This window comes from Myotis myotis, unplaced genomic scaffold, assembly GCF_014108235.1.
Source record: "Myotis myotis isolate mMyoMyo1 unplaced genomic scaffold, mMyoMyo1.p scaffold_m19_p_13, whole genome shotgun sequence".
Lineage (NCBI taxonomy): Eukaryota > Metazoa > Chordata > Mammalia > Chiroptera > Vespertilionidae > Myotis > Myotis myotis.
Window position 1 is genome coordinate 2894842 of NW_023416317.1, and position 528672 is coordinate 3423513.

Consider the following 528672-nt stretch of genomic DNA (forward strand, 5'->3'; position numbering starts at 1 on the left):
TTGGTTGTCACAGTGGAGAGGGGATAGGTGCTACTGGCATCCAGTGAGTAGGAGCCAGGAATGCAACAAAACAGCCTTCAGCACACAAGACAACTTCCCATATCAAAGAAGCATCCAGCCAAATGTCCATAATGCCAAGACTGCCAACTAACTCTATCAGTCTTCAGACCTATATGAAATGCACCTTAAAAAACTGCTGGAAATGCGGTTGCCAGGTAAATTACAGAATGCCCAGTTAGATCTGAATTTTAAATAAGCAACAAATAATATCTATATATATGTATTTAAAAGGCTAATATGCAAAGTGTCCCTGCAGGAGTTTGGGAGACTGGGAGTTCTATCACGCACTATGATGTGCGTTGACCACCAGGGGGCAGCACGGAAAGAAGGAAGGCCCTGGCCAGCAGCCGGCAGCGGGGGAAGGGAGGCCCAGGCTGGCAGCTAGAAGGCCCCAATCAGCCCTGATCACCAGCCAGGCCTAGAGACCCTACCTGTGCACGGATTTCATGCACTAGGCCTCTAGTTTTAGTATATTTATGTCCCAAATATGACATGTGACATTATATTATAAAATGATGCCTCGCCTGTCTGAAATTCAAGCTTAGCTGGGATCCTGTATTTGTTTGTTAAACCTTGCAGCTCTGGGTCAGAAGCCTCCACATCTGAGAGGGGGCTACCGAAGTGATGATTTCCCTCCCCTCCCCGGCTCCAAGGCAGGACGAGCTGCTTCCCTCTTTGGTCAGAGGCCAGGACATATGTCGGGCCACGTTTGACAATGAGGGAAAGGGAGCCTGGCTAGAAGATCAGCTCCAAAGCAGGACTCTGGTGTTTCCCTCGGCCAGGTTTACAGAGGGCCTACTGCCTTGACCTGCACTGGCCCTGCCTCGGTTTCTCTGCTTCACATCTTCCACTGGCAACCGAGGAGGCACCTCAGCCAAGTGTCTGGATTCAAGAGGTTGGAAGCAGAAGTTCTCACTGAAGCCTTGAGATGGGAACCACATTTTCTAAATCAGTCTTGGCCAGAAAGACTCATCTCGAGAGGTGCTCCAGAGCCCCTCCTGCTCCTGGCACCCGGCCAGCCCCTCATCCACATTCCGAAGGAGGTTCCAGAAGCAGGGATTGTTTTTAATCAGTCCACAACACTACAGCCGAGCAAATGCATTCTGATACTTAGAACGTTTATCTCAAATGCTCTGCAGAAATCAAGGTCACAGTAACCTCTTTTATGGTTTATTGTTTCTCAAATGTACTTAGAGTGAATTTACAAAGCCACAGCTTGTTTTGTGGGTACAGAGCTTTCGCGAGGTTCAGCACTCTCTGACATCCTCTTTGTTTCCTCTTTCAGCACTTTCTGCGTATGGGTCCTCATTTAATATCATTTCCCGTAAATTTCAAAAAATTAAATAGAAAAGAATATTGAACAAGAGTCCCCGGGTAGCTAAGCTCCTCATCATTTGTAATTTGGGCTCTTCAGAAAGCTGCATTAATGTTTCAAATCACTGCTGCACAGCTTTGCAGTACAAATGCTGGTCCCCACAATGGGCCAGGGCGGCCAGAAGGTAAGATGGAGCCAAGGCTATCACTTTGTCATTGTCACAATCAATCAATTGCCAATGTGGGCATGGCAGTAAACCACCGAGCTCCAGTGAGCTTGTGGAACTACCCCGGGAGGTGAGGTGAAGACGGGTTCTAACATGCTGAAGGGCCTCAGCAGACCCAGAGACCTCATGAAGTTATCTTTCGGCCAACTTTTTTGATGACTCATTGCAAGCCTGAATTCATAGCTTTGATCTCCTAGTAACAGTTTTACAATATCATATTAGCCATGTATTAGAAATGCTTTTTGAGAATAAAAATGTCTGTGTAACTCCCAATATCATACTGCCTGCCATCAATGGTACTTGTAAAATAGACTGGAAAATACTAGTTCAAATGAGACCTATTCGGTGACCGATTCGTAGGTTATTGCCCAATTCCAGGTAAGGCTTAACAGACGCGTGGATGAAGGTGGTAGTTGTGCAATGAGTGGCTATGGGAGAAAAGAAGAGGCAAGAGTCACATCTAGAAAGGGCCTTGAATGCTGGTTAGCAATGTGTTTAGGAGCAATGAAAAGCCACTGAAGACTGGCAGGGGATTACATGATTAAAGTGGTGTGGGAGCAAGGCTGGCCGCGCAGCCGTGTATGGGACAAATCAGAGCAGGGAGAGACTGCAGGCTGACAGGCAGCAATGGCAATAAGGCATGGGGTGACGACGGCCCGAAATAGGATGGTGACAGGGAAGACAGAAGGGAAGAGATGGATGGGAAAGAAATTAGAAAAGGATCGTTAGTCCTTTCTCCAACACTTCTTATTTTAAGATTCCAATATCCCCTCTGTCTATCACATGTATGAGTCATGAAGCCATTATTTTCATTAGGGAGCGAGGGGCCGGGAAGCGGGGAGCTCTATTCCAAGTGGAAAGGCAAGGCACAGTTTAGCTACATTAAGCCAGCCTGCTGCTGCTCTGCACACTGATGTAATTCCAACATAAAACATAATCTATAATATTCCAGGGGAACAAATCCAATTCTTGGCCATATAAATTTTCATATAAGTCCATCACAATTCATTCCCCAAACATCTCATTCTCTTTGAAAGCTGGAGCTGCAGCAAGTGATCAAAAAGAGTAGTTTAAAATTGCTCTGGAATTTCCAGAGATGCTAAATCTAACCTGCCTGCGGAGCAGGACCAATCCCCCGAACTTTAAATCACAGGTAAAGGGTTTTATGTTTTAAAAGATATATTCCTCAAAGTTTATCACAGTGTGTTAAAGTCCAATGTGAATGATTGCTTACCAAACCTGGAGGTGATGTCTCCCTGATTACCCCAGGTGAGCGAGAATAAGTATCTCCCAACCAACATATTTTTTACCTTTTCATCTGCCTCTTGCTATTTACAATGTGAAAAATAATAGCCAGGCAGTGACTGCAGGGTTGGATGAAGTGCGAATCCCATCTGACTCTCGCCTAAATTGTATTCCAGGCCCCTGGCAAGTTCTGCTGCAGGAGACGGATAATGGAAACTGACTTCTCAATGGCTGGACTGGTCCTGGAGGGATAATCAGGGAAAGCTTATCTGATGAACTCCCCGCACAGCGTTGGCTTATAACCCAGTGCAGTGTGCGCGTCAGCGGCCCTGCCTGGATGATGCTCCCTCTGCCTCACTGGGCTCTCTGCGTGAGGGAGACAGCAATGTCCTAAGCAGGGGGCTCCGTGAAACCCTGAGGTGAGCAGAAAGTTTACAATTAATGCCATGTCTACAGAAATGCCGGCCAGTCCTTCTGGTTTATCTGTGTAAACACAGCAATTGTTAATAATTCCAGATTCCTCCAAGAGGCCGGGAAGGCAGGATAACAAAGGACTTTGGTTAGCGCTGTCTCAGAAGGCTTACACTTTTGTGGGGGGGTGGGGGTGGGGGCAGAGCATAAGAGGGCTCTCCCAAGGTGCACAATCCCAAACACCCGCCCTTCTGATCCCTAGGGTGCCTGGGCTCCTAGGAAGCTCCTGCTCTGGTATAATGTAAGTATATCCCATGAAAAGGCTTTGCGTCAGCCATGTCTTAGCAGATAAGAAGGTTGAGGTCTGAGGACAGACAGAGTTCAAATCCTGCCTCCACTATTTACTAGTTAAATGTATTGCATCAGTAACTAAATTTCTCTGAGCCTCGGATCCCCCATCAATAAAATGTGGTTAACATTACCTACCCCATGTGAGGAATGACAGAGAGAGTTCAGCAAAGCCCTTCGTGTAGGCTCAGTACATACAGGACACTCACTACTAGTAAATTGCAGGTGTACTTATTATGGGTACAACTACCCCGTTCATTTGTTTCCACAACACGAGACGTCTCTGCTCGACTTCTGCAATACCCCCTATTCCTGTCTGTGAGACTTACCCATACACCTGCCTTTTCATTATTCCCTGGTTACTCTTCCAGAAACAGAGCTCCTCTAATTCCCCTATCTCCTTTTATTTTTCATTTTTCTATTAATCATTTTTAATGTTGACATTATTGCAAGTGTCTCTGCCCCCCCCCTTACCCCCACTTTGACCACCTCCACCAACTCCGGCCTTCCCTTCCCTTGGCCTTCCCTCCTCTACTGCCCCTGTGCATGGGGCATGCATGAGTGTCTCTAGCTGATCCCTTCAGCTTCTTATCCAGTCATCCCTACCACCTCTCCTTGGGCCACGGCCAGTCTCTTCCATGCATCCATGTTCTGGTTCCATTTGTTCCTTGGCTCATTTTGTTCATTATATTTCACATATGAGTGAGATCATATGGCACTTCTCTTCCTCTGACTGGCTTATTTCGCTTAGCATAGTACTCTCCAGGTCCAGCCATGCTGTTTCAAAGAGTAAGAGTTCCTTCTTTTTATGGCCGTGAAGTATTCCATGGTGTAAATGTACCACAGCTTTTTAATCCACTCGTCTACTGATGGCACTTGCGCTGTTTCCAGATCTTGGCTATTGTAAATAACACTGCTGTGAACATAACAGACCATATATTCTTTTGAATTTGTGCTTTGGTATTCTTAGGATATATTCGCAGAGTGGGATCACTGGGTCAAACAGCAGTTCCATTTTTAATTTTTTGAGAAAAATCCATACTGTTTTCCATAATGGTTGCACTAGTCTGCATTCCCACCTGCAGTGTACAAGGGTTCCCTTTTCTCCACATCCTCGCCAGCACTTGGCATTTGTTGATTTATTGATAGAAACCATTCTAACAGGTGTGAGGTGATACTTCAGTGTAGTTTTTAAAATTTGCATCTCTTTGATGATTAGTGACCTTGAGTATCTTCTCCTATGTCTGTTGGTCATCTGTGTGTCCTCTTTGGAGAAGTTTCTATTCAGGTACTTTGCCCATTTTTTAAAAAATTGGTGTGTTTGTCTTCCTGATGTTGAGCTGTATAAGTTTTTTATATATTTTGGAAATTAGCCCCTTATCAGATGTATCATAGCTGAATATGTTCTCCCATACAGTGGGCTCCCTTTTCATTTTGTTGATGGTTTCTTTTGCTGTGCAGAAGCTTTTTATTTTGATGTAGTCCCATTTGTTTTTTTCCTGAGTTTTCCTTGCCTTCAGACACATAGGCAAAAATACTGCTGGGAGAGATGTGTGAGATTTTGCTGCCTATGGTTTCTTCTAGAATTTTAATGGTTGCATTACTTACATTTAAGTCTTTTATCCATTTGAGTTTATTCTTGTGTGTGGTGTAAGTTGGTGGTCTGGTTTCAGTTTTTCACATGTACCTGTGCAATTTTCCCAACACCATTTATTGAAGAAACTATTCTATTGGTATGCTCTTGAATCCTTTGTCAAATATTAATTGTCCATAAAAGTGTGGGTTGTTTTCTGGGATCTCTGCTCTGTTCCATTGGTCAATGTGCCTGTTATTATGCCAGTGCCAGGCTATTTTGATTAAATGGTTTTGTAACAGAGTTTGATATCCTGTATTGTGATCCCGCCAAGTTTGCTCTTTTATATCAAGACTAATGACCCAGTGCACGGATTTGTGCACATTGAAAGGAAATTAATTAAGATAGTGGCCAGGGGGGCGGGACTGAGTGAGACAAGCCTGGGCAAGAGGGGCCGGATATGCCCTGGATCCAACCTCTCATGGTCCCTCCCCAGCTGGCCACACCTGGGGTGGCACCCTGGTGGAGTGAGTGGGGTCCCTCCAGCAGGTGGGGTCTCTGCCTGGCCTGTGGGAACCAAGCTGAAACTGGCTCTCCGACATTCCCCAAGGGTCCCAGAGTGCAAGAGGGCACTATGAAAAGTTGCTGTAAGACAGGGTGTGCAATGCAAACACAAGTGTGCAGTAAACCAGATTCGGGGCTGACAGTGCCCTAGCAACAACATAACCCACGGCCAAAGGTGGAATCGAGTGGTTCTGCGAGGAATTGCGCTCCCTCCTCACTGGTTCTGGGGTGTGTCACCCAAGAACTGCCTCTGCCAAGTCACCACAGCTCGGCAGCTCCTGCCCCCTGGTGGTCAATGCATGTCATACCAGCCAGTCGGATAGATGGTCGCTTAGCCTTTTATATAGAGAGATTGCTATGGCTGTTGGGGTCTTTTTTAATTTCATATAAATTTTTGTAGTGTTTGCTCTAGATCTGTGAACTATGTCATTGGATTGCTTTGGGTAGTATGGACATTTTATTTTATTTTTTAAATATATTTTTATTGATTTCAGAGGGGAAGAAGAGGGAGAGTGAGATAGAAACATCAGTGATGAGAGAGAATCATTGATTGGTTGCCTCCTGCACATCCCACACTGGGAATCGAGCCTGCAATCCGGGCATGTGGCCTGACTGGGAATTGAACCATGACTTCTTGGTTCATAGGTTGATGTTCAACCACTGAGCCACACTGGCTAGACTGAGTAGTATGGACATTTTAATGATGTTTCTTCTTTTAATCCATGAACACAGCAGCATATGCTTCCACCTACTAGTATTTGTATCTTCCTTAATTTCTTTCTTCAATGCTCTATAGTTTCCCAAGCACATGGCTTTTGCCTCCTTGGTTAAATTTATCCCTAGGTACCTGCATTAGTAAATGGGATTGTTTTCCTAGTCCCTCTTTCTGATGGTTCATTATTGGTGTATAAAAATGTCATCAATTTCTGGATATTGAATTTGGTTTTCAAATTCACTTATTAGATCTAGTAGTTCTTTTGGTGAAGTCTTCAGGGTTTTCTATGTACAATATCTCGTCATCTGCAAATAATGACAGATTTACTTCCTCTTTTCCATTTGGATGCCTTTTATTTCTTCTCCTTGTCTGATCAAGGTGGCTGGTACTTTCAGTACTATGTTGAATAAGAGTGGTGAAAGCAGAGATCCCTGTCTTGTTCCTGAACTTAGAGGAAACTATTTTAGCTTTTTCCCATTGAGTGTTATTTTCGCTATAGGTTTTTCATATATGGCCTGTATTATGTTGAGGTATGATCCCTCAAATCCCACTTTGCTGAGAGTTTTTATCATGAATGGGGGCTGGATTTTATAGAATTCTTTTTCTTTATCTACTGATACGATCATGTGGTTTTTATCTTTCATTTTGTTTAGGTGATGTACCACATTTATTGATCTCTGAATATTGTGCCAACCTTGCATCTCTGGAATAAATCCTACTTGATCATGGTGTATGATTTTTTAAGGTATTGCTGGATCAGATTTGCTAATATTTTGTTTAGGGTTTTAGCATATATGTTCATCAGGGATATTGGCCTGTAATTCTCTTTCTTTGTTGTATCTTTATCTGGTTTTGGTATTAGGATAATGTCGGCTTCATAAAAAGAGCATCACGTTTTCCATCCTCTTGAATTTTTTGGAAGAGTTGAGGAGGATCAATGTTAATTCTTTGAATGTTAGTAAAATTCACATGTGAAGCCATCCTGTCCAGGACTTTTGTTTGCTGGGAGGTTTTTTTTTTTATTATTACTATTTCTGTTTCATTCTTTGTTATTGCTTCTATGTCATGTACTTCTCCTCTGATCTTTACTATTTCCTTCCTTCTACTTACTGAGAGCTTTTCCTATTGTTCTTTTACCAATTCTTTTAGGTATAGGTTAGATTATTTACTAGAGATTTTCCTTGCTTCTTGGAGTAGGCCTTTAATGCTCTGAACTTCACTCTCAGAACTGCTTTCACTATGCCCAATAGATTTGGGGTTTTTGTGTGTTAATTTTCATTTATTTACAGGTAACTTTTTATTTCTTCCTTGATCTCATTGGTAACTCATTCACTGTTTAATAACTTGATAGTTAGCCTCCAGTGTTTGGATATTTTTCAGCTTTTTAAAATCATTTTTGATTTCCAATGTCATGCCCCTGTGATCTGAGAAGGTGCTTGATATTATTTTAATCATCTTTAATTTGTTAAGACTTATTATGTGTCCTAACATGTAGTTTTTTTTTTTTTCAGAATGTACCATGTATACATGAGAAGAATGTATATTTTACTGCTTTGGGATAAAATATTCCAATTAAATCAATCTATCCAGTGTGTTATTTAAGGTCACTATTTCCTTGTTGATTCTTTATCTGGAAAAATTATCCATTGATGATAGTGGGCTGTTAACCTGCCCTACTATGACTGTACTGCTATTGATCCCTTCCCTAAAGTCCACCAACAGTTATTTCAATATATCTAGTTTCTCCTATATTGGGTACATATATGTTTCTAAGAGTTATATTCTCTTGTTGGATCAATTTTTATTATTATGTAATGACCTTCTTTGTCTCTTTTATGGCCTTTGTTTTGAGTCTATTTTGTCATATATAAGTGCTAGTGGCCCTGCACACGAATCTGTGCTCCAGTAGCTCACTGCCACCCTCCTGTAGCTCCCCCAGCCCCCCTCCCCCACTCCCCTTTCCCCAATTTCCCCTCACAGTTTGCTGCCCTGCCCTCTCCTGTAGCTCTCCACCACCCACTTGTAGCTTGCTGCCCCACCCTCCTACTGATCTGTGATCCAGTCATTACGTGGTTGGTCATTACATAACGACCATTTGCATATTACATCTTTATTATATAGGATTACTACTCCAGCTTTGTTTTCATTTCCATTTGCCTGGAATATTTTTTCTATTCCTTCACTTTCAGCCTGTTTGTATCTCTTATTTTGAGGTGTGTTTCTTGTAGACAGTATATATATATGGGTCATGTTTTCTTATCTATTTGGCTACTCTATGTCTTTTGATTGGAGCCTTAAATTCATTTGCCTTTAAGATTATTATTGATAGGTACTTATTTATTACCATTTTTTTTCCTTATGCCTATGTTCCTCCCTATATATATTTCTTCTTCTTAGAGCAGTTCCTTTAGCATTTCTTGCAGTGCTGGTTTGGTGGTAATAAACTCCTTTACTCTTCTTTTGTCCTGGAGGCCCTTTATTTCACTTTCAATTTTAAATGGTAGACCTGCTGGATAGAGCAGTCTTAGTTGCATATTCTTGCTTTTCATTACTTTGAATACTTCATGCCAATCCTTTCTGGCCTGACGTGTTTCTTTTGAGAAATCAGCTGACAACCTTATGGTAACTGCCTTGTAGGTAACTTTGTGTCTCTCTCTTGCTGCCTTTATGATTATCTCTTTGTATTTAATCTTGGCCATTTTAATTATGGTGTTCCTTGCTGTAGGTCTTTTTAGTGGCATCTTGATTGGTACTCCCTGTGCCTCCTGAACTTATGGGGCATTTTCCTTCACCAGGCTAGGAAAGTTTCCTGTCATTATTTCTTCAAACAGGTTCTCTATCCCTTGCTCCCTTTCTTCTCCTTCTGGTACTCCTATGATGTGGATGTTGTTGTTTCATGTTGTCCAAAAGTTCTCTTAAATGATCCTCCTGGTTTTTAATTCTTTTTTCTTTTTTCTGTTCTGACTGAGTGATTTTGTCTATCTTGTCTTCTAATTCACTGATTCTGCCCTCTACTTGTCCAGCTTACTGGCTATTCCTTCCAGTGTATTCTGTATTTCAAATATGGCATTCTTCATTTCTGACTGATTTTCCCCCTATCATTTCTATGTCCTTTTTCATACAGCTGTTGTTCTCACTAAGTTCCTTGAGCATCATTATAACTATTACTTTGAAGTATCTATCTGATAAATTGCTTGCCTCCATTTCATTTAGCTCTTTTTCTAAAAATTCCTCTTATTCTTTCATTTGGAGACTGTTTCTTTGTCTCCCCATTTTGGATCTCATTGTGTTTGTTTCTATAAATTAAATAGAACTGCTATGACTCCCAGTCTTGGTGGAATGGCCTTTTTAGTAAGTGTCCTCTGGGATTGAGTGGTGCATTCTCCTTGATCTCCTGAGCTGGATACTGTAGGAATGTCTGGTGTGGCTTGTTTGGGCTCCCCTGTTATAACAGAGTCTTGATTATTTTTGGCCCTTTCATGGGTAGGCTATGACTATGTAGTCTTGAGGTGTCTTGATGGGCTCAGTGGCACAATTGTTAACCCTTTAAACTTGTTATCTATAGAGATAGACCTTTATCATCAGCTATGAGACACTGTGCAGGGGTTGTCCCCTAAGGCAGGGTGTTCCCTGCAGGGTCTGGAGCCTGCCAGTATCCACCTTTTGGTGTGCCTAATTGGGTTGAGCTCTGGTGTGGTCTGAAGCCCATCCCTGGTTGTGTTTGTTCTATCCTTTTGGGTGGGTTTCAGATGCAGGTCGCTGCCAGATGTTGTGTATAACAGGCCTTAGGCTTCCTGTGTTTAGTTACCACTCTTTTTAATGTTTATGTGTGTGTCTACTGGACACGTATATGTGTAGAAGGGACCAATCTGTAAATGGGTCATCTTCTTTAAGCTTAGAGCTAGGGGAGATCTATGGTCAGACCAAGGCTCCCTGAGGTCTTACTCCACCTGTCAACTACTCCACCTCCTCCCCGAGGTTGCCTGGTCTTCCTCCAGAACGTTCCAAAGAGCCTTCGTAGGATGGACCCAAGCTAGTTTAGCTCAGGCTAGTAGGTCCCCAACTTGGAGATTAGGTAGGCAGGCACCCAATGGAGGGAAATTAGTCTCTGCTTCAAAGCGAAAATCCTCAGTCTAAAGGGGCTTGCTGTGAGCCCAGGTTGCGTCCAGCCTGCAATCTCCTTTGCAGGACCAGGTTCAGCCACTATGGGCTCAGGGGGATAGACAAAAAGAGGCTCTGGTTTAGGATGCTGCTGGCCCAGCCCTCAGGAGGAAGCTAAGCGCTTCCTCCTTGTCTCAGACAATAGCCTCTGAGTGTCTCACACTTTCAGTGTTCCACTCCAAGCTGGAGCTGCTCTTCCTCCCTACAGCACTGCGCCCAGCAGGGATATTGGGGAGTTCACAGGGCTGAACCCAACACTCTCCTTTCGGGGGTGGTGTTTACAGCCTGAAGGGGGGTGGGCTCTACCTCTCCTTCTCACTTCTTGGGACTGCTTGGTAGAACTCACAGGGAGCTCAGATCAGCCTCCTCACAATGTAGTCAGATCCTAGCACTTGCCCATCTTTCTCCCTGACAGAAGCCTCCCTGGGGGATACAGTAACAAAAAATTCTAGCTCTGCTTGTACTTGTCCCCTTGTGTCACCAGACCACACAGGAGAGGGTCTCAGCAAAGCAGGGGCTGAACTTTCCAGCTTCACCTGGGCTCCAAATTCCACAGTGTGGGCCAAGAATCCCAGACCTGCGCTGCTCCTTCCTGCCACCAACTGAGCAGGACGGGCAGTCCAGGAGGCTCCAGAGGTGGGGAAGGGGTTCCGACCATTTGTTGGAGAGACCTTTCCCCTTTCCCCAAGCCAAGCAGTTCAGTCACTGACAGGCTATACAGAAGGCCTGGCAAGAAGAGGGTCCTTCAGAGTCACTGCTGGATGCACCCCCACAGACCTCTCAGCTGGCCCCAAACACGCAGCACAGGGTCTCCCGCAGTCAGAGCCCAGAGCAAACTTCTAGGCTGGGCACTTCTTCCCAGGGAGGGTGGGTCACAGTTGCCCAGGCAGACAGAGGCCCCTGGTTCCCTCTCCCTTTCTGTGACTCTTCTCCTCTTACCAGTCTCCACGTGGCTTCTTCACTGCTCCTTAGATATAATATTCCAGTCAGCTAATCTTCGCTTGTTTTTTCAAGTTGAATGTGCAATATTTTAGCTGTAAATTCAATTCTTGGCTGGGAGCAAGGGCACAGAGCCTCCAGCTACTCTGAAGTCGTCTTGCCTCTCTCATCATATATCTTTATTTTACCTCTATTATGATCCTGTACCCTTTTCTCCAAAATTAAAAATACTTCTTATAGTAGGTAATTTCAATAAACTCTTATTACATGCCAAGCACACTATGAACAGCCTTTCATGTATTATCTCATTGAACTTCCTCAACAAACTCTGAGGAAAGTATGATGATTCCCCACTTTATTGATGAGCAAGTGAAGCTGCAGGGTGTAAATAACTTTCTAATGTCAGGTTACACAATGACAGAGTAGAGATTTGAACTTAGGAGTTTGTCTGATTCCAACGCCCATGTTCTTAGACACTTAAGCTACAAGATGACCAGGGTTGAAGGTCAAGTTGGCCAATTCAACCTTTTGAGAATTTAAAAAGTGGGGAAGTGAAATTGCCTGCTCTGTTCCTTAATCTGGTGAGAGGGACTTCAACATGACCACTCAGGGAGCTTGACATGTACCCCTGTTTTGTGGGGAAGAGGTACACTACATCAACTCCATCCAGAAATCAGAGGGGTGAGCTGTATGGACAAGGATTTGTGTGGGGGCTTCTGAGAGACTGCATGTGGCTGAGGTGCCTGGTAGAGAGCTGCCCAGGAGCTGCCTCAAGCCCTGTCTCAGAGGGTCACCCAAAGTGTCCATGAGATTTCAGCAGAAAGGAAGTTAGGTATGAACACTAAGTCCTGGGGGAATACGGCTCCTTCTCCCAGATCAGGGGAACTGTAGGCAGGAGAACCTTCTCTAGGTTGGAGTCTCTGAAGAACCCACAAAAAAAACCAGGAATGTAATTGTCATCTGAGACATGTGTGGTTCTAGAGAAGATGACATGTCTCGTGAGGGTATCAATCAAATTAGGCATTTTTACCCTCCTTCCCCTCCTCCTTTCCCTGAGCCCCTTCAGCCTCAGGGAAGTCAGAAACGAAGTGCGTCCACACTGAGAAGGAAAAATGTTGGCTGGAGACAGAGAAAGGGCCCACCAACCTCTCCTCCAGCAGCCAGTCCGCACGGCAGTCCCCACCTAGAGCAAGAAACGGCATTGACTGAATAAAAGCAAGAACTATGGGTATTACTGCTCACACGAAGTTATGGTTGTTACTATGCTTATACTTCCAGGTTGCCTATCACTGAAGAGTAAACAGAATGCCTGGGCCTCCCTGAGCTTACGTCCGAGGGCCGGGAAAGGTCTGTTCTGCTGAGGAAGTGTAAAGGATGAGAGACAAATAGAAAGATGCCTTATGGCTAATACTCTACCACACTCCTTAGTTGCCAGTGGTGACCAGTGATGGCGAACCTTTTGAGCTCGGCGTGTCAGCATTTTGAAAAACCCTAACTTAACTCTGGTGCCATGTCACATATAGAAATTTTTTGATATTTGCAACCACAGTAAAACAAAGACTTATATTTTTGATATTTTTTTAAATATATTTGATTGTTTTTTTACAGAGAGGAAGGGAGAGGGATAGAGAGTTAGAAACATTGATGAGAGAGAAACATCAATCAGCTGCCTCTTGCACACCCCCTACTGGGAATGTGCCTGCAACCAAGGTACATTCCCTTGACCAGAATCGAACCTGGGACCCTTCTGTCCGCAGACCGACGCTCTATCCACTGAGCCAAACCGGTTAGGGCTATATTTTTGATATTTATTTTATATAGTTAAATGCCATTTAACAAAGAAAAATCAACCAAAAAAATGAGTTCACATGTCACCTCTGACACGCATGTCATAGGTTCGCCATCACTGGTGGTGACAGTTGTCTTACAACACTGTGGAAGCTTCTCAGGTCTTCCATGTTAAGAATGTCATAACTCAGCCAAGAAAGTTCCAAGAGTTTGGGTTCTCCTCCTAACAACCTTCCAACTCACTGCTGCCAATTAAATCCCTTCCAACTGTTAGGAAACTATTAGGATTTTTCAAAATAAACTATTATTTTTCTAAATAAAAATTCTATTATTGAATATGAGGACAATATTATCAGGATTTTTCTCTTCCATTGGGTGAATACATGGTCATATGTGGTTAGGAAAACCATAGTTTTAACAAATCCCCTGGTTACTGGTGCAGCCAAAGCTTTGGTTAACACACCTGGTGAGGAGGAAAGGGTCTCTGTGTTTCCCAGGAGCTCTCAGGTGGTGATGGAATGAGGGGTCTCTGCAGGTCACCTTGCAAGCTCTGTGCAGCGGTGGGTCAGGACCTGGCATCACCTAGTGGAATGTCCCACAGGAAAGTTTAAAACAGAGCTTAAAAGTTGCCCAGCTGGCATGGCTCAGTGGTTGAGCGTTGACCTATGAACCAGAAGGTCACAGTTTGATTCCCAGTCAGGGCATATGCTTGGGTTGTGGGCTCAATCCCCAGTGTGGAGCTTGCAGGAGGCAGCCAATCAATAGTTCTCTCATCATTAATGTCTTTCTCTCTCTCTCTCTCTCTCTCTCTCTCTCTCTCTCTCTCTCTCTCTCTCTTCCTCCTTGAAATCAATACAAAAATATCTATATTTTTTAAAAGTTGAAATTGACTTTAGGTAGTATGTCCTGGATCTGCCAAACTTAATTCTTTTACTCACCGTGAAAATGAAATTTTCAAAAAGCAAGTGCCAGAAACAACTCAGGGGTTACTCATGCTCTGCTGTCCTATAGCTTGTACAATATCTGGGCACTCTCTTCCACAAGTGGGTGGGAAACTTCAGTCACTGGAGAGGTGTAGGCCCCTGTGGCTATGGCCTAGAGTTACAGGGAGAAAAAGCAGAGACACTCACAGCAACAGCTGAGCACGTGTGAAACGCCCACGTCCAGGCAGGGGTGGGTCTCCGAGCCTCTGTATCACGCTGCCTGCAGCTAGATGTGCGCTGGGAATGGAACTGTCATGTGACCACACTTTTGAAGTGAAATCCAAGTCAGGCTTTCTGTAGGACGGGGCAGGTCCATATTTTTGTGGTGCTTGATGCTTCAAACTTGAGAAAACCTTTTGAAGAAACAGAATGCAAAAATATCTTAATATATACCAAACTTTTGTAAAAACATATTAACATGTTGAAAGGGCTCCAACACAAGAGAGGACCCCAGAAGCTTGCATTTCAGTAGTTTCGAGGTAAACCACTTCTGCTTGGGATACAACAGAACAATTTTTCCGCAACCTGTTGGTGGAGATCTGAAATCTGAAGTCAACCAGTTCTACACCTAATCAGTAGGGCCTCTGCAGGGACTTGCCCACACGGGCCTGCTCCTGTGTGCAGACAGCCCGTCTTACAGGCAAAGGCACCGCAAGCGTGGCCGTCATGCTCCAGAACAGCACACACGCTTTAGACTCTTGAGAAGTAAGAACTGCTGTGCCAGAGGTACCTCAGGCTCCAGTTCAGGATTCCTTCCCAGGGTTCCCCATAAAGGTGACATAATGCACGGCGTCATTCCAGCAAGTGCCTACAGCTAAGTTATTCAGTGGGGGGTGAGACTTTACATTTCAGTTTCCACTTACCCTGCTGTTTTCATTTCTTCTTTTACATCTTTAACTTATGGTTGTCTAAAAATCTAATTAGTTATTAATTCTTACGAATTATGTGTAACAAGCACGACGAGAAGAGGACCAAGGAGAAGGAGAAAGAAATAGAGTTAACAGCAAAAAATTCCTTCATGATGAACTGCTACGTAGGTGGTGGCTTAGCCACAATTACCCTCCATGCAATTTAAAAGTAAGATCCTTCTTTAGCTAAGCAACACTATTCCAGCATTTCCTTAAGACTGTTTGGCAGCACAGTAGTTTCAAGCAGGTATTTTGTGGAAACAGCATTCTAAAATCAAATGGCATAACATAATTCCTTCTGGGAAACTCATAGGACACATTAAAGGCGCTGGCAAGTCCTGCAGTAAAATAACCTGTACATATGTGTATAACCCAGCATTTCCCAAACATACATTCACTTAAGAAACTGTCTATCAATAGGGGCAAATATATTTAAATTATTGGTTTAAGCCCTCATTTAACATTTCAAAGGCTCATAGACGATGCACTTCGTTGGGCATAATTATTTCATATAGTTGCACAAGACAGTTTTTCAGAGAAAATGGAATGACCCACCCCATCTTTGCAACCACACTGCTTCAAATAGGAATGTGCACCAACATGGAGCACCCATCTGCTTGAGCTCACAGAGCGAGATTTGGCAATCTTTTCAGCATGACATCCAAGAGATTTTGATTCTGCCACGGGGAGGTAGTGACACATTCCCTTCTTATCTTTCTCTTTGTTCCATGGCAGGCGACGTGCTCTCTCGTTCTCCGTCTCTTCACCCCTCTCCGTATATATCTATGCTCTTGCTGTTTTTCTTTAACTGCTCTCAATTTGAGAACCAGAAAATGCTCCTTTATTAATGGATGTAGCTCATAGAGTAGAACAGAGTCACAGCTTTGTGGTCCTCGTTCACCCTGTGAGTTTCAAGGTAGCTCTGCCTTCCTGTCACAATTCTGGCTGGGTGTCTGCAGGACTCAGAGAAAGCTGCTCCCAAAATAATAAGAGCCGGTAACTTCCCCATGAACTAATTTCTATGTAGCTATTCAGCGCATATCCGATAATTCCTCTGAGAAACACCTGCCCGGGAGTCTCTGGATCATCCTTAACTCCAGCGCAGCACAAGTCACTCTACACAAGTTTCTGAGGGCAAGCAGTGCATGGGGTCTTTTTTCTTTGTTGTTCCTGAAAACATTGTTATAAAGAACCAGATAAATTAAGTCCATACTGCACATTCATAGCGATCTCTTTAGGCAAGTCACTGACGCTTCCTGCACCTCACTCTCCTGGCCTGGAGCCTGGAGCCAGTCATGGCCACAGTGAAGGTCAGAGGGGAAAGCGTGTGGGACGCACTCGGGGGGTTGACACTCAGCAGCCCGTCCATAAATGACAGTCATTCTTCAAACCCAAAGGCCGGAGGGGACTCGGGTACCTTCCCTTCCCTAAACTCTCAGAGTGAGCGGGAGCTGTTTCATTCACGTTTCAGTTCTGATTAACTTTTGTTAGCATCGTTTACTTCTGCATGATTAATATATAGTTACCACAAATCTAGTGAGTCATTCATCTTTTGAAACCATGAGCCATAGGCGTGAGAAGGAACCAAAAATGGGCATAGGGGGGTTAACAAATAGACAAACCTCGTTAAATAGTTACATGCTCTTTCCTAAGGAACTTGCCTGTAGGTGGGAGCTAAGCCACAGTTGCCCCTAATTAGTGAGAAATTGACATCTCTAAGAATGACTCTGCCATCTCCGTTACTTAAAACTGTTAGATTTATGTTTGAGTAAAACTGAGCTAAATTGGGCTAAAGTCACATTCTGGGGGCTCACTCTAAATTAGCCTGTGAATCATCGCGATTGAGGTGAAATTTCCCAAAGGTTAGTCCTCATTGGGAAAATGAACAGACCAGCAATTCCTTAGAGTTTGCTCCCCCCACTGCGTCTGTTACTTTTACATCCAACGTCAGAGGCAAGTTTCCCTCATCCGAGTGGACCTGAGCCCTCTGGGCCATGAAGTGCGGGAAAGGCCAGCTGCAGCGGGAGCCGCTCCGAGCCGCGGCTTCAAACAAACGACTGGGCAGGCGCCAGGATCTATATGGGCGCACAAAGACTGTAAAACATTTGGTGCCGAGTGGAAAAAGACGCCTGTGAGCGCTGCCAGACGTTTTCAGCTTTCTTGCACCTGTGCCAAGTGTTTCTCAGCGGCTCTACCCCTTTCTTCGGAAGGGGCGGGGGTGAGGGATTGGGGGAGAGAGAAGCCAGCTTTCTGAGGGCATAGCCCATAGAACTGAGACGCTTGATACCGCTGCTCCACACTTGTTCCCTGCCCGGTCCCCTTCCTGAGGCAGAGGGAGGACCTCCAGCCAATCTTGGTACCGGGTTTCTGAGCACCGAACCTCTCTGACATTCATTTCACCCCCTACGTCACCGTGGGTCCTGAAGACCGCCCCCCGCAGCCCATCCCTGCAGCCTGTCTGCGATCTCCTTCCTGATTCTCAGTCGAATCACTGCTGCCCATCACAGCACCAAATTGAGGATTATTTCAAGGAAATAATTTGCACATTGAGACAGTTTGTAATATGTAAAACTATGTGTGGAAGAGAGTATATGTTTCTTAAAGGAAGAACACCCAAAATGTTTTCAGATGGAAGTGTGAAAATGTCTAAACATAGATGACATAACACAGATCATGAGAAAGTCAATTTCCAATGATCCTGGAACCTTGCGATACTGTTTTCAAAAGAAGAAGAAGTCATGGGAAGGGGCCTCCTCAGATCCCGCACAATAGCACTGAAGGAAAGAGTCCCACGGGCTGTGCGTTTATTACCAGCCGTGAGCTCAGTTCACTCTACAGCCCTGGGAGGTGAGGACTCTTACTTTCCCCTTCACAGGGCAGGACACGAAGAGATACGGTCAAGTCCCGCTCCCAGGAGCAGAGCTCCGCCCCATCCTCCGTCTCAGTCTCTGAGCTCACAGAGCTGTCAGGCCGGCCACTGCCTTCTCCGGGAGACGCCCCTTCAGCTCTTGCATCTGTGGATGCACAAAAAGTCACACTTGGAGCTTCATTCCTTTGGCTTAAAACTTGGATCTCTATTAAGATATCAACGTCCTCACAGACACACACAGCTTCCCCAGCCACTTGACCTACTGGCTACAGAAAGTGAGGAGTTCGGATCGTGGCTGCCCGCCTCACCAGGACAGGGGCAGCCCTGGCCCCCAGGTGCGCGGAGCAGCGGCCAGGGCTGTGGCTGGGGAGGCGGGGCCCACGCAGCCTCCAAAAATTCAGCGGAAACTCCTCAGTTCCCAGCTCAACACCCCAGTGTTCACCGCTGTGCCCCTGACAAATCTAAGCGCCTCGCCGTGATTCGCACCATGTGCTTGCACGAAGCTTCGAGCCTCGGCAGGGACCACAGTGGCTCCCTGAACTAAGGCGCTCTTTCTGCACAGGCATTGGCTCTGGATGCCCCTTCCTGTCTAGCTCTGAGTCACCTCACGCCACAGATTTTGGTCTCTGTCCCCTGAAACCTCAATTTAGGAGGTTAGATGAGGAGGTTTCTCTCTGAGTACCTTTCCCTCCCTTCATGGCACTTAATTCGGTTTGTAACTTTATTGCAAGGGCGGGAACAGTTTGCCTGTTACACACTGATGCCACATAGCTCATAGCTCCGGGCACGCTAGGCATGGTTTTGTGGAAGAATGAATGGGCTCAGGCAGCACAGTCCCCGTGGACTCCCTGGTGGAAACAGGAGCAGCACATCTGGAAGTTCACGAGGGGACAGGTGCTTGAGGGGACACTAATGTCATCAGAGAGAGCTTTGCCGCGGCCGGCATGGAAAACACATGTAAAGGGAGGCAGCCTGGAACATGCGCAGGCCTCACATGGACTCGTGTGTATGCAGGTGTTAGACATGTATTAGTAACTATCCATCAGATGATTGTCACTGTTATTAGAATAGTGCCCACTGGCCTGAAAAGCTGCTTTGTGCGAGGCACTTGGCTAAGCAGTTTATATTACTTAGTTCTATCTTCATAAAAAAAACTTTAAAAGGTATAACTACCCTCATTTTACATGCGAAGAATTAAGACTTAGAGCAATTAAGGTATCTGACTGAGTTTTCTTAGATCCAGGGTTAAAATCTAAGTTTATTTAAAGCCATTTATCTTCAAAGACAACTGATTTCTAAATCATTATTCCATCCCTCAAAAACCCGAAACACCAAAATATAAAAAAACAAAAACCCCTCCTCTTTATGCATCTTTACTCTTCCTACACACACGCACGCACACACATGCACACACACGCACATGCACATGTACACACACATGCACACACTCACGCACACACATGCACACACACGCACATGCACATGCGCACACACATGCACACACGCACATGCGCACACACATGCACACACACGCACGCACACCAAGCTTAAGTTAAACAACAAAACTCAATTTCCTGATGAGAGGAAAGAGCGGCGGGCCACGGGGGCCGTGGGACGCGCAGGGCAGCTGGGACTGCCCCCAGCACCGCGCTGGCGCAGGCCATCCGCTCAGGAAGTACATCTTCCTCATGAGATTTTCCCAAAAAACTTCTTGCCGGAGCCAGCCCAGCACTGCAGGCTGAGCGCTCACGCAGGCCGTGGCCATTCAGCCAGCACAGAGGGCGGCCGCGCCCAGGGCCAGCCAGGTGACTGGTCTCTCCCTGCTCGCCTCGGTCACTTCATACTCAAGCGGAGACCTGCCAGAGGCACAGCCTGAGCTGGGAGGTGACGGTCCTAGTGACACGGCCCGGCGGGCGCGTCGGCCTCCGGGGAAGGAGGTGGCGTCACCAGCGCGGTCCTGGACGCGGCGCCTGGTGGGTCAGGGGGGCCGAGGGCAGCTGGGGAGACGGGATGCCCGGTGCCCCTGCCTCAGCCATGGCACCTCCGCGGCTTTGTCTCGGGCGGTGGTCCCACGAGGCCCTCACTGACACTCATGAGCCGTTCATCCAGCAGGACCACCGAGAGCCAGCGAGCCCTCAGCTTGGGGCAGTGGCTGAGCGCCCACAGACTCCACCCCTGGAACAGGGGCGGCGGCTTCCCAGGGAGAAAGGCGGAGAGGCCGCGAGCTCCCCGGACGGACGAGCGCCCTGAGTCTAGAAGAATTCTGACAGCCCGCCCAGCCTGGGCCACCTGTTTCAGATCCACTGAACCGCTTGTGTCTCAAGTTCCCGTCCTTAAAAGGGAGATGACTACCCTGCTCCTCCATGAGGCTGTGGTGATGTGTGATGTCGCAGGGAAAGTGTAAGATGAAACTGCTCTCTCCACTGCAAAGTCCTTATTATCGATCCACAAGCAACTCAAGAATCACTCCTCCTGGGAGGCATCTAGTCATTTCCCAGGACCCGACCCAGGGAACCATGGAGCTGCACCTCCCGTGGGCTCCGCAGAGCTGGAGGCCGGGCAATGCTCCCTGCGCAGGGCGCCCGCCCCTGAACGCGGCCCTGCTCAGTGTAATGTATGTCCTCAGGTTGCAGCGGCTCCTCCACTAGCAGGCGAGGTGCATTAGTGGGAGATTTATGCTAAAATCTCCGCAGTGGAAATCATGAGCTCGCTCTATTCTCATTCGTAAGTGGCCAGTAGGCAGGGTCTGTCCTTTTAACAGGGTTTCCAGGAAGGACACGCAGCTTAAGAAACGCCGATTTGCTGGCACTTCTCTATTCCAGGAAGAGGGCTGTCTTCAGTGTAGCAGAGCCCAGAGCAGAAAATTATTTTAATGCCCCTCCTCCCTCTGCATGTCTCCAGCCAAGAGAAGAGTAGAGAGTACCCACTGGCTACAGAAATGCTGGCGTGGGTAAGAGCTGGGCCCTCTCTGAAGAGCCTCCTAAGACAATAGGATGGCCCTGGGGGGGGGGGGGGGGGCGCTCTGCAGCCCCAGCAGCTGCCTCCAGGAGGCCCTGCCAGCATGTGTCCCGGCCAACTGGTTCATCTTGCTAACTATAACGCTCAGCAGACGGGGAGGGAGTGTTTATAGATATATACACACACCACACACTTTTCTCAGCGAGTACATATAGAGACCTTCCAACTGTATATTTTGCAGACATACAAACACTCACATATATTGTCCATATGTTCAAACAATTTTTAAGTTATAGCATGAACAAATAAGGATATCTTTACACTGAAAGTTGCTTAAGGCACCAGAGTGGACACGTTAGAGCATTATTTCAAAAGACAAACAGAAGTGTGTTTGAGTTAACCTTTTCTAGCTATGTGACTTATTCCATAAAGATGAGAATAATACTGGGATCTTCCTCATATGGTAGCAGTGAGGACTAAATGGGATCGTGCATATAACTCACTTAGCATAGTGTCTAGTGCTAGGTAAATTCTCAGTACATGTTACTATTATTAATACTAGATACCACCCTGGCTGGGTAGCTCAGTTGGTTAGAAAGTCACCCCGATACACCAAGGTTGTAGGTTTGATCCCCATCAGGGCACATACAAGAACCAACCAATGAATGCATAAATAAGTGGATCAACAAATCAATGTCTCTTTCTCCCTCTCTCTCAAATCAATCAATCAATCAATCAATAAAAATGCTAGATACCATACCAGGTTGTGAACACCCAAAATCCTTCAGAACAAGAGCGGTCAAAACAAAGGGCAAGACGCTGTACAATGACCACCTAGAGACTTTAACGACTTAATATCCTTTTGCTGTTTCTCACCATACCCTGACACACGTCCATGATTTTATTTACCCTGTTGTAGCTCTCTCCCTTGATTAAACTGTGACCTCCTAGAAGTCAGAAACAGTGTGCCTTTCACCTTTGTTTTCCCAGCTCTGGACCAGAAAACAGTTCATTACAGATGCTCAATAAATATTGATTGAGAGAGAAAACTATTATTTGTAGATGATGCACCCTATGCAAAAAACACCTGTAACTGGTAAGTATCAGATTAAAGTATCACAGTAAAAACTGATACTTTAAACAAAGAAGCCCAAATACAGCAAACGAGTATTTTAAAATAGGACATATTTTCTTTCACTGAGACTAGAGATACGTATTTCCACTAATCATTTAGGATAACACCAAAGGACACATAGATGTTTGTTAAAGTCCTAAATCATTTTTATTGGCACATACCACGTTCTTAATGCAGCATAATCTGAAGTTTTCAGCCTGAGCTCATAAGCAAAGCTTCATAGAGCCTTTAACAAAACCTGTGTGTGATGAATTCTTCTAGATATTTATGACACTCAAACCCCTAGTCTGTTATAGTCTTCTTGTGCACTTAATTGGAGAGAAGTTTTAAATTAAAGCCCTTATCAAGTCTTTCCATAATATACAACTTAGTTTTCAGAAAAAAAAATTATCTTTCATACTCTTATTTTATCAGTTTATATAATATTGAATTAGTTATGAATAAAACAAGCACCCTAGGAATTAATAGATTTGGTAATATAGTCAATTAACTCTTGACTTTTGTTGGTACACAAATCCAATGAAAGATATACTAGAGTTGTTTTGTTATTACACATGATCACAGTATGTTTTCCATAAGAAATAGAGAAGTGCTAGTTTGGAAGGTTTCTTAAGAGGGGCTCAGATACGAAAGCTTTTGTTGAGTTATCTGTAGAATAAGTCATAAGACATCTCTTTCAGGAGGGTTGGAGAAAGAAGAATTCCAAAGTTCACACTACAAAAATATTTTTAAATCATGTCAGACCAAGACATTGATGAAAAATTATTAAGCCTAAGCTCCCTAGTGGTGCTATCATCACTTACACTTTGTCCGTGTTACCCACACAAGCTGCTTCTGCTCTCCTTCCTCTTCTAATGACCTGATACAACCAAGACTTGCAGGGTAGAAGTTACTAAGGACAGCCTCACAGCCTCAACTAAAACTGCAGGCCAGAGGCCTGGGAGGGAGAGCTCACACCTACCACTCCACAGCAATCACCCCTAACAGGAAGGCTTTCATTAGAGACGCACAGGAAGGGTGGCCAGTTACTGACCCCAACAGAAAGGGATGAGCCTTACATTCCTAAACAGGAAGCTGCTCCTTACCACTACCCACTACAGCAGGAAGAAGGAAGATTTTCCTCTTGCCCAGCAACAAGCCCAGACAGTGGAAATACCACAGCTCAGCCAATGAGGAGCCATTATCGCCTGCACTGTTCCTTTCCTGCAGTGAACTTGCATTTTTCTCTGATGACTTCTGGGTCCCACCCTCTTTTGTATAAAGCCTTCCACCTTGTAAAACCTCTCCCAATCTCTCTCCGCTTGCTAGATGATATGCTGCCCAATTCATAAATCTTTAATAAAGCCAATTAGATTTTCAAATCTATGCCGTTAAATTTTGCTTATTAATACAGCGCATCTCCACTGGCCATCTGTATGCCTTCCTTGAAAAAGTTTCCATACAGGTCCTCAGCCTTTTTTTTTTTTTTTTTTTTTTTTTTTTTTTTTTTTTTTGAGCAGAAAGGTTTTAATGAGCATCACAAAGGGACTGGGTGAGGGGGACACAAATTTCAAATCCAGCCTTTATTGCCATGCTTCAGAGGCTGAGGAGGAGGGAGAAGGCTCAACCCTGCTTCTCTCTTCTCAGACCCAGAGGCAGCTGGAGGGCAGTCCCTGAAAGTCTTCCGGCCGAGGGGCTGAAGGGAAGGGGCGATGTCTCTGCTGCTTATGCCAGGAGCAGGAAGACCCAGAGCAATGAGCTGACCTCAGAGGTCAAGAGAGACTCCGAAAGGTAGTCTAAGGACTGAGGAAACTCTTGGGCTACCCAAATAGCACTGAGGGCCTGGATGGCAGGTGGACATCCCTCTCGCGTTCTGGGACGCCCTCGCTCCTTACCGCCTGCCTACTCACTGCTCCTTACCCCTCAGCTTGCTGCTCCTTAGCACTCCCGCCTCTGCCACTGCGCTCGCCAGCCATGAGCCAGGTTTCTGGCTGAGCAGTACTCCCCCTGTGGGAGTGGATTGACCACCAGGGGGGCAGCTCCTGCATTAAGCATCTGCCCCCCTGGTGGTCAGTGCGCATCATAGCAACCGGTCATTCTGGTCATTCCACCGTAATGGCCGCTTAGATTTTTATTATATATACTAGAGGCCCGGTACACAAAAATTTGTGCACTCGGGGGGAAGGGGGGTCCCTCAGCCCGGCCTGTGCCCTCTCGCAGTCTGGGACCTCTCGGGAGATAACGACCTGCTGGCTTAGGCCTGCTCCCGGGTGGCAGAGGGCAGGCCCAATCCCTAGGTGCAGCCCCTGGTCGGGCTCAGAGCAGGACCGATTGGGGAGTTGGGGCGCCGCCCCCCCGTCATGCACAGAGCAGGGAGATTGGGAGGTTGTGATGCCACCCTCAGTCACGATCAGGGTAGGGCCGATTGGGGGGTTGGGGCACCGCTCCCTGTCACACTCAAGGCAGGGTCAATGGGTAGGTTGCGGCGCCACCCTCGGTCACGCACAGAGCAGGGCCAATCAGAGGGTTGGGGCACTGCCCCCTGTCACTCACAGAGCAGGGCCCATCAGGGGGTTGGGCACCACCCTCTATCACCCACAGAGCAGGTCCAATCAGGGGGTTGGGGCGCCGCCACTCTCACACTCAGGGCAGGGCCGATGGGGAGGTTATGGCTCTACCCTGTCACACACAGAGCAGGGCCCGTGGCCGGGGGCGGGGGGGGGGGGGAGGTTTGAGGCGCCGCACCCTGTCACACAGAGAGCCGCAGGGCGATCAGGGGGTTGGGGAGCTCCCCCCTATCAGGCACAGAGCAGAGCTGATCAGGGGGTTGGGGTGCCTTCCCCTGTCATGAACAGAGCAGGGTGGATAGGGAGGTTGTGGCCCCGCCCCCTGTCACACAAAGAGCTGCAGGGCGATCAGGGGGTTTGGGCACTGCCCCCATCACGCTGATCCCGATGCCGGGAGGCCTCGCAGCTCCGCTGATCCCGGTGCTGGGAGGCATATTACCCTTTTACTATATAGGGTAAAGGCCTGGTGCATGGGTGGGGCCGGCTGGTTTGCCCTGAAGGGTGTCCTGGATCAGGGCGGGGGTCCCCACTGGGGTGCCTGGCCAGCCTGGGTAAGGGGGTGATGGCTGTTTGCAGCTGGTCACACATCCTTCAGGGTGGGGGTCCCCACTGGGGTGCCTGTCCAGTCTGGGTGAGGGGCTGAGGGCTGTTTTCAGACTGGGGGTGACTGAAGCTCCCAACTGCTCCTTTTTTTCTTTTTTTTTTCTTTTTTATTCTGGGCCAGCTTTAGCTTTGAGGCTTGGCTCCAGCTCTTAGGCCTCCAAGGCTGAAAGTAGGTTTCTGGCCTTTGCTTACAATGTTGCGAATCTGCTGGCTGAAGTCCGGCAGTATTTGTTACAGAGTTTCTTAAACTGCCTGCTCAGAGGCCTGCAGCGGCAGGCGGGGAACATTGGTTTCTCCGTCACTGAGGCAAGCAAGCCTCATGTTAGTTTCAAGCTGCCTGGCTGCCAGCTGCCATCTTGGCTGACAGTTAATTTGCATATCTCGCTGATTAGCCAATGAAAAGGGTAGAGGTCGTACGCCAATTACCATGTTTCTCTTTTATTAGTGTAGATTACTTATTTATTTATTTATTTATTTATTTATTTATTTTAGCACAGTGGATTTGTGGACTTGAGTCAGCTCCCAAATATTCAGTTCCCTAAGTTGAACAATATGAGTTGTTTCCTAAGACTTATTCCTTTTGTCTTTCCTTGAACCCTAATTACCTTTGTCTTTCCTTGAACCCTAATTTCAATCATGTACCTCATACAATTCACTGATTCATGGGGGCTCAAGAGATACCCCTGGGGGAAAGCCTGACAAAAATATAAGGTTCAGTGTGAGGCATTTCTCTGTGGCTCTAATTGGTCTGAGGGTGGCCAGGTAACCTAAATTGACCCGATGAACTGAAAGAAAGGACTTACATGTTAGACTAAAGGGAGAGGTAGTCGTTTTCATGTTCATTTGACATGAATAAGTAAGACATGGTGGTTTGTGTTGACAGCCAACTGATTGCCATATTAAATCAGTGTCATATCTATTGATAGACAAAACGAAAAGAACTAAGGTCCCCAATATTGTGAAACCACTGAGTCAATCAAGAAACAACTCTGTTCATTTCTAGACTTTCTGGTAAGTGAGATAACAGATGCCTTATACTTAAGCCAATTAAACATCAGCTTTTTGACATAAAAGAAAAACTACTGCCTTTAGTATCCATATTGATTTTAACATGTATTTCAATTCAAAAAAAATTTAAGTGTATATGGGGAGGTGAGAGAAGATTGTACTTATAAGAATTGAGAAATAAGCTATAATATAAAAATGCTACAATTGGCTTGGTTCATGATTTTGAAATTAGAATGTCCACTTAAGATTTATGATCTGTAATTAGAGGTGGTTACAGGTCAGTGTCTATTCCTTCATAGGTGACAGGCTAAAAAAACTCAGACCTCATTGATACAATTGAATAGATAATTGAAAGGATAAAGGACTAACCTTTTCTGGATTTTTCATTTGTAGGTGTATGAATACAATAAAACTACATTCTATAAGAAAACTAGATATGCTATTGTGAAGAGATGAAAAGAAAATTCTGTTTAGACACCATGAAAAAATCCCTAACTCACATAATAATTCTCTTATAGGTAATGGCTACTTGCCTAACTGGAGAGTTATTAAATAGTTGTGTTCGTTTCCAGGATCCATTTTCACACGGCATGTCTTGCTTCGCTCCCCTCTGTATGCCTTGCTGGGCATTCTATTTAGTTTTGATTCAGAGCCTGGGTTTCAGATACAACTGCTTCATAAAGCAATTAAAACTTTTCTTTCTCTATTCAACCACTTAAACTCTTTAAAACATACTTCAAAAGATATCAACATATGATTGAAGTTGCCAGTTAGGCTTCTTCCAAAAATAAAGAATGCGTGCTCCTAGCCAACCATTTGTATCCTCACCTCACCGCGCTCCATGCCACCTAGCAAGCACGTGCGGGGAGGGTGCTTGGAAAGCAGTACAATCATCCAAAAATGTGAGATTCCATTAAAAATGGCACCTATTTTTTAACCAGAAATGTGTGATGGGTTAGACTGGGTGGGATGCTTCATAAAAAGAATCCCAAATAATCAAAGGAAGGGTGTGACTTAGGAGTTCTCACCGTGACTAGCTTTCCTGGGGAATTTTAGTTTTTAATATTTTTCATTTGTTGTTGTTGTAACCGGTCATCCTGCACTCCCAGCGACAGAAGTGTGACACCACTAGATTACCTCGCCACACCTTTACAGGCATGAAGCTGTTTCTTATCTTCACTTCTGACTGCACGTGCCTTCCTTTCCCATGTGTGCCTGGAAGATGTTTTCATCATGTCTCAAAGGAAAGGCTTTGAGGGGGAAAAAGAAAATACCACCTCAAGGAGAAGCTCTGTGGGTATTGATGATAATCCTGTGTTCTATTATCTTCAGGGGAGAAAATTAAGCAGAGATATGGTTTTTACCTGGCAAAAGTGGTTACCAAGTCAGTAAAAATACATTAGACAGCATTTTAAGAAGTATTCAAGTTTTGTCATTTTGGCGCATGGTCATTGTAAGCGATCAACAACTCACAGAAAAATGTTCTAAAAAGTTTTTTTGCAGGAATCATCCGGTTTGAGCAGATATAAATTCTACTATGTGTTAAAAGCACACACAGCAGTCGTGGCAGGGGTGTCAAGGATAATATAATGCCTAAACAGGTGACACAAGTTATGAATATATTTGCTCTTTTAGTAAAGTGGAATTTGTTTTCTATTGCTGTGGGGCAGATTTTCTACCATTCCTTGAACTATTCAGAAGCCATCTTTTAAAATGGATTTTTAAAAGCCACAGCATGTAGTAGGCATTTGATAAATGTTTTTAAAGATTAAACTGAATTAATTAATGCAGCATCACACAGGCCAGGTGACAATGGGACCCGAGACTATTTTAAAAGGAATTCATGCTGAAAAGTAAATGGTGAAGAAACAGTAGCTTGTGTTACAATCTACTGAGCACTCATGCATTCCTGCACTAGGATCACACTCCCTCCATCACATACACGTGGACCGCTTGTATGTACCCAAGGAGGAGAGTGCAGCAGCCCGTCGGTGGTGAAGCTCGAAGCCGAGCTCCGCGCATCTTTCTGGTTCCTGCACAGCCCGCTCCTCATCGGCGGACGCTCCCCAGCCCTCAGCAGGAGAACCCGCCTGACACCAGCTCAGGAGCGTGTGGGAGGGAAAGTCCACCAACAGCAGGGAACTCAGAAAATGAAAGTTCCAAAAAGGAAAAAATAACAGGCAAATAACTACTATGGGAAATACATCTCCCTAACATCATTCCCATCTTTAAATTAAGATGCTCAGCTAAACTTTCCCATGCTCCCTTCTCACTGTAATGGACCCTGAGAAGGAGTTCTGACCGGTGAGCTTTTAGGGAAAACACGTTGTCTTTACAAGGGACGGGCCATGCCGGCAAGGCCTCTGTCCTTAGCCCTCCCTCGTTGTATTTAAAACTATTATTTGAGGGTTTTTATGTGCAGCCAGGCAACCCTAAACCAAACATGGGACTGACCTCTGGTGAGGAGCTCATTGTTGTTAGACAGATCGTCTCTTCAAACGCCAGGGAAACGAACCAGCACATATAAGCGAACTCGCGTGATGAACTTTTTACCTCTGCATGCAAGCGAGGAACCGGCAGGGGCAGCTTCTTAGCGGCAGAGGCTTTCCGAGGACTCAGAAAGGAAGCTTTGTCTTCTCGTTCTCAGGGACGCAGGTGGGACCATAAACTCTTTCTAGCATGACTCCCCACGGCCGGCCGACACTGAACACACACACACACACACACACACACACACACACACGCTCATGAAACAAAGTCATAACTTCTGGGGGAAACCTGTAAATCTGTTAGAGCTCCAGAAACTAACTAGCCCAGAAGGAATTTAAAAATATTTTACCTGGCCTGTGGTTACCTATTGAATAGAGGCAAAATATGTAGAAAAGCAAAACTCAATTGAGCAAAGCTTCATAGAAGGTTTTCTGTAAAAGGAGCCACATGTCTAATGGATCAGGTCAACTGTCTAGATTAAATCATTATCATTTAGGTCATATCTCCTTCTCAGGTTCCTTTCCAGAGACAAAGTGACAGAGTCACTGCTTTTAAATCACTTATCGGCACAAACCAAATCACTCACAATATAGCCGTAAAGTACAGAAACCTGCAACCTGAAGTTTCTCCAACTAAGTCTGTGCCTCTTTGTGTAATACGCCAAGTGTCTTCCTGAACCCATGGCAGGGCTAGGCGGTTCACTCATTGGGAATACCCAGTGAAACTTACTTTAGTTTTCTGGGATAATAATTATGTCCTTTGGAAGAGTAGGAAGGTTTAAAGACAAGAGGACACATTTCTAAGCATACCATCTGAAGTTACAGTAGGAGAGTATAAATATTGCTCGTGTTTTTAATGAAGTTCACTCATATTTGAGTAAAAAACTGGAGGTCAAACCTCCTCAAAATATTGTGCCCTTTTAAGTTACACCAATGTCCCTTGTTTTGGGGGGAGTGCTTTTCCAAAATTATTTCAGCCAAAACTAATACCAGATTTTCCATTTTCTATAGCACATATTTTGAAAATATATCTTTATTTAATCATTATAGATAAAACATATAAAAGCTCTGGACAATATAAGTTTTATGTGTCCAAAGATTTTTTTTAAAATTTATATTCACAATATCTTCCACAAGAAATACATGACAATGAAGTTAAGCTTCAGCCAACCTTCCAGACATAATTCTTAGGTTCCCCCACATTTACTAGTGATCAATTCTCCCCACTTGTGAAGAACCTAAGATAGTCCCTCTTTGATACTTTGCTATACAATTTCACTTGGAAAATGCTATGTTTATCAAGTTTCCTGAGAGAATAGACTTCTTCATTCCTGAGAAGTTCAGGACAGGGAAAAAGTAACACGGGAAATGTTTAGTGTGTGTATTCTGGACAGCTGGAAAGCAGGCAGTTATTTCTGGACTTCTTTCACTGCATTAAAGTATTGCAGAGCCAAATTCTGCCCTCCAATAATTTTTCTTCAAGTGACTTCAGCCCATATGTTTCTAGAAGCTGAATTTGTTTCATTGCATTTCAAGGTCTAATCTTGCAGTTATTACACAGGCAGAATCTCCAGGAAACTGAAATTTTGTTTGTGTAAGAAAGTGTATTTTGAATATTTCCTGAGGCAAAATGTGGTCTAAGACCGGAGAACTAGGGTTAATGAGAAATAAATTGCAGATCTCCAAACAGCTCTGCACTTGCTAGTTTTTTATACAAGGTTTCTCCTTTCACTTGAAAATGCCAAGAAGACTTCTGAAAACACAGAAAGTAATATTTAGATAATTTTTATTTATAGTTATCTTTTTAAAAATTAACAATGTCTTCTACAATTTCCTTATTTTTAAAATGTAATCTCTATTTAGCTAGTGAATAAAATGTAAATGTTTATGTAAAGTACCATAAATAAATTCTTTTAAAAGGGGAAATCTAGACTCTAAGTGATTCTGCTTAAAATTGTTATTTTTGAAAGTCTGGTTGCCAATTTAACACCATATGGCCACTAATTGTGCAGTATAAAGTAAAATATTATGTACTTTTCTGTATAATTAATGAATCTTAAATTCAAGAATTTAGAAAAGACAGAAAATTATTCCACCAGGTTCCAGACATTCACAAACCTCTACATAATATCACAAATCTTCTTTTACAGCTTCTGAACATTTGTAATTTTTCCTGTAAAACTATACCCACCTTCAGACCGAGAGTACCTGTTTCACTTTTCAGAAAATAAGGGGAAATCCTCCCCCATCTGCACGGAATATGTCTATCCTCCTTAGATCCATTTGCTCAATTAAATTCAAGTTTCTCTGTCCAATAGGCATAAATCTGGGTATTGATTTAACTATGAAGTCTTGAAACTCCCGGTAGTCTTCTAAAACTTGGATGCGCATATAAGCTTTTAAAATATCAAGTTATTCCAGCATTTAATACACATAACTGTTTCCAGAGGGCCAGAGGCGGCGGGCACAGCTGCCCGCTCCATTTGAGGAGCTGCACCTGGCCTGCCAGCCAGCATCTTGCTACTTTCTGGGTTGTGTTTTCTTTAGTGTCCGCTTCTATTTTATGCAGCGTGAGTTTGATGCCTTCTGGACATGAGCCATGTCGCCAGCGGCCAACACCCATAAGCGAGGCCTACGAACTAACAGCAGACCTCGGGGCTCTGTTCCTATAAAGCACAGTTCATTCTAAGTCTGTCCTTCCAGGCCGGCCTCACTGGAAATTTACCACCCTCTTCCGACAGGGCAGGGCATTGTCCACCTAGACTTCAGGAAGGGCCCTTTCGGCGAGCAATCTTACCTCTTGAAAAAGAAAAAAAGAGAAAGAAAGAAAAAAGACCTCTCTCAACTCTCTTTGAAATCTTTTTATTTAGCTTCCAGTTTCTTTTGAGAGCAAGGAATCTTTGCCGTGAGCCTCCATGCAGCAACCAGCTACTTCTTCTCAAATAAAAGTCGTGTAAATATTTCATAGGCATGTCTCCAGTGTGAATTGCACAATAGGAAGAGGAGATGTTGAAGAAATATGTCCCTAAATCGTGCCGAACAAGTGCGAACGTGCTCCCAAACCCAGGAGGTTTGGAGGGCAAGCCCCCAGGCCCCTCCCTGCGCACCGGGCGCTTCTGACCTGAACGCTGTGCCTCACACCTGCACCCAATGACGCCAGAGAGTACTTGATACTCATGTTTATTTTAAGCTTCTTACATGATATTTTCCATCTTAAAAACTGAGAAGGGTTTTTGCCTTGAAAGATTATTCATAGGTAGCAAAAGAAGCAAACCAAAAGTGTACCCAGAACCTCTTTCTCCCCCGGGTCTGTGGCGTTGAACACGTGCGCCACACCACTCTGCACGGCAGCAGCGTTTCTTTTATATTTCGGTTTGATGAGTCTTTCTCCCCAGCTAGATCCTGAGCCCTTTTTGCACAGCGACCTGGAAGTGCTCCCCTGTGGCTATTGCGAGGGCAGATTTAGCATCATCGGTGATGAACATGAACACACACCCATTGAACTGATGGAAACTAGGCAACAGCTGGAGAACTTGAACCAAATACCAGCAAAGACATTGGTGTGAGTTCCATAGCCCATTGTTTCTTTGTGAAGTAAAATCAACAACCCCTTTAGAATAGTACAAGAAATTAAAATTCACTATCAGCATATAAAATAGGAATGTGTAGTAAATTGATGGCTAAGAGATACTATCTTGTGAGAACACTCCTAAGTCCTAAGTAAGCCTCATGTTAGGAAAGAGGGGCCGTAAATACGCACTGATACGGAAGCATTAGCGCTGACGCTGGCTTCCAAGGCCAAGTTTACATTCTTATCTGCACTCATCGATCTCACCCACTGCATTCTTTCTGGCACTACTGACGGCCGTGTTTCAAAGATCTGACCTCTTCTGCTGCTTTGTTTACTGGCTTTGCATCCATCCTGCGCTTTGCCAGGGAGGCGTGCTTTGGTTGAAAGTTCAGCACGTCCGCTTTCTAAGCCCCTGAGTCTTCCTGATGGCGCATGCTCCATGTGCTGGTTTTCTTTAAAAGGTGCCCTTCTGGCCCAGGCTGCCTGGCTTAGGAGTTGTTTGCTAATGGGAGTGATGGATAATCCTTTTCTATCAACCCCTTTCCCCTTAATTCCCTTTGAACCAACTAAATACTCATTCAAGGCAGCAGCTGGAGGAAAGAGGGAACCTGTGTCCAGGAAATATTGGTTTCTGTTCTGTATGATAATTGAACCTGTGCCCTTGAACTCCTCAGGCAGCAACCTAATGCTCTCACGCTCTAACCAAGACACCCTAAGAGGAGCTAGGACAGCATGGGGGCCAATCCTGGCCCTGGATTCAGAATATGAGTCTTTCATGGAGTGCATCTTTGAAAACAGAAACAATGCTGTATTTTTCACTCCTTGAAACTGCTTCTGTGGGGGTTGTATTGTTCCAGTGAGGGCAGCAACCTAAGATTGAAAACCATCATCTTTTTCATGTTCACTGTAGTACAAATCAGTAGCTTTAGTCACTCTCACTACCAGCTTTCAAGTGATCCTTCAAGTTCAGTTATAAGATGACATTAGCACCACCTGCAATGACCACAGGCTTCCGGTGGAAAGCCTATCGCTGCAGCCATCTCCAGCACAGCCCATTACCATGAAAGATTTAGCAGCTAGAGTGCCGTAATGCAGTCGATGCAGATGTTCATCTGGTTCTGAGATACCCATTTGTTCCCCTAACACCCTCTGTGCTGGCAAGAAAGCTGACGCATTCTGTTGACCAAATATCCAAGAGCAATAGATCTCCAGAGTTTCCTAAGAGGATCTTGAAAGGAGTGTTCGGCCATGTTTTACTCAACTCTCAGTCACTGTGTTTTCAAGGCATCTTACTAAATTTGATGTGAACAATACATTTAAACAACAAGGTATTGTTCACATCAAAAAGCTAGGCCCAATTATATTTAGAAAAATACCGCATTATTTTTTTTCATTTATAACATTATTTCATAAGAAAATCATCTTTTAGAAGATGCTAGAATTCTGTTCAAGTGCTACGTAAGTGCAAAAATCACTATATTTTTGTACCAATTACTATGTAGTAAGTAAAAGCCCATTTATATTTCTATCGATTTACTTATTTAATATTTGTTAGCTAACTACAGTTTAATATGCAAATATATAGAACTGCACTGTCCAATATGGTAGTGACTAGCCACATGTAACCATTGAGTACTTAAAACATGACTATTCCAAATTGAAATATGATGTAAGTGTAAAATACACATAGGATTTCTAACTAATTTTTTTAAATATATTTTATTGATTTTTTACAGAGAGGAAGGGGGAGAGAGAGAGAGAGTTAGAAACATCAATGAGAGAGAAAAATCGATCAGCTGCTTCCTGCACACCTCCTACTGGGGATGTGCTCACAACCAAGGTACATGCCCTTGACTGGAATCGAACCTGGGACCTTTCAGTCCGCAGGCCGACGCTCTATCCTCTGAGCCAAACCAGTTAGGGCATCTAACTATGTTTTTTAAAAAGGAATGTTTATATTGATGATGTGAAAATAACATTTTGAATATGTTGGGTTAAATAAAATATATTATTTAATTGTTTTACCTTCTTAACTACTAGAAAAATTTTGATTACATATACAGTTCACATTTGAAGCTTGCCTTATATTTCTGTTGGACAGTTCTCATATAGAGATAAGGTTAGTTCAGAATTCAAGTAAAACAAGTAATGTCGATAAAATGTAATAATTTCTAGCCCTACTCATCTCCAATATTCTCTTTTTCTAGAGGGGAAAGAGGAGAAGGTCTGTTAAGATACAAATTTATTGAACCTCAATGAGATAGCATTTACTAAATCTTTGTTCTAGGCCAGTATTCAGTGTTAAAAATTCTAAAAGAAAATTGCCACTCCTTAAACTGCCACAGCTGATTTTTACAAGTTTGGAATAGAAGGAAACTTCCTTAACATGATAGAGGGCATCTATAAAAAACCTAAAATAAACATTATACTTGATGGTGAAAGACTGAAAGAAGTCTCCTAAGATTGAGAGCAAGGTACAATGTCTTCTCACCACTTATTTTAAGTGTTTTACTGGAAGTTCTAGCCAGTGCAATCCATCAAGAAAAAGAAATAAAGGGCATCCATATTGGACAGAAGTAAAAATGTCTGTATTTGCAGTTGGCATGCCATATATGTAGAAAATCTTAAGGAATACACACGCACATACACACTTAGAACAAACACGTAGAACAAGGTCATAAAATACCTTTACATGAAATTAATATACAAAAATCAGTTGTATTTCTATATGTAAGCAAGGAACAATCCAAATATAAAATTAAGAATACCTTTCACAATAGCATAAAAAAGAATAAACTACACACACAAAAAAAGTTCCAGAGTGGTACATTCAAAATTACAAAACATTGCTGAGAGAAATTCTAGAAGACCTAAATAAATGAAGAGACAGTCCATGTTCATGGGCTAGAATACTCAATATTCTTAAGATAACAATAATCCCCAAATTGATCCAAGGATTCAATGCAATCTCTTTCATATTTCCAAGAGCCTTTTCTGTGTTTTTTGTTTTTTACAGAAATCAACAACCTGATCCCAAAAACTGTATGGAAATGGGAAATATCTAGAATTGCCAAAACAATCTTGAAAAAGAACATAGAAGAATGTCACTTCCCGATTTTTAAATTTACTATAAAACTAGCTATTAAGACATGGTATTGGTATTAATGATAACAATATACATCAAAGGAACAGAGTTGAGTCCAGATACGAATTATTATGTTTATCGTGAGTTGATATCAACAAACATGCCAAGGAATTCACTGAAGAAATGATACTGGTACAATAAACTATGCATATGCAAAAGGAAGAGAGAGAGAGAGAGAGAGAGAGAGAGAGAGAGAGAGAGAGAGAGAGAGAGAGAAAGGAAGGAAGGAAGGAAGGAAGGAAGGAAGGAAGGAAGGAAGGAAGGAAGGAAGGAAGGGAGGGAGGAAGGAAGGAAGGAAACATAGTCCTTTAAATTTATACTATACATAAAAATTAACTCAAATGTAACAAGTAAAACAATATAACATTTAGAAAAAAAAAAACACAGAAAATCTTCAAGACCTTAGAATAAACAAAAGTTTCTTAGCTATGACACCAAAAGCATGATCCATAAAAGAAAATAATTAATAAATTGAACTTCATCAAAATTCAAAATGTTTGTACTTTGAGAGATATCATTGAAAAAATGAAGACAACCAACAGACTGGGATAAAATATCTGTAAGACACTTATCTGACAGGGAACTTATAGCCAGAGCATAGAAATAATTCTTACATCAATAATAAGATGAACAATTCAATTTAAAAATGGCAAACTATTTAAATAGACATTTCACCAAAGATACACAGATGGCTAATAAGAACATACAAATAGAAACTACAATGAAATATGATTTTACTCTCACTAGAATGGCTATAATAAAAAGACAGGCAATAAATACTGGCAAAAATGTGAAGAAATTAAAATCCTTATACATTGGTGCTATAAAAGTAGAATGCTATAGTCACTTTGGAAAATAGTTTAGAAATCCCTCAAAAGCAACAGAAAGTTACCCTATGACCCAGCAATTCCACTCCTAGATATATACTCAAGAGACATAAAAATATATGTGCACACAAAGGCTTGACAATGAATTTTCTTAGCAGAAATATTTATAATAGCCAAAATTTGCAAATAACCTAAATGCCCATCAACTTGTGAATGAATAAGCAAAATGTTGTCTATTCTTACAATGGAATACTATTCACCAAAAACAATTAAAGAACTATAGACACATGTCACAACATCGATGAACCTCAAACACATAATTGTATTGTATGATTCCACTAATATGAAATGTCCAGCAAAGATCCTGTATAATAAAAGTCTAATATGCAAATTGTCCTCTTGGACAGTCTTCCATCAGAGTTCCACCACTCTCTATGACGTGTGCTGAGCACCAGGGGGAAGCATAGAATGTGGAGGGGTGGATAATGCAGCACTGGCAGCTCCAATGGGCCCAGATGAGAGCAGAACCTCAGTGGGATGATGGAGCAGGTGAGCAGGCAGCTCCAGGCCACAGTGGGTGCCAGTGGGGGGAGGGGACCAATCGCCCCACGAACACCCAGCAGACAGCGATCAACAACGGGTGGCAGTGGTTGGGGGTGGGGCCACTGCCCGTCTCCCAAGCACTGAGGGAACCGGGCAAGGGCCCAGTCCTGACCGATCACCCCGCAGGTGGGATGGTGGAGCCAGTGAGGGGGTGGCACCAGGCCAAGGCAGGGTGCCAGGCGGGGCTTCGAGGCTGGGGGCGTTAGTTGGGGCCTGATCCCCGCAGGCCACCCCAGGGACCCCACCCATGCCCGCATTTGTGTAAAGCTATAAAAAAGGAAAGTAGATTAGTGGTTGCTGGGGATGGGAGTAGGGTCAGGGGAGAGGGGAGTCAGAGGGATTAACAATAAATGCCACATGAAAGATCATATTGAGATGACAAAATGTTCTAAAACTGGTTTAAAGTGATAGTTGTATTACTTGCTAAATTTACTAAAAAATTTTTAATTGTATACTTGAAAAGAGTGAATTAGCTAATATGCCAAATATAGTTTTTTAAAAACTTACAATGTCTAGTTTCATCTTACCTAGAACACAAAAACTATAAATTTGTAGACTCTGGAGTCAAACATATTCAGCTTCAAATATGACTCTATCTCTTGGAAATTTACAACCCTCAGCTGTGAAATAGGATTAATAAGGGTGTCTCCTTTCAAGATCATCTTAAGAATTAAAGGAGGCAGCTAGCCCAGCAAAGTTAGGCATAGAGTGAATGCTCATCGATTGGTAGAATTACTAACTATATTTCCAAATTACTTCCAAGCTTTTCCAAAAGCAGTTTGGCTGCAGCTCTTTTGGTTAAGTTCCTGCCCCTAGACATTCTTAGTTTGGCATATTGTGTTACATTATCTTCATTAACGGTCTCTACCCGCCCTGCCTACCAAAATTACTTATTCTTCAAGCTCCACTAACCCCTTCAAAGCATTCCCTTTCACTAGGCATGCTTCCCTTCAAAACTCTTCTATAAATTACTATATCCATGGGTCTCACATTGTTGTCATCTACCTTTTCTTGAGTTTACCCCTAGCCTAAGGCTATAGGAGGCATCAAATCATGGGACTCACTTGCAGAGTTCAGATGTAACTTCAAACCCTTTCTTCCCCACCCTTTCAGGTAGCCAGGCATGTGGTTTGTCAGTATTTACTATCCCTGTATCTAGATTAAGTCTTTACAGAAATACATTTGCATCAAGAAATGCTCAATCATTGTGGATTAAATAAATAAAAATGTTTAAGAAAAGGTAAAAATCCTACAAAATACATTTTTAAAATTTACCCAAGTTATTCTCTGGCCCCTAGACCAGTGGTCAGCAAGCTCATTAGTCAACAGAGCCAAATATCAACAGTACAACGATTGAAATTTCTTTTGAGAGCCAAATTTTTTTAACTTAAACTATATAGGTAGGTACATTGTTATTAACTTAATTCCTAAGGCTTAGGAAGAGCCACACTCAAGGGGACAAAGAGCCGCATGTGGCTCGCAAGCCGCAGTTTGCCGACCACGGCCCTAGACAGAGAGACCTAAACCTATTTCTTCTTACCCTACTCTCAAGCACCCAAGAAATGAACTCAGTCGGCAAGAAAATAAGGCCAGGTGTGTCAAATACCTAACTTGTAAAGAAATGCTGAACCCCTTGTTCTCCACCCTCTCAGCAAACTGCAAACATTTGGAAGCACTTGTGTGAATGAAGCAATGCATTGCTGTGGTCGCTATACTCTTCCTCAATAACTTCACAGCTCTGCCTCTTATATGGAAACATATATTGTAAGAAATTCCCCCCTTATTTTACCTCCTATAGGTTTTTCAAATAAAAGATCAGACATTTTCCAGAAGTTCAGACATCAAAATGTCAACCAAAAGACCTGTCTGTATCAAAGGAAGTAACTGCTCTTGCCAAGATTTTTATTCTTCAGACAAGTTCTAACGTGCCCCCTTTCTCTTTTTTAAAATACAACAGATAATGACCTACATCATTCCAATTTTGCCTCGTTTGATAGGCTCTTCACTTTTCTCCATTATTCATTAGTTTTGAGTCTATCGAAGTATCAGTTGTTGAAAATTTTGATACACTTCACTGGTTGCCCTGGTTGGAGGTTGGCAGCTGCATTTTTCTGCTTTGTGTCAACACTGTGTGTGACCTTAGATGAGAGTGTCTTAAGAATACACGGAGATCAAAATCCCACCCATCTCACAGGCATGTTGAGAGAATAACTGAGACTCCAAGTGTGAAAATACTTCAGTGACTCGGGATAAAATGCCAATTTATCATTCTGCTCATTTCATTTCTCCCTGGGCCCTGAAACGGTGGGCCCACCAGAGACAAATCCCATTTTGTCCCTTGAAGTTCAAAGGTACTGCCGGGTTAGTAGATTTCATCTTTTTTTTAATCATTAAGTAGAGGAATGGCCTTCATAAACTAAACTTCCACGGAAGGCTTATTCTGAGTCTTGGCTCTAATACTTAAAGCTTTGAGCAAATCACTCAGTGTCCTCATCTGCAAAATGGGAGTATCAAAGGTCATCAAACCCTTAAGTGCTGCTCAGATGCAAATGCTTATTAAATATTTAGTAACTCTCTTTCAAAAGGATGCATGTTCAATATTTGAGGAGCGCTAACACCTCTCAGCGCTATTATTTGCTTCATTGTGTACTTCTAAAAGAGCTCTTCCCTGCCCTCCATCCTTAGCGAGGACTGAATTTTGAAAAACAAAACAAAACAAAAAACAGATTATTTTGCAGGATAGAGACAGAGAGAGATAAGGAGACTGATTTACAAATATACCAAAATTGAAACAAGATTTCTTGAATATCTTGCCTGTTATTAGAGTAGAATATGGGCAAAAGGGGTAAAAAGAAAGCTTCATTACGCCCAAGCCTATTTGACTCTTGCAAAGCTAATTAAACACGTCTTGAGTGTATAAAATATATCATCCCAGATAACTGCATTCTGTTAAGTTCTTCATCTTATTAAGAGCTTCCATTAATGCTTCTTCAACATAAATTCTGAACCCAGACAGTATTATTTGAGAGGCCTCACATCGGAACGACCTAAATCAAGGTGACGAAAGCAGAGATGGGTCCACAAGAACAGGAATGAGGATGCTGTCCTCCATTATTGTCCAGTTCTAATGGGCTCAGCATTGTCTCTGAAAAGGCACCTTTCTCAGCCTCTCCAGGCCCGAGGCCCCAGGGCCCTCGACACTGACCTACAGGATTGTCACAATCCAGAAGCATACACCCCAAACCCCGGAGTCATCAAGCTGGTGCTCAAAGGCCCTCGGAGACTCTCGAACCTTCAGGCTTTACATTGAGGAAATGAGGCGCGGATATTCCACGTGTCTGAGGTTATAGATACAGATACATAGTATAGCATTTTGAGAGAAAATAAAGTTAAAGTAAGATATTCACCAAAACTTACTTGAGCAGTGAGAATGAAAATAAATACAAATTTCAAAAGTAAACAACAAATGTTATCACTTGCTCTGATTGGTCCGTGCCTTTCATGCTTCCTCTTACCTCCTCCTCTGTGTAAAACACCATCTGGCTCATGCCCGCACCCCTACCCCTTGGATACAGCCTCTCCAATGCATTATTCTCTCCCCTCTTCTGGTGTGAACTTTCACCTGTGGGGCACTCCTCTCCATAAGGTCAAAGGTGAAGCCAAAGTCAACAAGAGCAACACAACCCACCATCAGATTCCACAAGATGACTGGCAACCTGGAGCTTGACCAGGTTAACTTTCTAAAAACAAGCTCTGCTTATATGACTTCCCTGAACTTCCAATACTTCCTCCACTATTAACTAAATCAAGGTCATACTTCCTTAAGGAAACTAAAGTTCAAAGTCATTTAGTCAGGTACCAAGGCTCATTGTCTATTATTTCCAGGAGTTCTCAGCTTGACTATCTATTGGTGGGAGTTGTACATGAGAGAAAACATCGTATTACAGTGATTAAAAGCAATGGCCCTGGAACCAGAGAGCCTGAGCTTACAACTCAGTTATACCACTTGCTTGTGTATAAACATAGACAAATTACTTTCTCTTCCTGTGCCTTGGTTTACTCTCTATAAAATGAGGAAAACAACAGGCCACCTTTGTATGGATGCTGTAAGCATTAAATAAACAAATGCATGCCAAGCACATGGAAGTATGCTCAGCACATAGAAAGCCCTAAATAGGGTAGCTTTTATTGTCATACTTGAAACTATAGGACAGTGATTTGTCTATAACAATAAATTTTTCTGATTGAAATGTAATTGAATGTTTTTTAAATAGCCCTAAAACTGTATTTTTAAAAAAGTTAGTTTCAAGGAGTTGTGGAATCACAAAAGCTTCACTGAGAACAAGCATCTTGATAAAAATCCCAGAATGGACGAAAGGTCAAGACATTATGCTAAGTAAAGTAAGTCAGACACAAAAGGATGAGTTCTGAATGATTCGTATGAGGTCCTAGAGCAGTCAAATTCGTAAACAGAAAGTGGGAATGTGGTTGCCAGGGGATAAGGAGAGGGAGGCAGGAGGAGGTGTCATGTACAGAGACAGAGTTTCAGTTTGGGATGATGAAAATGTTCTGGAGATGGACAGTGGTGATGGCTATACAACAACATGAATGTACTAATTACACTGAACTATGCCCTTAAAAGGGTTTAAATGGTAAATTTCATATTATGATATCTAACCACAATAAAAAATGATAAAAGCATTTTTAAAGTCACAGCAATGTAGAATGCACACTATTTTCCTTGCTTATAAGACTCTCTTCAATCTATTAGAAACCAACTTATATTCTTTCTTCTCTTTTATGCTCCTCAGATGAAGGCCAATTTTAATAACTTCATAAAAAATTTATGACCTCACTTTAAATACATACAATGGGAAACTGACCCAACCACAAAAACATTCCTCAGTGGTCTCCTTTGCAGGGAGCTGGAGCTAGAGAATGGCCTGCAGCTTGCAGGTTTTCCCCAAACTGAAAATCCTGAGCGATGATGGGGAAATTTTCACTGACATTGGGAAGTATCTGTAGAGTTGACATTTGATTGATACTGTGGCAGCTTTTTCAAACCTTATATACTGTCAGTGCAACCGTATTAGAGATGACTCTTGCCTTTGTAAAGTAATTTAAAAACAAAAATTGGGGGGGGGGGTGAGGATTAAAAAATACTTCATTGACATCCTAAGGGCAATTATATTGACAGAATAATGATCCTTACTTTGGGATCATTTCCTTGAGAAGAAAAAAGAAATATATATATATAATATTGATTATAGATATAGATATAGATATAGATATAGATATAGATATAGATATATAGATATATAGATATAGATATAGATATACACACACACGTATATTTCTAGGGACAATGTGTTGCCTCTGCGACTCCTTCAGATTCATTAAAGTGCCAATGGAATGACTACGCTGCATACATTTGCGCACTGTGTGAGACACTTCCACTGAAATCCAATTGTGACTGTGAATGCTTCAGACCAGATAGAATTGTAACATGTTCTGCTGCTGGAGTGGGAAGACCAAATAGCTATTTCAGATTCACATTTCCCTTTTCCAATTGATGGTGGGGCTCCCCTGGAATGCCCCGAGGCTACAACAGCTCTAACATTCCAATCATTTTTGCTGAAAAAGTCTAAATATACCTTCTACTCTACCAGTCACTGTGGTTCCCCTAAGGGTATTTTTGTGTTGAAGTAAGTCACTGAGTAGCAGACCTACAGCTTTTTGTCTTCCAAAGCTCATTGACTAAGAAAATAATACACATAAAGGCAGCCTATTCCCGCACTGTCCCAAGGGGGAAATGGTCTATTGCCACCCGTGTTTAGTGATGGGGTAGAGAGGCTTGGAGAATCAAACACCTTGAGGGCTCTGCGGCAGCCAACACACCAGTACTCTGTTTTCATGAAACATGTAAACGAAAAATCATGGAAATGGCGCGTCTTTAGGAAATAATAGGAGAAGGTACCCACTGTCACTTCGGATTGGGAGAGAGTTAGGAAAGAAGATCCATGGGCAATAGGTACGCCACTGAATCTGTAATATCGCTTCACTACAAGGAAAGGCCATCAGCATGGCCGTTTGTTACGGTGAGGAGGCAACCTGTCCGCACAGCGGCTGTCGGCGCGCAGAGCTGCAGGTCTGAAACGGCGGCTGGGAACCTTCCCGACGTGTTTGATGACGCGTCTTTCTTCACGGCATTGCGAGCTAAGTGTTCACTGTCAAGACATAAATATTATAAAATCTGAAGGATAAACAGATTTCTGTGTCAGGTGCCATAGCTGCATCTTATTTTATAAATGTTTTCACTTTCACCTGAGTAAAAGCAGCATAATTAGGAAAAAGGCTCAAGAAGCAAGGCATTCGATTTCTGTTTACAGTTTTATAAACACAGCTATGCTTCACTTTCACTGCTATGATCGCAGCTGTAAAATGTCCTTAACACTATTTATTAATAACACGAGTTTATTTAAATTTGTTTCTTTCCCCTGTGTATATACATATATCTTTAAAAACAAACATTTTTATCTCTTGTAGAGAAACTGAGAGATATTCCACTGTGTTCTCCAAGGCAAAACTGCTTGGGCTTCAGGTTTAAAACACTGAGTGGACGGCCAGGGGGAGAAAGCATTTATGTGACTGGGTGAGGGGATTATAAGCAAAATAAGAGTTCTCTTATTTTAATATGATAATATGAAGTAAAGCTTAAAAATGAGAACAAAATCTTAAATTTATTTGGTGTTTAATATTTCTTTATTTTCCAAAAACACCATCAAGATGGGCAGAGCAAAGACAGTTGACCCATTTAATGGTTGAGAATAACGAAGGTCTTAGAGATGGAGGCAAAGGAAGGAGGCACCTCAGCTCAAATAACACACATCTGGAAGCGGGACTTGGAAAAGCAGGCGGTTCACCGGCACGGCAGCCATGGCAGCAGCAGCTCCTTCCCCGCGCCCAGGTCAGCCTGAGCAGCCAAGGCGCCCACCCTCTCACAGGGCCGCGCCCCGCTTCCCCGGGACCCCTCCTCGAAGCTTCTGGGTTTGAGAACCCCGGTTTCCTCCCTCTGCTCCTCCAGCCTTAGACATGGTAGCTGCTTCCTGTAGCTACTTCGACGTTGCCTCCGTTTCCCCATTGAGATCTCGAGTCCTCTCAGCACCTGATTAACTAGTTGCCATTATGAAAGTCTGTGGAAACAGTGCGCGTGGGTTTGTTTCCTGACTGGGCCCTAATGCAGACATGTTAACCACGTAAGGAGCGCTTATTTATACGTTTCTGTCAACCCCGTAATACAGGTTACATTGTCAAGTCTCAGCAGATAAAGAAGTGATCATTCACACACTTCCAGGTTCCTGGAGACCTGCTGCGTGCAGCCTTCAGGCGCAGGAGCTGGCTGCCTGGCTCCTCCAGGTTCCCCGTCCCAGTGCTAATGGGCACAGCTTTGCTTCTCACAGACCTCTTAGCGCGGGAGGCCTGCCCAGCCCTAGAAACGAAAACATCGCTTCTACACGCAGCTTGCTTAGAATTGCCTCCAGTGCCGCACATGCGATTATATCCAGGCGCACAAGGCAAATACTCAGATTTTCTGGAACAGTAAAAAGGATCCTGCTAATCTAATACACTTTTAAACATAAGACATTGGGCCAGGCTCAGAAACAAAGCCAGATATGGACCAACATTTCTAAGCTTCAACTTGGTTTATATTCTGCAGAGTTTAACTAACATTCTATTTCTAAAGATTTTAAGAGGTACATGATAGTTGGACAAGAACGCACTCTAGCAAAATAATATTCTGATGAGTTAAGTGTAAATGATTCAGAAATATTCTAAGTATATTTCCCTTGAAACATACAGGGATTTCAAAGTTAATGGAAAAAGTGCTGGCAGCTCACATTTAGAGTTTTTATTGAAACCAGGATGTTTGAATAAACATTAGACATTCAACTAATTCAAACTGGAATGGGTTCACCAACCCTTAATTATAACAAGGCTTTACGTGATGAGGAAACAGGTCACATGCGAGTCTCAGACAGAAAGCTGTGCTTGGCAGACATACTTCTGTTTTGAGAAACCTCTACAGGCATATTTTGGCAACCAATTGAGATATTAAAACAGGCAGTGAAGTTTTAAACTCAGCTTGGCAAGCACCATGAGAAAATAACTACCAATTGGAAACTTTAAAAAAAAAATTGTCAGGACTGTAATGATTGAGTTTTGAAAGGATGTTAGAGCAGAACCCAGTTTAAAATAAATAAATAAAAAGAATGTCTCCTTTAAGTGGGCTAGCAATGAGCAAGTCACATCAGAAACCGAGGCGCGGTGTGCCTTTGGCTCCTCCTGTCTGTCTGGGCATTGTAATTTGGAGCTGAAAATCAAAATAGCTGGTAAGCAGGAAACGAACAGACTGGTGGTGAAATTTTAATTCTCAGATGCCTAATGCCTGAATTCAGCTCGTAGTGGGCCAAGTGGAACTCCCGTGACCAGGTGGTTACTTTAAACAGCACAATGGGGATTCCCAATGACTTGAAAGTCACCCCTGGGGTGTCCAAGTCCTGCTCATAATAAATCAGAACAAAGCTCACCGTGCCATGCTGCTAAGCCTTACACCCCTCAGCCAACCTTAGCTTGTGGCACAGTTACTTGGAAGGACTGTTAAAATGCAAATTACTGGGCATCTTCCCCAGAATTTCGGATTTGATGGGTCTGGGTTGGGGCCTTAGAATCTGCATTTCTCATAGGCCCCAGGCGTAGCTGTTGCTGCTGGTTTGGGCCATTCTCAGAGACCACTGGCCCGTAAACAGATAAATAATTTTACAACAAAATCATCATAAATACTTTTTAAATTAAATATGGCACACCATAAAGGATTTTTAAAATAAACAGAGAAATTCTTTCTCTGCTGCTTGACGTCCTGCTGAGAGATATTTTCGGAAATGAAATTAGTCTGACAGCCTGGCCAGGAGCTCAGCTGGGTAGAGCATTGCCCAATCCACCAAGGTTGCGGGTTCCGTCCCTGGTCAGGGCACATACAAGAAGCAACCAATGAATGCATAAATACGTGACACAACAAATTGATGGCTTTTTCTCTCTTCCTCTCTCTCTCCTTCCCTCTCTCTCTAAAAAATCAATAAATGACTTTTAAAAAGATTAGTCTGGCAGTTCAGAGTCCAAAATTGATCAATCTCTGAAATACGCCTGTTCCAAGTACACCTGTTCCTTGTGAGGGAAAAGATGCGCCGTTCACCAAACTGCATGGCTCCTCACCACGTGCAAGAGGCGCTGGAGGAAGGTGGGGACAGCGTGTAAACACGCTCACACGCCAGGAGGAGGTGCCCCGGGGGCAGTGGGGAGTAACTGGAGACATTTAAGCAGAAAATCACATGACCAGATGGAGCACTCTTTCCTAGTACACCTTGGAGACTATTGTGGGTGAAGAGCAGGATTCCTGAGAGGGAAATGTGAACTCCTCATAAACAAACAGTTAAATTCTAACTGAAAAAATGAAAATCCAATGGTGGTAAGATTAGAAAGGATCTTATTTATTAATTTTGGTTACAAAAGCATTCAAAAAGAAATGGACGTTGTACACGGCTGTGCTAGGGCCTACTGTAGTTTTCTCAGTTGCGGGTAGAGAGGGGAGAGAAAATTATTTTATATTTAGCAGTGTGGTGTTTTCATTACAGATTTAATATTAAAAGTTTAATGTAAAGGCCAATTGGCCAATTTGCTTCCTGTCCCTGTGAATGGCTGTGTTAATAAATAATGCATATTGTTTAATGAGAAAAAATCATGGTCAAGGTAAAATTGTAAAACATTTTAATGGGATGCCTTTACAAAAGGTCATTGCCCTTTCTAAATACCTCCTGATGATTTCTTCTTCCTAGGAAAGCTGTTTTTAAATACACCCTTAGCACACAATTACTCCAGCAACTTAAGAATATCTAAGTACACTTGGATAGAAATCCAAAGTTATCTTCAAAAATGCTTAGCAATGGGTACAATGATGACCCACTTCTTAGCCTATCTAATAAAGAGGGAATATGCTAATTGACTGCCCCACCCTCAAAGATGGTGGCGCCCACAGCCACAAGATGGTGGTGCCCAGTCCCTCCGCCCCACCAGGGCGGCAGGCACGTGACAAGGCTGGGCCCACCCCCAAGCCAGCCTGGCCTTGCTGTGCACCTGCCTCCAGAGTCCCCCAGTCCCCTCAGCCCCCCAGCCACCCACAGCCAGCCCGAGGCGCAGGCAAGCCTCAGATGTCAGCTATCCAGCCGCCCAGGGCCACCCGAGGCGCAGGTAACCAGGGCTGGCCGAGGCTTGCACTGCCGGCAGTGGCAGCAGCAAAGGTGTGATGGGGGTGTTGCCTTCTCCTGATGGCCAGGTTGCCTCCTGCCCCTGAGGGCTCCTGGACTGTGAGAGGGGGCAGGCCAGGCTGAGGGACCCCCCTCCAGTGCATGAATTTCCATGCACCAGGCCTCTAGTGTACTTATAAAGGTCTATGGAGAAGAAGAATAAACTACTATTTCTCATTTTAAAAAGGTAGACAAGGCAGTATACTGGCAAGATGGCAAAAAAAGAGTCGCTACATCAAAGGAACACTGAAGAGGATTTGAAAAGGAATTATTTATAAAGATGTGGGCAAGGCCCAGGGAAACCAGCAAGGAAGGTGAGGCCCACCAATGCTGGCAATAGCAGGGAGCTCACTCTTTGACCTGGAGGGTAAGGGAAAGAAGTGTGTCCAAAGGGAGCCTAAGAGTAGCTGTAGTTGAAGAAGATGCCCTTCCCCCCACCCGCCAGGTTTTACCTCACTTTCCTCTCACTCTTTACTCCCTGCCATTGGCCAAACGCCACAGAAGGTGCTTTCATCCATAAAGTCCACAAAGTCAGCTTTCTGAGGCCAGAACAGGGTAGAAAAGCATAGAGAGTGGATTGCGGGGCAACTGAAAGCATTAGGAGGTACATGAAATGAAACGTTTCTATGGAGCATGCTATAATTAAAATAACTCCACCTCCATCCCAATCACACACACGCACACGCACACACACGCACACGCACACGCACACACACTTGAAGGTTCTACTCATTTAAGAAGGTATTGCTGTCTCACAGGTCATTTCTTTCACTAAAATTTAAGCCTTGGGTTCTCCTATGCCAGTTGAAAGAGTGATGATGTATGTTTGAATTCCAAGCCCAGTGTTTCATCACGTGGAGAAATTATGTTACTTTCTAATACAGCACAAGAACTATACTTGCACTTTGCCAATCATCTTAACTGATTGGGCTTGGAGTTGGGACTGCAAATGGTCAAGCAACAAGTCTAAAAAGCTAAAGGACCATACGTGTATCTGATCATGCAACTCTGAAAAGTAACTAAATGCCTCAATGATTTACAGTGCTTGAGGCTTCGAGTGGCTCATTCAGTAGGCTCACGAGATCATTCTGAGTCGTCGTCTTTTTTTCTCATCACTGATCACAATTCCTCTAATGAGATGAAGGGCTTCTTCTCAGTGAAACAGGGACTCAAGCATGCTTCAAGCAATTGAATTATGATTCTTTTGTACAGGCACTTCACAGATGTCCTACCTTTTACATCCCTCAGGCTTTGGCTGGGGCAGACCCACTGGTGGTGTTCACTACTGAAACTCTAGGATTCACACAGCACTTGGCATACAGTCAGTCCACATGCTGTGGGTATTCGTGGATAAATTAGCAAATGAACTAGGCAAACAGCATGGCACTAGGAAGAACACTGCGCTCTGACCAGGACATTTGAGCTGTGGTGTCTTCAGGGAGATCACTTCTAAGAGTGTCAATCTCATCTGCCAAAAAGTAGGGATCAAAACCAGCCCCACCGGGAGCTGCCAAAGCGTCATGAGAAATAATGCACCTGAAACTAGAGACTGCAAGGCATTCTAAAATATACACTATTTTTACTATTGAAATTGGTTGTCAAACCCCAAAAACTGTAGGAGTTCAAAGTACCAACAAAAATGTTATTTCTCTTCTAGAGTGAATACAGAAAGGAAACAACACAAAACAAAAGAAACTTTGTGATGATCTACAACCAACATTCTTTTACATTTGAACTTCAGTCCCAGAGCAAATGCTTGCCTCTATTAAAATTAATGATTACATGTCTTTGAGTCAGTGATTATACTTTTGGGACTTTCTATCTACAGAAATAAATATGCATCAGGATAGCAATGTTTACAATGACAAAATCAACTGCCAACAACCTGAATATCTACCAGCAAACTATATAATGTTATAAATTAGGGAATATCTGCACTATAAACTACACTGTACAATATAGTAATCACTAGCCACATGTGGGTACTGAGCACTTGAAATGTGACTAGTCCAAGTCCAGATGTGCTGTGAGTGCAAAATATACACTGAATATCAAAGACTTCATATGAAAAATAAGCATGTAAATGTCTCACTAATAATTTTATATTAAATTATGAAATGATCAGGAATGAGACAATGCAATCCCTAGTAAGTGTCAATGGCATTCTTATCAGAAGTAGAAAAAGTAATCTTAACATTTATGTGAAACTACAAGACAAAGACATATTGAGAAAGAATAAAGTGGGAGGTATCATGTTACCTGATATCAAACTATACTACAAAGCTACAATAATCAAAATAAACTGGTACTGGCATAAACACAGACATATAAATCAGTGGTATAGACTAGAAAGCCTGGAAATAAATCCTCACTTACATGGTCAATTAAATTAGGATATATCTCCTCGAGGAAGGGAAACAAGATTAAAAAAAAAATAAACAAATGGGACTATATCAAACTAAAAAATTTTGCACAGCGAAGGAAATCAACAAAACAAATGAATGGGCCAAGATATTTGCAACATCAAATAAGGGAGCAATATCCATAATTGTATAGAGCTCATACTATTTAATGCCAAAACATAAATAAAAATAGGCAGAGAACCTAAATAGACATTTCTCCAGAGGACATACAGATGGCCAATAAATATATGAAAAGACACTCAACATCAATAATCATTAGGGAAATTCAAATTACGACCACTATGAGATATCACCTCATACCTATCCAAATGGCTATCATCAATAAATCAACAAACAAGTGTTGATGATGATTCAGTAAAAAGGGAACCATCGTGCACTGTCGGTGGGAATGCAGACTGGTGCAGCCACTGTGGAAAACAGTATAGAGGTTCCTCAAAGAATTAAAAATAGAGTTGCCATATGACCCATCAATTCCACTTCTGTGTGTTTATCCAAAGAAAATAAAAACACTAATTTGAAAAGATATATGCACCCCTACGTTCATTGCAGCACGACTAGTGATAGCCAAGATACGGAAGCAACCCAAGTGTCCTTCAATAGATAAAAGGTTAAAGAAACTGTGACATATATTTACAATGGAATAGTATTCAGCAATAAAAATAAAGGAAATCTTTCAGTTTACAAAAACATTGATGAATCTAGAAGGTAGTATAGTATGAGAAATAAGTCAGACGGAGAAGGATAAGTACCATATGGTCTCACTTATATGTAGAACCTAAAAGAAACAAAATGAAAAAACAAAACAGAGACAGACCCATAGATATAGAGAGCAAGCAGATGGCGGCCACAGGGGAGGGTGGGGAGATAGAAATAAAAAAATTAAATGAAAAATAAATGCTGAAATACCTTAGATGTATTGACTTAACTAAAACATTATTAAATTGGGTTTTTTTTTCTATTTCTTTTTACTTTATTAAAAAAGTGGCCACTAAAAAAGTTACAATTACATTTGTGGCTTGCATTGGATTTCTCTTGTGCATAGTGCTATAGATCAAGAATTGGCAAGCTCTTTTTGTAAAGGGCTGGGTAGCGAATATTTTAGGTTTTGCTGGCCATTGATTTTTACAGCTACTCAGATGAGTTGAGATAATATATAAACAAAATGAGTATAACTGTGTCCCAATGAAACTTTACTATGAACACTGAATTTAAATTTCATATAATTTTCACACATCAGGACATATTATTCTCTTTTGATCTTTTCCAAGTATCCTATATAATAAAGAGCTAATATGCAAATTGTCTTCTCGCCCTCACGCCATCATGCCTCAATGGCTCAGACACTCAACACTGGGGAGAGAGGAATGGGGATCAGCCAGACACAAATGAGCTCACGAGGGAGGAATGGGGAGCAGTCAGGCTGCGGCCAGGGAGAGGGACAGGCTGCCCACCCCATGGTCCTGGGCACCTGCGGGTGTGGCCGACCCGGGCAAAGCCAGCCTGGGTTCTGAGTGCCTGTGGCCAGCCAGAGGGAGGGAAGCCCAGGTCCCAGGTGCCTGCGACCGGCTGGAGGATGGAATCCTGGGTCCCGGGTGAGGGGCAAGGCAGAGGCGGTTAGGGGCAATCAGGCCAGCAAGGGATCATTAGGGGCGATCAGGCAGGCAGGCAGAAGGGTTAGGAGCCAGTGGTCCTGTATTGCTATAGGCAGTCAGACATCCCCCAAGGGGTCCTGGATTGGAGAGGGTACAGGCTGGGCTTAAGGACCCCACCCCTGTGCATGAATTTTGTGCACTGGGCCTCTAGTTTAAAAATATAAAAACCGCCCTAACCGGTTTGGCTCAGGGGATAGAGTGTCAGCTTGTGGACTGAAAGGTCCCAGGTTCGATTCCGGTCAAGGGCATGTACCTTGGTTGGGGGCACATCCCCAGTGGGGCGTGTGCAGGGGGCAGGTGATCGATGTTTCTCTCTCATCGATGCTTCTAACTCTTTATCCCTTCCCCTTCCTCTCTGTAAAAAGCAATAAAAATATATATTTTTTAAAAAACACCATTCTTAGTTCACAGACCACACAAAAACAGGTCGAAAGACAAATTCAGCCCACAAGCCATAGTTGCAAACACCTGCTTTAGACTATTAAGCAGTATTGAAAAGAATGCATTAAATCTATATGTACTATATATACAGTGTCTAAAACAGCCTATTGCAGAATAACAGACAGGCCAGGGTTTCATGTTTGTAAAAAATAAAAATGCACTGTCATTATGTTTACCTAATTTTATATGACCAGTGGGCTATGGAAGAATATATGCCAAACTGTCACCATTGCAAATAAAATTGAACTCAAAGAGGAGGCATGTGTCTATATCATGTTTCCCCTAATTACTGTGATGATGCATGACAGTTAAATTTCTGATAAATTTCAAAAAAACACCAAGGTTCCATCATATACATATGTATATATATAATTTCCCCAAAAAATATTTACACACACTTTGAGTAATTATAAAGGCAGTATTTATTGAAATACATTTCATTTTCAAAATGTAATATAATCTACAGACATTGTGTCTATGTGACTTATTTCACAGAGCCTATATATATATATCTTTATCACTGAAATGTTGATATTCATGCTTAATTTCCCTGAACAAGTATTCTGTTTATCATAAGTGCAAAAACTGGGGAGAAAAATTTAGATCAGAACAAAAAGTAATGATAGAAAATATCTTTAAATGATTTTTGCAAAGATATTGTTCTTCTTTGCGTTGTCTTTTCATTTGTTCATATGGTTTGCCTCAAATTCTACCCTTTAGGTGCACACTGTTCCTAAGTGTAAATGCTAGCATTACCTGGGCTCTTGATAAAGGCACAGTGTTCTCGGGAGCTGTTATTCCGTTAGGACACACTGAAGAGCCTCTACTTAAGGGACACCTCCTCTTTCAGTTTGCACTGGTTACGTGTTTCTGCATAGCAAACACTCCCCAAACCTTAGAGGCCAGAGCAGAAATAAATGCACTCTCCTCGTTTCTGTACAGCAAGAGTTGAGGAGCAGGGTAGCCGTTGCCCTGGCTGTCTGTGAGCCAGGCTGCCTCATTTGAAGGCTTGAGTGGGGCCAGAGGACTCTGCCCAGATGGTTCACTCGGATGAGTGTTGGCAGGAGGCTCGGTGCCAGGACACATGGAGCCCTCTGGAGGTCATGTCCTCATGCATGGCAGCTGGCTCCCCCGAGGGAGGGAGGTGGAAGCCACAGTGCTTTTTATGGCCTCGACTTGGACGTCGCACTCCACAATACCCTATTGGCTCGCAGGTCAGGCCTATCCAATACAAGGGGGGACAACACCAGGATTCGGGAAGCAGGAATGTACAGAGATGACTATGGGCACAGCCTCAGTCTAGCTATTAGCCATGTCTTACAAATATATACCTGATTAAAACACTCTAATTTTTATGTAGCTGTATTGCAGGAATAGAAGTTTACATTATATTAAAAACATAAAGTTATATAACTTGCCAAATATATGACAATTCACAAATCAGTGCTTTTAAAACACTTAGAGAACACAGGGTATTTTATACAAGCAAATTACCTATCTGTATAAGCCACACACATGAGTGAATAAATACAAGAAGCAAGGCATTAGATGAAGAAAATTATATTGTGAAAATTACCTGCTTTAGCTTATTATTTACTTGACAAAGTGATATAGCATTAAAAGTACAAAAATTCATCTGGTAAAAATCAGGTTATTATTCAGTATGTAGAATATATTTTTGGAAAAGATCTATGTATGCACAGAAAAAAGACTGGAAGGATATACACCGACATGAACAGGGGTATGTCTGGGTGTTTGGATTGGACACGATTGCTTATGTGTTTTTATCTATGTTATTCAGAGAACATACATCAATCACTTTTATAATTAGAAAAAAAACTCATAGTCTGTTTTTCTGGCTTGTGCTATTTCTATTCCCTAAATTGCCTTCTGAAGAGTTTTATTTGAGATCCATAAATCATTCTTACAAACCAAGAAAGGATAGGTTACCTATTCTAACGTTTATCCCTGAGGCTATTAGAAGCTAATTGTGAATCGGTGAAATACAAGGCAAATTTCATTTACATCACCTTACTTATGCTCAATAAGGTCAAAGGTATAGGTTCTGTCTCTTTCTGGTCCATAAAACATGAATTTCTACTTTCAAAGTACATCAACAGTGGTGATAGCTGTTCCCATTAGTCAGTCAGATCATCTTATGAAATATTGACCCGATAAAACAATGCAACTGAGGAAAACAATAGAGCACAGGTTTTACTGACAAACACATGCACAGGCTTAAATTGTCTCTTACCACCTTTATCCCCTTTATACCATGTTATTCAGAAAACTGAAGATTTAAGATGGCCAAGGTCAATGATTTCAAAATGGTTCTTTAGTGCTCCATCGGAAAAAAATACAAATCAAACCAATCATAATTCATATCTGGGTTCATGCCACCTTGGCAGTTACGTTTTATGGCAAAATGTCCTTTAATTTTATATTCAAACCTTTTCCAGCTTTTCTTAGATAATTCACTTTTTAATTTATGATACTTCCTTGCTCAATTCAAGCTCCATTCACTTTTGGATACTTTGGAAAGATAAATAACTGACATACTCTGCCATTCACGAGTAATGTACTGCCTGTAACTTAATAAAAAATAGGCAGCCAAAGAAATGTATTTGTTTTAGAAATAAATATGTATCATATGTATAAGTAGTAAAATAACAGTAAATTATAAATATGTCATAAAATCCTTTTCTATTTTACTAAGCTTAAATTACATACAATACATTGTTAGGTCATATACATTTTAAGAATGAAATACCTTAGTTGTGGCTTATACTGCATGTAACTATAGTTGCATATAAAGTGTGCAAATTAAGTATTATGTTTACATGTTATTACAGGCAGCTATTTTCACTTCATTGGCAAATATTTAATGTTTTGGTGAAATATTATGTGTCTTTAAAACTCCAATCACCTAAAAGCATGAAAAACAAGGATATCTCCATGTGGCACTTAAAACTGTCCCCAGTGTTCAGGTCATGACATACTGAGTCCTCTTTATGGAAACAGTAATAATAGTAATTTATGGAGAGCTTTCTATGTGCCAGGAACACTGGGGGCGGGGGGGGGGGGGGGAGTCTTCATGCACGTTCCTATCTAACTTAATCTTATAACTTCCTAGCAAGATAGAAAATACCACCTCCGCTCTACATATGAGAAAGTTCATACTGTTCGGAACCCAGAGCCCATATTCTTACGTGCTACACCACAGGAAATTAATGTGTGGATTGTGTACTGGGGCCCTTTATACCAGTTTTTCACAATTATTCACAGGTGGGGTCTTTAGCAGGAACATCACTCACATGGTCAAAAACTGGAAGCTGCAAGTAGCCTCTATAGGCCCTGCCTTGCAAAGCCAACCTTTAAGAAATTTCAAACATTGCTCATCATCCCCCATTTATTCTCTAGATCTGATTGTAAGCAGACTATTTACAGCCTGATCAAGAATTGCAAATTTTATTACCTTGAGTTAACCAAATGCTATTCTTCCCTTTAATGGCTGGAATGAAATATTATAACAGAAGAAAACAGCAAACAGGAAGATGGCTCTCCCATATCCATCATGCCAGGCCACTGACTGCACCAACCATGCCACTCCTGCTCTTACACGTCGGTACGAATTTCCAATTGGCAACGAGATGTGTGAGGATATCTCTCGGGGGTCGCTTCTCGGCAAAGTTCCTGCCCCTAAGAGAGAAGCGCAGGAAGAGGCAGCTGCTGTCTTTCTTCCAGGTCTTGCTGTAACTGGATAGAAAACAGATTTCCAAACTGCGATGGAGCTGTCTGTGAGAATGGCTCCATGAACAGGTGAAAGGGCCTGAGTTCCAACCTCTAGGTTCCCTGGTAAGTGAACTTGCTATCAAAGGCACCCTACTTTCTAACAGTGGTTACTAAGTAATGGCTGTATGCTTGAATATTCTAGATCCTTCTTAACTGACTAGTGTCCTAGTTACTACATGTGAGCAACAAATTACCCCCAAACTTAGTGGCATAAAGCAAGGCTTTTAGTGCTGGCCAGTTCTGTGGTCAGGACTCTGTGGGCTGGGCACAAGGGGAGCGGCTTTCTTTGCTCCACGCTGTCTGAGGCCTCGAGTGGCGGCTGTAAAGCCCTTGAAGCCCTCGGGTCTTGCAGACTGAGGGCTGGAGCTGAAGGCTCGGTCAATCACCTGTCTACGCTTTTGCTGGCTATTGGCTGAGACCTTGGTTGAAGCCATTGGCCGCCTCTCCATGTGGCCTGAGCTTTTTTGAAACATGGTGACTGGGTTCCACGGGTGAGCATCCCAAGAGCGCAAGGGCCAGGAAGCTGTCATCGCCCTTGACGGGCTGCTCAGAGTCGCCCAGTGTGTACGTGGGAGATCCAACCCCAGGAGCCCCAGGCTGGATTTTGCCTGTCTGAGCAAACCACATGGGTGACTAGACGGGGGAGACGCGGCGTTATAACTAACACATGGGGAAGACGCGATGGCGGCCCTTTGGGGGAGTTCTCCTTGCCAGCGCTGGCTAGGGCTTATCTAGCAGGGGGGAGGAAGGGGCCGAGCTGGGCACCGCCTGCGTGCAGGCCAAGGACACACAGGGCATCTGGTGAGGCTGGTTAGCCATCAAGGACGTGGGAAACTCCAGTCTGAGCTGCTCTGTTCCTTGTGGCCACTGACTGGCCAGGCAGACACCATTCCACTGACCGGGAGGGAGCTGGGCTATCCCGTCCCCTGACCCCACACAATATCACTTCCATCACATTCTATTGCTCAAGGAATTTACCCATTTCCATCCAGTTCCAAGCAGAGAGAACAAATAAATGTGCCTGTCACACTGGAAGAACAGCATGTGGCATGTGCATGGCCAACTTTGGAAATGCAGCCTGCCATGGGGCCCTTCTGGCCACTGCAGTTCACACCCCTGCCACTCACAACCTACACACAGTCCTCACCTGAGACCCTCGAGTCTTACTACCAAGTCCACTCGAAGTCCTGAGCTTGTCCTGAGGATCAGGTTCAGGTACAAATGAGGGTCCTCAGGTGCTTTCATACAGCCCCTGAAATCTCTTCCACTCCATCCTGAAATCTGCGAGCCAGACCTACCCAGCACTCAGAGGTGGGCAGACAGGATAAATGCCGAGGACCGTCCCACTCACCAAGGCAGGACAGGGCGTGCACTTCATTGCCCGCCCATGACAGACTAGGTTGCAAACAGGGGCCTGCTCTCACCCCTCACTGGAGCTGAGACCTGGGAATTCCTCACCACAGCCCAGTTTCCGCCTCAGCCGCTTTCTTCTTCCATGGAACGAAGCCCATTTAGCAGCTGGGTCATTTACATCCTGCTTCCTTCCCAGAATCGAAAGATTCCTTTGTCACTTTGAGCTGCCTCTGTTCCTTTCACTCAGCCTGATATAAATATTTTTAAATTATGTGTATTTTTATGAATTAATTTATTATCCACCTCACTAGCAAAAGCCGTACTCCCAAGTCTCCCAAGATGAGTCTTTCTCTATGTTGAGCTTCCCGTAAGGCTGCCAGGAGATGACTCTAAGATCCCTAGAAGCCCTACTGTTGAGTTCAGGCACCACCTTAAACTTGTCTGAGGTTACTGACGGGCGGTTTTGCAGTCCCACACTTGCTTTTATCTTTGTAATATGTTTCTTTGACATATCCTGGGTTCACTGTCCACCTGGAGAACATTTCCTTATTTGGGAATCTTAGCAAGTCTAGAATGAGAAACAGTTTTACTTTAAACTTGGCAAAATCTGTCTCGCCTAGGTTTTAACTTTCGCTTGAAAACTGAGTTCATTCAGTGCATTTCCTACCTCCCACACCACGACAGGTGTCCATCGGCGCGGGTAGCCCTATGCCCTGGCCTAGCAGCAGTTCTTGCTGTCCCGCTTCTAGCGGCACTTTCCTGCAGCTTCCTTTAAGGCCCCACCTCTGTGAAGGCCAGGAGACTCTGCTACCCACACACCCCCCTCAGGATGCGGCTCCAGACCGCCAGTCTCCACTAAGAGCATCTTCATGGCCCTACAGTCCCACCTACTTATTTGTCCCAGAGCCCCCCCACACACTTTGGATTGTCCTAGTGTCGCCTCACTTAGTACAACTTATGCTCCTGTTGCTATGGGCGCGCACCAAATTACTTCAAAACTCGCTGGCATAAAGCGATGCACCATTTGCTCCCAGGGTCCTGACAGGGCACAGCAGCAGAGACAGGGCTCCTTGGATATTGGAAGGAAGACTCCAAGGTTGGGAGATGGAATCACCAGAAGGCTCCCAGGCCTTAGCTTTGGTGAAGAGTCCATCTTGGGCCGAGACCGGTGTGGCTCAGTGGATGGAGCGTCGGCCTGCGGACTGAAAGGTCCCGGGTTCGATTCCGGTCGAGGGCATGTACCTGGGTTGAGGGCATATCCCCAGTGGGAGATGTGCAGGAGGCAGCTGATCGATGTTTCTCTCTCATCGATGTTTCTGACTCTCTATCTCTCTCCCTTCCTCTCTGTAGAAAATCAATAAAATATATTTTAAAAAAAAAAAGAGTCCATCTTGGGCTATTCGCTGCACACCAACACCTGACCCTTCCATGTGTCCTGGCCCTCTTCACATGTGCTTCCTGGGTTCCAAAGCAAGAATCTTGAGGGAGAACAAGGCCAGGCACAAGCCATGTCGCCTCCTATGAACTAGCTTGGAAATTACCCAGCTCACTTCTGTTATATTCTATTGGTTGAATTACAAAAGTTTAAAGATGAGAGAATGAGGACCTCAGCTACTGATGGGACAAGATCTGCATCATATTGTAAAAGAGCACCTGGAATGGAATATATCAATAGGCATGGCCACTGTGGGAAATGCAGTCCCTACAGGGAGCGTGGAGATCTGTTTGATTGGGAGTACAATAAGCTTTAACCAGTAAGCAGTCCAAAATCACTGACTACAACGCACTGGCTGGGTCATCCAGAACGTTATTTTCCTGTGTAAGCCCAGGATTGTTATTTATGTCTTAAAAGTAGTATCCTATATAACAAAAGCCTAATATGCTAAGTGTCTAGTCATCCAGACATCCATTCAACCAATCAAAGCGTAATATGCTAATGATATGCTAAGGTTGCTCAAATGCTCCCTATGATGTGCACTGACCACCAGGGGGCAGACGCTTCAACTGGTAGGTTAGCTTGCTGCTGGGGTCTGGCTGATTTGGACTGAGCCAGACATGCCCTGGAGCCCTCCAGCCGTCCCTCCCCAGCTGGCCAACCTCCCATGTCCCTCCCCGGCTCCAATTGTGAACCGGTGAGGTCCCTCGGCCTGGCCTGCACCCTCTCGAAATCTGGGACCCCTCAGGGGATGTCGGAGAGCCGGTTTCAACCCGATTCCACAGGCCAGGTAGAGGGACCCCACTGGTGCAACAATTCATGCAACAGGCCTCTAGTTATTTATAAAAGAGATTTTAATATACCTGATTTCTAAAATATTTTCCATGTGAAGTATTCTATAACTGACTTATTTTTAAATATGCACAAATGTTTTCTACCAGTTGTTATCTGTGCAATCTTCATTATGCTCATTTCACAAATTAGGACACTTATGTTTAGATGTTTAAGCAAAGTTATGTAACAGTGTTTACTCTTAAGGTCATTATGGGAATGAAAAGATGTATCTAAAAAGCTTAGAGCAAACCTGAAATAGTGCAAGTAGTTAGCAAATATAGCCCAGCATGTCATAGAGTGTTCAGTCAGATTTTGACAACCACACTATTTTGGCCACTTGGGAAACATATATGTTACAAAAGAGGCTACTTTTATTAAAATATTAGCCAAGATATGTGTAACTCCAGTCTCAAATAAGGTAAATATAAATTTTTCTCTTCTGCTATTTTTAATAGAAAATACGTATTGGTACCTGGCCTAGGGTTAAATATTCACATGCATTTGATACTAACATAAACCTTAAAAGTAGTTTTTAGAACTAAAAATTATTACCTGTATCTATCCTGTGACATTCCTTTCTACACTGCTATAAATTCCCTACATTTTTAATGCTTTATACTTTCCTGCACTACCAGGTACGCCAAACAAAAATGTTTAAAAGATCCTGAGGGTTATTAAGAGACGTTATTAATAATTAATAATAAATCACATTATTAATTTCATGCCCTACACGCCTCTCATCTTGCTCCTGATTGGAAAGAAGCCCTTGTCTGGCCGGCTCAGCCTCTGGTCAGCCCCAGAGCACGGCCGGGGCAGGGCGAGTGCAAAGGCGCTTTCTAAAGAGAGAAAAGATTCCTAAAGAGAGATGGACACAGAAAAATCTCCGAGTCATACTATATCCTTATTCTACTCTTGTCCTTTGAATTGCTTTTCAAAATGTGAAATGGTTTTAAAATCAAACTGTTCTTTTACTGCCGAAATTTTCAGAGGTACTCTTTGAGAATCACCAAGAAGGATTTGTGAAGCGTTTTCATATATATGCAGCCTTGAGATTCATTTTTATTTCTCTTGCTGTTCTAGCGTTCCCTGGCATACAGTTCAGGGACTGTTAGGATGGACTTACGGGTAATTCACATCACGTTGTCTGCCAGCCAGCGGGAGGAAGGGCAGCTCTGATCTGGAAAGAGAATAAGGGGATAGAGCCCCGGCAGACAGCACACTGGGCACCCAGACGCAGTGCCAGTAGGACGAGGAGAACGCCTGCTGTGGGGTCGCTGGAGGAGGAAGGCACTAGGGCAAAGGGGTAAAGAAGGATGAATTTACTGGGTCATCTGCAAACCAGATGCGCTGAGCCCCAAATGGCGCCTGCACGCAGGGACAGGGAGTCAGAGGTTTTAAAGGTCTTGAGGCTGGCTTTTTCTGGGCGGGTCAAGAGGAAAGATAATGGTCTTAGCCAGTGGGTGTGGTCTTACTTAGCCAGTGGGTGTGGTCTTAGCCAGTGGAGTGTGGTCTTAGCCAGTGGGTGTGGTCTTACTTAGCCAGTGGGTGTGGTCTTAGCCAGTGGGTGTGGTCTTAGCCAGTGGAATGGGGTCTTAGCCAGTGGATGTGGTCTTAGCCAGGGGGTGTGGTCTTAGCCAGGGGGATGTGGTCTTAGCCAGTGGGGGGGGGAGGGGTGTCTTAGCCAGTGGGTGTGGTCTTAGCCAGTGGAATGGGGTCTTAGCCAGTGGGTGTGGTCTTAGCCAGGGGGATGTGGGCTTAGCCAGTGGGTGGGGGGGTCTTAGCCAGTGGGTGGGGTCTTAGCCAATGGGTGTGGTCTTAGCCAGGGGGATGTGGTCTTAGCCAGTGGGTGGGGGGAGGGGTATCTTAGCCAGTGGGTGTGGTCTTAGCCAGTGGGTGGGGTCTTAGCCAGTGGGTGGGGTCTAAGCGAAAGGGAGTGTTGGTGTGAAGTGGCCTGAAGGTCAGACCTAACACCTGCAACCTGGACACAGAGGAGGGAAGCCCCACACATGTTTATCTCACTTTACACTAGGTATGTAGTGCTACCAGCTCCTGCAGGCGGTTCAACTCATTCCACACGTGAACTCCAGGACACCTGGTCCAGGGACTCCCGCCTGGTGCGACCCGTATCCGGAAAGTGTGGGCAGGGACTGACTCTGGGACGGAACAAAGTTTCACCCCAACTTGCCAATGCTGATCAGACATAGTAGCTTTCACCCTTTTTATTTGATTTTAATTATTTTCATGCTTTTTTGTTGTTTTAGGTAGAGAGGGAGGGTGAGGGAGAGAGAGAGAAAAACAAACAAACACCGATGTGAGAGTGAAACATTGGTTGCCTCCCACCGGTGCCCTGGCGGGGGGGTGGAGCCTGTGAGCTTTCGGTGTCAGAACAATTCTCCAGCCGCCTGAGCCAGCCGGGCTCACCTTCTCATTCGGAACAATGTTGTAAATGACTGTGAAGCCTCATGTTCCATCTGCGGTTTGTCAGGAAACCACCCAGGTCTGACTTGGGTTCAGGTGGACAAAGTGCCAGCCTGGGGCCTTCTTTCCAGCCCTCTGGCCCTGGGGTGGGGGAGGCGGCGTCTCCAGGGACCTTGCCTGGCTCCCATCACTAGGAAGCACAGGAGCAGCGAGGTGTCCAGGCAGGTGCAGCCGCCTTTGTCGGAAGGATCTTGGCCTTTCACCCCCAGGACACTGGGGAGTAGCAGCAGAGCCACCACCAGGCCTGTGCCCAGATGGCGGTGGGCGGGGGCGCCAGGGGGCTGGGGGCAGCCCTGCCTCCCAGGTGCCCAGAAGCCAGGCTCGCAGTGACCCGCAGGCAGGAGCTGTGTTGCGCAGGGTGGGCCGGGCTGTCCTGGGAAATGCGCTGCCTCGCTCAGACCAGCTCACAGGGACTTGGAGGCTCAGCATCGCCTGGCCCGCTCACCGGGCAAATGCGCATCCTACAGGCCACACCCTCCGCCCGCACCGCCTCCGCCCAGGCTCCAGGCCTGTCTTCCTGACCAGGTGGGGATCTAGGGAAGGTTCGCAGCGAGTCCCTCACCTCTCTGACCTGCTCGCTGCGCCCTGCACTCGGTGTACACAGATCCGCTTTGGATGCGGGAACTGGAACACTGGCCGGGAGAGAACAAAGAGCTGTCCCCGGAGAGCTGGCAAGCCCGGGGTTGCCTGTGGGACTTATCAGACCTCGATCTGATGCAGGAAATTAAAAATAATAATAACAACAAATCTGCCCACTGGACATTTATTAAAGGAATCTAAAACTATATTACATGTAAGGTGATTAAAATGGATATTTTAACAATTCAATAGTTTAACAAAGTTATTTTTATTAGTTAAATATATATTTGTATATCTAAGTACATGCTTCTGTGTACTTTGTAGATACAAAAACACACATGTATCTAGAGAGAATAAAGGTAGACACGTAGGCAACATGTCTACAAGAAGTAAAAGCAGGTATATTGTTCTCACTATGACAGGAATCTTCTAGATGTTTCTGTAATTAGCTTAAGCAAGGTCCTTCCAGGCAAACGGATTTCTTCCATTCAGGCCGCTCTGTTGACTCACAAGAGTTGAGTGGCCATCGCTCCCAGCTTTACGCTGCTATGCATGCTTTGCTTGACTTCATCCTATCTTTACAGATTGATTATAAGTTATGTTCTATGTGCTATTTGCACTCAGCTCTAACTGTTGTATTGCATGGAGTTTAATAACCTCTTTCTGAGCAAATGTCCTATATGTAATGAGTCGGGGGGGGGGGGGGGTGTTTTGTTTTGTTTTACAAAATTCCAGTAGCATGAACACGAGGAAAGAAGAAGTCTGTTAAAGAATGCACAGGGGGAAATGCTGGACCAGAAAATGCTCAAATGAATGTGTCTCCTTATATTTTCAGGTCACAACCAGCTTGGAAGATAGAGCTCCAAGCTCAGGACTTCCAATCTCAGCTGTGTCAGTCGAGGGTGTGGGGCCTGAGGCAAGTTCTTTAAGCTCCATGAGCTTCGGTTTCTTCATCTGTAAAATAGGGAATCAGCTACTGTAACAGGGTTGTTTAGATAAAAAATAAAACGGGCCCCACAGTAAAATAAGTTTGAAGAGTGCTGCCCTGAACACCTCATTTTACACCCAGTAAAGTAGAGCGGATGGTGACCTCAGCACAGAGCTCCTCAAGCCTGCATCTGCGCATGTGTCTTTGTCATTGCAAATATAATTGGATATTTAGAATTCCACAGAATCACTTCACCTGGAACCCTTTGATGATGAGAGTTCCAGAGATTAGTATTTCTCAAACAATTGGAAAGGGGACAGGGTGCTGAGGGGCATCCCAGGTCAGCAGAGCCCTTTCATGGTGCACTTGGACCTGTGTGCCCGAGGCAATCGACCAGGACTGGGAAACTACCTGCTAATTCAGGTCACGGAGGCCTGGACTGCACAGTGGCTTTCGTGGCCAGAACTGACAAGTGTACTTTTACTGTATTCCCTGAGAAGAGACTCAAAAACAAATTATTAAGTAAATGAATTGAAAAATTTAATCCTCACCCAACGATATGTTTTTTACTGACTTTTAGAGAGAGAGGAAGGGGGAGGGAAGGAACATTGATGTGAGAGAGAAATATAGATTGGTTGCCTCACCTACTAGCCAGGGATCCAAGGAAAAACCTAGGTATGTGCCCTGACCTGGAATCGAACCCGAAACCTTTTGATGTACAGAACGATGCTCCAACCAATTGAGCCACCTGCAGGGGCTAATTTCTTTCTTTTTGAAAATTCTGTCCTCTGAAATGTCCATTATTTTCAAAGGAACTGATAAATAATGCCAAGTTCATTGGCATTTCAAACAGACAATACACTTATCTATTTTAAACCATTATGAGTCATATTTCCATGCAAACATCAGAAGATCACATTTTCAGCTACCAACTAAGGAAAAATCCTTCAGACAATAATAACCTCTTAATTTAAGATTTCTCTTGAAATTATTTTTATAGAATAATGTGGGTGTTATGCTCCTGAAAAACAAAATTACTTTTAATGAAGCAGTTCAACACCAGGGCAGGGAAAGAGCAAAGAGTTTTCTTGAGGTTCTGGTGACAGTTTACATAAAAAGATGTTTTATTTTCTCTTTGCAGGGTGTACCCATCATTTTGTCTTATTATTTCTGACATTCCGTTCATCAAATTAGCATCTTTGTGGGAAACACAAAAAAAAAAAGCAATTAAGGTTTTTGCTCTTTATTCTTTGGGAGTCAGAGATTTTGCTTTCCCGCAAGATTCTTAATGATGAGGCAGACCTGGACAAACACTAAGTGCATGGATTTTAAAATGCAATAAAGACAGAGCTTTAATAATTTTCAATTACAGTTATTCTGCAACAATGTTAGGGAATCTCACCTAAACAGTAAATTAGTCATGGAGTATGGAATGGGAAGCTTTGGGATTGTCTGCCTCGCCCAGGTAGTCTCCGTGATCCTCCTCGGTAAGGTCCTTTTAAAGATGGCATACATTGTATTTTGTTTCTAAGCCTTTTCTGCATTCATGGTGCTGTGTCTCCTTTTTAATATACTTTCTAACAAAACACAGCAGTTACAGGGCAGCCATTCAGAGGGATCTATTCAGAGTAAGTATTCACTCACTTGCTGATAAATATGATTTTTTTTATTTAGTTTTAAGAATACTTTTTTTTTTTCATTTTTAGCAAATGAAACTTAGTACCAATTTTTAAAAACTGCCTCTGGCTTTCATTAGAAAGTTGGTAGGAAAAAGTCTTTCATGTTGCCTTTGCATTAGCAAATCTTGTCTTTCATGTAAGTAAATAGATCATTAATGGGAAAGTGCATAGAATATAGCAAAAGTACACACTCCCAGAAAATATTTTAAATCAAAGTAAAATATGACAAAATAAATAAAGGGCACCACCAATAATTTTCTTTAAAAAAAAAAAAAAAGAAGAAGCATTGCCCCCTCATAGGACTTGAAAACAAGTCATTAACTCAGTCATTTTCTATGTCCCCTTGCAAGAATTTCCAATATTGTGTTCAGATAAATGTTAGATTATTTGTAATCTATCTCCTTGTCCTCCTTGCTCTTGCCATGAATTTAGTTACCATTGTTAATATTCCTGTCTCAAAATTGAAGAGTATGTCACAAATTTAACTTGCTGATTAGATTTGTGCAAAACTTACAATGAAACTCGTGACTAGAAAGCTTTGCATTTAAAATTCTAGAACATATTCCAAATATTCATAAGATTTATTGGAAGTGTTCTTGAGTTCAACAACACATAAGTCTGAACTTCTCCCCCAATGAATATCACCAATTTATCCCACAAACCCAAGCCAACATGTTTGAGATGGCAATGCTATGGGAAATTTGACACCTGACAAATTTAGTGGTGTCTGCTCAAGATTACTTTAAGTTAATGAGTCTTTTGTTTGTTTGTTTTCAAATCTTATTTAAGGAAAGCATTCGTTTATCCACTTCAGTGGGAAACTAGATTAGGGCAAGATTAAGTGAATTAATTCCAGTGTCTGTAGATACCGTTTCAGCTGGAATAAAAAATTCCTTATGCTGGCATATCTCAGTGGTTGAGCGTCCACCTATGAACCAGGAGGTCATGGTTCGATTCCCAGTCATGGCACATGCCTGGGTTACAGGCTTGATCCCCAGTAAGGGGCATGCCAATCAATGATTCTCTCTCACCATTGATATTTCTCTCTCTCCTCCCTTCCTCTTTGAATTCAATAAAATACCCCCAAAAAATTGATTATAACTGCCTCCATCTACTAATTTCACTTTATTTTATAAAATGCTTTGGGTTTATTACAATAGCAAATATTTTAACGACAAAACTAAAGAAACAGAATCCACATTTCTCCTTTAATGTGCATATCTCAGCACTACCTCTCTAGATAGGACATGGGAGCTGAATCGCACTAGCTTAATTTAATTTACATAATACATAGTTAGGAAGGAATCAATACATGAATATTGGATAAATTATTTTATGAAATAATTCCTGCAGAATCTTTGCAATGTTAACTTTATTTTAGAACCTTATTTGAAAGCTCTTTACTAAGATATTAAGATAGACTAACATAGTGGTCACATATATTAAGTCCTAAGGGTCCAAGAGAAATGAGTTCAAATTTTGACTCCTGCGATTTCCAGGAAGTTTTAACTGAACATCTCTAGACTTCTGTTTCTTTTATATGGAAATGGAAATAATAATAGCAGCTACCGCTTGGATTATTGAGATTACTGAATGAAACAAACACATCTAAAGGCCTCAGGCCAATAGCTGGCATACTTACTGAATTTGAGCTAATAAATAGTGAATTATTGTAATGAATAAGCAAAAGTAATAAGGTATCTTTTGCAATCTTGTCAAAGTTTACCTGGGTAAATAGAAATTATAGTCTGATATAAAATTTAATCTCCTTCAAATCCAGCATTGTACATTTGATTCCACAATTTTCTGTATAATTTGCATGGTCCTGTCTTTATCACTCTCTCTCTCTCCCTGTCTCTAGGGAGATATTGACACAAATTTCTTTGCTATGACAAGATTATTGTTAGTGTCTATAAAAATGCTCAGCAAGAAACATAAATATAAAGCACTGCCTGCCAGTGCTAAAGAATGTCCTAAAGGAAACTATCTTAAACAGAACTTGAATATGTACTTAAGCCTCCACTTGAATAATTAACATTTTTGTAAACAGTATTGGAACCCCATATTATGCTTGAATCACTATTGAATATTTTTTATCACAGAGATTCATTGTCTCTCATCTGTACTTGGCCTTTATTGAAGATCTTTTCTTAAAAATCTTTTGCAATATTTTTATTTCTCAAAATGTCTACTTTCCCTTGACTTCGCTTTTTGGTCTGGAGATACAAACTAAACAGAGGCACCGAGGAGCACTAAAATATAAGCATTATTTGTTAAATGACCTCTACCCACTTTAGCTTAAGTGAATCTCTTGGCAAATGAGTAGAAAGGTACTGAATATGTCTTTCATTCATGTGTCTTGATTCCCATTGCAAAAATAACGTGTGTGTGATTACTTTCCTTTCAATACTTATTTTTATTTCCTCTATTTACAGAGAAGTTTAGCTACAGGAAGAATATTGTCCAATATCTTCTACCTGAAGCCACAGGAATGTCCCGCTAAGCAGGCTCTTCATGTGCGGCCTACTCCTCACGAGAAACTTAGGAAAGAAGCACGGGCAGTGATCTTGGAAAGCTCAGCGAGGTGCAAAGTAGGTTCCGTTTCAACATTCTCATCATGACACACACAAGCAGAGCTGCACACACCGGAGACTCAGGCTGGTGGGCCACAGGCTACTCAAGGTCTAATGCTCTTCCCAGAGGCTCCTCTGGCTCTGGGGGGCAGGAAATTGAGCTGAATAAATGGGCACCTTCCATTTCATCCACTTGTCTATGCCAAGCCCATCAGGGAGCCCTGTTGTCTAGTCTGCTTGGGTGGCTGTCACAAAACACCGCTGACTGAGTGGCTTTAAAAACAGACTAAGTCCTCACAAGCTGCAGGTTCAGTTCCTGGTGAGGACCCTCCTTCTGGCTTGCGGATGGCCGACTTTTCACCGAGTGCTCATAAGGCACAGAGAGGAAAGCATGGAAGGACACTAATCCTATCAAGGAGGCCCCACCCGCATGGCCTGATTTAAACATAATTATCTCTCAAAGGCCCTGCCCAAATCCCTTCACAAGGAGTGTTTGGGAGGAGGAATAAGGTCTAAACATATAAATGGTGGGGGACACAGACATTCAGTCTCACACCTGTTGTGATGTGTCAATGAACCACACCTGACTTCCAGAACTCACGGAGGAGAGAAACTTGCAGATCTGAGGGTGCTGGAGCTAATCCCATACAGCAGCTCTCTCCTGGTCATTTCATCAGTGGTGGAGAAAATATAAATAGTGATTTCTTCAGATAAATATGTAGTGAGATTGGATGTCTACATTTTTCAAAGCCATCTAAATTTGTGTCTGTAAATGTATTGATTTTATATCCTTGTAAATGTCTTTTGTGTGCAGTTACATGAATATAACCTGGGCTATTACTTACTCTGGCTTTTAAGAATTGTGTGCATGATCAAAATATCAACAACCTAGTAACAAGAGAAAATTGATTTAGAAAAAACAAGAAAATAAATTTATCCCATACTATTATCATAATTAATTAAGGCTTTCATGCCTTTTAAATTTCTATTTGATCACTAATTATGGGTGTGGTAAAACTCCACAATTAAAATAACTATACCATGAGTCCTGTAGTGTCCACTTGGTCCTTTCATGTGCTTCATTCTCAGCCATCTGTGAATGCTAATCCTGTGGCAAACACGGATCAGCAATTCCTTTTTATTTTTCCCTTTTTTGCTCAATCCCTTTACCCCATGGGTCAGCAAGTCTTGAAGCTGATAGTATAAAGTATTAACACACGTGCACTCCTCCATCCAGCCATGTTCAATTGTTATTATTTCTTGTTCAAAGAAGGCACTAAATACTCCTGCAATGTGCATGAGAATTTTTCTGTCCTGAGATTTTGTTGTTGTTGTAGATGTTGTAGGTTTTGTTGTTGCTGTTAATCCTCACCAGATGATATATTTCCCATTGATTTTCTAGAGATTGTGGACGGGAGGGGAGAGACAGAGAGAAACATTGATACGAGAGAGACACATTGATTGGTTGCCTCCCGCCGGGGTTCAAACCTGCAACCAAGGTTTGTGTCTGTAATCAGAATCAAACCCTCGACCCTTCAGTCCGCAGGGCGACACTCTAACCACTGAGCAACACAGACTACAGCCTGAGAAGGAAGTTTTAATGGCTTCACTAGGGCTCTGAAGAGATGAAAAAGAAACCAAGTTCACTATATCTGCAGGAGCCTTTCTGTATAAAGGTCTGTCTTTTGAAAGTATATATAACTAGAATGTTTTAACCAATGCAAATACCAGTTGGCTGGCAAATGTAGTCATTTATATTAATGTGGTTATTAAAATATTTTAATTTCTTTCTGCCATATTATTTTGTAGATTAAAAAACCTAATTCCTTTGCCTTTCCCATGCCCCCCCCCCATTAAAAAATTTAAAAACCTAAAATTTTACCATGCTTTCTTAACAGAGGAGGAACAATATTAGATGTACCCAAGAGCACCTGAACTCTGCTCATGCATGCTACTGCGGTGGACGGTGGCAGCCTTGCTGTTTTCTACCTTCCACTACGCAGCAGCCTTTCTCCCGCGTCAGTGCCCTTTCCATTCACTCTCCCAGGTTCTGGCAGCCGGCACCATGGCCGCTCTCCGCCCTCTCCTTCCTGGGCTCCAGTCCCCCGCTGAAGCCCATCTTTTTTTGGTAATATATTTTATTGATTTTTTACAGAGAGGAAGGGAGAGAGATAGAGAGTTAGAAACATCGATCAGCTCCCTCCTGCACGCCCCTGACTGGGGATGTGCCCGCAACCAAGGTACATGCCCTTGACCGGAATCGAACCTGGGACCCTTCAGTCCATAGGCCGACGCTCTATCCACTGAGCCAAACCGGTCAGGGCATGAAGCCCATCTTTTGTGACGACTTTAGCAGCGTTCCCTAAGGAACGCGTCCTACACCTGCACCTCAACATCTCGAAGAGCAGATTGGCCGGAGCCTAAAGTCCCTTCCAGTTACTTCCCTTGGGTCTCGGCAGAGATCTGTCTTCTTACACCTGTTACTACTCTTAGTGGAATGACTGCTTTTTGCGAGTCATCTATCTTTTCTCTCTGGTTGTTTTAAGGTTTTCACTTTATCTTTGGTGTGCTATACTTTATGAATGATGTTTTTAGGTGTTGATTCATTTTTACTTACCTTTCTTAGGATTCTATGTAACTCTTCAGTCTGAAGATCCATGTCTTTAACTAATACTTAAAATGATGGGCCATAACATAGTTTTTCTCACATTCACTACATTCATTTTTTAAAGATACTCTGGTAAGTGTTTTGGGCCCCTCTCATTTTATCTTCCATGATTTTTAATGTCTCTTCTTATTTTTCAATTATTTATCCTTCAGAACAGTTGTGTTTCTTTCTCTCTCTCTCTCTCTCTCTCTCTCCTCCTCCTTGCCCCCCCCCCCACCTTCCCCCATATATCTAATCTGCTAGTTGACTTATCCACTGAGGTTTAGCTTTGTGACCATATTTTTCATTTCTGGAACTCCTGATTATACAGTCAAAAGTGCCAGTTCTTGCCCTTGTACAGAGCGTCAGCCCTCAGACTGAAGCGTCTGGGGTTGGATTCCAGTCAAGGGCATGTATCTCGGTTGCAGGCTTGATCCCGGCCCTGGTCAGGGCGTACGTGCAGGAGGCAACCAATCCATAGTCTCTCTCTCTCTCTCTCTCTCTCTCTCTCTCTCTCTCTCTCTCTCTCTCTCTCTCTCTCTCTCCCGCCCCTCCCTTGCACTCTCTCTAAAAATCAGTGGAAAAATATCCTCGAGTGAGGACTTACAAAAAAAAAATAAGGCCTGTTCTTTTATTCCGACTGTCCACCTTCATTCATGAAGCCTTTAATCACTTTAATCCGCCTTCATACCCTCTTATCACCTCAAGTTCACTTCTGTTTTGACTCCTGTTTGTAGCATCAGCTGCTTCTCCCTCAGAGCGGATCTTCAGCTGCGATGATTTTCTGCCGGAGGCCTGTGCATTCGCAGTGATGGACAGGACTGCGCGCGGCTTCCATTTGGTCTGGTAAGTGGTCCAGGCGGCGCTGCGCTCCCGGCCCGGCCCGGGTTCAGGCCCAGCCCTGCCTCTGAGGGCCACACAGGGGCCGCTGCGCTGCTACGCGCTCTGGTGACGCCCGTTTCTAAGGCCGCAGCGGGGCGTAAAGGGCACAGAATGGAAGCAGATACACAGCTCATCGGTGATACTGAAATACAGCAGGAGGGGTAACAGGGAAACGTGTCGGAAAAGACTGATTGGGGGCAAGGTTCATTTTTAAAAGTTAAGAAACTCCAGCTCTGACAGCCACGCTGGCCGGATGCTGGCCGGGCCCTTGCAGCTGTTCCATGTGCTGTGCACTCCGCTTCCCAGGCCACTCGGGCTCCTTCCCGCGTGTTCTCTCCGCAGCCAGCAGGCTCCCCCCGGCAGGCTGCCCCCCTGCAGGCTGCCCCCCTGCAGGCTCCCCCCAGCAGGCTGCCCCCAGCAGGCTCCCCCCAGCAGGCTGTCCCCAGCAGGCTCCCCCCAGCAGGCTGCCCCCAGCAGGCTCTGCCCAGCAGGCTGCCCCCAGCAGGCTGCCCCCAGCAGGCTGCCCCCAGCAGGCTCCCCCAGCAGCTGCCCCCAGCAGGCTTCCCCCAGCATGCTCCCCCCAGCAGGCTGCCCCCGCAGGCTGCCCCAGCAGGCTCCCCCCAGCAGGGCTCCTCCCCCCCCCCCCCCCCCGCAGGCCTCCCCCCAGCAGGCTCCCCCAGCAGGCTGCCCCCAGCAGGCTGCCCCCAGCAGGCTTCCCCAGCAGGCTCCCCCAGCAGGCTGCCCCCGCAGGCTGCCCCCAGCAGGCTCCCCCCAGCAGGCTCCCCCCCCCCCCCCCCCCGCAGGCTCCCCCCAGCAGGCTGCCCCCAGCAGGCTGCCCCCAGCAGCTGCCCCCAGCCAGGCTGCCCCCAGCAGGCTCCCCCCAGCAGGGCTGCCCCCGCAGGCTGCCCCAGCAGGCTCCCCCCAGCAGGCTCCCTCCAGCAGGCTGCCCCCAGCAGGCTCCCCCCAGCAGGCTGCCCCCAGCAGGCTCCCCCCAGCAGGCTGTCCCCAGCAGGCTCCCCCCAGCAGGCTGCCCCCAGCAGGCTCCGCCCAGCAGGCTGCCCCCAGCAGGCTGCCCCCAGCAGGCTGTCCCCAGCAGGCTCCCCCCAGCAGGCTGCCCCCAGCAGGCTCCCCCCAGCAGGCTGCCCCCAGCAGGCTCCCCCCAGCAGGCTCCCCCCAGCAGGCTGCCCCCAGCAGGCTGCCCCCAGGAGGCTCTCCCCAGCCAGCTGCCCCCAGCAGGCTCCCCCCAGCAGGCTCCCCCCAGCAGGCTGCCCCCAGCAGGCTGCCCCCAGCCAGGCTGCCCCCAGCAGGCTCCCCCCAGCCAGGCTGCCCCCAGCAGGCTCCCCCCAGCAGGCTCCCCCCCGCAGGCTCCCCCCAGCAGGCTCCCCCCAGCAGGCTGCCCCCAGCCGGCTGCCCCCAGCAGGCTGCCCCCAGCAGGCTGCCCCCAGCAGGCTGCCCCCGCAGGCTGCCCCCAGCAGGCTCCCCCCAGCAGGCTGCCCCCCTGCAGGCTCCCCCCATCAGGCTCCCCCCAGCAGGCTGCCCCCAGCAGGCTGCCCCCAGCAGGCTCCCCCCAGCAGGCTTCCCCCCTAGCAGGCTCCCCCCAGCAGGCTCCCCCCAGCAGGCTTCCCCCGCAGGCTTCCCCCAGCAGGCTCCCCCCAGCAGGCTGCCCCCAGCAGGGTCCCCCCAGCAGGCTTCCCCCAGCAGGCTGCCCCCAGCAGGCTCCCCCCGGGCCCGCCAGGATCCCACGTCTGCTCTGCAGAGGGAGGAACTGGATGCTTTGTAAGATTCCTTAGGAACGTTTACCTAGATTTATTTTTTCAAATGAGAACATGGCCTATCATAACCGATGTTGACAAACATTAAAGTGTAAGGAACAACAGGAAAACACATTTAAATCTAAAATGGTACCTGTGACTGATTTTTGACTAGTGTTAATTACTGTATAAATTAAATGTCAGGATAAATATAACTGATTCTAACATATATATTAGACTCACCCAAGGATATTTTTCCCATTGATTTTTTAGAGAGAGTGAAAGGGAGGGGAAAGAGAAAGAGAGAGAGGGAGAGAGATGGATGTGAGAGCCACATGGATTGGTTGCCTTCCAAACGCACCCCCCTTAGGGCTGGGGATGGAACCTGCAGCCCAGGCATGTGCCTTTGGCTGGGAAGCAAACCTGTGACTCTTTGGTGCAGAGCCCAATGCTCTAACACAGTGGTTCTCAACCTTCTGGCCCTTTAAATACAGTTCCTCCTGTTGTGGCGACCCCAACCATAAAATTATTTTCATTGCAGAGAAAGATAAATACCACATGATCTCACTCATTTGTGGAATATAGAAAACTACATAGATTGATGAACAGGGACAGATCCAAAGACAGAGAAACAGCGATCAGACTATCAGTCCCCAGAGGGAGCGTAGGGGAGGGTGGGGGTAAGGGGAAGAGATCAACCAAAGGACTTGTATGCGTGCATATAAGCCAAACAATGGACACAGACAACAGGGGGATGAGAACATGAGTTGGGGGGGGGGGCAGGTTAGGGGTTAATGGGGGGATGAGGACACATTTGTAATACCTTAACCAATAAAGAAATTTTTAAAAAATTATTTTCATTGCTACTTCGTAACTGTAATGTTGCTACTGTTATAAATCGTAATGTAAATATCTGATATGCAGGATGGTCTTAGGCGACCCCTGTGAAAGGGTCGTTCGACCGCCAAAGGGGTCGTGACCCACAGGTTGAGAACCGCTGCTCTAACAAGTGAGCAATACCGGCCAGAGCTGATTCTAATATATTTTAAAGGCTTTAAATTATATAGTGTAAACTATAATTGAATGAAACTGATGATCCAGGAAGATGTGCCAGATTTATTTTTCTCATCTCACCTAACACTGCAGGCTGCCTCAGTGTAAGAGGCGTGGATCCAGATGCGTTCCGGTAAATTCTCCGCGCCTCTGGCTTCCCTCTTCGTGGCAATGTACCAGCAGAGTGGCTCTCGGAGAGAGCACAGGGAACCCTCCCCGGCCCGCCCACCACCTCCTGTCAGTTCCCAGGACAAATCTATCTTCTCTTGTCTCTTTATGGGCTAGCAGAAGAAATTGGAGAAGAATTAAAATGTTAATTTACACCCAGAAATAACTCAAATGAAAAAGCCTGAAGGAGAGCAGTGCTGCAGGCTGGTAAGGAGCAGCTCCCACTGCCCAGTGGGTTAAACCAGCACCTGCCCCGGGCCCGGAGGCCACTCGGTGGCAATCCCGGCTCCTTCCCAAGGCTATTGTCAGCCACAGACAGCCCTGCACAAAATCTGCATTCCAGCCACACTGAGACGATTCCCAGCTTATGACACATAATCTGCTTCTCTGTCACATATTTCCTCAAGCTTTCTCTCCCTTTATATGCACTTGTCCTGGGCGTGAGCAGAGCAGGAATGACGCCCGGTCCAGAGAGCCCAGGTGCCTAGCAATGGGCAAACTACCAGCACTGGCATGACCACTCCCTGAAGCATCAACCCCTGAAGATGACACCTGGGCCTCGGCTGTGTTTCAGCTCCAGGCCCAGAGACGCAGCAAAGCCGGACAGAGCCAGGCCGCGCTGCCGCAGGGCCGGATGCAATGACTAACGACCCTGCCCTGGTGCGGACCCATCCATGGAGACCACCACCCGAGGAGACTCTCCTGGAAAGACATGATTAGTCCACTAGATCCTCCTAGAGACCTCAGGTAAAAGCCCCAGGGGGACTCAGCGCAGCTCTCTCCTGGACGCTCTCACCTGTCCCGCCTCCTCCCTCCAGGCGCCTTTTCCTGGCCTCTCTCTTTCTCCTCAGCTCCAAGGCCCTTCCTTTGCTCTCCTGAGCCCATTTCTTCTACGCCTCACCTCTACCTCTGCCACTTTCTAAATGAACTTGCTCTTATAGTCCGAGTCTTGGCTCTGAAGGCTTTCTTAGCTGTAACTCAAGTACCGAAGTTGCTGACCCCAGGTCAGGTCTGACCCCACCGGCCTAACCGGTGCCTCTCACACCAGCACACTCACCTGGGCCACACCCCGCAGCCTCACTGCAACATCCCCAATACCAACAGCTCGGGACCCGGTATAGTGGCTACCTTCTCCCTGAAGACACTAGCAGGTGAGCTATCTTTCTCTTTCTTTTGAATCCAGTTAACATTTAATTTGGGTCTTTTTTATATCATTTTAAATAGTCTCCATTTTATGCTGTTTTATATTTATATATATGCTGTGTCTCACCCACCCACAAAGGATTTTAAGCTCTTAGTGGCAGAAATGTGCTTTATTCAACCTCACACTTGCACCCAGCCCTCAAGGCAATGCGTTGCACCTCGTGGGCGGCTGGCACTGGCAGAAGCTGCCCGTCCATGGCGCAGGCTCTGTGAGTGAGCTGTGGCTGTCACTCAGCTTGGAAGTAATATTTGCAATTCAATGTGAGCTCTTCATAAAATAGCTCTTATTAGCCAAGGATTTTTGTGAGTCATTAACAGGTAGCAACAGTACTAGGAATTAATTTTAATAATATGTCTGTTATAAAATGCAAAGACTAGCTCAACCAAAACATGTATATCCCAGGCAAGTGCCCCTTTTGATAACCACAATGGCCACAGCTGAGTTTGAACACTTCTCCCTTAGTGTGATTGCTCCGAAGTCTGCAAGGCTCACCGGGAGCTCCTTAGAAACACAGACCTCAGGGTGGCCTCCAGACCTGGGAACCGGGTCTGCATTGTATCAAACATGCAGATAGAAGTGGAAGGGCCCTGGCTTACATGTTTGAGTGGACATTTACTAAAATGTTAATATCCACTTATTTGCACTTATTTGGACACATGGGCATATCATAAAAACTTATTCAGTATGTTTAGTAGAATGTAAAGTCAGGAAGTTCATTGCATATTATATAAACACAAAATAAAAAGAAATTAAATTACCCTATCAAATCACTGGTTCTTACATTTTCCAAAAGCAGCACAGGGAAGTGGTTAAGGAGTACGGAGCACCAACGGCACGGAAATTCCTCTTCTTGTGAAAGGAGTGAACGCACTAAATATCAACATGGCATGGTTGAAGCTGGCAGGCGGTTCCCAGGTGGGGCTCATGAAATCCAAAGTGTTTCATTCAAGTCTTCAAGGGGAAGCAGCTGCTCTCTAACCTCTGAGGACAGACCCAGAAGACCTGAGAAGAGTAAAAATACGGTCTCCTGCCATGCTGACACCCTTAATTATGGCTTTTGAGCTCTTGATGTTCTGACACATAAATAGCTAGAAATTTGCTTTTTCACTTTGTGCACTTGCAAGTTGGAAATGTCATCAGGTTCCATCAAGATTGAAATGGGGTCCAATTTGCTAAAAATGCCTCATGCATAAGGAGGCTGGTGCTCTCCCCCACCCCCACCCGGAGGCAGCTGCACAGCGCGCTCTGCCCCTTGCACCCCTGCAGGGGAGGCAGGGACACGCCCTGGGCGCTGGGGAGGCAGCAGGGCTGCAGGCTCTGCCCCTGCACGGGGAGCATGGCCCTCAGTCAGGTCCGCACTCAGATGGAGCTTGCACTGGCCAGAGCGTGCTGATGCGCACACTGCACCCAGGGCACTCCTGAGCACAGGGCACATCCTGCCACAGCGCATCCCAGCAAGGGCAGGCGGCTGACGGCAAAGCTAATTGCCGTGTTATGTGCCTTTTGCTTTTAACGAGGTATAAAATTAACAACTTTTCTGTTTAACAATGAAAAAAGTGAACTAGTCAAGAGAGTGACTACCTTCTACCTTCTTATAATCCCACCTGGTCTTTCTCATTTCACTGGGATTACATTTGCCAAAAATCTCTCCCTGAATAAGATTCTGTGTCCAATGGCAAACTTTGAAAAGGACTTGCGTTGCTCTCCTGGTAGACATGTTGTGATTTCCTTCTCCAGGGCGGATCCTTTTATCCTCTGCTCTCCCCCAAATCCACACAGAAACACTATTTATTAAAATATTTTTATTGATTTTTAGAGAGAGAGGACAGGAGAGGGAGAGAGAAACATCAATGTGAGAGCTTAACATCTATCAGCTGCCTCCTACACGCCCCCTCCTGGGAGCCCTCAGCCTGGGCATGTGCCCTGACCTGCACAGGACAGTGCCCAACCAACTGAGCCACCCCGCCAGCGCCGGCCATACTATTTAAATGCTCAGTGGGTGGAGACGGCCACCAGGAGCCTGCATTGGGAGGAGTCTCTGCTGCCCAGCAATTCAGCCGCAGGGAACAGTCCTTAGATGATTTCCCACGAGGAGCCTGGAAGCCAGAGCCACCCACTCGCGCCGAGGCTGCACGGAGGCCTGGGTGCACAGCTGCTACGCAGGACCCCAAAGCACAACGTTTGTGAAATCTCTTGTTGTGTCCAAAATCTCATAACAATTTTGCTTTTTAAAATAGCTGCTTATTTGAAAGATGTTTGGAAATATTTTCCGCTCCTTGTCACATAGGATAATGGCAGTCTTTGAAGGCTGCCCAGCTCTTCTTCCTGGGGTTTCACACCACCCTCTCCGCGGCCAACATCCTTTGAAGCTGTACATGGCGCCCAGTGCTTTCACTTCTACCAGCGTCACCAAAATATTTACATCCAACTTTCATTGACTATCCACTGTATGTCAGGTACCAAGTAAACCCTCTGAACACAAACCCTCATTTAATAATTAAAATGCCCCTGTGAGCAGGACTCGTTAGTCTCAATGTACAGATGTGGAAACTGAGGTTTAGAAAAGTTAAATAATGAGTGCTTTCTATTCCAACACACACAAAAATAGGTTTTTGCTGATGACTATGATAGAGTATCTACTTACATTTTTACAATTTATTTTATTTTTCAATTACAGTACTTTCAATATTATTTTGTATTAGTTTCAGGTGTACAGCGTAGTGGTTAGACCACCATAAACTTACACAGGGTTCCCCCCGATATTCCCAGTCCCCACCTGGCACATTCATAGTTATTACAATATCACTGACGACATTCCCTGCACTTCACCTTGCATCCCATGACTACTCTGTAGCCACCAGTTTGCCTTTCTCCACCCCTTGCCCTTTGTCGCCCGGCTGCCCCACCCTCCTTCCTGGCACCCATCAGTCTCATCTCCACATCTGCGTGTCTTTCCTGTTTTGTTTGTTCCTCTATTTTGCGCTTTACATGTAAGGAAAATAATGTGGCATTTGTCTTTCTCTGTCTGGCTTATTTTACTTACCATGATACCCTCTAGGCCCATCCGTGCTGTCACAAATGGAACAAGTTCATAATTTTTATGGCCAAATACTATTCCATTGTCTGTGCCTACCACACTTTTTACCCACTCAGGTATTGATGGGCACTTGGGCTGCTTCCAAACCTTGGCTATTGTGAATAGCGCTGCAATGAACATAGGGGTGCATACCTGCTTTTGAATTAGAGTTTGGGGGTGTCTTCAGATATGTTCCCGGAAGTGAGATTGCTGGTTACATTTTTAATTCTTTGAGGCCCCTCCAGGCTGTTTTCTATAGTGGCTGCCCCGATCCGTATTCCCAGCGTCACATTTGTTTTTCATACAACCTGTAAGGACTTTATCAGACTCTCACATTCAAAAGAGGAAACTCAGACGCCCAGCTTAACATCACGCGGTTAATAAATAGGGAATAATCAGTTAAAGATCTTCTGACTCTGAGGACATTGGGTTTCCTGTTCTACCGCAGATGCTTATATCATTTCCAGCAATTTCTAGGAATCAATGATATAAAAAGAAGCCTAAATCAACCAATAGAAAATGAAGAAACTTGGAGTCTTTATTGTCATGCATATAGTCTCAGAATGAAGGTCAAGGCATAAAAATTCAGTGACCTGCATTGTAAAAAAATTAGAAATTCCATTAGTAACGATCACAATTTAATGATGTTCATTTTTCTGTAAGAATGAGTGATAGTTACAGGTAATTATAGCAACCTCTTAATTTCTAATACTGTTTTTTCAGGTGCATTTTCCTAAAGATGAGGTGCCTTTTTCAGCTGCCAGTAACTAAGAGGTTGAGTAAGATTTTTGCCATGAAGAAGTGTCCTATCTTCAGAGCTGTCTAATACAAGAGTGAGCTAACTTGGACCCTAGTAAGTTCTCTGTCCCTAAGGGACTCCAAGTAGAAACTATGTGGCAACTTGTCAAACATACAACAAAAGAGATTTAAAAAATTTTAGGGTAATAGACTTTTTAAGAATATCATAAAAGCCATGGACATTTTATATATATATATATATATATATATATATATATATATATATATATATATATATATTAATGGGAGCGCACTGACCACCAAGGAGCAGCTCCTGCATTGAGCCTCTGCCGCCTGGTGGTCAGTGTGCATCATAGCGACCAGTCGACTGGTTGTTCCGGTCATTCGGTCATAATGGTCACTTAAGCTTTTATATATAAATGAGTGTGGTTGTAGCCCCGGCCAGGTGGCCCAGTTGTTTGGAGTATTGTCCAGTGTATCAAAAGGTGGTGGGTTCATTTCCTGGTCAGGGCACATACCTAGGTATAGGTGAGGTTTGATCCCAGTTGGGACATATATGGACCAATCAATGATTCTCTCTCTCTCTTTCTCTCTCTCTCTCTCTCTTTCTCTCTCTCTCTCTCTCTCTCTCTCTCTCTCTCTCTCTCTCTCTCTCTCCCAAAATAAAAAATAAGATATGAGTGTAGTTGTATAGATAATGCTTATCATCCTGTATAATAAAAGCCTAATATGCAAATTGTTCGACCAGGAGTTTGATCTCTCACTATGACGTGAGCTGATCACCAGGGGATGGTCCGGAACATGGCAGATGTCAGCAACACAGCACTGGCAGCGGGCGGCAGTGGAGGGGCTGCTGGTCCTGATGGGCCCCAATGAGAGCAGGACCACTGCCCAGCTCCCAGGCACTGAGGGACCCAGGTGGGGGGCCCAGCCCTGATTGAACACCCCACAGTTAGAATGGTGGAGCAGGTGAGGGGGTGGCATCAGGCCACGGTGGGGTGCCAGGCGGGGCCACGGGGCTGCAAGGCTGGGGCCACGAGCTGGGGCTACGGGCCTGGAGGCGCAAGCTGGGGCCCGATTCCCACAGGCCACCCCAAGGGACCCCATCTGTGCATGAATTCATGCACTGGGCCTCTAGTGTCATATAAAACATAACTCATAAACAAGGAAGCTACATCTTTTCTCAGAGACATTTAAAAAATCAAATTACAGGTTTATTTCATCTTATTCTATAATCTTTTTAAAAGATTCTTTTAATTTTTTTTTTCATTAAAGAATGCTCCTAATATTTCTCCAGGTAAAACAATCAACATGCAACGTAGAAGATTATAAATCTTTAAATACCATATTGGTTTACTTTTTCCATCCTGTCATTTGTTATTATAACATTTGTAGCTTTAAATATCAGTCCCATCTTATTTATAACAACATTGGATAACACTACTCATTCATCTATTTAAGAATGGCAATTTGGAGGAGGAGTAGCTATGGAATGGCAATTTGTCATGCACAGCAGTTCTAGTTAAATAGCCTCAGCTCCACATTACTACACCATCTTGTGTATGCTCCCTGCCTAAGACTAAACGTCTTTTAAACCATAATAATCCACCAGATCAAAATTCAGCTGCTTACGAAAGTGAGAAAATAGTGATTTACATGTTACACTTTAAAAGCTTCATCAAAGCTGTAATAATTTTGTTGGATAAACAATGTGATTCTTGAGATTAATAAGAATTTCTAAATATGAACAATATGTACCCTGAGAAAAATATTATCTAACAAGGAACTGATAAATTATGTTGGGCAAATAACCTGCATACTAAAATGTGTGGAGTGCAGACAGGAAATTAAATATTGAAATGTGTAAAGAGTACACAGTTTGGTGTGTTGGCTTTTCCCCCCCTTTGTTGGGTTAAATCCCAGCTTCAGAACAATAGATGTCCCAATGCCTGTCCTGGTCATGCACTCAAGAGGGAGAGCAGAGGGCCGACAGTGCCTCAGACAGCGCTCCCCGGGCAGGAGGAAAGTTAGCTGATGAGTGTTTTGGGAAAAGAATGGAAGGAAATAGCCCTGAGATTTTTTTCTCTAGTCTTCCAAAAACTGCATTTGAGGCTTTTTTATTTCAAGTGGATAACTGCCCTTGAAAATTGGAATAAAATGCTGCTGGTCCCAAAGACTATGGTGGAATGGAGCTCAGTGGAAATGCTGCCAAATGTCTAATGGTCCCAATCAGAATGTTTACATAGGACCTGGATTCTGTACTCCAGCCTTGGCTGAAAATTTCTTCAAAAGGTCATCTCACCACCCATTTCTGGGCAGCCACTCAGGACAACTGCATCAGAGCCAAATGTGTGGGTGGCAACACCCACTGGACATGATTTCTTCCTCAGGACAGTTACTTCTGGAGGGGAGATGCTGACACATCTTCCCAAGGCTGCACAGGGAGGTATGCAAGTACAGAGAAGAGGCACAAGGACTGGACGGGGCAGCAGAACCGCCCAAAAAACTGGGCTGTGAAAGAGTAAGAAATATTAGAGCGGCCGACAGCAGGTAAGTAGGCCAAGCAGAGGGAGGAACACAAGCAGGAACGTGGAGGGTGAGGCGCATGTGCCCAAACTAAATGTTCAGAAACAAGACTACAGGAGGAGCTGAGGCCCATTACCCACGTCTGCATTCGCATGCTAGGAATTTTAGATTTTAACCTGAAGGCAATAAAGAACAAGCTTGAAGAAAATATGAGTAATATTAGTAAAACATTAATTAACAAATGATTGGTATCCTGAGTATATAAAGAACCCTACAAATCAATAAAAAGCAAATCCACCTGAAAAATGGACAAGAATTATGGGCAGGCAATTCCGAAAGACAAAGCCTAAAGACCACAAGAACAGCTCTATATAAAAGCCTAAGCAACCGGCCGGCTGACCGACCATCCAGTAGCTATGACGTGCACTGACCACCAGGGGGCAGACGCGCAACGCAGGAGCAGAAACCACAGGCATGGAAACATGGAACAGACTGATGAATCTCAGAGGGAAAGGGGAAGTGGGGAGGGTGGGAAAAGATTAACCAAAAATTTTATATGCATACTAGAGGCCTGGTGCACGGATTCGTGCACTGGTGGGGTCCCTCGGCCTGGCCTGCGGGGATCAGGCCTAAACAGGCTCTCTGATCTCCCCTGAGGGGTCCCAGACTGTGAGAGGGTGAAGGCCAGGCCGAGGGACCCCACCAGTGCAGGAATCCATGCACTAGGTTTCTAGTATTCAAATATATTCGGTTTTGGTAGTAATCAGGAAAATGGTATTAAAACACAACAAGGTGCCATTTTAGGCCAATAGATATCAAAATCTGACAATGCCAAGTGTGATGAAAATGTGGAGCAGCCAGAACTCTCACACACTGTGGAAGATAAGCAAGTCCTATCACTCCAGAGAAAAACTTGGCAATAATAAATTAGTTTAAGATACCAATCCCCTTTGATTCAACAATTCTGCTCCTTGTAATATATCTTAGAAAGAAGGTTAATTTGTATATATAAATATATGTGTGTAAGAATCTTTATAGTAGTAGTATTTATATTTGAAAATATATAAATAAATTATCATCAACAGGAAATGCCCCCAAAATATCGGTATATTCTTAGAGTGAAACATTAAATTGCATTGAAAATGAACTAGAGACACACATATCAAGGGTGCATCTCCTAAATACTATACTGAGCAAAGCAAAGAAAAAGCAAGTTCCTCAAGATGTCAACTTTATCATGCCAGTCATATAAAGTTTTAAAACAGTCCAACATAGTAGTCGCATTGGAGACGCACGTACAGAGTGAAATGAGAAGAGACCTGGGCAATGCGCACGACCACCACACACTGAAGAAAGGGGGTGTGACCAGGCGGGCAGTGACCAGCAGTTTCTGCTCAGACCGGCAATATTTCCCTGCTACAGCAGGGCGGCAGGGATGTAAGAGCTCATTGTCATGCCCTTTGTACATTGTACATGTCAAAAACACTTCCGAATAAAATCTTAAAAGTAAAAAAAGTGAACTTAGATCACAGTCAGGACATGGAGCTGGGTGAGAGAGAGAAGGGGAGAGGTGGGAGATGGTGAAATCAATTTTAATTTGCAGCAATTGCTGCCATCAAAGAAATGACACATGTCCCCTGGCCCAGGAGCTCAGTTGATTGGAGCACTGTCCTGATAGGCCAACGTTGCGGGTTCAATACCCCGTCAGGACATACACAAGAATCAACCAGTGAATGCACAAATAAGTGGAACAACCACAGAACGATGTTTCTCTTTCTCTCTCTCAAAGCAATCCTATATAATAAAAGCATAATATGCAAATCGACCAAATGGCTGAACAGTGGAACAACTGTCCGGGATGACCACGCTATGACACCCACTGGCATCAGGCCAGCCAAGGTGGGTGCGATGAGATTGGTCGGGGGCCCGGCCATCACCCCATAATCGCCCCAAAGAGGGAGGCCCAGGCTAACTGGCCGGCAGCGTTGCCGTGGGTGGGCAGGAGGGGCCTCCCTCTGCAGGGCGATTGATTGCTGGGCTCCTGGACTGTGAGAGGGTGCAGGCCGGGCTGAGGGACCCCCCGTCCAGTGCACATTTTTCATGCACTGGGCCTCTAGTCAATCAATAAAAAGAAATGACACCCAACCCCTGTGTTTTCCAAGAAAGATTGGACAAGAGGGTGAATTTACCTGGACTTTAATCTCAAAATTGACTGCAAGAATTCTATTTTCAAAAAAATCCACAAATGGATAATTTGGTCAAAAGGGACTCAAACTTAAAGCGGGAGAACAGACAACTCCATCCAAAAGTAATAGCTCCCTGCAGGGAGAAAAGCTAATGTAACCTTTCCACCCCTGACTCCATATTTATTCCGTGGGGATAATAAGACAGAGGCTGTGTGAGGATTAATAAATTCATTTCTCAAGCTTTGTAGATAAAAATGTGCTCTGTGAGGACTGTACTTTAGGAGCTATGAAGTGGTTTGTTTATGTCACTGTCCATTCAGTCACTCTTCAAGCCTTTTCTCCCAACTCTGGGTTTAAGATGAATGTGGGGTCTTTTAAACAATTGCTAGTAACCTTTGAGAATTATGCATTTTAAGCCCTGGCTCACAATGAATATGTGAGCAGATATATGTCATATAGGAGAAAGTCAAAAATATAATCCCTAAGATGTTAATGACACAAATTGTATTTGGAGATTCGGTTTGCTGCAGTAATTCCAAACACTTTAGAATAAGTGACTTTGGCCTTAGCACCCAATGTCTGGCAATACGAAGGCATCCTGATTTGGGGTCTATTAGGAATAAGCTAGGGCTTAGGTGGAAGGCAGCAAATCAAGTCATAAAATTAAGTGGAAACACATACATTATGCTCTTTATCAAGATGATTCAGGAAGTTTCTGTGACCACTTTTCCTAGAAGAAGGTACTGGTATGTGCCAACCACCTGCACTCCGCCAGCTCCCGCCCAGGACGGGCACACAGCTGGGTGACAGCCTCGAAACAACGCCCACCTGTGCTGGGTGCTCAGCTCAAGTCGCCCCTGACCTCGCTCTGCTCCTTCCCTCTGCCGGCACCAACAATGCTGGCCGTTTGTGGCCACTTCATATTCATTCGCTCAGCCCATGGTTAGTAGGAGAGTCTTCTTCTCACATCTTACTTTTACAGCTGCATTAAAACCAGTGGTTGGGGTAGCGACTAACTATCCTAAGAATTTAGTGTATATTTTCTCATTTAATCCTCACAACCAGGACTATTATTGTCCACGTCTTATAGGTGAGGACACTGAGACGCAGGAAGCTGAGTGACCGCCCAGCACCCCAGGCCCAGTGCCCAGCAGAGCCTGGTGTGGAACCCACTCTTCTACCAGGACCTGCAATCAAACCAACACACGCAAAAGGCACACTGTGGTGGGAGAAAGGGCATGTGAACTTAAGAGCATCTAAAATCGGGGGTTTCACCCAGCCAGTGAGAAAGAGACACGTGAATTGAAGTCGGAAAGATGAGTGTGAGTTTATTAGAGACAGGCATTGCAGGGGCAAGAATAGCAAACACCAAGGCCCAGGGGTGGGAAGGAACGACTTCAGGCGGAGGGGATGAAACAAGCCCATGAGGAGTAGAGCTGAGACGCTGGGGAGAGAGCAGAGAGGAGGCTCCGCAGCACAGAGCACCGGGGGCATGCTCCGGGGTGGGCCGTGCTCCGCGCTCCCTCTTTCTCTAGGAACAATGGGTGGAAGTATTAAGGGGACGAGAGGGGCAGGAGCTCACAGGAGCATATTTGCATTTTGAGGCTATCACTCGGGAGGATAACAGATTGGAGGGAGTCAAGAACAGATGCCTGAGGCTATTAGATTAGTTCAGGCGCGAGATAATGTCGGTGCCCTGGCAGGGGCCGTGCCGTGGGGCTGGAGAGGCGGCACATCAAGAGGAAGTGATTGGACTGTGAGAGGTGGGCACGCAGCGCGTACACAGATCGTGTATAATAGAAATGTACACTTGAAACCTATATGATCCTATTAACCAATGTCACCCCAACACATTTAATTAGAAAAAGGAAGATTTAGGAGATGGAAATCAACAGAGATGAAATAAGGGGGAGAGAGGAAGAGATCAGCATGCATAGCTTGAATTTACAGAGCAGGCGCCAATGTAACGTGCAGGCTGCTGGTCACAGGGTTTCCTGGAAAAGCCGCCCCTGGAATCAGGTTTGTGGCTTCCCCATATATCACAACATAAAGCATAGAAGCGTACTACAGAAGGGCAGGGGTTGCCAAACATCCCCAAAGACACCTAAGGGCTTTGATGGAGGAAGTCAATCATTCATTTATTTAATTAATTAATTTATTTTTAAAAAACAGGTTTTTATTGATTTGAGAGAGAGGGGAAAGGAGAGGGAGAGAGAGAAACATCACTGTGAGAGAGACACATCAATCTATCGGCTGCCTTCCACACGTGCCATGAGTGGGGATGGAGCCGAAACTTGGGCATGTGCCCTGACTGGGAATCAAACTGGTGACCTTTGGTGACCTTTGGTACATGGGACAATGCTCAGCCAACTGGCCAGGGCAGGACTTCGATCCCTCATTGAAAAATCAAATAGCTTTGGTTTCAGAAAACATGTTTGTTAAGTGAGTGGGTTAATATGATTTTGCTCCAGGCATCATTTCCAACACTCTCTGCAGAGTATTTCTGAGTCTTCGTTTGCATCTCTAAACTGAGGAGCCAGGAAGATCTGCCCACTCCACCCACCACGTGGCTGCATGGAATTTCACAAACCCCGCTCCATCCTCCCACAGCTGCCCTGGTCTCCTCCAGGCCCCACACCAAACCCCACCCTACATCCAGGTGGCATGGCATTCAGAAAGGAGCCCGGAGCACATCTTAGAAAGAAGAAGTGAACTTAGAGGCAGTTTCTTTCGTTTAGAAGATGGTTATAGCACAGGCCTAACACAGAGCAGGTCATCTTGTCTCCAAACAACCAAGCCACCACAACCCAAACCACGTGCAATCTTAGGTAGCACAGATTGCTGGGGTCTTGCAGCCAGCCCAGACCATGTCCCCAGCTCCTACTTCATTCTTGTTCGCCTCAATTTCCTTACCGCCACAATGGGCTAATGACAGTGACCCATAAAGCTGGCGTGAGAAGAAAATGAAGCAACTCAGGAATGCCTGGCACATTTCTTGACGCAGTGGGTTTTTGACAAATGTTCATTACCATGGGTATGACTGTCCCATGACACTCAGACAAGGCAGAGCTTCCCCTGCCGGGGACAGGGGCAGGGGAGCAAGGAAGCTGCATGAGGATGATCAGTAAAGAAGCCCTGACATGCCCTGGCCACCCACCGCCCTTGCTCCTCCCCATGTGGCCACTGCGCCAGCCCCCGAGACCCTCACAAATCTGCAGAAGAAAATTTGAAGAACACCCATCTGGTGGGGAAAAGCATGAGACAACACATCTAAATTTCTCTCATCTAAGAAGTTTATAAAACAAATCACTGAACTTGTCTGTCTCAGGCCCCTTCCACACATGAAAGGAGTCCCAATCTCATCTCGACACAGGAGCGCATGTGCACGTAGGGGCGGTGAGGAGGAGATGCCAGGGGAACAGGCCGCTGGGGAACAGCAGCATCAGCCCGTGTGCATTAAGCACCTACCCTGTGCTCGGCAACGCGTTGAGTACTGAGCACAATGCAGAAGGAGTTCGTGCAAGGTCCCAGCTTGGGGGCAAAGAAGAATGGCTCTTCTACAGGCGGGACAGCAAACAGCAGTTTTGAAGCTAAGGAGTACAAAGCAGAATAGAATGTAGTGAAATAATGTATGATGCCGTGAAAATGGCCGTGGCACAGGGTTTTAGAGCAGCGAGAGAACGCTGAGGAGAAGGCTTTGTGAAGAACAGAAGGCATGAGCTGGGTCAAGAAAGATGATCAAAAGGAAAACAGAGGCTCTTCCAGGGAAAACAACCCAACTGATGACCCAAAGGCGGGGGTGGGCAAGGCCTGTTTAGAGGAAAGTGAAGTGTCTGTTATGCTTATAAAAATGCACCTATAGTTTTGAAGAAGCATAATCTTTGAAAACATCATCTAATTATACTTTTGTCTTATTGCTTAATTTCGGAGTAGGTATTATTTTGCATGTGGGCAAACTGAGATCAAGAGAGGTTCATTTCCAGCCTGGCTGGTGTGGCTCAGTGGCTGAGTGGTTCGATTCCCGGTCAGGGCACATGCCTGGGTTGCAGGTTCAATCCCCATTAGGGGGGCGTGCAGGAGGCAGCCAATCAACGATTCTCTCTCATCATTGGTGTTTTCTGTCTCTCTCTCCCTCCCCCTTCCTCTCTGAAATAAGTAACAAATTTCCTTTAAAAAGAGAGAGGTTTATTTCCAGAACAAAGCCAGCCAACAGAACGGAGACCCAGGTCTCGAGCCCAGCTTCACTTTCATATTTCTAGACTCATCTTAGATATTATATGTCAGGCTCAATGAGGGAAAAGTGGAGAACTCTAATCTCTTTTACGTCTTCCATGAGCTAAAAGAAGGCAGCCAGGGGTCCCAGAATGTAGGCGACTGGAATTCAACTATAGATGTCATCTCTCCCTGATTATTGAGAGCATGTCACTTGCCTGACAACCCTGCATTGTCTGCGTTGTGATAGTTATCTTTGCGTTCGCATCTTCTGACAGCTTCGCTTTGGTGTTGATTGTGTGCTGTCCTCCGACTCTCTGGTTTTCCAGGACAGCGCCCCGGTGGTGACACGCAGACCTCCCACGGCGCGCAGGCCGCACCCCAGCACTGCAAGGGCTCGCTTTCCAGATGCTTTACAAACAAGCTCGGGAGGTGACTGCGCAGGAGTTTGTGAAACCAGCGAACAGGAACGCAATCTCTATCAATAAAGCGCTATTTAAAGTGAGCAGAGTGCCATAGAGCTGACAGCAATTGTTCTGACTTTGGCTGGCAGATGGGCCCAGGTGACGCCCAACCTCTCCACAGTCTTTGCGAACCGAGCAAGCCCCACGCCCCTGAAACCACGGTGGGCTTGTTTTAATTGAAAGCTCGGTGGCTGAGGAGAGCCGAGAAGCACAAATGCATTAGTGTGAAAGGCTGCTGCGACCTGTGCCTGCGGGCTCCGCGCGCGCAATCACTTAGGGTCCTCCTCTCCTAAAGTGGTTGGAAATTATGCGGGCTGGGCCGTGTTGCAGCTAATCAAAGCCAGACTTGTACACCCCCCCCCCCAGGTCATGTGTTAGGTCACCCAACACTAGGAACAGTGCGTAACACCATCCAACGTGTCGATTCACCCCATTTGTATGTGGTCTGTGATGGATGGATGAGCAGAGATTATAATGAGACTCCTATCTCAGAGGCGAACATAGTTACAGTTCCACTGACATGTCAAGCCTGAGCATAATATTAACATGTACGTCGATCCTGCGTTTTTAGAAGAAAAGAGAAGTTGGATTTCTAATAAAGTGCTGTTACATACAAAGTTTACCTGAGTAAATAATTATTTTTAACCCCGAGATTTAGGCGGCTTTAGTATTCCACATTATGCTAATGTTTGACAATTACTAAGTGTGGGTATCAGCCAGTGGGTATTTTTTTTTTTTTAGTTTAATTTAAAGCAATTTGACACGGAAAGGTTATTACTTTAGTTGCCAATAAAAGCTGTACTTTTAACATAAGTGTACAGTAGGCCCCAGGGTATGTGACTATTATCTTTTCTGCAATTATGTGGTGTTCTACATAAATGTTTTTTGAAAAAAACTTAGAAATTTCAAAAGTACTAACTTAGATACAATATAAAAGTTGAATAGAAAGAGAACAGAAAACCGATTATTTTAGGCACAACATGGGTTGAGGTTTCCTCCTAGAGGTTATATTGGGAACAGCACCAGCTGGCTTTGAATAAATTAATTCAAACTATATCTTAAAAACACACACTTAGCAACCAGAATATCGATTTTATGAACATTCTGTCTTGAGCTGCAGTTGTTCAATTTCACAAGCTAAATGCCATTAGCAGGAAGAGCGTGGCTCGGAACCAATTAACCTATTTTCTGGAGTGGCTGTGGCACCCAACTCAAAAGAACATTTCTCAGTGGTATTTGCCATCCTAAGCTTCCCTACGTTGCAGAGAAAAGAAAACAATTTATTGCCAGTAACTGGGTAATCTCAGCATTTTCTCTTCCTTTGGTCTTTTAGGACTTTAAAAAACTAAATAATATTTTGTTCTTTTTTAAAAAGACAGAAGGCAGTCCTATGCCAGCTCACCCCCATTCACCTTTTTACATTTATCTCTGAGGCATTCATATTTAACTGATGGGGAAAAGACCAGGATAAGGGGGTAGAAAAGAATTTAATCAATAGTTCTGTCAATTTCTCATTATTATGGGATACTCTCTTCCTATAATAAGAAATCACTCAAGAAAAGTAAGGCCAGCAAAGACAGGGACATTCACCCGCCATCTCCTAAGAGGCACATCCAATCTATCAGGGGCGGGTGAGGCCCGAGTGGCCCCACGCGAGACGCGGGCTGGGAAGAGGGGACCTCACACTCTGCCTATGGAGATTGGCCCGTGGAGCACGAGTTGCACCTGGACAAATGTGTTTAAATCCGATGTAAATGGTGATGATTAACATTACATTTCTTGACAACATCCATGTCCTTAGCCCTGACCTATCTACCTGAAAAGCATCACCTTATCGGTCAAAATAACCCAAAAGGGCAGGAGCTGTTCTTATGGGCTTTTCCCATGAGAATGAGGCCAGGTCCCACTGAGCACAGTACTGCCTCCCAGCCCCAGCCTGCCTGCCCCCCAACCCCAGCCTGCCTGCCCCCCAGCTCTAGCCTGCCTGCTCCCCAGCCCCAGCCTGCCCCCCAACCCCAGCCTGCCTGCCCCCCAGCGCCCAGCCTGCCTGCCCCCCAACCCCAGCCTGCCTGCCCCCCAGCCCCAGCCTACCTGCCCCCCAACCCCAGCCTGCCTGCCCCCCAACCCCAGCTGGACTGCCTCCCAGCCCCAGCCTGCCTGCCCCCCAACCCCAGCCTGCCTGCCCCCCAACCCCAGCTGGACTGCCTCCCAGCCCCAGCCTGCCTGCCCCCCAGCGCCCAGCTGATGGCACGGAAGCAGTGAGCAGCACAGGCGTGCTGTGTCCAAGTCCTGTCTTCATCACTTCCAAGCTAAATAACTTCAGCTAAACTACTTGCCTTCTGTTTGACTCAGTTTCCCTGTCCACAATTGGGAATAATAATTTCTGGAAGTAGCTGCCTCATGAAGCTGTGAGTATTCATTAACAAATGTTAAGTGGCACATTCCTGCTGCCTTTCAGCATCGGCCTGTTCTCTCTCTTGTGTAAACAGGTATTTTATTCTTGTCTGGGCATTATGCGAGACCCCCCGCTAAACGAGTCTTCCAGGAACGAAGCTGGAATATAACTCAAATATAAATAGGAGACATTTTCAAAGAACCCTCAATAGCAAATGATTGTTTTTTCAAGCATCCTTTTCTATTGCCCTGGTTCAGTGCAGAGGAGCCTTTAAATTTAGCAGCTCCTATCATGACTCTTTCTCAGTGACCCTGAGGTGCCTGATACTTGGCTGAGGCACAGACTTGGAGTGCACCAGGCAGTTTGGGAGTCAGAACAAGTCACTGTTAGGCAAGGTGCCAGCTCCCTGCCCGGCACCCATCTCGCAGTTCATTGTTATCAACAGTGACTCGCATTTGAGGTCTTCAGGGCTCACCTGTGTTTCCTTATCATCTCTCCCTTATGGCGCAGGGAGAGACATGTGCCATGACGCTCTCTGCAGATTTGGGAATACAAGGGCCTTCTGTTCTACCTCAGAAATGTTGATACCTATCCCATGAGTATCCCTTTTCATATTCACAACAGAACTATTATAGAGATATCATCACACACAATGGCAAAAAGAGGGAACTGAGGCTCAGTAAATGAACCGCAGTGGCCCCAGCTGCTGTCTCGCATTCTCCACAAACCAGCACAAGTTTAAGAGATGAGCCTAGCCAATGTGCACATGAGACTTCTCTCATTTTATCCTTAACCATAGTCTTACCTCCCATCTCTAGTTCCTGTCTCATTTCCCTATAAGTAGACCATGATGAAGAACATCTGTTATATTTGCCTTCCTCCTCCTTCTTGCAATACCATCTGCTTTTACTTTGAAAGTACTCCTTACCCTTTCTCGGTCCATGCCACTTACTGGTAGGACTAACTTCCCAGCTCCAAGATTGGGCCTGGGCACCAGGCCGGCTGGCCAGAGCACATGTATATTCTGGTCCAGGAACTATGGTGCAACCCCAAACTGACTGTTGCTCTGTGTTCACTGGAAGCATTAGAAAGGGGAGTCTGCCTTTATCCTACGCTTGCTCCAATTCTAGACCAAAAGCCTAGAGCAGTGGTTCTCAACCTTCCTAATGCCGCGACCCTTTAATACAGTTCCTCATGTTGTGGTGACCCCCAACCATAAAATCATTTTTGTTGCTACTTCATAACTGTAATATTGCTACTGTTATGAATTATAATGTAAATATCTGATATGCAGGATGTATTTTCATTGTTACAAATTGAACATAATTAAAGCATAGTGATTAGTCACAAAAACAATATGTAATTATATATGTGTTTCCCGATGGTCTTAGGCGACCCCTGTGAAAGGGTCGTTCGACCCCCAAAGGGGTCACGACCCGCAGGCTGGCGACCCACAGGTTGAGAACCGCTGGCTACAGCATTTGGAGACCCTAAAGGAAGAGAGCCTATCTGCAAATAAAGCAACACAAAGACAAACAGATTCAAAATTAGAAGTAAATTTTTCTATCAGCATGTTAGTCCCTGGATTCAGCCATGTCAGAAGCAATGCAGCCCCTAGAATTTTCAGTTATGTGGGTCAATAAATTTTAAAAAATCCATTAAAATGGGCTTGGCCTTCTCCTTAATAAACTTGTCAACACATCCCTGCACTAGGAACATACTGCCTCCTTCAGAGCCGTGCCCCGCCTCAGTGCCTCTCTGCTGCGGACAGCGGCGTTTGGAGAACTGCAGTGCCTGTGCTTCTCTTGTGAGCGTCCCTGGCACATTTCTCTGCATCCTTCGGCAGTTTGGATGATAAATAACAAGGATGATGCATTGCCCAGCCCACTCCATTTCTTAAATAGGAAACTCACCTTTCTCTTCTTTCTTCTGCTCAATTGAAGAGGGAAGTGACTCAAGTGCCCCCTCTGCTACGAGAAGATGTTTGGCTGCCACGCTTGGGAGGGAGCCACAAGCCTACTGAGTCAACAGCGCTGCTGCATTCCCCTGGGCCTGCTGGAGCCTGTGTGCGCATCCCAGGAAAGGGTTGAGGTTGGGCCCCAGGATGGCAGATATGCTTCCAATTGCATGGCCCTGGCTGCTTCTCCTTTAACACACATTTGCATCTTTTGGGAGACTTTCTAAGATCATTTCCCATCAAATTAAATAAACAAATGTTTAGCCCTGGCCCATGTGGCTGAGTTGCTTTGGCATCAGCCCATGTACCAAAAGGTCGCCTGTTTGATTCCAGGTCAGGGCACGTGCTGGGCTTGTGGGCTCGTTCCCCGGTAGGGGGCATGCAAGAAGCAGCTGATCAATGTTCTGATCTCACATCCAGGTTCCTCTCCTTCCTCTCCCTTCCTGTATCTCTAATAATTAATTAAAATATTTAAAATACACTAATGTTCATTTGCAGATAGGATTCTGGTCTGGGGATTGGTAACCCTGGAAGATGACTATGGACCACAGCAAGGGGCCAAGGTCAGAGGCTAGGAAGCTGGGCAGGGCAACCTGTCCAAACTAGGGATCATCCTTCCACCAGTGGCCTCGGCGCACCTTTCCGAAACAGATCACGGCAGAGATTCAGACAAGAGGAGAACTTCAATGCAGTGAGCCCACAGAGTCCACCAGGAGAAACTCAGACCCATTGAAGTTCAGGGATAGAGTCTTTCAGGCTCAGAGACAGAGCAGCTGTCTGGTTCATCAACTTCTCAGTCAGATAGCGGGGAGCTTACATCGGGCCGGAGCCCGAGCGCTTTCACCTTAGGCAAGCTGCTTGACCTTCTCTAAGTCTCAGTGTCTTACAGGATTGTCATGGTGATGACATGAATGAGTCACGGAGGCCACTGCTTTGCACATGGGAAACACTGACTAACTGTGAACTCTGCTATCAGAACTACAATAAATGTGAACTCTGCTCATCCTAACCCCTACAAGAACCAGAGAAGGACATTCCAACACATTCGAGAACAGTATAGCCCAGGACTTGGGGGCCCGAATTTACAGAATTGTAAGGAGCTGCAGGAACAGGAAATATCGCCAGAATGGCTGGAAGTCTGAGCTCCTTGTTCCAGCATCCGATCCAGACAGGGATACATGTGGCGAGAGAAGCCAGCGCAGCGTCAGGGAGCTTCAGCCGTGAAGGCAACAGATAGCAAGACCTCTACTCTGTTAGGGTCTGAGCCTGGGCAGGACACGCTCAGGTCTTGGTCTTTGTCTTTATTTCCCTTCACTTTAGTTTCTGAGTAATATATATTTTTTGAAAACACTCAAATTTGTCTTGGTTTAAATACCGGAAAATAATTTTCACACTTGAGGCATACGATAAAGGGATTGGTGCGCCCCAGAGGCCATCTATGAGTCCACAAACAGAGTTGTCGAGTGCAAGTGCAGGTCTGGAGGCGTGGGAGCCGGTCTCAGGAGGTGGTTTGCTTTGTCAGCACCCAAGTTTGCTTTCTTCAATGTTTCTCTTAGAGATCACAGAGTGACTTTTTGTTGAAATGATCTGCCACATCCCATAAGGATTTCTTGAAGGTTTTTGGAAATAATACAGCTGGCATGATAAACTCTCACTTTAAAAGGGATGCTTTTAAGAAACCTAGATTCATGAGCAACCTAAACCTCTTAATATTTTCCTTTCTTGAAGTTTAGAGCCACAGACGGTGTCTGTGGTTTCACAGGGTGATGTTTTGCTGCTTCTTTAAAGGACTGTCTCCTTCAGTAGCAGAGAACCTGCCGGTGGCTGTGCCTCTCCTGTCGCTCCTGCCCTTGTTCAGGGGAAATCGTTGTGGAACTGACAGTAACTGCATCATGACTTTGAAGGGAGCTGATGTGACATGATTGTTTGGGCTTCAATTAGGTCCATTAACAATGATAATGATATAATGCTTGTTAAAATATTAAGAAGCGCCCTTTTCCTCTTCCAGATCAGGAATACGAAATTTACTTATAAAATTTGTGAGGAGTAGGAATTGGGATGGGGGAGATGATTGACTTCATTCAGTACGTCAGGAAGAGGTCCCCAACAATGAATTGAGGTAGAGAACACGTCAAGGTAGGAAGCCAATCCAAATCAAAGCACCAACGCCGACCGCCCCCAAATGGAGGGAATGTAGCAAAGGGCAGACGCCTTGAAACTTACAAATGCTTCAGCCTCACAGACTGTTCTTCTACATTTGCTTCATGCTCTGAGTGGCAATAAAATATCCAATCAAGTCTTAAGAGAATGATCGGAACCCAAAAAGTCCACGTGGCTTTTCAATGTTAGTTCGTACCAGAAGGTTTAAGAAGATAAACTATTAGCTGTTCCTTGCTGTCAAAACACTTTGAATTAGGAGGTTTAATGAAAACCCAGTCATTTCCTCTGAATATGGGTAAGTTCAGACCAGCACATAGTTGCAAAAGATGGGCACTCCATGGTATGACCTCTTGACCTCCTTTAGGTCTGGTAACTAACCCTCTTCCCACCTTCCTCACCCACTCCTCCCCCCATGTCACCTGCACTAACCCCCCTATTCATTCTTGAGGTAGGACATCTCATTTTCAAGCACATGCTATTATAATGCACACATTTTGTCCAGGAGGCATTAATTTGTAACTCATTGTTACAGATTCATTAATTTATCCATTTAAGTAGTTGGTTAACTCTACTATGGTTCAATTTCTCTCTGTAAATTGAAGGATTATAATGTACTTACCTGAGAATTTTTGTGAATTAAATAAAATAATACATGTAATGTGTGTGGAACTCAGTAAGCACTCAATTGAGGTTGGCTAGTTTTGTAGTTGCTACTATTGTTTGTGAGTGATAAGATGAAAGTCTTGGGGTTGTGACTGTGGACTTGAAAACTGCGGAATTAACAAGGAAGGGAGTTCTCTGATGCAGGAGCAGCTTACTGAGCAACACAGCATGGGGAATGGGAACCAGAAGAAGTGGGGATGAACCCCTTTTCTGTGACTCTACTTCTAAATAAATGTATCTTCTCCAAGCTCAATATATCCTCTGAGAAAGGGGGAGGAAGATAATCTCTTCAAATTTCATTAAGTGGTTCATAGGCTACTTTTTTCCCTTCCAGGCTGCGTGATTTAATGCTCCCAGTGAAATATTTTCTCAGCTCTGTTAATTAGTGTCGATTGCAATGGTGGTTTCCGTTTCAAATCCATTCATGTTCACCACTTTACCCGTACATGATTATAGAAAAGGCTGCCGCAAGCAAGCACTAACCCTTAATAAGTCATCTCCAGGCAAAAGGGAGTGGAGGGATTGCTGAGGGCTCCACTGAGGGCTGTTTATTAACCTCCTACTGAAGAACAACACAACAACACGAGGAACGGGCATGTAATGACCAACCCGATGCACAAGTGTCAGACGGAGGGTGTGATGGGGAATAGAGATGCGTTTCAAGTGCACGTGCTGGCATATCTCATAGCAAATAGCAAGTTCTATGTTTGGCTTCAGTTATGCCAGGATTAGTGGAATGACTAATAGGAAAGATGCCCATGTATGCCGGAAGCCGGTCCATCCTTGCTGCTTGACACAGTCGCTGCAGGAAAGAAACATCTGCACAGCATATGTTTCAAGGGACCTGGCGTATATGGCATACTGTTCTTAATATGTTTGCCCCCCTTGGCGCTGTGTGTTTTAACCAAGGTCACCCCTCCTAGAAAGGTTGTTTCCCCAGGTAGGAATTTTTCCCTGAAGTCAGGGAGGGGATGAAGCTCCTTAACTAAGTGCCAGGCGGGTAGTTAATCACTACAAACAATCATGCTTAAGCTACATAATCTTTACTCCCCTGGAATGGAGATAAGAAACGCCCTAACCTTTGTAATAGAAATTGACAGGATTGAAATCAACTGGGATAAATACGGATGTAACAAGACAATAAACAGCAGAACTTCGCTGGAGATCCAGACCAGAACTTGGCTGGAGATCCTGGCTAGAGATCCTGGCTAGGCTGCTGATCAACTGAACGCTGTCTCTGTGTCATTCCTTCTTCGCTGACTCCGTCCACACCTTTGGGGACCCCTGGACCTGCTGGGGCTGGACCCCGGCACATGTACACACCACTCATCTCCACTCATTCGTTCATTCAAACCATATTTCCAGAGCTCCTACGTGGGATACAACTTACAGTTTCACTGGCAAGACAGACATCCAAATGAATCATGCAAAAGAATACGTGGTGATAAAGAGATAGATGGATGCTAGATAGGTAGATAGATGATCGATAGATACATAGATAGATGGATAGACAGACAGAGAGATGACACATAGATGACTGGGTGATAGATAGGAGAAGGTTAAAAAAACCTGCGATGACATTTCACAACAGGGGACGGGTTTACTCAGGGAAGGAGGTTATCTTCTCAAGTGATATGTGGGACTGCGACCTGAGCGGTGTGTGGCAGATGGCCAGGGAGAGATGGGAGGTGGGGGGAGGAGGCAGCAAGAAGAGTGTGTCTCCACTGCATTGAAGTAGGTGCCCCCTTGATACTCGCAGCACCGAGAAGCAGCCCGGAAACCAACAGTTGTGGGAGGGCAGCTCATAACTGAAGGCCTGGCCCTGTCTCAGAGGTAGGGCACAGCAAGACTGGGTGACTAGCAGGTGGATGAGGCGAGCCAAGATAATGTCCGCTCTTCCCTCAGTTGCCGGAAGTCATGGCTGAGATGAGAATGGAGGTCCAGAGTTCTCACTCAGCTGCAACAAGAAGAGAAACAACCACAGCACTTGCTGTAGAGACAGGGTGCTGACACGTGACCTTGAAGCTGCAGAGTAACACCATCTCTCCTTGCTGGTGTTAAGTCACATGGGACTTCAGAATGAAAACCAAATGGCAGACCAGGAAAGCCTTCGAGGCAACACATTCTGGAAAATCATTGCCATGTTGAGCTCTTTAGTAAAAGTGAACTCCTCTTCCTGGGAGCTGTGTGCCCCTGAGTAGCTCCACAGGTGAGCAAAGCCCTATGGGGGCCTAGACTTGCCCATTCCCTAGGGGCTGCAAGGACGATTGTTTCATTCCCTTTACGGGTGCTCACTGGGGAGCTGCTTTACAAATCCACTGTTTGTAGCTAAACACACAGGCCCTGAGTCAGACTGTCTGCATTTGAATCTTGGCTCCTACACTGGACAGCCAAGGTAATCAGGAGCAAGTTATCTAACCTCTTAGCCTCAGTTTCCCCGTCTGAGAAATAGCACAGTCTCTCCCCTAGAGGGATGTTAGGGAGAGTAAATGATGTCCATCAAACCAGCGCATAGCAGGGGCTAGGACAGAGTTTTGCACGAGGGGGTGATATGTCCATCCTTCCACCCACAGAAGCTCCTGTGTCACAAATACGGTTCAGAGAAGGTACGAAATCTGCCCAGAGTGCAGTGAAGTTAGGGGCAGAGCTGGGGTCACATATGGGTTCATATTGCTCCACATCTTTCCTGCTGACTCTGTGTTCTCTGTACACATTTGCAAGTGTGTGTGGAGGCAAGACAAGGACCAGAAACCAAGACGGCTCTCGGGCCGTTTTCTTAAGAAGCAGGTGAAGGATCTCCCAGCAGAGCTTCCTCCCCCAACCACCTTCCACCCCAACATGCAGCACAGCCCTGACTACCTGCCTGTTCGCCTTTAAATGCGGCTCCTGCAGCGATGCTGCTGCCCGCTGCCCTGCGCCCTGGCCCAGGCTAGCTCCTCGGGAAAAGGCTCTTGATGGCGCCAAAGCTTTTCTTCCGAAGGTGTCACGGGACAAGGCCACCTGGGACACATGTCCTGCTCAGCGGATTCTGTTGAAACTACTCATTCCTGCTGTTGTCGTGTGGAAGCAGCCATAGGCAATTCAGAAAAGAAAGAAATGGCTGTTTCAATAAAAGTTTTCTTTACAAAGACAGCCCCGAGGTCAGACTGAGCCCATAGGTTGCACGTTGCCAGCATCAGGCATAGATGTTACTTAATTACTTATGTGATAAATGGCGTCTGCTCGCTAATGGTTGAGCAGGGCCCCCTAGGGTTAGGCAAGAGAAGTGCCTCGATGCCAAGTGTGAGGCAACACCCTGTGTCCTAGGTGCCCTCCAACCTCACCCAGGCCTGGCCCGTTATTGATTCCCGGAACCAGATTTATGGGTGCATGGATCAGGGCTCAGTATTCAAATCGGAACCACTTGAGCATGGTGGGATTTAACCATGGGATTAAGAGCTGTCAAAATCGTTGGAAGGGCTCAAGAACGGGGAGCAAGGCGACCGCTTGCGGGGCAGCACCTGCACTGCCTCACTCAGTGGGCGTTCGGGCGGCCGCCCACACAGCTTCTGTGTTAACGACACAGCGACATGGTCGTGATCCAGGGCCAGGGCCACCACCACTGCCACTGGACCCCAGGAAGCTAGTGAGCAGACAAACCCGCGCCGCAGGCCCGTGTCTGTTGGAGCACAGCTGGGGCCACAGAAAACGCCCTGCCCGCTCCCACCTTCCAAATGCCCCTTGTGCCCAGGCGTGGCCCTCTTTCCTCCAGAGCCCTCCCTGCCAGAGCCTGGGAGTGGTGGGCCTCAGCCCAAATGAGGCTGCAGAAAGGCTGAAGCGCCTGCTAAGTGGCAGGTGCCATGTTCACCATCATGGGCTCCCTAGGAAATACCTCATTTGACAAGAGCTGGAGACAACCTGTCCAACAGACATGAGACTTCCCTGGTTCAGATCCGGTTCCAAGCAGAAGTTCTTGCTGGTAAAAGAAACACTGCTCCTGCCTGACCACCCCCCACCCGCCTGGAGCACGCCCAGAGCACATCAGGAGCATGATGGGATTGGTGACAGGGATGCCAAGTTCACGGCCAGGGCTAGAGGATGAAAGCGTAAGATGCCGGGGAAGAATTCCAACAGGGATAAAGGACGGGGTCAAGGAACACCAGTGGGTCTCAGCTGGTAGAAGAAGGAGTGGAATTAGGAGCCTACAGGACAACAGAGGCCGGCAGTTGCTAAGGAGGGAATGCAGAGGAAAGAGGAGAAAATGTCTTACGTGGGTCATTTGTCTTAAGGGAACCATTGCTTTGTTACCACCATTAGCAATCATTAGTAATAGATCTACTGATGAAGGAAGAATACTGGCACCCTTCCCTGAGGTCAGAGATGTGTGCAATTAAGTGACACTAAGCATGTTACAAACACACAGTGCTCTACAGACTGCAATTTGTAACCATTCCCATGAAAAAACTCATGAATCAATAAAAATGGAGCTATTTCCTTTCAAAAAATGTTTTGCGTTATAATCCATAAACATGTTACAACACGTGATTCTGCATTGTCATCATGAGGGGACTGGGAGCCACCATGTAACTGAAGCTGCCCAAGTGTGTTCCTGATGATATTTCTGCCTCCTCTTTCATCCTCCCAAAACTTATGATTTTTTGTTCCCTGGCATGAAAAAATATATAGTTTTATCACATATATGCAACCTTAAATTATTTCAAGTTTACACACCTCAATTTATTTCTAACTGATAGAAATTAATGCTATTGCTAACAAATGTTTTCCAAAAGCTATTTATCAAAATTAAAAAGTGAACAGAAGTCTTGGGTATTTCAAGAAAAGAAAGGAAAAAAGAAAAGCAGATATCATCCATGAATGCTCAATTCACCTTGTAATTTGAGCATATTTTCAGCTACAAAAAAAAAAAAAAGAGTTTAGTCCTAAAATCCTTTAATACATGCTAGCTACTAGTTCAGTGGCTACTGGTCAGTTTTTCACAGTGGTGAGCCAGCTCAGAGTTAATGAAATTAAGCTGCCTTCCCTTCTCTCCCTCCCGCACAAAGCCACGCTGGAATGCCCAGGATGCAGCTCGAATGAGTGACTGCTCGGCAGGACTCGGCAGCACTGATTTGTTCCACTGCCTCTTAACAACAAATTTGTATTTTACAAAATGTATAATTTTTTTAGCCCCTGAACAAATATATTTACATAACTGTGTCTAACGAGAAATTACATTTAACTTCTCAGAAATGACAATAACTAAAACCTGAACTGCCAATTCCACTTCATTAGTGTGGTAGAAATGCATTCCAAATGTTAATAAAAATTCCAACATGCTGATAAATTAGAGCTTCCAAGGCGCATGTGACACCTTGGTTAATATATTCAACCTCAATTATATTTCTCCTCGGCACCCTGTTATCTGGAACCTTTGCTGGCAATCAGAGGTGCTGTTTTTCAGCGGCCAATTTTCTAGATAATGTAGCTTATCAACACTGTGGGTAAACTTGCCAATGGAATCAGGCGGCACTGAGCCACACACGCGCTAATTGCATCCCTTTTTTATGCATATTTACAGACTGTCACTTCAAAGAAATCAGCGGCCCATTGAGGCACCCAGTTAGCTGGAAGAATTGCCTCTTGCAAATGAAAATTAGCAAACAAGCTAGTGATAAATATGAAATGAACAAAGTATAAAAAATATTGTTTTGTTCTGAAACTTCCTTGTCATCCTAATTTATACTCCCAAATAGGAGTTTTGAACATAGGATTTGTCTTTTGTTTCAAATGAAGGCGGAAAGAGTTCTTTCTTAAACCCACTAACTAGGTAAAAGCCTATTAGCTTCCCCTTCCTCTCCCACGCCACCCCCACCCCAAATTTCTATTCACATAAACAGGTTATTAAATCCTGCATTAGATTTGCTTTGGAGGTTGAATAGACAAATGACATGTTAACACTTCAGATACAATTAAGCTGGGAACTTAATTAACTTCCTCTGACTTTAAGGAAGCACATTTCACAGAAATGTCTCTCAACTCTCGGGTTTGCTGGAGAGCAGCTCCGCTGCCCCCCAAAGCCGCCTGCGCTCTCCCTCCGCGGCCAAGGACAGCGGGCCGCCGGCTCCTGCCGGAAAGGGCGGGGTGTCTGCGCCCGCTCTGCTTTGATTAACCCAGAGCAAGTAGAGAAAAGACCAGCACCAGAGGATGACCATGAAGAGAAACCCGTTCCCAAACGCTGGCCGCACTGCAGGGAAGGTGCCTGTGGCTGCCCTGCGCTGGCAGGAGCAGGCGCTGCTGTGGTGCGCTGAGACCCGCCTGGCTGTGAGGAGCAGGAGCTGGCACCGCACCAGCTGCCAGGCAGCCTGGGTTTGGGAGAGCGTGTCATCTTAATGTATGCGTGTCATTTAATGCAAGCAGGTCATTTTAGTACAATTTGAAATAAACCGCATACCAATTACACTCGGAATGCTTTCAAAGGTCTTGTGGCAAACGCAACAGAGAGGCACGGCCGCCTGAGCTGGCAGCTGAGCTCCAGAGATACTCTGTTTGCTGTGGAGTCCTGAGCCTCAGTCCTTCCCCTAAGCCCCTCGTCACCGCCGTTAGAAACACAATGTCACTCGAGAGTTTTATTTTCTGCAGAGCACAGGCGACAACAAACAGGGTGCACACCGGGACACGCCTGCTTTGGGAAGCTACACCTCCACGCCCCCGCGGCTCAGCCCCGGGAAGGCCGCTCTCTGGTGAATCAGTGCGCATCGGTGTCCTGATTTACACAATTGTTTTCTATCACTTTCCAAATTGAAATGTAATTGGGTGTTTATATGTCTGTCTCTCCGCCGGGACTGGGAACTCCTTGAAGACAGGAATCCAGTTTTCTGGAAGGAGGAGTGAGACATAACCCGCCTGAAGGAGTGTGTGGTGGACTGGACGGGGAGGCGGGCACAGGCTACCCTGAGCCAGGACAGAACAAAGAGCTACAGGGGCGCTGGGAAGAAGCTGCGCAGTCAATAGCACTGGAGTCAGATCTGAAAAGATAAGGAACAGCTCAATCCAGCGGGACCGGCGTTGCAGGCGCAGGGAGCCACGCAAGCGAAACAGACAGCGGGCGGGAGCGGCGGCCTGGAGAGAGGTGTCGTGGATTCGCGTTCACACAGCACCTGCGCGGGCTTGTCTGCCTGCGGCAGGGCTCAGTGCACAAGACACAGAGCATGCCTCACATCCCTCTCTGTGGACACGCGGAGGAATGTCTCAATCACTCTGGAATCACAGTAAATATTAATAAAGTTCCCTGTCTTCCAAAGGGCAGATTGAAATTTGGCTAAATCTTTAGCCCTAAAAATATTGGGAGAAAAGATAGCAATTGCACCCTACGTGGCAGAGCCTTTAAAGGTTTATCTAGAAGCCAAGTTTGTTGCAAAAGGTTTTTAATTTTAAAACTATAAAAAAAACTGCTTTTGTAAACGGGCAAGAAAACCTAACCAATGATAAGGAGTTACATAATATGAAAGCTAGTCGGTTATTTTCAGAGAAAATTCTGTATTGGTTATTATATCATTCACTATTTCTTTTTTTAATATATATTTTATTGATTTTTTACAGAGAGGAAGGGAGAAGGATAAGAGCGTTAGAAACATCGATGAGAGAGAAACATTGTCCAGCTGCCTCCTGCACACCCCCTACTGGGGATGTGCCCACAACCAAGGTACATGCCCTTGGCTGGAATTGAACCTGGCACCTTTCAGTCTGCAGACCGATGCTCTATCCACTGAGCCAAACCGGTTAGGGCTCATTCACTATTTCTTAGCTGTTCATATTACAGGCATTGCTCCTAGAATATAAAAGGAGAAATAATATAGTAATAGAAATAATAAAAAAGCAGCAGCTAACAGTGTTAGCATGCCTACGGCCTGCCGGGATCTGAACCGAACCTACTTGCAGAATGCCATCCAATGACGCTGACAGCGTTCCTGCTTTCACAGAAGAAGAAGCCGAGGCGATTCTCTCGGCCAGCGTTGATGGCAGAGCCAGGAGTCCAATTGCGTCACCCTTCCATGCCTCTAACTGTAGCCACTATAATGCCTGAACTTTCTAAATAATGTTAGACTACTTCCCTTTTAAAAATTCTGTTTGGAAAAGAAAGCGTCAAGGGAAGGAGAAGAACAAAGAGGGTAGGAAAAGAGGGAGAAAAGAGAGGAAAGGGAGGGAGGGGCGAGAGGAAAGCAGAGGGGAGCCTGGCTGCCCGGGAGCTGCCCTGTGGCTCAGCACCGCCTGGCCTTGGCCTTTCTCGTTGCCTCCTCTCTGGTGTCCCTGCGGGAGACTGAGCTCTGAGGGCAGGAACTGTACCTGTCTCCCTCTGTACCCTAAGGCCAGCACAGGACCCACCAACAGCGGGCACTCAACCAGTGAGGACCTGAAATGCAGATGCACTTTCTTTCTTGTCACGGCTCGAATATTTCACTTTTCAGCTAGTTGCTTGCATGTTCTTGGCGCTTCCAAAGGAAAGGTGCCCCGCCTGCGGCCGCGGGGCAGGAAGGTGCCATCTGCTGTGACCTGTGTGTGTTCAGCCACACGCCCTGGAGGTCTGAGCAGGGCCATCCTTGCTGCAGCCACAGCAGGGCCACTGGAGTCCAAACTCTACATCCGTCCTCACTTCTGTGCGTCTCCAACCGCACATTGGGCAACTTTAACTCTTTAAAGCGAACGTCCCTGTAAGGAAATTTGAGGACCCTACTATAACCGGGAACTTCACCATTGCCAGCATTCCACAAAGGCCACAGATCATTTTAACTGTTTTTTGGAACCTGAATAAATTACACTTACCCCAATTAAGATGATTTTCGCCCACCCAGGGCCTCAGTTGGTGGAGCGTCCTCCTGTACACGGGGAGGTTGCCAGTGCCATTCCCAGTCAGGGCACATGCCTGGGTTCCAGCTTCCATCATAGGTCGGGGCCCGTACAGAAGGCAACCAATCAATGTTTCTCTCTCCCAACAGTTTCTCTCTCTCTCTCTTTCTCTCTCTCCTCTCCCTCTCCCTTCCTTTCTTCTAAGCATGTCCTCTAATGAGGATTTTTTTAAAAAGAGAATAATTTTCAATAGGGTTATTGCCCCATTTCACACTATCAATAAAAAAATCAGACGTTTCAGTAAACATTTGTTCTACATTCTAATTTGTAAAAATACATATTTACTTCATAAGTTAGCGTAACCTAGTAGTTACAGTGCACACTCACCGATTGCCAAGTGCAGAGTGTGTGGTTGCTTACTTCGCTTACACGTCATCAGCTCCTGTTGCATACTGAAGCCGCTATTAAAAGGCTGTGCTACTTTTCTATTTTTTCCCTAGCTGTTCATTTCCCCCCTTTTCTTTCTTTTCCTGAGCCCTTTGCTTTTTGGATTAAAGCTCAATTTCTATCTTTATTCTTGGATCCTCCCTTCTTTCCCGGCTCAGGGGAGAGTTTTCTTTGTGAAAATCATTCACGGAATGAAGGTTGAACACAAAATAGACTCCAGCTACGGGAAGAACAGAGGTGCCGCTTGAAGAAGATGGCTTTGGAACTTTGCTGAGCCCAGGGCCGAAGAAACAGAACTAGAACTGAACTGAGAGCAAAAATCCTCTCGGAGCAAATAACCAAGCTGGTAGGCAGAGCAGCAGCTCCGGCCTGCCATTCGGGGAGTGAGGGCGCCTGAGTCTGCGTGGACTGTTCTGGTCTGGGGACTCCATTTGGAGCTCTGCTAAACCCAGTGGAAACGGTGACAACTTGGATAAAATGTGAAAACGCAAAGACTTTGCTTAATGTTTAAAAGAAAAAATGGGGGGGGGGGGCGGAGAGGGAGAGAGGGAGAGCTTTGGAAGTTTTTTTTAAATAGGTAAAACGTAATTTGTTCTGTATATTTCTGATACAAGTCACCCTATAATTGCCATTTCCACAAGGTGTCTCAATTATGATAGTACACGTGGCTGTTTAAATGCCTGTACCTTTGTCTGATGAAGAAGAAAGCCACCACAGTGTCTACTCCGTGTCATAAAGCCTCCTCTTTAACTAAGGGCTTGGACAGAACTCAGGAAACACTGCCGCTGGAAAAGAGATGTTAAAAGCTACCCTTCAAGCTCTTGGAAAACCTGTTATCAAGTGGTAAGACCTTCAGAAACCCGGAGTGTCCTACCAGGGTCACCTACCTTGGTTTAGCAAAGGCTGATCATCATTGATAACCAAAGACAAAATAGCCCAGGGGCCACCTAACTGCTCATTCGGGATCGCGCGCTTAAGCGAAGAGCCTCGGAGAGAACAGGTATCTGGTTACCTATACCCTCTCCACCTGCTCACTGATCGCATCCCCAAGTCGCGCTGTCAGCCCCGGGCGCGGCCGGCTGTCCCTGTGTGTGAGCGCGCGGAGGAGGGAGAAGCAGCCACGCTGCTCAGAACAGCGTGGAGACTGTGCATAGCGGTGTGCACACGCCGACAACCGTCCACCGACTTGTCCCGGTTCACAGGACACGATGAGAATTAATTAGCACCTTCCTAAATCATTAGCCCCCATTTCTCTCTAATGTGCGCATCTATGCATAACTGACGGGTCTGTAACAAAGGAGACAGGAAGCAGAGAGCTGGGGTCGCAGGCAGATGCAGACGTCCCTGTAAGTGGGTGCCCTGTGAGTGCGTCTCTGTGATGCATTATAACAAATCACTGTGACTCGCTGGCCCTTTTCTTCTGCTCTAAATACAGTGCCGACAAGGCCCCCAGACCCATCTCTCACAGACTTTGAAGATTTAAAATTTTCTCCAAATGCCACATGTCAGTCAAAAAAGAAAATGATTGGCTTTTAAAATTATAATTTAAGGCACATTGACTAGAAGGTATGTTTTCATTAAAATTTAACCCCTTTTTAAGCTCATGTATCTGGGGCTTTCGGGAACACACTGGAAATGTGGGTTTTTAACTCCACGTCCTCAGAAAAGAGCTACAAAATAAAAAGTTCAGATTTATAATGAAACATGTTAATTAATACACAATGTGTCTTTCATATTCTCCTCAGTTAAGTATTGGCTGCTCATTGATTGAAATACACAGAAAATTCAAGAGCTTGTCACTTCCATTTATAGAGGTTTAGAAATTCAATTGAACAGGTAAGCTTTAAGTCTTACGTGTATGGGAATCTTATTTTTTAATGGAATCATTTTATATATACTTAAGGGAATCATTTTCTATAAAGTGTAATTTCTTGTACTATGAAAAATCATTCTTGCATCCTGATAATTCTCCATTAAAACAGAAATTGTTTTAAAAGAGTAGAATATTCAGCAAAGTAACCCCTAAACATAACAGTGTCATACAACAAAACAATTAATCAAAACATTTTATGTTCCTTTTCCTTTATTCCAGCATTGAAGAGGATTATTTCTTGGTGGATACATGTGATAAAAATTTCATAGAACTACTCAAAACAATGGTGTGCGTCTAAAAACTGATACAATTCACAGAAGGACTGTAACTGGGTTAACAGAATTCTGTGCCAGTCCGCTTCTGACGTGCTGTGTACTATGGTTATATAAAAGGTTACCATTGGGAGAAGCTGGGTTCATGGTATAGGATACCTTTCTACTGTTTTTAGAACTTCTTACATGTCTATAATCATTTCCAAATAAACAAAATACTTCTACGCAAGTCTTATAAGTCTGAATTCTAGACATTGTGTTGGAATCCAATAGATTCTCTCTGAAATTCAGATCTTCAACTTCCAGAGAAATGTCTGCAAGGTTCAGAAATGCATCCTTTAATGGGCTCAGATCACAGCACACAAAAGTCCTGAACAAGACCATGCCTCCAACTTTCTCCCACTGCCTGATACTTTCTTTGCCGGAAACTCTACACCTACGCACCTCCCCGGGGCAAAAATACTGTCTCCCACATATCTCATAGAATCAAAACTCAGTGCTTACGAGCCTGTATTGAAATTACTGCTCTGACACGACCTGCATGACCTTCGTCAAAGTGCTCAACTCTCAGGCCCTCAGTTTGCTAATCTGTAAAATGGGATAATAACAGCATCTCGGTCGTTGTGAGGATTAAGTTAAGTGATGGGCCAAGTGCCTGCAGTGTGGTGAACACTGCATCAGGGTCTGTCTTGACCTAGGGCAGTGCCTCGGGCATGCGAGTGCGTGAGAGGTGAGGACAGGCCAGACCACACGCAGCCTCCTCTGTGCTGGCCCCTCCGGCTCCCCGCGCCGCCCCTGCTCTGTGGGGGCTTGAAGCGCAGCGCCAGCTGCTGCACTGACCACAGTCCAACCTTTCCTATAATCTGCCTGCTCTGCTGGGCAGGAGACCCGGAAAGGCAGCAGACAGGAATCCGTCTCTCCATCTCCTGCCCAGTGTCAGCACACGCTAGATGCTCCGTAAATATTTGATAAATTGTACTTTTTACAAAGCTAATAACTGAAAAACAAAATATCAAAACTAACATTTTGAACCATATGACAAGCACTCTGGGGCAGAAAACTTTTCTTTTTGTGACTGTGATATCTCTTTTACGTTTTCAGAAACTGGATTGGTAAAGGTGACCCCAAGGACAGTTGTAAGTTCTGAGTTGGCAACTGCAGGGCCTTTTGCAACTGCCCTCCCCACCAGGAGCAGGGATGCTACAACCACCCTCCCCACCAGGAGCAGGGATGCTACTACCACCCTCCCCACCAGGAGCAGGGATACTTCAACCACCCTCCCCACCAGGAGCAGGGATACTTCAACCACCCTCCCCACCAGGAGCAGGGATACTTCAACCACCCTCCCCACCAGGAGCAGGGATGCTACTACCACCCTCCCCACCAGGAGCAGGGATGCTACTACCACCCTCCCCACCACCCTCCCCACCAGGAGCAGGGATGCTGCAACCACCCTCCCAACCGCCCTCCCCACCAGGAGCAGGGATGCTGCAACCACCCTCCCCACCAGGAGCAGGGATGCTGCACGCAGCGGCTGAGGTCCTCCGTCTGCACCCGCAGATGCCAGGGCTGCTGCGTGCTGCGTGCTGCTGCCCTGGGACTGTCACCGATGCCGCAGCCACAGCCGTGGACTCTGCAGGTCTCTGCACCATCACTCCTGTGCTGCCCCCTCACGTCGCCGGGGGTCTCGCCTCGATCCGGACGTCCTTGGAGGACTGGACTGTCATATTCAAGAAACAGTTGGTTTTCTACCATAAGTTCTTATTGAACTTATACTTCATACAAGTAAATCTAACACCGCAATTCAATAGTTTTACTCCAAAACAAAAACAATAGCACTTTATTCGAAGAAATACTTCATCTCCCTCTCCCTTCAAACATGCCACGTGCAGGCCTCTGTGTGGCTGCTGGTGACAGTGGGATCTTGAATTGCCGTGCACAGTCCCGGTGATGCCATCGACTGGAGCTTTCAGTGGACCAGGCCTTGAGCTCCTCCTGGATCCTGTGGCTTTCAGTGCGCACACCGGCAGGGGGAACCCTGCAGGCCGGTGGCCGCAGCTCCTTCTCCTGCAGCTTCGGGGAGTCTCAGTCAATATTTCTACCCTTATTTTTAAATATCCTGTGGTCTCAGAAATGGCTGGTGATTCAGAAATCGCATCAAGAATCTAAAGATAGCCGAAACCGGTTTGGCTCAGTGGATAGAGCGTCGGCCTGCGGACTGAAGGGTCCCAGGTTCGATTCTGGTCAAGGGCATGTACCTGGGTTGCGGGCATATCCCCAGTGGGAGATGTGCAGGAGGCAGCTGATCGATGTTTCTCTCTCATCGATGTTTCTAACTCTCTATCTCTCTCCCTTCCTCTCTGTAAAAAATCAATAAAATATATTTAAAAAAAAAAAAAGAATCTAAAGATACACTACGGGTTTCTGACTTCAATAAAGGCCGGCGCAATGGCAGGGAAGGAAAGCACCTGCTGGCTTTCGGAGGCCTGGGAGCGAGAGCCTGTCTTCCTGGTGAGCCCTGAGAGGTGTGGCCCCCCCTCCCCCTCCTCCAGCAGCTCCTTCCCCGGTGCCTGAAGGTCAGCCACTGGGCTCCCTAGAGAGAGTGCAGGGGGCCTAGCTTTGAGCTCAGGGCAGCTGTTCTGGGTGGTTTCCGTCCTGGCGAGTTCACCGCGAGGAACATCTGCCCCAGACAGCGGCCTCCCAGCCTCAGGAGCGCCCCCCACAGGCCCGCCTGCCCGGGGACTCCGCAGGACAGTGCTCTGTGGCTGCCCATCTTCTTGGCTCAGCACCTCCCTCTCCAGTAGGAGCACCGCTGTAAGGAGCACCCCATCTCACTTCCCACAGGATCAGTCCTCCAGCACCCACTGCCAGTAACGGCCCGCACCCCGGACAGCCGATCGGACAGTGACATCTTCATCTCCCTGCAAGCTGTCGTCTGCAACACTGGGGATGTGTTTCCCTGAAAGTTAGTTTATTTGGAAATGATTCAGATAACCCTCCCTTCTATCTCCCGAAGTGTGAGGAGAGAGAAGAATTCTGTTACAAGTGACAGTTACTGTGACGTCCTAGCAAAGCAAACACAATAGCCATTGTTACCCTTTTCTCGGTTCTCACACACTTGTTTGTAATTTAGGATCAATATGTGTTCATTTAAAGTTAAGAAAATTAAATTTATTTGTAATATTCTTCTTAGTTAAATTATCTAAATGTAAGCATGTACCACTTTCACAATTAAAAATGTTCTTTATCATCTCTAATAATCTATAATAATAAAAGCATAATATGCTAATTAGATCAGACACCCTCCCAGGTTCCGGGTGCCTGCCGGCGGCCAGAGGGAAGCTGGTGCCGGCAGCCGGGGGAAGGAAGGCCTACTCTTGCATGAATTTCGTGCATCGGGCCTCTACTGTATTTTATAAAATGCTATCAACAAATATATATTTTTTCTTTTAAAATAGAAAACCCCACAAGGAAGTCTCCCTAAAACCTGTGTCAAGTTTTGTTTGCTTTATCGTGTGGTGTTTTATCTGGAAGTGGGGGTGGAGTTGCTTTTGAAGTTTTCCTGACCATCCTGTAGTCTTATTATTAAAGTACAATCTATTCAATTGGCTACTAAAAAGTGTTTTGCTGAATATGTAAAATGAGAAAGGAGCGAGAAAAACATGAACAAAAAATGTCCTCTAAGTTTTCCTACACATAGCCTATAATTTTCCAGTTGGCTTAACCACGCAGCATATTTAAGTAACCAACTAACATATTTATTTAACATTCGGCAGACGGGCCTGATGGGAGCATGCTGGTGTTCAGATGTCCTCACATGACGCAGGCTCTCTGTGCACCAGGATCGCAGCCGCCCTCCAGGTGACGCCGCCCGCCCCGCCATTTCTGCAAGGTTAGAGCAGCTCTCAACCCAAGCATGTCCGCTCGGATCAATGCAAACTCCTGACGTTACAGCGGAAATCAAATCATTCTCTTCAAGCTATTTTTTACCCGCAGCAAAAAAGAAACTATTTTTCATGTTAATAGTAATCTGATGTGGTTGTATAAATCTGATATAAATATGATACTCTGTTTGGAAATGATGCTAATTTAGTTTAAAATGGAGATTACATTTCAACTTGTAAAAGAGCAGGGTGGAATATTAGCATTCATGGCTGTTATATAATTTCCCTTTACACTACACAAGTGTTACTCCAAATCTTTTCTGAGCCTCTTTGTCCAAAGATTTCCCACTCTTCCTATAAGAAACAGGACTGCTCTATTTAACTATAAGTTAAACAGGTGGTACAGACCCTTGAAAAAAGATTAACAACAACATTATAAATGCATTTTTGAAGAAACATTTAAAGTTACAATGTAATAAACTGAACAGAATGTCATAAGAATGTCAAACTGGGCACAGTAAAAATAAATGTTATTCCCAAGGAAAATAAAAAGTCTGCATATTTATATAACATTCAGCAGATGGACGTGATATTAATATATGGTTTTCAGTTGTACTTTTATAGCTACTAGATTTTCTTGCCTAACTTGGCAACCCGAGGCACCATTTGAGTTTTGGATTTGGACAATACTGCAACAGATGTCCAGACCAATAAAATAAATTCCTTAAGGGCTATGCTTAATTTGTGTAATTGATCAATTTTGGTTCCATGGGCCTCAGCTCAGCAGCACGTAACTGCCTTCCACAAAGCTTTACAGTGGGGATTTCATTCCATATGTTCCCGGGTTTATGGACTTTCTCTCTGACAGAGAGAGCAGGGCCTGTGGTGACACCTGTTGGCAGCCAGTGGCGACAAACAACACCGATAGCGTGGATGGTTCTGGGCTGTCTCGGCCTCGGCACCCTTGACATTTCAGCCAGCTCTGGGTGGCGGGCCTCCTGTGCACTGTGCGAGGTGGAGCAGCACCCCTGGCCTCCGCCCACTAGAGGCCAGCAGCACCCTCCCCAGCCCTCAGTTGTGCCAACAAGAATATCTCTAGACAGTGCCAGTGTCCCCAGGGCACAAGAGCCCCGGCGAGAGCGCTGCAATAGAGTGGGTGCTTCCGGAAGAGCCACACAGGAGTGGCTTACAACTTCCCATGTACTTACACCATTTTTTCAGCTTCATTGAGGTATTAGTGGCATATTGTATAAGACTATGCTGCACAGTCTCATGTTGTTTTATGGGACTCCATTGCCTTGGAGCCTCTCCCTCTAATGAGAGTTTTACGGGCGACTCCAGGAGCCTCACCTTCTGCTGACGAGTCGCCATCAGGCTCAGCGGTGGCATCAGCATGCGGATTTTGAAACCCAGCTCTAAACGTTCACCACTTACCTATTAAACTTGCCAGAGTTGCTGTGCTAATTCTCTCCCCCGCATCCTTGACTTAGCATCAGAGGGCCTGCAGCCTGTGACAGAAATTAAAGGAAGGACCAGTGACCTCTCTTGTGATTGTGCTAATAACTACAAGATAATTAGTTCTCAGTTTTCAGAAGACTTTACATGATTAAAAAGAGGGAGCAAGTACATGATCCACAAACTTGATAGAAGATGGCTCATCAGCACCAACACAGTCCTTTTCTAAGTTAGTTCCCGTGGCTGTGAACCGGGATTTAGACCCTGCAGTGTCGTTCACCGCGATGGCACTGCTGAAAAGAGTGATGAGGGGGGATTGTGTCAGCTTGTGGCTCATGTTGCCTATTTTATTAATAAAAGCCTCTGTGACTTTTTCAGGGGCACAGAAAACTCCGACACCATGTGCTGTATGTGCACCACATGCGTACGTGTACAGGCCACGTGGGGGATTTTCCTGTCACACATACTGACTTGCAGGATTCATCCTAATGGCAGAACGAACGCGTGCAAAGAAGCCTCATCTCACAGCGGAGAAGCGCCGTGGCTTCTCAGAGCATTTGGGCCTCCATCAGCTTTCTCCCCTCGCCCACAGCACGCAGATCAGGAGGCGCCATGGAGCCCGGCCCTGCCAAGCCCAGGATGGAGCCAACGCGGGCGGGCATCGTTCTCTCCTCTCCCTTCAGACTGGGCAGGACTGAGATTTCATGACTTTAAAATCAGTTTTGACTTCCAGAGAGAACGATCCCTTGAACACGACACCATCTTCTGGCCAAATGCTCAAGTGCAAGTTCTTAATTAAAGTGTGAAATGCCAGCTTTCTGAGAGTGACTGTTGGCTTAGTCCTTGGTATAGCTTATTCCCATTTGAAGACAGTGCAATAGATAAGATGCAGGCACATCCTGATTCTGATGAGATGAAAAGGCAGCGAGGCTGTTTTAAGACACCCGTGTGCTTCACAGCATAAACAGCGTTTATCTCGCAGAGACTCGTGGAAAGTGGTGTAAACATTTGGCACTTAGCATGTGCTGACGGGAGCCTACAGGGGTGGCTCTGAAAGCTCCCGACCTACTCAGGTAAGCATGAACTGTAAAATGGGTGAATTCTGAGAAGCTTGGAAAAAGTGCAGCAGGAATTAGAGGAGAGATCTGAGGACTGACCTTGTTGGAAAAGATTTATTATAGACAGTGGCTCGAGCCATGATGAAGAATAACGATGTTGATGCTAATGATGCTTAAAACCAGCCAGGCCTGTGCTGGGCTGAGCGGCTCACAGACCTTCATTAATCCTCCCAACCACCCACCTTGCTCTGGGCCTCCCACACTGAGTGGCGGCGAGGACGCAGCTCAGGTTAGCCCACTGCACAGCCCTGCTCTGACCCCCTGTGCTGTCCCTCAATGAGGATTAGGTTCCCACAAAGAACAGCGGGGTTTCTGGGGGGGAGGGGGTGGGGAGATGCAGGTTAGCAGAAGGATGGAGGCCAGGTGTCAGCTGCAGCTCTAGAATCGCCAGAGGGAGGACGGGATGCCGACCTGCCTGGCAGGGAGAGCCGGGGCCTGGCTGGGCGCTGTGTCTGCAGAGGAGGCGCAGACTCTGCCTGATAAGGAGGAGGAGTGGGTGGGACCCAGGAAGAGCTCACACCCTTTGAGCCCCCCCCCCCCCCCCCCCCCCCGCCACACCCCCCCCCCCACACACACACACACCCCACTGCCTCTGAGAATGTTCCTTCTCCCAGGAAAGTCGGGTCATGGCTAGTGGCTCAGAGGCAACCCGAGGAAACAGGGTTTGAAAAGCAGGTGAGTAAGCGACAAACATGTCCAGAAAGTTCACAAGAATATAAGGCTCCACAGAAATTAATATGAGCAGTAGTTACCCACTCCGGTAATCACCCATTCACTCATTTAACAAAATGATTGCGTTAAAGGCAAAGGCTCCTGGGAGACGGTAGGATTTAGTGAAGGTGCAAGTTCCGGAGGCTGTGACTCCACAGCAGAGGGGAGTCCAGGGAAGCAGGGCGCGTGCTGAAGGCTGTGAGGACGCACAGGTGAGAGGAGCCGGCGAGCCAGCAAGAGCCAGGGGGCGGGCGCCAGGCTCCAGAGAGGTTCCCTTCAAAGGCCTGGAAACCCGCAGTCCTGGCCTGTATCAGAGGGCTGGTGAGGCAGGTGAAGGAACTGGGGGGTGGGCCGCCAGGGAGGCCACGGGGAGCAGTGGCCACGGAGGGAGCGTGAGCCACGGGAGGGCCACGCGGCCTCAGCTCCTGCTGCCCACGCGGTGAGGACCCAGAGCTGCCAGGGCTCTGCGGCTCCCAGCGACAAAGATGGGTTTCCCTGGGCATCTCTGGCGCACATGCCGCTGAGATGTTAGAGAAGTTTCCGACACGCGCTGGCCAAACCAAACACGTCTGCGGTCCAGATGGCGCTGCGAGTGCCAGCCGGGCGCGGGGCTGAGCAGCGGGCGGGCGGCGTGTCCAGGCTCCCGGCCAGGCGGCGCGACAGAGGCCTCGGGGCACCGCATCGCCACAGGCCCAACCCGAGGTCCTCCTCTCCCCAGACCCCTCTTCCTGCGCGAAGGCCAGGGCCGCCTGCCGTCCTGAGGCCGCGGCCGCGGGGTCGTCCTGGCCCCGCTGCCGCCCCCGGGGAGCTCGCGTGGCGGCCGGGAGGCGGGGAGATGCCGCCTGCGCCCGGTCCCTGTCGCGCTAGGCGTGGCCTTGGACTCATGTGGTTCTTGTTTCAGCCGCAGCCCAGAAACCTGACCCGGTGGCCCCTGCTCCTGAGAAGAAAGACGGACGCCTGCAGCCGCCTCTGACTCACAGCGCCAGGTTTCCGACCCGCATTTCTTCCAGGCCAACGCCCTGCGCCCCCCGCACGGCCCGGCCTCGCCCGTGGGCGCCAGGCCCAGCTCAGCCCCGCTGTCAGCGCGGCGCCAGCCTCCCGCAGCAGCGCTCCTGGCATCGGGCCCAGCTGGCTCTGGGCGGCGGGCCCTCCTGTGTGCGCTGTGGGGGGTTAGTGGCAGCCCTGGCCCTGCCCGCCACATGCCACGACACCCCGCCTGAGCCGTGGAAACTTCATGATAACTTTCCAGTTAACGGGAACTTTCTAGACCTTCCCCAGCAGGCAGCGGAGAGTTTGCTCGCAGCAGCCGAGGGCAGGGGTTGCCCCCGGAGGAGCCCTTGGGCGTGTGAACCGCACTGGACGCCAGAGCACAGCCTCTAGTTCTCCTGGGCTCCCCGCCTGCTCCCTCCGCAGGGGGCCCGCTGGGCGCCGCCAGGCGCACCCCTCGCTCTGGACCGCGCAGCGGACACTTGGTGACAGGGCGGGCTCTCCTCTAGGCGGCCCGATCCGGAGGGCACAGCCCGTGTGCCACCCCCGCTGCGCCGGAGCCTGGCACAGTGCCTGGCGCCGAGAGGCACTTACCGTTCCAGCAATGAGTGGCCAGGCCTGCAGTCACAGAGCGGCTCATGCTGCGCCTAACGCTGCAAGGCCAGGGCTCCATTCCTCCCAGACTCGGCTCCAGCTCAACCGCCCAGGAGGCAGCTCTGACTCCTACGACTGGTGACCGTCCTCCTCGCCCTGTAAACCCGTCCGGTGTTCACATCCTTTACTCAGCGCACAGCTTTACTACCAGTGAAACCCAAGATCTGGAAGAGCCCCTATCTTCTCCGTTTCTATTGTCACCCTGAACGGTGTGTACAACAGACCATTTTAGATATTTGTAGAACAAATAAATAAATAATTCTTTTTTCATGAAAACAGCTGGAAAGCCCTCCATAACCAAATTGAACCTTGGAAACCAAATTTTGAATTTATGATCTCTGTCTATCCCTGGCCAGTGTGCTCAGTGGTTAGAGCATTGGCCCAAGCACCAAAGGGTGGCAGGTTTCATCCCTGGCCCCGGTCAGGGCACGTGCGGAGACAAACAATCCATGTGTCTCTCACATTGATGTTTCTCTCTCTCTTCCTCTTTCCTTTCTCTTCCCCTTCTTCCCTCCCTCCCACTATCTCTAAAAATCAGTGGAAAAAATATCCTTGGGTGAGGATGAACACACACACACAATAAATATAATAAAATGCTTACTTACTATTCTCTTTCTGTATTTTAAAATTAAATTTCTATTGACTTAAGTTTAATCATCATTTGTACAATAAACAGGTCACTTTACAAATAATACATATAATAACCTTCTAGCCAGCAATTATATAATTCCACAAGCTTGCTGTCTGGTGAAATGAAATCTTTATTAGAAAAAAATAGAGACCAGAAAATGTAAGCATGTCAATTTACCTCCCTGGTTTCCTCAGTCCATAAAATGGGCACATTAGTATCTGCCTGCTGGCAAGGGTGGTCTGGCTCCTGTGGGAGTGGGTTTTGAGACCAGATCCAAACTCGATACAAAGCAGCACCCAGCCTCACGGCAGCTGTGTGCCAGTCTCTCTGCGTGGCTCCTTCGGCCGTGAAATGATGGAGCCCACCTGGGGAGACGCGGGGTGGGGGTGTTTACGGGTCACTGTGAGAAGCAGGTGCTCAGCGTCCGCAGCCCCTCTGTTGGTGCAGAGACACAATGAGACCGTGTCAGTAGAGAAGAGCTCTGGACAAGGACCCGTCCTGGGATGCCCTGCGGTGATTGTAACGACTGGAGAGTTCCATGATCGCAGTATTACTTGACTAATAGCCTTTAAACAAAATTCTTATTCTCAGTCTTGTGGCCACAAAGCCAGCACCGGGTTTTTATGGGCTGAGACTGGAACTGGGCCCGGGACAAGCATAATGCTTCTGAGTGTCTAAACCTGCGATTCCCCCATAGCTCTGAGTGTTTAGGAGGCTTCTTGGGTAAATCTAGTGATTCTGCCTGGAATATCGAAAGCTGCCTGAGTTAGCTGAAACTTTCACTGCACCCGAACCGAGGAAACCGAAGCTGCAGGCTTAGAGTTCCGTCGGACAGAAATACAGCTGCACCTGTGAGGTCAGCGCCCACCCACAGGCGGGGGGGGGGGGGGGGGGCAGCCATGGGGCGCTCCTGCTGGCCCCCCAGGGGAGCCCCAATAGCCCCCATTTAGGAAGTACATCTGCTTCCTCTAGGCTTTCTGAATGAAGTTCAACTACAGCCACAGGTTACATGACATTCTTCTCAAAAGGGAAAAGAATTAGGAGTTATTTTGACTAGTTCAGATCCAAAACAATTTTCAAATGTATATTTCACTCAACAAATACTTACCTTCAGTTGAAATATCAAATAAAGGTTTCAAATTTTCTTCTCACTGTGGCTCTGAAGACCTGGATTTTGTTTGACCTTGAACAACATTTTATTCTGAAAATCCTATCAATAAAGTAGAGATAATGACAGGCTGTGCCCACTGCGCAGGGGAATCCTAAAACTAGATGAATTGCAATCTTGGTGGAAGGTGTTAGCAACATTCTGTATACCTCCTGACCTGTATATGAATGTGTTACTTTAAGGGACAAAATTTCCCACTTATATCATGATTATAGAGTAGAATTTTGCGTGCGCGCACACACACACACACACACACACACACGTGCTCATCCACATACATATGTATATGCATATGTATAGCTTGGCATTTATATGAATGTGTGATTTCAGCAGCAAATCAGCCAAAGGAAAAATTAGCTACAGTTTTTTCCAAGAGAAATAATTTTCTGTTCATGTTCTGTTATTTTCAAAAGACTCTAATGCTGTTATTTCAAAACTAAATGTCCTCAAACAAGGCAAAGACAATTCTTCGTTGAATTATGCTTGCAGATGCCAAATTTTGAATGTTGTGTTAAAGTCCTACAGGAATAATCCAAAAAATTTTAAAGTGTATATGGAAACATTCTTTTAAAATGAATTAAAAATATTCCACCCTTTTAGGATCAAATAACCTTTAAAAGAAGATAAACATTATCCTAAAAAGGAAAAAAAAAAATAGATAGAAAAAGAAGGGCATATTTAAAGAACTCATTGTCACCACTGGCCCCCTTAAAAAATTAAAATCATCCATAAAATTTATTCTGCATTCTTGCTTAACTAAAATTAGGCAGGTATTTTTGCTACAAAATGCTAGGAAGGAGGAGCTATGGTGTAAGTCAGTAGGGGTGTGAAAGCTCTTCCTTTTTCCTTTGCAAAGGTGTCTTGGGCTGTCACATACCTAAGTCCCTGCCTGCATTTTTGGGGACACAAACAAACTATATATTTTTTGCAGATAAATGTTTTCTCTAGATGCATCTATTTTCATAGCTGATTAATTGGCTAAATGCCATAGTATTTTTAAACTAGTTTATTTATATAGTTAAGGCTTGTATTCAATGTAGCACCAGTTAAATTTGGCATCAAAATATGGCCTCCTGTCATAGTAAAAGCCTATGCAACTGATACGGATTGAACACAGCCTAACACACAGGGAAGAGTATATGGGTCAGGGCTGTTTATTTTCTGGTGTGAATGAGAATATTTTGTTAATTTAATAGCATTATCTAACACTAACACCTAATAAAAGTGTTAGATGTGAAATATACCCTTTTTATAGGTATACTATGCATTTTAATATTGTTTAACTTAGTTAAATATTTTTCTACTGATGCAGTATATTTCTATTTACATTTTTAATGAAGAGAGAAAGAGAGATCATATATAAAACATCTGAAGTGTCTTAAAAAGATAAAAAGAGGGAAGAGTTTTCATGAAATAGACATATTCAAAAATTAAAAAAATAGAAAATGTGAAAGGCACCAAACTTGTTAGCTATAAACAGATATAGCTTTTAAGAAATTACCAACTCCCTCTCTTCTTTGTGAAATCCAGTTTAATCATCTTCCTCATTAACTTAGGACAGGGATTTCATGTTTTGTTTACTCCCAGATCCCCATGGTCTAGAACAGCACCTGGCATAGGTGCTCAGTAAATCTTTGTGGAACAAAGAACCAAGGAAGAGCACTTGGGGAGCGGGCTATAAATATGGGGGCTGGGGAGAGAGCAATGGGAACACTGCAGAGGCCCGTGTCACTTGGAGGTTTGCTAAGAAGGAGAGGAAAGAAGGATCAACATCCTATATAATAAAAGCCTAATATGCAAATCGACAGAACGGTGGAACTACCGGTGGCTATGACGTGCACTGACCACCAGGGGGGGCAGGCGCTCAATGCAAGAAGCTAGGCTCACGGCTGGTGAGCACAGCTGTGGTGGCGGGAGCTTCTCCCACCTCCACTGCAGGCGGGTGGTAAGGAACGAGGGGTCTGGGCTGCGAGAGCCCCAGACTGCAAGAGGGATGTCTGACTGCCGGCTTAGGCCTGATCCCCAGCCTAAGGGATGTCTGACTGCCAGCTTAGGCCTGATCGCAGGCAGACAGACATCCCCCGAGGGGTCCTGGACTGTGAGAGGGCTCAGACCAGGCTGAGGGCTCCCGCTACCCTCTCCCCCACAGTGCACGAATCTCTAGTTAATAGATAGAAGGGGCTCTGGGTCACTCTGTGCAGAATCTTGAGGGTAAGGAAATAGAAATTACCCAAAGGAAACTGGTCTCTCCTCTCTCCTTTCCCTGGAGTAAGACACCTCACATTTAGCAGGAAGGACATGGAGTTGAAGAAGTAAGAAGAAATAAGATAAAACCACTGCCAGTGTCTGAGAGGCTCACATCTCTGAATAAGTGAAAGGGTGTCTGCTTACTAGGCACTGGCTCAGCTGAGGTGGCAAACCACAGCTGTCCTCTTTTTAAGTCTATATTATGGAAACTTTAAAAATACACACATTTCAACATGCATGCACTAATCCATCAGGCCACTTCCATAACTATCACTCTATGTCAATGTGGTTCCATATATAGCCTTTGTTTCCCTTACACCAGTTCCCACACTAACCATGGATCATTTCTAAGCAAATCTCAAACATTACATTATTCATCTGTAAGCATTTCAGTGAATATTTCTAAAATATAAGGAAAATTTAGAAAACATAACTATAATACCCATATCATATCAAAAAAGTTTGTAATAATTCCTTAACATCCTCAAATATCTAAATTTTAAAAGCCCCTGATAGATATGCAATGGTGTTTTTAAAAATTTACACTCACATTTGTAAATAGAGATATTCCAACAAAAAGTCTAGATTTCTGACTTCTCTCTTAACAAAAATACCTGGCAATTCTGATACAGTCATGAGTAGTAACACTGAGAAGAAATGGAGTGGCCGCTTCATCTCTTATGCAAGTTTTACACTTTCCAGCTCACCACAGTTCTCACCATGTCCTATTGTCTGTCTCTCACACATCGCACGCATCAACATTCCCTGTCTGGCACAATTGAGTCTGCAATTTTAAATCTAAGCTAACAGAAAATTCGGGTGATTGAAACCCATCCTTTAGCTTTTGAGGTTAATGATTTCATAAGTGGCAACCACAGTCATGATATAGCCTGAAGGATGTAAGTCAGATAGAACAGAAAGTCACCCTAGAAGACAAATGGTCAAATGTGAAGGTCAAACCAAGGGCGAAACAAGAGAAGTTGGCAGACAAGGGAGCCAAGAGGGGGATGGAGGAGTTATGAGGTACAGATGGGTTTGATTAGTTCAAGAACTATTTGGAGAACCAAATTTGTGCTGGGCTCTCTTCTTTGCAATGTGTTCCAAGTTCCAGAGATGGGTAACGTTGCTTTTAAAGGAGTTATGCCAAGTCCAACACTACATAAAGCCTTCCCTCCTTCCCCATTCATTTGTCAGTTCTGAAATGTGAGAATGCAAGCACAGTGGGCTAGATTCAAAGTGTAGTCACTGGGGTGAGGTATTAATGCTCTTAAACTTTAAAATTAAAATCTAAAGTAAGATTTCTTCCAGTTACCTATGTCTACGTTAACTCCTGGATGCTCAGAACTCAATGTAAGAAGATAAAATGGCATATGTTGACAACGAGATGCTGCTCAAAATTAAAAGAGTATAATTTTAAGACTAGCAGAAGAGGAGCATAATTTGCTTGCTAGTAAATTACCCAGTAAATTAAAAACTAAAAAAAACAACAACAATGAGTTGAAGTATTAAATATTTATTTCTCAGAGTATTTCTGTGCACTCTAATATTAGCGGGTATTAATAATTACTGTGCCTTTTCCAAGACCCACCTAGACTGAGAAATTCAATTCTTAGCATCTGGGTACATATACCAGTCGCTGTGCATGCGTAATTCCCATTATGTTCATAGAACCAGAGGAAATGCACCAATGCAAAAACAAAAAACAGAAAACCCAGAAACTCAATAACATGGGAAATCTGGGTCTGTTTCTGTGAAAGTAGGTAAGTTAATTACAGAGATATTTCTCAAAATAAATACTCAGCCAGGACAGAAATGCATTGAGTACATTACACATGGCTTCACAGAAAATAACACAAAGATGGCACTTGTCCATCCCCCTGTGTACGAAAAGCCCCGCGATAGCTTGGGACTCTGTGGGAGCTCGGTCAAGGAGAGAGGTCACTGGTCTGAGAGCCACCATTGCTCCTGCTTTTAATGTGGAGATGCCTTGCCTTGACCTCTTTTCTATTCATTAATTCTAATTCCCCATTAAAGAGTCCACATGAGCACACCAGTCCCTGGGGAAACACAACTGGGAGCCACGCCTACTGGTTGCACATGGAAAAGGCCCAGGGCCCCGTGCAGTGGTGAGTGCAGTGGAGTCAAGAGGCCAGAACTCTAGTGTAACCTCTGCTATTTAACCCATTGGCTGACCTTGATCTAAACCTCAGCATTTATATCTGTAAAGAAACAAGGTGATAACCCCGAACCTACTTCACTAAATCTAAAGGCTTCGGAGAACCATGTGCGTGTGAAGGTAACGGCAGCACACGACCCCTTCAGGGACAGAAGGAACTGAGCACTGTGTCCTGCTTGCCACGGCTTTGACTCCTGAACTAAGGGTGCTCTTGTTTCTGAGCTTTTTCCTACTATAAGAGTAGTGCACATCAATGTATACAAATTACAACAAGATAGGCAGACAGAAGAAGGGATAACATTCATGCTCACCACCCCAAATAACACCCACTAACACTGTACAAATATATCAGTCTACATCAGCGCTTCTTCAGTTGGGTGGGGTGGATTTTGCCATGACATTTGGCTGTTTCTGGAGATATTTTTATTTTTTCACCAAAATTTCAAATGATGTCTGTCTTCGTCAGTGTTTATTCGGGAGGAGGGGGACAAGGCGAGCTACTGACACCTACTGAGAAGAGGCCACTAAACATCCTCCAGTGCGTAAGGTAAGTGTCAACAGTGTCAAGAATGAAACTCTGGTCCCACATACATGCAGATATGTGTACATAGCATCACATATAACATCAATGACAGAATGCCATTCTAAGATGTCTTTCACCAAATTATGCTGGGTGGCAAGGGCATTCCCGCACTCTCACATTTAGCCAATGTTTATACCATGGTAACAGCATACAGGTACAAGTGAAATTTAATACTGAAATTATAAAATGTTTCTTCGCATACTACATTTAATGGAGGCAGCGTTTATGATAATACGACAACATTTATCATTTACTCTCCCAACTTCTTCTATAACTGCAGGAAGTTGGTAGGGTGACAGGGAAGAGGGGGAAAGGGGTGGTTTTGCTCAAGCAGATTTAGGGGTGTCTCTTTGTCATCAGTTCCTACAAAATATATTTCTTGACACTGTGATGGAGTGGCACTGATACTGGGCCGGGCACTGAGAAAACAGCAAACTCCAATTACTCTGGGCACGCTGTTAAAGTGGGAAGAGTCTTGTGGGTAATTTATTTTTTATTTTTTATTTTTGCTTTGTGAATGCTCCCCCATGGCCCGTGTGGTTCAAGGTTCAGGATCTGGAAGAGGGGCCACACACAAATGAAAGAGACGAGATAATTTGTAAATTGGGGGAGCCAGGCGAGAGCCCATCCCAAGAGGATGGACTCCGCTTGTGCTCAGGCCTTGCCACCCTTTTATTGATTTGGGATACACATATAGCCCTTAGGCAGGCAAGTTCCAGTAACAGGCAGACTATCTTATCAGTAAAGATTCACATGACTATCTGGTGGGGAAGTTGCTTCAGCTACCATTGTCTGGACTAACAGTGGGTGCACAGCCCTGACCTTTGCCAGGGCTCAAGGGTCACCAGCATTCCGGGCTCCTTGTCCACACCTCTCTGCTAGAGAAGACAATAAGTGGCTTCCCACAGCTTTTCTCAGGAAAAAGTAGTTATAGAGTTCAAAAAATGAATAGGTTATGTATTTTGAACTCTCTTTAACAAAAGTAAATATTACTTTTACACAGCTAAGAAATCAAACATTTGAATTTCACCAAAATAAATTTAATAATTAAGTTAATAGATATGGAAAGAAGTCAAATAGCAAAGACATTCCACATTTATTTTTTTTAATTTTAAATTTATTTTTATTGATTTCGGAGATGAAGGGAGGAGAAAGAGAGAGAAACATCCATGATGAGAAAGAATCATTGATGGCTGCCTCCTGCATGCCCCCACAGGGGATCGAGCCTGCAACCCAGGCATGTGCCCTGACCAGGAATTGAACCATGACCTCCTGGGTCATGGGTCGACACTCAACCACTGAGCCACACTACATTTCTTTAAAATCTAATAACATTATACAAAAAGATACCAGTGAAATGTTATCATTATTATAATCAAAATCAGGTCTACCATCTTATTTTTAATTTAGCAATATATAGTGCACTTCTAAATATGTCTAGATAACTTTAAACATCTCCTTTAACAGAGCAAAAGCATTTTATTGTATGGGTGTTTAAATTCACTTATCAATCTCCTAATGTAAATTTTTATACTATTTTTAATTTTTATTAAACAATACTATTCTGAACATCTTCATTGTTAAATCCTTAAGTATATCTTGAATTATGTTGTTAAATTCCATGATGACCCCCAAAAGATGTTATTTAAAGGTAAAATTTGAGTTAACCTTTTTTGTTTGTTTGTTTTGTTTTTTTTTTAATTAAATCTTTATTGTTCAGATTATTACATTTGTTCCTCTTTTTTCCCCCTATAACCCCGCTCCTCCCAGTTCCCGCAGCAACCTTCCGCCCTCACTCCCCACCCACTGTCCTCATCCATAGGTGCACGATTTTTATCCAGTCTCTTCCCACATCTCCCACACCCCTTTCCCCCCCAAGAATAGTCAGTCCATTCCCTTTCTATGTCCCTGATTCTATTATAATCAACAGTTGATTCTGTTCATCAGATTATTTATTCACTTGATTCTTAGATTCACTTGTTGATAGATGCGTATTTGTTGTTCATAATTTGTATCTTTACCTTTTTCTTCCTCTTCCTCTTCTTAAAGGATACCTTTCAGCATTTCATATAATACTGGTTTGGTGGTGATGAACTCCTTTAGCTTTTCCTTATCTGTGAAGCTCTTTATCTGACCTTCAATTCTAAATGATAGCTTTGCTGGATAAAGTAATCTTGGTTGTAGGTTCTTGGTATTCATCACTTTGAATATTTCTTGCCACTCCCTTCTGGCCTGCATGGTTTCTGTTGAGAAATCAGCTGACAGTCGTATGGGTACTCCCTTGTAGGTAACTGAGTTTCTTTCTCTTGCTGCTTTTAAGATTCTCTCTTTGTCTTTTGCTCTTGGCATTTTAATTATGATGTGTCTTGGTGTGGTCCTCTTTGGATTCCTTTTGTTTGGGGTTCTCTGTGCTTCCTGGACCTGTAAGTCTATTTCTTTCACCAGGTAGGGGAAGTTTTCTGTCATTATTTCTTCAAATAGATTTTCAATATCTTGCTCTCTCTCATCTTCTGGCACCCCTATAATTCTGATGTTGGTACGCTTGAAGCTGTCCCAGAGGCTCCTTACACTATCTTTGTATTTTCGGATTCTTTTTTCATTTTGCTTTTCCGGTTGGGTGTTTTTTGCTTCTTCACATTTCAATTCTTTGACTTGATTCTTGCGCTCCTTTGGTCTGCTATTGGGTGTCTGTATAATATTCTTTATTTCAGTCAGTGTATGCTTAATTTCTCGTTGGTTCTTTATCACAATATCGAGGGTCTCAGATTTCTTGAGGATCTCACTACATTTATCGGCAGTTTTTAGAAAATTATTGAAAGACCTTAAAAGTGTGGTTTTGAACTCTATATCTTCCATTTCTGACATCTGCGTCCTGTTTCTTTGTCTCCGCATTTTTTATGCTTTCTTGGTGCAACCCCTAGTGGTCTTTATGCGCAGTCTTGTTTTAGTTAAGCCTAGATTGTTGTAGGTAATACTGGCGGGGATTTGACCTCCAGGCCAACTGGCTGTGAGAATCAGCTGTGTCTGCAGTGAAAGAACTTCTGTCCTCTAGGGGGGTGCTAATCTAGCCTTTGCCTGAGGCTATCCGGCAAATGCCTCTGTGCAGGGCTTGGGCAGGGTGGGGCGGGTCGCACGGGATCAACAGGGTGGGCCGGAGCGAGCAGTTATGGCTGCTCTCAGTCCTGTCCCCAGGGGCTCTGCCTCTCTGAGTCCCAGCAACCGCTGCAAACCTCGGAGAGAAAGCTGCCTTCGAGTTCCGACCGAAGCCAAACAGTCCCGCTTCTCCCGTTTGAGTCTGGGTCCCTAAAGACTTGCCCGGATCTGGAGCTCAGAGTCTGCGACTCCCTCCCGATTGAAAACGCCAACCGCGCCCTCAGCCACCAGCCCGCTCCGCGCAATCCGCACCTCAGAATTTGACTTCAGCACTGCGCCTCCTCTGAGTGTCCGTATGCGTTTCTCTTTCCTCGTAGTTGTAGGACTTCCACTCAGCCAGCGTTCCTGTGGTTCTGGGTGATGTCCGTTCCGTCGTTTGGTTGTATTTTTGAAGTGGTTGTTCGAGGCAGCAAACTCCGGCATTAACCTATGCCGCCATCTTGGTTCTCTCGAGTTAACCTTTATAACTTGTTTTTTTGCCTTCTTTAACAGCTTGACTGTATTCATGAAAGGAACGCCCACTCTCATTCCTGGTAAGAATAATTGTTTTCAGTGGCATTTACTCTGTGGGACAGGAGAGATGCCACATCCCGCCCAAAGCTGCTTAAATGAAAATGACTTCAGGTGTTTTTTTGTTGTTGTTGTTGTTTTAAAATATTTTTATTGATTTCAGAGAGGAAGGGAGAGGAAGATAGAAACATCAATGATGAGAGAGAATCATTGATCAGCTGCCTCCTGCATGCCCCCTACTGGGAATTGAACCCGAAACCCGGGCATGTGCCCTTGATCAGAATTGAATCCGGGACCCTTCAGTCCGCAGGCTAATGCTCTATCCACTGAGCAAAACTGGCGAGTGCTGACTTTAGGTTTTGATGCGACCAATTACTGATCATTGGATTATCATTCAGGTGGAAGTTCACAGGGACAGCCCCAGAGCAAATCTGATTCAGCCACGAAGGGAACCCTAATTAGCAGTTTGTCATCCCTTCCAACTAAGTTTGAACCTCAACCAATTGTCTATGTGTCAACTCAATGTACAAATGCACTTAATTTTAGCTGTAGTTCTCACCCCACTCAGCCCGGTCTGCCTGATGGGTTCTCGCAGACACTGAGGAAGACACACATTACTGAAATTTCAGATCCTTTGTTGTTGTTGTTGTCCCTGCTGTCAAAAAAATAAATAAATCAGTCTTTATTTTTCTTTTTTTAAAAAAATATATATTAATTGTTTTTTAGAGAGAGAGGAAGGGAGAGGGAGAAAAGACAGAAACATTGATGGTAGAGAAACATCGATGGGCTGTCTCCTGCAGGCCCCCTACTAGGAATTGAGTCTGCAACCCAGGCACGTGTCCTAACCTGGAATCAAACCAGCAACCTCTTGGTGCATAGGACAACACTTAATCCACTGCCACGCTGCTAGGCCAGTCCTTATTTTTCTTCCAAGACCTGCTCTGCAGAACTGGAAGAGTTTGGCCAACCCAAACCATTGGGGAGGAATTCAGGATAACTTAACTGTATTTTTAAAAGCTTTACACCAGACTCTTTGTGGGCATGGGTGCCATTTAGACAAGTTTTTTTAAATCTTTACTGTTGAAAGTATTACATATGTCCCTTTTTTTCTCCCACTGACCCCTTATAGACCACCCCACCCTCTGCCCCAACCCTCCACCACTCTACTGTCTGTGTGCATGGGTTATGCATACATGTATACAAGTTCTTTGTTGATCTCTTCCCATCCACCCTCCCCACCTTCCCTCTGAGATTCCACAGTCTGTCCCATGCTTCTGTGTCTCTGGGTCTATTCTGTTCATTAGATCCCACATATGAGTGAGATCGTGTGATACTTGTCTTTCTCTTCTTTATCTGACTGGCTTATTTCACTTAGCATGATACTCTCCAGGTCCCTCCACGCTGTCTCAAAAGGTAAGAGATACTTCTTTTTTATTGCTGCATAGTATTCCATGGTGTAAATGTACCACAGCTTTTATCCACTCATCTACTGATGGGCACTTGGGCTGTTTCCAGATCTTAGCTTTTGTAAAATGTACTGCTATGAATATAGGGGTGCATGCATTCTTTCTGATCGGTGTTTCAGGTTTTTAGGATATATTCCTAGAAGTGTGATCACTGGGTCAAATGGCAGCTCCATATTTTTTTTTTTTTTTGCGGGGGGGACACTCTATGCTGTTTTCCATAGTGGCTGCACCAGTATGCATTCCCACTACAGTTTACTAAGGTTCCCTTTTCTACATCCTTGCCAGTACCTGTCATTTGTTGATTTGTTGATGGTAGCCATTTTGACAGATGTGAGGTGATACCTCATTGTTGTTTTATTTTGCATTTCTCTGATGATCAGTGTCTTTGAGCATTTTTTCATAAGTCTCTCTTTAGAGAAGTATCTATTTGGGTTCTTTGCCCACTTTTAATAGGATTATTTGTCTTCCTTTTGTTAAGTTGTATGAGTTCCTTATATATTTTGAATATTAACCCTTTATCAGATGTGTCACTGCCAAATATGTTCTCCGATACAGTGGGCTCCCTTTTCATCTTTTTGATGGTTCCTTTTGCTGTGCAGAAGCTTTTTATTCTGATGTAGTCCCATTTGTTTATTTTCTCCTTAGTGTCCTTTGCCCTAGGAGATGTATCCAAAAGCATATTGCTGTGAAGATGTCTGAGAGTTTGCTGCCTTTGATTTCTTCTAGGATTTTTATGGTTTCACATCTTACATTTAAGACGTCTATCCATTTTGAGTTTATCCTTTTGTATGGTATAAGTCAGTGGTCTAGTTTCTTTTCTTTTTCTTTCTTTCTTTCTTTCCTTTTTTTTTTTTTTTGCATGTATCTGTCCAATTTTCACAGCATCATTTATTGAAGAGACTGTTTTGACTCCATTGTATGCCCTTGCCTCCTTTTTCAAATATTAATTGAGCATAATGGCTTGGGTTGATTTATGGGGTCCCTGTTCTGTTCCATGGGTCTATATGTCTGGCCTTGTGCCAGTACCAGGGTGTTTTGATTATGTTGGATTTGTAGTATAAGTTGATATCTGGTATTGGGATTTCTCCAACTTTGTTCTTTCTCAATATTGCCACAGCTATGCGGGATGTTTTTTGTTTCCATATAAAGTTTTGGAGTATTTGTTCTAAATCTGTGAAATATGCCATTAGTAATTTAATAATGATTGCATTGAATCTATAGATTACTTTCAGTAGTATGGACATTTAATTATGTTAATTCTACCAATTCATGAACACGGTATATTCTTTCACTTGTTTATATCTTCTTCTATCTCTTTTTTCAATGTCCTGTAGCTTTCTGAGTATAAGTCTTTTACCTCCTTGTCTAAGTTTATTCCTAGGTATTTTAATTTTTTTGTTGCAGTGGTAAATGGGATTGTTTGTTTACTTTCTCTTTTTGAGAATTCATTATTGGTGTATAAAAATCACATTGATTTCTGCTGTTAATTTTATATCCTGCTACATTGCTGAATTCCTTTATTAAATCTAGTCATTTTTTGAAGGAATCTTTAGAATTTTCTATGTATACTATCATGTCACCTGCAAATAATGACAGTTTTACTTCCTCCTTTTCAGTTTGGATGTATTTTATGTTTTCTTCTTGTCTGATTGCTGTGGGTAGGCCTTCCAGTACTGTGTTGAATAAGAGTGGTGAAAATAGACCTTCCTGTATTATCCCTGCTTTTGTGAGAAATGGTTTTAGTTTTTGCCCAGAAGTATAATGTTGGCTATGCGTTTGTCATATATGACCTTTATTATGTTGAAGTATTATCTTTCTACTAGAGGCCCGGTGCACAGAAATTTGTGCACTTGGGGGGTCCCTCAGCCTGGCCTGCACCCTGTTGCCATCTGGGACCCCTCAGGGGATGTCCACCTGCTGGCTTAGGCCCACTCCCCAGGGGATCGGGCCTAAGCTGGCAGTCAGACATCCCTCTGGCAGCCCGAGAGTCCTAGGGGGATGTCCAACTGTGGCTTAGGCCTGCTCCCCTGCAGCCACCTCTGTGGAAGTGGAGGTGTGGGACCAGGCCCGCGCTGCCATCTTTGTGGATGTGGGGGGTGTAGGGACTACCATGGCTGGCCTGGTGGCGCAGGCTCACTGGCCCTGCCCCCCTCCCACTGGTCATTCCGGCAGGTCGTTCTGGAAGGTTGTTCTTCCATCCAGTCTAATTAGCATATTAGCTCTTTATTATATAGGATTATATAGGATTCACACTTTGCTGAGAGTTTTTATTTTAAAGGGTATCGGATTTCGTCGAATGCTTTTACTGCATCTATTGATATGATCATGTGATTTTTGTCTTTTAATTTGTTTATGTGATGTATCACATTTATTGATTTGGGAATATTGTACCAGCCTTGCATCCCTGGAATAAATCCCACTTGGTCATGGAGCATGGTCTTTTTAATATATTGCTGGATTTGATTTGCTAATATTTTGTTGAGGAATTTAGCATCTGCATTCATCAGGGATATTGGCCTCTAATTCTCTTTATTTGCAGTGTCGTTATCTGGTTTTGGAATTAGGATAATACTGGCCTCATAAAAAGAGCTTGAAAGAGTTCCCTCCTCTTGGATTTTTTGGAATAGTGTGAAGAGGATAGATGTTAGTTCTTTTTTGAATGTTCAGTAAAATTCCCCTGTGAAGCTGTCTAGACCAGGGCTTTTGTTTGATGGGATTTTTTTTAATTCAATTTCCTCAATTATTATTGACCTATTAAGGTTTTCTGATTCTTCCTGATTCAGTTTTGGAAAATTATATTTCTCTAGGAATTTTTACATTTCATCCACATTGTCCAGCTTGTTGGCACATAGTTGCTCATAGTACTTTCTAACAACCCTTTGTATTTCTGTGATGTCACTTGTATTTCACTGCTTTCTTTTCTGATTTTAATTATGTAGGTCCTCTCTCTTTGTTTCTTGATGCGTCTGGCTAATGGTTGATCAATTTGTTTACCTTTTCAAAGTACCAGCTCTTGGTTTCATTGATTTTTGTATTTTTTTTTTTTTTTTTTAGTCTCTATGTCATTTATTTCCACTCTAATCTTTATTATTTCCTTCCTTCTACTTACTCTTGGCTTTTCTTGTTCTCTTTTTCATTCTTTAGGTTGTAGGGTTAAATAGTTTATCATTAATTTTTCTTATTTTTTGAGGTATGCCTGTAATGCTATGAAGTTCCCTCTCAGGACTCATTTTGCTGTGTCCCAGAGATTTTGGATGGTTTTATGTTGGTTTTTATTTGTTTCCAGAAAGCTTTTCATTTCTTTCTTGATCTCATTGATAACCCATTCACTATTTAATAACATGCTATTTAGCTTCCATATGTTTGAATGTTTTTGAGTGTTTTTACTGTAGTTGATTTCCAGTAATTTAATTCCATTATGATCTGAAAAGATGCTTGATACAATTTCAATCTTCTTGAACTTGTAGAGACTTGTTTTGTGTCCTAACATGTGATCTATCTTTGAGAATGTCCCATGTGCACTTGAGAGGAATGTATGTTCTGCAGCTTTTGGGTGAAATGTTCTATAAATGTTCATTAAATCCATCTGATTCAGTGTGTCATTTAGAGTCACTGTTTCCTTATTAATTTTGTCTGGAATATCTATCCAGTGAAGTCAGCAGGGTATATTGCTGTTAATCTCTCCCTTAACGTCCTTTAGAAGTTTTTTTGAATATATTTAGGTGCTTCTATATTGGGTGCATATGTGTTTACCATGGTTATATCTTCTTGTTGGATCAATCCCTTTAGTAAGTGTTATGTAGTGACCTTTACTGTCTCTTGTGATGGTCTTCATTTTTAAGTCTATTTTGTCAAATATGAGTATTGCTACCCCAGCTTTTTTTAGTTTCATTTGCATGGGAAATTTTTTTCCATCCCTTCACTCTCATCCTGTGTGAGTCTTTTGTTCTGAGGCGGGTCTTTTGTAGACAGTATATACTTGGGTCATGTTTTCATATGCATTAGCTACCCTGTGTCTTTTGTTTGGAGCATTTAATCTATTTACATTTAAGGCTTTATTGATAGGTACTTATTTATTGACATTTAATTCTTGTATGCTCATGTTTCTCTCTCTTTCTCTATTTCTTCTTCCTATTACAGCAGTCCCTTTAGCATTTCTTGCAGTGCTAGTTTGGTGGTGACAACCTCTTTAGCCTTCTTTTTGCCTGGGAAGCTCTTTATTTCACCATCTATTTTGATTGATATTCTTGCTGGATGTAGTAATCTTGGTTTCAGATCTTTGTTTTTCATTACCTTGAGTACTACATGCAATTCACTTCTGGCCTGTAGTGTTTCTGATTAGAAACCAGCTGCCAGCCTTATAGGAGCTCCTTTGTAGGTAACAAATTGCTTTTCTCTTCCTGCCTTTAAGTTCCTCTCTTTGTCTGTAAATTTTATCAGTTTGATTATGATGTGTCTGGTCATGGGCCTGTTTGCAGTCTTCTTGCTTGGGACTCTCTGTGCCTCCTTAACTTGTGTGACTGTTTTTCACCAGGTTAGGGAACTTTTCTGCCATTATTTCTTCAATCATGTTCTCTATTCCTTGCTCATTTTCTTCCCCTTCTGGCACTGCTATAATGTGAATTGTTATGTTTCATGTTGTCCCACAACCCCTTAAGCTGTCTTCCTTTGTTTATTTTTTCTTTTTGTTTCTCTGATTGTGTGAATTTTTTCTACTCTGTCTTCTAATTCACTGATCTAATCTTTAACTTCTCTTAATAAACTGTGTATTCCTTCCAATGTGTTCTTTATTACTGTTATGTCATTCTTCATAGTTATTATATCTTTTCTCATGCTGTTGAGCATCTTTGCTATTATTATTATGAACTCTATGTCTGATAAATTTCTTATCTTCATTTCATTTAGCTCTTCTTCTAGGGAGTTCTCTTGATCTTTCCTTTGGGGGTTGTTTTTGTCTCCCTATTTGGCTGCCTGTTTGTGTTTGTGTCTAGGTATGTATTAGGTAGATCCACTATGCCTCCCAATCTCTAGTGCAGGATAGTGTTATACGCTGTTTTTGAATGGCCCTAAGTACCCCATTTAGAGCTATCTGCAACCCACAGCTTTTGGCTCCCTCTGCTGGGGCTGGGTGCCTTCGGAAAGGAACAAGACATGTACCAAGGTCTGCTTTTCCTAGCTCCAGGCCCCAAATTAGAACAGGCAAAGACTCAAAGCCTCCAGAGTCCTGCCTCTGCCTGCAGTCTCCAAAATGTTTTTAATCATGTGTCAAGGGTTCCCCAAATGTGAAGAGGGTCCCATGCATGTGAACCCTGAGGCCATGCTACTGCAGTACCCATCTCTAGCCATGTGGGGCCAGTTTTTGCTACAAACTGGAATTGGCTAGGTGGGGCCTCTAGCCTATAATACCTGCTGCCAAGTGTGAATTTATTCTTTCCCACCTCGCTAGCAATTTTTACTTTTCCAGCTTGGCACATAGAATCTTGCAAGTCTCCCTGGAAGGTGACTCATATTTAAATATGAATGGGGCAGCTGGCTTCTGTTATCTTAAAGGGTTACATTATGTCATTGCACATTTTCAACTGCGGCAAAAACAAACTGTGCTCTTTCCACGCAGTGTTTCCAGTAATATATATTTATACAGGATCACAGGGACTTGTAAAGTGTCTGAAATTTTTCCAGCTTTAAAAATTAAGACCAATGTACTGTTTCTTAATAATTCAGCAACAACCAAAAAGATCCCTTTGTTACTTGTCATGCTGTTTGGGACTTATTTCTTTAAAAATGCTGATGAGTTAGAGGATGACAATGACAGTGACAACAAGAAGAATGACAACAAATGGTAGCTTATGCTGACATTTACCATACACCAGGTGCTGAAATCCAAAGAGAGAGAGAGACTCTTATTGTTCCCATCCTTCCTATGAGGACTCACGGGCTTAATGGGGGAAAAGTCAGAAGCTTAGATAATGGCAGAATCAGGGTTTGAAAGTAGCCAGTTTTTCCTGGCTGGTGTTGGTCAGTGGTTGGAGCATCGGCCCAAACATGGAAATGGCTCAGGTTGATTCCCGATCAAGGGCATGTACCTGGGTTGCAGGTTCAAACCCTGGCCCTAATCTGGGCCTGGGGGAGGCAACCAAGATTGATGTGTGTCTTTCACATCCATGTTTCTCTCTCTCTCTCTTTCTCTCTTTCTCTCTATCTCTTTCTCCTTTTCCTCCCCCCTCTCTCCCTCCCACTCTCTCTAAAAATCTAGGGGAAAAATATCCTTGGTTGAAGATTAACACACACACACACACACACACACACACACACACACACACACACACACGGAGGAAAGAAATAAAGTGGCCAGTTTTAATTTTAAAGCTTGTACAGTACTCTTTTTTCTTTTTTTTTTTAATTTCAGAGAGGAAGGAAGATGGAGAGAGAGAGAGAAACATCAATGATGAGAGAGAATCACTGATGGGCTGCCTCTTACACACCCCCTACTGGGGATCAAGCATGCAACCCAGGCATGTGCCCTTGACGGGAATCAAACCTAGGACCCTTCAGTCCGCAGGCTGATTGCTCTATCCACTGAGCCAAACCAGCTAGGACTTGTACAGTACTCTTAACAATATGGTATATATTCACAGCTGTGGCAAGCACTGGGATTAGAATAGTGACTGGCACAGAGCAAGAAGTTAGTATACTAGTAAGTTAAGTACAGTAGTGGCAGAAATAGTATTAATAATTGTAGGTACAGGACCAATAGTATCAGCAGTAATAGTGTTTCAAAGTTGATATGCTACTTGGCACTTTCCCTGGAAAGGACATACTTCATCATCAAAGACAGAACCACAAATTCTTTAGATACTGAGTAACAGGAAAGTTACAAAGCAGCAAAGGATTATGCTAAACATTTATGTGCATCATGTAATGTAATCTTCATAGGCACCTTTCCAGGTAAGTCCGATTCTCCTCAGTGACAGGTGAGGATGGAGATTCAGAGAGCACCTGCCCTGGCTCACACAGCTGGCACAGGATACCGACCTTAAGTTGTTATTTACTTAATGGCCTGTGCCTTCCACTGGACTGAAAACACTATGAGGCCTGAGCCCACATGAATTCTGTCCACTACTGTGTTCCCAGCCCGCACACAGTGTGTAACCAGCAACAGGGAATTTTGGAATGTATGAAAAAATGAATGACTACATGAAGGAATAAATCCAGAGACTAACGTCTTAATCAAAGGGTGTCTCTTAATTGTGAGATGGATAATATCTTCCTATAACACATCACTGCAAAATTAGAAATGGGCTGAGACATTTAATAATGATATAGTAATACTACTAATAATAACACGTGCTATTTATTGAGTGCATTGTTTCTGTGCTAAAGGCCTAATAGAAGTAGCTCTAATACTTCCATAAATCCACAGGTACATATTATTATCTCTACGAGAAGCCTGGTGCTCAAATTCATGCATGGTTGGGGTCCCTTGGGGTGGCTTACAGAGATCAGGCCCCAGCTTGTGCCCCCAGCCTTGCAGCCCCACAGCCCCACCTGACACCCTGCCTTGGCTTGGCGCCGCCCCCTCACCTGCTCCACCATCGCACCACAGTACCGCTCTCATCAGGGCCCATTGGGGCCGGCAGCGCCTCCGCTGCCAGCTCCGCAGTGTTGACACCCACCATGTTCTGTGCTGCCCTCTGGTTGTCAGCACATGACATAGTGAGTGGTCAAACGACCACCCGAGGTAGTGGTCGGCAAACTCATTAGTCAACAGAGCCAAATATCAACAGTACAACGATTGAAATTTCTTTTGAGAGCCAAATTTTTTAAACTTAAACTATATAGGTAGGTACATTGTTATTAACTTAATTAGGGCACTCCTAAGGCTTAGGAAGAGCCACACTCAAGGGGTTAAAGAGCCGCATGTGGCTCGTGAGCCGCAGTTTGCCGACCACGGACCCAAGGGGACAATTTGCATATTAGGCTTTTATTAGATAGGATTTTACAGATATACTATGTCACCCAGTTATGCAGGACTTAAATGCAGTCATTTGTTCTGAAGCTAAAGCCTTTTCCACTTCAGGACACCAACTCTGAAATAATAACAAAAGCAGGTACACACTTAGTTTATTCTCAAAGAGACACATGAGATTCACGCCAACCAAGCCCCAGGAGTTTAAGAAGCTCCAGGAATCTGTGGCCAAGAAGAACCGACTATATTTCAGCATCCATGATGCCTGATGACTCCAGTGCCCGTGTGTGTGCTTGGGGTTGCCCTGCCTGCTCCCCGCCGTGTATTCCCCAGTGTTGAAGGGATAGTCTGAGTCCTGTGCCTTCTGCTGCTTATTTCCTCAGGAAGCAGTTGCACAGGTTTGCATTTGACCTTGGAGCATGAACAGTGACTGTACTCCAACACCGACATTCCGGTTTTTGTTTTGTTTTGCCTGGTCATTCAATATTTAGACGTTCAGTTTTAAGTTACTGTATCCTCATGCCTCTGGAAAATGCTCGGCCAGGACAGGGATTTGTGCATAAATATCAGTCAAGTCCTGCACAGCCTCCCCGCTTCTCTGCCACTGTCTAATCCTGAAGGGCCGATAAGGCCACCTGATGAGTCAAGACCAGGCTCAGTCCATCCTTGACTCGTTCATCCGTTCATTTGCTCAGCAAACACTACGCATCACAAATGGTCACTTTTGTAACGGGCACCAAGGAGGCACCAAACAAAATGAATTGCAGAGCCTGTGATTGCTGGCTTTCCTCACCTTTTGTGCAGATGGCCAGAATAACAACCCCCAAAGTTGTCTGCATTCACACTCTCAGACCCCCTGGCAAAAAGGGCGTCGGGTATATTAAGGACCTTGAGAGGGGACTTAGTCTGGATTATCTCGGTGGGCCCAGCCTAGTCACATGACTCCTTAGCAGATCCTCTTCTTGCAGAGGTGACGGCAGAGGCATGTGTGGCTGTGGATGACACCAGGAGGCAACATGGTTGGCTTCCACAAGGAGGAAAGGCCACGGACCAAGAAACGTGGGTGCCCCCCGGAAGCTGGAAAGACAAGAACACAAGTGACCCGCTCCAGCCTCCAGAAAGGAGCGCAACCCCAATCCCTTTCTGATCTTAGCGGAGTGAGGCCTAAAGGTGCAAGATAATAAGTTCATATTGTTTGTTTGTGCTGGTTTGTTACAACGGCAATGGGAGACCAATCACACTAAAACCAAAAATGAGACCGTACTCCCAGGTTACCCAATAGTAGGAAAACTGATTTTTTATAAGTATTTCAAGGATAAATTACAACTTTTATGCCTAAAACTTGGAAAGTACAAGAATGTAATGAGTAATAAAACAAATATTAGTACTGGATACACTTGGTACCAGCTGCAAAAATACCTATTGCTCGTATCACATTGCAAATCTTCCAAAATCAATATGCAACGTTAGTTGTTAAAGTGAGCTCCCCGCCAGCCAGGGCAGATGGCGCTCCCGTGGCCGCTCAGCGGACCCCAGCTGCTCACCCAAAGCTGCAGCCACCACTTGGTTTTCATTTCTTAACTTCAGGTATTTTTATTGGTTACATTTACCAATTTAAAAAATGTTTTCCATCCTGATTATTTAATCCAACGGGAAGGGAATGAAAGAAAAGATTGGAGTTGTGCCGAAGAAGAAAAAAATTAACTTTCTTGCAGTGGAGGATTTTGTTATAATGAAACATCTTTCCCATGAAGTAGATGCTAATACAACACAACAGAATGCTAATTAAGTGTTTTCATAATATTTTCCTAAAGATTACTTGAATTTTAAAAATTGCCTTCTATGTCACCCCCAAATGATGTTTAAAAAGATAACCACTTCTGAACGGGGTTGCTTTTCCTTGCACTTCTGGTTAATGCACATATGCTCTTGTGAAGTTATCTTTAGTCACCGAGACTTCCCTCAAGAAAGAATCATGCACAGCTGAAAGGAACCATTTGTGTGACTTAAAGAAGAGTTTACAGCGTCCCAGAGCGTCCCGAGGTAACATGCACATGGCAGGGCCACATTTGAGCTTAACAGCTGGGGAAAGAGTTGTGCTTAATATTTCACAAGCGATATGCTTACTTTATGTGCATTTAACAAATCTGAGCTTCTAATCCTCTCTAATCACTTCACAGTGAACATGGAGTGCATGGCATGTTGGACCTTGGGGGGTGAGGATGTGAAAGTGTAGGAAGTTGCCCTGGCGGCAGGCCACTGGGCCGCTGGGGGCAGGTGTGTGCTGTCGCATGGGCCTCTGGTGAACTGGAAGCTTTTCAGTAAAAGAGACTTACTTAACTAGTTATTTCAAACCTGCTTTTAAAGATATCACTTACTTGTGGAAAAGATTCCACATTTGCTTCTAAATTGTTTCTTTGGGTGATTCTTTGCCTGCAAAAATGTTGGGTAAAGGTGAACATTCTGTCGCCTTAATTTAAAATGACATATTTAAATGCTATATTTAAAATTATAAAAATATATTTAAATTTAATTAAATTATATAACAAATTTAAAATTCTACAAAAATTGTTTTACATGTTAAATTATATATCTACTAGAGGCCCGATGCATGAAATTCATGCATGGGGGAGGGGAGGAAATGTCCCTCATCCCAGCCTGCACCCTCTCCAATCTGGGACCCCTCAGGGGATGTCCAACTGCCAGTTTAGGCCCGATCCCTGTGGAACTGGGCCTAAAACAGCAGTCAGACATCCCTCTCACAATCCGGGACTGCTGGTTCCCAACTGCTCACCTGCCTGCCTGCCTGACTACCCCTAACTGCTTCTGCCTGCCAGCCTGATCACCCCCTAACCACTCCCCTGCCAGCCTGATCAATGCCTAACTGCTCCCCTGCCAGCCCAATCACCCCAGCTGCCCTCCCCTGCCAGCCTGGTCACCCCTAACTATCCTCCCTTGCCAGACTGGTCACCCCTAACTGTCCTCCCCTGCTGGACTGATTGCCCACAACTGCCCTCCCTTGCCAGCCATCTTGTGGCTGTAGGCGCCACCATCTTTGAGGGCGGGGCAGTCAATTAGCATATTCCCTCCTTATTGGCTGTAGGCACCACCATCTTTGAGGGCGGGGCAGTCAATTAGCATATTCCCTCCTTATTGGCTGTAGGCGCCACCATCTTTGAGTGCGGGGCAGTCAATTAGCATATTCCCTCCTTATTGGCTGTGGGTGCCACCATCTTTGTGACAGTGTGAGGGTCAATTAGCATATTCCCTCTTTATTAGATAGGATATGTAAAATAATTAATGTATTTCTATATTACATATTTATAATACACCACATTGAACATCTCTTAGAGAATTTCAGTTTGTTTTGTTCATGTGTGTGTTCCATGATCTTTTCCAGTCTGCTAGTGTGTACCTGGCAGTGCTGCCTGAGCTACAGCCAAACACGAGCAGGTGTCTCCGTATCTTCCTACCTGCCGCCCCCTCCCCTAACCCCCTCCTCCACCTTCCTCCCCTCCACCAAGCTTCAGTTTGACCTACTGAAAGCATTTTAATTTGCATCCAAAAGGCACCTTTGGTTGCACAAACTATTTTTAGTGCCTGCAGTTTATATCGCAGGGTAGACACCACTGCATCGTCATCAGGAACACAAGCACCATCGAGGCCACTGTGGCTTCATTCCTGCATGTCAGGAGCTGTGGCATGGGGTGCACAGGAGGAACGGGGCAGCCCTGCCTCTCCCCACTGTGCAGGGCCACTCTCCAGGGACACCAGGCCATTCTGCCAAGTCCCTGTCCAGAATTCAGGCTAATGAGTCACAGACACAAGCATAAGGAGCTGTGGCACTCTTGGCATGAACCCGGAGGGTAAGGGCTTGTCATTCTAAGTGTTCCTGGGTAATGCCATAAAGTAACAACATCACACGTTAAAAACTCCGGCACCTGGATGCTTAGGCAGCTATTTTATTTTAACCCAGCATCTGCCAACATTTGTAATAATATCCTCCCTTTGCCAAGATTTCTATACCTTTTTCCACATAAACATTTAAAAAAGAGAGAATACCTTAAAAAAGTTACCATGCCAATTTTGTTCATTTCTATAAGACTTTTAACAGCACTGCGACCACACGTTCACCATCACCCATCCACAGTGTAGCTTTGCAGCTAATGTGAAATATATACAGAAGTGAAATACAGAAGGCAAAAGTCAACACAAAAGCACATCTCTGGTTGCCCCCAAATACATTTTAAGACACTGAGTGAATATCTAATTGTTAAAACCAACACAAAAGACGGCAGCCTTTCTCTCCATGTTCCCAACAGGATAGTGTCGTCAAACAGTTTATAAACACAGTCCAGAAATTAAAATGAAGAGCTACCCCAGGTCAGAAATGAGCCCACTCTTTATAATGACAGAAAAAAACTCTGCGTCCCCAGTGGCGATGAAGACGAGAGGGCTTCTCAAAATGTGCAGAAGAGCGACAAAAATAAACAGCTTCGGCAGCGCGGCGCGGTTCCGCTCCCTTGTGAGGGAAACACGGAAGGAGCCTCCGCAAGCTCCCAAAGCATGTGCATTGTATTCTAAGTAGAAGGTGGCTTTTCTGCAGGAAATAACGAGCTCGCATAAAGATGGCACAGGAAGCTACAAGAATATCGAAGTGACGCCGGGTGAAGAGGTCAGACATTTACCAAAGATGGAATTAAAGCCGGCGCGTCAACTGGGGAGGAAACCATCTGGGCGCCTCCCCTCCGAGCGAGGCCTGCGCTTCCCGGGCCGGACCTTCTGCACAGCTGATGGGCGGCCCAGCAGCCCCGCTCGCACTCCTCCAAACCATCCCGTAGGGGGGCCTTGCTCCTGAGCTGAGTGCAATAGCAAGCCTGCCTCGGGTGCATGACATACATGGGAAAGTGCAAGTCCTTTTTAAAACGCCGCTAGAATATTTTACTGTGTGCGGACACACACTCCTGTTCCTCCTCCGTGTTATTCTATTGCGCCGTTTATATTCACTGGCAGAGCGAGCTCTCCAGGGAAGCCGGGACGGAATGCAATTTCTCGTAATAACAGCTCACAACACTGAATACGATCCACTTATCCCCACAATTTCCAGCCATTTTGGACTCCTTTCTGAATTAACCTTTCAGATCAAAAGGAGCAGTTCTGCACACTAGAGACTCCGGCACAATTTCATGCATAATTTATTCACTCCGCTCAGCATTCCGCACGCAGTCCTTGACTTTGTCAAGGTGGCTGCTGTTGGCAGCTTCTCTGCAGCGAGCAGGAGGAGTGAGACCCACCCCGCACCCTCCCCGCGGCCTGGTGGGGGGGGTGGGGTGGGGGGGGCCGGGGCCTGGGGGGCGCATCTCCGGCAGCCGCAGCACCGGCACACGGCACACGGGTCTCTCAAAGGCGTTTGTGAAAAGTCCCCGAAACGGAAAGAAGCTTGAATTCCATTTCACCAACCAAAGTCTGGGCGCTCGTCACCCCCTGACAGCTCCGCGTTCACGGGAAGCAGCAGCCGCTGCCGGGTTCAGCATGGGAGACCGACTCCCCGGGGAAAGCCCGGCGCCCCGCCTGGCCCACCCCTCGGGCGCACAGACATCCCCTCTGGCCCGCTGCCCCGCTGCCCGCGAGGGCGGAGTGAACACACGCACCCGACCGGCTTCCTGCCTTCCAGGTGCGCCGCAGCTCAAGCGGGGCCACCCGCCAGTCCCAAAGCCGTCCCCCGACGCCAGGCCCAGCTCCGGCTGCAGCCTCAGGCAGCTGCTCCCAGCCTCACGTTGCACGTGGCTGTGCTCGCCCCAGAGCCGGGCTCCCGCCCGTGATGAGGAAATTATACTGGACGTGCATCCCCCTGCCTTCACTGAGCGCACGCTCAGTTAAACCCGTGGACCCGCCGTCCACGCACGGGCGGCCGCGCTTGCTGTCCAGGAGGCTGCGGACCTCCTTGTGCCACACCACTCCCTTGCGGCCTCGCTTTGTTTGAAAGGCAAGTCGTGAACCTTAATAGTTAAATTTTAAAACCGAAATGGATACCAGTTTCCCTAAACTCACCAGGCAAAGTGAGTCCTCACCCTGAGCATGGGCCCTGGACAGCATCACCTGCAGCGCAGCTCACCTTCCGCCTCTGGTGTCCGACTGTGGGGGCAGGACTGTAACGAGGCGCCTGGGAAAGACCACAAGCTGGGGACTGACCAGGGGACCCTGGGGAAGGGCTGTGCAGCATACCTTTCCCGGCTGCACCTACAGTCTGGTGAGAAGAAGCCCGCAGCACATAAAGTGGTGCCTCGCCAGCACAGGCCTTGCATTATAGTTACACTAAAGGCCTGGTGCACGAAATTCGTGCATGGGGGGGGGGGGGAGTCCCTCAGGCTGGCCTGCGCCCTCTCACAGTCCTGGAGCCCTGGGGTATGTCTGACTGATGGCTTTGGGAGCAGGCCTAAGCCAGAGGCTCCCATCACCACTGCTCACTCACCAGCTGTAAGCCCAGCTTCTGGCTGAGCAAGGACGCTCCCACAGTGAGAGCGCACTGATCACCAAGGGGCAGCTCCTGCATTGAGCGTCTGCCTCCTGGTGGCCAATGCACATCATAGCCACCAGTCCTTCTGCTGTTCCAGCGATTTGCATGTTAGCCTTTTATTATATAGGCTTCCCCTTGGAATTCAGTGCCAGGCCGGGAAACGCAGGCCGGTGCCACCGCCTCTCTGTGTCTGGGCCACGTCTGGGCTAAGCCAGGAGGACTAAACACAGGGGGCCTCCAGGCAACCAGTTTCCCTTTAGGGCCTTTTCTTCCCGAGACATCGAGTCACAACCTAAGGATGGCAGCACATTCAGTAGTGCCCTTGGCTGGACTCCACTTCCCCGCCCCCGTCACCCCAGCGGGCGCTGGTCGGAGGTGGGGGACCAGCCTGAGGCTCTGGGACAGGCGGGCTCCCCATGGGAGGCGGCGGTCGCGGTCCTGGCCGTCCCCGCTTAGCACCCAGTGCCACCACCATGCCCTGAGCACCAGCCTCAGTTCAGACCCGGGAGCAGGGCCTCTGCTCCGAGAAACCCAGGCTCAGGCGTCTGGGTTCTGCTCACCAGAAGCCCACGGCCTCTCAGGGCATTGCTCCATCCTGCCCCGTCCCCTGGGCATGGCGCCCTGCTGCGTGTCACTTACAGGACAGCCCTGGGGCCTCCCAACTCAGAAGGCTTTTCCTCAGTGATCCCCACACACCTGCCCCTGCCCCCAGGCTCCTCAGCCCAGCGCCTCAGACCCTCCCAGAGCCTCTGAGAAACACCCAGGTCCTCGGTCCTTGTAGACCGGCTGCCCCGTCCATGGGGAAGGTCAGGCCCCTTGGCCCACACACCCCTCAGCACACTCCACTCACATCATTCAGCTCCTGGCTCCCAGGCCACACTCCGCCTTCGTCTGGCTTCTTCTAGAAACAGAGCTGACTCCAGGACTTGAGTGCAGGTGGCTTATATGGGAAGTGGTCACAGGCAGCAGGAGTGCAAAGTGGGGGCACTGAGGAAGGGCAGAGGGACAGTGAATAAACCTGCAGTGTGGCTGGCTGCCGGAGGCAATGCCGGGACCGCTGACAACCACACAGTGCTTCTCTGAAGGGTCCTTTAAGGAGGGGAGACGGGCATGGATCTCTTGGCTCTCATCGCCCCATCCCTGGGAGGCCGCTCCCCGGGGCACTCACTGCGGGCAGCTCTGCACCGCCTCTGGGTTCTGATGCCCCAGAGAAAGCCCCCAAAGAAGCTGGGGCACAGGCGCCCCTCAGGGGGCTGTGGGAGCCCCTGCCTGGCAGCTGACAGAGCCGCCAGGGGAGTGAGGAAAGGCCCAGAGCCTCTGCTCCCCCCTCCCTGCAAAGCTCGCCCTGCTCCTCCAAGCAGCCCTCAGCCTGGGGCCGGTCCCTGCGCCCTAGAGCCGGCTGGGCCTGCAGGTCACCGGGGGCTGCTCTCCCACAGGGGGCGTGAGCTCCGGTCCTGCTGGAATTCCCCTGATGTTTGTTAAATGAATCAATGAATACAGATTCCCCCGAGTCATTCCATGATACTAAATGTCTAATTTCACATTTTTGAACACTGATAAAAAGATAAGATACTGATTCATTAATATGAAGTTTAAAATCTGTAGCCCTAGCTGTCAACTATATAACCAAATATTTTAGAATCAATTTAAAATGCTAAAACAAAGTTGCTTTTCTCCTGGCCTTTGTGATTTTAAAAGTGATAAATAAAGAGAGACAGCAGAATCTTTGAGGCTAAAGGAATTTAAAATGTATATATAAGTCACCATTCAATACATCTTTATCAAATCTTTAAAAAATTTTGTTGCTATAAACTCAATCGATAAAAACTAACCCTTAAAATAATTTAAGCAAGCGGCTGTATTTTTTTCCATTCCAGCCTTATTCAAATTCATTTGAAAAATTTTTTTTATACCCTTCTCCTCCTGTTTACTTGATGTAACCTGACATAAATTCAATACAAATATTGGTGGTTGTTCAGACAGGCAGCCTAGAAATGATAATTGGCTTATCACAATAACAGTCTCATCCTAATTATAGGCAGCTCTCATCCTTCACAGAGTCATGTTTCCAAATTCCTATAAGTTTAAAATAGAATTCCATCTTACTGGGTGTGACCGTTTGCATTCTTTTTTATCCTATAAAGCTTACAACTGGGAAAATGTGCATTGTGCACAAAAATGTGCAATACACAACTCAGAAAAGATTGCGAAAGTCAAAGTAAAATTGTTGTGTAGCTGTTGGCCTTGGGACAGTTCTGTGCGCCTTCGGCAGCCGCGTGGGGAGCACGAGGCACATGCTGGCCCCGTGCCAGTGGTTCTAGTTATTCTTCAGTGCACAGCCGTTCCGCTGCTTCAAACTCCAAAGGTTCAGTGTTTTCAGATATTGTCACCAAATTCTCTTGGAAAGTCAAGTCGGTTCCATTTAGCAAAGCTGACCAGTGCTCTGTTAGTTATGCACGCACCTACCGTAAGGATGTTTCCCCTTCAGAGATGATTACCACCAGTTAAGGCTGATGGTCACTACCATTGTAACCGATGCCTATACTTAGCTTTGCATTCCAGCCCTACCTAGTATTTTTTTTTTTTTGCCTGCAGTGTTTTGCTCCCTTCTGTATATGTCTATGCACATGTATATAAAATACACATTACAGGAAATTTGTAGTTTTAACAATCTGTGTACCAGTCCATGCACAATGTGGAGCAGTTACCCTTCGCCAGCACTTTTCCATCCTCCCGAGCAGAGGCTGTGACCTTTAGATAGTAGCTGCCTCTGCGCCCCCCCTCCAGCCCCTGGGGCCTCCATCCACTCTGCCTCCATGAACCTGCCTAGTCCAGGAGTTCATATAAGCGGCATCGTATTTGTCCTTTTGTCGCTGGCTTATTTCACTCGGGATAATGTTGTCAAGGTTCATATCAGAATTCTGCTTATTCTTAGGGATGAGTGATATACCATTGTATGTTTATACCACAGTTTTTGTTTATTCATTCAACTGTTTAAGGGGAGTTGGTTGCTTCTACCTTTTTGGACTAATACTGCTATAAAGTACCTGTGTGTGTTCCAGATTTCAACTGTGATAGGTATATATCTAAGAAGGTAATTGATGAGTCACATGGTCATTCTACGTTTAGTTTTTGATAAACTGCCACACTATTGGACACAGCAGCTGCACATTTTACATTCTCACCAGGAATGCACAGAGCTCTAGTTTCTCCACATCTTTGGTAATAATTATTTTCCATACTATCTAATAAAAGAGTAATATGCAAATTGACCGTCACTCCAACACACAATATAGCCACACCCATGTGGTCAAAGATGGCCACCCCCATGTGGACACAAGATGGCAGGAAAGGGCAGTTGGGAGGGACCAGGCCTGCAGGGGAGGGCAGTTGGGGGTGACCAGGCCTGTAGGGGAGGGCAGTTGGGGGGGACCAGGCCAACAGGGGAGGGCAGTTGGGGGTGACCAGGCCTTCAGGGGAGGGCAGTTGGGGGGAACCAGGCCAACAGGGGAGGGCAGTTAGGGGCAATTGGGCCAGCAGGGGAGCAGTTAGGTGTCGAACAGGTTGGCAGGGGAGTGGTTAGGGGGTGATCAGGCTGGCAGGCAGAAGCAGTTAGGGGCAATCAGGCAGGCAGGCAGGTGAGTGGTTGGGAGCCAGCAATCCTGGATTGTGAGAGGGATGTCCCAGATTGGAGAGGGTACAGGCTGGGCTGAGGGACACCCCCCATCATGCACAAATTTTGTGCACTGGGCCTCTAGTTTCTAATAATGACCACCCAACAGATATGGACTGAAGAGTCACAGGTTCAATTCCCATTAGTCACAGGCTAAATCCCTGGCCCCCTTTGGGGTACATGTGGGAGGCAACCAATCAATGTGTCTCTCACATCGATGTTTCTCTCTCTCTGTCTCTCCCGCTCCCTTCCATTCTCTAAAAATCAATGGAAAAATATCCTCTAGTGAGGATTAACAACAAAAAAAGGGCCGATATTACCAATGCTATTATTATTTAGCTCTAAGTCTAAATATTCCATGCCACACCTGAGCAGGAGGGCATTGCCTCACATTTTCAGTTTAAGGGAAGGGCCAGTCCCCGTGGACTCACCGCAGTGACCCCTGTCTGCGAGGCCGCAGCAATGGCTTCACCGGGAATGCCTGAACTACACTAATGAAGCAGACCCGCTGCGGAGTTCTGTGGCTTGGAGTTACAAAGAGCATTATCTTTCAAAACAGTAAGCCCTGACTTCTGTATGTAGTTGACTCCAGACAGTCAAGTTGAATTCAATCCATCACTATGATTATCAAAGGGAGTCTACTGATAGGATTAGGGTTAGATCAGGTAACACAATTCCATGGGCCCAGAAGCAAGAGTAGAAAAACAAAACCCATTTCAGATCAGCTACCTCAAAGCTCATCTGAAATATGATGTTTCCCTTTGATCATCTTCTCTGGCAAAACAGGAACAAAAACCATATAAATAGAAGTTGTTATGAAAAGTGAAAAGCAAAGAAAATTGAGGCAATTTATGACCACACCTTCCCACCTTCCATACATGAAGATAAAACTTGTGGCTCAAACCCACACGTGGAAAGATGCTCCATCATTGGGAAAATGAAACAAACTCACCAGGAGATGTCCCCTCACACGTGTCAGAAGGCCATTATCAAGCAGACGAGAGACAGCGAGTGCTGGGGAGGCTGGGGAGCAAAGGGAACCCTTGTGTGTGCGTTGGTGAGAGTGTAAATGGGGGCAGCCACTACGGGATCCAGTATGGCGGTTCTTCAAAAATTAAAAATAGAACTTCTGCCTGATTCAACAACCCCACTTGTGATTATTTATCCGAAGGAAGTGTATCACTATCTGCACACTGACATTCATTATTCACAATAATAGCCGCAATATGGCAACAACCTAAGTGTCCGCTGATGGACGAGTGGACAGGATGCAGTGTGCATATGTAAACATGCATGGGCAACAGTAGGTTTACATCTGCATTGTGACACACTTTTGAGTTAATAAAGCCCTTGTACTAATCATAACCTGTATGTCTTTTTTCATATGAACTGTAAACTTACTTTTGCCCACTCTGTGCGTGTGTGTATATAATGGACTATTACTCAGCCATTAAAAAGAAGGAAATCTTACCATTGGTGACAACATGGATGGAACTGAAAGGCAGTATGCTGAATGAAATAAGTCAGGCAGAGAAAGACAAATACTGCGTGAGCTCACTTCTATGTGAATCTGAAAAAGCTGAACTCATACAGAGAGCACAGTGGTGGCTGCCTGGGGCTGGGCTGGGGCGATGGGGAGAGGTTGGCAAGGGGTGCACGCTGCCAGAGACAAGATGAGCAAGTTCTGGAGAATCTAACGTACAGCAGGATGGCGATCATCAACAATACCGTATTATATAGTGGAAAATTGCTAAGAGTAGATCTTAAATATTCTCACCACAAGAAAAAATGGTAATTATGTGAAGCATGAAGGTGTTAACTAACTTTATTGTGTTAATCATTTAGCAATATAGACATGTATCAAATTATTACATTGTACACCTTAAATTTATACAACATGATATCTCATTATATATCAGCAAAGCTGGGGCAGAAGGAAGAGAGGAAGGGAGGGAGGGAGGGAGGGAGGGAGGGAGGGAGGGGGGGGGAGGGAAGGAGGGAGGGAGGGAGGGAGGAAGTCATTTAACTTGTGGTTCTTTATAGTGCAGTGTTTCTCAACCTGTGGGTCGCGACCCCTTTGGCGGTCGAACGACCCTTTCACAGGGGTCGCCTAAGACCATCCTGCATATCAGATATTTACATGACGATTCATAACAGTAGCAACATTACAGTTATGAAGTAGCAATGAAAATAATTTTATGGTTGGGTCACAACATGAGAAAATGTATTTAAAGGGCCAGAAGGTTGAGAACCACTGTTATAGTGCTTTGTGATTTTCTTGGAGAAGAGACATCAAAAGACTAAGTGTGGGGTGGGGGTGGGGGTGGGGGGTAGAAAATGGGGAAAATATACTTAATTGTTGTTTTATACCAATCTTTGTATTCTATAAGGCAAACAACAAAACATTTTAAAATGTTACTTTAATGCATTAATACCTGAAAATATTCTTAAAAACATATAAGATGTTATTAATAAAGTGTTTATTAATTAAAAAATGAGATGTCTTTGTGCTATTATTCTTAACTGAAGTTTCTGGAACACACCTGAAAAGTTGGTAATATTAAGTAATATCATGATGGATTTGGGCATTGGACAAACACACGCTTACAAGCTATGGGGCCTACTTCCAATAGCCCAGTCTTAGCCTTCTTATTTGTGAAATGAGGTCATTACTATTCACTCCATGGTATTGCTGTAAGAAATAAATGAGAACATGCAGAGTCACTTAATAAAACCTGTGGCACATGGTCAGGACCACAGAAATGTAGTTATATTCTGAAATACAGTTTATGTTTTCTTAGGGCAACGTGGGGACATACATCTTCTCTGGTTCTCTTTCTAGGAAGTGAAGCAAGATTCTCGCCACCAGCAGGGTCTGCTTCAGGAGGGCGCCAGCTGGGCAGCGGGCCTTCCAGCTTAAAGAGAACTGAGCCCCCAAGGCAGAAAATTTGACTAGGACAATAAATAAGTAATGTATTAAATGGAAAAGTTTATAAAATACTTAACTTGCCCTAACCGGTTTGGCTCAGTGGATAGAGTGTCGGCCTGTGGACTGAAGGGTCCCAGGTTCGATTCTGGTCAAGGGCATGTACCTTGGTTGCGGGCACATCCCCAGTAGGAGATGTGCAGGAGGCAGCTGATCGATGTTTCTCTCTCATCGATGTTTCTAACTCTCTATCCCTCTCCCTTCCTCTCTGTAAAAAATCAATAAAATATATTTTTAAAAAATAAATAAAATACTTAACTTGGTATCTAACAGTAAGCCCTTGTAAGTAGTGACTTTAATTATTTATTTAATTTGTCTTATTCACATTAGTTCACATTTATCGACAAAAATATACATAAAACTATACCATCACCCCCTTTCCTCTCTTATTGGCACACACGAGAGGTACTAGTAAATATTCTGCAGAATTTGAACCAAAATTAAGCCATTTTGAAACAATCATTAAAATTAGATTCTTTTCATACAATTGAGGGAGCTGGAATAATATAAGAAAACAATTTTAGAAAGAAGAATCTATAAGGTAATGAACAGACAAAAATTGATTTTTAGTGTTACCCATGAGCAAACAATAAACAGCAAGGAATTTAACCAAATCTGCCTCTTAGAAGAAGTTAAAATCACTACTGCAAAGGACCTAATTCAACACATGACATGCTTATCAATAATTAAAGCGCTCTTAGTAGGAGTATAGTGCTGCGTCTGGCTAAGTGGGAAGCTTAGAGCCACTGTTCCATCTCTTAACAGAAAGAACTTCAAGGGACAGTAGACTAAGGAAAGATTCCATTGTTTAAACGCTAAGATAATTGCACTTCAGTAGCATTTGATATTGCATCTAGCTTAAAAAAAAGAAAAAAGAACGAAAATAAATTACTAATTGTATATATTCTGGCTGGAAAGAAGAAATGGATTATCACTGGATAGAAGTCAGTTAATTGGGCAATGAAATGATTTTCAAGTCCAGGCTGACTTAATGCTCACTGTCTCATGTTGTGTAGACATGAGACTGCAACTCCGGTTAAAGGGCTAGTGCCCCGCCTCAGTGTCAGCTGGCCCGGTGTCAGGGCTGTGGTCATCTTGAGAAAGGGACTTCTCTAGGCCCAAACTGCTCATCTGTCCAATGGGTTTAAAAACTGCGCCTGCCTCAGTGCCGTGGGACTCGCATGGCAGCGCTGAGTGGCGGCCGGCTGTGTCCGCTACGTCTTAGTGAATATTGCCATCATCATTATCCATGAGAAAACCCCACTGCGCAGGTGATATCTGGACTCACATTTCTCCCATCGGACAAACGTCAGACACGTCTTGTTTTGGAGCTGCCTAAGAATGGGAATGCCGTGCCTGGAGAGGCTCGTCCCCAAGCACTCAGAGACGCTGTGGTCATGGTGTTTGCTGTTTTTAGCACAAAAAGAATACAACACGCTAACCAAGGAATGACTTACATCAAAATGCTCCATTAAATGTTTCATTGTGCCTCCCAATATCTCCAATGAGGGTTGTCCCTGTGTGACACACACAGGAATGTGCCACCAGCCACACTCCCAGCCACAGCCCACCCTCCGCTCGCAGCCAGGAATGAACAGTCTTGGGAGCGTATCTCCTGCTCAAGCTCTGCGCAATCACAGAAGTGCAGGCACATCAGATTCCAACAAGAAAGTTTGAACAGAACTTCTTTTGAGTTGTGCAGAACAAGAAATTAGCTCCCCTCAGGAAAGCATCCGGTGGGCTGTCCTAATGCTTCCCCAGCGCCTCTGGCCCCGCCCTGGAACCCTGCGTGGACATCGCCCGCAGGGAAAATGGACTTGAGACATCTTCTGTATTCTTGGCTGGGCTGAGAATCGCAGCCTCACCTTGCACTTGCTCTCAGAGTCATTAGCCTTGGACAGCACCATCATTTAGGAAATTTATCATCAGGGCTGTCCTTCGCACATGCATTAGTGCAATACATGAAAAGAGCAGCCGCTCTGATGATGGATGGCTCCAAAGATGGCAACATCCGGGACAGATGGGTCTAAGAATAGATTTGGTGTGAGAGAATAAATGTGTAGCTACACCTTGGCAGTGTTATTCTGAAATAAACCAATATTTGTTGTTCTGAACTAAACCCTGAACACTCATAACAATCATTACAACTACCCTGATTTAAAAAAGAAAACAATTACTCATGACATTAAATTGGTTTTCATGACAAAGGAGGAAGATGTCTAAAATTAGTGGGTTGCTGCATTGAGGGATAACCTAGCATGAGCTTGATGATAAATTTCAATCATGGCTTTCAAGAAAACTCTCATTTAGTCCACCTCTTGCTCACTTAAATTTTTCAGTAGATTCTCCAAAGGAGAGAGGAGATTAACGTCTGATGTCTTCAAGGGCATTAGAACAAAAATTGAGTCACAATTAATTAGTCTGTACCAAATTCTCGCTTTCTACATGGCTGATGACACATGTTTCCGAAGCTCAATTCTCCCATTTTCATTCTTCAAAGTCCAGAATGCTGTCCTCTCCATTACTTTGGCCAAATATGACACAAATATTTTAGTTAACCAATGAAATAAATTATCATGAACATTCAACCTCAAAGAACATTATGGCAAATGAAAGTGCCTCCGTGGTCTGATTCATGCTCACTAGAAAGCTTCAAGCCTGCAGAGTTCTTTATTAAAATGGGGTCAGAGTGCCCCTTTTGCAAACTTCCCAGTGCAGCTTAGGACCTGGCCCTAGTTTTCTATTTTAAGCACAGTGCCTCTAGGACTCAGTGCCAAAGTGACGCCCAACCCAGCTCCCTGCCCTCCCCGCCATCCAGGGCTGCGTCCTAAACTGGAGTTCCCCGACAGTCCTTACGCCAACAAGAAGAGAAAAGAGGGAGAGGGTAAAGCCCACGAAAGAACGGGCCCACAGCTTTATGTCCACTGGGAGCCAACTTGGGGAGAGAGATTAAGAAATGAGTTGAGATTTAGGAATCCTGTGTCACAGCAAGGTGCTTGGGAGTCTCCTGGACAGCCACGTTACATGAGGGTTTGGATTTGGTTTCTCTAACCATTTTTCTTAATCCAACCGTGTTCACGGCCAGCCTCCGTGGACTCTCAGTGTGGTGCACTCAGGAGACACCACCAACATGAATCTCAAAAACAGACTTGAGCTCTCAGTGTCTCTCAGGACACTGTAAGGTCATCACAGTATCTGACCTTAACAAGCAAACCAATTCCCTCCCACGGATGTCGTGAAGGGAGAAAAAACTCTAGACTCGCCCACTTGTCTGTGGTGATCAGGGACCTGCCTGTGTTCGATACTCCACAGTCTGCCATCCTTTAGACACCGCCACGGCAATGCCCTAGGCTATTTGTTACAGATTGACCAACCCTCCAGGAAATCTTTATTTCAGTGGGAAAGAAACTGAGGCAGAAAGAAATGCAGACAAGTCAGAGAGACTGAGAGACAGAGGGGCAGAAGATAGGAAGAAATGGAAAAGAAAGGATAAAATAAATGCACTTATAAGCTTGAAATTGTTTTCTATTTAGTTAGCTAACAACTATCTTCAATCAGAATTCCCATTCTCAGATGTTAAAAATGAACATGGTCAATGCCTGGAGAAGAACATTGGCTATCATCTTCCAATGACATTGCCCTTTCATGAAATAGAGAACCTTAGCAAAATAAAATGTTTAAGTAAGGAACATGTCATTATTTCATTGATTAATTTTCCAAGATTATTTCCTCCTTTTACACTTTTATGAATTACCAAACTTTCACTGTTTTTTAATTCCATTCTACTGGTTTGTTCCCCTCTCCTTCCGAGTTCTTCCTGAGAACAGGATATCTGACTTAAGGTCATTGTTCGCTAATGAAATACAAAAACAACAGAAGCTCAGCATTAACATAAAACTACTGTACTTACTTCAAGATGCCTTTTCCTCTAGACCAGTGGTTCTCAACCTTCCTAATGTCTCCACCCTTTAATACAGTTTCTCATGTTGTGGTGACCCCCAACCATAAAATTATTTTTGTTGCTACTTCATAACTGTAATTTTGCTACTGTTATGAATCATAATGTAAATATCTGATATGCAAGATGTATTTTCAGTGTTACAAATTGAACATAATTAAAGCATAGTGATTAATCACAAAAATAATATGTAATTATATATGTGTTTTCCCATGGTCTTAGGCGACCCCTGTGAAAGGGTCATTCGATCCCCAAAGGGGTCGCAACCTACAGGTTGAGAACTGCTGATCTAGACTGTTTTAGCAAATGTGCCTCAAAACTTTACTAAGCTCATCAACCCTCAAATGTTATGGAGAGTAGCCGATTTCATCTTCAATGACGTGTTCTTCACGCCCATGTGGACCTCCCCTTGGTGGTCTCTATGGAAAGGTCAAGGCCTCTACCAGCTCCTTCCTCACCTTTCTACCAAGAACGGGACAAGGTCATGACCACAGCCACATCCAGGCCATCTTTCTCTCACTTCTTTCCACAAGCGACTACACAAACCTAAGATGCCAGATGTTCTTAAATTGTCTGCTTCTCTCACTGCCTTTGCTCTTTCTTTCTTTGCCATCAATGCTAAGATCCAAGAGTTTCATGAGGAGCCAACTTCAGGAGACAGATTAAGAAATGAGTTGAGATTTAGGAATCCTGTGTCATAGCAAGGTGCTTGGGAATCCCATGGACAGCCACGTTACATAAAGGTTTGGATTTGGTTTCTCTAATCATTTTTCTTAATTCAAAGCAATCACATGAAAATATCAACCCAACTTTTACTTCATAGGAAATGTATCCATACAATCTTTCCTCCATTTCCAGAATTTAAAAAAAAACTATTTAAAAATGATAGAAGGTAAGACCATTTTGTTTCAAGATGAGAAAGTTAAACCAAATTAAACTTAGGGAGTCTTATAAGCCCTTCAGTTGTGCAGCAGATTTAGTCAGAATCAGTGAATTCTTTACCAATATTCTTGAAAAATAAGCTGGGAAGACAGAGTGAAATGGTGAAATACTTAAGCTCAAAGGGACCGTACTTCACCTGATCAATTACAATTGCCTTTGACATTTTCAATGTAAGTCAGAGAACTACATAGATTTTTCAATAAGAAATAAAATTAGTCCCATAAATGTTCCCAACTGAAAGACCAAAGAACTAAAAAACACAAAACCCCACTGGGACTATTAGAAATACTCAGTTGTCTCCTGTACTGGCTGAATCACAACCCAATTTCTCAATGAAATCAAATCATATACATTTGGGGGCCAGTGGAGGACATGCTGTCATTTGAATACTCTGAGTTTCTGTAGAGAATTAGTTTGTAGAAATCTCAGTATATTCCAGCCCCAACTCAAGGACAGCAGGTCACCGGAGGAGCCCAGTCTTCAGGGAGACAAAGGCACCCCCTGTTAACAAGGGGCCTCCAGCCATCCCTGCCTCACAGTAGGTGGCAGGAGACTTTGTCACCGCTGTGGTGGCTACAGGGGTTTAGATCTCAAATTCTTTTTCTCCTTGATAGGGGCTACTTCTTTTAAAATGTGATGAAGATTTCACAGGTTTCTTTGAAAATCATTATTAAAGAAGAAAAGGCCCCCAGCTATTTCAATGCAAAGCGATAAACCTCATCTGCAACCCAGTTTTTTTAAGTCAAAATTTTTGCTTCAAAAAACACATTTGTAGACATGCATTAAAAAACCTCATTAATTGGAGCAGGTTACAAGCCAATTACTCCAGTGGCTTGAAAACGATTTTAAAATAATAAAATAGGCGATATGCTAATTCCCCTTGTTAATAGCACCACAATCTGAGAAATCCTTTGAGACATTGTACCCAAGATGCTTTGGCTTGTTAATGACAATTAATTACAGGAAACCAAGGAGAGGTTCAGAGAATTAAAAACTAAAACCAGGTACAGTAGGCGTACATTTAGTATTATTTAAGTAAGCCATGCTTTTCTTGACTGATTTTTTAGCAGCTACCACTTCTTCATTTTGCCACAGATGGCTTATTTTACAAGCGGATGATATTCTTATAGTCTAAAATTTTGTTAAATAGGGTAGTAAGCAATTATAAAAACAGCAAAAGGTCAAGGCTGAAAGATAGGCCATATGCTACCTTCCTTCTTGAAAAGTAAACACAACAAACAGAAATAAAAGAAAATCTAATATGGACATTATTAACTGAGAAAAAAAAGTCATAATATAATTTTCCCAGCAGGAAAGGGTCACAGTGAGGAGAGCGAAGCATTTCACTCGCCATCACCAAGTCTTTCAAAACTTGGCTCTGCCATCATCTCCCTCTGGGACTGAGAAACCTATTTAAATGTTCTCAATCTGAATCCTTTCATTGGCCCAGAAAAATGCACGTTATGTAGCAATAGCTGTTCCACCCAGTCACTGGGGAGATGATGGGAAACGCTGTCAGCACAGGGCTCACTTGCACCCTTGGGAATTGTGGAAGGTGCGTGATCACTTATCATCGTCTGTCCCCATCGCCACCGGGAAAGGAGTGTGACCCAGGTTGGCCTGATCAGATAGTTAGAAGGTGGAGAGCAATGCACTGAGGGAAGGGCAGTGTGAAGGGAGGGAAATCTGAGGGAAACACCACCGCTTGGACAGGTTTTCCTAGGCCAGGCCCCGCCAATGACTCATCTGCCACCACCAACGATTCCATAATTTCCAGATGGGTGGGTAGGGGTCTTAGTCTACTGGGCTAATGCCACCTGCCACTCCTGCTCATCTGGCCCCACTGCACCTGGCGCCGCCGCTCAGTAGGCTCACTGCCACCCCGCTGTGGTCTCCAGGCTGCGACGGCAAGCCATGAGCCCTGTGTCAGGCGCCCATGGGTCAGCTGAGCAGCGTTCCTGCTGTGGGAGCACACTGACTACCAGGGGGCAGCTTCTGTGGTGAGCATCTGCCTCCTGGTGGTCAGTGCATGTCATAGCAACTGATTGACTGGTCGGTCAGTTGTTTAGTCATTCGGTCACTTAGGCTTTTATATATATAGACTAGAGGCCCGTTGCAGGAAGATTCATGCAAGAATAGGGCTTCCTGCAGCTGGAGCGAAGCAGAAAAGGGAGCTAAACCCGCCGAGGCTGGCTTCCCTCCCGCCTCTGCCGCCAACTTATTTCCCTTCCACCTCCGCTGCCCCACCTGCTTCCCTCCTGCCTCCGCCGCCCGCTTGCTTCTCCACAGCTTCGCTCCCTTCTGCAGCACTTGGTTTCCTTCTACATTGTCTTCAGTCTTTGCTCTGTGCCTGCATATGCAAATTAACTGTCATCTTTGTTGGTTAATTTGCATACTCATCTGATTGGCTGGTGGGCATAGCGGAGTGACACCAATTTGCATGTTTCTCTTTTATTAGTGTAGATACCATGTACAGATGGCTTATAAGCAATAGAAATTTATTTTTCACAATCCTGGAGGCTGGGAAGTCCAAGATTGAGGTGTGGAAAGACTCAATGTCTGGTGAGACTCCAATTCCCAATTCCTAGGCAGCCTTCTGGCTGTGTCCTCACATGGTGGGCAGTGCTGGGGAGCTCTCTGGGTCTCTTCCTAAGGCACTGATCTCATTCATGGAGGCTCTACCCACATGAGCTAAGTGCCTCCCAAAGGTACCACCTCCTAACACCACATGAGCTAAGTGCCTCCCAAAGGTACCACCTCCTAACAGAAACCAGAAGGCGTGAGAAGGACATCAATGAGATAGCATCCCTCCCCTCCCTGGTGCTGTCCTGAGAACACCAATAGAGCATAGACTAGGACACCCTCAGGTGCCCCCTGGTGTCGATGTTCAGTATGATTTCAGTCCCTTTGGGACACCACATGGGAGCTGGAGATCATATAGATTTGTTAAGCCCTGAGTCTTTGGTTTGAAGCCCACTTCCATCTCTGAGTAGCCGGCAATCCTTGGACTATTTACTTAATCTCTGAGTCTCAGCCTCCATCTTTGTCAAAAGTCATAGAGTTTATCAGAATAGCAAAGGGGAAAACCCGTGAAGGAGGCGGGGCTTGGAGGGCGGGCTCTGGCTCCTCACTGGCCCTGGCGATTGCTTCCTATGGGTGGGCGGTTGCAACAAGAGGCTGAAGCCGTCTACAAACAGGTCTGAGCACAGCTGCTCATGAAGCATTTCGGGTTTCATTAAGCAAACTGGTGAGTTTCATGTTCCATAATTGGAGCGTTTTGGTTTTTTTGTGTTTTGTTTTTTTTTTGTGTTTTTTTTTGCCTAATGACACTCATCTGTTTTTATCTTAGTCATTTAACCGAGTTTCATGATTAGCACACTGAAGGTTTTAGGGATTTAAATCATTTGTTTGATGCCTGCTTTTCGGGATGTTTAATTGTTTATGAAAATCGATAAAATCAGCTACATCAACTATTTATTAAAACTATAATTCTTTTATTGACTATTGCCAAGAGGGGTGAAGCAAATGAAAAACGATAAAGCGTTGTGTGAATTCTCGACTGTAAAGCAAGCTTCCACGGGGTGGCCTACATACTTTGCATTGACTGCAGCCTGTTTAGAACAAGTCTATTCTATCTTTAGTCAATAAGGGAAGGACCAAGTGGGTAAGCATATGTGCAACTCATGTTCTAATTTACGCTTTAAAATAAATACAAGTTTGAAAGAAGCAATGTGTTCTGGTCTTCAGAAAGGAAATATGAAGCACTTGCTAAAGGAAGGGTGTGAAGCATGGCCACAGATGCTTCCCTCATTCCTTCCCTCCCGGAACCGTACGCCACGCCGGCATCGGGGGCAGAGTGCATGACCCTCCCCGATGGGCCTGCCCTGTGATGGGCTGTGAGCAGCGGACTGCCATGGCAGTGATAATCTGCCAGCTCTGCTCATGATCTTCAGAATCCTTCAGGGGTCTCCACCTTGGATGGAGGAAGCCAGATGCCAGTCCCTAAAGAAGCTCAGGCCAGAATACTACATGGCAGCCCTGGAGAGAGAAAGGCTGCTAGGGAAGCACAGGCCTCCCGCTCCAGACAAGTAACATCTTCTTGGACCTTCTGGCCACGCCCAGGCCACGTGGCACAAAAGCCCCGCCCAGATGAGCTCAGCAGGATCCCTGCTGCCACTACTGTGGAGGACGAACATCACTGTTTTAATGTTGCTCTGCACCCCCAAACAGATCACTTACCGGAGGCAGGAGGGATAGGGACGAATACATTTTATGTAAGTGCTCAAAATGAATGCCTGGTTGAATGGGTGGCTTCTATTGACCTGGGATTCTCTCTTTCCTGCAAACTGATTCCAAAAGAAAGAGCCCCTCTTGTGTGGCAGGCAGGGAAAAGAGAGGAATCCCGAAGTGTCGCCCCCTGAGGAAAGGATGCTGGCCCAGGAGTTTGTCATGTGAAACCGGAGGCTGTCGAGAATGGTTTCATGTCCCTGTGTCTTTGCGTTTTCATGGCCACATCTGCACAGTAAGCAGAAATACTGCCCAACACAAATCACACTTTCACCTCAGTTACGGGAAAAATGTAGTCGCTCCTCTTCTCCTGGTGGGAAAAAAAAGATGCTCTTAACCTTGTAAGATTAAGTATGTAAGAGAAGAAATAGAACAAGTAGTAAAAATATAAAATATATGCAAATTAAAGCAGTATAATGCTATTATCACTTGTCAAACTGGACAATTAAAAAATAATCCCTAATGAAAGCAAAATAAAGACATGTTAATTCTGAAACACTAAAAGAAACTGTCACCAGCACATGTTCATTCACTGAAGAATGTTAACGAGGATTCTTTAAGCAGAAGAAAGATTATCCCAGATAAAAGAACAGAGATGCATAAAACAGAGAAAAGTAACAAAATGGCAAATATGTGGCTTCATCAAACTGGATATTAAATGTACAAAACAACAGCACTAATGCTTTATTTGCTCAGTGTCGTATTAATTAGTAGGGAATAAATATCATGATGACTAGCACTAAAGTCTTCAGATTACCTATAACGAGGTTAAAACACTAGTACTCGACTTTGTTAAGTAAAGGACAGATCTGATAACCATATAAGTAACAAAATATGAGTAAAACTTTCAAACCCCTAGAAAAAATATAAGGCAATTAAGAAGTCTTTAATTTGTTCAAAATAATACCCCCCCCCCAAAAAAAAAAAATCAAAAAGGAAAATGGAGAAAGAACAAGCTGACAGATAGGAGACATTCTGCAATTTATTAACAGATACATTAAATATAAATGTGCTAAGTACTCCATTTAAATAATGAAGACTACTCAAATGGCCTTAAAAACACACACAAAAAAATTCAGGAAAACCTGTTTATAGAGATAAGCAAAATATTTTAAAGAAAAAAAATGTTATGTCATACAAACTAAAAAAAGGAAGCTGTTGAAATAACAGAAAATAGGTTTTAAGTCAAAAATACTACTAGCGTTGAAGAGTATAATTTAAATAATAAAGATTTAACTCATCAGGAAAATATAGTAATTTTAAATTTGGATGCACATAACAACTGAGCTTCAAAATATATGAAGCAAAAATAGACAGAAATAGAAGAAGAAAGAGACAAACCCATAATCATAGCAAGAACATTTAACATACTTTCTCTGTTACTAACAGATCAGGTAAACAAAATCAGCAAGGATGTAGGAGGTGGAAACAGCATAACTAGCAAACCCAACATAAAGCAAGTACAGAGACTACTGTTCAAAAGTGGAGAAGACACTCTTAAAGGCACATGCGCATGTAACCACAATTGATCATATAGTGTCCATGAGGCAAGTTCCAGCAAACCTCAAAAACTTAAAGCCAATATAGACCACACTCATAATTAAATTAGAAATCAAAGATGAAAGGTTAGGTAGAGAATCCCATATACTGGCATCTAAGAAATCCTAGCTATGATGGAATTGGTCATTGATAACTATCCTCTTCAAGACATCTCTAAAAGCTGGATAAAAACATAATAGTGATGAGTGAATGTAATCCAACCACTGTGGTGAGAGAATTATAAGTAATTTGGTGGATGGTTTTTCTTTGCATTTACATTTATTTTCCCAGTTTTCTAAATTCAGTAAGAATTACTTTTTCTAAATTCAATCAGAATGACCACTTTACTTAGTGACCATAAACAGTTATTACAAAGTGTCATTAAATGTTTCCATTATTTCCATTTCAATCAATAGTTACAACTGTTCTCAGGTGAGGCCTTCCCCACTGTTTGGTATTATTAAAAGTGTGTGTATTATTTCACCCACCAATTTTACGTCTAGAAATGTACCGCCCAGAACATACTCACACATCTTTCCAGAGAAAGAGCACACGAATTAGTGCGTGTATGCAGATGCACACTGTGAAGCACTTGCTGGTAGGACACTAACAACAGCCTGCGTGACCGCTAGGACAGTGAGCTGACTGGGCCACAGGACATGCCATCAGGCTCCCTAAGCAGGAGGCAGGTCTGTATTCGCCGAGACCCTGCACGTCTTTGGTTTAGTATCTTCGGTTGCAAGCAGCAGAAATCCACTCTGGAATACTCAAGCCAAAGTGAAAAGACCTGAAGAATGAGTTGGCCCACAGAGCGGCCGAGAGGCTGGAGAACAGAAGCGGGGTTGGCGGCTCCACACCACTCAGCATTGGATCAGCCCACCATCTTGTCTGGACGTGGACAGGACACTGGGTGGGGAGAGAGCTGAGTCAACTGCCTGACTCCGGGCCACAGAGGCCAAGGGACACCGTTTCCATTCCCACAGAGAGTGTGCAAACTGAGAAAGGCGAGTTCCTGGAGTAAAACCAGGTGCTACTTGGGAGGCAGTAAGAAGCCCTCTGCGCACTGTTACAGAAAGAAAACAAACAACGCGTGAGAGGAAGCCCCCGGTCACCACCTCTGTTCTTAACAATGAGAGAGGCCATGTTCAAGTATCCACATTGAATGTATGCTTAAAAACCACCAGAACACCAGGAAGCACTCAAGATCTGAATCCCCAGGAGACCCTCGCCTCCATGGGCCCGAGGACTGCGTCTGCCCCGGGCACTGCTGTATGTCAGTGGCCGAGACGCAGCAGGCGCCCAGTAACTGGCCGCAGAGTGAGTGAAGTAAAGTGCTTCGAAAGAACCAGGGACAGAGACTTACTTTCTATATGTTCATTTTATAATTAGAAAAAGGGGTAAAGAGAATTAGTAATTACACCTATTTAGTATATATACACACATATACATGTATATACAGATATGTTTGGGAATTGTTGTTATAAGTGATCTTATAACAGTTATTACAAACAAAGTGTCATTAAATTTTTCCATTGTTTACACTTCAATCCTCCCTTCCCCTATCAGTGGTTCTCAACCTTCCTAATGCCACGACCCTTTAATACAGTTCCTCATGTTGTGGTGACCCCCAACCATAAAATTATTTTCTTTGCTACTTCATAACTGTAATTTTGCTACTGTTATGAATCCTAATGTAAATATCTGATATGCACATGTATTTTCATTGTTCGCGACCCACAGGTTGAGAACTGCTGCTACACCATCTGATCATGTACATGTATGTGGCTAGAGAGTCAAGTAGACAAGTCCTCCTTGTCCAATGGGACAGCCCAGCTCCAGCAGGGAGGCCCCCGCAAGCCACACGCTGCCCTCAGCTACTCTGGGGTCTGGGGAAGTCATGCCCGTGGAGAGTCACGGTCCAGGGGTATCTGACCATGATGCTCCAGTTCTTTACAAGTCTGCACCAACAGCAAAAACATGGCCTGGTGTCTACGTAACTTGAACGACAATCGTAGGAGACCCTGGCCAGAGAAACAACATGGCCTGAGAGCAAGCTGACAGTGGGACAGTGTTGGGGGCTGAGACGATTGCAAAGGCAAACAATGGTGATATTGACCTTCTAGTGTTAGTGTGCGATGCTGTAATTTATGGATGAAGCGGGATTTCAAACAAAATAAACAGACTTGAATTTGTTAACGAATACAGTGAGCAGAGAACGCTCTGTTACGTGAAAAGAGAACTGGGAATGTTTTATTTACTCCTGCTGTTTGATAAACAGAAAATTTTTTCCATTCTTTTTGCTAGAGTTTTGATGTCATCTTGAAAACAGATATAAAATGTGGGTGAAAGTGGAATATTGTTAATACATATCACTATATAATTATGCTATAGTTCCAGGAGTTTTGTTTTTTTAAAGTACATTTCACCAGACACAGAAAACTGCGTGAAAGGCCTGCTAATGTGTTCTTGTCTTGGAAACGCAGCGCCTCTGATCCCAGGCGCCGCGGTGATGCGGCCACGGTGACTGCGTCTCTGGTGCAAGTAGCTCCAGAGGTCACAGACAGCAGCGTGGTTGCATGACACGTTTAAAAGCGGAACCAGTTCTCCTGAAACTATAAAAAGCAGGTCTGCATCTCAGTGAGTGTTGTTAATGATAAGCTATTACTATTTATGAAATCCTTGCACTAACCTTCGCATGCTGCATAGGGCATGCGGGGAACGGGCCTCTATGTAGCAGGTAATCAGCAGAACTCGGTGAAAAGGTAAATATTTGATTCTTCCCTGGCAAGGTGTTGTTCTAAGTGGAGGATACATCTGTCAAAGACAAAACTCAGTCAGAGAAAATGAACCAAGAATGTTCACGCCCTGGCCAGGGCCCCTCGATTGCACTTTATTTTTTATTTATTTATTTTTTTTATGTGTTTCTTTTTTTTTTTTATTAAATCTTTATTGTTCAGATTATTACATTTGTTGCTTTTTTTCCCCCCATAGCTCCCCTCCACCCAGTTCCCACCCCACCCTCTGCCCTTACCCCCCCACTGTCCTCATCCATAGGTGCACAATTTTTGTCCAGTCTCTTCCCGCATCTCCCACACCCCTTTCCCCCCCAAGAATAGTGAGTCCATTCCCTTTCTATGTCCCTGATTCTATTATAATCACCAGTTCATTCTGTTCATCAGATTATTTATTCACTTGATTCTTAGATTCACTTGTTGATAGATGCATATTTGTTGTTCTCAATTGCACTTTAATTCCAGCAGCAGCTCCCAGGTGCCGGGAGGAAGCTCTGCAGGGGAGAAGGAAAGCTGCCCGCGGGAGCCGGAGCGGGAGGAGGGCTCTGCCAGGCGGTGCTCTGGCCCAGGCCGCTTTCTGTGGCCGCGGTGGGCAGGCGTGTGGGCGGAGGGTTCCGTGGCTGCCACTTCCCCGCACACGCGGGGGCTCCAGGGCTGCCTTGCTCACGGTCCAACTGTCATAGGGCCCTTTGTGAGGAGCTGCGTGCCCTCAGAGCTGCCCCCAAAACAAACAAACAAATTTCTGTTTCTAAATTGCCCAAGAAAAACCTTCTAGAAAAATCTAGAAATAAATAAAATACCATTTTTAGATTATAATACAAACTGTCACTGTCATCCCCAAATCCTAAACACAATAAAAATAAAAGAATGTAACTCCAACAGCTCATTAGCATTCATCTGATTGAAGTACACTCACACTTTTATATTCCAGCCTTATTTAATCATAGATGTGGTCTCAGGACAAAGATAAACTAGTTCAATATTTTAACTTGTTTGGGTGATATCGTTGGAACATTTTTTCTGAAGATTTGAGAGCATGCTTTCATAGTAGGTGTTACTATGTTTACTGTGCAAAATAGCCACCTTAAAAAAAGCTTCCAAATGTTCTTTAAAAGTGAACTGTGAGGACACAGCCTTTCTAATGGATTTGTCTCTATTTATTAATTTATGGTCCTTCCATCAGGGGACAGGAATAGTGACTGGGGGAAATTTTAAGAAATTAAAGCGACCCTTGGCTTCATGCCCAGAAAAAAAAAAAAAGTCAGCCCTGTGCAGAAAACCAGGCAAAAGATAAAAAAGATTCCATTATCTCTATAATGCACTCTTCTATGGCTTTAGTACAGCTTCTTCTCTGCTAACAGAGGTCCCTGCAGGAGGGTTAAACAATCTCAACAATTTCATTAGGTGAGCGGAGCTAAATCCAATCATGTAAAAGGGCCCGGGAGCCCCCCTATGCTCCATTCCATACCCTTTCCTTCCAGGGGAGTCAGAGGACTTGGGTCTCTGGAAACTGATTCTACTCCGATTGCCGGGAGCACAATCTGCTTTGTTGACATCAGTGCGAGCTCTTCTGAGGCCACACGGAGAAGACAGGAAGCCATTAGTTCCTCATGATCCTGCTCCGAGCCAAGTCCAGCTTCCCCTAAGTGAACGCAAATGCTTGTTACGCGGCCCCGCAAGCTACTTTGTCCATTTGAAAATTAATTAGACCGTAGCTCCATGAACAACCGTGACACACTTTCACGGTGTTCTTAGATGGATGACCCTAGCTGAGTTCCCAACTGTAACAAGTTTACCCTTAGGGAAAACATGGCCTTTTGGCTCAGTGACTGCCTCTTATTGTAATGCTTTCCTGACTGGTAGCCAACTCCTGGGCACAGCCCACCAGAAAAGGAAGTTAGGGAGAGGGTACGTAGTTAACACACAATCATAATAGATGTTCTTGCAGGAAATTTTTTGTTTCAAGGAGCTGATTTAGTTACTCATTTCACAACTGGACGTGGAGAAAAATCTTGAAATTTTCTGTATGCCATCATCCACTCCTTGAGGGTACAGCTTCTGCTTTTCCTTGCAGTACTTTCAGTAGAGGGAGACCAAGTGTTGGTAGATTGACTGGAAGGATAAACCACATGGAAATTTGGTTTTCACAGTATCAGGCCAATGGTGCTCCCTGCTGGCTACAGATCAGAGAATCTTTGGGTGCAAGATTCTGGGACACTCCACTCACAGGGACTAATCACTACTTTCAGAAGTAACCAGGACATGACTACCCGTAGGAAGGCCCAGAAAAAAGATATTAGGTATGACAATATGACTCATGCTTAATTATTTGTAACTAGAGGCCTAGTGCATGAAATTCGTGCACTCGAGGGGTGAGGGGAGGGGTCCCTCAGTGTGGATTGTGAGAGGGTGCAGGCCAGGACAAGGGACCCCACTGGTGCATGATCGGGGCCAGGGAGGCACGTGAGAAGTTGGCCAGCGGGGAGGGACCATGGGAGGGCTCCAGGGTGTGCCTGGCCCATCTCACTCAGTCCCAATTGGCCAGACCCCAGCAGCAAGCTAACCTACCAGTTGGAGCGTCTGCCCCCTGGTGGTCAGTGCATGTCATAGCAACTGGTCAACTGGTTGTCTGTCTCCTGGTGGTCAGTACACGCCATAGCAAGTTGTTGAGCAGCCTTAGCATATCATAAGCATATTATGCTTTGACTGGTTGAACAGCCAACCAGATGACCAGACACTTAGCATATTAGGCTTTTATTATATAGGATGTGGAGTTGAGGGCAGAGATAGTAGGAATTGAACATATTGTGTAGAACATAAAATTCCAGAGACTACCAAAAGTCAAGACATTTGGAAAGTTTGCCCAACTCACATCTTTACTGATATGTAATCTTGCAAGTTTATTCTATCCTTCTGACAGCTGATTGGGCAAGAACAGACATCTAACTCTGATGGAGCCTGTTCATTGGCTGATGCTGACCAATTACATTCTTTCTGTCTCCATTGGGTTCTCTCATTCTCTTCTGCCCAGGTTCTCTTGTTCTGGGGCAGACAATGGAGCATCTTTAGGCATAAACATGACTACAGTCAGCTTATTTGGAGAGGGAGAGGAGTCAGGTGTTGAGAGAAAAACAGAGGTAAGAGCACATGTCAACTGTAGTTTCTTAATCTGTAAGAAGACCACAAAAGCTTAAGAAGAAAAACAATAGAGCTGGCCACCATGAACTCTTAATTCTTTCTCCTTGTCTGCCCCCCAACCAGGAATTTGTATGGTTAGAGTGCAGGGACATCAGCACACAAAAGCACTTTTGGGGGTTCCCTAACATAGAAAGTTATTTTTAGCTCTTCCTGCCCTCCCTAACTCCAGATTCTTCTCTATGTCCTTTTGTGACCTTAATAGTTACCAATCATCATCCCTCCACATACTCCCCCAAAAGAGAGTTCTGTAGGTCTGGGCTCTGGGAACTTCACTTCCACCATGGCCAGCAGTCTGGCGCTGCAGCTCCATGAGGCCTGAGAACGCAAAGGGGAGGGACCTGGGGAAAGGCTAGCGCTGATCTGTATAAATCTGGTTCCACAGGTCATCCCTTGAACTGAGTTAGAGAAGTCATGGTGTTTGCTCCTGAGGAGTCATTTGACTTCTCCAGTCTGAAACATTTTCCAAGTTACCTGCAGAACGGGCAGGGTTAGGCCATCTGAACCCAGAAGAGGTCATTGCTGGCCGGAGAATAACGAATTTCCTTTTTCCTTAAGGGGGTCTGGCTATTCTGGATTTGCTGAAATGCCACCCTATCATTCCAGTAAACTCCCCTTCAGTCAGGCTCACTTACTAGTATAGATTTTGTCCCCAAGCGTTTTGTCAAGAATTTGAGTGCTCTCACCCTCTGCCTAACAACTAAAACTTTCACAGAGCATCCAACAGTATCGAAAACTGGCAGCTGTCAGGTTCCTGTCTCCACTATCTTCTCTTCCATTTAGAGAACTCACAGCTGGGACAATTTTCACAAAGTGGATTGACCAACACATGTCTATGAGGAGGCCACCAGACTCCCAGGCTGGCTTAGAGGTCCTAGGATAAGCATGAAATATAGAACAGGAAACTTTATCTGAAATTTGCAAACAGGACTCATCACAGTCAAATTAAAGTCTTGCATATAAAAACACAAATTAATATTAATAGCAATTTGTGAATGAGTGAATGAATGAGTGAATGAATGAATAAGCTTCATATTCAGAAGCCCTTGGGGAGCTGAGGGAGAAGGGCCATAGCAGAGCAAGAACTCTGCGCGTTCTTCAAAAGGGATGCATTTGCAATGACTTTAAAGAAAGAGCACTAATTATGCAAGTTAAGACTGACGAAACTTTGGAGGCAGAGTGAAATTCACAAATCAAACTTCAGAGGTCAGACCCTCAGTGGGGGAAGAAGGCTGTTCAGGGTATGTAGTGCAAGCCCTGCCTCCCTCTACTGCACCCAGCCTTGCACACCCCCAACTCCAGGCTCTGTTGGCCCAAGTTGAGAATCAGACCTGCATACATCTAACCAGTTTGGGACTGAGTGGAACCTAAACCTCCTGACCCCTATCCCAGTTTTCTATCACCCCGTGTGACCTTCAATGCCCCCAAGAGGATTCCATAAATGGACTAGGATCCAAATGAAAGGACAGATTGAATTTAGGCAGAAAAGTGAGTGCCCTTTCAATGCCATTAGGCATTGCCTTTGGCATAACAAAGAAGTTAAGACATAATTAAGATCTGAAGACTGATTACAGGAATGTGTATGATTATTTTTATTATTTTCCTCTTTCTATCTTTGTGATAGGATGTGACCAACCTCTGCCTTGCTCTGTTGCTTAGTAGCAGGCAGTGGAGTTTTAATTATAAACTAAAATCAGCTAAAGAACAGAAAATGGCTCTACATCTCATACGTGTGTATCCAGAAAGGCATGTGACAGCATCTAAATTGCTTTGGTGGCTGATAAAGAGCCTCCGTCTAGGGTTGTCATCAAAAGCCCACGAGCAGAGAGGAAAGTATTATTAATAAAGCTGCTACTCTATTTCTATGTCCTCCATTGTTTGCGACTCCTTGTTCAAAGTTGGAAATGAATTTTTATCTACCACTAATTTCATCAGGGTTTTTTTTTTTTGAGTCAGAGAAAATTTAAAAAATAACTTTTGTCAATTCTACTGCCAACCCCAGTCCTCCAAATAGAATTCTTTTCACTCCTCCAGATCTCAAGTCCCAAAATATTATATCTCACAATGAAAAATTAAAGAATTAGTTCATTCATCCTTTCAATGTCCAACAGAACCATGTTCCAGCAGCACACCCCAGAGGCGCCCGCTGCCCTCACAGAGGCGAGGTTTAGGGCAGGGAAGATAATGAACAGGTAAAACAATGAAAAGATCATCACAAACCATAGGCGGTTTATAAAAGAAACAGAGTCTATGACAGGCTTTGGCTTAGCTGCAAGTGACAGATCTGGAATCACGTGGCTCTAACCAAGGCTGCGAGTCAGCCAGTGTGATGGGGCAGCGACAGCATTTTTTATCACTGGCATTTATTCTGATTGGTCAGTTCTCTTTGGTTGGTTATATTCATATGCTGGACAAGTTGCTATATATGTTGAATATTGACTGTGGCTTGTAAAGTTTATGTATTTCTCTCACATTAAAGAATGGGCACAGCAGCTTCATGAATTCATCAAGGACTTTTGTTGTCTAGTCTCAGCACATGGTTTCTACCTTATGGGCCAAGATGACTGCTTGGGTTTCAGCCATTGCACCTTTGAGAAAGACTAAGGTGACAAGGGAACCAGGCCTTCTCCCCTTAAGGATAATTTAGCGTTTATCTCAACAGCCAGAACGTAGGCCTTGGCTGCAGGAGAAGCTGGAACAGGGAGCCTTTGTTGCCCACGTGGAATGGAAATGAGCAGTCCTTCTATCACTAAGACAAAGGGAGAGCAGAGGGAAAGGCAGGCAGTGGGCACTGCCACATGGGTGATGGGGGAGCGTGACTAGCACAGGAGGCTGCTTTAAAGTGCGTGGTCCCAGGTCCTCCCCAAGTTAACATCTAAGCGAGGCCTTGGGGCTGCAGGGAGCTTCCCACTGGAGCTGGGCAGGAGGGCTCGGGCACAAAGAATGTCTTATTTCAAACCAGAGTGGCTTCTGTTCAGAATGATTTTGACCTTATTTCATAGTTTTCCTGGGCTAGATGATCATCTGTTTCTTCATTAATTTGCAGTTCTCCAAATTTCCAAGCATGTTCCATTAGAGAAACTGTCACCCTATAATGTTGGTAGGAAGATGGTTGAGAATATATTTAGTAGCAAAATACTATTTGATATATTATTTAGGCGGGTGTGTATTGGGGGTAGCCAAGTCAAATACAGTATGTGTCTAGTATGTCTTAGAAACCGCCCCAAGTGTTGTAAATAACATGCTAGACTCAGACAAAATTCCTTACAAAGGAGGGTAGTATATCACCACGCACATCACAATAACATGACTTGGCTGGGTGTTCACGGAGAATGGAAGCATTCGTATGGAACTAATGGGATGTTTTGTGTGAATGTCATGTTAGTCATGCATTTGTAACGGGATTTCTATGGATGCCAGAAAATAATTCATTGGAATAAATGGAAGAGCTAGGGGCCTTAAAGCTCTGAAGGGGAATTTGCCATCGTCAAGCCTTCGCACCTGTAATTACGGTGACATTATATCCAGAGCATTTTCTTAATAAATAATTTACACTGACATCAGACAAAAGAAGAAAATCAGTAATACTATTTATTTCTGCAGATTTTATGTGAACAAGATAATTAAAAGTAAGTGGTTTTTGTCTAAATATACCATGCAGTGGTCGTGTGCCCTCCCGCAGAATACAGTGATGACACAGGTGGATACATGTGGATACTCTTGAGTCTATTGGCAAGCCACAGAAGGAGTGAACTGCCCCAGAGATCAACACAGGCTGAGAGGGAGGAGCGCTAAGGATATGCTTTTTCAAAACTGACCAGATGCCCACACATTTATATGTGTCTCACTATGAACATAAGGCTGAATTTACAGAACCAAGAAATCCTGTCTGTACTAAAACTCTTAGAATGTGAGCTTCATTTTCATGAGCAAAGACTATGTCCTTTTTACCTCTATAACCCCAACACCTAAAACAATGTTTGACATATAGAAGTTACTCAGAAAGGTTTCAGTGAGTGAATGGTGGCTCTCCTTTATAACAATTTCCACTTCGTCAGCAGCTCTGTAATTCCCTATCAGTGTATTTGACAAACCCAATACAATTCCAAGACAAGAGCAATCAGAATTAATTATGAAGACACCAAAGCCAGATAGTGCTCTATTGGGAACATCCACCATCCTCCAGAAATCTGTCTCAACACGAAACATTGAATATATGTAGTGAACATGAACGTAGACTGTAGTACATACATATCGATGTGTAAAAATATAGAACTTGTTTTATTTTTCTAAAACTTATTTTTATTTTTCTTAACAGCAAAAGAAGCCATCAACAAAACAAAGACAACCAAATGAATGAGAGAATATAATTGCAAAGGATACCTCCTGTAAGGGGCTAATTTCCTAATTTCCAAAATATATAAAGAAACTTATGCAACTCAACCACAAAAAAACAATCTGATTAAAAAATGGACAGAGAACCTGATTGGACACTTTTGCAAGAAAAACATACAGACAGCCAACAGATGTATGAAAAGATGCTCACCTTCACTAGCTATTAGGGAAATGCAAAACAAAGCCACAGTGAGATACCACCTCACACCTGTGACCATGGCTATTGTCAATAAGACAATAAATATCAAGTGTTGGTGAGGATGTGGAGAGAAGGGAACCTCATACATGCTCATGAGAATGTAAATTGCTGCAGCCACTGTGGAAAACAGTATGTAGTTTCCTCAAAAAATTACAACTAGAGTTACCATATGAACCAGCAATCCCTCTTCTGTGCATCTAACAAAAAAAATTGAAAACATTTATTTGTAAAGATATATGTAGCCCTATGTTCATTGCAACCTTATTCACAATAGTTGAGACATAGAGACAACCCAGTGTCCTTCAATGGGTGATTATATAAAGAAGATATGGTACATATATACAATGGAATGCTACTTGGCCATAAGAAAACTAGATTTAATTTCTAATTTGAGTCTAATTTGGGGTTTCCTTCCTTTTCTTATATGGGGTTTTGTCCACATTTCATGGAATCTATAGAAAAGAGCCATTGGGGCAGCTAAGCACCATGTCTTCCATGTTCTTCTCTCTGGTCTTTGGTGATGGGCCCATATGAATTACTGATGCGTCTTTTCTCATCCCCCTCTACAAGGTCTTTGCAAACCAGCTGCTTCCTTCTTCAGTCCGGGAGTTTCTCCAGGGTGATTATGCTAAGGCCCCATCCTTCCTAAGTGCTCCCGTGTCCTTTTTCCTCTAGTGCTGCCTCTCCAGGACGCACCTGGGAAGGGCCTCACATCCTCTCTTGCTCTCATGACATTACTTGAGATTCTGCCAGCTCCCCAGATGTAGCCTGCGCCACAGTGCACAGGGTACCCATCCATCTCTCCCATTGCTCTCCCTCTGCCCTCCTCTTCTCCCGCAGCTGGAGCGTCTCCTTGGAGTCTGTGAGGGAAGCTGCATCCAAATACTTGTTCTATGTTGTGTGTCTTTTGTTTTCCTATGAAGAGCCTCCTCTGTTTTCCACTTTCTGAAGAAACATGGCTGTTCCGAGCCCATAAGTTCAGAACAATTGAGCTGCATGAAGTTGTGGCCAGACCAGGAGGAAGTCCTAATACTCAGAAGCTTGGTTAGTATTACAAAAATATTACTCTATCCGATGATTTCCTGTGGGCGATGGAGTTGGAGCAAAGAATGGAGCTGCGAGGCGGGGTGTGGGGGACAGTCAGTAGTAACGGGGTGTGTCTGGGCTGCGGAAGGAGCAAGTGCAGGTTAACAGAGGGCAGCTGTAGGCCCAGGTCTCAGGGGTTAGGATTAGCCCAAGGTGCACAGCAATCGAGGAAGACAGGGCCCAGGACCCAGAACCTGGAGCAAGTGCTACCGACAGACAGAGCCGAAGTGACGAAGGAAAGGTTTACAAAGAGGCAGAGACCTCAGATCTTTGACGCTTCTCCCCAGCAGCGCGGAGTCCCTGCCTCCTGCCGGGAACCAGATAGGACTTGCGGTCTCGGGCCAGGGGCCAGTGGAAGGAACGCTTTCTGACTTACAAGGCCAGGTCAGGACAGCCAGGTGGCTTCTGTCCGGGTTTTGTGAAACTCGCTCTTGGGTCGTTCCTTTTCGGAAGCCAGCCCCCATACTGGGAGGAACCAGAGCTGCATGGAGGGGCCACGCCCGGGCACTCTGCCCAATGGCCCCGATGAACCAAGTCTTCGAGTCATTGCAGCTCAGGTGCCAGACCTGAGAGTGAAGGAGCCTCCAAATGATCCTACACACAAGCCACAAGCATGAGAAATGCCCGTCCCAGGCATCGCTTCCTGAGCCCGGATGCAGCGAGAGTTAAGTGGAGCAGCTGGGAAGCAAAGCCAGGAGCACCCCGGGGAGCAGTGAGCGGGGCTGCCACTGCGGGGGGGGGAGGGCGGCCAAGGAACGGAGGCAGGCGGCCAGCAGAGGATGTGGATGCCACGCCCAACCCGCTGCCAGCTGCCAGGTCCCCGGCCACCGCGAGAGCCTGGTGTGCCCCAGACCCCGTGCGGTCCGCAGAGAAAGCTACAGACCTAGAGCAGGTCCTATGGCATTTTCCATAAAAGCAAAACTATTACTGGCCTTTCCCCCTGAGGAATTGCATTTGAATAAAGAAAAATGAAGTTCGATGTCTTACACCATTTCAAACGCAAAGCCAAGTGCAGTTGGGCTTTAGAGCCACTAAAATATGTTGGCTCATAATAGGGTTGTTTTCTATGGAGAAAAGACAACTATTGTTTGAAGGAAAACTCTGTGATATAAACACAATTGAAGAGACAGTAACAGCCATCAGGCGTTGCCACGTGTGGAGATAGGTGCTTCTGCATTTTCTCTCAATCTTCGGAGCGGCCCTGAGGTGGGCATCTGTACCTCCGTTCCCTAGGAGGAAACTGAGACTCAGAACGCTTATTTGCCCTAGAAGTTGCCGCGCAGGCCTGTCCTGGCGTCCTTGCTTCTGGAAGAATTTTCAATTTGGTGCCGTGTGTTTCATGCATAGCCTTTCCTTCCAGCAGCTCCTCTTCTCAAACAGATTAAAGGCAAAGTTCAGCTGACAGCAGAACCAATACGTATTCAGTGCTGCTATCTAGCCTTTATAATCACCTAATGAGCATAAGATGTGTCTGCAGGTTCCACTAACCAAAGTAAGATACACTCCCCAAGATTTTGGTGTTTTATTTTGCTTCCCACTATTACAGAAGAACAAATATCTCTCATAAGTTTGTTTAGGAAATACACAAAATCCTTAGATAGCTTTTAAATTCTAATTCAACTATTCTCAGCCAAACTACAAAGGGAAATTTAATTTGTTTTTGCTTAAACAGAAAAAAAACCTCATTGACTTAGATTATTTGAGTGTTAAGGCCAAAAGGAAATAGTGAAGACCCTGAAATTATGTCTTTGAAGAGAAGGGCAAAGAAGAGGAGCAGGAACAAGAGGAGAAGGAAGAGGAGCAAACATTTCTTACTTTTAATCATAAAGAGTAGCATATTGCGAGCACAGCTAAGTTGTAGCAACAAGTATCTCAAACTATAGGCTGTAAATACGGTGCTTTCCTTTGCGCAGAGCAGTGCAGAGGAGCGGCTGTGGCCGGGCCGGGGCCTGGCAGCGCTGCCACGGCTGCGGGCACCTGTTCTGGCTCAGAGGCTTCTGAGCAAGACCCGCAGGCTGCTCAGCTGATCAATCCAGAATTCAATGCCACGGTCCTGAGCTGCAAGGGAGGCTGGGAGAGGCACCCAGCAAGGTGGCCGTGAATCGGAGCATTCTATTACCGACAGGAAGAAAACCGGTACCAGGGGAAATGGCAGGCCAGGCCACAGTCCAGGTGCTCTGATACTGGCCTGAATCTGGCCACCTTCTGCTTCAGAGCAGCCGTGAGCTCCGAGTGGCTTCCCAGATGAGCATCTGCGATGAATGTTATGCCAGAGAACACGAACTTTGAACCCTATTAAGTAAAATCGTATTCCCTCCCTCAGAAGAATGCCATTCTTCTCCTGAGTAATCTGTTACAATGGTGCTCAATTATTGTTATACTTAGAGTGTCATCACTGAAAAATTTGGGGGATTTGTTTTCTCTCCTGTTATACAAGTACTGACACGTGCCCTTGATTTTGCCTCTTGGTCACACAGCCTGCAGTGTCTCCTCTCTGACCCTTTACGGGAGAGTTGGCCAACCCCGTCGCAGTCTGAGCGGCACTGAACTCCTAGAGAAAGTGGCAGAGCAAAACGCAGCTCCATGACCCCAAGCAGTTGGGCCAGTGTTTCAAATTGTAGTAAAACTTCCTTAGCCAAGTCACACATCCAGCCACTTCTATTAGCCATAAACCAGTGGAAAAACAAGAGGGCAGGCGGGAAAAGTTTCTGCACAGCCGAAAGGGAGCACTCGCTTCTGCCCTGCACACGCCATGCCTTAACTGGACCAGCATAAAAATAAATTCATTATATTTTGTTTTAAGAGGGAGAAAATATTATACTTGAGTAAATCTATCATCAGAAATAGAGACGAGGAAATGTTAGCAATTTAAAGACATCAGCTCTGTGTCATTTAACTCATATGAGACTGCTATCTCCTGAGAACTCAGGTGATTAGATGGGATGCTGAGCTTGTAAATGGCCCTTTCTACAGTCCTAGCAGATCCTTCTAGACCAGTATTTATTTCCAACCTTATTTACGTCTTAGGCCTTTTTAAAAAATAAAAGTATATTCTTATTAACAATATTGTGGCAAAACTAGCCAGTCCCGGCCTGCTGGTCACATAAGCGACAGGAACCCAACTCACGCTGTTTAAGAAGGAAGAGGAAGAGGAGGGAATGAGTGTTCATGTAGCTTTTGTGGGTGCTTACGACCAGTTAACAATTGCGCTTTGGAGATATGAACTGGTCTGTTTGCATTTGCCTGCATGAAAAAGAAACCATTGCTAAGACTGTAGTTTTGAGTGCCACACAGTTCTTCCTAACTTCCACCAACAGACAATGAGCAGGACACACAGGGGGAGGCATGGAAAGGTGTACTGAACATGAGCATAACAGAATTTATATTTTCATTGAACATAAAAACAAATTACTTTTTGAATTCAGGAATAATACTTTAATGGCAATAGTTTCCTTAGCCAGAACATTATATAGTCATTGGAAAATATAAGCCAATTTCTTTATTAGGGAATAATATTTTTAGTGACATTAGTTTTTATCTACAGAATAAACAAATGTAAGCCCTTAGGAAAACTGAAGAAACTACCAACATTGTATAATTTCTATGAATGCTTCAGAATTTCTTCACCTATGTTCTTTGGAACCATTAACAGATGTTACACACACACACACACACACACACACACACACACACCCTCACATACTCACGAGAAGTCTTGCAGTAGAGACACCTGTTCAAATTTGTTTAATCTAGCATTTCCCAAAGTTCACTTCCTCAAAATTAACCGCAGAGGCTTACCTCCTTTTGAAAGCTGGTGACTCATCCCATAAAGCAAAGTTAGGGAAACACGTGTAGTAGTTTCTATCTTCACAGATTTTGTTGTCTAAATAAAGGTAAGGAATTTTGAGTGACAATTGCACCCATTTGTATATAACTTCAACTGACTCCATAATTAGAAATATAAAATGCAAAATTTTCAAAAGCAAACTGCCTTTACCGTTTAGCAACGCTGCTGAGACGTATTGGAATTGGGTCCAGTCCTATTACTTGCCAGTATGTCTGGGGTAGGTAATGGGCTCCACAGGCTGTAAGTAACGAACAAGTCCAAATCCAGTTAGTCATGCTAAGTTTTACACATAAGGGAGCCTGACAATTTTAATATGACAAAGTACTTTAAACTTCTTTTAGGGGTACATGCCTCTTGGAAACAGTGGGAGCGAGTGCAATGGAATCCTCTTCGCTTACATTCTGCATGAGATGCAGACTAGGAGCCCTGCTGGGTGAGGACAGGAAGCTGCTGCTGGTGAGCTTTCACCATGGCAGCAAACATGGAGAGTCATCACCGCCCTTGCTAAATGCAATGAGAGTACCTTGACTACACTCCCATAAATGAGTTTTCCTCATGCTACTCAGCTACACATTACATCTTGGCATACAAAAAAAACCAAGAACAGTAGTTAAGGTTCATTCATGTGGGCTGGATGAAGATTAGCTCCCCGTATGCACTTCTGAAGAAGTCGGTGAGTCCTGCCAAGCGTTGCTCAGTGATTAGAGCATTGGCCTGAGCACTAGAGGGTCACTGGTTCAACTCTTGGTCAAGGGCACATACCTGTGTTGCTTTGAGTCTTTGCCTGATCTAATTAGTCAAAAGTGTTTGACACTGTTCTGCACTAGAGATTGAGAGGTGTAGTGGATCTACATAATAGATAGTCACAAACCCAAACAGGCAGCCAAAATGAGGAGACAAAGAAACAACCCCCAAATGAAAGAACAAGAGAATTCTCCAGAAGAAGAGATAATGAAATGGAGATAAGAAATTTATCTGATATAGGATTCAGAGTAATGATAGTAAAGATGTTCAACAGCATGAGAAAAGATATAATAACTATGAAAACAGAAATAAAGAATGACATAGCACAAATAAAGACACATTGGAAGTAATACATAGCAGATTAGAGGAAGCTGAGGATTGAATCAGTGAATTAGAAGATGGTTAAAATAATTATTCAGGGAAACAAAAAGGAAAAACAATTAAAAAATAGGAAGACAGCTTAAGGGAGCTGTGGGACAATGTGAAACATAACAATATTAAAATAGGTGTGCCAGAAGAGGCAGAAAGGGAGGAAAGGATAGAGAAACTGTTTGAAGAAGTAATGGCAGAAAACTTCCCTAAAGGAAAGGAAAGGAAAAAGTAAGGAAAGGAAAAAGTCACACATGTTCAGGAGGCACAGAGAACCCCAAGCAAGAAAACCCAAATAGGCATATGCCCAGACACATCATAATTAAAATGTCAAAAATTAAAGACAAAGAGAGAATCTTAAAGACACCAAGAGAAAATCAAACTGTTACCTATAAAGGAGCTCCCATAAGGCTGACACCTGATTTCTCATCAGAAATAGAGCCACAAAGGACTGGCATGAAGTTCTCAAGGTAATGGAAAGCAAGGATCTAGAACCAAGATTACTATATCCACCAAGGCTATCATTCAGATAAAGAGTTTCCCAGACCAAAACCAAAACAAAAACAAAAACAAGGATAAAGGAGTACATCATTACTAAGCCAGCATTATAAGAAATGCTAAAGGAACTGCTGTAATGAGAAGAAGAAATAGAGAGAAAAACCTAGGCATACAGAATAAAAATGGCAATAAATAAGTACCTATCAAAAATAACCTTAATTGTAAGTAGATTAAATGCTCCAACCAAAAGGCATAGCATAGCTGAATGAATACAAAAACATGACCCAACTATAAGCTGTCAATAAGAGACCCACGTCAGAACAAAAGACACACATAAGATGATAGTGAAGTGATGAAAAAAATTTTTCCATGAAAATGGAAATGAAAAGAACCAGAGTCGCCAATATTCATATCTGACAAAATAGATTTCAAAATGAAGGCCATCACAAGAGACAACAAAGGTCACTATATATTACAAAAGGGATCAATCTAACAAGAGGATATAACCTTGGTAAACATATACGCACCTAATATAGAAACACCTAAATATATATATAAAACAACTTCTAGAGCAGTGATTCTCAACCTTCTTAATGCCACAACCCTTTAATACAGTTCCTCATGTTGTGGTGACCCCCAACCATAAAATTATTTTCGTTGATACTTCATAACTGTAATTTTGCTACTGTTATGAATCATAATGTAAATCTCTGATATGCAGGATGTATTTTCATTGTTACAGATTGAACATAATTAAAGCATAGTGATTAATCACAAAAACAATATGTAATTATGTATGTGTTTTCCGATGGTCTTAGGCGACCCCTGTGAAAGGGTCGTTCAACCTCCAAAAGGGTCACAACCCACAGGTTGAGAACCGCTGTTCTAGAGGCCTTCAAGGCAGAAATGGACAACAATACAGTCATAGTAGGTGACTTTAACACACCACTGACTTCACTGGATAGATCTGCCAGACAAAAATTTAACAAGGGAACAGTGACTCTAAAGGACACACTGGATCAGATGGATTTAATGGACATTTATAGAACATTTCATCCAAAAGCTGCAGAATATACATTCTTCTCAAGTGCAAATGGATCATTCACAAAGATAGATCACATGTTAGGACACAAAACAAGTCTTTGCAAGTTCAAGAAGACTCAAATCATATCAAACATCTTCTCAGATCACAGTGGAATGAAATTAGAAATCAAGTACAATAAAAACACCCCAAAACATTCAAACACATGGAGGCTAAATAGCATGTTACTAAACAATGACTGGGTTAACAATGAGGTCAAGAAAGAAAAAAAAATTCCTGGAAACAAATAAAAATGAACACTCAACAACTAAAATCTCTGGGACACAGCAAAAACAATCCTGAGAGGAAAGTTCATAGCAATACAGGCCTACCTCAAAAAAACAAGAAAAATCAACAATAAACTATTTAACCCTACAACTTAGAGAACTGAAAGAGAACAACAAGAAAAGCCCAGAGTAAGTAGAAGGAAATAGTAAAGATTACAGCAGAAATAAATGATGTAGAGACAAAAAAAAAATCAATAAAATCAAGAACTGGTTCTTTGAAAGGATAAACAAAATTAATGAACTATTAGCCAGATTCAACAAAAAACAAGAGAGAGGAATCTAAATAAATAAAATCAGAAATGAAAGAGGAGAAATAACCACTGACACCACATTAGTACAGAGGATTGTGAGAAAATACTATGAACAACTATATGTCAACAAGCTGGACAAGGTGGATGAAATGGACAAATTCCTAGAAAAATACAATCTCCCAAAACAGATTCAAAGAATCAGAAAACCTGAATAGGCCAATAACAACGATGAAATAGAAGCAGTAATCAAAAAGCTCCCAGCAAACAAAAGCCCTGATCCAGATGGCTGCAGAGGGGAGTTTTACTAAACACTCAAAGAAGAACCAACACCTATATTCCTCACACTATTCCAAAAAATTCAAGAGGAAGGAACACTTCCAAGCTCTTTTTTATGAGGCCAGTATTATCATAATAAAGTCTTTATCCAAAACTAGATAAAGACACTACAAAGAAAAGAATTACAGGCCAATATCCCTGATGAACATAGATACTAAAATCCTCAATAAAATATTAGGAAATCAGATCCAGCAATATATTAAAAAGATCATATACCATGACCAAGTGGGATTTATTACAGGTATGCAAGGCTGGTACAATAGTCTCAAATCAATAAACGTGATACATCACATAAACTACTAGATTTAATAAATGAATTTCGCAATGTAGCAGGATACAAACTCAATGCCCAAAAATCGATGGCTTTTTAATACACCAATAATGAATCCTCCCAAAAAGAAAGTAAGCAAACAATACCATTTAACACTACAACAACAACAAAATTAAGATACTTAGGGATAAACTTAACCAAGCAGGCAAAAGACCTGTACTCAGAAAACTACAGGATATTGAAAAAACTGGTAAACAAGAGGAACAATATACCATGTTCATGGATTGGTAGAATCAACACCATTAAAATGCCCATACTATCCAAGGCAATCTATAGATTCAATGCAATCCTTATTAAAATACCAATAGCATATTTCACAGATCTAGAACAAATACTCCAAAAATTTATATGGAAATAAAAAAGACTCCAAATAGTTGTTGCAGGAAAAAAAAAACAAAGTTGGAGGAATCACAATACCAGATATCAGGTTATACTACAAAGCCACTGTACTCAGAACAGCCTGGTGCTCACACAAGAACAGGCATATACATCAATGGAAAAGAACAGAGATCCCAGAAATGGACCCAAGCCATTACACTCAATCAATATTTGACAAAGGAGGCAAGAGCATACAATAGAGTCAAGAGAGTCTCTTCAATAAATGGTGTTGGGAAAATTGGGCAGATACATGCAGAAAAATGTAACTAGACCACCAACTTACACCATACACAAGAACAAATTCAAAATGGATAAAAGTCTTAAATGTAAGTAGGAAAACCATAAAAATCCTAGAAGAACCCATAGGCAACAAAATCTCAGACATCTCTCGTAATAGTATGTTTATGGATACATCTCCTAGGGCAAAGGAAGCTAAGGAGAAAATAAACAAATGGGACCACATAAAAATAAAAAGCTTCTGCACAGCAAAAGAAACCATCAACAGAATGAAAAGGGAGCCCACTGTATCGGAGAACATATTTGGCAGTGACACATCTGATAAAGGGTTAATATCCAAAATTTACAAGGAACTCATACAACTTAACAAAAGGAAGACAAGCAATCCAATTTTAAAATGGGAAAAGAACCCAATAGACACTTCTCCAAAGTGGACATACAGATGGCCAGGAGACATATGAAAAAATGCTCAAAATCACTGATCATCAGAGAGATGCAAATTAAAACGACAATGAGGTATCACTTCACACCTGTCAGAATGGCTACCATCAACAAATCAACCAACGACAAGTGCTGGAGAGGATGCGGAGAAAAGTCATCCTTGTACACTGCTGGTGGGAATGTAGACTGGTGTAGCCATTATGGAAAACAGTATGGAGTTTCCTCAAAAAAGTAAATATAGAACTGCCATTTGACCCAGTGACCCCACTTCTAGGAATATATCCTAAGAACCCTGAAACACCAATCAGAAAGAATGTATGCACCCCTATGTTCATAGCAGCACAATTTACAATAGCTAAGATCTGGAAACAGCCCAAGTGCCCATCAGTAGATGAGTGGATAAAACATCTGTGGTACATTTATACCATGGAATACTATACAACAGTTAAAAAGAAGGATATCTTACCCTTTGAGACAGCATGGAGGGACCTGGAGAATATTATGCTAAGTGAAATAAGTCAGTCAGAGAAAGACAAGTATCACATGATCTCACTCATATGTGGAATCTAAGTAACAAAATAATTTGATGAATGGAGTGGATCCAGAGACATAGAAGCATGGAACAGAGTGCGGAATCTCAGAAGGAAGGTGGGGGAGGGTTGGGTAGGAGGTGATCATCTAAGGACCTTGTATGCACATATGCATGGCCCATGGACAGACATTGGGGCAGTGAGGACCAGGGGCGGGGGGCGGGGGAGGGCTAGAGGGGGTTAATGAGGGGGGGAAGGAGACATATGTAATACTTTAAACATTAAGCATTATTTTTTTTTTTTTAAAAAAAGAAAATGACTCCTGCTTAATGGAAAACAGAATAAAAACATAAAGGCCAGTTCACTTGTGCTGAAGATGTATTTAAAATGTGACGAGTTGGGTTTGTTACTAATTCTCTGCAATGTTCTAATCCTGGGTGCTGGAGACAGCCAGGGCCTGCTCTCTAAAGCACCGTAGCTCTGGCCCCTGCTGGTTCACACACGCTAGCCCTCTGCTCCAACAGCGTCCCCAGTGTGCCTGCCGCTGCTGCAGCGCAGCGCCCCTGTGGTCCAGAGAGCGTGCTTTGTTTCTAATGAAGGTGATGATGACAATCATCTGAAGATGGCTGTCATGTACTCTGTGCTGCCAAGCAGAACTTCTGGAGCATGAACTGAATGGTTTCCACAAGACCGCCCTGTGGCTGGTCTTGCCGTCAATGAACGAAAAGTGGGACACAGAAGCCAAGTAACTTGCTCAAAGCCACACGCTGGACACGGGCAGAGATCCACACTCAGAAGGCTGGCCGAGTCCACGCTCACGTGAGGCCATATGCCACGCCCCAGATGTGGTTTTGGTGGGGGCTGCATCAGGGGAAGCTGGCGACTAAGGATCTTTGTAGAATGTGACTTGAGTAATGGGCACCCGCAGGTCGGAAGTCCAGGTTAAGGTCCTGCTGCCGAACTTCCGAGACAAGCAGCCCCAACTCCCAGCTCATCCGCTCTCGGTGCTCCGGGAACTCTCCTGTGCAGTCAGATCTTTTACTTTTACACATTTTAAGGACATCACATAATCACATTTCCATGGGAAATGTAAGTAATTCAAATGACTCTGAAAAGAAAGGGCTCGATAATTGTATATTACAATTTAAGAAAAAAAATCAAATTTTTAAAAAAGCTGACAATCAGATCAGAAGCATTATATGAAGTTTCTTGCTCATTTTCTCCAGAGGTTCAACCAGAACGCTTTTGAAGAGGGCAGAAGTTTAAGGTCTAGCTAGGGAATAAAGACATGTTCGTCTGACATTTCCCACGTCAGATCCAGGAGTTATCAAATTATCTTAAGTGCTGCATTTTAAAAAAGAAGGTGGAAGCTGGCAACCTGGGTCTACTAAGCTCTCATTATTATAAATTTGTATTTTAAAAACCCAGTATCTTTTTTGTAAATATGCAAGGAATCCTCCAATAATTTTTCTTTTGGAAAACCACCTCTCACTAACACATTTAAAATAATACCCCTATATCTAAAATGAATCCTTGGCATTCTGGAGTTCAAATCTCCCCAGAGTCAGAGGGGAAAAGCTGCATAATTATAGTTCATCTGAGTGCAAGTTATAAAGTAATCAGTGTTTGAAACAAAAAAGCAATACCTTAGAATGACATTTAAAACAAAAAACGTACTTACTGGCATTTACATTTTTTTTTCATGCAATTTGTTATTCACTCAATCGGAAGAAAAAGTGCACCACCATTTCTGATAAGGCAAACAATATTCAAAACTGGCATCAACTAAACACAACTGGCCAGCACGGTGTGAAAAACCAAATGCTTTAATGAAGCTATCGAGAACAGTTCAAAGGTCACGGATACATGAATATTGACCCACAATGTACAGTGCTGTGGGCCACGCAGAAAGCACTGCTGCACCCACAGCAGGTGACCACATTACAGTACCGAGTGTCAGGAAGACAGTCATTTGTCTTTTTTTTTTTTTTTTCAAGAAATAGGAGTTTTTAATACACTGTTATCAACATCAACTTTTCCCCAGTGCATTTTAAAAAATATTAGTAAGTGCATTCCTTTGTGCTTTATTTTGTATCTTTTAACTTCCTATGTATTTTATTTATTCTTATTGCTTTATTTTTAAAAAAACAACCAGAAAGAACTTTGTCATCATAGTATGACCAAGTTGGTTGCATGGTTTTTGGCAAAGTCAGGTTTGGTATTTCCATCACCGTACCCAGAGGCAGGTGGACAAGTTTGGCATGTCAGTCACCCCAGATGGAGGCCCAGCCCCAGGTCTCAGCTCTGCACCCAGGGATGGGGAGTGGTGTGGACTGTTTTCGCATCACAAACAGCAAGCCCAAACCACCCCCTCCTGGCATAACTAGTCGCTAAAACGAACCCACACTCTATTTGGCAAAAAAGAAATAAATAAACCACTCCTGCAGTTGCAGCCTTCTCCTGGGCTCATTGGCCTGCCACTCCCAGAAACTGTCTCTCAAAAAGGTTGGGGCAGCAGGGAGGGTGAGCTCCGGCGTGCGAGACCCAGGGCAGTGGTAGGAGATGCCATGCTTTCTCTCACAAATCTCCCTCTACATTCGCTTAATCCTGGGCCCTGGGTTAGTCAGCCTTGCTCTATTTTTAAGAACCTCCTAATCAGCTAAAGAAAACTAGCATCAGACCATCGCCACCTTCGACTTTTGCACCCAGGTCCCCTCCTCCACGTCAATCGGAAGAGATTAATGGACGATGCTGTGATTGTGTCCGTGAACACTGTGGCACAGTTAGCTGCTCATGCACACCCGTGTCACTATTCTAGGAGAAGAGCTATCTGTACAGTGAAGGAGGCTGAAAGAATGGGAACCAAGTTCCCTGCCCCTTAAGTAATGAAGCTATAAAACTGACAGCATTCTCAAAGTTCCAAGGACTCTCACTGCCCAGCGTGCCTGGGAGCCAGGCATGGATTATTTTCATGTAAGTCATCCATTCGTACATTCGACAATCACTCCTTCTCCCTGAACCTCTAACAGCCATCACCAATTCACATTTGACATTTAAACTCAGCCTCGTTTTTTACAAAACCCTCCTGAATGAGGTTTCCTGATGAAAGAAGTTGGCACTCTGTCACTAAAATATATTTAATATTAAAAATATCTGAAGGAGAACTGGAAGCTCTGACACTGTCCACAGAGGCACCATGCCGCACGCCGTTCTCAGTGAGACCAGCGGGAAAGTCTCCCACAGCCCAGCTCAGCCAGCTCAGTCCCAAGCGGCTGCTGCTCCGTGTAAGGCACTTCATTCCAGATGGGTGTGCTTGATGCCACCGGCTATCAACTGTACATGCTGCTGAGACGGTCCACTCAACAGCCTGACTCCTGACCCCATGCCTGTGTGACACCTCGCCCGACAGAGTGGGGGGCCACTGCTGCTACCGCGCAAGACCGCACGCACCCATGCATGGGAGCTGACCGGACAGCAGCTGCCTGGACGGCACTGCCGCTTGGCAAAGCAGTGCTACCAAGTACCAGTCATTTGCCAGTACACTATCTCTCTCCTTAGAAAAGTTCAGCACGCTTGCTGAAATAAACCTCAATTTAAATGACCATAATGGGCGTATTAATACTATAGTTACCAGTCTCCAAGAATATTGCTATTTTTATATCACTAAAAATAAATATGTAAGTTTATTCTCTCTAGAAGGCCAGTTTTACCTATTAATACTACACCTTAAATGTGTGGAAAAACAGTTCTGAGTGAGACTGTAATATACAAAATATTCGCAAAGCTCTCTTGAAACACAAGACCTTGCGTGAAAGTTTTCTTTCATGTGTGTACAAATAATGCAGAAAACCATCAGTGAGTTGTAAAAATATTGAAAACTTGCCATTTTAAGATGCATATTCTTACAAATTAATACAAACATACTGAAAAGAACAATGATAATAAAGAATCTGTACAACTCAAACCAACAGTAAAACATAATTTAAAAATAAAAATAGTAAAGCCAATTAGAAATGTGCCGTTTGGTTTTCTTATCAAAAGCAAAATTAAAGAAAAAAGAGTAAAACATTCAGTGCTCCTCAATGTCTTACTATGAGAGGACACTCATTTTCATTCAAAGTAAAATAGGTCCTAGGAAGCACTGACTCACACGCATTGGTGAGGAGGGCCAGAGCAGCAGGGGTGAGGCCGAGCTCGGTTTCAGAGCCCTGCACCGCCCTCGCAATTCAGCGGTAAGTAACACATCAGCTATTTTTCTCACCAGACAATCCTCATGAAAATGGCTGCATCTTTTTCTTTTGCAGAATATAGCATTTCTTGAAATAGTTTGCAGTATAAAGACTGATGCTAGAGGGTACTGTATCTTTAAGGCAGTACCAATGAACACATTTACAAAATGGAAAAGGTTAGTGTGAAATTTTTCTTTTCTTTTGTCTGTCTGTCTCTACTTTTATTTTATTTATTTTGGTTGCTTTATATTCCTCTGATTAAACTTTACATTTAATTTCCAAGGAAGTCACAGGCATAAAAATCTCCAACTTGCTTCCCTGAATAACAGTGGACAAAAATTTCTCTGATGAAAATCCTCTTGCTCAGGACGCTGGCGTCCAGGGTGAGCTCAGTTCACAGGTTCTGTACGCTTATTGTACAATACTTTGGAGGCATTTATAGTTGCAAAATAGAATATACAGGTCCGCTTCACAAAATTCTAAAAATAAAATATATCCTTGGCTATTGAGAAAGCATGAAAAAAATTCATATTAAAGGAAAATTATCAAGAAAACCCCTCAGGTCAGTTGTGGAATCTCCTGGAGAAGGAGGCGAGCGGGGCTGCTAACACGCGTGCTCGGGCTCCTCCATGCTCACGCTGCTCCGCCGGCTGCTGGTTTTGGAAGCTCCCGGGGACACCGACGAAAGCAGTGGATCCGTTACGCCAACAGGAGAAAGAGTATCGTCCATCAGGATGTCTTCCAGTTTAGAGCCCATTTTCGTGGGGACACCATAGGCCTGGCTGCCCTCGGTGCCGGCGCCGAGGCTGCTGCTGAAGCTGATGGTGCCGTCGGTGAGGTCGAGGGTGCTGGTGCAGGTGAGGTCTGCATGGCGCGGTGGCAGGTCCTGGCTGCAGTTCTCCAGGGAGGGCTCCTGCTTGATGATGCGATTCACCAGGTCCGCAGAGCAGAGGCCCGAGGACGGAAGAAGGGAAAGGCCATGCGCTCGAGCCTGCATCTCAAGTTCCTGAAAGAAAAGGGAAAGTCAGACACTGGGCCGAAGAGGTGCAGAGGGCTTGGGGCAGACACTGTCACGATGGGGCCAGGTCAGTGCACACTGTCCACGCCCACAGGACACACCGCCCGAGAGGGGGCCTGATGAAAGGGGAGGGCCTTGTGCTGGTGAGGACACTCTCTCCCGTGGTTGGAGATGTGGATCGTGGCGGGCGGTGCGTGCATGGGAAGGCGCTGTACCTTCTGCTCAATTTTGCGGTAAACCTACTCTTGTTCCAAAAAATAAAGTCTATTTAAAAAAATCATACACTTAGAGAGAAAACGATAAATATTAAAATATTTTGCTCTTTTAAATTAGTAAATGCCATACTTTCAAAAGTAGAGTATAAGTACTACTGGTAATAAATGAAATGCTTTTTAGGTGGTAGTGGATTTTATATATTAAATATAGAGTCTCTCACAGCCGTTAATGTTCACAACGAGGAGAATTAAAAAAACATCAAAATAAAATTTCAAAATGTAAGCTGATTAAAGGAAAATATTCAGTAAACATTATTGTTCCGTGGTCCCTAAACTGTGCTCTTAAGTATTCGAGGTGCAGCAAAGGACGCACAGGACCCTGGGGAGCCTGAAAACCTCAGGGACGTGGCGACATGTCTGTGAGGGCCACCGCCCAGGTAGCAGGTCCACGCTGGGTCGGCTGTGCCTGGGCTCTCCCTCGCTGTGTGGAGCAGGGCCTGGGAGGCGGCGCTGACAGATGCGGGCGCTGCTGGGAGTCACTGCACGGGGGGGACAGGTGGCAGCAGCCACCTCCCACATCCAGGCACACAGGCCCAGCAGCAAGTAATGCAGTTATTTTAAAATAATATAAAAATACTACTTTTCTTAATTTACATGTTTAAATTTTCAAATGCCTACAAGTGGTCAGGACCTAACAGAAACGGAAGAGTAACTAAGACAGCAGGGGCAGCAGCACTAAGAAAGTGGGCAGTAGTGGCAAAAGTGCGGAAGGTTCGCACAAGGAGCTGGAGGTTGAGAAGCATCACTCAGGCCATTTCACCATGAGAAATGGACTTTTTTTTAATTCCAGAAAGAAGTCCTTATCTGAATAATTCCTTCCTCCACTTCCTTCATTTTCTGTGCTGAAACCTAACCTGCAGTGCTGCAGAACGTGGCTGTGTTTGGAGACAGTATCTTCAGAGAGGTCCCTGAGGTACAATGAGGTCACTGGGGGCCGGACCCAATCTGTGGCAGCCCTGGTGTCCTTGAACAATGGAGGCCAGGACGCAGGCGCAGAGGGAAGGCGCCATTTCCACGCCCAGCAGTGCTTTCAGGAGAAACCAACCTTGTGGATGGAGAGTGGGGGCCGCCTTCTGAGGACTGTGAGGAACTGAAGTCTTTGCTGCCTGCACTGCCTGGGGCAGCCTCAACTGCCTGGCGGACTCCAGCACTCATTTCAAAAGGCCCCTCCCTCTTCCTTCCTGAGTATTCCTGCACCCTCCCAAAATGAACCCTAGAGACCCCGACAGACTCCCCAGTGAGCGTTCTCCCTCCCCGTGCAGCGCCCTTCCATGGCTGTGATGCAGTAAGAACAGGAGTAAGGCTGAGCAAGTCTTCTTGCCTCGTTGGAGAGGAGCGCGGCCCTGCAACAGACGAGGCCTCAGCCTCAGCTCACACACCTAAGGATCTACCTTCCTAAGGATCCACCTTCCAGAAGAGTCCTGTTCAGTCTTCATTAAAGGCTGTTTGATCTGCAAGACCTTTGGATGCAATACAAGTAAGAGCCGGAGCCTGATGTGTCCCAGCACCTCCTGCCTGCCCCTTCCTCACATCCCTCCAGAAACACATCTCCCAGCATCAGCTCAGAGCCTGGGCTGTGGGATAAAAGGGTGGGTCCAATGCCATTCGGGCCTCATGCTTGCTTCTGTGAGGCATTGTGCGTGCGTCACTCAGAATGGAGATGGGAGGAAGCCCTGCTGAGAGCACCCGCTCTTGTAAACCCAAACCAACGTGCTGGTAAGAACAGCACCCCCACACAAGTAGTTTGTCTTTAAACCAAATAACAAAGTTGAATTAAGAGAGTAAAACATCCTACTCTATCTTCTGCTACTTAATTGAAAATATTTATCAGCTGACTAAAGCCTTACTTAGATTTCTAAATAATGCAGTGCCTCTCATCCAAGTGCAGGCTTGGGCCTGCAGAGCTGTCCTGACTGGTCACACTTCCGGGACATGCCGAGCTTGAGGGCTGCCTCACTATCATGCAGGAAACCCTGAGATGCTCCCCCCAGGGATTTTCCAATTCACTATTTTACAATACTTGTATTTCACACAAAAAGACATATTTGGACCCTTAAAACAAAACCCTTGACTCTCTTTCAAAACAATTACTATCCTATCTAATAAAAGAGAAACATGGTAATTAGCGTACAACCGCTACCCTTCCCATTGGCTAATCAGGGCAATATGCAAATTAACTGCCAGCCAAAATGGCGGCCGGCAGCCAGGCAGCTTGAAACTAACATGAGGCTTGCTTGCGTCAGTGACAGAGGAAACCAAAGTTCCCCGCCTGCCTTGCCGGCCTCTAAGCCTGCAGTTTAAGAAACATTGTAACAAATATAGAAGCTAAACAAAACCCCAGAAACCTGCTTTCAACGAGCCCGGGATCTCAGAGTTGGAGTTATACATTGTTTCAATTATAGAACCGAAACAAACCAGATACCTGCCTTCAGGAGCGGAGGCATAAAAGCTGGAGCCTCAGAGCTAAAGCTGGCCCAGAATTAAAAAAAAAACACAAAAAAACAGAAAAAAAGGAGCAGGTGGGAGCTTCAGTCCCAGCCTGAAAACAGCCCTCAGCCCCTCACCCAGGGTGGCCAGGCACCCCAGTGGGGACCCCCACCCTGAAAGGTGTGTGACCAGCTGAAAACAGCCATCATCCCCTCACCCAGGCTGGCCAGGCACCCCAGTGGGGACCCCACCCTGATCCAGGACAGCCTTCAGGGCAAACCAGCCGGCCCCCACATGTGCACCAGGCCTCTATTCTATATAGTAAAAGGGTACTATGCCTCCCAGCACCAGGATTAGCGGAGCCGCGAGGCCTCCTGGCACCGGGATCAGCGTGACAGGGGGCAGCACCCAAAACCCCTGATCGTCCTGCGGCTCTGTGTGTGACAGGGGGCGGGGCCACAACCTCCCTATCAGCCCTGCTCTGTTCGTGACAGGGGAAGGTGCCCCTACCCCCTGATCAGCCCTGCTCTGTGCCTGATGGGGGGAGCTCCCCAACCCCCTGATCGCCCTGCGGCTCTGTGTATGACAGGGTGAGGCGCCCCAACCCCCTGATCGGCCCTGCTCTGTGTGTGACAGGGTGCGGTGCCCCAACCCCCTCCCCCCCACGGGCCCTGCTCTGTGTGTGACGGGGTAGAGCCATAACCTCCCCATCGGCCCTGCCCTGGGTGTGACAGGGTGTGGCACCCCAACCCCCTGATCCGACCTGCTCTGTGACAGGGGGCGGTGCCCCAACTCCCCTATCGGCCCTACTCTGTGAGTGACAGGGGGGAGCTCCCCAACCCCCTGATCGACCCTGCTCTGTGCGTGACAGGGTACGGAGCCCCAACCCCCCTGATGGGCCCTGCTCTGTGACGGGGGCAGCTCCCCAACCCCCTGATTGGCCCTGCTCTGTGCGTGACAGGGGGTGGCGCCACAACTTCCCCATCGACCCTGCCTTGAGTGTGACAGGGGGCGGTGCCCCAACCCCCCAATCGGCCCTGCTGTGAGCCCGACCAGGGGCTGCACCTAGGGATTGGGCCTGCCCTCTGCCACCCGGGAGCAGGCCTAAGCCAGCATGTCGTTATCTCCCAAGGGGTCCCAAACTGCGAGAGGACACAGGCCGGGTTGGCCCCCCCCCCCCCCCGAGTGCACAAATTTTTGTGCACCGGGCCTCTAGTCCTATATAATATCATTAGCATAATATGCTAATGATATGCTAAGGCTACTCAACACTCGCTATGACGTGCACTGAACACCAGGGGGAAGAAGCTCCGACTAGTAGGTTAGCTTGCTGCTGGGGTCCGGCCAATTGGGACTGAGCAAGACAGGCCGAACACACCCTGGAGCCCTGCACAGTCCCTCCCGGCTGGCCAACTTCCCACGTCCCTCCTCGGCCTTGATCATGCACTAGTTGGGTCCCTCAGCCTGGCTTGCGCCCTCTCACAACCCAGGACCCAATTTCGACCCAATCCCGCAGGCCAGGCTGAGGGACCGCACTAGTGCATGAATTCGTGCACCAGGCCTGTAGTATCTTAATATTTGTATGAGGAACCAGCACATTAGTACAAGCTGCTTTTATAAACTGGTAGCCTAGATTCAACAGATCCAAGACCTACAGCTCCTCAGCGAAGAACGGGACGTGGGACCAACAGCAAATGCCGATTAAAGGGAGAAAGGGAGGAGACATTTACATTCCAGCTGACCACTCCTTCCCTGCTGAGGTTCTAAAATGGGCCCCAGAGCACAGCTGTCCTCACCTCTCTGCCCCATGGCTGGAGTCCCAGCACCCACGAGCTGTGCCACCATGAGTGTCACGGGTGGTGTGGGCATGGAAAAGATCGAGAGCACCATTCTCAGTAAACTACTCAGCTACATAATTCCATGTCTGGGACTCCCAGCACTATGGCAGACAACTGGTCACTAAAGTGCTGCACTTTGCACTGTCATTCCATGAATGGTTGCCTTGAAAACCTGAAACGTAGCCACTGCTTATGGCAAAATCTGGTAAGAGGTGGGGTCATCTATTCAAGAAGAAGGCACAGTGACTCCTACTGGTGGGCCGTGTTCAGTTGGCCAGGACATTAAAAATACTCTTGCAAACTCCTTCAGTCATTAGCAGCTTGTTTCTTTTTCTCTTTTTCAAGGCAGTTTCAGAGGAAACTGTGTTCACATTTGGTGCCAGAGGCCCGTGCCTGAGAGAAGGCCTGGCTGACACCAAAGGACCCTGCTCACTCTGCACTGTACAGACACTCCCTGAATGAAATGACAGGTGGATCCTATAAACCTGTAAAATTAGTATTTCTCCTGCTAAGAAAATATAGTGTAAACTAAAGATACACCTGGCATAAGTTCACTCTCTGTCCTACTTCTTACATTTATGTTTTGATGATAAGATCCTCTGGGCGTCTCTAAGTTCCCTATTAACATGGGCTCTGATTATGGACTAACACCCCCCCCCCCCAACACCCAATACTAAGGCATCTTTGTATTTAACAACTACAGTCAGTTCTCATCATTCGCAGGAATCACCGCTATGAACTGGATGTATGTGCTCCCCAAATTCCTACACAGAAACTGACGTCCCCGGGTAATGGTATTTGGAGACAGAGCTTTGGGAGGCGCTTATGTCATGAGAGTGGAGCCCTCCTGGGTGAGACCTGTGTCCTTATAAAAATACCCCCAAGAGCGCCCTCGCCCCTCCCCCCACGTAGGACTCGGGCAAGGAGGCGCTGTCTCTGAACGAAGGAGCGAGCCCTCCTCACCCTTAGAACCAGCTGGTGCCTTGGGAACTGTGAGACAATATCTGTGGGGTAAGCCGCTGGCTGTGGCAACTCTGTCAGCCGCACTAGCGGACAGTCGGCTGCAGCTAGTGCGGCTGGGGACACAGCTAGCGCCTACGGGCCTCTGGCCACACTCTGTCACGGAGCCATGCTTCCTTATCTAATACTAGAGACCCGGTGCACAAAAATTTGAGCACTCGGGGGGGGGGGGGAGTGGGTCCCTCAGCCTGGTCTCTGCCCTCTCTCAGTCTGGGACCCATCGGGGGATGTCCACCTGCTGGCTTAGGCACGCTCCCCGGGGCATCGGGCCTAAGCTGGCAGTCAGACATTACTCTGGCAGCCTGGGAGCCCTTGGGGGATGTCCACTTGCCAGCGGGGAGCAGGCCTAAGTTGCAGTCGGACATCCTTAGTGCTGCTGAGGAGGTGGGAGAGGCTCCCGCCACCACCACTGTGATGGCAGCCGCCAGCCTTGCTTGTGGCTGAACAGAGCTCCCCCTGTGGGAGCGCACTGACCATCAGGGGGCAGCTCCTGCATTGAGCATCTGCCCCCTGGTGGTCAGTGTGTGTCATAGTGACCAGTCATTCCCAGTCGTTCTGCTGTTAGGGTCAATTTGCATATTACCCTTTTATTATATAGGATAGAGGCCTGGTGCATGGGTGGGGGCTGGCTGGTTTGACCTGAAGGGTGTCCCGGATCAGGGTGGGGGTCCCGCTTGGGTGCCTGGCCAGCCTGGGTGAGGGGCTGAGGGCCATTTTCAGGCTGCCCGCACCCCCTTTAGGGTGGGGGTCCCCACTGGGGTGCCTTGCCAGCCTGGGTGAGGGGCTGATGGCTGTTTGCAGGCTGGCCAAGCCCCCCAGCGGGGACCCTCACCCCACGGGGGTTTGGCCAGCTGGGGTGAGGGACTGAGGGCTGTTTTCAGGCTGGCCATAGCCCCTTCAGGGTGGGGAGGTCCCGCTGGGGTGCCTGGTCAGCCTGGGTGAGGGGCTGAGGGCCGTTTTTAGGCTGGTCACACCCCCTTCAGGGTGGGGGTCCCTGCTGTGGTGCCTGGCCAGCCTGGGTGAGGGGCTGATGGCCGTTTTCAGGCTGGCCATGACCCCGGGCTGGAAGCAGGTATCTAGGATTTATTTATCTTCTATAATTGAAACTTTGTAGCCTTGAGCAGAGCTCAGGGCTGGCAGGGCAGGCGGGAAGCTTGGCTTCCTCCATTGCTGGGGGCAACCTAATCCTCCTGCTCGCTCCAGCTTTGTGGCTGCCACCATCTTAGTTGGGTTAATTTGCATATTTGCTCCTGATTGGCTGGTGGGCGTGGCTTTTGGATGTAGCAGAGGTACGGTCAATTTGCATGATTCTCTTTTATTAGATTAGATGTAATGTTGATTCATTGGCACTGAACTCAGCCAATAGCACCGCAACTTATGTTTGAAGTCAACTTAGCTCCATCAGACACATTGGGAAACTAGTCAACACTTTGGCATGATGCTTACAGGCCACTGTAAACAGCAAAATCACCCACAAAACCCACAAAAATATGAAAAACCTGGCACTAACCAGACTGTAAAAAGGACACTGGGTCACAGGAGGAGCTGAGAGCAGAAGGTGGAGCCTCTCCGTGCTCCCCCTGCGTGAAAGACGTCCCGGGCAACTCCAGTCTATGGCTCTGCACATTCCGAGAATGACCAAAAGGTGCCACAAATGTTGCTTTGGGTTACAAATAAATTGTTATAAGTGGCAGATTCAAATAGGGAATCCACAAATAATGAGGTTCACGTGAGTCAACTCCTGGGGGGGCTCCCTGCACCCTTTCTTCTCCCCTGTGAAGTCAGGAGCGCAGGCTGCAGCCGGCCGTACCTGAATGCGGAGCAGCAGGTGCCGGTTGGCATGCTCCAGCTTCTTCTGCCGCGTCTCCAGCTCTTTTGCCCGCTGCTGCTCCCGCTGCAGCTTCCGGATGTAGTCCACGGACGCTTTTAAAATGGTGCCCTTGTTCCAGCGCATGTCCCTGATGAAATGCAAGGAGACAGACTCTGTATGACTTGAGGGTCAACAAAAATGCAACAGTCAGAGCACTTTCCAAAGATGCGCTACCAAGTGCAGGTTGGTATAGCTACCAGTCCCCATCCCCTCTCCCCCCACGTACCCCGAGGTGCACCCTGGCACGGGCCAGCCTGGGTCAGAGCTACAAGGTGGAGTCAGGACCTAAAAACTTAGGTCTGTTGGTTGTAAAGTCAATATTCTTAGCATTGTATGAAATAGCTACAGCTTTCTAGGACTATAACATTAACTCAGAGAATAAGCTGTGGCAAAAACATCCCATGATGCCTCACTACCTGACTGTGTGAGGCACACAGGTGGCATCCTTGAACTGCATCGTGGTTTCCATGGACAGGTTACCTACTTCTCTCTGTCTTTATTTCCTCTTTGTAAACCGTGATAGTGCCCTTGCAGAAGCAGCCTCATGGCATGTTTTTGGAATCAAAGGGGGCACTTTATATAAAAATGGTGCGAAAAGCTGAGGGTGCAGTTCTAATGTGTGAGGGGCTCCATGTACTCACTCGATGGCTCTTTAAATAGCATTCACTAGGTGCCAGGTGCTTTCCCAGGAATTGTACAGTTCATTTAGGCATCACAACTCCATTTGACAGACTGGGAAATTCAGGCACAGAAAGGTCCAATAATTTTCCCAAGGCCGCACAGCTGGGAAGTGGCAGACCAGGAAGCCTAGACTGCCTGGCTTCAGACGCAGGCTCTACACCACTGTGCCATTCTTCCTCGTGTGTAACTGAGTCCTCAAAACCACGAGGCTCGGCAGGGATACTCTGATCGCCCCTTCTTAACAGCTCAGGATGAAGCCCGAGAGCTCCAGCCAGCACAGATGTCTAGGAAGGCACCAGCTGGGAATTCAAACCCAGCACCTGCAGTCCACGCCCTCAGTCTGTGATCACCACAGTGCTAATGTACTCACATGTGAAACAAATAGAAACACCACTTAGAGCACTCCAGATCAATGACTAAGAATGAAATTATAATTAGGTAAGTAATATTTCTATAGCACTTTAATCTGAGCCCTTTTATTGACAATATTCATGATGATAATGACGATAGTGATGAAAACAAAAATACTTTTAATGTATGAAAAACCTCCAAAGCTTTACTCTACAGCTGCTCCAAGTGGATCAGAAGTATCAGGTGGCTGTGTGCATGGAGGGCGGTTAACACAAGTCACCCAGTCATGATCCTCACATGGGTCATATAAAGAACCAAATAGAGTTCTCCCATGAGAGGCAGCGCTCAGGCCCCTGAGAGTTCCTGGGGGCAGATCCCCAAGGTCTGAACACCAAAGATGGCAGCGGGGAGGTGTCCTGGGATTGAGCCAACTGGCTAATTTCAGGGCTAATATCCAAGGAAGAGAAACTTCAGCAGCCAGAGAGAAAGGCAACTATACTGAAACATACCTTGCTGAGGCCAGCAAGGTGAGGACAAGTTGCTGAAACATGCACACAGCCACTTCATTTTTAAGAAGTGACTATTTCAACCAGTTATCTTGGGTTTTACTTCCTTGTGAGACCCAACCAATTAATTATGCTTCTGGGCTTAAAAGAAGGGTTTTTAAACTTTTCTGTCTTAATGAGAAAGACCCACTTTCGCACAGAAGTGTACATAAATCTCTACTATGTAAATCAACAAGAGCAGGTGTGCTGAGGGCAGGCGAGGGCGTGGGGCCGAGACCCTGGTCAGCTGGACTGTCTCCTCAGTCGCCCAGGGTCGGCTCCCAGGCATGGAAACCGTCCATTTTATCTTAAAACAATGCCTACACATTCAGATGATTATCAGTCCAGATTGTCAACATAAGTAACAGAATACAAAGGAGAAAGGAGACAGGCAGGGGGAGGCTCTCACTCCCGCCCAGAACTTCATCCTTTGGTAAAGAGATTTCCATGCTAGTCTAAAAGTGAGAGCTGATGAAGAACAGGAAAGGGGGGGATCCATTCTCAGCTATCATGCCACACTGAGGACAGGAAATGAAGGTCACAACTCCCTCATGGGATAAATGTGTGAAGCAGAGCTGAGGACTCAAATGTTCCGAGTTTTAAAATGGTTTTCCTTGAGAAACCTGGAAAGTAAAATGTGGATGATGGAGACTGTGCTTGAGCACTCATTCATCAGAGCCACCTTACAATGGTCTTACTTTATTTCCTCACAAATACCCCGGCAATAATGTGAACAGCACACTTAATCAGCCATGCATGAATAATGGCTGACTTCATCTTCACATTTTATTAGATAGCTAAAAGGTCATATTCACAGGCTAATTTCATTGAATGCCTGTGGGAGCCATTAAAATGTGTACATCCTCGAGCCCCTCACTTCAAATGGGCCGATGTCTAATGGATAGAACCTGTATGTGTTGTCCTGTTTGCTGCTGTTGCCAGCAGGAAAGAGATCTTTACCACTGTGATCCCCCAAGCAGTGGGCGGGAAGAAAGAGCTGAAATCCCAGGAGCTGACCTATACTTAGGAGAGGATTAAAATGTACTCTTTTTTCTAGAAGGGAAAAACATACAAAGAACACGAACGTTTAAGAAACACACAGAATTGAGCAAAATTGTTAGACGTGAAGTCTGCAATATCAGCTCTCAGTGCCTACAGATGCTGTTGGAGATGAAGAGCAGCCAGCAATACCTTGCTTCAGCACATGCTGAAATCGCTGTCCTGCAGAAACTGTTAACTAATTTTGTTTAGCAGCTCAGTGTTTGTTTGCCAAGGATTCTCCTCACACCCAGAGCTGCCTCATGTCCAATCACCCTGTTGGACAATTCGGTGCACTTCCCTCAGCATCTTAGTTTGATAAGACTATTAAAAGCAAGATGGATGGAGTATTTAGGATGAAACCCAAGGAAAGGGGGACTTTTTTACACTGGTTTGCATAACGGTGCAGTTTTTGCAACATAGGAAAAAACATTAAGGTACAAAAACTATACGATGCAGATGAATATGCAATTGTACTCACGGATCATTGGACTTGGGAATCAAAGTACCTAGTTCTTTAATGCGGTCATTTATGTTAAATCTTCTTCTTCGTTCAACTTCAAGAAAAGAGCACAGGAAGGACTATTAGCAACAGCGTCACATTGGCATGAACGTATCTCATTAATGACATGCATGTATCAACCTTACGGCTCAGGACCACAAAACCTGACCCTGTATTTCCATGTTTCCATGGTTTTGGTACTAAAGTTAAAATAGTTTTCAAATGAGCTACCTTTTGTCATTAAGTAAGCCCTGAGATATACAGTTTCTCATTTGGTCCCATCACAACCCTGCAATTGGAGCTACTATACTCCATTACAAACAAGAAAACTGCCCTGGACACATGAGGGAGGTGAGGACACAGCAGGAAGTGGGGAGGGCCAGGACCCCACCCTGGCTGCAGACCAGGCCAGCCTCTCTGCAAAGGGCCCCTGCGGATTTCGGCTCCGCTGGCTGAGCGGCCAGAACTGAGGCCATTATGCAGGTACTTACATAACAGGAGATAAAACAGATTTCCACAGCTTATTTATTGGCCAAAGTCAAATGTGTAATATTAACCAGGTAAACGTGTTTGCATACAAGTCTGCTACTAAAGAGCACTGGGTGCCACAACTTGGATTTTACATAACTTCTACATATCCCAAAATATCATTCTTGTTTTGATTTTTTTAAAACTCTTTAAAAATGTAAAACACTTTCTTTGCCCACAGGCCACACAAAAACTCCTGCTCTGGCCCAGTGCTTCCCAATAGGAACATAATGTAAGTCATAGATGAAATTTTAAATTTCTAGCAGCCACATTAAAAAAGTACAAAAAAAGGTGAAATTAACTTTAATACTTTAATAAAGCAATATATTCAGATTATCATTTAAACATGTAATTAGTATAAAATTTATAAATTCGATATTTACATTCTCTCTTTTGTACTAAGTACTGTACTCGTACAGCACATGACCGCTTCAATGAGCCACATCCCAAGTGCTCACCAGGCCATGTGACGTGTGGCTGTGGTCTGGATAACCCACCAGAAGTTATGTCCAGCACCTTTACCCTACATCACCAGCCCAACAGCATTCCCACTCATAAATCTAGTTCAGTGATTCCCAAAGTGGGCGTTACCGCCCCCTGGTGGGCGCTGCAGCGATCCAGGGGGGCGGTGATGGCCACAGGTGCATTTGTTTTAACTTTTTTTGTATTACCTTTCTATTCTGAGTTCAATAAATAGTTTCATAATTTCAAGCTTCAATGTTTCTAATTTACACCTTTCTTTACTATATTTTACGAAAAAGGTAGAAACATTAATACATATATCTTTCTGTTTAATTGCTATTAAAATTTTTAAAAAAATTAATTTCCAGGGGGCGCTGAGTAATATATTTTCTGGAAAGGGGGCGGTAGGCCAAATAAGTTTGGGAACCACTGATCTAGTTGTATGTTCTTCTTAGGGGACGGTGAAGTAGCAAAGCATATGTGTTAATAAATGTTTTTAATTTATTAATTCCAAATAACTTAAGGTCTAATAAATTGAATTAAAGATGTTAACTTTTTACTTTAAATATATTATAACCTAATACATATTTATTATTATTAGGTTATTTTGTATAAACTTAGTACATATTCATATTTGATTCACTTGAATAAAAAATATTTTTCACTACTTCCCAAAATATGTTGCATTTTTAAGCTGAGTGATGATCTCTATCATTAAATCAATTGTATATATCACTGTCTATCACTAAGCTTTTGTAAAAATAGAATAGGTGATGCAATGGTTCCAAATGAGGAGCTTTTGCACCTCTGATCAGCTTAGCTGACCTCCTCTGGCAACGTTCCTTACTTTTCCCAAGCATATAATAATCATAACAATTCAAAAAATACTGAAACACGTAGTGTGAAATAAAAGCCTCCTATGACCCAGCTACAACTGCTGTTACGTGTCCTTCTATGTCCCTGGTGATTATAACCTCTGAAAACACACACACGGGCCTCCAGCCACGGTTCTGGGGCCTCTTTAGGTCCACATTCACTTCTCCGTGACCCGGTGCCGCCTCCTGGTCTGAATGCCACACACAAGCTGAGGCTCCACAGTTACACATCCAGCCTGGCATCTTCTGGAACTCCAGACTCGCACGTCCACCCCCTTGCCTCCCTGGGGAGCTCGAGGGACAGCCCGCACTCTGCCCCGGTTCCCCCTCACTTTGCAGAACTCAGTCCTGGAATCAATACTGCACCTCTGTCGTCTCATATCCCACAGCTGCTCCAGCATCAAATCTGTTGGCTCTATCCTCACAGTATTTCTGGAACAGTCCATGCAGCTTCACGGCTACTGACAGAAGCCACTGTCTCCCGCCTGGATTCCTGCAACCCGACTACCTGGTCTCTGTGCTCCACCCAGGCCCAGTGTTCCCCACCCGCTTTGGTCTATCCAGAATATCCCAGTGGGCGGGGGGGGGGGGGGGGGGAGAGGGGGGTCCTGTGCAAAGTAAGGCAGAGCACGGCTGTCCTTCGCTGAAAACCCTCCATCACGACAAAAGCCGCGTCCTCAAGGCATCCCACAAGTACTGGCGGCCTCCATCCCTCCCCCCTCGTTTCTACCCTCTCCCACTCCAACCATATGTTTACCATTACTCATCTGTGTCCCCCTTCAGCCCATAAAGGGGGCTCCACCCCCCACTAGGAGCTTCATAGTGGTGTCCCCCCTGCCTGGAGCACTCGTCCCAAGTACTGCATCTGAGTGGCTCTGCCCTCACCTCCCTCAGGGAGTGACTCACACTGTCCTGGGAGCCCACCCTGGCCACCCTATTTAAAACCAACCACCACTCCATCCTGACACTCTAACTGCTTGGTTGCACTTTGTCTCCTCATAAAACTTCCTGCCATCCGACATCCACATCATTCATTCATAGGTTCATTTACATGACTTTCTACCATCTAATGTCTGTGTATTTTCTGTATGTATGTATATATTTTCACCGAGGCATTCAAAACACCCATATGAGCCTGGAACACAGTAGGCCCTCAGTAACTATGTATTAAATAAAGAATGATGCAGTTACAGTAGATAATGTTAAAAATGATTCTGCATCTATCGTTTCTCACTTAATAGCATATTGTTGACATCTATTACTGTCAACATTTAGATGTATTACATTTTATTTTTAATTCAATGCCTTCCCTCCCGAACTTTTTAAAATTATACAAGTGGTATAAGCTTATATAAACTTGCAAAACATACAAAAGTGTATAAAGGAAGAAGTGAAAACCACCGTTTACACCATCAAACACCTGCATTTCTTGTCAAGGATGAGGGTGACTCCCAGAACCTCTCGCCATGCACCCATAAACACACACAGGTGCACATAGTAGGTGCTTTGTATCTAACGAGACACTGCACGCATTGTTCTGCTTTGTACTCAGCAATGTATGGTAGACCGTCTGAGTCAGGTGGACCAGACCACCCCATTCTTCTAAGCAACACTGAGAATCCCCGCATGGAGGCACCATAATTTACTTAGAAATTCTCTACTGATGACTATTTACAGTCCAGCGGTTCTCAACCTGTGGGTTGCAACCCTTTCACAGGGGTTGCCTAAGACCATCGGAAAACACATATATAATTACATACTGTTTTTGTGATTAATCATTATGCTTTAATTATGTTCAATTTGTAACAATGAAATTGGGGGTCACCACAACATGAGGAACTGTATTAAAGGGTCGCGACGTTATGAAGGTTGAGAACCACTGACACTGTTTCCAAGTTCTCCCTCTTTTTCAATGTATAAGAAGTGTTTTTGCCAGGATTTGCATGTACATTTCATTCCTATCATAATACTTTATGTTGAACACACCACCTTGATGTATTGGTTTTCTCATCTATTCTGCCGGCCCCTGACCTGAATCCAAGCACATAGGATGGGAAACCTGTTTGTAGAAAGTGCCTCCCATGTAGCAGGGGCTCAATAACCAGAGCGGAGAAATGGGTGTGTTCTTTTGCACACGCTGGCAATATTCTCACAAGATAAAATGCGTAGAAGAGAAAGAGCTATGCCAAAGGGCAATCTAACCTTGAGTGTTAATTTCTAATGGTTAGATGCGATTTTAGGATTGTTTTATAGCCCTCAGAATTTGAGCTAACCATGCTTGCACTTTGACAAGTATGAACTTGAGAGATTAGATGAATATTGTTTTTGACAAGTTTTGGATAATGCCTAATTATCTTACTTATAAGGCATTTGAAAAGGAGAAATATCTAAGGGTAAAATTACTCGGAAGCCAGAGGAGACCTAATATTAACTCACATCTTTTGGGTAAGAGACGAGGGAAGCTTCCCATCACTGGATGGGACTGGCCAGGGCAATACCCACTTAGAAAGACTGCCCCTGGGGACCCAGCAATTCCATCTCTCAGCTCCTAACCTGGAGCAACAAGCTCCCCTGCACATGAACCTGAGGATCCATATGACTGTGATTACATTTAGCTGTAGAAATCGTCTCAGAGACCTAGCCTTTCCCCCCCGGCAATCAGCAACCCTGAGGCAGCAGAAGACAGGAGCCGGGCCTGAGGAATGGACTCTGCAGGAGGGAGAACGCACTGACTGGCTGTGTCAGCTCCCGAGCCCTGAGGTGGAAAGGCCCCCTGGCTACTTTCCCATGGAACAGAGAGCTGCGCTCAGACACCGACTCCCGGCTCTCCCAGTACAACTCGGAACCCCCAACCCACAGTGCCCTGTGCTTTATCCTATAGAATCTGTAATGCACGCGCCACGCTACTGGGAGTCCGGGCTCTGGGCATGAGCTGCCCGCTCTCCTGGGTGGCATCATTCATGATAAAACAGCCAGTCTCCCCCCAGTTCTCAGGATTTAGGGTGTGGCTCTGCCAGCACCAGGCTGGGGGTAGCAGTGGGGAACACAGGTTCCTTCTGTTTGGTAACAAGCAGAGAGGCACATGCACAGATGTCTACCTGGCACTGTTTACAACAGGGTCACACTGGAAACAGCCCCAGCAGCAGGGGCCATGCTATGGAATACTTAGCAACTGTCTTTAAAGGCAATGGCTCAGTAATTAACAGTGGAAGTCTTCAGGACATGCTCTGAGGAAAACAGCAAGCAGCAGAGTGTGGACAAGATGACAGCATCTGTGTTTCCTCATCATAGAGCAGTGCTTTCTATTCTGGGTGTTTCTTAAAGACAAGGAAAGAGACCGAGAAGACCCACAGCAAACTGAGAAGAGGAAAGATTATCCCAACGATCGCAGGAGAACTCTGGCCTTATTCTCTCATTTCTATAAGGACAGAGCATCATATGTAACTTATATTCTTAAACATCACTGTAGGAAAGAGCACAGGAGGTCACAGGATGAGACACTGACTCACACGCACACTGTTTCCTGCCTCCAAGCCCAGTCCTTTTGGGTTTGTTTTTTTTTTTTTACCGTGCAGCCTCTTTTACTTGCTTATGAAACACAAATCTTATGTTTTTATAGGAACAGCTTAAACATTTGATCAAGAGTAAATTAAACACAGACAAATAATTTTAAATGTTAAAATATTTTTACGTCACAGCTAAAGTCAGAAATTTGGAAGGCTACCTCACCCACAGATAGACTACCCCCCCAGATGATTCTTTTTTTTTCTTTCAGATCTCACGGGAGAAGGTGCTCCCATAACCCTGTATTGTTAATAAGTTTCAGTGTGAGCACCACTTATAATTGGGTAGTTGGGGATCAAGTGTCTCTCACTCACACACATACAAAACCAATATAAACAAGGAAAATAGTCTTCAGGGTACTGGAGAAATTTCAATTTGATCTGAGATAAAATCTGGGGAAAATATATACCTTGGTTTCTCTGAAAAATAATTTCTGCCATAAAATATACCTTTAATATCACAGAAGTCAACTTCCCTCTAAAATTTCTGGGGAAAAACTTGATAAAAAGTGAACATCAATTCCAACATCCACTATGACAAACAAAACCAACTTACTCAGGTTGTGATTGTCCTTTTTTTGTCTCTCTTTAGCCAACGCTCTCGCTTCCGACTCTGTGGGGAAAATACACGCTGTGCACGTGAATGAAGTAATTAGAAACTGGAACTGGTCAAGGCACACGACAATGTGAATACAGAACAGCCCCTTTTTCCAGGAGGCAAACTCATCTGACCTGACTCTAAACAATACTAAAAAGTCTGCATTTTTTTCAGTTGAAATATATATCAAATAAATGCAAACCCATGGCTTCTACAAAATAGTGAGAGACCAGTTGCCGGGTCACAGCACAGGCGCACTGGGAACAGACAGGCGCAGAGGAGAAAAGCAGCAAGTGCTACAACCTAACATTCCTCCCTCAGGCGTCAGACCGGCTTTCCAGGCAACAGGACTTTGAAGTCTTTCTTTGATGCCTTTATATCACACGCCCTGAAAACTTGCAGCTGGAGAAGCACAGGCTGCACAGGGAGTCGTTAGATGTATATTATTACATACACTGATACCCATAATTCACAAGCTGAATGAGTGCAGCTGGGGAGGCAGCCCCAGTATTTCCAGGGTTTGTTCCTCACATGGAGGGGCAGGCAGCTGTTACTTTTGCCCCTCCACCTCCACCTCAGGATCTTAGTTTGTTTTGTTTCCTTTATTTCTAGGTTCCAGCTGGACCCCACAGTTCTCTGCCTGCCAACTTCAACGCACCAGCTGTGGGCCAGCTCTGGTCAAGGCGCCCAGTGGGCTTCTGTGCATTTGCGCTGTGACCACGTCCCCCCACCCTGGCCCTGGGAGGAGGGTTCCCTCTCAAGGTTGGGTACTCATTAGTATTCATCCTTTTTTAGTAGTTCATTGCCTGTACATGAAGAATATTTTAAACCTCTGTTCAAATCACTGTACGGTTTCGTCCTCGTGTTTTCCCACCTAATACAGGTGGGAATACTGGTCTTAATAAAGACCATCCCTCCCCACCCCTTAGGTCAGATCGCTGACTCCTACGCCTGCTTGCCTTTGGTGACATCATGCATGCTGCCCCTCTAGCACCCCAACTCCTGTCCATTGGCTCCCTTTCCTGGCATTATACCCTGTCCTGTCTAGGTAAGTCACTTTTTTAGATGCAAGTGACTTTAGAAATATACTATCCATTGTATCTGCTTTTTAAAAATTTAATACATTTATACCCTTTCACCCACTTCTTCCATTCCTCACCCCTGCCTTTGTGGTTTTCCTAGGTTTTTGAAGAAACAATCATGTACATAATTCAAACTCTACTTCCAACTCAAGTAGTAAGAATTTTAATCATGTCGCTCTAACTATATTTTATTATTTAATAAAGATCTTATTTAGCAATATTTACTAAAACCTCATGGTACTTTTCTTTCCTGTAGAGTTCTTACTACTTGGTTGGCCTTTGATGGTTTCTAATGTATTAATTAATTAGTAATCTTTTTTTAACCCAAATCAGTGTTTTTCTCCTGCCACAATTTTGTGAAGTAGTTTTTAAAGATACCAATAGGACAGGGATTTTTTTGCACCAAATCTATATTCCATATTCTCAGTCTGTTCACCCAAAACCACAGGATGCAAGGACCAAACAGAAACAGGAGGTGGGGTGAGGGCCATACAAGTCAGCATGGTAGAATGCCAGGCCCATATCCTCACGTTTTAACGGCCGAATGCCTTCCCTAAAGCATTAAGCAAAAGGGAGAAAAGGGTAATTTCACAATTGCCTCAGAACAAACAATACCCATCACTCCATTCTGTAATTTATTTTTTACTCTGTGTAATACGTCTTTTGCACTTAATACCGCAAAATAATAGGAGGCATCTGAAGATGTAAGAAATATATGCTTCCCCATCCCAGCTGCAGGCTTAAGGGTCTGTGGCAGGAAAATTCACACAGGGGCCCTCAGATGCCTCCAGGAGCTTGGCAAGTGAGGAACATACCAGACCGGGCAGAAGCATTTACAGTGCTGTCTGCTGCGCCTCCTCCCATGCCCCCAACAGAGCGGCAGCAGTCACAGATACACGAGGGCTGCCACAGAGCTGTGGTACAGGGAGCAAAGGCAGCCCGGGCTCCCAGTATCTCAAGAAGTACTGGACACGAGGATTTTCACGTAAAGTCCTCCATCTTAAAATATTGCTCTAAGTTTTACCTGCTGCACAGATTTTAAAAAGTATGTCTGTGAGTTGGAAACAGACTGGAGGCCACTATTTTGATTACTTTACGCATCAGAAAATTAACAGAAAATCCCTAGTAAGCAGCACATTTGCTAGGTGTTTACCTGTGAGCTCCCTTTTTATGTTGGGAAGGTTGGCTGGACAGGAGTTGCTGACGGTGAGGCCAGGGGGGGGCAGTCCTTGATTGCCATAAAGGTCAATCAGGTTTCCGGAGACAGGTAACTGGAGAGAGAAAAGCAGTAACGGAAATGAGTTGTTGAACGAGTCCTAAGTTATTTAGAAAAAACCCATACCCTATATTAGACTTTGTTTAAAATAAATGGTTTGATGTAAAAAGTCATTTTTAAATTAGAAAACATGAGCTATTTGCCTTTTCATTCACTCATAGGTGCAGTGTCTCCTTGGCTAGTTCCCCTTGCAAGAGGAAGGGACACAGACTCACACCCACAAGCGGTACAGGCCCGGCTGGCAGAGGACGCCCCGCACAGCTCAGGGCCAGTGCGGGTGCTGGCTGTTGCTGTAAAATAGGGTTCTATATGGCATGCCTTTCTCACTCAGTCGGGATTTTCACCAAAGCCAATTTTCTTCCTTCCTTTTCTTCCTCTTTTTCTTATTCATATTCTCTCTCTCTCTCTCTCTCTCTCTCTCTCTCTCTCTCTCTCTCTCTCTCTCGGAAAAGCAATGAAAAGCATTTACTTATTGGAAAAGAAATGATTTCCTTATTGCTAATGGAAAGCTTTTTTCTTGAAACTGAAATCTTTCACAAAGCCACTAGAGGGAGCTCACAGACTTTAATAAAAGTAAAAAATTGTACTAAAAAAAAAGAGAAAAGGAAGTATTTAGCTTTCTTAAGATAGGTTAAAAGCAGTTTTCTCTAGCTCTGAATTGAATATTTTAAAGTAGTAAAAATATTTTTCCCCAACACTGGTGTCCTTTTGTTGTATATACATTTTCCTGTAACTAGTTCATGGGAGGAGCTTGATGGGCCCATTTTTGTAGACATAAGAGGTCCAAGACATTGTGCTTTTCCCACTCCCTGAGATAAAATTCTAAGGATTAACTACAGGGATAGTTAAGTGAAACTTCCCATTTTCACCCAATTCAATTCCGGTAGCTACTACTACCTGGTGAGACTTTGCCTCCCTCAGCCCTGCCCTTCCTTGATTACATACCTGAGCTGTAAACTTAGACAGCATTCAAACATTATTAAAAAGTTTAGTGACCAAGAGGTACTGAGTAGAATTGTACTGCACATCCTACCTTCTCTCAAATAGCCACTGACATACAGATGCAAATATTGCACAAAGTAAAGATAGAATCAAATGTGTTTCCTCTCATGGGCAGCCACCAGCCATCCATTCCTTTCATGGCTTCTAAACAAATACTCTGTGAACTAAACTCCAGGCTCAAGAGAGGGGGAGGGCCTGCACACAGTAAGATCCTTCCTAAGGGTAATGCGGCCCTAGCTCTGTTACGGTGGGTGGGGGATGAGACGTCACCAGCAGAGCAGGGCTCTGTCTTCTACTAGGCTGTTGCTCCTTTTTGAAGGACAACACCTCTATCCCATCCCTGAGGCATATAAACGATGCAATGGGATCATGTAAAAAGCTCCTGGACCACATTTCAAGGCCCTTTAACTAAGAAAGTGATAAAAAGGTGACTGATTATTAGCTATCATTTCACAAAATTGTTTCATTTTAATTAGGTCACCTTCTTAGGGTCAACCTTGCCTTGTGTGTGTTCAGTTTTATTCTTGTCCAGCTTAACACAGCAGAGCAAAAGGTACTCCACTGTCTCAATACCATAGAGTTGGAGTTGAAATTATAGAGCCGCTATGACATCTCGTCACCGTCTGGATTACAAAGACTCCTCCCAGCTTCCTGAAATTTCAAATTCAGGGAGAAGTACTGGGTACTATTAAACCAAGAAAATGACTCCAAAATTCAATATAACAAGCTAAATAACTATTCCCGTAGCTCTGGAAATAAATCATATGTATCATGTTTTCAAATGTAACTTGTAAGCAAAACATGCAATTGTGTTATGATGATGATTGATAGGGATTTTAAAATCCTGTCATCAATTCATCTGGGGAGACACCTAACTGACAGCTTCTCCAGGACAAGGACATATTTCCTAACCATTTTCTAAAGGAAGATGGTCTGTGTACATAGACTTAAGTGCAGAATCGCAGAAAGAGGGAGAGACAAGAGGGTGAAAGAATCAAAAACTGGGAACAAGACAGATAGACACAAGGAGTGTGGGTAGAAAATAGGACGAGAGCCACAGAGGCAGAGGGGACAAGGGATGGAAAAGCAAGTAGACAGGCTGGCAGGTGGGGAGACAGAGCCAGACTGGGGAGACCCAGTGAGGACGGGACTGGAGGCTGGAGCGGCATGAACTGGCAGTGACTCCTGGAGGGAGAGGACCTCAAATCTTCAGAGATGCCTCATCTTACCGACCGAGTCAGACAGCGTTACTTCCCATCAGAAAAGCAGCATAGAACCCTCCTCCTGCTTTGGTGGCCTTTCCTATCCTCACAATTAGGAGCTGGCAACAGAACCCGGCAGCATGTTTTGCTGGGGAAAGTTGAATTCTGTGGGGGCTAGTCTGGCCCAGGCACAGAACTAGACAGGCTCTTGTGTGTTATATTACTGATTTTACAGGAGAAAAGCCACAGTTCTAGCTGCCTGCATGGTAGGAGGCCCATGTCCCATGTTCTTAGCAGCAGTGTGTGTGTGTGTGGGGGGGGGGGGTAAGGGGAAGTCTCAACCTGCTGATGTTAATGAGAAGCTGCCGTGTTCAATTAATTTCCAAATGGCCCCAAACAATTCAAAGCCCAGAACATTTCAAAGCATGGAGAGTCAAACTCACAAAGTAATACTGTGGCAAGTCCACACCTGGCTTGGGAGTCAGAGACCAGCTCAAGCCGGCCTCAGGCATGACTTGCTTTGATACAGAAAACTGTGCGCCGTGTTAATTGCCAACAATTGGCTGGCCATTCATCAGCCTGCAGCTCGCATCTAAACACAGGAATCGGAGTGTGGGGCCGAGATGCTCACTCAGTATCTCAAACCAGTGATTTTTGCTCCAAGGGACATGTGTCAATGTCAAAGACATTGTTGGCTGTCACAACTGGGAGGGGGTGCTATTGACACCTATGGGTGGAGGCCAGGGGTGCTGCTACACATTGTGAAGTCCACAGGACGGCCCACAACCCAGGATCATCCATCTCACATGTTAACAGTGCCAAGGCCGAGAGGCCCTGCCCTAAATGGTGGCGTCTGTTCTTTGTATTAATGGCCGTCATTCGTTGAAGCTACTAAAAGGAAGGTTGATTAAAATGGTACGGCTTTCTAATTGAAAATTAGTCTCCCAGTCGTGCATATTTAAGAAAGGATGCTGTGGTTCCCCTTCTGGATTAGAAAAACTCCCCCATAAACATAGTGAACATCAAAATTAGCTCCAAGCTTTGGAGCTAAGGAAGTAAAGGCATCTTCCAATCCAGGGAGGGGTGTCTGCTGGACTGTCCAGCACCTTCACCTGGTGGGCAAGACCTCACTTCCGGCACCCGGACAGCGGGGAGCACAGCCCCTCGGCAAACACGAAGGTGGACTCACCTGGGGGTGTGACCCAAACTTGGTCTGGATGAGGTTGTTCAATTTTCTGATCCACCAAAAATGATTACTTTTCCAAGTAAATGATCACTGTAAAATATTTCCCTCTGGATAGTCCCCTTCTCTGAGTATCAATGGGCACTGTTAGCACAGCAAACTGGGACTTCTATTCCTTGTTTCTGATGCCACAAGAGGCCCTTGTGCTCTCAGAAGAGTGGTTTCTGGACTCCAATTCCCTAAGGACAGTTTCCTCTCTGTGTTCCTTCCACTTTGTTTTTTTAATAACTTGAAACAAAGATTTCAAAGAATCAAATAAAAGGGAAAAATGCCTAACATAAAAAACACTGTTTAAACTTCACTGTGGAAAAAATTAAAATGTTAGTAAGTTGTAGTAGCTTTGTTATTTAATTTTGATAACCAAAACCCAAATTTATTAAAAATAAAGGTTTAACTAACATTTAGTGAGCACATATCAGGGCCAGGGCTGTTCAAATGTTGTTTTTTTTTTTTGCAGACGAATTCTACTGTTTAGATGCTGTTTTTATCCCCATTGTCTGGACTAGAAAAGTGAGGCAGAAAAGTCAACTGGCTTGGGAGTATGTGTTGAGTGCAGAGGTGTGGCTCAGAGTCTGTGTTTTAAGCCTCTACAACACACTGTCTTAGCAAAATGCTGAAATAGTTTTCTTGTGGGAAGGCTCCATTGGGGCCACATGCCTTTTCCAGGGTGCGAATATAGAAGAGAAATGAACTCCAGGACAGTCAGTGACTTCTGAGGGTGGTGACTGGTTACTATTCCTCTCCCGGCTGGGAATCACTTCAACTCTGCCCAGTGGGGTCGGGGGTCCTATCTGGGAACTCTGCTGAGATGGCCTCCCCGCTCCTGACACCCTTCTCCATTCAAGGTCTGCCTGGTGCCCTGTCCAGCGGGTGAGCCCCATTCTCAGAGGAGCACCCCCTCACCTGCATCCAGAGGCCTCACCCAGTGTGGGCTGGGTATTCGGCATTTAGTGAAGCTAAACCAACCTTCACTTCACTGCAGGAGCAATCAGACAATGAGGGAATATGATCCAATGTGGACAGACTGAGGAGACACATGGATTTAGTCTAAAGCAGAGAAGAAATGGGGTCATGACAACTGTCTCCAGAGGTGCTGTCCCTGTACGAGTTCTCCGTGAGGTGAGCTGCGGCCCGTCTGGGATTCCCAGAGACTCACTGTGAGGACCATCAGGGTAGCTAAGCATGAGGCTATTCTAACGTGCAGCTGGACATAGTCAGGTGCTCAATAAATACCACCTGAATAAAATACCATCACAATTATTTTATAGTGTAATAAATTACACTTGATAATTAAATATGTTGAATACAACTTGTGTCAATGCTAACTGCTATACATCCTTTATGGGATGACCATGTGAGGGAGACGCAATTATCAGCCCCATTTGACAGAAGGGGAAATGCAGGGCTTCAGGAAGCCAAGTAACGTGCAAGGTCACTCGTTAAATGGCAGACGTAGGGTTGGAACCCAGGTCTGATGGAAACCTCCAGCTCCTAGCCATTGTGCATCACTGCTTCCCTGTGAGCTACTGCATCTCCTTCCCTGGAGGCATTAGAAGCTGGTTTCTGATTTCCTGGCTGGGGACACAGAGGACATGCAATAGAAGGTCAGTGCAAGAGAAGGGTAGCTCAGATGTCCTTTTGTTGAGAAAAACAAAAGCAATGATGATTTTTAAATTATATCAATTCTACAGTCCTCCTGAATGGGCCCAGATATCCACTAGACACCACTGGCAAAGGGACCACCTCACCACCAAAGTTCTTTTGGGATGACTGGGCATGGCTGATTAATGCGGCTGGGCATGGAAAACACTAGAAATATACCCCTGGCCTTGGGTATATTTATAAATTCCCGAGGGCAAGCTCACCTGGGCTTTTGCCTGCTGACAGGTGTGGTCTGCCTCACAGGAGGCACAAAGCTGGAAAGGGAAGGGGTCCCCGGAAGCCAACCGAGGGCTCAGAGAGGACAGCGTGTTTGCATGTATACATCTGTCAGGACGGCAGAACGTTTAGTTCTTTCAAAATCAGGGGGTGAATTTAAATGGGAAGGGGTTGATAAAAACTAAAGATCCTAGAAGAGGCTTGAGATTTCAAGGGGTGTCCTCACCCCTCCAGACATCAGGTAAATGAACTTGATGGAAAAGAAAAGAAAATGCTAACTATAAAAATGTAGCTTACTAAAATGTAGGTGTAAATTACTACATTATCATACTCCCTGGCCAAGAGAAGTTATTATAGGAATTTAGTTTGTAAAAATTCGTTTATTGTAGTAAAAAAAAATCACATAAAATATGCCATCTTAACCATTTTTAAGCGTACAGTTCAGCGGCGTTAAGTATATTCACATTGTTGTGAAACATCTCCAGAGCTTTTTCATCTTGCAAATCTGAAACTGCACCCCTCAACCAATGACTCCCCTTCACCCCTATGCGAGTTCGCGTTTATGCTAGTTATTGAGGACTATGCTAGCGCGTGGCATTGCTCTCGTGGAAAGCGACAGGACTGGCTGGGCACACACAGACTACTGCGGAGCCGACTGCCACGCCACGCTTCCTAACTGTGACGGCAGCAATGATAACCCCACCTGACTAACAACTCGCAGAATAACTGCAAGGACAAAACACACCTGCAATGAGACTGGCAAAGAGGAACATAAGACGCAAATGTAAGGAGCGAAATACAATGAACAACACAGATAAGGCTCCAAATTATAGGAAGCAGTAACACGTAAGAGCAAATAGTTCTACTTTTTAAAAATTTACTAAAATAGAAATAAATTTTGCTGCTGATGGTAACCTGACTGTCCCCCTATCACCTGTGAATAGCAAGATGCTGCCTTATAGACTGCATTATCTCTTCAGGCTAGAGCCCTGCTGGGCGCAGCAGCCCACTGGCCGGGGCAGCGTGCGCTCAGCGGGAGAAGGACATCAGGGGGACAGGAAGGCCTGCCGTCCAACTGAAAGTGGACCCGGACTCCAGGAAAGTGGAGTGTTGTTAACTTAACTTTTGATGTCCCAGTCACTTCTTTGTGATCCTGAGATGATTCTCTGTTTTATTATTAATACATTTCTTGATGAATCACTTCCAAAGATAAACTAAAAGTTCTGGAAAAGGAAGAGAACACTGAAAATAGCCCAAGGTTTTCCTTAAAGAAAAGTCATCAATACCGTATTTGCCATTTGCAAGGCAGGGTCCATCAAGCTCAGGATTTCTTCATTATAACTTGATTCTAGGCTAATGATGTCATCGATAACATCATCCATCTGCAGGAAAAAGGGCAATGGGAGAGAGAAGTAAGCAAAAACCATGCAAAGCAACCCAAAAAGAGATCCAACTCTTTTCTTACCCAAAGCAATAAAGATCTTTAGATTCTAAGAACTGTCCTCTTTCTCCAAAAATGTGAACGTGACTAAGGCCATTAGCACGCACAGGTGGCAGGGATGGCGCTGTGCTCAGGGATTCTCACTGGCTAAGATTTACCTTCCACAGTAGCCCAAACGGGGACGGTGCTATTACAGTTGTTTTCCAGGTGGGAAAAACGAGAAGCAACTACCCCAAAGTCACTCGTGCAAGGCTCAGTGTCCCAGGTTGAACCCAGGCTCTCAACTGCAGTGGTATTACACTTCCCAGGCCCTCCCTGGAGGAGGGAGACATGGGGGGCAGTCCAGCCCCTCGCTCCCGTCAGGGCGTGGGGCATGGCTCTCGGCCCTGGCAGCCTGCACTGATCTCACAGTGACTTGTAAAGTAAGTTTCTTCTTGAAAAACTGCCATGTGCTCGGTGCTCCCCGGGGACTCCCCAGGGCGAGGTTATCATCACAGCCCTGGAGCGGACATTCCCACTGGACAATTTTATTCCTAAAGTATCAAAGCACCAGCTGTGATGGTAAACAATAGCGATTATGTGCGCATCGCAGCAGCTGCAAGACAAGTCAACGAAAACATTTCTCCACAAACACCTTATGTACATGGGCTAGTTGTGTGTGTGCGCGTACATACACACACACACACACACACACACACACACACGCACGCCACACAGGCTTGGATCTTAAGAGTCCTTCGTAAGCACATGACGAAATCTCAGGACTCAGAGACATGTTCCTGTGGGTCCTTTTTTTTTTTTTTTTTTTTTTTTTTGCCACTTCCAATTAAACAGGACAAGCTCCAGTATCATGGGACTTGTTGGAACTTTTGTTCTCCCTCTTTCTGTACTGAAGGCAAAGCCCCCAATCTTTAATGCTTCAGTGGGCCTATCTGTAAGATGGGTTAATAATGCTCACTGCCTTATTGGATTCTTATAAGGTTTCAGAATAAATCATGCAAAGTGCTCACAATTCCTGAGAACAGTGATTGGAAGTCAGTTTTGAATAATTGCCAGCATACTGTTTATTAGGTTCTATCTCTAGGTATACCAGTTTTATTTGTTTTTGTTTGTTTTTAAGAGATAATTTTCTAATTATGCTAGTGAACAGGCAAATGGGCCAAGGGACTTAAAAAAACCTTTCTTTGTAAATTTTTATTTTGTTTTCACTATAAAAATTAGAGGACCTGGTGTGCTAAAGTTTTTAAATAATTTTTCTTTTATGAAAAAAGTAATGCAAACTGATAACAGAAAACATAAAAATGCAATAATTTTTGTGGCTTATTATTTTGCTTTCTCTTATACATCTATACACACATTTTAAATATATAACTATATCAATAAATGAATGTAGCATAATTTATCTACCCATTAAGTAGACTGTCATAGAACCTTTAATTACTTGGGAAAATATCCATGAAATATTATTAAATTAATAGTTTCAGAATATATGCTCCATGAGATTCCATTTTACAAAACAATATATGATAACATATGAACCTATTACTAATAATAGCCTATCAAAATGGCTACCCTACACATTTGCATAATGTACACTGATGCTGGTATCTAAATAAATTAAAGCATTTTAATTTTGTTTACTGAACTTTATGTATTATAAGCACTATTTAATTACTTAAAGCAACTTAGGGAAAATGCATTTTAAGTTTACTCTCCTTAGTAATTATTTAATCTTGAGACGCTATGAAGAAAATGGCTCTATCTATAGCTTGTTATCTTTAAAACTAAATCAGAAAAAGGACTAAAGGAAAATTCACTTTTTCTAATGGAAGAGTAACAACAAATGGTACAGAGTGTACAGACCCTGACCTCACGAAGCCCAGAGCTCTAGGGCACTTCTCATCATAACAAGTAAAATAGCCGAACGGTTTTCACAAACGACAATTAGTAGATTATTTGAGTCCCATGGGATACGCAGTACTGTGTAAAAAATGGGAAACAGTGTATATGATATAGTCAACTCTGAAGACTCACAGTGAACATGAGAACTGAAAAGGCTCTCACTATTCCTAAAGAAAAAACAAACAAAACCCTGCATAATTGTATTTATTTATATAAAATTCTCTTTTTTGGACCACAGCATATTCCCTATCCCCTTTGCCACTTGTTAGTATCCTGTAGAGCAGCCCAACCGGAGTAGAAATTAGAGAAGTGACTGCATGACAGGTGAAGTGGTTACATCTGCGGTCAGGGAAGCATTCAGAAACATGGACATGCGGGGGTGTCTTAAAGGATAAGTAAGGATCTGGTACAACCCAGAGAGAAAAGGAGTCTTGGCAAAATATAAGAGCATGTGTGAATGCCCTGAGTTGTGAAACAAAATGGAATATAATGGAGTGAGTAGGAGTGGTATGAGTTCAAACTGAAATAAAAGGGATAATACATAAATAAACAAACAAATAAAAAAATCAATTGGGGGGCCCTTAGGCATCAGGATGGGGTGATCAGCCACAAATTCCAATCCTCATTCCCAAGTGTTCCGTCCTGGGCCCCAAGCCCCTCAGTACCTGCATGCAGGATGCTCGGGAGTGTGTGTTCATTGTTGGGCATTCACTCTCCGCCCTGTTTTGTTCTTCAAACTTATAAAATCCCTGCAAAAACACAAGCGAAATCAGCCCATGACTTGGGTTTGCAAATGACCCTTCAACCACATGTTCACATGAGGCTGACTGTGCACAACAAGATGAACTAAGTTTTCAAACATAGGTGAATCTGAGCAAGAAATGAAATAATGAAAAAAGAACTTGCATCAAATCAGCCTGTTAGATGACAAATATGGGCAGAGAAAATAGGACAGTTGGTTTGGGCAATGGGGAAAAGACTTGGTTCCTTTAGAAATTAAAATCAAGCAAACTTCATAAAAGTCACTTTGGAGTTTCAGAGTGCAATGAAACTCCATTAAAATGAGGCTCATCACCTCATAATTTGGAAATGACAGACATTAAGTCACAACTCTCCTCTCGGATTTCTATGCACCAGATTCTGAGGCCACGATTAGCGTCAGGTGTGTCTGAGTCTTGTCTCCAATCAGCCTTTACAAAAGCAGGTTGGATGGGCAGCAGCTTTTATGATAAAACGGAATTTATCCAGCAATTAAACACTCGCCTCTCTGTTAGATTCTCGTGTGCTGTATTATTCAAATCCATCCACACACATTCTGTCCTTTTTTCTCCACTCAGAGAGAAATACAAGCGGAACTTCGAAACCGCCTGTCCCACACCTTGTCTATTTTTGCTTTTCCTTTTCCACCTTCCCTCTCCTCTCTCTCTGCACTTTCACTGCTTTGTAAGTGGAAAGGCATCGAAGAGAAGAGAACCCTGAGCAGAGGCAGCGGAAATGGGGGCGGGGAGCGGCCAGGTCTCCACCTGTGCCATCGCCCAAAACACAGCGAGGCTGCCAAGGGCTGGGCGCTGGGCAACCTGGGACAAGGCCGGTGAACGCAGCCGTGCCGATAGACCACAGTCCACAGTCAAGTGCAGGAACAATATCCAACAGACAGTCATTTAGTGTAAGAAAACAGGAGAGGGAAGAGACATGAATTACCTCTTTTTCACAGTTGGAGTTAAGTGTGAGCATAGCCATGGGGCTGTTGGGTGCGCTGCTCCCCGGCACTGGTGGCATGACATGATCGCCAGGCTGGTTTGGACATGGCAAGCTCAGGACTTGGTTGGCATGTTTATTTGCTAAAGTGGTAGAAAGGTACTGCTTTACCTGCTGCCTTTGGGCTTGCTGTATGTGGTACTTGGTGGGGTTTTCGAGGTGGGTCTGCACCTGAACATAGCCGCGGAGGGAAGAGAAGACAGCGCTGTTATTTATGAGTTCGGACAGCTCTTGTTTCAGGCACAGACATGAGACGTGCCAGTCCACCGACAGAATCAAGACCAGTCCCGGTTGCATACCAGGCACTGTGTTCATGGGTTTTTATATCACTGAATTCAAAGCCTCACTCTTGGGACTTGGGCTCACACTTTGCCTGTTTTGTTTCCCGGGGAACGAGTGGTATATCTCTGTAAACCTGGCCCTTCTTCTCATGTCGAACTAAAAATATGCAACTAACTGTATGGCAAAAATTTCCCCAACACACCTGACCGGGTTTATTACGATCAACACAACAGAAGGAGCACAGCATAACTCAATTTATTTCACTTTCCTTATCAAACAGAACAGCTTCATGTTTTGTTTAAATTCCATAAGAAACACCTGTAAAATGATTATTGAAAATAAACATGTTCTGAGGATTAAAGCAGGTGTTGTGGATTAATTCCTCCACTTTCATTGGACATAATTAGTCAACATCTTAATTAAGATTGTGAACTCAACCGAAAAAGCAAATGCCCATTAAGCAGCTTCTTTCAAAGCATTAACACTTATATGTGTTTTTAAACACATGAGTATTAAGTTACCAGGATATTTGTCCTCCTTTCTTATTTCTCATAAGTATTAATACAGAATTAAAAATGCTTTTTTAAAAATCAGTGATACTCAAAATCACTTTCCCTTGATAAACATAATTTACTCTTATGAGCTAAGCACAGCCAAGCACTGGGGGGGGGGGGGGGGGGAAGCCTGCTAATATTTACTTTGTTTAAAAATAAAATTGAATTACTTCTTACAATAAATAGCACCAAACTACAATTATTTCTACAATTGAAAATAGTGTCTATTGCATAACGTGAAAAGGCGAATTACTCAATGTACTGCATTATATCTCAGAGACTGAATAGGAAGAATGAAGCTCACCTGATAGTGATTATATTCTAGCATTTCCAGCATAACAACGGTTAGGTGGCCCCACTCCAACGAGAAACGGTAGGCTATTCACTCCCTCTACTTTCTGCAGTTCCGATCGGACTGACTGGCATAGAGAAGGCACTACACACAAGGTGTCCCGAGGCACCGCCAGAAACTGTCACAGCAGCCCTGCTTATAATAACCTCAGCTAATTAGTTATGCATGTAAAAGCCCGTTCACACAAGGGTTGTTATTTTTTCTGGAAGCAGTACAAGCTTGGTCTTAAATACTGATATAAATGTCCCCCCTTGGCTTGACGTCATGCTTTTTTTCATAAATATAAAAGAACCTTTTAAAGTGAAGAGCTATCAAAGTCAAACTCAGTGTCAGATCAAGGCCGCTTCACTATTCAGCTTTAGTTCCAGTAGGATTAATAGACAATGGTATTTCTCTTCCAGCCGTAGGTCAGAGCTCTGCCCCCTTCGGATCACACACTGGCTGGAAGCTGCTGCTACACATGACGTTTCCTAATGGCCAAGCAGCCGCCACTCTGACTGCAGGACAGAGGTCCTTCTCGAGTGGAGGAGTCTGTGCTGAACCTGCAGGCCTGTCAGTCTCACCTGCATCTGTCTCCACGTGCATCTCACCACTAGCTGGACAGATGTGTAGCCTCCCTCCCGACCGCGCATCAGGAAGAGGGGAGCGCTCCTAAGTAAAACAGAACGTGTGCGCTTGCGCACACACGCACTGAATGTACCTTTATGTGGAAGTATATTTAAGAGGAATAAAAGTCTCCCCAATTTAACCCTCAAATTAGCAAGCATGAAAATTTACTAAAGATCTTTCAATATAATTCTTGGGGCTAAAGGAGAACAAGATTTATCATATACACAACTGATGCATTTATACATTTACTCACTTATTCATTCTATTACTCATTGATATTATATGCTAAACACTGTACACAGCATAGAATATACATTGTGAACAAAGAGATGGTTGCCAACTTACGAAACTTATGGTCTGGAGTGAGGCAAAGGAAGAAAAAAGGCTAACAAATATACATCTAAAACTATGATAAGATTAATATTCACTGGTGAATTGGGAGCTATTTTAAGCATAAAAAACTGAAATTCAATAATTCTGTCCACATGCCCAGGATAATGAAGCCCTTTAGATTATAGTCTCCAATGGTTTCAGATGACTGATCTGATGTGCACCAGAGGTTCAGAGACACTCAAAGTTCCAGAAAGCGCCTGGACACGGGAATAATGAGGACAACAGACATTACTAAAATAAACATAAATGAGGCCAGTGAGTGCAAAGTGCTTATCTCACTATTACACTTAGAAAAGAAAAGGCTGCACATTTAAAAATAAATGGCAATTCACTGGCAGATGCTCATTCTTTACTGAATCAGACTTTGTGCTTTAGTAAGGAGAGAGGCCACGTGATCTCCATTTAGCTTTGCCAGTGAGGTCTGCACTACATCCGGGGTGGGGTGACCGGAGCGGGATGTCAGTGCCTTTTTAGGTTTCAGTTAAGTTGAGAACAGATTGGCTATAAACACTACGCAGTAGATATATCATCTCCAGCCATTTCCAATCCAAACACCTGGGACAGGAAACATGACTGAGGTTCATGAGCTATGGGGCATAATAGGGAGTGGTGAGGTCTGTGGCAAACTAGGGGATGCACACTTCACCTAAAGGAACGGCTGACTGGTGGCATGGGAATAGCAGCCAGTAGAGCTAGATCTTCCACTTCTTCAATTTAGCTGGCAGACTCAACTTTTTTGAGTAACATTTCCCAGATTAAAAAAATGACACCCAATTGTTTGATTGTTCACATTGTACAAATCAAACTCAGCTCACAAGTGACTGTTCATGAGGACACCCTTCATATCCACGTTCCCTGGGGGTGGACCCAGTTCTGAGAAGTAGTCCCTCTTCTGAGAACTTAGTGTCAAAACCTGCTACTTCTCTGAGAGGCGGCCGCCTGACTGCACAGTTAGCAGCACAGGTAAGAGTTCGAGAACTGGGGTTGAATTCTGCCTTTGCAAGTTACAACTTATGTGATCTTCCATGAGTCAGCAACGTTCGCAGGCCTTCCTTTTCTAGGTGCTCCGTGAGGTGCTAATGGAACCCACCACACAGAGTATTTCCTGCTTTAAATTAAATTGTGCTTCTGAAAGACTATGTATCTGAAACAGCTGTTCTCAAACTTTGTGTGTCATAGCACCCTTTTTAACTTTAGAAGTTTGTTGTGTTTCTGTGGATTATACCTATTGATATTTAGCATATTAGAAATTAAAAATGAGAAATTTTTAAAACATAAGAGCATACAGTAGCACATACTCTACTGGACATCAGAACAATGACATTTTAACATCCTGTAGCATTTATAAAACTATTCTGCATACTGGTGAGATAAGCAGGAAAAAAGGAAACTAACAAATAGGTATTATTATGAAGACAGTTTTGACCTGGTAGGACCCCTGCATGGGTTGTGGAGACCCGCAGAGAAGCCCTGACCTGGCCCAGTCGCACGCACTCGAGCAACTCTCACCCTGCAGCCTGCCTGCCACTCACGCCTGCGTGAGGAAGCAAGGGGCACGGAGGCTGCTGATCACCAAGCCGATATGCTAGAGGGCAGCAACCCTGCATTAACTTCCTCGTCGTATGACTGTGAGCGTCTATAGTTCTCTATTTTGAAAGCCATATAAATATAATTCTGTCTTCAAGAATCCTAAACCATGGCTTTTAAATTAGTGACTTCCCCTTCATTAATTTTAAATAGCCATCAAATGAGCATGCAAATGAAAATATATGTGGCATTAAACATCTGCACAATTTCTTAATAATTTTTGCATTCTTTTTAGCTTCAAACCAACTACTCAAGTTGAGGAATTAGAACAGCAAAAGTTAGGTACTGCTCAGCATTTGAAGCACAGACCACAAAATAAAGCTAGAAAATTTTATACTCTATCAAAACATATTTTATTGATAAAATTTTTATTTCACATAAAAAGTGATCACTATCTGGTTAAAGTGGGGGGAAAAAAAAGCGCCTTGAAACTTTTCTTGTTACTGTGTTGTGTTGCATACCCTTGACTCAGCAGTGACCCCTGGTGATGACTATGAATGAGGGACATCCACAGTGCCCTGTCCTCAACAGCCTGCTCAGCTCCTGTAGACTCATGCCTGTGCTTCCTCCATGGGTCAACCTGCCTCACAACTGGTCTTCCTCTCTGCCTGCTGCCTTCTGTATTTCCCAGCATCGTTCCCTTTCCTAAGAACCTGCCTTCTCATGATGGGCCTGGAGTAGGACAGCTTCGGGGTAGTCACGTTTGCCTCCAGCGGTGTTCCAGGACCTGCCTTCTCATGATGGGCCTGAAGTAGGACAGATTCGGGGTAGTCACGTTTGCCTCCAGCGGTGCTCCTCTCCACTGGCCACTCCTCCCCACAACCCTCTTTCCTTTCTTTATTCAGATGTTGAACTGATAGTAAGAGAACTGGAATGGACCCCTTCTAACTGCCCACTGGAGCTCTGCCACTTCCCAGGTGGCACTGACAGGTCCTCTGCTGTCAGTTTCATTCTGAAGACATCCTAGTGCACTCGTGTGAGACGGTGCAGCAGACACTACTCTCTTGGCTGAAAAAATAGTTCACTGAAGGAAAAAATATCCCCATTTGATGTCCACTGTTCTATTCCCGGTACTATTTATAAACCAGAATATAAATAAAATTGAGTGAAAATCACATAATCCTTTTAGTTTATAATTGATTTTATTTTTTTAACAAGTCAAAAAAGTGTTTCAATTTCTCATTTTATGTTTAGATAGAGAATGTGTTCTTTTGCTCAGTAAATTTAAGGAAAATTAGAGTAAATAAAATTCAACAAATTGCTACCCACTGTCATCCACACACCACCATTCTTTTCATACTGTTATCTAAAGTTTAGATTCTAAACGACAGATTATACAGGTCAATTACGCAATCACCATTCTTGAAAAATAAAAAAATAAATAAAAAAAACGGTAAAATCGAGAATGCTAGCTTCCTTCAATGAAAAGAACTGTCCAGGGTCACATCTGGTAGGTGCCAATGTTCTTTTCAGCCCCACAATGATAGTGCTACCACAGAAGAAAACTCCAGCCAGAAACGCCCTCCACACGCGGCCTTGTGAAAGGTATCTCACAAACAGTAAGGAAAGGAAGGGTGTGAATCCTGACCTCAGAGAGAACTACCAACTCAGAGGCAAGCAAAAGCAAAAATAAAGAATCCTTAAATAAAGGAAAGTTGGAAGTGACTAAGGGTGACAAGCCAAGTCCTTTTTCCAAATACATCTAAACTGGACAAGCAGCCATGTAAGAACCCAGGGTCTGCTTAATTATCCCATTTTAAATATAAAGAAACAGAAAACTTGAAAAGAAGGTGAAAAGACTTGCCAGGGTGAGAAATCAAACCAGGTGTCCATCATTCTGTCCCCAGGAGCAAAGGAGGCCAACAGCCTGCACTGGTGGTGAGTCTGGATCTAGGGCATTAACTGAGCAAAGAGAAGATAAGCCATGTGCATCCAGAGGTGCACTCACATACCCTTGTGTGCACATGGAAATACATATGAATTTATGTCCCACTTCTATTGGCTTATATACTTTCATATTGCTTCCTGTCATGCTACTTTGTAGGATTCTGAATTCAGACAAATGAGTTATAAATGTGCACAAAAGGGAAGGAGGATGGCAAGTACATTTTTCTAAACGTTTGATGTTGTAATAGAATAAACTAGACCAAAAATTCCTAGCCAGTCTTTTATCCTTAGCTAATGTGCGTGTTATAATCCTCAAGGTGGGATGCTTTGCGATTAGGACAAACAATATTTAGTAGCCTCAGGAAAAAGGGTATTCTCATAAGGAAACTCCTCCTATATATAATTCTTTAATCTCTCAGATTAAAATAAGCCAAAGGTCCAAGTATAAAAATAACACCACATTTTAATGTTGGCCAAATAGAAATATGAGAGATTTAAGTGTGGGAGCCATTGCCTGCAGAATATTTATAATCCTAGATTAAAAACATCACTTACAGAACCAAATTCCTAGGAGAGAAGCGGCGAGACCTAATAAACTTAATCCATTACTCACTTTGGGAGAAAACCATGCATTTACAGGTCCTGCTTTCTGAGAATCATGCCTGTCATTATGCATGGGTATTAAATAGCATGTCCTATTAAATAGCAAGACTTAAACTATAGAAAACGAAATAAGAATTAATTCATTCAAAAGTGTCCACTATGTATGAGATGTGCAATTTATATTCATTCCTAGTGTAGGTCAATTCAAAATAAAACTAAGAAATCACTTGAGTGACCATATAAAATATTCTTGAAAGCCTCTTCACACAGTGTTTTAACCATAGAATGACAATTGATGGAATACAGAAGCAACTATAGGAGACATGTGTTCTTGGTACATCTGAGATACATGAAGAACTAAGTACAGGATTGGGTGCAGACCTTCATGTGCATATAAACCACCTGGGATCTTATTAAATAGGGTAACTCCACAGATCTAGGGCGGGACCCACGATCATGCATTTCTAATAAACACCTGGGGACACTCTACAGACCACACTACACCTGGATGCTTCACGCATTCTCACCTGGAGTTCTGCTCCCATGAAGAGAGTTATATGATCACCATTCACTGAACAAATATTGCTTGAGTGCCCACCAGATGCCTGACAACTATCCTCTTCTTCCACAGGCTGTCTAGAGAGGGCCTCTCCGAGGTGACCTGCAAGCACAGACCTGACGGAGGGGGATGAGCCAGGCAGATGCTGGGGAAGAGCACGGGCAAGTGCGGAAGTCCTGGTGGGAGGAAGCCTCACGTGCTCCGGGGACAGCAAGGAGGCTCTTACTGCACACTGTTTACTTGGCTCTAACTTTCCACACTCGCCTGGTTCTCCTTACATCCTTGTCATTGCTTCTCATGTCCTTTGCTAGCTTTCCCCTCTTCTCCTCTGGAATGTCAGAGTGCCTCAGGCTCCAAGTCTGAGGTTCCCCTGCACACAGCCCTGGCGACCTCAGCCCTGAAGCTCACCTTACCTGCCTACTCCATAGCATCCTTCGGAGGCCTGCAGACATCTCAACCTTGACATGCCATCATCCCCTGTAAGTCAGCTCCTCCCACGTCTTCTCTATCCTTCTGTAGGTCAAAAACTGGTCTTCATATGGTTCAGCCTAATTGCTCATTCCAAAAGCCTTGGTCATCTTTGACTTTTCTTCAACTCAATATCCAGTTCATCAGGTATTGGCTCCCTCTTCAGAATGCACCCAGAATGTAACCAACTGCCCCATTTCTAGTGTTACCATCGCCATGTCTCACTTGGACACTGAATCCCTTGACGGTCTGCCGCTTGCAGTCTGCTTTCAGAACACGGCAGGAGCAGTTCCCGGGAAACAGGCCAGATCAGACCACTGCCCTGCAAGAGGCACTCTGCACGGCCCGCTCGCTGTCGCGGAGAAAACACACAGTGCTTCCAATGCCGGCAGGTCCCTAAGCCACGGCTACCCATGGCCCTTGTCAGGAATGCACACTCTTGGGCCCCACCCAAAGCCATTGACTCAGAACCTCTGGGTTTGGGGCCAGAAATCTATGTTTTAAGAAGCTGGCCAAAGTGTGCAGACCCCTGTCCACTCCACCCTGGGGTCATGACCTCTGATTTATCTCCCACAACCATCCTAAGAATTTATTCAAAATCCCAACCCACATGCTGCCAGTGCTCCTGATTCTACCCTGCTCCACCTCATCCAGACCATGGCCTGGCATGTAGCAGCCCCTCAGCAAACTTTTGTGACTCAATGAGTGAATGGCACCAGTGGCTGAAGGGCATGGATGAGGAGAGATCAGAAGCTAAGAACAGGCCCCACTGTGCAGGCCCTGGCTGGTGCTAGAGGCTAAGCTCTGCAAGTGCCCTGAGGAAATGGAGATGTGACAGTCCCTCAATTCAGAAAGCTTGGGAGGACCAGTGATTCCCAGCTGACTAGCACCCTGAGAGCCTCTTCTTTCTGAGGTGTGCCCAGAGGCTGCCATCCCTCCACTCTCCCCTCTTGGCTCAGCCCTGATGATCTAAACACACATCAGGAGCCCAGATAAGTCACAGTTAAAGCAGAGAACCCCAAGCAGGTGGCTCTTGGGAACAGGTAATGCTACTGGCCTACCCAGTATTTAATTAAAAACAAAGTGTTCACACCAAAAGTTGGATTTCTGGTTCCTTGGGAGAAATCTGAGCTGTCCTGTGGTGGGTCTCCAGGGGTGGAGCTGAGGAGAGCGCCCTCTCTGTTCTTGCCTCAGCAGGCTCCAGCCCCTCCTTCTGACGCAGGAAAGTCACCTGCCCAACTCCTGTCACCTGCCGACCTGACAGCATCTGAGTCAGCACACCTGTGTTACCCTCTCACACTTCACATTTGGAGGTGGTTCCAAATCTGATGGTGATGGTGTATGTGCGCTTAGAAAGAGCCACAGCAAATGAACAACCTCACGATTTGGGTGAGAAAATAAAAGAAATTGATGTAAACTTTGAAAGGGTCCATACACATCCATTACCCATTATACTTTCAAGAGCTTTTCTAAGGAAATCATCAGCTACAGTGGGAAAGGTTTAAGGACAAGGATGGCAGCCAGAGCATTATCTGTAACAGGAATGGTCACAAGTTTCCCAGGAACACAGTCATTTACATTCCGTCTGTGGCAGCCAAACTATAGCATTGCTGGAGCAAAGGCCTAAAATACAGTGGAGCCTCAGTTCTCGGACTCTGTGTTCCCGAAGGCTGTTTGAGAAGCAACTTGTTCAAAAATGGAATCATTTTTCCCCCATTAGAAATAATGTAAACTGAATTAATCCGTTCCAGACCACAAAATGATTACTTTTTTGTTGTTGTTTTTGTTCATTCTCATCCAGGGGTATTTTCTCCATTGATTTTTAGATAGTGGAAGGGAGGAAGGAAGAGAGAAAGAAAGAGAGAAACACCAATGTGAAAGAGACACATCTATTTCTTGTCTCCTACACGCTCCCTGACCAGCGCCAGGGACCAAATCTGCATGCAACCCAAGTATGTGCCTCTGACCAGGAACCCAACCCACAACCCTTCGTCCCGAGGCCGGCCCTCTAACCATTTCGCACACCCACCAGGGCTGATTCCCTGTTTTAACCTTTCTTATATTCAGTACATGTAGAATGCATTGTTTAATCTATAAATATACACTTTAAAAACAAAAAGGATATTAAATGTAAATGAAAATTTAACAAAAAGGAAATGAAATGTACAGTAAAAAATGAAAATCACACTAGAACTCACCTTTTCATCCATCCATCTCTCCATCCCTCTACCCCTCCATCCCCCCAACCATCCATCCATCCCTTCACTCCTCCACCCCTCCACCCGTGCATCCCTCTGAGCAGTAAAACTGTTTCCTGGAGGTATTTCTTCAGACTCAGGCAAACACTTCATGAATTCACTCAATTAAAAATTGCCTGGCTACCCAAGCTTTGCTATTACGTCTCTATGTCACATTCAACTTACTTTTCATGACATTCTTTTTCTTGAAAACTCGTGGGTTTTCAGATTGGGAGATAAGTAGAGGGTTCCATTTAAAGTCCCCACTCACATTCCCACTCACCAGTAACATCAGCCTGTCCACTGGCTTGTGTCCCAGCAATGACCTCCTCCTATGAGATGTGGGTCCTTTTTGGCACTTTGTTCCAGAAGAGGCCTGTCTCATCACAACTGAACACTATTGGGAACAAATCCCTCACCTCTACGTATTCTTGAAATTCTGTCATGAAATTATCTGCAGCTACAGTATCACCATAAATTGGCTGTCAGGTCAAGAGCCAAAGTTTTGTTCGACAACAAGACATTTTTTTCCATGAACAACTTGGTGGAGAACTGAATTGCTCGAAATGGGAGACGTTCAAGAACCGAGGTTTGACTCTATTTATTATCTGGCCCTTCACAGAAAGTGTGCCAACCATTAATCTCTAATAACAAAAATATGGGAAACAAATACCAAATATGCAATGAATTAAATTCATCACGAGGCAACCACATAAGTTCAGGGTTCCCGAACCTGCACAGCAGTGACCCTGGGGCCAAATAGCGCTTTGTCGTGGGGCTGCCCTGTGTATTGTGTTGTAGGATATGGAGAATGTCATGAAAAGTAAGTTGAATGTGACATAGAGACCCTGGTCTCTGCCCAGTAGATGCCAGTAAAGCCTTCCCCCAATACCAGCTGTGACCTCCAGACCTTCCAAATGTCCTGTGGGGGCCAACCTACTCCCAGTAGAGAGCCACTGCAGTAGATGGACACAACACAGCACTAAAGCCCTTACTTTATGAAGGGAAAGTTCCTTACGGAAGTAGGAACACCAAGCAGGTTAGAAACAGTACATACACAGTGATCCCAAATTGGCTTAAACATGTTTATACATATGCAGAGACAAAAAGACCAGTTACAAATCACTCAGCAAAGTCTTAGTAATGAATATCCTGTGATGATGAAATTATAAGTGACTGTTACTTTATTGATTCTTTTCTATATTTCCTATTATATACATGGCGCCAATTTTGTAATTTTAAAAAATGTAAATTCCACAAAAAGTAAGTTCTGTGGATCTGGACCAATAAAAATATATTCAGGTAGAATTCCTCTACTGAAAATTTTGCAAGCAACAATGAAACCCATGAAGTTGTTATATCATCATGAAATTTGCCTCATCTCAACTTTTACTTTACGTACTTGGTCAGATTAAGACGACCCTGGTCTTCATGATTTTTTACTCTAACATTCAAGCTCAGTCTGTATCGTATTTGACACACGATGGTTCTGTAGATGGTGGCGATTCCTGGCTCAATGGTGCCCTTACAACAGGCCATTGTGAGGACCCTGCAGCCCCCCGTGATGGGAGGTGTGAGGGGGGCATGCCACATGCTACAACTTTTCCATGCGCCCCAGTTTAGCACTGCTCAGAATTGCAGACTCCTTGTTTTAGCATTTCCCCCAAATGCCCCCATTGTTTGCAGTTTATCGGGTATTAGAGATCATTATGGCCCAGGCAGATAAACTTCTTTTCATGAGGACCGACACTCTCAGAAAACTGGCAGTGGTCAAGTGTGTCAGAGATGAAAAGTTTGCCCCAGGCCTACGCAAAGGTCAGCCAGAAACGAGAGCTGCATGCTGCAGGTTTAAAGGTCAAGTCCTCAAGAGCTGACAACTGGCACAAAGCAGCTGCCTTGTCATAACACAGACTTCAGGACCTAAATCATGAGGCTGGGGTCTCCTGTGTTTGCAGGTCACTGTCTGGGGCAGTGCTGAAGACTGTACAGATATGTGAGGATGAAATCCCCATTTGGGATCAACAACACAACAGTAACGGCGGCTCAAGAGCACTTTCGGGCTGTGCTAGGCGCTGCGCTAAGCTTTGCACGCAGATGCTCTAACTACCCCCACCTAACGACTCAGTCATTCATTCAATCGTTTCCAGGGCACTGAGGTGAGACAGAACTCAAGGAAAGCTCCTGATCCCACAGAAACCAGGTTTCGGTTCTGAAGCAGCAACAAACTCAATGGAAACAAATCAACAAAGAAGGAGCCGTGCGGAGAGCAGCAGCAGCTTGAAGTGGGAGAGAAAGCAGCCAGCCACTGGGAGGGAGGGGGGCCTCTCTGGGGGTGCCAACCAGCTGAGACCCCAATGCCACAACGAGGCCAGCTGTGCACAGCACCAGAGGGGCTTTGATCCCGAGTGGGAGCTGGCTTGGCACGCAGGAGGGACAAGGACATCAACAACCACGCCACAGGCTGCGCCGTGACAAGGTCAGCGCGTGACCTGGGAGAGGCAGTGGGGCCAGATGCTTACAGGGAGCTCTGTGGCCTCTGAAGGGATTTGACTTTTTTCCTCTGTACATATAAGAAGTCTTGGGAGGTTTAAAGCAGAGAAGTGAGGTACATGACCAGAGAATGTGGTAAAGCATCACCCTGGGGTCAATGTGGGTGGGAGGTAGAAGTGAACACAGGAAGAACAATTAGGAGGTTCTTGTAGCCACAATCCTAATGTTGGGGATGCCTTATACTCCTATCAGGATGAAGTGGGCTTGCATCACATCTAATTTAAGAAAAACACATACATTAAGGACTTTATTATGCAATGTTCCGAAAGTCTCACACCACCATCAAGTTATTATAAATGATGCACACCATTATAATATCCCATATATGCCTGCTTGGAGCATACAAACTAAGTATATGGCCAAGTGTCAGAGCACAATGGAGAGGGGTGGTCTGGTATTGTTAATATCTGGATGGAGTTTCACATAGATCTCAGTTCAAATCCTAGGCAAGTTGGTTCAATGTTAGTTTTTTTGGGTTTTTTTTGTCTGTTTGTTTTTTTAAATATGTTTTTATTGATTTCAGAGAGACAAAGGGAGAGAGAGATAGAAACATCAGTGATGAGAGAGAATCATTGATCGGCTGCATCTCACATGCTCCTCTGCTGGGGATGGAGCCCGTAACCGGGGCATATGCCCTGACCAGGAATTGAACCATGACCTCCTGGGTCATGGGTCGAAACTCAACCACTGAGTGACACCAGCAGGGCTGCTTCAATGTTTTGAACTTCAGTTTTCTATATGCAAAACGAGATCATGGATACTACCTACCTAGTAGTTGCTGATCTTGTTAAGTGATAAAAATACATAAAAAGTACTCAGCAGACAGTACATGCTCAATAAATAATGTTCTCTCTTACTATTAGTCTTGTACTTTTTGCTTTCACATTCAAGTAGACCAGTGTTAGATCATTTAGCTCATCCATCTCAAAACAATTTAAGGCCACCTTGACGGGTGGAAAGGGCAGAGAGAAGGGGACACATGTTAGGCCTCTTTTCATCTTGGTCTCTTTAGCTGGCTCAACTATCATGGCTAGATGGTAAGGGTAAGAATCAATGGAAAGGAACAACAGGAAATAACTGTTGACCACCTATGAGTCTCAGATCCAAGGAGGATGCCTTGTCCATTAACGGAAGGATAAGAAACGTCATCACTGCTGTGAAAGCTTAATTCAAAACCCAAGACTTCATATCACCTTGAGTTCTGGACAGCAAGGTGGGCAGGAAAAGTTATGCTACCAAACCCAATGTCCAGGTGACAAAGCTTTAAATATGAACATATCACATCATTTTTTTATAATAATAAAAATGTAACTGCAATCTCTAACATTAAAATAATGGCAAAGTACGTACATTCATTTTAATTTTATGCAATTACTGAAAATAATATATGTGGAGAATATACAGCAGTATATAATAATACACAATTTGAAAATTAAATGCAGATGTAAAAGCATAAAAGCTATGAATTCACTGACCCAAAAACATATTAATTGAAAAAAAGGAAGAAAATTATATTTTAAAATAGTTTTGTATCAGAATAATTTAGTATGATATTTTCATCCTTCCAAACTTTCTGGTATAATTATGATAATAAGAAATTGCCATTTATTTTGGCCGAGGAGGTAGCCTCCTACTGGAGAAGCGGGAAATATAGGCATTTCTTTTCCAGCCTCCCTTGCAGCTCAGGAGTGAACATGATTTAGGATCCACCAATGAGATATACTTGCAATGACTCCGGAGCTAGAGAGGAGTGGAAAGCACAGGAAGATGTCACGCTGCAGGAAGACTGAGTCCGTAGGGGGAGGGGCCAGCAGAGCAGGTTCCAGTGGTTAATCTCCAGACCAATTCTGTGCTGTGGTTTGAGGTACAGCTTCTGGCAACATGGTTCCAAACCTGGTTCTTCATATAGAAATACTAGAGGCCCAATGCACGAAAATTCATGCAAGAGTAGGCCTTCCTTCCCCTGGCTGCCGGCACCAGCTTCCCTCCCGCACCTGGGACCCAGGCTGCTTTCCTCCAGCTGCCAGCAGGCACCCAGAACCTGGGCTTCGCTCCGGCCCTGGCTTCGTCCAGAAGGACATTTGGAATGACGCCTGGAAGGATGTCCAGTCTAATTAGCATATTACCCTTTTATTATTATAGGTGTACATACTTAAATATGTATGAATATGTGCCTATATATAAATGCAAGCTATCCCCCCAAAATATATACACACTTTAACAGCTGGTAGCTCAATTTTGTAAATGAAATATATTTTAATAAACACTGCCTTTATAATTATTCAAAGTGTGTGTATATTTTTGGGACACCCTGTATATTTATTTACATGTATATAAAGGGGAATTATTATTCATTAATTTTTATGTAGAAATGTTTAACACAAACAAGAACTATATGATATGAGTCATTGTTATTATACCTGATTATGATGTACACTTCTTATATTTAATGGAACACAGGCTCTAGCTTAGAAAAGAATTCTACAACATGGAAAAACCTCAAATGAGTGGATTCTTAAGATTTCCTTCCATTGGAAGCAAGTGAAATGAATTGTTAGCATTTTTCTCTGGGCCATATCTTACAATCAAGTGTAATAATCTGGAAGCTATACTATTTCTCTTTAACTTTGGAGAAAAACGTGACTGATTATGTTTAACACCCATATTTATATCTATGCCTTTCTCAGTGACTGACCCACAGAACACAGAAGTTGTTACATAAAGATGTTTATATTTCATTAGAACCTAGTAAACTATGATTTATATCTCCTTCTATGCTTAGTAGAATACATTACTCATAGCACGGGGTTCAATAAATATCTGTTCAAGTATTGAACTGATACGAACAAGCCGGGATAGTTCATTATTTTCACAGGTTAAGCCCCACTAGAGGAAGTCAAGCTCAGGGTTCCTTGACTTAGTCTCCTATTTTAACAACTACCCCTGTGCACAGCACCCAGCCCTTAGCAACCACCTTTGTTCATGTATTTACTCATCCAACACTGCGCAATGATGGCATCTACCCAACTGCCACCTCACCAGTGGATGGAGAACCCTGAAGTCTGAGGTATCAATGAGCATGAATCGTGTGTGTGTGTGTGTGTGTCTCTAATAAAGGAAGGGGAGGAGGGCAACCTCAACAGAAACAATGGGGAAGGCCATGAAAATCACTTTTCCTAAGAAGAGGCATTTTGTTAACTCACATTTAAAAAAGAGAATTCCCTTTCTCATTTAAAGTAATCCATTGAGTCACAGTTAATAAAAAATTACTATCAAGTCTCTACTGCATTCGCGAAAGCCAGTCACAGCTGGATGGCATCGTGGATCCCAAGGGCAACCCACTGGCCCAGCATACATGCGGGGACGCCCGGCACTGCAGGCTCTCCCTCACCAGCGAGCTGAGCTATTATTTACATCCAAAGAGGTGACTGCGGCACCCGGAACAGATGCAGTCCATCACTGCACACGATGGTCAGGTATCCCAAGGGCTGAAATCCAAGTCACCTTCATGCAAACTCAACAATGCACTGTTGTCACTGCTCCATTCCCTCAGCCTTTTCTTTGGAACCATAGAAAAGCCTTACATTACAAATGCAGGGTGAATGAGCGCTCACAGAATTCATCCCCTAAAGAAAATGATGGCACATGACAGGAAATGCAATCCATGGCAAGCTCCCTTCACACAGACAGATGTGTTGTTCAAGCATCAGTAACACTATGATGTTCATTAAACAGGGATAAAATAAGCCCATTAAAAAAACCTTAAAGACAAATAAAAATCCAGGCCACGAAGCCCCATCTCATGCTTCTATTTCTACTTCCTATAATTAATCAATTTTAGAGTTCACGTGGATTTTCTATGCTTCCAGACTAACTCAAATAGAATTAATAAAATATAATTACATACATCTGCTTATCAAATGCATATGCTCCTGCAGTTTCTTTAATAATGTGAACTTTCCAGGTCAAGACACCCACATCTCCTCTCTTTTTAAGAAGCAGCCACCTCATGTCCCATTCTATTATAAATTTTAAATCATTCCAGATTGAAGGCCATTTGAATGATTGGCAATTTTCACTATTATAAGAAAGAAAAATTACATATACTGCATGCATGAACATGCCCTCTGTCCCATGGGCTTCTGGCGGGGGCCTTTAAGAAAGCAGATCACTGGGAAGGAGAGTGCCTGTTTGATGTTTGAGAGGTGAGCCCAACTCCCTGCAAAAAGGCTCTTCCCTTCGTATTTCCAACAGAGGACCCCAGTGCCCATGCACCCTCACACAGCACTGACTCCAACAGGTTGGAGAAGCTTTTTTTTAACAAATTTGTGAGCAGCTAACAGAATCAGTGTCACACTTTCTTTGGGAAATAGTATGAAGCTTGACTTCAAAGAAACCATAGGAGACATTACTGCCCTAAAGATAATTACAGTGTGAAGAAAAATCGCAACACAGAAAACAACTAAGAAATGGCCAAAACAGCCCTGGCCAAGTGGCTCAACTGGGTGAAGCATCGCACCGTACACCCAAAGATGGCAGGTTTGATTTCTGATCAAGGCACACACACACCCAGGTTGCAGGTTTGCTCCCCAATCGAGCACAAGGAAGGCAACTTATTGATGTTTCTCTCTCTCTCTCCCAAATCAATAAACATGTCCTTGGGTGAGGATTAAAAAAACTGTCCAAGAGAGCCTTCGAAGGAGTTAGCTGAGAGGACAGTGCTGGTTGCGATGTGCCTCACTGCTTCTCTTTTCCTTTAAGTTACCCTCCTCTAAAAATTAAAAATTTATTGAAATATAACTGACATAATGTAATCTTAGTTTCAGGTGTACAGCATGATGTATATAAGATGAAATGATCACCACACAGAGTACAAATTATTTTTTATTTTTATTTTAAAAATTTGTGCAGAATGAAGTAACAGCTATCTTCCTGCACCCTGGAATGAAAACAATTAAAAACTGTCTGTTTGCTTTGGATTAACTATTGGAGATGACAACCAGTCCTGCGTTCTCCTGTCCAGTCCCTCCCCGCACTCCCCAGGGGCACCAAGACCTGCATTTGTCGTGTAATGATCCAGCCCATGTCTTCGTGCATTTACAACATAGCAGCTATGTAGTCTCTATGTTATTTTGTGTGATTTTCTTAAAAAAATAAATAAATGTTGACAATATGTATGTCTGAACCCACTTGTCTTCATCACTCAGCATTGCATTTCTGAATCTATCCACATTGATACAAATACTCTCATTTTCTTGATGCTGAGTCCATGCGATCCATCACTCACTGATAGTCATTTAAGTTGATTGCAATTTGTTGTAAACACATATGATATTCAGTTCATGAATCCTTTAGGGTTTCTGTAGGGTATAAATCTTAAAGTGGAACTATTAGATCGTAGGTTCCACATATTGAAAACTTTATTACATGTTGCCAAATTACAACCAAGGTATCGGTACACTCTATGCTCACACTGGCAACATATGAGGGTTCTGATTTCCCTGTTCTGTCCAAACAGGGAATTATCAGACTTTCTAACTTTTGCCAATTTGAATGTTTGTTGTAAAATAATATCTGCAGTTCCTCTGATTAGAAAGCAGGTTGAGCTTCTGTGAACTGTCTATATTCTTTACCTTCGTCTTGTCCCATTGATTTCTTACTGCTTTTCAAGAGTTCTTTATATATTCTAGGTCAGTGATGGCGAACCTATGACATGTGTGTCAGAGGTGACACGCGAACTCATTTTTTTGGTTAATTTTTCTTTGTTAAATGGCATTTAAATATATAAAATAAATATCAAAAATATAAATCTTTGTTTTACTATGGTTGCAAATATCAAAAAATTTCTCTATGTGACACGGCACCAGAGTTAAGTTAGGGTTTTTCAAAATGTTGACACGCCAAGCTCAAAAGGTTCGCCATCACTGTTCTAGGTACTAATCCTATGCTGTTCCTTAGGTCATTGATGTTGGTTTCACATTTATTGTCTTTTAACTTTGTGTTTCTGTAGCTCCACCTGCCTTTCTTGAAACCATGCCTACATACAGCACTGCCCTCATCAGTTCTCCAGAACAAAGCAAAAGTGCTTATAAAAATAAAACGTACGTTCTAAAAGATTTCAAACAAAATTATGTTTAATGATCTTATTAGTGAACTATTCCATAAACATTGTAATGAAGTTGTCAATCTATAATATCTGGTTTCTGAACATTGGAAAATCGCTGTTTTAAATGAGAACTTTTGTTTACAAATAGATTCACTATTTAAACACAATCACTAACTATGATATTCAAATTCAATACCAAACATTAAAACCTGTATGATAGCTAAGAATCACCTCTGTGGCACTCAACTTGCCGCTTATGCAAAGGTCATGCAATCATAATTTTTACGTTCCAACATTTATAATACCACCTTGGAAAGTGTGGTTAGAAACTTAACAGATTTTAGCAGCTGGTAAAGGAAATCACCATAGTCTATAACCAGAAGCATCAAATACATTTTCTAAGGACCTAAATAATAGTAAACACATTTTATTACATAAATAATCTACCTCACAGTGACAATGTATCAAATGTGACATCATTTAAAGTACTTAGCAAAGTGACGGACACATATTAAGTAGCTAATAAATAAAAGCTGCTGCGTTTACTGTAAACATGTGGTCAAGAAGCAGAATTGGGGCTGTGTTGACAGCTCCTACTATAAATCATTCCCAACAGTCTATGGCTGGCAGTCTCCACTCTAGATCCTTCCACTTGGGCATCTTATAAAATAAGAAAACAAAAACACAGCCACTGTCCTTCCGGACAGATCTGTAATCCACGTCAGAATCTCCACAGTTTAATCAGTTTTGTGACAAGCATTCTGAAGTCACTGCCTAAATGGTAAATAATTATATCATTAAAGACCATGTTTTTAAAAAGGCAGAAAGATTTAAAGATTAAACAAATGGACTTGTGCATAACTCATCCCTCTGCTATTTGGGAAAATTCTGAAATGTCTCAAAGAAATTATTTTAAGAGAAAGAAACCTGGTGGAATTCCAAATAATGGCCTTTATTAATCAGAGTGGTAAAGCAAACTTTCAGTTTTACCTCCCCGAAGACTGACGCCACAGACATGACTAGTCACCATTAAATCTTACTAACAACAGCAGAAGAACCAGCTGGAGGGCGGACATTGCCTAACTTTAAGGCATACTAGAATGCTACAGGAATCAAGACAGTTGGTATCAGTGTCAAGATAGATCAGAGGACAGAGAGTACAGAAATAGACATCCACATGCATGGATCAACTCATCTGGCAATGTAATGGAGAAATGACAGTCTTTTCAACAAATGGTACTGGGCAACTGGACATCCGCATGTACAAGGATGAACTTTACCCACATCTTCCAGCAATACAAAAATTACTTCAGAGTAAATCTTAAAATCTTAAAATGTAAAACATCTAGAATAAAACATAGGGGGAATTTTATGATCTTGGGTTAGGCAAGGAGTTCTTAGATATGACACCAAAAGCATAATAAAATAATAAATGGATAAATTTGGCTTTGTCAAAATAAAAAAACTGCTCAACGTACACTATTAGAATGAAAAGACAAACCACAAAATGGGAGAAAATATTATATCTGATATAGGACTTCTAGATCCAGAATAAATAAAGAACTCTCAAAATATCTATAATAATAAAAGTGTAATATGCTAATTAGACTGGACGTCCTTCCAGACGACCTTCTGGATGAAGCTGGGGCTGCAACAGAAGCCTGGGTCCTGGGTTCCTGCCGGAGGCCACAGGGAAACCCAGGTCCTAGGTGCCAGAGGGAAGCCGGTGCAGGCAGCTGGGGGAAGGAAGACCTACTCTTGCACGAATTTCATGCATCAGGCCTCTAGTAATAAAGTAAACAGCCCAATTAAAAAATGGGCAAACTGCCCCAAAAGAAATGTACAGATAGTAAACAGGAACATGAGACAATGCTCTACCTCATAAGTCATTAGGAAAATGTAAATTACAACCACAATGAGACAGCATTGTATACTTATCAGAAAAAGAATTACCAATTCAAGTGTTGGAGCAGATGTAAGAAAATGCAGCCCTCATACACTGCCAGCAGGAATATAATATGGGCCCAGCTAGTGTGGTTCAGTGATTGAGTGTCGACCTATGAACCAGGAGGTCATGGTTGATTTCTGGTCAGGGCATATGCCCGGTTGTGGGCTCAATTCCAAGTGCGAGGTGTGCAGGAGGCAGCCAATCGATGATTCTTTCTTATCATTGATTTTTCTATCTCTCTCTCTTCCTCTCCTTTCCTCTCTGAAATCAATAAAAATATTTTTAAAAAAGAATATAAAATGGCACAACCAATTTGGAAAAGTTAAGAATGCATTCATGAAAAGATTTGTACATAAGTATTTATTGCAGTTTTACTGATCATACTTAAAGACTGGAAACAACCCTGAATGTATGTCAACAGATGAATGGATAAACAAACTGTGGTATATCCATCTAAAGGAATACTACTTAGCAATCAAAGGAATGAGCTATTCATCCATGCTGCAACACTACTGAACCTCAACTTAATTACATCTGAGTGAAAGAAGCCAGACTCCTCCCCCACCAAGAAAAGCCTACATAATGTATAAACCCATATTTATTAAACTCTAGAAAATTCACACTAACCAATGAGGAGGAACCACATCAGTAGTGCCTGGGGATGAGAGGACTGAGCAGGGTGGGAAAGAGGAATGCTAAAGAGACACCAGGAAATGTTGAGTGTGAAGGGATGTTCATTATCTTGACTGTGGTGATCATTTCACAGGTGTATAATACATCAAGGTTTATCAAATTCCATATTTCCACAATATGTGCAACTTATCATCTATCAATTATGCTTCAATAAAGCTGTTTTATACATTAACAATAATTAGTAGTTACTGAAACGGTGCTATTAATGTGCTGTGGTAACACACACACACATACAAACACACACAACATGCTTTCTTGCCAGCCTCTGAGATAGGTATTATTTATGTTTACTCCTGTTTTACAGAGGAATGAAGAGAGGAACATATCATGTGTAGACTAAGATTTCTTCCACTCCATTAACTCCGTGTCACACTGACTAGTTAATATATCCTGGGGACTGTCTTCAGAGCCAGGATCGAGCGAAGCTGTGGGAGCCATGTGGTCCTTCCGTCATGTTACTTACACAGAAGAGGGCATAAATAAGTAATGGCAGTTTTAAGGATAAGCTGGTTTGTACAGTAAGTGGACTATAAGGATACTTCTAGGAAGGAGTGGGTGGAGAGTGGAGAGGAGCAAAGAGGTCCAGGAAAATCTTCCTGGAAGGCAGTGCTCAAGCTGGACCTTCGAGGCTGAGCAGGGTTTGTCCAAAGATGGATGGAGGCAGAAGGGCAGACAAAAGAAGACATGGTGAGCATAGTCTCTGCTTTCTGCTATTTTTCCTGCTGGTCAGTGCCTGGTCTGACCAAATATGTACACAAACTACACCTACATCTTAGGGGAAAATTGTTCCTGTGATACACATTAAACTTTCAACTCTATGGTTTCGTAATAATTGAAACTAAAATCCATAAAATGTGGTCAACTTAAAAGGGAAATGTAGCCGTAACCGGTTTGGCTCAGTGGATAGAGCGTTGGCCTGCGGACTGAAAGGTTCCAGGTTTGATTCCGGTCAAGGGCATGTACCTTGGTTGCGGGCACATCCCCAGTGGGGGGTGTGCAGGAGGCAGCTGATCGATGTTTCTCTCTCATCGATGTTTCTGACTCTCTATCCCTCTCCCTTCCTCTCTGTAAAAAATCAATAAAATATATTTTAAAAAAAGAAGCACATGTCCATCATTTCACTTTAAAAAAAAAAAAAAAAGGAAATGTAGTTCCTGAACTCTTTGAAGACTCACAGACCAGAGCTTATAAACTACAAACAAAATAAAAAATGATAAAACATGCCAGTGTTTTAATTATTTTAAGAGTAATTTATTTAAAATTCAAAAACAAATGCATTGGGATTTTGGGAGGCTTTGCCTTTAAAAAAATAAAGTATATATTAAAATGTTCCAGAGGCAATTCCAATTAAATATCATGAATTGCCAATAACCAAGCCAAAAGGCAAGATCTCTACAAACAAAGAGCTGAATGTGTTGCCATCTCAGTGCTGAAAGGTTATGAGTATAACGAAAGACTGTAGTCATTAAAAGTAGCATTTTTGTCAGAAGATCAAACTAACGTCATATTTTTTTAAAAGAAGCCTCAGGCTGGTTTTCCAAGGGTCTGTTTTGTAGGAAAATAGCCTCTGAGCTGTTTAACCCTTCCTTTAGAGAGAATACACCTCTCCCACAAACCCACTGGACAGCCGGTCACTCACACGTAAAACTCACGGTGAGGAGTGAGTCATGAATTAAACTTCAACCCCCTTTAATATGCATTAAGGCCATGGTGTCTCCGAGTTGCCAAGGCCCCAACAGTAAGTCAAGGAGACCAGTTCCACGCTCTCTTGAAGTTAAGACAGCTTTAAGTATGACTATATTAAGTGTGAAATAGCTATGAACTTACATAAATAGAGAGAGGAGGAGGGAGCACAATGACCTGTGACGCAGAAACAAAAGAAAAACTCCAGGCAGGAGCAACCACGCAGCATGAGTGTATTTCTTTCTGGTGGATGCCATCCCTGAGGGAAAGGGCCTCACTCCCACTGACGCCACCTCTCAACAAGGGGCACCCTCTGGAAGGGTGGCTCCCTCTCCTGCCAGCTGGACTGGGGCTGCCTTTGGATTTCCAATGTAAAGCCAATGGGACTACGACCACTGGTCCACACCTTGCCAACCAGACCAGGCTGCGCCCCACTGCTGACCCCTTACCTTCGCAGTGGACAGCTCTAAGTTCCCAACACTGACTGACTCTTGCTGAGATAAATGGGTCAGGTGACTGCCTGTACCACATGAGCTCTTACTGAGGCAGGAGTGAGCAGCTATACCAAGCTCACACCACACCACGTTTCTACAGATATCTGGATTAGATAGAGGGGGCGACATGTTACATGTCTATTTTCAGAATTTTCTGTAAATTAATTGCTTTCTTCATCTGCTTATAATGTGTGCAGAAGTGTGAGCTACTCATAGGATAGGACCAGCTGACCTGTCTCCCACTGACCCTGAACACCAAGTCACCCCCATGGGCACACACCAGTCACTCGAGGGTGCTCTGGCAAAGATGGTCTTAAAGGAATTCTATGGTTGGGAGGGGAAGGAGAATGAACAGAGTCACAGGGAGGGCATAATGGAAAAAACTTGGGTTCTTGAGCAGAAAAGACTACTCAAACCCATAATATTTATCTAAACCTTGGAAAATAGAAATAGAAAAAATGATATAAAAACATCTATAATAATAAAAGGGTAATATGATAATTAGACCGGATGGCCGAACGACCTTCCAGATGACATTCCAGACAACCTTCCGGATGAAGCTGGGGCTATGAGGGCCAGGTGGCAGCTGGGGCTGCTGCTGCTGCCTCAACTCTCAGAACCCCTTGCACGAATTTTGTAATTTTGATAAAGAACCAAACCAATTGCATTAGTAACACGCTACTCATACTTAGGAAAAAAAGGATCCGAATAAAGTAAATGCTACTAATGTTCACCTGGACAGAGACAAAGTCTAAGGATATATTGGATTTTTTAAAATCACATTGGTTGGTATCACTGCTAATTTGGGTAAAGAATAATTTCTTTTATATAGCTGGTCTAGAAGTATGTTTCTTGAAATTACAAACAACCCAAGTCATAGTTATATAGGAAGTTATACAGTAGCAACTTTCATCCAAAGAGTTCAGTGTACTTCACACATATTTCATTTCTTCCTCACAAGTTTTTTTTAATTGAAACAACTTTTCTGAAGAAATTTAAAAAGAAGGGCTTCTCTTCTGCACAGCAAAAGAAACCAGTAACAAAATGAGAAGGGAGCCACTGTATGGGAGAACATATTTGCCAATGATACATTCAATAAAGGATTAATTCCTAAAATATATAGGGAACCCATACAATTTAACAAAAGGAAGACTAACAATCCAATTTAAAAATGGAAAGAGGAACATGTGACACTTCTCCAAAGTGGACATACAGATGGCCAAGAGACATATGAAAAAATGCTGCCCTAGCTGGTTTGCCTCAGTGGATAGAGCGTCAGCCAGCAGACTGAAGGGTCCTGGGTTCGATACCAATGGAGGGCACAAGCCTGGGTTGTGGGCTCGATCTCTAGTAGGAGGCGTGCAAGAGGCAGCCAATCAATGATTCTCATCATGGATGTTTCTATCTCTCTCCCTTTCTCTCTGAATTCAATAAAAGTATATTTAAAAAAAATGCTCAAAGTTATTAACCATCTAAGAGATGCAAATTAAAATGACAATTTTCACCTCACATCTGTGAGAATGGCTATCATCAACAAATCAAAAAATGACAAGTGCTGGTGAAAATGTGGAGAAAAGGGAACCCTAGTACACTGCTGGTGGGAATGCAGAATGAAGTAGCCACTGTGGAAAACAATACGGAGCTTTCTAAAAAATTAAAAATGGAACTGCCATTTGACCCAGTGATCCCACTTCTAGGACTATATCCTAAGGAACCCAAACACCAATCAGAAAGAAAATATACACCGCTATGTTCACAGCAGCACAATTTACAATAGCTAAGATCTGGAAACAGCCCAAGTGCCCACCAGCAAATGAGTGGATAAAAAAGCTGTGGTACATTTACACCATGGAATACTACCCAGATGTATAAAAGCATGGAGGGATCTGGAGAGTATCATACTAAGCGAAGTAAGTCAGAGAAAGATAAGTATCATATGATCTTACTCATATGTGGGATTTAATGAATAAAATAAACTGATGAACAAAATAGATCCAGAGACACAGAAGCATGGAACAGACTGTTGAATCTTAGAGGGAAGGCAGGCAGGGTGGATGGGTGGGAAGAGATCAACCAGAGAACTTGTAAGCCTATATGCATAACCCATGGACACAGGCAACAGAGTGGTGAAGGCCTGGGGTAGGGGGTGTGGGTGGGCTAGAGAGGTCAATGGGGGGGGGGGAGAGGGCATTTGTAATACTTTCAACGATATTTTTTTAAAAGGGGGCGATTCTGGTGCTTAACATATTTTAAGGCCAGTTTTCCTCTGTAGCTATCACTTTTCCAAACAAATTCTTCTAATTTCAACAGGTAACAAATACTGTCTCTATGACAGACTTCATCAATCACTTTTCATTCGGTCCACCTATCACATCTCTTTAGTAAGCTTTGCCCCTATCCTTTATTTGCTTTAATTATGTTAAACTTTTGTTCTTGAGTAAATTATCTAGTCAAACATTCAAATCATAACTTCCTCTTAATGTATTCACCGTGCTGCTTCTGCCTACTGAAATATGCTTTCAGCTACCCTTGTTGTCTTCCAGCAGCTTCTGTCGACTCCAGCTGGAAAAGAAGGTCACTAGTTTGCCCAGCATCAGCCAGTGTCACCTCCTGAGGGGATCAGGATGAACAGGAAGAACGGAGACGTGGGAGGTGTCTGGTTAAACAGCGCCAGGAAGGATGAGAAGAAACTCAGGTAATTATACCACGTTTTATGCAAAGCTAATTAAGGAGACACTCTTTGGTGGGGGGCTTATAAGGGAGAACATAGGTAAGAACAAGACAGGGAAGTATCACAATTTTTTAAATGTGGAGAGAAAGTTTATCATCAAGGCAAAAATAAACCAGCCACATCAGAGCTGTGTGAGGTGAGGAAGGGGCCACCATGCGCTGGGATCTCAGAGAGAGGGTGGCAGAGAGAGCCAATCAAGGCTTCCTGCCTCAGCCCCTAGGGCCCGCCAGGACTTGCTCTGAAGACCCATCCTTTTCCTTCTCCCCCAGACCAGCAGCAACCACCTCCTCCAAGCACAGACCCCTGCACCCCCCGAGGCCAGCAGCCTCTGAACACAGCTGCCTCGGAGTTTATCACCAGCAAGGACGCTTCCTGAGGGAGGCCTCCTGGGTCCAGGTCTGGGAACAGAAGGCAGACGGGTGGCGTTTGTATAAATGCTCTTAAAGGGGGTGTCTGAAAACATATGTGCGTTGCAATCATGTCCCAGGCAGAGCCCAAGGACAGACACCACCCAGAGGTAACTCAAACCAAAAGCCAGTGGCCTTTGAAATCACTCCTGTCAGAAGGCACCTGCGTTTGTTTCTCTCCTGCCTAACACTGGCTGACGCAGAAATTCAGGCCTCCTAAAGACACAGCATGTAAGTCCACAGCAAAACTGTCTCCGGGTGCCTCCAAGAGGGCCGCGCACCGAGGCCAAAGCAGGCGGCTGCAGTGAGCCAGGCCCGAGCTCCGGGCAGCTGCGCTCAGACCCAGAGTTCCCGAGACGAGGATGCTTCCGAGGGCCATCTGCTTGTGCGGACCCAAAAGGTACACCAGGTTCTCACACTTTACAAACGCTGGACTACACTTCTTACGTTTGGCTAAATCTGGCTCCTCGGGTCTATACCGCTCCATGGGTCCTCACTGCTCTTAGGACAAAGATAACACTCATCAGGACCTGGCAAGCCCTGCCCACCTCCAGCCTCAGAAGGAAGGTACACCCCTGCCCCCTCGGCACCGACCTTCCACTTCCCTTTTGTTTCCTGGGGCTGTGGAGACTCTGGCACCACATCTGTCTCCTCTTCTAGCAGTAAGCTTTAGGAGAGCACATGAAAATCCTCACACTGCCCTGGCTGGTGGGCTCAGCGGTTAGAGCACCAGCCCATGCACTAAAGCACCCAGGGTTTGATTCTGGTCAAGGGGATGTGCCTGAGTTGAACTTTCAATCTCCTGGGCGTATGCAGGAGGCAACCAATAGATATCGACGTGTCTCTCTCACATTGATGTTTCTGTCTGTCTCTTCTCTCTCTCTCTTCCTCCCTCTTTTCCTTGCATTCTCTCTAAAAACCAATGGAAAAAAATATCCTCTGGTGAGGATTAACAACAACAAAATCCTCAAACCAAGGACAATGCCTTGTACTTTGTTTTGTATGTTAACTCCTACTCAAGATCTTTATAACAATTAATATAGAATAATTGTGAGTAGTAGATTTGACTGTGAATCAAGTAGATTTGACTTAGCTAGTTCATTCATTCATTCACTTACTCATTCACTCACATTCAATAAGAATTTATTCATGAGGGATTACTGTATATTGGACATTATGTAAAATGCTCAGGACCAGAGGTAAACAAAAGAAATATGGTCCCAACTCTTAAATATCTGAACATTAGGTCCACCAATTATTAGCCATGCACACAGACCTGCGGTCAGCAAGCTCTTCCTACAAATCCCAGAGAGCAGTTGTTTTCAGCTTTGCAGGTCAGGAGGTCTTGGTGCACCTGCCCACGCCAGGAGCGTGAGAGCAGCCATGCAGCCCATAGAAATGAATGAGCAGGCTGTGTCCTAGCACAGCTTGACTGAGACAGATAGCAGGCAGGAGCTGGCCCATGGACACTGTGTGGCAACCCCGTCTAGAGCAGTTATTTAGTCTCTACTCTTCAGCTTTCTTCTATATGGAACGTATAGTGTGTTATGGAGTCTTCCCTCTCCCTCTCAACAAGGCTCCATTGACTTTCCACCAAACTTTAGCTGAAGCCTTCTCCTCTGCCTCCTCAGACTTCTGAAGCCAATGCTTGCATCATTTACTCCGCAAATGATTTCGATAGACCCCCATCTCCGATCACATTCCTCTAAAACCCGTTCCCCCACCTCCACTAGCTCCCAGCAGCATCGGCCTGACTATCCCTCACTTTCTCTAAAAGGGAGATAAATGAGCAAACATATAGAAACAGATGCAAACACATGTTGTCAATGGCTACCCAATACCCACTACATGGGATCCAAGAGCCTCAGCATCACCCACAGGCCCTTAACACTTCCTCGGCTCACTGTGCTGCAGCACCTCCTACTCTCTCAATCCCACCTTCCAGCATCTTGCATTTCACTGCTCACACCACAGTCCAGCAGACGCAGTACAGATTCATTCTTCCCTTCTGCCACACCTTTATTCCAGTTCTGGGGGACCTGTCCACTCGCCCTCCAGGACGACGCCCTCCCATTCCAGGCGAGCTGCAGGCCCCTGTGGCCACAGCGCTCCCACAAGGCAGAGCCACGGCCTTCACTTGTGGCAAAGTCAATGTCAATGTAAGAAGGGGTAATATTAACAGCACCAGCTAATCCTGAGTGCTTTCCTACGTGTGCTTTAAGACTGCACTCAGGCTGAATGGATAAAAAAACATGACCCATACATTTGCTGTCTACAAGAGACCCACCTCAGAAGAAGGGACTCACACAGACTGAAAGTGAAGGGATGGAAAAATATCTTTCAGGCAAATGGAAAGGAAAAGAAAGCTGGGGTAGCAATACTTATATTGGACAAAATAGACCTCAAAGTGAAGGCCATAACAAGAGATAAGGAAGGCCACTTCATAATACTAAAGGGATCAATACAACAAGAAGATATAACCCTGATAAACATATATGCACCCAATGCAGGAGCACCCAAAATACATAAAAAAACTCCTGGAAGATATCAAAGGAGAGATCGACAACAATACAATCATAGTAGGGGAATTAAATACACCACTGACATCACTGGATAAATCCTCTAGACAAAAAATCAGCAAAGAAACAGCAATCCTAAATGACTCACTAGATCAGATGGACTTAACTGACATCTTCAGAACACTTCACCCCAAAGCCACGGAATATACATTCTACTCAAGTGCTCATAGGACATATTCAAAAATAGACCACATATTGGGTCACAAACAAAGTCTCCCCAAATTCAAGAAGATTGAAATCATACCAACCATCTTCTCAGACCACGATGGCATAATATTAGAAATAAACTACAATAAAAACAACCCAAAATACTCAAACACTTGGAAGCTGAATAGCATGTTATTAAATATTGATTGGGTTACCAATGAGATCAAAGAAGAAATTAAAAACATCTTGGAAACTAATGACAATGAAAACACAACAATCCAAAACCTATGGGACACAATGAAAGCAGTCCTGAGAGGGAAGTTTATAGCTCTACAGGCCTATCTCAAAAAACAAGAAAAAATGGTAGTAAATCATCTAACTCTACATCTCAAAGAATTAGAAAGAGAGCAACAAGAAAACCCCAGAGTGAGCAGAAGGAAGGAGATAATAAAGATTAGAGCAGAAATAAATGACATAGAGACCAAAAAAAACAATACAGAAAATCAATGAAACCAAGAGCTGGTTCTTTGAAAGGATAAACAAGATTGACGAACCTCTAGCCAGGCTCACCAAGAAGCAAAGAGAGAGGACCCAAATATAATCAGAAATGATAGAGGCAAAATAACAACAAACCCCACAGAAATACAAATGATTGTTAAACAATACTATGGACAACTCTACTCCAACAAACCAGGCAACCTAGAGGAAATGGAAAAATTCCTAGAAAAATAACAACCTTCCAAAACTCAATCAGGAAGAATCTAAAAGTCTCAACAGGCCCGCCTTCCCCTCTGTCCTGCCGTCCTTCCTTACCCAGTGCCCGTCTCTCCCCGTGTGTTTCCCAGATTGGACCCTGCCGCATACACACAGTCGTGTGTGTGGCGGCAACAAGAAGTACCGGGCCCTGAGGCTGGACGTGGGCAACTTCTCCTGGGGCTCCGAGTGTTGTACGTGCAAAACGAGGATTACTGATGTTGTCTACAACGCATCCAACAATGAGCTGTTCCACACCAAGACCCTAGTGAAGAACTGCATCATGCTGGTTGACAGCACAGCGTACCGACAGTGGTACGAGTCCCACTACGCACTGCCCCTGGGCCGCAAGAAGGGGGGCAAGCTGACTCCTGAAAAGGAAGAGATTTTGAACAGAAAGCGACCAAAGAAAATTCAGAAGAAATACGATGAGAGGAAAAAGAATGCCAAAATCAGCAGTCTTCTCGAGGAGCAGTTCCAGCAGGGCAAGCTGCTTGCATGCAGCGCTTCAAGACCAGGCCAGTGTGGCTGAGCAGATGGCTATGTGCTTGAGGGCAAGGAGCTGGAGTTCTATCTGAGGAAAAGCAAGGCCCGGAAAGGCAAGTAAGTCCTCTTCCCTCTATCTTAGCCCGTGTAATAAAGGCGTTTATCCTAAAAAAAAGAAAGAGAAAAAGAAATTGAAGCGGTCATCAAAAAGCTTCCAGCAAACAAAAGCCCAGGACCAGACGGCTTCACAGGGGAGTTTTACCAAACATTCAAGGAAGAACTAAAACCTATCCTCCTCAGACTACTACAAAAAATTCATGAGGAAGGAACACTTCCAAGCTCATTCTATGAAGCCAGCATCACCCTAATACCAAAACCAGGTAAAGACAACACAATGAAAGAGAATTACAGGCCAATATCCCTCATGAACATAGATGCCAAAATCCTCAACAAAATCCTAGCAAATCGGATCCAGCAGTACATCAGAAAGATCATACACCATGACAAAGTAGGATTTATCCCAGGGATGCAAAGATGGTACAATATCCGAAAAACAGTAAATGTGATACATCACATAAACAAATTGAAAGAAAAAAACCACATAGTCATATCAATTGATGCAGAAAAAGCATTTGACAAAATCCAACACCCATTTTTGATAAAAACTCTCAGCAAGGTGGGAATAGAAGGATCATACCTCAACATAATAAAAGCCATACATGACAAGCCCCCAGCCAACATCATACTCAATGGACAAAAACTAACACCATTTCCCCTAAGAACAGGAACAAGACAGGGATGCCCCCTCTCACCACTCCTGTTCAACATAGTACTGGAAGTATTAGCCATTGCAATTAGACAAGAAGAAGATATAAAAGGCATCCAAATTGGAAAAGAGGGAGGAATACTGTCCTTATTTGCAGACGACATGATATTATACATACAAAACCCTAAAGACTCCATCAAAAAACTACTAGACTTAATACATGAATTTGGCAATGTAGCAGGATACAAAATTAACCCCAAGAAATCTGAGGCATTTCTATACACCAATAGTGAACTTTCAGAAAGAGAGACTAAAAAAACAATCCCATTTACCATCGCACCAAAAAAATTAAGCTACCTAGGAATAAACTTAACTAAAGAGGTAAAAGACCTCTACTCAGAAAACTACAGGACGTTGAAAAAAGAGATAGAGCAAGACATAAACAGATGGAAGAACATACCGTGTTCATGGATTGGTAGAATCAACATCATTAAAATGTCCATACTACCCAAAGCAATCTATAAATTCAAAGCACTTCCCATTAAAATACCAACGGCATATTTCACAGATCTGGAACGAACTCTCCAAAAATTCATCTGGAATAAAAAAAGACCTAGAATAGCTGCAGCGATCCTGAGAAAGAACAAAGTAGGTAGGATCTCAATACCAGATATCAAGCTGTATTACAAAGCCACTGTTCTCAAAACTGCCTGGTACTGGCACAAGAACAGACATATAGATCAATGGAATAGAATAGAGAGCCCAGAAATCGGCCCGAACCAATATGCTCAATTAATATTTGACAAAGGAGGCAAGAACATACAATGGAGTCAAGATAGTCTCTTCAATAAATGGTGTTGGGAAAATTGGAAAGATACATGTAAGAAAATGAAACTAGACCACCAACTTATCCCATACAAAAAAATAAACTCAAAATGGATAAAGGACTTAAATGTACGATGGGAAACCATAAAAATTCTAGAAGAATCCAAAGGCAACAAAATCTCAGACATATGCTGAAGCAATTTCTTCACTGATACAGCTCCTAGGGCACTTGAAACTAAAGAGAAAATGAACAAATGGGACTACATCAAAATTAAAAGCTTCTGCACAGCAAAAGAAACCATCAACAAAACAACAAGAAAGCCCACTGTATGGGAAAACATATTTGCCAATGTCATATCTGATAAGGGCCTAATCTCCAAAATTTATAGGGAACTCATACAACTTAACAAAAGGAAGATAAACAATCCAATCAAAATATGGGCAAAGGATCTAAATAGACACCTTTCAAAAGAGGACATTCAGAAAGCCAAGAGATATATGAAAACATGCTTAAAGTCACTAATCATCTGAGAGATACAAATCAAAACAACAATGAGGTACCATCTCACACCTGTCAGACTGGCTATCATCAACAAATCAACAAACAAGTGCTGGCAAGGATGTGGAGAAAAAGGAACCCTCGTGCACTGCTGGTGGGAATGCAGACTGGTGCAGCCACTATGGAAGACAGAATGGAGTTTCCTCAAAAAACTAAAAATGGAACTCCCATTTGACCCTGTGATCCCACTTCTAGGAATATATCCCAAGAAACCAGAAACACCAATCAGAAAGGATATATGCACCCATATGTTCATAGCAGCACAATTCACCATAGCTAAGATCTGGAAACAGCCTAAGTGCCCATCAGTAGATGAATGGATTAAAAAACTGTGGTACATCTACACAATGGAATACTATGCTGCTGTAAAAAAAAAGGAACACTTACCATTTGCAATGGCATGGATGGAACTGGAGAGCATTATGCTAAGTGAAATAAGCCAGTCAATGAAGGAAAAATACCACATGATCTCACTCACTCATGGATAATAAAGACCATTATAAACTTCTGAACAAAAATAGATACAGAGGCAGAGCTGCCTCAAACAGATTGTCAAACTGCAGCGGGAAGGCCGGGGAGAGTAGGGGGGTAGAAAGGGGGGGGGGGTAAGAGATCAACCAAAGGACTTATATGCATGCATATAAGCATAACCAATGGACATAAGACACTGGGGGGTAGGGGAGGCCAGGGGATTGTCAAGGGCGGGAAGAAAAAGGAGACATATGTAACACCCTTTGTAATACTTTAAGCAATAAAACAATTAAAAAAAAAAAAAGACTGCACTCAAAGGCCCATCTCTGGAGCTGCGCCGCCTACTGTACACATTAATTCATTCGGTTCCACGGCTCTGAAGCTGGTTCAGGTGCTTCTGCTCTAACTTCCTACGAAAAGTCCTGAAAAACGCCACATTCTGCAAAATCACTCACTTGGATAACAGCAGGGCATTTAGGAGAAAAGACACTTAGGAGCAGACCCATAAAAAATGAGGGACCTTTGTCACCAGAGAATGAGGCAAGCCCGGCCAGCACCAGCCGGAGACTGCTGCGGCATCTGCAGGCTCTAAGCCGCAGGCTCCTTCACCTCCTTCCAAAGGGACACTAGTGCTTCTAATGCAGAGCATTACTTTGAAAATTAAACTGTGATCCTAGATTTTCCCTTCTTTATGGGAGCATCATGTTGACACAGAGAGCCAGGGGTTTGCACTACTTCCTCTGCACACCAGCTTCCCCAGGAGCAGAGCCGGTGGGACAGGGAGCCCTCTGCACGCCCAGGCCCATGCCCTGCAGAGGGCGAGGCTCTGCACACACCGCCTTATTTTAGGTCAAGCCTTTTCTATGGCCAAGGCTTTCTTTTTAAATAACAAAAAATATAAGCTGGAGCTTCCCCCGACTGCTTCAACCATTAACATGCTGTGGAAAAAATGAACCAAAAGGAATTCCAAGTTACTCTAGCATTAGTCTGTACTTACCAATAACATCTGAGATATTCCCATTAATACTGAGCCCATTTTACACATAAACTAATGTTTAGAGTAAAACCTAAGTCCTGACTGCCCATGATTGCCTAATGATAGAGCTAGGATTCAAAGTAGGTTCTTTGGTTCCAGATTTGTATATTCAAGGAAGAAAGAAAGGAGGGAGAGAGATTAACATATATAAAGGTGTCCCCCAAAGGGGAAAAAGAGGGAAAATTGAAAGATCACTAAAAAAGGAATGCCTTTGAGAGAAAACTAGTCAATACTCTCTCTCTCTCACATACTTTCTGAAGAAGATAACTAACATTAGTATTAGTATGTAAACTAAAGGAAATGAACAAAATATATAGAGAAGTGAATTGCATTTATAATCCCTCCTGACCTGCCCTCATACTCACTAATCAATCATAAACATTCTTACCCTCAACTGGTTTTCTGCTTAATAAAGGAAAGAAAATACAAGCAACCACAAATTAAGTCAGACATAAAATTTCATGTTAGTGATTTAGGGAGCCTGAGAATTAAGTGTTTCATAGACATCTGTGCAAACAGACTTGTGGCAATTTTCTCAGCCCCTCATCAGCTTTACTACGAGTCTGTGCTCAGTTCCTGCCGGAAAGGCCTCAGGAAAGCGTGAGAGATGCACAAAGTGACAGCCAGGTTTCAGATTACTGCTGTGATAATGAAATAACTCCAATGCACTTGATATATTACACAGAACTATGCAATAATGTATACAATAATCTAAATAACAACAAAAGAGGTTTCCCAGCTCACCTTTTGCCTCCCTGAAGGAGAAACTGTCACATGAACTAGCAGAACTGAAAGCATTACATACACTGAGGTTCTTTCTCATAACATGTTTTGTATACAGGGGTAGGCAAAAGTGGGTTTACAGTTGTTTGTATGGAAAAAGACATGCAGGTTATGATTATTACAATAGATTTATTAACTCAAAAGAATGTCACAATGCAACTGTAAGCCTACTTTTGCCCACCCCTGTATTTAAAATAAACCTAATGTTTCTTTCAAGGGCTTTAAAGTCCGTTGTCATCTTCATCTTCTCACAAATGAAACTTCAGCGACCTGTAAGTCAGCAGGTCTCAAGGAGAAAGAGGGCAGCTCACTGTCCAAACCAGGAGGAGGAGATAGGACGACTGAGGCCAGAAAGGCACTTCCTCAAGGTCACACAGGCCATGCACGGCGTGGCCCTGGCGCTGCTTTCGGGCTGCAGTCCTCATTGAACAGAGCAAATGTGTCAAGATCCACTGGAGGGAGAGAATACCCTTTGGTCTTAACTGAATAATACAGATCACAAAAATAAGATACATGGTTTAACAGCAGAAATGAAAGGCAGCAGGTGGCTCCTACTGACTACAGAACACTTAGGTGACATGTACCTAAAAGGTAAAAATATAAAAGAAAAAATAAAGTATAAAAAGGGAAGACTACAATTTTATATGAATTACAAGGTATGGGATGGGGAGCAGCAGAGCCTCAGAGGAGACATGAACATATCACATAGGAAGAGTCACGTAATTGCCATGCATGTGAGGCTCAATAAAAATAATTGAGCACTTTTATTAGAGACAATAACTATGAACACAGACAGTGTTCCCGTCAGTTGACTGGCTCTGTAAAGTGGGCCCTGGGACTCACTTTATATTAAATTTACTTTGACTCTCCACTTGCCTAAAAATAGGAATGCTTTCAAAAGTGAACAGTTAATAAAATCATGTATTGTCAATTATATTTAACCAGAGTTCCAGAACCAAAACTATTGACTTCTCAGCTTGTAAGTAAAATTTTAACTTCAGAATCAGAAAGAATTTTGACAACCTGACACCTAATAATTTTTCTCGAAAATGTAACCCCAATTTTTACCACTTTCCCCAGAATTTTTTAGAAGCATTTAACAGTTGCCTAATTTGAAGTAATGGGTATAATTTGGAAGAAAGTGAAAAACTGTGCCCAAGCATCCCACTCACTGCCCCACAGAAAAAGTCACTGTTAGGGAACCTGCATCTCCAGATGATTTTTCAGAATGAAAATTTCTTGCTGCTGAAATGTAGCTCAATAGTTGTCAGTTAAGTCTTTAAACACCCCTTTTGCCTCTAGAGAAATCAATGCAGAATCAACTTCCCCTCCTTTGCCAAAGCATTAACATTTTGGTCATTTCTCAAGAGCCCATTATGTGGCTCAATCACTGTGGACTTGGTGTGTGTCTCTGGTAGAAACACTGACTACAGGGATCGGCATTAATGAGGACTGTGCCAATGCTAAGTGCTTTGCAAGCCTCATGTCACTTATTTCTCACCATGACACTGAGCTGGGGACTTCTGTCATCCCTGCTGCATAGACAAGGGAATTGACGTGGGAAGGACTTGGATGCAGCCCATCTAACCCCGGGTCCCCTGCCCTACATGAATGCTGCAGCCAGGGAGCAGGTGTGGCACATAATCAAACCCCTTTGGGCAAGAGTTCTTTGAATGAATTTTAATTGAAAAATGGAAACCTGAACAGAGAAGCGAAGTAGGTCCAGGAAGCAAGGTTCATGGTCAGTGCAGAAGCTTACAAGGGGCACTTTAGGGTTACTTCTGAGTTTTTTCTCTCACAAGAGGGAGGTAAGAAGACACATTGTGTGTGGGGGGAGGAAAAGCACCCCATTCCTACGTGAGCTGCTCTTCCAAAGCTGGGCCCAGCCCGCATGCCGACTGCATGGTGCGAGTGCACGGCCCGCATGCGGAGTGCATGGTCAGGCCTCCAGCGAGCGCACGTTCAGGCCCAGCATGAGAAAGTTTCTTGGTCCCGTGAAGCTTTGAACACTTGTTTGATTCCAACCAGGAGGCAAGCGTGCCACATGCATGGAAGGACTGCCTTCAGGCAGAAAACTAATCCTGAGAAGAAAAAAGAAAACCACTTGTGTTGATGACAAGACTGCAGTGTAAAAGGCAGAGCCAAGAGGACAGCCGGCCAGGGAAGCCCTTTGCTGCCAGGTGACCACCAGGGCCCGCTGCTTGTGAGAGTAGAGATGCCAAGGCCCTCATACTCTGAACAAGCCATTTTGTGTTAGCATTTAATGAATCCAATGTCTAAAAAGAGAGTAGACTCTGAAACTATAATTTAAATAATACTTGAGAGTTTAAAAAAGTTTCCTAAAAAGAAGTAGGTCTTAACTTTTTAAAAAGTCAAATATTTCAAGGCCCTATATGATGAGGCCCTGTGCTCTTAGTTCTCATTAAGAAAATGTAAAAAGTGAGGAAAAAAAGAAATATATGGCATAGGTATCAATTTGTACTGTGTTCATCACAGCAGTCTACATTTATTTTAAAAGAATATATATATATATATATATATATATATATATATATATATATATATTTGCATTTCTGAACAGCTCCTGATGGTGCAGGGACTGAGGCCCTAGAGGACCCTGTGAGAACCATAACCCCAGAATACTTTCCAAGAAACTCCATTAAATACATACTAGAGGCCCAGTGTGCATGAAATCGTGCGCAAGTAGCTCGCCACCTTGCTGCACGAGCTGCGGGCCCTGTCCCACCACTGAGAGCTGCCCCCACCCACTGCCACTCGTAGCTCACACCCTGCCCTCCGCTGCTCCTAGCTCTCCAAAGCTAGTAGCTCAGGCCCTGCCCAGCCCACCTCAAGAGCTGCTGCTCATTTGGTTATCATGGCATTACAGCATTATGGCCACAGGCCTTTTAATATATATCCTATATAATAAAAGAGAAACATGGTAATTAGTGTACGACCGCTACCCTTCCCATTGGCTAATCAGGGTGATATGCAAATTAACTGACAGCCAAGATGGCGGCCGGCAGCCAGGCAGCTTGAAACTAACATGAGGCTTGCTTGCTTCAGTGACGGAGGACTCCAACGTTCCCCGCCTGCCGCTGCCGGCCTCTGAGCTGCAACTCTAAGCAACTATGTAACAAATATAGAAGCTAAACAAAACCCCAGAAACCTGCTTTAGTCCGCCGGGCTTCAGCCAGCAGGATCGCAATATTGTAAACAAAAGCCAGAAACGAAAGCAGCGGAGGCCTAAGAGCTGGAGCCAAGCCTCAAAGCTAACGCTAGCCCAGAATAAAAAAAGAAAAAAAAGAAAAAAAGGAGCGGTTGGGAGCTTCAGTCACCCGCCCGCCTGAAAACAGCCCTCAGCACCTCCCCCAGACTGGCCAGGCACCCCAGTGGGGACCCCCACCCTGAAGGTTGTGTGACCAGCTGCAAACAGCCATCATCCCCTCACCCAGGCTGGCCAGGCACCCCAGTGGGGACCCCCACCCTGATCCAGGACACCCTTCAGGGCAAACCAGCCAGCCCCAACCTGTGCACTAGGCCTCTATCCTATATAGTAAAAGGCTAATATGCCTCCCAACACCAGGATCAGCGGAGCCGAGAGGCCTCCTGGCACTGGGATCAGCGTGACAGGGGGCAGCGCCCAAACCCCCTGATCCCCCTGTGGCTCTGTGTGTGACAGGGGGCGGGGCCACAACCTCCCTATCCACCCTGCTCTGTTCGTGACAGGGGGCAGTGCCCCAACCCCCTGATCGGCTCTGCTCTGTGTGTGACGGGGTAGAGCCATAACCTCCCCATCGGCCCTGCCCTGAGTGTGAGAGTGGCGGTGCCCCAACCCCCTGATAGGCCCTGCTCTGTGGGTGATAGAAGGCGGCGCCCCAACCCCCACCCCACGGGCCCTGCTCTGTGTGTGACGGGGTAGAGCCATAACCTCCCCATTGGCCCTGCCCTGAGTGTGACAGTGGCGGCGCCCCAACCCCCTGATCAGCCCTGCTCTGTGAGTGATAGAGGGCAGTGCCCTCACCCCCTGATCCACCCTGCTCTGTGTGTGACAGGGTACGGAGCCCCAACCCCCCTGATGGGCCCTGCTCTGCGCGTGACAGGGGGCAGCGCCCCAACCCCTATGGGCCCTGCTCTGTGCATGACAGGGGATGGCGCCGCAACCCCCTGATTGGCCCTGCTCTGTGCATGACAGGGGGTGGCGCCGCAACTTCCCCATCGACCCTGCCTTGAGTGTGACAGGGGGTGGTGCCCCAACCCCCCAATTCGCCCTACCCTGAGCGTGACTGAGGGTGGTATCGCAACCTCCCGATCCGCCCTGCTCTGCGCCCCAACTCCCCAATCAGCCCTGCTCTGAGCCCGACCAGGGGCTGCACCTAGGGATTGGGCCTGCCCTCTGCCACCCGGGAGCAGGCCTAAGCCAGCAGGTCGTTATCTCCCGAGGGGTCCCAGACTGTGAGAGGGCACAGGCCGGGCTGAGGGACCCCCCTCCCCCCCCCCTCCGAGTGCACAAATTTTTCTGCACCGGGCCTCTAGTATATATATAATTTATAAATATTTGTGGACAATGGATTCATTGACCTCTCAGAGTTCCTCCAAAGGCACAGGATTCTACAGCTTTGAGTGGGAACCACTGTGTAATGTTATTTTCTTGTTGTTTTATTTGCAAATCATCTCCCCATGATTTGACAGGATTAATCTATTTTTATGAACTTTGCATATAATGGAATGCATATAATGGAATGTATACAAGAGACTCTAAAGAGATATTGGGTATTTTGTAATTTCCACTGAACAACTTTACACAGAGCAAAAAATCCTTTGCTTGTCTTCATCCTCCCCTCTCTTCTCAAAGTGCCCACGTAATGTGCCACTGCTGGAGACTTGTCCCAGCTCTGCATGGTTACTGGAGGTCTAAGAAGCCCTTAAGTAAAGAAACTTGGTGGAGCCCTGGCCGGGCGCCTTAACTGGTTGGAGCACCATCCCATCCCATACACCAAAAGGTTGAGGGTTCGATTCCTGGTCAGGGCACATACCTACGTGGCGGGTTTGATCCCCGGTCAGGGCACGTATTGGGAGGCAACCGACTGATAAATGTTTCTCTCTCTCTCTCTCAAAATCAATAAAGAAACAAAAACATATCCTCAGGTGAGGATTTAAAAATAAAAAAGAAACTTGGTTGACTTTATTTGCACTAATATTGCCCAATTTTTCTTATGCTTCTTACAGATTAACTCCCAGGTCCCTACAGCAGTGATTCTCCAATATGAGCATGCGCTAGGCTCAATCTGAAAGTGGCTAAACCCATATAACAAGCCTCACTCCAGAGCTTTAGCTCAAGAGACTTGGGAGGGACTCAGGAGTTTGCATTTCTGAACAGCTCCTGATGGTGCAGGGACTGAGGCCCCAGAGGACCCTGTGAGAACCATAACCCCAGAATACTTTCCAAGAAACTCCATTAAAGTCCTACATACCTTAGATTCACATCAAACTGAATGAGGGTTTTACATAAAAATTAACCAACCTTTTAGAATGTTCTGGTTTTTCTCTCATCTATGAGATAATTGGTGATCTTATGTTGTCAATAAAAATGGGCACAACAATGCATACTCGTAACACTGTAATATGAATTCTATCAAGATTATGCCAATTAATGAGCTAAAAAATTATTTTGGTATATGACTTTAATGTACATCTGGAAAGCCACTAGAAAATTGAAATCAACTTTACAAAGGCCCGCATGCTTATTCAGTTATATTTTAAGACAATAATAACATCATTAATAAACAGTGAGGAGAGTATGTAATTCTTAACTAAGAAAATCCTGGGTCTGACAACACAGTGACTTTCTCTCAGAAAGTCGTGAATGGTTGGTAGCCCCACTCTCTTAGTTGTCCTTCTTATTGTAACTGGGTGAGCATGCACCTTTATAGGCTCTTAGTTTTATATGAAGATCACATTAAGTATCTCCAACAGTTTTCTGATTCCAACACAATAAACTCATTGTTTGCATTAGGAAATGACAAGGTACCTAAAATATATAAATTATAATTTAAATATATTAACTCTACTTTAACAAATGGTCAAAAACTAGTATCAAAACAAATGTTTGCAAAAAACACATACAAATGTTGGGTGCCTGTTAACTAGGAAAAGGAGGAAAGTTGGCTTCACTGAGTTACCAGCCGTGCTGCAAAGTCCTAAAAATATACTGCAGTTAGCAGAAAAGAGAGGGCCCTACACCATAGATAAAAAGTATCTGAAACTCGCCAGAACACTGGTCTTCAATACCCTACTTGTTCATTTAACTACTGTGGAAAGTATAGTCAAAGAACGAGCGTGGACTGACTCATCCCTTTTCTTTCAGTGTCCTTTCTGCACCGAGAACAATGACGAATGCATACATGTTCCCGAGCCTGAGACATCGTTCACACGCTGGGCTGGTGCTCTGTCCGGCGACAGGCGCAGTCTGAAAAGGCACTGGAGTGAGCCCTGTGACTCCCGATGGAGGGCTGCCACCACAGGCCTCTGGGAGCTGCTGGCAAAGATGGGCGCGAACGCCACGTCCCCGGTGACCCTTCCCTGAGTTCTCCTGCCCCAATGAGTTACGTCAGCTCACCTCGCCTCCAGACCATTGTGACAAGGAAAGCATGAGTAGATATTTTTTTGTTTTTTCTTGTTTGTTTGTTTTCTTTGGGGGGAGGAAGCCAGCAGGCAAACCACGGTGCTGGGTGGGTATGTGGGCAGCACATAAAGACAGCAGGTAGGCGACAAGAATCACTGCAGTCGGCGATTAAAATTAGCAATGATTCTATATTTCTTTATCAACAGCAGTAAAACAGAATCGGCCACTGAGCACTTTCCATCCATCACGCACTGTGCTAAGGGCTTTACATTTGCACGAACACAAAGGCAACGGCTCACATGTGGCTCCTGGCATGGAAATGTGTGGCCTGTGTGACGGAGGAAATAAGTGTTTTATTTTTACTTTCTTCAAACCTAAATTTAAAGACATACTCAATTACTGGAAATTTTTCAAATATGTTTGAAACAGCTTGGGTATATAAATCTACTTTTTTTAGTTGTTAATCTCATAAAGTCCAAGCACAGATGGAGTAATCCTGATAAAAATTTAGCTTGCAAATTAGGATGTGCTTGTAGGTATAAAACGTACACCCGATTCTGAACACTTAGTATGAAAGACTCATATGAAGACTTATTATAAAAAAGAACTTTAAAATCTTGTTAATAATTTTTATATTGATAACATGTTGAAATGATAATATTTTGGATACACAGAGTTAAATAAAATATATTCTTATATTGATTTCGCCTGTTTCTTTTTACTGTTTTTAGTGTGACTACTATGAAATTTAAATCTCATAGGGCTCATATTCTATTTCTTGTGTGAGCTCTGTTGGTAAACCCTCACCTCACCCTCACCAAGATGAGGACACTGAGGCCTGAGAAAAGGAAATATGCCAAGGTCATCCATGTCAGTAGTGGAGTCAGGCTAATCCTAGACTTTCTACAGGGATAGTGAGTAGGGTCACTCCTCAATGCATAATGAAGCACATCAGTTGTCATTAATAGGGATTTGACATCCAAATAATAATTTACTGTTTGGATACCAAGATTACAGGGCTGAAGTCATATGGTTCTGTGCTTCTCATAAATTCAGTCTTTCAAGGTTAACCTGGCTGTCCTCAATCTCACCAAACACTTAGCAATGCAGGAGGACCAAAGGCCCTTGCTACCTCCTGTCTTACCAGAGGAGGGATTCAAACTACATTCCATCAAACCACAAGGAGCCAACGCTCTCTGACAAGCACCTCACAGCCAAACCTCCAAGAGCCTAATTTGCTCCCCCTGTCTCTTCACCAAGAGACAAAAGAAAGCCCAGAATATGCTGAAAGGGGTAAAAGAAAACACAACAGAGTTAACAGAAGATAGATGGCCCTTCAGAATTTGTAAGAACAAATACAAGAGAGCACGCTCCCATCGCTGCACAATGTGGCTTTGTGTAAGAGCCAAGTCTCAGTCTTGAAATGTGTTGGTCATAAATCAGCAGGCATCACTTTAAATCAACCAGTTTTATGAAATAAGCCAAGAGTTGAAAGCGGCAGGCTAATTACCAGCATTCCTTGGTGAATTACTTAGCGGGGTGTGCTAAGTCAGTGTGCCGCTGCCTCTTGATCCCCAATTTCAGCCCGTACTTATTTCCCAGGAGGTGAAAAGAGCATGTGGCTAATTAAGGCACCAGTCTCCACAGCCAGAAGTGCTCAAGGTAAGATTTCTTTTGAAAAAAAAAGAAAAGGTTCTTTGCCTGGTACTCATTAATCTAATTTTTACTACTTCACTAGAAAAATAGAGTTAATCTTGTCACCTTTAGGCATCTGAACTACCGTGCAGTGTTCAGAAAAAATGTTATATATGTGTAATTTAGCCAATAGGAATTTCTTAAGCCTTTCCTAACCATCAGGAATGTCTCTGGTTTGTCGCATCTAATTAACTCTCAACAAAATTTCTAGTTCCTAAATTTTAATTATACAAAACTCAGGGCCAACAGAGGAGATTACGCCAAAGCTATGCCGATGGTAAGGTAGCAGAAATCTGATTTTTTCTCTTCATGTTGGGCCTCTTAACTACTTTAAAATTTTATTTACAAGCTAGTGATTCAAGTCCTTTCATTCCTTTTTAGTTTTCAGGACCTCACTGTCCTTCTGCAGAAAAGACCATTCGTTACATAAGGTGCATCAGTGAGTCCGGTAAACCCGCCCGACTGAAACATGCTGCTCAGCGTGGGGGTGAAGAGAACACTGCGGAGACTCCCAAATAAAAGGCAGCAAAGACACTCATTTGAATTACATTCAGAATGAAGGCATATGCCCTCCTATAAAAAATAGCAATAAAGGCTCAGACCACCATTGGCTCCACTCCTAAATCTCACCCCAGAGGCAACTGGTTGGAACAGTTTGGTGTAGGTTCATGTATACATTTTCTAGGACATTCTCCCTTTTCTAAAAGACTGATGAAAACACTTATTTTCCTAGGATCACTCTCTACTACAACAGCCTCTTATTTCATCTGCTTCATAAGCTCCGTTTTTATTCTTCTCATTTTCAAAGTTATAAATCAATACACAAAAACATCTAACTTTATAAACAAGGACCGAAAGACTATAGTACTGCCAAGAGCTAAATTTTCCTTAAAGTTCAGGCTCAAAGAAGTCAATAAAAAGAGACATATTCAGGGCAAGAGCCAAGATTCTAGTACCAACTGCAGCTATAACCTTAAGCAAAGCCACTGTTCTGATTTACATATTTTTAACACAGATCCCACCCACTTTTTTTTTAATAGGGCAATGTTAAAATTAGATTTTGCTTACATATGTCAATAATTGCTATTGTTTAAGAGCATGTCTATAGAACAGTGATTTTCAACCAGTGTGCCACAAGAAATTTTAAAACCTGCAATACCTGACTGTTTAGTCAGGGGCATGGACCTCTTTTCCCTTAGATTGTCAAATAAAAAGAATAACAATAGCCAACATAACAATAGCTGTCTGGTGTGAATGAATCAAAATCACACCTATTTTTTTTTTGTCAGATTGGCAAAAAACATATTTTTTTGGTGTGCCACAGAGTTTTAGTAATTAGTTTATGTGTACCACTACAGAAGGTAGTCAGTGGTCTTTAATTGTTGGGATTAAGTAGGTAACATTAATAAGACTTGGTGACCTTTTCATACAGTAATTTAAGATTTATTACAGCTGACATTATTCACTTTAAAGCAAATAGAAAAATAACCAGAACCAAAGTTTCAAGTGTTAAAACAGAGCAAAAGCGCTAATACTGCAGGGAGGCAGTGGAAGAAACGCTACAAATGCAACCACAATTTCAGCAGAAAATTCATATTGAAAGATGTGTGTGAGTCTATCAAATTGAGTATTTCAAAAATCCTTTAAAATCAAACAAATTTATTAAAATGTATAGAACTGCAAAGCATGAGTTGTGATAATCTGGGCCACCAGGACCTTCAGAACATAAGTGATCTTGAGTTATGATCTTTAGGTGTTGTTTCAGAAACTTTCACTGTAGTGCTTTTTTTTTTAATCCTCACCTAAGAATGTTTTTATTGATTTGAGAGAGAGAGGGATGAGAGAGAGAAAGAGAGAGAGAGAGAGAGAGAGAGAGAGAGAGAGAGAGAGAGAGAGAGAGAGAGAGAGAAAACCAAAAAAACAAAAAACAGGGATCAAACCTGCAACCTAGGTATGGCCTTGACTGGGAATCTAACTTGCCATCTTTCAATGTATGGGATGATGCTCCAACCAACTGAGCCACCAGCCAGGGCACTGTAGTGCTTTCTGACCAATAATGATGACTATAACTAACCATAAGTTACCATGGTGGTCAAGGCAAGGACACATCTAGATCTTTAGTCAGGCATATGGTGGAGACTAATGGAGACGCGTTCATTATTCAATGTGGATGGACCTTACTAATTCCAAATGCCTAAAGTCATGTACCTTTCTGTTAAGTCTTCAAGACCTTCTGTAGTCTCTCTCTGTGCTCCCACTTTGCTCTAACATATTCTGTTACTGGTGATTCTTTGCAAAAGTTTAGGGCACACCCTTGAACTCTGTAGAAGACAGAGAGGCATAAGTCACTAGGGTAGGATATGGAGCCTAACTGTGTGACCAGGAGCCAGGGACAATCTCTCTATGCCTATTTCCCCACCTGAGAGACAGGCTTTTCCTACCTATTCCATAGGGCTGCTGGAGGGATAAATGAGATGAGGGATATGACCAGTCAGCCAACTCCCAATTCATCCAGTAATTCACCTCGTGGCAGTCACCGCCTTCCTTCCCCCGGGCTGCCTTAGGTAGTACCACATTTATGCCAGCGATTCCTATTAGCCTTTTAAAGCATGGCCTGAAGCTCCATAATAAAAATTTGCAATGCGCCCCAGGCTGCCATGTACTGAGTGACTGCCTCTCCCTTCTGGAGTTTCTCAGGCCACTCACTCTAGGACAGGTACTCCCACCAATGGTTAGGAGTCTGGCGTTCAATGGAGTAGGTTCCAATCCCGCTGCCCCACTTACTTCAGTGACTTTGGGTGAGCTACTTATCCCCTTTTTCTCAGGTCCCATCTGAGACACGGGATTCTGGACATGCCCACAGTTCTCAGACACAGACCACCTAGAACATGGAGTTATGAGCCTTGATAAGTGTCCTCTAAACACAACACAAAGAGAGGAGCTCAGATGCTGATACTCTACCACAGCGATGGCGAACCTTTGGAGCTCGGCGTGTCAGCATTTTGAAAAACCCTAACTTAACTCTGGTGCCGTGTCACATAGAGAAATTTTTTGATATTTGCAACCATAGTAAAACAAAGGTTTATATTTTTGATATTTATTTTATATATTTAAATGCCATTTAACAAAGAAAACTCAACCAAAAAAATGAGTTCGCGTGTCACATCTGACACGCGTATCACAGGTTCGCCATCACTGCTCTACCAGAATGTTTCTCAACCCTTCTTTCATAATCACCACCCCAAAGAGCCTTTTTAGACTTTTTTCCCTAATTGCCTCTCACACATCCCCATCCCCAGGAAATCTCAACAGGCACATAAACCATGGGCCAAAAAATCATTCAAATAGCTAAGACTTTTTTGCCCCCCAAGAAGTAATTTTTGCCCGCACCCCCCATCCCCCTGGGGGCAATACCCTGCTGCTGCAGAGGCACGCGCTCCAGGCCTTGTCACAGGAGAAAGAAGTCACCATGCAGAGCCACTCCAAGCTCCAGCCCGATATTCTCCTTAGACGCTACACTGGCTCCCGTAGCTTGGGATCATCATCAGAAACATGCAAGTGAGGGAGAGAGCTCATCAGTGCGCTCCTCCACCAGCAGAGAACGAGCTGAGCAGGTGACCCTCAGGGAAACCAGGACGCCTTCAGTGACTGTGATGACGCAGCACAGTGACTGCACGAGGGGCCTCCCAAAGCTCACGGAGCAGCATCCACAGCACAGTGGGCTGGCCACATACGCATGTCCTTGTGGTCACAGGGGGGCAACCATTTCCACTTAGTGCCACACTACCAAGTGAATGTGGGATTAAAACAGATGTCCCAGTGTTTTCAGAAAAGTGAATTAATTCATAGGCTTAGCTTTGTCAAGGTGGAATCGCTTGTAAGTTGCTCTGCTGGGTCTACCCTTTCAAGTGGACCAGACCTAAACATCGAAGTGAAGTGGGCTTTCTTCAGCCAGCGTCTCATTACCAGGGACTAGTGCAGGCAGAAAACATATCAAAAGTAGTCAACAGGCATGGCCAAGGCTGTCGCACTACTTGGCCTGTGTCGCTTCATGTCACCAATGCAGGACAGCTCTAAGAGCGCCTTGTTGTGTCAGCTCTGAAATGACATGTCCTTACCCACAGGGTCACAGAACAGGGGAGGCAACTGGCCGCCAGCTGGGGCCCTTGCAAAAGGAGCACACCTGTGACACCCAACAATCTAATTGCTTTCAGGCCAGAGTAAGAAGTACCCATTCTACCTAAGGAAGAATGGAGGCTGAAGCCATGTTCTCAAAAGTAGAGACAACCCAGAAAGAGAAATTCTATTTCTTTTGTTCTATTTGCAAATGTGAACAAAGAGAAAGGGCTTATGTGTACCTGACCAGAACCGCTGACTGTGTCTCTTCAGACCTCTCCCCACCGCAGGGCAGGTGGGACAGCTCCTGGGGAAGGCTGCACCCTCCCTGAACAGCAGCCCGGGCCCACGAGGGAGGGGCTGGGAGCCCCGGGAGTGGCCCCTGGGCATTTTTTCTTCTGCGCTGAAAATCTGCACCTAGTTAATTGTCTGTAATTTTTTTAAAAAATCAATAAAAATGAGTTTTAAAACGAAAAAACACATCAAAGTGATACTACTACTAGGAGACTCCTGCAGGGAAATGTGGTCTCTCTCTCTGTGAACCTGAAACAGTATCCCTTTGTCCCTATGAAGAAGGATGCCTTACACATACAGAGTTTGATCCAAAAGCAAAAGGACACTGAAATTCACAAACAGTCCTGAAATCAGGCTCACAGAACGCTCCTGTGGCTCACACTGGTGACAGAAGTACGGGACAGCCATGGACGATGGTATTAGAACGCTCAGATGTCTTTTCTTATGGGGACAGGGCCTCTAGTGACAGATTCCCCTAACTGAGGGGGCCGAGGCAGCTGATCTGAAATGCGAGTGCTGGTGCCTGCTTCTTACGATGCCAGCAGTTCTGCACCTGGCTGTATAAACCAGGAACAAAACCTAAATGCCCAGTGAGCTGTGGGAGCATCCCTCCTGCTAGTCGGTGACCCACCACCCCTCTGTAACTCCACACACCCCTTCAAGGGTCTTTATTATACCCAAGAAATAAGCAACACCTAGGACATTCTACACCAGGTAGATTTCTTAAGTTGTAGAGAAAGGACAGCAATTCAGTCACCTGCCCTTGCCTTCATTAGCAACAGCTTGGGATGCTGGGTGTAGAACAGGAAGACAAGATAGGAGGACTTCCCTAGAATAAATATCCCAATGGGACGCCTACCACATAAATGCCGGAGCAAATGAGTACTGGGTGGGCCTGGCAAGTGTGTCTGTGTGTTTAAGGAAGAGCAGCAGCGCCTCTCTAATCCGCAGCAAGCTGCCCGGTCCCTTAGGCAGCCTGAGATGATCTGCAAACAAGGAACATTTTAAAAATAAATTCTTCCAAACTACTTAAAATATCCTAACATTACAAAAAGTCTTTTTTGTTTTGTTTTAAATTCCTATAACCTTTCTCCTAAGCAGAGCAGAAAACGTCAATGCACGATCTATTCCAGAGAGAACATCTTCCTTTAAAGTTTTAAATTCTAAGGCAAACACAGGAAGGGAGAGGCATAGAAATCCTTGGCAATTCCCTACAAACCTCTAAACAGAGGAATGTTTTCAAAGTATAAACTAATTTTCTCAAGCTGTAAGCTGTCAGAGGCCTGCTGCTGTGGGCCGGAGAGGGGAGGTGAGCTCGGTGTGGGATCGGAGCGATCGGTACTCAGTGTTAGGCAGATGGCACAGTGAAAAGACGTGCTTGGTGCGTGTGCGGACAATGGCACGGGGCTGGGTGCAATGCTGCTCCAGCTATGAGACCTGGCGTGTTCCAAGCTCTATGCCTGGGTGCTCTGCTTTCCTCTGAAGGAAGGTACATCAAACTTCAAACCTCAGGTCTGTCTGATTCCCATGTCAACAAAACCCACCTGTAGAAGAAACTGTTTCCATTAATGGTTTTAATGTTCCTTTTTGATAATTCTTAATTTAAAATACAAGGTGTGTTCACCACTGCAAAAAAAAAACATATTATGCACTACATTGGTTAATTTATGATGAAGAAGCATCCTTAATTACAATATCCAATTGAGCAAGGCTGTTCTTAAACCCAGAGGGTATCTCTAGTACTTAAATACATAGCAATGAGTCTAACATTCCATGTCACCCAACATGAAAATCAATAATAGGAATAAAGGCACAAATTAATTAAATCAAGAGGGAAACTCAAGGCTGATCCTGAAAACCTTCACAAATTTACAGACTAAATGATGAGCGCCGGAAGATAAGCAATGCAAATTTCCAACCTCTAATATGAATTCCAAGGACTAGACCTAGTTTACCAGATGCTGTGAACAATTTTTAAACGCACTTTATAAAGCTTCATATATTTTAGGCATAACTGCCCCCCAAAAAGGGATTAACCTGGAAACACTCATTTAGCTTTTCAAATCAGTTACTTGGCCCACTGACAGCCTATCTCATGCTGGCAAATTCAGCTTCTGTGTGTGATCTTCTATCAAGTTCTCGAAAACCAGAGGACCGGAGATCTCCCCAGGACTCTCCCTGCAGCACAGGCGCCTCTGCCTCCAGGGGAAGCAGGGGGTTCTGCCCGGGCAATTTAACTCTTTAAAAATCAAATGAAGAGTGTACTCAGGCTACACTCAGAAACACACATTCAATATAATCTGTATCATAATGCACTCAATTGGTAAACTTGATATTACTCATTCCTTGAATACATACATTCACTGAAAAATGGTCAAAGATTAAGCAAATTAACTGTTTTTGCTAGTAACCATTTACTTTGTAAAATTATGCTTATGATTTAAATGGGAAAAGAAAAAAGTACATTTATCTCACCTTTCTATAACAAATATTTCATATTTTATACATAACACATTTAAAAATATGTAAACAATTTTTATTAATTACCACGTCTTTAAGTATCTGAAGCAATCACTAATATGATACTCTCCTTAAAAATGTTATTTGAATTTCTAAGAATGTCATATGAAATCATTTTATTTGGTCTTAAGGTTACTAAAATCTGTTTAAATAGCTATCAAACCATCCTCATTGCTATGCCAACAATTCCTGTTCTTCATGTATATGACACACTTTACTACTTTACGTAAGTGAAGTGTAAAAATGCACGGCAGAGATCAACTATATTCAACATGAAATATAAATTCGCCAATTGCTCATTTTTAGTTAGATTAAGTCTCCTGGTTCTAACACTTCAGCTGTGCTTTAACTCTGGACATTTTCCTGTCACACCTTGTGGGGACTGCAGCTCAAGCCAGAATTACCAGTAAACTGTAACATATGAGGAAAACAAGTATGTTATTCAAACCACTTAGTAAAGATTTTAATTTTAATCATTTTTAAAATAACATATTTTAAGTAATAAGAACATTTAGGAATGATGTGCATTTTTAAGATGATATGGAAATGGTTCAACACATTTGCATTTGGATAACTTCCCCACCATGGGATGTAACATCATTAATAGGAATATTGATTTCAATTAATATACTTGAACGTAATATCAAATATTACCTTTGAATTAGACATAAACTACTACTAACACAACCCATGTTATCTCTTCTAAAATTTGACCTTCAGATATAAAAAGTTGACTAATACAATGAATAAAATAGATATATTTCTCCATATTTTTTACTAATTCATACAACTTTTAATAATCTAAAGTACAGACAAAACAATTATGATATCTGTAAACAGTCAGAAAACTTAAGTCTTAAATAAATCTTAAGTCTATAAAAACTTATTGACTGCCAATCTTCACCCAAACAGAACACAAAGATTTAATATACAACCTATTCCCAAGAGAAAACCTTGCCTTTAGTTTGGGGGGAGGGAGATGGGGAGTGATAAAATATTTATTAATTGAGGCAATATCCAGATTTTGATCACATTAGAGTAAACTTTTATGCTAAACTGTTTGGGTCTTTTTTGCTCTAACAGAATTTTAATCGTGTGTTTTTCCCCATTAAAGAGTTTTATTATTTCATCATTACATTTTTAAAAAGTCTTTGCAAGTAAAAAACAATTTACTTTAAATTATTTTTAAAGCTTCTCTGTCCTACTTCCTGGGAAGGATCACATATTGCTTCGCAGTTATAACACATCATCCCACTACTTCAGTGGTTCTCAACCTTCTGGCCTTTAAATGCAGTTCCTCATGTTGTGACCCAACCATAAAATCATTTTCGTTGCTACTTCATAACTGTCATGTTGCTACTGTTATGAATCGTCATGTAAATATCTGATACGCAGGATGGTCTTAGGCGACCCCTGTGAAAGGGTCGTTCGACCACCAAAGGGGTCGCGACCCACAGGTTGAGAACCGCTGCTCTGCTTGCTTTAACAGTAAACTCTAACTAGTGGGAGATGGTATTGTGTGCACACAGAGGAAGGCAGAGACCAGCAGTGAGTCACCGATGTGTGAAGTTCACATTGTTTAATGAACAGCGAACTGGAGACTCTTCAGAATGAATCAATTAGGTGAATGGGTTAAAACTTTTTTAAGTAAGGGAACTTTTCTTGCATCAGTCACATTTAAGAGTTGGAGTGTTTCTCTTTAAACTAGGAGTCTCTCCCAATGCGATGTGGAGGACATGTGTGTGAGATGGAAGTCTACGCTCAGATGTTACAATTTTACTCGTAATTAGGAAGCTGCATGGCCCTGATGGAATGAGACTAACAGGCTCCACAGCTTCCACTCCAGCACAGAATCAAAGACCCACACAGACAACTCCCTGCAGTCCAGGGTCATGCCCTCTGGCAGTGAAAGCGAGGAAGCTCGTCCTGGTTATACCTGAAGAGACCTAAAAGAGTCAGGCTCTATAGCCAAGATGACTCACTACATAAAGAAGAAACTTAAAGAAGGGCCATGGAATGTATTAGGGGAAAATTCATACAACTTATTAGAAGAGGCTCCTTTTACATTTTAAACTTTCCCAAAGGAAGATGGAAAGATATGGCTACAACAGACACCCATTCCTACTTGTGATTTCTCATGGAACATCACTCTTCCTCATTAAACAAGGTCAGCACTAAGGGGACAAGAGCATGCAGTTGTCTTACAATCCAAAGCCATGGAGGGATAGGTGGGGTTGGCGATGACTGACATGATTCAGACAGGTCGCTAGGACCAAATACACATTCAGACAAATAAAATACCTAGAAAATGAAAAATGCTGGTTTGGCAGAGGGCTCGTCCAGCCAACAAGAGCGACACATACCTTAAGGACTTCCATGGGCACCTGGGCGGCAGAGGGAAGGGTGGTGGGCACGCTGACGTTGATGGCTGGCGTCGGACTCGCAGGCACTCGCTGCTGCATGAATTGGGCCGCCTGCAGCCTCTGCTGCTGCTCCCTGCGCTCCTGCTCCTGCATCTGCTCACGCATGAGCTGCTGGCGTAGCAAGATACGTGATGTCATGCTGGAGGAGCTTAGCGGAGGCTTGGAGGCCCCAGGATGCTCCTCGGAACTGCTGTGAGAAAACCAAAGAAAAAAAAAGCACTTTTAGTTCCCTAATGAGACCTTTAATTTGCAATTGGGGTATCCTAACTTGTATGATACCCCATGAAATGAACCTGTGCAATTGTAATCAAGCTGCAGAGTAGTCTCCACATAACTGAGAATCGTGCGGTGACAGAAAGGAAGTCATTAGCAGTTGAATTAAAATAAGTCATCTTGATTACATTGAGGCATTTTATCATGTGGCTGAGAAGCGATGCACACAATGGCACCCGTTTCCTACATGTAAAAGTGAATTGCTTGATTTGCTTTTTTATAACCGAATCTAACCAAATAACTACTACGTGTTGTCCCAATTCCTTGAAGATGTCTGAAATGTTTACTAACATGGAGTACTTTAAAGGAAAGGTGCATTTCGCCAATGGGGTCATTTTTCGAAGATACAGGAAGTAAAAATCATTAATGAAAGAAGTACTTGAAGGAAAATATTCACACTGAACTTGACCTCAGCCCTTGGGAAAGGGGCAGAAGCTGGCTGGACACCCAGCTCCTCTGCCTGGTTCTCTCTGTGCATGCCTTCTGATGCACGCTGGCGTGCCCTTTCCTAACCGCTCTGCGAGTTCCCCAGGAAGCTGACTTCTCCTGGCAGGGGACTGACTCTTCCCAAAATTATTTCTAATGCTTAGACACTAGTCACAAGTGATGAAGAAATGACTTCCTAACTGTCCTAAATATGGTTTTCAATCACTTATCTTGCCAGTTCTATGACATTAGCAGTTATTAACACATCCAGAACAGAGGGATGACAATAGGTGTTGCCCGATTATCCATTTATGAACATGGGAGGTGTTTTTGAAATTTTCATTGCATCATTATATTTTAAAGCCCTAGCTCAGAAGGGTTTTGTGAAAATTAGATAAAATAATAAAATAATTCACATAAATCTCCTAGTTCCGTGGTCGGCAAACTGCGGCTCACGAGCCATATGCGGCTCTTTGGCCCCTTGAGTGTGGCTCTTCCTAAGCCTTAGGAGTACCCTAATTAAGTTAATAACAATGTACCTACCTATATAGTTTAAGTTTAAAAAATTTGGCTCTCAAAAGAAATTTCAGTCGTTGTACTGTTGATATTTGGCTCTGTTGACTAATGAGTTTGCCGACCACTGCCCTAGTACAATGAGCACCATACCATGTATTATTGCCTCAATAAATAGACACTGTTGCTGTAATTACTTAGAAAATTTAACTGTTTTTTATTTCCATTTTTTATTAATCATACTTTATTAATTGTATCTTTTTTAAATTATGTCTTATTGCTTAAAGTATTACAAAGAGTATTACATATGTCTCCTCCGCCCCCCTTGACATTCCCCCAGCCTCCCCTACCCCCCAGTGTCTTATGTCCATTGGTTATGCTTATATGCATGCATACAAGTCCTTCGGTTGATCTCTTATTGTCCATAAAAACATATATGATCTTAAAATACAGTAGGAACAGAAGGATATGTTTATAGCGTCTTACAACATGGGATTATTTTTCATACTTAAAGGACTATGCCTTTGTCCACTTTTACTAAAAAAACTAACAACAGGAATGAGGTTTAGATTTAAGCTGCCTGAAGGGCTAAAACTGAAACAGAGGGATTTTCCTCACACACAAAACTGCAGTCAGAAGCCCTCAGTGATGCCAAAGGGAAGTGTATTGCGTTGGGATGGAGTCTGAGAGGCTCTTGGCCTCTCGCAATGTGCTTTTCTAAAAGCTATGTTCAGGACAAACACTGCAAAACCTTAGCATCTGGCAATGGAGAAAGGTGACATTCGAGAAAAGATTCACTCCTGTGTCACTTCAAGGGAAGCAGCTTTTTTGACCATAAACCCCAGTATTGTCTTTACCTTCTAACAAAACAACAAAATAAAGCCTTTAAATCATCGACCATCCTCATGAATTCTTTCAAACTCTGCAAGTGAGGATGAAGAAATGTCTATGCTTGTCCTGCCCACACTCCCAGAAACGCCATCACAGAGGGCAGGCAGTTTACCTATTTACCTGTTTCCCTACTGTGGCAGGTTCATATAATGTAACACTACGCAGCCATTACAATGGTAGAGAAATATATGTATTGTTCTGAATAAAAACTATACAATATAATCTACTTATTTTTATTTGTTCTTTTAAGGGATATTTTATTTGTTACATATTTTATTTTCTTGAAAAGGACTTAAAATTTATTTTTTAATCAGTTTACATTCAATATTATTTTGTATTAGTTTCAGGTGTACAGAATAGGAGTTAGACAACCATATACTTTACCATTTGCAATAGCACAGATGGACCAAATAAGTCATTCAGAGAAACACAAATACCATGTGATTTCACTTATATGTGGAATCTAATGAACAAAATAAATGAACAAACAAAACAGAAACAGACTCATACACACAGAGGACAAATAGTTGCCAGAGGGGAGGTGTTTGGGGGACTGGGTGAAAAAGAAGGGATTGCCCTGGCCAGTGAGGCTCAGTTGGTTGGAGCAACATCCCATTCACTGACGGGTTGTGGGTTCGATTCCAGGTTAGGGCACATACCCAGGTTGAGGGTTCGATCCCCGGTCGATTCCCAGTCAGGTCATGTACAAGAGGCAACTGATCGATGTTTCTCACATTGATGTTTCTCTCTCGCACCCTCTTCCTTTCTCTCTTTCTCTAAAAATCAATTAAAAATTTTTTAAAACATATCCTCCAGTGAAGATTAAAAAAAAGGTGAAGGGATTAAGAAGTACAAATTGGTAGTTATAAAGTAGTCACAAATTAGGAGATGTAAAGTACAGCATAGGGAATACAGTCAATAATATTGTAATAACCATGTATGTATGGTGTCAGGTGAGTAGTGGAAGTATTGGGGGGACAAAATATAATAAACTTAGAAAAGCCAGATGCAAAATAGTATTCAAGATATGATCCAATTTTTTAAATGTTCACTAATTAAGAAGTATAATGATACCATCACTCTGGACCATTGCTGGTAAGTATCACTACAGTCTTTTAGGAGCACAACTTAAAGGTCTTATCAAAAGCTGCGAAACTGTTCATACAATCTGATTCAAAATTTCATTCGTGGACAACATTCCTAAGAAAATAACTCAAAATGTAGAAAACCTGACATTACAAAGCTATTTTCAAGTTGCTAAATGTTCTGTGCACCTAAATTTGTTGAGAATGGTTAAGTAAATTAGGAGGGAATTGCTGGCCAAAGGGCACAAATATTTTGTTACAAGATGCTTAAGGTCTGAGGACCTGAGGTACATACAGTGTAGAGGCTGTATGGAATGATTCTTCTCATTAAAAAAAAAAAGGTAACTATGTGAGGTGACAGATGTGTTATGTAGCTTGATTTTAACCATTTAACCAATACATACATGAAGATATATACCCAAATATATGCCATTTGTGTCAATTATACCTGAACAAAGTTGGGGGGAAAATAAAACCATTTAAGAGATTTAAGCATAAAATAGGTTTTAAAAAAGTAGATCAGAATACATGAATGATACATGAGTTTGATAATACAGCATTTTTAAAAATACAGACTACAAAGTGGAAAATGCTTGTAATAAGAGTACATTAAAGAGGATACAAAAATGTACTTACATTCTAATTTAAAATAAGAACAGCCTGTGCATGCTCACAGTACGCATGACTACAGGGAATGCCTAGAGATGTTCCTAGTTGCCACGTTGCCAGAGTCGGAGTGGAATTACAGATAAATTTCTTTTTCAGTCTTTCCCCTGCTAAGCTAAATAAAGCCATAATGATTTTTCCGAATGGCAAACTATATGCTGCTAATTTCAGAAAATGAAAAAATGGCCTGAGTGATCAAAGTCACCATTTGGCTAGAAAAGGGGACTGGATCCGAGGGGAACGCAGGGACTGCCTCCAGCGCAGGGGTGCCCGGAGTCTTCAGAATCCAGAGCAACCCAACCCTCTTTTTTTCATTGTTTCCTCCAGACACACATAGAGTGGACAATGTTGATACCCTGCTTATGAGTAAACCATGTACTCATCCACATAATAAAAGTAGCCATTACTCAAAATAATCTATTCACCTGGTAGAAGATCAGCAAAACTAAACTGTACTAGTACTTCCCTAAACGAAGAAAAAAAGGGCAGGGTGGGGCACTATTTAAAATAAATAAATAAACAGTCTTAGCATTCAGAGCCTGTCAGGTTAGGACATTTCCAGAGATGCTGATCCTTGTGATAGGAACATGAGCAACTCTTTGTGCAGCAGCAAATGCAGCTGTGGAATAATTGCACTAATTAGCTGCCCACTGGCTGTGATTTGGCGGGGGGAGGAGGGGGGAGAGGATGAGGTCGGGGGAATCCTGTCAATTAACAGTAAAGCATTCTGGAGACTCCTTAAGTTAAAATTACAAGTTACCAACCACATTAAGGCTTTGGACTTTAAAGTTGATAACAATGTCATTTAAAGTATTTACTGAACCTCTCACAGCCAGTTGGCCTGGAGGTCAAATCCCCCTAGTATTAACTACAACAATCAAGGCTTAACTACAACAAGACTGCGCACAAAGACCACTAGGGGGTGCACCAAGAAAGCATAAAAAATGCGGAGACAAAGAAACAGGACAAAACTGTCAATGGAGGATATTGAGTTCAGAACCACACTTTTAAGGTCTCTCAAGAACTGTCTAGAAGCCACCAATAAAGTTATTGAGATCTACAAGAAATCTAATGAGACCCTCGATGTTATGATAAAGAACCAACTAGAAATTAAGCATACACGGACTGAAATAACGAATATTATACAGACTCCCAACAGCAGACCAGAGGAGCGCAAGAATCAAGGCAAAGATTTGAAATGCGAAGAAGCAAAAAACACCCAACCAGAAAAGCAAAATGAAAAAAGAATCTGAAAATACGAAGATAGTGTAAGGAGCCTCTGGGACAGCTTCAAGCGTACCAACATCAGAATTATAGGGGTGCCAGAAGATGAGAGAGAGCAAGATATTGAAAACCTATTTGAAGAAATAATGACAGAAAACTTCCCCTACCTGGTGAAAGAAATAGACTTACAAGTCCAGGAAGCGCAGAGAACCCCAAACAAAAGGAATCCAAAGAGGCCCATACCAAGACACATCATAATTAAAATGCCAAGAGCAAAAGACAAAGAGAGAATCTTAAAAGCATCAAGAGAAAGAAACTTAGTTACCTACAAGGGAGCACCCATACGACTGTCAGTTGATTTCTCAACAGAAACTTTGCAGGCCAGAAGGGAGTGGCAAGAAATATTCAAAGTGATGAATGCCAAGAACCTACAACCAAGATTATTTTATCCAGCAAAGCTATCATTCAGAACTGAAGGTCAGATAAAGAGCTTCACAGATAAGGAAAAGCTAAAGGAGTTCATCACCACCAAACCAGTATTATATGAAATGCTGAAAGGTATCCTTTAAGAAGAGGAAGAAGAAGAAAAAGGTAAAGATACTAATTATGAACAACAAATATGCATCTATCAACAAGTGAATCTAAGAATCAAGTGAATAAATAATCTGATGAACAGAATGAACTGGTGATTATAATGGAATCAGGGACATAGAAAGGGAATGGACTCACTATTCTTGGGGTGGAAAGGAGTGTGGGAGATGTGGGAAGAGACTGGACAAAAATTGTGCACCTATGGATGAGGACAGTGGGGGGGTGAGGACAGTGGGGGGGAAGGGCAGAGGGTGGGGTGGGAACTGGGTGGAGGGGAACTATGGGGGGAAGAAAGAGGAACAAATGTAATAATCTGAACAATAAAGATTTAATAAAAAATAAATAAAAATAAAGTATTTACTGAACTATCCAATCAGAAAATAAACCATATTGAGGCAGTAGATCCATGTAAATAAAAGGAAACCCCACTAAGAAAACCTAGCAGAGCTCACTAGTTGACATTATTAACAAATCTTCCAAAAATAAAGTGCAAAGGAAGATTGCAGTTACTTCATTGCACACCTCCCTGTGGGATATTTCTATGTCATTAAGATAACTCCAGGTTCTCAGCTTCACTTTCAACCTTTTAAACATCCCTTTCTCTTTGAAATAATTGAATCTGTAATGATCACCTTATAGACAAAAATGAAGATATCCACACTTCTAAATGTTAGCAGGACAAATAAGCATAAATGTTTTAAACTCATAATTGAGGTGAGAACATTACAAGTGACCACAAAGCATATTTTTTTTCTTTTTTAAAAAATGTTTATTGAATTTATTGGGGTGACATTGGTTAGTAAAATAATATAGGTTTCAGTACAATTCTATAATACAACCTTGCAGAAGTGACTTTTCCAATTATTAGCTTCTTTTAAAAAAATCTTAGTTTTTAAACTGCCTATTGTAAAATAAGACCCTGATACTGAAGTCTATGCTGTAAGTAAGCAAGGAGAGCTGTCCAAATGCATTTAATTCTAGAAGCTAACTGAACTCATCCAGGGCCAGAGAAGCTCAACCTGCCTTAGATAATCCTAATTCCATGAGTCTGATTCCTTTTAATCAGATTATGTAAAGGTCATATATTCAATAAATACAGGGTGTCCCCAAAAAATGTACACACACTATAACAGCTGACAGCTCAACTTTCAAAATGAAATGTCTTTTAGTAAACACTGCCTTTATAATTATTCAAAGTGTGTGTATACATTTTGGAAAGACACCCTTCAGTTAGGGAGTGCTTCCTCTCTGCCAGGTGCGGGGCTACCTGGTCTCTGATCTCAGAGTTTAAAGCCATGGACATACAGTTTGGATGAGATGCCTTAAAATGAAGTCAGTTGTCTAGATTGTCTGACTGTTACCTAGTTCCATGTGGGAAGGCACACACTCGCCATAAGAAATCACCGTTTGGAAGCCCAGAGGCCAAAGCCTGTGCTGGCTCTCACAGGACGCACTGAAGCCACTCACACCTCCCTGAGACGTGGGCATCACGGCACAGTGAGCTGTGCCTGACATCAATGGGGCTGGCATTCTAGTTCAGTCCCTGGTGAGCAGTGATTTTTAAGGAGCCCTTCCACCTCTCCGAGCCTCTCCAGAATGTTCTTCCCAAAGGTACGGTGTTGATTAAATGAGCTTGTTAACTAAGTTAAAGTGCTTGACCCAGCAGTTGGAATATGGAAACAGGTAGCCACAGATACGTGAGGACCTGTGCTCCAAATTATTTGGTATATTCTAAATTCAAATAGTTAATTCCACTGCCTTCATTGACCACTTAAATATATCAGAAATCCCATGCAATCCATTAACCCAGCATCTAAGCACTATCTGCCTGCCTACTCCTCACCAGTGACAGTGCTGCCAAACCCTTTACGAGGCCTATGGCTCAGGCTCTGGCCTCCACACCAGGGTCTCGTGGTAGGAGACTGGAGGTCAGTTGGAACTTGTTCTCTAGGCTGAAGGAGCTGATAAACTTTCCCCTGCATTTCCTCTTTTCATTTCCTCACACAGAATCAAGCTCTGCCATTTGCTAACTTGTAAGTGTGGCCAAGTTAGTCCATCTCTGAGCTTCGATTTCTCTTATTTATAAAGAGTATTTATATTTAATACACCTGCCTGTCAGCACTGTGATGAAGATTAAAATTTGTAATAGAGGTAAAAAGCTAAGCATATGATGCTCATTTTGGCAGCACATCACTAAAGTTGGAACAATGCACAGAAGATGAGCATGGCCCCTGCAAGGATGGCATGCGAATTCGTCCAGCAGCCCACATTTTTTTAGTTGTACACTTGAAACCAGAATGGTCTTGTAAACCAATGAAACCCCAATAAATTCAATTTTAAAAAAGCTAAGCACATGACTAAAACATAGTCCAATAAATGGGAACACAGTTCAAAAATCAGTAAAAAAGAAAGAAAGAAAGAGAGAGAGAGAGAGAGAGAGAGAGAGAGAGAGAGAGAGAGAGAGAGAGAGAGAGAGAGGAAGGAAGGAAGAGTAGAAAACTGAACATGCTACTTCATTCCTGATGCAAGTCTGGACCATAGCAGATCCGTCTTTTAGGGTTTAGGCATCCGTATTTAAATCAGAGAACTTGACAAAGTGTTCAAAGGTGAAGAGAGAAGATAATTTATCCTGCAATTATCCCGAGTCATAAAGTAAAAGTCCTAGTATCTTTCTCCAGGAAAAATTAATATTCATTATAATCATTCAGTTGATAGAGCTCCAAGCCTAGCACTTGCCTGCACTAGGGCACATTGGAAGTCTGCACAGGAAAGTACAACGTGATGTTCACATCCACAGCGGAGACACAGAAAGGCACAATAACATCAGCTTCGCAAAGTACGAGTGAGAAAGCTATGTCAAGGAGGGGCTAAGCCACTGGGTTTCCAAACGCACAAGGTTGGCTGTCAAAAAATCAGCGAAGTACCTATCTAAAATCACAATGCCCAGTCTCCACCCTTAGAAATTGAGTTCAGTTTAGGTAAGTCCCAGGAATCAATATGTCTACAAAAATTCTACAGTTGCCCTGGCCAATATGGCTCAGTTGGTTGGGCGTGTTCTATGCACAGAATGTTGCTCGTTCAATTCCCGGTCAGGGCACATGCCCAGGTTTTGGGCTCAATTCCTGGCAAGAGGTGTACATGAGGCAGTTAATTGATATTCCCTCTCACATCAATGTTTCTTTCTCTCCCACTCCCTCTCTCTCTAAAAATCAATAAAAAAATCTTTAAAAAATATTCTGCAGTTGATTCTGATGTCTAGCCATGTTTGGAAACTAATAGTCAAGCACCCAGGTTCACCCAGCCCTTTAGTTGCAGCTGGCATGTGAACCCACATCTATGGTTCTTAGAACAGATTACTTCCGTCCTTCTCTGAGTAAATTTGCATTCCATGCCCACCTCCAGAAGCCTGACGGGAGCTCTGAAGAGTCCTTCCAATACAGAATCAATGTGTGGAATGAGATGGAATAGGAGAACTGCTCAGCCTGCCAAGGGGCCCTAAACCCAGGCAGACAAAAACATCAGTCCAGAAAATGCCTGTGGACCTTTATGGTTACAACAGAACTACATTATCACAACTAAAAGGAACACAGGCTGTATCTACGGAAACTGCCCTGACCAGATTGTTCTGTCAACTAGAAGAAATTCTCAGGAGTCTTTTGAAAGTGCCTTCGAGTGCAAAACTCACTGAAGTGTGCACGGGAAAATGGATATGTCTTTCTAGATGACACTCGAACACTTTGGAATGATTGCACATCTTTCCAGTCCTTCCAGAGCAATCACTTTGCAATTTTAAGGATGACTTTTTCACCACGTACCATGTAGGCAAGTACCAATAAGAAAATATTTGAATCGAAATAAGAAAGTAAGAAACTATCATTTGTACTTAAAATAGCCAAGAGTCTAACCATGGAAATGTGAAAGTACCAGATTTCACAGTTCGGCTTCAAAAATTGAGATCTTCTGGACTTTTGCCACCTTGGGTTTTACTGGTCAAAACTCAAACCAAAAAATGAAGACCTGCCAAAATTCCAGCATTTCCCAGTAATATTACCAGCCCAAAGTACCAATACTACCAGTTTCTGGTGCAGAAAAAATAAAAAAGGCTTGCAGGGTGTAGCTAGTCTTTCTCCTCTTCTTTCCTTCGACAAATATTTGAATGTTTTCCAAAGGCCAGGTTCTCTGACTTGAGGGACATCACAGTGTCCACAGTGGATGGGACTCCTGCCTCTGGGGCTGTGTGCCTTTCACTGACAGGAGGAGGAAAACATACTAAAAAGTAAGAATCAGCAATAATATATACGTTAAAACCTGAAATCTCCTTTGTTCAACAAGTAGACCCCATTAGTTGATAAAAATTGGAGGCTCTCATATATTTAAGATCAATATTCCTTAACTTAGACCTTTAGCAGGTACCATTAAGAGTAATCTCAATAACTGATTAGCTCAAAATCAGGAGAACCGTAATAATGTTCCTAATACATCAATATTCTTCTAAAAGAGGGTACAAAAAAATGCCTGGTGCACGAAATTTGTGCACTGGGGAGTTGGGCAGGTCCCTCAGCCTGGCCTGTGCCCTTTTGCAGTCCAGGACCCCTCGCAGTCTAGGACTCGTCGGGAGATGTCTGCCTGCTGGCTTAGGCCCGATCTCCCCAGGGATCAGGCCTAAGCCAGCGTCAGACAACCCTCTCACAGTTCGGGACTCTCGCAGTCCGAGACCTCTCGCTCCCTACCATCTGCCTGCAGCAAAGGCGGGAGAGGCTCCCGCCACTGCCACTGTGCTTGCCAGCCATGAGCTCGGCTTCTGGCTGAGCGGTGCTCCCCCTCTGGGAGCACACTAACCACCAGGGGGCAGCTCCTGCATTGAGCGACCCGTCGTTCTGGTCGTTCCACCATAAAGGTCACTTAGGCTTTTATTATATAGATATGTGTGCATATATACATATGTGTATATGTATATATTCCATCATTTTTATTATGTAGTTTTGTACATCTTGCATACTATAATATTAGTCCAGTGGCACATGTACACAATCTACACCAGGGGTGGGCAAACTTTTTGACTTGGGGGCCACAATGGGTTCTTAAACTGGACTGGAGGGCCGGAACAAAAGCATGGATGGAGTATTTGTGTGAACTAATATAAATTCAAAGTAAACATCATTACATAAAAGGGTACGGTCTTTTTTTCAATAGTTTTATTCATTTCAAACGGGCTGGATCCGGCCTGCAGGCCGTAGTTTGCCCACGGCTGATCTACACTAATAAAAGACAAAGATGCTAATTGACCGTACCTTTGCTATGCCCCAAGCCACGCCCACCAGCCAATCAGAGAGACTATATGCAAACCAAGATGGCGGCCGGCAGCCACGGAGCTGGAGCAAGCAGTAGGTTTGGTTACCCGGGCAATGGAGGAAGCCAAGCTTCCCACCTGTCCTGAGCCGGCTATGGCCTCTGCTCATGCAACAAAGTTTCAATTATAGAAGACAAATAAATCCAAGATACCTGCTTCCAGCCAGCCTCCACTGGGAGCTTGGGTGGCTGGGGGCTTAGCTAGCCTGAAAACGACACTCAGCCCCTCACCCAGACTGGCCAGGCACCACAGCACGACCCCCCCCCCGCCCCCAGAAGGGGCTGTGGCCAGCCTGCAAACGGCCCTCAGCCCCTCACCCAGGATAGCCAGGCACCCCAATGGGGACCCCCACACTGAAGGGGCTGTGGCTAACCTGCAAACAGCCATCAGCCCCTCACCCAGGCTGACCAGGCACCCCAGTGGGGACTCCCACCCTGACGGGGCTGTGGCCAGCCTGCAAACAGCCATCAACCCCTCACCCAGGCTGGCCAGGAACCCCAAGGGGATCCCCACCCTGAAGGGGCTGTGGCCAGCCTGCAAAAAGCCATCAGCAACTCACCCAGGCTGGCCACACCCTCATGGGATGAGGGTCCCTGCTGGGGGGCTTGGCCAGTCTGCAAACAGCATCAGCCCCTCACCCAGGCTGGCCAGGCACCCCAGCAGGGACCCCCACCCTGAAGGGGCTGTGGCCAGCCTGCAAACAGCCAACAGCCACTCACACAGGCTGGCCACACCCTCATGGGGTGAGGGTCCCTACTGTGGGGCTTGGCCAGCCTGAAAACTGCCATCAGACACTCACCTAAACTGGCCAGGCACCCCAGCAGGATCATCCTACCCTGAAGGGGTGTGGCCAGCCTGAAAATAGCCCTCAGCCAGGCTGGCCAGGTAACCCAGTGGGGACCCCCACCCTGAAGGGGGTATGACCAGTCTGAAAATGGCCATCAGCCCCTCACCCAGGCTGGCCAGGAACTGCAGCAGGACCCCTAACCTGATCTGGGACATCCTTCAGGGCAAACTAGCCGGCCCCCACCCGTGTACCAGGCCTCTATCTACACTAATAAAAGACAAAGATGCTAACTGACCATACCTTTGCTACACCCCAAGCCATGCCCACCAGCCAATCAGAGTGACTATATGCAAATTAACCCAACTAAGATGGCGGCTAGCAGCCACAGAGCTGGAGCAAGCAGGAGGCTTGGTTGCCTGGGTGATGGAGGACGCCAAGCTTCCCGCCTGTCCTGAACTGGCTGTGACCTCCGCTCATGCAACGAAGTTTCAATTATAGAAGACAAATAAATCCCAGATACCTGCTTCCAGCCAGCCTCCACTGGGAGCTTGGGTGGCTGGGGGCTGTGGCCAACCTGCAAACAGCCCTCAGCCCCTCACCCAGGCTGGCCAGGCACCCCAGTGGGGATCCTCACCCTGAAGCAGCTGTGGCCAGCCTGCAAACACCCATCAGCCCCTTACCCAGGCTGGCCAGGCACCCCAGGTGGACACCCACCCTGAAGGGGCTGTGGCCAGCCTGCAAACAGCCATCAGCCCCTCACCCAGGCTGGCCAGACACTCCTATATAATAAAAGGGTAATATGCAAATGGACCCTCACCGCAGAACCACTTGGAATGACTGGTCACTATGACACACACTGACCACCAGGAGGCAGGTGCTCAATGCAGGAGCTGCACCCTGGTGGTCAGTGTGCTCTCACAAGGGGAGCTCTGCTCAGCCAACAAGCCAGGCTGACGGCTGCCAGTACAGCAGTGGTGATGGAAGCCTCTCCTATCTCCTCAGCAGCGCTAAGGATGTCCGACTGCAGCTTAGGCCTGCTCCCCGCTGGCAAGTAGACATCCCCCGAGGGCTCCCGGGCTGCCAGCAGGATGTCTGACTGCCAGCTTAGGCCCAATCCCCCAGGGAACGGGCCTAAGCCAGCAGGTAGTCATCCCCCGAGGGGTCCCAGACTGCGAGAGGGCACAGGCCGGGCTGAAGGACCTCCCCTGAGTGCACAAATTTTTGTGCACTGGGCCTCTAGTTTATAAAATAAAAAAATATATATATTAAGAGAGTTTGATTGAAAAAAACTCTTTAACTAGGAGTGATGAGGAAAAATGTTTAACAGATATCAGTAACATATGAACAATGTTCTTTCAGGCAACTTTTATCATCAGAATTTTTAAAATTTGGTTATTTTCACCACTCCCAAAGAGTTTCTCACTTCTATACACTCCAACTAAGGAGACGGTCCATCTCAAAATTTTCAACCAAGGATATGAGGATGCCATTTCCTCACTTTACAACTACACTGTTTTCCATTCCCAAAGATGGCACTATGGTGTTGCATATTCTTAGCACTCTACTCCCTTCAAGAAACTGTGTCCGAGAGTCAGAGCATCACATGGTTCTAAAGCAGATGGGGTTGGTGTAGCCCACACTCAAGCTTTCTGTCTTCACACCAAGCCTCCTTCTACTAGACCACACTCTGCTCCCATTCACACCCAGTTGCCGTGTCTTAAAAGGTTCTGAAAAATGCATCCCCTATAAGTGTGTGTAATTGGCACGGCGTGGCATGATATCCCACCTAGAGTATTTTAGAAGGGAGAACTTTTTATCCCAAACTTGGATAATCTAATGACAGAACTCAGTTATCAGTGTGAAAATAATTGCAAGGATCTTTTCAAAGACAGAAAGCCCTTCTATCCTTACTCAAACAACTGCCTCAGGCACACGGTATGCTCTGTGGACTTGTCTGGACCACATCCTAATAGGTCAGAGAAGACTGGGAAGCTTTACCCTACCATCACTTAATAGTTATTGCATGCTGACCAAGTTTGCATACTGTGTGGAAATTGAGGCAGAAGTACAAATTGTGGTCTCAGGAGCAGTCCAGGTGAAGGAGGCAGCCTGACGCATAGGAGTGATGGCCTATGGTTGTCACATGTCATTGATGCCTGCTCAGGATCCTGTCACACTTCTTTGGCAAAATACCTTGATTTCACTTTGAAGAACCAGCCTGCTCACTTTCAGTTCATGAGGATATGGTGGTGCTAGTAACTCCAGGTATAGAAACACACCCAGGCTGGCCAATCACATTGAAGTTCGTGCTACAAGATCATCCAATGAGTCAGCTCTATGCCCTTGACTAGAACTACTGGGATAAAATAACTCTCTTTAAAGTTGGGAAAGTGGTAGAATGTAAATCTGAAATTTCCTGGACCTATCTGGAAAAAGAAAAAAGCCAAACCAGAAGAAAGAGGGAACAGAGAACTGAAAACAAAGAAGAATAAAGAAGGAGCTGGTGTTTGGATGACAGTGAGCACCTGAATCAAACCATCCCTGAAGACTTGAAAAGGCTGAATGCTGGATGTTGATTTACAAGGGCCAATATCCATTTCTGATTAGGCCATTTGATGTGCTCTGGTGTACCACAAATAGTTTTTGTGACATTTTAGAAAATACCAGCAACTAGCAGGATACGAAATTAACACCCAGAAATCTATGGCATTTTTATACACCAATAACAAATTCACAGAAAGAGAAACTAAAATAAAAATCCCATTAACCATTGCAACAAAAAAAGTTAAGATACCTAGGAATAAACTTAACTAAGGAGGTAAAAAAACTGTACTTGGAAAACTACGGGACGTTGAAAAAAGAGATAGAGGAAGATATAAACAAGTGGAAGAATATATCATGTTCATGGATTGGTAGAATCAACATCATTAAAATGTCCATACTACCCAAAGCAATCTATAGATTCAATGCACTCCCCATTAAAATACCAACGGCCTACTTCACAGATCTAGAACAAACTCTCCAAAAATTTATATGGAATTAAAAAAGACCCAGAACAGCCGCGGCAATCCTGAGAAAGAAGAACAAAATTGGAGGGATCACAATACCAGATATCAAGCTATATTACAAAGCCACTGTTCTCAAAACTGCCTCATACTGGTACAAGAACAGACATATAGACCAGTAGAACAGAACAGAGACCCCAGAAAGACCCAAGCCATTATGCTCAATTAATATTTGACAAAGGAGGCAAGAGCACAGAATGGAGTCAAGACAGTCACTTCAATAAATGGTGTTGGAAAAACTAGACCGATAAAAGCAAAAAAACATGAAACTAGACCACCAACTCACACCATACACAACAATAAACTCAAACTGGATAAAAGACTTAAATGTACGATGGGAAACCATAAAAATCTTAGGAGAATCCATGGGCAGTAAAATATCAGACATATCTCATAGCAATTTCTTTACCGACACATCTCTTAAGACAATGGAAACTAAGGAGAAAATAAACAAGTGGGACGACATCAAAACAAAAAGCTTCTGCACAGCAAAAGAAACCATTAACAAAACAACAAGAGAGCCCACTGCATGGGAGAACATATTTGCCAATGTTATCTCCGATAAGGGTTTAATCTCCAAAATTTACAGGGAACTCATACAACTTAATAAAAGGAAGATAAACAATCCAGCAAAACAATGGGCAAAGGACCTAAATAGATACTTTTCGAAAGTGGACATACACAAGGTCAAGAGACATATGAAAACATGCTCAAAGTCACTAATCATCTGAGAGATGCAAATCAAAACAACAATGAGGTGCCATCTCACACTCCTGTCAGACTGGCTGTCATCAACAAATCAACAAACAAGTGCTGGCAAGGATGTGGAGAAAAAGGAACCCTCGTGCACTGCTGGTGGGAATGCAGACTGGTGCAGCCACTGTGAAGAACAGTATGGAGTTTCCTCAAAAAGTTAAAAATGGAACTCCCATTTCACCCAGTGATCCCACTTCTGGGAATATATCCCAAGAAACCAGAAACACCAATCAGAAAAGACATATGCACCCCTATGTTCATAGCAGCAGAATTTATAATAGCTAAGATTTCGAAACAGCCTAAGTGCCCATCAGCAGATGAGTGGATTAAAAAGCTGTGGTACATCTACACAATGGAATACTATGCTGCTGTAAAAAAGAAAGAACTCTTACCATTTGCAACAGCATGGATGGACCTGGAGAACATTATGCTAAGAAAAATAATCCAGTTGGAGAAAGATAAATATCACATGATCTCACTCATTTGTGGAATATAATGAACAACTGATGAACAAAAATAGATACAGAGACACAGAAGCATCGAACAGACAGTCAAACCTTAGAGGGAAGTCAGGGGAAGGGAGGCGTGGTAAGAGATCAACCAAAGGACTTGTGTGCATGCATATAAGTATAACCAATGGACACAGACAGTAGGGGAATAAAGGCATGTGCTAGGGGGCAGGGGTGGGCGGGGAGAAGTCAATGAGGGGGAAAGGAGACATATGTAATAATTTCAACAATAAAGAATTAAAAAGAAAGAGAGAGATATAGGATTCTTTGAAACTTCTGCCATCATGTTCCCTGGAATTTGTAATGGCAGGAGCCCCAGCAGCCATATTGGACCATGACGATGAGGCCCCTAAACTTAGTGATGGAGCTGGAATATACCTGGTTATTCATGAAGACAGGAATTTTTGTTTTATTCACATTTCTATTCCTCAGCACCTAGAAGAATATGTGGCACATAGTAGGATGAATAAATACATGTTCAATGGGTAAATTTGGTGTCTCTATCCTAACAAATACCCCACCTCATAAAGTCAGATAATACTAGAACCTTGGTGTTGGAAGACCTTCACTCAAACCATTTGCTTAAATCATCCAGTGACAGAGATACGTTTTTTCCAAGGAGATCTGAGTTCTAGAGACCATATTTCCTTAATTCTAAGACAAATTTTCCCTTTGCACTTTAAGACTTTCCAAATCAAAACAGATCTTATAATCAATGTATATATTTAATAGAGTTTTCTCCTCCCTCAAACAGTTGCCTTATAATCAATAGCTAATTCAACATAAGGAAATACACTTGATAGACAATTCTGTAGCATTGGACTCTTCGTGGCCCCTCAATAGCTGAAATGAGTTAAAGTTTGGGTAATTCAGAAATCTGGGCTTGGAGAAGCCCGTCCATAAAAAGGCCGAGGAAGAAATGTCAACTGATTCAGGATCTTGAATGAAAATCCACAGGACAGACAGGGAGCAGCATAGGCCCTGGAGCCGGCACACCCAGGCTGACTCCTGGTTCTCCCCCTTCAGCTATGTGACTTCACCTGCCCACACCTCCATGCTCTCATCTGCAAAACAGGCAGGAAAAAGTACCTGTCATCCAGCGGATATAAGAAGCAAATGTGTTAATGAGCCGTGGTCAACACCCCATACAGTCAGTAAAAGCTTGGCTAGGACTTCTTCGCCATGCGTTTTAATTCCTGCACTCGCACCCTTTGAACATCTCAGTATCTCACAACTAGTGGAAACTGAAGTGATTTTCTAGGAAGCCCAAACTCTTAGAATGTTGCTATGCTGTGCCTTTCTTTCCTAGAGGAAAATACAAAAGAAACAATTAACTCACAGTGTGTGCCCTCCCTGAAATAACAGGCACAAAGAAGTTAATGGGCAACAGCTCAGTGGACAAGGTCTGTCAGCGATATGTGCTAAGAATTTCATTCTGCGAGTCTGCAGGGGAAGCATGCTCCCACGGCAAGTATTTCTGTTAACCAGAACAAAACTTCAAAGTAATTAAGCAAAAAGTAGTTGAAATCAAGATGAACTTGGGCACTCATTCAAGGGTGACAACACCACTGTGCATCAGAATGACACGTTTAGCCATTCACAACATCCAGCAATTTAAAATTAATATTTTAAAAATTATTATGTTATAGAGGACATTCTTATGAAGTATGAATCACAAGGAGTGATTATCATTTCACTATTATCTGCTTTACAAAGTAGAAATTTAAACGTTTTTAGCATGATGCCATTTTAAAGACATAATTATACATGTATATACTTTGTTCATAGAAATTATCTGTCATTTTAAAGAGATAAGTAATTAAACTGTTTTAATGACATACAGCATGAAAAAAATCTATAAAAGTAAACTCGATGCAGCAAAAACAGCACAAGAAATTTGAAATCATTTTAATAGCTTCTATAAGATCTTTTAAGATATACCTACTGAAAATGAACTTTAGCCACATTTAAATTTGTGGGAATTTTCTTTCAAGAATCAGATTCTCAAAATAGTTCAGCTACATTTAGTATTTTTCCATTATTCTTGCCGTCTTTAAACACTTTCACAAGCTGCTGAACATAATGCTTTCCTGACTTAATCAGAGCCTCTCTCATGACCCAGGAACGCTCAGTAAATAATTATTAAGCCCAGAGGTGGCTTTTGCATAAGTTGATTTGCCTGAATGCCTATTCACCCAGGAACACCGCTCTTAGTATTATTTGCAAATCTTGTCACCTAACATTGAAAGTAAATGTTAAAGAAGGTGGGGAGAGGTATCATCCATTTAGTATTTCTCCATCTTAGTACTTTTTTTTTGAAACTGACTATTTCAGAATTTGTTCTACATGTATATGCCCAGCAGATGATTCTGATGTTTGGATGTTTTGTTTTCCTCTCAAAGAGAAAACAATCAATATATAGAAATGCAAATGATATGTTTATTAATGCAACTGTTACCATTCCAGTCAGTAGTGAAAAAGAAGAAAAACCCAAGTGTCTGCAAAGGGAAAGTTCTAACAAATATTACTATTAAGCACACTTTTTTTCCTGAGAAAATCCTTTCCAATTCCTAACAAGCTAGACTACAGTCTACCTTGTAATCATAAATCAAGCCCTGTTCGGAGATTTTTGCAAGCAGTCATTTTTGAGAATTATTAATTTAACACCAACATTCAATTTTAAACAGAAAGGCAAAGAGGCTAGCATTCTGATTCCCCCTAATTTCTCTCTTCTCCTTGTCATGCCCACCTACAGGCACAGTGCAAGCTGAATAAAACCACAAGGAACAGTTCCAGTGTTTTAACTCCCAATAAAACCTTCCCTTTCTCTGGCCTTCCCCTTAAAACAAAAATAACTCCTGCTAAGTGGTCCCTGGATTATTTCCAGAATAAGACTTCACTTACAGATGCAAGCTCTCAAAGGCACAGGGCATGAACATCTGAACTCTCAGCGCCTCCATCTTTTTCCTTTAAGGTGTTCTGCAAGCCCTTGGCGAAGAGTGAAAGTCAAAGTTAGTCCTGGCACTGGCTGTGTCACTAGGGGTGGCTCCTGATAAGGCCCTAGAAACTCCAATCCAAACACAGCTCCTGCTAAAAGGTGCCTGGTGTCTGTCTGCAACAGCAGACCTGTTTAATCCAGTACCTACTGTACCTGCAGGACAAAAGTGCTGCCTCACACAGCACAGGGCTCTGCAAGGACCCAGGCGGCTAGGCCGGCGCGGGCCCACTCAACCCTCCAGAGTGCAGGGACTGCTGAGGCTTGCGGTGCTGACCATGCTTAGAGGACAAGAAAGGAGAGATAACTTCACATAGCAGAGAGTTTTAACACTTTACAGAGTCACAGAATCCAGGCAAGCTGGGGGGCTGCTGAGCCCCTTCTTGGCTGAGGGATCTCCAGCATCCACTCATCACACACCACTGGCTGTCCTGCCCTGCCCCTGTGAGCAGGCACTTTTGGAACCAGAGCTTGCTCAAGGCACATGCTCTCCTGCTGGCAGCAGTCCTTACCCTCAGACCCCAAGAACCCAAGAAGGTGGCCCTTGCCCAGTCCTGGGGGAGTCAGAGGCAAGCTGCTTCGTATCGTGGGTACCACCTTTCAGGACATGCACATCTTTAGGCCATAAATCGGTGTGTTCTTAGACTGTTGTGCAATTAAATTCTAAACATACTTGCTTACAAGAAAAAAAAAACACAGAAACACATGTTCTTAAAAGACACTAAAGGCCAACATGAAAACAGCAATATTATCAAGTGCTGATGCTGCTCCTGTGGACTCGCACAGCAGAGATGCCTGCAGTGATGAAAACAGGATCTTTCTCCCCACACATAACTCAAAGGTCAGAACAAAGGCGTCTGGCAGTGCCAGCTGTGACCCTGGGCAAGTTCCCTTACCTCTCTGCCTAAGAGTTTGTCCCAGTAAATGGCTGGAAAACAATGCAGTCTCTATAAGCTATAATCAATCTCAAATTCCATACTGTAATGAAATTATCTTCCTAAAACTTCCCTTTTATAATCAGAAACATCCAGCCAGGAGTCTCAAACAAGCTATTTCCAGCTTTTTTTATTTTGTTCATTTTTCATTCATTCATTCTTTGTTTAGTATATACTTCTGGATCACCGACTACGTCAGGCACAGTATAAATTCTTGGGGTTCACAGTGCAGTGGGACACATACAAGTAACCACACACATGACATGTAATGACTACTCCAGGAGCTGGACAAGCCTCTGAGGCATGGGTCAGGAAAGGCTTCCCTTAAGGCAGGACCTGGGCTGACATCTGAGTGGAGGAGTGTCCTGAGAAGGGGTAACAACATGACAGAAGCCCTCAGGTGGGAAGTTAGAAGGAAGACCCATGTGCCTGACGGGCACAGAGCGCAGAAAAGGCGGGCACCCATGAGATCAAAGCCGTGCCTGCCCGAGCTTGTAGGACCTGGTGGCCAAAAAAGGGGAGTTGGTTTTGATCCAAGATGAGAGGGAACACTGCCACGTTGTAAACAGGGGAGCCATGGGCTCAGATCTGAGTCTTTAGAAAGGCCCCTCTGGCTGCTGTATTGAGAACCAAATGAAGAAGGGGCAAGACTGGCCATTGCCGGTCCTGGTGGGAGGCAGACAGCTCACGGGAGGAAGGCAGGAGGCAGGAAGGGGTGTACAGAGAGCAGATTACTATAAAATTAAAGACCAATAACTAGGAAGAGGGGAGGGGTGAGGAACCCCCTCCTGCCTCTGGCACGAAACGGCAGGAAAATGAACAACGCAGTTCTGGTGTCAACATATCCAGGTGGAAACGCCGCCCTTACAGATCCCAGGACATTACAGGTGCAGATTACTGAGTTTCTGTGCCTGGATTCTTCACCAGAGGAAGGGAGAGGCCATCCACCGGTTCCGGTTCTGGTTAGAGACAGAGGCGACAGCACGTGCCAGGCAACCGGCATGGTCTCTGACACACAGCAAAGTGCTCCATTGAAAAATGGCTCTCACGTGCGGTCAGGCCTGTTATCCCAGACCCCCTTTCCCAGAAACAGGGCAAGTATGAGATCGAGGGAAATGGAGAGTGCAGGGATTACCATATCAGGACATTAGGGGGTTGCTTTTAAAAAGCTGAGCTGGCCTCTCTCCCCCTTGGGCACTATTTGTAACTGCATAAAGTGACAAGGTACCAGGTACATTTTAGAACTGAAACCCTGATGTATTACACGCTTACACACAGAATAAGTCTGTGCCCTGCACAGGCTCTCAGTGTAGACCATGAAACCACCAGCAGGAACTCCACTCCTCCAGGGAGGGGCCTACGATGGTGCCAATGCTCCCTGGCATGTTCACACAATGACATTGCCTGCTTTTTATCCTGAGCAACCCACCACCCCAAGAAAGCTATCCATTGACCATTTATATCACATTTAAGTACAATTACTTCTGAGGTGATATGTCCTACTTATGAACGATATTCTGGAAAGATCTTACTGCACCTGTGCTCCACAGGAATCTGCATGGACACAGCAAGGCAACGTCCACCAGCAAACGCACTGAAGCGGGACTTCAGTGTGCACATCTGCCACCACCCACACAATTCTTGAAGTGGTGCACACCCTCTCCCCCAGGATGAGACTGCTCCCCAAGTGGTCACCCCATTACTCTGCAGATGTCCTCTGAGCGGCAGGAGCCACACGGTCTGGTTTCCATTGTATCCCTGACAGTCCATGGTTGGTGTTGACTAAATACCTTTAAAATGAATTACTCTATAATACGTAAGCAACTCTCTTGTACACATTTTCACTATCCACATGAGTATCCTAAGTGCATATCTAATCTAATAAAAGAGAAACATGGTAATTGGCGTACGACCGCTACCCTTCCCATAGGCTAATCAGGGCAATATGCAAATTAACTGCCAGCCAAGATGGCGGCCGGCAGCCAGGTAGCTTGAAACTAACATGAGGCTTGCTTGCTTCAGTGACAGAGGACTCCAACGTTCCCCGCCTGCCGCTGCCGGCCTCTGAACTGCAACTCTAAGCAACTATGTAACAAATATAAAAGCTAAACAAAACCCCAGAAACCTGCTTTAGTCCGGGCTTCAGCCAGCAGGATTGCAACATTGTAAGCAAAGGCCAGAAACCTACTTTCAGCAGTGGAGGCCTAAGAGCTGGAGCCAAGCCTCAAAGCTAAAGCTGGCCCAGAATTAAAAAAAATAAAAAAGGAAAAAAGGAGCAGTTGGGAGTTCAGTCACCCCCAGCCTGAAAACAGCCCTCAGCCCCTCACCCAGACTGGCCAGGCACCCCAGTGGGGACCCCCACCCTGAAGGGTGTGTGACCAGCTGCAAACAGCCATCATCCCCTCACCCAGGCGGGCCAGGCACCCCAGTGGGGACCTCCACCCTGATCCAGGACGCCCTTCAGGGCAAACCAGCCGGCACCCACCTGTGCACCAGGCCTCTACCCTATATAGTAAAAGGGTAATATGCCTCCCAGCACCGGGATCAGAGGAGCCGCGAGGCCTCCCGGCACCGGGATCAGCATGACAGGGGGCAGCGCCCAAACCCCCTGATCGCCCTGCGGCTCTGTGTGAGACAGGGGGCGGGGCCACAACCTCCCTATCCACCCTGCTCTGTTCGTGACAGGGGAAGGCGCCCCAACCCCCTGATCAGCCCTGCTCTGTGCCTGCTGGGGGGAGCTCCCCAACCCCCTGATCGCCCTGCGGCTCTGTGTGTGACAGGGTGCGGCGCCCCAACCCCCTGATCGGCCCTGCTCTATGTGTGACAGGGTGCGGTGCCCCAACCCCCTCGCCCCCACGGGCCCTGCTCTGTGTGTGATGGAGTAGAGCCATAACCTCCCCATCGGCCCTGCCCTGAGTGTGAGAGTGGCAGCGCCCCAAACCCATGATCGGCCCTGCTCTGTGTGTGATAGAGGGAAGCGCCCCAACCCCCTGATGGGCCCTGCTCTGTGTGTGACAGGGTGCGGTGCCCCAACCCCCTCGCCCCCACGGGCCCTGCTCTGTGTGTGATGGAGTAGAGCCATAACCTCCCCATCGGCCCTGCCCTGAGTGTGAGAGTGGCGGCGCCCCAACCCCCTGATCGGCCCTGCTCTGTAGGTGATAGAGGGAAGCACCCCAACCCCCTGATGGGCCCTGCTCTGTGTGTGACAGGGTACAGAGCCCCAACCCCCCTGATGGGCCCTGCTCTGTGCATGACAGGGTACAGAGCCCCAACCCCCCTGATGGGCCCTGCTCTTTGAGTGACAGGGGGCAGTGCCCCAACCCCGATTGGCCCTGCTCTGTGCATGACAGGGGGTGGCGCCGCAACCTCCCCATCGACCCTGCCTTGAGTGTGACAGGGGACGGTGCCCCACCCCCCCAATCGGCCCTACCCTGAGCGTGACTGAGGGTGGCATCACAACCTCCTGATCACCCTGCTCTGTGCATGACAGGGGGCGGTGCCCCAACTCCCCAATTGGCCCTGCTCTGAGCCCGACCAGGGGCTGCACCTAGGGATTGGGCCTGCCCTCTGCCACCCAGGAGCAGGCCTAAGCCAGCAGGTCGTTACCTCCCGAAGGGTCCCAGACTGTGAGAGGGCACAGGCTGGGCTGAGGGACCCCCCCACCCCCCGGAGTGCACAAATTTTTGTGCACCAGGCCTCTAGTATCTATATATATAAAAAGCTAATATGCTAAGTGTCCTTCCGACAGGTAGCTATGATCCGCACTGACCACCTGGGGGCAGATGCTCAACGCAGGAGCTGCCGAGCTGCAGTGACTTGGCAGCGGTGGTTCTTGGGCGACGCACCCGGAAACCAGAGAGGAAGGAGTCCAATCCCTCATGTGGCCGCGAGATTCCACCTTCAGCCATGGGTTATGTTGTTGCTGGGACACTGTTGCCCCGAATCTGGTTTACTGCACACTTGCATTTGAGTTCCACGCTCTGTACAACAGCAACTTTGCACAGTGCCCTCTTGCACTCTGGGACCCCTCAGGGGATGTCAGAGAGCCGGTTTTGGCCCGATCCCTGCAGGCCAGGTGGAGGGATCCTACCTGATGGAGGGACCCCGCTCACTCCGCCTATGCCCTTTGAGTCATGGCACCACTCCAGGTGCGGCTGGCAGGGGAGGGACTGCAGGAGGTCGGTTCCAGGGTGTGTCCGGCCGGTCTTACTCAGTCCCACCCCGACAGCCACCTTCTAATTAATTTCCTTTCAATGTGCACGAATCCGTGCACTGGGTCACTAGTAAATGTATATTTGTACACACACACGCACACACACACACACACACACACTAGGTTAATACACAAATCCTAATTTAAACACAAACTAAAACATGATGGTAAAGAAAAAGGAATATTTTAAAAAATGAAACACTGAATGCAAAGTGGAAATATTACCTGTATTATAATGCATTTCAAATTTTAATTACTATTCCTCGCCCCGAATTCCAGCAAATCAACTAGAGTTGGCAGAATTTTTACTGGCCTTTTAAAGGTGGCCTTGACTGAAATGGAACCTAAAACTATCAATCATCCTAGAGAGAGCCAACTTTTTCTTTGGATATAAAATTTGGGCCTCAGAATCGTTTTGGAGGAAAAACTCAGTCACTGTGTTGAATGGGTTAGAGAAGAGATAAGAGGCGACTTGTTATCCTTTCCAAAACTCTGCTGGAGGAAAGTAGAAACGCTGCTTCATCACAGTCGGGATTCCTCTTATTTTATTTGGGTATCGAACGCTTTACTGCCCCAATGCACACAGCCTTCTTCTATCTTTCCTTCTGACAGCCACTGCCCTTCTTGGTGAGCTCACACCTCCGCACTGCCTCAAGCAGCCAGCACTGAGGGCTTGCTCTGCGCAGGCACTGTAAGGACCCACGGATCAGCTCCTCCTCACAGCAGAGGAAGCATCACCAGGTCTCACGGGTCTCCACTGTGGATGGCTCCCAAACCTATAGTCCTACAGAAGCAGCTGGGACCCCTCTCCCCACACCACCCCCTTAAAATGAACTCAAGAGCATTTAAAAGCCTAAATGTCAGCGATTTTTCCTAAAACAAACAGGGGCATGGTTTGGAATTCTGGGATTTTTTTTAAAGATTTCTTAATAAAAGTCTAATGCAGCGGTTTTCAACCTGTGGGTCGCGACCCCACAGGGGTCGCCTAAGACCATCCTGCATATCAGATACTTACATTATGATTCATAACAGTAGCAAAATTACAGTTATGAAGTAGCAACGAAAATAATTTTATGGTTGAGGGTCACCACAACATGAGGAACTGTATTAAAGGTTCGCAGCATTAGGAAGGTTGAGAACCACTGGTAATGTAAAGTCAGGCCTGGGAACCAGTAATATATAATGTAACATAATGCCCCTAATTATACACAATATATTATTTGTAGACAGCTCTCTAAGGGTGGCAGTAAAACTTTCAAGAATGTAAGCTCCCTTTCTTTGCTGAATAAAGAAGTCTTTACTGGTACAGTTTGATTCTTTAAAGTGTCCACGTGGAATTACTATGGATGTCTTTTGGCTGTTCAGTGAAAGCCTTCCTATGAGGGGAGGAAGAGTACCATGACATGGTTAGAAAGCCCCAGGAGTCCTCGCTCCACACCAACCCCTCTCCGCGCACGGCACTAAGCTCACGTGCTGGGGATAGCGAGATGCCACGGAACGGCCTGACTCCAGCACCCATGGCATTCCAGCTGTGAGGACAGTGTTCTCAGTGCTGCAGGGAAGACAACAGTGTGGGTGTGAGAGGGTCGGCTTTCAAGGGGCTCCCACCAGAGAACCCCAACTCCCAGGCGCAGACCTGTCACGGATAGAGTGCGATGAGGGGCTCCTTCCCAGGGCCACTCCTTCATCTTCCAGGTAAGGGCTCACAGGGTTACACTTCTTCCCCAGGGAGTCTTCCCTGCCCATCTTACCTGAAGCAGAAACACCCACTTCTGTTCTGCGCTTTCTCAGCAAATGCATCTTTCTTTTATGGCACTTAATCCAACTGGTAATCATTTTATTTGTTTAATTGTCTTTTATCCTTGAGAGCTGGGTCCTTTGTATCTATTTCATTCTCAGTGACTGGCATATAGTATAAGTGCTCAATAAATATTTGAGGGATGGGAGGACAGGAGGGAGGGAGGGAAGTAGGGAGGGAGGGAAATGATCAGGTAAGGAAGGACCCATGAAGCATAATTTGAGGGTGGCACTTAACTAATTAGGAAGGAAGTCAACAGGCATAAATGAGACACACAATTGTATACTCTTTGAAGCCTTGTAGTTGCTGAACACAACTAACTTTCCATAAAATACTGGGATACAAAGTTACAAGGAATGGATTTAGCAGTCCTAATTTGACAATCTTACAGCAGTGCCTAAAGGACATTTAATGACTACCTAGTTGCAGAAGTAACTGTTCAGTATACTCAATCACCTTCATCTCTTCCATCCCGTTTCTATTTTTTTCTACCACCAAGAACAAGTCTCTCAGTAGCAATGATGGTACTCGCTGTAGCTGGCACAAAACAGATGCCCTTTAGGTCTTAAAGGAAAATGCAGACAAGACCAAAAGGATCCCAGATAAACCGACTGAAGCTCATGCAACATTATTAAAGAACTATTCAGATGTTTGCACAAACATCCAAAGGGAAAAATTAATGTTTTTTAAAAATTTTTTGGAAAAATTTGTCCTAAGAATAAAAGTATAATCTACAAAGAGGTATCTCAAATTCCCTCTGAAGTAACTTTTCAAGCAACTGAAGGGAGAAATGCATGAAATAATAGGTTGGACTTTCTTTTAATATAACAATCAATACAATAGATTAATGTCCTATCTTGAACTCCCTGATATTCTCTCTTAAGGTTCACTTTAAAAGAAACATTTGTTCCTCATTAAAGGAATATTTGGAGGCTGTTTCTTATCTATAAAAGGCAACAGAGTGTTTGCAATAAGCAGATCACAACCTATAATATAAACAAAATTCATGAGACAGCAGGAAGGTGGAGAGGGAACCACTGAGGAGTTCAGGCCATTTTGAAGGTAAATTCTTCAAATGACAAATTTAGTAAAACTGCAACTTACTTTAGGTGAATAAACAGGAGAAGATGATGTTGCTGCCACTGTGGGGGGCAAAGTTATTCACAATATGATTTCACAATAAATAATATCTTCTACTTCAATACTTTAAATTTGTGGAGTATTTCTCTCCATCTAGTAATCATCTCCTAACTCACTTAAAAATAAAAATGTGTTGCCCTGGCCAGTTTGGCTCAGTGGATAGAGCGTTGGCCTGCGGACTAAAGGGTCCCAGGTTTGATTCCGGCCAAGGCCACATGCCTGGGTTGCGGGCTCGATCCCCAGTAGGGGGCATGCAGGAGGCAGCTGATCAATGGTTCTCTCTCATCACTGGTGTTTCTATCTCTCTCTATCCCTCTCTCTTCCTCTCTAAAACTATCCATTTAAAAATAAATAAAAAATAAAAATGTGGACCTCTCTTTCACTGTAGTATCTTTTAAAAATTATTTAAAGATTAAAAAAAGCAACTGAAGCCGAAACCGGTTTGGCTCAGTGGATAGAGCGTCGGCCTGCGGACTGAAAAGTCCCTGGTTCGATTCTGGTCAAGGGCATGTACCTGGGTTGCGGGCATATCCCCAGTAGGAGATGTGCAGGAGGCAGCTGATCGATGTTTCTCTCTCATCGATGTTTCTAACTCTCTATCTCTCTCCCTTCCTCTCTGTAAAAAATCAATAAAATATATTAAAAAAAAAAAAAGCAACTGAACCTTGACCACCAACTTACACCATACACAAAGATAAACTCAAAATGGATAAAGAACTTAAATGTAAGACAGGAAACCATAAAAACCTTAGAGCAAACCACAGACAGCAAAATATCAGACATTTGTCATAGCAATATCTTTACCAATACAGCTCCTAGGACAATGGAAATTAAGGAGAAAATAAACAAATGGGACTACATCAAAATAAAAAGCTTCTGCACTGCAAAAGAAACCACCAACAGAACAAGAAAACCCACTCCATGGGAGAACATATTTGCCAATGTTATCTCCGATAAGGGTTTAATCTCCAAAAATTTACAGGGAACTCATACAACTTAACAAGAGGAAGATAAACAATCCAGCCAAACAATGGGCAAAGGACCTAAATAGACACTTTTCAAAGAGAACATACAAAAGACCGAGAGACATATGAAAACATGCTCAAAGTCACTAATCATCTGAGAGATGCAAATCAAAACAAGAATGAGGTACCATCTCACACTGTCAGAATGGCTATCATCAACAAATCAACAAATAACAAGTGCTGGAGAGGATGTGGAGAAAAGGGAACCCTCTTGCACTGCTGGTAGGAATACAGACTGGTGCAGCCACTGTGGAGAACAGTATGGAGTTTCCTCAAATAGTAAAAAATGGAACTGCCATTTGACCCAGTGATGCCACCTCTAGGACTATATCCCAAGAAATCAGAAACACCAATCAGAAAGGACATATGCACCCTTATGTACCTAGCAGTACAATTTACAATACCTAAGATTTGGAAACAGCCTAAGTGTCCACCAGCAAATGAATGGATTAAAAAACTGTGGTACATCTACACAATGGAATACTACGCTGCTATAAAAAAAAAATTGCCATTTGCAACAGCATGGATGGGTATGGAGAGCACTATGCTAAGCGAAATAAGCCAATTGGAGAAAGATAAATACCACATGATCTCACCTATTTGTGGATATAGTGAACAACATAAACCGATGAACAAAAATAGATCCAAGACAGGGAAGCATTGAACTGACTGTCAAACCTCACATGGAAGCCGAGGGGGGAGGGAGGGGGTAAAAGGTTAACCAAAGGACTTGTATGCATGCATATAAGCATTACCAATAGACACAGTCACTAGGGGGTGAGGGCATGTGCTGGGGGGTGGAAGTGGCCGGAGAGAGGTCAATGGAGGAAAAAAATTATATTGTAATAGCTATGTATGGGCCGGGGGGGGGGGTACTTGAAATATTAGGGCAGGGGTCCTCAAACTACGGCCCACGGGCCACATGCAAATACAAATATTGTATTTGCTCCTGTTTTGTTTTTTTACTTCAAAATAAGATATGTGCAGTGTGCAGTGTTCATAGTTTTTTTTTTAAACTAGTCTGGCCCTCCAATGGTCTGAGGGACAGTGAACTGGCCCCCTGTTTAAAAAGTTTGAGGACCCCTGTATTAGGGGGACCATTCTGTAAAGTATATGACTGTCTAAGCACTATGTTGTGCACCTGAAACTAATACAGAATAATATTGAATGTGAGCTATAATGGAAAAAAAGAAGAAGAAAATGAGCATGCAGGATGTCTGCCATCCTCTGAAGAGTGTTGAGGTTGAAGTAGGAGCATATGCCACCATCACCATCACATCATTTCTCTTCTTCCAAGCAAGAGTCAAGACATTAAGATGTGTTAAAGCAGCATGATGCTCAGTGATTAGAAGTGGCCTCCACGGGCCACCTTAGCTCAGGGTCTGGATGCTAAGGAAGGTGACCCTATCATCCCAAGTTTCCATCTCTGAATGAGATACCAAGGCATGAGTAGCTCAAAGGACCACCCAAATCCTTCATGTTCCCAGGAGGAGCAGGAAAGGGGATGAAAATGAAGGGAAGGGATACTGTGTCAGCTAGGCTTCCTAGTAAATTAAATATTTGTTTCCAAAATTAAACATTTGTTTTCAAAAACTAAAGGCAGAGACAGATGGTTTCTCATGGACAAGCATGCTATGGTGGAGATGGTACGAAGTCAACAGATGAAGATATGGAAACTCCAACTTAGAGAAGACATGGTAAGGATCCAGGACAGTGGTTTCAACCTGTGGGCAGCAAACCTCTGAATGGTCCAGTATTTCACAAACAAATGAACAGCTGATCTGTCTCTCCCACAGAGAGAAACTTAGCCCCATTTTTCATCAGCAGACAGCCTAGTGTGGTGGGAGAATATGGACTCACACATGCAGACAGCCCACATGTAGCTTTACCTTGGGCAACTTATTCAATGTCTGCATCTGTAAAATGGGAATATTAATATTAACTGTTTAACAGATGAATGTGGTGATGAAATGAGGTAAGGTATAGAAAGTTCTTAGCACAGTGCCTGAAAAAATAGCACTCAATCAATGTTATGCAAGGAACAAGGACTCTGTTTCAGAATACTGCAAGGAATGAAATCAGCCCTGACAAAGTCAAGGAACAAGTTGTAGGGCAAATAAGTTATTATTTGGAAGCAACAGTGAAGATGTTTTTGAAACTTGATATTGAAGAGATGTCATGAATTCAAAATATAAGCTTAGAAAGGTCTAGAGAAGTTTTTTAATAATCTATACTAATAAAAGCGTAATATGCTAATTAGACTGGACAGCTAAACGACTTTCCGGACGTCGTTCTGGATGTCCTCCCGGACAAAGCCACGGTGGCATGGGCCAAGGCAGAGGCCAAGATTAAGGGTGATCAGGCAGGCAGGCAGAGTGGTTGGGGCGATTAGGATGGCAGGGGAGCAGTTAGGGGTGGTCAGGCCGGCAGGGGAGCAGTTAGGGGCATCAGGCAGGCAGGCAGAGGCAGTTAGGGGCATTCAGGCAGGCAGGCAGAGGTGGTTAGGGGTGATCAGGCAAGCAGGGGAGCAGTTAGGGGCATCAGGAAGGCAGGCAGAGGCAGTTTGGGGCAATTAGGCAGGCAAGCAGTTAGGAGCCAGCAGTCCTAGATTGTGAGAGGGATATCCGACTGCTGGTTTAGGCCCTATCCCACAGTCGGACATCCCCCGAGGGGTTCTGGATTGGAGACGGTGCAGGCCGGGCTGAGGGAACCCCCGCCCTGCACGAATTTCATACACCAGGCCTCTAGTCTATATATATACACACACACACACACACACACATGTTATATATATATATATATATATATATATCCTATCTAATAATAGAGAAACATGGTAATTAACCGTCACTTTGCTACCCTTCCCATTGGCTAATCAGCGAGATATGCAAATTAACTGCCAACCAAGATGGCGGCCGGCAACCAGGCAGCTGAAGCAAACAGGAGGCTTGCTTGCTCCAGTGATGGAGGAAGCCAAGGTTCCCCACCTGCCGCTGCTGGGCTCTGAGGTGCACTCTAAGAAACAATGTTGCAATTATAGCAGCTAAACAAACCCCAGAAACCTGCTTTCAGCCGTCAGAGCTAGAGCAAGCAAGACCGCAACAGTGTTACAATTATAGAACCTAAACAAACCCAGATACCTTCTTTCAGCAGCCGAGGTCTCAGAGCTGGAGCCGAGCCTCAGAGCTAAAGTCGGCTCTCAGCTCCAGTGACAGCCATAGAAGGTAAATAAATCCCAGAATAAAGAAAAAAAGGGGAGGTTGGGAGCTTCAGTCACCCGCCAGCCTGAAAATGGCCCTCAGCCCCTCACCCAGACTAGCCAGGCACCCCAGTGGGGACCTCCACCCTGAAGGGGGTGTGACCAGCTGCAAACAGCCATCATCCCCTCATCCAGGCTGGCCAGGCACCCAAGCAGGGACCCCACCCTGATCCGGGACACCCTTCAGGGCAAACCAGCTGGCCCCCACCCGTGCACCAGGCCTCTATCCTATATAGTAAAAGGGTAATATGCAAACTGACCCTAACAGCAGAAAGACTGGGAATGACTGGTCACTATGACACACACTGACCACCAGGGGGCAGACTCTCAATGCAGGAGCTGCCCTCTGGTGGTCAGGTCGCTCTGACATGGGAGGAGCTCTGCTCAGCCACAAGCCAGGCTGATGGCTGCCAGTACAGCAGTGGTGGTGGGAGCCTCTCCTGCCTCCACAGCAGTGCTAAGGATGTCCGACTGCAGTTTAGGCCTGCTCCCCGCTGGCAAGTGGACATCCCCCGAGGGCTGCCGGGCTGCCAGAGGGATGTCTGATTGCCATCTTAGGCCCAATCCCCTGGGGAGCGGGCCTAAGCCAGCAGGTGGTCATCCCCTGAGGGGTCCCAGACTGCGAGAGGGCACAGGCCGGGCTGAGGGACGCCCCCCCACCCCCGAGTGCACAAATTTTTGTGCGCCGGGCCTCTAGTATATATATATAAAAGGCTAATATGCTAAGTGTCCGACTGTCTGACCAGTCGCTATGATGCACACTGACCACCAGGCGGCAGATGCTTAATGCAGGAGCTGCCGTGATGCACACTGGTCATTTACAGAGAAACAGCACCGTGGACCTGGTGCCCACAAAGCAACACTTGACTTCCCCCAAGTGGGACAAAGTCCCTGCCACCACCCCGGAGCGACAACCCACCAAATCACAGCCAATGCTGCCAATACCCCATGGCGCAAAATGTGGCCCACAGCCCGGCCAACACGGAAATGGTGGCTGTGGGCACTGGGTAATTACATCACATAGCAACACCGGGCTTCCTCTCCCTAGGGACAACTAGCCTCCTTGCAGTTTTTTCAGCCCAGGAACAAGACTTGCTTTATAGCCAGGTGCAAATATTTCACACTTTAACCAAATGTCTGTGAAGAGTTTCTCTGTGCCTCATCTCATCTCATTTGATCCTCACAGAAGTCCTGGAGTGGGTAGATAGGAGACTCGGTAGAATCTTATTTTCTTTTCATTAGCTAGAAAATGGAGATTTAGAAAGCTTAGATACTTGACCCAACTTAAAAAGAAGTAAGAAATGGTGGACCTTGAAAATGATTTCAGGTTTTCTCACTGCGCAGAATAGAGTCAAACACTGCTGCAGTTAAATATTTTACCCTTTGTTCTCCCTGCATGATCTACAATAATAATCTGCTTCATGTTGATATTTACTGCTGTGTTGCTGACAATTACCTGAAAGAGAAGTTGGGGTGCTTCACTGGGCTGGAAAAAGTTTGGCTAAATCAGAAAGCAGGTCTAATTAAGCAAGTTTATCTATATATATAAAGCTCTCACTGGCACCAATCGCATGCATGTATTTTGATCTGTCATTGTTGATCATAAATTTGGTCGACACTTCTATTATAGAAAAAGGCCAAATAGCAATATTAAAATATTTCTTCTAATTAATTTCCTTTCAATGTACATGAATCCATGCACTGGGCCACTAGTATACTCATAATGAGAAAATAAAACCTAAAGATGTTGGTGATGACATATAACTTTTCATAGTGGGTAAATGACTACATCTTTTTAATGGCTGTCTTAGCTACAGACAAAAAGTTCTGGCCAAGGAAGCCTTCTGTTCTCACTCAGTGCAACAATTATGTTTTAACTTGTGTTTTGACTGTATAAACTTATCCAGAAGTCAAGCAAGAATACATGTATTTAAATAAGCAAAACTGTAACCAACCTGTGCTCAATATATAGCCTTATGGTAAGTTTGTGTTAATAGTAAAAATTCCCAAACTTCTAAAATATCTCAATACTCAGTCTTATACTAATGACTTCCTGTTTCAGTCACGCTAAGCAGACAAGATTTAAAATGAGAAAGATAGGCCCGGCCAGTGTGGCTCAGTTGTTTGGAGCATCATCCTTGACATTGAAAGATCTCAGGTTAGATTTCTGGTAGGGCACATACTAAGGTTGAGGTTCAATCCCCAGACAGGGTGAGTACAGAAGGCAACCACTCGATGTTTCTCTCTCAGATGAATTTTTCTCTCTCTCAATCCCCCCTCTCCCTTCCACTGTCTCTGAAAGAAATAAGAACAGAACCTCGAGGGAGACTTTTCAAAACTAGATAAATAAAATGAGAAAAATAATATTTGCACAGAAATCCTTCCCGTTGGTTAAATTCAATGGATCATAATAAACAATACACATTAGCAGCTGTATTTCATTTACACTCTCAGGCATCTTGCCTATAATCTAACTGTATAATTATGTTAATAGTAAAACGTGAAAATAAAAAAAAATCAATATTTTAAATTAATAGCCTGTGTAATTTTAAGTTATACTGCCATGAAGTAACAAAAGGAAAAATGAAATCTTTGCTTACAAAACTTAAGTGATGTGTCCTTCACAAAGTGCCTAACAAAGCTACCTAATTATCTCTTTAATATTTAGTATTAATTACCTGCCAGGTATTACAGGCCAGAACGGTAATGTAGACGCAGTTAATAACCACCTCCATTTACGATTTTTTCCCTCCTTAGGTCAAATAACATTGGTTCATTTAAAAAATATATGGACAAATGATGAAAAAAATCAAAATATTCTTATTAAACTCACTTATTCAATAAATGTGTACTGAATACTTACTATGTCCCAGGCACTGTCCAGTATGCTTATATCTCAGTGATATACCATGGATCTTAGATTCTAAACAGAGAAATATTCTGAAGTAACTCTAAATTTCAAATCGTCAATTAACTTACACTGACAATCTGGAAATTGCACGGATTTGCAATTTTTAAGCACCTTCCACAATGATATTCCCATTAATAAGGATTTTGTTTCTACACTGGACAATATATTGTTACTTCCTAGTGTGCCAGGCAGAAAATTTAAAATTTTTAAAAAGTGAGATCATGCTCTAACTGGTTAGGCTCAGTAGCTAGAGTGTCGGCCTGCGGACTGAAGGGTTCCGGGTTCTATTCCGGTCAAGGGCACATGCGCCAGTTGTGGGCTTGATCCCTGGTGGGGGGTGTGCAGGAGGCAGCCGATCAATGATTCTCTCTTATCATTGATGTTTCTCTCTCTCTCTCCCTCTCCCTTCCTCTCTGAAATCAATACCAAAAAAGTGTGTGTGTGTGGGGGGGGGGGGGGGGACAGAGAATTCATCATATCATAATGATAACTGCACCTCCGATTGGCATATCACAGCTCATGTTTATTTAATCTTTTTCTTTAAATAAAGAAACTGAGGGGCAGAAAGTGAGGTGAGTATTTGCCCAAAGTCAAGATGTTAATGAGTAGATGCAGATCTGGGGTCTGAAATTTCAGAGCCATACACCTTTCACTGTGGTTCTTTGAGCAAGTTTTGTGAGCCACCCAACGCTCACAAAAGCAAACCAATTCTAAAATTAGAACTTGTATTAGAGTTGTCTTTACCCAGCACCCAACACTGGGTCCTGAGTTCCATTTAGTTCCCCTCTTCATTCCTGAATCAGGCACAAGTCCAGACCCAGAGAAGGTGCCCAATAACTATTTGTCAATGGGTTAAATGATTAACTGACCATGGTGCTTTTTCTGGCCACTTTTGGCCATCACCTCCCTTTAAAACAAAACAAAAAAGGGAAAGAAATAGGCTTCCCTGAATATTTATACAAGCAAGAGTTAAATTAATGGCACTGATTAGAAAGAAACAAGGAAACATACAATGTTTGTCCTCAAAAAACTTAATCTAGTTGGAAAAGAGAGTGAGAAAATGTGGTTACAAAGGGGAAAATATCAACACAATTTACACTTGCTAATGGGAGAAGAAATGAGAAAGCCCTCAAAAAAAAAAAAAAAAAAAAAGGAATTATTCAAAAAGGCTTTCAAGGAGAAACAAGGTCTTCGGAAATTTGGGGAAGAATGACGAACTTCCTTTGGCAAAGTTGGTAAACCTTGAGCAGTTTCCCAAAGTGTGGGAGTTGAGATGGTCTCGATCCAGACACACAGTCTCCACGTTAAATAGCCATGGAATTGCACAAGGAGAAAGGCCCTTTCACGTCTTTCATCCCAGGAAAAGTCCGTTTGATGCTAATATGTCTTCAATCTCCTAACAATTGCTCTTTGTAACAAAAAAAGCTCAGACCTCAGGCCCTTCCAGACAATACACCTAGTAAGAATCTAACGATTTTCTTCTAAATCCATTATATTTATTTTACTTCCGTTTGTGGTTTCCATTTATTATAACATCTTCATTAAAATATACTATAGATCCTGGCCAAGTAGCGCAGTTGGTTAGAGCATCATCCCCATACACCAAAGTTGTGGGTTCGATCCCCAGTCAGGTTTTAAAAAAATAAATAAAATAAAGCACATCTTTAATTTTTGAAGGGGGAAAAGTCATGACGTTAGCATGAGAATGCCTAAAATCTGGGAAACAATGACTGAGAGAAATGAGTCGCCAGCATCCTACAGTGGAGACAGGTGAAACGAGCCCAGAAACAGTGCCCCCTCCGCTGTAGTGAGAAGCTGAGAGCCACCGAGAATTTCAGTCTGAAACTTTGCCAGATTCTGAAATCAGAGTCCAGTAGGCCTGGCCTAATGGCTCCCTTGCTGTGGGAAATGAGCATGACACTCAGATACGACTCCACACAGGGAGAATGGGGCCTGGCCAAGTGGGGCTGAGCATATCACAGGGAGCAAGATGTCAGGCACGCTGGATGCTGAAGTTTCAATACTAGTACAGGACCTCGCCCCTCCGGCTGTGGTCACTTCGGCTGGAGCTATCTCCTGGGCACAAATGCAGCTTACAGTCCAGTTCTGTTTGGGTTGGGTTTTCTTACTCTCCTAAGGAAGCAGCAACGAGTGCCCTGGTGCAGTCCCAGCTGTGTACTCCGTTCACACACTAGATGGAGCCAACTTTATAAAGCTTCAGGATTCATGGAGGTTTGTGTTGCACTTAAAAACTCCAAACACAAAGTTATGGGCAAGCTGTGTACCACTGGTATTGGTGAAGAGCTCTCTGTGTGCCCACCTGTTGCCTGTGGAAATGGGGTGCTTGTGATGTCACAAGAAAAGGAATTTTCTGAGAGTCACGCAGGAGAATGAGTGGCATTTATTTGCATGGAAATTACACCCCTAAGTTTCCAAGGTCCTTTCATCTCACCAAAAAGAAAGTCCAGCTGTGACTGTAGCAGAGCTAGGACGAAAGCCCAGAGTTTCCGTTCCAATACTGCACAGTCCAGTCCAGCATCAGGCTAGCTTAGCTGGTGTTCCCAGCTATGGTCCATCAGTCCATCGTGTGGGGCCCTGCATGGCTGTAGGCCATGTGGCTTCTAGGAACACCGGCAAATGCAAGGAAGCAGGAGTGAAACAGGGACAAAGGGCAGCCAGAGAGCTAGGATTCCTTTGTCCTGGGATTATACACCCCAATGTTCATGTGCTCACAGGGGCTCTGCCCCTCTGACCAGTGACCTCACTTCCAGGTTAAACTGACAGGCACCTATCCTATGTCACCCCAACTTCACTGCGCACGCACCATCTCCCCTTTGTTGGACCCCTTACCCCAGTGGTCTACAAGAAATGGACCAGGGGTTCCCTGGGGAGTGTGAAGTTGCAGTTTGCTGGTGAAGCTGCCCAGATGACCATGCTTATAATGTCTGGCCTCCCCTTTGCTTCTTCCTAGTAATATTAATATTAACTAGCTAATTACAACAGTAACATAACCTGAATATATTTTAATGTAAATTTCTTAAATTTTCATTTTAAAGATCTAAAGTCCCCTCATTTTACCATTCCACATTATTTTCTATGACCCTGAAACCCAAATTAATATTAAATGATCAATCATGTTATATAAATGTGTGTTTAAAACATGTACATGTTATAGTTCACTGGCATTTTAAACTTTGGTTTATTAAATATGTAATTATAGTTTTAATCTGATAATTTCAGAAAAATACTTTTTTTGCCTTGGGGAAATGGAAGCAATTTATTAATGCAATGAGCATGGTGTCTCATCAGACACATAAGAAAACTATTGCTAGGATAGGAGGAGTTAGGACAGAAAGTCAGAGGTAGGCAGAATGGAGACTCACAGTCGAGGAGAAAATAGAAAACAGTGGCAACACCAAGGAAATCAGCTAGCACACTTGCAAGAGGGAATGGCTGACCTCCTGAACCAGGGGAAGGTCCACTGTACAAGACAAGAACATACTACTGTTCACGGTCACTAACCTGGGGCCTTCTCATCAGCTCCTAACACTTTAAAGCAGTGATTCTCAACTGGGGATGATTTTGTCCCCAGGGCATACCTGACAATGTCTGGACACGCTTGGTTGTTACAAATGGGGAGGCCAGTGCTATTGGCATCTAGTAAGCAAAGGCCAGGGATGCTGCTGAACTTCCTGCAATGCTGGGGACAGTCCCCTCAACAGACAATATCCAACCCCAAATGACAATAGTGCTGAGGTTCAGAAATTCTATTTTAGAGTAGCACCTCTGCTATACAGGAGACAAAGTATTTCCAACTCATTGTAAGCATGTAATCATTAATCAAAAATTTAAGTATGTTTCTAAGACAGCTTTTAAATCTGTGGGACACAGTACACTGATGTGCTTGAGGCTTTAACATATGCCACAGGATTTGGTGAATGTGTAAAAATTATTTTGAGTGATTAAAGTCATCGCATGAGGGTTAAAGATTAAGGGGAAATAGATTAATAAATTGAGGATTATAGACACAATGGACTACTACACAACTGTGAGAATGAATGAAGTACATATATGTCCCTACAGGGATAAAATAAAAAAAATGATGTTGATTGAAAAAAGGCAAGTCACATAGAACACTGCCATATGATTCCATTTAAAGTTCAAAGAATATTTTAGAGACTAATATATAGTAAAACGATAATGAAAGTCAAGGGAGTGATGACCTAACATTCAGGATGGCGGTTAACATCGCGTGGGGTAGAGAAGGGGATGTAACCAAAGATAAGCCTTTTAGAATGTTCTACATCTCAAGATATAGTCGGTACATGGCTATCATTTTATTGTTCTTTACTAAACTAGTAGGTTTTAGACCTCTTTCAACATATATGATTATAGTTAACAAGTAAAAAAAAAAGTAAGGAGTGTAAGGGAAGTGAACAGAGAAAACAGGTAGAGGTGACTCCTTGAGAAGGAAAATAGTGAATTTTTACATAGCTGCCCATAGTACCACCGGGTCAGAGGCAGTGCTTGCTCTTTTTTCCCCTGAACACTCCACTGTGTAGTCATTGGTCAATATTACGTCAGCCACCAAACCACATCACATCTCCTCTGTCCTTAGTGATTCTGCCACGATTCCACTCAGCCCAGCCCAGGCCTACTGCTAGATCACTCTTCCTGGAGCTCAGCATTGCTGTTGTATTGCAACTACTTTAATAAAATTAATGGTCCATCAACTTAGAATGAATGAATTTCAAATGTCTTTTTTATACAGACAATCAAGGCCAACAGAACTTTCTAGTATTACCTACTCTAAGTATCCCAAGCAGTATCAACAATGTACTCATCTCTAACCATGCCCAGATGCTCTTCCCTCTTGTCTGGAGTACTTCTCATGTGCTCCCAACCCCATTCTATCAAAAATCCTCCACATTCTTCAATAAGAGGGGTGAGAGGTGGGGTTAGCAAAGGCCAGCAAGGACAGAGCAGCTGGGCAGCCCAGGGTGTGAACTTGCATGACTATGGAAATGGTTTGCGATACCTACCAAAGCTGAACATGCGCGTGCCTTTTGATCCACTAATTCCCCTCCTTGGGATGTATCAAACAGAAATGTATATGTATGCAAAAAATAAAATTAAATCACCTTTTTTTGGGGGGGTCCTCTATTTTTGTTTAATTCTTTTAAGACCACCTCCTTACGAATTCCAGAGAGAAAATACAAAACAAGAAACAGACTTGGTTTTGACTACATAAAGAGTGTGCTGCAGTTGAAAGCGTTTCTGATAACACTGCTGCAGAAGAATGTCAGCCCACTCCAGGGCCCTTCAGTATTCCTGAGGAGTAAACAGGACTGCCCTCCTCCCAGGGGACTGTTCTCAGGTGTAAGTCACTGCTCCTGCTCCTTGACATACTTTCCATGTAGAAGATAAGAAGCCTGGAAACCACACTGACAGTTGGGGTCGGCCATTCCCCATCCCATGCTAGAACCAAAGGCTAGTGGCCATATTCTTCTTTTAAAGAAGGTAAGTGAGAAAATGAGTCCTAAACCAAAACCAGTACCTATCTTGACAACCGCATCTGCCAAGCACCAGTCCCACTTCTTTAATATATTTTACTGATTTCAGAAAGGATGGGAGAGAGAGAGAGCTAGAGCTAGAGATAGAAACATCAATGATGAGAGAGAATCATTGACTGGCTGCCTCCTACAAGCTCCCTACTGGGGATCGAGCTTGCAACCTGGGCATGTGCCTTGAGCAGGAATAGAACCGTGATCTCCTGATTCACAGGTTGGTGCTCAACCACTGAGCTACACCAGCTGGGCCGGTCCCACTTCCTGCTGAGCTCTGAATCCAGCGTGTTTCCCACCAGGCACTCCAGCTTTCCTCTGGACCACCTTCTGAGGCTTTATACAGGAAGATCCTCAAAACCCAAAGCCATAAAATCCTAGCGGAAAACATAGGTGGTACACCTTCTGATATTGCTCTTAGTAATATTTTTCTGATGTATCTCCTTGGGCAATGGGAAAAAAAAGAAAAAATAGCCGAAACCGGTTTGGCTCAGTGGATAGAGCGTCGGCTTGCGGACTGAAAGGTCCCAGGTTCGATTCCGGTCAAGGGCATGTACCTGGGTTGCGGGCACATCCCCCAGTGGGAGATGTGCAGGAGGCAGCTGATCGATGTTCCTCTCTCATCGATGTTTCTAACTCTCTATCTCTCTCCCTTCCTCTCTGTGAAAAATCAATAAAATATATTAAAAAAAAAAAAAAGAAAAAATAAACAAATGGGTAACATCAAACTAAAAAGTTTTTCACAGCAAAGGAAACCATCAGCAAAATGAAAAGACAACCTACTGAATGAGAAAAGATATTCACTAATGATATACCTGATAAGAGGTTAATATCCAAAATTTACAAAGAACTCATACAACTTACACCAAAAAACAAACAATCCAATTTAAAAAAAGGCAAGGACCTGAACAGACATTTCTCCAACAGGACATACAGATGGCCAAGAGATGTATGGAAAGGTTCAATGTCAATGATCATCAAAGAATGCAAATTAAAACCAATTGTCACACTTGTCAGAATGGCTATCATCAATAAATCAGCAAACAACAAATGTTGGCTAGGATGTGGCAAAAGGAAACCCTCGTGCACTATTAGTGGGAATGTAGACTTGTGCAGCCACTGAGGAAAGCAGTCAGAGTTTCCTCAAAAAACTAAAAATGAAACTGCCTTCCATAACCCACTTCTGGGAATGTATCCAAAGACATCCAAAACACTAATTCAAAAAGACAGGTACACCCCTATATTAGCTGCAGTGTTACCTACAATAGCCAAGACATGGAAGCAACCTAAGTGCCCATCAATCAAAATTGGATGAATAAGCTGTGGTACACATATACAATGGAACACTACTCAGCCATTAAAAATAATGAAATCTGACTATTTGTGACAACATGGATAGAGAGGGTATTATGCTAAGTGAAACAAGTAAGTCAGAGAAAGGTACATACCATGTGATTTCACTTATATGTGGAATCTAAAGAGCAAAATAAACAGACAAAACACAAACAGATCCATAGATAAAAGGATCAGGCTGATAGTTGCAGGGGGGTGGGGGGTGGGGAGATATGTGAAAAAAGTAAAGAGATCAGGAAGTACAAATTGGCAGTTACAAAATAGTCATGGGGATGTAAAGTATAGCATAGGGAATACAGTTAGTAATATTGTAATAACTATGCCTGGTGCCAGGTGGGTACTAGACATATCGGAGATCACACTGTAAATGATGTAAATATCTAACCACTATGCTGTGCACCTGAAACTAATATTAAATATTATTAAATGGCAACTGTAATTGAAAAAAACTGCTATGCAAATGATCACCTCATACAAAAACACATCATAAATAAAATGGTTGTTAAATCATAATATAAAATACAAACAGAAAGGCAACTTGCACTTGGACATGTAAATGCTGGCATATTTACCCCTTTACCTGGGGTCATATCTCATATTTGCTGATTATCTCCTAGTGTGACTTCCAGAAACAATGATATTTTTCCCATTTTTTAAAAACTGAATTATAGACAATATATTTTCCTGTACAAGAGATGGACCCATTTGAAAGCTACTTGGCCCAGCTGGTGTAGGTCACTGGTTGAGTATTGACCTATGAACCAGAGGTCAGGGATGATTCCCAGTCAGGCCACATGCCCAGGTTGTGGGCTTGATCTCCAGTGTGGGCATGCAGGAGGCAGCCAATCAATGATTCTCTCTCATCATTGATGTTTCTATCTCTCCCTCTCCCTTCTCTCCAAGATCAATAAAAATATATTTTAAAATGAAATAAGATAAAAGCTATGTGAAGTCAACTAATGGACATTACCATTTTTAAACCATGGGCTACTGTTTTTTTCTTTAGAAATGCTAGGTGCCTATGAGTATCTACAGAGAACTGCTAGATTTCTGGAAAATTGTTTATTTACAGACTACCATAAATTTCAAACAACTATTATCTTTGGGATTCTAGGCACAAGTGGCAGAAACCAAGATACAGGTTTTCCACAAGTGTGATATCACTTCTGAGACATGAATGCTAAAGACATTATCAGAATAGGTTCCAGCATCTATAAAGAAAAGTACTATTTATTCAAAAAATTATTTTTATGGCTCTCAACAGCAAAAATATTATTTTTTACATCACAACACATAAACTGAGGCAAAAACTTAAGTAACCTTTGTATTTTGACTACAGGAAGTCAAATGAGATATACTCATGTAAGAATGTTATCCTACATAATCAAAGGCCTATATGCAAATCAACCAAAGGGCAGAACAACCAATCGCTATGACATGCACTGACCACTAGGGGGCAGACACTCAATGCAGGAGCTGTCCCCTGATGGTCAGTGTGCTCCCACAGGAGTAGTGCTGCTCAGCCAGAAACAGGGCTCATGGCTGGCGGGAGCCTCTCCCGCCTCCACGGCAGCACTAAGGACCCCTCGGAGGATGTCCGCCTGCCAGCTTAGAAGGGGAGCAGGCCTAAGCCGGCCATCAGACATCCCCCAAGGAGTCCTGGACTATGAGAGGGCACAAGCCTGGCCAAGGGACGCTCCCCACCCCCAACCCCGAGTGGATGAATGTCGTGCACCGGGCCTCTAGTTCATTAAATAAGAAACATGATTATACATTTAAGTATCAAAACATTTTCAAAGGGAGACCACATATGTACACATGCACATGTAGGTGTAGCTTTAAGAACAGTATTAAGTCCCAAAACAAATTTAAAATAAATAATTTCATTAGGACAATGAACAAAAAGAGTGAGTTGTGTTCAAGCAATGAAAGATGAAACAGCAATGGAAATGAACTCAAACTCCATGTTTGTATATAAATCTCAGAATCATAAGTGACAGAAAAAAAAGTCATAGAAGAGTAAGTACAATGTGATTTCACTTATGTAAAGTTTAAAACCATGCTAAGCTAACATTATTTAAGCATGAAAATGATAAAAGATTCAGGAGAGGGGTTACCTGGAGCTGGGGAGGGGAACGGAGTAAGCAGGGAAGGTAATGACCAAGGCAAGTGGGCACTTCCTGGATGTCCGTTATGTCTATTTCCTTGTGCAGATGATGGGCACAAGAGAACAGACTTACTGCTGTTCTTAAAGCTACACTGCATGTGCATGTGTACATATGCAGCATCTAGTCTAAAATGTGTCAATATTTAAATGTATAATCATGCTTTATATTTAATGAATAACATTCATACATGAGTATACCTCACTTTGCACCCTATAGTCAAATACAAATGGTTTTTGCCTCAGTTTATGTACTTGTAATGCAAAAATAATATTTCTGCTGGTGAGAGCCATGAAAAATAATTTTTGTAATAAATGGTACTTTGTATAGATGCTGAAAAGTTCTTCTGTTTAGCATTCATGTCTCAGAAATGATACCACATCTGTATATGTATTTTATTACTGTGGTAAGTAATGCCCTAAAATGAAAAAGGAGCCAAATACTAAACCCCTAAAATTATCTAAATTATCTGCATAGAGAAAATATTATAGCAAAGTCTTCGTACAACTTAAGGAGCTTAATACAATGAAATATCTAAAATTTCTGTTGTGGAAAATTGTTTGTTTACAAACTACCATATGGACCTTATTGCATTTAAGGACCTTACCTAATTTCATAGTGGACTTCAAATGGATCTGAAGAAAACCTCAGTATCCATCCATCACCTTATTCATTTATTCAATAAAAAGTTACCAAGTTCAAAAAAAAAGATCTGTACACATATGTTCACCATATAGCAATCATCTTCACAGCAGCACTGCTTCTAACAATGCAAAAGTGTAGGAACCCAAATGCCCATCGAGAGTAGAAGAGATAAGTCCAGACGGTGTGGCTCAGTGTTGAGCAGAGACCCACGAACCAAGAGGTCACCTGTTTGATTCCCAGCAAGAGCATATGCCTGGGTTGTGAGCTCAATCCCCAGTCCAGTGCATGCAGGAGGCAGCCGATGGATGATTCTCTCATCATTGATGTTTCTCTCTCTCCAACTCTCTCCCTTCCTCTCTCAAATCAATAAAAACATTTTTTTTTAAAAGTAGCAGAGGAATAAGGACACATATATAATACCTTAATCAATAAAGAAAAAATAAATAAATAAAAGCAAAAAAAAAGTAGCAGAGGTAAACACTGTATATACTCATACAATGGAATAGTCCACGGGAATAAATAAAATTGCCACATACAAGGATAACTCTCACATAACATACATAATGTTGAGAATCCAGATGTGAGAGTACATGCTGTATGATTCCATTTGTATTAAAAACAAAACAAAACAAAACAAACCAGACACTGTTAGTCTATGGTGTTAGAAGTCAGAATGGTGATTATACATGGGGTAAGGGTTGCCTAGAAGAAGGCAGAGGGTGCTATGAATGGTCTGTCTCATAGACTGGGTGTTGATTACTTGGTGAAGATGCATCATGTGCATGCTTTTCTGTAGGGTTGCTATATTTATTTAAAAACATTTTTAAAGCCGAAACCGGTTTGGCTCAGTGGATAGAGCGTCGGCCTGCGGACTGAAAGGTCCCAGGTTCGATTCCGGTCAAGGGCATGTACCTGGGTTGCGGGCACATCCCCACTGGGAGATGTGCAAGAGGCGGCTGATCGATGTTTCTCTCTCATCGATGTTTCTGACTCTCTATCTCTCTCCCTTCCTCTCTGTGAAAAATCAATAAAATACATTTACAAAAAAAAAAAAACATTTTTAAAATCTACCCATTCTTCAAAATTATTGCTTGACAAACCTTCTTCATTTTCTTAAAAAAAAAATCATCCATGATCCCAACTAGGTGTCTCTTTCCCCCTATCTAACTTCCAATAATATAATTTTAACCTTAAAATTACCTTGCAGCTTTTTGTATGTTACCAAAGTTGATTGTTACACCACCAAGCAAAAGGGCCAGTATTTCCTTTATGATTTCCCATAATGCACTATATCGTAGTAGCTAACCAATAAACATTTATGGAATTTAAATAACATATACTGCCCCTTTCAAAGAAAGCCCACATTTCTGAGTGTGTTGGGTAAATGCTGTCATTCCCTTTTTTATTATAATTTTATTTGTATTTGTATACATTACAATTCACCTTTCTTGGCATGCAGTTCTGTAAGTTATGAAATACTTAGATCCATGTAACCACCTCCACAATCAAGTACATACAGTTCCATCCGCTCACACTACCCCCTGAACTGTGCCTCACAGTCAAAGTGTCACTCATCCTCAACTCCTAAAAAACCACCTAGACACCAACACACTGCCTACAGCTTTGTCTTTTCCAGAATGTCATACACACAAAATCATATAGCGCACAGGCTGAGTCAGGCTCCTTTCCCTTAGCCAGAGCCTTCCAGGCCCATCCCCGCGGCTGCAGGTGTCGGCAGCCCACCCCTCTGGTTACTGACTCGCCTTCCCTGCAGGGAGGAAGCACAGCCGGTCTGTCCTACCAGTGGAAGGACATTTGGATGGTTTCCAATTTTTTGGTGATTGTAAATTAAGCTGCTATCCAGCTTTCAGATTTTTTTTTAAAGGGATACTTGGAAGTAACTTACTCACGTTAGTTTGTACTGGTGGTTTTTTAAAAATGGTATGGACTGCCCTAGCTGGTTTGGCTCAATGGATAGAGGATCGGCCTGCGGACTGAAGGGTCCCAGGTTCGATTCCGGCCAAGGGCACATGCCTGGGTTGTGGGCTCGATCCCCAGTAGGGGGCATGCAGGAGGCAGCCGATCAATGGTTTTCTCTTATCATTGATGTTTCTATCTCTCTCTCCCTCTCCCTTCCTCTCTATAATCAATAAAATATATTTTTTTAAAATGGTATGGACTGATGGGAAAAGTAGGAGTAGACAATTTTCCCCTTCTGTCAGTGACTCTAGCTCACAATATATTTTTGTAAAGGGGTTTCGAGCTGCCTCTTCTATATTTGGTGCACATTAATGGGCCAGAGTTCACAAGTGCCTGACTAGGACCCTTTTCTAAAAGCTGCTTCTGGCCAATGGGACCCTCTGTTAGTGGGTGTGATAACTGTAAGTGATGCACGGCAGGATCCTGCCCAGTTCTGCCTGGTGCTGAGTACACAGGAGTACGCCCCGCCGGCCACTGCCTTTCAGCTGACCTCACCTGCGATGTCCAGAGGGGACGGCGAGTGACAGGGAAGGAAAGGCCACCTCCAGGACAGCGGAGGTGGCTACAGCTGCATTTTTTTCTGTTGATTTAAACACAAAAAACATATGTCCAAATCCTCAGGGGCACAGTGCCCCCATCACAAAATTTCCATTAGCTGGCGTTTCGGGTGTCCGTCTGTGAAGTGACTACGTGGTGGGGTCTAGGCCAAGGGGAAAGAAAATGTCCAAGAACATTTCAGGGAAGACCCGAAGTGCCCCTGCCCCTGCAGCTAGAGAAAGTGTGCTGCTCCCAGGCCTTAAAACTCAGAGTCTTACTATCTGTGTGGCTGTCACCAGAAAACTCATGACAACCTCCTCCTCCAGCCGTTCAAAAGTTCTTCAGTTTCTAATACTAATACTAATACTAATAGCTAATTAGAGCAGGTGTGCTGTGTTTCCACCCTCAATCGCAGCTCTAACTTAAAGACTGTTAACACATTTCGTACCGCTCAGGAGGTTTCTCGTGTTTCGCGCGCCATCTGTTAGGACCGCTCACGAGTGTTCTCGTTTTGCACGCCCATGGAAAAAGGAGCGAATCTAGATACTTATGTAAATTTTGTTTGGTCCCTCTTCATAAAGGAAAATGTTTTACGCAGTACCATACGTTAAAAAAGTACTAGGAACTTCAATTGTTTAATTGTTTTTGTAAATAAAAATGTTATAATTATTGAAAAACAACACCTAAAGTGCATTATGATGATTTAAATAATGTGCAATTTGCCCAAAAACCTGCGGTCCCTGGCGTATGTCTTAGAGATTTCTATGCGGTACGCAATGTGTTAAGATGTCCCTGTTACCAATGAGGGGAAAGAGATTGGAGAGAGCCCATCACTTGCTGAAGGGTTTGCAGAGAAGGAATTCAGTTCAAGGTCCAGTCAGAATCTGATCCTATGTTCTTAACCCAGACACTATATACCACCCCACAGCTCTGCTAGTATCCGTTCATTCATCCAGACACTATATACCACCCCACAGCTCCGCTAGTATCCGTTCATTCATCCAGACACTATATACCACCCCACAGCTCCGCTAGTATCCATTCATTCATCCAGACACTATATACCACCCCACAGCTCCGCTAGTATCCGTTCATTCATCCAGACACTATATACCACCCCACAGCTCCGCTAGTATCCGTTCATTCATCCAGACACTATATACCACCCCACAGCTCCGCTAGTATCCGTTCATTCATCCAGACACTATATACCACCCCACAGCTCCGCTAGTATCCGTTCATTCATCCAGACACTATATACCACCCCACAGCTCCGCTAGTATCCGTTCATTCATCCAGACACTATATACCACCCCACAGCTCCGCTAGTATCCGTTCATTCATCCAGACACTATATACCACCCCACAGCTCCGCTAGTATCCGTTCATTCATCCAGACACTATATACCACCCCACAGCTCCGCTAGTATCCGTTCATTCATCCAGACACTATATACCACCCCACAGCTCCGCTAGTATCCGTTCATTCATCCAGACACTATATACCACCCCACAGCTCCGCTAGTATCCGTTCATTCATCCAGACACTATATACCACCCCACAGCTCCGCTAGTATCCGTTCATTCATCCAGACACTCAAAAACAATTACATTATTATATCCATCCAAGAAAGACAACTGAATGAGCTATGCCCGCCCCTCCGGGCCTCATTACTTGGGGGAGGGAGGACCCTATAACAATATCTTAACCTTTTTTGGTCAAATAGATCCTGAGACTCGTATGAAACCTATATTGTCTCCTGAAAAAAATACACACAGGCAAAGACACACAAAACTCAACTGACTACTTGGGCCATACCTAGGAATCCCTGGAAAACTTATGTAGCTGACTACTGGCTGCAAAGGATTTTGATTAGGACAGAAGCAAAGTAATATGAGAACTCAGAGGAGGAAGCCCAGAGTAGAAAGTCCTGAAGCCTGAGAAAAATTCGCCAAGCAAAGAAGGAAAGAAGGGGGCTTCGATGAAAACTGGTGTCAGGGAACAGATCCAAAGAGCAAAGGGGAATGAAGTAGGAAAATGGGTGGCAAGTCACTGCAATATTCCAGGCAAGTTCCTTCTAGAAAGGCTGTGGTGAGAATGAGATCTGAGCACAGGCTCTAGGTCAGAAAGAGCTGGGTTCCATGCACAGGGAGAATAACTCAACCCCTCCAAGCTTGTTTCCTCACATACAGGCGGGGAGAAGAGCCCACACCACAGGCTGCTGTGACCATGGAATAACGCGTGGTATGCACCTGGCCCAGAACCTGACATGGTCTGAGCATTCCATGCACTACAGCATCATCAACACCACCACCACCAGAACCGTTACCGCCACCACCCTCACCAAGGCCACTCCTCCATCGCAGCAGCACAACTGAGCTTCTGGGTCTATGTTTGGGCCAGTGTGCTACCTTCTTGGGCAGATGAGCTACTGTAGAAAGATCTTTGCCCAAAAAAAGCCCCAGTGCAAAAAGCCACCTCTCTAAATACTCTCCTTGTAAACTACTTGTAAATTCACACCTTATTACTTGTTCTCGTTCATTAATCACATAAAAGTATGAGGAGTACTCTAGAAAAGGGGGGAACACATTGTGGGTTTGTTTTGGTGTTCAACATCATCAGTGTCTGCTCTTCTCTTAAGTGAGAATAGTGATCATTGTCAAGAGCTAGACGCAGCGGTTCTCAACCTGTGGGTCGCGACCATCGGAAAACACATATAGCATATCAGATATTTACATTATGGTTCATAACAGTAGCAAAATTACAGTTATGAAGTAGCAACGAAAATAATTTTATGGTTGGGGGTCACCACAACATGAGGAACTGTATTAAAGGGTCGCGGCATTAGGAAGGTTGAGAACCACTGAGCTAGAGATGGTGCATGTTATCGTCATTACTATCATGTCCATAGCAAGAGTCGGGAAAACAAGTCGGGGAACATCAAGTCTTGCAAAGCCTTTCTGCACCCAGACCCTCTGTCATGTCATAGCTTACTCTGCAGAAAGGACAAATGGTACAACATACTCTACCCAATTCTTCTTAATTACTGTGTTTTCAGTAACATTTTATTTTACATTCTTCATGTGGTCCAGGAGCTAACATAAAGAAATATGCTGGAATCCCCCATGAGTGCATAGGAAATTAGTGCAGAATACTTTGCTTTCATTCCTCAGCTATGGCAGTAGACAGAACATTCATGAAACCCTTTTTCTTAAAAATGTTCCATGGCCAAGCAATATTTGCCAGTGACACTGCCATGGAGTCAGCACTGGAAAAATAAACTCATGAGGAACACAATCATTCTCATCTTCCCCAGAAAGCTGGCCAGGATATCTGCTTCTCTCTGCCATAAGCTGACACCATCTACAACATCCATAATGTCCCCTCACTTTAAAGCACACAAATAAAAGGAAAAGGTAGGGATTCCAATGATCCATCCTGAACCCAAGAGACTGTTACAAATTCACCAAGCTTTCTCTCAGTTCTACATTTGTTCCCCTGCAAAAGCAAGGTAATAAATGAATTCATGCCATGGAAAAGAAAATAACAGTAGAACACCCAATTGTCCTAAAACAAAAAGTAGCAGCAAGTGTTCATCAGTCGGGGACAGAAGGAAGGAACAGGCTGACAGAGATAATGTTGCTAGCACATCAGCACGTCGTTAAGTGCGAAGGTGATGGAAAGGACTGATAGGCTGTGAAGCATGTGGAATGTGACTGTGGCAGTTAGAAAATGCCCTGTCTCACCAGAATCAAAACAAGGATGTGTGAGGGCAGGGTTCCCAAATGGCTTTCAGAAAACCTGATAAATTCTCAAGCACCTGAAGCAAAGCAGTCTGAGGTTTACACAAGGAAACTAAAAAAGTGTGAGTCACGAAGCAGATTTTCCTCTGCTTCTAAAACCTGTCATGTGTGAAAGAAACTTCTTTCAACAGGAAGGATCATCACTTCTGCCACCAGCAGAGCCCACGTAGCCTCAGTGGATCCTTTCAGATTTCTGTTTCTATGCTTGCTAGTTATTCTTCCTCGTAAGCAACACACTCCAAGGGTTAAGAACACAACCCCTCACTCAAACTACCTGGTTTTGCCACTTACTAGCTCCATTTCCCACCTGACAATAAGGACAGTAACTAAATGAATTAAAGCAAATAAGACATTATATCTGGCCTGGACACCACCTCACTTTTCCGTCTTCTCTAGTCCCAGTGTCTTTCTTGAGAAGGAAACAGGCAGAAGACATACCTTCCCAGCATGATCCCTGCATGGCTCTGGGAGAGAGTTGCACATGTGTGCGTGTTCTGGCTGAGTTGCACTTTAACAAATTGTATTAAGCTCCTACTATGAGTCCATAGCTGCTATGCTAGAAGTTGGACAACAACAAAGACACAGATGCTGCCCGCAATAAAGGCCCTTGTTTATTTCTGGAGGGTGACCAATATTTAGCTGAATTTGGGGAACTACCCCCCATTGATTAGACTTATGCCTTCAAGGTGAAACCTTCACAGAATCCCAGATTCCTTTCCTGAATCATAACAGTCCCTCCAATTATGCGCTTAGATGTGTGTTGCTCAGCATGAGAATCTGGAGTCACCATTAAAGAAAATTCCTTATGCACAGGCTCCAGAACTGGTCACGGTCACCGCCATCAGCTATGTCGTTAATTTGTCATTAATTCTGAGCACTGAACGGTGCCCCCATGACCTCTGTGGTTGGCAAATAACCTCTAAAGCAGTGGTTCTCAACCTGTGGGTCGTGACCCCCTTGGGGGTCGAATGACCCTTTCACATGGGTTGCCTAAATACATCCTGCATATCAGATATTTACATTACGATTCATAACAGTAGCAAAATTACAGTTTTGAAGTAGCAACGAAAATAATTTTATGGTTGGGGGTCACCACAACATGAGGAACTGTATTAAAGGGTTTCGGCATTAGGAAGGTTGAGAACCACTGCTAAAGGGATTTGTGGTGTCCTAATCCACTCTCTTAGAACTGAATAAACTACTCCAGCTGTCTTAGCTTTTCAGTTCTTAATGCAAACCATGGAAAGTAACCAATCTTAGGTAAAAAACAACATTTTCTCAGAGTCTCTATAAAAAATTACAAAAAAGAAAAAAGAATTACAGAGCTGTTAATGGAACTAGACTCAAGTAGACTCTAAAATAGGTCAGAGGAAGAGCTGAAATCGCTTAAACTCTTGCCAGGCCAAAAATAAAATGATGTGAGGGGAAAAAACCCACTCTCTTATTTTTATTTATTCATACTTTGTTTCTTCTCAAAAGATTATGGAAAAGTACACAACATCCCAAGATGAAACAAGAGAAATTTAATTTGTGTGCATGAAGAAAATAGGATGAAGAAAAGAGAATTCAAGGAAAACTAATAAAATGACCTTAGGAATAAGATTAACACACAAAATGCAAATAAGCTTCAGCAGGTATTTTAGAGGTGAGTTGCAAATTGCTTTCCCAGCCGGGGCACAGAGTCCAATGTCTGTCTACCAGGACTGGCAGTTAAAGGAGTAAAATGAACTGAAAAGTGTCTGTTCTATTTTAAGGAGAATGGCATTACTTTATTGGATCCCATGGTTGCTATGGAGACATGTGAGTCCGATGTTGCCAGATCTGATTTTTCAAGAGATGCTGGAAATTCAAACACAGTTGTGTACAATCTTCTCATTTTTTAATGATGGTAAACTAGTTTTTCTTTGGGTTAAAAAAAAAAAAGTGTGGGTTAAAAAACCATGCCTGTGGCCTAAAGAGGAAGAAGACATGATCAGTTTCATGACTAACTATATCCATAAAACACAAACCCAAAGATGTGTAGAAGTACAGTCATTTGTGGTATTGAAACCAGAGAGACCCTTCTCCCAAGTCTTCATCCCCAAGGCAGGCACCATACACTCAGGATCCACGGGCTTTATCTTATAAGAACCTTCAACGAGGCTAAGGCCATAATACTGAGCATAACTTGGTAAAAACAACTGCCGGGGTAATTGCAAATTCTCAGATACAGAGGTTTCTGCAGGTCTACATTATTTCAGGTATTGATTTTACAGATTTCCCTTAACTACTTTTTAAGCAATGTCCCCTTCTAATAAATATAAAATTCTCACGCATTTCTTTAATGTTATTTCACAAATCAAAGCCAAAGCTACCATAGTAAACTAGAGGCCTGATGCAAGAAATTCGTGCAAGAGTAGGCCTTCCTTCCCCTGGCTGCTGGCACCGGCTTCCGGCTTCCCTCTGACACCAGTGACCCGGGGCCTCCCTCCGGCTACAGGCACCAGGACCCGGGCTTCCCTTGCAGCCCCAGCTTTGTCCAGAAGGACATCCGGTCTAATTAGCATATTACACTTTTATTATTATAGATGATTTTCCAAATGGCATTATTTTCCTCCTCATTGCTTAAGTGTTCAGACAATGAAGGAACCTCTATTCTTCGGACTGCAATCCATAAATATTGGTTTTTCACAGTAGCATTTGGTAAGAACCACGTTCAAGGTTAGATTCCCTGACAAGGACCTGGAGTGACTTATTCCAGGGGCCATTAAGTTCAAGTCTACTGACTTTCCTGGGTAATCCCCTTGCCATTGAGACTGAGATTGTGAATGCTGAAGAACCTGGCATGCCTCCAGTCACTGGCTAAGGAGGAGACACAGGTAAGACCAAATGTCCCACAAAAGGAGCTTTGTTCTGTACCTAGCCAGTTTGGCTCAGTGGATAGAACATCAGCCTGTGGACCAAAGGGTCCCGAGTTCGATTCCGGTCAAGGGTACGTACCTCAGTTGCAGGCTCCACTCAGGCCCTGGTCAAGGGAGTGCAGGAGGCAATCAATCGATGTGTTTCTCTCACATCGATGTTTCTCTCTGTCTTTCCCTCTCTCTTCCACTCTCTCTAAATAAGTATCCTCCTGTGTAGTAATGGACTTTGTTGTTTGGAATTACTGTTATCTTTCTGCCAAATTAAAAAGAAATGAGTGTCCTTTTAAAATAATAATAATAATAATAATAATAATCAATGGAAAAATATCCTTGGGTAAGGATTAACAAAACAAAAGAAAAGAGAGAGAGCCTTGTTCTGTATCCATTTCGACCACAAAGAAAAGGATGACCGAGTTCTTTGCACACAGCAAAGCCATGGAAACCCTGGGGTGGTCACAGGGATGTGAGGCTCCTGGCTCCTGACATACCCAGAGCCAGTGGAGGCTTATTTCATTTATCTCATATGCACTCAGTTCTACTATCACCCTTGTTTTGAAAATTCAAATTTGATACATCAGGGAACCATTTAAACATAACCCAGATGAATTTTTGGTTTGCTTATGCACGATATTGTCTGCAAGAAACACCAGGTGAACAGAGAATACTGCACCGGCTAAATCTAGCAGTGGAGAAGTACACGAAAAGCACATGCCTGAAACACCTGCCAGCTGCCTCAGTTTCCCATGCATGTTATACACTACACCGGCCACATCTGGTGCTACAGCTTCCAGTGAATCACAGATCTGCCTCCTCCTCCTCTTCACCATAATGTACAATCTGCAATCCTTCCTACAGCCACTTCCACAGCAAACGCCAGGTCTTTTCAAGACAAAGGCCAAGTTTATTGTTATATTTCTATATTGCTTAACCATTTATCAAGTGTAAAATTGTCTACTGTTTTTACTAGGTTCCTATCTTTTCTTTGTTAATGTTACTGAGGAAGGTCATGAGCACTGCGCCCCTAGCCCCCTATTCCTGTAGGCGGCGGTGCCTGCTGCATGATCTGGCACAGCTTGGGGATTGTTTAGAAAGGCATAGGCCAGTGATGGCAAACCTTTTGAGCTCGGCGTGCCAGCATTTTGAAAAACCCTAACTTAACTCTGGTGCCGTGTCACATATAGAAATTTTTTGATATTTGCAACCATAGTAAAACAAAGATTTATATTTTTGATATTTATTTTATATATTTAAATACCATTTAACAAAGAAAAATCAACCAAAAAAAATGATTTCGCGTGTCACCTCTGACACGCATGTCATAAGTTCACCATCACTGGCATAGGCTGTGCTGTGGCAAAACTGACTACACTGAGATTCAATATAAAATATTATTTGAAAAAAATTAATTTCATCAGACTGTAAGTTCTACTCAAAGCTACCACACTGCTCAACTCCACGGGACACCATTCACATCAGATTTGATGTGCATCATTTTTATTATAAATTTATTAACTCAACATTTAGCAAAGTTATGTGAAGCCTAATGTGTGTCAGAAAAGTACTGTTCCAAAGCATGCATTTGCTCATTTTGAAAAATTAAAGGAAAGCAAAAATGTGTAAAAAATAAAAATCATTTGTCATTTTAACTTACAAACATTTTGATTTTTTCCTATCAGTCTTTTCTCTTTGCATGGAACCCTGCTATCTCGGCTATGTGCAGGATTTGCCTGACCTATTTATCTTAACTTCACTTTACAACTGACCTGCCACTTCTAAATCAAATATGCTTACTTTTCTAAAAAAGAAAAAGTGTTGCCAAATGGACTCCCTCTGTTTTAACATTAACTAAGCACACACTATCTGCCCAGCACCCGGCTCTGGGACTAGGAATTAGAGCACTTAACAGGCTGGGCTTAACCACCAAGATAATTACTTAAAGTTTCCAATTTTGGATTACTTGCAACATTTCTTGCCCTTAAGAATAATTACTATTTTTATTTTAAATCTAGTTCTCTAAGATTTGTTAAAAATATAAATTATATAAATGGCACATTTGGAAAAGAAAATGGACATGTATTAGTCCCCTGCAAGTTATAGCTTCAAGAATTGCATTCTGCCCTTTTATCTGTCACCGCTTCAAATACTGTACCACCAGAATTAACTATCTAAAACAGGCTGTACTTGAATATTTGTAAGTAGTAAATACACACATTAAAGTGAAAACTGGCTATTAATTTTCCTTCTTTATTTCTTCCAACATGGTTATTTTAAGATTTGACTTTTTGTATGGGGATTGAATTTAAGAGTGTAGTAAATTATATAGAAGATATAAATAAATATAGCTACAGACATGCACATATCTATGTATGTATGTATCAAAAACTAGGCTCAGGGGGAGAAACCAAGATGGTGGCATAGGTAAACACCGGAAATTGCTGCCTTGCACAACCACTTCAAAAATACAACTAAAAGACAAACGGACATCATCCAGAACCATAGGAAGGCTGGCTGAGTGGAAATTCTACAACTAGAAGGAAAGAGAAAAGCACACTGAGACTCAGAGGAGGTGCGGAAGTAAAGTGCAGAGGTACGGAGGCGCACGCGAAAAGGGCTGGCAACTGAGGACACGGCTGTCTTTTTCAATCGGGAGGGAGTCTCAAGCTCCCAACTGCTCTGAACTCCAGTTCAGAGCGAGTCTCTGGGGACCCAGACTCATACGGGGAGAAACTGGACTGTCTGGCATCAGGCAGAACTCGAGGGCGGCTTTCTCTTAGAGGTGCTTGCAGCGATTACCACAGGACACTGAGACTCGGGGCCTCTTAGGGTAGGACTGAGGAGCAGCCATAGCTGTATGCTCCGCCCTGTTGATCCCCTGAGACCCTGCCCCACCCAGGCTGCGAGCAGAGGCTTTTGCATATGAATGGACTAGCCTGTTGCAATCTGAAAATTACCTAACAAACTGCAGCTGGGTCAGAGAGACCCAGAACATCCAAAAGAAGGCCCAAGGCCCCACAGCAGCTTGCATTGCTTCACAGCTGGGCCTCATCTGGGCACCTCCAAACCCCAAACAAAGAAGAGGAATCTGAAGATCTCTCCATAGCTCCTGCTGGGTAGCCTCAGGCAGAGGCAAAATTACCACCTCATTAGAGATTCAAGAGCCAGTGTACCCAGTGGTCAGAGTGGGACCATCCAGATTACAACTCCTCAGATCCATAAGGGACACACTCAGGGGACAGACTCAGTGAGCACCAAAGCCCCACTGAAGCAGGTCTTGCCCCAGAAGGGTGTCTCCAGCACAGAAGTTCTCCCACTGCAGACACAGCTGATTCTCACAGCCAATTGGCCAGGAGGTCAATTCCTCCCAGTGATAGCTACAACAATCAAGGTTTAACTACAACAAGACTGTGCACACAGCCCACAAAGGGGTGCACCAAGAGTGTCCACCTTGGGTAATTGGGGAGGCTGAGCCACTGGGCCCTATAGGACACCTAGCACAGAAAGCCACTCTATCAACACAGGGAAGCAAAAAAAATGTGGAGACAAAGAAACAGGTCATTAATGACAGAAATGGAGGAAAGCAAACTACTGGCTATAGAGTTCAAAACCACACATAAGGTTTTTCAAGAATTTTCTAGAAACTGCCAATAAATTTAGTGAGACCCTCAAGAAATCTAATGAGACCCTCGAGGTTATGAAAAAGGACCAACTAGAAATTAAGCATACACTGACTGAAATAAAGAATATTATACAGAGTTCCATCAGCAGACTAGAGGATCACAAGAATCAAGTCAAAGATTTGAAATACGAAGAAGCAAAAAACACCCAACCGGAAAAACAAAAAGAAAAAAGAATCCAAAAATATGAGATAGTGTAAGGAGCCTTTGGGAGAACTTCAAGCGTACCAACATCCGAATTATGGGGGTGCCATGCCAAAAGAAGAGAGAGAGCAAGATATTGAAAACCTATTTGAAGAAATCATGACAGAAAACTTCCCCTACCTGGTGAAAGAAATAGACTTACAAGTCCAGGAAGCGCAGAGAACCCCAAACAAAAGGAATCCAAAGAGGACCACACCAAGACACATCATAATTAAAATACCAAGAGCAAAAGACAAAGAGAGAATCTTAAAAGCAGCAAGAGAAAAACAGTTACCTACAAGGGGTTACCCATACGACTGTCAGCTGATTTCTCAACAGAAACTATGCAGGCCAGAAGGGAGTGGCAAGAAATATTCAAAGTGATGAATAGCAAGAAACTACAGCCAAGATTACTCTACCCAGCAAAGCTATCATTGAGAATTGAAGGTCAGATAAAGAGCTTCACAGATAAGAAAAAGCTAAAGGAGTTCATCACCACCAAACTAGTATTATATGAAATGCTGAAAGGTATCCTTTAAGAAGAGGAAGAAGAAGAAAAAGGTAAAGATACTAATTATGAACAACAAATACACATCTATCAACAAGTGAATCTAAAAATCAAGTGAATAAATAATCTGATGAACAGAATAAACGGGTGAATATAATAGAATCAGGGGCATAGAAAGAGAATGAACTGACTATTCTCAGGGGGGAAAGGGGTGTGGGGGTGAGGGAAGAGACTGGACAAAAATCATACACCTATGGATGAGGACAGTGGGGGGCGGGGGGGGGGTAAGGGCAGAGGATGGGGTGGGAACTGGGTGGAGGGGAGCTATGGAGGGAAAAAAGAGGAACAACTGTAATAATCTGGACAATAAAGATTTAATTAAAAAAAAACTAGGCTCACATATATATAGTCTTGAATTGTCTCTCCTACAAAATATGGCCAATGTCTGTCATTGTGTCTAAGTTAAATTCCCAACAAGCAATAGCAAGTAGGAGTAAAAAGTTGTTTGGTATTTCATCCTCTCTGGCCCTTTGATGAGACGCTGAGAAACACTAAGAAACAGGAGCCACAGGACAGACACAAAAGAGGCAAATTGCCCACGCACACCTGCTGTGCCATCAGCTCCACCAGTACCCTCTGCCCACAGCATCCGGGAAGCTTCTTGGAGAAGGGGCAAAGTGGCCCAGGAACTTGTGAGGCCAAGCCCCTCTCCCAGCAGAGCCCTATCTGCAGGAGGCCTGGGAGCCGCTGCAGAGGATCTGTGTTCACTGTCAGCAGGAAATACACCTCCTTGCAGCCTCATGTTTCATCTTGCATTCAACTCCATCACATTCCCCTGCTTCCATCAGCAGCAGAAAGGTCTTGAACTACTGACCGGCTGCTCGTACCTGACCCAAATTATGCAAGAGCTACTGACACTGCAGAAAGAGGATGCCTCTACCTCCAACCTCAAGCAGCTCAGCACGGGTCTGCAAACTCCGGTGAAACACACAGCACTAAAGGCATGAGTGCTTTAAATTTTTTATGTGTCAGTCTTTCTTGAGGTCAGACTTCATTTGGAGCAGGTCTATTTTCTCTTCCCTGGGTACAGTAACAGTCTTGAGGCAAGTTCCCTTCTGAGCCAGCAGAGTCAGAGCCCCTGGGAAAAGCTCTCAGCCACCAACATACCCAGGGCACATCGCGGTGATCTCTTGCCGCTTATCTGACCCCAAGGGCAAGGGGGCGAGCAGGACAGCCCACCCTGGCTCAGAGGGTGCCACTGGGCCCTCCACACCCTCCAGCCCAGGCTCTTGTGGACCCCTTTCCTTCAGAGAGCTCCTCACACCCCACTGAATCATGCGGTGCCCTGAAATGATACAAGATGAAGTCCTGGACTGTGCTCAACATCAGAAGGGAAAAAGGAGCCACAAAATGAAGCTGCCTTTGAAAGTAGCTGTGGTTAAACATGGAAAACATCCCGTGATGTGCCCCATACTATAGTTAATGAAAAGAGGCATTTAACACCCTGTCGGAAAAGCAGTGTTTTCACTATTTCATCAGCAATTACTACAAAGCTCATTTGTAAGAGCTTGGTGAATCCTTATTTTCTCTGACCTTGACAACCACCATTCTCTGGATCAAGAAGCTAGGGACTTATTCTAATGTTGAATGTTCTCCCGAGCCCCTTTGAAAGAAAAAATATATAAACTTCACATTGACTGATGCATGACAAGGCTTAATCAAAAAAATGTGCAAGGTGAAACCATTATAACATGTCATAAAGCATCAATAATGGTCACTAAGCTAAATCTAAACCATTTTTAAGGTCACAGACAAGCACATAAAGTGTGCTCCTTATTTATGGGAAACACCCCTTTAAAAGAAAGGGTCACAAGGCCCCAGCTCCTGCACAGTGCTGTCCACACGGCCGCCCCAGACGCTCAGATGACCTCGCAAATCCTTGCAGCACTTGGTCATTCGACTTTAAAAATTAGGGGGAGGAGAGGCACAGCTATAAAAGTCAGAGCATCAGAATATGCTGGAATCTAATAGAGGTCTTTCTAACAGAAGACACACAAGCACCATTCATTTACAGAATCCAATGCAAAAGGCAACGCGCCAGATCTCCTTTACTACTTACACTGTAAGCAAAATCAGACTTACCCTGGGAAGCCATCCTATGGGCTGACTCAGAAAAGTAACCTGTTGACAAGCCAAAAACAGCTGCAAACCATGCTCCAAAAGCTCACTGGGCTCACTCCACCTATGAACCCCGCCACTCCGTACGCACTGGCTTTTGTTAAAGAACTTCTGCAAATGCACAGTGATGAGTAGTCTTTCCGACTTCGTAAAGCGTGCCAAACCCAACATTAATAACAGTAGCTTCATTTACTCATCTATTTTACTTTTTAAAGCAAAACTAGTGTTTTTACTAATGTAAGTACCCTGTCACTAGAGCATGGACACATTTAGGCTGCCTAGTGTGTGTCTCCCTTTTGGGGGGTCCTCATCAGCAGTCAGTGATCTTGAACTAAACTGCAAAGGTATGGCCTGCTTGATAAACTATCTTTTAAAATATAATATTACCATTTTTTTCCTAAATAAATTAAAACGTGTAGCCAATTCTATTCTTCCTTCTCTTTCATGGAAAACGGCATTCATTTTATTATAATAATTTTTTAAAATACTGAAGAATATGAAGCATAAATTCACTTCCCACTGTCTCTCCATCCAATTCCTTCTCTTACAGGTAATTATTGGCAGTTTTTCATCTATCATTCCAGAAATATATATGTACATATTATGCATGTGTATTCACATTCACATTCACACACACACACACACACACACACACACACTTAAAAATATTCTTGTGCTTTGGATCTGAATTTTCCAGATTCTATAAAGGTAACAGAATACATACACAGTATAAAATCCCCAGTAGCTCAGGGCAACAGCTCGTAATCAATTTCTGCCAGGAAACATGAATATTCAACTAAGTGGGATAATAATGACTATAAATAGCCTCATGTCATTTCAGGTCAGAGAATTCTGCCAAATGAGGTAAAGAAAATAAGGACATCCTGCAACATTCAGAGACTTTTTAATTTTGGAATTATGGATTAGAAATTTCAGACCTATATTTTTTCTCCTAGCTACTTAACAAGTTTTGAGAACTTTATTTTTATTACAAATGTTTATGATAGGAAATTTAGAAAATATACATGAATAAAATTAAAGCCCCCCATAAAATCCCACCACACAGAGAATGGAGTTTATATTCAGTCATGTACTGAGTGCCTCCTGGGACTCTGCAGGCACATTAAAAGGGCAACATAATTCCTATTTTCACACAAGGCAGAAAGTAATACCTGTTCTAAAATTAGAAGGAACTGTACTACCAAAGTTGAAAGGAGGTGTTATGTAGACACATAGCATCTTTTTGACTACCCAGAACCTTTTAAGACAGACATTTCCTGTATTTGGAGAATTCCCCTCAGGAGATGAGAGAGAGACAGAGATGGCTTTGACTTTGGGATCAAAGGTCCATGTTCTCAGACTCCCTTGCAGCTAGGATAAAGACATGTCTTCAGTTCTGCCAGTCGGATATACCTGGCCACACTGTGTGGAACTGTACCCTGGCAAGCAAAGAAGCAGTTACGCCTGGCAGGCCTTGGGGCTAGGAGTGTGGTTGTGTGGGCTAGTGGTCTACTCTGGCAGTATCCATGCTGCTAACTACAGTGGCAGCAACATCACTGTCTCACCTGGACAGTCCTACAGGGAGCCAGGGCAGAGCTCGTGTCAGCTTCTCTGTCCTACCAGGGATCCTGGGCTCCTAAAAATCCTTTATCAAACTACTTTTCCACTTACACTAAAGAGAGTTTAGGTTTCCGTTAATGTAAATAAGAAGACTGCTACATGGAGGAAATTTCTTTTAACAAGCTAAGGCAGAATGATGTAGTAAAGAGATAACTGAAAGTCAAAGCGGGCAGCATTCAAATGTCACCCTTATCCCCACTCTGTGCCAACGGTATCTGGGCACATGGGAGAGCTCCTGAGATAACTCAAACATCCACTCCTCTATCTGTGAATACTACTACTCACTTTGCAAACAGAACAAAGAACATAATGAGCTACTATTTATTCACTCATGTGTTTATTCAAACATTTATTGAGGTTCTATTATGTGCTACATACTGTGCGAAAGAGCAGGCACTAGAGTGGCTAGAGGTAGCAAATAAAACTAGCAGACATCATATTAGTTTCAAATAAACTACAACTAATATTTCAGTATAAGCCTGTCCCACATTTGGAATATACTTATATATTTTCAAGGATATAATGTTTTAAGTATTTGAGATGCATTCATACCTTTAAAATGCTCCATACTTGGGACATAATTATTCATTTTGACCTGAAATTCAAATTTTGCTGACTGTCCTATATCTAATCTGGTGACCCTAGGTAAACAGAAAAGGGGTGGGGTCGTGGTTGTCATGGATCCTCTGTCTAGTGCTAGGGACTCAATAGACAGATAATAACATAAGCAAAAACTATATACACAATGTAAATAAGTGCTACAAATGTAATGAATTGAGCAATAAGGTAAAAATAAAGAGCAAATTATATTTCAATACATTGCTGTTAAGGAAAGGGTTGTGTAGGAAGTTAACTCTGAAGGAAAAGTCATGCTGAAGGAAATACATCCTCATATCATAATAGAGGATCTCACACAAGGCCTAGCACACAGTTGATACTCAATAAATGTTCACTTCATTCTTTGGCAGGACCAGAACTTCCACTTCTCTTGGCTCACCCTAGTCTGGCCCTGTTCCTTGGGTATAAACTGACCACCAATGGTTTCCTCCTTCAGAAGGTGGGCCGCCGCCATCTGTCTCCACCCTAGTGAGCAACTGCAAGCCAGAACTGCCAGGCTAGCCTTCCTGAATGCCTGGGCCACAGAAACCAAGAAAGCTAATAAAATAGCAGTTGTCGTTTGCACTTACTCTGTTTTAGTATGATTTGTTATGCAGCAAAAGTAGCCAGGTGTTGGCAAGAATAGATAAGACCCGAAACTCTCAGACACTGCCGGTGGAAGCATGGATGGGGAAGCTGTTGGGAGCCTGCGGGCAGTACAAGCAAGCTGGGCACAGCACCCGTGCAGCACCGCACGGCTCACAGTCCCACGGCACTGAGCATTTCTGGTTCTTTCCAGTCCCCAGTGTGCTCCTGCCCCTAATTTTTCTACAGCTCACCTTTCACTGTGTCGTTTATTACTCAAAAAGTCCTCCAATATGGTATCCCAAAAAAAGGTATACACGTATTGGCTGCCAAAAAGAAACATCAATTGAGCTATCAGCTGTTAAAGTGTACATATATTTTGGGGGGACATCCTGTATATACTTAATAAAAAATTGCTGATGGATTACTTACAAGATTCAAATCTGGGAGTTTTACTAACCTGGCGCTGAGGGAATGAAAACAGACAGCAAACAACCCCGGCCTTCAGACTTAAAAGGCAGCCCTGGAATGGCCTCCAAAGAAAAACCTGTGCCAGAAAGGTAGGCGGGAATATGTCTCGAAGACCCAGACAAGTCACCTATGCTATCTATTCAAACAGAACATCACAGAAAGACCAAGTACTGCAATGATGGTGACAGCCAGCATACGTGGGACAGCAAAGAGCGCCTTTCAAACCTGACATGTCTCCCACTGCACCGTGAGGGGTGAGACACAGCTTGTCCCCACCACAGAGAAGGAAGGGGGAGAGGATGGGATGGGATGGGATGGGATGGGATGGGATGGGATGGGATGGGATGGGATGGGATGGGATGGGATGGGATGGGATGGGATGGGATGGGTGAAAAGAGGAGGGGAAGGGGATGGGAGGAGCTGGGGGGAAGCAGAATTTTCTGCTAATGCCCTACATTCTGATGCTGGTCTGGAACCATGCTATTAGTGTTGGTAATAATGGGGGGTGGGAGGAGTAAGAAACATAATAATTGTAACAACTGCCATTACTCTGTGCCTGCCAAGTGCTGAGCCGTAAGATACTTACGTCTTCATCAGCGTTGCTGCAGGCCCTGTGCGATCCACTTTACAAGCATCTTTTAGTGTCACCCTCACCACAGCCTTGTAAGACAGTATATTATTATTCCCGCTTTACAGATGAGGAAACCCAGGGATGGAGAGGGCAGCTGAGTTGCCTAAGCTCTTATCTATGAGCCCTTTGAGAGTCTAGGATAAAATAACATTAAACAAACAGCAAAAACCAGTAAGAAAAAAAATGCCTCATGGAAATATTTAAAAATCAAAAGAAAAATAAAGACATGTATTTGAAAGCTTATTTATGGCAACATAAGAACTGAGATTTACAAAACTGCAACCAATGGGATGAAATACACACCACAAGGAATTTCAGCTAAACTGGCCGAATTTAAGCTCCATGTTGTATACTCTGAAATGGAGAATCAGATCCCATATTCATTCATTCATCAAATATTTATTGACTACTATGTGCCAGACACTGTTGGAGGTGCTGGGGATACTGCAGTAAAAAGGGACAACCCCCCCCCCTTCTAGGGAGCATCCGAGTGGGGACGGAAACATGGATAAGAGGTGCAAGGTAGCAAGTGCCAGGGGTAAAAGTAAAACACCAAGGGCTAAGAGAGGGCACAGAGGGACACCGCTTTCACAGGGGAGTCGGAGTAGAGCCCGAGGGTGGCAGGGCAGCCAGGCTGGAAGGAGGCAGAGAGGTGAGCTTTGTACTTGGTGTCCACTCCCTGGAGCAACGACCAGGAGCCAGGCCAGCCTTGCAGGAAAGCCCAAGGAGGTGGTCAAATCAGACCAGCCTTAGGGGCCAAGTTGCGAAAGGCTCTGTAGGCCACTGTTCACCAATGGTTCTGCAGCTCTGAGGTCATAAATTAATTATAGAAAGAAGCTCATGAAAGCTGGTAACCTCAGCCAAGGAAGGTACACACACACAAAACGCTGCCTAATTTCAGAAGGTTAGCATCTCTCCAACGCTCCATCTGGACTCCTGGGATCGGAACATTTACTTCAGAAGATCACAGTCCTTCATGCTGAACCAAAGAAACACTGCATCTAATTCTGTATTTAACGGCATCTCAGAAGAGGACAGCTACTCAGGACACTGAGCACAAGGGCGCCTCCAGCTCTGAGGTTTACCTGTCCCCTTGTCCCCACCAATCTGGGGGAGGCAAGCACCTACATTTGTCACCCAGAACTCTTACTTTGTTGGTCCCAGTGTTCAGACACAAAACCACACTAATAGTGGGCTCACCATTCAGTAGCCCCAGGGGACCGATGGCACTTGGAGCCGATGGACCACCTTGCGGTTCATGCATGTGTGTACACACATCTATTTGTGTATTTTAACTCTTTCACATAAGCTAGAAGAGAGCAGGATATTTGCTTTGTCACTGCGAAACTCCAGGTGCTTAGGACAGAAGCTGGCACACAGAAGATGCTCAATAACTAATGGTTGAATGAATAAGTCCCAAGAATTTTTTCTTTGCAAAACCATTCTAGGAAATAGAAAATCAAAATGTCACAATTAAATATACAGAATAGGCATGTTGGAAGGTTAGGGGACATGGCGTACCAAGGGATTAGAAAAGCTCAATTCAACATGAGCCACAGGACTCCCCACCATAAATCATGGCTGTGGAATATCAGAAGTTATACTACCCTTCTGCCTCAGGACGGGACGTTTCTCACCAACACACTCAAACCATTTGTGGTTTACACCAGCTTGATTACTTTTGTTTTTGTTTTTTATTTCAAATCCATCACAGACCAATACTTTTGTAAACAATAATAAAAATTAATTCTTAGACAAGTGAAACAAAAAATACAAAGACACAAATAATACAAACCCAAATTTGTATTAGATTCAACCAACCTAAATTTACTCTGTTCAAGTGCTATAAAGGCTTCTGAACACTGTCCATTTTTATTCTTATCTCATTGTGACCAGCAACACATAGTCTAGTCCATGGTCACACTTTGAGTAACATGATTCCTAGACACACACACACACTAGATATGCCAGGATTTGGTTCACATGCCAAAGCTTTTGCTTTCCAGCTGATAAAGAGAAAACTAATGTTCTGCTCCTATTTAACTTCTTTCAGATACTTATGTCAATTATCAAGGAATAAAATTAGGAAGTTCAGGATGTTCATAATGCCAGACTCCAAGAATACGTTAGTAGACTGATTATACCTTGCTTCAAAGGGGGCCCAAGATTTAAACATAAAAATTAAGATCAGACTGCTCATTTTATAACTAATCCCACATTTCGTAGAATAATTATAATGAGATTCCTTTTGTGTATCTAAATATGATTTCATATTAATACATTATAAAATATAATCTTTATATATTTATCTCCTATATTTATGTATCTGCAGCTTTAGTCTAAATATATCTATTGTGTAACCCAATATTACCAGGATTTTAGAAATGCCACTAAAATTATGTAACTTGGGCCAAAGGTGTTTTCCTTTACTTATTCTAAGTTAGTTAGTATTATCTACTTGAATATTACCCTAAACAAACCTAAATAGATTAGATTTAATATAATTTATAAAAACTGACATGACTTCTACGAAGAAAGTAGGTTGTCCTGGTCTTTAAAAAAACAAACAAACAAACAAACAAACCAGCTGCAGATTAATGAGGGATGTAAGTTAATCTTCTTAAAGTATCCTTCATTTTAAATTCAATCTTTGAAACTATCCTATATAACAAAAGGCTAATATGCAAATCGACTGAACAGCGGAACAACCAGTCGCTATGACATGCACTGACCACCAGGGGCAAATGCTCAATGCAGGAGCTGCCCCCTGGTGGTAAGTGCGCTCCCATAGGGGAAGCATGGCTCAACCAGAAGGCAGGCTCACGGCTGGTGAGCACAGTGGTGATGACAGAGCCTCTCCCACCTCCACAGCAGCGCTAAGGATGTCCAACTGTCAGTTTAGGCCCGCCCAGGAGTGGGCCTAAGCCAGCAGTCGGATATCCCCCAAGGGCTCCTGGACTGCGAGAGTGAGAGGGTCGGGCTGAGGGGACCCCCCGCCCCCACCCTCGAGTTCAGAATTTCGTACACTGGGCCTCCAGTATAAACGTAATCCTGAAATTTCTAGTCATTCACAAACCTTTCTTAATTCAGGATGAGCTCCTGATTCTCCTCAAAGTCCAACTAACCATGCTTTCCAGAGTAAAGCATGCAAAAGGCGGAGCATGGGGCTACTCATTTGCTTCAGAGCTGTCACCCAGACACACAACCCTAGCTTTGAGCCAACTATAAATGAAGGCAAGCATATTCTTGATCGCATTTATAACATAAGTTTTCTAGAGGCAGATTCAAGGCTGTCACCTTCAAGCTCCATGCAGCTTCCACTCCATCAGCTGCAAGAAGGAAAAAGTATTTATTGAGTTACTGAGTGAAACTTGATTCCACATTTCTTCCAGGTGGCCAAGGTCATTGATACTCAGGCCTGCTTTTTCGAGGAGCAAAGTCTATCAGGGCGCTTACATCATTGACTTAGAGCCTTGGTTTTCTGCATATCCTGTGCACTGCCTGTTTGGTGGTTTGGCAGTCAACTTATGTGAAAGTAAAAAAAAAAAAAAAAAGGAAAGGGAAGCTGTTGGATAAAACTGACAATGAAAAACAAATTGGAAGTTATATCCAGAGACCATATCTCCTGATTCAATGACAATGTCTGAAACATGCCTGCGCTGCCCCTCCTCCCAGGCACTTCCCTGAGGACTCCCTCTGGGAGGTTTATATGTCCTTCCCGCTCAGACCAGGCCAGGCCACTAGCGTGTGTGGCCAATGAAATGAGTGTTTACGGGACAAGTGCACTTCCCAGGAGTGCCAAGGGCCAGTGCGGTTCCATGTGTCCCTTTTCCTTCCTTTCAAGACACAGATGTCCCAACACGTGCTGCCCCTTAAGCGTTCATTACAGAAGGAAAGACACAGAGCCGAGACACTGCCAATGTGAGATTTTTGCAAGTCACTAAAATTTTAGTCCTTTGTTAATGCAGCAAAACTGGGCCTCTGCTGACTGATCCAATGGCCTTCTCTTACGGTATGTCTATATCTTTAAGAGAAAATTCCACACACCAGTGTTTGTTGAAGACTTGAGGGTCAAGTGAGTTTTCATAAGGCCTTACTACAGACAGCCACCATCACACAGAAGCAGGAGTAGGAACAGCCTTACACTCAGAGGTTGGGGTGTGCTCAGGAGGCTGTGAGCTAGGAAAGTGGCAATAAAGGAAAGTGGCAAACCAGCAAAATGACAAGACAGGGGCTATATCCATAGGCCATGAGTTCCAATAATCAGGGCCATGGTTAGTTCAGTATTCCCAGAAGTGTGACGTGCATCTCAGTGATAGGGAATGAAATGTTTTCGGTAATAAGCAGAAACTTTTAAGATATTGCTACAAACCCCTTATTTCAAAAAATCTACATCTTTGACCATAGCAAAGTAAAACAGCGAGCTGAATAAGGCAAAATAAGGACAAATAATAAGCAAATAGTATAATTATGATAAGCCTATACAGCAAAATGAGACAATAACTCAGGAATGAATGAAGTCTGGTAAAAATCGCTTCAATCACTTACCCTATACCTGAAGTACAACAGACAGGTAATAAGTGTAGCACCAAGGAAGAAAAAAGGGAAGATAAAGAAGATTCAAACAAAAATTGTGCAAACCCCGAAAACAATGAAAACTATATGCCAGCAAGAGAATGCAAACAGCAAATGATGCTGATGCTTTACTACAATTTATGAAAGTTTATTTTAACAAATAACCAGCAGCTTCCATTCTGATACTTAGAATGCGTTAAGCACTGTGCAGAGCATCCATCACATTTCATTCCTTTTTTTCCCAAACCCTGTAAGAATGGAGTTAGTAAGCCTACTACAAATGGACACACTGTGAGAGGCCATTGTATCAGTCAGCAGAGGCCAAGTTTTGCTATATAGGCTTATCATAATTATACTATTTGCTTATTATTTGTCAAGGATATAAATAACTTGACTAAGATAACACACAATTAATATGTTTATCCAATTCCAAGTTTCTGCCCTTAACCTCACACTTTGCAGTCTTCTAATGTCCAAACATTTAAAAAGTAATATTAAAAATAACAAATATTCATAGCCACACTCTTTGTAAATGACCCAAACTAGAAAACTCCCTAAATGCCCATCAACAGCAGAATGGGTAAATAAATCCCAATAGAGTCATACAATGAAACACCATATTGCAACGAAAATGAGTTTCTAAAACAATCGTGATCAATAGACACCAGGCACAGGCAAGCACCTACTGTGTGACTGATTCCATTTCCATAGAGTATAAAACAGGCAGAACTAGTCACTGCTATCAGGAGGCAAAAGAGTGGCTGCCCTTGGGCCCAGGATGGAAGTATCTGGGGTACACGTAATGTTCAATTAATTGATTTGAGTGCTGATTAACAGGAGTCCAATTTATAAGAAATTCGTCATGCTATAACTTAAAATAAGAGCACTTTTATCTAATATGTTACACTTCAATAAAATATTTTTAAAATTGAAAATGCTTTATCCTTTTAATGTATTTAGCCTCAAATATACTAGGAATCCCAAAAATCTTTCTTGGTGTATTCATTAGTTCTCTAACTTGTTGCATACTCTTAACCTTACCTGTGGTCAGTTTCCCCAACCCAAAATTGAAGGGACTAGAGTCTAGTCACTAGACCAAATAATCCGCAAGGAGCCTCATTCTGGTCCCCGCCACCCCCAGGAGTCCTACACTACCCATATTACAGGCTGCAGCATTCACACAGAAAAGGGGAACAAAAAATCAACTGCTTCTACCCTATCATGAGATACAGGGTAGAAGGAAACAAACTTGACATGTACATTTAATCGACTCGTGATTATCAGTGCAGATGCTCCAGCTCTGCATACAGCCCCCAGAAACAATTACCACCCCACTGGGCCCAGAGCAGCCTCGTTCACACATTCTGAAGCTCCTACACACTCAGAATGGTCAATTTGTCAAAATCTTTGTGGATTTGTTACTCCAGCATCATAAGAACCAATAACCTCCTCCTCTACTAGAAATAACTGCAAATTTCTAAATTTTCCTACAATTTGTTCACTCAATCAGAAGAATGCTGAGAAATATGTAATAGCATAAACATTCTGATTTTATGCTCCTTGTCCAAATCCACTGGACTCTCTTACCTACTTCTTGCAGTCCCAGCACAGAGCCTAGTTCTATTGATGGGACCCCACATTCCACTGTCAGAGTCCTATCAGGAAAGACCACACAGTCACTTGAATGGGGAAAGCTTAACATCAGAACTTATTCACTATAACACAGATTAGCTAGTAAGAAGTAAACAGAACCCTAAAGAATATAGGAATGGCAGATGTGAGGGTCAGCCACGACCACTAGTGCTGGGGCACAAGGTCCATGGGAGGGCCTTCCCCCCAGGGTTGAGGTCGGACACTGCATGCTCCCTGCATGGCAGTGACGTGCTGTGGTATTACCCCAGAGGGATGCGCTGGAATCCATCCCCCAGTTGCCAGGGAAACACTGTTCCTAGAGAGATGGCTCATGAGACACTCTGCTCCAACACTGCCCATGTAGGGATGCCAGAGGAACTGCTGGTTACTAGATGCAGCTGTGGCCACCATGCACTCAGAGCTGGTCCTGGACAAGGGGCCACGCCATAGGCACGTGTGAGGGAGGAGCTGCAGGCATTGTGGGAAATGAGCATGGAGAGGTCTCTGCTATGGAGTCACAGGCTGCAGAAGCCAGGAGGGAAAACACCTTCCCCTCCCACCACCCCCCAATGTCTCTCCAGCGCCGCCTCCCGACAAAGCTTACCCAAAGCCAGCTGACAAAGGAAGAACATTCCGAGTCCAGATCCTTTTTCACAGAGCAGGCAACAGAAGGTGAACTGGCCCTGGCCCTATAGCAAGCAGCCTCAGTCAGTTCTAACATCCCGCCACCCTGAGCGCATGGCCCAGGTACTGGCTTATCCTATGAGTACTCCCTGGTACAGATGACAAAACTGACTTAGAGGGAGGAAAGCTCTCTTGTCAGGCGGCGTACAAGTCCGATGGCAGTACAAATAAGAGAACTCCTGCTGAGTCAGATACAGGGATACATCGAAATTGCCTTTCTTTAAAAAATATTTTTTATTGATTCCTGAGAGGAAGGAAGAGGGAGAAATAGAAACATCAATGTGAGAGAGAATCATAGATTGGCTGCCTCCTACATGCCCCCTACTGGGGATCAAGCCTGCAACCCAGGCATGTTCCCTTGACTGGAATCAAACCCGGGACCCTTCAGTCTGCACTGAGCCAAACCAGCAAGGGCAAATTGCCTTCTTTATACTGTATTCAAGCCACTTTTTAGATGGTCCTGAGCCAGGCAAAGGCATTGATAACACCAGTCTTCTGACAAATGATGACAGACTTTGAATATCAAATCTCTCACTGAGCCATAAATAATGTTGCTCACACTTTGACCTTTGCTTAGCCATTTATAGGAATGTGATGACTGTAACAGGGTAAATTCAGGCCTGTGTATGTGTCAGTCGTGGCCTTTGGTCCAAGCTCTGGTCACTCTGCTAACCAAAAGGCAGGCGAAAGGACACATTCTAAACCAGAAGGGGATCATACTCAGCTACGCATCTACTCAGGAGAGCAGGAGAGCCACAAAAGGTTCGACAACAGGAATGATCCAAAATCAAGGCACTGGCCCAGCTGGTGTGGCTCAGTGGTTGAGCATCAACCTATGAACCAGGAGGTCACAGTTCAATTCCCGGTCAGGGCATATGCCTGGGCTGTGGGCTAGATCCCCAGTGTTGGGCATGCAGGAGGCAGCTGATCAATGATTCTCTCTCCTCATAGATGTTTCTATCTCTCTATCCTCTCCCTTCCTCTCTGAAATCAATAAAAATATATTTAAAGAAATAAAATCAAGGCGTCGGGCGAATATCTGCCAATCACACCCTCTGGTGCAGATCACATCACGCAGACTTTTCAGAGAACAAGTCTGGGGAAAGACCTGATGCTAAAAGCAATAAAATAATCAAAATCCATGTTTCCCAGCGAGAAAGGAAAGCATAAGGACTAAGTAAGGTTCAAAATCCAATTATCAGCTGCATAAAAGCAACAAGCCTTGAGTAGAAGGACCCAGGAAAGCTGCCTGAAGAAGGTGGGGTGAAGACACCTTGTTGAACACCAATCTGTGGCACTCAATAAGCCTGGGTTGAATAATAAAGCTCGGCTGGTGCACACACACAAAAAAGACTTTGGGAAAGAAAGAAAACAGAAAATAAGGGAATCACAAAGAAACGCAAACAGGCGTGGGCAGGAGGAATTCCAAGTCTGGGAAGTAACGAGTCCGCAGCGGAGTCCTGGTGGGCGAGCAGAGGGCGCCACACGGGCCTCTGTTCCTCTGCCTCACACTCAGCGGCTTGCCTGCCCAGGACTTAAGTTTTCCATTTCTGATTTCCATGTCATCTGGTTAGTTTGGGCTTTTTCTCCATAGGAATGTAAGCTCTGTGAAGGTAGAAATGTGCCCCTCTTTTTAACTTTACTTCCCCAGATCTACAACAGATCAAAAATACTGGGAGAGTTAACAAAATCCATGAAAGGAACATTTTATATCTGGCAGGCAAAGTCTAAAATGAGGGTCAGCAAATCTTCAGGTGAAGAAAGGACCAGTGTTTCAACTTGGTGGCCACACATGGCCTCTATGGACATTTCTAGTTTTGGTATTTTTTTCTGTTCTGAACCGTAAATGGTTGAAAACAACGACTAATTGTAAAAACCATTCCTACTTTTATGGCTATACATGAACAGGTCTGGATGTGGCTTATGGTGTGTAAATAACTGTTGTAAGCTATCATATATAAACTCAGAAACGTAAGAGCAAAATGTTTCAAATATCTATAGCACTATCAAGAAACCCTGGCTTGTACGTCTATTCTAGCAGATGATTCAGGATCTAGTATCAGCCTTGATGGCTATTTACTAAACTTTTGGTTTAATTTTTTTCAATCTGACTCTAATTTGATCTATTGAAGGAAAAAATTAATTCAAGGGCCTGAAACAATAAAATGCAAAGTGAGCAAGTGGCAGGCCAGCACCAGAGAAGTCGCCTTGAATCCAAGCTCTGCTCTCTGCCATCTCTCATCGTCCCGTACATCCTACCCATTAGATAAATTTCAGCACACTCATTAGTTTTTCAGGCTTTGTGACTCAAGTGTAGGGGGTGGGAGAGAGGGCAGTGACCCACAAAACAAAGCCTTCAATGTCCCCAGAAGCTGAGAAAGTTCCAGCATTGTCAAGGCAGATACTATTTATAACCCACATGATGTGCATGCTCCTGCATGCATTTGCTACGGAGCATAACCGCCCTACGCCAAGTTCCTGGCTGTGTCAACAGGAAGAAGTCAAGCAGCTAAAAGTCTGACAACTGAATGAAGAAAACCAGTTCCTTGATACTATTATTTTATAACACCCTGCATCACATGACAGAATTAAAAGGTTCCTGTTTCTTACTCACCTTAGACAAGAAAGTTCCTCAATACTATGAGTTCTGAGTTTAAATTACTGGAAAAAATGTGGGGGTCAGAAAATACCCCAAAATTAGGCTGGAAGAAAAAAAAGTTGTGGAAAACACCATTTAACTTTTTTCCATAAACTCACACACACGAATCAGTGCCAAGCAGCTTTCCTGAATGCGTGCAATATGTGGCCCGTAACGGCACGATCCATGCCTGTTTCAGCTTCTCTCTAACTGCACAACAGCGGGGTTTTCCAGGAAGGATCCTGACAGGCTGCCCAGGGAGCGGGTGCGGGCAGCGCGGCCAGCATGGCCTGGCGACCTGGGACCTGGGCAGTGACTGATTATGAGGGCCGCTGCATGCCTGGCACAGCACCTCTCTCCACTCATGGATGCCACCCAAGTTAATTTCCTCTGTGCCAATTCCATCACGTCCCCGGGGCTTACAAAGGCATTTTACAGACCATCAGAACCCGAAACGGAATGAACATTTTCGTCCTGGCAGAAACTTAAAATAGAGCTTGAAAATAAAACAATGCGAGTGAATTTTTAGTTCTGCAAAGTCCTTAGTTTCTAAAAATTCCTTTTACAACTTAAAAAAAAAAATCCTCCTCTTGCTTTTATGCTACATTCCAACTATAAGTTATTAAGAAACTAACTTAGGAAATCTGAGGTTCTAATTCTATACCTGAACTGACATATTTCACAATAAACAGTCACATCAAAGTGTGAGTTGGACTTAGTTCCATGTACAGCCTTGATAAAGCCTCTCCAGAAAGCAGCAATGTTCAAATATATATGGAGCCACATACATAAATTTATATTTTCTAGTACCATATTGAAAAGAAAACCAAAATGAAACAGGTGAAATTTTATCTTATTAAGCCAGTGTGCCCAAAATATTACTTCAACAGTAATCAATATTAAAATTGTAATGAGCTATTTTAAGTTTTTTATACAAAATCTGGTGTGCATCCCGCACTTCCAGCGCCTCCCAACCTGGACGAGCCATCTCCTGCGTGCTCCGCATCCACACTGATGACCTCACGCTTTCCGGAGTTTGCTCCTCCAACCCAGAAAGTTCTTGTTGTAACGGCATGGCTCTGGTCTGGAGGAAATGTCCTGAGAAGTTTCGACTTCGTGGACGAGTTTACACTCTTCCCTGCCTAGCGTGCCCACACTCTCTCATGGGACGCCGCCACCCAAAAGCAGTTACCAGCTTCTGGAAGCAGACGTGCAACCTCAGCAAGAAGATTCTCCCGCATAAGCATTCCACACACTCAACTTCTGAACTCTGTTCTCCCAGGTGCTGTGTCTGGACATTTAGCAGGGCTCAGATTAGTACCATTTTTGAGATATTGTCTTTAAAAGACAGGAAAAAAGAAAAAAGCTGAACCTTTTACCAGACAGAACTTGGAGGAAGGAGGTTACAGAAAACACAAGCTAACACTGGAAGACACTGGATCCTTTACATGACTTTTTCTAAAAATTTCTTGAGCCTTGTCTGGGCGGCTCAGTTGGGAGGAGCGTCTTCTGGTGCACCAAAAGGTTGCAGGTTCAATCCCCGGTTGGGGCATGTACAGGAGGCAACCAATTGATGTTTCTCTCTCACATTGATGTTTCTCTCTCCCTCCCTTCCTCTTTCTCTAAAATCAACAAACATAACCTCAGGTAAGGATTTAAAAAAAGAAAAGAAAAATCTTTAGTGTGAACTTTTATTCCTACACCCCTCAACTGAACAAATGCAGGTGCTTCTCTTAAGTTGTTTTCCTCCTGAAGGTGAATCTTAATGAAATTTTAACATTTAATCACACAGGGCTGAGAAACAGTGGGACTAACGATGGATGCTTTTCATTCTAAACACTCACTGATTTTTTCCTATATCACAAACTACTTGTAAGAAAAATTAAATGAATTTTCTTAATAAATTAAATTAAAGAAAATAAACCTTTTTTAAATTTTATTTTTCAATTAGAGTTCACATTCAATATTATTTTATATTAGTTTCAGGTGTATAGCATAATGCTTAGACAATTATAAAATTTACACTGTGATCCCCCAATGTATGTCTAGTACCTACCAGGCACCATACATAGTTATAACAATATTACTGACTATATTCCCTATGCTATACATCCCCATGACTATTTTATAACTAATAATTTGAACTTCTTTATCCCTTCAACTTTTTCATACAGGTCCCCAATTCCCCTCCCATCTGGCAACCATCAGTCTGTTCTCTGTATCTATGAATCTGTTTCTCTTTTGTTTGTGTATTTATTTTGTTCTTTATATTCCACATGTAAGTAAGATCATGCTATTTGTCTTTCACTGACTTATTTCATTTAGCATGATACTCTTTAGGTCTATCCATGTCGTTGTAAATGGCAAGATTTCATTTTTTATGGCTGAGTCATATTCTATTCTAATATGTACCACATCTTCTTTATCCAATTGTCCATTGATGGACACCTGGCTTGCTTCCATATCTTGGTTATTGTAAATAACACTTCAATGAACATGGGGAATGCATATATTCTTTCGAATTAGTGTTCTGGGTTTCTTCGGATATATTCCCAGAAGTGGAATCACTGTAAATAATGCTGGTTCCATGTGCACTTCAAGAAAATGTATATTCTGCTGCTCTGGGGTGAAATACTCTAAAAACATCAATTAAATCTATCTGGTCTAATGTGTTATTTAGGCTGCAGCTTCCTTGTTGATTTTCTGTCTGGAAAACGTATTGATTGATGTCACTGGAAAGTTAAAGTTCCCTAAAATGACTGTATTATTATCAATCTCTCCCTTTATGTCCATCAATGCTTGCCATATATATTTAGGTGCTATGATGTTGCGATGCATAAATGTTTACAAGGATTTTATCCTCTTGTTAGATTGATCTTTTGATCATTATGTAGTGTCCTTCTTTGTCTCTTTTAGAGCCTTTATTTTAAAGCCTATTTTGTCTAATATAAGTGTTGGTATCCTAGCTTTTTGGTTTCTATTTGCATAAAATCTTTTTCCATCCCTTTACAGTCAGTCTGTGTGTGACTGAATCTGAAGTGGGTCACTTGTAGACAGCATATATACATATATGGCTCTTGTTTTCTTATCTACTCATCAACCTTATGTCTTTCATTAGGATGTTTAACCCATTTACATTTAAAGTGATTGATAGGTATGTAGTATTGCCATTTTATTAATCACATTTATGGGGTTTTCCCCCTTCTTCTTAAAGAAGTCCCTTTGACATTCTTGTAATAGTGATTTAGTGGTGATAAACTCCTTAGTTCTTTTTGTCTGAAAATCTCTCTCTCCTTCATTTTTCAATGACAGCCTTGCTAGGTAGAGTAGGAACTTGGTTTTCATCACTTTGAATAATTTGTACCAATGCACCCTGGCCTGTAAAGTTTCTGTTGAGAGATCAGCTGACAGTTGTATGGGCACCCCCTTATAGATAACTAACTGCTTTTCTCTTGCTGCTTTTAAGATTCTCTCTTTGTCTTTAACTTTTGCCATTTTAATTATAATGTGTCTTGGTGTGGGATTCTCTGGGTTCATCCTGTTTGGGACACTCTGCATTCCTGGACCTGTATGTCTACTTCTTTTGCCAGGTTAGGGATGTTTTCAATCATTATTTCTTCAAAAAATGTTTTTAAATACCTTAGTCTTTCTCCTCTCCTCTGGTATCCCTATGATGTGAATGTTATCCCAAAGGTCCCTTAAACTATCTTCGGGATTTTTTAAATTATTTTGTTCTTTTTGCCATTCCAATTGGCAAAATGCAGATTCTTCTGTATCTCCTACCAGGTAGGGCTGGCCGGTCACAGGGAGCTGCAAGAGGTCCTCTGCTTCATCGAATCTCTGTTAATTCCGAGTATACTCTTCATTTTATTACTGTAGTCTTCATTTATGACTGGCTCTTTTTTATGATTTCTATGTCCTTTTTTATGCTTACAGTCACTTTTCTGACGTTCTCACTAAGTTCCTTCAGGATCCTTATAACCAGTGCTTTGAATTCTATCTGGTAGATTGCTTGACATCATTTCATTTAGTTTATTTTCTGAATATTTTTCCTGTTCTTTCATTTGGGACATATGTCTTTGAATCTTCATTTTAACAGCCTACGTTTGTTTCTATGTATTAGGTAGATCTACTACATCTCCAAGGCTTGGCAAGTAACTTTATGTAGTAGGTGTCCTGTTGGGCACAGGGGCACAGTCTCCCTGATCACCTGGGCTGGCTGCTCCAGAAGTGTCTCTTATGTGGGTTGTGTGTACCCTTCCTGTTGTAGTTGAGCCTTGATTGCTGTTGGCACATTGGTGGGTGGAGTTTTTCCTGAGGTTGATTGGCTATGAGTATGGCCATGACCACAGCGTACAAGCTGCTATGTGGGGGTTAACTCCACTGAGTGGGATTGCCCCAATGCGCTCTGGTGCCTGCCAAGAGCAACCTTTGGGTGTGCCACCTGCACAGTTAATCAGTGGTACTCTGGGTGTAAAGCCAGCCACTGGGCACGTTGGTTCTGGGCTTCTTCGGATGGGTTCCAGTGCAGACCAAGATCAGCCAGTGCCTATGACTGGCCAGGCCTACCTGGTAGGAGCTACAAGCAATCCGCATTTGGTAGCTGCCTGTGCTGGATCTGGAAGCATGTGGGAGAGGCCACACTGGGAACTGAAGCCGGCTCGCACCAGTTCAGGTCTGGGACTGCTCAGCAAAAGGGTACCCCTAGGCCTACTGCTGCCTGTCAGCTGCCCAGAATGTTCAGCCACTGAAAGAGCCTCTGGAGGCACACAAGTTGGGAGGGGCAGGGCCTCAGGTAGCCATCAGGGTGGGGTCACCAGGCTAATGTGGATTTGGATTTGGCTGTGTGGGGCGTGGGCTCAACACAGGAAACATAGCACCTGCCTGCCAGCTGTGTGGGAGGAGGGCTCAGCACAGGGACAATGGTGGCTGTGCTTTCAGCCCTCACCCTGAAGCCAGACAACTCTGTTTCTCCCTGTATGCCTCTGCCACCTCCCAAGCCACTGCCCACCCACTAGAGCCCAGGGTGAGTGCCTGTGTGTGAGTTAGTCTGTGTGCAGGCCCTGTAAGAGGACACCAGGGATTCCAGCAGCCCTCCGTCTCACACAGACGGTGGGATCCCCACTGGTTTTCACAGCCAGATGTTGTGGCGGCTCCTCTCTCTGGTGGTGGCGTTCCAGCTCCTAGTGTGGGGCTGGCACCACTCACTCCTCGGAGGCACCACCACAGCTGAGACATTCCTCCCAATTCTTAACTGCCACATGGGGGTGAGGGACCAGCATCTCTGGCACCGTCCATGGGGGTCACATCTCTGGCCCCCATATTGGTCTCGATGTGGCCTCTTCTTCATCTCCTTAGTTACAGGACTTCTGTTCAGCTAACCTCCAGAGGGTTCTCCAGGTTAACTGCTCTCTAATTTAGTTGTAATTCTGATGTGGTCCTGGGAGAGGAAAGCACTGCGTTGACCTATGTCATCTGGACAGAACTACTAAGAAAATAAACCTATAAGGTCATGGACTCTAACACTGCTTTTCTGGTGAGTAAACACTTAACTTCTTTAACACCAAATCCTATTAATGTTTTATGAAAATATCCATTAAAATATTCATAAATGTTTTATTTAAATACAGTATTTCCCATGAAAATGTTTAAGGTAGAATATGTAAGTCAAAAAAGCCTAAATTGTACTTCATTCATGCAGTCATTCAACAAAATTTATTTAGTGACTGTGTTATACCAGACAATACACAGGAGCTACTTACTACACAGGTGCTGGAGAAATGGAAACAAACATGGTTTGCCTGTAGTGAAGTTTAAAATCTAGGCTAGAAAGATGGATAAGTAAGTAATAATAGTAAGGATATGAGCTTTAATATTGGGGAATTTTGGGAAAATTATCTATATGGGTCAGGATATTCAATAGGGATATTAAAGCTAAAATTGATGGATGTATAAGAGTCAGCTGAAAAAAACTGGGGGGGGGGACGAGGGGGGGCGTTACAGATGAAGGGGAAATTTAGTGCAAAAGCCTGAAATGAAACCAAGAAAATGAACAGGAAAGCTGATAGGAAACAAAATAATGAATTAAAAAACTGAATATGGCTAGGTGACAAAAATAAAGGGCAAATGATGGTGGTAGGAGCAACAGGGGAGAGAGTGGGGGCCTTAAGTGGTGTGGAGTTTGTTCTAGCAATGAGAAACCATCTCGGGTTTTAATATATGAATCGTTCAGAGGACAGCAGCTTACACTTAGAGCTTAGACTGGCCCAAAAGAAAGTCCACACTCAGGTAGACCAGCCACCAAATGTGAAACACAGATGGAGAGTTGTTCTTCACCCCTAAGCACAATTTTTTATTCTGGAATTGTCCCAGGTAAGACACAATATAGAACACTGTAACCACATCCTTGGAAGCAGCCCCAAAGGCTTGAGATAACATGAACCTAACCACTAATGTAAAAAATTTTAGTTCCAACTAAAACATTATTGTTATCTGCTTTTAAGATATATGTCAAACATACAGGAAATAATATTATAGGTACCCACAAAAACACTATTCAGATATTAAAATGTTATTTCAAATAACTGATTCAATTTTTTCAAAAATAAAAAGTCATGCATTCAATTTAAGTCCTTGTATTCTTGCCTGTTCTTCCTCCCCTCCATTTAGCATATTTCAAAGAAAAGCCTGCCTTCAGGACTGGCCTTTGTTGATTCCTAGGAGATAACCCCAGAGCCCTTGGAATATTCTGCTTAATAAGAGCGTTTCTGTGTGTCTGAGGCCATGGGCCACACTGTATATTTATTGTGAACATCTCCATTTGTATGCCTAAGGCCTTGGACCATTCTGTACCAGTTCACCAGAAAAGTTTACCCCAAAAAAGTTTTCCTAACTGTGTGATTCAACATGAACACATGTTTTCATTGGAAGTGGGGGCAGGGTGGGGCTAAAGTGAGAGTAGCTGAGATCAGCCACATCCGCACTACATGACCTCCAAGAAACAATCCTGGACACCATGGCTCCAGTGAACTCCCTTGGTTGTAACACTTGGCATGTGTTGCCTCCACTGCTGCTGGGGGATTAAGTGAATCACCACCATGTGGCTCCACTCAGGGGGGGGGGGGGGGGGAACCCCTGGAATTTGTACTTTGTTTCTATGTGAACCAATAGATGAATAACTGACACATCTCTTCTGTGCACAAAGATACCAACATTTCAGACTACACAAAAAGATAAATGGCAGTGAACTTGACAGGTTAAAAATACAAAATGGGAAAAGACTTGAATGAATCAATCAATAAATCAATGCTAAGTTGTATCTAATAAAACATACCACAAGGCTAGGTCATCCGACACTTTGAATACATCACATTGGGAAGATGGTCAAAGCCTACAGAGAACTGATTCTTTTTTTTTTTTTAAAATATGTTTTATTGATTTTTTACAGAGAGGAAGGGAGAGAAACAGAGAGCCAGAAACATCGATGAGAGAGAAACATCGATCAGCTGCCTCCTGCACATCCCCCACTGGGGAAGTGCCCACAACCCAGGTACATGCCCTTGACCGGAATCGAACCCAGGACCCTTCAGTCCACAGGCCGACGCTCTATCCACTGAGCCAAACCGGTTTCGGCGAGAACTGATTCTTTGAGAAGGAAATCAAGAAGCTGCCCAGTCACACAGCGAGTGGACCAATGGTACATAACTCTTTTCCCAGTTTCTATGAACCAATCATATACCATTTACCCCACGGTCAGATAAAACAATAATAACCATAATGTTGATATGCATCTAATGCCTTCCAGGAATATTTAAATTAAATATCTAGTGTCCTTCTATTAAGTTTCTGTAGTTCTTAACATTTCCCTAGAAAATAATGTATTAGTGCCCTATTACAGAATTTCATCTACAATCCTTAAGTATTTTTACTTTTTGTTCTTAACACCAATCAGAAAAACAAAGGCACCCTCTGACAATTACTGATTTTCCACTAACTTAACTTTATAAACACTAATCAACTTGCCAATAATTTTAAAAAAAACCAACAATACACAGTATTGCATACTCCACTGGAAATATAAACTTCATACCTTTTATTCTATTTTTTAAAATATATTTATATTGATTTCAGAAAGGAAGAGAGAGATAGAAACATAAATGATGAGAGAAGCACTGACTGGCTGCCTCTTGCACACCCCACACTGGGGATCAAGCCTTCAGCCCAGGCATGTGCCCTGACAGGGAATCAAACCGTGACCTCCTGGTTCATAGATCAATGCTCAACAACTGAGCCAAAACTGCTGGGCTAAACTTTACACCTTTTAACATTTGGCCGCTAGGTAATTCTATAAAAGCTGCTCCTGAGTCAAGAAATATGCGGTCCAATGTCAGATCTGTAAGAGTAGCATTCAATTATTTCTTTTCTATGAAAGCAATGGCAAGCTATTTGGAATGCAAGAAAAAGTGGCCTAGGTCTTCCCAACAGAAGAATCTATTAAAAATCCTTATACTTTTGCCTATGACATAAACTAAGTTTGTAAGTGGCCCTGAAAAAGGGAATAAAATTAATGTCCAAATATATTGGGAAATGTAACAGCATTTCCTGGAGGGGGAATTATCCCACTTGGTATAAATAGCTGCATGAATGATAGGAAAGATTTTGTAGACATTCTACCTACTGAACAATTCAACCTTCCTTTTTTCCACCTTGTCGTTCTTAGTTACCCACTGTGTCAATGAAAAGTTCCCTTGAAGAGGCACGCACAAGGATGAGAACTCTTGTCTGAGTCAGGCTTCAGGGCGTCCAAAGACAAGCACGCTCCTGGCAGGAACGATTTCCCTCAGTCCTGAACTCCCGACACCCTCACTGTTCCAATCACAAGCCTTTCCAATTGTCTGCCCATCCCACTGAGTGGGAGACAGCACATTAATTTTAGGGTGTGCCAATGTTAATTTTAGAGGACAAGAGAGAAACCAACCAACTAAATCATTTACATGCATGATCTAATTCTTGCTCTTCACTGAATGCAAAGAAAGAAAAAAATAACTTTATCATTAACTCATAACACACAGAACTTGTTACCTATATATCCTGCAGAACTTTATTAAAAACTAAACAATATCTAAAATATGTATTTTAAGAAATCTATGAGATGATTCAGGCAATGAATAATTAGAAATTCTGAGAATAATCATTAGGAGAAAAACAAGCTACGAAAATTTAAAATTGACAGAAGTAAAAATGTATTCTGTTTAGAGTTAAATCAACACTTATAAACTCAGTCCTTCAACATATTTTATAACTCTTCCCTACTATCTGTATCTTGGAGGCAAACGCCTCAAAATATGCATTCTTGAAATATCTGTTAACAAGGTGATCCCCTCACAGATATGCCCCTTTACCTTTCTACAACTGCAATGTCTTTTCCTATGCCATCCCTATGAGATTGCACCATTCCCGTTTTAGACAAACCTGGTAGTGTGAAGCACCTTGGGTAAGGTCACAGAGCTATTTTTGTAAGGGCTCTGATTGTAGCTTCCTATCCTCATTCTTTCCACAACACCACACTATTCTGCTTATTCACCTTACCCCGTTTCTATTTTTATTATCGCCCCATTTGTTTCTCAAAAGTTTCTACTCACCTCACATTCTACTCAAAGCAAAGGACAGAAGCCCACTGAGGGGCATCCAGGGAAGGAGAAATGCTAAGGCAACAGTAGGCACATCACAGTTGCAGAGGACAGGAATTAAACACAGCTGGGGCCCTGCAGATGGAACGGGATGAGGGATCTCTCTCAGGGGTCGCTGTGCCTTGCTACGCACTCCTACCCATGTTAGTCTCTCCTTGTGCAGTCAGCCTCAGTCCACACATGGTCCCAGGTGACCACTGTGCTCCCACACCTCTTCCTCACCCTTCTGTCTCCCAGATGTAATAACATTTGTATATTTATTCAAGCCCTCTCAAGAGTGAGTCAGCTGCCCACTGGCCAGCTGAGGAGTCCGGCAGGCTTTGGTTGGATGTCCCCCACTGGTTTGACTGGCGATGGAGAAGGGAGGGAACAAGGCAGCTGGCCGGAAAGCCTCTGGCAACAGCAATTCGTAGACTGGGGCATTAACCCAAATATCACGGCACAGCAAAACACTAGGATGGCCCAGCACCCTCACTGCATTTAACCACGCCCCATTTTAAATATGAGGCTACTAAGGTCTGCCTGGTACAGTGACACAGACCCACTGTGGCAGTCACACCCCAAGCACACGTCCTGGCTCTCTGCAGCCACATATTTTGTTCTGAAACCTATCATCAAACTTGTTCTATCCATACCTAATGGTATAGTTCCTCTCTCACATTCAGTTACATATCTTGATGTATAAATATCAAATCTACCATTAACCATAATGTGTAAGTACTCATAAAATAGTCCCACCTTTAAAGCAGTGAATGTCAACCACCCCTGCCCATTAGAATCACCTTTCGAGCTTTTTAAAAATTACCAGTGCCCGGGTCCCACCCTGACCAATTATATTAGAATCTCTGAGGACTGGCATTTTAGTTTTTTTAAAGCTCCAGAGGTCATTCTAATGTTCAATCAAAGTTGAGAATCACTGTTTCAGAACCTTAAAATTAATGTGCAAATATATATACAGAAATTTTTCAACCCCTCTAATTTTATTCAGATTCAAAATAAGAAAACTTCTTAAATAATTTAACAACCTATTTTAGATCACAAGTTTTATACAAATTTTGGATAGCAACAATTAGAGCTACCATTTATTAATCACCTATAATGTACTTTAAAAGTATTAATATGTAAGATCTGTGAGAACAAGGACTTGGTTTAGTTCTCTGTCATATCCCCAATGTCTAGTACAGTGCCTTATACATTTAGATGCTTAATAAATATTTGTTGAATGAACAAATGAATTATCTTATTTACCCTCAGAGTGGTCCTTGTAGGAAGGCATTATTACTTCCTTGTCACTAATAAGGATTTTTAAGCAACACATTTGCTCCACTTACGACACGGATAATGTTGAAATTACATGTCTTTTCAGGGAGTTAATCACAATTGATCTTTTGATCAAAGATCTAAACTTGTATGTTAAACAAATTATTTTGAAAACTATTACTTAATTTCAAAAGCTGAATACACTGCCATCAAATAAATCTTTGGACAATCCAAGTTCCTACAGGACAATAATCCAAAAACACCACAATGGCAAACACAGTTTAAATTCCAATTCAGTGTGTAAGGTTTAAAGAACCAAATGGAAAAAATCAACCACATTTAATCTAAAGTATGATTCAATGCTTAGTAAAGTAATGAGTTGGCAAGCAGTAGTCAAAGTCACCTGAACATTGGCTTTGGTCATTCTCAGTATCAAATCCTACAACAAGATATCAAAATCTACAGTAAGCTTTTGAAAAATAATATCCAGCTCTTTTCGTCAGCCAATGCCAGGTTTAGGGTGAAGACTCAAAGGCCTGCTTAGAATACTCAGCTAAGAACAAATAAAGGAAAGCAGAAAACCAAGAAGGAGAGAATACTCAGCTAAGAACAAATAAAATAAAATAAATAAAATAAAATAAAATAAATAAATAATAAAATAAAAAATAAAATAAATAAAATAATAAATAAAATAAAATATAAAATAATAAATAAAATAAACAGAAAACCAACTACACAATGGAATACTATGCTGCTCTAAAAAGGAAGGAACTCTTACCATTTGCAACGTCATGGATGGAACTGGAGAGCACTATGCTAAGTGAAATAAGCCAGTCAATGAAGGAAAAATACCACATGATCTCACTCATTCATGGATAATAGAGACCATTATAAACTTTTGAACAATAATAGATACAGAGGCAGAGCTGCCTCAAACAGATTGTCAAACTGCAGCGGGAAGGCTGGGGAGGGTTGGGGGGCAGGAGGTAGAGGGGTAAAAGATCAACTAAAGGACTTGTATGCATGCATATAAGCATAACCAATGGACATAAGACACTGGGGGATAGGGGAGGCTAGGGGACTGTCTAGGGCGGGGGAATAAAATGGACACATATGTAATACCCTTTGTAATACTTTAAGCAATAAATAAAAATTTAAAAAAAGTATAAAAAAAAAATTCAATAACATCATTTTTCACCTCCAGTCAACCAACAAATCAGCGATGGAAACTCAATCCTATGTATAAAATGAGGTAGTAATCTGTAGTTTGCCAAGATTAAAGAGTTAAGCAAAACAAATAAAGAGAAGCTCACATCAACAATCTAACTTTACACTTAAAGGAACTTGAAGAAAAAAAAGAAAACAAAACAAAGCCCAGAGTGAATAAAACTAGAAAGGAGATAATAAAGACCAGAGCAGAAATAAACTGAAATACAGTCTGAAAAAAAAAATACAAAGGAACAATGAAACCAAGAGCTGATTCTTCGAAAAGATGAGCAAGATTGACAAACCTTGACAGACGCATCAAGAAAAAAAGAGAGAGGACCCAAATCCTATCTAATAAAAGAGAAACATGGTAATTGGCATACGACCGCTACCCTTCCCATTGGCTAATCAGGGCAATATGCAAATTAACTGCCAGCCAAGATGGCGGCCGGCAGCCAGGCAGCTTGAAACTAACAGGAGGCTTGCTTCAGTGATGGAGGACTCCAACGTTCCCTGCCTGCCCCTGCAGGTCTCTGAGCTGCAAGCAACTATGTAACAAACATAGAAGCTAAACAAAACCCCAGAAACCAGCCGGGCTTCAGCCAGCAGGATCGCAACATTGTAAGCAAAGGCCAGAAACCTACTTTCAGCAGTGGAGGCCTAAGAGCTGGAGCCAACCCTCAAAGCTAAAGCTGGCCCAGAATAAAAAAAAGAAAAAGAAAAAAAGGAGCGGTTGGGAGCTTCAGTCACCCCCAGCCTGAAAACAGCCCTCAGCTCCTCACCCAGACTGGCCAGGAACCCCAGTGGGGACCCCCACCCTAAAGAGTGTGTGACCAGCTGCAAAAAGCCATCATCCCCTCACCCAGGCTGGCCAGGCACCACAGTGGGGACCCCCACCCTGATCCAGGACACCCTTCAGGGCAAACCAGCCGGCACCCACCCATGCACCAGGCCTCTACCCTATATAGTAAAAGGGTAATATGCCTCCAAGCACCGGGATCAGCGTGGCGGGGGCAGCGCCCAAACCCCCTGATCGGCCCTGCTCTGTGTGTGACAGGGTGCGGCGCCCCCCCCCCCCCACAGGCCCTGCTCTGTGTGTGACAGGGTAGAGCCATAACCTCCCCATCGGCCCTGCCCTGAGTGTGAGAGTGGTGGCGCCCCAACCCCCTGATGGGCCCTGCTCTGTGCGTGACAGGGGGCAGCGCCCCAACCCCCTGATTGGCCCTGCTCTGTGCATGACAGTGTACAGAGCCCCAACCCCCCTGATGGGCCCTGCTCGGTGAGTGACAGGGGGCAGTGCCCCAACCCCCTGACTGGCTCTGCTCTGTGCGTGACAGGGGGTGGCGCCGCAACCTCCCCATCAACCCTGCCTTGAATGTGACAGGGGGACGGTGCCCCAACCCCCCAATCGGCCCTACCCTGAGCATGACTGAGGGTGGCATCACAACCTCCCGATCGCCCTGCTCTGTGCATGACAGGGGGCGGTGCCCCAACTCCCCAATCGGCCCTGCTCTGAGCCCGACCAGGGGCTGCACCTAGGGATAGGGCCTGCCCTCTGCCACCCGGGAGCAGGCCTAAGCCAGCAGGTCGTTATCTCCCGAGGGGTCCCAGACTGCGAGAGGGCACAGGCCGGGCTGAGCCCCCCCCCCCCCCGAGTGCACAAATTTTTGTGCACCGGGCCTCTAGTAAATAAAATAAAAAATGAAAGAGAAGTAACAATTGACACCAAAAAATATAAAGGATTATTAAAAAAATATTGTGAACAATATATATACCAACAAATTAGACAATCTGGATGAAATAGATAAATTCCTAGAAACATACATTCTTCCAAAATTAAATCAGGAAGAATCAGAGAATATGAATAGACAGATTACAACTAGAGAATTTGAAACAGTGATAAAAAAAATAAAAGTCATTGACTGGATGGCTTCAAAGGTAAATTTTACCAAACATTCAAAGAAGAACTAACACCCATCTTTCTCAAACTATTCCCAAAAATCCAAGAGGGAGGAAGATTCCCAAGTTCATGTTACGAGGCCAACATTATCCTAATTCCAAAACCAGATAAAGACATGACAAAGAAAGAAAATCATAAGCCAATATCTCTGATGAACACAGATGCTAAAATCCTCAATAATATATTAGCAAACATCATCCAGCAACACATTACAGTGATCATACATCATGATCAAGTGGAATTTATTCCAGGAATGCTAGGTTGGTACAAAATCCACAAATCAATAAACATGATACACCACATAAACAAATTGAGAGACAAAAATAACATGATCCTATCAATAAAAAAAACATTTGATCAAATCCAGCACCCATTTATGATAAAAACTTTCAGCAAAACGGGAATAGAGGGAACAAACCTCAACAAATAAAAGTTATATATATGACAAATCCAGAGCAAATATCATACTCAGAGGGCAAAAAACTATAAGTGTTCCCTTTAAGATCAGGAACAAAACAGGGATGTCCACTTTCACCACTCTCATCTATAATAATAAAAGCGTAATATGCTAATTAGACCAGACAGCTGGACGTCCTTCCAGACAAAGCCACGGCAGTGGGGGCAACCAGGCAAGCAGGCGAGTGGTTAGGGGTGGTCAGGCAGGCAGGTGAGCACTTAGAGGCAATCAGACAGGCAGGCAGAGGTGGTTAGAGGTGATCAGGCAGGCAGGCAGAGGTGGTTAGGGGCGATCAGCCAGGCAGGCAGAGGTGGTTAGGGGAGATCAGAGAGGTAGGAGAACAGTTAGGGGCAATCAGAAAGGCAGGCAGAGTGGTTAGGGGGCAATCAGGCAGGCAGGCAGGCAGGCAGGCAGGCAGGCGAGCAGTTAGGAGCCAGCAGTCCCAGATTGCAAGAAGGATGTCCAACTGCCAGTTTAGGCCTGATCCCGGGGATCCCTGTGGGATCAGGCCTAAACTTTCAGTTGGACATCCCCCAAGGGATCCTGGACTACAAGAGGGTGCAGGCCAGGCTGAGGGATGTTCCACCCCGTGCACAAATTTTGTGCACTAGGCCTCTAGTCTATAATAATAAAAGGGTAATATGCTAATTAGACTGGACATCTTCCGGACGTCCTTCCTGACAAAGCCAGGGCTGAAGGGAAGCCAGCCCAGGTCCTGGGTGCCTGCAGGTGGCAGGAGGGAAGCAAGTCTGGGTCCCGGGTGCCTATGGGTAGCCAGAGGGAAGCAAGCCTGGGTCCCTAAAGGGAAGCTGGTGCTGGCAGCCGGGGGAAGGAAGGCCTACTCTTGCACGAATTTCATGCATCCGGCCTCTAGTCTATATATATAAAAGACTAATATGCAAAGTGTCCCCTTGGGAGTTCAACCAGGAGTTTGATCGCTCAGTGTGATGTGTGCTGACCACCAGGGGGTAGCGCGGAACGAAGGAAAGCCCCAGCCGGCAGCCGGAAGGAAGGTCCTGGCCAGCAGTTGGAAGGCCCCGTTTGGCCTGATCACCAGCCAGGCCTAGGGATGCTACCCGTGCATGAATTTCATGCACCAGACCTCTAGTTCAACATAATGGAAAAACGAGTCACAGCATTCTGACAGGAAAAAGAAATAAAAGGCATCCAATTAGAAAAGGAAAAAGTAAAACTGTCACTTACAGATGACATAAAGCTATACATAGAGAACCCTAGAGATTTTACCAAAAGACTAGTAGAACTGATAAATGGATTAAGTAAAGTAGCAGGAAACAAAAGAAATATCCAGAAATAAGTTCTATTTTTATACACCAACAATGAACTATCAGAAAGGGAAACTAAAATAATAATTCCCTTCACAATTGCTTCAAAGAGAATAAAATACCTAGGGATAAATTTAACCAAGGATGTAAAAAACCTGTACTTGGAAAATTGTAAGACATTGAAGAAAGAAACTAAAGAAGGTACAAGTAAGGTACAAAGAAGGTACATGGAAGTATATACCATGTTCATGGGTAGAAAGAATTAACATCATTAAAATATCCATATTACCCAAAGCAATCTACAGAATTCAACACAATTCCTATCAAGACACCAATGGCATATTTCACATAACTAGAACAAATATTCCAAAAATTTACATGGAACCACAAAAGACTCTGAATAGCAACAGCAATCTTGCAAAAGAAGAACAAAGTTTGAGGAATCATGTTATCTGATATTAAACTATACTACAAGGCCATAGTAATCAAAACAGCATGGTACTCACATAAAAACAGACATTTGGATCAAGGGAACAGAACAGAGAGCCCAGAAATAAACCCATACCTTTATAGTCAATTACTATTTGACAAAGGAGGCAAAAGCATACAGTGGGCCAAAGATAGTCTAGTCAATAAATGGTGCTGGGAAAAATTGGACAGATATGGGCAAAAAAAATGAAACTAGACCACCTTCTTACACTGTGCACAAGAATAAATTCAAATGGATTAAAGACTTAAATGCTAAACTCGAAACCATAAAAAGCCAAGAAGAAAACATACACAGTAAAATCTCAGACATTTCTCGCAGCAATATTTTTCCGATATACCTCCTTGAGCAAGGCAAACAAAATAAAAGGCAAACAACGGGACTATATCAAACTAAAAAGTTTTTGCACAGCACAGGAAACTATAAACAAAATGAAAAGACACCTACTAAATAGGAGAACATATTCGTTAATACATCTGATAAGGGATTAATATTCAAAATTTATAAAGATCTTATAAAATTCAACATAAAATAACAAAGAATCCAATTTAAAAATGGGCAAAGGACCTGAATAGACAACTCTCCAAAGAGGATATACAAATAGACATATAAGAAGCTCAATATCACTAATTATCAGAGAAATGCAAATTAAAACCACAAAGAAATATCACCTCACCTGTCAGAATGGCTATCATCAATAAATCAACAAACAAGTGTTGGCAAGGATGTGAAGAAAAAGAAACCCTAGTGCACTGCTGGTGGGAATGCAGACTGGTGCAGTGACTGTGGAAAGCAATTTGGAGTTACCTCAAATGATTAAAAATGGAACTACCTTATAACCCAGCAATTCCACTTCCAGAAATATGTCCGAAGAAACCCAAAACACTAACTTGAAAGAATACATGCACTCCTATGTTCAATGTAGCATTATTTACTAGTAAAATAGCCAGATTTGGAAGCAGCCCAAATGTCCATCAGTAAATGAGTGAATAAAAAAGCTGTGGTACATTTACACAATGGAATACTACTCAGCTGTAAAAAGGAAGAAAAGTTTACCCTTTGTGACAGCATGGAGGGACCTGGAAAACATTATTCTAAGTGAAATAAGCCAGTCAGAGAAAGACAAGCGCCAATTTCACTCATATGTAGAATTTAATGTACAAACTGAATTAATAAGCAAAACAGAGAAAGATTCATAGATAGAGAGCTGGGAGGGGGTTTAGGGATGAAGGGGCTTGAGCGAAAAAAGAACAAAAAGGAGAAAAAGAACTCATGGGCAGCGACAACAGTGTGCTGATTGCAGGAGGAGGAGGGGATGGATGAAGGTGGAAGAGGGTATGGGGGGGATAAATGATCATGGAAGAAAAAGAAAAAAAAGAAGTGAAGAGAAACCTGTGAAAGAACCTCTGCTCTGAAAGTATTTCTGGAAGAACATTCAAGATACCATCTTAAGAATTTTACAGTGCCATAAAATTGATATGTAGTACCTAAAAAGTAAACAGAATTTTGCTCACTAATATAAATTTTGATGTTCTTAGTACAGTATTTGTACTAAGATTTCAAGATTACCCCAGAAATAGGCCTGGTTCAACTGTTGCTAAAAAGTGTGCACACCACATCAGCTATGAAGGCAGTGTGAGTGAAACAAGAACCCAGAGTCAAGGAAAGAAGCAAACTGCAGTATTTCATCATGCGGCAAATGTGCAGACAGCAATGTTAGCCTGATCTAGGCCATGTACAAAAAGCAAAAGTCTTCTACCCACAACAGCATGTTCTACAAAGAAAGATATGCTTAGTTCATTGGTGTTTACACACATTCACGTGATCCTGTGGGTTTTTATTTTTAATTCATAACCTCTATTACATCATACTTTAATATGAGCAACAATCTTATAAAAGAACCATGTGATAAACCAGCTGGTCCAACGTCCACAATGCACCCTGATCACAGATGAAGTATCTGGGAATCTTTACCTTAATTCCTTCAGGGCGCCTTCAACCCCTGTTATTGAGAAAATTATTATTCTGGCATCCTAAATAACACCTTTGTCATGGCGCCCTACAGGCTAATGAGGAGAGATCAGGGTAAGAAATCAATGACACAGCAATACTGGTTATGATCATACTATTGTCCAACTCTTGCATAAGAACATAAAGGCCATACTCCCCCCCCCACACCCAACTCATTCTTTATACCACAGACCTCATGGTACCCTGGAGATACTATATAGTGAAGATATTTTCTGGGATTGTGACTTCTCAGGAATGATGTGCAGTCACTGGGGACTGTCTCCGGAGTCAGTGAGGCCAGCCCTAAATGTCCTGTGGTTTCTGCTCAGTGCTCCCATTACTAACTTACAAAATAGGCCAACAGAACACAATGGAACTCTATGTCATTCCTAGAGGCCCGGTGCATGGATTCGTGCACCAGCAGGGTCCCTCGGCCTGGCCTGTGGGGATCAGTGGACCTCCGTGCCACCGCAGCAGACCTTACCCGCCAGCTCCCAGGGCTCCAGCCCACTGTCCACGTCAATCCCACACAGCACGAAGTAGTGCGCAAAGTGGCAGGCAGCCAGGGAGGAGCCCAAGCCTGGGCTGGGCACAGTGCTGCTCCCGCTCATCCAGGCCTCGCTGCCCCTGCGCAGTGGCTCCGCTCCGGCGCACAGGGGGAGTGTCAGTGAGAGAGGCTCACACAGCTGCACTTGCCAGCCATGAGCCCGGCAATCTGGTGCCCATCTGTCAGCTGAGCAGCGCTCCCACTGTGGGAGCACACTGACCACCAGGGGGCAGCTCTTGCATTGAGTGTCTGACCCCTGGTGGTCAGTGTGTATCATAGCTACCGGCAGGTCATCTGGTTGTCTGGTCGTCTGGTCGCTTAGGCTGATAGATGATAGATAGATAGATAGATAGATAGATAGATAGATAGATAGATAGATAGATGATAGATAGATAGATAGATAGATAGATAGATAGATAGATAGATGGCACAAAAGAATTTTAAATGCTCTTCATTTTCCCTGAACAGTCTGTTTCCAAGCCCTTTTGAATTTTGCTCTGAAATATCTTTCAAATCCTTCTGTTTGCTCCAACTCCACTGTTCCACCCTAAAGTCACCAGTCTCTTGACTGGACTAATACAAGAGCTACCTAAACACTCTCCCCAGAATGACTCTTGCCCCCAGCTCTGCATGACCCTACCCAGCCCTGCTCAACCTCAACTGCAGCCCAAGTCATCTTTTCAAAAACCACACATGACCCACCACCTACTTTCCCCTCCCACCTTTAACTTCTACAATGGCTTTGCGCTGCTTTGGGTAAAATCTACCTCCATTTCAGGGCAGCCAAGGCCCTGCACAGTGTGTGCGTGGTGGACCTGACTGAGCTTCCTAGCCTCAGCCCCTACCACACTCTGCACTGAGACCTATGGTGACTCCATTTGGGTCTTCTCATGGTTGTTTGGGCACACCGTACTCCCTTCCCACCCCAAAGCTTACTGCACATTCTTTTTCCTTCTGAAATATTCTCCCCATACTCCACTCGTACCTTTCCTACCTCAGCATAAAATTTATCTCCTTAGAGAGGCCTTCCCTAACCCCTCTCTTCAGGTCACACCCCCTATTACTTGGTCTTTTATCACTTTTACAGCTGTAAACTGGCATTTATTGTCTGACTGTTGGATTAATCTCCATCTCCTCCACTGACTACAAGCTCCATGCAGACAGAGACTGTGCCTGCTATAACTGGTGGCCATCGCCCAGTTTTCCTGGCACAGTCCCAGTTCACTACTATTGTCCTAGAGTAGTTATTAAGAGTGGCATCTTTGTGTCTCAAAGGGATCTAACCGGACTAAAACTTACATGGTTATCCTAATTTTAGTTCATCATTGAAACCCCAGTAACTACTGCTTAGCAACTACATAGTCAGTTAGTATTGACTGAATTACTAATGAGCATAAAGTCTAACTATATATGTATATATATTCATATGAAGGGGAAAAAAGAGATTTACCAAGTAGCTTTCCAACATACCAAACTGCTAAACAGAGAGAACTAGCAAATATATAGCCAACTCTTAATCTCTGGCAGTTAAAATAACGAAGCTTAGTTACTAAATGCACAATACTTTAGATCAAGTCTAGAGAAGCACCTTTGTATTCATATTGTTCCAAAGTGGGTCACGAGAAGATTAACTGTTTCCATGAGGCCAGTACTTCCAAGGCTGGTAAAGAACACTTTGACCCAAATAAAGGTATCAGAGTGGTTTATCTACCACAGAAGCACAGGAAAAGGCATTCTACCGTAATTACTGCACTTAGTAAAAAAAGGTGTTGCCTGAATATGTCATTATAGACAAGCAAGACTCATCAAATTCAATCATAGGTATAGAAGAAATTAAATTACATTTCCATTTATTAATTGCCTTTAATCAATATAAAAAGCCTTTGTTGAACAACGATCTGCATTTGAGAAGGGAACTATAAAATAAAACATATTTCATGTATCTGCTTTGGACACTGGACAATATGTGATCATTAATTCCATCACAGCAATAATAATAGTTCAGGTAAACCATCTCCTAACTGCAGTTCTGAATTCCCCATTGATCAGACTGAAGCAGTAGGAGATCCACAAAGAGCCAAAGGCAATAAAATAACATCCCAGCATTCCTCAGGCCTGAGGTGTGCTGTGTCATCCCTACACAGCTCCAGAGGGCTGGAATGTACCACAGGAATCAGAAATAAAAGAGAAGTTCGGCAATCAGACCACCAACCAACATGCTGAGGAAACAGCCCAGCCAGAAATGCTTTCGTGAGGCTTCCCCAAGGAGAGGCAGACCACTTTGTTTTCCTTTATGTTGAAAACTGTGAACAACCTGCAGCCAAGATAAGAATCTTTCCCAGAGGACCGGCCAGGGAGGAATGTGTAAAACCCTCTCCCAAAGGGAGCTCTGTATCAGAATTTCCCTGCATTACTCATTTTACTGGCGTGTGTTTTTTTCCTGTCTTAATTACACATGGAACCAATCTAACAATAATTGCAGTTTTAAGTAAAAGACTTCCATTTTTAAACTATCAGAGTTTTGTTCTTTATACATAAGAGCACAGCCTGAGTTCTTAGGTGATGGATTCAAGGGCTCACCTGTAAAGGCCTAGAAACCTTACTGCTACATACACAAATTTATAATGGGCTAAATTGTTTTTCCTGGGAAAAGAATTCTTAGCTTCAAATTATAAATTGGTTTTTGATCTCAAAGTTAAGAACCCTTTTATTATCAAATTAATTCCTCATTTTTTAAAAAAAGCTCCCAATTAAATGAATAGTAAAATGAATCCCTCAGTTAAAAAAAAAAAATGTTTAGTACTGCAAACAGACTGCATCCAAAATTTGCTTTACAAGTTGGATTTCATATAACCATTTACATTAAATAAACCAAATTATAATAAACTATGTGCTGTTCTTCTAAAACTGCATTTAATGACTTTACCAAATATTTACTGATTGTCTATTATATATCATGAATATATTAAGTACTGAGGTATAATGAACTTCCTTCCTGCCCTTGTAGCATGGATGGTCTAGTGCAGTGGTCGGCAAACTTACCAACGTTTGAAATTTCTTTTGAGAGCCAAATTTTTTAAACTTAAAACTATATAGGTAGGTACATTGTTATTAACTTAATTAGGGTACTTCTAAGGCTTAGGAAGAGTCACACTCAAGGGGCCAAAGAGCCGCATGTGGCTCGCGAGCCACAGTTTGCCAACCACGGGTAGTGGAAGAGATGACAATAAGCAAGTAAGTCAATAATTAAAATACAGCATCACAAAGGTGAAGGGAATAAGAAATTATAAAGCAGTCATGGGCATGGGAAGAGAGCATGGGGAATATAATCAATGATGTTGTAATAACTAAGTATGGTACTGGGTACATGCTGAAAATATCAGGGATCATTTCATAAATTATGTAATTGTCTAACCATTATGCTGTACACCTGAAACAAATATAATAAAAAAAATTACTGTCTAGAAAAAAATTAAATAAAATACACGATCAAAGATGTTCTTAATCACTATGAAAGACACCAGCAGACAGCTATGCCATCAGGTGGTCAGGAAAGGACTCGCTCTGTTTTCCTCTACCCAAGAAATAGAGCACAAAGCTTTAAATAATCAGAGCCAGAGGCAACAGTACAGGGCTTCTTGTTTTTAGCTGGGAATACCTTTAAAGTATCAAGTTATCATTAAAATATTAGTTAAAATAGTGAATGGTTGTTAAAATATTAGTTACTCTAAAATTCTAATAATGTCTATGAACAAAAAATTACAAATGGCAATAAAATTCTTTTTCTAGTTTGAACTGGTTAGCTAGGAAGGCAATAGGAGCCCTAGCCAATTTGCTCAGTGGGTAGAGCGTAGGTCCATGGACTGAAGGGTCCCAGGTTCGATTCTGATCAAGAGCACAAAAGTCAATGTGCATGCAGGAGGCAACCAATCGATGTGCCTCTCTCACATCGATGTTTCTTTCTCTGTGTGTCTCTCCCACTCCCTTCCCCTCTCTCTAAAAATCAATGGGAAAATATCCTCGGGTGAGGATTAATAAAACAAACGAACAAAAAAAGGCAATAGGAAACTATAAGGTCATAAAAATTACCAGACAAAATAATGACTGAAAAAGTCAGAGAATGATTCCTGTAACATCTGACTCTATAATACATTCAGAATATGACAAGCTTTGGTCAAAATCTAGATTTAGAATCACTGGCAGTCCCTGGGCACAGAGACGTGTGACCTCTGTGTGTAACATAATGTGGGTTCATAGCTCCACTAGGCAGAGCACAGTTGTTTCATAGCTTTTCAAGTTCAAGGAATAAGATTCCACGTGGTGAGGTCTCAGGGCTGCCTCTTGCAGGCCTTCCATAGAACCAGCACGGGTGTCTTCCCTGCATTCACAACGCCCTTGCTAAGGGTGGGCTCAGATGGTGGGGGGGGGGGGGGGAGTGGGGGGGGTGCCTCAGAGAGCCAGCAGAGGCTCTTTTAAAGCAGAACAAAAAGAAGTTGAAAGTATATACATTAGAATCAAATAAAAGTCTGTCCTCATATACCACAAAAGTAAATCAGATTTTAAAACTATTGGCTCTCAACTGCACTTGCGTACATAAACTTCCCAAAGTGCCAGTGAAAAGAATAAACGCCAGAATAACATCAAGTGCTAGCATATATTATTAAGAGAGAATTAACCATAAAAATTATTAAGTGTTGGGCATGGACAAATCACAGGGGGGGAAAGGTAAGTGCTAAAGAACAGAAAAGGGGAGAGAGAAGCCAGAACACACAGGGGCCTCAACCCCAAAAGTGTGCAGAGAGTTGGGAGAGACTGTTGACAGGAGCGGGGGAGACAAACCAGACTGGCAAAATGGACCAAGAAAAGAACTATGACACAATCTGTCCTCACAAACGGTAGTGTACTGTAGGACTTCAGGAGATGGGAGTTGGCTGTCACACAGTGAAAGAATGGCACTCATGGCTGCATGTTCGGGGACCAGCAGTGGCATGAGACTGCCCTGTGCTGGCCCGTCCCTCCTGGGGCAGCGCAGGCTCGCCGCCTTGAACTCTGCTATTCAGATGAGAAGAGAAACAAGCACAAAGCAGCCTGGCTCACCCACGAGGAAGACACACTTCTAGAGGGGGCTTCCCAGCATTGCGGAAGCTGTTTCCTCTTCCTCGCTAAGGGAAAATTTGTGGTTAATTAAAAAAAAAAAAAAATGAATGATTGGGTCAATGGAGTTCATAATATTAACAGTTGCAATTCTTGTTTTTTCATGGGATAAAAGTAGAAACTATTGAGAATGAAAGCCTTCAATGTACCCTAAGTTGTATATATGCACACTGCCTTCTGGTCATTAAAGCAATTTCTATCCAGAGACACATTTTAAAAAATAGAATTGCTTCATGCTTCATTCCAATGGTTTTATGAGTCAAGCATTTTCTTAGAAAAATTGAGTATTTTATGATATTTACTGCAAACCATCTCATACTAAAATAATTACTAAAAGTAAACCCCAGGGCTCAGTAAATATCCAAGGAAGATCTTCCTTCCCCATGCATTAACCTCAGTTCCAAGCCGTCTGAGACACAGACCAATACAGCTCCTGTTTCTGAAAAGATGTTCACTGGGAATGAGAATGATAAAACTGAAATTCTTTCTGAGGGCTATGCAATGGTTTATGGGAAGACGAACAGGAGACACAGTGCCAGGACCTAACCCAGCCCCTAGCTAGAGGAAGCTAGGGCAAAAGTAAATGCCTTAGAGTAGTCAGTGAATAAAGAGACAAATATTAACGTGAGGGTACCAATTAGACAACTTCATGAGCTGGCTTTTCACATGTTAAATCATCCTTTTCTCTTCTCGTGTTACATTTCAGAAACGTTCCCTTCTATTTCTAGTGATGTTTGGCTAGCATAATAGAAGCTGCGTGAGAATACGGACAGTCAATTAGCACAGGGTTGGTGCTTATGAAGTGTCTGAAGAATTAATGACCAACACATGAATCAATACATGTATCAAATCAATGCATTAATGAATGGTGGAAAAATAAGTGGATGGCAGTTCCCTCCAACATCACTTTGGTTTCTCTGGGCTTGGATTGTCACCCTCCCCACAAAGCCATATTTAGTCACAAGCCATGAGACTATCCTAAAGGGACTTGTCAAAAATTTCATTTCATTTCTTGGATTCTCATGAAGAAATGGAATGGTTTCAAGAGGAAAGTACTAGTAAAAACATGATTCAGAAAAGTTGATTCAAATCCTACTTCTCTACCTAGAGGTCCATGGCTCGGCCAGGGCGTCTCAACCTCAGCACTACTGACATGTAGGGCTGGATCACTCTTTCTTGTAGGGGCTTTCCTGAGCATTGCAGGATGTTCATCAGCATCCTGGCCTCTATTTACTAGATGTCAGTACCACCCTACACATCCAGCTGTGACAACCAAAAACATTTCTCCAGACATTGCCAATATCTCCAGGAATCAACAGCATCCCCAGGTGGGAACCACTACTGTAGGCAACTCTCTTCCTTAATTGTCTGATTTTCTTTTATGAAAAACTAGAGGCCCAGTACACAAAATTCATTCACAGAGGTGGGGGGTTCCTCAGCCCAGACTGCACCCTCTCACAATCTGGGACCCCTCGGGGGATGTCCAACTGCCAGTTTAGGCCCGATCCCTCTAGTAATCTGGGACCGCTGGCTCCTAACCACTCTTCCTGCCTGCCTCATCACCCCAACCACTCGCCTGCCTTCCTGATTGCCCCTAACCACTCTGCCTGCCTGCCTGATCAACCCTAACCACTCGCCTGCCTGCCTGATCGCCCCTAATCACCTCTGCCTCGGCCCCCACTGCTGCAGTTTCATCCAGAAGGACATCCGGAATGACATTCGGAAGGTCGTTCAGCTGTCTGGTCTAACTAGCATATTATGCTTTTATTACTATAGATGTAATACCACTCTCCTCAAGTAGTGCTTGTAATTATCTATAGTAATAAAAGTGTAATATGCTAACTAGACTGGACATCCTTCTGGACGACCTTCCAGACAAAGCCGGGGCTGCAAGGGAAGCCCAGCTCCCAGGTGCCTGCCGGCAGCCAGAGGGAAGCCTGGGTCCCGGGTGCCAGAGGGAAGCTGCTGCCGGCGGCTGGGGGAAGGAAGGCCTACTCTTGCACAAATTTCATGCATCGGGCTTCTAGTTAAATTATAAGATAGCAATTACAACTAATTCTGACAGCAAGGCTAATATTTATCAAGTGCCCATTATGGGCCAGGTACTAAATAGAGAAGTTACTTAAAAATGACTTCTCCAGTCCTCACCATGGCCATGTGTATTGTAAGTGCTCTCATTTTCATCATAATCACACAAGTAGCTGTCACAGCCAAGGTTCCAATAGAAGCCATCTGACTACAAGACCCCTCGCTCTCAACCACCATGCTCTACAATGAATCTCTGCACACAGCCTGCCACTCAGCAGGCCTTCAACAAATACTTGTCTCATTCCAACAATTTTTCCTAATTTTCTTTTCCCAGAATAGTCAGAGATCAGTATGTTTCCCTACTGCCTGAAATCTGGAATAATGTTTTAAAATCCCCAGGTCAAATATATCATAGTTTCCTCTTCCATCCTTATAATTAGTGACTCTCTCCTGCCTGCTGTATGCTGTGAACACGCCACATCCATGACATCCACTGGCATCCATGCTCTCTGCATTCAACTGGAAATCTCTAAAGATTAGAGACCAGGTTCCCCACATAACTGAAGTACTCTTTACATGTTTATGGGTGACAGTGGATATCTTACATTAGAGACTAGCAAAAATATATTGTTATTGATTTGACATTGTCAAGGTTTGCAATGAAAAAGCTATACACAGCCCTGGCCGGGTTGCTCAGTGGTTAGAGTGATGGCCTGGCACTGAAGGGTTAAGGGTTTGATTCCCAGTCAGAGCAGATACCCAGGTCATGGGTTCTATCTTCAGTCAGGGCGAGTTCAGGAGGCAGCTAATCAATGTGTCTCTCTCACATCAATGTTTCTCTCCCTCTCTCCCCCTCTCACTCCCTCCTTTCCTCCTTACCTCTTTTCTTCCCTTCCTTCTATTCTCTCTAAAACCAACAGAAAAAAGTGCCCTCGTGTGCTTGGGTGAGGATTAACAACAACAACAAAAAAGCCATACACAGAATTTTTGAAGGGGTTACGACAACTAAATTCAACTGAAGTTGAATAATTTTATTTTTAAATACTAAATTACATCTAATGAATGGGAGGAATAGAAATCCATAATTTTTTAAGCTTCTTAATGCTGGCCTTAGCCAGGATGTTTTATTCACTTAAAACAACAATAAAAATGGGGTTAGCTACTGTTAGCAGAACGTTTTCTATAGGATTTAAAGATTCTTATACGATTACTATACATGGAAATAATAATAATGGAAACAGCATATGAAGAATAAACACTTAAAGTTTTTTTAAAAAGTTACACACAAAAAATTTAAACTATAAAGAGACACACTGTTTATTACCCAAATTTCTTTTTTGGCATTTTTCATATAATGATGGATTTCTGTAATTCATACATGAGAATATTTACTTAAGGCTTAATTTGGTAGAAGAAATCCTAATTTATATACCACAACTGCCATTTTCTGGTTCAGTTACTTCCTCTAAGTATGTTAATTCCAATCATAAAATAGTATTTCAAATACTATTCAAGATTCCTTCAGTTCTAGAAAAGACACAATTCAAAATCAAGTTTGCATAAAAATGACAGGAACAATACACATTTTTTACATGGAAGGGGTGGGGTGAAGGGGAGAATTAATAAAGGCCCTCCAGAAAACAGCATCAAAAAAAGTCAGACACAAGAACCACTTCGAACACACTAGAATGGCTATAAGAAAAAGACTGAAAATAGCAAATGTTGTCAAGAATATGGAGAAACTGAGGACTGGACCTAGTCTGCTGCTGGTAGGTATGTAAAATGGCACAGCTGCTGTGGAAAACAGCCTGAAAGTCCCTCAAAAGGTTGAACATTAGAGCTACCATATAACCCAACAATTGTACTAGGTATATCCCCAAGAGATCAGAAAACATGTTCATACAAAAACTTGTACGAAAATATTGGCAACATTTTTCATAAAAGCCAAAAACTGGAAACAACTCAAAGGACCATCAACTGAGAAATGAATAAACAAAATGTCTATCTACACAATGGAATATTACTTGGCCATTAAAAAGGAATGAAGTACTGATAGGCCACACAACAAGGATGAGCCTTGAAAACATGATCTGAAAGCAGCCAGACAAAAGGCCACAGTACACGATGCTGCTTATATGAACTACTCGTATCTAGTAAGCAAATCCATGAAGACGAAGTGGATTAATGGTTGCCAAGGGGCAGGGAGAAAGGGGAATTGAGACTAACTGCTAATAGGCTTCTTTGGGGGGGGAAGAAGGAAATGTTCTGAAATTTGTGGTGATAGTTGCACAAGATAGAGAATATATGAAAAACCACTTTAAAATGGTGAATCTTATATTATGTGAACTATAGCTTTATCTAACGTAATGCTAAAAAGCAGGTGAGAGACTGAAAAAGAGAAGCACTAGCTGTACAGACATGCAGTGGTTCCTCAGCCCTGAGACCTGACGGTGGTCCCTGCAGCCGCCTCCTCCCTGGAAAACCTCCCTCTCATTTAAGTGCCTGAACAACTGAGAGGAGAGGGCAGTGCTGAAGCTTTAAACAGTGAGAAATGGTGCAGGGCTTTGTGAGGAGACTGAAATCGTGGTAGAGCAGAGAACCACGAAAACATAAAAGCATAGTTTTGACAGAAGAAATAGCAGGAAAGTGAAAGAAACTGAGAAAGGGGAGGGAGGTTTGTCCTAGGATGGAAGATTAAGGTGAAACTGCGGTTGTTCTTTGCTCTCTCTGGTACATAAGCTTATCTGTGTAAATACATGACACGGGACCCTAGGAGGGAAAACACAGTATTGTAAATCAGACTCAAAAAAGAAAAAGCACCAGTGACAAATGCATACATCTGAAAAAGTAAGTACAGCACAGAACATACAGAAACAATTCTCTATCAAGTCACTTCTCAGTCATTTCCTCTTTCCAGCACTCCACAGCGATTTCCTACTAATAACCCTTTTCCTTCCTCCCTGCGTTTCTTCATCCGCACAGGTTTTCCTCCTGCATAAACACACCACTCTTCCTCCACTAAGTGCCAGACCATTCGCTAATCTGTCTCCTTCTTATGCATTCTCCCAGGGGTGACCCTCACACCCCACAACCTCCTCAAATGTTGCGCAGATATTTTCTGCTACCATCCCAGTCATTCATCCATTTATTGACTCCCTCCCACAACAAATAAGTATGATAGGGAATCAAATGAAGATACCATGGAAATCCAAATATGACATAACCTCTGCTCTATCAGAACCTACAGCTAGGAGTGGGGCTTAGAATTCATTAAGTGAGCACACACAGAAAAACCGTAAAATTACAAGTGACTTAAATAATTAAGTACAAGACAAAGTTCAAGTAAAGTATAAGGGTTCCATGAGGATATTTAATCAGAGGATTAGAAGGGAAGTGAAGAGGTAGAAAGGGAGGTGAAAAGAGTTCAGGACTGCTCCAAGGAGGAAAAACAGCAGATGCAAAGGCCCTGTGCAGGGAAGCAGCATAACATCTGTGGTGGGTGAATCATAGAAAGACTTTTGGGATCAATTGGGGAAAATGGGAAGGTAGGCAAAGGCCAGGTCATGCAGGTCCTATACCAGTGATGGCGAACCTACGACACGCGAACTCATTTTTTTGGTTGATTTTTCTTTGTTAAATGGCATTTAAATATATAATATAAATATCAAAAATGTAAATCTTTGTTTTACTATGGCTGCAAATATCAAAAAATTTCTCTATGTGACACGGCACCAGAGTTAAGTTAGGGTTTTTCAAAATGCTGACACACCGAGCTCAAAAGGTTCGCCATCACTGTCCTATACCAACCAACATGAGGTTATTACAATACCCAGGGAGAGATGATAATAGCTGAGCTATAAAAACGGTAGCAAAAAATTCTGCTATATAAAGAGATGTCAAATAATAACAAAAATGATCATTAACAACCATAATAACAGCAACGCTACCATGTGCTGAATACTATTACATGCCAAGACCCATGCTATTATGCACTTTAAATATATTATCTTTTTCCTCCCAACTCTGAATGGTAAATATCGGGATTTTTATTTTGCAATTGAGGAAACTGAATAAAGTGAGTTAAATCAGCTGGCTAAGACCCCACGAAGCAGGCATATGATACAGCAGGGATTGAATAAAGTCTATCTGCCTGGAATCCATTCATTAATACAACAGAGTTTCTTTATCATAAAAATAATAGAAATATCAACTAATGTGGAGCCAGAAACTGTGCTGGCATCTTAAAAGCAAAAGTTGCACTTTTAATCCTCCCACATGGGGAACAGCATCCCCACTTACAGATGGGCAAACTGAGGCAGAGCCAGGCCAGTTGTCGCATAAGCTGGGTACATAAATATTTCTACCTCAGAAAATTACAAAATGGAGATCCAAACCCACTGAAGACAAGAGAGTTCTGGAGGGGTTTTCCTTTCAATTAGGAGGCTGGTCAATTAAAAACTAAAAATGTGAATCAGCACTGTATCTATAATCTGTTTAGAGTCCTCCCTTACATTTAAGATGCAGGATGTCTGAAACCCAGATCCCTATCTTCACTGTGACTCTGACCACAGCACTGGGAGCCCAAATCTGCATCACTACATGTGTCACCACAGCACTGACAGCACAGAAAGATAACCTGGGTTATAGAGGAGACTTTTGAGTATTTCCACCAAAATGGGGAGAAGAAATTACTTTGACAATCAAATCATCTATAAAGAAACATTATATTTTTACTAAATGTACAGTGAAAGTATTAGCATTTCAAAATCAAGATTGAAAATAAATATTGCTTATAATTGAAGAGGACAATGTTAGACTATAAGAATTTTAAGAGAATAGAAAAGAATGAATGGGGCTCCCTGAATTCCTATTACTCACCTATCTGAATCTATCCCCCTTCAAGTATCTGCTGCTGCAACAGATCTATTTTCATATCTCCCACCGAGTCCAACAAAACAGAAAATCCTTCCTGTTTTGCCCAGAGAAATATTTTTCCTATAATCTATTCACTGTCCAAAATTATTTAATGGCCTTTCGTATCTAGTAGATGCCATAAGAAGCGTTCATTTACATGATTTGTAGATATTGCAACAAATACCTCTGTGAATATGTACAAAGTAAGGACACAAGCTAAAAAAAAACAGAACTACATATGCACAAAGATTGATATTTTTTGTGTTTCCTTGTATCAACCTAACCTTCAGCTACAGAGAAAGGTGTGTCCAGTATTCCATTCACATGTGGCATTAAATTGGTTTGCCAAAAGCCAAACAATTAGAGATACACCCTTTGGACTAAAATACAGAGCAAATTACCACATGTTGCTATTAAAAATACATTTTACATTTACAGCAAAAGAATGTCTCATTGCTAATGTACATAGCTTATAATAGGGTCCGACTCCTATTATGTGTATATGGTTCCTGCAACCTTTATCAGTTCACGAGTCTTAGTGCTTCTGCCTTAATGACATAATCTCTAGGCATCGCTTGTTTTGAAATGTTTAATTTCTTATCAAGGCAACCAAAGTAACTGGTCAGTCCTCCCAGATTTGTTTTTATAATTCTCAGGAAGAGAGCTCGTCTGTCAACTTCCCAAACTATGTGTATCAGAATGGCACTAAAGGTTTTCCTACCTATTTCAAGAGATTTCTCACAGGTACTGACAGATCCTATTTAAAAAAAAAAAAGTCCTATCAGATCATATCCCCTTTTTCCACCAAAAAGGACAACTGCCACTGCCATAATCCTCAAAGGAATAACAAGTAAACCCAATCTCCCAAAATAACAACACAAAATTAAAATTGTTTTTGTAACAACAGATTTTATGCACATGAGCAAACATAAAGAGAAATCACAGACCATCTAAGAGTGTGTATTTGTGTACAGATAATTTTATGTGCATTTGAAATATGTAAGATTGAATTAACATACTAGCTGTGTACATACCCTTAAATTTTATGAACACAAAGTTTTCTAAACAGGCTAAGAAAATTCATTACTGTTTTTAAAACCAAAGGTGATTTCTTTGTAATGTGAAGTGATTAGATAATTTTCTGTATTTTTTAATTGAAAGTGTTCTACAAAGGAATGAGTATTGGTCGATTCCATTTACATGAAGTTCAAGAAGGCAAAATGAAGAGTGACAGAGGTAAAACTAATGGTTTCTCTTGCAGGTGGTTAGTGGCTAACACAGACACAGACCATTCTACAGTGCTGGCATCCTTCTAAAACTCAATCTGGGTAGTAGTAGTCGTGAGAGTGAGTGTGTGTGTGTGTGTGTGTGTGTGTGTGTGTGTGAATAAATAAATCACAAATGCAAAGCAGCCTGGATGACTATCATCCTATATAATAAAAGGCTAATATGCAAATCAACTGAATGGTGGAAGGACGGGTCGCTATTACACACACTGACCACCAGGGGGCAGATGCTTAACGCAGGTGTTGCCCCCTAGTGGTCAGTGCACTCCCACAGGGGGAGCGCCTCTCAGCCAGAAGTTGGGCTCACAGCTGGAGAGTGCAGCGGCAGTGGCAGGAGCCTCTCCCGCCTCCTCAGCAGCCCTAAGGACCCCTCGGGGGATGTCCACCTGCCAGACTGGGAGAGGGCACAGGCTGGGCTGAGGAACACCCCTCCCCAGTGCACAAATGTCGTGCACCAGGCCTCTAGTTTTTTTAAATAAATGTATGTAAACTTGAGTGGTTTGCCTATTACCTTGACAACAAAGCTATCAAACTAAAATGCCAACCAGGACTTGACCATGAATTCTCAGATCATCTTAGCTGGCTATTAAGGCAAAAAGGGAAATGCACATAGGCTTATTCCCCAGCCCCTAGAAACATCAGTAATCTTTATAGTCAGCTGTTTGAAACAGGCACTATGTCAAACCAATGCAAGGCAATCTGACATTTTGTTTCAAAAAATGCTCTGATAAGAGGCCACAGTTCTAATTAAGGGCCTGAGGCCCAGCTCTGTTCAATCACAGATAGTCATTTGTAAAATATGAAGCTACTTAAATCATTATACAATGCATCTATTTGCAGAAAATAGTTACAGAATACGTTGAAAGTGGAGAGCCCCTTAATGATCCTCCCAAGCGCTGTTCTGCCCAAGGTCAGAAGCTGGGGAGACCCTGTAGAAGAGAGACAAGGCGGGCAGCAGGTGTGTAGCTGCCTGGGTGCCACTGCTTCCTATACACCTGAAACAATCAGCATGCCATGAGAGGACAACGTAGCACACGAAGTGCTGAGCCTCATTCGAATACGATGATGTAAGACTCAGATGGCGTTCCCATGCTTCTCCAGCTGAGCAGGTGTGCCCCAGCCACAGCCAGGAAATCCTCACTGTGATTAAGACAGCATGCCTTATAGTGGAGGGCCCTATGTGGATGTGCCAGTATGTCACCAAAATGTCATAACCTAAATAAGGTTCTAGGGCTGTTTGGTACACATGAACCAACTGAGGCTCAGCATTTGGAACCTAATATTGAGGTTCACTTCTAATAATACTAGGTGACAGACTCATGTTGTTAAATGTAGATGAACATATAAGAAAATAATTATGCCGCATGACTGAATTTTTAAATATACACTTTATATACATAAATACTATGCATTATCTCAACCAGGTGATACCCCCACCAGGGAACATCTGAAACTGTCTGGAGATATTTTGGGTTGTCACAATTGAGTGGGGGGTGAGGGGGTTGGCATGCTACTGGAATATAGTGGGTGGAGGCCAGGGATGCTGTTTCATATCCTACAATGCAACGACAGCCCCACCACAAAGAGCTATCTGACCCAAAATGACAACAGCACCAAGATTGAGAAACCTTGCCTGCTGGCATAGATATCCAAAATGCAATGATCCCGAGAGGTAAATTAGCGAATTAGAGAAGCTAAGCTCATAAAAACCAGATAAAATCATCAAGTAATAAATAAAAGCAAAACAAAAAAGAAGCCCTTTAACCTTCTTCTTCAAAGAAGAAACCCTTTGGTAAAGGCTTTTCAAAAAATTGCAGTTAAATAAGCAGCACTATTTGGGGAGTCTGGGGACGAGGGGGAATTTATAAACAATCTGAATCAATCAATAGGGGATTATGTGAATGAATTACAATAAGGTCATACTATGAAATGTTCTGCAGACATTAAATAATAATTTTAGCTACATATACTAATTCAGTACACTTACTAATTTGAAGAGATGCCCATGAAATCATGCCAAGAGAATAAAGAAAGTTACAGGGCACTGTATACAGTATGAGTTCACTTTTGTAAAAATTTAAGCAAATAAAATTTTCTACTTACATATATTATTTATACAAGCAGAATAATTGTTGATACAAACCAAACTGTTAATACTGATTTTTTAGAATGGCAGAATTGGTGATGGTGAGGAAGAAACTTAAGTTTTTCTTTATATGTTATTATTCTTTTGGAATTTAAAAAAGTTTATAAAGTCAACTGAGTTTCAGAAGGGAAGGAAAGAGAAGATAAAGATGAAGGAGAAGAAAGGGGAAAGAAGAGAGCATCGCGAAAGCCAGAAGTACTGGAGTCTGCTGTTCCCGGCTTCACCAGTGAGTGCTGCTCTTGACCAATTTAAGGAATAAAAAGAGGAAAATAAAAATTGGGAAAGTGACTCCAGACATCTACTACTTTGCTCACTATCAGGCCCCTGCAGCTAGCAGCGCCCAGTTTGGTTCAACTGGCTTGTTTTGTGGGGTTTCTGTGATCCACTGCTCATCTACACAAGTTCTGTGCTGGATGTGATGGGATCAGCTAGTCGTATCTCCTCAGCGCAGAGCCGAGGCTGTGCTGGAGGACAGCCTCACGCCTGGCGAGTGGCGATAAGGGTTCAGCACCTCAGTCACCCACGAGGAAAATGCCCAGGCACAGGAACCCCATTACTCAAGTCTCATCACCAGAAAGTTCTCAGAATCCAAGCAGTCCCCCAGAACTGGGAGCTAAATGTCGGTCACTATTATTCAAAGCATGGAAGTGCATTTTCTAAGTTCCACTGCACAAATGAAGTAGACCCAGTACGAAGCATGAAGCTTTTCTAAAAATGCCTCATGCACACACTTCCGCACACACAGAAATGTCACGCGCAGCACCACTGCTGCTCTCCCAGTGCTTGGCCTCTATCTTGAAATACTATGTGATAATAAGATAAAAGATACAGATAAAACACTGGGCCAACGTCAACTTTCAAATAACCACGATTTTTATATTTTTCACCAGTAACTATTCTTCTTAGCTTCCTAGGAGAGGCAGGCCCTTCCGTCTCTGAATTCCTTTCTAATACACAGGCATTACTTACAAATGGCACATTTTAAAAAATAAGAAAACATGATATTTTTTTTTGCTTGCAGAAATGACTCATTCAGCGCTATTAATCCAGTGGTAGTAAAATGAACTAAGTTATGACACTCAAAGAAGCACCACACTGTGAAGAAGAAAAACAACGTGGAGGACTTTTCAGCTGTCCGCCCAGTTCCCAGGTTTCCCAGTCTTCCAAGGGCAGCTAGAAATAGAGATTTCATGTGAAATGCCCTAATCTTTGCAAATGCTGACCACTAATGCATATTTTGTCAAAAACAGACTATGGCCTACCTGAATGTGTCTGTGGGCCACATCCAGCCTGAAGGCTTGTGTTTGGCACCTCCAGCCAGAGATTCCAATAATTCAATTAAGTATTTACATTAGTACCAGGAGACAAACACAATTTTTGAAAAATCTGTTAAGAAAATTTACCATCTTTTAGGTATTCAGTTCAGTGGTGTCGAGTACATTCACATTGGTATGCAATCCTCTCCAAAATTTCCTTACAAAACTGAAACTCTATATCCACTTAAAAACTCCTCTTCCCTCAGCACCACCATTCTACTTTCCATGTCTATGAATCTGGCGACTCTAGCTACTTCATGTAAGTGGAACCATCCAGGACTTTTCTTTTTTGTGACTAGCTTATTTCACTTACCATAATGGCCTCAGGGTTCATCGTGTTGTAGCATGTGGCAGATTTCCCTTTTTAAAGCTCAGTAATATTCCATTGTGTGTGTATAGCACAATTTGTTTATTTATCCATCTATTAATACACATTATGGTAGCCTCCACCTCTGGCCTATGATGAATAATGCTGAACATGGGTTGAAAATATCTCTTTGAGATCCTGCTTTCAATTCTTTTGGTACATACCCAGAAGTGAAATTGCTGGATCATAAGGTAGTTCAATTTTTAATTTTTTGAGAAGCTCCATACTATTTTCCATGACACTTGCACCATTTTATAACCCCTCTAACAGTGCACAAGGTTTCCAATTTCTCCACATTCTCACCCACATGAATTTTATGTTTCCTTATAACAGCCATTCTAATAAGTATGAGGTAATATCTCACTGTGGTTTTTTATTTGAATTTATCTGATTAGAGATTGTTAGCATTTATTCCTATCCTTGTTGGCAATTTGTATGTCACCTTAGGAGAAAATTCCTTTCAAGTCTTCTGCCCATTTTTAATCAGGTTAGGTTAGGTTTGTTGTTGAACTGTAGTTCTTTATATATGCTAAATATTAACCCCTTATCAGATATATTATTTACAAATACTTTTTTATCATTCTATATGTTGCCTTTTCACTCTGTTGATTCCTTTTTGATGCACAAAAGTTTTTAATTTTAATGTAGTCCCATTCGTTTACTTTTCCTTTTGTTGCCTAAGAGTTTGTTGTCATATCCAAGAAATCATTGCCAAGTCCAATGTCATGAAACTTTTCTTCTATTTTTCCCTTTAGGAGTTTCATGTGGAATCTTATATTTAGATCATTAATCCACTTTGAGTGAATTTTTGTATATGGTGAAAAAATAGGGGTCAAATTCATTCTTTTATATGACTTTCCAGTTTTCCCAACCTCATTAGTGGAAGAGACTGTCCTTTATACATTTAGTGACCATTTGACCATATATGTAAGAATTTTTTTCTGAGTTCCCTATTGTAGTCCACTGGTCTATTAATGTGTCTTTATGTCAGCCCCACACTGTTTTGATTACCGTGGTTTTGTAATATGCTTTGAAATCAGGAAATGTGAGTTCTCCAACTTTGTTCTTTTTCAAAATTATTTTGGCTACTGGGGCAAATACAGATTATTTGTGAAGGACTCTTGGGTTAGGATTTTCTGAGACACAAGCTGGTAAAGCTCTCTTTCAATCCTCTACCACTGCTAGTATGCAGAAGCATTAACTTCAGAAGAACTTAAAGACAATGCAACGTTCCAAGAATTCCAAATGGAGCACTGGATGGAGCAGACTCGAGTTTCCGAGCTGCGATGCAGGAAGCAGTGGCACTGGGCCCAGAGTTAAAGTTCTGTGTTTTGGCTCCACCATTTCCTATCTATACAACCTTAAGCATATAACTTTACCTCAGTTTCCCCGTCTGTAAAATGGATGTTATGACAGCATCTCTTTCCCAAGGCCATTGTGATGAACAAACAAAGCAATGCGGATGAAGCACTTGGCATAGTGCTTTCCTGGCACATAGCACTCAGGTCAGCTCTGCCTACTACCATCCTTCTTGGCCTTTATGCCTCTCAATAGTAACTATTTTATTTTTATTAGTGTTGTAATTGTTGTAATATTATGTAATGTCAGGCACCTAGGAGACCCATGTGGAAATAGATATCTTTTATTTATTCAAGCATGAAGTTCAATGTCAGCTGCAAGGAACAGTCATGATGAGATCAATAAAAAGGAAAAAGAAATAAAGTTCAGATAATTTATACTGTCTTGATGCAACCACAGATTCACTCAACCAAAAGGCATTTGGTATAGAAACACAATGGCCAGATAAAGAATCAATTTAATTCTTTAAAAATTCAAAAACAAGACACCAAGACTTTACAACAAGCTAAAAGGAAGATAATCCCTCAATTTGGTCTGGTGTACCCTATATTACTAAGAAAGAGTGGAGCTTAAAACTTAATTCTTTGGAAGTTAAACTCTGATCTAAGTCTTTTATTCATGAACAAGGGAGTTTAGCATGTAACTGCTAACATCCTATATATTAAAAGCCTAATATGCAAATCGACCAAACAACTAACAACCAGTTGGTGGGGCCGGCGAGTGGGTGGTGCCAAGCTAGCCAAGGTGGGTGCCAGCAGGCAGAGGGAGGGGACAGAGATCGGAGAGCAGTGGAGAAGCGATGCGGGCTCAGAGCCGGCCACTTGTCGGCCAGCACCTACCCTCCCCCCTCCAATCGGCCCACCGGTTGCCTCCTGCAGAGGGAAGTCAGACTGTGGCTTAGGCCCACTCCCCATGGGAAACGGGCCTAAGCCGTCAATTGGACATTCCCCGAGGGCTCCCAGACTGCAAGAGGGTGCAGGCAGAGTTGAGGGACCCCCCTCACCAGTGCATGAATTTTCATGCACCAGGCCTCCAGTGAGTGTATAAAAGAAAACTATCAGGTAAGTTGCATCATGAGTTGCTGTCAACTCTAAATCTGCAGCCATTCTCACTTATTGTGCAAACTCCCTTGATTCTCCTCCAAGACCCACACCTGCTTTGGGGAAGCTCACTCCACCTTAAAATTGAGGCGTAGAACATGGAGCCACTGTTTATACTAATCAGCCTCAATTCCCTCAGAGGACTGGCTCACAAATGAGAACAAGACTCAACTCTAGCCAACAAAAATGATTTGATCTTCTTTCTTTTCTAAAAGAACTTCTAGAAATAATGTCTCTCCCTCAATCGTATTTCCCCCTCCCTTTCTTTCTTGATGTGCAGGAGGGAGTAAGCAGCCCCAGGGGTACTTGGTAGACATCCTGACATAAAGTAGAATCAACAATTGAGTGAAGGTGGCAGGCCACCATGAAGGCTGAGTGGAAGGGATCACAGACAAGACACACAATACTAACTCGAGGCCTCGAGTCAACCAACCCTAAAGTTCAACTCTGAAAGTACCTGAACTCTTCACGTAAATGAACCCATAAATCTTTTTTGCTCGAGTTGAATTTTATATCATTTATGACTGATTGGATTTTTCATGTTACACTGAAAAAACTAATGCTAAAACAGAGCATGCTAAATAACATACCCTTCCAAGGATATATGCCCAGATGTATGTATTTGGGTCTATGGCCTCAAATATTTGGACTTCAAAAGGATAAAACCATAGAAACAAACATATGGCTTCCATAATCTTACAACAGACTCAATATTAATGTTAAGTGACTATTGCCAATCATGACATCTCAATGCCACATATGAAAACTTGAAGATTTGGCTCCTGGGAGCAATGAACATTTTCCAGGTATATTTTCTTTCCTCCTCTGGATAAGCTAAAACTATTTAATCTGTCCATTCATTATTCAATGATAACCAAAATGAAGGAACTCTACATATTCAATAGGACATTACCAAGACCATGGACTTCAGTAGCTTCTTTTTCTAAGGAGCCCAAAGAGCTTTCTAATCATTTACTGTCAACATTCCCATAAAGTAGGCAAAAGCAGGAATTAGTGTCCCTGGGGCAGCAAGGTGGAGCCTGATGAAGGTCACAGGCATGGGCAGTTGCAGAATGAAGCCAGACCCTGTGCTCCATTTTGAAAATAAATTGTGTCTCAAACCTGTGTTTGAGGGGAAGCAAAGTTAGAATAAGATGATTCTCCTGTTCGTAATTTCCTAACGTGCATACAGGCAGATACTTTCCCTTCAGCTCTCCCCCTCCAAAGACAGGCAGGAGAATCCTGTCTTCAAGTAAAGCAGAGAAACACTGGACACAGATGAACAAGTTTCTGACTGCAGGGCATTCCAGAGCCTTTAATATACTGATGCAAATTGTGATGCTTGAGAGGGTTAAATGAGCAAACACACATGCATGAAAGACCTTCGAAGAGGGCCTGGTGCATATCTATGCGCTCCTGGTGCCACCAGGAAAGGCAGCAGTAGATAGGAAGGAGTTCAGTGCTGGGACCAACTCCCTTCATTAGGATCCCAGCCCCCCCACACCAGAGCAGGATGACCTTTCTTCACCTGTGAAACTGATACTGAAATAGCACCTGTCTCGCGAAGTGTTAGTACATTTAACATGCACACAGGAAGCAATCAGTAAGTGTTAGATGCTGGGAGTGTTTTATTGTTGTTGCTTTCCAAATGGATGTTAGAATGTAGTTTCTCAAATTTATTTGATCACAGAACCTTTTCTTTTTCATAAACCCTCCTATGACATTATTACCTAGCTGGCCTCTGAACTCTAGTTCTTAAATTATATTTAATATCACTCCTTCTCCTCTAAGAAGGTAGAAATCACCCTGGATGTGTCCACCTATCTATCGCTTTCTCTCTCACCTTACCCTCCCAACATTACACACACACACACACACACACACACACACACACACCTGATATCTTTTTTCCCTTGACCATTCAGTAGATGGACATGACCTCAGGCTGAAGGTCATTCTCAGTTTCACAAGGTTAAACTTTTTCAGGTTGTATTTTCCTCTCACTCAAAATCTAAACTCATGAAAAATAAGAAAAGAGAATCTTCAGGTCCCTGGATTACTAAGTAAAACCTGAATATGATGTGATTTAAGGAGTGGAAAGTGGGTAACAATGTGTACTTGGGTCTAAGAGAGTAGCGCTGTCATTAAATGCATGGATTTAGGCCAGAAGATCAGAATATTCAAGGCCACTCCTACTTCTGACTAGTCATGTGACTTTGAGATGGTTATCTGTAAAAGGAGATGAAAGATGGTCCCTAGCTAATGGGACTGTTGCCAGTTTAAGTGAGATAATACATGTAAAGCACTTAGCAGAATACCTGGCACTTTGGAAGCATCAATAATGCTAGGCCAGCTACTGCTATTAAATTGTTGTTGCTACTGTAGCTGTGATTTCAGGACACCTGCCCCAGCACGCCATGACTCAGCTTGCCTTGCCTCAGCCCTAAGAGGAATGTTTAAGCCCCTCGCAGGATAACCTGAATTATACTCAGTGCCACGTCCATCAGCAAAGCTCCACAGCTAAGGGTTATCTGCTAGTACAAAGCTTTCATGGAAAAGACAGCAGAGAGATAGATTTTACCATTAAGAAAAGCCAACCGCAGCACTTTGACAAAGATAACAGGCTCTCACTTGCATTAACCAGCCCAAACAAACAAAAGCCAACCAGCTGGGTGCTGGAGCTCAAATCCAGGCCAATCTTTCCAGTTTGGGATATGGGACCCTTGAGATTTACCTGGGGGTCTCCAATGGAAACTAGACCTTGGATCTGACACTTTAGGAAAAAATCACAATAGTGTTTTAACTTCCCAACTGTTAAATTATGATTTTCCTATGTTAAGAAGTCCTTTATAAAGAAGAATCTCCCTCTAAAACTATTGTTTAGATTTCTACTCCTTCAGGAGTGGCCACCGGAGTCACTGGGGATACTCCTGCTCTCTAGGTCTTTACCAGGAGTCAAAGAGAAGCCTCGTTTGCTAACTCAGCTTCTCAACAAAGGGATTCCTCTAACAGGGGAGGGAGAGGGAACTCACCTGTCAGATAGTCTTAGCTAAAAACTTCATCTCTTTAAAAATCCATTAGAACCTTTGGTTGTGACTGCTTCATATACTTAGAGAACTCAAAATCCTGGCCACTAAACACTGAGGAAGTCATTACTACCTAGAATCCCAGAAGATCCTCAAAATCACTTTTCTGAATCCCAGAAAATCCTCAAAATCACTTTTCAAAGAATTCTGATTCCCTTTTCTCACCCCAAAAAGCAGCCTCCCTAGACTTGAGAAATATCTGCACTAAAGTCTGGGATGTATAGAAAGGAGAGTCATAAGTTGCTGAAAAGCACTGAGAACACCCACTGGCACAGAAACCCAGGGCTCATCCTCAGAAAGAACAAACAGCATGTTGTTCAAAATGGAACTGCTGGTATCTTCCCGAGATCTGCTACAGAGAATAGTGGGTAGTGAACACACACACACGCACACACACATGCACGCACACAGGCACACACATGCACACAGGCGGCAGGGGCCTGGCTACTTGGTGTGCAGTGTGCAGTGTGCAGTGTGCAGTGGGGAAGGGGTGGGGAAGGGCAGCCCCAGAGCGGCTGACCCTCTGCCTGCGGGATGGAGTCTCTGGTGGCCGCCATGGCGTGTCTGAGAGCAGCTCAAGAAAACGGTGTCCAAGTACAAATACAGAGACCTAACTGGCGTGAAACTATCAATGTGATTACGTTATACAAAGATCTCCAACCTGTATTGGATTCATATGCTTTTAATGATGGCAGTTCCCAGGAAATAATGAATCTCACTGGAACAGTTCCTGTGCTTTATAGAGGAAATACATATAATATTCCAATATGCCTGCGGCTGCTGGACACATACCCATATAACCCCCCTATCTATTTTGTTAAGCCTACTAGTTCAATGACTATTAAAACGGGAAAGCATGTTGATGCAAATGGGAAGATATATCTTTCTTATCTACACGAATGGAAACATCTCAGTCAGACTTGTTAGGGCTTATTCAGGTCATGATTGTGGTGTTTGGAGATGAACCTCCAGTCTGCTCCTGACCTACAATTTCAACGTCTTATCTATCATACCAGGCAACAGGGCCACGGAATACTTCCTACATGCAAGGCCTGCCCAGTGGAATCTCTCCATGCCTCTCCTGATACCCTTCTAATCCCAGTGGTTACCCAGGCTGTGCTCACCCACCTGGTGGTCCTTATCCTGCCACAACAAGCTCTCAGTACCCTTCCCAGCCTCCTGTGACCATTGTTTGTCCCAGTGGGGATGGCACAATCAGTGAGGACACCATCTGAGCTTCTCTCATTTCAACAGCCAGTGACAACCTGAGATGGCAGATGAAGGAGGAAATGGACCGCGCTTAGGCAGAGCTCAATGCCTTGAAACGAACAGAGGAAGACCTGAAAAAAGGTCACCAGAATCTAGAAGAGATGGATACCCATTCAGATCAAGAAGTAGCTGAAGTTGATTTTAAAAAAAAAACAAAAACCAAAACTATAGAACTTTTGAGAAAGAAGGATGAAGAATTCAGCTCTACTCTGAAAAAAAATGGAAAAACAATCTGAAAATGATATTGATGAAGTTATCATTCCAACAGCCCCACTATATAAACAGATCCTAAATCTGTATGCAGAGAAGAATGCTGTTGAAGGCACTATCTTTTACCTGGAAGAAGCCTTGAGATGGGGAGTAATAGACCTGGAGGTCTTGTCCCGTAGACAGTTTCAGCTGAGGGTACTAATGCAAAAAGTAAAGAGACTGTGGCATCAGTGACCTCGACTGACTTCTCCAATACCAGCTGGAGATTGAGCTTTTCTTAAAACATTCTTTTCTTCTCATTCTTTCTCTGATCAGTAGGCGCCCAGATAAGTTATTGCAGTTTATCATTCAAGTGGAAAATATTTTGAATCAATAATATATTTTTTGTTTTCTTTTGGTAAAGACTGGCTTTTATTAATGCACTTTGTATCCTCTGTAAACTTTTTGTGCTGAATGTTGGGACTGACTATGCTAAATAAAATTTGTTGCATAAAACACACACACACACACACACACACACACACACACACTTCTTCCCCAATGGCTTCTTTCATATACACCACACAATAAAAGATAGAATTGTGATATTGCTAAAATTAACAAAGTCCTTCACAAACAATTTAAAAAAATAAGCCATTGGAATAGCCCTTAAAATCATTTTCTTTACTACATTTGAGGGAAGGAAACAGTAGGAGAGACAGGCAAGAGGAACATGAACCAAATAAGAGAAAACTGCATTGAACCTTCAACCTTGTGTTGACACACCTCAGACAATGGTGAGGCAAAGAACCACAGCAAAGCTGGGCAGCATTTCCTGGAGCCCTCAAGTCAGTAGGACTGGCATCCAGGACCCAGGAATTCATATCTTTAATGTGCTCCCAGATGACTTTGCTCCCCAAAATACTGCTATCAGACACAGGAAAAATACAATAAAGTATTCCATAGCCCCTAGGCAAATACTTCAATTAGAATAGGGAGATCCTCAGCCAATATTTGTGGTACTAAAAGCAACAATACCTGAGCTGGTATTTTAACAAAGGCCATACACACACATACACAGATACATGTTCAACTAAGTATACTTACTGAAATAAAGTATCATAGTGAAATAAAGTGGAAAAAAAAGTGCGATCCATTTCCTCCTTCATCCGCCATCTCAGGTTGTCACTGACTGTTGAGATGAGAGAAGCTCAGATGGTGTCCTCACTGATTGTGCCTTATCTTTCTTTTCTACTTGCTCAATATGAACTATTAGTCAAGAATAAATAGGATTTTTAGAAAGATGGCTCTATCGTATTGTTTGCAATTTAATACTGTACAGATGGGCAAGTGAGATAAAACTCATTCAAACAAAATGTAATTTCTGGTATCTGAACTTCCCCATAATCTGTCAGAGGATACCAGGCTCTGCTTCCCAGCCAACATTGTGTCACACCTGGAAAGGAACCTATCTCTTCACATGCCTGAATTCAATTGAACTATCACTCTGATAGACAAAGAGAATACAGTTGCTATCTGGCAGAGAAGGAACAAAGTAAAAAGGTGTTTACCGAGGGAATCAGTTGCGGTCTCACCACAGAGCACATTATACTGAGCACAGTGATAAATGAGCTGAGCATACTTTTCCTGATCACTAGTGGGAAATTCTCTGGTGATGTGAGGGCTCTATTCTCATGTGTTGAGGAAATGAGTTAATTTCTATGTTCTCCTAAGGATCTGGAAACACACAACTCAAATATATAAGCCCACTCACCATTTACATTTGTAATTTCAATTACTTCAGATTGAGTATTCCTAGATTTACTGAAGTAAAAATCCTTCCATAAAACCTATAGAAGGACAGGTGGTTACTTTGAAAAGGGTTAAGAATCCTGCAAAAAATAAATGTAGGTGGATAATGTTTCATCAGGGAATGACCTAGAAAAAAGAAAAGACTCTTGATGAAACAGACTTTGAGTGGTAAACCATCATATACAGTATTCCTCTAAAAATATGTGGCAGCCTTGCCAGCGTGGTTCAGTGGCTGAGTGTTGACCAATGCACCAAGAGGTCATGGGTTGAATTCCCAATCAGGGCACATACCCAGGTTGTGGGCTCAATCCCCAGTAGGGGGCATGCTGGAAACAGCCAATTGATATTGCTGTCTCTCTCTCTCTCTCTCTCTCTCTCTCTCTCTCTCTCTCTCTCTCTCTCTCCCTCCCTCCCTCCCTCCCTCCCTCCCTCCCTCTCTCTAAAAGACATATTTTTTAAAAATATGGGGTACACCCTATGTAATGTTGCTTGGGTTTGGAAATTAGACAGAACTGAGTTCAAATCATAGCCTGTCACTTAATTAGCTGTGACTGTGGGCAAGTCACATAACCACACTTAATCTCAGTGTTCTCATCTGTTAAATGAAAGAATAACAGTAACTAATAGACTTGTTGTGAAGATAAAATTAGATAATGCATGCAGAGTTCTAAGTACATAATAGGCATTCAATAAATGTTAGCTATTATTATTCTATCATAAGGATCAGGCATGTAGGTCTGAGAGTAATTTGGCCTTGAAATCCACTGATTGACAAGCATATTAAAAATTTTTAAGAGCCATGATGCTACAATCAGGAGCCCAAACAAGTAATTCAACGTGGTTCATGTATTACAAAAAGTCACCTCCACAAACACATCTCTAAAATATTAAAGCAGACAGAGCTTCTTATACCACAGGGGCTTCTGTGCACAGCCACTCAGCTGTGAGCTCTACAATGCCAGGGACTGCCATTCACAGATATGATCCGAACATGCCTTGTTATGGGTTGAATTATGTGTCCACAAAATTCATATGTTGAAATCCCACCCCCCAATACCTCAGAATGTGTTGCAGATGATTTAAGATGAAGTCATATTGGAAGAGAGTGAGCCACCCATCCAATTTGACTGGTGTCTTTATAAAATGGGAAAATTTGGGCGCACACACACACATACACACAAGGAGAAGCCATGTAAGGACATCGAGTTGAGTTAGCACAGGCCAAGGAACTAGCGGGAGACAGGAGAAAAGCCCAGCCCTGCTCCCTCCTTGGCGCTTTCAGAGGCATCAAGGCCCTGCTGACATCTCAATCTTGGACTTCCAGCCTCCAGAACTATGAGACCATACATTTCTGTTGCTTAAACCACTCAGTCCATGGTACTTTGGTACAGCAGCCTGAGCTGACTAATGCACTCCCTGAAATTGTGCAACATTGCAGCCCTGTCTAGAGTCCACCAAGCACCTTCCAGAAATGTTGACCCCAGATTCTTAGCTTAATGAACTATGTTCCAGTCGGCTCCAAATGAACGCAGAGCCCATCAATTAGACAAGCAATGTATTCTGTATGCTTCCGAAACGGGGCTGAGGGGAAAGGAGAAAAGCGCATTCAGTAGACAGCCTATCAAATCCTCAATGGCATACATATGCTGTACCTTCCGAGACAGTGCTATTGGGACTCAGGAGGGCTACAAGGCAGGAAGCTCAGCCTAGGCTGCCAGGGCCAGCTGCTCGGCCAAAAGGAATAGTGCTGCTTCAAAGCAGAGTGCTTTTCTAACATAAAGCTTCCATCTTTTCTGACTTGTCTACACAGTGCTTCTAAAAAAATTTGGGTATCAAAACCAAATGAAAATTTTATTAGAGCCAATGGTCCTCTACTGGAAAATTACATTTCACTCCAATATTTGCACATATTTTCAAGGGTCTAAGCAAGGTGGGCTTGAGAGGTAAATGACCTTACAGCTCCTGGAGCCTGGGGATTGGTTTAATGCTTTCCCGTCAATATCTTAAAATTCTTCATTTTTAAACATTTTCATTTTGTACAGGGTCCTACATATTTTACAGGCTGGTCCTCCGTCTTAGGAGCACAGGTGCCATGCTAATGGACATTTCAGCTACACCTATCGTGGGTCAGTAAAGAATTGGAATTCTTAGGCAACATTTTATTTGAGGGCCCCTTTTCTAAAGGCATACATGATTAAGGACCCAATATTAATTAACATCTGGTCACACATTTGAAAAACACACATTCACCAAACCAGAAAAGAACTGACTTATATAGTATTATTTTTTTAATGACTGAAAACCAAATAATTATAAATGAGTTGTTTCCAAAGGAAGCCATTGTATTAAAAAAGAAACATTCCCCAGAATCATCGTTACCATAAAACATAGTATTATGCACTTCTCCAAAAACTTTCGAGTAACATGGCTGGCATCAGGAGAACGTGCCCTCTTCCGACTTTCCTAGACAGACATCACCACCACTTGCTGGAGATCCTGCTTCAGCTGCAGGCAGTCTCCAAGATGGCCATCCTCGAACGCGCGCCCCTCCCACAGTGAGCCTGGGCTGCCTCCGCCAGCAGAAGGTGCAGGGTGATACTCTGGCAATCCTGGACTGGCCGTAAGGAGGCTGGTTGTTCTCATGTGTCCCCTCTTGGAACATTCACTTTGGGAGCTCGCAGGCACCATGTAAGAAATCCCATTACCCTGATGAATGGAGAGACCACATGGAGAGGCCACAAGAGCCCTCCAACTGTATGAAGGAAGAGAAATTTCCATTGTCTCAGGCCAAGATGGACCTTTATAGTTCGCCAGCCCTAGACATCATCTGCCTATAACTATTTCCCAGGTGAGCCCCATCAACCCTCAGAACTGTGAGAAATAATAAAATGGTGGTCATTTTAAGCCACTAAATTCAGGGTGATTTGTTACACAACAGTGAATAACTTAAGCCCTAAACATTCTGTCACAACAGCTAAGGCTAATCTGTGAGGTGAATCTGGCCCATAGATGCATGCTAATTGGTATGCATCTTCTTCTTTTTTTTCAAATTGTATTAGGTAACATTTAAACATTGGGAGATCTCACATAAAAACCTAGATTTCTCGCTTCTGAAAATCTGGACCTACATTATCACATGGTAAAAACCAGCAATAGCAGAAAAGTATTTACCTCCTCCAAGGGTGTAGTCTTGTCCTGTCTTGTCCAGTCTAAGATAGTTTCTATCTGCGCCCCAACCTCTGCTCCGCCACACTGCCCAGTCTCTGTAAGATCATCTTTAGCCTCTGCAGTGCTTAGCAGAGTGCATGGCACACGACTGGTCCTAAATCCCTACTTGCTGAGCAACTGCACACCGCATCAACTGCTCTCATCACCCTGACATGATTGCCAAATCCTGTTGTTCCTACTTGCATATCCTCTCCTTTCCAATCCCATCATCACTCTTCATGCCCTCTCTTCAATAATTCCAAGAGCCTCCCAAAGGTCTCCTGGCCTCCATGCTGTGCCTCCAATCCATTCTCTCATCCCTACTAAGATCACCTACTCACAACACGAATTTAGGCAAATCGTGGATGCTCCTCAAGTCTTCAGGTGGGTTCCTGTTGTAATATTGTGTCAGGTGTTACCCTGAGGAAACGGCACGTGCTCAGGATCTCTAGGTACTTTTTTTTTTACAGATTTCAGAGAGGAAGGGAGAGGGGAGAGAGAGAAACATCCTATATAATAAAGAGCTAATTGCAAATGGCCATCACACTCTCACGCCGTCACGCCATAACTGCTCAGACACTCAACACTGGGGAGAGGGGAATGGGGACCAGCCAGGCACAAATGAGCCTGCGAGAGAGGGATGGGGACCAGCCAGCCTGCGGCCCGAGAGAGGGACAAGCCACCCGCCCCACAGTCCTGGGAGCCAGCACCTGCGCCTGTGGCCTAGGAAAGGGACAAGCCACCCGCTCTGCAGTCTGGGTGCCTGCCGCTAAGGCCCAGGCGAAGCCGCCCACCCACGGTGCCCTGCGATTGCAGCCGGCCCAGGTGAAGCTGGCCCAGGTCCTGAGTGCCAGCCAGAGGGAGGGAAGCCTGGGTCCCGGGTGCCTGCGACTGGCTGGAGGAGGGAATCCTGGGTCCTGGGTGCAGGACAAGGCAGAGGCGGTTAGGGGCAATCAGGTCAGCAGGGGAGCAGTTGGGGGCAATCAGGCAGGTATGCAGAGGTGGTTAGGGGCGATCAGGCAGGCAGGCAGGCAAGCGGTTAAGAGCCAGCAGGTCCCAGATTGTGAGAGGCAGTCGGACATCCCCCGAGGGGTCCCAGATTGAAGAGCGTGCAGAGCGGGCCAAGTGCCCCCCACCCCGCACAAATTTTGTGCACCGGGCCTCTAGTCAATGATAAAAGAGAATCATTTATTGGCTACCTCCTACATGTCCCACACTGGGGATCAAGATCGCAACCCAAGCATGTGTCCTGACCAGGAATCGAACCATGACCTCCTGGTTCATAGGTCGATACTCAACCACTAGGCCACAACGGCCAGGCAGTACTATTTCTTATAACTGTGTGTGAACTACAATTATCTCAAATAAAATGTTTAACATTTAAAATCTATGGAAACTTTATACATATTCTTTGACCAATAAATTCCACTTGTGTCAAAATTAAATTTCTATGAATTTTTAAAATGTCTTGGTTGCTCCCCAGCACCTAGAGAACAAAGTCCAAACCCACTCAGCCAGACTTTCAAGGCTCTCCTCATTTTGTCCTTTACTGAAAACAATTCCTAATCCCTGAACCCCTCAAACACACACTGTGTGCATTTGCTCAGCCTGGGGCCGTTGTCCATCATCCTGTAAACCTTCTTCATTCTCCAACATGGTATTCAAACCCACATTCCACAAAGCCTTCTTAAAGCCTCCTAACAGAAAGTAATCTCTATGCAACATCCCGCCAGATTTTACTTGTACCTCAGAGAGCCTTGCCACCGGGTTTCAGAGATCATTTGTATATGCATGCGGGAGGGACTACATACCTATCTCCTCTCTCTCCTCCCAATTCCAGAGAATAAGCCAGTTCAGAGGGTATTCCCAAGATTATGTGGCAGAGTGCTAGGCTTCAGATGCCACTTACACAACCTCTGCCCCTTCTACTCCTCAGGGACTGGACATTATTTATCTTCATAACCACTGTCAGGTAACACAGCCACTAACAGAATTCTGCATCTATTAGGTGGTGAGTCTGCCTTGAATTAAACTGGAGTGGAGGACAAATATTGGCATCCTATGATACCCAAATAACATTATCTTCAGAAAGGGTGAACAAGCATTTCCCCTCTCCAGTTTTAAACAGAGAATAATTATATCTTTTACAGATACAAAAAACCACAGTAAAAGGTGTGGCATTTTCCATCATGTATTCCCTGCTTTCACTTACACATCAGTAAGTGAACACGAGTGGAATTTTCCACATTTGCTCTAAAGCCAGTGGTTCTCAACCTTCTGGCCCTTTAAATACAGTTCCTCATGTTATGACCCAACCATAAAATTATTTTCGTTGCTCCTTCATAATTGTAATGTTGCTACTGTTATGAATCGTAATGTAAATATCTGATATGCAGGATAGTCTTAGGCGACCCCTGTGAAAGGGTCGTTCGACTGCCAAAGGGGTCGCGACCCACAGGTTGAGGGTCACGCAAACCGAAAGAGGTCCACTGACAGTTTAGGGATAAGGAAGATTTGGAATAAATTTGAGAAAAATATATTTTGTAGGTTGAGAATTTTTATCAAATAGGGAAATGTGCTTAGTACATTTTAAGGACAATTCAATATTATATATATTTGAAGATAACTAACAAAAATATAGGCAAACTTTAAATGCATTTCATAATTTATATTAATGTGAAATTATAGTTTGGGGCTGACTGCAGAGTTGAAAGAAAATGTGCCCACTGAAATCTCTCACCATGTGATTAAACTCCTTTATTCCTCAAACTCTCCATACCCCTTTACCCCTTACCAGAACCTGATGAAGCAAACTGGACAACTCTTTGCATATAGAAGTCCCATTTCCTCCATTTCCTATTCACAGAACCGTCACTTGATCAGGGCAGCAATGTGCCCAGTGAGGAGTTGCCATTTAATCCAGTTCTGACCAATAAGATGCAAGGAGACATCCACAGAGGGTTCCTGGGAAAGCCTGTGTTTTCCCACTACAGATTTCACCCCTTTTTTCTTTACCCTCTTCTTAAAGCAGATATGACAACTGAAGAACAGCAGCCATCTTGCAACCATGGGTAAAAACCATGAGGAAAACACCAAGGCAAGTCAGTGTGAGGATCCTTCTGACATCATGGAGCCACTAGAACAGTGGTTCTCAACCTGTGGGTTGCGACCCCTTTGGGGGTCGAATGACCCTTTCACAGGGGTCGCCTAAGACCATCGGAAAACACATATATAATTACATATTGTTTTGTGATTAATCACTATGGTTTAGTTATGTTCAATTTGTAACAATGAAATTGGGGGTCACCAAAACATGAGGAACTGTATTAAAGGGTCGTGGCATTAGGAAGGTTGAGAACCACTGCACTAGAAGAATGGTCGTGGTCATGGACCTCTGACTTCTTGTACAAGATTAAATGGATCCCTATTTGTTCAGGCAACTGTTAATTGGCTATTGACTTTCATGCATGAAAATGTAAACCTGACTGAAACAAACTCTGCCCCAGAATAGTGCCAACCCTAAAGCTCTCCCAGTGACACTGTTCCACCTTGCACCCCCCACAGGAGGCGGTGCTAATATCCACTCCATCCAGCCTGAGTCTCTCTCCTCAGAGCTCCACCTCTGTAAGACCTCCATTCTACCACACAGGCCCCTTCCTTCCCCCCTCACTCTGTCACCACTTAAGTCTAAATATTCACCGAGCCTGTGCTTCTTCATCCCTTGCATCTCCCCGTTCCACGCCATCCTCTCGTCTGCACTGTTCCTCATTGGTCTTGGCACAGTGATCTTTCAGAAACACAAATAGGATCCTATGGCTCCTACTTAAAACTCTTTCATACCTCCCTCTTGACCTTTGAATAAAGCCCATCTTCCTAGTCATAGCTTAAAAGGTCCTCCATTCTATGACCCCGATGACACTAACCTCGGATTCACTTTCTCTCCAGGTTCTAGCCTTCATAGCATTCCATACTCTCAGCAGATATCTGCACCTATCCCAGAAGTTTTCCTATGCCTATAGAAGTTGTACCCTACACATGAGGAGGCACTAACATCCACTCTACCCAGCCTGTGTCTCCTCTAACTTTTCTCATCTCTCCAGAACATATATCTAGGAATTTCATCAGCACTTCCATGTGGTAACTTGAGAGTATCTGACAACCTAGGCCTGGTACAAATATCTGCACTTCTCTGCACATCTAACTGCTCAGTGCAAGTTCCCACCTTCCTTGAAAACATAGGGCACTACCGTGTCAAGTGCTAGTCAGAGCCCTGAATTTCTCACAGCCCTAGATTCTAATTTATTTATCTGCTTCCTTATTCCCTACCTTCTTAAAAAAAAAAAAAAGGAAGCTGAACTTAAGGATATATTGTGAAACAGCACAAAGGTTTAAATACGGATACTGCAGACACAGTGACCCAAATGACTAATGTGGAAAATGTTACCAACAGAACAAGTGCTTATCCATTCATTTCCCATGATGCGTGGGTATAATGCATGGTTTTCAGTCATAAATGAGATATAACATTAGAAGTTTAAGAAATGTCAAAATTTTATGAACACAATCCCAGTGAAGATATGAAACAGATACAAACTTGATTTAAACATGGTTTATGCGATGGCTTTTTATTTTTCTATTTTGGAAATTTTAGTTCCTGGTGTTTCCTATGAGTCATTTTCCATGAATATAAGGCTGTCCACCTAACACTAACCCCGATTAACTTCCATCTTCCGTGACCTATGAAATTATAAATGCATGATAAGACTTTTACTGAATATTGTCAATTTTCTGAAATAGCTCCATTTATACAAAAATACCCAAAGAAAGAATAGACCTCAACATTATTTTCCACATACTAGTCATGTTGATTTCCATGGAGGGTTTGTGTAATCATCTTAGAATATAACTTCTACCTAAGCCAGAGACATATTAACAATAGAATTAAAAATAATGGAAACAATAATAGTGATGGTAATAATAGTTATAAGAAAAGTATTCACTGTAGCTATGACTTCTGAGTACTTCCATGTTCCAGGCCCTATGTTAAAAATAAGCACTTTACATATGCATTATTTCATTGATTTCTCATAAAATTTGGCACTACCACTAGAATCATCCCCATATTACAGAGAGAAGAAACTGAGGCTCAAAGAAGTCAGCAACTTATTCATAATTGTACACCTGGCACATGGTGGAACCTGACTTCTCCGCACATCTGATGGCTCAGTGCAAGTTCCCACCGTCTTCTGCAGATGTGGGGGTCTCAGTCACAACTGCAAACAGTTACATAGCACTTGTCATGGACAGGAGCTGGCAAATGCTCAGTCTTCATAATAACCCTATAGAGCAGGTATTACTATATCCTTATTTTATATAAATGAAAGGGTCAGGTCAGGATGGCCCAGCCAATAAGCTGATGATCCAGGATTCAAACCCAGGCAGGCCCCTGGAGTCTCTGCCCTTCACTACCACTTACCCACTGTTCCATCCCAAGTAATAATAATATATCTAGGGCATGCAGAATATGCTGGACGTTGTGACTCTTTCCATATATTAGCCCATGAAATCCTTGCAATAAGTCTGAGGTAGGTGGTTTTGCTCCTCTTTACAGATGGGGTTCTGGGGCTCTGAGAAGTTAATTCTGTTTTCCAGGGTCATACAGGCAAGTAGTACCACACTGGCAAATACAAGCAGCAGTCTTGGGTTTCATTCCCACCTCCCCACTTCTTGTCCTGAGGCATGAGCGACTGGGAAACAGTGCGCATCAGATTTTCCACGTCTTTAAAACTGCTCAGTTTGTGTAGTTTAGGGTGTGACTACTCATAGATACCTCTGAGCGAATCTTCTGGGAGCCAGTGCAACCACAGTGCATCCTGCAGAACAATGCATGCTTTCTCTATGAATTAAACACCCAATCAGCTTGGGAAAAGCCTATCTTTGTGATATGAACACGTGGAATAGTTTAATTTTAGAAATAAACAGAGCCCACTGTTGTTTTCTTTTACCCAGTAGGAAACTCTGCTCTTTCTTTCTTCTGAAGCAAGTGTCACTCCATTTTCTCTTCCTACCCACTTCAAAGTTCCATTAGACAAGCCAAAACAAATCCTCCCAAAAGCATTATGAATCCTAGTAAGAAAAAATAATAGTTCTCTAGTAATTTTTTAATAAATAGAATGGAAATGGATCTAAATAGAATTAAAGCTCATTTCTGGAAAAGAATTAAGGAACAAAAATGGAACTATAGCAAAATAAGTTGATAAATCACAGCCCAACCTGTCAAGACCATGCCAGTTAAAGAACGTTGATTTGTGTATGTCACTGAGTTCTGGTTTTTGTAGTCAATTTTAATAAAATTCCACAAGGCCACAGAATTATGCGGCAGACAAAAATCATATCTTCAGCATCTCCGATAATATACAATAACAGTTGTTACCCTTAGCCAGGATGGGCACAGACATTTAATATGAATAGACAAGAGAAAAGGCAGTCTGCCTTTTAATCATTTAGTCTTTCATTTATGGACCCATTAATCCACAAATATTTATACAGTGCCTCTCTGTGTCAGATCCTGGACCTGACACAATAGTGAAAGACATAGCTGTGCTTGCCAGCCTCCTGGAGTTGGAATACAGACAATGACCACATGGGTAAATGTAGGATAATTTTGTAAGAAATTAAGTCGCACGAAGGAAAAGATCAAGAAACTGTAAAAGGATAGCATGGCAAACTAACTCAGAAGAGGAAGGGGGCAAGGAAAAAGGTCAGGAAGCAACTTTAAATGAGAGTGAAGACGGATAGAAAGTAGACAGAGAATGACAGGAAAGTGTTTAAGATGGTGGGAAGGACGTGTGTAATGCCTGAGGAAGAAAAGAATTAAAAGGAGGCAGTGTGACATTAGAACCAACAGCTGTTGGCTGTTTCCAGCTTAGGTGCTAACAGCTGACCTCATCCTTCTGAGAGTCATGGCACTGGTAACCCTGGTAACTCCTTGGCAGCAGGGTCTCAACTGCCCCAATGTACGCCAGGAAGGGCCGAGGGGCTGAAGGTTAGGTCAGGGCTAACCTCTGATCTCCTGGGAAGTTGTTTCCAGAATCCTCAATCTGGAAACATACAACATTCTAGGCTTCCCAAGAGGAAGCCAGTTAGAGAACATGAAGAACAGATTCGGTTAGTGGGTAAAATGACTGGGGCTCCACTTGACAGAGTTCACACTAGAGCAGTGGTTCTCAACCTTGGCTGCACATTAGAATCACCTGGGAATCTTTTTAAAATCCTGATTTCTGGGCCTCATCCTCCGGAAATTCTGTTTCTTTGTTATTGGGTGGGGCCACAACATTAGTAACAAAGAAACAGAATTTCCGGAGGATGAGGCCCAGGTGATTCTAATGTGCAGCCAAGGCTGAGAACCACTGCACTAGAGGCTTGAAGATAAGGTGATGTGAGGGCACTACTCCACTGGGAAAAGAAATGAACTGAACAGCTGTGAGTCCATTTGGGGGGCCGGCCAATGAGGGGCACTAAACCATCACAGGAAGTGGAAGAAATATGCTGATGGAAGAGAAAGGGTTGAGATGACCAAAGAACATTCTTGAGTAATAAAAGATGGTCCCTAAACTGCCTTTTAAAAAGGGCTAATTGCAGGACTTTGATGTGCTACACATTGTGATGCAAGTACGGGGCAGAACTAAATTCCTCAAGGCTATAGAAGAGAGGCTGTGGGCTTCTGGTGCCTCCTACCTGCATGGCACTGGGTGGTGGAAGGATATCTGTATACATAAAACCCCAATATGCAAATAGACCAAACAGCGGAACTGAACAACCGAACAACCAGTTGCTATCGTGTTTGCTGACCACCACAGGGTGAGTGTGGAACATGGCTGGTGTCGGCAGCAGAAGGGAGAGCATGGAACATGGCAGGCATCCGTCACAGCAGGATGGTGGAGCAGGTGAGTGTGGGTGCCAGACCAAGGCAGGGTGCCAGTCGCTGTCATTGGAAGAGCCTCTGGTGGTTACTGAAAATTCTTTGCTCCCGCACACTGCGGTCCCACCCGGCGCTCGCACCTGCTGCCGGCGCTGGAGCTGCCGCTCACACCTGCTGCTGGCACCAGCCCCGCTTGCTCCCACAGCCGGCACCAGAGCCACTGTTCACACCCACTGCTGGCGCCTGCCCCAATTGCCCCGCGCTGTCAGCGGATGCGAGCAGGGCCGGCACCGCCAGCGCATGGGAGCGGCAGTGGCAGGAACAGGGCTGCTGGCAGACAGAGGACCAGGGGCCACAGCGGGAGGGGCCAGGAAGGAGCCTAGAGGATGGGCTGAGACCCGCCCCTGTACCCATTGCAGCCTCATGGCCCAAAGTCCCTTTCAAGGTGCACGAATTTGTGCACTGGACCCCTAGTCTATAATAATCTATAATAATAAAAGCATAACATGTTAATTAGACTGGACAGCCAAACGACCTTCCAGACGTCCTTCCAGACAACCTTCCAGATGAAGCCAGAGCTGTGAGGGCCAGGGAAGCTGCCATGGCTACAAGGGCCGAGCCCCTTGCACGAATCTTGTTCATCGGGCCTCTAGTTTAAAGAATAAATGTGAAGGTGTACCTGAACATTAGTCTGCCAGGACTCCCCACAGGCCTCAGCCCTATTTCCTGCTATTAAGACTACGTTGAGCCCAACTATCATGGCTCAGTGGTTGAACATTGACCTATGAACCAGGAAGTCATGGCTCAATTCCCAGTCAGGGCACATGCCCAGGTTGCAGGCTCGAACCCAGTGGTGGGTGTGCAGGAGGCAGCCAATCAATGATTCTCTCTCATCCTTGATGTTTCTATCTCTCTCTCCTTCTCCATTCCTCTTTGAAATCAATAAAAATATTTTAAACCAGGCTGCTTTGAAGGGGTACTCTCCTAACCAGGTCTGTCACCCCTAACCAGGTCTGTCTCCATCTACTCAACTCCTTGAGTACAGAAGCTGGGTCTTGTTTATCACTCTATCCTAATTGATAGCTCACCATAACACTCAATAAATTTGCTCTATTTTCTATAGCAGAAAAATATTAAGGCTATATAATAACACAATCTGTACTTACCCACACCAATTAGTCTGTGAACAACCCTTAATGTCAGTACATAAAATTACTTCACAGTTTGCAAGGTTTTCAATGTGAGATCTTTACAGAAATTAAATAAAGTGCAGTAAGATAATTCATACATCTGAGATCCAGCTCTGCATGCTCAAAAAGAAGCAGTCTGCCTCAGATATGAAATACTCAAACACACTGGGGTGGGGAGGGATCAAAGAATCTGCAGACAGGCAGTATCAAATTCTGGACAGTCAATAAAAATGGTCTAGTCCACTAGCTTTGTTTCATAAGGAGGAAACATTAAGTGGAGAATGTTGAGCTACTTTGCCCCATCAAGTGACAAATCCATGGCCAATGATCTCTAAGTTCTCAGACCACTGTTTTCCCCACCACACTGGGCTGTCACCTGAATTACTCAGGTCACCTTACTCCTCCAGCTGGAAATCTACAATGGCTCCCCATTTTTAATGAATAAACAGCAAAGTCTTGCCCTAGCTGGGTGGCTCAGTTGGTTGGAGTGTTGTCCCATACACCAAAGGGTTGCGGGTTTGATCACCAGTGGGGTGCACATGGGGGAGGGGGAACAACTGCTTGATGTTCTTCTCTCTCTCACCCTTTTGCCCTCCCTCTCTCCCTTCCTTTCTCTGAAAATCAATAAAAACATATCTTCAGGTGAGGATTAAAAAAAAAAAGGCAAAGTCTTTACAGAGCCCTATGGGTCTACCTCATTCCTATCTATTTTTCTTAATATATATTTTTATTGATTTCAGAGATGAAGGGAAAGGGAGAGAGAGAGATAGAAACATCAATGATGAGAGAGAATCATTGTTCAGTTGCTTCCTGCATGCCCCCTTCTGGGGATTGAGCCAGCAACTGAGCATGTGCCCTTGACCCGAAATCGAACCCAGGACCCTTCAGTCCACAGGCTGACGCTCTATCCACTGAGCCAAACCAGCCAGGGCCATTCCTATCTATTTTGTCCCTGACCTCGTCTCCTGCCATTCCACTACCTTTCCCTTTGCTCAACCTGCCCCAGCCATGTGGTCATCCATCTCCTGCTGAATGGGGCATCCTTCCATCAAGAGCCTGCGTACTTACCCTTCCCTCTGCCTGATGAGCCTCCACTCCCACCCCACCCCACCCCCAGAAATACGGCACAACACCCTTTGTCACCACCTTCGGATATCTCCTCAAGTGCCATGTTCTCAGTGAGACCTTCCTTATCACGCAACTTTAAATTACCACTCACCCCAAACCCATCCATGCTTTATCTTCTCTCTAGCACTTATAACCATTTAACATATTATATATTTACTTATTTATGTATGCATTTCCCCTTCCCCACCCATAAACTCCATGAGTACAAAGATTTCAATAGCATGGTTCACTGCTGTATTCCTTGTACCACATAGTCAATATTAGTTGAGTAACTGGTTATATGGATTAGTGGATGGAGTTTAAAAGTGGCCCAAATCCAGAGAATGCAGGAGCCATGAAGTGTCTGATAGTGTCGGGCAGTCCCTGGGAAGCAGCTGTGGCCTGGGTGTCATCTACCATCACTATGTACCCACTCTGCACTGGCATTCACGGATACCCTGTGTCAAAGTCAGTAAACTAAGGAATGAAGTGACATAAATATTTGTCAACACAATCCCCTTTGAGGCAGTGTGACTCTGGGTTGAAAAGCGACCTAGAAAGCCAATAATTTATCAGAAACAAGATGCCCTTACATGCACAGATGCAGAAGTCACTTCCGAATGGCTTCCCTGTGCCCTTCAGCTAGAGCAGAGGAGATGGCTTGCTTAGATTGGGCATCCCAAAAAAGAACCCAGATTTCAAAAACTCTGGCATGAACCAACATTTGCTATTAAGCTTAAATAGCTGGCATCATTCTAAATCTAAAACCACCAGGCTTCAATTATAACTAATGACAGATACATAAAGGAAGATATTAAGAGTGGCCAAAAACAAGGCAGTAGGAACCAAGGGTCGATATTAAAACTACATAATATTTGGCCCAGCCATCAAGGGGAAAAAAAAACAAAAACATCCAGACAGACTCAAACTAACATAAACAGTCTGTGCTCATTCACGTTTAAAACCCCAGTAATGTTTGCATGCATGCTGTATCTCATCCGATACCTGAAACAGCGAACATAGCCACAAAGAACTACTTGTCCAAACTTGAAAAACACAGGCTAATTCTAATTTACAAAAACGAAGTACCAAGGATCACTAAATGCCTTACTAATTTCCAGTCTAATTCAGAGCTTTAGAGCCCAACACACATGAACTTAGAATCAAAATCTTCTACTCCCAGCCTTATTAGTCCCTCTTAGGCACTGGGCATGCTACCCAAACCAAAGTTTTTCATGATGTGCCTTACTATCTCCTTGCCAACATGAACACTGTCTCATTTTAATTCAATTGCTGGAAAAGTGATTGATCTCAACAAGTTTTAAATCCTGGGGTCATTTTTAAATGGCATTAATTTCACATGAAATCATTTTTTAAAAAAGGAAAAAGTACTAGAAAACAACTACTGAAAATGAGTTTAGCATTTAATGAATCTTCCTCTCCAAGATTCCAAATTTCCATAGCTAAATCTGAGATGAGCATAGTTTTCTGAGGTCTATGATGGCTAAAGCAGGTGTATGCTGGTGCCCCCTGTAGAAAGCTCCCATGTGCTAATGGCACACTGCTGGGGATTCATCTGGGACCAGTCAAAGCCATAAGGCTATTAACTCTGACCTAGGCCAAGTCCAATAAACAAGTCATCCCCACAGGAAATGAGTTAAGCTGGCCTTCAAAGTCCCAAAGAGTGCCTCACAAGAAGCTGCTCATGAAATCCTTCTGCTATTGATTTTGCCCAACTTAAATCAGAAATCACTGGAAATGTTCATGTCAGAAAAAAAATTAAATGGAGTGACTTAGTTTGTTTGAAGTGACCAACTAAAAGAGTCTCTCAGCACTGCCATAGTCTCTCTGGCCACCACCTACATAGCAACAATAGGTGCATGATAAATATTTAAGAAACTAACATGGACTGAATCCAGCTCCACCTACACTACATAAAATCAAGTTTCTGATCTGGAAATTCTAGACCATAAACAGTCACACATGAGAGAAGAGGTCACGGCCAGTTACCATGCTATATATATTATTCTCGTGTCTGAATAACATACTCATTTCCAAATGTGGCCACCTCCAGGCTTTTGTTAATGTTAAGACTATACCAAAAACATTTCATTCTTTTTGAAGACTTCTCTCAAATATGACCCTCCAGAAAGCTGTTCCTACTTGTTCTTCAGATTTCATCGCTTCCTACATTCAACCATCTGGGCCAGGGGTCCTCAAACTACGGCCCGCGGGCCACATGCGGCCCGCCGAAAACCTTTATCTGGCCCGCCAGGTGTTTTTGCCGCCGCTGTGTGCATAGGAATTTGTTCATAGTTTTTTTTAAACTATAGTCTGGCTCTCCAACGGTCTGAGGGACAGTGAACTGGCCCCCTGTTTAAAAAGTTTGAGGACCCCTGATCTGGGCCCTGGCTTTACTTGCCTTAGACCACTGATGGCGAACCTTTTGAGCTCAGCGTGTCAGCATTTTGAAAAACCCTAACTTAACTCTGGTGCCATGTCACATAGAGAAATTTTTTGATATTTGCAACCCTAGTAAAACAAAGACTTATATTTTTGATATTTATTTTATATATTTAAATGCCATTTAACAAAGAAAACTCAACCAAAAAAATGAGTTCGCGTGTCACCTCTGACACATGTCATAGGTTCACCATCACTGCCTTAGACCCTAACAGTATTTATTCTGTCTTTTGTCATCGTTGTTTCTTGCCTTACTGCTCCATTTAACATTAAGGTTTTTAAGGGAGAGAACCATAGGTTAAAAGTCCTCTCTCCTGCTAGCAGGTTGTTGTATCCCCAGCAAGATATTCAGTAAAAATGGGTTGAACTGAGAGGATCTCAGTCTTTGATTTAATTCTCTCAAAATCTCCAACTGATCTAACAGCTTAAGGACCAAACCCACTTAAAAATTAACTTAATTTGTACATACAGCGACATCACTCTAAATTATTAACCTACCCACTCTATGTGTTTATTTTCCTACTTGGAAAATCAGGCCAGCCATAAGAACAACCTTCCCTATACAGGTGACTCTAAGAGTGATGAGGTAATTTCCTTCAAAGATGATGAGGTTTTCAGGATTCTCTGGAATGCATACCTATGCATTAATGTGTCATTATTAATAGGTCCCTCCAGGTAGAAGCAACACTAGAACATTTCAGAATTTTCAAGCAACTTCACACTATATACTCAGGTGTCAACATAATCTCAATTTGATGGTCCTATTGCTTACAAAGGTATAAAGAATTTAGGAGACAGATTTACTAAAGATACTAGGAAATATTTCATCAAATTTGTGTGACTATTTCTATACTCATGTTCCAAGGGCATTATTCACTGTGTTTGTATAAGCATCCATACATATATCTGATTAAAGAAATGGATGAGAGGATCAAGGGTAAGTTTTACCCCCATACTAAGGTTTCCAGATTTATCAAATAAAAATACAAGATGCCCAGTTAAATTTTAATTGAGATTAGCAAAAATAATATTTTATTATGCATACCTCATGAAATTTGGACCACAATTATACTAAGAAAGTATTCTTTATGTGAAATTCAAATTTAACTGGACACTCCGTATTTTATCTGGCAACCCTACTCCAAACCCAGAAAGTATATTATGAAATCTTCAATTAAAAAAAAAAAAAACAGAGAAAAGCATATAGCAATAAATTTATCTTGTGAAGCCTTAATCTTCAGAAAGAATACAGCACCTCACCACATGGGGTACAGAACACATCAGAAAGCTCAGGAAACAGTGGCAGGGAGCCAGCGGAGTCAGGTGCTGTGTGCCAGATACTATTCCAAACCCTTGATGTGCATTATCTCCTTTAAGTCTTACCACACCCATATGGGCTAGGAATTAGTAATATTACTATTACAACGATTACTATACAGCTACGGAAAGCAAGGAACAAAGAGAACAGGTTTCCCAGTGTGATGAAGAAGAGAAGAGTCAATCCCAGGCAGGTTTAACAAAAGGACTTACATGCATCCTTTTTACAGGTAAACAAACAGAATCCCAGTATCTGCTCCAAACTCAAACAGCAGCTAATCAGTGTGGCAGGGATCAAAACCCAGGACAGCCTGACTCCAGAGCTTCAGCCCTACAATAAGGATCTGTCCGAGTCATGCAAAATGTGCACATCCCAGCTGAACCAGCTGTGGTTACCATAGTAATGAGTGAGACAGTATTATCTTCAGAGAACGGTACTAGAACTTAGAATGGCTTCCTAGGAGTCTTTATCAGATCCATCCAGCTGAATTTTGATTCCTTATGATCAAAAGGTTTTCCTGGGTTGGATGGAGAATGTAAAGACTTGCATTTAGGGGAAGAATTTGTTGTTACTGCCCTTTCTATACCAAAACATCTCTTTAAAATAAGCCAGTTATCCAACGTCCACCAGTCTTACTGCCTTGAGGCAAATTCTTGCTCCTGCCCAGGAATCCTAAACACTGGAAATAACCTGGAACACAGGCATGAAGGCCAATTTGAAGTAGCCACCAAAGTCAGCTTCAAGATCCAATCGTGTGTGGAAGGACCACAAAAGCCAAAATGTTTCCTCTTGGATCTGAAATTAAAAGCCAGGATTATTCCACATAAAATAACAGAGTTCAGAAAATATTGGAAATTCACAGAACTTTTACTGGGAGCAGATTTTCCTATGTGAGACCTCATATCCCTTATTCTGGTGCCTGTTACGTCTGGAATGAAGACAGATGTCTTTAATCTGTGTACAGAGTGTACATGTGCAATACAATACATATACAGCACAGTGCTTACCTAACTTTATCCTCAAAACCTACTTTAGGGAACAGAGAGCCCATCGGTCAGAGCATAAATCAGCTGCGGCAAAGGGCGGGGCATGGACATTTAGAATTTTGCTCATGTAACTTATAAGGAATACACAATAATCTATCACAGTCTGTTTATCTGGCTGTGTCTCCCATTAGCATATGGTCTTCCCAGGTGTGTGGTACAGAATAGGCACCAAATATATTTTGAATGAATGAATAAGCCCTCACCACTGCCACTGGTAAGCAGTGTATAGCCTTTTGCCCTCATTGCTCTTGTAATCTGTGGCCAAGGTTTGTATCCTCTTGCACTCACAGCCTCTCTTTGGGGATGAACAGTGCACGCGTACCCTTATTTCTGACAAGGACTCTTAAGCTAGAACCATCCTAACTGGCCTCTGTGACACTAGACCTGGCCACCCTCCAACCCCTTCTTCATTTGGCACTGAGTGCTGTTCCTCCATATCAGGCCATCCGTACTCCCCAGTGCTCCATCCATGCTCTCCAGTGGTCAGGCCACACTCCCCGGTGCTCCATCCACACTCCCCGGGGCTCCATCCTGGCTCCCCGGTGCTTTTGCCATGCTCCAGAGCTCACAGGGTCCCACAGGCACCACAATGTGCTGCCCTCCAGCCCATGCCTCCCGCCTGCTGAATGCCCTCAGCTTGTCTGCTTGGCAGCCATCTTTCAATAATGAATTCAAACTTCATTTCTTCTAGGAGATTTCACTCTTCCCTTCTCCCCTCCATCGTTTGCCCCCAAAGTTTCCACTTCAGGCCAAGCATCATATTCTTGCCGCTGTGGGTTACGAGAAGGCAGAGCTCTACCTTAGGGGCGGCCTGCTAGCACCAGCGGTGGCTGGCAGACCGCAGGTTTTAAGCAATCATTTCTTAGATGGATAAATGGACTTCAGAGCATAAAAAAGAAAACTCTGCTAATCTAATCATTCCTTGATATCATAACCAACAGAGGAATATGCCTAGACCCACTCACTGAGTTCTATCTATATCTGCTAAATCTACCAGAAAAAAATGACTAAAATGAGAGACAATAATGTGTGCTGGTGCCATTGCTGCTGTTTAAGTGAGCACCTGCTGACCAGGAGCTTCACAGAATATTGCCTAGTTATAACTGGGCCTGAGTACCAAAATCAAAATGACCCAAAACCAAGGATTATAGGGACTTTGGAGAGAGGGCACTTCTTAGACAGCAAATAAGTTTCCCCTACAGTCTCCATGGTGAGAGGTAGAAGCCCAAGGTTCCTCCCGGGTCCACAGGGCAGAACATGGGCAGCATCTGCCACTGTCCTGGAACGGCAGCACGGCCCCGTCCACACTGTCCTGGGGGAGCAGCACGGCCCCGTCTACACTGTCCTGGGGGAGCAGCACGGCCCGTCCACACTGTCCTGGGGGTGCAGCACGGCCCCGTCCACACTGTCCTGGGGGAGCAGCACGGCCCCGTCTACACTGTCCTGGGGGAGCAGCACGGCCCGTCCACACTGTCCTGGGGGAGCAGCACGGCCCCGTCCACACTGTCCTGGGGGAGCAGCACGGCCCGTCCACACTGTCCTGGGGGAGCAGCACGGCCCCGTCTACACTGTCCTGGAACGGCAGCACGGTCCCGTCCACACTGTCCTGGGGGAGCAGCACGGCCCCGTCCACACTGTCCTGGGGGAGCAGCACGGCCCCGTCCACACTGTCCTGGAACGGCAGCACGGTCCCGTCCACACTGTCCTGGGGGAGCAGCACGGCCCCGTCCACACTGTCCTGGGGGAGCAGCACGGCCCCGTCCACACTGTCCTGGAACGGCAGCACGGTCCCGTCCACACTGTCCTGGGGGAGCAGCACGGCCCCGTCCACACTGTCCTGGGGGAGCAGCACGGCCCGTCCACACTGTCCTGGGGGAGCAGCACGGCCCCGTCCACACTGTCCTGGGGGAGCAGCACGGCCCCGTCCACACTGTCCTGGGGGAGCAGCACGGCCCCGTCCACACTGTCCTGGGGGAGCAGCACGGCCCATCCACACTGTCCTGGGGGAGCAGCACGGTCCCGTCCACACTGTCCTGGGGGAGCAGCACGGCCCCGTCCACACTGTCCTGGGGGAGCAGCACGGCCCGTCCACACTGTCCTGGGGGAGCAGCACGGCCCGTCCACACTGTCCTGGGGGAGCAGCACGGCCCCGTCCACACTGTCCTGGGGGAGCAGCACGGCCCCGTCCACACTGTCCTGGGGGAGCAGCACGGCCCCGTCCACACTGTCCTGGGGGAGCAGCACGGCCCATCCACACTGTCCTGGGGGAGCAGCACGGCCCCGTCCACACTGTCCTGGGGGAGCAGCACGGCCCCGTCCACACTGTCCTGGGGGAGCAGCACGGCCCCGTCCACACTGTCCTGGGGGAGCAGCACGGCCCCGTCCACACTGTCCTGGGGGAGCAGCACGGCCCGTCCACACTGTCCTGGGGGAGCAGCACAGCCCCGTCTACACTGTCCTGGGGGAGCAGCACGGCCCGTCCACACTGTCCTGGGGGAGCAGCACGGCCCCGTCCACACTGTCCTGGGGGAGCAGCACGGCCCCGTCCACATTGTCCTGGGAGAAACAACACGGCCCGTCCACACTGTCCTGGGGGAGCAGCACTGCCCCGTCCACACTGTCCTGGCACCACCTCACTCCTCTGGCCTAGCCTGAGCCTTCACTGTACATAAAGGAGACCGAGTCTTGATACATGGTTAGCTCTGGTCCCAGCTGGGCCTGGAACCGAGGTCCCAAAACATCCACTGAATAACTATTAGGTCCTGCATATTGTCATTGGCTGGACTAAAATGGTAAATAAAAGCAGTCATGGTCATCAACCTAGTGGGGTTTACAGCTTATTCAATACTTAACTCATAATGCCCACCTCCCTTCTGCTCTTACATTTAGTGACATTTCATAGATGAATATAAAAATTCATTTTTAAAAAATATTTCATCCCAAACAATTCAACCAATTCATAACTATTCTTTCTTTCCCTGCTTTATTCTATTCATTCAAACTTATAGAAACTCACATTTAACCCAAAACTCCATGGCAATATTTGAAATATTTTTCAGATAGCTGCACTATTCCCAAATCTCAATTCAAAGAACTCGTCAGAACGTGCAACGAAGCAGCGGCCAGGTGTGTGAGGTCCTGCAGGGCACCTGCTCTCGAGACTGAACCCCCATAACTGTGCTCAGGAACTCCCTCCAGTGCTACGAGTTCTTACAGTACAGACATTCTATTTTATGCCTAGGCCAAATCTTACCACTAAAAGGTAAACTAAATATACTCTGTCATGAAAGACAGTGAGAAGAACCAGTCACCACCTTACACCAAATAGTGTAGTGCATGTGATCTGGGGCTGCTCTTCTGTTTAATCTCTTTTTCTCCTTAAAACTTAGCAACATTAATTAGTGGGAAAATTAACCAGGAAAAGGGACTGCTCTGAAATCTTAATTTAGCGCAAAAGAAAGTTTTTTCAAAGAAAGTAATTGGCCCCAAGTGGAAATACTTATGTATCTATAATTTTCACTAAAGAGTTTACATTTTGACTCTGGAGTAAATATGTGATTTTTCAAATTCATGGTTTGCAAAATCCCAAGGCACCAAGTAACACTTATTTCCATAAAATAAAAAGACACATTATTGTCTTATTCTAAACAGGATACCAGAAAACAAAACTAACACTGTGAACAAACAAATCTTAGCTAAAACTCATTGAAATAATCCAAATGGTTTCCATTCCAGGGAAAACAGTAAGTCAGCAGTTTGCATTCAGCTGCCTTTTCCAAATACACAAAATAAGCAAAAACGCCACCAGAGGAAAGTGCAAACGCTGAACCCTTTCTATTTCTGTTTCCACAGGACTGCAATTCGATCACTGCCACCCGTGCATGCCCAGCCACCACTTATGCTCACTTCCAGGTGGCCTCAGGGCCCGCCCAGAAGCCCAGAGAACTCCCAGGAAAGATGCAGGCGCCATCACTCAAACCACAAAGAGAACAACAAGAAAGCCTGGGCTCCGACTCCAACTGCTAGAGCAAGACTGGAAAGCCAAGAAAATAAATGTCCAAGGGTGTCAGGCAATCAGAACTGTCATAAAGAACACTCAGATACTAAACAAGAAGACAATGGGAACAGAGCAAGGCATTCCTTAAAGAACAAAAGGCTCTGGGGAAAAAATAATAAAGAATCACAACCCTTCACCTAATACCAGTAACAGCCTGGAGTTGGCGAAAGACGGTTGAGTAAAAAATATTCTATATAAGGAAACTTACTTAAGGGAAGTATTCAAAACCCTTCACCCAGGATAGAAGACAAGCGATGTGCAAAGTCAGGACTGGGAAAGTCTGCCCAGGGTTATTACAGGGCACATTAGAGTAGCATCCTGGACATTAGATTATTTTTGAAGAAGAACATTAACAGAAAAAGGAAAATAAAAACTGATGTTTTAACTTGAAGACAGAGAACTCATGTCCAAATCCCCACCCTCCTACAGACTTGAAAGGACAATAGTCAGTCCAGAAAAACAGCCAAATGAGGAAGTGGTATTCTCTTACAATTTCTGTTAATCCCCTCCAGCTGAAATTGAAAAAATCCAGTGACATCAGCATTTATGTGTGATCCAGCAAGAATGGCAGAACCACAACTGCAGATCATCTGAGGGGAGGAACTGGGAGGACACCTGGCGAGCGTGTGCGAAAGCATGGAAAATGAATGCACTTTGCAGCGAATGACTTGAACAGTTTCAAACACCAACACTGCCAAGACTAACGTAAAAAGTGGGAAAGGAAGCATAAGCCTCCAAACCTAATCACCGACCCAATGGCCCTTCTGAAAATGTTCACTGAAACCAGTGAACTGGACATTTCTGAAAACAGAAAGGAGTCTCGCCACTTACAAACCAGAAGCAAAGATCCAAAGTGACATGAAGCCGGTCCCTCTGTAAAAACATCTGCTGTACAGTGAGCTGCAAGCTGAGTTCCTGCGGTTACTGCCTGCATTACCTTCTTGAAGACAGGCACAGCCTCAAGTCCATGGCCTCCTTTTCCCAGAAGAGAAAACAGCTCATGGGAAAACCCACGGAAGTCCTAGTATTTTGAAGATGTCCCACTTGAGTCAGAGATGGACCGGGAATAGGTCTGAATTCCCAACATAAATGCCACCCATTAACTTTTCTTCAGGTCAGAGTCAAAGGGAGAAGAAACCTACACCAAATCTGACTGACCAAACTCACCGACGAGCGGGAAACACTCACCGGGGCCGCCGGGGCCCTTTGGCTGAACATTGAGTCCACCAAGCCGTCTCGGAAAGGAGGTGATTACAAAGATGCCACCGCAGCTCTGCCACACGCTTCCATGCACCGTCCTCAGCAGCAGGAAGGCTGAACTAGAGATGGACTGATAATTAATAGGCTCCTGGCAGCAGCAGCCGGCTGCTGTAACCACCAGTAATTGCTGCCTACTGAAGATGGCATGGAACCCAGCCAGGAGGAGGGCGGGCACATGACAGGAATCATAAAGGTAAAACAGACTTTACCTCACAGGTTACCTGGCACCCATTCCAAACTACATCCTTATCTCCAGATGCAGTTAATAATGATGGCAAATAAATTCAAAATCATAATACGAGGACTGGAGATCAATCATTCTTCTGGAAATATCACCACAGATGGAAGGAAATTCTGATGAAAACACATCTCTTCACATACCTCCAACCCCCAAATGTCATACATTCCTAACTTGGTCATGAAAATAATTATTCTTATAAGATGTCCTACTGGAAAAGAAAAGTAATCCCATAAGTGATATATTTTGACTTGGACAGCTTTTGAAAATATCCAGGCTGCTGAGAAACTTTTCACAGCACTTAGACGCAGTGTATGCCCTTTATTCTGACATTAAAGCAATGTCCTTGTTGGTAAATGCTCTAGGAGAGGAAAGCTCTTCGGCACAGAAGTTGTTTACTGGAAAGACTGAAGACTGCTGGCAGGGTAAAGGAGAGGATGCATGGTGCCTGCACTTTAAACCTCCAACTCCAGAAAACAAGACAACACATCAACCTGTTAGACTGATGACCAAACACTCATCTAGACAATATTTCATCAGGGAACACTAATACCTACTTCACACTCCCCAGGAAGAAGCAAACCACTGCACCTCTAACATCCTGAGATGCCCAGAAACATGGAGAACTGAGGAGTCAACCTTCTGCCATGGGAGACATCTATAGAGATAAATCAGGGCAGCCGCCACATGGTTTCACAATGACTAATACTGACCAAAGCTGTTCATAAAGTCAATTCCACAGGCAAAGACTCTTCTCCTTCACTCAGAAAACCCCTGGCTCTTTGCTGGTGTTGCGAAGGATGCCTTCGGCTTGCCAAACAGAGGTCATTACAAGGCTCCAGGCTTTCTGACAAGATGCAGCCCAGGAGACCCTATAGATAATAGCTTATGGAAATCGCCAATGTTTCTCATGGTAAAGGTACACACAAGGTAGCAAATCCGGAGCAGACCCATTGAAAACTCAGGTGGTCTACACTTGGTATATATGAGAATTAAGTGGGGTTTTTAAATAGTTGGTCTTTCTCCTCTCCCATTAATTAGAGTTAGAATGCTTTTACATTCATTTTGTGAATCTCTAACTCATCACTGATGGAACCCACTAAGAATATGGCTCATCATTAAAGCCATCAACTAAGTATTTTTATAACTTCTTCCTCTCTATTATATCATTATATCCTTTTATTGAAAACCTTTAACTCGATGCTTTGCAATGACTAATGCTCTTAACACACATGTCAAGGCAGAAGCTATGTTCATTACACAACATTATGTTTCAAGACCTTTGACATTCAAAGATAAACAGTCCAAAATGGAACAGACTGACTACAACTTGATGAAGACACACAGGAAAATCAATTAACAAGTCAGGTTAGGGGTGAAAAGAGAGAGAGACGTGAAAAGCACAAAGATGTTCGGAGCTACGCGTTCAGTGGTGGACCACAAGGATGGCTTTGTAGGCAAGACTTCTTGATATTATCAACTGGGAACATTCAAAGATCCTTAATGAGGAATGAGGAAAATGTACAACTTACACACCACACCCTTTAGAATGATTAGCCACCATCTCATCTTTTGCTGCCTTTCCTGGAGCCCTCACAGCCTATCTCCTTTCCTTCTTCAGAAACAGCTTTGAAAACAAAGGACTGTGCAGCCAAGTGTGCTGGGAGCACCTTTAATAGATAGAACTGTTTATCTTGGATTCAGATCTCAACCACACCCAGAGTCTCTTGTCTTTACTTCATCAAAAAACTAGTCCTCTTTCTATTCCAAAATCAACATGAGCTGTCCTCCTAATCACTTCATATCCGGACTCACCTAGGTACCCCAACATACACAGCAGCCACCACAGCAAGTAGACAAGAGCGTGAGCTTTGAAGTCAGGCAGTCCTCAGTTTAAGTCTTGGTCCCTCCCTTATCTGAATGATCTTGACAAGTGATTTAAGATGGCCCAACCTCAGTTTCTTCATTTATAAAATGGGACCCTACCTGCCTCAGATGAGGATTAAATTACTACATAAAACATTTGAAATACTTAACACAGCACCTGGTAGATAGTAGTTACCTTAATATGTTTGTAATTCAACTAGATCTGAATTATTCATTTCTGCTATTTCTGCTTCTTGACTTTTCTAACACAGGAAAAATATGAAAAAAAAAGAAAAGATTATGTAGGTACCTTCCTTATCCCAGAACCAAGACAACTAGACAGATACACATACACACACACACACACACACACACACACACACAGAAACATGCATACACACAGACTTAACAAGCCATTCTTTTGATAATGCACAAGGATGCAGTACAAAATGCAAACGGCAGGCTACAGGTGCAAGGCAGAAAAAGATGCAACTTTTGATACTTTAACTCCAGTGACATGCAACTTTTATTACTGTAACCCCAGTGGATTTCAGTTTCCTAAACGTAGACCAGATTAAAACCCTGGCACCAGACACAGCCTTTTAAAGGGGGCTTTAAAAATGGTAGATGCTGCTGTTATTATTACAGCTCTTTGTATTGCTTTCTTGTTATTAAATTGTGGGCTCTATCTGCTATGCAACTAAAAATTACTGCACCTACCGAAACAAGCTTTCTCTTCCCTCCTTCCCAAAAGAATTTCAAGCACACCCAACAAGTACTCAATTAATGTTTACAAATAATGACTATGCTGATCACTTCTAGCACACCAGAAACAACACTTCATCCATTCTACTCATTCTTTCTTCAAGAAACATTTATTGGACACTCACTATCCTGGATGCTGGAGATGCCCAGCGAACTAACATATTCCCTGTTCCTGTGCGGCCGCCTTCAAGTGAGGACCGAGAGACAATGAAATAAGTATTACCTACTTGCCTATCCACAGAGGAAGATGCTTGATTTCTTAAAATACACATTGGTTTTTAAATAAGGGCTTCAAACCAAGTGACAACTAAAAGTTGTCATTAGTGAATATAAGTTTAAAATATATTTCTCACTTATATATGATCTCTTACATTAAATATGATCTCACTTATATGTGGAATCTAAAATGAAAAAAAGCTCATTGATATGGAGAATAGATTGGTGGGTGAGGGGTGGGTGGCATGAGTGAAGGGGATAAAAAGGTATAATTTCCAGTTATAAGTAAGTCCTGGGGATGCAAGCACAGCATGATGGCTATAGTTAATACTCTACTGCATATTTGAAAGTTGCTGAGAGTAAACCTTAAAAGTTCTCATCACAAGAAAAAATAAATTCTATAACTATGTATGGTGATGGATGTTAACTAGACAGTGTGGTGATCATTTTACAACATCGAATCCTTATGTGGTACACCTGAAACTAACATAATTTTATATGTCGATTTTACCTCAATAAAAAAACCTATATTGATTTCCTATATTTGACTTGGTAATATGTTGGGTGTATTGGTTTAAATAATGTACCAATAAGTAAATAAATACTATTTATTTTGCAGGGTAAGTAATATGACCACCAGGGGGAGCTTTCCCTCCCCCCAGAAGAGAGGTCCTCTGGCCCTGCTGACCTGCTCCGGCTTCCGGTCCGCTCCATAGCTGCCCCTTTGCCAACAGTGACAGTGGAGTAGTGCTGACCCTTTTTGTTCACATTACTTTATGACTCCATAGTAGGTTCAATAAATATATTCTGAATATTATCTTACCTCAGGAGCAAGAAAAATTTGCCCAAGGATCTTGCAAATAATTCCTAAACCATGATTCTAAGAAAGTAGGAGTCAGATCACTTAATGTCCACCTATTCAGATGCCCAAGAAATAAATCTGTTCTGAAAACTTCCAAAACTGTCTTGTCCATTTCCTCTTCCCCTAGTTACGGGTATCTTAACTCCCAACTCCAGCCTACACAGATGATTCATCCTGTCCGCTCACTGATGTGCAGAGTCAGGAGTCCATCAGACTGGCCCATTACTGACCATCGCTCATTCTCTCCTACGCTCCAAGTATATTGGCTCTCACTGTAAGGCACCTAACTTGATGCGTCTTTTGATTGTGTGTGTGTGTATGTTTCAATCACAAGTAAAAAGGAAAACACCATTTTCCCTGTTTTTTACAAAACTCAGGATAGGAACTGTGTAACAAAGTCTAGTTTTGGTTAGTCGTGACAATACAAGAGAATGGCAGAAAATGCTCTGAAAACCACTCTGTGCTTGTATAAAGTACATATGAATTCTGGCAGATGTATCCCATTGACTGGTAATCAAATTTGCTCCCATTCCTCTGCACACAGCAACTGACAGTTGGGATATATGTAGCACATTTGAAAACATGCTACATATATCCCAAACACTGGAGAACAGACTCTATGCCTGGGTGTTTTTCATTTCTAGAGAATCAAATTATTATCTACTTATTTAATAGTGACACAATGGTAGAGTCAACAGTACATACAGAGAGTAACACTCTGATTCTCATTAAACCCCTTAATTCTAGTGGCACTGAACCCAGAGAGGGCAGTCGGGTGGCACAGCAGGAGTGGCAGCACCAGGCAGCATTGGGCCCGAGCACAGGCAGTACTCTCTGACTTCACTAGGCCCTCACAGCAATCTGTGAGGCAGGTGCCCTCGGCATCCATGCACCAGGACCAGGCTGTACCTGATGGGGGCGTGTGTGTGTATGTGACATCTAGGGTACTCTCCTCCTGAGAAAGGGGGTGACCATTCGGGCTAATCCCCTGGTGCTTGCTGGTGACCTGGTTAACCACAGGTTTGGGGAAGAAACTTGTAACAATCAAAAAAAGCAAGTTACTGTTTGTGGTATCACTTCACAATTGTGCACAGATAACAAAACAAATTATACACCTGAAATATATACAATTCATATTTGGCAATTATACCTCAACAAAGTTGGGAAAAAGAAAAGCAAGCTATTGTGTTGGTGTGGATTGAAATTTAAGTTCCAGTCTTTTAAAAAAGATATAATGGGAGGGAAAACCGTTAGAAGAGTGAAAGTTGTAAAGATTTCAAGATTCGGTAATATAGGTATTATGACTTTTACTGGATAAAGTTAACTATAGACTGCCGTGCTAAATGTGAAAAGCTAAAGCGGAAGTCACTGCAGGCCAGCTGACACACGACAGTTAGGAATGACGGAGGCCTGCATGGAGGCGGCGGAGCTCAGCTGCTCCGGCGTGCAGTGTTGTGAAACCCAGCTACGCGTCATGTTATTTCTTCCTCCACCTCGCTGCAGTCTATAATTATGATGAAAGGAAGCATGTGATAGGGACAAAGACTGTTCTGGCAACAAAAGTCAGGCCTTACCTGTAACAGCACGTGCCATCTTAGAACCTCCCTGTAGGCGTCCCACATGTCAGCACTACCTGACCTGCATCACTCCCAAGGATCCCGAGGCTGCCTGTCCGGATTCGGGATCACTCTGTCCCCACACCCCTTCTCTTCTACAGAACCTCTTCTTTTCCTGCTGGTTGCCTTTGTGTTGTTTCTCTTTATTCAAGTGTCTAAAAGTAAAAATGCATTTCAAGTCAACAGCCTTGCTGATGTCATGGATACAAAGGGAGCCACAGTGAGGGAAGCAGCGACAGAGCGCTGACCAAGGCCAGGCCTGGGCGCACACTCTACCCACATCCCTAGCACAGAAGGGATGCCATTGCAAGCTACCCCCTGACTTAAATCACACTGTTATCCAGGAGCCCCGCTCAGTCTTACATTGAAACAGAGGCTACAAATAATTTGCCCAAAGATAAAAAGAACATGTAGGTAGTCAAACTGGAATTTAAGTTAAAAACCCTTCTTACTCAAAAGGTTAAACCCAGACCTTTACGCTGATTGGGCTGGTTACGGCTCTTAACCAGTTTGCAGGAAGAGCAGATTCTCTGTCCAAAAGGCATCAGGGCTTTTTCTCTGGAGAAGGTCAGATGCAGAAAAACACACGCTTGGGTACTCGGGCCTAAGTGGATTAATTACAAGGGTGGGTGAATCTCCTGGCCGGGAACAAGTCCAGAGCTCTCCCACAGGCTCCTTTGGGGGGCACACACTGCCGTGCCCTTCCCTCCATAGCAGTGAGCCACCTGGGAAGATTCAGGAGGGATGACTGTTCGGTCAGCTCAGCCCTACGTCTGACAAAACAGATGCTGGCTGGTCAGTCATTCCACTCTGTTTTGGAAGCTCCCACACTCTACAAACTGTCTGGAATTCATTAAGACAGGAAAACAGGCTGACAGTCATATTTCAAGTTTTATTCAGCAGAAGTTTTGAGAAAAACAAATTTGGTCATGTGGGCATGCTCACAATCATGATCACCCTGTTTCTCAACCAAGCCTCTCAGTCAAGTGACTACAGTGTGCTTCGCATTTCACAAGGGTGAGTCCAGATTAAACTACAAACCTCTTGTGAGATCTGGGCTGGCTCCTTATGGTAACAAAGCTGGTTAACTCCAAATCAGTCAGCGATCACACCTGGAAAACCAGGAACCAACCTGGTTTCACCAACGCCGATTGAGGGCTGACTTGCTAGAGAGGATTTTCCTTTTTTTTTTTTAATCAGTAAGGAATTTCTGTCAATGATTACCTCTGGCCTGACCATAACAAGCAACACCCCATTTTTTACTAAATGTATTATAATCCAGAAAATGTTTCACACTAGAACAGTAGTACAAGGGTAATTCAATCCATGGACATGGGGTTTATGGTAAAAACATTAGGGCAGCAGTTCTCAAACTTGTGGGCATCACCATCTGCTGGGGCAGTGGTTCTCAACCTTCCTAACGCCGCGACCCTTTAATACAGTTCATGTTGTGGTGACCCCCAACCATAAAATTATTTTCGTTGCTACTTCATAACTGTAATTTTGCTACTGTTATGAATTGTAATGTAAATATCTGGTATGCAGGATGTATTTTCATTGGTACAAATTGAACATAATTAAAGCATAGTGATTAATCATAAAAACAACATGTAATTATATATGTGTTTTCCGATGGTCTTAGGCGACCCCTGTGAAAGGGTCATTCGACCCCTAAAGTGGTCACGACCCACAAGCTGAGAACCGCTGTGCTGGGGTGTGTTAGAACACAGTCTGCTGAACAGACCTCCAACAGTTTCTGATTCCAGGCATTTCACTGTAGGGTCTGAGAATTACATTTCCAACAAGTTGCTGAGTGATGCTGACGCTGCTGGTCTGAGGGCCACATTTTGAAAACCAATGCACTAAGACGGTGATGGTGGTGGTGATGGTGGATGGGAAGCAGGGTGGTGATTTTAATCAACAAACTTGGAATCGGAGGCATTGCATAGAGCTGGGATTCAGACGATATAAAAGCTCAGGCAGTCTCCATTCAGGTGACAGAAAATCCAAATTATGTGTACTCAGAAAAGGAACTTATTGGTAAAATAACAGAAAAATCCAAGGATAGGCACAACTTGACGCAGAGGGGAAACTGCTTCTAGGACCATGGCAACAGTACCTTGCTGTCAACCAAAAATGTGTTCTCTCTTCTTGGGGAGAGGTGCTGCTGCCCAACTGGGGTCTCAATTTCCCAATCCCCGCCCCCCGCTCCGCCCCCCGCATGCAGATAAGGACATGAGACTGGTCTTCGCCAACAGAAGTAGCACAGAAGGGATGCCAGTTATGTCTGGACTGCAGTTTATACCTTCTACTCGTCTTTCTCTTTCCACTACTGGACACAAAGGGCTCCCGAGATCTAGGCAATGACAGAACCAGAACGTGGAAGGCGCCTGTGTTCTGGATTTGGCATATGCAAAGCTTCCTGCCAACCAGGAACTATTTATTACACATATCACTACTGCATGCCACTTTGTTACAGGAAATAATGTTAACCTAATTATAAGAACTTAGTTTTTCACTGTCTCCAAGGTATGGTGGCAGTTTATTCCCAAGCTTCCCAATTTCAAGATCAATGGAAATAAAGGGAGAATCTCTGCCTGTTAGCACCTGAGCAAAACCGAGATTCATTTTCATGAGCCAGCATGCACCGAACTAAACCTAATCCCTGCAACGAGAATGTGGCTGGGCCTGTGTCAGATTCTCCACCCCTAAAGCACATGAGCTGAGCATATAAGAAGGGGATGGTACAAGGTTTGGACAGGAGACTATGTGTAGGCAAAGTAAAAATGTCCACTAGAGGAAATATACATGGTGAGGGAAGTTGGCTGCCAGCAAGTACTGGTTAGAAAGATGTCAAGTACATGAACCCAAGTGATAAAGAGGAGGACACTAGGCCAGCAAGGTGGCATATGGTATAACTGACTCCAAAAGTGAACCCCCAATTCACTGTCCTTGCCATGCAGGCCCCGCAGTTAAATTTTAGTGACTGTAATATATGACCAAGGAAGTTCCATCAAACCCTCTCATTCATTTCTGCACCAACACAGATTTAAAGTTTCCATAATCAGTATCATTAGAATCGCATTCCAGGATCCCATCACTTAGCCCTTACACATCTAACATTTATCTAGTTAAAACATTATTAATGTTTACCTACCCAAAGACCAGTGGACAAATGACCATGCTAAATGATGCAAGGTGTGGTGGTTCCAAAAAGTCTACACAGCCATTGCCCAATATACCACTAGCCAGTGCCCATCTCTCATGAGCTTCTCTCCATGCACACCTCCTTGCAGCAAGTGGACAGACTTTTATTTGGACTGTAACCAGGCATCATGCCAGGTGCTTATGTTTACAGGGGCTATTTTACACAAGCTACTGTAAACTCTTCCTTTAAAAATAAATAGAATATTTTCAATAATGCAGAGTTGGTGCCACCCTCTTCTCTTAGCAGTAAATGACCCTAACCAGCCAATACTATGTGAATGTTTGTTCATCCTCATTCTCTGCCAAAAGCATTGTAAGTTCACTGCAAAGAACTCCATTGGCTGAGGGGCCAATGTTCTAAATTTAGATGGTGCTGTTATGTAGGTTCAGTAATACAACAGAGCTGAAAAACTTCAAAAAATGTAGCCAGTCCTTTTGATGGAGAAGGGGCTGCTGCAATATCAATGTGTCTGTCTCTAACTGTCCAAAACAGCACACACAAGAGGAACAGTGTGGCCAATCTCAGAGAGGGCTGCCGGTAGACTTCATTAGGACGGTGCCAGGTTCCAAGTTAAACAGGAAAACCATCTTCAGGATTTTTATATGCTTCTCCTTTCACCAAGTTTCAAATTTCCAATATAAAAATAAAAGGTATATTGGGAAAAACATGTTTTTTGAACCAGTTAGTATTTGGGAGCATATTACAGTAAAGGTAACAAAGACAAGATAGCATTCCTATTCCTATTCCTGTCTGTCATTTCATGATCCCGCATATGATCTCTGCCATCAGGCTAAATGACTCTTCTCTGCCTCAAATCCTCTTCCCATGGAAGCCAGTTAAGAGTGACTCAGCAACTTATCCCACTTTGGGGAAGGGGTGGAGTGGGAGGGCAAAGGCCACAGATGCTTCCTCAAAAATTGCTCAATTACCCACAATTTTCTTCCAGCCTAGGATTCCACCCTTGCCTCCCCTAGGCCTGTCACTCACTAGATTTGAATTTTAAATATTTGCTCCCACACAACCCAGGACTTTTCCCTTTGAAAGTTACCACTCCATGGGTACTTCACCTAAAGAACCCAGCTACTGAAATTAAAATGCTTTGAAGATTTTTTGTAAATGATTGAACTGAAGCACACTGTTGCCTGTGGGTTTCAAGGCTGATGAAAGCTTGAAGCAGTGTGTGGGAGGAGAGGCTTCTTCCTTTTCATTTCTGCACCAACACTGACACTTCACAGCAGCGCACGCAGGAAGGGTGATACAGGGCCGAAGCACAGGACTGGGAGTCAGGAGTTCCAAGGAGTTATTCATTTGTGGTGTGTGTGTATATTTGCTGAATCAATCTGAGGCTTTACTTTTTTTTAATATATTTTATTGATTTTTTTACAGAGAGGAAGGGAAAGGGATAGACAGAAACATCGATGAGAGAGAAACATCGATCAGATGCCTCCTGCACACTCCCTACTGGGTATGTGTCCGCAACCAAGGTACATGCCCTTGACCGGAATCGAACCCGGGACCCTTCAGTCCACAGGCCGACGCTCTATCCACTGAGCCAAACCGGTTAGGGCAGCTTTACTTTTTTTTTAATTTAAATATATTTTATTGATTTTTTACAGAGACAAAGGGAGAGGGATAGAGAGTTAGAAACATCCATAAGAGAGAAACATCGATCTGCTGCCTCTTGCACACCCCCTACTGGGGATGTGCCAGCAACCAAGGTACATGCCCTTGATGGAAATCAAATCTGGGACCCTTCACTCCACAGGCCGACGCTCTATCCACTGAGCCAAACCAGTTAGACCTTAGGCTTTACTTATTAATCCCAGGTTACTTGGATCGCTTCCTTATACCAAAAAGTGATTCAAAATCCAGCCCAAAACCATTCCTAGGCCAAACATAAGGGAAGCATGGTCAGACATGAATGATCTCAATCGACCGACAGTGAGATGACCTAGGCGACAACTCACATAAGATGATCCTAGAAAAGAAAGGATAATAAAATAACAAGACCCATCTGCATTTTTAATCCAGACAAGCATAAATCTCTGAGTCACTCAGCATTAGGAAAACACTTAAGACGAAGTTATAAACACTTACAGGGAAGATTAATGTCTGTATTTCTTTCTCCACTACTCAGACACAGTTGACAATGTGGGCGTTACAGCTGCCAGCCCCAACCATGGATTGAAAATAGTGTTGCCTTTACCCAGTCCTAGCTGTCTTCATGAGCACCCGTTTATCTCCATAGCAGCCTTGCAAGGGAGCACTGCCCCATTTTACAAGAGAGGGAACTGGAGTTTAGAGAGGCTGGGTAACTCATCCGAAGTCCCATAGCTAGTGAGTGGTAGTGCCAAGATCTGCACATTAATTTTAGACATTCAGGACTTGCCTCCAAATCCCTTTCTCCATGAGTGAGCTCATTCCTAACGACCAATCTAATAAAGCCCCCTTTCCCAGTCACACTCTATTAATAACATTCCATTCCACTTCCATAAACCAAAAACTATCACACTCAGCTTTGGCCAGTGTGCCTCAGTTGGTTCGGTGTCTTCCTGTGCACCAAAGGGTTGCTGGTTCAATTCCTGGTCAAGGGTTGCAGGCTTAATCCCCAGTAGGGGGCGGGGCAGGTAGGAGGCAGCCAATCTATGTTTCCCTCTTATTGATGTTTCTCTCTCTAAAAAAAATCAATAAGAAATCTCTTTTAAAAAGTTATCTCACTCATCTCTTTGGTTAATTATTAGCTGTGTCTCCACCTCCAGGATGGAAGCAGGATGCACAGGACCCTCACCTGTCACCGTCTACCTTTGATCCTCGTGGCCAGCAGAGGCTGGCAGCGAGAGGCACTTAAAGTGTTGTAAGGAGAGCGCAAGGGGGTGGGGAAGTAAAAGTACAGGAATGACAAACAGACCCTGCTGACACCAAAGTCCTGCCTCTGCTTCAATTGATTGAGAGATGATTTAGAAGCACCCTGGGGAGGCCAACAGGGTCCTCTTGACTTCGAGGTTCCACGTCCTTCCCTGGGGATCTTTCTCTCACCATGGGCTCCATTCCCAGAACCCACAGCCCGCGCCTGCCCCGGCTCAACACCAGCCAGTAAGCGACCATCTGCAAGGTGCCCAGCAGTGCCTAGCACAGTGCCCACCAGGCAACAAGCCCAGAAATGCTGCCATGGGAGAGAAGAGCCTCAATCTCAGGACAGCTGTCTTGTGTGGACATTCCAAGGTGTCTTCTTCATTCCTCAGGGCACGTGTAAAAGGTCAGAGGGAGAGGTAGCGAAGAAATGGGGAAGCCATGTTTCAGACCCACCCCAGAGACACGGGAGCTGGTCCCCCTCCCCAAATCCTCAGGAACAGAGAGTGGGTATGGGGCCTTCCTCAGCCCTGCCGACGGCACAGCCAGGCCATTCCGGCTTTGGGCACACACCTCCGTGGGCACACAAAGCCTCCTACGATCTGCCTCCCTGCCCTCAGTGTCCAAGGCCTGGGTGACCACCCTCCCTGTCCTCCCTGCCCTCACTCACAGTGTCAGGGGCCTGGGTGACCACCCTCCCTGTCCTCCCTGCCCTCAGTGTCAGAGGTCTGGGCGACCATCCTCCCTGTCCTCCCTGTCCTCACTCACAGTGTCCGAGGCCTGGGTGACCATCCTCCCTGCCTCCCTGCCCTCACAGTGTCCGAGGCCTGGGTGACCACCCTCCCTGTCCTCCCTGCCCTCACTCACAGTGTCAGAGGCCTGGGTGACCACCCTCCCTGTCCTCCCTGCCCTCAGTGTCAGAGGCCTGGGTGACCACCATCCCTGTCCTCCCTGCCCTCACAGTGTCAGAGGCCTGGGTGACCACCCTCCCTGTCCTCCCTGCCCTCAGTGTCAGAGGCCTGGGTGACCACCCTCCCTGTCCTCCCTGCCCTCACAGTGTCAGAGGCCTGGGTGACCACCCTCCCTGTCCTCCCTGCCCTCACAGTGTCAGAGGCCTGGGTGACCACCCTCCCTGCCTCCCTGCCCTCAGTGTCAGAGGCCTGGGTGACCACCCTCCCTGCCTCCCTGCCCTCAGTGTCAGAGGCCTGGGTGACCACCCTCCCTGCCCTCACAGTGTCAGAGGCCTGGGTGACCACCCTCCCTGTCCTCCCTGCCCTCACAGTGTCAGCGGCCTGGGTGACCACCCTCCCTGTCCTCCCTGCCCTCAGTGTCAGAGGCCTGGGCGACCACCCTCCCTGCTCTCACAGTGTCAGTGGGTGACCATCCTCACTGCCCTTACTGTCCTCACTGCCTTGGACCGATCTTTTAGATTATTTCCCCAAAATAATGCATACTTGGAGTTAAGTCACACATATTTTTATAATTTACTTTGATGAATCACACCTAACAGCATAATATATTTTATACTTAAACCACATGCACACAAAACAAATGAAAGTATTGCATACTGTCCCTGAAAAATGACCCCAAAAAATTTAACTAAGGATTTGTTTCCTATTATTTATCCTAATACTGCCAGTTCTGAAACAAAGCAGTTAGAGAGAGAAATTTAGTAACTTTGATTTGTCCCAAGATACTTTTTTTACACTGAGGTCCTATTCCTGACAGTAAGCACGTGACTGTTCTAAAAAAAGGATATTTTCCACTGCTTGCACAACTGGAGCAGATATAAACATCAGCCTGTGCAAACGGCACTGCAGAACTCAACGGGAATAACACACACACATACATACACTCTCATCTTTCCTATAAATAGCAGTACTCGGGAAAAGGAAATCTGCAAACACTCAAAACCACACTTCGAACCCCACTTTAATCAAGCTCCCAACTAATCACCCACACAAGTCATCCGCAAAGCAAGGCTGAACCTCTGCCAGTAAGGTGCTTCAGTTTTGTCTATTTTGCTTCAGATACTGCGCGGATATTGCTCTGCAGAGGGGAACTGCGGTCAAGACAAAACAGAAAAGAAGGGATTGTCATCCCCTCCTAGCCTGTGCTGGGCATTCTGCAAAGCGCTTTTACACATCTTATCACAATTTTAAAACTTCTACAACTCTCAGAGGACAGATCTACTGACCCTGTTTTCAGGTAAAGAAACTGAAACTCCAAGAGTGAAGTACCTTGGACACAGACATTGCAGTTAAGTGGCAAAGCCAAGGGCACAGCCCTCCAGCCAGTTCCCTCTGAACCTGTCCGCATGCATCCAATCCAGTCTCTTGGCCACCAGATGCCCGTGGACCACGAGGAAGAGCTGCGACTCTGGTTGGAAGTTTAAAGGGTAACCAAACACCCTAAAAGTCTATTTTAAGAGTGTGCCTTCCCAGGCAGCTAACATTTTATTTAATGCTGTAGAGAAATGTGTTTGAGCACGCTTACCTTCAAGGCCAAACTCCAATATTCCTATTAACAAAACTGCCCCCCAATTTCCGTTCCTCTATTAAATTCACAATGCTGACGGCCACCCGGTGGAGATGACACTCTTGTCTAGTATGTTGAACTGAATCCATACCTTCTCGCCCCCACCCACGAGGTGAGTTTTGGAGAAGGCATGGCATAACACACTTTTCCCACAGTCACGCACAGAGCCTTTGACATGAGATAGAGAGTCGTGGACAAGAGCCTGGACTAGAGACAGGTGGGCTCTTACTGAAGCAGATCCATCTACTTGCTATACCTCCGTTTCCTTCTCTGTAAAATGAGTGATAAAAATATGTATGCCCAAGGTTGAAATGAAGATTATCTGAGTTAATACAAGTAAAATATTCAGTCATTCCTGGCAAGCACTATATAAGTGTTACTTGTTTTAAAATTATAATTAAAACATCATTAGTTTTTATCTCTTACTATTACCTCATGCAAATTTTGCAAGATTAAGTTAACACATAAAAGCACTTACAGCAAGGGCTGGTATATGCTCAATAAATGTTAGCTACCATTATTGGTATTGATTTGCACTAGAATTCAATAGGTACACATTGAATATGAATTTTTACATATGTGCTGATGCCACAACAGCTTTTCTTAAATTACCTTAAAGAAACCATTGTGGATTGGAATAAAAATATAAAATAAAAAAATTTGTCTGAATGCCTCATTAGGATAAAAGCAAAGAAGAATTTACTAAAATTGGAATAATTTTATTGTATAACAATACTGGCTTTAGAGAAAAAAGCCAAAGTCAACAAATGCAAACACTTTCTGGAATGTCAGGACTCACTGCTAAGGAATAAAATAAGAACTACATCTGCCAACTGAGCACTTACTATGTACCAGCCTCCACGCTAATACTTTTCCTCAGTTAATGTTCTTAAGATTGAGGAGGCAACTGAAGTCAGAAGTTATCGAGCCTGCCAAAGGTCACTCAGCCAGTTAGGGACAGGTAGCGATGCAGACAATGCTGTCAACCCTCATGCTAGTGCGTCCCTACAGACCGGACAGAGCACAAAAATCAAGAAAACTTTCAGAAACCAATAAAAGATTGACAGTTTTGTTTTTCCAAGAATGGTTATCATTTCATAAAAGAAAGGGCATTTTTAAACGGAAGACAGGAGGGAATACCTGCGAACAAGTCCATGAAGTGGCAGTGGCCTTATACCAAGAATGTGCACGTGACTGCGGGTGACACTGCACTACCAACCTGTGAAAACTTCGCACCCCTGTGAGCCAGCATTTAGGAACCACCGCTATATCCTGTCCTGCCATTTAAAACTCATTTCTAATTTGTAGGAAGTTATCTGAAACATCACTAAAAATTTGAGAAGAAAAAATAACTGAAATTAGATTAAGTCAATTCTGAAGTCTGCCCAAGTAAAACTATGTTAGCCACTACAAAGTCCACAGTATTGAGTGACCCAAACTAAAGAAACATGAGCCCGAAGTTGCTACCATATTCTGAAATGTTCTCTGCAGGTCCCAAAGACCGACAGTTTCCTGGTTCCTAGGAGCTCATTCGGTAGCCTGACCCGACTGCTGACGTGTGAATTCTAGGTTCACCCATGACACTGGGCACTTTTCCTCTGCCACCACCATTCAGAACGCATTCCCGCAACACACAAAGGTCTCAGAACCTGTTGGGAAAACCAAACTGCAAATCAGTCTTCATTAGAACCTTCGCTCATAGCATGTGGCTTCCTGCGACACAGCTGTGCCACTGAGTAGAACCAAAATGCAGCTGCCGTCATCCAGATCCCCAGCTTCACATCCCGAAAGGCAGGCGGTCTGGCTAAGGAAGACATGTGTCCTTCTTCATGAAACACTTGCCTATCTGAGCTCAGCACAAAGGAAGAGGAAATATGTAAATGCCTCTTCCGAGAGGCCCTGGCGGTGTCTGTTTTGAAAGGAATGCAATGTTGAATGCTGAAACAAACACCAAGCATTCATTGTGCCAGGCATGGTTCTAGGCCAGTACTTCCAAAACAGGTGTGACTCTGCCCCTCATGGACAGTTGGCAAAGTCTGGAGACATTTCTGGTTGTCACAAGTGGGGAAGGGGCTCATCTGGCCTCTAGTGGCAGGGGCCGGAAGGACAGACACACTGCTAACCATCCTGCCATGCTCAGGCACCGCCCCCACAGCCAGGAATCACCCAGTTCAAAATGTCAATGGTGCAAGGTTGAGAAACTCGGTCCTTGGCTCTGGGGCACAACAGTAAACAAGGAAGAAAGAGAAATCCCTGCTCCCTTGGAGCCTGCAGTCTAGTGTGGAGAAACAAACACATCATATCAGAAAATTACAGAATGTGTTATAAATACCATAGAAAAACAGAGCAGGGCAAAGAAGATGGGAGTTTGGAAGATTAGCAATTATAAATAGTGTGGTCAAGGTAGGCTTGATGAATGGCAGCCCTGGCTGGTGTGCTCAGTGGTTAGATCATCGGACCACACACCAAAGAGTTGTGGGTTCGATTCCCAATCAAGGGCATGTACCTGGGTTGCGGGTTCACTGCCCACTCTGGGTCAGTCAGAGTGTATGTGGAAGGCAACCAGTCCAGTCACTGTGGCTCTCTCATATCGACGTTTCTCCTCTCTCCCCCACTCCCTCTCTCCCTCCCACTCTTCCTGAAAAAGCAATGGAGCCAGGCCAGCCTGGCTCAGTGGTTGAGTGTCGACTTATGAACCAGGAGGTCATGGTTTGATTCCTGGTCAAGGCACATGCCCAGGTTGCAGGTTCAATCCTCATGTGGAGTGTGTGCAGGAGGCAGCCAATCGATGATTCTCTCTCATCATTGATGTTTATCTCTCTCTTCCTCTCCCTTCCTCTCTAAATCAATGAAAATATACAAAAAATAGAAAATAAAGAAAGCAATGGAAAAGATATCCTCAGGTGAGGAATAACAACAACAAATTAATTAATTAATTAAAAAGGGAGAGGGAGCCCCATGGCTTTCTGGGCAAAGGGCAGTCCAGGCCAAGGGACCAGCAAGAACAACATAAAAGGCCCTGAGGAGGAGGGGTCTTTTCCAGGAACAGCGAGGAGACCAGCCTGGCTGGAGCAGAGGGAGTCTCAAGTGACAGCAGGAGACAAAAGTCAGAGCTGACAGGCAGCCTGACCATGCAGGCCACCTGGCTCTCCAGTTTTAGTGAAAGGAGGAGCTCTTGGAGGTTTTGTGAATAGAGAATGGCCTGATGTGACAGTTTTAACATAGGGTTTCACAACCTCGGTGGTGACAATTTGGGGCCAAATAACTGCTCCCTTGTGCCCTGTAGAACGGTGGCAGGCTGCGTAGCAGAGGCCAGCAGCAATTCCCTTCTGCTGTGATGACCAGAAATGTCTCCAGCCATTGCCAAATGACTGGGAGGCAAAATCGCCCCTAGGTTGAGAATCAGCTTTAATAGGAACATCATAGCTGCTGAGTTGAAACCCCATGCCAGTGGGTACGGGTGGAAGGCAGACCAGGTAAGAGATGACTGCAGTAACCCAGGGGAGGGCAGATGGTAGCTTGGACCCAAGTGGTGGCGGAGGAGTTGAAGGGAAGTGGACAGATTCTGGACATATTTTCAACCCTAACACACTCCTGAGAAGCGAAAGACAAAATAGCTACAGCAGTTCTAACCTTTCACTTCAACTGTTCCCAATCAAGAATTTTAAGAAGGTGTCCGTCAAAGACTTCAGACCAGTGGTTCTCAACCTTCTGGCCCTTTACATACAGTTCCTCATGTTGTGACCCAACCATAAAATTATTTTCATTGCTACTTCATAACTGTAATGTTGCTACTGTTATGAATCATCATGTAAATATCTGATATGCAGGATGGTCTTAGGCGACCCCTGTGAAAGGGTCATTCGACTCCCAAAGAGGTCGCAACCCACAGGTTGAGAACCGCTGCTTCAGACAGAGCCATGAGGAGGCCCTGAACAGTGTGTGGTCCCTTTAAAAACACACAACATATGTTGATGACAATACCGCAGACAGCTATGAAAAACAGCATAGGGAAATTCTGCCAACCTTATATGTTTATTAACAGGTTTTATTTAACTGCTTTCTTTTAAAGAACATGTGTCTGCTCCACAGACCATTTGACAACTTGTTAAATTTAGCCTTGCTCTCCATACAGGTTCTGTCCCCCGCCTGCTTCCAGCTTTGACCTGAAGCCACTGCTTCCCATGCCACACCACGCCTGGCACGTGCCCACTAGCTCCCCAGCACGTTCATTCACCTGGCAAGCAACTGATTGTCGACTCTGAGCGAGAACAGGCCCAAATCCTTCAGCATGAGCTCCATAGCGTTCATTTGGGTTTTTCCAGATGGTATTTTCTTCACTCTCAAACTCCTTTAATTATGTATCAGCTACCATCAAAAATGTTCCAATAAGTCCGGTTAATTCATTTCTTTCAGGACTACACACACACACACACTTGTTCCCTCATTCTGGCAATGTAAGCACCCTATATAATAAAAGGCTAATATGCAAATTGACCAAGAGGCAGAACAGTCACTATGATGCACACTGACCACCAGGGGCAGAGCTCAATGCAGGAGCTGCCCCCTGGTGGTCAGGATGCTCCCACAGGGGAAGTGCTGCTCAGCCAGAGGCCAGGCTGATGGCTGGCGAGGGCAGCGGTGGTGGCAGGAGCCTCTCCCGCCTCCACAGCAGCGCTAAAGATGTCCCACTGATGGCTTAGGCCTGCTCCCCGTGGAGATCCGGCCTAAGCCGTCAGTCGGACATCCCTCAAGGGGTCCGGGACTGCCAGAGGGTGCAGGCCAGGCTGAGGGAGGGACCCCTTCCCCGAGTGCACAAATTCCGTGCACCAGGCCTCTAGTCTGCTTATAAAAGCAAAAGCAGAGACTGCTCAGTAAAACACTGGTCCCTTCAGCTGAGTGCAGATAAAGCCCCAATGAGCATAACCAACAATACCCTTTGCACAATATTACTCAAAACTCCCAACCCCCAACACACAATCTACGCTCACACACAAGACAGCCATTATGAAGAGGAATCACCACTACAGGCTGGTTTCATGCCTCTAACTGCAGGGGCTTCCTTCCCATCCCAGGCATCTGCGAGGAGGCAGCCGCAGCAGCCGGCCAGCCCTGTGCAGTCCTCGGACTTTCTTCCCCAACTTGGATTCCGGGCCGCAGAGCCCTAAGCATGTGCCCGCCGGGCCCTGCACCCAGAGGCAGACACAGGGCGCCTGACTCAGTTTCCTTCCTCCATCTCCCTGGTCGCTGGGTCCCGGGCCCTGCCAGCCAGGCCCAGGCCCCGCCCCCACCCCCTGCGGTGCGGGGCACTGGGAACCCCTGACACCGCCGACCTCACCCCGCCGCTGGGAGGGTGGAGACCCCTCCGCTCCGCTCCCGCCGCTGGGACCCTCCCTCTCCTGACCCTGCCCGTGCCCGTCCGCGGCCGCAGGGCTGCGCGAAAGGAAGACCCGCCTCCCGCGGGGAAGCGGGAACGGAGGGCCCCGCTGGGCACCAGGTGCGGAGGCGGCGGACCTGCGCGGCTCCGCTCCGCTCCTCAAAGTTCCGTCCCGGTAAGGACACGCCTGCCCCCGCGCAGGCCCCCTCCAGGCGCCGGGGTCTCGGGGTCTCCACGGCGCGCGGGGCTGGAGCGGACGCGGGGACCCGCCCGCCGCCCGCGCCGCCGCAGGTGAGAGGCGGGGCCCGGGACCGCACCTGGGGCGGCGGGCGTCCCGGAGGGCGATTCCTCCGAGGCCACGCGCGGAGCTCCACTGCCCTCCGGCGTCCCGCCTGCCGCCCCGCCGCCCCCTCCAGTCCGCGCCGTCGGAGCTTCGGGGCAGGGGTTCACCTGACACGGTCTCCCTGCCCGCCGCCCGGGCCGCCCCGCCCTCGCCCGCCTCCCGGCCAGGGGTCGGCCCGGAGCCCCTGCTGCCCTGCGCCCGCGGAGCGCGCTCGGCCGGAGCCCCCGGCGCGGCGCAGACCCCGGGCGGGCGCAGCTCGCCCTCCGCCCCGCAAGGGCGCGGGGTCCTTGTCCCAGCCCGGCGCCCGCCCTCCGCGCCGGGCAGCGCAGCGCAGCCCCGCCGAGCCCGCGGCCCCTCACCTGCTCTTCAGCGGCTGACTTTTGAGTTCGTAATAGGTTTTGGGTTCTTCATGAAACTCCTCCCCGACTTCGAAATCCGGCACGATGCCCGACTCGGACTGCATGGCTGCGGCTCCGTCCCCGCGGCGCCCGGGTGAGGACCGAGCCGGGCGAGGGGAGGAGGCGGGCCTGGGTCCGCGGCCGCAGCGCCCGCTCTGCCCGCCGCCGCCCGCGCGGCCGCCCGGCGCCGGGGGTTCGCACTCGCCGGGGAGGGGCCGCCGCCCGTGCCGCCGGGGCTTGTAGTTCGGCCGGGCGGGGCCTCCCCAGCTTGCGGGGGCCGCGGGGCCGGCGGGAACTACAACTCCCAGCGGCCCGCGGGGCAGAGGCCGCCTGCCGGACCCCGCGGGGCAGCTCCAGTTCGGAATCCCTGTCAATGTCAGCGGCTCCCTCTCGCCTCAAGGGTACAGACCTGACCATTAAATATTAATTAGGACAGACCCGGCCGGCGCTCCTACGGTCACCCCTCCTCGCAGCTCAGACGCCTGAGAAGGAACGCCAAGTCCTTATTTAAAACAAACAAAAAAACAACAGTGAAGGGTTTGGCACTAGAAAGTTTGAGCCTTCAGCCTGCCTTAACCTAAAAGGATGCCGAACAGCCTGTTTGCTTCCAGCGCTACTGCGACATCGCCGCTCGTCCTCGCGCTGGAGCGGAGCAACTCGCCTCCACGTGGGGGTGAACACCTTGCTTAGCGGGGTTCTTGTGCGTCCTCTCCACGACTCAGCCCGAGCTTCGCGGGGCTGCTCTCCCAGCTCCCCGTCCAATCGCCACCTCCGATCACAGCAGCACTCGAAGGCTCCCTTCATCTAAGAAGGCACAGAACGAAGCAGCGTCATCACGGGCCCTCTTGCATGGCATTTCTCAGTCACTGGGAGTTCGCGGAGACTGTCCTAACGTTGCAGGAGTGAGGTGTGGGGCAATAACTGCAAAAGTGTCCCCCCCGCCCAGCTTCCGCACTCGCTTAGGTAACTGGCCAACAGGCTGGGCTGCAGCTCTTTTTTGCTTCCAGTCCTTCGCTGATTAGTTCCAGCCGGACGTCTGCCTTCTTCCAGTAATACTCTCAACAATAAAAATAAGTGTTTTTAAACGTGTCTTGAGGCATCCGGGAGCGAGCAGAGAGGCAGTGGCATTTAGAGTGAAGACCTGGAGTCCTTCTCCAAAGCGCTGTGTAATCTGGGCACGTCACTTGGTTCCTAGAAGCCTAATTTCTTCATCTTTAAAAGAGGAGATTGGCAAACTTGTTTCCGAAGATGTTGCAAGGTCAAATGCAAGGGAGAGTGATTTGTGATCTATAGAAATGCTGCTCCATGGCCATTCTTTTATTTATTGAATCTCGAATCTACTCCTTTCAGGCTAGCATTTGATCCTTGAGTTCCTCCTTTCAGACTTAATAAACGAAATGATCATCCTAGGAGAACACCCAAGGAGGCTAGACTAATTAGGGGGCATCTTCCAGGAGTTGCCCATTTTGCCTCACGGTGAAACATTTTAATTTTACATCAGAAAAGACCGACCTTAAGAGTTGAGGATATCAAGGAGATTTGGGGGAAAGGGAAAGCACACCATTTTACAGTAACAGTTACCAAAATCCCACAATAAAACTTCCCAAAATACTACTCTTAGGTCCTTCACTAAAGCGTGAAAATATGGCAAACGATTTGAACACTCCTGAGGAAAGTGGGCCCTTTGTGCTCATGAAGGTGGGCTCCAGATTCCTTGATAGATGGATCGCTAGAAATAAGATGCTGGAAGCAGAGAGGGGTCACTCGCTGCCAGAAGGAGGCAGGAAGGTAAAACACAAGAGAACATTCAACCTAGATTCTCGGCTGCAGGTGCTTGAAATGGGGTGGGGCACTCTTGATTTTCACAATGACTTGGGGGGATTACAGTCCTTTCAGCTGTATGAACCAGAAATGCTATCTATTTAATACTAGGTGCCCAGTGCACGAATTTGTGCACCTTGAAAGAAACTGTGGGCCAAGAGGCTGTGGTAGGCACGGGGTGGGTCTCAGCCCATCCTCGACACCCGTGCCCAGCTCCTCCAGCCATTACCCCGGTCCCCTATCTGCTCCCACCACTGCCGCTCCCACCTGCTGATGGTATGGAGTGATTGGAGCTGGTGCCAGCAGTGGATTCAAGCAATGTCTGCTGCCCCAATTGCCCCTCAGGAGCAGGGGGAGGTGTAGAAGCCCTCAGGGGCGATAAGGGCCAGCAGCCATCGCTCGCACCCACTGATGGTGCCAAGCGATCGGGACCAGCGTCGGCTGCAGGTGCAAGTGGGGCAGGCGCTGGCAGCAGGTGCAAGCACCAGGCGCGACTGCAATGCACAGGAGCAAAGAATTTTCAGTAACCACCAGAGGCTCGCCCTATGACAGTGACCAGCGCCCCACCTTGGTCTGGCGCCCCTGCTCACCTGCTCCACCATCCCACCACGGCCAACATCCACCATGTTCCGCACACGCACCCTGGTGGTCAGCGCACATCATAGCAACCGGTTGTTCGGTTGTTCCGCCGTTCGGTCTATTTGCTTATTAGCCCTTTATTATATAGGACTAGAGGCCCGGTGCACAAAAATTTGTGCACTGGCGGGGGGGGGGGGGTTGTCCCTCAGCCCCATTTGTGCCCTCTCACAGTCTGGGACCCCTCGGGAGATAACGACCTGCTGGCTTAGGCCTGCTCCCGGGTGGCAGAGGGCAGGCCCAATCCCTAGGTGCAGCCCTTGGTCGGGCTCAGAGCAGGGCCGATTGGGGAGTTGGGGCGCCGCCCCCTGTCATGCACAGAGCAAGGCTGATCGGGGGTTGGGGCTCCATACCCTGTCACACACAGAGCAGGGCTGATCAGAGGGTTGGGGCGCCTTCCCCTGTCACAAACAGAGCAGGGCAGATAGGGAGGTTGTAGCCCTGCTCCCTTTCACACACAGAGCCGAGGGTGATCAGGGGGTTTGGGCGCTGCCCCCTGTCACACTGCTCCAGGGGCCAGGAGGCCTCATGGATCCGCTGATCCCAGTGCTGGGAGGCCTCGCAGCTCCACTTGACACCGGGGCAGTGAGGCCTCGCTGCTCAGCTGATCCCGGTGCTAGGAGGCCTTGCTGCTCCGCTGATCCCAGTGCTGGGAGGCCTCGCTGCTCCGCTGACCCTGGTGCTGGGAGGCTCCGCTGATCCTGGTGCCAGGAGGCCTTGCAGCTCCGCTGATCCTGGTGCCAGAAGGCCTCGCAGCTCCGCTGATCCCGGGCATGAGGTCTCGTGGCTCCGCTGATCCCGGTGCTGGGAGGCATATTACCCTTTTACTATATAGGATAGAGGCCTGGTGCACGGGTGGGGGCCGGCTGGTTTGCCCTGAAGGGGGTCCTGGATCAGGGTGGGGGTCCCGCTTGTGTGCCTGGTCAGCCTGGATGAGGGGATGATGGCTGTTTGCAGCTGGTCACACCCCCTTCAGGGTAGGGGTCCCCACTGGGGTGCCTGGCCAGTCTGGGTGAGGGGCTGAGGGCTGTTTTCAGGCTGGCGGGTGACTGAAGCTCCCAACCTCTCCTTTTTTCTTTGTTTTTTTATTCTGGGATTTATTTACCTTCTATGGCTGTCACTGGAACTGAGAGCTGGCTTTAGCTCTGAGGCTTGGCTCCAGCTCTGAGACCTCGGCTGCTGAAAGCAGGTATCTGGGTTTGTTTGGCTTCTATAATTAAAACACTATTGCAACTCTAGCTCAGCCGGCTGGCTGAAAGCATGGGGTTTATTTAGCTTCTATAATTGCAACATTGTTTCTTAGAGTGCAAGCTCAGAGCCCAGCAGCGGCAGGCAGGGAACCTTGGCTTCCTCCATCATGGAGCAAGCAAGCCTCCTATTCGCTTCAGCTGTCTGGCTGCCGGCCGCCATCTTGGTTGGCAGTTAATTTGCATATCGCCCTGATTAGCCAATGGGAGGTGTGTCGGAGTTATGGTTAATTACCACGTTTGTCTATTATTAGATAGGATAGTGACAAACATTCTTGTCCAATATAGGTGATTCCCCTATAGAGAAATGCTGGGGTGTTCTTAATCTTCCTAATCCCCAGAAGCTTTTCAATCAGAGGAAAGCTATGGACCCTCTCCATATTGTTGTAAATAAGATTTTGTACATAATTTTGACCTTTTGATCCCTTGAAGACTATCAAAGACTTCATCTTAGAAATGCAGTTTATAACCTCTCTAGAGCTGTAATGAAACAATTCATTATGTCATCCATTAAATCAAAGAGTGACCTGCTAGACCTAAAAGACCAAACCTACCAGGATGAACCTGTCAAAAAAGCTAAGACTCCTGAACCTACCTCCAACTAAGAGTACCTTCCAGAATATCACTAGAATGCAGAGCTCTGAGCTGAGGTTGCCCTGAGGTACACACAGATAGCTTTTTCCTCTACACCTTTTCTTCTGGTCTCACCCTACTCTTGCTTCAGGAAAAGTTCTCTTCCATTACATATGGCAGGGTTATTGGTTACAGTGCCATCTGCTACCCAATGGGAGTGGGTTTGTGACCTAATCCTGACCAATCAGTGGGCCCCATTTCCTTAGCCACATGATTTCTTTGGGACTGGACATAGGACCCTAACATGAGCAGAAGTCCTTGGAACTTTTCTGCTAGGACAACTGGGAAGACTGTCTGGTTTCTGGAAGCATGGTGCTGGCTTAGAAGAAAACTTAAAGCTAATTACTTGTGGCTACATAGGGAAGCTGATAAAAAAATAAGAGTGAATGAGATAAGATCAACAGCCATACATTATAAGATATCCTTAGATTTTTCCAGATATATAAAGCAAAAAACTTTTTCTTTTTTTTTTTTTTTTTTTTTTTGCTGGAAAAGTTTCTATGCACTGACATACCATTTATCCACATAGTAAAAAGTTTGCCACCTGATAGCTGGCCCCTGTAATTCCTCTTCATTAATGAATTAAACTCTAGGAGTGATAGCATTGTAATATTAGCTAGTTATTAATAATAGGAAAGTATCAACGGGGAAGCCACACATTATAGGCTTGTTATTTGGGCAGCTTCACCAGGAAGATGCAACTTTGTGCTCCCAGGGAACCAGCAGCTTATTCCTTGAAAAACACTGGGGGAAAGCATCCAACAAAGAGAAGTAACACATGCCCAGTAAAGTTGGGTTTACATAAGGAAGGTACTTGACTGTCAGTCACACCTGGCCAGATTGAAAATTTGGAAATATATAATCTCCCAAACAAAGGAGTTCTCTCTCTCTTGTGCTCTTGGCTCAGTCTTGGCGTCCTTGCATTCACCAGCGTTTCCTCCACAGCCATGTGGACCTATGGACCGCATATGCAATGGACTGATGGGCTGCAGTGGGGAAACACAAATTAAGCTAATCTGATACTGTATTGGACTGTGCAGACATGGAAAGGAAATTCTAAAACCAGCTCCGATTTTAGCCCTGCTACAGGCAAAATGGGACTTCTTCCATGATGAGACTGAGGGACATTAACCCTTGGAAATTCAGGAGTTGGATTCCATAGAAATAACGCTTTCTACAAAATCACATCCTCATGTGCAAGTCTCAGGAAAAAACTCTTTTTCTCTGGATATCACAAGAAATCCACCCCCACGGGCGGGACGAGACAAGACCTCCTCCCCTTTGTTAACAGGAGTAGATACCTCTTCTTAAACAAGGTGACTTAAAGTCAAAGCTCCATATATTTCAACCAAGGACTATCCCTAGTAAAAGCACAAAAGCAATGTCTAGAGATTAGAATTATTGTCACTAGTAATATGACTATATTTATAGAATACTTTTACATTTTGCAAATGCTTGTCACATGTCACATGTCTTATTTGAGCTCATAAAAATCCAGCAAGGATAGATGGGCAAGGGTTCCCATTTTAGCATACATGTACGTACAGGACATAGGGATATGGCATTGTGCCAGGTATCCAGACTACAGAAATGAACTGACTTCCGCCCAGCTCTCCAGAGATTCATTGTCGTGGAGCTGAGTCAAAGCTCGTTACACAATGAGAAACCACACATCAGGCAACAAGGACTAATCAGCAGATAATTGGTGTATGATTTGTACTTTCATATCCATTTAGCTCAACAATTATTTATGAAGCACCTACTCTGTGCCGGCTATGTTATGTGCTAGGTATGGGGGGAATCACAGTGATGAGTCATATATGGTCTCTGCACTCAAGGCGTGGGGCAGGCCTCGTTTTAAGGGATAAATAAAGTGACAGGAAGGGGGATGCTACGAGTGTCTGAGAAAGGAGCAACCATTGAGGGCAGCGATGGTGAGGAAGCAAAGAATTCTTAGAGGAGATGTGACTAATCTAGATCTAAACAAGAAAAAAATAGAAAAAAAAATTAGGGTAGAAAACATAAAAATAGAATCTAATCAAGCCACTAGATCCATCTACCAATTTACAGAAAAATTTTGAGAGAGGAACATGTTAATAATACCACAAGGATGCAATCAGACAAACCCAGAAATTGAGAAATTTAACAAGATATTGAGAAATTCTTCAAAAAATAAATAGCATGAAATAAAGAGGAAGAAAGAATGCCTAGAGATTTTTTTAAAGATTTAAGAGACACACTAGAACAGGGGTGGGCAAACTTTTTGACTCGAGGGCCACAATGGGTTCTTAAACTGGACCGGAGGGCCGGAACAAAAGCATGGATGGAGTGTTTGTGTGAACTAATATAAATTCAAAGTAAACATCATTACATAAAAGGGTACGGTCTTTTTTTTTTTTAGTTTTATTCATTTCAAACGGGCCGGATCCAGCCCGCGGGCCATAGTTTGCCCACGACTGGTTTAGACTCTGCAGTGTTCTGAACAAAACTGCAGGCTCCATCCCCAGTAGGGGCCATGCAGGAGACAGCTGATCAATGATGTTCCTCTCTCATTAATGTTTCTATCTCTCTATCCCTCTCCTTTCCTCTCTCTCAAAAATTAATCAATTAAAAAACATACTTTAAAAAATGAACTAAAAAAAAAGTCACAAATATGCAGGGTATCCCAAAAATGTATACATACACTTTGAATAATTGTAAAGATAGTGTTTATTAAAATACAATTCATTTTCAAAATTGACCTATCAGCTGTTAAAGTGTGTATACATGTTAGGGGGACACCCTATATATGTAGACTATCTGGAGCCTGATTTAAACAACCAATTTTCAGAATTCTTTTTGGAGAGAACTAGAGGGTATGAACAGGGGCTGGAATTAGGTGATATTAAAGAATTACTCTTCATTTTATTAGTTGTTATAGTGCTATCGTACTTATCTTTTTTGCTGAAGTTCTTATCTGTTCTAATAAAATGTTGCAACTGAGTAATATCTAATGGAAGTTTACTGTACTACTCTCTCTACTTCTGTGTATGTTTGAAAATTTCCATGACACAAATAAAACTTTTAAAAAGTGAGAGAGAAAACTGTCATAATGCTTTTTAAAAAAATGGGGTACACTTTCTGATAAAATTAGATAACAAGGCATGTCATTAAAAAAGAGAAAAGAGGGAGACATGGAAGCAGGGTTGCACATGGCATGTTAGAGGAAAGAGCCCATAGAAACTGACTATGGTTGATTTAACTAGGAAGGAAGTTATCGAAAGTATATTGAGAACCTCACAGACCTTCTGGAAGGACAGCACAACCTGTGCAAGTAGGAACAACTCCGAAATCCATGCCATAGAACAGGGCTAGTGAGGCGTCCACCAGTGCCTCACATGTCACTAACATCACAGCTTGCACCTCTGATGTGACAGAACTCAGGGTGCTGGTGACATGCTGCCTCTGGGGAATGAACAGAGCCACAACCACCCTCCGCCAACATGGACTAGACAAAGTTCCAGCTACTCCACCCACTTATCACCTAGTCTGAGGTCAAGCTTTGATTCGATTGGCAGATCTAGATTTTGTGCCCAAACTCTACCCAAAGCCATTCAGTATCCTATTCCTTTCACTTCTTTAGAGACTTAATTTTTTTAAAGATAAACAAATAAAACTATTTTTCAGTCTTCTTGACAGCAATAAATTCAGTTCTGTGTACCAAACCCATAACGCTAGCTCACCACCCCTTTTTTTTAACATAATCAAATTCAACTTTTGTTTCTCTTCCTTGAAATATATCTTAATAAATATCAGATTCAATAGAATTGAGGCTATTTAGTTACTTTAAAAGAAAATGGTGAGACAGGCCCCAATGAAGAACAATATAAATAACAGAAAAATGCCAAGAGAAAAAGATGATAGAGGTGAGGGAAGGAGGCGGTCAAGAGGCAAGTTTTCTGCACCCTCCTCCAAGCAAATGCCCTTCCTATGAGAGCCAAGGTGGTGGAATATATGCCCAGGCATGGGCTTGCCCCAAGAAAGCAACATATGCTGTGCCAAGTTCAGCCATGAAACACTCAAGTGGGAAGATCATTAATTTTCAAGGTATACATCTGCTTTGTGGCTATGTAGGTCTTTTCTACCTGTTGGATCCCTCTAAGAAGCTGATGAGAGTTGTAGACATTCTTACTAGGAGAAAAGAAGCATATTCAAAATGTTATTTGCACCTTCGGAGGTGCCCTTGAGCGCTCTGTGGTCACCCATTGTTCCCCCGGAGCCTGTCCTCAAGGTCTACCAGATATATTGTTCTTATAAGTGCTGTAGACTGCTGCTGCCCAGAGCACTGGAGAAGGGAGGGAGGAGTGAGCTGCGCTTGCAGACCAGCAGAGGAAAGTGGTGTGCCCTTCTCAAAGTGTTGTCCATGAAGCATGGTCAGCAAACTCCTTGGAGCGCCAATGAAAATGCAGATTTCCAAGCCCAGAATCAGAAGTACTAAATCAGAATCTTGAAGGGGTGGGGATTGACAATCTGCATTTTCAGCAAGCTCCTTGGCTAGCGGTTAGGCGTGTGGAAATTTTAGAACCCCTGTTTAAGGGATGACAACAAGCCAGGCAGAAAGAAAGCACTACGAAAAGGAGGTGCCAAAGGGTGAGAAGAAAGGTGGAAGAGGATAATTGACTGATAGTCCAGGGCAGTTCCTGAAGCGTGGGGCTGGGTATAAAGGACAACGCAAATGGGCGAGGAAAGGGCTGGCTGAGATCTGCAGTGTGATTTAAGTGACCTTAGGAATGCAAATCCAACAGGTCTCAAAAAGAGCTGATTAAGATGGAGCAACTGAAGAGCCACCAGGGGTAAGAAATGAGCAGGAGTTTGGGGGATGGTTTTACCTTGTTAAAAGCAGTTTAAAAATTATTCTACCCAAAGCACCAATCAGAAAGAATGTATGCACCCCTATGTTCATAGCAGCACACGTCACAATAGCTATGATCTGGAAACAGCCTAAGTGCCCACAAGTAGTTGAGTGGATAAAGGAGCTGTGGTACATTTACACCATGGAATAGTATGCAGCAGTAAAAAAGAAGAATCTCTTACCCTTTGAGACAGCATGGAGGGACCTGGAAAGTATCATGCTAAGTGAAATAAGTCAGGTAGAGAAAGGCAAGTATCACATGATCTTACTCATATGTGCAATCCAAGTAACAAAATAAAGTGATGAACGGAGTTGATCCAGAGACACTGAAGCAAGGAACAGAGTGCGGAATCTCAGAGGGAAGGCGGGGGAGGCTGGGTGGGTGGGAGGTAATAAACCAAAGACCTTGTATGTATATATGCATAACCCATGGACACAGAAGGCCTGGGGCGGAGGGGTCGAGGGGCTGGAGGGGATTAATGGGAGAAAAAAGGAGACATATGTAATACTTGCAACAATAAAAAATTATTTTAAAAAATTATTCTGACACTTGTTGAAGAACTGAGGCCAACTTCATTCAGGGTGACTATTGGGATAAGTATGGCGACTACTGACATGGCCTTTACAGCAGAGGAGACAGATTGGGCTCAATTCAAAATACAACAAGGACGAGTTGGGGGTTCATAGCCAAGAAGTAGAATGGGGGGGGGAGGGGTGCGGTTGTGGGTAGGAAAGTACTAAAAGAATAGTGTAATTCTTTGCTAAACTGACCTAGCAGGATTCTTACGAAAGGCAAACTGTGGTCATCAGATATTACCTGGGGTTGTGGGGATGAGGAAGATGATCAGATGTCAAGAGTTGGGGGTGTTGGCTAAACCGACTTGGATTTTTGTTAAAATTGGTCAATGGAAATAGAAGTCCAAAAGTCAAGGCCTACTCAGGAAGAGAATTCAGAGAAGATTGACTAACGTTTGGTCAAGGAAAGATTCAAAGCAAACAAATGCTTTTTGTGGCTCATGAACCCCCTACCCAGCTGGTGACAGCAGGTGGCTGTCACTTCACAGCTGCACATGCAACGGAGAAAGAGTGGTTTGACCCTGGTGTGGACTATGTGACTCCAAGCCCAGAGCTCCTTGAGAGCTGGGACCAGCCTGTGAAACATATTCAATGATTGTCTGTGGGACAAATGAATGGATTAGCTGCCCAGGGAAAGAAAAGGTGTTCTCTAGCAAACTCACATTGTTCCTTTTTGTAACGATAGACTAAAAATACAAATGAACAAAGGACTTTTACTAGGTTTTCCAGTGTCCATTGGTACATCAGGCAGATATTGATTAAACAAAATAACGTTTCCATCACTAGGGCTCTTAGTCTGAATTGATTTATCAGAGTCGTATTCAGCCTGTGTCCCAGTGGCATTGCTGATAATGAGGCTGAGATCTTGTCCTTAGAAGCAGCAGACACATTCAGACCTGCTAGTGGATGATTTGGAGAAATATGCTGGAAAATAACTGAGTGGATCACATCTATCACTCATTAAAGGAACTAAAATCAGAAACTGAAATGAGCCAAGATGCATGCACATTTCCTGTCGTGAAGGTTACAGGGAGAGCCCTCAAGGGATTTGATGTTTCTTCCATGTTAACACAAAAAGTGGTCAGAAAGTTTTAGAAGATGAGGGTTCATTTGTCAGGTTACAGCTGGAAATATATTCATCTTTGTTCGCCCTAGAACACAGTAGGAGACAGGGCTCAATGTACTGCTGCTGCTGAATTGATTGGCCAAAGTAATGCTAAAATATAAGCCCCAGGGGTCAGCAGTCTACCAGCCAAGGAAACAGAAAATGCCAGCCTCCTCAGGACAAGGGCAGAGGGGAGGTCCGCAGGGACGTGGGTCTTAGAGGTGAGTTACAGTGGGCCTCAGGGACGGTCAGAGGACTGAAGGAATGAATGCTCGCAAAACTCACAGCGGAGTGCTTGACACATGATACACTCCATGTGAGATTTTTGTAAACTAAATAAATCTCTGTTTCTTTCTTTATTTAAGAAATATATGTTTAGTACCTGCTTTGTGCCAGTCATGTTTGAGAACAACTAGTTGACAGCTCCAGCGAAAGGTTTCCAAAGATGGTCCAATTTAGGCACAAGTCAAGAAGGCTAAAATATGTGCCAGCACTCTGACCTCCGCTGAAGGGCACGTTGGCTGGCTTCAAACCCTGGCTCCACCATTTCTTGGTCCTGTGGCCTTGAGTAAGATACCTCAATTGCCCTCATTCTAAATTCCCTTATTTGTAAAAAGGGAATAATTGAGCCAAATTGTTGGGAGGATTAATAAAGACATTAGTATAAAGCACTTTGCTTTATTTTGTCTGGAACTCCTACGAACTGTTGGCTAATTTTATATTATCCGTGGCGATTGTTGCTGTTCTTGTTTTGACCACACTTTAAATTAGCTTTTAGGAACGCATTGATCTATGTTTGAGGCAGAAAAAAAAATTAATGTTTCTCATGTAAATTCTCTTCTGAATTAATGTTTTAAGAAGAAACTTCTTGTAGTTGTGAATCCTCGCCTGAGGCTATTTTTTCCATTGGTTTTTAAAGAGTGAAAGGGAGGGGAAAGACAGACAGAAACATCAGTGTGAGACTCACCAATTGGCTGCTTCCTGCATGTGCCCCAATCAGCACCGGGGGTCCAGCCTGCAACCGAGATACATGCCCTTGACTGGAATCAAACCCTCAACCCTTCAGTCTGTGGGCTGATGCTCTAACCACTGAGCCACCAGCCAATGCAAGAAGAAACTTTTGGCCCTGGTCACTGTGGCCCAGTAGGTCGGAGCGTCATTCAGTACACCTAAAGGTCATAGGTTTGATTCCCAGTCAGGGCACATGCCCAGGTTTCAGGTTTCTTCCCTAGTCAGGGTGTGTATGGGAGGAAATCAATCATTATTTCTCTCTCACAGTGATGGCGTTCTGTCTCACTCTCTCTCTCTCTCTCTCTCTCTCTCTCTCTCTCTTTCTCTCTCTCTCTCTCTCTCTCTCTCTCTCCCACTTCTCCCTTCCTCACTCTCTGAAATCAATGGGAACATATCGAGGGCCCAGGCAGGGAGGAGCCTGCAACCAAGGTACGCGCCCTAGACCGGAATCAGACCCAGGACCCTTTGGTCCGCAGACCGACACTCTATCCACTGAGCCAAACCAATCGCCTCCTTTTTTTTTTTCTTTTTTTTACCACATACATATGCCTCCCTCAGCAATATAGTCTGATTTTGGTTATTTTTGGACTTTAGCTAAGTGAAATTATGGTCTCCTGGCGGTCACTTCCTACACTGAGTCAAGATAGCTCTGTGTGTCCAACCTGTAAGGCTTTCATGAAAGCTTACTGCAGTGTCTGCGTAATTCTAAGATTGTTCACTCTGGAGGGAGCAGCAGAAAAACCACGCAGTCCTGAGAAGAGGCCCATGTAGACAGCGCTGAGCCCTCACACCCACAGCCAGCACCAGCGGGCCGCCTCCAGATGAAGCACAGAGATGTGGAGCCCCCAGGCCAAGTGGAGCCCCCAGTGACTGCGGCTCCAAAAGGCCTTTGTCTGTCACCTCATGAGCAACCCTGAGCCAGAATTGTTCCAAGCCACTCCTTAATATCTCACCCAGAGAAACCAGGAGCAGTAATAAATTATTCCTGTTGTATTGAGCCAAGAAGCTTTGGAATAATTTGTTATGCAGCAAGAGATAAACAACCAGAAATTGTATTAATTGTTTTGTATCTTGTTTCTTTTACCCAATTTTTTTAAAGATTCTTTTTTAAAAAAATCTTTATTGTTGGAAGTATTACATATGTCCTCCTTTTTTCCCCATTGGCTCCCTCCAGCCTGCCCCGCCCCAGCCTTCACCACCTTATTGTGTGTCCATGGGTTATGCGTATGTGCATACAAAATCTTTGGTTTATTACCTTCCACTCATCCACCCTCCCCTGCCCCCTTCCCTCTGAGATTCCACACGTATGTGCCCCGACTGGGAATTGAACTCGAAATCTAGGTATGTGCTGTGGCAGGGAATCAAACATGCAACCTTTTGATGTATGGGATGATGCTCCAACCAACTGAGCCACCCGGCCAGGGTCACTCCTTGATTTTTGTTGTTGTTGAACAAAAGCACACACAACTGTAATAATGCCATGATATTTTGCAAAGGTCTCACAACTGTTCGGGATAAAGGTGGGACCAAATGCAGATCTCTCTTCAGTAGAATATAAAATTCTTGAGGACAGAGACAGTATCTCATTTGCAGGGGGTTCTCTATCCCCAGAAGAGTGAGAGACACAGCCAAGGTGGGCAATAGATTGTTATTAATGTTTTCTAGTTGTTTCTTGGTTTAAAACCAGGAAAGGTATCAAAGACATACTGTTGAATAAAAAAAACAAGTTGTAAAATACTACACATTGTGTGACCTTATTTTTGTAATTTTTAAAAGTACTGTAATATTAATAATTACATTGAATAAAAATGATCTGGATTATGTTTCTTACCCTACCTGTTAAGAAGGAGATTACACTTTGTATGGTGAGCATACAATACAATATGCAGATAATGTATTGCAGAATTGTACACTTGAAACCTATATAATTTTATTGGCCATTATAACCCCAATAAATTCAATTTAAAAATTTAAAAAAAAAGAATGATTGTCTGTAGTAGGAGAAAAGACCTGGGCAAATTTTTAATGTTTCAGTGTCACTGAATTTTTTTCAGTTTAAATCTATCATTTTTGTGATTAGAAAATAATTGTTTAAGGAAAGGGAAGGAGAGAAAATCAAGAGAAATAAAAGAATAAAAAGTTAAAAATATAAGAAGGAAGGGAGTAAAAAGAGGGGCAGGGATGAGGCGGCACCGGGCCATGAGGCGGCAGGGTCCCTTCCTGCACGACCATCAGGACCGTTCACCAAAGTCCCATCTCCTTCCTCCATCACGCCACACCCTTGAAGTTAGACCTGCCCATGTGTCTTGCTTTGACCAACAAAATGGGATGGAAGCAATGCATGTCACACCCAGGCAGAAGCCTTTAAGAGTCAACATGTGATTTGTCACAATCTCTTCCCTTGTCTACAGCAATTACTGATGGTGGTGGCTCCTTATACCCTGGGATCCTGAGAGAGGATAACAGAAACACAGCCTCCACCCACCACCCGTGGTAGACATGGAACATAAATGAGAAATAAAACTTTATTAAACCACTGAGATTTAGGGATATCTATTTATATAACCTCAGCATTCCAAGTCTATTGTGGGGTATATCTCCCTAAGGCTGAAGGATATAACATTGCTTCATAAGATATCTGCTATGGACTGAATGTTTGTGTTCCTCTCCCCACCTCCCCAAATTAATAAGTTGATGCCCTATGGGATATATATTTGGAGGAAATTAGGTTTAGATGAAGTCACAAGGGTAGGGACCTCATGACGGGATTAGTGCTCTTATAAGAAGAGGCACCAGAGAGCTCCCTCCATCTCTGTTCACCAGGTGAACACACAATGAGCAGGAGGCCCTCTGAAAGCCAGGAGGAGGGTCCTCATAGAGCCCAACCACGCTGGCACGCTGATCTCACACTCCCAGCCTCAGAACTATGAGAAATAAGTTCCTGTGGTTTAAGCCACCTGGTCTATGGTATCATTTTTTATGGCAGCCTTAGCAGATTATGACAAACTCCTAGAGAAAGTCAATGCTACCCAAAGAACTCAGGACTAGCTCCCTAGCATTGTTCATGCTCCTCTCTTTCATCCCATCTACCACCACTACCCCATTTTGTCGAGCCTGTATAATGTTATTAGAGGTTATCTGAACATTTCATGATGCTACAGCAATATTCTTCACTTACTTTTGCATGTAAAGGCCCTCATTCTCTCTGAAAAGTCTCCTTGGAACATCCCCTCCACTCACATCCAGGAAAAGATCTTCCCCCTACAGTGTGTGGTCCTACCCAGAGCTTGTCACTTTACACATTGCTTTTTATTTTATTTGTTTGGTTAGTTTGGGTGGAGTTTTTCAAGTTTTTAAAATATTTTTTAAAATTTTAAGATAAGTATAGATTCACAGAAAATTTGCAAGTATAATACAGAGCATTGCCATAGCCCATTCACCCATCTTCCTCTTATGGTAACATAGCTGTGGTGCATTTTTCAACAGTGAGAAACTAATGTTGGAACAATACTATTAGCTTAACCATAGATTATTCAGTTTTCATGAGTTTTCTACTAATGCCTTTTTTATGTTCCAGGTTCTAATCCAGGATACCACATTGTATTTATTCATCGAGTATCTGTAATCTCCAAAATCTGTGACAGTATCTCAGTCTTTTTATTTAATGGCCTTAAAACTTTTGAAAAGCACTTGCTGATATTTTGTAAAAATGTCCCTAAATTTGGGTTTGTCTGCTGTTTTCTCAGAACGAGCATGGGGCTGTGATTCTGAAGAGCAACACAGAGCAAGAGGACCTTGTCATCACGTCATATCAGGAGCACATGACATCACCAGGACTTATCACCGGTGCTGTGAACCGTGGCTGCTTGGCATTTACCATATTTCACCAGTGAATAATTACTGTTTTTCCCTTTCCATATTTTTTCCTTTGGAAGAATCATTAAATTCAACACATACTCAAAAGGAGAATTAAGCTCCACCCCTCTCTCTGTCTCAGCTCTGGAGGAAGTCTGCTGCCTGTCATGTCAACAGCACGGTGGAGCAGTCATATACCACAGCACCGAACTCTCCCACCAGCAGCCCATGAGGGAAGTGCACCTCCGGCTCTAGCCAGCATCTTGACTGCACACTCATGAGACACCCTGAGCCACAAACACCATCAGAAACTGTGTGAGCTAATAAGTGTTGGTCATTTTAAGCTACTATGTCTTGGATAATTTGTTGTACAGCAATCTATATATATAAAAGGCTAATATGCTAAGTGTCCGACCATTCAACTGTTCACTGTGACATGCCCTGATCACCAGGGGGCAGATGCTCAATGCACAGGCATGAAAACATGGAACAGACTGATGAATCTCAGAAGGAAAGGGAAAGGGGGAAGGGGGAAGGGTGGGAAGAGATTAACCAAAGATCTTATATGCATACTAGAGGCCTGGTGCATGAATTTGTGCACCAGTGGGGTCCCTCAGCCTGACCTGCGGGGATCAGGCAAAACCCAGACATCCCCCAAGGGGTCCCAGATTGTGAGAGTGTGCAGGCCAGGCCAAGGGACACCACTGGTGCATGAATCTGTGCAGCAGGCCTCTAGTAGATAATAAATTCACAGGCAACACTTCTCCTCTTTTTCTTTGGCTTTTCTCCCCATATCTGTTTTGTTTTTTCTCTCTTTGCATGTAATTCCTCTTGAATGTCATGCCTTTGACTGGAATGGTTACTTACATCTTCCCAAGTAAGAACTCCCTGGTTCAAGGCACCCTGAATAGCAGTTACTAAATTGCAAATTCTAGGGAGAGAGAAACTGATTAGCCCTGATGGGTCAGGTCTAATTATTGTGGATGAAGTCAAGTTACATGAACATGGCTGCCTGGGATCCAATCCTCTGAGCATTTGGAGAAGGGCAATTCTCTGAGGAAGAGGGTTAGCATGGTCTGGCAGACACCCACCAGCATCCAACTCTACGTGCCTGACACACTCAAAGGAGTGAAAGATGAAACGTGAGTTTCCTGGTGGAACTAGTGGTGAAATGGGAAGTGTGGAGAGTTATGAGACCTCTTTAGGGTCTTCTACAACAGGCTACGTCTACACCTCCATGGCTGGACTGATTCCATGTGATAGGCAAGAAGGATAATATTTTTATAAACAAGGGGTGACTCCAGAAACAAATGTGTGAACTGCAGCAAGTTATGTTACAAACAACAAAGGTCATGGCTATGTAATCCCAGTTACCAGGGACATGCAGGGATATTTCAGCCCGAGATCTAGTAAGTCTTTGATTTATTTGTCAGTAAAGTGATAGCTCTTGCAAGGATTGGTTTAAAAATAAATACACCATCAGTGAACTCCTCAAGGCGAAGCATGAGCAAAGGAGCGAGTGTCAGGATGAGTTACTGCTAAGTGTGGAAGGATCCCCTGGGGCTCCAGGTGCTGATGAAGTCTAGCAGTTTATTCATTGGCGTCTGCAATGGCAGGATGCTGATGGCCAGGCTTGTGAAATCCACCTCTCTGCCATGAGGCCATGGGAACAGCAAAGCCTGTCACACAGTAACTCTGCAAGTGGATGCAATTCCCGAAACCACATAAATGAATTAAAATTGCCTTTTACAACATAAGAACTGCCTGGGATTTTCAACAGCTTTGATATTTTAATCAGATGCAATTAGAACACACACATAAGAGTGACTGGGAGGTGGTAAAGCAATACATAAAATATTACCTAAAATTCAAAATCCATCACCAACATAGGTTGTGTGCAAACATTTATTTGGATGCTATTTTAAAAACCCTTAAGATGAAGGATGCAAAAAATCCCTTCAAGTGCAAAGTTATCTAGTCCAGTTCACAGATGGCCTCCTGCTAGCATTCCCTCCAGATCCAGAGAGAGGGCTGACCACATTGACTATCAGGATTTGCTATAACAAACCCAAAAAAATGGTCTTCTGAGTCAGCAGGTTGTAGCTAGGAAACCTTTGGCATGAGCTGCGGAGTTCTGTGAGTCTAAAAATATCCTTTTATTTTTAAGCCCGTTGTCTTGAATGTGACTATGGAATTTCAGTGATCCTCTTCTCATAGCTCTTACCTTCAGAGAAGGAAGCACAACCCAAACAAGAATTGTGGTTTTAGCATCTCCAGAGAAGCACCCAGTGGTGCCATGGGCGACACTGAGCAGCCTGCATGGCTGGCCCTTGCTGGTCATGTGCCTTTTTGCTCTCAGCTCCATTCCTTAGGGAACTATAGTCCTCAGGACCTGGTGCCCTCTGACTTGCAGGAGGTTCAGCCAACAGGAGGCACTAGTGCAAGGCCGAAGGACAGGAGGGGAGATGCCGGGTACTTTTCTCTCTGCTTCCTGGGAAACAGACTTAGTCGGACCTCCTTTGTGCCTCCCGTTTCTGCAGGATCGTCCCTTTCTTCCTCATCTCAGGTCCAGCCTCACTGCCTATTGTGACTCCAGCTTCCAGCAGATGGTCCCAAACCCAGGATTTTGGCAACTTCCGTCCTTTCTCTCTCCTGTCCCAGGGCTGGTACTAGCTTCCCCTGTTGCTAATCTCCTGTCCCGTTTCATTCTTTCAGCTCTTTCATTGCTTGTGTAATAATTCCCTATATGAATCCCCCTGTTTGAGACACCTAGAGCAATTGTCTGGACCCGGTATGATACAAGGACACCAAAGCAACACATGCACATTCCAAGTAAAAAATATGTAATTGAATGAGTAAATTGGATAGTCCAGTAAGTGCTGGCAGAGGGCAGAGGGCAGAGGGCAGAGGGCCCTGGTTGCTAACCTTCCCTGTGGTTTGTCATGGTTCCCAGTGTGATCTTTCTTCTACACCTTGATCTTGCAGTCTCAGTTGCTATAAGTAATAGCCTTTTCCTGCTAGCATTAGCCAGTCACATGTGAGAAGGCTTGTTAAGTTATGGCATTCTTGGCGTGGGATGCTGGTTAGTCCATCCCCAGGGTGTTAATCTATTCATTGGTTTCCCTTCCTTATGGTCTACTTGGCCCTGACCCCGGGGACTGAGCACAATGGTAATCACTGACAGTAATTGATGTTGGGCAGTAAGAAACTTCTAATCAGTTGTCTCAATTAATTTCCAAAACAACCTCCTAAGGTAGATGCTATTATCTCCATTTTAAGATGGGGAATTTAAAGCTGAGGAATGAACTATTCTCTCAAAGCATAGCTGCCCCCTGCTGTATCTGCAGTGAGGATTGCCTCCTCACTGGCCCATCCCTCCTGGAAGGTTCTAGAATAGACTGAGGACAGTGAGGAGCCACAGGAGGGAGATGGGCTGGGGAAGGTCTTACAAATCAAGGCCAGGAGGCACATTTGAACAGTCATTGGATTCACCATGAAGTGAATGATACTAATACAAAGCATAACCTTCAGGTTAGCAGCAATCTATTCAGCGTTGATTTTTTTTGTAGGAATGGCCTTGGCCTGCTTCTGGAAGGGTCTGGAGATGTTCTCTTGTTTACAGTGAATGGTGCCAATACTGTGTTCAGTCTTCATATGAGCACTATTATTTGAAACCCATTTATAATTCCTGTCATTTTAAAAAAAGCAGAGTTTACTAGATTTAGAAACTGAGTAATCACACCTACCAAAGTGAACATCATTGCATCCACCTCCACCTCCACATACAATGTATAGGAACACAGTCCGGCTTGCTGCTCGCACTCACCACAGCCCGCTGCACCACAGTAATCACTCCTGCCTGTTACGGTGGAAAGAGTAAATACCCAGTTCTCACACGGAGTGATGAGGCTGTCTTCCTGTACAGACACCTGCTAAGGCTTCTTTCTCAATTGCACCTGTTCAAAGTAAGCGTGGCCGGGGGTTTGCATGAACCAGCAAAAAGCAAACTCGAGCCTACCACCCACAGTCACCAGAGACACACTCACAGCATCCCGTCCCACAGGCATGTCCCGACTTGACTCCCTTTCCCGTCTCAGAAGCCGAGCATGCAGACTGTCCCTCTATCCAGGGATGAGGCTCCATCCTGGAGAATGATGGCTGAAATAAAGAATTTTAAATAGTGCTTAAAGCGAACATCAGCCTTTTATCCGCCCGGCAGTGTCGGGCTGCAGACGGGCCGGGGGAGACGGCTGAGGAGGTTGCTCGCAGCCGCTGCTGACATTCATCTCCTGCGCCGGCTGCTCCTGGGAGCAAAGCCTCTGCAGGGGGCTGGAGTCCCGGGCGGGAAAAATAGAAAAACACACACTCATTCTTGATGTGTATCAAAAACCACAAGAAAAACGTCTTTCCTCCCCCTGGAAGCAGGAGGTCTGACCAGATTGTCAGGAGTAACTGTGGACATCCTCGGCTAAGAGCTGAAGGCCATTTCACTCCACGAGGAGGAATTCTGAGAAAAGGTGGGAGGTACCTCTGAGTCTGGTTTCGTTTCAAAACTTAAACTCATTTCCTGAATTTCCCAGGTTCACAGTGTTCTGAACTGAACACTCCTGGAAAATCTAGGCTTGTCTTCAGCTCTGCAGCCTGGGCACGGAATCTGATTCGATTTATCAAATGAGCTTATCAATCCTTGCCTTACAGAAGGGAAAATGACATCAGCGCCCTGCTTTGCACCAGTATGGCTGCACCAAATGTTGAAATATTTAGACAGTTACGCAGTCACGTGGCTCAGGATCGCTGCTTGCTGTTAAGGGCCTTGCGCCCAGGGAGCATTCAGGAGGCTTGAGGGCCCGCAGCCTGGTGTGAGCACCTGCTGTAAACGCCCGCTGTTACTTGCTGGTCTGTATTGCGTGTTTCAGGGCTGTATGGGGGCTTCACTGGTCTGTCCGCGATGCCTTGCACAGAGCTTGGCGCATACAGGATGTCAGAAAAACACTTCACACACGATGTTTAGCCTCAGACCCACAGCGCTCCCAGGTGAGTGCAAAACAACCTTCACTTTTGATGCCAGAGTTGACCTCGCCCATCTTCATGTAAACAGTATACTCTCAAATCCAAGGCCCACCAGACTACAGCAAAAGATATTATATGAAAATTAATTCTCATGGTCAAAGAAGTCTGGAAATGCTCTATATTAGAGATGTGATGCAAGCCACATGTGTAGTTTTAAGGTTTCTGGTTGTAACATTTAAAAAAGGTCAAAAGAAACTAATGAGATTAATTTTAATAATAAATTTAATCCAGCATATCTAAAGTATCATGGTTTTAAGGTTAATTAATGGAAAACATTTATTAGTGAGATTTTTGTCTTTTCCCTTTTCATTGTGTATTTTACACTTTCGCATTTCCCAAGCCAAACCAACCACCCGGCCAGGCCTCAACGGCCACATGTAGTGAGTAGTCACCAACAGGACACAGCCCCACACACAGGGCGTCTCCATGGGGACCGCAGAGAGCACAGCAGTTCGTTCATTGCAGGCTCTGAGCAATTCTATCCTAACAAGACCCACTTAACTTTCTTGACCTCACATTTCTCAAATGTATTTGCCCATGAAATACACACACACACACACACACACACACACACACACACACACACTGATTTTAGAATACCTATTTAAATACCACAGAATTAGTCTCCTGAAAAGATTTGTTTAAAAAGCATTTTGATTGAACCAATACAAAAGAAAATCACTATTTAGCTATGAATATATGCAGTAGACTCTAGATAACATGACGAGAATGTGCATATGAGGGAATGCACACGTGGTGTGTGAGAGGATGGTGAGGTTGTGTGAGTACGTCTGAGGGTGTGTATGAGGGTGTATGAGTGGGTGTGTTTGAGGGTTTGTATGATGAGAGTGTGTATGAGGGTTGTATGAGGGTGTGAATGAGGGTGTGTTTGAAGGTGTGTGAGATGGTGTATAAGAGGGTATTTTGAGGATGTGTGAAAGGGTGCATATTATGAAGGTGTGAGAGGGTATATACGAGAGTGTGTGTATGAGGGTGTCTATGAAGGTGTATGAGAGTGTGTGAGCACACAGGAAAGTGTGTTTTTCCCCCCTCATGATTGTCTCTAAGATAAATGTAAACTGATTTCTTCGTGAAAATTATAATCTTTAGACAAATACTTTAAATGTTTTAGATATTTTTTTCTTAATTCTAAAGATGAACCTGGGGAAGGTAAGAACTAGAGCACTATTTTCTTTCTGGTTTTGTAGCTCTGGTACAATTAAGATAGTCAAGGCTAATGGGGGAAATCTAGGAGTTACACATTTGAAAAAAATAATAATTAAGAAGCATATATTGAACTTTTATATATAATGATTAGATGATACAATATCTTCCGGAGGTGGTTTATGTCAAATATTTCTTATTTTTAGTATTTAAACAAAAAAAATGCAAAGCACTATGATTTCTAGGACAAATCCCAAATGGCATTAACTCAATATCTCTTTATCACAACAGAGTTAGGAATCTACTTCAAGCCAACGTGATGGAGCACCTGCCAGGGGAGGGAGCCTGCGTCCCCACATGCAGTGTCCTTAGCTCAGGGCAGACGATGGGAATGTGGCCAAGCAGGTCCCTGAGATGCTCGTTAGCACTGATGGGAGGGAGGTGGCCACGGCTTGCAATGCGTGTGCAGCTTTTGAAGTGTTAGATTATTTGAGGGCAAATTAGCCTCTGAGTGAGCAACCCTTTAGTGTTTGTCATTTGAGGACCTCTCCTTTTCCAAGGAGTCTCTTACTGTATTTTCAGTTGCTCTTTACACCATCTTTTTGAAAGCAGAATACTTCTCTTTGTTGGGTTATGTCCCAATAATTGCCAGGCAGGCAGAAAGAGCTTCAAGGTCCATGGTCCTTCCCTTACTCCTTTTAGATTCAGAAAGTGGGTTTGAACAAAGCAAGTGGTGTCATTAAGTAACAATGGCAGCACGTTTTGGCAGCTCCTCTGACGAGCACTTGGATCACTGGCCTGGATTTGGTGTAGACTGATTCTAGCAACTCGAGGTTGGACAAGATAAAGCATACAATGAAACACACAAGTACAGATTAAGCCAAATGTTTATGTTCTAATATGGCCTCATGACTCATGGTACAATGGGAATTCCTTCTCTAACACAGCTGTCCTACCTGTTCAATGGGTAACAGATTCACAGAGTGTTGAAGCTTAATTAGTTAGTCTACATAAACCAAACCCAGAGTTGTCCTGGTGCTGTTTATCCCTCAGATATTCAGATTGGGAAGCTGGGAAAGACACAACTCTCCACAAACTGAGTTAGAGAACAGAGAATCCTAGCCTTTTCTACATCTCTCAAACCAAGTGTCATCACCAACCAGCCTTTCATAGGAACCCACCACAGAAGATGTGTTTACATGATTGGTGTTTGCCCTAAATAGGACAAATGAAGCTTTTTCATCATCTAAGTGATCTATAGCCATGATGACACAAATGCATTCAAAATAGGAAGCTTTTTATGTCATGAATTTGGGGAAAACAGTATGTAGAGTCTAAAAATATAGCATCTCACACTGGAAGCAAATATCTGCTTCTTTGTTGGCACAGCAGATGAAGGAACTGACTTTTAGGGGCTACTTTGTGTAAATGTCCCTGGAGTGTGTGTGTGCAGCACACACTGGTTGAATTTGCTTATGCTATAGTTCTGTAGTAGCACCCTGAAGTCAAGAACTGCATAAGAATAAGAACTTAATGGATATGATTAATGGTTTTTGTGGTTAGTGCAGTAACTAATCGCAGCTCCTAATGTAATTACTAATGTAAAACAGCTTTGTCTGAGCCACTGAAGAACACAGGAATATGTTGGGTCAGTGCTCTGGATTCCTTCACAATAATAACATAGCTTTTGGCTCTGATTCCTTCTCATCTCATTGCCCACATTTAGGTTGAAAAAGTTCCTATATTGCTTTCCTTATCCAGATCTGGCCAGTGGCCATCAGGAGCCTATTGGGAGGCAGATACCAACTCAGTTTGTCTGCCACTGCCCAGAGTCTGGCCCAGCCACGCCCCATTTCCTCAAGCTTCCCTGGGGCCTCTATGGTCACACCCTGATTGCGGGACTCTAGGTCCATGCGCCAGTCTGAAACCCGCTCTCTTCATTTGCCAAGAGGGGATGTGGACACCCGGGAACGTGAACTTCCACGTGAAGGGAGCAGTACAGCTGCGCCCCAGCGGCTAGACAAGGAAACACGTCACTGTGCTGGGCTGAAGCCACTCTCCCATGGCCAGTGACTGCGCGCCTCAAAGACACTGAGGCACAGAGCTCTTCCGAGGGGTGCCTTGGGCTTGGAGAGTCCCCTGGGGCCTTGCCAAGTCTCCTTAGAACTGCACTTAGAGCTTCCTCCTCTCTGTCACTGGGGGCAGGGTTTGAGTGAGGTCTGATGGCTCCCCCAGCCACTTCTCCTAATAAACCTTAGTTCTTTCTGAAGGGACTCAAACTAATAGGTGGAAGGCAGGCTTTGACACTGGGGTGACAAACTGCACACAGGGACGTCAACCCGACGAGGAGTTCTGGAACTGGGAGGGGCAGCCCTTCAGAGCATCCCAATGGGAGGGCTCTCAGGCCTTGTGTGGAGGAGGATTCTGAAGCCACAGGGCTTGGACCCTATGTGCTGCCACTCCTGCTTTCTGTACCGATGGTGACCCTTGTGAAGGGCTCAGACCTGTGCAGGAGACAGAGCAGCACTGAATTAGCAACATCTGCCACGGGGACAGGTGCTTATGGCGGAATGCACTCCAGGCACTTGCTGTTCTGTTTCAAACCTGCCGGCAGAACCTGGGTGTGGAAGTGGTATATGGTGATGCTTTGAGTTTTAGAAAGTTCTGTCCAACCAGGATGCCTTTGTGGAGATTTCCTAGCAGCTCACAGGGAGTGCTTGCGTGTCTGTGAGTCTGTGCTGCGAGCGGGCCGTCCAGCAGCCAGCCCCTCGCAGCCCCGTTCACCATCATCACTACAGCAGGCCATTTCCCACCATGGTAACTTTTTTATTAAATAAGTTCATTTTAATTTTTATTAAATAAATGCATACACATTTATCATCTCACATAAGCAATACTTAAGGTTTATAAATTAGAAAGCCATTCCTTATACCATCTCTCATTTCTGTCCCCCAGAGGCAAATCCGTCCTAACTCTTCCAGCTGCCTCTCATGGGATTCTCTTCCACATTTCTAAAAGCATGCATATACTGCTATGTCTTGCTTTATCGATTTTTAAGGTACCCACTGACTTCACTGCATGCTACATAAGGCTTTATCATCATTTCTACCATTTTGCTTTTTCTCAACACTCCAACATGGTCATTTTTTACTAAATCAATAGCCAATGTTTACATTGTTATGATTATCCAAATATTACTTAGCTCACTAAAAGTATACCTCCTTTTGTGTTCAAACATATTTCTGCTGGAGGTAATAGCCTCTTTATTTATTATTATTTTAATTGTTATGAATTTCTTGGTTCCTAGATCCCTCCCTGCTGGAACCCTCTGTTCTCCAGATCCTGTCTGGCTGGGTTGTCTTTAGCTTGCAGCCGCGGCACCCTTAGGGCTGGCTCTGCCAACCTTCTGGATAACATCCCACACCTCCCTATCTCATGTCCCCTCTTTCTTCTTCTTCCTCTCATTTTGGTCGACTGTGTACACTCACTCTGCTGCTGCTCCTCCTTGTAACATTTCACTCCAGCGTTTAAAGAAGATTAAGAAAGAGGTAGATTTATTGGGGGTTTACCCGTATGAAAGTGCCTTTGTACCATCCTAGTTATAATTTCCAGAATGAACTCCATGGTCTGGGAGTGGAGCTAATGCAGGGGACTACCCTTCCCCTCATCACGTAGGGCTTTTTTCTAGATGCCACGTTGCTGCTGAGAAACCTAATGCCATTCCAGTTCCAGTTCCTGTTTCAGTTCCAACAATAGTTGGTCCATTGTTTTTCCTCCCCCAAAGCTTTAGAATCTTATTTACCCATGAGCTCTGAAATGTTACCACAATAAGCTTTGGTATGATCTTAGCTTGGGTTCAGAGACAGAGTTGTTGTGCAGGGAGTTTACTGGGGACTGCTCTTAACAAACCGCAACCTTAACAAACCACACCGAGAGGGCTCCGGAAAGCAGGACTGGGCAGAGGGAGGAGGTGAGCTGTGATGCACGCACTGCAGCCAGCCCTGTGGAGAGTTCTGGAGCTGGAACGGCGCTTCAGATTCCTCTTACCTGAGACAGGAGGCTGGGCCTTTGTGTGCTCCTCCCTGTTGGCTTGTCATGAATTTGGGCCATTCCCAAGAAGGGACTGGCCCTGGGTGAGGCAGTGCCCTTGAGTCAGTGTTAATGTCCCAGGAGAAAAATCACCTGGAGACCATCAGCCACCAGTAGAGCCAGGACACGGGGGGATGAGTGCTCAGCCCTGTGGGGAAATCTAGTGGCACACACAGGCTATAGGTCTTATTTTAATAGTTGTGTTGAGCTCTTGCAATGCTTACTCAGTCTGAACAGCCTTCAGTTTGGGAAAATGTTCTTGTGTTTGTTCTTTAATCATTTCTTCTCTTCTTTTTTATAATCTTCTTTTCTATGAGTCATATTTTGATTCTGCAGGATTAATCTTCTAATCTTATCTTTATTCTTCCTTTAACCATCTCTTGATCTTTCAATTGACATCTCAAGATATTTCTTCATTATTTTCCAATAAGCTTGCTGTAGTCATCTAGTGATACGATGAGTCTGAGGGAGAGGCATGGGGTGCCGACAGCAGCTTCTGCGTAAACTAATAACTTACTTACCCTGTTGAGGCCATCTGTGGAACTTTGTGAGGAAGAACATGTGAACACGTAGTCCATCTGAAGTTTTGAGTCAGGGAACGTCAGTTTCAGACTGTCTTGACTCAGTGTGCTGCTGTTCCTCTTCAAATCACTTCCCACCAAGTGCAATCTACAGGGAGCCTAGTGGAAGCTGAGACCAAGCATCGTGTCTGGCAACACTTTACCACGGACCTCAGAGTAACTGAAACGCAGCGCCACACACAGAAGATGATACGAGAAATGCGCTCCGCTCAGAGTCCATAGGTCCAATTCATTCCATGAGGCAGGCGTCAGGGGGTGTTTAGTTAGTCCACACCTTGCCCATGTTCCAGAAAACAGTTGGTATCTCCTCTCTGCAGGCTCCCTGGGCCACATGTGCTCTGCCTGAGTCTACAAAACACAACACGATAAAGAAGGTCTGCTTGCAGCTCCACAGACTTGGGCCTCCCAGCAGGGTCCTTATTTTCCACCCAGGACTGGCTCTTTCCAGGGAGACTGGTGGCAGGAATTTCCATTTTCCCCAAAGCGCCATGGCCTTCGCCAGGGCCATGCTTTTCCCAAGCTTGCTCTCGGGAAGTTTCACTAGAAGTTGAGTCCAGGGAAGGCGTAGGTGACCCAGGGATTCTTCGGGTTCATCGTGACAATCACATGTACACTCCCTCCTGCCATTTTATACTCTTGGTTCTCTTTTTCTATCAGGCAACTGTTTAACTATTAAAACAAATGTGCATGTGTGTGTGTGTGCACACACACACACTTACTTCCAAAACCAAGCAATAATATATAGATATCACAGGAATTAAAGCTAGAAGAGCTGAAAAATTTCACTGAATAAAATAATCTTATATGCTCTCTTGCCGAGCAGTTAAACTCCTCAAATGGCAGTTCCTCCAGTAAAGGTCTTCTGTCACATTTAATCAATCAATGCTTCCCCCTACCCAAGGGACATTTAGCCCCAATATCATGCCAAGTGTCCATCCACCGCAAACAGAAAATAGCTCCATTTGGGAGATTTGTAAAGATAGGATTTGTTTTTCCATGTACTGGAGCTCAGTGTTTACAGCCAATGACTGCAAAGTCATCAGTAATGGGTTCATATCCCCATCTGTCACTTCCTAAGAGTGTCTTTGGGACGGCTACTTCATTTTCTGTGCTTCAACCTTCTCATCTGTAAAATGGGAATAGTTAAGAGGACCTACCTCAGAAACTTGTTGCTAAAGTTAGGTGAGGAAATCCATGCAAAAGACCTTCATACAGAGGTGAATGAAAAATGTTCAATAAAATTAATTATAACAGCTAATTAACTAATACCTTCATTATTAATTAAGAGTGTGGGTGCTTTTCCTGCTTCACACATGTTGAGTAATCTGTTGTGCATTAAGATGGGGCACAAGTGATGCAAACGGGAAACTCCAGGCTGTTGGATGGAGACTGCCAATTAAAACCTGATGCCAGAGGTCAGAATAGATGTTTTAGCCCCCGCTGGTAAGATGGCCCCTAATTTGGTTCGAATCCCCTGTTTCAGTCCATTGAATGAAGGGCCTGGATTTGCAGCTTTGTCCCCTTCTCCTCCTGACATGAGGAGAGGCTTCAGGAACCCAGGGTCAATTTAAAGCTGACAATTACCTGCCAGTCTGAGCTGTTCCTAGATGAGTGAGAATGAGGAATTTCCTAATTACCAAGGTTTCAGGCTTGTCAGATTATGTCTCTTCATGAGATGTAGCTAATTGGTTCTGTCAAGGAGAGAAATTCAGAAAGACCTAGATAATAAGCAGATCTGAAATTCAGCTAGGATGGCTGTTTTCTACTGTTTCTGTTCGTAGTTCTCTTACATGATTTATCTTCCAGCTGTTCATGCCTTAGATAGAATAAAGGGAATCTCGTCCTTCCTCCTCCTATTACCACAGTGTCTTGCTAAGAAGAGACATTTGTGGATTATTTTTCCTACTCCTACTGGAAGGTTTTAAAAATCTAACCCTGAAAGCACATAGATAACATCTCACCAGATTAGTTCTGAAGACTCGGGTACCATGTCTTGTGAGATGAACCTGGACTTTGAAAATGGAAGACAAAGCTTCAAATCCAATCCTGCTGCTTGCAGTCCATGAGAACCTGAGTGGCTTATGTTGCTTCTCACAGACTCAGTTTCCTCATCTGCAAAACAAAGAAAAGAACAGCCACTTCACACAGGTTTAAGTAAGGAAAGTTAGACACAACCATTAGCATAGTGGCTGTCCACAGCAGGCAGTCAGTAATTGTGGGGGGACCGCTCTGTACAGTACATGATTGTCTAACCACTATGCTGTATACCTGAAACTAACACAGAGTGATATTGAATGTAAACTGTAATTGAAAAATAAAAATAAGTAGAACATTTTTTTATTAAATAAACTTTTAAATAAAATTTTCAGGCACTTCATTTTCCTAAAAAACACTTGTTGTACTCCAACCCCAAACAAGTAAACCTGAAAAACAAAATGTCTGAAGAGAATTCATAATTCAAGTTCCCAACACTATCATAAAAATTAACTTAAAGCTCTCTGAAATATATGCATGTGCACTGAGACACACATACATACACATCACATTGCAGATTAGTAACCTAGCCATCCTTCAATAGCAATAATACTGTGCAGACAATAAAACTACTGCGGTCACTCTGTGTATTCAGATATCATGTGATATAATCTAATAATAATAATAAGTGAAAAAATAGCAAGTGTGTATGGTTTTCTGGTTTGGGTATAAAAAAAGATAGATGGACACACGCTATCTCTGGAAAATGTACCAAAAACTGGCCACTTAGCACCTCTGGGGATGCAAGTGGAGGACTTTGGGTCACAGGCCATAAGGAAAATTTATTCTGTACCATCTGAATTTTTACAGATGCCACATGTTTTACTTACAAGAAAAAGAAAGAGAAGAATTCAGGGATGGTGCGTAGAATTTCTATGTCTCTTTTCAGGAAGCTCTTTTCAAAGTGCTCTGGACACAATATAATCTCCCAAATGCCATCGTCCACCTTAGTATTCACTTTGGTGGTGTACTTGTTATGATTTGGCATGTGTAATATAATTATATATCATTATAATTGCATCCATAGTATCTTCACTACCCTAAAAATCCTCTGTGCTCTGCCTGTTCATCACACACTCACAGTCCTGGCAACCACTGATCTTTTTCCTGTCTCCATAATTTTGCCTTTTCCAAAATGTCATATAGTTGGAACCATAGAGTATGTAACCTTTCAGATTGGCTTATTTCACTTAGCAATACGCATTTAAATTTCCCCCATGTTTTTTCATGGCTTGAACGCTCATTTCTTTTTAGTGCTGAATTATATTCCATTGTGTAGATGTACCATTCACCTTCTGAAGAACATCTTGGTTGCTTATAGGTTTTGGCAATTATGAATAAAGATGCTATAAGCATCTGTGTGAAGATTTTTGTATGCATGTACATTTTCAACTCCTTTATGTAAATACAAGGAGCCTGATTGCCCAATTGTAAGATAAAAAGATGTTTAGTTCTGAAAAAAAAAATCACCAAACTATCTTCCAAAGTGGCAACTTAATGTAATTCTTATGGGTCATGAAATTATATTTACTTTTTAATTTTTTTCTATCATTTACTAATGTAAAAACCATACCTAACTGTCTAATATTCAAAACAAGTGGTGGACTGAATTTCGCCATTCTGCAATAACTTGTCAACTTCTCTATAATTTAGTTTAAATGACATTTTTTCCTTCTTTGAAATTTAACAAATTTATCCCTCTTAGCACCGGAGTTCTCATCTTTAAAATGGAGTGGTTAGTGGGCCCAATTAAGAGCTCTGAGCATTGTGCTGGAAAATAGATATCTGGTGCTCTTCCCTCCTCACACACTAATGCATTTACATTTTCTTAGAGTTTAATAGTCAGCGTTCTTTGCATTGAAAGCAATAGAAAATAATTTGCACTGGCTTCAACAATAAAGGACATTTGTTAGCTTATACAGTCTTAAGGCTCAGGCATAGCTGCATTCTGAGATTTAGGCGCTGCCAGCAGGGAGCGATCCCTCTCCATTCTGCCATGCTGTTTTATACCTTATTGATTGTACTGTCAGACAGGTTCTCTTCCGGTGGTGGCATCTGGCAGTTTCAAGTTTACATCATCTCAAGTTTATGCTTGAAAAGAGGCTCAGGGAGATTCCAAAATGGTGGCAAGTAAGTGGAAACTACGCTGACATTCCCCAAGGACCAAATTAGAATTACAACTAAAATATAGAAAAATCATCCTGAATAACCAATCGAAGACTAGCTGCAGAGAACCCTTATAACCAAGGATGTAAAGAGGAGACCACATCAAGCCTATTAGAAAGTGTGGAGGCACAAGAGGGCTGGCTGGGCTCCCACAGGCAGCACCTGAAGTTCCAGAGAGATATCTCAGCTGCGGGGCATTCCCTCTGAGAAATCTGGGGTCTGAATGCAAAACCTGGCTCTCCAGCCCAGAGCATCAGAACTGGGAAAGGTGCCCATATAACATCTGGCTGTGAAAAGCACCTGGGAATCTGTCCACAGGGAAAGACAGCTAGGAATGCAGACACCCCCTTAAAGGGTCAATGTACTAAATTTCATGTACAGTCACTTACCTTGGGCTTAGACAGTGGAAAAGCTGAGTAGACTAGAGCTGTGTGAAGAGAGTCTGGGCTTGGTGGCTCTGCTGGAAGAGAGCAGAGAGGACAGATGCTGAGATCTCTGTGCTGAGCCACTCTCACACTCTGAAGAAGCCACCTTTCTCAGGCATAACTTTACCATCCAGGCAACTTTAGCCTGGGGGGAAGAAATTGCCTCAACCATTGGAAACCCTCTCGCCCACCCTGTGGAGTTTACGCCTGGCTGCCTGAGCTTAGCAGCCTGAGGCTCATTAAGTGACTGAGACTAATAATCAGCCTGCAGGCAGAGATGGATCTCTGAGTGCTAAGAGTCTTTGCCTGAACATCCTCTGGGCCTTGGGCTAGGAAAAGCAGACTTTGGTGTACAGTGTGGTCCTTTCCAAATGCACCAAGCCACAGCAGTGGGAACCACAAGCTGTGGATTGCTGATAGCTCCAAACAATATACTTAGGGCCAGTCACAAACAGCATCTGACATTGGCCAGCACGAGAGATCCTAGGAAGAAGCTCAAAACCAATAAACCCAGTGGCCAACTTCATACAACAACAGAACAGGACCCAATAAGCTCCACAAGCAGTACATGCACAGGGAGATATTGGTAAACACTGCAGAGGAGAATATCGCTTCATGTAAACAGCCTCTCCACAGGAGTCTGCACACTGTGTTGTGGGTTGAGCCTGAGGGTCAAAACCAGGCATGAGTGAGCCAGTAGTAATCAAGACTCAACTACAATTGGAGGTCACACACAATATGCACAAATGACATTTTTAGAGCATCCAGGATTGCTGATCTCTCATTAGGTCCCACAGGTTAAACACTACATAAGGACACCCTATCAAGACTGGGAGTCATAGCAGATCTACCTAATACATAGAAACAAACTCAAACATGGGGATACAAAGAAACAAGTCCCAAATGAAAGAATAAAATAATTCTCCAGAAGAAGAGCTAAATGAAATAAAGATAAGCAACTTATCAGATATAGAATTCAGAGTAATGATTATAAGGATGCTCAACTGCATGAATAAATATATAGAAACTATGAAAAACAACCAGTCAGAAATGAAGAATGACATAGCAGAAATTAAGAATACACTGGAAGGAATAAACAGAAGATTAGAGGAATCCAGGGATCAGATCAGTGAATCAAAAGATAGGGTAGAAAAAAATCATTCAACAGAGAACAAAAAAGAAAAAAACAATTAAAAACCAGGACTGTTTTAAGGAATTGTCAGACAACATGAAATGTAACAATATCTGTATCACAGGAGTACCTAAAGGTGAAGAAAGTGAGCAAGGGCTAGAGAATCTGAACAAATATTGGTGTAAAAATACCTAACCTCGTGAAGAAAAAAGTCACACAAGTTCGGAAATCACAGAGAATCCCAAGCAAGAAGAACCCAAAGAGGCCCATTCCCAGATACATCATAATTAAAATGCCAAAAATTAAGACAAAAAGAGACTCTTAAAGATAGCAAGAGTAAAGCAACTTGTTACCTAAGAGGGAATTCCCATAAAGCAGTCAGTTGATTTCTCAACAGAAACATGACAGGCCAGAAGGGAATGGCATGACGTATTCAAGATAATGAAAAGCAAGGATCTGAAACCAAGACTACTCTAACAAGGCTATCATTCAAAATAGATGGTGAAATAAAGAGCTTCCCAGACAAAAAAAAAAAAAAAAAAAAAAAAAACTAAAGGAATTTATCACCACCAGCCCTTGTGGCTCAGTGGTTGAGTGTCGACCTATGAACCAGTAAGTCACAGTTTGGTTCCTGAGTTGTGGGCTTGATTGCCTCAGTTGTGGGCTTGATCCCTAGTGTGGGTCATGCAGGAGGCAGCCAATCGATCATTCTCTCTCATCATCTGTATCTCTCTATCTCCCTCTCCCTTATTTTCTGAAATCATTAAAAACAGATATATATATATTTAAAGCTGTGGTACATTTACACCATAGAATACTATTCAGCTGTAAAAAAGAAGGGTTTCTTATCCTTTCAGACAGCTTGGAGGGACCTGGAGAGTATTATGCTAAGTAAAATAAGCCAGTCAGAGAAAGACAAGTATCACATGATTGCACTCTTATGTGGAATCTAGTGAACAAAATAGATCCAGAGACATAGAAGCATGGAACAGACTGACGAATCTCAGAGGGAAGGTAGGGCTGAGGGTGTGGCGAAGAGATTAACCAAAGAATTTATATGCATATATGCATAGCTCATAGACACAGATAATAGTGCAGTGAAGGCCTGGGTGGGGGTAGGGGCAGGGTGGAGGGGGTCAATGAGGAAGAAAGGAGACATCTCAATGCTTTCTCAACAATAAAGATAACTTTTAAAAATGAATGAAAGAAAAAAAATAAGAAAAAGAAAAGTAACTCAGGCAACATGTCAGAATCATCTCTGATTGGCTGGATTGGTTTGGCTTAAGTTAAATGGTCTTGTCTGACTTGATTGCCATGGTTGCATGGATGTGATAATCTGCTGCCCAGGTAATAGTCACACACCTACTTCTGGAGCAGAGGATGGAGGGGAAATAGTATCAACTTCATCCAAAGATATACACTTAGTGGAGGAAGATGGTCCTCTAAAACAAAATCAGGACATCAGTATCTAATAAAGAAAAATGGACAGCAAAAGTCACAAATGTAAACATCAGAGTTCTTACCCTCAAAATCTGATATCCTTAAGAGTCTGGCCTAAGTTCTTTCTAGTTCCAGGGCAATAGAATGAGAGATATTTGCCTAACTGATGAGTCTGTTTTAGAGCTGTTGGTTTTATTGCATGTTTTGCAATGTTTCAAAGAACTGTGTCTTTTTAGTCTTTATGTTGTTTGTCTCCTGGGGAGGAATGACTTCAGAGCACTAGGTCTCTGAAGTTTAAACTCTCCCAAGAGGCCTAATGCGAATATCGCTCCCTTTTCCTACCAGGATTTTCTTAATCCTCCACAAATTCTTCCTGCCAGTGATTCTCCTGGACACGAAAGCCCAACTACATAAAGCTTAAACTTTCTTATCACCCACCAAGCAGGCACTCAGTCGACATTACAAAGAGAAGAGACCTCAGAAGCTCTTATATACTGTCTGTAGTTACGATGCAGTGAGATCACTCAAGAGAGCCTAATCTTTTTTTTTTTTTTTGAAGGTTCCCTTCTAACAGTCAAGGACCAGCATCTGAAATTTAATAAACACACAAAAGTATACCCCATAAAGTAGCAATGTTGATTTGGGTCTTCCTTAAATCTCTGCCCCTTTTCAGCCAGTAAAATATACCCTCTCTTGGTTCTTTTTCCTGATATTCCATTTGGTGTGCTGCTTCCTCTCTTATGGTCTCACTCTCAATCTCTCTCTCTCTCTCTCTCTCTCTCCCTCCCTTTCTGTCTCTATCACATTTTCTTTCTTCTTTTCCTTACTTGCCTTCTCCAGGATCACAGCTCTTCTCTTCCTACACTTTCTACTTATTGATTTCATTTGCTCTCACATTTCAATGGTCATTTATTCATCTTCAATAATGAAAGCTATAGTTTATTGAGTGTGTACTGGATATTTGCTCCTCTTGAAGGTTCTGAGAGGCAGCTGACATTACCTACATTTTACAGTAGGAATTAGTGACTTCCTAAATGTCTTGCATCTGGTAATTGGGAGGGTTGGCGTTCAAGCCTGGTCTTTCTGATTCCAAGGTCCATTCCCTCTCCACTGCCCTTCACCATATTCATTCTCCTCTTCCGTTATTGAGCACAGATCTCTTAAGCATCTGTTTTGAACCAGGCACAGTGTATTAAGAATCACACACACACACACACACACACACACACACACACACAAAAAACAAAACAAAACAAAAAAAAAACACACACACAAACCAACAGTGCCGGTCTTCAAAAAGTTCACAGTCTAGTAAGAGAAAGAAGCAGTCAATCTAATTCTAACTGCTATGACAGAGCATGCATATATTGCAAAATTAGATCTAAGACCCAGATCTTTTGCCTGAGCTCCCTGCCCATATCACCAAGGACCTAGTGAACATTTTTATTTGAATGCTGCTTCCATTACCTATTGCTGTCCAACAAAATACCCAGAGCTTAGTGGCTTAAGACAACAGTGTATGATTTCTCATCTATTTTGGGGTTGACTGAGCTCAGTGAGTGATTTTTCAGCTGAAGTTGCTCCCACCCTCCACTCAGCTAGGAGTTAGGCTGGGGCTGGAACATGCAGATGTGCTCATAGCCCTGCATCTCGCTGCCCGGGGGCTCTCACATTCAGTGGGGAAACCTGAGCTTCCTTACATCATGGTGGCTGCTCCAAGAAGACAGCCTCAATTGCAAACACTCGTTAAGCCTCTGCCCGCATTATGCTAATGTCTCATTGGCCAAATAAGTCACATGGCCAAATAGAGTCAATATGGTAGGGGACTATACAGGAACATGGCTACAGGGGCCGCCAATGAGACAGTCCACCTTAGGGGTCCAGTTTTCACCTCACACCTTAAACTGAAATCCCGATGTGCCTTCAAAACAATCTCACGTTGTATTTTTACTTCTGGTCCTACCATTCCCAAAATGTGGGACTTACTGTCAACTCCAAAATCTAGTCTACCTACATCTAATGAGTTCCTAATTGTTTTCCATTTCATCTGTAAAACATCTCACTTTCTTCCCTTTTGCTTTCATATGCCTATTTTAGCTCAGGAAAGTCTTCCAACTAAGCGGATCCCAGCTGTGCTGGAGCTCATGCCCAGGCTGTAAAAAGGTTACAGGTGTGAGGATATAGTGATCCTCACTTGATAGTTTTGAGATGAAGGTCTGGAGCAGCTGGAGTCTCTGGGCGGGTAACTTCCAAGCAGCCGCTGTCGCATCCATCCGCCCCAGTGAGCAATATATACATCATTTTGCAGATGCACCACAACATGAAAGATCTGGAAAACACTGTTGTAACTGAATTTCCTGCTTTGCACCCATTTTTCTTACCATCACCAGGTTAATCTTTCTTACCATGATCAGGTTAATGGTTTCCTAGGAAACCACTTCATACTTTACTCTTCTCTCAACAACATAAGTTGCCTACTGCACACAGTCCAAGCTGGCACCCCCAAATTTCTCCATTTGACTTGAACCTGCTTTTGAGCTTTTTGCCCACTCCTCCACAAAAAAACCCACCTATGCCAAACTGATCTGTTTACCCTCTCCTAAGAATGCTTTATTCATTTCTGCTTTCCTGACTTAGGATAAGCCCGTGCTCTTAAAAACTTCCAAACTCCAACTACCCTTCAAATCCATTTTTGTCATCCCCCATGAAAGTCACCAAATTATTCTAACCTAAATTCTGTTTCGCCTCTGACCTCCAAGAAAATATTGCTCATTTTTCTACAATGTCCAGGGTGTAATTACTAGCCTCATGTGCCTATTTAAATTTAAATAAAATTAAAATTCAGTTTCTCTGCCATAATCATGCTCAGTAACCATGTTGGACACACAGATACAGGGCATTTCCACCATCACAAAAAATCCTATTGGAAAGCTAACTCAGTGCCACTTATGTGGCAGTTAATCAATGTTTCTGACTTTGGGTTGTCTTTTCTTTTTTATTATTATTTTTTTATTACAATTTACATTCAATACTATTTTGTACCAATTTCAGGTGTACAGATAGTGGTCAGACAATCATACCTACATAGTCATTAATATTTGACAAGGGAGGAAAGAGCATACAATGGGGGTAAAGACAGTGTATTCAATAAATGGTGTTGAGGAAATTGGACAGATACATACAAAAAACGATACTAGACCACCTTCTTACACCATATATAAGAATAAATTCAAAATGAATTAAAGACTCACATGTAAGGCTTGAAACCTCAGAACTCCTAGAAGAAAACATAGGCAATAAAACCTCTGACATTTCTCTTAGCAATACGTCATATCTTCTCAAGAAAGGAAAACAAAAGGCAAAAAAATAAGTAAATGGGACTACAACAAACTAAAAAGATTTTACGCAGAAAAGAAAACTATCAACAAAAGTAAAAGACAACCTACTGAATGGAGGGAGGTATTTGCCAATGAAACATCTGATAAGGGGTTAATATCTAAAATTTATAAAGAACTCATACAACTCAACACCAAACAAAACAAACAATCCAAGTAAAAAAATGGGTCAAGGGCCTGAACAAACACTTCTCCAAAGAAGATACAGATGGTCAACAGACATATGAAAAGATGCTCAACATTACTAATCATCAGAGAAATGCAAGTTAAAAGCCACAAGGAGCGATCACCTCATACCTGTCAGAAAGGCTGTCATCAGTAAGTCAACAACTAACAAATGTTGGTGGGAATGTGATGAAAAGCAAACCCTGGTGCACTGTTGGTGGGAAAGTGACCCAGCGATTCCACTTCTGTGTATTTATCCAAAGAAACCCAAACCAATAATTTCAAAGACTATCTGGGTTGGCTTTTCAATAGCCAATTCCCAACTCCCTTACTTCTTTGTTGCTTCCTATCACAGAGCCTGGAAAACCCAGACACCTCCATTGTCATGTTCCATTGCAGGCAGGCATGTCCTTGTGGGCCACGACTGGCCCACGCAATATAAGGGTATGCTTGCCGGGAGGGTTTCTGGACAAACGTCCTTTTAAATGATAAAAGAGAGAGGTATGCAAGGAGCGCTCTCACTAGAGAGCCTCTGGCCTCTGAACAGTCATGTGAGGGTGCCTTGCTTACTAACTAAGACTATCACAGAGACATCATTTACCCTGAACCGGCAGAAGGACTCAATCAACCCGAAGACTACTAATTCCCTGACACCTTCATATGTAGTTAATTCCATTATTTTATTATTTAGGCCTTTATTAGTTATGAGTCCTTACTCTTATTCACTAACTGCACTATTAGTGAAATTTCCTAGCGTATGCCTGCCTCTGCAACCACATTGCAAATACACATTAAGCAGAACATCTCTATAATGTCTGACTCACACACAACACATCGCAGGTGCTCAGTAAACTCAGGTGAACGGATTGCTTTCTTACTATTTTGCACAGTTAACAGTAAAGGGGCTGCGCGACTGTACCCCACGCCTGTGAATTTCTTTTCTGAAACCCTCTAATCTTAGCCTATGTGAGCAAGTATGTCATTTTAACAACAGCAACACTTCGATCTATATTTGTACCTGAAAGTTACACTAGAAAGGTGAGAAAGGAAGAACTATAGCCTTTCATTTTTATCTCCCAGATACACCCAGGACAGATCAATTTTTAAAAATTAATCTGGTAGTGCGATGTCAGCGACCATTTGAAAGGAAGTCCTTCAGTGTTACTGAAATTTTTGCCAGGTAATCTACCTACTCATTCTGAGGCTGGAGGATCATTCGCTGTGAATGGTGTGGGGTGTGTGTGTGTGTGTGTGTGGTATTTTCTCCCCATTGGCTTATTCTAAAGATGTGTAAGGTAAAATAGGATATAATTGAGTTCACTTTATCTGTTTTGTTTTTACTTTTGTTTTCCAACTCATGCTGAAATTCTAGATGTTGACCCAATAGGAACTCTTATTTCATTCATTCATTTAACACTGAGTACCCAGCAGACATTAAAGATCCAAAAATGAAGAAGACACAATCTCACAATAACATTTTAACAATTCTACAATGGAGAAAATTACCTCATTTCATCCACTCCCCAGACCTGGCGTGTGAGGCTGGTCCATGGCCCCATGTGCCAGGCCAGCTGTGAGGCCGGATCTAAGTCTGGAAGTGACTTGCCTACAGGCACACACTGAAGGCTGGCAGAGCAAGTCCGGGGAGAACTCAGCTTTCTCCCCCTGGGATTTCCCTCCTTGCCAAGCCGGAAGGTATGCCCCAAAGGACACTGGCTCTGGCATCAGAGTCATTCCTACATGTGCCCTGTGCTGGGTGTGACAACGGTGAAGACACGCCTCTCTCTGCCTCTGTCCGTTTCTCTGCAACATGGAGGTGACAGCCTTAGTAAGATGATAGAAGATATGGTCTTTGGAATGAGCATGTAGCAAGTGCTCAATACACACTGGGCTATGTAGTGACACATTTGAAAGCATCAGTTAATGTGAAGCTGTGTGGTACAATGAGCAACAATATCTGGAGATGACCCTGTATTCAATCCAGATTAAGTGGACAACATGCAGCTTTGAGAAGATCTGTGGTACCCCTTCTTCTGCAAGAGGCTGTACCTGAGCTCAGCTTCTCCTGAGACCAGGGGCTCCCTTTCCCTTGTGAGAAAGGTTGCAACATCCCACAGGCTCCTAGTTCTCCAGGTGCCGGGCAGCTGGTATTGCCAGAAAACTGTAAATCTGACTCCCAGTCCCAAGTGCCTGGTGCCAAGCAGCCTGCGATTTCCCCACGGAAGAGAAGACAGCACGAGGCCCTAGTGTGGACTTCTGTGGAGTAATGAGAGGGTGTGGAACTCCTGTCTTCTCTTCTCTTGCTGATCTTGGCCTATGTGATTTCCCCTTTCTCCACCGAAGGCCATTCCTTAAGCCATGGAGTTCATCTTGAACTCTGTGCATGACAGGTAAAGCATCAGAGGGGACCCACGTTGCCTACTAAGTAGGTGCAGAAAGATGCTAACTGCCTGAATGGTAGCTGGCCTGCAAGTCTAATAGGTCTGCAGAAGAAGAACCAAACAAATTTTGAGAGAAAGAGCATCCAAAGAAGCCCAGCATACCCCAAAAGAAACTCCATAGTTTGAGTCCCAAACTCCCCTTTTTCTCATTCTATTATATATGCACTTTCCAACAGAATTTTTGTATTTGTGATTTTTGCATTCTTTTTCTTAAAGGAGTCCTCCAAATTGCACAGGATTCAGGCCTCCCAAACCGGGTTGTGACTGATCTTCAGTGTTGTTTTGTGGCAAGAGGGGAGAGAGTAGCTGCATGTCGCAAACATAGCGACCTGCCACATCCCTCCTCTGAGGACAGGAGAGAAGTACCCACCTCTTTCTCAGCCCCACAGTCAGTCAATCAGTGATGATAATGGGAACCTTCATCTCTCTTCCTCATGCTTCTTAGCAACACACTGAAGTAACACTTCCAGCCCTTCTTTCCTCCCCCATCTTCTCTCCTCCCCAAGAAACAAGAAACATTTCTGAAGCAGTTATGGGGAATAGTTAGGTGTGAGGACCCTGAGGCCAGGTGGGGTTCAAGTCCACAACTTGCCAGTAAAGTATGTAATCTCTGTGCGCCCGAGCTTCCTGGGCTCCAGAAGGGAGATGGCAATGACGGTTCCTCACCCGCCGGCACAAGGACCGAATGAATGGCTCCTGTCGGCCGAACACCGGCGGCACAGAAAGCCCTGGACAAAGCTGGGGGAAGAACTGCTGGCCTGCTCCATCGCCTTCCCCTTCCAGTTCAGGGTCTGCCTGCACTGCGGTGAGACGGCCGCGGATGCTCTGTTCCTGCTTCCAAACAGTGAGGATGTAAGAGCTGAGCCCAGGACTTCCTTCAAGTCAGGTTCAGAGCTTTATCTTTCTGCTCTGTCCCGGGCGGAGGGCAAGTAGTAATTCCGTGAATATGAATTCTTGCTCCGGTGACATGCACCAAGGTCTAGACCTGGGCCAAGCACAGGGTCCAGAAGTGGCTGCAAATCACCAACAAAAAAATCTATTTTTATCTTCCTCTGTCTCATGTGAGTTTATCTTTCATTTGGTTATGAATTTGGGGGGGAGCTAATAATACTCATTGATCTCCTTCAAACACCCACAAAAGTCAAATCAACTCTAGAGTTTAGGACAACCAACTCCAAATATAGTGCCCTTGTAAGTCACTATCGAATAGCTGTGATTATCCAATTCCCAAGTACATGACCTGAGCAAATTAAAGAGAAACTTGATCATAGCAAACTCCATATTCTTTCTAAAATTGTGTGGATTTATTTAAAAAGGACAAGATAGAAGAGGAGGAGGAGAAGGAGGACAGGGAGGAGGACAAGGGGGATGAAAATGAACTCCACATAGCTCATCAATGATAAGTCCTTGTAACTTCAGTCCAGAGCTGAAGTTTGCAGGAAGTAAAGAGGACTGCGTGGACCGAATCCAATCAACGCCCCGGACAGCACAGAGAGGTCCTCCACATGGTGATGCCTTGGCCCGCAGGCGCTTTCTGTCGTGAAAAGAGCCCCAGGCAGAGTCTCAGGAAGCGACATCTGTCTCCCTCCCTCCATCTACAAGCCTGGAGGGATATGTAATGGGCACATACTTCTGTGGAAGAGGGGAAAATGGAAGAGTAAAGTGGGAAGGAACATTCTAAACTTCTGTTTTTCAAAAGCTCTGTTTAAGGAGAAAACCTCCAAAGATTCAGAGACAATAACATTAAAAAGATGGAAGCCAGCTCTGGCCAGTTTGGCTCCCTGGTAGACTGAAGGGCCTCGGGTTCAATTTTGGTCAAGGGCACATCACTCAGTTTCAGGCTCCATCCCTGTCCCTGTCCCTGGTCAGAGTGGGTGCAGGAGGCAACCAAATGATGTGTCTCTCACATCCATGTTTTTGTCTCTCTCTCTCTCTTCCCCTCCCTTCCACTCTCTCTAAAAATTAATGTGAAAAATATCCCCGGGTAAGGATTAACGACAACAAGAAAAAACTGGAAGGCATCTACTATGCTCATTTTCAAGGTTGTGCGTGTGCACATGTACACACACACACACACACACACACACACACACACAGCAACTGCTTCTTTTTATGTTTGGCAAAGCTAAGACTGAGGTGTCAAATGCAAACACTCGATGTGATTTGCTGCGGTAGTCAGAGGGCCTCTTAGTGACAAGGCCCCTTCCTGCCCCGCACGCTGGAGTGAAAGCATCGGGATTTCATGGCAGGAACGGGCGCTGCCTGAGCCGCCGGCTGCCCTCCCTCCGCGTTCCTTCTGCACAGTCTCAGCGCTTTCCTCTCTCCGGACTTCTGCAGAGCACGTGGCTTTAAAGGGCCTGTCATTTAGTAATGAGGTAATTTTGAAAAAAAAGAACTACAAAATGAGATGCTTATGTAATCTATGATTATTTAACTATTTCTAAATAAATGACCCAGGACCACGGGGGCCAGCCAACCGGAAAGACTCGGGCCTGATGACGCCTGTGGTGCCCAGCGCACCGGAGAGGCCACAAAACCAAATGGCGCTCAGCTTTTATAGAGACTCCATTTCTGCTTCTTTGCTTCCCATACGGATTTGGGAAAATTACAAGCGCTCTCTCAATCTGGATTTTTACCTTGAAAAGGAGATAATAACACCTGTTATTCCCATGCCAGGGGGAGCTGTGAAATCAGGACGAGTTGTGCCAGCGTCCTCAGAAGTCCTAGCACCGATGTCAGCTCCTGACGTGAGCAAAGGCGGCCTCTGCACGCGCAGAGAGATCCTCAGCTTCAGTGTGTTCATGGCTGTTTGACTGGGTACGTGCCTCCATCTCTCAAAACCAAACACCGAGACTCTCAGATTACAGATTCCTTTTGGTTTTGATTTATCAATAAGTAAGAATGTGCAGCCCCAATCCCAGGTGGGAAAAAAATAGTACATTTCCTCTTTAATGTCTTTATAATGGAATTTGAAACTGAAGCAAAAGTAGATAAAATGGTATAAGGAACCTCCATGTACTTCCCACCCAGCTTCCAAAAATATCAACTGATAATCCATCATGTTTCATTTCTATTCCCATCTGAAATTGTATTATTTTTTTTCCTTTTAAAAATGACTTCAATTTAACTGCTACCCCTCGTCAGGTGAGACTATCAGAAATTCAGTCCTTCTTGGGGCGCTCGAAGGTATGGGCTGGTACGGAGTGACCCTTCGTCAGGTGAGACTATCAGAAATTCAGTTCTTCTTGGGGCGCTCGAAGGTATGGGCTGGTACGGAGTGACCCCTCGTCAGGTGAGACTATCAGAAATTCAGTCCTTCTTGGGGCGCTCGAAGGTATGGGCTGGTACGGAGTGAAGTATCTGAGGAGGCGCCTGCAGTGTTCGTTCCGCACTGGGCCGTCCAGAGCTCCGCATTCACAAGCCTGCCTGGGTGACAGTGAGGGCTCTCTGATGCCCTGCCGAGCAGCAGCGGGGGGCGCTGCTGTGGCCAGAGCTCCCAGGACAAGTGTCTGGGTGCAGCCTCTACTGTGCCCCACAAAACGATGCCCTTCTGATGTCTGCCACCCCCACCCTCACCCAAGACACAGACAGCCAGGGAGTGTAGGTCCCCGGGGACCCGAGGCACACAGACCTCCAGTCCCCTCCTCATGCTGAGAAAATTCTTTGTTCTCACCTCCACTTTCTAAAGACCCAGCAGCTGGCCCATTCATTAGCCATGGCCTACCTCCTCTCCTGCTCCGGCGGCTGCTTTGGCCTCTCATGGGGTTTTATCACAAACCGTCTCCAATCCAACCTTCTTGTTTCCCAGAACACGAGCTCTGTGGTCACACACTCTGACTTAAAACTCCAGGTCTAGCCCATACTGGCTGTGTGAGCCTTAGGCAAGTGGCTTACCCTCTCTGTGCCTCAGCACCCCCGCCTCTAAAGATAGCAGTAGTGCCTACCTCATATCCTCATGAAAATAGTGTGTGAATATGTATCAAGCACTGAACAGCCTGGGATGCAGTCAGCTGCTGATTAGCATCCTCAGCCTTCACCAGAACCCCAAGAGGAGACCATTATTACACTCATTTCATAGGCTGAGCAAGGACTCACTGCTGCCCTGGGAACTGCGCAGACATCGATGCCTTTTATATTGGCTGTACATTCCCTTAGCGATTTTTAAAAGGGACTTAGGCAATATCCAAGTTTATTTTTAAAGCTGAGCCAGTTATTCTGAATGTAATTAAGCACATTTGAGAGTCCAGTAGGAAATGATTATTCACTACTAACTGGTAATCTCAGCAACTCAAGACAATTTTAAAATCTTCCTCGGACTGGTCCTCAGGGAGAGACAGCTTTTTCAAGCAGCTGAGAGATATTCTGTAAAGCCTTGGAAATGTTATTTCTATAATTCATTATTTATTTACACACAGGAAGGCGATGACTCAATGGGCAGGAGGCAGGCCACTATTTCATTAATATCTCATTATTAATCTCACTAGAGGCCCGGTGCACGGGGGAAAGGGGGGCCCCTCAGGGGATGTCTGACTTCCGGTTTAGGCCTGATCCAGACATCCCCCTCGAAATCTGGGATGCTACACGCACCAGTGACCATACTTTTCATACCGGTGTCACGCGTCTTGCTGTTGTATGGGCAGCTACATTTTTTTGCCCTTATTATAAAAAGTAGTACATAACATGATTCTTCTTAGGCAGTAGTACCATTTTCCCCATCGTAAGGGTGGAAAAACGGAAGCAGAGAGAAAGTAAGTAATTGGCTTTGTCACACAGTTATAAGTATCAGAATCAGGGCTGACCACAAAATGTGCAAGCCAGAGTCCATGCATGTCATCTCTGCATCATCCTGTTTTTTCAGTGTTAGAGTAGCCTTGCCAGGTTTTAATTTTTAAGTCTAAGAGACTGTTCCCAATAGATAGAGTAGGGTCCCTAGGCCTGGCTGGCGATCTGTGGGGCAACTAGTGGGTGGGGCAGTGGAGGGGGACCCGCTGGCACCCCCCCTTGGCTGGCACCTGGCGTCGTCTGCTGGCCAGTCCCCCCCACCCCCTTTGCCGCTGCTGGTCACCTCCCTCTCGGGGATCATCTGCCTCCTGGTGGTCAGTGTGCATCATAGCAACTGGTTGTTCTGCCATTTGGTTGATGTGCATATTAGGGTTTTATTATATAGGATTACTTTCAATATCTCTATTCTGGTGAAAGTTGTCCATATTTTTCTGGGGCAGTTCTATTTGAAAGATCCTATTGTGTTCCCCCTCAATAATCAAAATCTCTCTCAAGGGAATGTCCGTATCAGAGCAACCCAAGTAATCTCACAGATCAACACTGGCATACACAACTAGCTACATCATCTTTTCATTGTGTGTGTATTTCAATTTGGAAGATGTCCTCTCTGAGCCTCATAGATAGTTGAGGCAGGACATCTGAGAGCACAACCACAAAAAATGTCCCAGTGTTCGAAATGTCTGGGTTCTGGAAGCTGGGGACCTTGGGTGAGGTCCTCTCTCTGCCATTTAGTTGGGCAACCATAGGCAAGCTGCTTAATTCAACTTTTCTTTTTGGAAAATGAAGGTCTATAGGCCACTGCCATTTGCCCTTCTTCTAACTTAAAGCAAAAGATCTCAGTTCGTCTATATAATGGCAGTAAAACAAACAAACAAAAACCCCACAAAAACAAGTGCTGTGCTTTTATATTAGGCTGATTCGGGAGTTCTTAGTTAAGACAGAGCTGATATTTATCTGGTCTCGACCAATAAATAACAGTTGTCTTCCTTTCTGGTCAGCCTGGTTTCCGTTGTGTCTGCTCATTCTCACACTGCACTGAATTTTAAATATTTTGGCAACGTCCTTCTCCTCCAACTCCTCATCCCTAGTTAAGAGGGTTAAGGTGTGTGTGAGCTGTGGGATCAGAAAGACTTGCGTCTGAGTCCTGACTCTGCCCCTCCCCCCAGCTCTGTGATTTCGGGTAAGTTGCTTGAGCTTTATTGCCTTAACTTTGTGCTCTATAAAGTGGGGACAATAGTAAGCACCACGGAGTGTTATATGAACAGAGAGCTCAGTTCTGACGTGTGCACACATGCGGTAAAGGTTGGTTATCATTGCAGTGGAAGGGGGAGGCTCTCAGATTTTAGCTTTCAAGTGGAAATTAAAAACCTGTCCAGCAGGACAGTGAAAGAAACACCTCATAATTTCCAAGAAAACCAGTACTGTGATAGAAAAATCATACTGTGCAAGGAGATAGAGGAGGAGGGAGAGAAAAATACATTGAAAAAAAGAGAATGAGAAGAAAAAGAAGGAGGAAGAGGAAGAAAAGATGTCAAAGTGGGTGAGTGCTGGGGTTGCCTCTTCCCATAACGACATCAAAATTACCACTAAATGACAGAACAATTAGACTGGAGAGCCCCCTGAAGGCTTGCTGAACAGAACTCCTGTCACAAGGAGATAGAGAAGAGGCCACTAGGAGGGGTGGAGACTCGAAACGAGCTGGCTTTACATGCACCTGTAGCCGGTGAGAGTGGGGAGGGGCATCTCGGGGCAGAGTCCCCACTGAGCGCGGAAGGGACCCTCAGAAGCAAAGAGCGGGACAGCTGAAATGGAAACACACTGTTATGAATCAGCAGCATATTAAATGAGGCAGAGGACTTAATCCGTGACTTGGAAGACAAGGTAGCAGAAAACACCCAATCAGAACAGGAGAGGAAAAAAGAATAAAAATGAGGATAGTTTAAAGGACTCTGGGACAACATCAAGCACAGCAACCTTCATGTCATAGGTGTATGAGAAGGATATGAGAGAAAGCAAGAGACTGAAAACCTATTTGATTAAATAATGACAGAAAACCTTTTTAACCTGGAGAAGGAAATAGACATACAATTACAAGAAGTGCAGAGAGTCCCAAACAAGATGAAACCAAAGAGGCTCACACCAAGGCACATCATATTTAAACGGCCAAAGGTTAAAGACAGAATTTTTAAAGCAGCAAAAAAACAAAAAACAAACACAAAAACCCCACAAACAAACAAACAAACCCACACAAAACAAAATAGCAGTTTGTTACCTGCAACGGAACTGCTGTAAAACTGCCATGTGACTGCTCAACAGAGACAGACTGCCAAAAGGGACTGGCCCGAAACACTCAAACTGATGAAAAGCAAGGACAAGCAGCAAAGATTACTCTACCCAGCAAAGCTATCATTGAGAAACAAAGGAGGGAAAAAGAGCCTCCCAGACAACGAAAAGGAACGCATCACCACCAAACCAGTATTACAAGAAATGTTAAAGGGACTTCTTTAAGAAAAAGGAGAAAAGAAATATTCAAAATAGAGTGACAATAAATACATGTCAATAATCACTGTAAATGTAAATGGATTAAATGCACTCATCAAAAGGCACAGGGTGTCTGAATGGATAAGTAAACAAAACCCGTAATATGCTGTGTACGAGACACTTATTTTAGATAAGGAAACACTCGGAGACAGAAAGTAAAGGGATAGAACAGACATTTCATGCAAATGAAGATGTTTAAAAAGCTGTACTCACAATACTTGTATCAGACAGAATAGACTTTAAAACAAAAGCTATCACAAGAGACAATAAGGACATTAAATAATGATAAAGGGATCAACCCAACAAAAGGATATAATCCTTGTAAACATTTATGCACAAAACATAGGAGCACCTAAATATACAAAATAAATCTTGGTGGACAGAAAGAAAGAAATTGACAGTAACATAGTAATTATAGGGGACTTTAACATCTGTTGGCATCAATGAATAGATCATCTAGACAGAAAATTAATAAGGAAACTGCAGTTAAGCCAGATAGATTTAATTGATATTTTTAGAGCAGATAGATTGCAATTGATATTTCACCCCAAAGCAGGAGAATATGCATTCTTTTCAAGTGCACATGAAACATTCTAGGCCACATATTAGGCCACAAAGCAAGTCTCAATAAATTTAAGACTGAAATCCTAGCAATTGTCTCCTCCAAACACAGTGGTAGAAACTAGAAACAATTACAAAAAGAAAACTGGGGAAAAAAAGTAATACAAGCACATGGAGGATAAACAACATGTTACTAAACAATGACAGGTTAACAATGAGATCGAGGAAAAAATCAAAAGATATCTGAGACAAATGAAAATGAAGACACAATGACTCAAAATCTATGGGACACAGACAAAGCAGCTCTAAGAGGATAACTCATACAGGCTTACCTCAAGCAACAAAAAATATATATCTCAGCCCTGACCAGATTGGCTCAGTGGATGGAGCGTCAGCCTGCGGACTGAAGGGTCCTGGGTTCGATTCCGGTCAAGGGCATGTGCCTTGGTTGCAGGCACATCCCCAGTAGGAGGTGTGCAGGAGGCAGCTGGTCGATGTTTCTCTCCCATCGATGTTTCTAACTTTCTATCCTTCTCCCTTCCTCTCTGTTAAAAATCAATAAAATATATATATATATATATATATATATATATATATCAAATAACAAACTAGCTTTATACCTAAATGAACTTGAAAAGGAACAACAGACAAAGCCCAAATGCAGCAGAAAGAAAGGAATAATAAAGACTGGAGTAAAAATAAATGAAACCTAGTCTAAAAATCAACACAAAATATCAATGAAATCAAAATCTGGTTCTTTGAAAATAAACTAAATTGATAAGACTTTAACCAGAATTTAAAAAAAAATAAAAACCCAAATAAATTAAATAAGAAATGAAAGAGAAATGACAACTAACACCACAGAAGTACAAAGGATTATTTAAAAAATACTACAAATAATTATATGCCAGCATATTGGACAATATGGACGAAATGGGTACATTTCTAGAAATACACAATCTTCCAAAACTGAATCAGGAAGAGTCACTGAATCTGAATGGACAGATGACAACTAGTGAAATTAAAGCAGTAATAAAAAAACATTCCCCAAAACAAAAGTCCTGGACCAGATGGCTCCCTAGGTGAATTTTATCAAACATTCAAAGAACTAACACCTATCCTCAAATTATTCCAAAAAATTCAAGAGGAGGGAAGACTCCCAAGCTGACCATATTTTTCCCTGTATAAAACGCCCCCATGTATAAGACGCCCCCCCCTTTTTCCAACCCCAAATTAAAAAATCAGTATTTTAAACATAAAGCAGAACACATTTTTATTTAGTAATTACTGGAGGTAATGTTTACATACCAGTGCTATGATATTAAGCAGCATATCACTTTATCCAGCCTCTGTTGCATCACTGCTCTCTTCTTCATCACTGTTAGTTCCAGGCATATCAATTTCTCCAACTTCTATTGTATCACTGCTGTCTTCTGAGTCACTATCTATATATGTGAGATCCTCCTCATAAACTGGTGGCATTTTCTGAGCTAATTTTGTTCGTGTTCTCATGGCCAACCCTTCTCTCTTCGTGAAATTGAAGCACCATTTTTCCTTTCCTGTAAAATCAACAGTGTTCATTTTGCTTGCAAACATTCTTGCCTGACATTGAATACGCGTGGTTGACACACATAAGCCGCTCTGGCGCTGCCCCATAATCCAAGTCTTAAGCCTCTGCTCCACGTTTGCCCATTTTGCTGGTTTTCCTCTTGAGGCCTTCTTCTTTTTTGGCATCTTAAGGAGTTGTTCTTCCTGTTTTCTCCACCGTCTGATCATACACTCAGCGGGAGGAGGTCCGAATTGTCTCTCTGCAGCTCTATTTCCATGCTCTTTTGCACAGCTGATTACATTCAGTTTGAAGTTTGCAGAGTAAGACAATCACTCACCGGTATTTATCTTTTTGTTTTTTGACATCTTTATGGGCTCAGAACACTCCAGTCCCTGTTACATCTGCACACTCTCCACCTTCACCTCCAATTATGACATCAGATGACGTCAGTAACAATAAGGCTTGTGATTGGAGGAAGCCTGTTTGACAAGGTATGGGCAGCTACACACCTGGGTGGCTCTCTCCTCGGCTGACTTCCATGTACAAGACGCCCCTCAATTTTCAGTCTAACAATTTTAGAAAAAAATAGTGTCTCATACACAGAAAAATATGGTATTTTATGAGCCATCATTATCTTAACTCCAAAACCAGGTAAAGACATTACCAAGAAAGAAGAAAGAAAATTTAGGGCCAGTATCCCTGATGAACATAGACGTAAAAATCCTTAATATAATAGTAGCAAACCAAATTCAGCAATACATTAAAAAGGTCACTATCAAGTGGGACTTATTCCTGGGATGCAAGGTCACTTCAATATCCACAAATCAGTGTGATACATCACATAAGCAAAATCAAGGATAAGCCAGGCCAACGAGGCTCAGTGGTTGAGCACTGGCCCATGAACCAGGAGGGCACACGCCTTGGTCATGGGCTCAATCACCAGTAGGAGGCAGGCAGGAGGCAGCCATTTTATAATTCTCATCATTGATGCTTCCCTTCTCCCTTCCTCTCGCTGAAATCAATAAAAACATATTTTGAGGGAAAAAACTTTCAGCAAAGTGGGAATAGAGGGAATATACTTCAATATAATAAAGACCATATATGACAAACCCACAGCTAACATCATACTCAATGGTGAAAACTAAAAGCATTTCCTTAAGATCAGGAACAAAACAAAGGTGTCTATTTTGACCGCTTTTACTCAACATAGTACTGGAAATCCTAGCTACAGCAATTAGAGTAGAAAAAGAAATAAAAAGCATCTAAATTAGAAAGGAAGAAGTAAAATTGTCATTACTTGCAAATTACATGATGCTAGATAGAGAACCCTAGAGTAGTCTACCAAAAAATTACTAAACTTGATAAATGAATTCAATAAAGCAGCAGGATCCAAAATTAATACATTCAAAATCAGTTGCATTTTTATATACCAATTATGAACTATCAAACTAAAATGTTTCTGCAAAGCAAAGAAAACCATCAACAAAATGAAAAGACAACCTACTTGAATGAGTAAAGATATTTGCCAATGACACATCCTATAAGGGGTTAATATCCAAGATTTATAAAGAACTCACACAACTTATCACCAGAAACAAACAAACAAACAAACAAACAAACAAACAAACCATCTGATTAAAAAACGCTCAGAGGAGCCCTGGCCAGTGTTGCTCCATGGTTAGAGTGTCAGCCCATGCATGGAAGAGTCTCAGATTGGATTCCCGGTCAAGGGCACATACCTGGGTTGCAGGTTCAACCCCTGGCCACTGTCAGGGTGCATGTAGGAGGCAACCAGTTGATGTGTCTCTCTCACATTGATATTTCTCTCTCACTCTCCCCTCCCTCTCTCCCTTTCTATTCTCTCTAAAATCAAGGGGGGGGGGGTGGATATCCTTGAGTGAGAATTAACAAAACAAAACAAAACAAAAAATGGGCCTGAATAGACATTTCTCCAAAGAGGACATACAGATGGCCAAGAGGCATATGAAAACATGCTCACAGTCACTAATCACCAGATGCAAATTAAAACCACAGCGAGAGATCTCTTCACACCTGTCAAAATGGCTACCCTCAATAAATCAACAAACAATGTTGGTGAGGATGTGGAGAAAAGGGAACCTTCAAGCTCTTTTGGTGGGAATGCAGACTGGTGCAGACACTGAAAAACAGTATGGAGGTTCCTCAAAAAATGAAAAATAGAACAATCTTCTGACTCAGCAATATCACTTCTGGGTATATATCTGGGGAAACCTGAAACACTAATTTGAAAAGACGTATGCACTTCTATGTTCATTGCAGCATTATTTACAATAACCAAGATATTGGAAGCAGCCCAAGTGCCCATCAACAGATGACTGGATAAAGAAGATGTGGTATATAGGCAATAGATTATCACTCCGCCACAAATTAAAGAAATCTTGCCATTTGAGGCAAAATGGATGGACCTAGAAGGTATTATGCTAAGTGAAATATATTAAACAGAGGAAGACAAATACCATATAATTTCACTTCTGTGTTGAATCTAAAGAGCAGCGTAAATAAACAAACAAAACAAGCAGATAGATACAGAAAACAAACGGACGGTGCAAGGGGGGAGTTCCGGGGAGGGCTGGTGAGAAAGCTGAAGGGATTAAGACGTACAAATTGCCAGTCACAAAATAAGTCACGAGGGATGTCAATAATATTTTGAATAATAATATAGTCAATAATATTGTATTAACTGTGCATGGTGCCAGGTGGGTACTAGTCTTATTGGGGGATCACTTCTTAAATTATATAAATGTCTAACCACTATACTTGTACAGCTGAAACTAATATAAAAGAATATTTACTGTAATTGAAAACTTTAAAAAAATGTTTTTAAATTTAAAAAAGAAATCTGTGAGCAAAATTAACAACTTGCCCCACCAGTGAGTATTTACTTGATCATATCTCTGTCGCTATAGAATATCCATTTAACCAAGTCTATTGTACTAGGTCTACAGTGGAAGAGTGGGGAACGCGGAGAAAAAGATTTAAGAATGTGAAGTTCACATCTACCTCAAAAGCCATGCAATAGGTACTGCCCAAATGGATTAGTCAAGAAAAACAACAGCAAAAGCGTATCATTTTAGAAATACGGGTGCAAACCCGGGCAGAAGTGGCGCCGCGTGGCGGGCAGCTGCACGGGGGGGTCCGGCTGCGCTACTGTTTGTTAGACGCCTGCTCACCTGTTTTACCTAGGGTTCTATTAGCTGCAAGTTACAAAAATAGCAACAAAATACAGTCAAATGTGGTCTACATGCGGGCGCTTAGATGTGGGAGAGTTTGCCGCCCAGGTGCATGCTCGCAGGGTGGGCCCGGCCCTGCTCTGGCCGCTCCTTCCTGTGCCCGTGAAAGGCGTGCTGCCCGCCTCTCCGGGCGGTGCGGGAGGAGGAGTCTGGCGGCTGGACTCTGAAATCCCTCCGCGCCCGCCGTAGGGCCTGGCCTCCCCGGAGCGGGTCCGAGTGTCCGGACCGGCTGGGCTGCGTGGTGGCCGGCGGCGGGCCGAGGGGTGGGGCCGGGCGGCGACCGACCACGGGGGAGGTCATGGGAGCGGAAGGCCTCACCGCCTGGCTCTTCCCTCCCTTCCCCCGTGGTCGGCTCCCCGCTTGCCCGCGCTGGGGCCGGGGGTCCATGCGGCCCTTGGGGCCCGGTCGGGGGGACCGGGGCCTGCGTGGGCCGACCACCGGGCCCCATGGGGGGGGGCATTGGCTCCCCGGCCCACGGCGGGAGCCCGGCGCAGGCTGCCACCCGCCCGCTGCCCCCCGGACCGGGCCCAGTGCAGCAGCGGCGGCAGCGGAGTGGGGCGCGTGCCCTAGCTCGGGGAGGCCGCCATGCTGCAGTGCACCGGCCCCATGGCCGGGCCTGCTCCGAGCGGATGCCGCTCCTCCAGAGCTGGGCCGCTCCACCGGCCGCACCCCGTTTGCTGGGCCTGTGCCGCCCAGACGCGCTGGAGTCCCAGTCTGCCCGCAGGCCGGCTGCGGGTGCTGTGCGGGGAGGGGGGCGGGGAGCCGTCCTGCCTTGTGGTGAGTTCGAGCGGCAGCGGCAGGAGCCGGACAAGGACTGAGCTCTCCATCTTGCCTTGGGTCCTCCGTCTTGGGACGGAGCCATGTGCGCCTGTTGTGCCTAGATTTCAAAGTTCCCAAGACCCCCAGGGAGCCAGTCAGTCCGATGCAAAAGCAAAGAGTCATTTATTTCAAACCTAGGTTTGGCTCCCCTGCCACACTCACCGATGCAACGGTAAGCTCCAGTGGCCGAGAGAGAGACGCCTGATGGGACAGGGGGTTTTAAAGGGGGGTGGAGTGAGGGCAGGAGAGGGGACTGTGGGCCCCGCCGATTGGCCAGGCGCGAGTCGGTACAGGATGTGGTCATAGTGATGGCGTGCACTTCCCTTGGTTATTATTGGTTAGTCCAGAGAAGTCCTGGGTGTGGCTAGCAGCGGCTTCTTCCCATGAGGAAGCACATGGCACCGTCCCAAAATGGAGGACCCAAGGCAAGATGGAGGGCGCGCATGGCTCTGTCCCAAGATGGAGGACCCAAGGCAAGATGGAGAGCTCAGTCCTTGTCCGGCTCCTGCTGCTGCCGCTCGAACTCACCACAAGGCAGGATGCCCCCCCCCCGCCCCCCCCCCCCCCCCCGCACAGCACCCGCAGCCGGCCTGCGGGCAGACTGGGACTCCAGCACATCTGGGCGGCACAGGCCCAGCAAACGGGGTGCGGCCGGTGGAGTGGCCCAGCTCTGGAGGAGCGGCATCCGCTCGGAGCAGGCCCGGCCATGGGGCCGGTGCACTGCAGCATGGCAGCCTCCCCGAGCTAGGGCACGCGCCCCACTCCGCTGCCGCCGCTGCTGCACTGGGCCCGGTCCGGGGGGCAGCGGGCGGGTGGCAGCCTGCGCCGGGCTCCCGCCGTGGGCCGGGGAGCCAATGCCCCCCCCCATGGGGCCTGGCGGTCGGCCCACGCAGGCCCCGGTCCCCCCGACTGGGCCCCAAGGGCCGCATGGACCCCCAGCCCCAGCGCGGGCAAGCGGGGAGCCGACCACGGGGGAAGGGAGGAAAGAGCCAGGCGGTGAGGCCTTCCGCTCCCATGACCTCCCCCGTGGTCGGTCGCCGCTCGGCCCCACCCCTCGGCCCGCCGCCGGCCACCACGCAGCCCAGCCGGTCCGGACACTCGACCCGCTCCGGGGAGGCCAGGCCCTACGGCGGGCGGGGAGGGATTTCAGAGCCCAGCCGCCAGACTCCTCCTCCCGCACCGCCCGGAGAGGAGCGGCGCGCCTTTCACGCCCTCCATCTTGCCTTGGGTCCTCCATTTTGGGACGGTGCCATGTGCTTCCTCATGGGAAGAAGCCGCTGCTAGCCACACCCAGGATTTCTCTGGACTAACCAATAATAATCAAGGGAAGTGCACGCCATCACTATGACCACATCCTGTACCGACTCGCGCCTGGCCAATCGGCCGGGCCCACAGTCCCCTCTCCTGCCCTCACTCCACCCCCCTTTAAAACCCCCTGTCCCATCAGGCCTCTCTCTCTCTCTCTCTCTCTCTCTGCCACTGGAGCTTACCGTTGCATCAGTGAGTGTGGCAGGGGAGCCAAACCTAGGTTTGAAATAAATGACTCTTTGCTTTTGCATCGGACTGACTGGCTCCCTGGAGGTCTTGGAAACTTTGAAATCTGGGCACAACACCCGCAGCTCAGAGAACAGCACGCCTCCTGCCCCCCACACCTAGGAGCAGGCATCCTCGCGCCCAAATCCGCCCTCCTCCCCGAAAGGTGTGTGTGTGGGGGGGGGGGGGGGATTAGAAGGACCTGTCAGGTGCTAGGGGTCTAGAGGGCTCCTCAAAGCAGCCATATGCCAGCCCCACTGGGCCCAGGGCCACAACTCCGGCCACTGCCTGCCAGGGCCGAGGGGAACCACGACTGCATGGGCACCGCCCGCAGGCTTACTCCCGCGGGGACCGGGACCAGGACAGAAAAGGGAAATGGGGCGGACTAGCCCTCGTCCCCACAAGCCCCTAACATCCTCACTCTCCAACCAAATTAAACAGCACTATTGAATCGCCAGGAGACAATTAGAGACTCATTCAGGGAATAGAGGAGATTAACAAAATGTGATCAGTAACCTTACTAATACTTAAGAAAAGGCTGTATACATAAAATGAGAAAGTAATGCGTAAGAAAAGGGGCACTACTACAGCCAATGCTCAGCCTCAACTCTGTGGGCCTCACCAATTTCACAGACACAGTGGCCAGGCCTCAGCCCACATGTCCTGGCACAATGGGCCAACGCCTTACCACCCGGGTCTGGCTTCCCCAGACTGGTCAGCTGGGGAGGGGTTGGGGATTAACTCCCAAGGGGTAAACTTTGACCAGTGAGTAGCTGGACCATGGGAGGAGGAATAAATATAAGTGCACCAGTTTTCTCTTTTTTTGAGTATAAAAAAATTAACAGACATGTTTTAAATTTTATATGTTGAAAGTAAAAACTTGCATATATTATTCAAAGCCCCAAAATGAATCATTAAAAAAGAAAACTTGAAAAAATCGAGTTCACAGAAATTGGAAGTTTGGTGGGTAGTAAGGAGCTAGCAGGGAGACCAGCTCTACTCTCAAGGTGCTAAGTCAAGATCGACGGCATAGACCAGCGATGGCGAACCTATGACATGCGTGTCAGAGGTGACATGCGAACTCATTTTTTTGGTTGATTTTTCTTTGTTAAATGGCATTTAAATATATAAAATAAATACCAAAAATATAAGTCTTTGTTTTACTATGGTTGCAAAGATCAAAAAATTTCTATATGTGACACAGCACCAGAGTTATGTTAGGGTTTTTCAAAATGCTGACACGCCGAGCTCAAAGGGTTCGCCATCACTGGCATAGACACACTCTTTAAAGTGACAGATGACTGCCAGGGAAAAACCCAAACATGTTCCTGGCCATTCTCTCTAGGTAGTAAGACAAGGAGAGGCATGATTTTCATATGATATTGTTGTGCACTGCTTAGTAAAAACATACAGTGCTCAGCTATGTTCCTATAGCTCCAGATGCCATCACTTTAGACTTTGGGGGAATACATACAAACGATCCCACAAGTCCACACAGAGAAAGAGCTGTAGAGAGCACCTGGGAAGGCACATGGGCATTTCTTTATTTATTGTCAGCTGAAGCCAGTGGCATTGGCAACGACACCTCCTGGAAACATGCATTGCCAGAGGCAGGAGTGTTGTCAGCTTGACCTTCAGCCCAGGTGCCAGGGGGTGGGTTTTGTTATCTAAATCCAGGCAAGCACCAGGAATGAATATGACTCGGGCCCACCCAAGGATGCACATAATCTTCTTTGTCTTTACTTTTAGTAAAACTTCCTGTTTTTTGCTGTATAAAATAAATACGCTGTATCGGCTCTGGGTCACTGTCTCTGTACCTGTCCCAGTCAGAGGACAGAGGTCCCACCGGGCCCCAGCTTTTTTCTTCCATCTCTGTGTCTGTCTCTTTATTTCATTTTCTCAATCCCCAGCCGCCCCTACTCAGGAACCGGACCGCTCTCTAGCCGGGCTGGATGTGGAGAAGAGAGACATATTTACAAAGAGCTTCTGCTTGTTTTGTTTCATGTTATATAACTTTCGGTTCTTTGAATATTTATGTTGACCACATGTCATATTAACACCTAAAACCGTTTTGAAGGGAAACTGATATGACAATGTCCTCGATGCCTGCAGCAGGGAGCACACAGTGGATGCCCCGTCCCCCATGGGGCGCAGGTCAGCCCGGCGTTAGCAGGTAAATGACGCGGTGTGTGAGGCGTGTGGCCCTGTGCGTGGCGCTGCTCCATGAACACTGGCTGTCACCATCACTTGGTAGTTCTCATCCTTGAGGTTCTAGCTTCCAGCTCACTGAATGGCATCCCACCTGAAACAAGTAGGTTTCGTAAGTCAGTCTGAAGCTTGAGTCCTGATATCAGTTCAGGGCCCAGAGATTTTCCCAAAGACTTTATCGCAAATCCTGGTTTCCACCTTCACTTGCCATGAGACTCTGAGCCTCCGCATTCTCATCTGACAAATGGGGACATGAGGAGATCTGGCTCCGAGGTGGCAGATGTGACCATGCATCCGTCTCGGACACGGCACAGAGCAGTCTCAGCGCGTGCCGCTGTCCTTGCTGCTGCTGTTCCTTGTCAGGTGTGATCGAGCAATCGAGTCAATACCCCTCCCCCGGAACTGGCTTTCAGGCCCTCTCACAATGGACATGCCCTTTCGCTGAGGCCACATTTTACTTGCTAAGACAATGATCTCTCTCCCCTCCCGACCTGCACAGAGAATTCCCCGCCCAGAAAATGCCCGCCAAAGGTCCTTTAAAAACCGCTGACTCCAGCCACTGGGTGCTGGAGCCATTTGGGGCTCAGCCACCTGGTGTGCAGATGATCGAATAAATTCTAATCCCTCACCATTCTGGCCTCTGGCTTCCTCCTTCCCCGACCCTAACATTACCCAGGGCCGTGGCACCAAATCAGCTCGGACCTTGAATAAGGAAAGGGAGGGATGCCCGAAAGCCTGAGACCACTGCAGATTTCCCGAGAGTAGACCCTCCTCCAGACCCTCCTCCTCCTCCCCTCCCCTCCCCCTCCTCCTCCCCTCCCCCTCCTCCCCTCTCCCCTCCCCCTCCTCCTCCTCCCCCTCCCCTCCCTCCTCCTCCTCCCCCTCCTTCTCCTCCCCCTCCCCCCTCCTTCTCCTCCTCTTCCCCTCCTCCTCCAGCCCCGGGTGGGGTCGCCTCCCGCTCCCAGGAGTCCTCCCGGACCTGCTGCTACCTGTGAGCCTCACAGTCAGAGGCACCCACAGAAGGCCTGCAGGGCCCTTAGAGGGGGGCTGCCCTTCTGGGTGCACGGCGATGCCAGCACCCCCTGCACAGAGCCTGCTGCAGCTCAGGCTCCGAACCCGGGAGACCACACTGAGCTGTCCTCTTGGGGTGCGATCCCCGCAGACCTGAGAGCAGGAGGCAGGAAGCAAAGCCAGGCCGGCCTCGCCTCAGGGAGAAATCCCAGGGTGTCCAGCTGCGTTTCCCCGAAGCAGGGCCCTGGGCAAGGACGGGGGCAGGCGGTCATTTGGGAGCCGGGAGGCGGGGGAGGGAGTGGGCAGAGTGACGGGAGAGGAGAAAGGCGGTGCCGGGTGTGGAAGCCACAGGTTACCGCCAGGGCAACTGGGAACTCGGAGGAGAGGAGCCGCAGGGGGCTGGGGTCCCCGCACTGACTCCTGGCCTTCCTGGGGGCCTGCCCCGAGGCACCTTAAGCCCCCACCCTCTGTCCCGGGTCGGTCGGTCGGTCTTGCAGGAATGGAGCAGCTCCCACGGTGCTGGAGGAAGTCCCGAGGCCGGGAGCTTGGCCCAGGCCCACCAGCTGCGGGGCCCAGGGGCGGCAGGGACTGGGCGGCTGGGCCGGCCTCGGTCCTGGAGGGAAAGGAAACCGCCGGATCTTAGTTGCGATGGGCTGCTTTGAGTCGTCACCATCTTCCTATTGTGGGCCAGGGCATGGAGCCACCTCGCCCGGGCACATCCCCGAACCGAGGACCAGCTCCAGCCTCAGGAACCGGGAGAGTGGTGCGCTCTGTCTGCAGGGAGGACAGTAAGGCAGCGGAGCGACAGGAAAGGCCGGCTCACCCAGAAAGTGGGAGACCGTCTTCAGAAGCTCTTCGTGGGGTGCGATTCCCGCAGTCCCGAGAGAGGCAGGAAGTGAACAGGAAGCTTGGAGTGGGGGCCTACAATCCCCAAGTGTTGCTCCGGCATCGCTCCAGGTGCCGGGGAGAGCCAGCAGGATGCGCTCCCGAAGGCAGCACTGCCCGCACTCTGCAGTCCGGCCGGCGGCCAAGGCCTTGCTGTGCTCAGCCAGCCCTGCCGCCGCCTCCTCCTTCCCCTTCCCCTTCCCCTTCCCCAGCGCAGCCTCAGGCCCCTCACTCGCAGCACCTGCAGCCCTACGCGAAGGGTGTTTACTCGAAGCCCAAGGAGTCCTGGAGGCCACTCCCTGCCCGGCCCACGCAGACAGGCAGAGAGGGGTCCAGAAGGCTCAGAGTTTATCTTGATCAACTTTACACACAACACACACTCACACGCCCACACTCACACACACACTCACACTCACACACGCACACACACACGCGCACACACACACTCACACACACATTCACACACATAGTCACACACAGGCACGCACACACACACTCACACGCACACGCTCATGCACACACACGCACACACACATTCACACACACGCACACACTCACACACGCACACACACACGCGCGCGCGCACTCACACACACACTCACTCACACGCACACACACACTCACACACACTCACACGCGCACACACACACACTCACACACATTCACACACATTCACACACATAGTCACACTCACACGCGCACAAACACACACTCACACGCACACACACTCACACGCGCGCACTCACACACACACACTCACTCACACGCACACACACACACTCACACACACTCACACGCGCACACACACATTCACACACATAGTCACACTCACACGCGCACGCACACACACTCACACACACACTCACATGCACACACACACTCACACACACTCACGCGCGCGCACTCACACACACTCACACACACACACTCACTCACACGCGCACACACACACACACACACACACACACACGCGCGCGCGCACATACACACACACCAGCCCAATGGAGTGAGCTCTGCTGGAGGCAGGATTTGGGATTCTCTCCTTGTCTGTGACCTCACAGCTCACAAGACCTGCTGGACCAGACCCTGAACTAGTAGAATTCATTTTATTTGGATGTTTCTCTGTTTTTTTCTGTTAACTTTCCTTTTCAAGGGATATTTTTATGAGTCATTTGCTGGCTTTTCTTCTCCTCAGTCATCTGATTTCCATTTAGCTTCTGCTCCAGCTTCAAGATGTACTTCCCCTTGCACATTTCAGTTGGACCCCACTTGTCTGCTCCAGGCTCCCCTGGGGTTTCCTATTTCTGCTTATTTCTCAGGAGCTGGATTTTTGAGATTGATTTGGTTTGGCCAGGTCCATATTTTCTTGCGTACTTCCGTACTTTCACTCCCTATCCTCTACTAACTGTACATTTCATGGCTACTTCCCTTGGCCTGGCTGCTCCGGTCGAGTTTCTGTCTTCTGTTTATTTCTCATTCGCTTCTCAGGACACTTTGTCTGCTCCTCTCCTGCTTTGGGACGGCTCTCGGCGCCCTGGTGACAGCTCTGCAGTTTGGGCGACCATGTGCCCTCATATTTCCCGGGCAGCCCCAGTCTGGCCTGTTGTTTGGTGTCCAGCCCAAGCACTTTAGCAAGTGCCCCGTGGGTGATAAACCAATGGCTTCCTACCTCAGGTGTTTGCTCGCTGGAGTCGGCAGACGGGGGCTGACCTTGCTTGGATCCTACGGGCCCTGGAACAGGAGATCCTGTCAAATGTCATTCTCCAAGGTTCACCGACCACCTTACCTAGATCCTGCCTGTCCTCCATGTCCTGGACAGACCCAGGGGCTGGCTCAGTGCCTCTGCTGGCATCCTTGTCCTCGGGGAGGCTGTCACTCCGGCCCACCTTGCTCATTAGATCCCGCCGGAGTGTGAGTTTATGAGAGCAGGTCCCGGTCTCCTTGGTTTCCCCCTGCTTCTGCCGCGCCTCTTGCAGCGCTTGTCTCCTGTTAGGGTACTGCGCTCTTTGCACGCTCTCAGGAGTCCCAGACCTAGGGGACCCCAAGACTTGCATAAGTCAGGCAGCCAGAGAATTTCACTCCTCTACTCAAAGGCCAACCCCATCCATGTTCAGCAGGAAGCAGTCACAGAAGTATGACCTTCATCCCCATTCCCTCAACGATGAGGAGTGAGCCAAGGCCAGTGTGGCTCAGTTGTTTGGGCATCGTCTGGCACAGTCTGACTCCCAGTCAAGGCACATGCCCCGGTTGTGTGTTCGAGCCCCGGTTGGGACATGTGCAGGAGACAGCCAATCAATGTTTTGCTCTCATGCTGACATTTCTCTCTTGCTCTCGCTCTCTCCCTCCCACTCTCTTCCTCTTTCTCTAAAAGTCAATTAAAATTTTTATTTTAAAAAATGAGGAGTGAAGAATCTCAGAGGGGAATTGTCAGATAGGACAAGAGTCTCTAAGTCTGGCCATTCTTACTAAATGCTACTCTTGTTAAATATTAAAATGTAGCACAATATTTTGCACATGCAACTGTAACCAGATGAGCTGGACTGGAACCCAACAGGGTAAGTGTAGCTAACGGCAAAGAAGAAATCAACAAATAATTGACTAGTGTGTGTAAGCAATAGCGGAGCCGCCGTCGGGAGTCAGAGCGCTGTATGTGAAGCCCTGCCTCCTGTACTTGTTCAAGTAAATAAAACTTCTCTGCGGCGGCCGCGTCTTGTTCTTGGAAGAGCAGCCCAAGTGCGGACGCCCTGAGTTCCGGAGTAGGTACAGACTGTGGTCCACTTTTCTCCTTAAACAACTTCTACAGACTCAGACCGCAGGAGCTGGACACGTCGCCTGGAGCACAGCTGCCCGGTCCGGCTTAGAGGCCGGGTGATCCCGACTCTGGGTGTTGGTTGTTCGATCTAGGAACCCGGGTAAGAACCAGCTGCGGAGCTGGCACTGAGAAAGCCCGCGGGCTTGGATATCAGAGACACAGAGCGGCCGCGCAGAAGCCATAGGCGTTGCCATGCTCCGGTGCCATGGAATCCGTGCCGCTTTGTAGATGGCACTTACTAACTGCATCATTTAAATCACAACGTTATGTTTCTTAAATTTCCAGGAAATAAGACTAAAGAGAAAAACAGGATCCTGAAATCCTGGAACCACCCTTTTGTCTAAGCCGCAGCGCCACCTGTGTGTGGGCCTCTGTGTCGCCTCCATGTGACGGCGTCCACAGCTGTGCTTTATGCTGTGAACTCTGTGTCCTTCCGTCCAGCGCAGTTCTCACAGGGCGAAGCGCAGCCTCTCTGTCGTCACAGGCAGGGACCCTCCAGTCCTCCACATTCTTCTTATTTGCTTGTTTAAATAGCTGGCTTTCTTTTTTATCTAATGGAATGAGATGTTTGGCCAAAGCAAGCAAATTCCACTTTATTTACTGGCCGGTTGTGGCAGTTTTTTTGCCTAAAACCTGTTTCTCACCTCGAGGTGCTTTGAGCACAGTCACCGTGGAAGGCAATGAGTGTGCAGGGCCTGTTTAAACTCTGTCGTCAGGGAAACCCCTGCTTGCGGATCGCAGGCCCCAGGGCTGAGCCTCTGAGCAAGAGACACCTTTAGTCCTGGGTTTCCTCAGAGTCCGGCCTCCACGCCTCCTCACCTTTTCAGAGAGCAGGGGCGTGTGACCTCAGGAAAGTGTGGCTATGAGTTCGCTCACAAACAACTGCGCTGGGCTGCACTCAGGGCTCTGTTGCTGCTCGTCTCTGCTGCCCTCAGGCAGAACCTGTCACATACCTGTGCTCTTAAAAAACAAGATTGTGTGTGTGTTTAGCCAATACAAATGCCACCTGTGCACATTGCCCAACTCTTTTTTTCTCTTTTCATGAACTTGTTTTAACTGCTGTTTACGCAGAAGTTAACAGAGACGCAAGGCTGCGAATTCAGGCCTTGGAGACAGGCTGCCAGAAGCGATGCATTCCTCTGGTGACCTTAACTTGGTGCCCTAGGCCTGGCTCTTTTCCCTTCCTGTGCTGTGGCTGCCTCATTTGTAATGACATGAGGGTCTTTTATCATCCAGGGTCTTTGGAGGAACACCTCACATTGCTAAACAAAAGCTTTCACAGCTGAAAGTTATTCAGACTAAAGGGTTCATTGAGCCACGTGCTAGCCAGAAACAAGACCAGGTCCTGGGGCATGCAGGGCCAGATGGGGAAGCCTCCATGTCCACTCCTAGGGTTGGTGGCACTCCTTTATGCAAAGAGTTTGGGGAAAAGAGATGTAAGCAGTTTTGAAATAATTACATTGGCTATAGCAAAGGGCTGGGGCAGGTGAAGCAGAGCAGGTTGTGGGACAGGTGCTGGGGGAGGAGGTGAAGTAGGATGGGTTGTGGGACAGGTGCTGGGGGAGGAGGTGAAGTAGGATGGGTTGTGGGACAGGTGCTGGGGGTGTTGTGGGGCAGGTTGTGGGACTGGTGCTGGGGGGTGTTGTGGGGCTGGTTGTGGGACAGGTGCTGGGGGTGTTGTGGGGCTGGTTGTGGGACAGGTGCTGGGGGTGTTGTGGGGCTGGTTGTGGGACAGGCGCTGGGGGGTGTTGTGGGGCTGGTTGTGGGACAGGTGCTGGGGGGTGTTGTGGGCTGGTTGTGGGACAGGTGCTGGGGGGTGTTGTGGGGCTGGTTGTGGGACAGGTGCTGGGGGGTGTTGTGGGGCTGGTTGTGGGACAGGTGCTGGGGGGTGTTGTGGGGCAGGTTGTGGGACAGGTGCTGGGGGGTGTTGTGGGGCTGGTTGTGGGACAGGTGCTGGGGGGTGTTGTGGGGCTGGTTGTGGGACAGGAGCTGGGGGGTGTTGTGGGGCAGGTTGTGGGACAGGTGCTGGGGGGTGTTGTGGGGCTGGTTGTGGGACAGGTGCTGGGGGGTGTTGTGGGGCAGGTTGTGGGACAGGTGCTGGGAGGTGTTGTGGGGCTGGTTGTGGGACAGGCGCTGGGGGGTGTTGTGGGGCTGGTTGTGGGACAGGTGCTGGGAGGTGTTGTGGGGCTGGTTGTGGGACAGGCACTGGGAGGTGTTGTGGGGCTGTTTGTGGGACAGGTGCTGGGGGGTGTTGTGGGGCTGGTTGTGGGACAGGTGCTGGGGGGTGTTGTGGGGCTGGTTGTGGGACAGGTGCTGGGGGGTGTTGTGGGGCTGGTTGTGGGACAGGTGCTGGGGGGTGTTGTGGGGCTGGTTATGGGACAGGTGCTGGGGGGTGTTGTGGGGCTGTTTGTGGGACAGGTGCTGGGGGTGTTGTGGGGCTGGTTGTGGGACAGGCGCTGGGAGGTGTTGTGGGGCTGTTTGTGGGACAGGTGCTGGGGGGTGTTGTGGGGCTGTTTGTGGGACAGGTGCTGGGGGGTGTTGTGGGGCTGGTTGTGGGACAGGTGCTGGGGGGTGTTGTGGGGCTGGTTGTGGGACAGGCGCTGGGGGGTGTTGTGGGGCAGGTTGTGGGACAGGTGCTGGGGGGTGTTGTGGGGCAGGTTGTGGGACAGGTGCTGGGGGGTGTTGTGGGGCTGGTTGTGGGACAGGTGCTGGGGGGTGTTGTGGGGCTGGTTGTGGGACAGGTGCTGGGGGTGTTGTGGGGCTGGTTGTGGGACAGGTGCTGGGGGGTGTTGTGGGGCTGGTTGTGGGACAGGTGCTCGGGGGGTGTTGTGGGGCAGGTTGTGGGACAGGCGCTGGGAGGTGTTGTGGGGCTGGTTGTGGGACAGGTGCTGGGGGGGTGTTGTGGGGCTGGTTATGGGACAGGCGCTGGGAGGTGTTGTGGGGCTGGTTGTGGGACAGGCACTGGGAGGTGTTGTGGGGCTGTTTGTGGGACAGGTGCTGGGGGGTGTTGTGGGGCTGTTTGTGGGACAGGTGCTGGGGGGTGTTGTGGGGCTGGTTGTGGGACAGGTGCTGGGGGGTGTTGTGGGGCTGGTTATGGGACAGGTGCTGGGGGGTGTTGTGGGGCAGGTTGTGGGACAGGTGCTGGGGGGTGTTGTGGGGCAGGTTGTGGGACAGGCGCTGGGGGGTGTTGTGGGGCTGGTTGTGGGACAGGCGCTGGGGGGTGTTGTGGGGCTGGTTGTGGGACAGGTGCTGGGGGTGTTGTGGGGCTGGTTGTGGGACAGGTGCTGGGGGGTGTTGTGGGGCTGGTTGTGGGACAGGTGCTCGGGGGGTGTTGTGGGGCAGGTTGTGGGACAGGCGCTGGGAGGTGTTGTGGGGCTGGTTGTGGGACAGGTGCTGGGGGGGTGTTGTGGGGCAGGTTGTGGGACAGGCGCTGGGAGGTGTTGTGGGGCAGGTTGTGGGACAGGTGCTGGGAGGTGTTGTGGGGCAGGTTGTGGGACAGGTGCTGGGGGGTGTTGTGGGGCAGGTTGTGGGACAGGTACTGGGAGGTGTTGTGGGGCAGGTTGTGGGACAGGTGCTGGGAGGTGTTGTGGGGCAGGTTGTGGGACAGGCGCTGGGGGGTGTTGTGGGGCAGGTTGTGGGACAGGTGCTGGGAGGTGTTGTGGGGCAGGTTGTGGGACAGGTGCTGGGAGGTGTTGTGGGGCAGGTTGTGGGACAGGTGCTGGGAGGTGTTGTGGGGCAGGTTGTGGGACAGGTCCTGGGGGGTGTTGTGGGGCTGGTTGTGGGACAGGCGCTGGGGGGTGTTGTGGGGCAGGTTGTGGGACAGGCACTGGGAGGTGTTGTGGGGCAGGTTGTGGGACAGGTGCTGGGAGGTGTTGTGGGGCAGGTTGTGGGACAGGTGCTGGGGGGTGTTGTGGGGCTGGTTGTGGGACAGGTGCTGGGGGGTGTTGTGGGGCAGGTTGTGGGACAGGCACTGGGAGGTGTTGTGGGGCAGGTTGTGGGACAGGTGCTGGGGGGTGTTGTGGGGCTGGTTGTGGGACAGGTGCTGGGGGGTGTTGTGGGGCTGGTTATGGGACAGGCGCTGGGGGGTGTTGTGGGGCTGGTTGTGGGACAGGTGCTGGGGGGTGTTGTGGGGCAGGTTGTGGGACAGGTGCTGGGAGGTGTTGTGGGGCTGGTTGTGGGACAGGTGCTGGGAGGTGTTGTGGGGCTGGTTGTGGGACAGGTGCTGGGGGGTGTTGTGGGGCAGGTTGTGGGACAGGTGCTGGGAGGTGTTGTGGGGCAGGTTGTGGGACAGGTGCTGGGGGGTGTTGTGGGGCTGGTTGTGGGACAGGTGCTGGGTGGGGTTGTGGGGCTGGTTATGGGACAGGTGCTGGGGGGTGTTGTGGGGCTGGTTGTGGGACAGGTGCTGGGGGGTGTTGTGGGGCTGGTTGTGGGACAGGCGCTGGGGGGTGTTGTGGGGCAGGTTGTGGGACAGGTGCTGGGGGGTGTTGTGGGGCTGGTTGTGGGACAGGTGCTGGGGGGTGTTGTGGGGCTGGTTGTGGGACAGGTGCTGGGGGGTGTTGTGGGGCTGGTTATGGGACAGGTGCTGGGGGGTGTTGTGGGGCTGGTTGTGGGACAGGTGCTGGGGGGTGTTGTGGGGCTGGTTGTGGGACAGGTGCTGGGGGGTGTTGTGGGGCAGGTTGTGGGACAGGTGCTGGGGGGTGTTGTGGGGCTGGTTGTGGGACAGGTGCTGGGGGGTGTTGTGGGGCAGGTTGTGGGACAGGTGCTGGGGGGTGTTGTGGGGCTGGTTATGGGACAGGTGCTGGGGGGTGTTGTGGGGCTGGTTGTGGGACAGGTGCTGGGGGGTGTTGTGGGGCTGGTTGTGGGACAGGTGCTGGGGGGGTGTTGTGGGGCAGGTTGTGGGACAGGTGCTGGGGAGTGTTGTGGGGCTGGTTATGGGACAGGTGCTGGGGAGTGTTGTGGGGCTGGTTGTGGACAGGTGCTGGGGGGTGTTGTGGGGCTGGTTGTGGGACAGGTGCTGGGGGGTGTTGTGGGGCTGGTTGTGGGACAGGTGCTGGGGGGTGTTGTGGGGCTGGTTGTGGGACAGGTGCTCGGGGGGTGTTGTGGGGCAGGTTGTGGGACAGGTGCTGGGAGGTGTTGTGGGGCTGGTTGTGGGACAGGTGCTGGGGGGTGTTGTGGGGCTGGTTGTGGGACAGGTGCTGGGGGGTGTTGTGGGGCTGGTTGTGGGACAGGTGCTCGGGGGGTGTTGTGGGGCAGGTTGTGGGACAGGTGCTGGGGGGTGTTGTGGGGCTGGTTGTGGGACAGGTGCTGGGAGGTGTTGTGGGGCAGGTTGTGGGACAGGTGCTGGGAGGTGTTGTGGGGCTGGTTGTGGGACAGGCGCTGGGGGTGTTGTGGGGCTGGTTATGGGACAGGTGCTGGGAGGTGTTGTGGGGCTGGTTGTGGGACAGGTGCTGGGAGGTGTTGTGGGGCTGGTTGTGGGACAGGTGCTGGGAGGTGTTGTGGGGCTGGTTGTGGGACAGGTGCTGGGGGGTGTTGTGGGGCTGGTTGTGGGACAGGTGCTGGGAGGTGTTGTGGGGCTGGTTGTGGGACAGGTGCTGGGAGGTGTTGTGGGGCTGGTTGTGGGACAGGTGCTGGGGGGTGTTGTGGGGCTGGTTATGGGACAGGTGCTGGGAGGTGTTGTGGGGCTGGTTGTGGGACAGGTGCTGGGAGGTGTTGTGGGGCTGGTTGTGGGACAGGTGCTGGGAGGTGTTGTGGGGCTGGTTGTGGGACAGGTGCTGGGGGGTGTTGTGGGGCAGGTTGTGGGACAGGTGCTGGGGGGTGTTGTGGGGCTGGTTGTGGGACAGGCGCTGGGGGGTGTTGTGGGGCTGGTTGTGGGACAGGTGCTGGGAGGTGTTGTGGGGCTGGTTGTGGGACAGGTGCTGGGAGGTGTTGTGGGGCTGGTTGTGGGACAGGTGCTGGGAGGTGTTGTGGGGCTGGTTATGGGACAGGTGCTGGGGGGTGTTGTGGGGCAGGTTGTGGGACAGGTGCTGGGGGGTGTTGTGGGGCTGGTTGTGGGACAGGCGCTGGGGGGTGTTGTGGGGCTGGTTGTGGGACAGGTGCTGGGGGGTGTTGTGGGGCAGGTTGTGGGACAGGCACTGGGAGGTGTTGTGGGGCAGGTTGTGGGACAGGTGCTGGGGGGGTGTTGTGGGGCAGGTTGTGGGACAGGCGCTGGGAGGTGTTGTGGGGCAGGTTGTGGGACAGGTGCTGGGAGGTGTTGTGGGGCAGGTTGTGGGACAGGTGCTGGGGGGTGTTGTGGGGCAGGTTGTGGGACAGGTGCTGGGAGGTGTTGTGGGGCAGGTTGTGGGACAGGCGCTGGGGGTGTTGTGGGGCTGGTTGTGGGACAGGCGCTGGGAGGTGTTGTGGGCTGGTTGTGGGACAGGTGCTGGGGGGTGTTGTGGGGCTGGTTGTGGGACAGGTGCTGGGGGGTGTTGTGGGGCTGGTTGTGGGACAGGTGCTGGGGGGTGTTGTGGGGCTGGTTGTGGGACAGGTGCTGGGGGGTGTTGTGGGGCTGTTTGTGGGACAGGTGCTGGGGGGTGTTGTGGGGCTGGTTGTGGGACAGGTGCTGGGGGGTGTTGTGGGGCTGGTTGTGGGACAGGTGCTGGGGGGTGTTGTGGGGCTGGTTATGGGACAGGTGCTGGGGGGTGTTGTGGGGCTGGTTATGGGACAGGTGCTGGGGGGTGTTGTGGGGCTGTTTGTGGGACAGGTGCTGGGGGGTGTTGTGGGGCTGGTTGTGGGACAGGTGCTGGGGGGTGTTGTGGGGCTGTTTGTGGGACAGGTGCTGGGGGGTGTTGTGGGGCTGGTTGTGGGACAGGTGCTGGGGGGTGTTGTGGGGCTGGTTGTGGGACAGGTGCTGGGGGGTGTTGTGGGGCTGGTTGTGGGACAGGTGCTGGGGGGTGTTGTGGGGCTGGTTGTGGGACAGGCGCTGGGAGGTGTTGTGGGCTGGTTGTGGGACAGGTGCTGGGGGGTGTTGTGGGGCTGGTTGTGGGACAGGTGCTGGGGGGTGTTGTGGGGCTGGTTGTGGGACAGGTGCTGGGGGGTGTTGTGGGGCAGGTTGTGGGACAGGTGCTCGGGGGCTGTTGTGGGGCAGGTTGTGGGACAGGTGCTGGGGAGTGTTGTGGGGCTGGTTGTGGGACAGGTGCTGGGGGGGTGTTGTGGGGCTGGTTATGGGACAGGTGCTGGGGGAGGAGGTGTTGTGGGGCTGGTGTGGGACAGGTGCTGGGGGAGGAGGTGTTGTGGGGAAGGTTGTGGGACAGGTGCAGAGTCTGGAAGGAAGGCATGTTTGCTGTGGGCAGTCTGGGAGCGGGTGTGGTGGGGCTGGGTCTGTTCGGCTCTCCTCTCTGTGCAATGGGGGAAAGAGCCAACGGGAGCCGAAGTTCCAATGCACTCAGGGGTGTGAGCCGCCTTCTGCTGGTGTTGCTGGGCAGCTGTAAACTGACTAACCTCCTTGTGCGACAGGCCAGTAGCCAGGACAAGTGGATCAGGGGACTGAGAGCTGAACAAACTGGCAGAGCAATTTACAGCAGACACAGAAGTCTCAGTCTCCTCCCTGGAGATGGCCTCTAGGCCTCAGTTGTATTTCAGCTCCAGGCCCAGAGAAGCAGCAAAACCAGGACCAGCTGCAATGACCAATGACCCCGTACCCTGGCGCTGATCAGTCAGTGAAGACCACGACCCTGAGAGAACACACCTGGAAAACTGATGAATAGTTTGCTGAAACCCACCGAGACCTCCCCTAAGATTCCTGCGTGCAGGAGAGATAAAAGCCTCAAGACAAAGGACACAGCCCTGGCTGGTTTGGCTCAGTGGATAGAGCGTTGGCCTGCGGACAGAAGGGTCCCAGGTTCGATTCCAGTCAAGGGCATGTACCTTGGTTGCTGGCACATCCCCAGTAGGGAGTGTGCAGGAGGCAGCTGATCCATGTTTCTCGCTCATCGATGTTTCTGACTCTCTGTCCCTCTCCCTTCCTCTCTGTAGGAAATCAATAAAATATATTTAAAAAAAAAAAAAGACAAAGGACCCAGTGCTGCCTGCTCTCCCTCCCAGGATCCCACCTGCGCCTCTCCCTCCCTCTATTCCTCCCCCAGAGGCATGCTTCGAAACTCTGAGGGACCCCATGAGACTGCAACCAGAGGAGCAATGGGCAGTGACAGCTCGTCCCGGGCTCCGAGGCCCCCTTTTCTCGGACTTCCCTGAGAGCTGGGGCAGCCCAGCCTCGGCTCTCCATTGCTCCTTCTATCCTAAGCCCCTCCTGTTTCACTGTCCCCAGCTGTAACAAACGTACCCTCTCAGTCACCTGGACTCGTGTGTTGAAATCTTTCCTGCATGAAATCAACAACCCACACACGACCAGCCGGCCCCAGGCAGACCCGCTCAGGGCCAGGTTCCTGTTCGGCAACACTGGTCTCTTCCTTCCACCGTCTGGCCTGCTGTCATTTCATTCAGGACATCTCAGAATGTTCTTCTGGTTAACACAATAAACACAAGGACTTACACCCAGGCTCGGCACATGGAGAGCACACACACGCTCACTTCCACTCTACGTGTGCGTGTCTTTACACCAGAGGAGCCTCGGCGCTTGTCTGCCGCTCCCTCCCCGCTTTGCTGCTGACTTCACTCTCCCCCGTGGCTGCCTGCTCCACGCCCTGTGCACACGCCCTTTGCCTGGATTTTACAGACAGAATCTACGATAGTGATGATGGCATTGGTGACTGGGACACCTAACCCCCACAAAAAGAACTGACTATGTGTGGGACCGGTTGTAAGCACTTTACATAAATTATTTCATTTAACCTCAGAACAACGCAAAGAGGTAGCCACTGTGAGTATAGTATTCCCATTTTACAGGTGAGAAAACTGAGGTGCAAAGAGACTGGTGTGATTTGCTCAAAGTCAGAATGTGGAGAGGTCTTTCTTCTCCCATTACCCAACTGCCTGCCAGTGTGAGCGCGCCCTCCCATCAGGCCCTTCAGCTGGGGACGGAGCCTGCACCTGTGAGGCTGTGTGCTGTCCATCCACTCCACAGACACCTGTAATGGGGGAGACGTAGAGGGGGGCAAAGGTGAGATCAAAAGAGGGGACCAGAGAGAGGGAGGGGGGAGAGAGAATGAGATTATCTCCTGATGACATTGAGTTTTCTACCCTTGGGCTTTCTTCCCAGTTTTGTAATATAATGAATTCTTTCCTCCATAACTCCCCTTTTTAAAACCAATTTAATTTGACTAAGTCCCTTGCAAACAAAAGAATCCTGACTAATTCAGGTAACAAACATGAGTTTTGTTTATTCTCCATGGTGGTAAAATACACATAACGTAAAATTTATCACTAGTGACATTTAGTACACTCACAATGTGCTGCCATCACACTTTAATTCCAGAACATTTCATCACCCAAAAGGAAACTCTGTATTCATTAAACAATAAACTCTATTCATTCCTCCCTCCTCCCAGCCCCTGGCGACCGCTAATCTACTCTATGTCTCTATGGATTTGCCTGTTCTGGATATATCAGACGGTATAAGTGGCATCATACCATATGTGACCTTTTGCTTTAGCTTCTTTTGTGTAGCATGTTTTCAAGTGCATCCATGTCCTAGCATGCATCAAGACTTCATTCCTTTTCATGTCTGAGTAATTTCCTATTGCACGGAGCTACCACTTCCTGTTTATCCCTTCACCAGTTGATGGACATTTGGGTTGTTTCCACCGTTGGCTATTGTGTACAGTGCTATGAACATCTGTGTACAAGAGTTTGTTTCCATTCTCTTGGGCATATACCCAGAGTGGAATTGCTGGGTTACATGGTGATTCCATGTTTAACTTATTGAAGAACTATCAAACTGTTTTCCACAGTGACTGTACCATTTTGCTTTTCTAGCAGCAATGTAGAAACACGATTATTTAAATGTAACAAAATGTAACAAAATATACAACTCACAAAAGACTTTGTGGAAATCATTGGCTTCATGTACAGGGTTGGGGGCCTTCCCTGCACACACGTGAATGCACGATGCAGTGTTCAATGTTTAAGCATCTTCCTTCTATAAAGCTTTGCAGGTGGCATGAAAGAGGAATAATATTTACTTTCAGTCCTCAAAAAGCTTGTGATATAATAAGGCTGTAGTTAAATTGCTACCATTTAGGTCAACAATTGGTGTATATACACACCATTTCATATGGTGTAACCTAACATATAAGCGGTTATAAAAGGTACTTGTGATATTGTCTTCAGTGTTGTGCTATTTTCATATAATTTTACAGCATAATACACATATTTAATTAAGGGCCCATTCAAACAAACACTATATTTTGGGGAAGAGGTGCCCCTCCTCTCCCCCAAATATAGTAGATAATCCAGACCCCGATGGACTTACCTCATCTTCTACAAATCTGGAGCCGAAGCTCCGGCCCCCGGACATCCACGCAGCGACTGGAAGGGAATGTCAGGAGCGGGAAGACCATCTGTCCCTGAGCCACCGGGTCGGTTCATTTTTATAACCCTCTTCTTTTACTCTCTTACAGGTGCCACGATGTTCTAAAGTGAAGTCACATTGCTTTAATAGTTAGAAAGACAAACTTGTAAATACATTCTCTTTGGCAAGTTAAGAGAGAAAATTCAGTTACTTTGTGGTACAGCTAAATAGACATTTTAAAATGTAAAGATGATCTTTTATCACTAAGGGTGAACATTTTAAATGATATTATTTTGTCCTGTCTAAATATAATTGCTAAGTTATTTTATTTTTAACATTTAAAACTCTCTGAAAGTGTCTCCTAGCTCTGGCATTGCTATGTCTTAATTCCACACATTCGTTTTTATTATCTTCATATATCCACATCTGGACCTCTTCTGACTGATTCTACTGAGATTATTGCTTTGAAGAATGTGGTTACTCCAACTAAAACTCTTAGAATAAGTTATACTGTGTAGACCAAGATCTTGTTAAAACAAACACCATCAATGAAAACTTTGCTCTGGGAAATGTGTGCTTTTTGCAGTTTCTCGGCTTTCTATTCCTTGAGAGGGAAAAGCAATTAGGAAGTTAAAGGGAGCCTGTCCAGCCGTGGCATCGCGGCAGGTGAACGCATACCTGCTCTGCAGCCATCCAGCTGCATTCGGTGAGGGATCCCGCGTGCCAGGCACTGAAGGTTGGTATATCCATGCACCCCCCGTAATAATGCAACAAACCGGGGTTCAATCCCCCATCTCACAGCCGAGGAAGTGAAGGCTGTGACAACTTGTTAATTCCCTTAGATCCTCAGCTGCTGTGAGGAAGAAGAGAGATGTAAGGTCCAATCTTCTGACTTCCCCAGTCGATGCTTTCCCCACTGTACTATACGTTTACGTTGGAGCAACAGAAGTGGGCTGTGAACCAGATGAGGAGTCTGATCAGCATTGCTGACATTTTGGGCCAGATCATGCTTTGCTGTGGGGTCATGCTAGGCACTGAGAATGTTTTGCAGCTTCCCTGGCTCCTCTCACTCTACAACCAGAAGTGCTTCTAGGGATTGCCAAAGGCCACTGGGGCCAACTCGTTCCTGGTTCAGAACCACGCACTCCATCACACTCACATGACCTGGACGTGTGGACAAAAAGGGGCCACATGCTACCTGACACGCTCAGGGGAGGTCTGCGTGGCGGCCTTGCAAACTCAGAGACCTAAAGTCACCACAAAGGATGGTCTGAAATGAAAACTTTTAACTAAAATTTCATATAACAAAAAGGGTAGAACAGGCCTTCAGAAACATTAAATCCAGTGAGACAAAGGCTCGGGAAAGCAATCAGGCAGCGAAGGCCTTTTAGAAACTCTAGCTCCATGCTCACTGCTCTGCACCCGGGGGTGCCACAGGGAGAAAGTAGACAACAGGCTCCTGCATGGCGTGTGCAGTCGAGTAAGGAAGGTGGACATCAGGCAAAAAATCACACGAGTCATTACATAAATGCACACACGCACGGGGCTGCAAAGGGCCGATCCGCTCTGTGTGTGATGCCTGGCCACAAAGCACGTGGCCATGGCTAATGCCAGTTATCAAGCTGTTATCTCAGCTCCCAATCCATGTCCTGTATTCCGCATGCGGGTGACACACCAACTACCTTTCCAGATGGCTGCCTATTAGATTCCTTTCACAGGACGCAGAAAGGGAGCTTGGAGGCAGAAGCGAGAGGAAAGTAGGAGATGCGGGCGCAGGGAAGTCCATCTCCCTACCCGCTACCCTTCCTGTCAGTGCCCGGGCTCCGGCTCTGCCTGGCATTCCCAGGACCAGCCCAGGCCCCCAAGGCTGTGCCCTTCTCAGAGCTCCTTACATTCGGATCATCTCAAACTCTTCCCTTTTGTTTCACAAGTTCCAGGGTAAAAACTGGGTTATCGCGGTGTGTACATTTTGGGCTCGTTAGGCCCTCTGACATCTGTGCACTGATACCCCATAGCAGCAATTTCCAAGTGGTGCGCCACAAACAATGTCAGGACATGTAGTGCCTGACTATTTAGTCTGGCACTGACCTCTTTTCCCTTAGATTGTGAAATTAAAAAAAAAAAAGGCAACAGCCAACACAATAGCCATCTGGTGTGAATGAATCAAAATCACACCAATTCTTACTGTCAGCGTGATATAATATATATAAAACAATATGTATGTTAGTAATTAGTTTCTGTGTGGCACGAGCTGGCAGAGGCTGGAGATCGCTGCCTACACCGCATCTTCTCCAAGGTGCCCAGCGTGTCTTCCTCACGCTCAGCCCGCTTGCCCCGGAGCAGGAGCGCGGTTCTCCTTCCTCCCAGGAGCGAGGGGACAGTGTCCTCCACCCGCCCTACCTGGCAGGGCGCCTTGGGAAGACATCCGCGGAGAAGGCAGCAGGGGTTGGGGGGAGGCAGCGAGCAGACGCCCAGCAGCCAGGCAGCGGGCAGGGAGCCGCGAGGGCGTGGGGGTTTGGGGCGCACTTCAGCTCCGGGGCTGCCTAACCAATGCCACAGCCCACGGCCTACACCGCGGACCGCCGAGTCTTCTCCCGGGAAGGCGGGAAGCCGGCCCTGGCTCCCAGCTCCGGGCGCCTTCCCTAGCTGCGGGCACAGCCCCCCCTCTGCCCCACAGCTCCGCGCCTCCGCCTCTCTGGGTGTCTCTGGTCAGAACACTGGTTGATTTAGGGCCCACCCTGAAAATCCAGGGGAACTTCATCTCGAGATCCTCACCTTAATTCATCTGCAAAACCCGTCTCCCAAGTAGGTCAGACCCACAGGTGTCAGAGGTTAAGCTTTGGGCATATTTGGGGGAGCCACCATTCAACCACCACTTGGGGTAAGGAATGGAGAGGATGGTGACCAGACAGTCCTGGCGAGCGCAAGGGCCGCCTCGGAGACCTGGGGGCCGGGCCTTCCGGCCGAAGGAGGGGCAGGTGCGGGGGCGGGGGGGGGGGTGGGAGATGGGGTGAGGGGGTTGGGGGGTGAGGGTGGGGCAGGTGCGTGGGGGAGGGGGGAAAGAGGGGAGGGGAGTGGGGGGTGAGGGCGGGGCAGGTGCGCGGGCTGCGGGCTCCCCTCCTTCCCAGCGCACCCTGCGCAGCACTCGCTGCTGCCCCCCCCCCCCCCCACCTCTGGGTCTCCCTGTGGTGGAACTCTTTCCCGTCCCGCGGGGGCCTTTCCGCATCGTCCTGGCGCCCTCCCCCGGAGAGCCTGGCTGACCTCCGAACGAAGCCGCCCAGCGCAGCAGAGACCGCCGCCCGCCGGCCCTCGCCCTCCTCGCCCGCCCCCCCCCCCCCCCGGCCCTACCCCCGCGGCGGGCCAGCGCGCCCAGGCTGCCCCCCGCCCCGCGCCGCGCCGCCCCTCTCTCCGCTGCACCGCCGCCTCCAGCTCGGGAAGCCCCGCAGCCCGCAGAGCCCCGAGACGGGGGCCTGGAGCGGCGGGCGAGGGCCTGTGACCCTGGGGAGGACATGGGCAGGTGCTCGCACCCGGCTCCTCCCACGGGAATGTGCCCGAGGGAGCGCACCGGCTGCCGCCAGAGCCCCCGGGGGCACGGCTTCTTCCAGGGACTCAGCGACTCAGGGCTCGAGCGCCCGCTGGATGAGGAATCATCTCAACTAGCGCACCGGTGCGACTCTGAAATACAAAGAAGTGCTGTCTACTATACTTTATTCTGGAAAAGCAAATTAGTATTTCAAGGTAAGTTGTCAGTAATTATACCTCATCCTAGTCTTTATAAAAATAATATAGAGAAAAGTAGAAGACTAATGTTATTTCTGTTATTTTTTAAATTAAATCCAGATATTATTTTTTAATTTAAAAAATATCTTTTTATTGATTTTAGAGAGAGGACGGGAGAGAGAGAAACATCGCTGAGAGAAAGATCAACATGATCGGCTGCCTCCTGCACGCCCCCTACTGGGGATTGAGCCCACTACACCGCATGTGCCCTGACCGGGAATCTAACCAGCATGTCACACCGGCTGTGCCAGAGATTAATCCTTAAATCCTCCGTTTCTGAATGACGAATTGGAGTCCTCGGCAGTTTCCATGAAATCACACCCCAAGGTCATCCTAAGAGGCGGATTTAAAACCAAGTCTCCCAGGTTCCCGAGTCAGGCCTGCCCTCTGACGCTGTTGTCCGTGACAACATTGGTCATCAGGTAAAACCTGCTGAGTCCAGTGGGGGCCGAATTCCTTTCCTTAAACTGTTTTCCGTGATGAAATAGTGGGTGGGCACTGATGTTTAGTAGGCATCCACTCAGCAGTACTAATCACGTGGTTAAAGATGAACTCTCTCAACCCCGAGTCATCTGGGAGCCCTTGCTTTGACATAGAAGCACTTTCTGTGGCCGGTAATCTTGGATTGCTGGTCAAAAAGAAAAAAGCCTCATCAAGGTTACAGCTCAGTTGTCCTCAGTCAAATCAGGTGCAGTTATGCCAACGGCGGCAACAGAAGCGACCTTATAGTCGGCATATAAAATGTACGCTGGGCTGGAGAATGGCCAGTCAGTAAGTGACTCAAAGTGAGTCCCTTTATCCAGATTACATTTACTCTGGCTTTTATTTTTAGTAATAGTTTGATCTCTTTTCTGATCTCACCCAGAATTACCTATACAGGCACCAGGTGCTCTGCCCATGGTTTTTCCTTCATCTGTCCCCACACAACCCTGTTGTTAACATTCTCATTTAATGGGAGAATCATGGAACATTCTTAACTGTTTGGGGGTAGGGAGAAGTTATATGCCACTGTGAAAATCTCATGAGAGCTTAGGGACACTTCGGGGACAAAAATGTATGTAACCACAAGATTCACACTCACACACAGCACGTACACTTTCAGGGGGTGTTCAGGAAGCCCCATAAATCCAAATATGAGGTTACATGTTGCCGGGGCTGACCAGCAGACTCTGAGCAATGGGTGAGTGATTACTCTGACAGATGTTTCTGTGAAAGAGAGGGCGAAGGGACTGCCTGGCTAAAGGAACCAGGCAGCCCTGTTTGCCTGCCTCCTTAGGCTTTTATTGTAGCAACAGTTTGAACTAAAATTAACTTCTAGATACAATCAGCAGGGTAAGTATCCTTGAGAAAACACAGGTATCTGTAGTGTCCTTTAAGCAAGGACGTCTGAAGTCTAAACATAAAGATTCTAGTAGAACACCTGGGGGCTCAGACTTGTTTGGAAAAGTCAAGGCAGGGGTCTGCGGCCTTTGGCAAGGTTCCCCTAGAGTAGTGGTTGGCAAACTGTGGCTCGGGAGCCACATGTGGCTCTTTGGCCCCTTGAGTGTGGCTCTTCCACAAAATACCACGTGCGGGTGTGCACGTCCAGTGTGATTGAAACTTCGTGGCCCATCTGCAGAAGTTGGTTTTCGGCCTGGGCGAGTCTATTTTGAAGAAGTGGCGTTAGAAGAATTGGGGGGTGTCGGTCGGTCAGGCGACGGGAGACAGGTGTAGGCGGGCCGCGGGATACGCAGTGTGGGGGGGAGGTGAGTGTGATTCATGCACGAGTTGAGTGAGCCAGTCAGTCAGCAGCCTCATGTGCAGTGGTTAGTGCTAGTTGCGTCACGCACGGGTGACAGAAGATAGAAGAAACAAGAATACAAGACGAGTGTGGATGGGAGAGTTGGAAGGGGTCGACCTCAGCGAACGTCCCTCAATCAGACTGAGGACGTTTTTAGCAAAGGCCAGCTTAGGAGTACCCTAATCAAGTTAATAACAATGGACCTACCTATATAGTTTAAGTTTAAAAAATTTGGCTCTCAAAAGAAATTTCAATTGTTGTCCTGTTGATATTTGGCTCTGTTGACTAATGAGTTTGCCGACCACTGCCCTAGAGGCCCTCCTTACAGACTTCCCAACTAAGTCCCGTGCTTCCCCACATGTGAACTGGAAGATAACCAGTCCTGAGTAGGAAATTCAGGCCCCGAGAGCCACCAGCAGCAGCAGCAGCTTGCAGCTAAAGGTGAGGATCCAGCATCCGCTTCACCCCAGAGCCTGCTTCAAGGCCGACACCACGTGTTTCCTGGGAAGTGGCCGTCCATTCAGACCCAAGCACATCAGACTACACTGGACAGCATGCTGTGCTAAGACTGCGGAGTAGGAACTCTAAGAAAGGTCATCACAACTGTCAGTGAGACTCCACCAACCTTGACAAAGTGCATTTGCCTTGCAGCTCCCGGAAGGTCTCCAGGCAGGAGCCCGTTTGGCTAGGGTGCACCCAGGGCGGGGTCGTCCCCTCAGCCATCCTGCAGGTCCTGCTTTGCGTGGCCATGTGGACCCGCCCAGGAAAAGCCAGCTCCCTCTGCTGTCGATCAAGGAGGTGGCCCGAACACCCTCAGCGAAGGGCTGAGCTGCTGCTGAGCATGTCTGAAGCAGATGCAGAATAGAACACACTAAAGACCAGAGTCACCTATGGGCCCCTTCGGGAGGAGAAAAGTCGTTTCTTATTTTAGACTCGTTGATTTTTATTAGTTCCACTTGAAATAAAGAGGGAACACTATGATGGGTACTTGACCAAGAAAATCAAACTAATTTATCTCTAGTCTGCACAGGAACTAGGACGTGGGCTCTGTAATATGCTGATTTAACCCCTGAAGATGCTTAAACATAATGGTAATTTTAATGGGATTAAAAATAATCTGATAATCCTTAAGCATTACAGGAAAACCATAATTCAATTGTTTTGATAGATTAAATTTTTTATACTAAATTAATATTAAAACATAGCTATATTTGGGATCCCAGGTTTTAAATGAATTTCAGAGGAATTTGGAACTCTGAATTACACTTTCGAGAAATAGATCCAAAGTTGCATTTTGGAAGTTGACCGGTAGATGGCAGTATCAGATGAGTTTTGATATTTTCGCCGTGCCCATCCCCATCTTGCTAGAAGTTGTTTTCATATAAGCAATGCTTACATCTTACCACTGCGCACTGCAGTAGAAACCAATTGTTTCTATCCTTTAGAAAAATAAAATAGTTATTTTGAACTTTTCTCTAAATATCCTAAATAATGGGTTCACTTTCAATATACAAATGCCATGCTTGTGAGATTAAATATGTTAATATACAGGGTGGGGCAAAAGCAGGTTTAGAGTTGTTCATATGGAAAATAATACAATCATTAATGAATCATAATACGAGAATAAACTGTGTTTCATGTACTCACAACTGTAAATCTACTTTGCCCCACCTTGTAAATGTATTTGCATCAATGAGAATTTTTTAAAATACTAATTTACTATGGTGTTCCATCATTTCTTTTTTTCACCTCATGAATGTCTAATGACAATCATTAAATTTTGCTGTAATTTCAATTCAATTTATTATTAATTTGTGCCAGACACTAACTCCCAGTCAATTTGCTAGACCTCTCCCTTTCCTGTAAACACCAAGAAAAGCAAACAGAACAAGAATATTAAGGGTCAGCAGGAAGGAATTTGGGGTTTAGTGTCTTCCAGTTCTGGTTGGAAGCCCAGTTTCATTTAACCTTACAATGGCACTTTACTATTACTACTTCTCTCCCCCACTACGCTCTGTTTTAAATGGCATCTCAGGAACTCTGCTTTGCAATAAAAAGGACACAATTTTATTCAACAAATATGCCAGGTACTGTGCTAGGAATTGAGGCTACAGTGGTAAATAAGTCGAGGTCCTTCTTCGGGGAGGCCTGGTTCTGGGAGCCCAGGCAAACAATAAACACATGTCCACAGTGTACAGAGCGGGGCCTGGTGCAGAGGAATGAGGCAGGGGAAGGAAATGCATGGGGGCCTGGGGTGGTAGGTAGGGCCTCCCAGAGTTGTCAACTTTTGAATTGAGTCCTGAATGATGAGAGGCAAAACTGGTGCTATGTGGTGGGGAGAGAACATCCCAGGCTGAGAGACAGAAAATGCAAGGGCAGGAAGGAACTGGGTATAATTAAGCAACTGTACTGAGGCTCATGTGACCCAGCAATGGCGTGGGAGAGTGACAGGAGATGGGGTGGGAGAGGGAAGCCAAGGCCAGACCATGTAGGGCTTGGGAACCAAGGTCCAGGAATTTGAATTTAATTCTCAGTCCATGGGAGTCATTGAAGGTTTAAAGCAGTGAATGCGAAAAGGGTCCAAGTTCCCTTTTGTAACATGCTCATGAAGTATCATTATCCCCCTTTTGTAGGTGAAGAAGTTGAGGTGCAGAGTGATTAAGCAGTTTGCCCAGCTGGGAGGGAATGGCCTAATCCAGGCTGAAGCCTTCACTCCCGTGGGCACCGGGAGACCTGCACCAAAAAATGAAGGTACCCAGAGGTGCTATACTTGCTTTTTAGTTTAAAAGATCTAATTGAAGAAATGGGAGGAACTCCGAAAGAGAGCACGGTTTTAATAAAAAATAATATGTATTAGTTGATGTAAATGATATAAGGAAATAACTGGATTAACCAGGATGCAATTATCAATTAATTAGTTGCCCCTCCAGGATTTTATAATGAACTCTGGTGGACACACCCTAAGGCAATCCCCAGCGATGCCGCCTGGCAGAATCCCCTCTCCTTGAGCAAGTCTGGGGCCTGTGACTTGCTTCTAACCGACAGGGTTGGCAAAGGTCATGGGATGCTGCTGATGTGATTCATTGACTCAGAAAAGGTCCTATATTAAGAGACTGGGCAGAGACCCTGCTGCTGGCCTCAAAGAGGCACGCTGCCGTTTTTCTGCAGATGCAAAGAAATGAGTCTTGCCAACATCTGAACGAGTCTGGAAGTCAACCTTTCCCAGCAGAGCGTCTGATGGGCCCTCAGCCCCAGCCAACCTTGGATTGCACCAAAGCAGAGAACTCAGTTACCCACATCCAGGTTTTTGACACACAGAAATGGTGAGATGAAGTTTGTTGTTCTAAGCCTCTACATTCATGGTCATTGGTTACACGAATACACGCACCAACATTCAGGAAACGCCTTGGGGTTCCTGCAGCTTCATCCCAGCCCTGTCTTCATCTCTCGGTGCTTGAGTATGACCCACAGTCTAGAGGTGGGAAAGACCAAGTGTCACCTGACAAACAGAACATGCACTTGTCTTTTATGTGGGACGGTAGTAAAAAAACTTCCAAAAGCAAACATGGAAACAAATGAACCAAAAGATTTTCTGCTTAATTCTGAGATCATCAGGCCTTTGAATAGCACAGTCCTCCATTTCAAAGCATTATGCATTTGAAATTGTTCAAAGTATGGAATAGTGTTTACAAAGTTTACAAAATTAGTGACAAATGTAACCTGGAATAGCCCCTTTCCCGCCTGTAACGTCTCCCCTTGATATTCATCAGAACGAGTGCTCCTTGGACGGATCTGGGAAATGCTAGTGGCTCATGGGCGTGGCCGCTCTGCCTGAGCCAGAAGCTCAGGGAGCAGGATGTGAGAAGGGGCTCAATAAGGCTTCGTATGTAACAAACATCCCATGAAGTGGGTGAAGGATAAATGCAAAATGTGCGGAAATTATTCCATGTAACCTCCTTAAAAGGTCAAATAATTGAGATTGAGCTGCTTAGTGTTATGATAGTAAGTTGGTTTGAAGTAAAAAAGATTCAGCTCCACAGAGAACTAATTTTGTGATTATAATCAAACCCACAGAGCTTACTCTGTGCCAGATGGTATTCAAAATATATTTATTTTCCCACCTTACAGATAGGAGCCAGCAATGACACCCCCCCAGCGAGGGATGCACCACTTTCCCATGCTTGTGGAGCTGGAGAGTGGCAACGCTGGGATTTGAACCTGTGAAGTGTGGGTCTAAAATCCAGCCCTGGAACCCTTTACCAGGCTGCCTCTACTGTGCTGAGGCCTCTTATGGAGCCATTAATACGATGCTGAGTCTGTAGAAAGTGCCAAGTCCCAGGAACTATTAAAGAATAAAGTGGAGCCCTAACCAGTTTGGCTCAGTGGATAGAGCATCGGCCTGTGGACTGAAGGGTCCCAGGTTCGATTCTGGCCAAGGGCATGTACCTTGGTTGCGGGCACATACCCAATAGGGAGTGTGCAGGAGGCAGCTGATTGATGTTTCCCTCTCATTGATGTTTCTAACTCTCTATCCCTCTCCTTTCTTCTCTGTAAAAAATAAAAATAAAAAAAAGAATAAAGTGGAAAAAATCAGAATGAAACCCTGTGTGGCTCTATTTTACTTAAAAATAAAGATAGATATATATATATAGATATAGATCACATATGTAACATAATCCTATATAATAAAGAGGGGATATGCAAATTGACCATCACTCCATCACAAAGATGGCAGTGCCCACAGGAGGTGGGGGTTTCTGTAACACAAGATGGCTGCACCCACAGGGGAGGCTGAGTTCCTGTAATGAGCCTTAATGAGCAATCAGCAGGGACCTGAGGACATGTGTGCCCCCCCCCCATGGGGCTTGACAGTGGACCTCAGGTTGCACCCCCTGCACCGATGCCAGTCCGGGGGACCTCAGGCCATGCCCACTGCCCCGGTACTGGGCCGGGGGACCTGAGGCTGTGCCTGCCTCCAGGCAGGGCTTGACGGGGGACCTCAAGGTGCACCCCTCTGCCCCGGTGCTGAGCCGGAAGATCTCATGCTGCTCCCCCGCCCTGGCACCGGGCCAGGGGGCCTGAGACCATGCCCCCCGCCCTGGTGCTGGATCAGGGGACCTGAGGCTGTGCCCCCCACCTGGGGGGGCTTTATGGGGAACCTCAAGGTGCACCCCCTGCCCCGGTGCTGGGCCAAGGACCTCAGGCTGCTCCCCCCACCCCAGGCTGGGGGACCTCAGGCCACGCCCCCTGCCCTGGTGCCAGGCTGGAGGACCTGAGGCCGTGCCCCTAGCCCAGCGGGGCTTGACAGGGGACCTTGGGCTGTTCCCCCTGCCTGGCACCGGGCCAGGGGACCTGAGGCTGCACCTCCCGCCTGGCGGGGCTTGACAAGGGTGGGACCAGCTGGGTCTGGATCTAGCCCAATTGGGTGGGGCCGGCCGCATCTGCGTCTCACGCAATTTTGAGGCGCATGTGGGTGGGCGGAGACTTGACTCTGGGTCCCATGGTGCACCCCAGGCTCTGGCAGGAGGAAGATTTTCATATATATTTTACTAATTTTCTTTCATCTCTGACACTTCTATTATAGAAAAAGGGCATATAGCAATATTAAAATATTTCCTCTAATTAATCCCCTTTTAATGTGCATGAATTTCATGCACTGGGCCACTAGTATGTTATATATATATATATTTTTTTTTTTCAATAAGTCCTCACTTACCATTGATAGCTTCTTGGAAACTGGGACTTTCAACAAAAAAGACATAATAAAATCAGTTTCACCCATAGGCTGATTGATATAAACAAGAGTTAAGTTCCTATGGAATATTCCTGGTCACGAAAACATTACAAAACTTGTAAATAAAGACCCCAAACACTTTTAGTATTAAACATTGAAATAAATGTGAACTGCACACATATTTCAGGAAGATGAATAAACACAAGTAAGAGAATCTTTGCCAGCCGCTTACTCCTGGTCAGGGTTGCGTTGGCGGAGCCTGTCCCAGCAGCTGGGGCACCAGGCGGGACCCAGGGACAGGGCGCCCCTCCAGCACAGCCCTCACCCCACGGGACAGGGAGACACGCCAGCCAACCTCGTGGGCGCAGCTCTGGGACAGGGGAGGAGCCGGAGGCCAGAGAAAGTCCACGCAGACCTGGGAGAACGCACACTCCACGCAGCGTCCGAGGGAATCCAGTGTTTGCTCATCAGTATCATCACAAAACAAACGACACTTCTGGAGGACCTGCTGTGTGCACACACAGACACATCTCAAGGCACTGACGCTTGTCCTAATTTTTGTTTACTTACATTTTCTAAATTTGCCTTTAATATGCTGATTTTGAAAACATCTTACTTTTTGTATTAGAAAACTGTGACTGCTGTCCGTACAGGGCACGCGCACCCAGCAGTCCAGCCACCGCTCCTGGCTAACCCGTGTCAGCTCACTGTCATGGTTACTCCAGGTTCCTGAGTAAAAGAAATAGTAATACACCTGTCCCTTCTGCCTTATACGAATATGTGTTCATTATTGACAGAAGAGAAAGTCTCGGAAGTAAAGAAAAAAATCAATTGAAATCAAACTGCTCGTTGGTAACCATGGTTTTGATTTTGGCAGGTAACTTTTTCTATACATATGTCTGCATATGAAAAGTAAAAACAAAAATACATGCTGCTTTGTAACCTATTTTTAAAGATGTTATATTTTGAACATCTTTTCCTTTTGATATTAAGGAAAGAAACTGTTTTGAAATAAGAAATGACAAGTTGCTTTTCAGCCCTAGACGTGCGTGGTGCAGCGCGAGAGCCACTAGTGCCGCCCGTTCCTGCTTCCTCTGTGCGATGCAGCGGGGGCCCCTCAGGGCCTGCTGGGCAGTACACACACGCGGAAAGAATCACCCCATTTCCTGGTTTGGAATCGGCCTCTGCTACCGGGGAGACCTTGACCTTGGAGTGTAGTGTGTGTGTGAAAACTCTTGAACTCTTGATCGGGAACCGTCCAAAGGGCCCAGCATGCTTACAGAAAGCTCCTGGACCCTGAGCTCCCGCCGTGGCTGCCACCCAGATCAGCCCTGGCTCAGGCCAGAGACACCTGTGTGAGAGTGGAATCGGCTCGTAACTGGCAGCATCTGGGTCTCCCTGCCTCTGTCTGGCTGGTCCCCAGCTCAGGGCGACAAGGGAGGGCTGGGTCATGCAGGGGAAGTCAGGAACTCATTGCCCCACCCTCGAGCACTGTCAGGATTTATACTTTCCTGCAATTCACACTGTTTCCTCTCCACACCCAATGCACTTCCCACAGTGCCCGCGGGCAGGTGACAGTGGCCTCCCTGCTTCCTGCAATGCGTCCATTTCCCAGGAGCCAGAGGCGAACAGCCATCGCCTGCCCTGCAGCCGGCTCGCTCGGGGAGCAGGCAGGAGGCTCCCGCGTGTGCTGTGTCTTGAACCCCACAACTGCCAGCCACTCAGTCCCTGAGTCAGAACACTGGACAAGCAGTTTGCACACGAACGTGCTCACAGGGGCGCAGCAGCGGCTGACAGTTATCACTGCCCTTCAATTGGGAAAGAAACACACAATAAATTTTCCATTAAGTCAAAATTTAATTCATTGAAAACGTTGTTCTTTATCCCTTTTAAGAAATTTATTTTTTATTGATTCCAGAGGAAAGGAGAGGGAGAGAGAGAATCATTGATCAGCTGCCTCCTGCATGCCCTCCCTCCCCCCCCCCACCCCACACACACACTGGGGATCAAGCCTGCAACCCCAGCATGTGCCCTTATTGGGAATCAAACCGTGACCTCCTGGTTCATAGGTTGAGACTCAATCACTGAGCCACACCAGCTGTATATCCCTTTATTTTTAATACTAAGATGTCCTTACTTTTATGAAATAGTGATCGTAATAAATAACATGCATGTGTGTGTTAAATGTCTTTGCTTTTGCAGCCCCATGTCAGCCCCCATGTGTGGAAGCTTCATAGGGGTCCCAAACACACAAAATCTTGGAATCACAGGTTCAGGCTGACCTCGAGGGCCCACCTCCATGCCGGATGGCACGAAGTCTCCATAGGTTTCTACAGCAGAGACAAGCCCTTAGAGTTCCGGAACACTATCCAATCCTGGAGGTAGAAATGGCCTTTCCCCCACCCTCGCTCATCCCCACTGGATGACTAGACAGTGCACGGGCCGAGGTTCTCAGAAAAACACATGGACCATGCAACACAGCAAGAGTAATTGCTGGTGCTTTAAAACTCTACTTGACATGTTGCTTTTCCTCCAAATCTACTTATTTTTTATTTTTTAAAATATTTTTTATTGATTTCAGAGAGGAAGGAAGAGGAAGAGAGATAGAAAATCAATGATGAGAGAGAATCATTGATTGTCTCCTGCACGCCCTCTACTAGGGGTCAAGCCTGTAACCTGGGTTTGTGCCCTGACCTGGAATCGAACCGTGACCTCCTGGTTCATAGGTCGATGCTCAACCATTAAGCCATTTAAAATGTTAGCATGGACCCCAGAAAAGGGAGATTTAATGCATAGAAGTAATAAACAATGCTCTTTACATATAACTTTTCAATACCACTTGCCCATACTAAGAATTCTGTGTGTGTAACTAATCAAAAAATGATATAAAATATATAAATAAGAAATCCCCTTTGAGCAGTTTTCCAGCTGTGTTTTCAACTCTTTACTGGCTCTGAAGAGAAACTGACAAAATAATTATGCGGCCTAAAGAGTGAACATACTGATGTGGGCTCCCGGGTGGTGGTGGTGGTGGTTGCGGGGGGGGCGAGGGGGGGAGGGCGGGGGGGGGGGGGTGGCGGGGGTGCTGGACGAGAGCTCATCCTCTGGAGCCCAAAGCCTCCAAGGGGAATATCACAAAATGGGATGAGCTTTAAAGTGGAGAGAGGGATGAGGTATGAAGTTAGGAAACTCCTGTACAAAGTTACCTAGTTAGAAATAAATGATGGAGGGAAGCAGTTAAGGTGAATATCTCCTTAGTTCCCAGGAGAGTGCACTGGGGGAGTGCGGTCCATGAGGAAAGGGGACTTGCTGGGAGAACATGGGACTATTTTGAGATGTCAGCTTTAAAATTCTGCGTGAATGGAAAGGCCTGCCCACCTGTGAGTGGCCTCCTCTGTACAAATATCCAGAAGAAAGGGAGACTGGGCCCAACCCGGCGGGGACAACTGCCCCTCGCAGTAAGTGGCAATGATGCCCAGGAAAAGAGACACGCACCTTAAACCAATGTGAGCCACCAGCTTACCCCAAGAGAAGACTTCAAGTTGGCAAGATATTTAGACAGATGCCAATATATGTAGATGTATAAGATGCTTTGTTTTGAGATCAATTCAATTTTCCTGCATTCACACCCAGTAGCAGAGACGTTTGAGAAATAATGGAATGATATCGGCCTAAGGTGACTGCTTGGCCTCCTTAGTAACATTCACGGGAGGTGTTGATGCTCCCGGTGTGTGGCAGACAGCTGCTGCGCTTATGTAATTACGCTGCTGGTTCTCAGAGTGACGGCTGATGAAAAGAGGAAGCAGGAACGGTGGTTCTGCCGCCTGGGTCAGGGGGCCTGGAGCCCCTAGTGCGGTGATAGGAGTCTGAGCACATTGAGGAAGGAGGTCTGTTTATTTTCAATTGGGCATGGAGTTGACACTACATTATAAAACATCATGCCACTTCCTGTTTTCATGGAACAAACGACTTAGTAAATAATTGAGAGAAAGTGAAAGTGTAAAGTGCTGGAGGTTGGTGAGGGATGGGGAGAGGGGGGACCTTTGGAGCCCCGGCTGTGTGGTGGGCACAGTTTGAGGCCAAGGCTCAGCCACATTGCTAGCTGTGTGATACTGGACACAGACTCTCTCTGGGCCTCAGTTTGCTCATCTATAGTCTGGGTATGAAAATCACATCTCCCTCCTCAGGTTCTTAGGAGGAGTAAATGATATTACTATGTACATGGTGTGCCTAACAGAGCCTAAGAAAAGTAAGCACAGCGTAAGTTACTTGTAATACCATCAGCAGCATCATGATGCAGCCTAGTGGTTACCAGGAGCTCAGAGACTTTGGAGGGGGGCTACCTCAACCCCTGCATACCTCTCTGCTGAGTAGGGTCATTACTGTCTTTTTAAAGAAGTATATGTTCATTGATTTTGAGAGAGAGAGAGAGAGAAAGAGAGAGAGAGGGAGAGAAACATTGATGTGAGAAACATTGATCAATTGCCTCCTGCATGATCCCTGACTGGGGAGCAAACCTGCAACCTAGGCATGTGCCCTGACTGGGAATTGAACCCTCAACCTTTTTGTTTGTTTGGTGTATGGGAAGATGTTCCAACCAACTGAGCCACCTGGTGGGGGTCGTTGCTGTCTTTTAATCATCCCTTTCAAATCATGCAGCTGTGCTTATATCTGTTACAGATGTCAGACTTCTGTAGAAGCGTTCATTTGAAAAACAAGTATTTTCTATTACTACAATTTTTTAAAGTTTGATAAAACACTGATTCAGTATAACTCCCTCATTTTACAAGTGAAGAAATCAAATGCATGAAGTGAAATATCTGTGAGTCACAGCTCTGTTGGACAAAGGTAGACCTTACCACACACAAATGTTCTTTTCACTCCCCAGCTGTCCTCTTGCACTGGGCACAGTGTGCTCAGGTTAAAGTGTGGTGTTTAAGGATTAAGGTTCCTGCAGGCAGATTAAGGCCTGAAGGAGTTGGGTCTTTGAATGCCTCTTAGTCCTGACTTGGCATCTTTGTCTTTTTTCTTTTAAATGTTTTATAATGAAGAATTTTGAAATAATAAAAAATGTTGGAAAAGTGGTTTAATGAATGACCATGTGTCCATTACCCAGATTCTACAGTATTTTAATTTGTTATAATTTTATTGCTTTTAAAAATATTTTTTTAACATTAGCTATTGAATTGTCATACTTTAAAAAATATATATTTTTATTGACTTCAGAGAGGAAGGGAGAGGAAGAGAGAGATAGAAATGTCAATGATGAAAGAGAATCATTGATGGGCTGCCTCCTGCACACTCCACACTGGGGATTAAGCATGAAATCCAGGCCTTTGCCCTGACCAGGAATCGAACCATGACCTCCTGGTTCATAGGTCAATGTTCAACCACTGAGCTACACCAGCTGGGCAAATTTGTTATACTTTTAAAGTAAATCCCACACACCATCTCACATCACTTCATAAATATTACTGTTTATCTCTCTAAATGATAAGGACTTTTAAATATATAATCTTAATGGCAATAACTCAATAATCAAATCAATAATAAGTCCTTATTATCATTAAGTACCTAGTCTATGTTAAAATTTCCAGCAGTCTCTTTACAGTGATATTTTTTAAAATTTGAATCAAGATCCATATATTAAGTTTGTTTAATAAGCCTAAGTTGTAAAACAATTCATGGTTTCTCCCATCTCTAGTCCCCTCACAATTTATTTATTAAAGAATCATCTCTTTTGACTTTGAGTATAACTGTTAGGCAGGATAGAGAGCTGCTAGGGCAGGAGGAGGGAAGGGGGATTTATCTCACTCACTGGACAGAAAGTCAGCTGTCTTGGGACTTACCAAGATAAAATCACCAGATGTCCTCATACATTCTGGGAAATGCCACAATAATGTAAAAGGGGAACCTTGAAAACTAATCTGTCCTGCAGGGAACCTTGAAACTTATAGGGGGAAAGTATAAACCCTTGAACCCTCACTGGGCACTCCGACTTGCTGTGTTGCCCACCAGTGCTTTATGCCAAGTATATATATTTTTTGGTTTATTTTTTATTGTCAACACTATTCTAGATGTCCCCATTGCCAAGTGTATTTGTAAGAAATTTGCTTGCTTTTCATCCTCAGTAAAGTCCCTTGCTTTGCTCCCACACTGCTTTCTGCCACTTGTCTGAATTCTCTCTAGAGAGTGTGACAAGAGCTGAGGAGGGGCGAGCCCCTCCGACTCAGGTGGCTCTTCAGTAACATCTTTCTGGAGCCCTGGCTCAGGTAGCGGGATCCCCTGCTTTCACTTTGACGGTGATGCAACAACGCAGTAAATTTTTGTTCTCAGACGGGGAACCTTTTATGCATGTGTATTAGTTTTCTTGGGGGGAAAAGAGGGGAGCCAGAGGCATAAGGAATTAGGCAATTGGAATAAGGTTATATCCGTTGACAGACATGCAGAAGAAAGATGAATACCTAGGCTCGCCTAGGGTCTGAAGAAAAGAGGTAATTCCTCCCTCTGGTGCGAGTCTCGAATATCCTTACATGAGTAAGGGCCTTGCGGAGGTGCCTGGGTTGAACCCTAAGACGTGCAGGGGCCTCAAAGGGACTTCCATTTCACTTGTAATTAACTGACTGGCTTGTCCAGGATCACATGTTTAAGGGTTGCTCACCCAGCACTCTGAGCCCTCCTGGTTGTTTTATTTTAATTATTTTTCATTATTATTTTTACTGATTTTAGAGAGAGGAAGGGAGAGGGAGAGCGAGAAAGAAACATTGATGAGAAACATCAATTAGCTGCCTCTTACATGACCCTACTGGGGGTCAAGCCTGCAATCCAGGCATGTGCCCTGATCAGGAATTGAACTGACGAGCTTTCTGTGCATAGGACGACACTCAATCAACGAGCCACCCTGGCCAGGGCCCTCCAGGCTGTTTAGGTGGCCGGGAGAGAAACCAAGACACGCAAGAGAGTGTGGGATGATGAGAGGGTAAAGGTTGCTGGGAGCCCCGCTAACAAACAACACACAGAGACCCACTGCATCTAGTCACTAGCCCATCTGTTCACAGACATGACGACTAAAATAATGTTTGAACAACTGTTTGCTCTGCTCCTGTACCTCTCTGCCCCATCAGGCTTTTGGCCTCTCTATCTGCGTTTATAGTCTCTCTGTAGGGCTTGCAGGGGAGAAATTTGCTGTGTGTGCAGGGCTGTGCAGTGTAGACATAACTGGGTGCCCCACAAGTTTGCAAGATATTACCCTTGGTTGGAGAGGAGAGCCCTTCCCTGCTTGTTCATACAAACAATGTAAGGCATGTCACTGGCCAGAAGCTATTAACCACAGCTATTGTTGTGTGAGCAGAGCACAGGCGGGCACTCTGTTTGAACAAATTGAAGCTATGATCTTAAGGTTATTTGCCAGGATGAGCCGGGCCCTTTTCTCCATCCCAGTAATCAGGAGGCTGGTTCTGTGCCAATTATGGAATGAATGGGATAAAGTGCTGGGGTCCAGCCCCAGCAGGTCCAGGGGTCCCCAAAGGTGTGGACGGAGTCGGCGAAGAAGGAATGACACGGAGACAGCGTTCAGTTGATCAGCAGCCTAGCCAGGATCTCTGGCCAGGATCTCCAGCCAAGTTCTGGTCTGGATCTCCAGCGAAGTTCTGGTTTTTATTGTCTTGTTACATCTGTATTTATACCAGTTGATTTTAATCCTGTCAATTTCTATTGCAAAGGTTAGGGCGTTTCTTATCTCCATCCCAGGGAGTAAAGATTATGTAGTTTAAGCGTGATTGTTCGTAGTTAAAGTGATTAACTACCCGCCTGGCACTTAGTTAAGGAGTTTTATCCCCTCCCTGACTTCAGGGAAAAATCCCTACCTGGGGAAACAACCTTTCTCGGAGAGGTGACCTTGGTTAAAACACACAGCGCTAAGGGGAGCAAAGATATTAAGAACAGTATGCTATATACGCCAGGTCCCTTGAAACATATGCTGTGCAGATGTTTCTTTCCTGCAGCGACTGTGTCAAGCAGCAAGGATGGACCGGCTCCCGGCAATAAAGGGCCCTACTTCATGCATATACTCTGGCCTCTAATACCTAGCTTTGAGACTCAAAGACAATTTGTTAAATATCTTGAAAGGCTGACAGGCATAGCAGGGAATGTTGGCTTTGTCCTACTGAAACTTACCAAAATGTAGGGGATATCAGTAAATTACCTGATTGGATATGGACAAAGGAAGGGTTACCCACTCTGTTCAGACATCTGTTATGCATGGCTCCGTAGGACCCACGAGGCTGGGGAGTAGGCAGGAATACAGATTTTCAGACACTCCAGTGGACAAATATATTGGATCGCAAGCATTTTTGAGGAATGAGAATATTGCAAGAACCTAGAAGGGTCCTGTCTTTACAAAGGCTGGCAGGACTAGAAATACTGCAATTTTTGCTCTAGCAGGATCTTTGGCAGGAAAAACAGGCCAGAAACTGGTGGCATTGTCTCCAAAAAAAATAGGAGTTCACCTGGAAGGTATAAGACCTCCCTCCTTGGTACCGGGAAGAAGGGGTCGAGGCAAAGGAGACTTTAACTTGCATAGGAATAGAGACATCAGAAGGGACGCAAGAGGCTGGCGTGGAGTTGAGTCCCTGTCTGAGTGGGGCAACGTCCATTGCCAGGACACCCTGGTCATTGGTGAGGCCACCCTCAGGGCATGGGGTAAACACATCCATGGGCAACTGAGCCAGGAATTTGGGTTACACAGTAAGACTAGTTAATTCTGGAAACTCACACCCGAGAAGGGAGCCTTCTCCAGGCGGTGGAAACAACATCGGAGAAGGAACGGGACACCCATTCTCCCCTATGATCTATCTCCTCTACTCTCTTCCAGATGGGAAACCAAAATTCAATGCCACACGATTCACCTCTGGGATGTACCCTATAGAACTAGGAAAAAGTTGACCCTCAGACCTTGAGAAGAAAAATATTAATTTTCTTTTGTAATACAGCGTGGCCCCAGTATAAATTAGGGGGTGGGGAATTTTGGCTCAGAAATTGAAGCCTAAATTATAATACAATCTTGCAATTAGACTTATTCTGTCAAAGACCTTATGTCCTGGTCTTACTGAGGAATAACTAAAAAATGTGCAAAAACTGTAAGGTAGCTCATGTGCTCTTAGCAGCCATAGCAAAGAAAGAACTACATCTTGAGGGTGAGTGCCCATGGAAACCACAGCGTCTCAATACCAGCAGCCCCAGAACTAGCACCACCCTGTACTGAATAAACTGGGGGGGGGGGGGGGGGCGGGGGGGGTCATGTAGATAAAACAATAAATTCCAAACAAAAACAAACAATACCCCCTCAATTCTTCCCTTTAAGGGCAGCCCCAGGATAGGGGGGAATAATAAGAATTCCAATTCCATTTAGCATGGTAGACTTAATGGGCATGAAGAACAGGCTGGGGACTTTACAGATGACCCTGGCAAATGTATCCAAGAATGGGGAAAGCTCACTGTCACTTACCTTGGAGGGATGCTAATCTAGTCCTCCAATAAGCTCTGACCATCTTAGAAAATTACGGCATTAAGGGAAAGGCATTGGCCAATGCAAATGAGGTCCATAAGCAAAATGACAACTACCCACCAGGAATGGAGGCCATCCCCTATTCCAATCCTAACTGGGACTGGGATTCGGAGGATCCCAGAGAGATGGGCCAGAGGTCACAGCTTTCTCTCCCTCTTGCAGGGAGTGAATGCCTCCCCAGAGTACCCTGTTAATTATAACAAACTGGCAGCCATTGAGCAGGATCCTTAAGAATACCCACCTCCTCCATAGGAAGGCGAGGGGAAGCTGTAATGATCCCAAGGATCCAGCTGGAGCGATTGTCCTGAAAGACAAATTCATGGCCCAATCGGCCCCACATGTTAGGAGGGCACTACAGAAATTAGGAATGGGACCAATACCCCCATGGAAGAGATGCTAAAAGTAGCATCTCCGCTATTTTGCAACAGGGATCAAGAGGAGGAAGAGAGGGCTTTAGAAAAGGAAAAACGCAAAGAGAAAAGGGAGGCCCTGCTTCTCTCAGCCCTACAAGGGCCGAGGCCAATGATGCCAACGTGGGAAAGCCCAAAAGTGCTCCTTCTGGCAATTGCCGTAAATGCGGGCAGCCCAGACACCGGAGAAGGGAGTGCCCTGGGAGGGGCCTCCTAAAATACCGTGCCCCCTCTGCCACTGGAAGAGGAAGTGTCCCCGGGACTGAGGGTCCCCAGACGAGAATCTACCCACACGATGGCCTTGACCTGAAGGGCCCTGTGCTCTAGTCATCTCCATCATTGAAGGGACGGAGCCGGGGGTAGCCTCGAAGTGGCAGGAAGGCCCATTAGTTTCCTTGTGGACACGGGAGCTGCCTTTTCTGTGCTGACCTCCCAGCGGGGATCTCTCTTCCATCCGCAGCATTGTACAAAGGGTAGACAGAAAACCCAGGCACAGTACTTTACACCACCTTTAAACTGCCTGTGGGGAGGGACTACTTTTGTGCAGGAGTTCCTAGTATGACAGACAGAATGTCCCCCGCATTGTTAGGGAGATCTTTTAAGCAAACCTTAACAATTTTTCAGCAGATACTGAGAGTGCCATTCCAACTATGACCTTACTTGTAAAACGAGGAGGAGCTGAAATAGGTTTGGCATAGACCAGGAGCTTAACTCCCAGGTCTGGGCCGTGGGAACTCCAGGCTGAGCCCATACAGCAAAGCAGGCCATGGTCAGGCTGAAGGATCCCAGCAAATTTCCAAATAAACGGCACTATCCTATAAGCCCCGAGGCAAGGGAGGCCACAGCGGTTATTACAGTGTTTCTTGGTCACAGGATGCTGGCTCCTTGTCATTCCCCCGAAACACCCCAATCCTGCCTGAGAGGAAAAAAGGTGGAAAGTATAGGTTGGTCCAAGATTTACAAGCTCTCAACAAGGCTGTAATTCCTATACCTCCGTAGTACCAAATCCATGTACAATTTGGGGGAAAATTCCCTCTCAAACTCAATGGTTCTCAGTATTAGACTTGAAAAAGGCTTTCTTTTATATCTCATTAGATCCAAATTGCCAGTTCTTGTCTGCCTTTGAATGGACAGATGCCCAGAGACATAAACAACAGCTTACATGGACCTTTCTTCTCCCAGGGTCAGAGACGCCCACACTTATTTGGCCAGACCGTGGCAGACGTTTTAAGAGACCTATCACTTGAGGGGGAGCAGACAGGTCATTCAATATGTGGGTGACCTACTACTCTGTTCTCCTATTGAATAATTGGGGTACAAACATGAAATACAAACCCTAAATTTCCTGGCAAAGAGAACATATAGGTCTCTAAAAAGGAGGCTCAAATCCTCCAAAAAGGGTAGCACATCTAGGCCTTGTGCTAACTCCTGGGAAAAGGATGCTGTCTTCAGACAGGACCTAGGCATCCTGGGTGTTCTGGAGCTTACCAACCAAAGACAGCCCGGCCTTTCGAGGGCTAACAATACTGTGGGTCTCAAATTATGGAGAAAAAGCCTGACCCCTTGATGAGACCCTAAAACAGCGGTTCTCAACCTGTGGGTTGCGACCCCTTTGGGGGTCGAATGACCCTTTCACAGGGGTCGCCTAAGACCATCAGAAAACACATATATAATTACATATTGTTTTTGTGATTAATCACTATGCTTTAATTATGTTCAGTTTGTAACAATGAAAATACATCCTGCATATCAGATATTTACATGACGACTCATAACAGTAGCAAAATTACAGTTATGAAGTAGCAATGAAAATAGTTTTATGGTTGGGGGTCACCACCACACGAAGAACTGTATTAAAGGGTCGCGGCACTAGGAAGGTTGAGAACCACTGCCCTAAAAGAAAGCAATCGGCAGGAAACTCCTCATTTACAATGCACAAAAGATCAACAAAGCGCCCTCCAAGGCCTAAAGGAGGCCTTGACTCAAGCTCCTGCTTTGAGTTTGCTGGACTTTGAAAAACCTTCCGTTTGTATGACACTGAAAGGCAGGGGATTACATTGGGGTCCTGACACAGGCCTTGGGGTTACCAAGAGACCACTTGACTACTTCTCCAAAGAATTGGATACAGTCGCCTGGGCCTGGCCCCGCTGTCTGAGGGTGGTCACAGCAGCTACCCTGCTCTTAGTGGAAGCTTTAAAAATATCCTTAGGACAAGAAATTGCTCTATATGCCTCTCATCAAATAGGACCCTATTAAATAACAAAGGGACTCATTGACTTACTAACAATAGCATGTTGCGATATCAGGTTACCTTGATTAAAAGTCGTCAAGAGAGAATTCCACAGTACTGAACCCAATTAAAAAACAACAACAGAAGGTAACTGCCCTAGCCAGTTGTTCTCAGTGGTTAGAGCATTGGCCTGAGGACTGAAGGGTCACAGGTTCAATTCCAGTTAAGGACACACCTTAGTTACAGGCTCGATCCCAGGGCCCAGGTGGGAGGCAACCAATCGCTGTGTCTCTCTCACATTGATGTTTCTCTCTCTGTCCCTCTCCTTTTCTTCCACTCTCTCTAAAAATCAATGGGGAAAAAATATCCTTGGGTGAGGATTAACAAAAAAATTATTTAAAAAAGTACAAAACTGCTGTGAGGTCATAGGTCAAGTTTATGCAAGCAGCAGAGCGGATCTCAAAACCAGCCTCTTCTAAATCCAGATGAGGGTGGGTTTGCAGATGGAAGTAGTTTTATGAGAAGAGCAATAGGCTATGCTAGCTATGCCACAGGCTCCTCACATAACATCACAGAGGCCCAAGTGTCACCACCTGGAGCCTCAGCACAACTGGCAGAGTAACTCTCACAAGAGCCTTAAAATTAGGGAGAGGAATAAAAGACTGAATACATAAAAATACTCCAAATATGCCTTCCTATTTGGTAATTAAAAATGAAAATAAGGCTAAGGTAATTGAAGAAAATTTTGTAAGAATTAGTCTTTTTAAGCACTCTAAATTCTCCTCCTGGCTTAAAATAGTTTGGTTGCAGGAATATAAATAAAATAAAATGTCCTCTAATGGACAGAGAACACCACACAATTAAAAAGAAAAAACTCTTCATCTACTAAACAGCCTTTCGGGTGCTGGCTGGTAGAGTCACATATAAAATTTTGACATTAACATGATATTGTTACATGCAAAGACTAAAAGATCTATACAAGAATAGTTCATGACACCAAAAACACAACCAAATGGCCTCCGCCCAGTCACAAGCCCATCATTACTTTTATCTTTTTGCTGCTGTGAGATAGGACTTTAATAGCTTCTCCCCATAGACGGGATATGTTTTCACTGTGTGGCTAATTACTTTCAACTTCATGAACAGTTTTCTCTTGCAGTGGCAGTAGATCTCAATGCAATCTCTCTTGAGTGAAGGCACTTACACACACACACACTCACACACACACACACACACACACATACACACTCAACACACTTGCTGGGCCACTTTGTAGGGAGTGGCTCTAGAGCAGTGGTTCTCAACCTTCTGCCCCTTTAAATACAGTTTCTCATGTTGTGACCCAACCATAAAATTATTTTTGTTGCTACTTCATAACTGTAATGTTGCTACTGTTATGAATCGTCATGTAAATATCTGATATGCAGGATGGTCTTAGGCGACCCCTGTGAAAGGGTCGTTCGACCACCAAAGGGATCGCGACCCACAGGTTGAGAACCACTGCTCTAGAGTTAAGCCTCGATTGACCTGTGGCAGAGCCACAAACAAGTCCCAGCTTAGAGGGCAGAGCCCTCTTAGCATAATTAAGCTTGACCTTATGGCCGCCCCTAGATCCTTCCTGGGAGGCTAATGGGCTGTGGGAGGTGCAGCAAGTGCAGCCAAAACAAGTGGACCTTACACTGTGACCACTACCTTGATTTTCTCTGACTGTAAAATAAAGCCTCAGCTTGCTGGCTGGATCCTTCTCTGTGGCCTCATCCAGGCAAAGGAGATCCACTGAACCCCAGCTATATTCTCTCTTATCTATCTTTTCTTTAGTCCTTGTCCGCCCTCCCCACTCCCCGCACCGTCCCCACCCCCTTCAGGCTCACCGAACCCTTGGCTGTGCTGGCATAGCACACCACTTTGTGACTTTCATGGATTCTAGGCACTTTTGTCTTCTTGACCCCTTCCTTCAAAAAAGATATTAGAAATTCATCTTATCATTACATTGGTATTAAGAAAAATATAATCCAAGCTGGACTATATTCATTTTTTTAATCTGCTTTTAAAATAGCCCTGGTCAGGTAGCTCAGTTGGTTAGAATGTTGCCCTGATATCCAAGGTTGCAGGTTTGGCCCCAGTTAGGACACATACAAGTATCAACCAATGAATGCATCAATAAGTGAAACAACACAATGATGTTTCTCTCTCTCCCTCCCTCTCAAATCAATCAATAAAAAATATAATAATAAAAAGCCCTAGCCAGTGTTTCTCAGTGGTTAGAGCATTGGCCTACATACTACCAAAAAGGCCTCCAGTTTGATTCCCAGGGCATGTACTTGGGTTGCAGATTCAATCCCCAGCCCCAGTGGGGCGTGTGGGGGAGGCAACCAATCCATGTGTCTCACATCAATTTTTTCTCTCTTTCTGTCCCCTCTCCCTCTGGAGGGAAGGTCGGGGGGGGGGGGGGTGGTGGTGGTGGAAAGAGATTAGCCAAATAATTTATATGCATATATGCATAATCCATGGACACAGAAAATAGTGTGTGTACGACCTGGGCAAGAGGCAGGGTGAGCTAGAGGGGGTCAATGAGGAATAAGAGGACAAATGCAATACTTTCAACAATAAAGATTTTAGAAAAATAATCAAAATTTAAGAAATCAATGGAAAAAATATCCTTGGGTGAGGATTAACAAAAAATAAAAGTAAGATAAAATAAATGATAACATTTTGGTGGGCCCCTAAATGCACTCTGAGCCATAGGCATTGTGCCCACTGTGCCCAATCAATAAGTCAATCAATAAGTCAATAAATAAGTCTGTCCTCCAAGACATTTTAGAATTAGCATAGTTACAAAGCCTCGGGCTAAAACTTGAAACCTGCCCCCGTGATGTGATGCGTATCCGTTCTCACCATGCAGCAACAAGTTCCTCTTTTCTTGGTGTGCTGAGTAGGAGCTTGGAAGCCAGACAGCGCGGGCTTCCAAACACCAGCGCCCGCACTGCCCAGCTGTGCGAACCAAACTTGTCTTGGCCTCGCTGAACCAAGTATAAAATAGAAATCACGAAGGTGAGAGCTTAGACAAAAGGCTGTGTGTGAGGAGCACTTAGCACAGAGTCTGGCCCACAAGAAGTGTTCCGGGAATGACGGTACCTTTGTGATCACTCACACACAGGCAGCACGGCCTGGGGCTGAGAGTGGGGCTCAATGATCTAGTTGTCCATTTGAATCCAGTCTCTGCTTCTAACTAGAAGAGTGACTTCAGGCAAGTAACTTAATCTCTACTCACCTCTGTTATCTTCTCTTTAGAGAGGAAAACGAAATATC

The 528672-nt window shown here is 44.7% G+C and overlaps 1 protein-coding gene, 1 long non-coding RNA gene, 1 other non-coding gene and 2 pseudogenes across 11 annotated transcripts; 3 read left to right on the forward strand and 2 right to left on the reverse strand.

The window, feature by feature from the left end:
* Nucleotides 1-182449: 182449 nt before the first annotated feature.
* On the reverse strand, nucleotides 182450-429784 carry MITF (melanocyte inducing transcription factor). 9 transcript variants are annotated; one of them, XM_036331585.1, is made up of 11 exons: nucleotides 429535-429784; nucleotides 267407-267656; nucleotides 215357-215416; nucleotides 215189-215281; nucleotides 214153-214236; nucleotides 211431-211526; nucleotides 204697-204814; nucleotides 202420-202494; nucleotides 196415-196490; nucleotides 193259-193406; nucleotides 182450-185876 (listed from the first exon to the last, which is right to left on the reverse strand). In XM_036331585.1, exons 1-11 carry the CDS (start codon nucleotides 429636-429638, stop codon nucleotides 185475-185477), a joined length of 1506 nt encoding a protein of 501 aa, XP_036187478.1. In that variant the 5' UTR covers nucleotides 429639-429784; the 3' UTR covers nucleotides 182450-185474. The 9 variants fall into 9 exon arrangements, with proteins under 9 accessions (XP_036187478.1, XP_036187477.1, XP_036187476.1 ...); XM_036331584.1 differs by adding an exon at nucleotides 286507-286590 and having other exon boundaries at nucleotides 202420-202476; nucleotides 215189-215416; nucleotides 429535-429645; XM_036331583.1 differs by adding an exon at nucleotides 286507-286590 and having other exon boundaries at nucleotides 215189-215416; nucleotides 429535-429645.
* LOC118668557 lies at nucleotides 226293-245474 on the forward strand (annotated as a pseudogene).
* On the forward strand, nucleotides 275307-275409 carry LOC118668726. Its single transcript, XR_004971733.1, has one exon. It is a non-coding gene; the product is annotated as a U6 spliceosomal RNA (small nuclear RNA).
* LOC118668558 lies at nucleotides 379291-384170 on the forward strand (annotated as a pseudogene).
* Nucleotides 406463-416135, reverse strand: LOC118667896. Its single transcript, XR_004971447.1, has 3 exons — nucleotides 415332-416135; nucleotides 414818-415014; nucleotides 406463-411663 (listed from the first exon to the last, which is right to left on the reverse strand). It is a non-coding gene; the product is annotated as an uncharacterized LOC118667896 (long non-coding RNA).
* Nucleotides 429785-528672: the final 98888 nt, after the last annotated feature.

Coding starts and splice junctions, on each gene's coding strand:
- MITF (XM_036331579.1), bottom strand. CDS start 429,638: ATGCAGTCCGAGTCGGGCATCGTGCCGGATTTCGAAGTCGGGGAGGAG. Junction 267,657..429,534: donor AGTCAGCCGCTGAAGAGCAG/GTGAGGGGCCGC, acceptor GTTTTCTCACAG/CAGTTCCGAGGAGCATCCTG. Junction 211,527..214,152: donor CCCGAGCATCCTGCATGCAG/GTACTGAGGGGC, acceptor TTTTTCCTGCAG/ATGGATGATGTTATCGATGA.